The 493,924-nt window shown below is 44.7% G+C and overlaps 4 protein-coding genes and 1 long non-coding RNA gene across 14 annotated transcripts; 3 read left to right on the forward strand and 2 right to left on the reverse strand.

The window, feature by feature from the left end:
• Positions 1-7,748: 7,748 nt before the first annotated feature.
• On the forward strand, positions 7,749-281,558 carry LOC140188203 (3',5'-cyclic-AMP phosphodiesterase 4C-like). 8 transcript variants are annotated; one of them, XM_072244242.1, is made up of 19 exons: positions 7,749-7,944; positions 8,085-8,261; positions 40,964-41,060; positions 68,689-68,909; positions 216,182-216,373; positions 218,359-218,439; positions 234,197-234,233; positions 238,651-238,724; positions 239,990-240,039; positions 250,368-250,480; positions 252,932-253,025; positions 261,594-261,748; positions 264,705-264,803; positions 267,182-267,346; positions 268,193-268,292; positions 269,050-269,204; positions 271,113-271,235; positions 272,717-272,899; positions 280,366-281,558. In XM_072244242.1, the coding sequence occupies exons 3-19, from the start codon at positions 41,019-41,021 to the stop codon at positions 280,876-280,878; spliced, it is 2,397 nt and encodes a 798-aa protein (XP_072100343.1). In that variant the 5' UTR covers positions 7,749-7,944; positions 8,085-8,261; positions 40,964-41,018; the 3' UTR covers positions 280,879-281,558. The 8 variants fall into 8 exon arrangements, with proteins under 8 accessions (XP_072100343.1, XP_072100345.1, XP_072100342.1 ...); XM_072244244.1 differs by having other exon boundaries at positions 7,749-7,888; XM_072244241.1 differs by lacking the exon at positions 8,085-8,261.
• Positions 271,803-279,574, reverse strand: LOC140188206 (uncharacterized). Its single transcript, XR_011883240.1, has 3 exons — positions 279,397-279,574; positions 277,250-277,376; positions 271,803-272,313 (listed from the first exon to the last, which is right to left on the reverse strand). It is a non-coding gene; the product is annotated as an uncharacterized lncRNA (long non-coding RNA).
• A 9,650-nt stretch (positions 281,559-291,208) lies between the features above and the next one.
• rab3ab (RAB3A, member RAS oncogene family, b) lies at positions 291,209-315,236 on the forward strand. The gene is made up of 5 exons (XM_072244609.1): positions 291,209-291,261; positions 305,908-306,135; positions 308,078-308,196; positions 312,441-312,565; positions 314,685-315,236. The coding sequence occupies exons 2-5, from the start codon at positions 305,908-305,910 to the stop codon at positions 314,873-314,875; spliced, it is 663 nt and encodes a 220-aa protein (XP_072100710.1). The 5' UTR covers positions 291,209-291,261; the 3' UTR covers positions 314,876-315,236.
• A 7,409-nt stretch (positions 315,237-322,645) lies between these two features.
• Positions 322,646-342,722, reverse strand: LOC140187952 (uncharacterized). Its single transcript, XM_072243807.1, has 4 exons — positions 342,434-342,722; positions 335,997-336,452; positions 329,332-329,483; positions 322,646-325,755 (listed from the first exon to the last, which is right to left on the reverse strand). Exons 1-4 carry the CDS (start codon positions 342,495-342,497, stop codon positions 325,708-325,710), a joined length of 720 nt encoding a protein of 239 aa, XP_072099908.1. The 5' UTR covers positions 342,498-342,722; the 3' UTR covers positions 322,646-325,707.
• Positions 342,723-401,866: 59,144 nt separating this feature from the next.
• On the forward strand, positions 401,867-438,618 carry LOC140188117 (arrestin domain-containing protein 3-like). 3 transcript variants are annotated; one of them, XM_072244078.1, is made up of 8 exons: positions 401,867-402,366; positions 431,773-431,842; positions 432,286-432,433; positions 432,964-433,066; positions 434,189-434,442; positions 434,585-434,747; positions 435,628-435,791; positions 436,623-438,618. In XM_072244078.1, exons 1-8 carry the CDS (start codon positions 402,108-402,110, stop codon positions 436,674-436,676), a joined length of 1,215 nt encoding a protein of 404 aa, XP_072100179.1. In that variant the 5' UTR covers positions 401,867-402,107; the 3' UTR covers positions 436,677-438,618. The 3 variants fall into 3 exon arrangements, with proteins under 3 accessions (XP_072100179.1, XP_072100178.1, XP_072100180.1); XM_072244077.1 differs by lacking the exon at positions 401,867-402,366 and adding an exon at positions 427,633-427,994; XM_072244079.1 differs by lacking the exons at positions 401,867-402,366; positions 435,628-435,791 and adding an exon at positions 427,633-427,994.
• The last annotated feature ends 55,306 nt before the right edge of the window (positions 438,619-493,924 follow it).

Raw genomic sequence — 493,924 nt, forward strand, 5'->3', positions numbered from 1 at the left:
GGGAGTTAGATATGGCCCTTGTGGCTAAAGGGTTCAGGGGGTACGGAGAGAAGGCAGGTACAGAGTTCTGAGTTGGATGATCAGCCATGATCATACTGAATGGTGGTGCAGGCTGAAAGGGCCGAATGGCCTACTCCTGCACCTATTTTCTATGTTTCTATGTTTTTATTTGGATTCCCTATCCTTTCAGTCAAACATTGGATCACTGCTCTTCCTCCGCCATGATACATGGTCGCCTCCATTTGCCTTGGATGTGCCATAGAGCAGCTGTTCCTTCAAGGACAGTGCTCTTGTTGTTTCTACAGAGGAATGGGGTACAGGGATAAGGGAGAAAGTACACCAGTGGGTTAAAGGATATGGGGAAGAGGGTGGGTTAATGGAGTTGGGAAATACCTGGAAAAGGTGTGGGCTGGTGGATTTGAGGGACATGGGGAGAAGGTGAGATGGTGAGGTGAGATGGGGATTTGGGAGGAATCGTTGGTGCTGGGATTTGGGATGAATTTCCTTGTAAGGCCAGTGTGGATCTTTCCTGGTAAAGCAACTAAATCTTGTGTGTTTACACAGTGACACATTTAGTCCTCAAGGGAATCTTGTTATTTCTTGGCTTGCGAGCTTGAAGTGGCTGAGGCAGAGAGTTCAATAAACAGACTGAAGCGTGTTATAACAGGATGAAAAAGCACAGAGGGTCTGCACAGCCGCTAATCGAAGGGAGCCACTAAACCTCTCAAATATAAACCAGTGTCTGGCCCATGCTGGTGTTATGACCCCTGTTAGATAAACACTGGGATATAATCAGTTCCTTACACAAGAGTAATGAGGATTCAACTGCAGTGATAATATCGACCCCACAAACAGCATGTAGCACTTGTGTACTAGGAAGAAGACAGGCTTTCTCTGGCAGCTTTCACCTAACCACCACTTCTTGGCATACCAATCAGAATCAGGTTTAATGTCACTGGCATATGTTGTGAAATGTGTTGTTTCGTGGCAGCAGTACAGTGCAATACATTATAATTAGATTATGAGAACACTCAGTCCTCTTTTATTGTCATTTAGAAATGCATACATGCATTAAGAAATGATACAAAGTTTCTCCGGAGTGATATCACAGAAAACAGGACAGACCAAAGACTAACACTGACAGAACCACATAAATATAACATGTAGTTACAGCAGTGCAAAGCAATACCATAACTTGATAAAGAACAGACCATAGGCACAGTAAAAAAAAATAGTCGTCAACTTGCCGATACCTTGGAAGCAGCCGACCCCAACCGACCCTGAGTCCATCCGTCCGAAAACGCCGAGCTTCCGAGCAGCCTCTCCAATACAGCCTCCCGAGCGCCATCCTCTGCCGAGCGCCTTCGACCTCTCCCCGGCCGCTGAAACACGCAAAGCCAAGGATTTCGTGGCCTTCAGCTCCGGAGATTCCAGTTACCACACAGTAGCAGCGGTAGCAAAGCAGACATTTTAGAAGTTTTCCAGATGTTCCGCTGTGCTCTCACGTCTGTCTCCATCAAATCAGAATTGTGCACGGTCTCCTACTTGACAGATAACAGATACTCATCACCGAAGTGACCGTGCGCGCTGTTGTCGCGCCGCCATCTTCTTCCCCCTCCCTGGAGGATTTTTATAATATAAACTGCAAATTACAATAAGAACTATATATATATATATATCAAAAAGAAAATTAAATTCAATAAGTAGTGCAAAACAAGAGGGAAAAAACACTGAGGTAGTGATCATGAGTTCATTGTCCATTCAGAAATCTCTTAGCAGAGGGGAAGAAGCTGTTCCCGAAACATTGAGTATGTGTTTTCATACTCCTGTACTGTATCTCCTCCTAGATGGTAGCAATGAGAAGAGGGCATGTCCTGGCTGATGGGAAATCCTTAATGATGGATGCCACTTTTTTGAGACATTGCCTTTTGAAGGTGCCATCGATACTGGGGAGGCTGGTGCCCATGATGGAGCCGACTGAGTTTACAAATTTCTGCAGCTTTTTCTGATCCTGTGCGGTAGCCCCTCCATAACAGACGGTGATGCAACCAGTCAAAATGCTCTCCACAGTACATCTGTAGAAATTTGCATGTGTCTTTGGTGACATACCAAATCTCCTCAAACTCCTAATGAAATATATTGTATAGCTGCTGCTGTGCTTTCTTTATAATTGTATCAATATGTTGGGACCAGGATAATCCTCAGAGATGTTGACACATAGGAATTTGAAACTGCTTACTCTTTCCACTCCTGATCCCTCAATGAGGACTGGTATGTGTTCCCTCAACTTCTCCTTCCTGAGTTCTACAATCAATTCCTTTGTTTTATTGATGCTGAGTGCTAGGCTGTTGCTGCAACACCATTCAATCAGCTGATCTATCTCACTCATCTACACCTTCTCATCACCATTTGAAATTCTGCCAAGAATAGTTGTGTGGTTGGCAAATTTATAGAAGGCGTTTGAGCTGTGCCTAGCTGTGCCTACACCCAGTTGAGGGTGTAGAGGGAGTAGAGCAGTGGGCTAAGCATGCATCTTTGAGTTGTGCCAGTGTTGATTGTCAGTGAGGAGGAGACTGTGGTCTACTGGTGAGGAAGTCAAGGATCCCATTGCAGAGGAAGGTACAGAGACCCATGTTTTGAAGCTTGTTTATTAGAAATGAGTGTATGATTGTGTTGAATGCTGAGTGGTAATCAATAAACATCAGCCTAATATGGGATTGTTATTTCCCAGGTGATCCAAAGCCGAGTGGGGAGCCAATGAGATTACATCTGCTGTAGACTTAATGTGGCTATAAGCAAATTGTAGTGAGTCCTGGCCCTTGCTTTGGCAGGAGTCGATTCCAGCCATGACCAACCTCTTAAAGCACTTCGTCACAGTAGATGTGAGTGCCTCTGAACGACAGTCACTAAGGCTTCTCTTTTTGGGCACTGGTATGATTGTTGCCCTCTTGAAGTAGATGGGAACCTCCAACATGAGAGATTGAAGATGACCATGTTGAAAGTTTGGCAGTCAATTTGGAAACAGCAAGATCCCACAAACAATAATATTATCTAAGCAGAACATCTTTTAATGATGTGATTTAAAGGTACATACTTGTCCCAGGATGGCAGATGGATTTCATCTGTTCTTCTTCAAAATATTGGTTGTGGGCTTATTTATAAACATCGTGGGTGGTGGTGGGGGGTTGTGGAGGCGTGCAGATATAGCCTATACCTCCGACATCACTTCTCTCAGTACTGTACTGAAGATGACAGCTTTGCACTCCCTGCATTCTTTTCTTTCTGTTCCCTTTTTCTTTCTCTCTCCATTTCTGCCCCACATGCTCCTACTCTCACTCCCTTGCTTTCTTATACTGTCTCTCTCCTTCTCTCACTCACTTACGCTCCTCTTCTTTTTCATCACTTGATTCCAACTCCCCCAGCCCCCAAACTCTCATTCTCTTTCACACCCGTCCCACGCGCATAATCCTCTCTGAACCATCAGCAACTGTGGAACACGTTTTGTATATTGGCTGTGGCACTGGAGATTATTTCAGTCACTAAATGAACTGAAGAACCTCACTCTTACTTGAGCAAGATTTGGTGATATGAAGCACGACTTTTATGTCACAAGATAGGAAGACAAGTGACATATTGGCCTTTGTTGTAATGGAGTTTGAATTAGGAAATAGGGAGGTGTTATTACAATTGTACAGAGCACCCAGAGCTTTAGACAATTATTACACCATTAAGAAAGGATAAGTGGAAGCGATGGTGGAAACAATCCTGGCTTAAAAGGAGTTGTCCCATCGAAGTAGCTAAAGAAATAAGATCTCTATTCTTTAAAATTTAGAAGAATAAGACCATAAGACATTGGAGCAGAATTAGGCCATTTGGCTCACCAAGTCTGCTCTGCCATTCCATCATGGCTGACTTACTAACACTCTCAGTCCCTTCTCCCTGTAACCTTTGGTCCCCTTACTTATCAAGAACCTATCAATCTCCCAATGGTATGACCTCCACAGCCATCTGTGGCAATGAATTCCACAGATTCTGGCTAAAGAAGTTCTTCCTCATCTCTGTTCTAAAGTAATGTCCTTCGATTCTGAGGCTGTGCCTTCTGGCTCTAGATTCACACACGTTAGGAAACATAGAAAGAATGAGGGATGATCTCAATAAAACATACAATATCTAGTCACGTGTAATGAGTGTGACAGGGTAGGCGGTGTGATGGTTCCACTTATGGGAGAATCTCAAACAAGGGATATAGTTAGATTAGATTAGATTATGAGAACTCTCAGTCCTCTTTTATTGTCATTTAGAAATGCATACATGCATTAAGAAATGATGCAATGTTTCTCCGGAGCGGTATCACAGAAAACAGGACAAACCAAAGACTAACACTGACAGAACCACATAATTATAACATATAGTTACAGCAGTGCAAAGCAATACCATAATTTGATGAAGAACAAACCATGGGCACAGTAAAAAAAGTCTCAAAGTCCCAAGTCGATCGACTCCTGAGTCCCCAACAGCAGGCTGCAAAAGGGAGAAACTCCCTGCCATAAACCTCCAGGCACCGTCAACTTGCCGATGCCTTGGAAGCAGCCGACCACAGCCGACACTGAGTCCGTCCGTCCGAAAATTTCGAGCTTCTGACCAGCCCCTCCAATACAGCCTCCCGAGCGCCATCCTCTGCCGAGCGCCTTCGATTTAGCACAGCCGCTGAAACAAGCAAAGCCGAGGATTCGGGGCCTTCTGCTCTGGAGATTCCGGTTACCACACAGTAGCAGCGGCAGCGAAGCGGGCATTTCAGAAGTTTTCCAGATGTTCCTCCATACTCTCACGTCCGTCTCCATCAAATCAGAATTGTGCACGGTACCCTACTTGACAGATTACAGATATCATTCACCGGAGAGGCTGCGCGTGCTGCCGTCGCACCGCCATCTTCTCCTCCTTGCAAGATTAGGAAGTAGTATGTAAAACTAAGATGCATATGAACTTCTTCCAGAGGATGGAGAACCTGGAGAATTGTGGAGTCTAAATCATAAGAGTAACTAAAGATTTTTAAATGATCCAGGAATTTGCCAACATGCAGAGAAGAGATGACATAACGTTGCAGTTGTATAAGTAACTGGTGAGGCTGCACTTGGACTCCCTGTTATAGGAAAAGCTCAGTTAAACTGGAAAGAGTGCAGAGAAGATTTACGATGATGTGGCCAGGTGTTATAGGGAGAGGTTGGCCAGGCTATGTATTGCAGTGCAGAACAATGAGGGCTGACCTTCTCAAAATGTTTAAAGTTATGAAAGGCATAGATAAGTAACAACCTTCTCCCCAGGTGTGGGAGGCCAAAACCGGGGGTCATAGGTTTAAGATGAGAGAGGAAAGTTTTATAAGGGACCTGAGTGGCAACTTTTTCTTATAGAGGATGGTGAGTATATGGAATGAACTGCCAGAGGAAGTGGTTGAGGCAGGTCCAGTGACATCATTTAAGAGGCTCTTAGATAGATACATCAAAGGGTGGGACACAGAGGGAAATACACAAAACACAGGAAACTGGACTAGCTGGATGGGCACCATGGTTGTGATTGACTGATTGGGCCAAAGGACCTGTATCCTTGCTGTATTGCTCTATGTCTTTATATCACTCCATAATGTCTTTACAGATCAGATGTAGGCAGGACAGAATTGAAGAAACCAGGTGGCCTACTCGTTCTCAGCTTTTTATGGCCATTCAAGCCTGCTCCACTACTCAATATGATCATGGCCAATCATTCATTCAGTATCTGCTTCCTGTCAGTTAAGGACATCACTACTGCACACAATACTTAAAGTACACATGTAGTAAGAAATACCTGCCCCTGTACTCAATTCCTCTTTAGGTTTGGTTTGTCAACTGAAACCTCTACAAATGTATCATGCAGAGCATTCTGACTGGCTGCATCACTGTCTGGTCTTGCGGGGGGTGGGGAGGTGACTACTGCATAAGTTTCTGCGTAATTTGCAGAAACTTGTAAAATTACTCTGCTCCATTATGGGTACTAGCCAAGACATCTTCAAGGAGTGGTGCCTTAGGAAGCTGGCGTTTATCATTTAGCACCCCCATCACCCAGGGCATGCCCTCTTCTCATGGTTACCATTGGGTAGGAGGTACAGAAGCCTGAAGGCACACACTCAGTGATCCAGGAACAGCTTCTTCCCCTCTGCCATCCGATTTCTAAATGGACATTGAACCCATGAACACAACCTTAATACTTCTTTATTTCTGCTTTTTTGCACTACTAATTTTAACTTTATATATATATATATATATATATATATATATATATATTTACTGCAGTTCAGTTTTTCTCTATATTTATTTATAATGTATTTCATTGTACTGCTGCTGTAAAGTTAACAAATTTCACAGCATGTGCCAGTGATATTAAACCTGATTCTGGTTCACCAGGAAGGCCAATATATATTTTCCCTTCCTAACTATCTGGTGCATGTGCATGCTTACTTTCGTGGACTGATGCAGGCCACTCAAGTCTTGCTGCACCTCCCCCTTTCCTAATATAGCACCAATCAGATAATCAGCCTTCTTGGTTTTGCCACCAAATTGGAAAACACTGTACTGCATGTGTCATGCATCTTTCAACATATCCAAATGATGTTGGCATCCTCCACACAGCTCTCACTCCCACTCGAGAATGAAGGATTTTGATCATGTAAGTATAGTGAAGCTGGTAACCAGGGGACAAAATAAACCAGTGAACAGGAGGCATACAGGGGTGAGATAGATCAGCTGGTTAAGTGGAGTTGCAACAACAACCTTGCTCCAACATCAGTAAGAACAAGGAATTGATTATGGACTGAAGGAAGGGGAAGTCAAGGGTCACAGTCTTCATGGAGGAGTCAGCAGTAGAAAGGGCGAGCAGTTTCAAGTTCATGGGTGTCAACATTTCTGAAGATCTATCCTGGGCCCGAAATATTGATGCAATTACAAAGAGGGCATGCTGACAGATATATTTCAAAAGGAGTTTGAGGAGATTTGGCGTGTCACCGAAGACCACCACATTTCTACAGATGTACCGTGGGGAGCATTCCAACTGGTTTCATCACCGTCTAATGTGGAGAGGCCAGAACACGGAATGCTGGAGATGGCTATAAAGCCAGCCAGCTCCATGGGCACCAGCCTCCCCGCCATCTTTTGGGACATGTTCAAAAGGCGACGACTCAGAAAGGCGGCATCCATCATTAAAGACCCCCTCCAACCTCTTTTCATCAGGGAGGTGGTACAGGAGCCTGAAGACACACACTTAACGTTTTACGATTGGATTTCTGAACGGTCTAGGAATCCATGAACACTACTTCACTACTTCTGCTCACGTTTTCCCCACTTATTTACAGTATGCATATCTGGAGGTGAAGAAAGGTTCGTTAGCAAACTTTTTTTTCAGACCTGTGTGGCAACGCCTTCCTCTACCACGTGTGTTCTCAGCTGCCGCCGAAATGGTGAAGTGAACGGGAATGTGTGCGGGAGGGGAAATCTCTCATCTTTCGGGGGTCGGGGGTTGAAGGAATCCTGGGTGACAGGGGACTTAAAGGAGGTGCAATCACACACTCCCCCCCCCCCCCAACACACACAAACATCCCCTCGCCTCTCTAGATCCACAAACCTCCGAGACCTCCGCGCCTCCCTGGTCTTGGCTTCTTGCCCACCTCCGATCCACATCGGAGGCTGTGCCTGAGACCGGGCTCTGACACTCCCTTCCGCCTCTCTTTCCTCAGACTGGTTCCCTAAACCCTGCCGCCGACGGAACTTTCATTAAGTTCAGCTCGCATTTCCTGACGTGGTTGGGAGTGAAATTGCGCCTCGCAGCACTCGCGTGGATCACCTTGGAACTTGTGTTTTTAAAGGTACTTTCTAGTTGACAACTGCTACCTGGATCTGTAAAACTTCGACCTGCCTGCCGGTAATCTACTATTCTTAAATCAGTGCTACTTTGTGCGCCGAAATAGTTAATCCGGTGCTGCCCTGAATGTTTAATTTGTCGATAAGCATCAGGGTTTGAGGAATATTTACAGACTCCGATATGTTGTGCACACACATTAGGATCTGGTAGCCGGGAGAAAGCTGTTAGCCCTGAACGTCAGCGGGTGACAGCGCCGAGCGGAGGCAGGAAGCAGTCATCCTCTTCGAAGTGAATTCAGCTCTAGTCCCCGTCCCGGTGAGCAGGAGAGCGAAGGCAGGCATAAAAGGCAATTTACCCCGCAACAGTAGATTAGACCGGTAAGAAAACACCATCAAAGTTAATTGTTAAATTTTAAAATTTGAGTCACCAGACGCTGGGGCTGCCTCCAACTAACGGCCCGAAGTTCACCCAGCCACGGGATAATGTGCCGTTCGAGCCCCCGTTACACGGCGAAGGAGCAAGGGTTGCTGCGGGGAGTGCGCTGAAGCAGGCTGGCCGATTTTTAAAGGACACATTTGACGGGGTGGACGTCGACCTGGAGTTGTCGACTGTCAACCAACCATAGGTTAATCTAGTCAGAAATTCTGAGGTAATTACTTTCCCCTGAGCGTGAAGTCAGAAACACTGGAGAAACTTCTTGGCCCTGAGCGCACAGTGAACTCTTACCTAGGGGAAGGGGTGGGTGACAAGCAAGGAGAGGTTGGGGGCAAGCTGGATGACATAAGGAAGGGTGAGAAGGATAGGGGTTATCAGGACCAGGCTGATGGGTCCAATAGCCTGTGGAGTAGATTCGGTGTTAGATTGTTAGTCTTTTCAGATTGAACCTGATCCTGACTTCTGTTCAATTTTGAAAGTCTTTGTCTACCTGTCTGTCAGCTGCTTAAGAAACAAACCCAGGAAGAACTCTCTGTACTGTTACCTTTTGATGGAGGAGTCATGGGGAGAGATGCTCCCACTTTTATTGTGCTATGTTAGCCCTGTATAACTGCTAGAATTGGAATTGGCCTCCCCGCCCCCATCACTGGCCAGATACACCCATTTAAAGGGATGATGGGCAGGGTTGTGTTTCACTGCCAGGGAGGCGGCTGGACACAGGGAAGGGAGGTGAAAGCTGTGAGTCCCAGCTTCTGCACTGGGTCTCTGAAACTCGATCCTGTTGGAGGCAATCCCCAAGCATTTTCTAGCTGTGTAATGGAGAGAGCAGATCGTCTACACAGCAGATAATGACAGTTGAAAAGATCAGGGCATTAGCAAAATATCCATATTCCACAAACATTCCCTCTTCCCCTCCCCAGGAGCATCACCCCATGCCCTCAGCTTCCCCTCTATCTCTGAAACCCTTGACAGATTCACAGTCCTCTCAGATCTCCTGAGACCTCTACGACCTCAACCCTATTTCATTTGTTACCATCCTCCAATTTCCATCTTTCTGCCATTCAAGACAGTGCCCCAAATGTCTTCGCTCTGTGCTCCCTCACTAAACTTCCCTTCTTCAGTACTTTAAATTTCGCTCTTTTACCCAGTGTAAACTCATGTCATGGATGTGCCTCATGAAATTGCCTTTGATATTGCGCCTGTGAGATGCCTTGAGATGGTTTGATAAGTTAAGGTGCTTTTGCAATGCTGGTTTTTGTGTGGTGTTGAACAGAGTGAGCCAGTGACAAGAGATGTATAAGAGATAAGAAAAGTATCTGAGCTCAATGCCACTGGTTGGGGAACAATCAGCTAAGGCAACTCCTCTGGGCATCCCTGTTCTCAGCCTAAGCTACTGACCTAAGGAATTTTGGCCCTGAATATAAACAGAAAGCAAGGAGCACAAACATGAGGAAATCTGCAGATGCTGGAAATCTAAGCAACACACAGAAAATGCTGGTGGAATGCAGCAGGCCAGACAGCATCCATAGGAAGAAGCACAGTTGACGTTTCGGGCCGAGACCCTTCGTCAGGACTAACTGAAAGAAGAAATAGTAAGAGATTTGAAGGTGGGAGGGGGAGGGGGAGATCCGAAATGATAGGAGAAGACAGGAGGGGGAGGGATGGAGCCAAGAGCTGGAAAGTTGATTGGCAAAAGGGATACAAGGCTGGAGAAGGGAGAGGATCATGGGGCGGGAGGCCTAGGGAGAAAGAAAGGGGGAGAGGAGCCCAGAGGAAGATAGAGAGCAGGCAAGGAGTTATTGTGAGAGGGACAGAGAGAAAAGGGGGGAGGGAGGAGGGAGAGGGAAATAAATAAATAAATAAACAAAGGGTGGGATACGAAGGGGAGGAGGGGCATTAATGGAAGTTAGAGAAGTCAATGTTCATGCCGTCAGGCTGGAGGCCACCCAGATGGAATATAAGGTGTTGTTCCTCCAACCTGAGTGTGGCTTCATCTTTACAGTAGAGGAGGCCGTGGATAGGCATGTCAGAATGGGAATGGGGCGTGGAATTAAAATGGATGGCCACTGGGAGATCCTGCTTTCTCTGGCGGACAGAACGATCTGAAAGTAAAGAACACTTAATGAATTGCATAGGGCCTTTAATGATACAACATCTAGGCTACTGTATAAAATTTTAAATCTTTACATAGGAAAGAATGTAATTTGCACAGAAAGAGGGCATGAAGATTCACTGCTCTGGTCGCAGCAATGGTGGCTTTGCTACCTGACAAAAACTGATTAGACTGGGATGGCATCATCAAGCCCATCATTCCCTCCCCCTCTCCCCCCCGGCTTCCTGCTTTCCGCAGGGACCGCACCCTACACGACTCCCTTGTCCATTCGTCCCTCCCCTCTGATCTCCCTCCAGGCACTTATCCTTGCAAGCGGAACATGGGCTACGCCTGCCCCTATACCTCCTCCCTCCCTACTATTCAGGGCCCTAAACAGTCCTTCCAGGTGAGGTGACACTTCACCTGCGAATCTGTTGGGGTCATAAACTGTGTCCAGTGCTCTCGATGTAGCCTCTTGTATATCAGTGAGACCTGATGTAGATTGGGAGACTGCTTCACTGAGCACCTACGCTCCGTCCGCCCAAGGAAGCAGGATCTCCCAGTGGCCACCCATTTCAATTCCACTTTCCATTCCCATTCCAATATGTCCATCCATGGCCTCCCCTACAGTCATGATGAGGCCACAATCAGGTTGGAGGAACAACACCTGATATTCCGTCTGGGGAGCCTCCAACCTGATGGCATGAACATCGATATCTTGAACTTCCGGTAATGCTTCACCATTCCCCATCCCCCTTTCCCTTGCTCACCCTTATCTCCCGGCCCGCCCATCGCCTACCACCGGTGCTCCTCGTCCCTTTTTCTTTCTTCCATGGCCTTCTACCCTCTCCAATTAGATTCCCCCTTCACAGCCCTGTAGCTCTTTCACCAATCAACTCCCAACTCTTTACTTCACCCGTCCCTCTCCTGGTTTCACCTTTCACCTTGTGTTTTTCTCTCTCTTTCCCCCACCTTTTAAATCTACTCCTCATCATTCTTCCCCAGTCCTGCCCAAGGGTCTCGGCCCAAAACATTGACTGTACCCTTTTCCATAGAAGTTGCCCAGCTTGCTGAGTTCCTCCAGCACTTTGTGTGTGTTGCTTTGGATTTCCAGCATCTGCAGATTTTCTCTTGCCTGGGATAGTATTCTCCAATTTTTAAAAGAATAATTGAAGATCTCAGTACACAACTCTTACAGGGGTTAATAGGCTGGTTGCAGTGACAATGTTTCCCTTGGCTGAGGAGTCCAGAACCAAAGGCCACCATCCAAGAACACACAGTAGGTTATTCAGAATTCAAATCAGCAGACATTTTCACCTACAGGCTGATGAATCCTTGAATTCAGGATCATATATGGAGGCTCAGTGGTTAAGTGAATTCAAAGCTGAGATTGATAGGTTTTTAGATATTAATGTAATCAAGGGCAATGTGCATAGGGCATGAAAATGGAGTTGAAGTAGAACATCAGATATGGTTTGATGAAAAGCTCGGTAGACTCAAAGGACCAGATGACTGTAAGACCATAAGACATAGGAACAGAACTAAACCACTCAGCCCATGGAGTCTGCTCCACCATTTGACCATTTATTTCCCTTCTCAAACGATTTTCCTGCCTTCTCCCTGTCATCTTTGACACCGTGACTACTCCAGGACCTATCAACCTCTGCTTTAAATATACCCAATGACTTCACCTCCACGTCCATTCTCCATCATCTGGCTGAAGAAATTCATATTCATCTTTGTTGTAAAGAGATGTCATTCTACTTTGAGGCCGTGCCCTCTGATCCTAGACTCTCCCACTATTAGAAACATCCTCCACACGCTCACTCTGTCTAGGACTTTTAATAAACTATAGGTTTCAATGAGATCCCCCCTCATTCTTCTAAACTCCATTGAGCACAGGCCCAGAGTCATTAAACTCTCCTTCTTAGTCTTAGTTCAGGTGAGTGCTTAGGACAGCTAACTCCTTTGCCCGTGTTTTATGTTCTTGCATTGTATATTTAGGTAGCGCAATGTAAGATTATAGGAGATTAAGTATTTATCTAATTATGTAATTAACGACTTAAAATATTGCTTGAGGGGAGGGAAGGAGGGAGGGAGAGAGAGAGAGATAATTGATTGATTTCTGGGGGTTTGGGAAAAGTAAGCACAAACTTAAGCCCAGAGCCTCACACAGAAGCTGATACGTTTCTGGAATCCACTCACTCAAAAGAGCTACTGGACTTGGGTGTTAATTGGAAATCTTAAAACTGAGCTGGTTAGATATTTTTGTTCGGCAAGCGTGATATAACCAAGGTGGGGAGATGTGTAAAGTATCAGATCATAATGAAGTAGATTGTGAGGTTAAGAGTTCATCTTATCATATTAGGAAACCATTCAATAGTCTTATAATAGCTGGGTCGAAGCTATCCTTGAACTTGGTGGTGTCTGCTTTCACGTTTTGTATCTTCTGCCCAATGGACGTGGAGAAGAGAGAGTGTCAGGTTGGGTGAGGTCTTTGATTATGCTGGCTGCTTTACTGGAGTAGCGAGAGGTGTAGACAGAGTCAATAGAAGCAAGGCTGGTTTCCATGATATGCTGAACTGTGTCTTCATCTCCCTTCAGTTTTTTGTTATGTGCTCGGCAGCGGCCATACCGAGTCGTTATGTACTTGGATAGGCTACCTCTATGATGCATTGATAAAAGGTGGTAATGGTTGATGGGGACATGCTAAATTTCTTTAGCCTCCTGACAAAACAAAAGTATTGGTGAACTTTCTTGGCCATGGTATCTACACGATTGGACCAGGACAGGCCACAGGTGATACTCACTCCTAGGAGCATACGCCCTGCCCCCTTCCTGAAGTCAATGAGCAACCCTACTGTTTCGCTGACATTGAGGGAATGGCTGTTGTCATGGCACCATGCCTCTGAGCTTGCTATCTCCTTCCTGTACTGAAGCTCATCATTATTTGAGATAGGGCCCACGGCGGTGGTTTTATTTGCAAAACAGTGAAGGAGTTGGAGCAGAATCTGGCCATGCAGTCATGAGTGTACAGGAAGCAGAGCAGAGGGCTGAGGATGCAACCTTGTACAACACCAGTCTTTAGAATAATCATGGAGGAGGTGTTCCTGCCCATCTTTACTGATTATGGAGTGTTGGTTAGGAAGTTAAGGATCCAGTTGCAGAGGTAAGTGTTAACTCCCAGGATCTGGTGTTTGGTGAAGAGTTTCCTTGGAATTACAGTACTGAAGGTGAAGCTATAGTCGATAAACAGCTTGAATGAAACTTTAGACTCTTATGAGTGAATGACCTCCATTTTCTTTATATTTGCCCAATAGTAGCATCCTCTGATAGTTTTCCAGAACTTTCTTCCATCAAGAGTCACAGGAAGCATTCCTGCAAGGAATAGTTCGAATAAGTGGTGTTCTTTTGAAGGGTTAAATCCCTCTCAGTATAGAGAGCAAGATGATGGATTATTGAAAAATAAATACAAGATGGGACAGCGCTGCGCTGTGTGGTATTCTGTTAGTTACAAGCAATGACTGTCCAGGGGAGAATGGAGAACAGATGTGGTACATTGGGCTCCAATTTAACAAATTATGATGAATTGCTTCAAAAAAAAACTTCAGCCCATATTTTCTCGTTTGATGATAGCTATAAATGAGGAAAAGAATAGATCTTGTGGGGAAAGTACTAAACTGGGTGAGGGTAAATTACCAGTGTATGGGGAGGAGCGAGGGAGAGTTATTGGGAAAGCTCAGCTTGGGCAAGTCCACATCTAATGCGTAGGAGTTACTTAAAAAAAAACAATAGCACAGAGTACAGGACTGGTATGTTCCACTAAGAAAATAAAAGGCACAGTTGGAGGGTAAAATTGAATGGGGGCTAGAGGAACATACAAAGCCAAAGAAGAACTCAAGAAAGGAATTAGAAGAGCAAGAAGGGGCCATGAGAATTTTATTTTTTTTAGAGATACACTGTGGAATAGGTACAGTGAGGAATAGATAGAGTTTGGAATAGGTACAGTGTGGAATAGATACAGTGTGGAATAGGTACAGTGTGGAATAGATACAGTGAGGAATAGATACAATGTGGAATAGGTACAGTGAGGAATAGGTACAGTGAGGAATAGGTACAGTGAGGAATAGATACAGTGAGGAATAGATACAATGTGGAATAGGTACGGTGTGGAATAGGTACAGTGAGCAATAGGTACACTGTGGAATAGGTACAGTGAGGAATAGATACAGTGTGGAATAGGTACAGTGTGGAATAGGTACAGTGTCGAATAGATACAGTTTGGAATAGGTACAGTGAGGAATAGGTACAGTGTGGAATAGGTACAGTGAGGAATAGATACAGTGAGGAATAGGTACAGTGTGGAATAGGTACAGTGAGGAATAGGTACAGTGTGGAATAGATACAGTGAGGAATAGATACAGTGTGGAATAGGTACAGTGAGGAATAGATACAGTGAGGAATAGATACAGTGTGGAATAGGTACAGTGAGGAATAGATACAGTGAGGAATAGATACAGTGAGGAATAGGTACAGTGAGGAATAGGTACACTGTGGAATAGATACAGTGAGGAATAGGTACAGTGTGGAATAGGTACAGTGAGGAATAGGTACAGTGTGGAATAGATACAGTGAGGAATAGATACAATGTGGAATAGGTACGGTGTGGAATAGGTACAGTGAGGAATAGGTACACTGTGGAATAGGTACAGTGAGGAATAGATACAGTGTGGAATAGGTACAGTGTGGAATAGGTACAGTGTGGAATAGGTACAGTTTGGAATAGGTACGGTGTGGAATAGGTACAGTGAGGAATAGGTACAGTGTGGAATAGATACAGTGAGGAATAGATACAATGTGGAATAGGTACAGTGTGGAATAGATACAGTGAGGAATAGATACAATGTGGAATAGCTACAGTGAGGAATAGATACAATGTGGAATAGGTACAGTGAGGAATAGATACAGTGAGGAATAGATACAGTGTGGAATAGGTACGGTGAGAAATAGGTACAGTGAGGAATAGATACAGTGTGGAATAGGTACAGTGTGGAATAGGTACAGTGTGGAATAGGTACAGTGAGGAATAGATACAGTGAGGAATAGATACAGTGTGGAATAGGTACAGTGAGGAATAGGTACAGTGTGGAATAGGTACAGTGAGGAATAGATACAGTGAGGAATAGGTACAGTGTGGAATAGGTACAGTGAGGAATAGGTACAGTGAGGAATAGATACAGTGAGGTATAGGTACAGTGAGGAATAGATACAGTGAGGAATAGATACAGTATGGAATAGATACAGTGAGGAATAGATAGAGTTTGGAATAGGTACAGTGTGGAATAAATACAGTGAGGTATAGATACAGCGAGGAATAGATAGAGTTTGGAATAGGTACAGTAGGAATAGATAGAATTTGGAATAGGTACAGTGTGGAATAGATACAGTGAGGAATAGATACCGTGAGGAATAGATAGAGTTTGGAATAGGTACAGTGTGGAATAGATACCGTGAGGAATAGATAGAGTTTGGAATAGGTACAGTGTGGAATAGATACCGTGAGGAATAGGCCTTCCTGACCTGACAAGTCACCCCACCCAGCAAGCAACCTATTTAACACTTGGCTAACCACAGACAATTTATCACTGCTGACTGGTACAGCTTTGGACTGTGGGGAAGAAAGCCATGCAGTCATGGGGAAAACGTACAAATTCCTTGCAGGCAGCGCTGAAACTACACTGCAAACACTGGAATGCCCTGAGGTGTAATGGCATTGTCATAACCACTATGCTACCGTGGCACCTTCCTGAACTCCAACTTACCCTACTTTCCTGCTGTACTCTGACTCCGTAGAACTGAAGAGAATCCTAAGGCATTTTCGCATACCTCAAGTGCAGGAGGATAGCTAGGTAGAGGTAGTACCCCTCAAAGATCGTAAGTTTGGAGGCAGAGCTGTAGGTGAGGTCCAAAATGATTATTTTGTGTCAGTATTCACAAAGGCCTGTGCAGAAGGATCCACGGTGGCTTGGCCATTTGGATTCGGAATTTGCATGCCTATGGAAGACAGAGGGTAGTGGTCAATGGGTATTATCCTAGGAGGAAGCCTGTGGCTAGTGAAGTTCTGTACTGGTCCATACTGAGATACACCCTCACTGGCCACTTTATTGGGTACCTCCTGTACCTAATGAAGTGGCCACTGAGTGTCTGTCATGGCATTCTCTGCTTTAACCTATCCACTTTGAGGTTCGACATGTGTGTTCCAAGATTCTCTTCTGCACACCACTGTTGTAACACATGGCACTTTGAGTTACTGTCGCCTTCCTATGAACTTGACCCAGACTGGCCATTTTCCTCTGGCCTCTCATCAATAGGGTGTTTCACTGGATGTTTTCTTTGTTTTTTTTTTGTATCATTCTCTATAAACTCTAAAGACAGTTGTGAGTGAAAATCCCAGGAGATAAGTAGCATCTGGGATGCTCAAAGCACCATGTCTGTCACCAACAATCATCCCACAGTCAAAGTCTCTCAGATCACAATTTTCCTCGTTCTGATGTTTGGTCTGAGCAAAAATCGAACCTCTTAACCATGTCTGCATAGTTTCTACATTGAGTTGCTGCCACATGATTGACTAGTTAGGTAGTCGTATCATCGAGCAGGTGTACAGGTGTACATAATAGCCTCTGAGTGTACATAACTGACTTTTTTAGATTTAGATTATGGGGACACTCAGTCCTCGTTTATTGTCATTTAAAAATGCATGCATTAAAAAATGATACAATGCTCCTCCAGTATGATATCACAGAAACACAAGACAGACCAAGACTAAAACTGACAAAAACCACATAATTATAACATATAGTTACAACAGTTTAAAGCAATACCATAATTTGATAAGAGCAGACCATGGGCACAGTAAAGTCTCAAAGGCCCGATAGCCCCATCATCTCACGCAGGCGGTAGAAGGGAGAAACTCTCCCTGCCATGAACCTCCAAGCGCCGCAAACTTGCCAATGCAGCATCTTGGAAGCACCCGACCACAGTCCGACTCTGAGTCCGTTCAAAAACTTTGAGCCTCCAACCAGCCCTCCGACGCCGAGCACCGAGCACCATCTCTGCCGAGCGCTTCGACCCCGTCCCGGCCGCCAAGCAACAGGCAAAGCCGAGGATTCGGGGCCTTCCGCTCCGGAGATTTCGGATCACACAGTGGCTGTGGCAGCGAAACAGGCATTACAGAAGTTTCACCAGAGGTTGCTCTGTGCTCTCATGTCTGCCTCCATCAAATCAGAATTGCGCATGGCATGTTACTTGACAGGTTACAGATATTCATCACCGGAGAGGCCGCACACACTGTGTCGCGCAGCCATCTTCTCCTCCTCCTCCTTGGATGAAAGTGTGGACAGGTGGGTTGTAAGTTTGCAGATGACACAAAGATCAATGGTGCTGTGCATAGTGTGGTATGTCGCCAGAATACACAGTAGGTTGTAGATCAGTTGGAGATATGGGAGGAACACTGGCAGGTGGAATTTAATCAGAACAAGTGTGAGGTGTTGCACTTTGAGAGATAAAATGTAAAGGGAAAGTACAGATTTCTCTTAACAGCATAGATGCAGAAGGACCTTGGGTTCTAAGCCCATAGCATCGTGAAAGTGACCTCTCAGGTTCCGAGGGAGTACAGAAGGTATATAGCTTGCTTGCCTTTATGAGTCAGAGTATTGAGTTCAGGCGTCAGAAAGTTATGTTGCAGCTTTTCAAGACTTTGGTTAGGCTGCTCATTGAATTCTGTGTGCCCCATTATAGGGAGGAGGTGCAGGCATTGGAGAGAGTGCAGAAGAGGTTTTACAGGATGCAGCCTGGATGAGAGAGCATGTGATATAAGGAGAGATTGGAACAAACTTGGGTTGTTTTCTCTGGAGCACAGAGACTAAGGGGAGATCTGACAAAGTTTATAAGATTTTGAGGGGGATAGAGCAAGCAGAGAGCTGGGGTTGATACGGCTAATACTAGAGGTTATGTATTCAATGTTGGGGGGTGGGGAAGGAAGTTCAAAGGAAATGTGTGGGGCAAGTTGTTTACCAGAGAGTGTTGGTGAAGGCAGATAAAATAGAGGCTTTTAAGAGGCCCTAGATCAGCAGATGAACGTGCAGAGAATGGATTTGGCAGAAAGGATTGGGTACCATAATTAGTTAGACACAATATTATGGGCCAGAGGGCTAGTTCCTGTGGGTGATTTTCTACGTTTTATATTATCTTGTGAAGATTATCCAGTTAAAACAGCTTGCACTGCAGAATTTTCATTAGTTTCCTTACTTCAGAGTTCAATATACAGTATATCTTTGAAAATCGTAGCAACAGTGTACCATTTTTCAACGCACATTATTGGATTAGGTTTCTTTCTCACCCAGCAACTTGCAGTTCCGCCAACAAAAGTCATTGTTCCACTGTCCTTGCAACACAGAGTACTGTGCAACTTGCATTGTGGCATGTAACAAATTTTTGTAAGTACTGCTAAATATGTATGCCATGGGTTTACTACGGACGAAGTGCAATTTTACTCACTTTTACTGGACTGAATAGAACTCCCTCTGCATTGTTCTAAAAATTGTGTTGATGCAGACTGAATCTTGCTTTTCCTTGTCCTGTTGAAACATTCAGGCAGGAGCAGGTTGAAGCATCCTACTTCTATGAGTGACAGAAGAAACGACAGAGAGACAGAATGAAAAACTGAGTGTTTAACTTACTCTTGCTAGTGGTAAAGTGGAGGGAAATAACTTTATTCTGAGGTTAGTGAAGAATAGTTGTATAAGCTGGCTGTGTGTAGGATGATTATTGGGGGATGGTTATAACATCTAGAGGCTATAATACCTTAGAGTCGGAGCTGCATGACTCAGCAGCGAAGCTTTTATTTTGCAATGTGTTTTATGATAAACTTCCTCCCCATCCCAGATGCTGGCTCTGGGCAGCTGGAGAAGCCATGCTGAAAAATGTTTTGCAGCCTGACCTGTGAAGTATTAGGTAGAGGAGGAGGCCTGGGACTTTCTGGTGACCTGGGTGAGATGGTACCAGAAATGTAGAAAGAAAAACGCACAGAGGATCCTGCAGTTTGTAAGGTCCTCAGGAATGTAACTGAGGCCAAGGATTCAACTTCTTGCCCTTGCCCCTCAACTTTGCTCCACTTGCTGAAAAGTAGTGGAAGCTTCATTAGCAGCTTGTGGAGCCAAAGACCATCAACAGGTATTCCGTCATGGCTTGGAATTGGAATTGCAGTTGGAATTGGAATTGGTTTGTTATTGTCACATGTACCAAGGTGCAATGAAAAGCTTATCTTGCATACTGTTCAGATGGGTAATTTTGTTACACAGGCTACTGAGGTGACACAAAGAAGGGCGGAATGCAGAATTAAATGTAACAGGAAGAGAGTATTTTTAGGGTGGGGTGGATGGGTCTTTGATTGTGTTGGCTGCTTTACTGAGATATTGAGAAATGGAGACAGAGTCTATGGGGATGGGGAAAGAATTTCTGTGATCTGCTGAGCTGTGTCCAGAACATCTCTGAAGATTGTTGCAGTCATGGGCAGAGCTGTTGCCATACCAAACCATGATGCATTCAGATAAAATTCTTTTTATGATGCACCAATAAAAATTGGTTGTCTATTCCTCCTGGATCTGTATAATAAGGATGAGGGCAGATGTTTTTGTTGGAGGACTGACTGGAGGTCACCAGGTGATTAGATGTTCCGCTGACCCAGGAAAGAAGTAGACTAAGTCCTCCATCATTTCTTGGGAGAAATTTCGCTAGGACTGGAGGGACTGCCCATGGATATCATTGCATTAGCTCTGTATCCTAGGGAAAAAAGGCAACTAGGAAGATATCCTGCTCAGGAATCAGCACTGGCATCATTACTGCTGGCTAAAAGTGTTCGTCTCTGCCTCCTAAAGAAATGACATCCATTTCTCTCCTGAAGAAGATCTTTTTCCTGGATATATCCACAATACTGACCCATTTGATCCAATGTGGCAACCTTATTTAGGCATAGACTGGTCTGGGGCAATCTGCTATTCCCAGAACATTGGTCTGTTGGTCACTTTTCTTTCCCTTGACCAGGAGAGAGGGTTGAATGGTATGGGCCAGAAACAGCTATTATTCCTACAGAGCAGATCCTTTATTGCTGAGTACATACCTTCTAACTTGGGCTCCCCAGCAGGGGAAACTTTCTTCACTGTACCTACCCTGTTAAAAACTAGACTGAGGCCTCAAGAGATATAAGGTGCACAGTTCTGGACACTGCACTTACGCCACAGCATTTACAGAAAGTATTCCAAAGATGAGAGGCTTCAGTATTGGTATGTGAATAGACCATAAAAACTTTATGCTGTTCTCCCCAAGAAGCAGGAGGCGTGTGGAGACTTTAAACTTATGAGGGGCTTATGCAAGAGAGCAGCTTTCCCACTGGTGGAGGTCAAGAATAAAGGGCACAGAATAAAATTATTGACAAAACAACTCGGAGTGACTTTTAAAAATAAATCCAGTCAACAGTACCATGAGTGGTTAATGTCTGGAAGAGCTGGAGACAGATGCAATTGTATTATTCAAACAAGACTTGCATGAGAATTTATAAGGCTATGGGGAGAGGTAGGGGAATATGACCAGCTGGATTGTTCTTTCACTGAGCTGGTACAGACTTGACAGGATGAATGCCTTCCTATTGTGCTCTAGACATTATATGATTGCCTCTCGTTGTTTCCAACTCCAGATATAGGTTTACTCTTCTCAATCATTCCTCTAAAGGTAACTCCTCACTCAGGAATCAATTGGATGACTGACGGTGTATGGGAGACATGCAGGCTGTTCACTTTTGATGATCTAGTAGTAGGTTTTTGTCTCATGCAATATCTATATTATTGCTCGCTTTTGGATTGAACAAGAAACTACCAATGGAACAGGAGTGGCAATCTAGTCCAAGGTAACAATAACAGGAAAGAGGAAAACTATATAAAATATTTTAAAAATAAATTATACATGACTTTTACAAATTGTACATAAATTTTACATAAAGCTATGTAAAACAACGTAAGCATGACTAAATGGGAATAGGTTATTTGTTGTTTGAATGACAGGATATGAGTAATTGGAAAACATGATAAATGTTTCGTGGAATTACAGGTTATTGATGACGAGGGGAACTGGAATTCAGGATGTGGATTGAGATGTGAGATGCACTGTTACTGAGATTGTAACTTTAGCTTTGCTGCTCCAGATAGAGACTAAAGATTGTGCCACCTCAGAAATTAGGAAAGATTGTAACTCTTTTTTCAAACCTGACCAGATTAAAGAAAACTGCTATGCTTCCTACCCCCACAGCTATAACGGAGATATTGTAACGATTGACTGTAACACTCTACAAACACTGCTGGCAATTCCAGTCTCTGTCCTTGCCAGAGGGAGGTTGAATCTTGAATCTCTACCTCTGTTTTGAAATTCCATTTCAGTATGCCAATGTCTTACTAAGCAAGCCCTTCTGTTTTGCCAAAGATATCTAAAAATCACCCTCCCAATCTCCCCTCTTTACAGCCTTCCACAATCGGCGTTGTGAACCTCAGAAACTTCTTGACAATGACTGGGTTAATGATTTATTGCACATCATGGGTAGAGTCCAAAACTGTCCACAGAATTAACATAACCTGCACATCTCCTTGAAAATTAACCCGAGTACGTAGAAGGTGACTTGAGCCAGTTCTGGAAAGATTGAAACACAATGTTTAGTTTTAGGGACTGCCTTCCATTACCAAGAGAACTTGATTTTAGCTAATTCCTTTAATTGTAACAAAAAATAAACAGAGTCTAATCAGGTGGAGATGCAGACCAAAAAAAGAGGAAATATTAGAAAGCCTCAAAACCCTCCTAATTAGAGAGGCTTTGTGAACAAGAGAGGGAGGGAGAGAAGCAGAAAGGAAGAAAGGAACAGAGAGAGGGGGAGGAAGAGAGAAGGAGAGGGAGGGGAATCAGAGAGGGAGATCTAGAGGGAGAGTGAGGGAGAGAGAGAGTAGAGAGAGAGGGAATGGAGAGGGGGAGAGAAGAAGAGTGGTGGGGCAGAGAGGGAGAGAGAGGTAGAGAGAGACTTATAAGAAAAAGCAACAAGGTTAGGAAATTTGGTCCTTGAACCTGTTTCACCATTTATTAAGCTTTTGGTATGTCTGACCCTTGACCTCAGCTCTGCTTTCCTGCCTGACCTCTGTAATCCAGAAGTTCTATATGGATCAAGGGTCAAATCTACCTCAGCCTTGGCTATACCTGGTTGCATAACTGTCAATAGTGCAATGAACAAGTTTAAGTAACCCACAGCCACTGATGCGATATTACAAGACATGGCTGTTACATTCACCTCACTTTATTAGGGGTTATTTCTATGCAGCTTTTCTTCTTTCTACCTTTCTCCTCCTTGACTATAATTAAAGCCTGAGACAGGGATGGTGGGTGCTGCAGCGAGTGGCCGGTAACAATGTTAGTCTGTCAGATCAAAATGAGCAAATTCAAATGTCTCCACTCCACAAACAAACACTCCAAACACAAAATGGACGGGCAAAGTCTTCTGTAATCCAACCAGACTGGTTCCAGAACAACAAGGCCAGGAATGGAGAAAATGGCTCACTGCTGCAGCATGACCTGTTCTTTTGGGTTTTGGGCTGGGATAGTTTGATGGGGGAGATAGAGACACAGGCTCTGCATCCGGCCTGTGCTGCCCCTGGCCTGGGAGCATTTGACAGGATGGTGGAGATGGAGTTTTACTCTGTTTTTAGCTTGCGCTCTTCCTGTCCTGGGGCATTTGATGGAGAGTGTAAAATAAGTTTGCTCTGTATCTAACCTGTGCTCTGTGCTTCACACAGATCTGGAATGTGTCTCTTTCCTGAGCCAAGCATTCCTTCCTCTACTGAGGTGAAAGAATACATTTTTTGTTACATTTCCTTCCCTTAAACCAGGGGTTTCCAACCTCTTATATACCATGGACCAATACCATTAAGCACGTCAGGTTGGAAAACCCTGCCTTAAACTTCCTCAGGAAGTCTCATAACTAAACAGTAAACAATTACAGTTTTAGCTTTCAGTACTTTCGAGCAAGAAACTGCTTCATTCCTTTCTCATAATAATAGTCCAGAGAAAACGTCATGGTATGTGAGTACAGGCATGTATGCTTGTTCTGCTTTTGTGTGTGTGTGTGCTCGTGTTCACATTTATGGGTATTGTCAGCGTGATTGCAGTATACTGTACTGAATGTATGTTTTTCATCTGTGTCCCAGGTTGGATGTTCCTCTGTCTGTCCACATGCTTATGTTCTTGTGTGCATGCATGTGGTCTTCAAAACCAAACATAGCTCTATTCATACGCCCATGTGTCACTGTCCACTTCCAATCAGCAGCAGCCAAGTGTGGATTAACTCAGTAACTTATGCCCGTGGCATTCCACCAAACAAGACAGAAACAGAGGCAGAGCTAATTCCAAACAAGGAATTATCAAGTTGATTGTGTGTGGCACTTAAAGTTCAGGGCTGTAAGGAACTAAAAGAATAATGTCATTGTGATGAAATGAGGGTGTTCACAACTAAAAGTGCTGTTTTGTGAGGACAGGACTCTCATCTGAAAATCAGAGGGTGATAGTTTATCCCAAATCCACGTATTTGAGCATGTAATTCTGGCAACATTCTTAGTGCTTAAAATAGTACAATTTTCCCCTTAATTTTTTTCCATGCTATGCTGCTGACCTCATTTTTACAATTGTTCTGGACTCCTCCAACTGAGAGAATAGTTTCTCTCAATCCATCCATTCAATTCTTTGAATTTAAGTTCAAGTTTCAGAAAGAGTTTGATGAGGTGCCACAAATGAGGCTGCTTAATAAGATACAACCTTACAGCGTTACAGGAAAGATACTGGCATGGATAGTGGAATAGCAGAATGGCTAACGGGAGGAGGCAGCGAATGGGAATAAAAGGGGCCTTTCTTGGTTGGCTGCCGGTGACTAGTGGTGTTCCTCAGCTTTTCACATTGTTTGTCAGTTATTTAGATAATGGAACTGATGGCTTTGTGACAAAGTTTCTGGATGATACGAAGATAGGTGGAGGGGTAGGTAGCGCTGAGGAAGCAATGCGATTGTAGCAGGACTTTGACAAATTGGAACAATGGGCAAAAAGTGGAATACAGTGTGGGAAATGTATGATAATGCATTTTGGTAGAAGGAACAATAGTACAGACTATTATCTAAAAGGGGAGAAAGTTCAAACATCAGAGGTGCAGAGGGACTTGGAAGTCCTTGTGCAAGATTCCCAGAAGGTTAATTTACAGGTTGAGTCTGTGGTAAAAAAAAAAGGCAAATCCAGTGTTGGCATTCATTTCACGGGGAATAGAATATAAAAACAAAGAGATAATGTTGAGCCTTTATAAGACACTAGTCAGGTTGCACCTGGAGTATTGTCAACAGTTTTGGGCCCCATATCTCAGAAAGGATGTCATTGTAGAGAGTCCGAAGAGGTTCATAAGGATGATTCTGGGAATGAAGGGGTTAACACGTGAGGAGTGTTTGTCAGCTTTGGACCTGTACTTAAGGCAGAAGTTGATCATTTCCTGATCGGTCAGGACATCAAAGCATAAGGTGAGAAGGCAGGTGTATGGAGTTGAGGGGGATCCAGGATCTGTCATGATGGAATGGCAGAGCAGATTTGATGGGCTGAATGGCCTAATTCTGCTCCTATGTCTTATGGTCTTATGGTCTTAACTTAATTGTCATTCCCAACTGGATACTGCCAAACAAAACAACGTTCCTCTGGACCAAAATGTGCAACACAGTACACATAACACACACAATACATAAAGTAATATTACCACAAATTAACTAGAAAATGATACGATATATTCCAGAAGATCAACACTTAGCATAAAGTGCATTTACAACACAAGTTAAAAAGTAAAGAGTACTATGCTGCTGGCGTGTCATATGTGACGAGAGCTGGGCGGTGGCAGAGAGTTCAGTAGTCATACAAACTGGAGAAGAAGCTGTTTCCCATCCTAACAGTCCTTGTCCTAATGCTACGGTACCTCCTGCCTGATGGTAGGCGGTCAAAGAGATTGTGGAACGGACGTGGGGGATCCTTGACATTGTAATAATCATTGTAAACTTTTTATTTTAGAGTACTCTTCAATATTCTAAACTATTCCCTATTTACCTAATCCTTCTTCTCCTTTCTCCTTCTTTGGATAAAGCCAGCATGGACTTGTGAAGGATGGGTGACCAACCTAAGCAAATTAGGAAGAAATAACTGAGGTACTACACATGTGAGAGTGGGGTTGGGAATGATAGGTGGGTTGAGTTCAGAAAGGTACTAAAAGGGTGGAAATAAACATTTTTTACTAGCAAGGGAGCAGGGGAAAGAGGATGCCTAGAGCCAATCTGATCAGGAGGGAGTTTCAGAAATACTTCTCATAAAAGACTAGTAAAGTGTCTCTCAAAAACAGCAATAGATGCTTGCTAAATTTAGGACTGACACTGCTACATTTTTGTTTATCAGGGTATGAAAGGATTTGAAGGCAAGCTGGGCAGGTGGAGTTAAGCCACAGGTTAACTGTTGAATGTCAGACAGCTTTGAGGAGCTGAATAACCTCCTTTTCCAGTGTCGTGCATGTACTGATCAGCTTCCGCTTAAGGGCATCGGGGTAAAGATAATTCTAGTGACTAGAGATGTTGACATTCACTGATCATGATTATCAAACTTGTAAACAAGCATTTTAATCCCATCATACTAAGGAAATGTTTTCATGGAATCATCATCCCTGCCCAATCCATGGGGAATTACTCTGCCTTGAGCACTCAAGAACCATTCTGCTATGAAAACCTTCCTGTTCACGTTTGCTTCACACAGGTTTTAAAGTTCTCTAAAGCTCTTTTTGGAGTTGTGGCGATTTACAGTTTGCAAACTGTCAGGACTTCTTTGATTGTATGGCTAGAATCTTGATTATACAGCTGAAGCAGTTTTGTTTTCTTTAACTATTTTGCATTGATTTCATCAAGTTGAATCTCTCAATGTTTTCATCACACTGATTTGCTCTCGGTGTCCTTTACACAGCAGGATCCCAAATCAGCCGAAGGATTAACATGCAAGACCATTTATCGATTCCTTTCTGTCAGCCTTGTTCTCAAGCTTCACCATGGTCTTGCATCTCCCTTATCTCATAAAATCATAGAGAAAATAATGGGAACAGGCTCTTCAGTCCACCATCCATGCTAACCTCCAACCATCCCATTACATTGATCCTCTATAAACTAATATTTTATTTTTCCTCCCCTTTACATTGACTCAAAGAGTCAAAGGCACTACAGCTCAGAAAAATGCCCTTCAGCCCATCTAGTCCATGCTAAACTATTATATTGAGTCCCATCAACTCATAATTGGAGCATAGCCTTTCATAGCCCTCCAGTTCATATACTTATCCTAACTTCTCTTAATTCTTGAATTCGAACCAGCATCCACTGCAGGCAGCTTGTTCCACATTCTTACCATCCTCTGAGTGAAGGAGTTTCCCCTCATGTTCCCCTTAAATATTTCACCTTTCACCTTTAACCCATGACCTCTAGTTCTGTTTTTACCTAACCTCAGTGAAAAAACCTGCTTACATTTACTCTATCTATACCCCTCATCATGTTGTATACCTCTGTCAAATGCCCCGTAATTCTCCTGTGTCCCAGGGGATGAAGTCTATTCATCCTTTCCATATAACTCAAGTCCTCAAGTGCTGGCAACATCCTTGTAAATCTTCCTGCAGTATTTCAATCTTATTAATATCTTTCCTGTAGATAGGTAGCCAGCACTGCACACAATACTCCAAATTAGGCCTCACCAATGTCTTATACAACTTCAACATAAGATCCCAACTCCTGTACTCAATGCTTTGATTTATGAAGGCCACTGTCACAAAAGCTGTCTTTACAACCCTATCAACCTGTGACACCACTGTCAAGGAATTATGGATCAGTATTCATATTCCCAGACCCCTCTGTTCTACCAGACTCCTCAGTATCCTATTCTTCACTATAAAACTCCCATCCTGGTTTATCCTCCTAAAGTGCAACACCTCACATTCATCTGCATTAAATTCTATTTGCCATTTTACAGTCCACTTTTCTTGCTGGTCCAGATCCTGCTGCAGGCTTTAATAGTCATTGTCATTGTCAACCTTGACCCCCATCTTGGTGTCATTTCCCTCCCTCTCCCTACCTGCTCAGACCTACAATCCATTGAAATCTCTGCACTAATTGTAGCCTCCCCCAACTTCCATTCCTTTGCCAGTGCCAACTACAAACGTTTGTAGATCTGCAGCTGTCAAAGCCCTAAACTATGGAATTCCCTCCACAAACACCTCTTCCACTTTGTTCCGCTTCTATTTAAGATCCTCATTGACCATTCATTCCAGTGTGCCCCAGCCATTTTTAACCCAACACACCCCAAAGCAGTTTCATACTTACCAATACCCCTCTTAGGCACAATATACTTTCCGGTGCCCCCATAGTGTAAAAACATGTCTACCATATGCTAACATGAGAAAGATGATTCTGCTTTAAATTTTTATTTGTCTTTAAACCTAGCTTACACAGTACCTGTGCGCTGTACAGCAGCTTCGACATCAATGTGATCCTTGAGCTTGATGGTTTTTAGCAAGAGTTGAAATATCTAGTTCAAGTTGTGACAGCAAAAGCCTTAAGTCCCCAGGTGTAACAATGTCCAAGCGATTTCTGTTTTTTGTGAGTAGGTGGTTCACTACACCGAAGCCTCTTTCAACAGGGTAGGAGAGTGGAAATGCAATGATGAACAGTTTGGCTCTTCTGCAACGACCAGGAAACTTTGTATGACAGTGTATAGCCATGTGCCACAAAAGCCACCATTTTTGAAAAGCATATTTGCTTCTCATCATTCTGAATTTTGGTAATTTCTTCTTGCAAACTCTCTTCCTGTTCTTCCACCTTGCAAAGAAATGGGTTAATTACCCAGTCCAGAATTTCCAGATCGTTCAAATCCTTGAATCGATCCTGAAAATCCTTCTTTGGTGACTGTAGGTGCAAGCAGTACTCTTGCAAATCACCATCTGTGAAAGAGAGGGCCATACTTTCCATGCAGGGAAACTGTGAGAATTTTCTTCTCCCTATATTTTGCTTAAAGATTTTCCAATTTTTTGATAAAAGTGAACACTGTACTTTTTGCCTAGATTAAATTGAAATTTTCACCCTGCAGTTTCATATTTAGAATATTCATTTTGTAATACAGATCAGCAAGGTATGCCACATCTTCACGTACAAGTTCAATCTTGTTTCCCAAGCTCTTGTTATCTTTGAGCAAAAGTTCAACCACAGTGTCAAAAAGATCCAAGAAACATTTTAAGTAGCAGCCTTTTGACAGGCAACACACTTCAAAGAAGCAAGCATTCAAACTCTTCATCATTATCTTGGCATAACTGATGAAATATTCTGCTATTTAATGGATGAGCTTTTATTTTGTTTATAGCAGATATTACAAGAGTCATACTTGAAAAAAGTCATCGACTGAGGTTCTTGGCTGTGAAATGTTGATGATGAATTACATAATGGATTACAAACAGACTTGAATTTCCCGTTTTCATAAATACCACTAAACCAACATGGCAATCTGTCATACATGGTGCTCCAACTGTTGCACAAGAAATCATGTTCCTAATTGAAATACTTTTATTCTCAATATACATTTAAGCTCATTACAGATTGATTTTCCAATGATATTTGTTTTTAGCATTTTATGAAAGAGAACCTCTTCATAAACTTTTCCATTTTTGATAAACCAAACCTATGCAATTAGCAATGCTTCATTGTCTCACACAGTTGACTCATTCAGTTGTATCCCAAATTCTGTTTTCTGTAGCTCTGTGCATAGTTGATACTGAATGTCTTCACTAATTTTGTCAATATGATGAGCTACCGAGTTATTACTCAGAGGAATTGATTTTAAAATACTGTACCGGTATCCATTTTGAAAACAGTGATGAGCACTTCTGATACAACAGGCATTATTAATCTTTCACCAATAGTATGAGATTTTCTACACTTTGCTATCGTTTTGGAAATGTTATAAGAATCAATGAGACCACCATCAAGGTCGTTTTTAGCTTTCTTGGCAAATGGCTCGAGTGTGCAATGCTTTTCAAATGGCTCTTTCATCTTTTGGGACTGAGTAATACCATAAGTAGCCTTTTCAGGGTGTCTTTTATGGAACTGTTCCTGTAATCTTGATCATTTCATGGCTTCGTTAGACAGTACAGTATTACAAATAAGACACATGGGGCCTTGCTGATCTGTTGGAAATGGAATAAAACCACACTCCAGGTATGTAACATTGTATTGAGATGCACTTTGTGTAGTTTCTGTTTCTTAGCAGGATTAGAATTCAAGGCTTCACCGCCTTCAGACTCATAGAGATTGCGCCGCACATATTTGTCCATCACTAATGGAGCTAAATTAAAATTAAAAATTAACACAAACTAGACATGCCTGTCAGATGTTGAGAATGGCAGCCAATTGACATGGTCAGTCAGGTCTTGCACCTCAAGTTAGGGTGCCACTTATCACGCACCCACCCTCAAGAATCTTGAATATCCCCCAAAAACCTCTATTTCTGTTAACGCCCCCTTAGGACACGGAACTGCCCCTTCTGGGAAGCACTGACTTATCCTAATGCTTACACTCATTTGCTACTTTATTAGTTACAGCTGCTCATTAATGCAAATATCTAATCAGCCAATCATGTGGCAGCAACTCAATGCATGAAAGCGGGCAGACACGGTCAAGAGGCTCAGTTGTTGTTCAGACCAAACATCAGAATGGGGAAAAAATGTGATCTAAGTGACTTTGACCATGAATGATTGTTGGTGTCAGATGGGGTGGTTTGACTGTCTCAGATACTGCTGATCGCCTGGGATTTTCACACGCAACAGTCTCTAGAGCTTACAGAGAATAGTGCGAAAAACAAAAAAAACAGCCAATAAGTGGCAGTTCTGTGGGTGAAAATGCCTTGTTAATGAGAGAGGTCAGAGGAGAATGGCCAGACTGGTTCAAGCTGACAGGAAGGCAACAGTAAATCAACTATGTGTTACAACAGTGGTATGCAGAAGAGCATCTCTGAATGCACAATACGTCAAACCTTGAAGCGGATGGGCTACAACAGCAGAAGACCACAAACATACACTCAGTGGCCAGTTTTTAGATGCAGGAGATGCCTAATAAAGTGGCCACTGTGTGTCTGTTTGTGGCTGAATGTCAAGCTACTGGAAGTACAAATTGTTCAGCTGATTTCCTGTGATAACCCACAGTGAAGAAAGATTGTCGGTTTATCTCTAAATATCTGGGAGTCTCGGGAAGTCAATTCCTTCTCGAGTGGGAGCCAGAAGTGCTGGGATATACACTTACTTCCCTATTTCCCTGAATTTAAGGAAGAAAGAAAACCTGAGATTTGATAGTGATTCAGTAAGTTCCAGCAGCTGCTAGCAATTTAAGAAGTTCGTTTTGAAAATGCTCTCACTGTTGGTCTTTCTGGGACCCAGGAAGGGTGCCTTTGGGGAGGAATCTTCTGCTCTCGGTTTTCCTGTCCCAGGTTCCCAGAGGCAATGAGTTAGTCACAAATTCAGCTACTGAGCTGTGTAATCAGGCCACTGTACAAGAAACATTTTTATTATGTGCAGCATAACACAACTGACTGTTAATAACTGGGGAAAGGGGAGCAATTTGACAGCAAAGCAACAACTACCCTCTAAGGTCATCATTTAGTCACAAGGACCGATAGATAAGTATCAACTTTAACATTACAATGGACTTTCTGTCATGAATTCTTTTGAACTCAGCCAAGAGGGCAGATGTAGCTTTGATTTATTGAAAAACAGCATCTTTATCAGTCTATGGCTAGTGTTAGACTGGAATAAGAGCCTGAGGTTTTTTCCATTAAATATTTGAACTGGGTCTTGAACTCATGCCCTCTGACCTGGAGGTGAGAGTTCGAACCAGTGGGCCACCAAGGCCTGTAACAGTGACTCGCTGGGGTTTCGATCAGTGTTGGATTGCATTCCCAAACTGATAATCTAGGTGTAATACTAAAGGAAGACTGCACAAATGGAGGTGAAATTCCTTTCCAGGTGAGTCTTTAAAATGAGCTCTATTCTCTCCCTGACTGACGCAAAAAGATATCTTAAAAGTATTTTGTGGAAGAAATTTCTTCAGTATGTTTTCCAATATTTATCCCACACACAATCAGGACATTGGCACAAGGCTTTTTGTGGGATCATTCCATGTACAAATTAGATCTAGGAGTGACCACACTTAAAAGTCCGTCATTGACTGGAAATCTCTTTGCAGTCATCCTGAAGTTCTGGAAGGTGTAACTTTTTTTCTCTGACTTCCCTCTTAAGCAGCATAGTAACCTTTCCTTGTCCATGTGAGGAGAGTGAGTGGACCTGTACTGTCTCAGCAGATGATGAGGTTATGGCTGATCTTATCTCCACTCTCCCACGTGCTCCCATTGCTTGAAGCCCAATAAACCTTATTCATTCTTTGTCCTGGAAGCTTCTTGTTTACCCCACCACCTCCATCACATTCAGCATGGTGGGAGCAGTACAAGTTTGTGTGAGAAACTCTTTCCTCATTTCATGCTTGATTGGATATCAGCAGATGAATCAATGCCCCCGAGAATCCCCAACTCCTCTTCCAAGATCTTTTCCCATTGAGTTGTCATGTGTACAAACATAGCGAGGCAAATGTACAGTGAGAAACTTGCTTGCAGCAGCATCACAGACAACAGAATGGACACAAATGATACAAGACAATGTGCAAAACAAGGCGTAAGCATGAAAGTACAATTAGAAAACAGACCATAAAAGTACAAAAGAGGTTCAAAGTGTTCCTTTGCTGAGGTGGATTAGGGTTCTGTAGGTCGCCCCAAGAACTGGTGGTTGTAGGAAAGTAGCTGTTTCTGGACCCGATTTCAGATTTTGCTTTCTGCCTGATGATAGCAGTAAGGAGGATGCTTAACCCAGATAGTAGGAGCCTTGATGATGGATGACACCTTCCTGAAACAGTGCCTCACGTAGATGCTGTCAGTGGTAGGGAGGGTTGTGGCTGTAATGGACTGGTTTGTGATCACCACTCTGCAACCTCTTGTGTCCCTGTGTGTTAGAATTGCTGTACTGGGGCATGAGCAGTCAGGATACTTTCTACAGTGAAGCTGTTAGACTATCAGGTGACGTGCAATCTCCTTAAGCTTCTGGGCTGATTTCCCTTCTTCATGATTACATTTGTCACATAAGGGGCTGATAATTACTGGCTCGAACGTTGGCATGTTAAGAACCTACCCTTGATGTTCTGCAGTTGTACTGTGACTGATCCCTTACCGTCAACATCATGGGCATCAAGAAATGGACCAGCTAATAAATGCCAGGTCAGAGGCTGGACGTCTTGCAGGTTGTGACTCACCTCCTGACTCATCAAAGAATTACCTTCACCATCTACAATGCATTCCAGGTGTGCAGTAGAGCGCCCATCATTTCCAGCTTCCATTATACTCAAGGAGATCGACGTCATCTCGGCCAGAGCAGGTTGATTGGTACCTCAACCTCTGATCTAGATGTTTGTTCTTTCCACATTATGGCTGCAGTACCATTTGCAAAATGTGCCTTTGTGGGAGGAAGGCTGCATCCTGTAGACCCAAAACCCACAGCCTTTATCACCACGAAGGACAGGGGCAGCAGGCACATGGGAATGCTGTCACCTATTATTTACCCTCCAAGTCGTACCCCATCCTGACCTGGAAGTGCTTTGTTGCTGCTGAATGTACCTGCACTGGAAAGGCCTCAGCAGTTCAAGAAGGCAGCTCATCACCTCCTTCTTCTGAGCAATTAGAACACAGAACACAGGAGAGTACAGCATGGGAACCGGCCCATCAGCTCACAATGTTGTGCTGAAATATTGACACCTGATAAGTGTTCTGGCATTGTTATAAGAGGACTAAGGCCTGGTGTTAGAATGCTACATTGCTCCCTTGCTTTCAATATGGGATGGTCAATAGATACTGGACTTGCTAGTGATGCCCAGATCAGAAGAGCGAATGTGCACTTTACACCATCCATTTACACGCCATCCAGCAACAGTTTAAGTTGTGATGATCAGCTCATGGAGCTGCTATGTTAGAGCTCCAGTGACCTGGGCTCAGTCCTGACTTCAGGTATTGTCTGTGTAGGGTTTGCGTTTTCTCCCTCGGGTCGTGCTGGTTTTGTTGAGGTGCTCCAGCTACCTCCTACTAATTGGTTGGTTAATTGGCCACTCTAAGTTGTGGCTAGTGTAGATGTGTGATAGAATCTGATGGAGCTACAAATTAAAAGTAAATTTATGATCAAAGTACATATACGTATGTCACCATATACAACCCTGAGATTCATTTTCTTGCAGGCATATAAAGTAGATCCAAGAATCATAACAGAATCAATGAAAGACACGACCAGAAGGATGGACAAACAACCAATGTGTACAATACAACAAACTGTGCAAATATAAAAGAAAAAAGAAATAATAATAATAAACAAGCAAAAAATATTGAGAGTATAAGAAACATAGAAACATAGAAAACCTACAGCACAGTACAGGCCCTTCGGCCCACAATGCTGTGCCGAACATGTCCTTACCTTAGAAATTACCTAGGGTTACCAATAGCCCTCTATTTTTCTGAGCTCTATGTACCTGTCCAGGAGTCTCTTAAAAAACCCTATAAGTTGAACAGTCCTTAAAAGTGAGTCTATAGGTTGTGGGAACAGTTCAGTGACGGGTTGAGTGAAGTTGAGTGAAGTTATCCCCACTGGTGAAAGAGTCTGATGGCTGAGGGTTAATAACTGTTCCTGAACCTGGTGGTGTGGGTCCTGTACCTTCTTCCTGATGGCAGCAGCAAGGAGAGAGCGTGGCCTGGCTCATGGGGGTCCTTGCTGATGGACGCTGCTTTCCTGCAACAGCGCTCCGTGTAGATGTGCTCAATAATAGGGAGGCCATTGCTCATGATGGACAGTGCCATATCCACCACCTTTTGTTCAAGGGGATTGGTGTTTCCATACCAGCCTGTGATGTAACCGGTTAATATACTCTGGGCACATGGCCAAGTGGTTAAGGCATTCGACTAGCGACCTGAAGATCGTGAGTTCAAGCCGCAGCCGAGGGGACGCGTTGTGTCCTTGAGCAAGGCACTTAATCACACATTGCTCTGCGACGACACTGGTGCCAAGCTGTATGGGTCCTAATGCCCTTCCCTTGGACAACATTGGTGTCGTGGAGAGGGGAGACTTGCAGCATGGGCAGTTGCTGGTCTTCCATACCACCTTGTCCAGGCCTGCGCCCTGGAGAGTGAAGACTTTCCAGGCGCAGATCCATGGTCTCACAAGACTAACGGATGCCTTTATACTCTCCACCACACACCTATAGAAGTTCATCAGAGTAATTGATGATGAGAATGCAGGGAGAAGAAATTTTAGGGACTAGTACAGTGGGAACGTGATTATTCTACATTGGTAAACCAGCATAGACTTAATGGGGCAGATGGCCTCATTTTATGTCATTAGGAAATGTGGAATAATACATTCCAGTTATATTTCAATTCCAGTTGTTACATTGTGTTGCTGGACTAGACTACCATGGCCTTGTCGGATAATGCAAGTGAATGTTGCCTTAGATTATTACCAGTGAGTCCTTGGAAGTAAGAGTTCTACCAACAGACCAACCACAAGAGGTACAAACTGACTATTTCCTGGGTTCCACCATGGAGGTGCACTATGGTAACTGATCTTCTCTGGGAAGGCAGTGGGTAGAGCCAAGGACACTCAGTCTAGGAGCCTTTTTTGTTTGCTTGTTTGATTTATACATGCTGGGAGAAGTGCACTTGCTTTGTCTGCCGTCATTTGGAGCCAATGAGGAAGTTCCTGATGAATGTCAAGGACGCCAGCCTGTGTCTGGGTGACTGGTTCTGCTCTCCAAAGAGTTGTTGGAATGTTGTCAGAAGTCAACAGTCTGGAGACAATTTTCCCATGATCATTTTATAAATATTCTCCTGGGTTCGCAATTATTCCTCCAACAATGTAAATAAAAAAACAGATTATCTACTGATTGCCTCGTTGTTGGACCTTTACAGAAAGATACCATTCAGCCTACATCTGCTCAGCAAAATCACGGACCCATTAGTCCAGGGATTCCCAACCTTTTTTTTACCATGGACTCCTACCATTAACCAACGGGTCCATGGAGTCTGGGTTGGAAACCCTTGCTGGTACCTCTCCCCACCACCCCTCGTCTCCCTCCAGTCCTTTCAACCTCCGGTCACTGGCTGCTATTTCCCTGACATTCCAATAGGGAGTCAGTCAAGTTCTTTGTTTGTGAAGGGGAATGAATTGTGCCTTTTAATTGACCTTTCTGTGTGGTGCGTTTCAGTTTAATCTAGAATGAACAAGCTTATCACCATCCGTAAATACAACGTAGACAAGGAAATTGATTTTGCCCTAAAGCGAGCCTTTGCTTTGTGGCATGCCGAATATAAGGACGTGGAGAACAGTGAAAGATTTATTGAAACAAAGAGTCTCTGAGCCATCACTATTTGCCTTGTTGCTGGGTGGCGTGTTACAGTACTGTGTGTTTGTCATGTGACATATCCTACGTACATAGTACTGAGGAAGGCTATTGAGCTCCTTGTGCCTGATCTAACTCCTCATGAAAGATCTCTACCATTCTCCTTCTCAGCTCTATGCCTGTATCCCTGTCATTTCTTTCATCGCCTTGAAGTATTTCTTTATTTCCCTTTAGTTGAACCCGCTTCTATTGTCCTTCAGTCTGGGTGCCCCAAGTCACAAGGTACTCTGCAAAATTTCATGACTCATGAACTTGTTACTGATGTTCTTGCCAATGGAAACAGTGACTCCTTTTTTACCCTTTATTCATCTTATTTAAAGCCTTCCTGAATTTGAACATTTGGATTAAAACTTCCCGCACACTTTGCTCTTTGGAGGGAAGCATCATCTCAACTCCTGCACTTTCTCCTTGGAATCAAGTCCCCTAATGTTTAGGACCTCTCTGGTAAAGCACCCGACATCATTCCCAATCATCCAAACTGTGTAGGGTTCAAAGGATGATCGTGCAAGTTTACGTAGATACATTTGGAGTTATAATCAATTTACAAGACTACTAATCCAGACTGACAACAGTTGGAAGTATAAGAATAGTGACTAAAATTGTCACTTTGCCTTTATAAGTCAAACAGTTCCATTTTCAGAATTGCTAGCCCCATCCATTTGGGCCTGTATGTAACTCTGGTCTCTCACCAGGAGTGTTCGGCTCTCACCTGCTTCAGAAGTGCCTTCTCAACCTTCTCCCTAACAACAAGTATTAAGTACTGGCTTTGCCAGTGATGCCTCACTCTGAGACTGAAGTTAAGTGAGCTAGCAACTGTATGAATCATCCTTACACCACCAGAGCTGACTGGAATGAGCTAACCCTTCAGCTACATACAACTCTGTTCTCTTCTCCAATCTCAGGTAGGAAACCGGCATTGGGAATAGAGTAGCTGAGGTCCTCTTTCTAAATTCTTGTTGGGATATCCACCATGCTAGAGAACCTCGTGAACATACTTCTACAATCACTGAGTTCACGTTGGGGTGTAGACCTCATCACAAGGCATCACAAGGCATCACAGCGGTGACTAATTCCTAATCCTCTCTTATGCCATTGAGCCTCTCCTGGTCTTCCTCTTAATTCAGATATTCCACTTTGCATACTCCACCCCTTTCCCTTCTCTGTAGCTTAAAACATTTCCAGTTCTTTCAGCTCCTAAGAAAGCTCATCAATCTGAAACGTTAAGTCTCTCCCTTTGCCTGTGCCTCCTGAACAGCCGAACATATTCACCATCTAGCATGGTTTGCTTTTGATACATGATCGCAAGACTATTGTACTCCCAAAATTCCCAGCCTAGAACTTGTTTGGTGGAGCATACATTTCATTTTCTCTGGACCAACGTGGTGTGTGCATGGATTCAAAGTTCAAAGTAAATTTATTATCAAAGTACATGTATGTCACCATATACAACCCTGATGTTTATCTTCTTGTGAGTAATCACAGTAAGTACAAGAAACACAATAGAATCAATGAAAGCCCGCAACAAACAGGACAGACAAGCAACCAATGTGCAAAAAACAACCAACACACTGTTCAAATGCTGAAAGAAAGAGACTAAAAAGAAATGATAGTAACAATAATAAATAAATAACCAATAAATATCGAGAACATGAGATGAAGAATTCACGAAAGTGAGTCCACAGATTGTGGGAACAGTTCAGCGATGGAGCGAGTGAAGTTATCCCTTCTGGTTCAAGAGCCCTGTGGTTGAAGGGTAATAACTGGTCTTGAACTTGGTGGTGTGAGTCCTCTTACCCCTGTACCTCATTCCTGATGGCAGCAGTGAGAAGCGAGCGTGGCCTGGATGGAGGGGGACCCTGATGATGGATGCTGCTTTCCTGTGACTGTGCTCCACGTAGATGTGTTCAATAGTGGAGTGGGCTTTACCCACAATGGACTAAGCTGTATCCACTACTTTTTGTAAGCTTTTACACACAAAGGCATTAGTGTTTTTATACCAGACCATGATATAACCAGTCAATATATTCTCCACCACACATCTATCTAAATTTTGGATGACATGCTGAATTTTTGCAAACCTCTAAGCAAGTAGAAACACTAGCGTGCTGGACCCAACCTGCTATCATGACCCTTATGTTGTTTTGGACAGCTCAAAGCTGGCAAGCATGCCGGCTGCCTTGTGTGTTACGCCCTGTAGCCTGTGCTGTGTATGGTTGGGATTTGGAGGGTGGGTTTCTGCCTCAGGCACAAATCATATTGCCTCTGAACAGTAGCCTGTGCCTTGGGTCAGTTTTACAGAGCGTGCAGCAGTCACCCTTACCCAGGCTCCTGGAGACGATCGCAAAACAGATACCGCAGATTGCAAGTTTCCCACTCCAGTAATTCATTCCATTTTTCCAGGCAGTTTGATGAAGGTTGCCTTGACTGAAATGGTGTCTTTTAGATGATCCATTAAATTGAGGGTCCTTCTGGCCTCATCTGTTGATATGAAAGGTGCTATGGACATAATTTTCAAGAGGAGTAGGATAAGTTCCCACAGGCAGTATTTAACTCCAAACCAAAACTTAAGTCCTCTGATCATTATTCGTGGGTGAAAATTGACTGCTACGCTTCCTACATTACATTTATCTAACAGTGGGTGTACTTCCAAAAGTTCTTAATTGGCCTTAGAGGCCTTTGGGATATCCTGAAGTTATGAAAGGAGCTGAATTCCACATTGAAACATCTGACCTGCTTCCAAACAACATCCTCCTTTCTTGAATGCCCACTCTGGGGCCCTCACAGCTTCATACATCAGCTGAATCATCCCCTCTCCCAACTCCCCAAGATAACTCAGGAGAAAGGACAGGAAACCATAGCATTTCTACAATGACTGACTGAATATGAATTACTCTCAACCCCAACAATGCTAGCCACCCTCCATCCACATTACTCCTCTCTGTGAATCTGCGTTTTGCGATTCATTGTAACCAGGACCTGGCCACATTTGGAAAATAGACTAAGGGATAAACTGGCACACGTATCATGCCATAAAAGCCACCCTAACCATTGTTTTACAAGAAGGCATGAAGGAAATGACCTGCTAGACAATCATTACTCTGAGCTCAGCTTTGTTGATATCATATTGGAAAGTCAAGGTGTAGAAATTGTTGCTTGTTCAAGCATTATAACACTGCAGGCCCACTGAATACCCTTCTCTACTGATGCTGGCCATCCCTGAGTAATGAACTAGTTCCATTTTTACAGATGTCTACAAGTCAAATTTGTCCGTAAGTGGAAAAACTTGTAAAAATCACTCGAAATGGTAACCATACCTCCACAGTATTGCAATGAGTGGCATCAAGAACACAAAAAACTGATAAGTACTATTACTGCAAGTGGAGGAAGCAAGGAATTAGTGTTTTCATTTGTAGGAAGGAAGATATGCACCTATGTGGGACCTTAGAATTTACATTATGGGAGTTTGTTCATGTATAGGGGTGTCTTATAATCAGGCATTTATAACCCAGGGATTTGTGATGACAGATTGTGAGTAGGATTATTATGCTGGAAGAGATAAAGTTGTTGGAGAAGTATTGTACTGCAATTCTCTCAAGGACTCTGTAAGAGGGTTGAGCAAAATAAGCAAATGTCAACATTAATTACACAGACCCAACTCATAGTAGCATCCATTTTCATCCATTTTGCCTTCATAAACTCATCCAGTTTCCTGCAGACAGCTTCCAGATTATTTGCTGGACCTTGGGAGTCCTTGTGCAGGATTCCCCAAAGGTTACCTTGCAGGTTGAGTTTGTGGTAAGGAAGGCAAGTCCAATGTTAGCATTCATTTTCAGAAGGCTAGAATATAAAAGTAAGGTTGTAATGCTGAGGCTTTATAAGGCATTGTTCACATCCCACTTGGGCCTCTTATCTAAGCATATGTTGGCATTGGAGACAGTCCAGAGGAGGTTTCCAAGAATGAAAGGGGAGGAGCGTTTGATGACCCTGAACCTGTGCTCACTGGAGTTTAGGAGAATGGATGGGGGGAGGAGGGATCTTATTGAAACCTATAGAATATTGAAAGGCCCAGTTAGAGTGGAGGATGTTTCCTCTAGTAGGGGAGTCTAGGACCATACAGCACAGCCTCAGAATAGAGGAACGTCCATTTAGTACAGAGATGAAGAGGAATTTCTTCAGCCAGAGAGCGGTGAATCTGTGGAATTTATTACCAAAGGCAGCTCTGGAGGCCAAGTCATTGGGTATGTTCAAAGCGGAGGATGATAGGTTCTTGATCAGCAAGGATATCAAAGGTTACAGGGAAAAGGGGTTGAGAGGGATAATAGATCATCCTTGATGTAGTGGTGAAGCAGACTCGACGGGCTGAGTGGCCTAGCTCTGCTCCCGTGTTTTGTGGTCTTATGGACACCTGTTTATGGCTCTGAGTTTCACCTTCTCACTACCTCTGGTGTAAAGGTTTCACAGGAATTATGTATGATTCGTCTGACATTTTGTATTCCGAGCTTTTAACTCTTGAAGAAGTGGAACACTTGTAAGGATTACTCTAGTTCACAAATACTCTTTAGCAATCAACATTTGCAGTCCTTACTCATTTTAAGACTGTGTCACTGCATTCTGTAACATTTCACTAATCAGGTTTATGACTTTCTCCAGACTTCATAGGGACGGACAATGCCTGCCTTGTTAGTGCTGTTGACATTCTGTAATTGTCACCCATCATTGATAATCCAATGGGTATTTACCAACAGAGAGTGAATGGGTGTTTAACAAAATACTGAGAAAGTATCTCATGGGATAACACTCTGCCATGCTTTTCTAAATAAGTGTAAAAGCATTGTTTCTCCTCTTACCAGGCAAGATCCAGATCATTTCATTTGGAAGAAAACAGTGAAACGAGGAATCTGCGTAATGAAGAAAAGCCAGAGCTCAGTCTCTGTCGGCAGCTTGGAGGTAAGAGCGAGTTTAAACCAAGGTTGTTCAGTTGCTGGATGCTTGTTGAAGAGTTTTAGGAAGAGCTGCTCAACATCCAGTGGAGAGTCTGGCCAACATTTCGTGCGTTAACCCTTTGATGTGATAAATCCCACTGCTCCTCACACATTTCAGCAGAAAGCCTGAACACCAGTTCATCTGTCCTCTGATAGCTTGAGGAGAAAATTCAGGTTAACTTTAAATGCACAGCCACCTCTTCATCACTGGGGCAGTCACGTCATTCCCATCGAGACCTCAGTTGAGCACTGGAACCAGTGACCGTTCAGGTTTTAGGATGCTCCTTGTTGACTATCCCAACACCAATGACCAGTTGTCCAATGTCCAAGCCATAATTTTGAGTGTGAGTGTGTGTGTGTGTGAGTGTGTGTTGTTTTAACCAGGCAATTCCTCCTCTTTTGATCTGTCTTCACCAATACTTGTTCATTTTCTGCTGAAATAACGTCTTGTATTTCTATAGCACCGTTAACAACATCTGAGGTGATTCACATGAATATTTCCCAAGATTTGTCACTGAGCAATATGCTGAGTTCCCGCAGCATTTTGTGTGTGTTGGTTGGTTAATTGGCCTTGGTTAATTGCTTCTGCTACGTAGGGAAATGGTAAAATCAGAGGAGGCAATGGGAATGTGGGGAGTTAAGGCTCTGTGGGGAAATTAGTATGGAACAGGATTTCCCTGTGAGCCGGAATGGAGTCAGTGAAATGGACTCCTTCTATGTTATACACATATAAGGAAAAAAAAAGCTGGGGCTTCTTCTCTGGAGGGAAAAAGGTTAAAAAAAAACTAGCTGAATGGCCACTTCCTATGCTATGTCAGTGACCGAGGAACTCTGAGCTAGTAATGTACAGCAGCTCAAAATAGTGGACTAGCTTCTGGATGAAAAATCTCAAAGTCTTGACTAACAACCCGGAGATTCCACCACAGCAGCTGTGGAATTCGATCTAATTAATAACCTGGTATCAGAAAGCAAACTCGTCATTAGTAGTGATCACAAGATAATTGGATTTTCGAGAAAAGCCATCTGGTTCATTCCCTCAGAGGAGGGAATATGTTGGCTGGTTAATTCCCTTTGGAAGGGCAAACGAATTACTCACTTGAAGGGCATTTTGGGGGTGGGTAATAATTACCTTAGCAGTGACACTTTAATTCACAGAAAATAAAGAGTAAAATAAATGAGCCGTAGCAATGAGATACCCAGTTTATTGAAGGCCATTCAAATCTCGTTGGGAAGTTGGTTATAGAGTGCAGTATCCCAAGGATTATGGGAGAAACATAGTTATCAAAGTGTCAGCCTCCATTCTGTACCTGACCCATCAAATAATCCCTAAACCAACCACTCCCAAAACATGCCTCAACTACTCCTTTCTAGACATTGATTCTGATAACAGAACTCAATCTTCCTTAACTTTCCCGGCGGAATATGTAACTATGGAGAATGAAATGCATCTGGGTTTACTGATGCTGCATGTGGTCTGTAGATGGCAGAATTAGCCCTTGTTTAGTCTGCCATAGTTGTGGAAGATTGAAGCTATTTTGTTAGATCAGTTTGTTTCATTAGAACAATTAATCTGAATGAATAAGGCTACTGTGACCTTCGGAGTCGGAGATTCTCGTGCTCACTCTCTCTGTGCATTTAGCAAAGAAGGAAGGTTCATTTGGCCACTCAAGCCTGTCACCTCCGTCACATGTCTCACTTCCATTTATCTGCCATGTCTATATAATCCTTTAAGGTGCCTAATAAAATGCATAAATACCAGTCTTCCAAATACCTCTTCACCCCCAGATTAGTATCGGTTTTTTGGGAGAGAGTTCCATTGTCTCACTCTCCCTTCTGTGAGGAAGTGCCTCCTGACATTATCCCTGGGTGGGCCAGCCAGAGTTTGAACAATCTACCGCCACCTTGCTCCCTAAGTAGAAGACAAGGTTTCTCTCCATCTGCCCAAGCCCTGATGCAGGCGTTTTGACCCAAAATATCGACAGTGCCCTCCCGCACCCCACCCCACTCCTCACAGACTTAACTCCACGCACGAGTTCCTCCAGCTGATTGGTGCTTCCAGACTCGGCATCCCACTCACATGTCTCCTGTACTGCTCCCGAGTGTTTTGTTTCTTTACCAGCTTCAATTGGATCACTCCTTCACACATGGAGATACATACCAAGCTTATAAATTCTTCTTCACTGTTGATCCATTTGAATTGTATCACTAATCTATTGAATCAGAGCTGTGTTCTACCTACAGCCGGCAATAACATCAACAAGTTCTAAATCACCTTTAATATAGTAAAACACCTTCAAGTATTTGTAACATTACGCAAAACAAAAATTGACACACAAGAGCGGTGATCAGAATTTTGGCTACTGAGGCATTTTGGTGGATATTTTAAAGGAGGAGTGACTTAGGTGGAAATTCTGAAACTCAGGCCTCAGGCAGCCCAAGGCGTGACTACCTGTGGTAGAACAATAAAAGGGGTGAATGAGTGCGAGGCTGCTGAGGTCTGAGTGGGTTGCAGAGCAGGATAAGGGAGAGGAGAAGCTGTGGAGTGATTTTGAAAGGGAAGCCTGAGGCTCTTTGCTAGACCAGGAGCCAGTGCAGGTCAGCAAGAAGGGAATGCCTGTTCTGAACTGAACTTTGTTACTCCGGGTGGCAGCCTGACCAAGACTGAGAGAAGTGAAACACCGCATCCCCATTGTGGACCACTGAGAGTTAGCATCCAGGTATAGCAATTAGGGAAGCAAATGGAATATTGGCCTTTCTTACAAGAGGGATAGTGAACAGAAGTAGAAAAAACTCCTGTTGCAACTGTACAGGACTTTGAGGTTCAACCAACATGCAGTTTTGGGTTCTTTTTTAACGAGGGATACACCTGCATTAGGGACAGTTTAGAGAAACTTTACTAGGCTGGTTACTGGATGGAGGGGATGCCATTTAGACCATAAGACATAAGAGCAGAATTGGCCATTCAACCCATCAAGTCTGCTGTGCCATTCGATTGTGACATTTTCCTCTCTACCCGAATCTCCTGCCTTCTCCCGTAAACTTTGACACCCTTACAAATCAAGAACGTATCAACCTCTGCTTTAAGTCTAGCCAATGACTTGGCCTCCATAGCTATCTGTGGCAATGAATTCCATAGATTCATCACCCTCTGGCTAAAGAAATTCCTCCTCATCTCTGTTCTAAAGGGACGTCCTTTTATACTGAAGCTGTGCCCTCTTGTCCTAGACTCTCCTACTATTGGAAACATCCTCTTCACATACATTTTGTCTAGGCCTTTCAATATTTAGTAGGTTTCAATAAGATTCTCTCTCATTCTTCTAAACTCCAGTGAATACAGGCCCATAGCCATCATATGTTAACCCTTTCATTCCCTAGATTATTCATGTAAACCTCCCCTGAAACCTCTCTAATATCAACACATTCATTCTTTGATATGGAGACCAAATCTGTTCACAATATTCTAAATGTGGTATGACCAGTGTCTTATAAAGCCTCAGCATTACGTCCTTGCATTTATATTCTAGTCATCTCGAAATGAATTGCTTTTATATTCTAGTCCTCTTGAAATGAACTCAATCTGCAAGTTAACCTTTAGAGAATCCTGCATTAGGAGTCTCAAGTCCCTTTGCAACTCCAATTTCTGAATTTGCTCCCCATTTAGAAAGTAGTCTACACATTTATTCCTTCTACTAAACAGCATCACCATTACATCTATCACTTCTTTGGCTGTTCTTCAAAACTGTCCAAGTCATTCTGCAGACCCCTTGCTTCCTCCATCTATCTTTGTATCATCCACAACTTGGCCACTAAAGCCAGCAATTCCGTCATCCATTTCTGTCATCAATTCTGTCATTATTCTATAGTTGTACCACGGAGAGCATTCTGACAGGCTGCATCACTGTCTGGTATGGAGGGTAGCTACTGCACAGGACCGACAGAAACTGCAGAAGGTTGTAAATCTAGTCAGCTCCATCTTGGGTACTAGCCTACAAAGTGCCCAGGACATCTTTAGGGAGCAGTGTCTCAGAAAGGTAGCGTCCATCATTAAGGACCTCCAGCACCCAGAGCGTGACCTTTTCTCACTGTTACCATCAGGTAGGAGGTACAGAAACCTAAAGGCACACACTCAGCGATTCAGAAACAGCTTCTTCCCCTCTGCCATCTGATTCCTAAATGGACTTTGAAGCTTTGGACACTACCTTACTTTTTTTAATATACAGTATTTCTGTTTTTGCACGTTTAAAAAAATCTATTCAATATGCATAATTGATTTCCTTGTTTATTTATTATTATTATGCTTTATTTTAGTTTTTTTCTCTCTCTTGTAGATTATGTATTGCATTAAACTGCTGCCCCTAAGTTAACAAATTTCACATCACATGCCGGTGATAATAAACCTGATTCTGATTCTGATATAACGTGAAATGTAGTGGACCCAACACCGACCTCTGTTGAACATCACTATTCATCAGAAGCCAACCAGAAAGGGCCTCCTTCACTCTCATGCTTTGCCTTCTACCAGTCAGCCAATCTTCTGTCAATGCTAGTGACTCTCCTATAATACCATGGGCTCTTACCTTGTTTAGCAGCTTCATGTGTGGCACCTTGTCAAAGGCCTTCTGAAAATCCAAGTAAGCAACATCCACTGACTCTCCTTTGTCTATCCTACCCGTTACTTCGTCAAAGAATTCCAATAGATTTGCCGGGCAAGATTTCCCCTAAGGAAACCATACTGACTTCGGCTTTTTTTTATTGTATATCTCCAAGTACCTTGAAACCTCATCCTTAACAATGAATTCCAACATCTTGCCAACCCACTGAAGTCCAACTAGCTGGCCTATAATTTCCTATATTTTGCCTCCCTCCCTTCTTAACAAGTGGGGTGACATTTGCAATTGAGCAAAGGATGTAGCGTCACTCTTCCACTTACTGGACTTTCACAGAATGAACAGTGAGCTGATTTTATTGAAACACATAAGATTCTGAGAGAGGTTGGCAGGTAGATGTTGAGAGAATGTTTTTTGCTCCCTTGAGGGATCCAGAATGGGGAGATATACTGTAGTTTCAGAATAAGGGGGATCCATTTAAAACAGAGGTGAGGAGGAATTTCTTTTCTGAGGCTTGTAAGTCCTTAGAACTCTCTAATACAAGAACTATGTCATTGAATACTTTCTGTACTGAAATAGACAGAGGTTTGAACTGTAATGAGGATCAAGCAGCAAAGTGGGGCCGAGGCAGAGATCATATTGGTCATGACTTTACTAAATGGTTGAATGAACTGCAGGATCATTCGACTGCCCTGCTCCTGATTTGAGGATGATTATCTGAATATAAATCAAATTAGTTTTATGTTGAATCAAATTGATTTGATTTGAGCTAAACTGACTTGTTTCAGATTTGTTTTAGGTGGTTGATTAGTGTATTAAGGGCATTTTGTTCTTATGACCTTGAAATGAGACTCTTCTAGCAGAATTTGCTGAAAACTAAATTCAAACATTGTCTGTTGGTAAGCTAATAATTTATGTTTTAAGCTTGGATCTAGATTGCATTTACTTAAATTCAATGATGTTTTGGTCTTTTGCCAGCTGGATGTACAGAGATACAGATTTTCTTCAGTACTTGTATCCTCTTTGCCAAGATTGGAACTTGGGGCAGAACTTGCAACCGGTATTAACATCGGGTACAGTGAAAAACTGCATCCACAGTGTCCTATCACATTCTTCAGGAGCAATCAGTTATGCTCTCTGAAGGTGAGAGAAAGTGAATGGCAGCTCATTTATCTTCTGGGGAACAGTTGTGAGCCTGTCGTCAGGACATTTCCCTTTTTGGAAACTACCCAGTTCCCAAGCTACTGCCTTTTCTTGTGCCAGATACTAATCACCAGACGTACTTTAGTTGTCTCATAGAATATTAGCATTGCTGGTAAGGCCAGTATTTGATGTTGAACACTAACAGCCTCTGAGAAACGGAGTATGAGCCTCCTTCAGCCACTGCGGTTGTACGGTGACAGTCATCCCAGTGTTACTATGGGACAAATTCCAGGATTTAAACCCAACAACAATGATGGTTTTGGGATACAATTACAAGTCAAGGTGGTATGTAAACTGAAGAGTTAGTCATGCACTGCAGCTGTTCTTGGATTTCGGATGGAGAGTCGGAATAGTCCAGCTGAGCAGCTGTAATATGTTGTGATGATGTTGCACAATACAGCCCTTGTGCATCGGAGTGGTTGTTTAGGCTGGTGAATGATGCTCCAGTCAACTGGGCGGCTTCATCCCAGATGATTCACAGACTCTTGAATGTCGTTGGCTCACACTCATCCGGGCTAATGAAAGATGTTCTATCATAATGCTGACTTGTGCTTCCAAGTGGTGGAAAGGCTGTGGCGTACCAAGAGGTGACTTGATTCACCACAAGGTATCTGGGCCTCTGACATGCCCCTGTTCTTTTAATGTGGGTGACTCAGTTGAATTTCTGGTCAATTGAGAACGTTACCCACCCCTCCTTTCATCTTTCTCAGTTTTGCTGAGTTCCAGAAATGGAGGTTATGTGATCTTCCAAAGAATATAGTTGAGGTAGTAGAGTGAAGTTATATTCCAGATACTTTACTTTACCTTATTATCACCAAACAATTGATACTAGAGCATACAATCATCACAGCGATATTTGATTCTGCGCTTCGCGCTCCCTGGAGTACAAATGGATAGTAAAGATTTAAAATTTAAATTATAAATCATAAATAGACAATAGAAAAGGGAAAGTAAGGTAGTGCAAAAAAACCAAGAGGCAGGTCCGGATATTTGGAGGGTACGGCCCAGATCCGGGTCAGGATCCATTCAGCAGTCTTAGCACAGTTGGAAAGAAGCTGTTCCCAAATCTGGCCGTACGAGTCTTCAAGCTCCTGAGCCTTCTCCCAGAGGGAAGAGGGACGAAAAGTGTGTTGGCTGAGTAAGTCATGTCCTTGATTATCCTGGCAGCACTGCTCCGACAGCGTGCGGTGTAAAGTGAGTCCAAGGACGGAAGATTGGTTTGTGTGATGTGCCGGGCTGTGTTCACAATCTTCTGCAGCTTCTTCCGGTCTTGGACAGGACAACTTCCATACCAGGTTGTGGTGCACCCTAGAAGAATGCTTTCTACTGTGCATCTATAAAAATTAGTGAGGGTTTTAGGGGACAGGCCAAATTTCTTTAGCTTTCTCAGGAAGTAAAGGCACTGGTGGGCCTTCTTGGCAGTGGACGCTGCTTGGTTGGACCAAATCAGATCATTTGTGATATTGACCCTGAGGAACTTAAAGCTCTTGATCTGTTCCACTTGCGCACCAATTTCACCTTAATGATGAACAGTTGAGTTACTGCAGAATGCCTTGGGCCTGTATTCATCCCTTAATCAATGGTGGCAAATCTAATGATCAGGTCACTTGTTTCATTACTGTTTGTATTGTATATATAGATGGAGAATCCTACACCAGAACAGTAATTATATTTCAAACGGTTCCTGATTTTCTGTAAAACACTATGGGACTTCCTGGGATTATAAAAAGCACTAGACAAAAGCTAATTAACTTTCCTTTTAGTTACTAGAATTGCATTTGAACCCCAACTGTGCCCTCGTTGTTATTTGAATGACTTCCTTTTGCTACCCCCTTCTTTGATAATAAATCTGATTCTGACTCGATGCTGTCTGACTGGCTGTGATACCGCGCCTCTGTAAAGCGTAGTGCCAGTCAGAGCTTCTACCCCTCTCAGCTGAATGACTGCAGCCGAGCTACAAACGTTGCCCACTTCCTGACAATTGCTGCCACATTGATTGGGCAGTTCATCTGCAAAGGCCTGAGTCTCTCTGGTAACCGCTGATGAAAGCAACTGCTAAACTCTCACAAGTCTGACCTCTGTAGGGGATAGGAATCGAATTTTCGCAAGACTGCTGTCGTTACATTAAAAATCACCTGGTAACCAAATGGTGCAGCATTAATCTGCTCTGCAGTCAGTTTGAGGATTAATTCCTCCCACAGTTTGCAAAGTGTTTGGATTCATGTTATTCTTCTCTCCCCTTCCCGTCATCATTAGAACTTAGTTAAAAGACATTTAATCTCTTAAATACAACCCTCTGCACTGGTCTGTTGTGTGATTTCTTTCTGAGCCACCGCAATTCACTGTATTGATATGAGTTTAGATATTTTCCCGAGGCTTTGTCTGTGCGGTGCTATCCCATGTGTCTGTCTCAAAAAAGCCATTCAGAAACCTGTAGGGATTCCGGGGGCTTTCTCTGTATTTGTGCAGAAGGTCTAGACATTGCTGGCAAATTCAGTACTTCAAATACGAGAAAATCTGCAGAATCCCTTCTTCAGGACAAGTGTAAAATGTTAGTATTTATTGCCTTTGACTTGGGGGGGGGCCCACGTGGTGGACATAGAAGTGAGCTGGTTTGGAATCACACATAATTTGGACCAGCTAAGTGGGGCAGAATTCCTCCCCTACATCAGTAAATTAGATCTTTTTTAAAATGACAACTTGGTATTAAAGCAGAGAGTGATCTTGAGCTGCAAGTCCCTAGCTCTCTAAAAATGACAACACAACAGAGAGGGTTGTAGCAAAGTCGTATGTCACATTTGGTTGGGTGGTTGAGTGTAAAATTTGAGAAGTCACATGGCAGCTGGGTAATCCACTGGTTGGGGCCATTTGGAGTATTCTGGTCACCACAATACATGAAGGATGCAGAGGCTTTGAAGGGCTGCAGAAAATTTTCACCAGGACTTTGCCTGAATTTGAAGCTAAGAACTATAAGGAGAACTTGGGTTGTTTTCACCGGAGTCTGAGGGCAACGTAGTAGAAGTAGACACAATTATGAGAGGCACAGATAAGGTGGTTAGTCTTTTTCTGAGGGTGGAAATGTCAAATAATAGAGAGCGTAGATTTCTGATGAGAAGGGGAAAGCGTAAAGGAGATTTCTGATAAGTTTTATTTTACACAAGAGGTGGCTGGAATGTACTGTCAGGGGTAGTGGTGGAAGCAGTTACTATAGCAATGTTTAAGAGCCGTTTAGACAGCCACACGAACAGGCTGGAAATGAAGGATCAAAGACCATATGCAGGCAGGCGTATAGTTTAAATTGGCATCATAGTCAGCACAAACATAATGCACTGAAGGGCCTGTCCCTTTGCTGTATGTTCAACAATATAGAGCACAAGAACCGACCCTTTAGCCTACAATGTTGTAACAAACCAGTTAAATTAGGAATCGAATGCACTGCTAAACTAATCCCTTCTGTCTACACAATGTCTATATGCTGCTATTTCCTGCACATTCATAAATATAGTACATCTGTCTAAAAGCCTCTCGAATCCCCTCCATTGTATTTCCCTCTACCACCACCACCATGTGATGAACCCACGGAAGGCAAGCAGCCCAGAGGGGGAACCTGGCCAAATACTAAAGACCTGTGCTGATCAGCTGGCTGGAGTGTTCACCGGTATCGTTAACCTCCCGCTTCGGCAGTCCGAGGTATCCACCTGCTTCAAGCAGGCTTAAGTTACGCCAGTGCCCAAGAAGAACGTGGTAACCTGCCTCAGTGACTATTGTCCAGTATCACTGGACAATATCCACTGTTTGAGAGGCTGCTGATAAAACATATTAACTCCCGCCTGGATCTGCTCCTATTTGCCTATTGGTCTGCTGCAGGTGCCATTTCATTGGGTCTTCCCTCAACCCGAAGATGCATACATCAGGATGCTATTTATCGACTACAGCTTGGCATTCAATACCATCATCCCCTCAAAGCTAATCAATAAGCTTCAAGTCTCAATACCTCTTTGTGCAAATGGATCCTTGATTTCCTCTCTTGCAGATCCCAGAATGGCAACACCATCTCCTTCACAATTTCCATCAGCACAGGTGCACTACAAGGCTGTGTGTTTAGTCCCCTGCCCTACTCACTTTATACTTACGACTGTGCGGCTAAGCACAGCTCCAGTGCCACATTTAAGTTTGCTGTTGATACCACTGTTGTAAGCTGAATCAAAGATGGTAATGAATCAGGATATAGGAGGGGGATTGAAAATCTGACTGGGTGATGCTAAAACAACAACCTCTCACCCAATGTCAGCAAGACCAAGATGCTGATTATTGACTTCAAGAGAAGGAAACTGGAGGTCCATGAGCCAGTCCTTACAGGGGGATCAGAGGTGGAGAGGGTCAGCAACTTTAAATTCCTCAGTGTTATCATTTCAGAGTATCTGTCCTGGGCCCAGCATTTAAGAACAATTATGAAGAATGTACAGCAGCACCTCTACTTTCTTAGAAGTTCGTGAAGATTTGGTATGACATTTAAAACTTTGACAAACTTTGATAGATGTGTAGTGAGAAGTATATTAACTGGTAGTATCATGGCATGGTATGGAATCATCAATACTTTTGAAAGCAAAATCCTACAAGAGGTAATAGATACAGCTCAGTCCATCATGGGTAAAGTCCTCCCCACCAATGAGCACATCTATACAGAGTACTGTCACAGGAAAGCAGCATCAATCATCAGGGATCTCCACCACACAGGCCATGATCTCTTCTCACTGCTGCCATCAGGAAGAAGGTACAGGAGCCTCAGGAGCCATACCACCAGGTTCAGGAACAGTTATTACCCCTCAACCATCAAGCTCTTAAACCAGTGGGGATAACTTCACTCACCCCATCACTGAACTGTTCCCACAACCTATGGGCTCACTTTCAAGGACACTTCATCCCATGTTCCCAATACTTATTGCTTGCTTGCTTATTGATTTATTTATTCGTTCATTCATTCATTCTTTTGTGTTTGCATAGTTTATTGTCTTTTGCATATTGGTTGTTTGTTGGTCCTGTTGGTCCTGGTCTTTCATTGATTCTATTGTGTTTCTTGGATTTGCTGTGTTTGCCCGCATGAAAACTAATCTTAGGGTTGTATATTGGTGACATAAATGTACTTTGAACTACCCAAGGCAGCACAATCCAGGTACCCACCAGCCTCTGTATTAAAAACTGCCTCACACATCCCCCCCAGAATTTACTCCCTACCACCCCATTCACCTTAAATGCACGCCCTCTGGAATGCATTTCAATGCTGGGGGAAAGAAACTGGATGTCTACTGTATCTATGCCTCCCACAAACATCCATCAGATCTCTCCTCAATATCCGCCGCTCCAAGGAAAACAATCCGACCTTGTCCAGACTCTCTGCACAGAACATGCCTCATAGTCCAGGTGCCATCTGGTAAATCTCATCCTGCATCCTCTCCAAATCCTTAACACCCCCCTACAATGGGGTGATCAGAATCAAATGCAGTGCTCCAGATGTGGCCCAGCCAGAACTCTATAAAGCTGCAGCATAACTTTCTGACTCCCGAACTCAATTCCTCAGCCAATAAAGTAAAGCATGCCACATGCCTCCCCATCACCCAACCAATGCATATAGTCACTTTCAGGGAGCTATGGACTTGGAGCTTAAGATCTGTCAGCACATCAATACTATTAAGGATATTGCCATTAACGTCGTACCGTCTTGCTACAATTGATCTCCCAAAGTGTAGCACTTCACATTTTGTAGGGTTCAACTCCACCTGCCTTTTCTCTGCCCAAAATTACATCCAATCTATTTCCTGCTCTATCTTTTACCATCTTTTCAGCTTCAGCTTTTCTGAGACACAAGAACTGTGGTATTTTCAATAGTTAAGGGGGGGATGTAAGCAAAATGTTTATTTTGAAAATTTCCAGAGGTTTTAGAATCATGATGTCAACAGGTATTCCCATTACCCATGTGATTGCTTAAGAACTTGAAGATTAATCACAGTGTTTTTAAACACAGGAACAGGCCCCTTTTCCCAACTCATCCATATTAACCTGAAGTCTAAATCTTTCCTTTCTATTTATCTGTCCAATTGGTTTTTAAACATTATAATTGTACCCATCACTATCATTTCCTCTGGCAGCTCATTCCACATAACCACAACTCTCTTTATGAAAGACATCTCTCAGGCCCCTTATAAATCGTTTCCCTCTCACTTAAACCTCATTTCCTCTATCCCAGAAAAAAAACTAACATTGAAGTTTTGCAGCCAAGACAGATCTCTTGGAGTCTCACATGGGAAATCCCTTTGTTCTATTTTGACCTTTCATCAATCAAAATCTTGTTTCCCACTCGGAGGAGACTATTCAGTCTGTGCCCTCATCCAGTCACATCATGTGTATGACATTAAGTGACCTTTACTCCTTGAACCCTTGCCCAAACAAGGATCCAATCATATCCATCTCTCATTGACCTCTGGTGCCAATGATTCATTGTGTGCATCAAACTGTTTGAAAAATTCATCAGAATGAATAAGACCAGAGTGATAACAGGGCACACAAACCAGTAGTAAGATATATGACAATTAAACTCTTCTTGGGCTTCCAGCCGGGCACAGGTATTAATATTATCCTATGTTTTGTTGACAAACTCTGCTACCTTCATCAGGCAGGAGACTTAGGCATGTCTAGTCTGGTGGTATTTATATCCCTGTTGTCCATCCTTCCTGATTGGTTAGTCCTCATCCAATCAGGTTCCTGCTGTCCCACCTTGTTTACAATCGAATTCCGGCTCTTACTTAGAGTGAGACTTTTGGTCTTTGTTAAAGTTCTTTTCCTCCAGTTTTATTTCAATGGCTTCTTTCACTAGGGAGTCCCAAACCCATTGGCATAGTACAGTAGTTTTGCACCATTGAAGTCAATCCTACAGCCACTGCAAATGCAATGTTCTGCTTCCGCCGATTTCTCTGGGTAACCCAAACGGATACACCTTCTGTGCTCCTTGATGCGGGTTTCCACCATGCGTCTAGTATATGAACAGTTTATTCGTCATGTACCCCGGGAAAGCACTGGATCCTTTTTCAGTGCGATACATGTTTCCCACTGCTTCTGTTGAGTTCAATCTCAATAGCCTAGGAGGAATCCAGAATACTTACCCAAGTTACTTTTGATCTTTACAGCTCCTTTGTATCTAGTAAAGATTTGGACAAGGAGAGACAGAGGCAATCCCTTGATTAAACAGAAAGATGTCCCACCCCACCTCTCAGTAGTACAACGCACCTTTGGTAGTGGAATTCAGAATTTCCTTCTGGATGTGTAGGTGCTGGGAATAGGGTCTTGAACTTTCAGAGCTGAAAATTCCTCCAGTCGCTGTAGCTGCCTGTGTGGGGAAGATTGGGAGTCAGGGTCACCACAGGAAGGGATTGTTTCTGATCACTAGTTCCCAATCTGATGTGCATGACCCTCTTGTTTAGGGGAAAGGTTACCTGGCTGCAGGAATACCTGTGTAGTTTTAATATTGTTAACGCAATTTAGATGAGTAGGAATTTCCAGGTTAATCTCAGTTTCTTAAAGGGAGTAGCTCATGATGTCACCAGGCATTGATTGTTGGTGGCGGTGGTGGGGAACGGGGGTGCAGTGTGTCAGGCTGCTAGCTGCTATTTTACGTATAAGCTTCACTTTCCATTACAAATACTGGGATTCACTGCTTCAGATCATAGACAAAAAAGCACAGAAAATCTTCATTCACCACTTAAGTCTATTGGGCCACTCAGTACGGAATCTGCAATTCCACCGCATATAATACAAAAATGGAAACTGCGGGAGCTGGCAGTGTGTGAGGCAGGGAGAAAATCATAAGCACAAGAGAATCTGAAGATGCTGGAGCTGGTGAGGAACACACACAAACTGCTGGAGGAACCCAGCAGGTCAGGCAGCATCTACGGAGGGAAATGAACAGTCAAAGTCTCAGGCTGAGAGGCTTCATCAGAACTGGATAGGAAGGCAGAAGAAACTGCCTTCCAGCATTTTGTGTCCGTTTCCAGACAGAAAACCTTTTCAGGTCTATGGACTTAGATCAGACTTGAAAAAAAGTTAGAAATTTTGTGGATTTGGACAACATGGGAGGAGTCTATGACAGGAGAGATGAAAGTATTAAAAGGTTTGATAGTGTTGGGCACATGGCCAAGTGGTTAAGGTGTTCGTCTAGTGATCTCAAGGTCGCCAGTTTGAGCCTCAGCTGTGGCAGTGTGTTGTGTCCTTGAGCAAGGCACCTAACCACACATTGCTCTAGTGTCTGTGCGAGGAGTGGCGCCCCACACAGACTTCCAATTTGCACCTTGTAAGGCATGAAAATGCCCGACACAGGCCTCTCATGGTCCGAGTCGACGTTCTCTCCCTCCCCCCCACTCCCCTGATGGTGTAAGTTAAAAGGAGAATGAGCCTAGAAATGATGGATTGTTTGTGAGGACATGTAATTGGTAACACCAAAATCATTACTGTAAGCCACTGTCAGAGGTAGTGTGAGTGAGAATTATAATTCTCTCTCTATTTCATTCAACATATTTCCCATATTGCTTTCTCTGTCATTCCTTTCTCTATCACACAATCTCCCACAACCCCTTTCTTCCTTCTCCTGTTTGTCTCCTACCCTCTCTCTCTGTCTCTCTCTCCCTCTCCCTCTCCCCCTCCTTCTCTTTGTCATTGTCTTCTTTTTTTCCTGGAAGGATTGGGAAAGGTGAAGAGAAGAGATATGAAGAGAGAGAAGGACAATTAAGGGAAGGGAGAAGACTAGAAAAAGTGAAATGAACGAAGGAGAAAGTGTGAATTGAGCATGGTCATTTATTACCTTGAAGCCTTAACCATGACATTGATTCTCCATTGTATCTCCCACCCTGGCCAGACACTCTCTTCCCACCCTGCTGTATCTCTGAACTTCCCGACAACCTTTCTGCCCTCTGGTGTTTTCTATCTAGATCTGCTGTATTTACATCCAGACATTGACCCCTCTCTCACTCCTTATTGTGGCCTAGAGTTGTAATTTTTGACTGGGTGATCAACCATTGTCTTCATCTCAGATCTCACTTCCAGCTATCCTAGCCCATTGTTCTGACCTTGACCACCTGCCATGACCGTACTTGTAACCAATCTTTGATGTTTGCGAAGCATCTTCCATATTATAACGAATCATAGGTTGGCAAATAAATTTGCACTAATGACCATACTAAGTCAGGAAACTAAATGCCCTCTTCTCATTCAGTGAGATGGTTCCATTCAACATTTCTCATGGCAGGAAGGAGTTGAGTCCCAATAATCTGAAATGCAAGTAGTGGTCGTTTAATAGACTACATGTACAGGATTGAAGGGCCAAATGGCCTCATAATCTGACACTTGCAGAGAGAATAATTTTTGGAGCAGGTGGACCGGAAACTTAAGCGTCACCACCTTCACTCCTGGACAAGCTCCTGTAAATATCTTTGCAGGGCTGCACACAGCACCCTATTTGCTGGTACACTTCACTTCCCTGCACCTTCCCCACGACATGAGTCACCAATTTGCCTGTTAGCACGGTTCACATGCCCATTCAAAGTTGTCTGTAGTTTTGTTGCTTTGAATCCACGGTGTCTATCCCCTTGAGGCTGGATAAGACCAGCAGCCTTATGGGTGTGGAAACCAATCAGCCACAGGCAGTCATTTCCAGAATGCAGGAGTTTGCATGTGCTCGTTTAACTAGCCAGTGTGCTAATGAGTTTTCTCAGCCGCCTGTCATGCCTAGCATTGTTGAAAGTGTTTATACTCCATATCATGACACATGGCCATTGATTTGTCTGTTAATTAGCTTTTTCACTCATTCTGGGCCGCCCACTCAGCGGTGCCCTTTCACCTCAACCAGCAGGGAAACATCACTGCAACACATCATTGCAATGAGCAGTTTAACCCTTTCAGTACCCACTGGTAATTTGTAATTTTTTTTCACCTGAGCTGATTCAGCAGAGATGGACACTAGCAACTGGAATATGGGCTTGCAAAGACAGAAGCTCAGAGACTGTGGTAAAAATACCAGCAGATAGGTCTCCTGCGCAGGATGAGTTGAGAGGAGGCTGGTAGGAGAGGAGCTAGAAACAAAAATGCAAATAACCCTCAGGCTGGGAGAAACCTTGTTCTGGAAATGGACTGATGGGCAGGAGAATGGAAAGAAGACTCCTCAGGGTAAATATCTGTCCCTTAAAAATAGAGGTAGGACTAATTATAAAGGGGAATATGGAAATGTCAGAGGCACTACTCTGTGTTTGATCATATGAAAGCAGACACAAATGACCTGTCTGAGTCATAAGAGAATCAAAGATCTGGCAAGAATGGTGAACTGAAGGCAATAAGTATTATTTCAGGCAAGGATACTGGAGGCAATGGTGAGACTAGAAACCAATAGATCCCAATGGTTGAATGATCTATATCCAGAGTTTTGAAAGAGATCGTTACAGACTGCAGGGTAGCAAATACATTCAGTGGCCATTTTAGCAGGTCCCTCCTGTACCGAATAAAGTAGTCACTGAGTTTATACTGATGCCCAATGCATCACTGGTACCAATCTACCTGCCACCAGGACGTATATACTGAAAGGTGCTGGGAAAAGGCCAGCGACACATTGTAGGATCCCACCCACCCTGCTTAGCAAATGTTTCTCCCACTCCCATCAGAAAAGAGGCTTCACTCCATCCTTGCCAGGACAACTAGACTCAATAACAGGCTCTTCGCCCAAACTGTCAAGCTGATGAACGCTTCCACCTATTAACACCCCCACCATCACTCTACATTGTACATTCACATCACCAAGTATCACTTTATGTATCTAACAGCTACTTGTACATTGCACTTTATAGGATTGCTTTTATATTTATTTTTTTGTGTTATTTATGCTGTATCAGATCCAGAGTAACAATTATTTCATTCTCCTTTACACTTGTGTACTGAAGAATGACAATAAACAATCTTCAATCTTGAATCTAGAGTGTGGCTACCCAAACTGAACATAATACTCCAAATGCATTCTACCAGTGTTTTGTAATTTGTCAATGTAGCATCCCAACTTTTATATCCTATGCCCCAAGTTATAACCCTTCACTTTATATATTGCAAGCACACCATATGGCTTCATCACAACTCTATTGACCTGCATTGCCACTTTCGGGGAACAATGGACTTCCTCTAAGGTATCCAAGGTCATTATCATTCCTTACTGCCCTCCCATTTTCTGTATATGTCGTACCCCTATGTGGCTTCCCACAATGCATTACCTTGTACTTGTCTGGATTAAATACTCTGCCAGTTCCCCAATCCAACTTTCCAACTGATTTATGTCCTATGATGTTGGGTCTGATAGGTTTGACTTGGGTTTGGTCCACTTGAGTTCAGGTTGGGTTTTAATTTTACATGTGGGTAGATCACTGGGATATGAGGCTGTTCTGCAGTGTATCCCTGTGTGTCATTGACATAATGGGAGTAACGAGGTTTGTGAAATGCTTGGGTGGAGAGGCTCCCTGTAGGTATAGGCTGGAGGTTTCATGTGGAGGGAAACATCTCAGGAGGGTAACAAACTCAGAGAGTGGAGAGAGTGAGAAGAAGCGGAGGACCAGAAGTGGTGAGGGTCTGCCAAAGACAAATGCAAACTGATGCGTAGGTGGGTAAACAAATGAGGAAGTGAGGTGATGAATTCCCAGTTGGAGTGAGGGTGTTGAATCAAGCTCAGAGTTCGGGGTCTGGACTCAATACTGGTTATGGATTAACAGGCTGGCTTCCTAAAAGGACGTAAGTCGGTCACCTATGGCACTACTATCAATTTTTAATCATGCCCTGTATTTCAACTGGTGACCTCAGATGTTAGCCCAGTCCTAGAATCGCTAACCTATAATTGTCAACTTAGTGGAAATCTTCTAATGTGTGAGTGCATGTTGTTTTCACAGCTTTTATCCTGCAAAACATCCTTCAGTGTAGTGTCGTGTCGTGCCAGAGATATTTCTTGGCACCACTTCCATTTTCCACCAAGTTTTCTGGGAATCTGTTTCATTTCCTTTTCTGACATCACCCAGAGGTTTGGAGTATAATTAATCTGTGACCAAGCAATATATTGCTTCATACGTGCAATAATGTTCTGTGCACTCTGACCTTCTGTTCATCGGCAAGCTTTTCCATTGCTAGTGCGGATCTTGTTTAAAGTGTGCAGAGAGGATATCTATGTGGGACAGCTTGGTGTCCAACGTGACCCACTGTTCTCTCACCAGACTGCGACCAACCTCAACAGTAGCAACTTGCATTCAAAAGCAACGAGATTGTGTGTTATAATCAATGGCAGGAGCACCATAAGATCTAGGGATGTTGTTTAAAGAGTGATTAAATCACGTAACCTTTCTTTGACCTACGAGGGAGTTTATAAGAGGGCACCACAGTAGCGTAGCCGTTAGCATGACACTGTTTCAGCTTGGGGTGTTCCCGAGTTCAATTCTGCTGCCATTCTCTAAGGAGTCTCTGTAGGTCCTCCCCGTGAAATGTGTGGGTTTCCTCCGGGTCATCTGGTTTCCTCCCACAGTCTAAAAATGTACTGGGTAGGTTAATTAGTTGTTGAAAATAGTCCCGTGGTTCGGTTAGGGTTAATCGTGTTTGTCGTGGCTTGTTGGGGCGCCATGGCTTGAAAGGCTGGAAGGGCTGATTCTGCATTGTATCGCTAAATAAATAAAGAAGATTATGAGATTAGATTAGATTATGAGGACACGCAGTCCTCCTTTATTGTCATTTAGTAATGCATGCATTAAGAAATGATACAATGTTCCTCCAGTATGATATCACAGAAACACAAGACAGACCAAGACTGAAAAACTGACAAAAACCACATAATTATAACATATAATTATACAACAGTGCAAAGCAATACCATAATTTGATAAAGAACAGACCATGGGCATGGTAAAAAAAAGTCTCAAAGTCTCTCGAAAGTCCCAACATCTCACACAGATGGTTGAAGGAAGAAAACTCTCCATGCCATGAGCTTCCAGCGCCGCAAACTTGCCGATGCAGCACCCTGGAAGCACCCGACCACAGCCGACTCTTGAGTCCGTCCAAAAACTTCGAGCCTCCGACCAGCCCTCCAACACCGAGCACCGAGCACCATCTCTGCCGAGCGCTTCGACCCCGGCCCCGGCAACAGGCAATAGGCAAAGCCGAGGATTTGGGGCCTTCCCCTCCAGAGATTCTCAATCGCACAGTAGCGGTGGCAGCGAAGCAGGCATTTCAGTTTCTCCAGATGTTCCTCTGTGCTTCTCACGGCTGTCTCCATCAAATCAGAATTGTGCACGGTATCCTACTTAACAAATACAGATATCATTCCGGAGTGGCTGTGCACGCTGTGTCGCGCCGCCATCTTCTCCCACCCTTTCATCTTAAGAGCATCTTAAAGGAAATGGGGGGTAGAGGATGGTGAAACTTCAGAGTTTAGGGCATTAGTAGGCAGCTGTCGGTCCCAGGAGATCGTGGGTTTGTGCCTCTGGTGGACTGTGTCCTCTCCAGGACGCAAGCCTGGGCGGGAAAATTTGAAGAACCGGTTGTTGCCCATACCACGGGTCCCCCTCTCCACGTCACTGATGTAGTCCAAGGGAAGGGCAAGCTCCGATACAGCTTGGCACCAGTGTCGTCGCAGAGGTTGCCAGGGTGAAGTTGTAAACAACATCAAACTGCCTTGGGGACCCCGGCTCCAGATTTCTTCCTCAGGGTTTACTCCTGAAGCCTTTCCCATGGGTGGGTATGGCAGCAAGGCAGCAGAGGATTAAAATCGGAGTTTTCCTTCTCCTAGGCAGGCTGCCGCTCAAGGCTGATGAGCCCCACCTGCCCGAATTAGGACATTAGTAGCTAAATATAGGAGCCTCCAGCTGTGATTTAAAGTTGGGGTGCATGAAGGGTGGAATTGGAGCAAAGCTGCCTCAGGAAGTTGTGGGTTGTACAAAGTTCAAAGTACAGAGTAGATTTACAATCGAAGTACGAACATATACTACCCCGAGATTCATTTGCTTGCATTAAAAGCAGAACAAAGAAATACAATAGGATCAATGAAAAGCCACCAACAAAGACCAACAGACAACGAGAGTGTAAGAGAACACAAACTGTACAAATACAAAAAGCAAACAGCAACAATAAGTAAATAAGCAAACAAACAAAATATAGATAGATAAATAAATAAACAGATAGATAGATAATACTGAGAACATGAGTAGTAGAGTCTTTGAAAATGAGTCTGTAGGTTCCAGAATCAGTTCAGTGTTGAGGTGCGTGAAGTTCAGGAGCCTGATGTTCCTGAACCTGGTGGTGTGGCTCCTGTCCCTCCTTCCCGATGGCAGCAGCAAGAAGAGAGCGTGGCCTGGAGGGCGAGGGTCTTCGTGGATGCTGCTTTCTTGGGGCAACACTCCTTGTAAATGTCTGAATGGTGAGGAGGACTTTGCCTCTGATGGACTGGGTTGTCTCTACTATTTTTTGTAGGCCTTTCCATTCTTAGGCCTTTGTGTTTCTATAGCACGGCTGTGATGCAACCAGTCAGGATACTCTCCTCTGTGCATCGTTAGAAGTATGTCAGAGTTTTAGATGACATGTGAATCTGTGCAAACTTCTGAGAAAAGTAAAGACGCATGCTATGCCTCCTTTGTAATGGCAGCTGGCTCCAGGACAGAGGCTGGGAATGGGACAAGGTCAGGAAGGCATATGGAACAAGGATGAGAATGAGGGTCCAGTGAAGCTCGGTGAACACATTGGATACTGGATACACTGGACTTGGTCAGAGTTGGGGCAGTGTCTTGTGGTGTGTTGGATAAGCACTCAAGATGGGAGGTTGGCTAACGGATAATTAGAAATATCAGATCTAAAATAAAAAGAAGGCAAGAGGAAATTAGCAGGAATATCATACCTAAGAGAGCACTAGATCTTTTTGCCTTTTATAACTGTTAAGCAGTGACTGGTCCAGATTCATTGCTGTGTGTTTAGATGATATATCACTCTTCCTAATTTTGGATCTAAATAGATTTGATTAGGCACACAGAACATAGGAAGAGGTCACTTTCCTCTTTTGACAAATTGCTGAGAGATGTGAGTCATCTCAAATATTGTAGGAGTTATCTATTCTTCCTGCTTGCAGGTTCTCTCAGGAGTTAATTGAATTGTAAATGGATTAAAATAGAAATGATCAAAAGGTGAGGTCTATCAAAGATATTGATTTGCAAAGCACCTTCCTTCCTTTGCCCATCTGTCCAATATTCTTCCTTAACTCCTGAGGCTAGATAGTGAATGCAATCTGATCAGTTTATCCAGAGAAGGCATCACATCAAGATTCCCTTCTGTCACCCTCAAGGGGGTTATATTGAGGAATTAGAAACGTGTCCGGTTTTCCCTCTCCACCCAATCAACATTTCTTTAGAAATAAACGTAAGATGTAATGGCCATTGAACATACTGTCGTTTTTGGGATCTTGACTGCGAATTAGCTGCCTTATTATGGAAAAGAGGCTTCATTTAAAGTATTTGTTTTATTATGAAATACTTTCTGCTCTTTCTTCCCCTACCTAACTGTTTTTGACCAAGGAATGTAGAGATGAGGAATGTCTTTCCTCCTCTTGTTTGGGACAAATTAGCAGTATTGGGCTTTAGCACCTGCAGTGTTCTCCATCACAGAGGAATCAATGGGCTATGTCAGCAGTTAAGTTCCCGGATATAAAGCCTGGGCTCTGAACCACAAATCAAGAAGTAGGAGTTTGAATCCCATCCGAACAGTCGGGGAATTTTAGCTCAAATAATCAGCTTTAATCTCAGATGTATTTAACTGCAATAGCCAAGAAGTTGGTGCTCTATGATCCTTCAGGAAAAAGATCTGCCATTATTACCTAGTCTGGCCTGGAGGCAAGTACAAACCCCCAATCTGGTTGACTCTCAGCTATCTCCCCAAGTTCAAGGGCAATTAGGGAAAGCCGATAAATGACAGCATTACCAGTGAAGTCCTGGACCCATGAAAGAAGAAAAACAATCAATTTGCAATCATCTGATCCCAGTAGGAGTCTGGTTCGCTCCAAGGCTCAATCAGTCTGCCTGTGTTGAGTCAGCTCCTGTTAATGATTAAACTTCTGCAAATTGTTTTCTATTCCTAATTACCCAGCTGCGGTGTGACCCTGAAGCTTCTGCTCATTCCAGTTGGTAAAAGGAATTGAATTCCAGGTTACTCACCAACCAATCAGCAAATAGTAAGACCCAGAAGAGTTGGAGTTCTGGTTGGAATGCCGGAGTGGTAAGAGTACAGTATACTTTGGGAAGGAGGGGATGGAGAGAGTTGGGTTTGTATCGTGGGAAGGAGGGGATGGAGAGTGATGGAGTTTTATGTGGAGATGAAGAGCGAGGGGGTTCTACTGTGGGGATTGGGGCTGGAGACAGAAGCAGTTGTACTGTGGGGAGGAGGGGATAGAGACTGACGGAGTTTTATGTGGAGATGGAGAGTGAGGGGATTCTACGGTGGGTACTGGGGATGGAGAGTGAGGGAATTGTATGTCAAAATGGAGAGTGAGAGGGTTCTACTTTGGGGATTGGGGATGGAGAGTTGGGTTTGTACTGTGGGACAGAGGGGTTGGAGATTCAGCGGGTTGTATGTGAAGATGGAGAGTGACAGGGTTGCACTGTGGGGGGATTGGAGGGTGACAGGGTTGCACTGTGGGAGGGTTGGAGAGTGACGGGGTTGCACTGTGGGTGGGGGGGTTGGAGAATGACGGGGTTGCACTGTGGGGTTGGAGAGTGACGGGGTTGCACTGTGGGGTTGGAGAGTGATGGGGTTGCACTGTGGCGGGGTTGGAGAGTGACGGGGTTGCACTGTGGGGTTGGAGAGTGACGGGGTTGCATTGTGGGTGGGGGGTTGGAGAGTGACGGGGTTGCACTGTGGGGTTGGAGAGTGATGGGGTTGCACTGTGGGGGAGGGGTTCGAGAGTGACAGGGTTGCACTGTGGGGGAGATTGGAGAGTGACGGGGTTGCACTGTGGGGGGGATTGGAGAGTGACGGGGTTGCACTGTGGGGGTGGGGTTGCAGAGTGACAGGGTTGTACTGTGGAGTTGGAGAGTGACGGGGTTGCACTGTGTGGGGGGGTTGAAGAGTGACGGGGTTGCACTGTGGGGTTGGAGAGTGACAGGATTGCACTGTGGGGGTGTTGGAGAGTGACAGGGTTGCACTGTGGGGTTGGATAGTGACAGGGTTGCATTGTGTGGGGGGGTTTGAGAGTGACAGGGTTGCACTGTGGGGGGGATTGGAGAGTGACAGGGTTGCACTGTGGGGGGGTGTTGGAGAGTGACAGGGTTGCACTGTGGGTGGGGAGTTGGAGAGTGACGGGGTTGCACTGTGGGGGGGGGTTGGAGAGTGACGGGGTTGCACTGTGGGGGTGGTTGGAGAGTGACAGGGTTGCACTGTGGAAGGGGGGTTGGAGAGTGACAGGGTTGCACTGTGGGGTTGGAGAGTGACGGGGTTGCACTGTGGGGGGATTGGAGGGTGACAGGGTTGCACTGTGGGAGGGTTGGAGAGTGACAGGGTTGCACTGTGGGGTTGGAGAGTGACGGGGTTGCACTGTGGGTGGGGGGTTGGAGAGTGACGGAGTTGCACTGTGGGGTTGGAGAGTGACAGGGTTGCACTGTGGGTGGGGGGTTGGAGAGTGACGGAGTTGCACTGTGGGAGGGTTGGAGAGTGACGGGGTTGCACTGTGGGGTTGGAGAGTGACGGGGTTGCACTGTGGGGGGATTGGAGGGTGACAGGGTTGCACTGTGGGGTTGGAGAGTGACAGGGTTGCACTGTGGGGGGATTGGAGGGTGACAGGGTTGCACTGTGGGGTAGGAGAGTGACGGGGTTGCACTGTGGGTGGAGGGTTGGAGAGTGACAGGGTTGCACTGTGGGGTTAGAGAGTGATGGGGTTGCACTGTGGGGGGGGGTTGGAGAGTGACAGGGTTGCACTGTGGGGGAGAGGTTGGAGAGTGACAGGGTTGCACTGTGGGGAAGGGGTTGGAGAGTGACGGGGTTGCACTGTGGGGGTGGTTGGAGAGTGACGGGGTTGCACTGTGGGGGAGGGGTTGGAGAGTGACAGGGTTGCACTGTGGGGTTGGAGAGTGACGGGGTTGCACTGTGGGGGGATTGGAGGGTGACAGGGTTGCACTGTGGGAGGGTTGGAGAGTGACAGGGTTGCACTGTGGGGTTGGAGAGTGACGGGGTTGCACTGTGGGTGGGGGGTTGGAGAGTGACGGAGTTGCACTGTGGGGTTGGAGAGTGACAGGGTTGCACTGTGGGTGGGGGGTTGGAGTGTGACGGAGTTGCACTGTGGGAGGGTTGGAGAGTGACGGGGTTGCACTGTGGGGTTGGAGAGTGACGGGGTTGCACTGTGGGGGGATTGGAGGGTGACAGGGTTGCACTGTGGGGTTGGAGAGTGACAGGGTTGCACTGTGGGGGGATTGGAGGGTGACAGGGTTGCACTGTGGGGTAGGAGAGTGACGGGGTTGCACTGTGGGTGGAGGGTTGGAGAGTGACGGGGTTGCACTGTGGGTGGAGGGTTGGAGAGTGACAGGGTTGCACTGTGGGGTTGGAGAGTGATGGGGTTGCACTGTGGGGGGGGGGTTGGAGAGTGACAGGGTTGCACTGTGGGGGAGAGGTTGGAGAGTGACAGGGTTGCACTGTGGGGAAGGGGTTGGAGAGTGACGGGGTTGCACTGTGGGGTTGGAGAGTGATGGGGTTGCACTGTGGGAGGGTTGGAGAGTGACGGGGTTGCACTGTGGCATTGGAGAGTGACGGGGTTGCACTGTGGGGGAGGGGTTGGAGAGTGACAGGGTTGCACTGTGGGGGTGGGGTTGGAGAGTGACAGGGTTGCACTGTGGGGTTGGAGAGTGACAGGGTTGCACTGTGGGTGGGGGGTTGGAGAGTGACAGGGTTGCACTGTGGGAGGGTTGGAGAGTGACGGGGTTGCACTGTGACGGGGTTGGAGAGTGACGGGGCTGCTCTGTGGTGTTGGAGAGTGACGGGGTTGCACTGTGGGTGGGGGGTTGGAGAGTGACAGGGTTGCACTGTGGCGGGGTTGGAGAGTGACGGGGTTGCACTGTGGGGTTGGAGAATGACGGGGTTGCACTGTGGGGGAGGGGTTGGAGAGTGACAGGGTTGCACTGTGGGGTTGGAGAGTGACGGGATTGCACTGTGGGGGTGGGGTTGGAGAGTGACAGGGTTGCACTGTGGGTGGGGGGTTGGAGAGTGGCGGGGTTGCACTGTGGGAGGGTTGGAGAGTGACGGGGTTGCACTGTGGGGGGATTGGAGGGTGACAGGGTTGCACTGTGAGAGGGTTGGAGAGTGACGGGGTTGCACTGTGGGGGAGGGGTTGGAGAGTGACGGGGTTGCACTGTGGCGGGGTTGGAGAGTGACGGGGTTGCACTGTGGGGTTGGAGAGTGATGGGGTTGCACTGTGGGGGAGGGGTTGGAGAGTGACAGGGTTGCACTGTGGGGTTGGAGAGTGATGGGGTTGCACTGTGGGGGGGATTGGAGAGTGACGGGGTTGCACTGTGGGGGGGGGTTGGAGAGTGACGGGGTTGTACTGTGGGTGGGGGGGTTGGAGAGTGACGGGGTTGCACTGTGGGGGAGGGGTTGCAGAGTGACGGTTGCACTGTGGGGTTGGGGAGTGACGGGGTTGCACTGTGGGTGTGGGGTTGGAGAGTGACAGGGTTGCACTGTGGGGTTGGAGAGTGACGGGGTTGCACTGTGGGGTGGGGGGGTTGGAGAGTGACGGGGTTGCACTGTGGGGGAGGGGTTGGAGAGTGACGGGGTTGCACTGTGGGGTTGGAGAGTGACAGGGTTGCACTGTGGGGGGCGTTGGAGAGTGACAGGGTTGCACTGTGGGTGGGGGGGTTGGAGAGTGACGGGGTTGCACTGTGGGGTTGGAGAGTGACGGGGTTGCACTGTGGGGTGGGGGGGTTGGAGAGTGACGGGGTTGCACTGTGGGGGAGGGGTTGGAGAGTGACGGGGTTGCACTGTGGGGTTGGAGAGTGACAGGGTTGCACTGTGGGGGGCGTTGGAGAGTGACAGGGTTGCACTGTGGGTGTGGGGTTGGAGAGTGACAGGGTTGCACTGTGGGGTTGGAGAGTGACGGGGTTGCACTGTGGGGTGGGGGGGTTGGAGAGTGACGGGGTTGCACTGTGGGGGAGGGGTTGGAGAGTGACGGGGTTGCACTGTGGGGTTGGAGAGTGACAGGGTTGCACTGTGGGGGGCGTTGGAGAGTGACAGGGTTGCACTGTGGGTGGGGGGGTTGGAGAGTGACGGGGTTGCACTGTGGGGGGGTTGGAGAGTGACGGGGTTGCACTGTGGGGGAGGGGTTGGAGAGTGATGGGGTTGCACTGTGGGGTTGGAGAGTGACGGGGTTGCACTGTGGAGTTGGAGAGTGAGGGTGTCATGCTGGAGGAAAGATGAGATGGAGAATGATGGATTGTACTGTAGAGACGGGGCTGATAGTTCAGTGCCCAGCCTCCTCCTTGGCTTCCACTCACTTTTAGAGATGGAACACCTGTGTTTGTGTGTTGTCAGTGGGAGCCTGAGGAGGAGGGTGTAACTTGTAAAGGTGATAGAATAAAACTGCTGTAAATTGAGTTTGCTTTCTTTTCCAGTTAAAACACTAGCTTTCTTATGGTCTTTTTGCAGTTCTCCTTTGTCTCAGGTTCTCTCTGCCCCACCTCCTCCTGTTCTCTCTCTTTCCCTATTTCTCCTGTTTTTAGATCACAACCTTTCTTCTCACTCCTGTCAATTATTTTTTTCTTTCTCACTGTCTATTAAGATTTCTTAAGTATTGTCACTGTCTAGAATCTAGATAGTGACAACGTGTAGACTCAAGATAGTTCTGTCAGTGGCAAATTTTGATTGTCCTCACCACTGTTCATGAGTTCACAAGTCTCTCTCTCTGTCACTCACACACACAATCTGCCACAAAGATCTGAGGAAAGTAAAGATTTATTTGCCCAGCTAATGTTTGCAATCTATTTTTTTAAATAATTTGTGTTTCTAAGTCAAGATGTCATTGATTTTATGAACCCTTTAATCCTCTTGCTGTGTCAAATTAGACACGCGTATCCAAATGTATTGCCGTTCCATTTACCTTGTGATCTATAGCATTGAATCTCCTCCTGGGGATAGACCTTTGATTGATTTTGGCTCCTGGAGACCTCATGATCCAGTCCGAGCTCCCTAACTTTCCTGAGCAAGACCAAGTAACAGCAATAGCACGCAACAGCAGCATGTCACCCTACGAAGTTGCTCAATGCCATTCACCTCTGGCATGGATTCTCTGTTCCCTTCCTATGCTTTGCCATTGGTGCCCAGGCCTGCTTCCTCTTCCCTGCAGCTTCAGTGGATAGGATTTCCTCATCTGCAGTGCATTAGGTCACACCTTTCAGCCCACCAGGGTGATACTGGGTGTCGATAACTCCAGGTTCTTCCTGAGCAAGTACTATGTTGATAGGGGCCCACTGTGTATTGGGCAAGGTGCTAAATGGAAGCCCGGTCCAGTTGTCCGATTGTTTGATGGCGATGAGCACATTCCTGGAGCTAATAGTGCTTTGAGTATGTTTCTCCGTATTGGTTGTAAACACCACTTTGTGTATTTGAAGTCAATAAGTTTCAAAAAGTTTATTTCCATCCAGTATTTTCCTTCCTGTCAAAACTATTGTGCTGCAAATTCATCCCAGTTTTCTATTTCTCTCATTCCTTTTCCAGAAACCCAGAGACTCTCCTGAACTGCTGACACCATGCCAGCCCCTCACGTTCGGTCTAGTTAAGAGGCGCTCATCAGGAACTCTGCTGCTCCCCCCATTGTCTTGGCGACAGTCCAGACTCTCTGACAGCTTTTGGACTCTGAAGGAAGACTTGGGGTTGAGGATAAGTGTCCCTTTGCAAGGAGAGACATCACCTCCGGTGATACATGGCAGCAGCACAAGGTAGGAGGGACTGGTGGTCTAATCCTCCTGGGACCTATTGCCCATGAAATTATGGCTGTGTGTTGGGTTGAAATGTTGCAATTGCTTTTGTCTTTTCCATAAGTGCGCGTGCCTGTCGGTCAAATCTTCTCATGACAGTATGAAGTTACAGGCTCAACTGCCAATAATATCAGGAGTTACTTGCCTTCTCTATTTCAAAGTAATCCCATGTAGGCATGGTAGGCATACTGTAGGTTCTTCTGTGCCTTCTAGAGAGGGCAGACAGCATCTGCATTTAATATCTCGTCCAAGAGGTGGCACCTCTGAAGGCGTGGTACTCCTTCAATATTGCCTTGGGAGAGTCATCCCAGGTTATGGAGTCACTTGGTCTAGTGTGCATCTCACTGAAGCACAGTCACAAAATAATGGACTTAGTGAGACAGGTTGCATCAGAGAGAGTGAAAGTTGTTTGGTAACTCATAAGATTAAGATTTAAGAAGCAGGAATGTTTAAATTGGTAAATGTCATGGTTAGGTATCCTAGAAAGCAACATTCCACAAGGAGTGGATTGGAAATGTGCTTTATCTAGTCTTTGGATGGAATGAGTTGATTTGATTGCATTGTGGCATTCTGTGTAGTATTGAGTATATGGTGACTTGGGGTCAGTGGTTGGGTTGTGTTGTAATGGGCTACTTTATACCAGGCCCATTGAAAACATGGATTGGATGGGTTTATGACTCTTGTTTATTTTTACTTTGTTGTAATCCACTTTGATAGGCTCTGTGCTTGGATGTGATTTCAGGGTAGGTGGCTCCCAATAGTTCATGGGTTTAAAGGGTGAATGGAAATGGTTGCTGGAGGTCCATCCAAAAGTCAGGCCTGAATGTGCATAATTGCAGAGGTTCCAGTTACACATCCAATTAACTTTCAACTTTTGAGTTTGAAATGAAAGTATTTAGCTCTTTATTTTCAATTTGGGATAATTTCTAGAACTCTGGATGGACATCCATTTTTTTATTTTATTGTTGGTAGTTTTCGGAACTATCAGCAGAACAGACCACAATCTTTCCCACTTTCTCACATTGTCAGCATACTCAATTGCCATTCAAACTGCCTCTTGTCACCTTCTTCTCATTCTTTTGCCCAAGGAAGCACCCTAATCCATTGCCTCAACCTCACCACCACCAATCTTACTCTTCCCCAGTCTCACTTCCTCCAATTCAGACCTCTTGCACATTTTGGATTTTTTTCACCATTGGTGGATGTGCCTCAGATCCCAAGATTTGAAATTTCCACTTTAAATGTCCAGCATCTCACCACATTTAAATTTCTACCTTTGTCACTGGTCGGGGTATCTTTTTGGAGTAAATGCTTAATTACTGCAAGCAGTTTGGTATATTTCTTATGCAGGTGGACATTGTTGTGTTATTGCAGTGTGTTATAATGAAACTTTTACACCTTACCCTTCAGAAATCAGCCTCTGGAAAAAGGGTTTGGTCGGGAAAAGAAGCAAAAGAATGTTGCTTGCAATTACTGTACCCTGAAGAAAGTTTATTTGTCTGATGTACCTTCAAATTCTTCATAGTCCTAACTTGTTGAAGTAGTATAATTGTTTAATTTTTACTCCCAGGTATTTCTGGTATCTTCAAGCCCAAGTGCTTGAAACCACAGTGAACAAAACGGTTCGGGATTTTCTTACTGCTTCTTTCTCACCAACTATCAGTGACCAAATTCACGGCTTTTTGAACACAAATGCACCTAACTAACACTATTTAAAAACTGTTTATTCTAAGTGACTAATAACTAGCATAAGTCCACGCGACAGAAACTGTTTGACAGCATTCTCCTGTCCCAATTAAGCAACATAGTGTCCCAAATAAGCAAAGGGAATTCCAGTTATTTTCTCAATTAGTTTTTGTTCTTTAAGAGCTGTCCCAAATAATCAGCTGCCCCAATTAACCGATGACCCGATTAACTGACATCCAATGTACTGAGAATATGAATTGTAAAGAGTCTTTGGAAAATGGTGACTGAAGCAATCCACGCAGGCACAGAAGCCTAATGGTTGTATGGAAATAACTGTTCTTGAACCTGGTGGTGTGAGACCCAAGGCTTCTATACATCCTGCCTGATGATAGTTGTGAAATGAGGGACAGGATTGTGGGGATATTTAATGATGGATTCCTGGGTGTTTTCATATCAGGCCATAATGGAGCCAATTAGGATACTCTCCACTGTGCATCTATAGAAATTTGTCAAAGGTTTTGGTGACATTCTGGATCTATGCAAACTTCTGAGGAAGTAGAGGAGCTGTCATGCATTCTTTGTCAGAACATACATGTCCTGGTCCCAGGACAGATCTTCTGGTATATTAATGCCAAGGAATTTAAACCTACTGGTCCTGTCCACCTCCATTCTCCTAATGAGGACTGGCTCAAAGACTGCGGGCTTCTTCCTCTTGTCGTCGATAATCAGCTCTTTGGTTTTGCTGTTATTGAGTGGGAAGGTGTTCTTGTGACAGCACAATCAGATTTTCAATCTCCCTCCTATATGCTGATTTGTCACCACCTCTGATTTGGCCATCAGCAATGGTGCCATTAACAAACTTAAATATGGCATTAGAACTGTACATTGCCACAAGATCTTAAGTATAAAATGAGTAGAGTGGGGTCTAAGCACACAGCATTGTGGTGCACCTGTGATAATGGTGAGTGTGGAGGAGATGTTGCTGCCAATCTGTACTGGGGTCTGCAAATGAGGAAATCAAGGATCCAGTTGCATAGGGAGATACCGAGACCCAAGTTTTGGAACTTATTGGTTAGATTTGATGGGATGATAGTATTGAATGCTGAGCTGTCATCAATAAAGAGCTTCCTGATGTATGCACCTTCATTATCCAGGTGTTTCAGAGCTGAGTGAAGAGCCAACAAAATTGTATCTGCTGTTAATCTGTTGTGACAGTAGGCAAATACATCACTGCTCATTTTGGATGAGGTCAACTGCGCTGTTTATGGAAGAGATACATGTTCACATTCACGTCTAATTCCATTACCAGCGAACATATATCCCATCTATTAAGAGGGCAATTCTGCAGTCTTATGGTCACACTTTCGGGGGCTAAGGAGAACTTGAAAAGTAATCCCTTGAAGGTAGTGATCTCTGGACACAGACACCTAACAATAGAAGTAGGAAGAACACCAAGATCAACTAAGAAGATGCGGTTTAAGGGATGGTGCAGGGGTGAGGACTTTGGACTCTTGGAGCATTAGGTCTGGTTCTGGGACAGGAAGTACCAATTCAAAAAAAGATAGGTTGCTCTACAAAAAAAAAAAAAAATTGGGAGCAATATTCTTGCAGGGAGGCTCACTGGAATGATTGGTAGAGTTTAAACTAAATACTCAGCGGGATAGATGTAAGCGTTTCAAAGCAGTGAAGAGGAATGGAGTGAACAAAGAGTGAGCACAAAAGAGAGGCAATCATCAGAGCACACAGACAATTTTGAATACTTCCCATGAATGCAAACAATCATTTACTGTCCTCATGTACCCATAAGAGTCTCCCTTAATAACATAGATCTTTTTATGAATGGAGATGATTTCTACTCCGCTGCTGAATTTCAACATGGTGACTGCTGAGTTTCCAGGAAGTATGGATGACTCCTTCATTTTAAGGAAATCTATGCTGCCAGACAACCGGCACTCTCTGGAGTGCGGTTCCTGGGAACAATGATCTCTTGCCATTTCCCCCGAATCTCATTTCAGTGCACTCTCCAACCACATGAAAGCTATGCAAACACCACAATCGCAGTGGAAGGTGCCATGGGTTTCCTGATGATGAGATTTCATTTCCTGTATTATTCTGCAGTTCATGCAAAGCAAATGTTCATACTTCAAAAATTGTGTGCTGCGTGTTGCACTCCTGTATCAGTCAAAGGCAGCTACAGCTGCAAATGGAAGAACAAGAAGACTGCAGAGCCTGGAGAATAGGAGGCTGGAGGAAATGCCCTGATTCAGCATCTATAACTTGTCTCCCAGCTGAGTGGAGCGGGCAGGCATTATCCTCAGATATGAAGGGCTTCCAAAGAGAGACAATTTTCATTAGGAGCATTGACCCCAACACAAGACAGCCTCTCAATTTCAAGGTAGTATGGAGAGTCCAACTGATGCATAATGTCGTTTTGTATTGGTCTGTATATATGGACTAGCACTCAATTCCCTAACCCTGTCACCAGGTTCGGATATGGCCCAATTGCCGAGTGAGAGACACTGAAGCTGGTCAATAGTTCAGCAACTTTAATGCAAACAATGTTAAAGGGAAAAGAAAACAATAAATGCTAGGCCAAAGAGGGCCATTAGCTAAAACTCTCAAATGGAAAATGAAGCCTACACTGCGGCTGAAAAGAACAACTAAGTATAAAATGAATACCGCTAGTGATCAGAGTCAGTTGACACGACAGTCCAATTTCTCAAGCGAGGCAGAATGCAAGCAGCGAAGCGTTTCTGTGTCCAAGTCTCAACAAATACTATGGTGGAATGAATGGAGTTAAATACTATCACATTGAAATAATAAGTAGCTGACACGTGCATATTCACGAGCGCAATTGCCGTAATCTGCCGCGCTGCCGAATCCGTGGTTGTGACAAACTCTATAATGTCAATGTCTCAAATTAAATAACCAGCTCCTGATGAGTGACACTTGCCGTAATAAATGTGATCTCTGGACAAATACGTTTTCTTTGAATCTGCTCTATTCTGCAGTTCAAAGTCAAAGTAAGTTTATTATTGAAGTATGTATATATCACCAAATACTACCCTGAGATTCAATTTCTTGTGGGCATTTGCAGTAGAACAAAGAAATACAATTGATTCAATGAAAAATTACACACAAAGACTGGCAAACAGCCAATGTGCAAAAGAAGACAAACTGAGCAAATACAAACAATAATAATAATTAATAAGAAAATAAATAATAATGAGAACATGAATTGTAGACTCCTTGAAAGTGAGTCCATAGGTTGTGGAATTAGTTCATTGTTGAAGTGAGTGAAGATATCCACATTGGTTTAGGAGCTTGATGGGTGAATTGTAATATCTCTTCCTGAACCTGGTGGTGTTGGACCTAAAGCTTCTATACCTCTTTCCCAATGGCAGCAGTGAGAAGAGAGCAAGATCCAAATATTGCTCACAATTTTGAAGCCTTGGAACTGCTGCTGTATATCAGTGGTGGTCAGTTGAATTAGTCGCCACAGCAGTAGAGAGTAATGAGCACATCAAGTTTGAGAAATACGAGGAAGATCTTACATTTCTATAGGAACAGGGAAATTGCATATGAGACTCACCCCTCTCCTGAAAGAGCAAAGATGTATTCTCTCCTTCACTCTCTTCCTCATGAACAGAGGAGAAGCGTGAAGGCAGCAGCCACCAGATGCCTGGAACTTGGGTTCTATTCGCCAGTCATCTGGAAACAGTGGTGGAGTAGTCCAAGCAGCAGGGCTCAATGCAATGATGTTTTGGCACATCAGAGATTGGTGAAACCCAATTATAGCCCAGTGAGTTGTATTCTTATCTCTTCTGTATAGAGGAGACCAAACACAGATTGGGAAACCATTCAGCCTACAGTAGTGATTCTGAATTTTTTAAAATTCTCCACCAGACTTCCAATCCTTAAACTCTCCATTGATGGAGGAATGCTACCTTATCTATTGAATTGACATTGACTTGGCCTCAACACCGAATTCCAAGTATACCTTCTCTTGTATTATCTTAATTACTCATTTTTCCGGCTGCAGTTTGTTGCCTACCCGCAATTGCACTTGAGAAAGTGGCACTGCACTGCCTTCTTGAGCCCCTGTAGTCCTTTTGGTGAAACTTCTCATCAGTGCTTTTGGGTTGGGAATTTCAGAGATCAGACTTGATGATTGTAAAGGAATGGATATATGTTACCAAGTCAGGATGGGATCTGAATTGTGGGGCGGGTGCCATAGTGAGCGGTGTTGCCTCGTGGCTGTAGTCTTTGTTCCTCTTGGTTGCAAAGATTGTAGAGGTGGTTATGACCTATCAAGTACTTGGAGTGCATTTCATTGATAATATATGTTGCAGTTACATTGTATGTGTGTGTGTGTGTGTAAAAGAGGAAATGAAGGTTAAGGTCATGGATGGGGTGCCAATCAAGCCGATTGCTTTGCTGTTGATGAAATATCAACCTTCTTGAATTCGGTTTCTTTATTTCCCTTACCCTCCATCTTTTACCTTGCACAACAATGACTTTTGATGTTTAGCCTCTCCTGTCATCTTGTTTTGTCTTTGTAAAAGTTCATTTGTGGTATAAAAATGGTGAATAGTGCTGACAAGGCCAGTATTTGTTACCCATTCATTATTCCCTTGATCTGTCTACATTTGGAGTCATAATTAGACTCAAATCAGGTAAAGGCAGCAATATTCCTTCCCTGGAGAGGATTAGAGAAACAAATGAGGTTTAAAAATATGCTCGTAGTCATGATTAATGGGGGAAAGATTACAGACTGGATTGAATTTGAATTTATTTTGTCACTGTAGTAGGACTTGAACTTGTGCCTCAGGGTTATAGTTCAGCTCCATACTGGTTTGTCCAGCTCCATACTGGTTTAAAAATAATAACACTGCTGGGAAAGCAGCACCCGTCACCAGAGACCGCTGCCACTCCTGTCGTGCTCTCTACTCGCTGCTGCCATCAAGTCGAAGGTACAAGGGCCTTGGCACTCCCACCACCAGGTTCAAGTACAGTTACTATCCCTCACACATCAGGCTCTTCGACAAGCGAGGATAACTGCACTCACCTGCCCATCCATTGAGATGTTGCACAACCAATTATCTCACTTCAAGGACTCGTTATCTTGTCTCATTTTCTCATTACTTATTGCTATTTATTTACTGTTGCATTTATTGTCTTCTGTACTCTAGTTGATCTATTCTATAGATTTGCTGAGTACACCCGCAGGAAAATGAATCTCAGGGTTATATAAGGTGACATATATGTAATTTGATAATAAATGCACTTTGAACTTTTGAACTTGGGTCCAGAACATGGTTCAAAGGAGTTAACTCTTCTCCCACTTCACAGTTGCTACCTGACCTACAGACTATTTCTTTTATCTGACATTCTTATTCCTGAAAGTAAGCATTTGGAGGGCACTTACCCGCTGAATTCGCAGAAGGTGATGGCAGGTGTTTCAACATTAATAAATATTGAAGTTCTCTCCTAATCACTTTCAAACACATTGGGAATTTGAAGGTTATTTCATTTTATTTAATTAGTGCTTTTTGTTTTGTTAACTCACAGGTTTGCTGACTGACAAAGCTACTATTCATACAGTTATGTCCTTACGTGATTTACTGTATTCTTTTGCCTCATTTACCCGAGGTTGATTTTAATAGTAGGTAAACAGCACAGCCCAATAAAGGTTTATTGAGGACAAAGGTATCTGAACAGCCGAGGATGAACAGTGATACTGTGCTGTGGAGGGGGTAGGGAGGAGAGGGGAATATTGGGATGGGGAGGGGAAGAAGTAGGAGCTGATGGTGGGTTGAATAAGCAGGGACAGAAAAAGTGGAAGGGGACAAGGTGGTGGTAAAAGGGGAGGTGCAGATGCAGATCTCTTCCAAATCCCACTGTGCACTTTATCAACGCGGGTGTGGGTCTGAAATGAGCATAAAATACACCTACCAGAGGGGGGAGAAAACACACACACACACACACACACACACAAGTGAGTGAGAGGAAAATATATCCTTGAAAATATCAAAAAGGTTTGCTGGACTCAAAGAAAATATCTTGAATCATGTTTGTGTAGAAAATTAAATCACATTAACTGGACAAAACAGATCACTTTCATTAAGTATGGAATTAAGTTGGATAAAGCCTTTGCTTAGAAATCATACCACACAAATGGAACATCTATTTCCTTTATTAGACCACATCGAAGAGAATGACAATGTTATTAACTAATCGCCTGATGTGATTGGATGGAGGGTTTGCTGCCTTAGGCTCCGCTCAAACCCATGAAGCAGATCCAAAGTAGGAACATAGACCAAACTATTCTATTGTCACTGAACAGAGAAGAGCACCAAGAACAGAAAGAAGAAATGGGAATTTGGCTGAAGAGGGTAAGGCATGGAGGCAGGCAACAGGAGCCAGAGGAAGATCTGATCAGGGAGGTGGCATCTTAGGAAGAGGATAGGATCCAGAGAGTGAGAAGCAGTGAGGATAGGATTGTCTGGCAGAGCGAAGGACAAAAGGATGAGACCTAGAATAGGAAGGGTGAAAGATCCAGGAGAGCTCTTGCATAGTGAATTTGCAGATCTAGGGCATGGCAACTCCACAGTGAGACTCACTCGTGGATGTGAGCACTGATGGACCAGTAGTCGTTGAAGATCAGGAAGGACATGGGTGAGAACAGTACGCTATGCATTTTCCTGTGTGCTTTCAGGATTGGAATTATTAAGAGCTGCTCGGTTTCCTTATACTCACCTGTGTTGTCACAACAAATTGTTAGTGCTGCTGGTGGAACTATCAAAGTTAAAGTTAAAAATAAGATTTCATTATCAAAGTTACCAAATACTACCCTGCAGGCAGAACAGAGAAATACAATAGTGTTAATAAAAAGCTACACACAGAGGGACAAACAACCAATGTGCAAAAGAAAACAAACTGTGCAATTAATAAAAATAATGTATAATACTGAGAACATGAGTTGAAGAATGCTTGAAAGTGAGTTCATGGGTTGTGGTGAGTAAGATTATCCATGTTGGTTCAGAAGCCTGATGCTTGAAGGGTAATAACTGTTCCTGAACCTGGTGGTGTAGGACATGTGGGTACTTCCTCCCCAATGACAAAAGTGATAAGATAGCATGGCCTAGATGACGGGTGTCCTTGATGATGGATGCTGCTTTCTCGTGGCACTGCTCCTTGTAGATATGCTCAATGGTGGAAGGGCTTTGCCTGTGATGAACTCCATAGAAGCAGGAGGCCATTCTCCCCTCAACCAATTAGTTGGACCATGGCTAATTATGGTAATATCATCTACATGCTTTGCTTGCCATAATATAGCCCCATGCCTGCAAAAAATGTTAGCCATTATCATTTTGAGATTTTTGTTTGACTCTCCTCCCAGGCCAAAAAAAAAAATCTGTATTCCTCACTGTCCCTTAATCCACACTTTACACAGAAAGCTCAATAAGACTGGAATAACCAGATAAATTCTGTGTGGGCTTATCTGACTGACCAGTTTAGTGCTTTTAAATAGTAGAATGTATCAAATACTTTGAATTCAAACTTAATTTAAAAAATTCAGTAACTGAAACTTGTCTGCCTTGGCATGAGTGTGCATCATGCAGAATCATTGTCTTTAATAAAGTATTGCAGTATTGTCAGTATGTATGTGAGATTCTGCAAAAGGGCCATAATTATCTTGCACAGCGATGATTTAGTGATTCTGGGAAAAATTGCCTGTTTAAGTAAATACAGATCCTGACACAAATATCAATAATTTCCCCACCCTTGCAGATTAGTTCCAGTAACACTTGCCGCACTGCACATGTCTGAATGATTACTAACAAAAATTGTATTTGTGTGGGACCTTTAACAATGTTAAATGCCCCCGATGCTGGAAAGCTGTTGCCTACAAATAACATTTGACAATGAACTAGGTATTAGGGTAAACTAAGTGTAAAGGATTATCTCAAAGGCAGAGAGGTTTAGGTAGGGAATTCAATGCTTAACATGGCCAACAATGATAAAATAATTTATGAAAAAAAACTAGAAGACCAGGATTGAGAAAGTAGAGAGATCACAGTGTTTCATGGGATTGGAAATGTTTAAAAAGTAGAGAACAGAGTGAATATGAAATCAAGAATGAGCATTTAAAATTATGCATTACTACACCAGTTGATTATTGGGTAGAAGAGGTGGTGGATAAGTTAGGATATGGACAGCTGGGGGGTAGTTTTTTTAAAAAAACTGTAGATACTGAAAATCTGAAGTAAAAACAAAAAAAATGCTGGAAGCAGCAGGTGTGAAGAAGGACGGACAGAAGAAAGGGAATATCTCTGATACACGAGGAGTTCTGCAGATGCTGGAAATACAAGCAACAAACATCAAAGTTGTGGGTGAACACAGCAGGCCAGGCAGCATCTCTAGGAAGAGGTACAGTTGATGTTTCAGGCCGAGACCCTTCGTCAGGACTAACTGAAGGAAGAGTTAGTAAGAGATTTGAAAGTTGGAGGGGGAGGGGGAGATCCAAAATGATAGGAGAAGACTGGAGGGGAAGGGATGGAGCCAAGAGCTGGACAGGTGATTGGCAAAGGGGATATGAGAGGATCATGGGACAGGAGGCCCAGGGAGAAAGAAAAGGAGGAGGAGGGGAACCCAGAGGATGGGCAAGGGGTATATTCAGAGGGACAGAGGGAGAAAAAGGAGAGTGAGAGAAAGAATGTGTGTATAAAAATAAGTAACAGATGGGGTACGAGGGGGAGGTGGGGAATTAGCGGAAGTTAGAGAAGTCAATGTTCATGCCATCTGGTTGGAGGCTACCCAGATGGAATATAAGGTGTTGTTCCTCCAACCTGAGTGTGGCTTCATCTTTACAGTAGAGGAAGCCGTGGATAGACATGTCAGAATGGGAATGGGATGTGGAATTAAAATTCCCATTCTGATATGCCTATCCAGCAACTTTGATATCTCTGATAGACTGAGTTCAAATGTATTAATAGAAGTCAAAAACATATTATGTCAAGTAGCAGATGAAGGAGGACCTAGAAAATATGGGTCTGAGCTTCGATATTACAAATAGCAGGAGGTGATCTAAAATTGCAACATCTAGCAATAATTGTAATGAAGATCTGGTATTTATAGATAGAAATTAATGTGGAGAGAAAGCTATAGTTTAATTAACAGCAACTCAGTCATGAAAAAAACAATAGTGCAAAGCCTTTAGCTTAAAATGACAAACACCTTTAATTCATTACGTTGTCACATCTGACTGAATATCAACCTCTTCAGATAGAGGCAGAAGAAGCAACGGCAAGTACAGCACTGGACAAACTGACATTGATGTGGAAAAGCAATGACATCAGTATTGTCACCAAGGTACTGCCTCTTCAGAAGTATCATCATGAAGGCACCCTAAATGTGCTCCTACCTCTGTTGTAACTGGAAAGGAGTGACTGAGTTCTTTGGAAACAATTATTCCAATACACTACTCCTAGCCATTTGGGCTTGTAAACTTGAGCTGAATCAAAATTTTCCTGTCCCATATCCTAGTCTACCATAATTAAACTATCATTCCATTTGCCTCTTGACAACTAAGGCTCAATTTTAATATTGTCTTGTTTTTGAATGTCTCCGCGACCTTTGACTTCTCTGTTTTCATCTGTGCTCTTTCCTACCTTTCTTTTATTTTCCTGGGTGTCCAACTGATTCTATGTTTACATTTGTACTAGGGGAACAAGATAAACCCTACCCGACAAAATCTCATTGTCATTCATTTAATCTTTGAATCAGGGCATCCTTAAAACCTCTTGTGCAACAATCTGTTCAATCTGCTCAGTATGAAACACTGCCAATTAGCTGGTTTTTATACAAATAGAAGTCAGTTTATTTTTCTGACATTTTGATTTATTGTGACATTACCAAGTTATTTTTTCCAGAAGAAACTTTCCATCGTTTTATTATTAGCTGCATCTTTATCCCTCAGTTTTCTTCACTGAATGCTCTTGAGATCCATGTTTTATGTTACGTATTCCAGTAGCTCCAAACCAGTGACAGTAACTGCCAGCTCGCTATTTGTACACTATATTAATCCTTAACTACCATGCCAGGGTTTTTTTAAAATTTCAGCAGGACATCACTGGCGTGTGATAAATGAATGGGAGCATGAGCTGATTCCTCCCTAGTTACCCAACCCTCAAACTGAAGCCCATTTAGTACATATAACACAACTTTCATAGATTTAAATGGTAGTTCAAGAAAATAAAAGCTCCCAGAGCTTTAGTGTGGAATTGACTTTGTATTCATACAGTGAAATTTGGGACTACTCAGTTTCTGGTTCTATCCCCTTCTTGTTAGGTTGACCATATCTCTCTCACGCTTCCCCAGCAGTAAAGCTATCATGCCCAACTTGCAATAACCATTGTCAGCATTGTCCAGGTCCACAACCTCTCCCTTCAAACCAGTCAAGAGCAACAGTGCAGATGAAACTACCTCTGGTGGATTGTCCTCCAAGGCACATACGATTCTGATTTGGAAATATATTGTCTTTATTGTTGCCACATCCATATCCTAAAACTCCCTCCCTACATCACATTGGAAGCACCTTCCCAAGGAGGACTTTGCTCATCACCACCTTCTGAGAGGTGATTAGGGATAGACAATAAACACCCTGCCCTTGACACCATCATCCCATGAATGAATACCACAAATAACTGCCCCCAAATAACATCACTTATGGCATCTTTTCCTTTTGTTCAAAATCCAAAACATTATTTTTGTATGAGAATATAGCCACATTGAACTTTGATGAAGAATATTTCTTTATCTATTTAATCTTTATTTGTATATTCGTGGGTGGGGCATAGGTAGACGTGATTTAGAGAGTGTTAGTTCTGTGTTTCAATCAATGGATCAATAACCAGAGTCCACGAATCGGGTTTGAAGTTTGACTCCTGATGTATTTATCCCACTGTGCATGTCTGAGAAAGTCAGTGTCAGTAATTGTGCTCTGCGCGCCGCGGTTCCTGGCTCCTCGTACGAACACTCCTTTATAGAGTGTTGAGATCGTGGGGAAAGAACTTGATCAATCCCGGCTCCAGTTTAGTGTTGCATTTGGCGGATGAGAATCACGCAGAAGAGAATATACCTTCCCTGCGGTCCAGGACGTCGGGGCTCTTGGTAATCGCTCAACGGGCTGCGGATCAGTTGTTTGTTCATTATTTGAAATTGCAAGATTTATCAAGGCGTCAGCTCGTTCCAACTTCAATCCGATTGAAGCAGATACCTTCGGGGTGCTTCGAATTCAAGCCTGTTAGCGACCTCAGCAGCGCCGAACCATTGCTGCGGAACAGACAATCCTCGCCCAATCCCAACCCCTCCACACCAAATGCGAGGATAGAAATGTGTCAGTTTGAATATCAAAAAAGCTATAGAGACCCAAAAATCCTTGATGATATTGTAAATGCTCTGTATTCCAGTTTTAAAAGTTTTATTTAACTTTGGCTAAGATTTTAAACGGGATATTTAAAGATTTTTGTTTCTAAAATTTGGTATTTGGAACCATTGATTAGGTTTGATAGACTAAAATCCGTAAATTGCTTCCGTCAATAATTCACTGGTGCTTTAAAAATATTCATTAGATGCGATCGGCTTCCAAATCTTTTAATAGACGGCTTGAGTAGGTATTCGGTTTAGTCATACAGACCTGTGTGTCTTTTTTTAATCTGGATGTCGCTTCCATGGAGATATGTTGGTTTGTCTAAAAATTAATTGGACTGCGTTTCTCGCTGAACTTTCAGAACCTGGTGCTGTGGACAGCGACTTGGAACTTAACCCATATATTTAGTTAGAATTTGCCCTTCTCGCCTCAGTTTTAAATGTGTTTAGAGTTGCGCAAAAATTAATCGCCTCCGTTAAATATCAGTTCATATTTAGACTCCGGTTCAGTCCAACTGGTTTAACTGTTTCACTGAAGGTGCATCGAAAGCTCAAAACCAATTTAGGCTCATTCTCCCTCCGTCACAACGCCCCAGGTCTCCGCATGGAGCCGGGAAAATGTTCAGCTCTGCTCAGGGAAGGGGCCGGTGCAGCCAAACCTCCCAAACATCTATGGAGGCAGCCCCGGACCCACATCAAGATAAAACAGCGGTTCTACTCGGACACGGAGAGGTACATGTACCAGAGAGCTCTGGATAACCACCAACGCCTGGAGAATGGTGATAGACCCGGACTGAAGAAGCCACGGATGTCCTGGCCCTCTTCCTTCCACGGGCTCAAACGGTAAGCAGCCACCATAAAGATTATTAAATAAATCCCCGAACAAGAAAGACTGCGATCCACTTAAAATACTTGTTTAGATATGCCTTGTGGTTGGTTGTGTGCGCGTATTTAATATCGATATTTGTGTATGTGTTTGTAGGTGGCAGGGAGTGTGTTAATGAGTTGCAAGGTGTCGAAAGTCTATGGGTGTGTTGCACGTGTATATGCCACATACTCCATTATATAAAACAGATTAATCCTGAGAGTGTAATTCGGGATAGTGTTATGTCACAAGGCTGTCCTGACAAACAGAGAGGGGGGTGCTGGAGTTTGCTTTATTATCCAGGTCCTCTACACGCACCCATTGCTTAACCGCAGGTTAAATTCCCTTTCCTTAAATGTATAGTTTCAGTTCATCCCTCACTGACCCCAGTCCATGACCCTCATCTGGGGAGCTGAAGGGGGATCAGGCCGAATGGCTTTCTATCATGGGTTTCTGCTATATCACAATCTACTTCCTATCTAATACATAAAATAATGTGCAGTGATGTGATGTTTCTTCTGTATGGGGGGGCAGATTTGTTGTGCACAATAATGAATGCTGGAGATGTGAAGGTGCCACTTAATATGATTGATCACCTTTTAAGGAACAGAAACCTCTGAGAGATTGATTCCATAGCTGGAGTCTTTAATGGGGGTTGACTGTACATGGAAATTCAAAACAAAGCCACAGTTACAGGGAGAAGGGGGTTGAGAGGGATAATAAATCAGCTATGGGAATGGTGGAACAGACTTGATGGACCAAATGGCCTAATTCTGCTCCTATGTCTTATAGATATCTGAAATCTGAAACAAAAATGGAAAATGCTGGACAAGCTCTGCAGGTCAGATGGTGTCTGTGTCAACAAAGGATCACAGTCATTAACTGCTTCTCTTTCCATGTTTGGTGCCCGTCACGTTAAATTTTGCCAGCATTTTCTGTTTAGATTTTAATGGGCTATAGAGAGGGAATTGCATGTTGGAGCTTACAGAATATGAAGGTGGAGAGTTAATGAATAGGTGGAATATGCAAAATCCTGTTTTATATCTAGATAGTTGCATTTGTTTATCAAATATAAATAATTCTTTTTAATTCGGTTAACTTGGAAAAATGAAAGTCCGAAAGGTTAATTCCACTGTGTAATTGGAACGATGGGTTGGAATTATTTAAATTTGAATCCCTATGTAGAAAGTGAGGAAGAAGAGCAATAATTATATTGATGGCAGATTGTGGCACTGGTTGGATATTACATCATCGCATTTATAAGGCAGCAGATTGTCTGAAAAAAATTCTGTCATCCTGGTGAGATTAGGCTTGATTCAAATATGAGCAAAATGTGCTGGATGTTAAGTCAGACTGTGTCTTGTTGCACCACATCACACTTCCTCCCAGTGATTGAAAAATCCTGAAATCTACTCTGACTTTCAAGTCATTCTCGTGCCTTCTGTGTAGCCTGGTTTTGTAATCATTGAAACTGGGAAAATGCCTTCCCCATTTCAAACCAGTCAAACTCATTTTGTAATGCTAAGGACCTCCAGTAGGTCATACCTCAGTCTTTGCCTCTTTAGACACATAAGTCCTTGCCTGTTCAAGATCCTCTAATGACTATGTCCCTACAGTTCTGCCATCCTTGTGAATCCTCTGTTTCCATGCACTTTCTGGAGAAGCATAATGTGAAGATCAGAACAGTGCCCAGGATTGATGAAAGAATACGAAACAGCGCCTCTTGTTACTGAGTAGGTACCAGATTATTTCAGTAGCTGGAAAAGGACAAACCCAGTGTCTTCTGAATGTGATGGCAGTGCACTGATCTCACTATTATATCATTGAGAAGGTGAAGGCAGAGATCAGTAGTGCAGGGTTACAGCACGACAAATGTTTGCAAGATGCAAAAAGATGATGTATTCAGCAGCTGTTGTTACACCAAAGAGTCATCCAGCCTCATATCTGCACTACTTACTGCATGAGAGGTCAATGTGTGAAACAGACTGCCTGAGGAGACAGTGTTGGGGAATATTGATTCATTTAATTGGAAGTTAGATTTCTCGCAACAAATAAAATTTTGCGACTCAGTCAATGAGTAATTTGAGTCATGATCTCTGGATAGTGCAGCTGTTCGAGAGGACTGAATAGATCTCTGATTCCAAATTTGTGCCCCGCTTATCTCATGTCTTGATCTGTTGCAGATGAACTTGATATTGGTGAACAGTGTGAATAGTCAGTAGCTTCATTATCATTTACCAGGTTGGCAGAGGATGTATCAGATAGTCCTTAGACATCAAATCCTATCTTCCACTACAGAAGATGGACCTCATTTCCATTGTGCTTTTCATGAATTCAGGACACCCCAGACTGTTTTGCACATTACTTAGAGGTGTATGTACTGATGCAATGTAGGAAATGTGGCAGTTAATTCACGCAAGCAAATTCCCTCAAAGAGAGTTGAGATGCTTCACTAAATAAACCTGTTTTAAGTGCTGATTGCAACATAAATACAGATTGGAAAATCAGGAAAAAATTAGTTTCATTTCTAGAAAATAGTCCCTTGTATCAACACTTGCACACCAGGCAGGGTCTTGGTTTGACATCTCCTATAAAAGGAAGAACTTCCTGACAGTGTAAAATTCTTCAGTATTGCCCTGGCCTGTCAGCCTAGACTACATGATCACTGAGTGAGACTTAAGCCCATGATCTTAAAATCAGAAGCAAGGGGTTACCCACCAAGCCAAGCATTACATAGGTGCCTCTATCCTTATGTTTCTCAAAAGAAGAGCGAGGCTTAGAAAAGCAAGAGCTTGAATGGATGGAGGAACAAACAAGTCTTTACCAGACTGATAGGCTGCTCTTACTAGGCTACTGGATGGTCAGAATGAAAGCATATCAGATATTATGGTTGCAATTGAGATATCGTGCAAAGTTTGTCAAGCAATATTGACAAGTTCATGTAATAATGAAGATGTCAGATGAAGTATATTGAAAGTGAGGTTTCACTTTGATAGGAAGAGAAGAGAACCACAATATTTCCAAGAAGGCATGAAAATAGTAAACTTTGGTGTATGAACTGAACAGTGTGTGTAAATTCATGGACACAAAAAGCTAACAGCAACCAAATGGAAATTCAGATAGAACAGTAACCTTCATGCAAAGGATTAGAGTACAAGAGTAGAGTATTTTGATGAATCACGCCCATGTCCATTCACAAGAAAGAGAAAATCTGCAGATGCTGGAAATCCAAAGCGACACACACAAAATGCTGGAGGAACTCAGCAGACCAGGTAGCAACTATGGAAAAGAGTACGGTTGACCCTTTGGGCCAAGACTCTTCATCGGGACTGGAGGGGAAAAAAGAGATGAGGAGTTAGAGTTAGAAGGAGGGGGGAAGGGAGGAAGAAACACAAGGTCATAGGTGAAACTCGGAGGGGGGAGAGGTGAAGTTGATTCGTGAAAGAGATACAGGGCTGGAGAAGGGGGAATCTAATTGGAGAGGACAGAAGACCATGGAAGAAAGAAAAGTGGGAAGAGAACCAGAGGAAGGTGATGTGAGGGTAAGGAGATGGGGATAGAAAGGGAAAAGGGAATAGTGAAGCAGGTGTTGGGGCTCCCTAGATGACTCCCTTGTCCATTTGTCCCTCCCCACTGATCTCCCTCCTGCCACTTACCCTTGCAAGCAGAACAAGTGCTACACCTCCTCCCTCACAGTCCTTCCAGGTGAGGCAACACTTCACATGTGAGCCTGTTGGGATCATCTACTCTATCTGGTGCTCCCAGTGTGGCCTGTATATCGGTGAGACCCAACGTAGATTGGGCGACCACTTTACCAAGCACCTACGTTCCGCCCACCAGAAAAAGCAGGATCTCCCAGTGGCCACCCATTTTAATTCCACTTCCCATTCCCATTCTGATATATCAGTCCATGGCCTCTTGTACTGTCGTGATGAGGCCACACTCAGGTTGGAGGAGCAACACCTTATATTCCATTTGGGTAGCCTCCAACCTGATGGCATGAATATCGATTTCTCAAACTTGCGGTAATATTCCCCCCACCCCCTCCACCATTCCCCATCACCTTTTCCCTCTCTTACCTTATCTCCTCACCTGCCTGTATCCTCCTTCTGGTGTTCCCCTTTTCTTTCTTCCATGGCCTTCTGTCCTCTCCTATCAGATTCCCCCTTCTCCAGCCCTGTATCTCTTTGACCAATCAACTTCCCAGCTCTTTACTTCATCCCTCCCCTCCACCTCTCAGTTTCACCTGTAACCTTGTGTATTTCCCCCTCCCCCAACTCCTAACCCTGACTCCTCACCTCGTTTCCTTCTCCAGTCCTGATGAAGGGTCTTGGCCCGAAATAGCAACTATACTCTTTTTTTTTTTTTCCCCATAGATGCTGCCTGGTCTGCTGAGTTCCTCCAGTCTGTTACACTCATGTCCATTATTGGTCTTCACATCAAAGATACCATATCAGTCTTGGAGATAGAGTGATGTAGATTGAATAGATAGCTTCCTACATTGAGGGAGTTGTACCATCAAAGACATTAAGTTGATTGGGCTCTGGCCTCTGGAGATTTGAAGAATGAGAGCAAATTTCTTTGATATGCAACCTTGTGAAATGGATTCACAGGGCAGATGTAGGGCCTACTTCCTCAGGCTGAAAAGTATAGATCTGGGGGCAGAGCTTTAGACATTTAGATATTAGAGTTTTAGAGATTTACCCAATTGTAATCCTTTGAAATTCTTCACAATGGGGTCACGGTTGTTCTGTCACTGAGTATCTTCAAGATTGATACAGATTTTTGGGCATTAAAGTTTACAGAGACAGGGTAGGAAAGTAAAGGTGAGGTAAGTTAAACTGCAGAATGCGCTAGAAGGACGACATAGTCTACATGTGCTTCTGAGTACAAGAGCTGGGATGTTGTGTTGCAACTGTACAAGGCAATGGTGAAACCACACGAAGTATTCAGTTTTAGTTGTTCAGCTAAAGGAAGGATTCCATTAAGCTGGAAAAAATACAGGAAAAAACTCAGAAGGATGCTACTGGAATTGTAGGGCTTGAGTTACAAGGAGAGACTGGATAGGCCAGTGTTTTTCATCTGAACACTAGAGGCTGAAGAGTGACCTTGTATATAAAATCATGAAGGGCACAGGTTAAGTTTATGGTTAGTCTTCTTTCTCAGGACAGGATAATTTAAAGCTAGAGGACATGGGGTTAGGTGAGAAGGGGAAGGTTTAAAGGGAATCTGAGGGGTGTTTTTCATTTAGAGAGTGAAGGGCTTGTGGAATGAGCTCCCAGAAGAAATAGTAGAGGTGTGCCTCTTGCTCTCGTCCACTGCTCCTGATGGAAGGACCCTGCGTTCAAATGGTCTCTCCCTCCCTCATTCTTGATGTTGAGGGGGAGTGGAAGGTTGATGTTTTTCTATGAGTCAAAGTATAAACCTTTCCTGTCCATTAGATCAGCAGTGAATATGGGCAGAGAAAAGGCAGATGGAGTTTAAGCTGGCCAAATATGAAGTGGTGCACTTTGGAAGATCAAACGTAGTGAGCCAGTACACTGTTGACAGAAAGACCTTTCACAGTGTCGATGGGCATGAGGATCTAAGAGTCCAAGTTCAAGTCCAAAGTGGTTACGTGGGCTTTTGGGAAAGGCGTATGGCAAACTTACTTTTATTGGTGGGGACCTGAGTTCAGGAGTCAGGAATGTGCTACAGCCTTGTAGAACTCTGTGCTACCTCTGAGGTGCTGAATTTGGTTCTAATCGGCCCATTGTGGGAGGGATGTCAAGGCTTTGGAGGGAATGCGGGAGAAATTTTGCCAGGATGCCACCTTCATCAGAGGGCATGTACTGTGAGGAGAGTTTGGACAAGCTTGGGTTGTTTCCCCAGAAGTGCTGGGGGCTAGGGGAGGTCCAGTAGAGGTGTGTGGGATTGTGGGAGGCACAACTGGAGGAGACTGGCAGTTTCTTTTCCCCAGGGTTGAAGTGTCTGTAACCAGAGGGTGTGCACTGAAGGTGGATGGAGAGGGTGGGAGTAGGTTCAGGGGAGATGTGTGGGGCAAGTTTTTAACACGGGGTGGTGGGCGCCTAGAACCTGCAGCCTAGGCTGGTGACGGAGGCAAATACAGTAGCGGCTCTAAGATAAGCACATGAACGTATAGGAAGTAGAAGTATATGGACATTATGGAGGCACAAGGGATCAGTTTAGTTCAGTATTTGATTACTAATTTAAAGAGTTTGTATCGACATTGTGGGCTGAAGGGGAAAAGGAAAGAAATTCCATCCCCATTTGGCCATCTGTTGCTGTGAAGTAACTGCAGATTTGCAAACAGGGAGAAGCGCCTTTGTGTACTGTCACAATATAGTCTGAATAAGATGGATTCCAATAACCTGAGGATGCATTCAGAGAAAAAAAACATGTCTGTACTCACAAAACAAATTAAAGAGACACCATTTAGCAAATGTTTCTTTCTGTTTTATTTGCAAATACAGTGTAATTAATCTCACTCAATCATCAGCACTTGTCTAGCCTTAGACCCCCTGGGCTCTGCTCCAGATTGCATGCTTTCTCACAGGGAATGGCTTATTCATATTTTATTTGTTTGTTTTAGGACAGCCATTTATACATGGCAAAATAACGAGGACAATGCAATGTTCTTCCCTTGAATTTCTGGTCAAGCACAACTCACGTTTAGTTTATGCAGTGGCAAAATGTGTAATCAAGTATGACTTGATGCTTGAGCCACACATTAGGATGGGAGATCAGGCAGGGTTATTGGGAAAGAACTGAATTGAATTGACTTTATTACTTACATTCTTCATACACAAATCTTTACATTACCTCCCAGTCTAAATGTGCAATTTATTTTAATTTATAATAAATATTATGTACAACAGGATAGTCAATATAACACCTGTGTACCAACAGGACACAGTTGCATCAGCATGAATTAAGCAGACTGATGGCCAGGTGGAAGGAGCTGTCCCGGAGCCTGTTGGTCCTGGCTTTTATGCTGCGGTACTGTTTCCTGGATGGTAGCAGCTGGAACAGTTTGTGGTTGGGGTGACTCTGGACAAGGACTACAAATGCAGCATGCTACCGCCCACACTGGACCCTCTACAATTCACCTACCGACACAACCGATCGACAGATGACGCAATAGCCAGAGTGGAGAGTGGAGAATGGGACTGTCGGCTTGCTCTATTGGTAGCTGGAAGTGATAATATTTACTGGACTGTGACTTCCTTCAATGGTGTATCAGGTCAGTTTGAAACCCTATCATAAAGGGACAGGGAAAATTGGAGAGGTGGAGAGATTTGGGGAGGGAGCTTTAAAGCTTGGTACATATGTAGCTGATGACATTGCATCAGTATGGCAGTGAACGGGATGTACAAGAGGCCAGAATTGGAGAAGCAATAAGAAAGAAGGTGATTTGTCAGTGAAGTGGATACAGGATTAGGAGCTCCATTGAAAATCAGATGGGACACAGAGGCTGCAATCTGGCTGAACATCAGGCAGTGACTAGGAAGCAGGGTAGCTGATTGGGATGGATCTGTGAAAGCACAATGACTCACTGAAGGTCGGGTTGGGTTAGCAAATCGCAGCATCGCTGCTGAGTTTCTTCCCAGTATGATTGGATGTAATGGCAACAATTTCGTAAGTGAGAGGCCTGTTAGAAAGCACTTCCATTGATTTGTAATATTGTGAGCTGAATACCTGATGAGCCGACACCTGCAAACTGTGACTAATTCTTTGGTCTATTGCTCAAACCTCTTGTGCTTTTTGCTTTGTGTGAAGGGTGTGAAACACATGATACTAAGGCTTTTGTGTATGAACTGCAGCCCGGTAGTCTAGCATTTTGCTCTGTCGTATAAGGAGGAGGTTATGTTTCTAAGTGACTGCGAGAATGGTATTTTCTGACCCTTTTGTGTGGTTTTATGTCTCACCAAACCTTCAGATTTATTAATGGATTTTGCAAGCAGTAACTGGGCAATGGGCTCCAACAGGAAAGATATATTAAGAGAAACAAAGCTAGTCATGGGGTTTGCAATAAGAATCTTAAACTTAAAGTTGTGTACAAACTTCTAGACCTCAATGCAGGACTGACAGATGCTATTTAACAGAATCATTTCTGCGCTCACTCACCATTCCTGAAGTAACACCTGACCCTAACCAATTCACAATCACTATGAAGAGTTTTTTCTTTCTCTCTCTCGCTCTCTCTCTGTGTCTCTGTGTGTCTCTCTCACTCTCTCTCATGCACAGTAAACAAATATAAGCAGGTATTCTGCATAGCGCACACACACAGAATGATGGAGGAACTCAGCAGGTCAGGCAGCCTTTATGGAAAGGAATATGGAGTTAATGTTTTGGGCCAAGCCCCTTCATCATGACTGGAGAGGAAGGGGAAAGAAGCCAGAATAAGGAGGAGCAGAAGGACTACAAGCTTGAAGGTGATGGGTGAAGCCAGGTGAGGGGGAAGGTAGGCGGGAGGTGGAGAGAGGATGAAGTGAGAAGCTGGGAGGTGATAGGTGGAAAAGGTAAAGAGCTGAAGAAGAACTCTGATAGGAGAGGGGAGTGGACAGTGGGAGAGAGGGAAAGAGGAGGGGCACCAGAGAGGTTGGGAGGCAGCTGAGAAGAGAAGGGGTGGGAGGGAAACCAGAGTAGGGAATGGAATAGGAGAGAAGGAGGATATTCTGGCACCAATGCTTCAGTTACTCAATATTTTCCAATATTGCCAACTTTGTACCTAAACCCTTTATTTCCAAGGGTAACAAAATTTCTGATTGGGCAGTATAGCAAATAGTTTGGGGCCCAGATCTGTGAGTTTTTTTCATTAGAACTAGATTTCTTTGTTCATTTCTATTCTTTATCCTTGGTAATTGGCTTCTGAGTCACTGGTTATTATTTCAGGTTTTCATAAGGCACTTTTCATGTTCTGTGCAGACACACACGTACACCCTCTGCAGAGAGCTGTAAGAAGTGAGGTGGCCCTGATTGCATTGTATCTGCAGACCAGTGTCGGGTGGATCAGACTTTGGAAAATGTTTATTTTCACTGTGAATTCTCGCTTTCACAGAGTGGGTCATGTAAAATATCAGCTCTAGGTCCATTCCTTGCTTCTAAAAGACCATGAAGAGCATGGGTAAAATGCAGAGGCAAATTTACTCTACACTGCCATGCAAAATGAACCAAAGACTGGACAGTATGGCATAAAGGACAGGGATAACATAAAGCTCCCTGCATCCTGTTTCCATCTTACAGCCCAGGGCCAGAACAGTAAGGGTAAGTTGCAGAATAAAGTCCCTCATCACCGCCCTATCAATCAGAGCCAGCTTGGACTGCACAGGTCAGACACACTTGCTTCCCTGCCCCAGCTCCAAGCTAAGCAGTTTCCTCTACATTGATTAAGTTGAGTTAGAACCTACCTCACTCGCACGACCAAAGGCGACATGGTATTCGAGGTGTTTGTCCAGGCTGCAGGGTGACAGTTCACATGCTGATTAAATTGGTTGAGCCTGGAAGGAGGAAGGTGCCCACGCAACTTTCAGATGCACACCTCAAATCTCCTTGAGTAATCTGTCAATAATATGGGCTGTTGTAGATGCAAAGCATGGTTACCCTGCGTAAGGTTGTCCACAGCCACGTAACCAGCTTCCCGCTTTGGCTCTTCCTCCATGCCCGCGCTCAGCTTCCTCCTGACAGTCAGTGGAAGTATCTGCGGCTTCCACTAGTGGGGTGCAATGCAAATAAAAATGGTTATCTCAAATACACTCAGCGCAGGACCAGCAAGATTTAGTGACAAATCAAAGTAGTCCTATCAAGTACTGTCAATGCAAGGTCAGCACGGGCTAGGTAATGATTACAGCTCCCTCAATGTCAGCAGAATGTGTCTCTAATGTACATTATATCAACGAGCAAACAAAAAGTCCTCACTAAGCTTAAGGTTCCTCACTATTGGGCTCTTTGCCATTAAGGAGCGGAAATTCGAAAATGGAATTCAACAGAGTTTGAATTGCCTTGGCAACTGCAATAAAACAACTGGCACTCAAACGTGATTTTGGGATCTCTTCCCAGGATCTTGGCAGATTTGCTGATTAGGCTACAGAAGTGTGTTTGATGCTAGCAACTAATTAATGAACGAAGGTGAGTGTTGTTCATTAGGTCTCCATGCCTTAGAAAGAATCATGCCTCCTTTTTGTTATATTAGTCTTGGGTAAAATATCTAGGTATGGGGAATACAGTGAGGCCTTCCAAATCCTCTACCATTTCTCATCAAACAGTTAGATCACAGTTGATTTATTCCTTATCTCTCAGTGCCGCAGACCTGGCGCTGGGAAGTGGAGCCAGGCCTTTTGGACAGGCATAGACATGCTGAGCTAAAAGGCTTCCCTCTGTGTTGTGTCTTATTTGATTTCTTTGCTTTTTCTTTCCATATCTCCTGTCATGAAAATATCAGGCAAGATTTACCCTGCAGCAATAATTTAGTGATGGCAGACTTTGAATCAGAAGACCCCTGAATAGTAGGGGTAAGGAGGCAGTTGCTGGATTTGAAGGACGTGTCGTGATCCTTGGAGAAGGAGAATGAGCTGGGAGATGGTGTAATGTTCATGAAGTCTAACATTTAATCCATCCCACTTGGGGAGGATACCTCATGGCTGATAGGCTCCATTTCACTTGAAGTACTGGAAATTTGGATACTTTGTAAAAAGGGTATCTAATCTGAACCCAACCTGGTCCAGGCAGACATATGGTTAAAAAAAATGGACTTTCAGTGTTAGAGAAAGAAAGAGTGATGGGAAAAAAGTATAGCTCTGTGAACACAAGAGGGTCTGCAGACGCAGGAAAACTTGAGCAACACAAACAAAATGCTGGAGAACTCCACAGGCCATGCAGCATCTATAGAGTGGAATAAACCAGCTGATGTTTCGGGCTAAGGCCCTCGACCTTTCATCAGGACTGGACTTTATCAGGCAAAGTTCACCAGATGCATAAAGCAGCAACTAGACGGATGCGACATGGACAGATTTGAGGCAGTGGATGAGAGGGGGAAACTCCAGAACTTCCAGGGCCTGGGATTGTTCTGAATTCAACCAGAACATGGGTCCCACTGTGATCCCATTAGCTGTGGAGAAGAAGCTTTCATACTTCTTTCATCTGTATTACTCTCTACTCTGCCATTCAGCAATGGTTGTTCACATCTATCACTGTTCCACCCAGTCAACTTCGGTCAGTGTTTCATTTCTCCACTCAGGTTTCCTCAGTCCATGGAATCCCCATCCTTAATGAGGCAACTCCAAGTGTGTCAATGACAAAGGTATTGCACATTCAATTTCCTTCAGTCACAGATATCAAGTGGATCATCCACCCTCGTTTCAGCTGGGGGTTCCCATTGTCATCAAAGATGCTCTTTAATTTTGAAAGACAATTTGAATCGTTCCATATCCTGTCAAAGGACCACTAATGCACTGGATGCAGCAAGCACTCTTTATATGCAACTAGACATCCAGCTAATTGTATGCTGGAGATCTGTGCTCGAGAAGTAGCCTGGATCTGAACCGTATGTCCTGTCCAAAGTAGGACAGATCTAACTAGGTAATCCTAGCTGAAAGGCATGGTGTTGCTCGGTTGACCCAACTGAAATGGCTCAGACAGCAGTGAATGGGCCACCACTTTTACCAAAAATGTAAAGCTCTCATTTATTAAGTAAATAGAAGTCATATATAGCTTTCTGCTTGCACCAGGTCTGAGTGAATGTAAATAGTTCATTCTTTGATTCCTTCAAAGGGCTCCAGGAGTATCTGGTTGCTGAATTCATGTAAACATCGAGCACAGAAGCCTTTGTTGTTCAGTTCCATGACATTTGATGGTAAAATGTTTAAACATGAGGTTCCTGATCACATGATAGCCATTTGAGCCTAGAAATTCCTCAGCACTGGGAAAGACACTATTAATAGGTGGTATAGACATCAAACACAATAGGTACATCGCAGTGATACTTTACAGCACACGATGGCTTCTTCTCCAAGTACTCTGCTGCCTCAAAGCAGAGCCCATGGGTTGAGAATCAAGCTCCTGGGCCATGGTGGTATAGGGAGGGGCGTTTACTGATGGGGTGAATGCTCAGGACATGACTTGTAAAGAAATAGATGTCATAGAGTGACATAGCACAGAAACAGGGCTTTCAGACCCTCCCCCACCCCAAGTCTATGCCAGTTATCATTCACGCCACCTTACATTAATCCCGCTTTTTATTCTCTTCCTATTCTCATCAGCCGCTCATGTTCTGCCAAGTTGGAACCCGGGACCCTGGTGGTCAGGCGATGGCTGTGCTACTGTGCAATCCAGAAAATCTCAAAGGCTGGCATATAGATGGAGAAGGCATATGCTCTTCACATTCGAGATCAGGTTGAGGGAAAGGTGATGACGATGTCGGGTTTGGGAATGTAAAGGAGAGCCTCTGTGAGGTATAAGTTGCTGAATAACAAGCCTCACAGGCTCTGAAGGCCTGCCTCCAAATGAGAGGCCCGTGCCAGTGAAAGTCACAAAGTACCATCTGGACTAGCTGTATGTCTGAACGAGTCAGGCATATGGAGAGGACCCAGAAAGAGAATTGCAGGCTCCTGTTATTCAGGTAGTAAGTTAGTTTAATCACAGAGGTAGGTGGTGATATTGTGTCATACAATGTTGATCACATGATGTTTGATCACCACAGGTGTTAATTGTACCTATTTAAGTATCTCAGTGCAACTTAATACATGGTGATACTTAGATCTCATTACCAGATAAGTATAAAAGCATATCCAATTAACACATTTCCTAACTTGTTTTTGATTCATTATCAAACTTCTTTTTCAACCAAGATACAACTTACCAGTTGGGTAAAATCATTAAGCTTCAAGAATTCTAACTTTTCCTCTCACATTCCCTAGGTGGTCCATCATTTCCTATTGCTGCACAAACACAATAAATTCTGCAAATGCTGGAAATCCAAGGCAACACGCAAAATGCTGGAGGAACTCAGCAGATCAGGCAGCATCTATGGAATGGAATAAACAGTAGATGAGATTTTTTTTACAGCTTTTCCTGGGAGAATTTAAGCCCAGAGTGCACAGTCTCAGAATAAAGATCCCGTTGGAACAGGATTTGAAAAGTTTCTTTAGCTGGAGGGTGGTGGAATTCATTGTCACAGATGGCTGTGGAGGCCAAGTCAATGGACACATTTAAAGTGAAGGTTGATAGGGTCTTGCTTAGTGAGGGTGTAAAAGGTTACCAGGAGAAGGCAGGAGCATGGAGTTGAGAGGGATAATAAAACAGCTGTGATTGAATTGTAGAGAAAACAGATGGGCCGAATGGCCTAATTCTAGTCCTATGTCTTATTATTATTATTATTATTATATCATCAATCCTTACCTTGTATCAATTTTCAAGTTGCCAGTGTTGGTAGCATGGATAACATTTGTTGTCCATCTCTACTGTCTGTTGAGAAGCTGTTGGTGTCTGGTCTTGAGTAATGAAAGTGCTACCACAGTGAAGATAGACACTGATATGTCCAATTATTTCTTGACGTAGGAGTCTCAAATGCCAAATGCCTTCCCTCTCTACCCTGATCTCCAGTTTGGTGTTGATTATATTAACGATATGTTGATAGCTCCTCTGAAGATTCCACTTAAATTCCTAAACTGGATGTTATCCCTGTTCCTTCAATCAAAGTCAAGCTTTCGTTTCACTGGTGATCCATTGGAGCATGAAATTCTAATGGAGCTTGACAGGGTAGAAGTTTCCCATGGCTGGGGTCACAGTCTCAAAATAAAGGATCAGCCATTCAGTTTACCCTCTCCTTAACTGGAGACATTTCCCTGCCTATTATCTGGAAGCAATCCTGTTATCATTGACATTTGGAAGTTTCTGCTTTCTAAACACAAGACAGCTGTACACTGGAGTTAGAGACACACAACCCTCAGATAATACTACTACGACAATCTGTTGCCCAGCAACCTCAGAAAGAGTCTTAAGTGTGATGCTTTTTATAGACTTGAGCTGTTGGCCATAGTGTCTAGGCATGCAGGGAGCCCCAGCACTGGCCTAAGGCTAGTGGCTCCCCTGATTAGAAGTGAACTGCTTGAAGCCAGTTGAAAAAGATGTTCATTCGCGTAATGATGTAACATCAAAAGCCATTTGGTTCCTTGAGCCTGTTCCACCATTAATTAAATTCTTAATCTTCTGCCTCATCCACGTTTCTATCCAGTCCTAATATTCCCAGTTACCCCTCATGTCCAAAAATCTATTAGCCTCAGCCTTGAATTTTCTCCACCACTAAGCATGCGCAGCCCTCTGGGGTGGAAAATTCCGAAGTTCCTCAGGTATCTGCTCTCTTTCTCCTCACAACTGGCAGTGTTTTCTCAGAATGAAGCCTTATTTCCCTACGTGAAAGGGTAAGTGCGCCAGATCCACTTTGTTTGTCTGTGTTCGGCAAGATGGCAGTTTGACAGAAAAAATCTAACCTAAAATAGCTCCCACTTTGCATATCCAGCTAGCAACCATCACCAGTTAACCCTTTCCTTTACCAAGAGTGAGTTTCACAACATTGCGACTTCATAAAGCAGCTCCCAGCCAGTTCAGTTTATTGAAGTATGCAATCTGTGCTACTGAAAGTATAGCAACTCACTTGCACCAAGCAAGATCACATAACCAGATCAAGTATTTTGTTTTACGAATGATGATGCCAGCTGTGGTGTCAGTATTGGTTCCAAGACATTGGCAGGTTCTCCCAGTGCTTTTTTGCCACAATGGCCTGTTGATCTTCCACCATCACTTGAAACAGCAGATGAGGGATTGTTTTAGCAATCTAGCCATTTTTTTTCCAGCGCACAGTGGGCAGGGTTGGTTCAGGCTGGATTGGTTTCATCTGGGAAGAGTGGTAGTTTCGTGAAGATTGCCTTTTCAGACACTTGATGTAGCTCACTGCCCGTGTGGAATACATGAAATACTGTGGATGGTATGGCAATGGAGTGGTTAGTGTTAAACTATTACTGCGCCAGCAACCTGGGTTCTTTTCCTCGGCTGCCTGTAAGGAGTTTGTACATTCTCTCCGTAACCGCGTGGGTTTGCTCCAGGTGCTCGGGTTTTCTCCCACGTTCCAAAGACGTAAAGGTCAGCAGGTTAATTGGACAGCACAGGCTTGTTGGGCTGGAAGGACCTGTTACCATGCTGTATCAATAAAAAAATAAGGTCAATTTGGGATCATGGCAATGGAAGCCAAAATGTTAACTGTTTCTCTGTCTGCAGGTGCTACCTGATTTTCTGAATATTTCCAGGATTTTCTCCCTTTGTGTCCTAGCCTGAAGGGCAGATGGAAGCATATCAGAATCCCAGTGCTTCAGAGTGCACTTGCTCTGTGGTGTATCCTAGTCCTGACGAAGGGTCTCGGCCTGAAACGTCGACTGCACCTCTTCCTACAGATGCTGCCTGGCCTGCTGCGTTCACCAGCAACTTTGATGTGTGTTGCTTGAATTTCCAGCATCTGCAGAATCCCTGTTGTTTGCTCTGTGGTGTATCCAGTTAGATGAAGATACTGAGGGAAGTAGGGCTAAGGCAGGCAGTTGGAGTTGAGATACAGAGTGAACATTGCCTGATATTGTTGCAGGCTTGAGGGGTTGAATAACTTTCTCCTGTGCCTAGGGAAGAGAGATGTTTTCACCCCATGGAGCAACAGAAGGGCTTAACTCATTCTTCAAGTTCTCATGTTAAAGGCTGATTTATATTTGTGCGTCAAATGTACGCCGTAGGTATGGCGTAGCCATGAACCCTATGCTGTATCTACACTGAAACCTATGCCGTAGCCTAACGTGCACCTCTCCCAAAATGTAACTACACGTCGTGGCGTTGCAGACCAAACAACTGTGATTGGTCCGCTTGGTAGCATCGCATTTCCTCCTACGCTGCCATGAGCTTGCTATTGGGCGACTGAAGGGCAGGGAAGGAACTCTGGCAGCAATGCTTTCCAAAAAGCTTTCCAAACCTCCGAAATTATGGAGGACCCTGTGCTTGACGCCAGTTTGTAGCTAGCTGCTACAGCCTGTTGACTTCCACCTGAAGCTCAAACTCGAATGGCGATTGCCAGTCTCAGAGTATACTGTGCGTACACTGATGCGAAATAAATGGTTGGAGACGATGGACCAAATCGTCAAATCTACCTGCCGACATCCGAAAATATTTGAAATGTATTTCCTCATCCATGTCTCTCAGTGGTCGGACAAGCACAAAGTTCACTCTCCTTCAGTTTCAGTCGCCATTGTTTGAAGTTTGAGTTTCAATATGAAGAAACTCAACACAGTGGCATAGAAACCCCACCGCCAACTAGCCTTTTGGCAGTGAATTGCAGAGCAACGCAGACACAACTACGTGCAAGTATAAATGCTCACAACGGCGTAGCCCACTTGCGTAGGCTGCGGCGTAAGTTGGTACGCAGAAGTATAAATCAGACTTAAAGAGTCGGATGCATTAGGGTGAGTTCAGAGGACGCCGTGGACTCTCAGATCATGGAGGCGGTGTTGCTTTCAAGAGATGAGGAGAGAAGATAGGAACGAATTATTCAGCCATTGGAGGTGGATCCAGGAGAGAGCGAAGGCAAGCTACCGTGGTGGGGAGGGGGGAGGATGAGGTGGGAGGAGCAAATAATGAAAACGCCACGTGTTTCTACTGCTGTGTGTGGGAGTGCAAGACCTTGGATGTCAACACAGCAACCGAGGTAGTTTCTGTTGTGGTGTGTGGGCTAAATCAGTGATGTGATTACAGAGCAGACTCTAAGTGCTTCCCTGCTGTGTGTGGGTGTGTAAGGATTTTACAGAGCGTATATATGTGCATATGATACATGTAAATTATGTGCATAGTTACATATAGCTACACAACACAGACAATTATTTCCATTTCTAAAGCATCTATAATAGGGCAAAACATCCCAAGGCACCTAAATGCTTGGTCATATCGGTAGGTTTTAAATAATGTCTTGGTCCATTTAAATATACACATGCACCATACTGTTTTGATATGATTACTTTAAATTTTATTGAAGATTTAGAATTTAATTTCATTTCATGTCAGCTTTAGTGAGAAGGCCCAGAATACATTGTGCAATAAATGAAACTGGCTGCTTTCTTTATGAGATTTTGGATGGATTTTAGTGCCATTATTTTGTCTTTTATCTGTTCTATTTCAGAATCAGATTTTAATATCTCCAGCGTATGTCATGAAATTTGTTAACTTTATGGCAGTACTACAATGCAATATATGATAAGTATGAGAAAAAACTGAATTACAGTAAATATATATATATCTATTAAATAGTTCAGATAAAATCTGTAGCACAAAAAAACAGAAATACAAAGAAGTAGTGAGGTAGTGTCCATGGGTTTCTATGTCCATTTAGGAATTGGATGGCAGAGGGGAGAAGCTGTTCCTGAATCACTGAGTGTACCTCCTACCTGATGGTAACAATGAGGAAAGGGCATGCCCTGGGTGATGGGAATACTCAATGATGGACACCACCTTCCTAAGATTCTGCTCGTTGAAGATGTCTTGGATACTATGGAGGCTAGAATCCGTGATAGAGATGACTAACTTTACAAGTTTCTACAACTTACTTTGATCTTGTACAGTACCTCCCCCTCACCTTGTACTAGATGGTGATGCAGCCAGTCAGAATGCTCTCCACAGTACATCTCCCGTCCTTGCCTATCAGATTCCCCCTTCTCCAGCCCTTTATCACTTTCACCAAATCAACTTTCAACTTCCTAGCTCCTTATTTCAATCAACACCCCCCCCCGCCCCCCCCGTTTCACCTATCACCTTCTGTTTCTTCCTTCCCTCCTCCCTTCTTCCTCCAACTCCTCATCTTTTTTCTCCTGTCCTGCTGAAGGGTCTCAGCCCAAAAAGTCAACTGTACTCTTTTCCATAGATGCTGCCTGGCCTGCTGAGTTCCTCCAGCATTTTGTGTGCGTGTTGATTGGATTTCCAGCATCTGCAGATTTTCTCTTGTTTGTGATAACTCTGCACTCAGTGGCCACTTTTTTTAGGTAAAGGAGCTACCTAATAAAGTGATCACTAAGTATATTTCAGTATGTTTGTGGCCTTCTGCTGCTGTAGCCTATCCACATTAAGGTTCAACATGCCGTGGGCTCAGAGATGTTCTTCTGAACAGCACTGTGGTAAAGTGTGGTTACTTGAGTTCCTGTCGCCTTCCTGTCAGCTTGAACCAGTCTGGCCATTCTCCTCTGACCTCTTTCTGTTATGTGAAACAAGGCAATTTCCCCCACAAAGTTGCTGCTTGCTGGATGTTTTTTGTTTTTCACACCATTCTTTGTAAACTCTAGTGACTGTTGTGCATGAACAACACAATAACAACTTCTCCTCGCCATCTTATTTCTGAATGTACAATGATTCCATGTACAACACCTCAGTTTTTTCTTCTTTTCTGATTGCACTACTTATTTAATTTAAATTTTAAAATATAGATTCCAATAAGAAATAGAGGGTTTTAAAAATTCTTATATAATTTTTAATCCTCCGGGGAGGGGGGAGAAGATGGTGGTGCGACGGTAGTGCGCGCGGCCACTTCGGTGGTGATGTCTGTTATCTGTCAAGTCGGGGACCGTGCACAATTCTGATTTGATGGAGACAGACATGAGAATGTGGAGGAACATCTGGAAAACTTCTGAAATGCCCGCTTCGCTGCCGCTGTTACTGTGTGGCAACCGGAATCTCCAGAGCTGAAGGTCCCGAAATCCTCGGCTTTGCGTGTTTCAGCGGCCGGGGAGAGGTCGAAGGCGCTCAGCAAAGGATGGCACTCGGGAGGCTGTATCGGAGAGACCAGTCAGAAGCTCGAAGTTTTCGGACAGATGGACTCAGTGTCGGCTGTGGTCGGCTGCTTCCACGGTATCGGCAAGTTGACAGTGCCTGGAGGTTTATGGCAGGGAGTTTCTCCCTTTTGCAGCCTGCTGTTGGGGACTCGGGAGTTGATCGACTCGGGACTTTGAGACATTTTTTTTACTGTGCCCATGGTTTGTTCTTCATCAAATTATGATATTGCTTTGCACTGCTGTAACTATATGTTATAATTATGTGGTTCTGTCAGTGTCAGTCTTTGGTCTGTCCTGTTTTCTGTGATATCACTCCGGAGAAACATTGTATCATTTCTTAATGCATGTATGCATTTCTAAATGACAATAAAAGAGGACTGAGAGTTCTCATAATCTAATGCAATGCATTTGCGGCCACAAAACAACAAATTTCATGACCTATGCCAGAGATATTAAACCTGAGTCCGGTTCTGATCCCAGGAGGTCAGCAGTTTCTGAGATACTCCATTTGGCACCAATAATCATTTCACGGTCACTGTCACAGTTTAATTATCTTAGGTCAATTTATTCATATTCATCTTTCCAATAAGTGTTTTGCCGAAGTGTCATGATAATCTGATGTTTCTGTCCTCCACAGTCACTGGGTCTGAAACAGAGCTGCTGCATAGAGTTGTCTTGTATAGAGGCAGCAGCAACCTGCACAGGTGAGCTGATGGTGGAGGATACCATCTTTAACTGGGTCAAGGGTTATGTTACCTAATTACTCATCTTGTGGTAAAGTTTTGGGGTTTATTTAAGTTATTTAACCGGGAAATGGTGAATCCTATAATGAGGTATATGTGTTTATGGTGCTAACTGGCAGTAGAGTTTCAGATTGTGTGAAATGGAAGATAATTGAGTTAATTAGCTTTTGGTTGGTCTAGGGAGAGGGGCTTAGCAGTTATAAGACTCGGGTTACCAAGGCTTTGGGTTTTGTTTTTTTTTTGTTTAGTCTGAGAGTGGCTGTTAATCAGACAGGTGACAATTGCAAGCTGTATATATATTGTATTTTTTTTCAGTTTTTTTCTTGTTTTGATGTGGATGCCCAAGATCTTGTTCTTCCACTATTTTTGTAAATAAAAGCACCTCAATCTATTTTTGCGACTCAAGCCATCTTGTTATTTTTCTTAGACAGTTAACCCACAGTTCTTCTGAGAGTCACAGTCACTGGAACCACATTTCTTCCCCTTTCTGTTTGGTCTGCACAATAACTAAACCACTTGACCATGTCTGCATGCTTTTACAACATTGAGTTGCTGCCACATGATTGGCTGATCAGATATTTGTATTAATGAGCAGGTGTACAGGTGTACCTATTAAAGAGGCTTCAGAGCGTATATAAAAGGTGCTCAGTTTTCTTGGAGCCCAACATCTCCATAATTGTGCAGCCCTGGAAAATCAAAACTTCATCCTCACATCCATGAGGAATTAGATACACTGTCAACTGATGTTGAAGTAAAGATTATGTTCACTGGGAATTGGAGATTGGACAGGGAGCCATTAACCTGTTAGCCTAACATCAGTACTAACCTATAACAAAGGATGTAAAAACAGAATGCGTTGAAAAGAATAATGGGACTGAGCAGAGGAACTATGAAATGAAAGTCATGTTTGACTAATCTGCTGGACTTCATGAGACTGTGATTAGTAAAAAAGATCAGACTGAACCTGTGGGCGTGGTGCATTTGAATTTTCAGGAGGCTCTCAACAAGGTCACATACAGGCATTTGCACTACAAGGATAGAGCACATGGAATAGTGTATAATATACTGACATGGATTGAGAATTGGTTGTTGGACTGTAAACAAAGACTTTTCTCAGGATGGCAAATTGTGACTAGTGGTATACAGTAGGGTTTGGTGTTTGACTCCAGCTGATTAGAATGTATATCAATGATCTGCTAATGGGATCAAGTGTCTAATTTCAGGTTTGCTGGTGATGTGGAATGATATTGTGAGTTGGGAGGAGGATGTTAGGAGGCTTCAAGTGATTACAGACAAGCTGAGTAACTGACAAGAACATGTGGGTGCCAGTTCATGTAGTGAAATATTGAGTTGGTAGAATTGGTAGCAAAGTCAAGCATTTTCTTTTAATGTCGAGGCGTTTGGTAATGTTGATGTCCAAAGCAACCCTGGTGTCCCTGGATACACACTTAAAGATAACATGCAAGTGCAGCAGCTGATTAGGAAAGCAAAAAATATGTTGGATTTCTTGAAGATTGAATACAGGAGTAAAGAGGTCTTGCTGTAATTATATTGGGGCTTAGTGTATTGTGTAGAGATTTGGTCTGTTTAGCTGCCATTGAGAGTGTGCAGCAAAGATTCACTGGACTGGTTTCAGGGATGGTGGGATTGGACAATGAAGAGAGTTTAGGAACTGGCTGTGGTGTTTGCCAGGATGACGGGCATTTCAGAGCATGGCTGCATCCATTTGAATGGGGTTTCTGGCCTGGATTAAAATGGCTGGTGCAGATAAGTAATTCTTTTAAAATCTATTTTATTTAATAAAATAAATTTTTAAAAAGATACTTAATTGCACCAACCATCTTAATCCAGACTAGCAACCCCTTTCAATCTAAATGGTGTTAAATAATTTATATTATTTATGTATGTTTTTAAGTAACTATTTTTTGAATTTTGTTTTTGCTTTTTTTATTACTTAGATCATTTTGAATAGTCTTAAAAATTCACTTATGATGGGAGACTTTAAAAAATTCAACAGCTTCTTTAAACAAATTGCTCAATGATTCCACAGTGTTTGAGTGGAGAATTTCAAAGATTTATGACCTCTGCATACAGAAATTCCTCTTAATCTCTACCCCAAATGTCTGACTTCTTATCATGAGAGTGTCACTGTTTCTGGAAGCCCTAACCAGAAGAAAGAGACCCTCAGCACCTACCCTATCCAGCCCTCTGAGCAAACTAAAATGATTAAGCTTAATCTAAGATAGATATAGCTGCAAATATTCAGTGGACCATGTGGGATCTATAGAGAGAGGAGCAGAATTACTGCTTCAGATTTCATTTCAGAACAGAAGGAAGATCATTGATCTACACATTAACCCTGAAGTTGAGCTTGTAAAGACTGAGTGTTTACAGCCCTTCGCGTTTCACTGGTCAATTTGCTCCAATTGTCAGGGGTAGAGAAGACCAAAGTGAATGATTTGTAGACATTGAAGGTTGCCTGGATGACATTGGTACATGGCTTTGAGACATGGCCGTATTAGATAAGTGTTAACAAGCCCTATCTAATTCCAGGATTCTGCTCCTGGGAGCAAGGGAGGGAGTCAGTGGAAGTACTGGAGGCTGTAGCTGGTCAAACAGCCTGCACATGTGGGGTAGAATGAAGTTACTTGCTGCCTGTTCGCACACAGCAGGTTCCCACAAATAATGAAATGATAATGATGAGATTTTCTTTTATAAATAGACATCAGTTCAAGGATGGAAATCCTTTTGACATCGTAAACCAGCGAGTTGTTTGTTATGTCTCCCCTCTCGCTGTGGAACAGAAACAACTCTTTCTCCCTTATTTGGGAGAGAGAGAGCCTGTGGTATTTGATGGGTGAACAATGTAGTGATTGGAGTACTGCAAGTCTGTGTCTTTGCTGTTGCCGTGCTCACGCCCGAGTGCTTGGAGGTGGGTGCAATGCTTTATTTTGCTGGTGCGGGGAGGGGGGATTGTTGCTTGCTGCCACTTACGCACGCGAGGGAGGGGAGCTGGGGGGGTACTTTGGGGTTCTTACGTTTAACTGTCGTTCATGCTTTGGGGCGCTTCTCTGTTTTCATGGATGTTTGCGAAGAAAAAGCATGTCGGGATGTATATTGTTTACATTTCTCTGACATTAAATTGGACGTTTGAACCTTTGAAATGATCCCTGGCACTGGGGAGATACCTTCCTTCTCATAACGATGGCTATGAATGTTTGTCATTCACTTGAAAGAGCAGAAGGTGGCTCATTTTAACATGCGCTCTTCCTGTGTGTGTGTGTGTGCGAGCTTCCTCTGGGCGCTCGGGTGTCCTCCCACAGTCCAAAGGCGTACTGGTATGTAGGTTCATTGGTAAATTGTCCTGTTCTTAGACTAGGGTTATATCAGTGGATTGCTGGGTGGCGCGATTTGGTGGTCTGGAATCCCTAAAAATAAAATAAATCTCATCCTAAAAGGCAACTTCTTCAACAGTACAGCACCCCTTCCAATGCTGGTACCTGGAATCTCAACTTGGGCTTTGTGTCCATGTCTGCAAATTGAGACCTGATTCCATGACCTTGCACCTCAAAGGTGAGGGAGAGTTACCTGAACCACAGTGAACACAAACTCTTTGGATGTTTTTGAGGAACGAGGAAGGGAGGTCTCCCAGCAGAAGGTGCAGTTCCAGCTGTTATGAATTTTACATCTGTGGTGTGGAGCCCTCTAGTGGTGTGGTCCTATATAAACCCCTGTGCTTTCCTCCCATAGTTAGCGCTTTGCTCTGATGATGCAATTTAAAACTGAAGAATTTTTCTTTGCAGGTAATTTGTAAGATTTGAGCCCAAGAATTAAAATGGTCCTAAGACAACTCAGGATACAGATCAGTTTCTGATCTGTCACAGACTTCTGGGAAGAGTACTTATCGAAGTTCACCATGCTCTTCCTCTCCTGGGAATATTTGGTGGGACAGTGTAAAAGGAGCTTCACAGTTTCTAACCCATGCTGACCCTGATTGATAAGATGGTGTAAAGGGAGATTTAGCCTATTTTGTACCTTGAGCTTCCCACCTTTCCTTGGGATAACAGCTAGATTCGCATCTCCTGCTGGGAAAGAAGTGCTAAGAAACCTCCCTTTCTTGTTCCTCAAAAATGTCCTGAGAATTAGTGTTAAGTGGTTTGCCCCAGGAAACCTGGGAACACACATGTTGCCGGGAACATTCTGTGCACTATGTTGTAAGATTTACATTTGATCTTGGGACATGGCTGTTGCATGAATGCCTGTTTATGTCCCTTTTCTACCTTCCCTGGCAAGAGTTGTCTTCTGATCAGATGCAACTGAACAGCCATCTCTAAGGGAATTGAGCCTCAGCCAAACTGCTTTGAGCTGGACGTGATATTTTTTTATCAGGTCTGTAAGTGAAACAGGCAACTTTAAACAATATTCAGGTCCATGCTGTTCCCTCTACTAAAGCCTGTTTCTGTATTTTTTTCTAGTCAGTTCAAATGCTCATATTGTTAAAGTTAAAGTCTGTCCCGAGCCTTGTGGCCCATCAGGCCGGTTTCTGTGGCGTGAAGCGACTGAGGTACGAGACTTCCCCCTGGATAGGACGCCAGTCTATCGCGAGGTTAACCCCCAGCATTTTGCCGGTACCCATTTTCAGCTGAGTGGACTGGAGCAGTGTGTGGTTAAGTGCCTTGCTCAAAGACACAACACGCTGCCTTGGCCGAGACTCGAACCCATGACCTTCAGATCGTGAGCCCAACGCCCTAACCACTTGGCCACACGCCACATCAGTGCTCATATTGACTGAGGGAAAAGGAGAAAAATGCATTGATTTGTTCTGATCAGGACCATATTACCTGAAAGGGGCAGTCGTATCTGCGTTGTCGTGAACCTTCTAAGGGAATAAGTTTTTAAGCAGATTATTGCAGGAGCTAGAATGAAAAATAAAACAGAAAATATTAGAAATATGTGGTAGGTCATTGGGGAGAGAAGCAGAGACAATGACCTTTTATTTCAAGGTGTGTGAAGGGAAGAGTCTGCGTGGTTTCAAAAAAAGAACATGGAATAGGAGTAATGGGAGAGTTCTTTCATAGAGTCAGGGAGGGCTGTAGTGAAAAGAGACTCAATAATTTAGGGGGACAGAGAGCTGTAAATGAGACTCCAGGATGGTATGTTGTCTCCCAGGTGCCAGGGTCAGGGAAGTCCGTGAGCAGTTGTCAAATATTCTTGAGGGAGTCTGAGCAGCTGGAGGTTGTTGGTACCACAGGGGTTGTGGTTGCGCAGTGTGAATGTAGTGAGCCAGGAAGAAAGTTTAAAAAGCAGCATCTCAAGGTTGATCATCTCTGGATTACTGCTGGTGCCACACACTACTGAGGGCAGGGATAGAAGGATAGATCTGATGCATGCATGGCTGAGGAGCTGGTGCATGAGGGAAGGAATCAGGTTCTTGAACAATTGCTAGTTGCTTGGAGGATTTAAACTAGTCTAGCAAGGATCAGGGCCCAAAGTAGTCAGTGGCAGAAGAGGCAAATAAAGAAGCATGCAAGTCCAGGGAACAAGGAAGATCTTGTAGGCTAAACTGCATTTATTTTAATGCAAGGAGCCTAATTAGGTAAGGCAGATGACCTCAAAGCATGGATCAGCACATGGGATTGCGATAAAATAGTTATTGTAGAAACACAGCTGAGGGGTGGGCAGGACTAACAGCTCGATGTTCCTGGGTTCAGATGCTACAGGTGTAATAGAGATGGAGATAAGAGAAGAAGGAAAGTTGTGTTTTTGATTAGGAAGAACTTCATGGCAGTACCTTGAAAGAATAATCCTGTGAGAACAATGAACATAGTAGGAATAAGAACAGGGTGGTCTCCTTCATGGGCTTTTTTATAGGCTTCCAACAGTCAGCAAGAACAAATATGTAGGGATGCTGCAGGAGTACCAGTTTGTTTGTTATGTGCCATGTCATATCACGCGGGCAATCACGGTCTTTCCGTGACCGTGATAGTTCATGGCAAATTTTCTGTACAGAAGTGCTTTGCCGTTGCCGTCTTCTGGGCAGAGTTTTTGCAAGACGGGTGACCCCAGCATTATCCGGCATCAGTGGTCACATAACTATGACTTTTGACAGGCACCAGTTGCTCATATTAACCCACCCACCCACACACACACGTACATAGTCCTCTAACCGAACGACAGGCTAAATTTGGCCTCCAGCGGACTTGTGGACTGGCAGACACTAGCCCCCGACTTCCCTAGCGGACTCGCACAGATTCCAGATTCGGGACTCCTGCCATTGGGCCTCGACTTCTAGACTTCTAGACCTTTAGACATTGGTCCAGATCTCTGATCAACCTTCGGGCTTTGATTTGGTCTTCCAATTGATGTTTGGGCTTTAATCTTCAGTAATGACCCAGGACTCACAGCTGATGACGAATGAATACCCTGGATAAGGGCCCAAACTCCAGGCCTCAAACGCCAGACATGCCGATGATGGGATCCCTAAAAACTAGGCCTTGAGCTCTGGTCTCCCTGATGATGGGACTCTGAACGTCCTCATTGGTCTGTTGGCCCAACATCAGACCACACCCATGCCACTGGCCTTTGAATACAGAGCAGAGGCTTGGACATTGACCTGTCCTCCAATTCCCCCACATCCCGGTCCATAAACCCTAACCTGAACCCTAACGCCTCTCTCGGTCCCAAAAACCAGTCCTACAAACTTAATAAAATAAACTTTAAAAAAATTAACTAAGTGTGAGCTGTGAGCTCAATGGAAGGCGCAGATTGGTGCCATCGTGATCAGGTCTACATGAACTTTAGCAAGGCTTTTGACAAGGTTCTGCACAGTGGGCTGGTCCAGATAGTGAGATCTGATGGGATCCAGGGTGAGCTAGCCAGTTGTATACACGGTTGCTTTACAGGAAGGAGTTAGAGGGTGGTGGTGTGGTAGTGAAGAGTCGTTTTTCAGCTCAGAAGCCTGTGACCAGTGGTGTGCCGTAGGGTTGATGATGGGTTCCCTGCTGTTTGTTATACAGACTAACAACTTAGATGCGAAAGTAGATGACGTGGTTAGTATGTTTGCAGATGACACCAATATTAGTGATGTTCTGTACAATGGAAAAGGGTTGTCCAAGATCACAATAAGATCGATCTCGACTGAGAAATTGGGCAAAGGAATAGCAGATGGAATTTAAATCAGTGGTGTGACAAGTATTGAATTTTGGGAAGTTAAACTGGACAGGACTTGGACAATAAACAAGAGGGCCCTGGGGAGCTTTGTAAAACAAGGAGATCTTGGGGTACAGGTATACAGTTCCCTGAAAGAGGTGGCAAAGGTGGGCAAATGTGGCATGACTACCTTCATCAGATGGGGCACTGAGCACAAGAGCTGGAACATGTTGTGCAGGGTGCTGGTGAGACCACACCTGGAGTATTCTGTGCAGTTCCGGCTGTCACACTATAGAAAGGACGTGATTTAGCTAGAACGGGGGCAGAAGAGATTCACCAGCATGTTGCTGGGACTAAAGAGCTGGGAGGAGAGACTGGAGAATCTGGGAGTTTTCCCTTGAGTGTAAAAGGGTGAGGGGTGACTTTTACGGAGGTTGTTAAAATCATGAGGAGCATAAATAAAGTAGATGGTTGAAGGGTAAGGGAGTCGAAAACTCAAGGGCATAGGTTTAAAGTGAGAAGGGACAGATTTAAAGGGGTCCTGAGAGGCAATTTATTCACACTAACCACGGCCAGGTGAAAAAGTAACAGTGGATATAATTACAAAACTTAAGAGTCATTTGGACAAGTTCATGGGGGGAGAAGGGTTTAGAGGGGTTTGGGTCAAGTGCAGGCACAGGAGGAAAGCACCTTGGTTATCATGGAACACACACAAAAACTGCTGGTGAATGCAGCAGGCCAGGCAGTGGTACAGTCGACGTTTCCAGCCGAGACCCTTTGTTCACCAGCATTTTTGTGTGTATTGCTTGAATTTCCAGCATCTGCAGATTTCCTCGTGTTTGGATATCATGGACAAGGATGGCCTGCTTTCAGGCTGTGAAACTTTATGACTGTGAGCTGGCACATGAATGATGGGAATCTTCGCCAAATCTTTGAGTTAAAAGTACAGAAAGATTGCCAAGAGATTTTAGATTGGAACAACATAGATTCCATAAATTCCATAGATTCCTGGAGATGATTAACAAATACACGGCTGCAAACTATGCGGCACTGTAGATTTATACATTTCAAGATAAAGAACTGATTAGCTTTATTAAATTGGCCTCAGTCACTCATTTAGAACTAGGAGGAGCTTGATCACAAACAGCAAACAACTCCTTCAGTTTTATTTCCAAATGCTGTCTATTAGTTTACAATTCCTACACACGCATTGAACTCTCCCAAGGCAGGGACGCACCACTGATTAGATAGAGAGTAAAGCTTCCTCGTCAGTGCCCTGTCATATGCTCAGGGAGTTGGGGCAGTAGCCAGTCCCAGCACCAGCTCCATGCCATTCTCTACTTGGTAGTCCTCATCCACAACTAGGGTTGCCAACTTTCTCCCTCCCAAATAAGGGACAAAAGTAGCAGTCAAATATGGGACACTTGCGCTTACCCCGAAAAAGACTACTATGACCACGAAGCCTTGCGCGGGCACCTGTGTGCGCATGCGTGTATGTGCGGATTTTTTCCTACAAATCGGTTTTGGCTTAATCTTCCCGATTCTGATACACTGTACGTACATTATTTCTACTTTATATAGGCTGTGTATTTATCATATCATTCCTGATTTCCTATATGTTAGTATTATTTTTGGTTTTATGTGTTATTGGTATGATTTGGTAGGTTATTTTTTGGGTCTGGGAACACTCAAAAAGTTTTCCCATATGAATTGATGGTAATTGCTTCTGCGCTTTACGCCATTTCGGCACTAACGGGTTTCATAGAAACGCTCTACCTTAGCGGAGGAAATACGGGACAAGGGCCGTCCAGTATGGGACAAACTAATTTAGCCCAATATACAGGATGTCCTGGCTAATATGGGACAGTTGGCAACCCTACCCGCAACCCATCCCTTGCCCTCAGAGCCAGATGACAAAATGGATGCTCATAGTAGATATAACCCATTTCATCCCAGGCAAAGCCCTCCCCACCATTGTGCACAGCTACAAGGAGCGCTGCCACAAGAAAGCAGCATCCGTCGTCAAGGGCCCCCACTATCCAGGCCATGAACTCTTCTCACAGCTAACGCTGGGCAGAAAGTACAGGCGCCTTAGTCGCACAACACCAGCGTCGGGAGCAGCTATTGCCCTGCAACCATCAGGCTCTTGAACTAGAGTGGATAACTTCACTCACCTCAACTCAACTCTGAACTGCATTCCACTCACTTTCAATGACCTTGCAACTCGCGTTCTCAGCATTATTTATAGATTCATTTGCACCATTTGTTTTCTCTTGCACACTGGTTCTTTGTCAAAAGTTGTCATAAATTCTGTTGTCTTTATTTTCCTGCAGTTGCTGATAAGGAACTGAATATCAAGGTTTAAGTATACATGCTTTGATAATAAATCTGCTTTCTCTTTGGCACCTCTGAAAGTGGAATCCCTGCCTCCTTACGTCGGAGACCTGGGTAGAGACTTGTACAAAGCAGGTTCACACAATAGGTTTTATGGGTTGGCTCACAGACTTCGACACCACATCTATTTCTGCAGCATGGAAATGATCATGTATCGTATTTGGAGCATGAGAAGTTGCATCCCATGTTTGCACGTTTGAAGGAGCTGCATCTTAGGCCGTGGTTGCATTTCAGCCCAATCCCCCAAGCTCCCGATCTCTGAGTAGCTGTGCGGCGGGCAGGCGTTTGGCGAGTCAGCCTTCAGCCTGTTCCTGGGCTTGGCCAATGTGGCATTTTTCTGGTTCACATTGCAGGTCTTTGGGGGTCCATCCTACCTGACGGCCTGCCCTCCTGTACAAGCCTGGGTGTCCTTAGAGAGAGAGCACACAGTGTCTCCTGGAGGCCTTCTGGGCCTAGTGGAAGCTGTAGAGACTGGGGAGCATCCTGGACAGGAATGATAATATTTTAATTTGAAAGTGATGTAACTTTAGTAAATATTTAAATCAAATAATGTAAATACTGCAAATATATAAATAAAGACCTTTCTATTAAAATAGATAGAGTAAAGCTCCCCCTGCACTTTATGATCAAATAGCCAATCCCATGTACTTGAGTGTGCTCCCAGTTCTAGATTTTCCAGTCTGAAAAACAATGCCTCAGCATCTCTCCATAAATTATAGTTTCTCAGAAATTATGGTTCCCTCATTCTGCAGAGAAGATTGAAATGAGTCATTGTCACAACAAAGTGTCAGCGGCAAGCATCTTTGAACTTGGAATAGATCTATCAGGCTGATGCACGTTTAGATTTTTCACATTGATCATACTTACATTTTACCTCGGAGAAAACAGATCAAATATCACTGAGGAGGAATGAGTAGACATGTATTTACAAAGTGCCTCTGACAAAGTGGTTTCTGGCTGATGACTGTTAAAGTGTGGTCACTGCTGCTTTGGAAAGAAGGGTTTTATGTTGAAGCCATCAGGTGAATGGCAAGTCTCTGTGAATGACAGACTCTCTTTGTGGACTTCAGTTCAGAGTGCTGTTTGCATGATTTTTTTTTCTCTCTGCAAGTTGGGTGTATGACGGCCTTTTTCCTTGTTTTGTGGCTGCCTGTTAGGAGACAAATCTCAAAGTTGTACAATGTATACCTACTTTGATAATAAATGTGCTTTGAACTTTGAACTTTATAGCTGGGGAGAAGGTTAGAGTTTGGGAGGGGAAGAGGCAAAAGGAAGGTTTTAAAATAGAGACGCACTTCTAACATGGAGGCTTTACTGGATGGGTAGCTCTCGTGGGTGGTGACATAGTGGCGTGTCAATGAGCTGGTCAAGCTTGAAAGGATGAGTTAGGCACAGAGCTGCAATCTGTACTATCAGCTGTGGACTCTGTACCTGATCCAACCGTGCTCCCCAGGACTGCTCAGTGACCTTTACTCAAAGAGTAGAATCTCTTCCTCTGCTGGGGAAGAGTGTGACCAGCGCAGGATTAACTGCAGCGTGACTGACTCATCCAAGCTCCTGCTCCAACTCCACAGTGTCAAGTACGCACAAGGGATGATTCAAGATTTGTGACAAAGAACCTAATTGTTTCTTCATTTTGAGTTCACTGGGAAGCCACTCTTTCATCTCACAGCAATACTATAACCCTCCAGCAACAATCCTGGTAAAGAAAATATAGAGTCACCGAGAGGGTCTCCTGCTGTCAATGCTGACTAACCCTAACCCTAACATATACTTTTATGCCAAGTACACAAGGGCACAAGAAGATTCCATCTTCTGGAGGGTTGTGAACCTATTCCAATCTGCCAAATAGCCTCCGTGCTAAAGGAGTCCCTCTCTCACAGAAACTCATGCCGAATCTGCCCAACAAATTGCCAGGGAATGCAATATGAGTTCAACCCGTTTGGATGGGAATGTAGGTGACATGATTAGCAAGTCTGAAGTTGCTGGTGTGGTGTAGTGGACACTGCAGCAGGTTGTCAAAGGATCTTGGTCAATTGGCAAAGTGGGCAAAGTGATCCCAGAACCAATAGAAACATAGAGTACTACAGTTCAGAGGCCCTTCAGGCCATCTAACCTGTGCCGAACTATTATTCTCCCTAATCCCGACTATAAAACAGATTAGATTAAAACTCTGTAAAATCTTGTAAATGTTGCCATTAGTTGCAAGCCTACAAATACATTACCGGAGTAGATTGCATCTTGAGCTTAGCCTTACTGCCCTGCGTTAACCCTACTCCTTGACTACATGGTTTCACTTTGCACTTACTGTGTACTTTAACTACCTGTTGAATTCACACTGACAAATTACTAAAAGTGATCAATGCTTCATATCACGGTTGGACTCAATCACATGCTGAGTTTATCGAATCCAGATGTGCTGCTACCCTGCACATTGGCCCAGAAGTGCACCGCTGATTTGATCTATTTTAGGGCAGATGGAATTTAATTTGCATAAGTGCAAAATGATACATTTCAGGAAGTTAAACTAGGGCAGGGCATACACAGTAAATGACAGAGCCCTGGAGAGTGGTGTTAAACACAGAAACACTGGGATACAAGTATTGTACATAGATCCCACACAGGGAAACAAGGTAGTGGAGAAAGTGTTTGACAGACTTGCCTTCATGAGTTGAAGCACTGAGTACAAAGTTTGGATACCTTCTTACAGCTGTACAAGGTGTTGGGAGTCCATATCTGGAATAGTGTGTGCACTTTTGATTCCCAAACTATCGGATATGTTAGATCTGGAGATGAAGGTTCTTTGGAAGTTAAGAATGAGGTGAAAATCATATGATGGCAATTGTATTAGATGTTCACCACAGTACTTGAACGGGGTCAGCCTATACCAGCAGGCAAAGCAGATAAATAAGTCACAAGGGAATTTGAGCATATGCTTTCATTTGAAACTGCAGACTGGTCTGAACCAGTTCAGATAAGAAACCAGTGAACAGGTACTGACCCAGTCACACTTCGCCTTTGCAAAGTACAGAAATATTGAGCCATATATACTACAAGTTAAAAGTACAAGCAAAGCACAATAAAAGTGACAATCTGGACTCTAGTCCAACAGGACAATACGATTAAGCCAGAGAGGGGGCAGAAAAAATCCACAAGGATGTTTCCAGGGCTAGAAGGCTTGAGTTAAAAGGAGCGACTGGATTGACTGGGAATGCTTTTCCCTGGAGTGAAGGAGGCTGAGGGATGACTTTATCAAATCATTAGGTGCATAGATGGAATATTTTTCCCAAACTATGGAAGTCTAACAACAGATGGCATTGGGTAAGGTGGGAGAGCAAAGTTTTAAAGGGGAAATGAGGGGCATGTTTTCACATGAGAGTGGTGAGTACAGAGTCATAGAGTACTACAACGCAGAAACAGGGTCACGGAGTACTACAACACAGAGACAGGGTCACGGAGTACTACAACGCAGAGTCAGGGTCACGGAGCACTACAACACAGAGTCAGGGTCACGGAGCACTACAACACAGAGTCAGGGTCACGGAGCACTACAACACAGAGACAGGGTCACGGAGGAATACAACACAGAGTCAGGGTCACGGAGCACTACAACGCAGAGTCAGGGTCACGGAGCACTACAACACAGAGACAGGGTCACGGAGTACTACAACACAAACAGGCCCTTTGGTCCATCCATCTACTTGTCCAAACTTCTCTTAAATGTTGCAGTTGAACTCACATCTACCACTTTTCCTGTCAGCTTGTTCCACACTCACACCATCTTTCAGTGAAGAAATTCCACCTCATCTTCCTCCTAAACATTTCACCTATCACCCTTAACTATGACCTCTAGTGCACTTCACCTCAGTGGAAAAAGCTTGCTTGCGTTTACCCTATCTATACCCCTCATTATTTGTATGTCTTCATTCTCCTACGCTCCAGAGAACCACGTCCTAACCTATAACTCAGGACCTCAAGTCCTGGCAACATCCTTGTATATTTTCTCTGCACCCTTTCAATCTTATTGATATATCTTCTGTAAGTAGGTGACCAGAACTGCACACAATACTCTAAATTTCACCTTACCAATGTCCAACATAACATCCAAACTCCTGTGCACAATATTTTGATTTATGAAGGGCAAGGAGTCAAAAGCTCTCTTTACGACCCTGTCTACAAGTGATGTCACATTCAAGGAATTATGGACTTGAATTCCCAGATCACTGCACTCTCCGGTGCCCTACCACTTGCAATGTAAGTCCTACCCTGGTGCGACCTCACAACGTGCAACACCTCACACTTGTCTGCATTCAATTTCATCTGCCATTTTTCCAGCTGGTCATGCAAGCCATGACAACCTTCCTTGCTGTCCACTACTCCCACAACATTGGTGTCATCTGGAAATTTGCCGATCCAGTTAACCACATTATCAACCAGATCGCCAATGTAGATGACAAACAACAACGGACCCAACACTGATCACTGCGGCACTCCACTAGTCACAGGCCTCCAGCCAGAGAGACAACCATCTACTGCCAATCTCTGGCTGCTCCCACAAAGCCAATGCCTAATCTAATTTAATACTTCATCTTGAACAACTTTCCATGTGAGACATTGTCAAAGGCCTTGCTGAGGTCCATGTAGACAATATTCACTGCCTTTCCTTTGTCAAATTCCAGGTAGCCTCCTTGAAAAACTCTATAAAATTGATTAGGTACAACCTACCACATAACTGGAATCAGCTGCCAGAGGAAGTAGCAGAGGCAGGTACAATTACAATGTTTAAATGACATTTGAATAGGTTCATGGAAATTAAATGTTCAGAGGGACATGGGCAATTGGGACTAGCTAAGCAAGGCATCTTGGTTCACATGAAAGTGATGGGCTGAAGGGCCTTCTTCCAAGCTAGCTAACGCTACGATTCTATGACCTTATGAGAATTCAAGATAAAAGCTTGAAAGGTAGTTCCCTGTCATGCCTAACTTTGACTATATTATTCCTGCTGTCTTCTTGATTTTTCTGTACTTTTAGCTCAATTTTCCACTTTCCTTTCTCTCTAGCTTTCCTTCCCTGGTTTATTCATTAAATAGTTTTATTGCCCATTCCATTTCTTCATTAGTCTGCCTCTCACTCTCTGAATGTCTGCCTCAATCTTCATCTAATTATCCAAGAGACTCCATTTTCTCCATCTCTCAACACTCTTCCCCATGTATTTCTCACTGGCTTCTTTCCATCGCTGATCCTTCACTCTCTACTTTCTAGTCTTTCTGTTTCTCCTCTTAGTTTACTCTCAGCTTTTTTGTAATGTTTGTTTTTTGACTTTCTCTATCTTTCTTTCTCTAAATGGAGTCATTGTCTACCTTAGCCTCTCTCACCATCCTTCTCTGTCTTTTGTTCTCTAACTTTTCTCATTTTGTGTTTCAGTTATCTCTCCAAGTTTATTCTCTCTCTCTTTCTCTCTCTCTCATCCTTTTTTTTTTATCTCTGTGTACTTTCTGTCTCTGTCTTCTCTTGCTGTGTATTTTCCTCCATTCTGTCTCACACAGCCTGGTTCTTTCCATATCTCTCATCAATTGCTGCTTAAGCAAAGGTCACTGCAACAAGAAAAGCTCCTTTCAAGCCCTGCACAAGCACCAATCTCAGTGCTTGAAGCCAAGAAAGTTAAGACTGTATGAAAGGATTTCACATGGGATTTCAGAAGTGTTCTTCAAACTGAATATAGTCTTGGACACATTTATAATTTGACCGGAAAGCAGGCTTTCTGTCTGTAAGAGCACTTGACCCTGCTCGGGGTAAGACGGATTGTGGTTATGACTGCATTACCCTTCATTCTGACTAACTGGTTGTATACGTTCTAAGGAGGAGTGGGAAAAGGACATGTTTATCAGGATATGGATGGAAACACATTAAAAAATTGGATGCTGACAGAAGGAGTCTTTGGAGCTGCTATATTATGTTGACTGTCTCGGATGACATCACTAGAAGGCAGAGTTTCTTGTCCTCACGGAGGAGGACAGGCAAGGAACCTGAATTTTTAGATAATCGGTAGCATAGAACCAGGAGGTGGTGGGGTGGAGTCAGTCAACAATAATTTCCCTATCAAGCCAGGTTGCTGTGATCCAGAAGATGATCCTTGAATGTATGAGGGACACAGATTCAAAAGGGAATTGGATAAAAATTTGCAGGGAAAATGCTGATGAGTAGGCCTTCCTAGAAGTTAGTGCTTGCCAGTTTTGAGATCATAGTTATCAATATTAGAAAGAAAATTTAAACCATATTACCTATGTCTAATTCTAGTGCTAGTTCTTTGTCCCCCCTCACTAACTCTCCAGCTTCATTTTCTAGCAGTCCAATATCCATTCTCACCTCTCTTTTACTCTTTACATATCTGAAAAGCCTTGATATCCTCTTTGGTATTTTTGGCTAACTTACCCACATATTTCACCTTTTCTCTCCTTAATTGATTTTGGCTTCTGTTTGTTATTAAAGTTTTCTAAACCTCTAACTTCCCACTAATTTTTGCTACATTATATTCCCTCCCTTTTGTTTTTATGCTGTCTTTGATTTCCCTTGTCACTTTTGGATGTTTTATCCTTCCTTTAGAATACTTCTTCATCTTTAGGATGTATCTATCCTGCACCTCCTGAATTGCCCCCAAACCTCCAGCTATTGCTGTTCTACTATCATCCCTGCTAGTGTCCCCTTCCAATCATCTTTGGCCAGCTCCTCTCTCATGCTTCTGTAACTCCCTTTATTCAACTGTAATACTGATACATCTGACTTTAGCTCGTCCACCTCAAACTGCAGGACGATCATTCAATCATATTTTGATCACTGTCTCCCGAGGGTTCCTTTACCTTAAGCTCACTAATCAAATCTGGTTGCACAACACTCAGTCCAGAATTGCCTTTCCCCTAACGGGCTCAACCACAAGCTGCTCTAAAAAGCCATCTTGTAGGCATCCTCCAAATCCCCTCTCTTAGGATCCAGTACCAACCTGATTTTCCCAATCTACCTGCATATTGAAATCCCCCATGACTATTGTAACATTGCTCTTATTACATGCCTTTTCTATTCCCCATTGAAATTTATATCCCACATCCTGTCTACTATTGAGGGGGCTGTGTAAAACTCCCTCTGGGGTATTTTTATCCTTGCAGTTTCTGAACGCTACCCACCAGGATTCTACATCTTCTGATTCTATTGTACCTCTTTCTAAGGATTTGATTCTATTTTTTACAAACAGATCCACCCCACCTCTTCTGCCTACCTGCCTGACCTTTCGATACAATGTATATCCATGGGTGTTAAACTCCCAACCTTGATCTTCTTTCAGTCACATCTCAATGATACCCACAATTTCCTACCTCCCAATTTCTAACTGCACTACAAGATCATCTACCTTATTCTGTATACTGCATGCATTCAAGTTCTTCACCTCCAGTTCAGTATTCATCATCCTTTTCGACTTTGCCCCCATGTTACATTTCACCTCATCCCACTGACTCAACCCACAGGCACTTAATGTTTATCATGATATCCATCTGAGAATATATCCCAGCCAGAATATGTATCTTTCCTATGAGACCTAAAGGAATGGTTAGGCTCCAATCAGAATCGATTCCTGTCTTACCGGGAATCAGAGGCTTGGCTCCAGGACATGTACGCATTCCTCCAAATGACCTCAGATTTATCTATGATTCTCAATCTTGTAGTTTCTCAGTTTTTTTTTTCGCTATATATTTTGCTCTTTGGAATCTGAATGTTGCTAACAATGGCAGCCCTTTTTGTCCTATGTTAATTGTACTTGAGCCTCTTTAGTTCCTCTGGTGGATAGGGGATGCCTGGACTTAGACCCAGCAATGATAAAGGAACAGTAATTTCTGGTCAGGACTGTGTGTGAACTGGTGAAGAACATACAGATGGAGGTGTCCCTGTGCACCTCAAACCCTTGTCCTCTGTTGGAGAAGTTGGCAATGTAGCCTATGTAAGGTGGTACACACTGCACTGTGCTGGAGAGAATGAATGTGGTGGTGGGCTAGGTACTAAACAAGTAAACTGCATAACCCTAGATGGTGTCAAGCTTCAGGAGTTTTGCTGGAACTGCACTCTTCCAGCAAGTGTATTGTTGTGCCTTGTAGGTGGTGAAATATCTTAAGATGGCCTGTCTGTCTGTCTGTCTAGGTACGATATCCGATGCGGACTTTGGTGACCATGGTTTTCCATAGAGATCTATCCTTCATTTTTTGGATGACTTCCATTTCCTCGATGTGTAGCCACCTGGCTATGCTTTTGATGTACATAAGCCGAGGTCTTCCTCTAGGTTTGCTCCCCTCAATCTTTCCAGAGAGTATGAGTTTTTCTAGTTCATCTTTCCGCACGATGTGTCCTAGGAATCTGAGTTGTCTTTCTCTTATTGTTGGTATGAGTGATTGAACTGCTTGGGCTCTTCTGAGAACTTCTTCATTTAATGTGTGTGTGGTCCATGATATTTTTAACATTCTCCTGTAGAACCATAATTCAGCTGCTTCTAGTCTCTTTTCCATTGCTGGAGAAATGGTCGAGCATTCAGTTCCATAAGTCAGGATAGAATGAATGTAGCACTGCAGTATTCTGTTTTTAGTGTACGTGCTCATCTTTCTGTCTGTTAATATGGTCTTCATTTTCGAGAAAGCTTCTTTCGCCATTGCTATTCTGTATTTGATATCTGTGTCGCACCTGCCATTACTTGTTATTAAGCAGCCAAGATATCTGAATTTGTTGACTTGTTTGATGTTTGTATTTCCGATCTTGATCATACGTTGTGGGATGTTTGTCTTTCTGGAGATGACCATGCTTTCTGTCTTCTTGGTGTTGACTGAGAGGCCTCTGCGGTTACTTTTTGTTGCCACTGTAGTGAGTAGTTCTTGAAGTTTTGTTTCTGAGTCAGCTATTAGTACGATGTCATCAGCATATCTGATGTTATTTATATTATGGCCTCCAATTGTGAATCCTTTGATGTCTTTGATACTTCTCAAGATATTTTCACTATACAGGTTGAATAAGTCTGGTGAAAAGACACAACCTTGCCTGACTCCTCTCATGATATTCACATACTCACTCACTTCTCCTATTCTGATGGATGCTGTCTGGTCCCAGTATAAATTTCTTAAGAAACGTATATCTTTCCATCTATATCAAGATCTTTAGATGGTAAGGAAGTGAATTATTCAGTACAGTTTACTAAGTCTCTGACCTTCCCCAGTAGCTGTGGTATTTGTGCAGCTGATCCAGTTGAGTTTGTGGTCAATAGTTGGAGACAGCCCATGTGGACTTTATGTGTCAGTTTTAAAAAAGCAAGTAGGGCCTGTCAGGACTTGTCTGCGGAGTGGAAGACTGGGCAGCTTAACAAGGGCCAGCAAAAAGAAGCTATGTATGAGTAGAGTGGCCATTGTGGGAGCAGACATTGTTGGAGTGAGCCAGGGTTAGAGTGGGAGGCTTTAGCTCAACAGGCCTTGGCAAGAGCATGCAGAGGCTAAGGGTGCTGAGTCATTTGGAAACATTTATTTGATTGTCAAACTTAAGCTTAAGAAGACAGAGCCAAAATTAACGCGAAGTAGCTGAGTAAGTAACCTAGATGACTGCAAAACTCAAAGATTTCAGAGAAGATGCTCAGGTAAGAGCAGGTGAGCTTTTTTGTTGTTGTCTGTAAAACCTTAGTCCTTAATTCAATGTAGACAGGATGTTAGGTGAGGCACTGGAATACTCCTCCTGTAAGGTGTGGAATTGCAGGGTGTCTAACAGGCTCCCTGATGACTACATCTGCAGAAGGTGCTCCTGACTGACCTGGAGCTGGAGCTGGAGCTGGATGTACTCAGGACAATCCGGGAAGCTGAAAACCTCATCGGTGAAACTTTTACTGACGTGGTCACACCCAGAGCGCAGTAGACAAGTGACCACCAGGAGAAGTAAGAGGAGGAAGCAGTTGGTGCAGGGTTCCCCTGTGGGCGTTCCCCTCAGCAACAAGTAAACCCCTATTGATGCCACTGGGATGGGTGACGGGATGATCTATCAGGGCACAGGAGCAGCAGCCAGGCCAGTGGCACTGTGGCCTGCTCCGAGGCTCAGCAGGGAAGGGTGAAGTCTCGACAAGAGACTCGATAGTTAGGGGGATGGACAGGAGATTCTCTGAGGTCAGGATGGTGTGTTGCCTCCCAGGTGCTAGGATCCAGAGTGGCTGCAGAATATTCTCAAGGGGGAAGGTGAGCACCGAGAGGTTCTGGTACACATGGGTAGACAGGGGGAAGAAGTCCTATGCAATGAGTATAGGGAGTAGGAAAGAGGATGAAGAACAGGAACTCCAAGGTACTCCCAGTGCCACGTGCTAGACAGGGCAGGGAATACGATGATAATACAGATGAACTAGTGGCTCAGGTACTGGTACAGGGGCTAGTGGTTTAGGTTTTTGGATAATTGAGACCTCTCCAGGGGCAGTGGTGGTGGTGACCTGTACAAGAGGGATGGGTTACACCAGTACTGGAGGGGAACCAGTATCCTGGCTGGGAGGTTTGCTAGTGCAACACACGTGGGGGGGGGGGGGGGGGTTAAACTAGTTTGGTGGGGGGATGGGAACCAGAGCACTAGGTCAGAAAGTGGAGGAATTGAGAAAAAGGTAGATGTCAGAGTCAGAAAAGACCGGCAGGAGCAAAGTAATACAAACAATGGGATGGATAGTTTAAAGTGTGTGTATTTTAATGCTAGGAGTATTATGGATAAAGGCAATGAACTTGGAGCATGGATCAGTACACGGAACTATGATTTTGTGGCCGTAACAGAGACAATTGAGGGAGGGACAGGAATGGGTGCTTAATGCCCCAGGGTTTCAAAGTTTTAGAATGGATAGCGAGGGAGGTAAAAGGGGGTGGGGGAGTTGCACTATATATCAGGGACAGTATCACAGCTGCACTCGGGGGGGGGGCGCATAATGGAGGGCTTGTATACTGAGTCTATATGGGTAGAACTCAAAAATAGGAAAGTGCAATCACCCTGGGATTGTACCCCAGGGACCCTCCCCACCCCCACAACCAACGGCCACTGAGATACGCAGACAGTCTGAGGAAAGGTGTAAAAACAAATGGTGTAAAAATAACAAAAACTGCAGTATTGGGAGCTTCAGCTTTCCTAATGTTAACTGGGACCTTCTGAGTGCAAGAGATTAGGTAGGGCAGAATTTGTTAGGGGCATCCAGTTTCTTAAATATGTAGGTAGTCCAACAAGAGGAGGGTCTGTATTGGACCTATGATGGGTAATGAGCCTGGCCAGGCGACCAACCTCTCAGCGGGTGAGCAGTTAGGGAATGGAGACCACAACACCTTAACTTTCAGGATAGCTATAGATAAGGATAGGTATGGCCCTTGTGGGAGAGTTTTAAATTGGAGTACAGCAAATTATGAGGGCATTAGAGAGGAACTAGGGATAGTTAATTAAGAACACCTGCTTTTAGGCAAGTCCACATCTGACATGTGAATGGTGTTTGAAGACAGAGTATAGGACAAGTATATTCCAGTCAGAAGGAAGGACAAAAATAGCATGGTAAGTGAACCTTGGATGTTGAGAGAGGTGATGAACTTAGTCAAAAAGAATGTAAAGCTTAAGAAGCTAGAATCAAAAAAGCCTTTGAGGATTAAAAAAGAAACTAGAAAGGAAGTCAAGAAGGGAATTAGGAATGCCAGGAGGGACTACGAAAAGTCCTCGGCAATTAGGGTTAAAGAGAATCCCAAGACATTCTATACATACACCAAGAGCAAGTGGATTACTATGGAGCAGGTAGAAGCACTCGAGGGTAAAGGGGGATACACTTGCTTGGATGTGGGTGAGGTCCTTAATAAGTATTTTACATCAGTATTTACCGAGGAGAAGGGCATGGGGGGGGAGGGTAGGGAGTTCAGTGCCGAGTATATTGATATGCTAGGATAAAGGAGGAGATGGTTTTGGATCTCTTAAAGAGCATTAAGATGGATAAGTCCCCAGGGCCTGATGGGATATAACCTAGGTTCTTGAGAGAGGCAAAAGAAGAGATTGCTGGGGCCTTGACCAATATCTTTGCATCCTCTCTAGCCACAGGTGAGGTCCCAGAGTACTGGTGAGGAGCTAATGTTGTTCCATTATTCAAGAAGGGAACCAGGGTAACCCTGGAAACTATAGACCGGTGGGTCTCATGTCAGTGGTCGGGAAATTACTGGAGAGATTTCTTAAGGACAGTGTTGTGCATTTAATATTGCAGTAATATTCGAGTAATGTAAATAAATTAAGTATTTTTATTTACATAATTCATTATGAGTTATATGCAAAAGCATGTGAATGGCATATGTTATTACATCACTACATCATAATAACTCATGCCTCGTTAAAAGTAAAAACAAAACTCTGATCTCCTGACTCCCATGTTTTTCTTTCAATTAGTTTTATGTTTTGAAACATTTATGAGCATTTGGAAAACCATGCCCTAATCAAGGAGAGCCAACGTGGCTTTGTGTAGAACAAGTCGAGCCTTACTAACTTGATTGAGTGTTTTGACGAGGTGACAAGGGTGGATGTTACCTACAAGGATTTTAATGATGTGTTTGACAAGGTCCCTCACAGGAGGCTTATCCAGAAGATTAAGATTCATGGGATTGGTGGTGAATTGGCTGTTTGGATTCAGAACTGGTTTGCCCATAGAAGACAAAGGATAGTGGTCGAAGGGACTTATTCTACGTTGTAGTTGGCGGTCTGTGATTAGTGGTGCTCTGCAGGGATCTGTACTGAGACCTCTGCTGTTTGTGATGTATATAAATGACCTGGATGAAAATATACAGTTGATGAGTGGGTTAGCAAGTTTGCAGATGATAAGAAGATTGGTGGTTTTGTGGATAGCATAGAACACAAGCAAAAAATACAACAGGATATAGATCAGTTGTAGATATGGGTGGAGAAATGGCAGATGGAGTTTAGCTGGGCCAAATATGAAGTGCTGCACCTTTGTGGGTCAAACATAAAGAGACAGTACACGGTTCAGGGCAGGACTTTGATGATGAGCAGAGGGATCTTGGGGTCCAAGTTCATAGCTCCTTGAAAGTGGCTACACAGGTTGATAGGTGGTTTAAACCTTTTTACCTTCCCACCTTTTTATTCTGGCATCTTTCCAGTACTGACAAAGCATCACTGCCCAAAACATCGACTCTTTGTTCATTTTCAATGATGCTACCTGACCTGCTGAGTTCCTCAGCATTTTGTGTGTGTTGCTTTGAATTTCCAGCACCTGCAGAATTTCCTGTGTATATAGGATGCTTGCTTTTATTAGTTGAGGCATTGAGTTCAAAAGTTGGGGAGTTATGTTGCAGCTTTATAAAACTTTAGTTCGGCAGCATCTAGCATATTGCATGCAATTCTGGTTGCCCCATTATAGGAAGGATGTTGAGGCTTTGGAGAGGGTGCACAAGAGGTTTACCAGGCTGTTGCACAGATTAGAGGGCATGTGCTATGTTGAGAGGTTGGACAAACTTGGGCTGTTTTCTCAGGAGCTGCAGAGACCAAGGGGAGAGCTGATGGAGGTTTAGGAGATTACGAGAGGCACAGACAGAGTAGACAGACAGTGTATTTTTCCCAGGGTTGAAATGTCTAATACCAGAGAGCATGCATTTATGTGAGGGAGGTAATTTCAAAGAAGATGTGAAGGATACATTGTTTACACAGAGAGCGACGAGTGCCTGAAACGTGCTGCCTGGGATGGTGGTAAAGGCAGATACATTAGGGACTATTAAGAGGTGCGTAGATAGGCACTTCAATGTGTGGAAAATGGAAGGATATGGACATTTTCTATGCAGAAGCGATTAGTAGGCTATTTAATTACTAATTTAATTGGTTTGGTACAACATTGTGGGCCATGGGGCTTGCTCATGTGCTGTACTGTTCTATGTTCTGATCATGACCACCCAGGATGCTGGTGCTAAGGGATTTAGCAGTGGTAGACCCTCTTGATTGTCATGGTAGGTGATTAAGTTTACTCTGCCGGAAATGTTTATTCAATCTTTGGTTCAGGAATGTTTCTTACTACTTATAAGCTCATGTCTGATTGTACCTGGATGAGGGCATGGCCTGCTTTATTTGCTCAAGAGATGCGGTGAAATTGTAACATTGTGCAAACCTCAGTCAACATCTTCACTCCTGGCTTATAATGGAAGGAAGGTCGTAGATGCAGCAGGTGAAGATTCGAAGAGTTGGATTCAAGACACTGCCACTTGTAGTATCTGTGGTAATGTCCTGTGCTGGAACAACTGAATAACTACATTCACCTTCTTTGAAGATTCTTTGAAGACAGTGGTCATCAAGGTGAAAATATTTCAATGATAGGACTCAGATGTGACATTAAAAATTAATTTTCTCTTATGAAGTTTAATGGTAGTCGGCAGACCAATATAATGTGCATTACTGTCACCTACTGAGGTGGAGTGTGTGGTAAAGGAACTGGAAGTATCCCTCGGCCCGAAACGTCGACTGTACCTCTTCCTAGAGATGTTGCCTGGCCTGCTGCGTTCACCAGCAACTTTTATGTGTGCTTGAAATTCCAGCATCTGCAGATTTCCTTGTGTTTGGAAGTATCCCTACTAATTTCCTCCCCCCCCCCCAAAAAAAAACTAAATAACATCAAAAATATGCACTTAACTACATTATGATGGCAGTGACATCCTAACAAACTTTCTATGTTAACCTGTGTCTGTCTCAAAGATTTCAATGTAGCAATTAGATGTTTCCTTTCAGCTCACAGGATCTGCTTTCAACCAAGATATGCTGCATCGTTTCTAAGCAAGTGGGCTCCCTACTTTGATTGCATCATGCATACAAATTCTGAACACGGAATTATTCAACCTAGTATGTCCAACATGTCAATGTATAACTTCTTCTCCCCTGTTATACCCATCTCCCATTTGAGTTCCCACCATCCTCTGAATTTTATAGAAATGCCACTCTCTCTTTCCTTATCCCAACTTTGTTGCACAATGATCAAATAGACTCTTTAATTATGGCATTCACCTCCCTTTATGCAAAGCCACTACTACATTTACATTTTGGATTTTAAATGATAGCTTGGCTAGGATGTCTGTCTCCTTGTTTCCTCCAACCCCACCGTGGGTAGAGACCTATAAATACCAGATACAAAAGCCGAGACACAGTAGATGTGCAATCTCCAGAAGAATATTTGAAATACCTGTTTTCATTTATCAAAATTGAGGACGAATTAGACCACAGAAGTACATAATCAGGGACCCATTCCAAGGCCGGAACGATTGCAACCATCTCAGAAGTAAATACTGATACATTACCTGATAATCTTTTCTTAGTAGTCACCTGAAACTTTGTACCATAAATAAAAGTACATGAATGATCTGTAACTGGATCTTTTGAACCATCTGTATGGATATACAAGAAACCAAGATTTCAGCCTTGTGAATATGGCTTAGCTATCGGTAACTTCTGATGTACAATTAACCTTCATCTTGATCTTAGCAACACACACAACACACAAAATGTTGGGGCAACTCAGCAGGCCAGACAGCATCAACGAAAAAGAGTAAACAGTCAGCATTTCAGGCCAAAACCCTTTATCAGGATTCTTGATCTTTTCTTGAAGGCTTAAGTCAACCAGAGGCAAAAGGAAAAACCATGAAGGAGTGACAGAAAAGGGTACATTGGGGCCATATTCCACATTAAACAACCCAAGATTTTCCATTAATTTCCCATTCACCCAAAACTGAAGACCTTATGAATGAAGTGCTCCAGACACTCTACTGATATTGCCAATATTGGATGACTAATTTTATGTCCTGTAACATTAACCCAATAAACCATTGCTAACTATAACCTAAGAAGATATTTGTGATTCTGCTCACTTCTTTTATACCAGAGCTCTTCGATGCCACTATAGGGCAAACCTAGTATTGCCCTATAGAGGGCAATCCCTCTTGATAGCTTTACTATCAACACCTTCCATCAGTTGGTTGATGATTGAAAGTAGACAGATTGGACAGTTAATTAGCTGAAATGAATTCGCCCAGATTTTTGTAAACAGGGCATATCTGTCTTAAAACCTACTTAGTTCTGCATTGCAAGTCCTTAGTACTACAGCAGGCTGTAGCAGTCTGATACAATGGTTTATACTATTTACAGTTTTCTCAGCTGTTTCTTGTTATCTATTAACTTATTTAATGAGATAGTACGTGGAATAGGCCTTTCTGGACCTTTGAGCTCTGCTGCCAGCATTTCCCCCAGTTTAACCCTAGCCTAATCATGGGACAATTAACAATGATCAATGGAAGCTTGTATGGCGTATAGCTCCGGATTTGCGCTCCAAATGGTTTTTTAAAATTTATTTTGTTTGGGTTTTTTTTTTGCTTTAGTTAGTAGGGGTCCTTTTTCCTTCCTTTTTTCCAAAAAAAAAGCTTTAACATTTTGTTTTTTCTTATTATTATTGATATATTGTTTAACTTGGTTTATAGATTAACTCATTGTACATATTGATATGTTGATTTGATTACGTCAATGTATTTTTTTGTTGTTGATTTTCAATAGTAATTAATAAAAAGATTTATAAAAGAAGAAAACAATGATCAATTAATTAACCTACATATGTCTTTGGACTGTGGGAGGAAACACACATAAATAAGTCCCCATGCAATTATAGAATCAATCTGAGGATTCTGAGCGGGGCGGGAGAGGAGACGGCATGGGCCTTGACAGACATCTTTGTAACCATGTATCCCCACGAGTGAAGTCCCAGAGAAATGAGGACTATTGACTGTTGTTCCTTTGTTCAAGAAGGGCAATATGGACAAGCTAGGAAATTATGGACCAGTGAGCTTTATAACAGTGGTAGGAAAATGATTAGGGATAGGATCAAATTTCATTTGGAAAAGCATAGATTTATTCGGGATAGTCAGCATCGCTTTGTGTTGGGGAGATCATGTCTTACAAACTTGATTGGGGTTTTAGGTGAGGATAAAGTAGTGGATATTGTCTACTTGGAGCTTAATAAAGCCACAGGCAAGATCCCTCAGAGTAGGCTGATCCAAAAATTAAGGCACATGGGATTTAAGGAGACTTGGTAGATTAAATTCAAAATGGGCTTCTCCACAGAACGCAGAGAGTAGTTGTAGAGAAGAGTTTTTCTGACCAATGGTCTTTCAAAACGATCAGTGTTTGTAATACAAATAAATGTGTTGGATGAAGATATAGGTGGCTCAATGCTCAAACTTTTAGAGAACTTGGAAAGTGGTGGAGTTGTGAATAGTGGAGAAGGTTGCTAAGGGATATAGCAGGGAATAGATTGGTTGGAAATTTGGGTAGAGAAATAGCAAAGGAACTTAGTCAGGATAGGTGTGAGGTGCTGCAATTTGGGAGATAGGATGCAAGAGGAAAGTATACAGACTATGGCAGGACCTTTGGAGCATTGATATACAGAGGGATCTTGATGTTCAAGTCCAAAGTTCCATGAAAGTGGCAACACAAGTAAATAGATTGTTAAAGAAGGCATAAACCATACTTGCCTTTATCAATCAGGGCACTGAGATATAGAATTTGGCAAGATATAGTACAGCTGTGTAAAATTTTGATTGGAATATTGGTTGCCCCATGACAGAGAGAATATGGAGGCTTAAGAAAGGATGCAAAAAGGATTCACTGGGATTGCCTAGAGAGTTTAATTAATGAGCTAATAGTTGGACAACTTTACATTGGTTTCTCTGGGGGAAAGGAGGCTGGGGGTGGGGCGGGGAATCCTAATAGAAGAAATGTAAAATTGTTAGGGTAGATGGTCAGGATCTTTTTCTGATGGTGGAAATGTCAAACACCAAAGATTATGTATTTAAGATGAGTGGGGGGGATGTTTAAAGGAAATTTGTGAGTGCAGGTTTTTTTTTTACAGAGAGTGACTGCCAAAAAAGGTGATGGTATTATATGAGATACAGACTGAGCACCCCTCATACAAAATGCTTGGGGTTGGAAGTGTTTCGGATTTCAGATGCTGGAATATTTGCACCTATATACTGAGGTACCTTAGGGGTGGAACCCAAGTCTAAACACGAAATCTATTTACATTACATATGCAGTTTATACACACACACACCCTGAAGGTAATTTTATATAACATTTTTAATAATTTCGTGCCTGGAACAATAATGTGTACATTGAACCATCAGAAAGGTAAACTATCACTATCTCAGCTGCCCAGGTGAACAGTCAGTAGCTGTTTGGCAACGCCATCATTCCTGACTCTGAATTTACGTGCTACTGCTAAGCAGTCTTTGCCTTACCCTTCCTCATCACACTGAAGTATTGATACAGCCATTCAGCATGTTAGATTTTCATCAGCGACAATCTTGGCAAATTCATCAATGAATTTCTCTAGTGTTTCGTGATCAGAAGACACTTTATCACCACAAATCTTTAAAAAATTAATGTTGTGCTTTTTCTTAAATTTCAGCAATCAGCCTGCTGAATATTCACAATTCCCTTCAATTTTCAATTCATTGTGGTAGATATTTGCTTGTTTCATGATCAGCATACTATTAAGCAGCACACGTTCACTTTGACATTGACAAATCCATTCTTTCAATAAACGCAAACAACAGGAATTCTGCAGATGCTGGAAATTCAAGCAACACACATAAAAGTTGCTGGTGAACCCAGCAGGTCAGGCAGCATCTCTAGGAAGAGGTACAGTCGACGTTTCAGGCCGAGACCCTTCATCAGGACTAACTGAAGGAAGAGCTAGTAAGAGATTTGAAAGTGGGAGGGGGAGGGGGAGATCCAAAATGATGGCGTCTGAGTCAAAATGTGGTCGAAAAGTTGAAGAGCCGAAGAAATTACAGATGGGAAGCAGTGAGAGATGGTTTCACTGAACTCTCGTTGAAGAGAGGATCTAAACTTCTTCGGTGTAGGCATCACCAGAAGAGGCTTCGCAGTAGTGAATTTTAAAAAACGCAAACAACAGGAATTCTGCAGATGCTGGAAGTTCAAACAACACACATCAAAGTTGCTGGTGAACGCAGCAGGCCAGGCAGCATCTGTAGGAAGAGGTACAGTCTTCCTTCAGTTTCTCTTACTCACTCTTCCTTCAGTTAGTCCTGACGAAGGGTCTCGGCCCGAAACGTCGACTGTACCTCTTCCTACAGATGCTGCCCGACCTGCTGCGTTCACCAGCAACTTTGATGTGTGTTGCTTGAATTTCCAGCATTTGTAAAGTCACAACAGTACTTAAAAAAAATTCTGGATTTTGGAATTTCAGATAAGGGGTGCTCAACCTGTAGTAACTTTTAAGAAGAATTCATACAAAAAGGATGTTCTTCCTCACACAAAAAGTCAGAATGTTAAAAAGTTTTTTCTGATGTGCATTAATAATACATTATGACTTTTTGTGCGAGGAAGAACATTTTACTTTGTTGGATATCCGATAAGGCCCCTGGACTTTCTGGTTGGCGTAAATTAATTATGGGATACATTCCTTTGGACCTTTTAACATGTATGGTACATTCAAAAACAAATAGTTTTCAGAAAACATGGCAACCTTTTCTACAATATGTAGCTGTAAACCTGTCTGCTATACTAATCAGGGCTTTTGTATAGGATGTGGTGGTGATGTCTGTGTTTTGATGAAAGTGTTCTGATAGCTGATATCCGTGAGGGGAAGAAATGTAAATGTGCTTGGAAATTGAAAGCTTTGTTATGCTGAGCAGAAATTTTTTTTTTAAAAAGAAGCATTCATACAGGCATATAGATAGGTATGTGGAGGGATATGTGCCATGTGTAGGTAAATAGGATTCATTTAACTTGGCATCATGGTCAGCTCAAACTTTGTGGCCAAAGGACCTGTTCTCATCCTATATAGTTTTATGTTCAATATTACTTCTGTTACAAATATATTCTTATTTCACAAATCACAAGTTCAAGTTTAATTGCCATTCAACCATACACATGAATGCCACCAAATGAAACAGTGTTCCTCTGGGACAAAAGTGGAAAACACAATACCAACAGTCACACACAGCACAAAGCACATATAGAACTTTTAATTGCAATTCAGTAAAATATACAGTCCCAAAAAATAATAACATAGCCCAAGTTCCTGAGTGCCATGGCCTTTAGATTAAAGGTACATGGGATGATTGACTTGGAGTCACGTTTCTTTAGGTAGGGAGACGAGATCTGAACACAATATTCTGCACACAATCTCACCAAGGCCCGAACACACCTTTACTCCTGTACTCAAGTCCTTTTTCAATAAAGGCTAACTTAATCTTTGTCTTTTAAATTTCTTGCTAAACTGGATATTAACTTTCTGTGACTCAGAAAGGCAGGTCCTCTGAACATTAACATATTTCATTCTCTCACCACTTAGAAAAAAAATGTTTTTCTCATTTGCCTACCAACCTCTCAGATGAACACTATACAGTACTGTATATTCCAAATGCCATGTCCTCACCTCATCCATTGACTCAACCTGCCTAAAGTCCCCTGAAGCTTTCTACATTCTGTTCACAGCCCGTACTGCCAGCCATTTTGCATTAATGGCAAATGTTAGTATAATTATATGTTGCACTCACCTAAATTATTGATATAGATTGTGAACAGCTGGAGTCTCAGCAATGATCCCTTTTATACCTCATTAGTCACAGTTCTCCTTCTCAAAAATGATCAATTTGTTCCTCTCTCTGTTTTTGTATCAACCAATTCTTCATCCACAACACTGTATTATCCCATTCCCACTAATTTTGTTTAATAACTACTTATGTGGCACCTTAAGTCTAAATACACTACTTTCTCTTCTTAGCTATTATACATTCTGCTATTTACAATCTCGCACAACAGATTAGTCAAATAATTTTCTTTTCATACGTCCGTATCGATTCTGCTCGGTCCTCCTATAAATTTTCTGAGAGCCCTGTTACCACTTCCTGAGTAATAGATTTGAATATTTTCCATGTTTCTCAGGTCAGGCTAATTATATTCCTTCACTTTATTTCTCCCTCTTAAGAAGCAAGATGACATGTGCACATGTTCCACCTATGAGATCCATCCTCGAAACCATGGAATTTTGTACGATGACAGCCAGCGCATCAACTAATTGTACACCCAACTCACTTTTCAGCTCCTAGGAATTTACTGCCTCCCTCGGTCCTATTAACTACCCCAACAGCATTTTGAAACATATTAATTTATTTCAATCCTTCCTTCACTTTAGACCTGTCTGTGCTATTTCCAAGGGGATAGTTCTGTCTTCTTCCATGTTAGAAAAACACAAGATTGTAGTTGACCTTATTCCCTGTCATTTTCTTATTCCCCAACATAATTATGCCTACCTCAGACCCTAATCTTTTGCTTGTTATCTATAACAATAAAGGCTTTTGCAGTCTGATCTGGTTTCTAGCCAGATTCCTCACATATTCTACATTCCATTCTCTGGTCAACTTATTGATCCTCTTTTACTGAAGTCTGAAATTTTCCTAATTTTGGGCTTACTGCATTTTTTTTCCTTGATCTAATATCATAATTACCTTTGTTAGGCATGGCTGTATAACTTTTCTATTTGGTTTTTGTAACTTAATCTCTGCCAAATTATGCATCGTAGTTGCTTTGTTTTTTTAAGATCTTGATTTCAGACTGAACTTCATTAAATCTCTATATGAAATTTTATTTTTATCATAAACACCCTTCCTACCCTACCTAGTACCTGGTAAGTACTAGTTTATTAATTACTTTCTCACTGCACAATTCTCAATCCAAACTTTGTTTTGTCCCTCTTTGTTCCTTCAACATAATGACCTAAAAACATCTTTAATACAGTACATTTTATGAATTGGTCCTCACTATTACTGATTTCCTGAGCTTAGATCCCCTTTCTCTACTGAAATACCTTTTTCTTCCTCTACCTTTTCCATTTTTGAATATTTCTTTTTAAAGTTAGAATTGTGGAATATTTAATTCCAAGCTTGATCATTTTGTAAATGTGTAATGGTTATTAAACCACACAAATTTATTTCTACTTGTGCCAATGTACTTGTTCTTGTATGGTAAGGTGGAACATTGACCTCACAATCTACTTCATCATGACCTTGTCCTTACCGTCTGCCTGTTTTTTGCTTTTCTTATGCACTATCTTAATATGATGAAACAATCTGTGGGATGCAAAACAAAGTTTTTCACTGTACCTCAGTACATGTGACATTAATAATGAATTTACCAAGTTTACTAGTTTAACTCATTTGTATATCTGGTTACAAACTACAAATTCCAGTTGCTCATTGAATTCTCCTTGAACATTTCAGTTTATCTTGAGTGCCAAACATTTTTTCAGATAGAATCATCAAAACAGTAAAAGAGTAGCAAGAATAGTTACTCAGGCTCTTCAAGTCTGCTCCACCACTCAGTGCCAATCCCTTGTTTCAAAACCATACCTCCCATCTCGTTCACAAATACATCAGTGAATTGGTATCCAGAGCCTTCTGTAGTAGAACATTTCATATGCTCGTTACCTTCAGGTTAAACAAATTCCTCCTCCACTCTGCCATAAATATCTTAACCTATACCCTGAGATTGTGAATCCTGATTTTAAGATCTCAGCCAAGGGAAACATCCATCTTGTTTTTAGACTTCTGAATCCATCAAAATTTTGTGCATTTTAATTACATTTTTTCACATTCTTTCAAACTTTAGTGAATTCAGACCGTGAATTTTTTTAAGGAAAAAAATTATTTCCAAGCGAGACTAATGAGTCGAGAAGATGGAGTTTATCCATTAGCCTTCTTGCCATTGACCCACTATGGCTCTTAGTACAGCCGTTCATTAATTTTAAAAATCCTATCATTATTTTCAAATTTCTCTGTGGGTGTATCCCTTTGCAGTTTCCTCTATTTCATAGCCCTCCAAGATCTCTTCATTTCTAATTGGTCCTGATTTTAATCTCTCCAATCAACCAATGGGTTTAGTTCATTCTCTCTTCTTGGACTGTCTCACTCTTTCAATAAGATATTTCCCAAAATCTGTTCTTTGATCACATATTGGTTATATGTCAATAGGGCCAATTTTGATGGTATCAAAAAGGATCTTGCAAGTGTGTGTAGCCCCCTGGTAAGCCTCAGGCTCGCTCAGCTCGCTTTCGTCTAGGGGGAGCAGCCTTTGGCACCACCAAGCTGGGTAATCAAGTTTGTGTAAATGCTGTGTGATGTACCCCACCCCGCCAAATGACAGACAATACACCATATGTGATTAAATGATTACACTTTATAACTCTTACTTTGATTATTTAATTAATAGAGATAAAATATAAAAGGAAAGTAAAAGGCGCCAGACTTATCAAAGTTCAACCACTTCATGCACAACAGTTGGAGCTCAACTAATGGAGTCTTCTTTCCACCATTCAATCCTCTCCGACTTCCTCGACCCGCCGCCTGGGACCAACCACGGTGGTCGACCAGAGCGCGTCCAGCACGTCCTTCTGTAGCCTCTCTGCTTCCTTAAAACTACCTGCTCCTCCACCTATCTTCACATCGCTCGCAAACTTGGCCACAAAGCCATAAATTCCGTTACCCAACCCATTGACATATAACATAAAAAGAAGTAGTCCCAACACAGACCTCTATGGTACACCACTACTCCCCAGCAACCAACCAGAAATGGCTCCCTTTATTCCCACTCTTTGCCCCCTGCCAATCAGTCAATGCTAGTATCCTTCCTGTAATACCATAGAACATAGAACATAGAATAGTACAGCACAGTACAGGCCCTTCGGCCCACAATGTTGTGCCGACCCTCAAACCCTGCCTCCCATATAAGCCCCCACCTTAGATTCCTCCATATACCTGTCTAGTAGTCTCTTAAACTTCACTAGTGTATCTGCCTCCACCACTGACTCAGGCAGTGCATTCCACACACCAACCACTCTCTGAGTAAAAAACCTTCCTCTAATATCCCCCTTGAACTTCCCACCCCTGACCTTAAAGCCATGTCCTCTTGTATTGAGCAGTGGTGCCCTGGGGAAGAGGCGCTGGCTATCCACTCTATCTATTCCTCTTATTATCTTGTACACCTCTATCATGTCTCCTCTCAACCTCCTTCTCTCCAAAGAGTAAAGCCCTAGCTCCCTTAATCTCTGATCATAATGCATACTTTCTAAACCAGGCAGCATCCTGGTAAATCTCCTCTGTACCCTTTCCAATGCTTCCACATCCTTCCTATAGTGAGGTGACCAGAACTGGACACAGTACTCCAAGTGTGGCCTAACCAGAGTTTTATAGAGCTGCATCATTACATCGCGACTCTTAAACTCTATCCCTCGACTTATGAAAGCTAACACCCCATAAGTTTTCTTAACTACCCTATCCACCTGTGAGGCAACTTTCAGGGATCTGTGGACACGTAACCCGAGATCCCTCTGCTCCTCCACACTACCAAGTATCCTGCCATTTACTTTGTACTCTGCCTTGGAGATTGTCCTTCCAAAGTATACAACCTCACACTTCTCCGGGTTGAATTCCATCTGCCACTTCTCAGCCCACTTCTGCATCCTATCAATGTCTCTCTGCAATCTTTGACAATCCTCTACACTATCTACAACACCACCAACCTTTGTGTCGTCTGCAAACTTGCCAACCCACCCTTCTACCCCCACATCCAGGTTGTTAATAAAAATCACGAAAAGTAGAGGTCCCAGAACAGATCCTTGTGGGACACCACTAGTCACAATCCTCCAATCTGAATGTACTCCCTCCACCACCACCCTCTGCCTTCTGCAGGCAAGCCGATTCTGAATCCACCTGGCCAAACTTCCCTGGATCCCATGCTTTCTAACTTTCTGAATAAGCCTACCGTGTGGAACCTTGTCAAATGCCTTACTAAAATCCATGTAGATCACATCCACTGCACTACCCTCATCTATATGCCTGGTCACCTCCTCAAAGAACTCTATCAGGCTTGTTAGACACGATCTGCCCTTCACAAAGCCATGCTGACTGTCCCTGATCAGACCATGATTCTCTAAATGCCTATAGATCCTATCTCTAAGAATCTTTTCCAACAGCTTTCCCACCACAGACGTAAGGCTCACTGGTCTATAATTACCAGGACTATCCCTACTACCTTTTTTAAACAAGGGAACAACATTCGCCTCCCTCCAATCCTCCGGTACCATTCCCGTGGACAGCGAGGACATAAAGATCCATGACATTAGAGCTTTTATTGTGTTGATCTTTTTTAAGATTTTAACTTTTTTGGTTTGCAGTTCAAGTGTAATAGCTCAATTTAGCAACATTGGTGCAATGGAGCAGAATCATTTGGAGTGTATAATAGCTTTATTCATCTTTCTAAAGTCAATTGCAAGGTGAAAAACATATTTAAACATTTAGCTGATTCTGATCTTGGGTGTCTACAACAGAAAAGGTCCTTTTAATTCTAAAATATGCAATTGCAGTGGTTATACATTTGTAGCTGTGACAAATTTCAAATATGAAAGCAAGTGTAGAATTGTTCTGGTTTGATTACTGGATATTTATACCTCGAGTGTATGGTCAGTAGAATCTTTACAGATGCAAATACTTGCTAAATGACCAATTTGTGTGCAATTCTAGCTGCTTTAAGGCTAAGCATAAAAATATCACTTTATTAAGGAATTCCAAATGTATCGTTCATAGGGTTGCCTTAATGGAGCAGCAATGAGAGTCACCATCTGTTTATGTACAGATCAGGTTCTTTGCACAGATGTTTTGACTTTAAAATTATATCATTGACTGTCATGTTAGCACATTCCCTCTTCAAAGGGGCATCTATTTTTTCACTTTGTATATACCATGGGCTCTTAACTTGTTAAGCAGCCTCACGTGTTGCACCTTGTCAAAGGCCTTCTGAAAATCCAAGTACACAATATGCACCAATTCTCCTTTGTCTATCCTGCTTGTTATTTCCACAAAGAATTCCAAAACATTTGTCAGGCAAGATTTCTCCTTGAGGAAACCATGCTGACTGCAGCTTATTTCATCATGTGCCTCCAAGTACCTCAAAATCACATCCTTAAAGGTGAAATGTTTAAGGGTAACATGAGGGGGAAGTTCTTCCCTCAGAGGGTGGTAAGAATATGGAATGAGCTGCCACTGAGTGGTGGACGTAATTTCAATTTCAATGTTTAAGAGAACTTTGGATAGGTACATGGATGGGGGTGAGGTATGGAGGGGTGTGGTCTGAGTGTAGGTCGATGGGGCTAGCCAGTTTAAATGATCCAGCATGGTACAAAGGGCCTGTTTCTGTACTGTATGACTCTATTTCCTGATATCACCACAGTGTAAAATATTATCTATACAATCTTGTTAAGTGACTTGGGACTTTTGTTAAAAATCCGCATTGCTAATATAGATTTGATTTTAGTTGTGTGTCTTCCCCAAGAATGCCTCTTAACAGGGATTAGACAAGGTACACCACTAGTTGGAACACTCTGGACATAAAGCGAACAGGCACTAAGTGACCATGACTCAGAGAGAAGCTGAGAATGAGCAGTGGTATATACACGGTCTACCTGCTTGACCCGGAACCAGCGAAGTCTGACTGTAACAGTACGTAGCTGGGAGAGGATCATATGCCAGAGAGAGAGATCCCACCATACAGTAAGTCCATCACGTTGTGTTGGCCTCAGCAGAAATGAGACTGCTCTCTGTGCCACAGTGTGGGGTGATTTCATCCTTTCAGTTTTACAGACTTGGGAGCTGCCTACAGCACAGGCACGGGCCATTCAACCCATCTGCTCTATACTATGTTACCTCTGAGTCTCTTCTCACCTTTCCATCTCACAGACTCAGTTGCCCTCTCTATGGTCAGCGGACTTCCCTTCCAGCTGTAGTTTTCTGGTACAAAGTTTTGTACTTTAAACAGATTTTGTACTTTAACCAAGCAGGCAATTTGTCATAGAAGTAGAAAATACTGGAAAACAATCCAAAATTTATGGATGTTTGGAAGACTGGGTGACATAGAAGATCATGTTTATTCCATTTTCTAAACACTTAAATGTGGCCAGAGTTTGGTGAATGACTAAGGCGTGTTCAACCTCTCTCCCTAAGACAACCCCTCAGTATCTGTCTCTTTGTCTAAGCCGTCCTGACCTGCTGGATGTCGGGCGTTTATTTACTTTTTGTCTGATTCTGCCTTCCGTCAAGCGTTTGGGACTTTTTGCCAAATGAAAACTGTAGTTGTCTGTCATCCTGATCGACACAGACTGGGGTCGAGACCTGAGGGACACAGGGAGAATCCTCCCTCTTTCACATCGAGTAGGAGCGGCCCAGACATTCCCGCGTTTTACTGAACTTTCCATATCGGTGTCCGATTTTTTTATCCCCCCCCCCTTTCGAGTTTGTGCTACGGCGGTTCGGCGGCTACTGGATTCGCACCGATGAGGAGCCAATCTCTTTATTTGGAGCGGGGTTGGACCCAGGCAGCGATCCGACCCCTGGACTTCAGAACCTCCTCGGAGACATCTGTGCAGAGATTGGCAGTGTAAGTGCAGCAACTTCCGAAAAACTTTGCACTCGGTCGCCGCACTGTCTCGAAGCGGAGCTGGGGTCGGCTCAGACTCTTCCTTGTTCACAAGTTTGTGAGTCTGATTCACTACAGCCTCTGGTCTGCGGACGTCTCGCCACCTAGACTCAATTCAACAAAGAGCCAAATGAATCGGAATCAGATGGTCGCAAAATCGGCGCCAGCTCCCGACATCAGCTGCGGGCGATGGTTCTGAAGTTCGTCTTAAAGTTTCTCTCTAGAAACCCCCGTCAGTTCTCTGGGGATTTAAGAGCTTAGGTTTGTGAGTCCTCCATCTCCGCTCCGGAGGCTGGAGCAGGCGAGAGAGAGTGGGCGTCAGGTTCGACTCCAAGTGCCGGTTGAAGACCAACTCTCCCCATGGCAGGGGCGAAAGAGGACAGTGACTCGATGACTCCGCTGCGTGACGATGAGCGACTCCACGGCACGAAGAACCAGATGGCCTCCTCTCTAGCTCCCAAGAAGTCACCGGTCAACTCGCCGAGACCGTCGCCGCGAAATTCCCCTTTGCTCTTCCGCAAGCTGTTAATGAACAGGAGCATCCGTATGCAGCGCCGCTTCACAGTGGCGCAAACCAGGTAAATGGTGCATGTTTGAAACTCGCAGCCAGTTGCAGGCGGGAAAGAGTTGTGTGCAATTTTAAATTGATTTGGTTTGTTGTGTTAATTATGGATTATTCACGTGTAACTGCATAAAACAAGAGGTACATTAACTAGTACCATACCTTTGCCACTGGATACAACACCCCGTGTAAATACATTACCCAATGACGCATCGTGTGACCCTAGTACTACACCGTGTTCAGTATACGATAAGTCACCGTGTCGCACTGGCTGAAAATAACACACTGTAATTCACTGGGGGTTTTGTGAACAGTATCCAACAGTACCCCATGTGTCGCTGGTATACGTTATAATATGGTACTCCGTGTCACAGGGTTACAATGTGTTACATGACACAATTCTTAAATTTTAAATTACTATTCTATGGTGCGTATTGAATATAATACTCAATGTATATTATCAAGTTGTGCACCGTGTACCATCGGGTGTAACACCCTAATTTGTTCTGAAGTATGTATACACATAGCAATAATGCGCTGTGTCTCATTGGGCGCGAGGATCCGTGCGTTTTATGTAAAAACACGTCATGCATCATTGGCTGTATGTACCTTATTAAATAACAATTTGTTTCACCGAGTAGCTGTTTCTCTCTCACTTCATTCGTTCCTTTTTCTTTCTCTTTTTTTCTACTTCTACTTTTCTCTCAAGTTTTTCTCTCTCACCTTTTATTTCTCTCACTTTCTCTATGTTTCTCTCACTCACTAGCTGCGTCCTTCGCAGTCACTTTCTTCCTTTTTCTTCTCTCTGTCACGGTCTTCGCTTTCCTGTTTCTTTTCATCCTCGGCAAGATTCAGGGGCCTCAGAACACGGGGGATGACAAGAGGAAGACGACTGTGGATGCTTATGCTCAGGAGCAAGCGAGTGATTATTAATAGAATAGACAAGTCGTGGAGCTCTGCGTTCTGTCAACTTGATCCTCCCAATCTGCAAAAATGATTTTGTTTAATTCTCTACTGGCAGACTTAAGCCTGGTGTTTAGATGAAAACGTAACCAAGTTATAAATGTCAGTGAATCACTCCCTTGCCGTTTGTCTGTTATTTTTAGTTTAGACTGTGATTACGAAGCTTTGTCAACAGCAGAACCAGTGAGTGGGCTTTGTTTTCCTTTCTGTCGCCCTTGTTTTCTGGTGTTAGTTACTGAGGGTACTGCGGTGAAGTGGGATGGGAAAAAACAGGAGTTTGTCGTCTCTGTGGCCGCCTTTCATTATCTCTGGTTGAGCCACAGTTGATGAAATTGCTTTTGTTGGAAAGGCATTGATAGGCTGTAGGTTGAATAATCACCCAATTTCTGCACAGCAAGATTTCAGGTAAAGCAAAGAGATGCTGAGCGGATAATGTGTGGAAATATAGGCTGAGCAAGGCTTATTCTCAGAGTGCTGAGCAATGAGCCCTGCCCTTTTTTTTTCCAGAGACACTGAGTCTTTCTGATCCACCTCAGAGAACAAATGAGGCATCAGTTTTATGTCACAATGAAAGGCGGCACCTCTGACCCTGCTGAATGGGGTACGGAGGCCTGGTGGTTAACTTATTGGGCTGGCAACTAAACTTCTGAGGCAATTAGTCAGAGATGGGAGAGAAACCATCTTGGCAGTAATTAATGTAATTAAATCAATGTTGTTTTTTCTGAAGAGTAAGTACTCTCAGTGAGAATGATATTTCAGATTGTCATCATAACACACCTGGTCCTCTAATGTACTTCAGTGAGGACATCTCTTTATCCCGTCGGGCCTCCGTGAGTCTCCAGGCTGATTCCTAAACATCTTTCAGAGGCAATCAGAGATGGGCAATAAATGCCTGCATTCCCAATAACAAGCTCATCCTTGTGTGTAAACAAAAAATAAAAACCTCCCTTTGTTCTCCTGTAGAACATCAGCCTCAATTATAAAGCTAATTTCTGCAATGGGGCTTGAAACCACGACCAAGAGCTGTGGCAGATGGGGGCCAGCTCTATAAAACTGACCAGTTCAAGTGGTTCCATTTAAAATCACAGTATACAACCTGAAATTCTTGCTCTTCGCAGACATCCACAAAAACAGAAGGGAACCCCAAAGAATGAACAACAGAACAACATTAGAACCCCAAAGCCCCCTCTCCCTCCTCCCACACACAAGCAGCAGCAAGGCATTAATCTCCCTCCTCCCCCCCATTCAGCAGAAAGCGTCCTCACTGACCACCCACCAAGCAAGCAATTGTCACGGTCCTGATCGTTTATTCCCTAGTTTCCTCTAATTTCCTTTGAATGTGCCACGGTTCCAACCATTAATTTCCCAATTGCTTCTAATTTTCTTTGATGACAGCACACCTGGTTTCCATCAGGACCTGCAGTATAAGGACCCTGGCGTTACAAACCCTAGTTGCCAGATTGTTGGTCTTTTTCCTGTGTGATAACTAACATTTCCCGACTGCTTGGAACCGTTTGTTCTAAGTTTAACTCCAGTTTCAAGGTTTACCTATGAGACTCCGTCTCTCTGAGTCAAGGCCCTGTGTCAAGATCCCTCCCGTTTGCTGTTCTGTGTTTATGCCTGTGTAAGCATCCTAACTCAATCTCCATGCCTGTGTCCTGCACTTGGGTTCGCCTCATTGGCCACGTTCGCCACGTTCCATTGCAACAGCAATAGCAGAGCCCCTTGATCTGCAGTCCAACAAAAGCTAATCTTTCCCCGACTGTTTGACGTGCCACAGGCTCTCTCGCTTACTAACAAGGGACAGGGAGATATCACCCATTTCACAGCAAAGGAGGAGGCTAACAAGTAGAGGCTATTACAGTGTTACAATCTGCCATGTCGTGCTTTATTGCGAGATTCTCCGACTCAGGAATTGGCAACCAACTCTCCCCACCCTCGAGAGAGAGAGAGAGGGAACAATCACTTGAGAATGGAGACCTCAATCAGCTGCACCCCGCTGCCACGGAATTCTGCCGTTCCATCTCCTGCGACAACTCTGTTGGTGACACTGGCGTGGGAACGCTCGTCCACAGTGCCACTCCTGGGTATGTTGAAAAACCTCTCCAGGAGCCTCAGTTTCTCCATTGGCTCAGCCACGCAGGGGACTAGAGCAATACCTCACCTTCGTGTGAACTCCATCCTGCCAGGATGGTACACTTGTGTCACCGATGGAACTCCTAAGTGTGGATGCTGAGTCGGGGGAGAATGAAGGAGTTCGTTGTTGTGGCAACTGGCATGAAGCTGTCTGATCCCTCACTGAAAAGTGGGGACAAACAGGTTATTTACTCCATAAGTTAAAGATCTGAGTTGATTCATGTCGTCTCCTCTCACTTTGCCAATCCACGAGTCCAGTGGCTTCAGTTTTCCAGAAGGATGTGAAATCTCCTTGCAGAAAATTCACTGTTATCCCCCTTCCCTGACGAGCCAGCAATTGATAAATCTGCGGAGCAATTACTGATTTGAGGCTAACAAACGTTATCTTTATGCAGAAGTATTATAAATCCAGTTGCCAGCACCCCGCCGTAAGGACAGAGCATGAATGCTCATAGCTCACCACCCCCTCTGTGCACCTTGTCACAGCGAGGAGAGCTTTGAATTACTGGCACTCAATTGAGCTCTTGCCCTCATCCTTCTGAAAATCATTGGAAGCAGAATGGATAGACCCTGGAAGCAGCAAGAGCCAACACCGAGGTGGACTTCATTGCAACAACCCCTGGAAATTCCAGAGATCCCTGTGCTGCTGATTGGGACCTCAATAGGGGCATGACGGTGTCTGCAACCTCGGTGGTAATAGATTGTAAGCCCTTCTTTGTCCCTATCTTCTTCTGGGCAGTTGTTGCTGGAGGTTTACACACCCACTTCAAAGAGTCCAGCGAGTGCCTGTGGCTGTCCCACCTGACCCCAACACCATCATGATCACACCTTCAAGTCGATAGTGGGGGATAGTGGACTTCCTGCTCTTGCAGGCAATGAAGCGCCCGGATCCATCCATGCCTTTGCGTCCAGCTTTGAAATCCATCAGGAGCCTGGTTCCGAGACAGAGGAATTCTCCCTATCCACCCTGTCTGTGCAAGAGATGGGGGACTTGCATAATGTTTCGGTGGGGTCAGGCAGTGGCTGGGCAGCATTGGTGTCAGGTGGGTGTGCCTGACTTATTCCAGTTATGAAACACTTTCTCAGCCTTGATGCCCAACCCAGCAGTGGAGAGAGAAATGGTGTTTAGAGGGTCTGCAGCCTCTCCCACTGCAGGGGGTCTTCATTTTGCCCGTGGAAAGGTCCACCAGGGAATCCCTGCTAATCTCATCTCAGGGCACCTGACCTTGTAGGTAGAAACTATAGGGGAAGACTGGGAACCCATACCAAGAGTCACCACCTTTCCATCAGGTGGGCTGTGCATCTCCATCATGCAGAAGAGGTGCACCCTCCTCTTCCTTGAGGGTCAGAGTGGCTTAGAGACCTCTAGCACCGAGCTGGTCTCTGGTATTCAACCCTCTGCCCTCGTCCTGCTGGGCTCAGTCATGGAACGCTGGCTCTGTTGCCATTCCCAGCGGTGAGTCAGAGTTAAGCCTGCTCCTCATTGTGCAGGGGAAATGATCCTCGTCGTACATGTCGGACTCTCTGTCACCGGTGTAGCATGGTGCCTAACCATATTTACTAGCATTCCCGTGAAATATTTCACTATGTTACAGGTGCTATATAAACCCAGTTTGGAGAAGCGAAAATCAGCAATATTCAATATAAAGCTGAAAACCCAGAAGGTACGAGCAGGAGTAGCCAATTTTGTCCTTCGTGCCTGTACTTCTAGTCACTAGATTCATGGCTACTCATCCAAACTCAGTACTCTTTTCATGTTTTTTCCCATGTCCTTTGATATCTTTAACCCAGGGGTTCCCAACCTTTTTTATGCCACAGATCAATACCATAAGCAAGGGGCCAGTGCATCCCTTCTTTAGATATTGGCATTATATCAATCCCCTTCTTGCATATATTCAATGACCTGGCTTCAACTATCTTCAGTGGTAGAGATTTCCACAGGCTTATTGAACTCTAGGCAAAGAAATGTCACTTCCTCTCATTCACAAATACCTCACCCTGAATCTGAGCCTGTGACCCTTATTTCTGGACATCACAGCTGTGGGGTTCATCCTTCCTGCATCTGGTCTGTCCAGTACTTGAGGGGTTTTTATATCTCCTATCAGTCTCCCAGCCATGTGGCTACACATCGAGGAAATGGAAGTCATCCAAAGAACGAGAGATAGATCCATATGGAAAACCATGGTCACCAACGTCCGCATTGGATATGGTACCTAGACAGACATCAGTCTTCTGAATTCCAGTCAGCATAAGTCCAACAGTCCCAATCTTTCTTCATTCATCAGTACTGTCAATCCACCCATCCCAGTAATCGGATTCTGCAATGCTGGAACTCTTGAGCAACACACCCAAAAATGCTGGAGGAACTCAGCAGATCAGGCAGCATCCGTGGAGGGAAATGAACAGTCAGTATTTTGGGCTGACTCGATCAGAACAGATGAATCAGAGTGGTGAATCTACCACTCTACTCAGCAAAATAATCCTTCCTTAGATAAGATGACCAAATCTGCATGCAAGACTCAAAGTATTATTTCATTAAGGACCTTTACAATTGCAGTAAGATGTCCCTGCTCCCACATTGAAAGCACTTGCTATGAAGCTTGGACAATTTAACTGCTGGCACAGATAGTCTGGATGCCCGAGTGTCAGGAACAGACGCGAGGGTCGGACTGATTTTGCTCGCTATCTTGCGAATGGTCATTCCTGACTCTGCAGAGTCGAGGCAGTGAACTGATCCCACTGCTGTGTGTTTTTATCCCACTGGTGTGATGAACTGGGGGCCGAGGCCTGGGCCTGCTCCGGGAGCGGATCTGGGACTCAGTCTCGTTCGCAGTGCTGTTTGTTTGCTTCTATTGTTTGCATGATTTGTGTTTCTCTTCTCTCTTTCTTTCTCTACACGGTGGATTTTGATCCTTTTTAAAAATTGGGTTATTCTGGCTTCTTGCTTTGTGGATGCCTGTAAGCAGACAAATTTCAAGGTTGTGTAATTTATACATTCTTTGATAATGAATGTACTTTGAATCTTGAATCATTGAATCTTGTCCAAGTTGCACGCCATCTTAGACAATGTCTCCCATCCACTACATAATATACTGGTTGGGCACAGGAGTACGTTCAGCCAGAGACTCATTCCACCGAGATGCAACACAGAGCGTCGTAGGAAGTCATTCCTGCCTGTGGCCATCAAACTTTATGTAACGCTCAGTTATATTGGCTCGTATATGTCTAGGGGAAATCCCACCCAGCACCTGCCTCAACACTTCCCTCGGAGTCGGTTGCCGCCCGAATCAATCCCAAACAACAATCATCAGCCAGCGCACCCAGTACGTTTTACCAAGTACACTTTATAGATATTAATAATTCTATGACATTAATATAAATTCGATACAGAAAAGGAAGTAATGAAAAAAAAGGCGCCAAGACTTATCAAAGTCCAAGTTCTTCACGCGCAACCATTGGAGCTCAATCGATTCCTGACGCCCACCTGGATCCTGTCGACTCTCAGCTTGGGACCACCCGAAGTGATCAACCGGAGCCTCTCCACACGTCCGCCGTCCTCCCCGTCTCTCCTCCGACTCTCCGCCAAAACCCCGTCCGCCGTCCTCCCCGTCTCTCCTCTGACTCCCTGCCAAAACCCCGTCCCCAGTCATATGAGACAGCATTATCATCCGAAAACAAAAAGATACATGACCACCCATTGGCTAATAGCACCCTGCTGTCTGTATTAACCCAAGCGACTGTCTAGCTGGAGACTTTCTCAGCATTTAACATAACAAAGAAGCATTCCCCAGTATAACATAACAAAGAAGCCATTTTAACTTTAACATACAAAAAAGGAAAGACCCCGTACATTTACAACTCCTCCCTTGGAGGGTCAGACACCCTGAGCCAATATTGCTCCTTGTAACATTGATGCATGTCACTCCATCTGGGTTAGAGAGGTGCCAATACCAACTGAGAAGTTGGAGGTTCTTCCTTCTGCAGTTGAGCTCTTTCCAAAGCCTTTTCCACCTGTACCACTAGGTGGCAGCAGATTTCCATGCTACCATCCGTCTGTTGGTAAATGTAAATGCTGGTCCTTGGACCACAGTGAGGCAGGCATTTGGCACAACTGCTGCTTGCTGGTCTTTAAGCTCCTCACATCTCTCCATCTTGCCATATCATGTTCTGCTATTCTTTTTGTTGTGTAAGTGGCCTGGTTACACAACAATGCTATTAATAAAAACGCTGGAGACAGGAGCTAAGTTTCATGGTTCTTTACTGGCATAATCCAAACTCAGCACACACGTACAGATCAATACACGCCTAATAGCGCATGCAATGACGTGATACTAAAATGTAAAGTAGTCCGTTATTATAGAGTAGGCTATATGGTACGCTCCTCCCCTTTTATTTTAATAGTGTATCAACTGTTTTTTTACTGGGGCACTATGCTAACAAATATGTTTACCCTTGACATACAAACGCCTACCATTTGTTTACTTTGCAACTTAATAATACCAAATTATAACAAAGTAACGTAATAATATCAAATGATAACAAGCCTTTATTTTTACTTTTGGTCTAAGACCCATTTGTAACTCAAGTCTCTGTGGGGGGGTCTTCTCTGCCTCTCTGGGTAACGTCTGTCCTGAAACGTTTGCTTCGGGGTATGAGTCTCCACAGGTACATCAGGTGAGTCCTCAGCACTGATAACAGGCTTATCTGTGGATGAAGCTGATGTGGTCACATCAGGAGTGTTTCTTTGTCAGGGGAGTCAGGGCAAGGTGTTGTTGAGTTTTTCACCTGAGCATTCAGGATTTGATCCACATGACGTGCTTCTACGTCACAGGAGTTGCAAGGTGTTGTTGAGTTTTTCACCTGAACATCCAGGATTTGGTCCACATGATGTCTCCATATGTTCTCTCCCACCTGTACTGTATACATCAGTGGCCGGTCCATGGCGGAAATTGTACCCCACTGCCACTTTTCAGTCTGGTAATCATGTGCAAGAACTGACTGTCCCAGACTAAAGCTCCGTGTTGACTTAGCATTCCAGTGTTTGAACTGTCTGTTCTCCACATCACGCTGTACATCTGGTTTGAGAAGATCCATGCCGGACCTCAGGTTCCTGTTCAGAAACATCATCGCTGGAGTCTGATTAGTGGTTACATGTACTGTATTACGATAGGCAAGGTGGAAGTTGTCTATCTTGTGTTGCAGTGGTCGATTTTTGCTGTCTATTGCCTTGATGGCTTTCTTGAATGTCTGCACAAATCTTTCTGCCAAGCCATTTGTGAATGGATGGTAAGGGGCTGAGGTAAAGTGCTTGATTCCATTGTTCTTCACAACGCTTTGGAATTCTTCAGAGACAAATTGTCATCCATTGTCTGTGCAGATTTGTTCTGGTATGCCATTCCTGGTGAACGTAGTCCTCAGAACCTCTTTTCCGATGTGGTTGTCTTCATTTTGATGACCTCTGGCCATTTGGAATGTGCATCAAAGGTGATTAAAAAGATAGAGTCCATGAATGGTCCAGCAAAGTCAATGTGCACTCGCTGCCATGGTGATGAGGGCCACTCCCATGGACGGAGAGGGGCTTGTGGTGGTGTGTTCTGGATCTTTTGACATCTGGAGCAGTTCTTGGTCAAGTTCGCAATCTGTTTATTGATTCCTGGCCACCACACAGAGGCACAGGCAAGACTTTTCATCTTTACAGTACCCAGGTGCCCCTTATGCAGTTCCTCCAGCAATCTGGTGCGTAGCTTGGAAGGAATCACAACTCGTGAGCCACACAATAGTGTTCCTCGACACACTGACAACTGCTCCTTCCTCGCTGAGAAGGCTGGAAACAGTGTTACCCCACACTGGCCATCCCTTTACCGTGATGTCATTCACTTTTGACAACATAGGGTCATTGCGTGTTTCCCTTTCAATGAGGCTGATTGTCACTGGTAATTGTTCAACTATCATTGTGTGAAAGATCTCTGCTGAATCTATTTGTGTAGTTGTCTTGGAAGCTAGCAGTGGTAAACGTGACAAACCATCTGCGTTGCCATGTTGCTTGGTCCCCTTGTGTTCAATGTTGTAACTGTGACCTCCTAAGAAAAGAGACCATCGCTGCAGCCTTTGTGCTGTCGTCACTAGATCACCTTTTCTTGGATTGAAGCTTGACATGAGAGGCTGATGGTCAGTCAACAGGGTAAACTTTTGGGCATACAGGTAGTGACTGAATTTCATGACTCCCCACATGAGGGTTAGGGCCTCTCTGTGCGTAGTTGCAGTCAGCTGAAGTTAGCGTTCTTGAGGCGAAGGTCTTTCCGAGCCATCTGGAAACTTGTGCAATAACACAGCTCCTATCCCATGGGGCGAGGCATCACAAGCTAGCTGGATAGGTAAGGAGGAGTCGAAGTGCACGAGCACCCCGTCTGAAGTTATGAGTCTTTTAGTTTCTTGAAATGCTTTCTTACAGCTCTCATCCACTTCTATTGTGTCCCTGTCTGTAACAGTGCATTTAGTGGGTGTAGGACTGTGGATAGGTGAGGCAAGAACTTGTGGTAATAGTTTACTAGTCCAAGATATGTTCTCAGCTGAGACACATTTTCAGGTGGTGGTGCCTTAAGCACCGCTTCTGTCTTGTTTTGAGACGTGTGTAAGCCATCCTTGTTGATCACATGCCCACAGTATGAGATTTCCTTTTGAGAAACTCACATTTCTGTCGATTAGCTCTGAGCTCATGTTCTCGTAACCTGGTGAGCCTTTGTTCAAGGTTAGAAAGATTTCGTTGTCATCTTTGCCGGTGACAATGATGTCATCCAGGTAACACTGAGTCCCTGGAATGCCCTGAAGGACCTGGTCCATTGCCCTTTGCCAGATTGCAGGAGCTGATGCTATGCCAGACACCAACCTGTTGTATTGGTAAAGTCCTTTGTGTGTATTTATTGTCAGGTATTTCTTGGCTGCTTCATCGATTTCCATTTGGAGATAAGCCTGGGTCAAATCGATTTTTGTGAAATGTTTCCCTCCTAACAGGGAGGCAAAGATGGCCTCAATACGAGGTAGAGGATACTGTACTGTGCGGAGAACTGGGTTAACAGTCACTTTAAAGTCACCACATGTGCGCACCTTGCTTGGTTTTTCTGGTTTTGTGCTGGAGGTTTTCGTCATCACTGGAACAATAGGCGTGGCCCATTCACTCCAATCCACCTTTGACAGGACCCCAGTCCGCTCCAGATTTTTCAGCTCTGCCTCTACTGTAGGACAGATTGCATATGGCACTGGTCTGGCTTTGTGAAATTTTGGACATGCGTTTTCCTCAATCTCAATCCTTGCTTTCATGCCCTGAAGTGTTCCTATTCCTTTCTTGAACACTTCCTCAGAGTCAGCAAGTATTTGTGACAGTCTCTCGGATGTAGCCTTGCTGCCCTCCTTTGCTGACACATCTAGTGACTTGATGGTGTGCCAATCCAACTGGATTTTCCTGAGCCATTCACGTCCCAGCAAAGGTGGTCCTCCATTTTTCAGTACATAGAGGTTCAGCTGCTGTGTTTTGTCTCTGTAGGTCACTGTCACTTTAATTTTGCCTTTGGGACGCACTTTCTGACCTGTGTAAGTCTTTAGCAGTAGTTTAGTTCGTTTCAGAGGTATGTGAGAAAATAGTCGTTTGTAGTCGTGAACAGAGATCACTGTTAAAGCTGAGCCTGTGTCCAACTCCATTTTCCGTCTCACGCCTGCCACTTGGGGAGTGATCCATATTACTCTTCGATCGTCTGTCTCTTTCATGCTGTGAAGTTGCAGACAAGACAATTCACTTTTGTCGTTGTTTTCATCAGAACTGCTTTCTTTCATTTTGTGTACATTGTTGTATTTTCCTTTCAGGAGTTTCTTGTTTCTCTGTATTTTGTCCTTTTTCTGTTTTTTACTAGCTTTGCATACTCTGCCAATGTGGTCCTGTTTGCCACAGTTTTTGCATTCTTTGTCTTTAAAACAACAGTCATCAGGATCATGTGAAATGTTCCCACAACAGTAATGTTGTTTACTAGCTTCGCATACTCTGGCAATGTGGCCCTGTTTGCCACAGTTTCTTCATTCTTTGTCTTTAAACCAATAGTTATCAGGGTCATGTGACCATGTTCCCACAACGGTAACATTTCTTTCCTTCATTTCTGTTCAGTGATATTTTATTTGTAGCATATTCCAAAGTTTTTCTGTTGTATCTCTGAAGCAACCCGTGTTGCTGTTTCCTTTGATATTGCAATGTTCAGCGCCTTCTCTAATCTCTTTTTCACACAGGAGCTTCTTCTATGTAGTTTCACAGTGCATGCCACACACTAACCTGTCTCTCAATGCATCCGATAGACCAGCTCCAAATTGACAATGTTCTGATAATTTGCACAATTCAGCACAATATTCAGAAATGCTTTCAATCTTGCTCTGATTCCGTTTGTGAAATTTAAATCTTTCAGCAATGACCAGTGGTCTGGGGTTTAAATTCTGTTAGAGAGTGTCTACTATTTGCTTGAACGTTTTGTCAGCTGGCTTTTCAAAGGTTAACAAGCTCTGTAGCAGCCGTATGGTTTTGCTCCCATAAGACCTGGCTTTCTTTTTATCATTAACACCGCCTGCCTCACAATATAACTCCACTCTTTCAATGTAAGTTGCCCAGTCTTCAATGCCACTATCAAATGCTGTAATGGTTCCAATCATCACCATCTTTGTTATGTTAGTTTAGCCCCATTCTCTCCTTGTTTTCTTTTTGACTCATGTCCTTTTTGCTAGCGCAATGAGTGCACTATGTCTAGGTGCGTCTAGATTCTCTCTATTCTCCTCTGAGTGCTGAAATCAACTAAAACACGGTGTTCCGATAAGATGTAGTTTCATAATTCTCGTCGTCAATTTGTTGTGTATGTGGCCTGGTTACACAACAATGCTATTAATAAAAATGCTAGAGATGGGAGATAAGTTTCATGGTTCCTTACTGGCAGAGACCGAACTCAGCTCACACGTACAAATCAATACTTGCCTAACAGCGTGTGCTCAATACGCACCTAATAGCGCATGCAATGACGAGTTACTAAAACATTAGGTAGTCCCTTATTATAATGTAGGCTATACGGTACACTTTTCATTCCCTTTGTTTATCCAGCTTCCATTTGGCCTAGGATGCCAGAGGGAGCTTCCCTGTTCTTGAAACCAATGGAATGGGATTTTTTTGAGAGGGGGATAGAACTTGTATAAATGAACTGTCTGAAAAATGTCACTTCCTACATCTAAATACCAACATATCTTCAGAGTGTTGTTAATTTGCTATTTGTGGGATCTTGCTGTGTGTAGATTTCCTGCATTACGCTTTGAAATGTGTCATTACTGCAAAGGGCATTTCACTTTGGTTACAAAGAGCTGAGGGATGGCCAGGGAGTGCAGCCAGAGGAGAGGAAGGCATTTTGTGCTGAAGCTGAGTATCTGATTCTGTTGTGTGAGTACTCCCTTTGACACTCGAACCACAAGAAATGGAAGCAGGAGGAAGATCATTCAGCCCTCCCACCTACTCTGCTGTTCAGTACATCATCGCTGATCTGTTACTGCAGCACCACTGTCCTGTTCCAACTCTATCCCTCGATTCTCTCCCTCTCCAAAAATCAGTTTCTGTCTTGAACATACAGAGTATCTGAGCCTCCACTTCCATCTTAGATTACCACAGCCCCTACGTGCACAACGTACAAGATGGAAGCATTTCACAGGTACAGAAAATTATGGGCAATAGAGCCACCATCATTGACAGGGTAGGCATGTTGACTGATGAACAAAGGGAGATGGGAACATTACAGTTTGGGGCATGTGATATAGGGTCTTGCGATGCAGTCCAACTACAGCAGGGGTTCCCAACCTTTTTTATGCCTTGGACTAATCCCATTAAGCAAAGGGTCTGTGGACCTCAGGTTTGGAACCCCTGATCTACAGGGCTACAGGTACAGGCCAAATCAACAAGGCCTGATGTCCTCTCTCTGAGCATATGAAGACGATTCTATGGTGGTAAACACAGTATCGGTTCATTTGTAGAGGTTGGCCGCTCTGGTAAGACACCAAAACTAAATACCAATGAAAGGCATCGCCTTCTTGGAGAGAGCATGTGATAGCATTGAACTTTGGAAACCAGAAAAGCAAATTTCCTGCCACTCACTGTTTCACAAATGCTGCTTCCCCTGTCTGGTGACTGCAGAATTCTTGCAAGTCTCATTGAGACAGCAAGAGGTCCAGTGGACGGACAGACAGCCAGTGACAAGGTTTTTGAGATGGTTCATGAAGCCTCTTTGCCTGACCCGGTTTGAAGCAAAGGGCTCCAGTCAGTTCACTGAGCAGGTGATCGATGATTCTGTTAGACTATCAAAGAGCCACTTTGGATGCTGAGAGAGGCATGGGGTTGGTTTGGGGATGTGAAAGGTGGCAGTCCCACACCCCTACCCCAGCACTTCTCAGAGCCAGTTTAACACAACTTGGCGCCCACTGCTTCTCACCCATCACCCTTGGCCTCAGTGGGCTCCATTGAATAGGCCTCATTTCAGTCAACTCCAGCCCAGCAACAGCTTACTTAAGAAAATCCAAATGTCCCAATATTTCACTTCTTTCCTGCCTCTGCAATCTCCCCAGCCCTACAAACCCCTAAGTCTGCCAGTGCTGGTCTACTGGATCCCAGACTGCTATCACAGGACCACTGATGTCTATGACTTTGATGCCTGGGTTTCTCACTTCTTCTTTAAAATGCTCTTTAATCCTTCTCTTGAATAAAGGTTTAATTCCCTCCCCCCCACCACCACCACCAAATATTGCCATTAAGGGCTGTTTACTATATGTTGTTGGTTAATTGGTGTCCTGGAAGCTTTACTATATTACAGGTGCTATAAAAATGCAACTTGTGTTGGCGCGTGGCCAAGTGGTTAAGGCGTTCATCTAGTGATCTGAAGGTTGCTAGTTCAAGCCTGGCTGAGGCGATGTGTTGTGTCCTTGAGCAAGGCACTTAACCACACATTGCTCTGCGCCGACACCGGTGCCAAGCTATATGGGTCCTAATGCCCTTCCCTTGGACAACATCAATGGCGTGGAGAGGGGAGACTTGCAGCATGGACAACTGCCAGTCTTCCATACAACCTTGCCCAGGCCTGCACCCTGGAAACCTTCCAAGGCGCAAATTCATGGTCTCACAAGACTAACGGATGCCCAAAAAAAATGCAAATTACTGTTGTGAGTTGGGCACAATTTTTAATTAACAGAGGCTTACACTGGAGTTTCCAGTGATCAGTAAACTTCAAGGGCAACTGTGACAAAGGTTGATGGAAAGTTGTGTTTAATACAATTTTCAATAAAGTTAGAATTACTGTACGGAAATACTTAAATTACATGCTGTGTTTTACATCAGTGTTAAGTTTCATTGCAAAATGTACACAACACTTGAAATGTTTGAACCTGCTTCTGTCACCCGAATTGAATTAATATAAACATTTTCAACTGCCTTAAGTTTCACAAAGCCGTTTGTAATCTTGAACACCTCTCCAGCAGCCGGGGGGGAATTGGACTGGAACAAACATTGTGGCTGGGAACAGGTGAAAGTATTGCAAGAGGGATTAGGTGGGATAAACATTGTGACTGGGAGTGGAGAAACTAGAACTGAGAGGTGGGAAGAGCAAAGTCAAAGGGACAGAATTGGAGGTAGGGAGTGAACATAAACAGCTTAAAAATGTTGAGGAGAGGGATCTGTGGCATTGGCATAGACTAGGGTCATTCTGAGATAGGTATTATGTGGCATAAACCTCTTCCTACATACTTCCACAGGGTTGAATCCCAAAATGGCAGCTGAAGTCGGGTCCTTCCATGATGGAATGATGTAAACCAGCAGTTATGCTCTCTATTTTCCCTTTCTTAGTCAATTTTTGGTTATTTTTGCTGATTCTTAAACACTTCCATATTTATTGCTTTTAAACATAGATGTAGAACGTAGAACAGTACAGCACAGTACAGGTCCTTCGACCTACGATGTTGTGCCGACCTTAATCTACTCCAAGATCAATTTTTTCACACTTTTCTGGATTGAACTGCATCTGCCACTTTTCAGCCCCTCTCTGCATCCTGGCAATGTCCCACTGTAACCCAGAACAGCCTTCTACACCACCTACAATACTACCAACCTTTGTGTCATCTGCAGCCTTACTAACCCACCCTTCCACTTCCTCTTCTCAAGTCATTAATAAAAATCACAAAGAGCAGGGATCCCAGAACAGACCCTTGCAGAACACCACTCGTCACAGACCTCAGGCAGATCTTGCTAGCAAACTTAAAAACCTTTCCTTAGCTTTAACACATCCTTGATTTCTCCTGTTATTTATGATTGGACCACCTTTTCTGTTATCTTTGTGCCTTAAATGTGTGGGTACGTGGCCAAGTGGTTAAGGCGTTCGACTAGCGATCTGAAGGTTGTGAGGTCGAGCTCCAGCCGGGGCAACATGTTGTGTCCTTGAGCAAGGCACTTAATCACACATTGCTCTGCAACAACACTGGTGCCAAGCTGTATGGGTCCCAGTGCCCTTCCCTTGGACAACATCCGTGTAGTGGAGAGGGGAGACTTGCAGCATGGGCAACTGCCGGTCTTCCATACAACCTTGCCCAGGCCTGCGCCCTGGAGAGTGAGGACTTTCCGGGCACAGATCCATGGTCTCGCAAGACTAACGGATGCCCTTTGTGCCTTAAAGGAGTGTATGTTTGTTGCAAATCATGTATCATCACTGTAAATGTAGTTTGAGTTCAGCAGTCCTCCAAGTATAGATTTCAATGAATAGGAGGACAAGTTTAATTTGAGTTCAATTGTTATATTCTGTCCACTTTCTTTGAAAGCTTCATATTTAACTTTAAGCTGAGCTGGTGAACATGTATTCTGGTGAGTCGGTGGGGGAGATGCTACTCCATCACTTTAACCTAATATCCTTTGAGCCATGAAGTCATACAACAGAGAAACAGGCCCTTCAGCTACCAAGTTTACGCAACCATCAAGCTCTTTGACGTTAATCCTGTGCAAATCCCATTTTATTCTTAACTACATTCCTTCAGCTCCCTACGGGTTCTAACACTCATCTGTACACAAATGGGGATTTACAGCAGCCAGTTAACTAACCAGTCTGCAAGCCTGTAGGATGTGGAAACTAGTAGAACACTTGTTGGAAACCCATGCCCAAAACCTGCAAACTCCATACAGACAGCATCTGAGGTCAGAATGGAACTGGGGTGACTAGCGCTGTGAGGCAGCTGCTCTACTGATTTTGCACTATGTCTGTTCTCTTCATTTTATGTGAGGTTACCTAAATTTATTTATGAGATGCTGCGCGGAATTGGCCCTTCTGGCCCTTCGAGCTGTGCCGCTCTGCAAGCCCCCAATTTAGCCCTCGCCTAGTCATGGGACAATTTACAATGAATTTAACCCTCGCCTAATCATGGGACAATTTACAATGAATTTAACCCTAGCTTAGTCACGGGACAACTTGCACCCGGGTGAAACCCATGCGGTCATGGGGAGAACATACAGTCACCTTACGGGCAGTGGTGGGAATTGAACTGGGGGCGCCCGTACTGTAAAGCGTTGTGCTCACCACTATGCTACTGTGCCACCCCAGTGAATCTCGGGAACTCCCAGTGCACTTCTGTAGCCAAGAAGTTACCTTTGAATCTTGGGCATGAATGGCAATGTTTACTATTCTGTTCACAGCATTTATTGTTGATCTCTGATTACCCTTGAGAAGGTGTTGGAGTTTCAACCATTCAACTATTTAATACCATCTATTGCAGGTTGCCTCCCCATAAAGATATTACTTAAAAAAAACAGTGGTGTAATGGATTTCAAGACCAAATAGTTTTTTTTCCAGATTCCATATAATTTTTAATGATATTTAAATTCTACAGATAGAGATGGCATATTCAATAGTGCAGAAGTCCCTCAATATTGGCCCTGCAAGTGTCAGAACAGGAGGGACTTGAGGGACTTGAGTCTGTGGCCTTCAGAGTGAAGTGGGAGAACAGTCGTTCCCCCCCCCCCCCCCCCGCACCCTCCTGTTCTGAATGGGCCTTTCCCCGCTGCCCCTCATTGAGAAGTTTGGGTTCTCATCTACCTTACTGTTTGCAACCCAACCACCCATCAGAAGGAATGCCTCAACTTGGATTAGAGCCTGGCAGCTTCATCCACACCATCAAAACCACACAAAAAAAATTATATCTGGATAAGCTCCAAGGCATTGGTGTTCAGGACATCTTCCTCTGTGCTCAGTGTAAAACCAAACCCAATGCTGAATGGTGGGTGATTTAGGGATATTCCATACAAGAGATGTTTAGATTGAATGGAATATTCTGACTAAATTTTTGCATTACACAAGAGATGTTTATATTCCTGGTAAATGTAAGGTATACATTGCAGAAACACACATTATAAAAGGGTAGCTTTGCTCATTAGAGATAGTTGTTCTTCTGGAATGCAGAGAGCATTCACAGTCAGGTTATTGGTTGCACAATTTTTTTCATATATAACACTATGATTCACTTGGTTGTGCAGCCTGAACAGACATGTCTCCCTCACCATCCACTACCACTGTACAAAATGATAATAGAGCAAACCCTGCCTATTGGATACAATCAAAATGGTCCCATTGCACTCCCCGTTCATTTAAGGTGGACAACAATGCTTCTTCGCTAAGATACCAATGCATCTGTGGTCCCTGATACTCAACAAAGCCACTGCAAACCCACAGTGACCTGTGGATGGAATGCTGTTTAGTGAGCTGCTCTCTCTCTGTTGGCAGAGCTGACTGATGATTAGTGAGTGTGGATAGTGAGCTTGCAGTCGTGCGTTTATATCTGGAATCTGCCTAAGCCAAGCAGAACGCTGCAAGAATAACAGTCTAAACTTATCCTGCTCTCTTAATGCTTTTGTTTGGCACTAATAGGCCAGAGCGACTAACAACAGCGTAGTTCCTTCACTGAAGGACATGAATGTACCAGCTGCACTCGCCATTGTCAATGACCAGGATTTGTTAATTGTTTAATAATAATAATAATTATTCCATGTGGAATTTGAACTTGGGTCTACAGGTTGTGGCTCCATTAACTGAATTATTATTTTTTTTCAATCTTTTTATTAATTTCAAAATATAGAAACAAAACATAGCAATAATACAGATAATATGAGATGTATTGTTACATTTAAAAAAAGAGTAATTGCAAAACCAAATAGTGGAAATTACCAAAACTCCCATACATGTAGAACTGATCACAGATAATATAAAGCAAAAAAAAAGGAAAAAGACAAAAAAAAACCCATCCCAAAAGAATAAAAAACTAAACTAAACTAAAAGACTTGGGCAAAACTAACAACTTAAAAATGGAAAAGAAGAAAACCTCAGCGTCGACGCCTCCACTTCCCTCCAACAACAGTACAGAGAAATAAAACCAGTTTGGGAATGCTGAATTATTGTATTACCACTGTATCCACTGCAAAACCCAGGAAGGTGAGCTGATGGCTGCTAATAGTTAAAATTAATCTGTCATTGGTGGGGTGTCAGGCAAGTGTTAGAAGTTCAAATTACCATTGCCAAACAGAGAAGGAGTACAGGTCAGTGACCACAGGGAGCGGCAGGTGAATGGGATTCACTGCAGGGCGGATGGGATTCACTGCAGGGCGGATGGGATTCGATGCAGGGCGGATGGGATTCACTGCAGGTGGATGGGATTCACTGCAGGGTGGATGGGATTCACTGCAGGGTGGAAGGGATTCAATGCAGGGTGACGGACAAGGGAGAGTTTCTGATCAGCAAAGATGGGCAGTGACAAAATGAAATTGCATCCTTCAGCTGATACCAGGAATGTTCTCTGCTCACAGACCTGTTGATCTCATTTAGAAGCTCAACATATCATTTACCCCCTCCCATCCCAAATACACCGTCACCACCACAGAAATTATAATTGGGTAATCTCCAAAGTTTTGGCACTATTGATAGCCCTGGATGAGAGGTGAACTGATCTTTCGGAGTGTTTATTCTGCACAATCAGGGCAGTACAACTCCTCTACAGTCAATAAACTAATTTGGGCCTCATTTGGCTTTGCACAGTAGGAAACTCAGCACCCAATTCATGCACAATAGACTTGAAGGAACAGCATTGTGAAAACGGTATCTCATGGACTGAGGGTAAGTTTCTGCCAGGGTGCGCAGGAAAATCCTGGTAGTTTAGGCCTCGTATCATTCACCTGAAGAGTGTTGAAGGGGGTTCAGATGATCACCTTGTCTGACAGTGCAGCACTCCCTGAAGTGTCAGGCAAACATATTCTGGTGTAACAGGAGCCCAGTCTTGGGGACTGAGAGGGCAACAATGAGCGTTTGTCGCTTCTGACCTAAAGCCAAGGGAGAACCACCTTGCCCTTGAATGCTGCTTGACCCTATCGACACTTGGGAGGTTATAATTGCATTCCGGTGATGGCACTGATCACTCTGTGTTTGAGCTCAGCTCTTCCTGCTGTGTAGCTGCTCTGTGCTCAACACACTGAAAAAAATTCCAAAAAATACCTTGTGACTGAGTACACGATCTGGCGTCCGGGTATCAATTGGAGCTGTTTAAAGTTCTGGCGTAATGCCAGGTGGCTTAGTGAAAAGCAATTGTATTTGTTCATTGTAAATAATTATTTACCTGCAATTCACCAGATATTATTATGGATTACAGCACAGAAAGGTGCCATTCAGCCCATCGTCCTTGCCTGTTCTTTGTACACTTAGTTGAAAGTGCTCTTAAATGAGATAAAAGGCCAAGAACTTCCCTCCCATGTAAATTTCCCACAGGCCAGCTCCCAGCCCATTGCCTACCTGCGGGGTTTGTTGGTTGAAGGCATGAACATAAGTGGTGACAATAGAGAGACAGGGCTACTCAGATGGCCGTAACATGGACCAAACTACTGACTGTGGGACTGCAGGAGGATGGAGAGCCTGGCCTGACACTGGGTGTAGGGGTGATGGGCCGGTACCCAGATTGGCAGCGGGAAACCATCAGAATCAGTGATTAGATTACGACAGTTATCATATTTATTAACTTGAACGTTAGCATAGAAAATCACATGTCTAGCAATATAAAGAGTAGAATTTTAGCAGAGCTTTCAATAAGTATAAGGGGAGGCTGAGGTTCTCAAGAATCTGCAGGAACAGGGGGAGCTGATTGCATATAAACCTTTAAATTGGCAGGACCTGTGTGAGAGTGGCTGGTATGGCATGTGGAATCTGAGGATTTGTAAGTAGATGCATGAAGTGCAAAACCATGGAGGTGAGGTTGAACCTAACCCTCGACAAAATTCTACTTAACGCACAACTGGAGTGTTGTGCCCTGTCCGGGCTACCTAACTCTAGGAATCCCTAGAGTAGTGCAGAATAGAGTTACTTGAGTGGTTCCTACCACAAGGTCTCAGATCCAAGGGAAGAGTGGAGGAACTGGGATCTTCTGTGTGGATGTGAGATAGAAACGTACAGGTATACAAACTTATGAGGGGTATAGATAGGGTAAATGCGAGTGGGCTTTTTCCACTGAGGTTGGGTGGGATACAACCAGCGGTCATGGGTTAAAGGTAAAAGATGAGATGTTTAAGGGGAGCATGAGGGCAAACTTCTTCACTCAGAGGGTCATGAGAGTGTGGAATGAGCTGCCAGTACAAATGGTGCATGTGAGATTGATTTCATTATTTAAGAGATGTTTGGTAGGTACATGGACAGTAGGGATATGGAGGGTTATGGTCCTGGTGCAGTCGATGGAAGTAGGCAGGTTTGGCGTATTTCTGTGCTGTGCACCTCTATGACTCTATGAGTAAAATTTGGCACTGAATAGAGGAAACAAAATATTTTCTAAATGGTGAAAAGATGCTGGTAGCAAAGTACCAAAAGGTAGACAGATCAGTTACAGGTAAAGAAAGGAATAAAAGTAACTATACCAATGCCACTGTTCAAAACTAAAGGTGATTAAAGTGTTGCTATGGTGACACAAGCCCTAGGTGAACCACAATGGAGCACTCAGTCCAGTTCTGTTCCACGTCCAGTTTCTTCTCACGAAGGAGAGATTAACCTCAGAGTGTTTGCAGAGTACACTTACCAGAATCGGAAAGGTTAACTTACAAACCATACATACTGGGTTCTTTTTTTTGGAAGTTAGATTGATGAAGAGTGAGTAAATTGAAACTTTTGAGAAATTAAAGAGGATCAATGAAGTGGATGGTAGGTGATCGTTGGCAAGTCTGGAGGTAAATGGCCATGGTTAAGAACTGGAAACTGGGTTCTGAATAAAACTCACACTGTCCTACACACCAGGTGTGATAAGTTTGCAACAGCAATTCATGTTGGGTCATCTGTTCATTTTAAGTTTGACCAGGGATCTAACGGAATCATGGGTGTATGGAGTTAGATTGAAGGTTCAATGGGCAAGCAGGCTGCCTTCTATTCCTATGGTTCTTTCACTCCATTTCCCTTGGAACTGTGGCCTTGCTGCTGCACTGGAACAACCAGCAAAAATTCTGAGATTGTTCCTGGGTTTCAAAGAAGCATTGCTGCTAGCAATTGCTATGTGTGTCTGCCAAGTACCTGCCTCTGTGTGGAGGGGTAAAATAACAGTATACGCATTTCCTTTGGTCTATTCTAACTGAAGCATTTACATAAAAATAATGTTCTTGCTTTATTATGAATGACGTTAAGCATTTACTTAGTGAAAAAGTTAGTAGTTTCAAATACCACATCAATTATGTGTTAATACAGTTCACTACTCCTGCCTTAAGACCTTTGCACCAAACCTTAATAAAACCCCACATATTCATCAACTACTCCACATCCCAACACACAATAATTACTATCCCCTGGAGTCTGCTTGTGATACCTCCACTGCTACCAACCCAGGGGATTCACCCCCACCTACCTTCCTCCTAAGTCACTAACGAAGCACTCCTGGAGTGAATGTGGGAGGCATACCATGAAATAATTGTGATCATGCTTGTTGCTGCTAGTAGTTTAACTGGAATTTAGCAAATAGCTTTGGTCAGATTATCGATTGTGAAATGTCTTGCCGGTGCAGTAATTACGGCATTGTATGAATGTCATGGCACAGAGGACGCCACATGGCCAATCTAGTTTGTGCTGGTTCTTGATAGGCTCAGGTGGCAGCACACTCATTCAAAGGACCTTTACCTTGTCATTGCATACAAACTCAAAGGTTCAACCGCTGTTTCTCTTGCTTCCTTATGATAGATAGATAGATATACTTTATTGATCCGGAGGGAAATTGGGTTTCGTTACAGCTGCACCAACCAAGAATAGAGCATAAATATAGCAATACAAAAACCCCCAACAATCAAACACCGAAATGCAAACTATGCCAGATGGAAAATAAGTCCAGGACCAGTCTATTGGCTCAGGGTGTCTGACCCTCCACGGGAGGAGCTGCAAAGTTCGATGGCCACAGGCAGGAACAACCTCCCGTGCCGCCCAGTGTTGTACCTTGGTGGAATATGGCCGAAGTCCAACAGCAAAAAGTTCAATATCTGGTCTACAAACACGTTCCTCGATCGTAATATGACCCGGATTGCACCATCTGTTGTTAACCAGAACAGTAAGCACCCAGCTCCTTTATGCTTATCGCTCTCAGTGCTCTTTCGGTCAGCCCGAACGGTCTGGAAGCCGTCCATGGAAAAGTTTTGATCGGGTATGTCCTCGTGCAGCCCCGTTCCAGTAAAACACATAACATTGCACTCCCAAAATGTTCTCTGATGCCTGGTTAGCGCCATGAACTCATCCATTTTATTACCCACCGAACTCCTCTTCTCCATAAGTCTCTGTTGTCTCAACCCAGTCCTCTTTCCTTGCCTTTGTGATCCCCCTCTGCATCCTCTGTATGTTTTCCTCCAGATTTCAGCAGGGGTGTCCGCCGCTCTGCTCGCTAAACCAGCTGGTCCCTGGAATAAACGATGCGACCATACTTCTGTCCCGCTAATGAGACGTGTTGGAATGTAACTATTTCCAGTGCTAAAAACTGAAATAATACTCTCTCTACCAGCACCAGCATGTTAGGGAGGGTGCAGCTTCGACGTTTGCCGTGAGAAAGAAATACAAAAAATAACGCAAGTTACAAAGTAAGAAGAAAAAAGTAAAAATACTGGTCGGAACGGCTGTAACAGGCTGCATGCACGACCGGCGCATGCGCACTGTAGAATCCCATTAGACCATATCCCTTTTCATTGCTGATTGTTGGGCCTTGAATCATGCAGGGACAATAATCGATGTTGGTACGTTTGGCGCTTGGGATGACCCGGTATGGGAAACGCACTGGACTCAACAAGTAGTGATTTAGACTCAGTGGCCCACTGTAAAGTTCTGATATCCACTCCTACCTGATTGCACGTTCTCTCTGCAACACCAGCTTGCTCCAACATCCCAAATTGGTTTATTGGTTTCTGGTGTAGGTGGGTGGTAGGAGATGTGTGATGGGATACCTGAGAGAGAATAGGTTGCATGGAAATGAGAGGGAAATGGGATCGATGTTAATGCTGTGAGAGCTGACATCAATGGATTGAAAGGTTCAGTGTCATAACAACCTGCAGGAAGCATAAGCAGTAGCTGTGGTTGTAGAAGCATCCAGGACTAAGTAAGAGCACTAAGTAATCAGTGGATATGGCATGGGATAAGATTAGAGAGTATGTCGAGCCGCTGGTTTGGCAAGAGTTGGAGAAAGGCATGCTGGGATCTTGGCAATTTAGGATGCAGAACTCCCTCGCTACTGGGAATGTCGGATTGCTGCTTGAGCGGGCTTTGAACAACTGACAGATTATTATCATCACACCCTGAAACCTCCTGGTTGCTTTTTCCTCTTTTGTGTTTTCCACAGAATTAACCAAACTCAGCAACACCAACAGAGCGCAGTCTTGTTCCCAGTCTCAGAACTACTTTTGAGGAAGGGTGTGAGGGTTCTGTGGTCAGTTTTTATTTCTCTGGAGAGGTCTTTACATGTTTATCATAAAGGACAAAGAACAAAGCAAAGAAGTGTAAGTAGAAATTGACCATATTCATGTTGGATTTTGTGGAGAGCACTGACAAAGTTTAGCGACACTCCACATCCTCATCTTATGTCTGGCGCAAGTGCAGATTAAATGGAATTTAAATTCCTTTACTTAACTGCTCCATTATTATAAAATTTCCAGGTGGAAAGTGTGTATTTCTCTGATGCTTTTTGTGACTCAGGATCTTCTAAAAACAATCTTTGAACTGCTACTTGCAATCTGTTTCTGCCCAGCAAGATTACACAAACAGCAATGTAGAGAAGTCCAGATTGTTCTTCTTCAGTAACAGGGTTGGCACCATCGGCACTGCAGTCTGCCCTCAGTTCTGGAATTGTGCGCTTGGCAAGGTCTTGAACAGCTAACAAGGTTTATCATCCTCCCTGGAAACCTCCTGTGTTTTTGTCTCCTGCAGAATTACCTGATGAGAGACACTAGAAGAACACAGTCCATTTCCCAGTCTCACAGCTACTCCTGAGCCAAGAAGTGAGGGTTTCATTTCATGGTCAACCCATATCTTGTTAGAGAGGTCTTTGTCAGAAAACCATTTAGCACTTATTTTGAATGTACTGGAATGCAGTCAATTGGAAACACATGTTAAAAATAACAGGACATGGCTGAAGCAGCCAGCTCCATTCCTTATTTAGTCCGACAACTCCTGAAAGATGCCAAGCATTCCAAATGAAATCATGGAGCTGGCAAGGCATCAAAGCCTTCTGCAAAATCCGGAATTCTGTATCTTCTCAATATCAGGCCAGCACTTCGTATGGGAAGGATACGTGGAAAAATTAATCTATCAGAAGTATGTGGCAGCAAACATTATCCACCCACAGTTTAAGGAGTTCACATTATGTGATTCTGAAATCAGAGGGAAAGATGTAGCAATCTCGTGTTAATAAACAGGTTTCAATTTAATCCATGTGAGTTGAAAGATAAGCACTGGCCAAGGACAGAGGGAGAACTTTCATGCCATGGGTCAAACAGGTCTCAGTGTAAGGTCTGATCAGAAAGGTGTTGATTGGATTGTGTGCTGCCAGCCTTCAGCTGGGGTGGCAGTGCCAGCTGGATTTTGTGGTGCCAGCCTTCAGCTAGGGTGGCAGTGCCAGTTGTTGAGCCCAGCACCAAGTCCAAACCAAGCTGATATAGACAGATGTGCACCTGAACATCTAGCTAGCCCGAGGAATGGTCAGATGTCTGATATTTATTTTCCAACTCCATCACACTAAAAAAGAACTAGCTACATAGGACCATTCAGCCCAAAAGCCCTTCCTGTCGCTCAGTGGGATTATGGCTGATGTAAGAACTCATCCCTTATACACCTGCTTTTGCCCCATATCCTTTGGTTCCTTCGTTTAATCAAATTGCATTAGATTTAAAATAAGCAATTAATTTGCCATTACTGGGAGAGAATCCTAAATCTCCTTCAAGATTTCTGAATTTCACACCTGAAATCTGGGTTCTAGTATTCAAACTCTGTCCAAATCTCTTTCTCAGCAGGAATAGTTCTTATCTAGTCACCATTTCAGCTGTTCATTATATCTTGAAATCTGGGATCAAATCATCTCTTAACTTCTAGCAATTACCATAGGTTGTGCAATCTTGTAATCTAACTTTTGGAGGCTTAATTCTGATAAATCCATGTTACATATCCTCGAAGATTAATAGATCCTTCCTCATATGTCCAGGGCTGCTTTCTGTGTCCCTTGTGGTTTCAGCAGTATCACTGCTTTTGCCTCGGTAATTATTTTCTGCACCCAGGACACATTTTAATGATCTATGCATCTGGCTTTTGGGTGGCCCTTAACACATTTACCTTTGTGTGGTCTTGCTGTTGGCTGCCACTGCAACTGCAGAAGGTTGGTGGGGTGTTCTGTGAAAACCGAAGCCCAGTGAACGAAAACGTCCAGTGAAACTGCGTAAATGAACTTGCAACAGAGCTGAAACGTGACAGTTTCACTCGAGTGAGTTTGGTGAACTGACACCCGAGAATTCCTTCTTCTCAAAGAATGAGTTGTCTGGGGTTATCATCTTGGATTCCTCAGCAGTGTTGCCTTTAGCTGCTCAGCAACCCGTGAACGGATAGAGGCAGAGTGACAAGTGAGAGGAGGTTGCAAGATTAGCTTTCCATTCCACGGGATCAGTTTACAATGATTACCAACAGCCTGGAACCTGACACCACTAGTATTATAGCGTCCTGCTGCAGTAAAGAATTGTTTTCCCTGCTGCTTTCAACAGAGGGACATCTGGGGGGTCTGATCAAGTTTGTGTCTGGGTGTCCCTCGAGAGGAAGTCCATGATCGCGGTTGGCTCTCTGAAGGTCTTTGTGACTGTGAATGGTGCAGGGTCTGGAATGCACCTTGGACAAGAAGGACAGCGCCACAAGTTCGGTTTCTGTTTTAATAAATGCATTTTAAAATAAAATAGTGAACAGAAAAAGATCCAACCCAGAGGGATACAGGCGCAGGGATGTCAGCAGTTGGCTAGAAAGCTGCTCTGTTAGTTGTAGAACAGGGAGGCAAGCACTGGATATAGAAAATGATAGGTAAGTCCTGGCTTCTGAAAGAGCTTTCAGTCCCCCTGCCCTTGAATCTGACGACATGGCCCAGTGTCTGATTATTTAAACAGTAGGGTTAGGTATAAAGCTCTGATTAGGGACAAATTGTACGCAGAATAAATCTCCCTTCTTTCTGCTGTGTCAAGCACTCCCAGAGGCTGCAGCCCCTTTTTGTGTATCTTCCAGGGCTGCCCCTCACCTTCAGGTTACATTTTAGCCCCACCCTATTTAAATATGTTCATCCAGTAAGGAGGGGGGCATTGAGGGATGAGGATGTTCTTGTCAACATGCTCCTGGGGCTGGCAAAAACAGCTTTCTGCAGGTCCTGGAAATGGGTGGTGGAGGGATCTGCCTGGCAATGTTTAAGGGGGTATGTCCATGCCCGGGTAATCATTGAGAGGGAACATGCACTGTCCACGGCGACCGTAGAGGCGTTTCAGGACCATTGGGCTCTGTGGGGGATTAGCGCCATCATTGACAGAGATGGAAACACTTTAGTTTAATGTTGTTTGTCTAGTAGTTGCGTAGTAATTGTGTTAGTCACTGGTTTGTATATATTGTAGCACTGCATTTTTATTAAAGATATTTTGTAATAAAGAACCGGTCAGGAACTCTCAGGACTTGTAGAGCACGGGTTCGATGCAGAGTAAAGGTTCACCTGCTCTGTTCCATCCGTCACTCCCAGGTTACAGACAGCAAGAGCTAGAGGCTGAGTAAGCCTCTCTCTACACTGTCCATAAAACATTCCCAGAGCAACGACAGTACAGACTGGTCTTTCATCCCTTCTGATTGGACTCCAGCTTCCAGAGAGATACAGGTTAGGGTTTTCCTTCCCATAATCACAAATCTCTTTCACACCCTCAGTGAAAGTCCCATAATTTTGTGCAGGGTACAATGATACTTAAGTGCTGAGCTCGGGTTGGCCAATAGTGCTCATTCCACTGAATCGGAGGTTTCTGGCATTAATTTCCACTCCGGAAGACAAATGTTATTCAGGGCTTTATTTGACCACAGGTGGAATGGTATTAAGGGCTGTGGTGAGGCTGCTCCCAGAAAATAACGTACAGATTTGGTCTCCCTATTAAAAGGTGAACAGAGGAGGTGCAACACAAATTCACCAAACCAATGACAGGGATATTACCCTACGAGAAGAGATTCATCAGACTGGTTGTGTAGCTCTTGAGTTGGGTGATTGCACTGAACCACAACATGCTGAGGCTTAGCAAGCTGAGGCAGGGTTGATGCTTCTCCTGGTTGGGATACCAGGAATCATACCTCAATGAAAAAGTATGGACTGTGCAGGTCAGAAGTGCAAACTCAATTCCTCAATGAAAGAGCCGCATGGGATTCACAGCCCAAGAAGCATGTGGAAGTTCAGTGAAAAATTGTACTGAAGAGAAAGAACGATGGGTTTTTGGATATGAGGAACGTAGGGTTGGAGCAGACAAGGAAAAAAGAAATCGGTTGTGAATTTATTGAATGGTGGAGTGGACCCAGGGTGTTGATTGCTCTTGCTTCTGTTTCTTGTGATCTTTTTGTCGGCAGATATGGGCAGAAAGATACAGTTGACTCTCTAGCGATAGGGTGTAAACCAATGAAGACAACAATCATTAGATGAAACGTGAAGTACTGGCTGTTTGTCCTCTGGAAATTCCAAGAGAAGAGGGGAGAACTCACTGGAGTTCTGGTCAGCACTAATCCTTCATTTCACATTACTACAACACCATGCCTAGTCTCTATTGCTTTACAGTTTTTAGAAGCTTGCCATTCACAAATTGGCTGCTTTGGTTCCGAGATTACAATAGTAGTTGTTCTTTGGTTGTGTTTTGGGCATCATTAAAGGAATTTTAAAACATTGTATCAGTGCAAGCGACTTCCAGAACTACGTTCTCGGAGTTGAATTCATGATGATAAGAGAGAAATCATCACCATTGTCTCATTATTCTAAGTTACTCATCTGGACAATTCTGTTTGTTTCTGTCCTTAAAGAGGGTGTGAAAGGGATTTACAGTAGTCTCAGGGAGATGGGTTTCTGTCTCTTGACAAAACTGAAGTAGTTGCAGTTGTTTTCATTAGATCAGAGAAAGTTAAACATCAATGGACTTCTTCCAAATGTTGTGGGGTTTTCATGGATTAAACTCTGTTGCAGATGGAAGAGCAGTTGGGAAGCAGTAGATTCGGATTTAGAAAAATTGACAGAAGATACAGAGTAGTGGAAGCAGTGAGTTGTTGTAATCAGGGCTGCATTGTCGAGGAGTATCTGAGAAGTTTCTGTAGGATCATTCAAACAGGAAGAGAGCGCAAACATGGAAGAGAGGCAACACTAACAAAAGGAATGAAATGGGAAAACATATCACTAGCAGGGAGCGTGTACGTGAAGATTAACGAGGAAGTGAGGAGAGGAGTAAAGCCATCGATGAAGAAGTGTGTGGAGAGAGTGATCACTTGAAGGAGCATTGCAGGGAGTGGTGATATTGAAGGAGTGGGGAGGGGTGACATTGAAGACTAGCGGGAGTAGTAATATTGAAGGAGTTGGAGGGTGATATTGAAGGAGTGGGGGTGATATTGAAGGAATGTGGGTGATATTGAAGGAGTGGGGAGTGGTGATAGTGAAGGAGTGGGGTGGTGATATTGAAACAGCGGGGGGTGATTTTGAAGGAGTGGGGGGTTGTGATATTGAAGGAGTGGGAGTGATATTGAAGGAGTGGGTGTGATATTGAAGGAATGTGGGTGATATTGAAGGAGTGGGGAGTGGAGATATTGAAGAAATGGGGTGGTGATATTGAAACAGCGGGGGGTGATTTTGAAGGAGTGGGGGGTTGTGATATTGAAGGAGTGGGGGGTTGTGATATTGAAGGAGTGGGGGGTTGTGATATTGAAGGAGTGGGGGGTGGTGATATTGGAGGAGTGGGGGGTTGTGATATTGAAGGAGTGGGAGTGATATTTAAGATGCGAGGGGTGATATTGAAGGAGTGGGAGGTGGTGATATTGAAGGAGTGGGGGTGGTGATATTGTCAGGAGTGGGGGTGATATTCAAGGAGTGGGGGTGATATTAAAGGAGTGGGAGTGATATTGAAGGTGTGGGGGTGATATTGAAGGAATGGGGGTTGATATTGAAGGAGTGGGGGGTGATAGTGAAGGAGTTGGGTGATATTGAAGGAGTGGGGGCGGGAGAGGTGATATTGAAGGAGTGGGGGGTGATATTGAAGGAGTGGGGGGTGATATTGAAGGAGTAGGTGTGATATTGAAGGAGTGGGGGGTGATATTGAAGGAGTGGGGGTGATATTGAAGGAGTGGGGTGATATTGATGGAGTGGCGGGTGGTATTGAAGGAGTGGGGGTTGTGGTATTGAAGGAATGGGGGTGATATTGAAGGAATGGGGGCGATATTGAACGAATGGTGGTGATTTTGAAGGAGTGGGGGTTGATTTTGAAGGAGTGGGGGTTGATATTGAAGTAGTGGGGGTTGATATTGAAGGAGTGGGGGTGTGGTATTGAAGGAGTGGGAGTGTGGTATTGAAGGAGTGGGGGGTGATATTCAAGGAGTGGGGGGAGTGGTATTGAAGGTGTGGGGGGTGATATTGATGGAGTGGGGGTGATATTGATGGAGTGGGGGGTGATATTGATGGAATGGGGGTGATATTGAAGGAATGGGGGTGGTATTGAAGGAGTGGGGGGTTGTGATATTGGAGGAGTGGGGGGTTGTGATATTGAAGGAGTGGGGGTGTGGTATTGAAGGAGTGGGGGGTGATATTCAAGGAGTGGGGGGAGTGGTATTGAAGGTGTGGGGGGTGATATTGATGGAGTGGGGGTGATATTGATGGAGTGGGGGGGTGATATTGATGGAGTGGGGGTGATATTGATGGAGTGGGGGGTGATATTGAAGGAATGGTGGTGATATTGAAGGAGTGGGGGTCATATTGAAGGAGTGGGGGTGATATTGAAGGAGTGGGTTGTGATATTGAAGGAGTGGGGGTCATATTGAAGGAGTGGGGGGTGATATTGAAGGAGTGTGGGTGTTATTGAAGGAATGGGGGTCATATTGAAGGAATGGGGGTCATATTGAAGGAGTGGGGGTCATATTGAAGGAGTGGTGGTGATATTGAAGGAGTGGGGGTGATATTGAAGGAGTGGGTTGTGATATTGAAGGAGTGGGGGTCATATTGAAGGAGTGGGGGGGTGATATTGAAGGAGTGTGGGTGTTATTGAAGGAATGGGGGTCATATTGAAGGAGTGGTGGTGATATTGAAGGAGTGGGGGGGTGATATTGAAGGAGTGGGGGGTGATATTGAAGGAGTGGGGGTGAAATTGAAGGAGTGGGGGGGTGATATTGAAGGAGTGGGGGGGATATTGAAAGAGTGGGGGGTGATATTGAAGGAGTGGGTGTGAGATTGAAGGAGTGGGGGTGATATTGAAGGAATGGTGGTGATTTTGAAGGAGTGGGTGGTGATATTGAAGGATTGGGGGGTGATATTGAAGGAATGGAGGCGGGAGAGGTGATATTAAAGGAGTGGTGGAGAGGTGATATCGAAGGAGTAGGGGAGGAACAGGTGATATTGAAGGAGTTGGGGCAATATTGAAGGAGTGGGGGGTGGTGATATTGAAGGAGTGGGGGAGGGAGGGGTGATATTGAACGAGTGGGGGTGGTGATATTCAAGGAGTGGAGGAGGAAGAGGTGATAATAAAGGAGTGGGGGAGGTACAGGTGATGTTCAATGAGTGGGGGGTGATATTGAAGGAGTGGGGGTGATATTGAACGAATGGTGGTGATTTTGAAGGAGTGGGGGTTGATATTGAAGGAGTGGGGGTTGATATTCAAGGAGTGGGGGTGATATTCAAGGAGTGGAGGGAGTGGTATTGAAGGTGTGGGGGGTGATATTGAAGGAGGGGGAGGTGATATTGAAGGAGGGAGAGGTGATATTGGAGGAGTGTGGGTGATATTGATGGAGTGGGGGTGATATTGAAGGAGTGTGGGTCATATTGAAGGAGTGGGAGTGATATTGAAGGAGTGGGGGTCATATTGAAGGAGTGGGGGTGATATTGAAGGAGTGGGTGGGTGATATTGAAGGAGTGGGGGTGATATTGAAGGAGTGGGGGTGAGATTGAAGGAGTGGGGGTGATATTGAAGGAGTGTGGGTCATATTGAAGGAGTGGGGGGGTGATATTGAAGGAGTGGGGGTGATATTGAAGGAGTGGGGGTGATATTGAAGGAGTGGGGGTTGATATTGAGGAGTGTGGGTGATATTGAAGGAATGGTGGTGATATTGAAGGAGTGGGGGTCATATTGAAGGAGTGGGGGTGATATTGAAGGAGTGGGGGTTGTGATATTGAAGGAGTGGGGGTTGATATTGAAGGAGTGGGGGTTGATATTGAAGGAGTAGGGGTTGTGATATTGAAGGAGTGGGGGTGATATTGAAGGAGTGGGTGTGATATTGAAGGAGTGGGGGTCATATTGAAGGAGTGGGGGTGATATTGAAGGTGTGGGTGTGATATTGAAGGAGTAGGGGTGATATTGAAGGAGTGGAGGGTGATATTGAAGGAGTGGGGGTGATATTGAAGGAGTAGGGGTGATATTGTTGGAGTGGGGGGTGATATTGATGGAGTGGGGGGTGATATTGAAGGAGTGGGGGGTGATATTGCAGGAGTGGGGGTGATATTGCAGGAGTGGGGGTGATATTGAAGGAGTAGGGGTGATATTGATGGAGTGGGGGGTGATATTGATGGAGTGGGGGGTGGTATTGAAGGAGTGGGGTGATATTGAATGAGTGGGCGTTGATATTGAAGGAGTAGGGGTTGTGATATTGAAGGAGTGGGGGGTGACATTGAAGGAGTGGGGGGGTGATATTGAAGGAGTGGGGGTGATATTGCAGGTGTGTGGGTGATATTGCAGGAGTGTGGGTGTTATTGAAGGAGTGGGGGGGTGTTATTGAAGGAGTGTGGGTGTTATTGAAGGAGTGGGGGGTGATATTGAAGGTGTGGGGGTGATATTGCAGGAGTGTGGGTGTTATTGAAGGAGTGGGGGGGTGTTATTGAAGGAGTGGGGGTGTTATTGAAGGAGTGGGGGTGATATTGAAGGAGTGGGGGGGTGTTATTGAAGGAGTGGGGGTGATATTGCAGGAGTGTGGTTGTTATTGAAGGAGTGGGGGTGATATTGAAGGAGTGGGGGTGATATTGAAGGAGTGGGGGGGTGATATTGAAGGAGTGGGGGATGATATTGCAGGTGTGTGGGTGATATTGAAGGAGTGGGGGTGATATTGAAGGAGTGTGGGGTGATATTGAAGGAGTGGGGGTGATATTGCAGGAGTGGGGGTGATATTGAAGGAGTAGGGGTGATATTGATGGAGTGGGGGGTGATATTGATGGAGTGGGGGGTGGTATTGAAGGAGTGGGGTGATATTGAATGAGTGGGCGTTGATATTGAAGGAGTAGGGGTTGTGATATTGAAGGAGTGGGGGGGTGATACTGATGGAGTGAGGGGGTGATATTGAAGGAGTGGGGGTGATATTGAAGCAGTGGGGGTGTTATTGAAGGTGTGGCGAGTGATATTGAAGGAGTGTGGGTGATATTGAAGGAGTGGGGGGTGACATTGAAGGAGTGGGGGGGGTGATATTGAAGGAGTGGGGTGATATTGCAGGTGTGTGGGTGATATTGCAGGAGTGTGGGTGTTATTGAAGGAGTGGGGGTGATATTGAAGGAGTGGGGGGGTGATATTGAAGGAGTGGGGGATGATATTGCAGGTGTGTGGGTGATATTGAAGGAGTGGGGGTGATATTGAAGGAGTGTGGGGTGATATTGAAGGAGTGGGGGGTGATATTGATGGAGTGGGGGATATTGGAGGAGTGGGGGTGATATTGAAGGAGTTGGGGTGTGGTGATATTGAAGGAGTGTTGGTGAGGGGAGAGAGGTGATAATGATGTGGTGGGAGGGTGAATCTTGATGATGTCTATGGAGGGACCTTCCCTGTTGAACCGTGGCCAAAGAGGCGTACAAGTCCCAGAACGTCAGTAGATCATACAGCTCAAGTTTCGTTTTCAGCTTGGTGTGAGCTCCACAATCACAGCTTGCCTTCTCCCTTCATCCAGCCAGTGGCATTTGCTTGTTTTCTGTGTGATGTAGCTGACAGATCGACAAGGAAATCTAAAGCTTAACTCAAGCCCATTATTTACTGAAATGTTATATTACCGATTATCCATGAGATTATTTGCACTTCACACTTCTCAGATTACTAACCAATCCAATTTACTTGTTTGAGTTGTGGCACTCCCTTCCACATAAGCCACATCATCTCATATAATCTCCAGTCTGTTCTTTGCCCGTGTGTTTGCAGTATAGCAACTTGTTGTTACAAGTCATGTGGAGACGTTTCATTCCTCCTGCTCACACCAGCACCATCTCAGCATCATTCCTGTTTACCTGCATTTTTGAGTCAGCATTGGTGGAGAGAAAGAGGTTTCAGTTCCTTGATCATTGTAAATGCTTGTCCTTCTACCCTCTGAGATATCTGGCTCCTCTTCTGCATTCCTGGTTTTTATTGCCTGCAGTGCCTTTTTCTAAATTCTTTCCCTGAACCCCTTTCCTTTTACCTCTTTCTCCACTCATAAAATGCCCTTTGAATCTTGCTCTTTGGCCAATCTTTTGATTGCTGCTTTTGGTTCAGTGTCATATTTTCTGCTGAAACCTTCAGTGAAGGAATATGCACCATTTCACTGTGGAAAAGATGCTAATATAAACGTAGGCTGTTATTTAAATGTTATTCTCCATCAATCTTGATCAGTGTTTTTGAAGGCGTTTTGATAACCGAACCGTACTGTTTTTCCTGTTTTCCATTTGCTGTTTATTTCAAGCTGGATATTCATCAGAAATTGAAAACTATATACTAACGGTACCTTGAGTTGTGGAGCTAAGGGTGAGCAAATGGGGCCCAGCTCGGCTACACTCTGATCAAATGTCAGAACTAACAGAAGGGGCTGAAGACCTCTTCTTGCCCCATGAGATTACCTTTTTCTCTTAGGAAGTCGTGGGAGATATTGCCTCTGAAGAAAGGTTACCTAGGTCCTCTGGATGTTAATGGGACCAGTGGTGGAAACCATAGACTCCATCTTATTTAAGGCAGGAGGTACTTGATGTGCTGGACAAATGGGTTGTTAGGGAGACAGAGCATTCCTTCTCCTATTTAGGTGTTCCAGCACATGAACTGGATGCTCTCAGTACCATCCCAATGCTCGTTCTCTGTCTCGAGGAATCATCCTCCTTCAAGTCAGCAGATGTTTGGGTAGCTTGGACTTTGGATCGTGTTGCACCCATTTTTTTAGACCTTAAAAGTGTGTAACAAAACCTGATTATGTGTATCAGCCTTCCTTGGCCCAGAAACGGTGGAATGAAAATTGGGCTGAGCCACCTCTCGGTCTTCCTCACTGAGATGAACTTCCCCTCAGCTGTGGAAGTGACTTCTCTCACCTCAGAGAACTGAGCAATGAGGAGTCAAGCTATTTATTGTTCCCATCCAGAGTTTCAATCTGAAACACTAATTCAAACCCCCCCCCACCCCACCATCAACGTTGCTCAATGCACTGAGTTCCTTAGCAGATTGTTTGTCACTCCAGTCTCCAGAGTATGGAAGCTTTTTATTTTTCTGTGTTTTACTTTAGTTTAGATATATAGTACGGTAACACGCCATTCCAGCCTAATGAGCCCGCACCACCCAGTTGCACCCTTGTAACAAACTAAACTGTACATCTAAACCTATTAACCTGTACGTCTTGGGAATGTAGGGGGAAACCAGAGCATTGGGAGAAAACACACTCTGTCACAAGGAGAACGTAGAAACCTGTAACAGACGTGGGCAGGAATTAAAGCCGGGTCACTGGTGCTGTGTGAATTGCTACACGATCGTGCTGCTGTCTTGCATCTGCTATTTGCTGCTCTTTATGCACGCGGCCTGATGTTCCTCATAAGCACAGACCCCTGAGCTAGCTCACTTCGGGATGGAGGTTCACAGGCCACCTTGGCAGAAGCAGGTAAATGTAGGTGCAAGTCCCTGCTGCAGCTGCTTCCATTGTCCTAATGGCAGTGCCAGTGCATTGCAGATCACAACTACTCTCTGTGTAACACATCTCTCTTCATCTCCCCTCTGGCTCTTTTGCCGATCAATCTGTGTCTCTGGTCACCCGCTCTCCTGCCACTGTAAACAATTCCTCTGCCATTATGTTGCTGAAACCATGAATAATTCTGAACATCTAAATCTCCTTGCTTTATTTTATGATTTATGATTATTGTCGTTAATACTAAGGTTTATTCTAGGTGGAATTAATAAATGAGAGATAACTTGATAGAGGCGTACACAATGATAAGTAGTATACATTGTGTAGACAGCCAGATTTGTTTTCCCAGGGCAGAAATGGCAAATACAAGGGGGTGTAATTTTAAGGTCATTGGGGGAAAGTATAGGGGGCATGTCAGAGGTAGGTTTTTTTTACAGAGCAGTGTGTGCGTGGGACACACTGGCAGTGGTGGTAGTAAGAGGCAAATGCATTATGGACATTTAAGAGTCTCTGAGAAGGCACATGGGATGAAAGAAAAATTGAGGGCTATGTTGGAGGAAAGGATTAAATTGATTTTAAAGTAGATTAAAGGGTCAGCACAACATTATGGGCCGAAAGGCCTGTATTGTGGCATACTATTCGATGTATTTAAACAGTCCTGGTGATGTGGCGGCATTTGAACTCATTACTGCAAAATAGCGATCTTATTGCTACACCTCCCAGTAACCTCTCTAAAAGGAATACGAACATATTCAATGCAATGGCTCCTCTTAATTAATCCTTTTAACATTTTAGGGAATCTTTGGTGTGTCGACTCTGGGCTAATATATTCTTCCTAAGGTGTGGTGTCCAAGCAGAATGCAGATTTTATAACAGGACTGGGAGGCTGAGGTATCACTCTCTCTGCCCAATATCAGAACTTTTTTTTAGAAACACTGGCTGGAATTCACCTGGATGGTGGGTACATATCTGGGATTATACCAGAAAATTTGCAGAAATGGGTGGAAATTATCAGGAATTGGCAAGGGTAAAGAACGTGTGTTGAAAACAGAGGCTGAGTATGTTAGGACCATCTCCCTATAGAAAATTTCAATCTGATGAGAGCTTTTCAATGGAGATCAAAGTAAAATTATTCCCCCTGGCATGTAGGTCAATAATTAAAGGTCATAGATTCAAAATCTGTGACAAAAGAACAAGATGGAAACTGAAGGAGAATATTTTTTCATTGGAGTAGTTTCTATCTGAAACACTGTCACTGAAAACGTGGAGAAACCACAGATCCCATAAACATTTTTTGGAAGGGAGATGGACAAGTTAAATCAAAATGTTTTCATAAACGAGGCCTTTTGTGGCCTCGGGATGTATCAAAGCACCACACAGTAATAGAGCACTTTTGAAATTGTTACGCAGGGAATTGCAAGAATCACAATGTGCACAACAAGGTACCATCACTAGGCATCTATTTTTGTGTTTATTGAGACACCGGGAAGCAGTCCTCTATTTTTTACATGTCCTATTGTATCTTCTATCTATATTATTTTGGAAAACATCTCAAGTGCAAGGCAGTGGTTACAGTGGTGAAGGCACTTCTCTATGAGGAAGAAATGGGCACTTAAGTCTAAGTTCACTGGAGTTTAGAATAATTAGAGGTGATTGTATTGGGAGATAGAAGATTCTGGCGGACTGGACATTCAGAGGATTTTTTCCCTCATGCAGGGAGTTGAAACTAGAGGTCATAAATACCATCTTAACACCAAGGTGAAAAGGAATATCTTCCCTCACAAGATTGAGAATCTATGGGATCTATTCAAGGTTATGATGTTTTAAATGAAGCTACATATAAGAAATTGTTCCAGTGGTAGTCTAGTTGGCTTTGGGAACCAACTCCAACAAACTCATGCCCGATTTCCACATCAATGCGACTTCCTGATATCCCTTCACTCCTCAAATATCCAGAAGTCTGTTGGTCTCTGTTTTGAATGCAGTCAATGACGGGGTCTCCACAGCCCCTCAGCCAGAGAAGTTCAGTCCCAAATGCTTGAGTGTACATGTCTAGTCTACTCAGTCTCTCCTCATATACTGGACCGTACATTCCAACAGCCACTGGTGTACTCGCTTTCTAACAAGTTTAATCACTTTTGTTTGGTTAAGGGGGCCAAAATTATACAAATGCTCCTGGTGGGCTCTCACAAAGACCCTATATAATTACAGTGAGACATCTTTTCTCTTGTACTCTGGATTTCTCAAATTACAGCCAACATAATGTTTGTCTTCCTAAATGCCTATCCCCCGCCACCCAGCAAATTAGCTTTCGTTGTCTGTGTACAAAGTGACACCCAGGTCCTTTGAGGTATCGTATTTCTTAGTGTTTCAAAAAAATTTTAAATTTCTATTGTTATTTCAGAGTGCATAACCTCACATTTTTCCACATTGCATTCTACCTGTTGTCATGTCACGAGATCTCTGTGTCCTCAGCACTGCTCACAATCCCGACTTAATGTCATTTCGTCAGCAAACTTAGAAACATTATGTTTGCTCTCTTGGCCAAATTGTTGAGATAGGTTATGAAGAGTTGGGATCCAGCCACTGATCCCTGGGCACCCCACGAGTCAGTCTACCAACCCAAGAAGGGTTTATATGTTTTCAGTCTTCAATTTTCTGTGTTAATTAACTCTCAGTCCATGCTACCCAGCCTCCCCAATTCCATTTGCTCAAATCATGTTCACTAACCCACTGTGTGAAATTACTGAGAGTTATCTTAAAGTCAAAATACACCACATCCACTACTTTGCAACCATTTACTTTACAAGATACATCTTCAAAGAGACATGTATGATTACCCTTTCCATAAATCCATGTTGCTGAAGCATATTATAATGTTCTGACTGGCTTGATTTCACATCCCTTGAACATTGCAGCATTTTTACAACAGTAGTTCATTGTTTTCTCTTCCCCTTCTTAAGTGGTGGAGTCATGTTTGTTATTCACAAAATGACACGGACCTTTCCAGAATCTAGAGAATTTGGGAGAAATGGTAACATACACATCCATTATCTCTGCAGCCGCCTCTTTCAAAACCATGGGATGCAGGTCTTCAAGTCTGTGGAATTTATCAGGCTCATTAACTTCACTAGCAATATTTCTTTACCAATATTAATATCTTTTAGTCCTTGTTTGCATTGCACTGGATCATTGGTTTATGATTATTTCTTGGAAAGACTTTTTTTTACTGTGAAGATAGACATCAAATGTTTATTTTATCTCTCCTCCATTTCCTTATTCTCTGTAAAATCTCTTTAATCTCGATCTGTGAAGAACCCATATCTGTCTTCGCCAATCTTTTTCTCTTTTTTCCAATACCTACTGTACAGTAGTTCTTCCGGTCCATCTTTGCACTTCTTGTTGGTTTAGTGTCATGCTCTTTTCTCCCTTTCTATTTGGGAACCTCGAGGATCAGCAAGTAGGTAGAGCGAGTCCCAATGTTCTGATCATATTCAACAATGAAGCAGGTAAAGGCGTGCATAAGGCAGTGTCCTGCTCCTAAAGAGAAGTCCTATTCCCTGCTTCTATCAGGAAGGAGGAGCCTTAGGTTCAACACCACCAGGTTCAGGAACAGTTACTACCCTTCAACCATCAAGCTCCTGAACCACCGTGGATAACTTTACTCACCTCAACACTAAATTGATCACTGATTATAACCTATGGACTTGCTTGTAAGGACTCTACAAATCATGTTCTCAGTATTATTTCTCCATCCCTCCCTCCTACATTGGTTACCTGTCAATCTTTGTATGTAGTTTTTCATTGATCCTATTGTTTTTCGTTGTTCAATTGTGAATGCCTGCAAGAAAATGCATCTCAGGTGACATATATGTACTTTGAACTGACTGTAAGACCAGAGGTTGCTCCCAATGTTTGCCAGTTCAGCCAACGTATACAGAAAGTGAATCAGAGTTAATGTTTCACATTAGTAACCTTCACCAGAACTGGAAAAGTGAGAAAGAAGTGTGCTGAAGTTGCATCAAAGGGGAGTGGCAGAGAAAACTACGGAGGTGCTTGCAGATTAAATGCCTCAGGTTGCCCAGGTGACACAATTGGTTTGAGAGTAAAGGAAGCTGAGCAGTATGAAGGGTAGTAGAACTGAAACTATGTGAAACTGGAAATCTGAAATAAACAAAATAGCTAGAAAAGGTCAGCAGATCTGGCAGAAAACAAATCTGAGAGTTGACATTACTTTAGATTAGCTGAGTTAGTTAGACACACTGGTTACCCGAAATTGTTGAATTCAATAATCTCAGATAAAGTTCAGATGCTGGTCCTTGAGTTTACACCGAGCTTTGTTGGAAGTGTTGAGACCAAATTCAGTGGGAGTGAGATGGAGACTTTAAACGTTACATGTTATTAGAAGCTCATGGTCACCTTTGTGGACTGAATGAAGGTGCCCAGCAAAACAGTTACTGTGCTTTGGTTTGTTTAATATAGAGGAAACCACGTCATGAGTACCAAATAGATCAGCTGGTTGAGTGGTGTCACAACAACAGCCTTGCACTCAATGTCAGTAAGACCAAGGAATTGATTGTGGACTTCAGGAAGGGGGAGTAAAGGGAACATGCCAGTCTTCATCGAAGGATCAGCAATGGAAAGGTTGAACAGTTTCATGTTCCCGGGTGTCAACATCTCTGAAGATCCATCCTGGGTCCAACATAATGATGCAATTGCAAAGAGGGCACGACAGCAGCTATACTTCATGAAGAGTTTGAGGAAACTTGGTATGTCACTCTACAGGCATACTGTGGAGAGCATTCTAACTGGTTGCATCACTGTCTGGTATGGAGGGGCCACTGCACCGGATCAGAAAAAGCTACAGAAAATTGTAAACTCAGCAACTCCATCATGAGCACAAACCTCCCAACATCAAGAACACCTTCAAAAGGTGATGCCTCAAAAAGGCGGCATCTATCATTGAAGCACCGATCACGCAGGACATGCCCCCTTCTCATCGCTCCTATCAAGTAGGAGGTACAGGAGCCTGAAGGTGCAAACTCCCATGTTTCAGGAACAGCTTCTTCCCCTCTGTCATCAGATTTCTGAATGGACGTTGAGCCCATGAACACTATATTTTTTGCTCTCTTTGCACTACTTAATATGTTTTTATACACAATTCTTATTGTAATTTATAGTTTTAAAACTTATTATCTGTTGCAATGTACTGCTGTCGCAAAACAACAAATTTCACAACAAAACATGCAAGTGATATTAAACCCGATTCTGATTTAAATGCAATAGACAAATGTGTAAGTGAATTGCTGCTTCACCTGGAAGCTGTGGTGAGGTCCTGGTTGGTGTGAAGGTAAAAGGGCAGACCTTACATGTCCTGAGATTGCACGGGAAAGTTTTGTGAGAAGAGGAATGTCTGATGGAGGTAGAAGAATGGACTTGGAGTTCCAGAGGGAATGGTCCCTTCAGAATGCTAAAAAAATGGAAAGGGAGAGGATGTGCCTAAGATGCAATACATAATATAGGGGAAAAGTATGAATTACAGTAAATATATATGTGTATCAGATAGTTAAATAAGTAGTGCAGAAACATAAATTTAAAAAAGTAGGGAGGTAGTGCTCAAGGTTTCAATGTCCATTCAGAAATCGGATGGCAGAGGGGAAGAAGCTGTTCCTGAATTGCTGAGTGTGTGCCTTCAGGCTTCCTGATCATAACAGTGAGAAGAGGGCATGTCCTAGGTGGTGGGAGTCTTTAATAATGACACAATATGTAGATAAGCCTACAAGAGGAGAGGCTGTACTTGATCTGGTATTGGGAAATGAACCTGGTCAGGTGTCAGGTCTCTCAGTGGGAGAGCATTTTGGATATAGTGATCAGAATTCTATCTCCTTTACCATAGCATTGGAGAGAGATAGGAACAGACAAGTTAGAAAAGCGTTTAATTGGAGTAAGGGGAATTATGAGGCTATCAGGCAGGAAATTGGAAGCTTAAATTGGAAACAGATGTTCTCAGGGAAGAGGAAGGAAGAAATGTGGCAAATGTTCAGGGGATATTTGTGTGGAGTTCTGCACAGGTACGTTCCAATGAGACAGGGAAGCTATGGTAGGGTACAGGAACCGTGGTGTACAAAGGCTGTAATAAATTTAGTCAAGAAGAAAAGAAAAGCTTACAAAAGGTTCAAAGAGCTAGGTAATGTTAGAGATCTAGAACGTTATAAGGCTCTTAGGAAGGAGATTAAGAAGGAAATTAGGAGAGCCAGAAGGGGCCATGAGAAGGCCTTGGTGGGCAGGATTAAAGAAAACCCCAAGGCATTCTACAAGTATGTGAAGAGCAAGAGGATAAGATGTGAAAGAATAGGACCTATCAAGTGTGACATTGGGAAAGTGTGTATGGAACCGGAGGAAATAGCAGAGGTACTTAATGAATACTTTACTTCAGTATTCACTATGGAAAAGGATCTTGGCAATTGTAGTGATGACTTGCAGCAGACTGAAAAGCTTGAGCATGTAGAGATTAAGAAAGAGAATGTGCTGGAGCTCTTGGAAAGCATCAAGTTGGATAAGTCCCCAGGACCGGATGAGATGTACCCTAAGCTACTGTGGGAGGTGAAGGTAGAGATTGCTGAGCCTCTGGTAATGATCTTTGCATCATCAATGGGGACAGGAGAAGTTCCAGAAGATTGGAGGGTAGCGGATGTTGTTTCTTTATTCAAGAAAGGGAGTAGAGATAGCCCAGGAAATTATAGACCAGTGAGTCTTACCTCGGTGGTTGGTAAGTTGATGGAGAAGACCCTGAGAGGCAGGATTTATGAACATTTGGGGAGGTATAATATGATTAGGAATAGTCAGCATAACTTTGTCAAGGGCAGGTCGTGCCTTATGAGCCTGATTGAATTTTTTGAGGATGTGACTAAACACATTGATGAAAGAAGAGCAGTGGATGTAGTGTATATGGATTTCAGCAAGGCATTTGATAAGGTACCCCATGCAAGGCTTATTGAGAAAGTAAGGAGGCATGGGATCCAAAGGGATATTGCTTTGTGGATCCAGAACTGGGTTGCCCACAGAAGGCAAAGAGTGGTGGTAGACAGGTCATATTCTGCATGGCGGTCGGTCACCAGTGGAGTGCCTCAGGGATCTGTTCTGGGACCCTTACTCTTTGTGATTTTTATAAATGACCTGGATGAGGAAGTGGAGGGAAGGGTTAGTAAGCTTGCTGATGACACAAAGGTTGGAGGTGTTGCGGCCTGGATTGGGGAGCATGCCTTACGAGAATAGGTTGAGTGAACTCAGCCTTTTCTCCTTGGAGAGACGGAGGATGAGAGGTGACCTGGTAGAGGTGTATAAGATGATGAGAGGCATTGATTGTGTGGGTAGTCAGAGGCTTTTTCCCAGGGTTGAAATGGTGGCCACAAGAAGACACCGGTTTAAGGTGCTGGGGAGTACGTACAGAGGAGATGTCAGGGGTAAATTTTTTACTCAGAGAGTGGTGGGTATGTGGAATGGGCTGCTGGCAACGGTGGTGGAGGCGGAAACGATAGGGTCTTTTCAGAGACTTTTTGATAGGTACATGGAGCTTAGAAAAATAGGGGGCTATAGGTAAGCCTAGCAATTTCTAAGGTGGGGACATGTTCGGCACAACTTTGTGGGCCGAAAGGCCTGTATTGTGTTGTAGGTTTTCTATGTTTCTAATAATGGATGCTGCCTTTCTGAGGCACCGCTCCTTGAAGATGTCTTGGATACTACGGAGGCTAGTACCCATGATGGAGCTGGCTGTTTTTACAACTTACTTCGATCCTGTGCAGTAGCCCCCACCCTCCATCCCAGACGATGATGCAGCCAGTCAGAATGCCCTCCATGGTACATCTGCAGAGATTTCAGTGTTTTAGGTAACATTCCAAATCTCCTCAAATTCCTAATAAAGTATAGCTGCTATCTTGCTTTCTTTATAGCTGCATCGATATGCTGGGACCAGGTTAGGTCCTCGGAGATGTTAACACCCAGGAACCTGAAATTGCTTTCTTTCTCCACTTCTGCTCTCTCTATAGAGGGATAGAGTTTAAGAGTCGCGATGTAATGATGCAGCTCTATAAAACTCTGGTTAGGCCACATTTGGAGTACTGTGTCCAGTTCTGGTCGCCTCACTATAGGTAGGATGTGGAAGCATTGGAAAGGGTACAGAGGAGATTTACCAGGATGCTGCCTGGTTTAGAGAGTATGCATTATGATCAGAGATTAAGGGAGCTAGGGCCTTACTCTTTGGAGAGAAGGAGGATGAGAGGAGACATGATAGAGGTATAGAAGATATTAAGAGGAATATCTAGTGGATAGCTAGCGCCTCTTCCCCAGGGCAACACTGCTCAATACAAGAGGACGTGGCTTTAAAGTAAGGGGTGGGAAGTTCAAGGGGGATATTAAAGGAAGGTTTTTCACTCAGAGAGTGGTTGGTTCATAGCATGCACTGCCTGAGTCGGTGGTGGAGGCAGATACACTAGTGAAGTTTAAAAGACTACTAGACAGGTATATGGAGGAATTTAAGGTGGGGGGTTATATGGGAGGCAGGGTTTGAAGGTCGGCACAACATTGTGGGCCAAAGGGCCTGTAATGTGCTGTACTACTCTATGTTCTATGTTCTATAAGGACTGGCGTGTGTTCCGTCATCTTACCCTTTCTGAAGTCCACAGTGAGCTGTTTGGTCTTACTGACATTGAGTGCTAGGTTGTTGCTGTGACACCACTCAGTCAGCTGGAATATCTTGTTTTGTCACCACCGTCTGATTGCGGGTACTGGGTGAGAGATGGGAGTAGAGCAGGCATGGGAAATGATGAAGCCCTGCTAACCATGGTAAAGGGAAAGCTCCCTACTAACTATGGTAGAGGCAGAGCTGTAGTTATGAAAAAAAGTGAAGACATTTTGTTAGCACTGGCTTTGACTGGCTTGTTAGCAGAACAAGTAGGAGAGGGGGAAACTGGGAGGATGGAACTATCCTTACAGGAAGCAGTTTGGCAAATTAGGTAAACTACTTGTGGGCTGGTAATCTTTGGCATTTTCTGTTCTTATTTCATATTTTCTTGCCGTTTTTAAAAAAAATCTTTTCCTCCTGTTGCTCAATACATTACTCATTTTTCCCCAGATGGGATAGGGGTGCAGTTAACCAGTTTTTTGTGATCCACAGTGAAGATTTCGGGTGAGATACAACCCTGCCTCAGCGCCAGCATCAATATAAAATTGATCCTGATGCAGATCTCCGGCATGAAACGACTGTTTATTGCTGTCCATTGATCCTGGCTGCCCCGCTGAGCTCCTGCAGGATTGTGTGTGTGTGTGTGTGTGTGTGTGTGTGTGTGTGTGTGTGTGTGTGTTCCTCTGCATCCAGCATCTGCAGAACTTCTTGTGTTTATCCATATACAACGGCAGCAGGGCGCTGAATCCTGCTCCGTCAGTCCCTTGAGTTTCCCACCTTAAATACCGATCAGGTTTTGGAAACTGGGATTACTGCTATCTCTAGGAGTGGCTGTGATCATTGTCTTCATAAAACTTCGCGCACTCCATTGATACGCCCTCTAAAACAAACAGCCATTGAAGTTGGGCATGGGTTAGCAAAGTAATTTTAAAAAAACAAGCTGGCCGGAGTTCTATTTAGTCACCGCGAGGTTGAGAAAGCGAGAATGAAGTCGAAATCGGGCTCTCGGCGGAACTGGGGTCGGGGGAGTCAGTGAAGAAAGAATGGAGAAGGAGGAGCGGAGAACAGAGTGGGAAGAGAGGAGAGGGCAAAGTAGGTGGAAGTAGGGGTGCAGGGGGGGAGTACGAGAAGGGGGGAAATGGCGAGGGAGAATTCCGGCTGCGGGAGGTGGAGAAGGCGGCAGGTGAGAGGCTGGGCGGAGACCAGTAGCGGTTCACACTTAGTCAGAGGAGCCGAGTGCTGTGGGACACTGCCTCCTCCTCTTATCCGGAAATCGGCACAGGACCGCCCGGGGGCTCTGTGAACTGAATTACAAACTTGCCGGAGTGCGTGGCCCGGAATTGTCCGAGGCTAGGCTGAACCAGGTGCCGTTCTCCGGGGCTGGCCGCGGGTCATACAAACACAGCCGGCGGCTCCGAAACCGACATCTCCCTCCCCGCCCCCCCGACCAGCCGCTCCGAGCCCGTCCCACTCCAGGACATTAGGCATTCAGCGCCGCTCTCCACCCGATCTCCCTGGCCCGCCGGCATGCTGCTGTCTGCCTAGCGAGGAGAGTGGCCGGCCGGACCCACGAAGAGTTTGGGAGCGATGGCGATGGCTGGACGGGAGAACCTCGATCGCCTGAGACCCGCCGCGTTCAGCTGCTTCCCAAGCCGCAGGCATTCGTGGATCTGGTGAGTAACGGGAGAGCATCTTGCTGCCCGGTAAAATGTGACCGCCCGCCCATGAGCTAACTGGATTAAGCCCTGTACCGAGACTTGAACACGGCGGTGCCGAGGGTCCCGTCCAACGCGGGGGGTGGGGGGAGCGGCGGCGCCACCGGATTCGTCTCACTTACTCAGCCTTTCAGCAGAGGAAAACAGGCACGCAGCTTTTCAGGTCAATGACCCTTCATCAGAAATCTTAGCGGTGCTCCAGTCTACACGTTAAAGTGTAGCTCAATGGGCCTTTCAAGCAGAAGTGAAAGGGAGCGTGTCAATGACGGGGGAGAGATCTTGCCCTTTTTGAGTGTGAAAGGACAGGGTAACCCAATGATAAGTACATCCACAACAAGAGGCAGGAGAGGGGAATGTTACGCATGGGTAAAATTGGAGGATCTTTATCTGAATGCCGCTGCCTGTAAGGAATTTGAACGTTCTCCCTGAAACCGCGTGGGTTTCCCCCCCACCCCCCCCACAGTTCAAAGACATGCCTGTTAGTCGTTATAAATTGGTCCGTGGTCAGGCTAGGGTTAAATCGGGGGATTGGCGGGCGGCGCGGCTCGAAGAAGCTGTTCCACGCTGCATCTCAAAGAAATAGTGCAAACTCTGAAGAAATGAATGCATACAGAGTAATAGACATTAGGGAGATTAGCTGCAAAGTGAGAAAGTCTGGGAATTCACTATTCAGGATGCTTACATTTTTAGAAGAGAGAAGCAAAATGGCAAAGGGGGAGAGGTAACCCTAATAATAAGGGATGGGTGGAAGGTGTCCTAGAGAAAGAATTTTAGCTCAGAAAATCAAGAAGTGGGTCTGGAGCTAAATACCAAGGGGATAGAAAATGATGCTCCTAAACTGAAGTGTTAATGGAGGATGTACAGTAATTCATGAAACTAATGGTGCGTGTTAGTACAATTTTCAGAATCAGGTTTATTATCACTGGTAAGTGCAGTGAAAATTCTTGTCAGCATCAAGGTTAGCACGGTAGCATAGTGGTTAGCACACCGCTTTATAGTATGGACAACCCAGGTTCAATTCCTGTTGCTGCCCTCAAGGAGTTTGTACGCCCTTCCATGTGGGTTTCCTCCCACAGTCCAAAGATGAACTGTTGGTAGGTTAATTGGTCGTTGTAAACTGTCCCGTGATTAGGCTTGGTTATGAGTGGATTGCTGAACAGTGCAGCTCAAAGGGCTGGAAGAGCCTCTATCGCACTGCATCTGAATAAATAAACAAGTAAATAAGTACAGGCCGACTGGGATAATCAAGTTAGCATCAATAGTGTGGAAGAAAGTTTGTTTAGGTAGTTAAAAATGGGAAATAAGGAAATGACAGACACTGAACAAAGAGTTTGTAGTTGAGAATCCAGTGACATTAAATTAATAGGACCAAAGGCTGATGAGACCCTAGGTCCTATGATGATAAAATAAATGGCTGTGGAGATGATGTATGAATGTGACTGTAGAAAATTAATTGGACCTGGAAAGGGTTCCAGGAATACTACAATGACCATCCTTTTTCATAAAAGGATGACAGAAAGTAGGCAGATTTAGTCCAGTTAGTCTGACATTGGTCATTGAGGAAATGGTGGAAAATAAAGCTAAGTAGTAACATAATGTTTTGAAAGTCATAATAATTTCCAGGAGTCAACATGTTTTGTGAAAGGGAAGATGTGATTAATCAATTTATGAACATCCTTTGAGAATGTAATGAACATAGCAGTAAATGGAAACCAGTGCATGTAGTGTATTTAGATTTCCAAAAGGCATTTAATAAGGCACCATTAACGGTTACTGAACAAGGCAAGAGTTCAAGTGTGGTAAATATTTTAGGAGCATAGATGGAGATTTGGTGAAATAGTAGAAAGCAAAATCATGATAAATGGATCATTTTCAAGTTGGCAAGCCGTAACTGGTAGGTGCTGCAGAGATCAGTAACGGTGGCAATCAATGATAACATTATTAATGACTTGCTGTTGATGAAGGAACTGGATATGTTGTAGCTGGATATTTGCTGATGATACCAATGTAAATGGGGATAGCAAACAGGACAGTCTGCAAGGGATATAGATGGGTTAAATGATTGAGTTTAACACAGTATGGAGTATAATGCAAAGAAATGTGAGGTCATAGTCATACTTCATTGATCCCAGGGGGAAATTGGTTAATGTAGTTTGGTAAGAAAAATGGAAAAAGTTTTTTAACTGTAGAGATATTACAGAATGCTACAGTACAGAAGGATCTCATGCATAGTACGTCCAACATAAACACTTCAATTTAGGGGCCAACATACTATTCCTACCAATGTTTAATGTCTCTTGTTATCTAGCTGCTTGATTTTACGAGCTAAGACCCTTTCTTTTGACTGCCTACAACCCATCCTTTGTTATCAGGGCTACCTCAGCACTTTTTATCTATCTCTTGAAAAAAAACTTTCCTGGAGAGTTAATTCTCACTCCTGTCCACTTTGCAACTGAAATTCTATGATGGCTTTTAGATCATCTATTTCTTCAGAAATTCATTTACATAGTTATGCTGAGTGTTCATATTCAGATAAAGATCCTTAAGTTTTACCTTTGGGCAATTTTTTTCCTTGTCATGACTTTTAACTAAGAGTAGAGTCTGATTTTTTTTAAGCTCTATTTGTTTCTGACGCACTTTGCTTATCGTGAAGGTATATCTTACGCATGAAGCACAGTATGTTAGCAAGTGATTTGAAAGCAAATAGTATGTAGACACAAGAGGCTGCAGATATAGTAGAAGAAAACAAATTGCTGGGGGAAATCTGCAGGTCAGGTAGCATCTGATGCAGGGTCTTGGCTAAAATGTCAATCTCCCTTCTGCCACTTCAGATGCTGCCTGACCTACTGATTCCCATCAACATTGTTTTTTTTTCCTAAGGCAAATAAAATGTTGGCCTGCATTGCAAAAGGGATGGGGTATAGTCACAGTCATAGTCATACTTTATTGATCCCAGGGGAAATTGGTTTTCGTTACAGTTGCACCATAACTAATTAAATAGTAATATGGAAATTATGTCAGGAAATAAGTCCAGGACCAGCCTATTGGTTCAAGGTGTCTGACCCTCCAGGGGAGGAGTTGTAAAGTTTGATGGCCACAGGCAGGAATGACTTCCCATGACGCTCTATGTTGCATCTCAGTGGAATGAGTCTCTGGCTGAATGTACTCCTGTGCCCACCCAGTACATTATGTAGTGGATGGGAGACATTGTCCAAGATGGCATGCAACTTGGACAGCATCCTCTTTTCAGACACCACCGTCAGAGAGTCCAGTTCCATCCCCACAACATCACTGGCCTTACGAATGAGTTTGTTGATTCTGTTGGTGTCTGCTACCCTCAGCCTGCTGCCCCAGCACACAACAGCAAACATGATCGCACTGGCCACCACAGACTTGTAGAACATCCTCAGCATCGTCCGAAATCGGGGATGTCTTGCCATTGGATGTTGGAGTACTGTGTGCAGTTCTGATCTCCTTATTTAAGGAGGGGTTGTTTTGCATTGGAAACAGTGCAAGAAGGAGTCCAAGATTAATTATGGGAGTGATGGGTTCATTTTTTGAGGAGAAATTGAGCAAGTTGGTTGTATGATTACTTACTGAAATTTAGGAAAATGGGAGGTTATCTACCTGAAGCATATTGTGAGGACCTTAACAGGTTGAATACAGAAAGGGTATTTCCCTCAGAAGGCTTATCTACGATGAGAGTCATAGTTTCAGAATAAGGGCTACCCAATTAAGATGGAGATGAGGAGAAACTTCTAAGCAAATGCAGGATTTCTTAGAATTATCTTCCCAGAGAGTTATAGAGTGGAGTTATTGACTGAATTTCAAGTGTAGAGTTGAGGATTCCAGGGAACAGGCAGGAAAATGAATCTTAGGGCAAGATTAGATCTTACTACATGATAGAATCGCACACAAGGCTGGATGGCAGATTCCTGATTCTGTTTCTTATTATTCTAACAGACACTTACTAGAATTTTATTTCAGCTGTATTTGTTCCTTGCAGTCCAATACTCCAGCTGTTGTGTGATTTCAAAACATGTGCGAAGACCATTGTGCCAAGTGTTGGATGCTAGTTCAGTTACTTACAGTATTTGCCGGACTACTGTATCCAGACCAACCAGGCGATGGCTCTTAACCACCCTCTGAAAGAAAGGGCCCCTTAAGTCACCCAGTTCAAGAGCAACTAGGGATGGGAGCTTAATGTTGAGCCCAGCCTGTGATGCCCACATTCTAGACCAAAACTGCTTGCTGCATGAGAACATTTCAGCACAGTTTGTTGGTTGTTTCATCAATCGCCTTCCGCCTGTGTCCCCCTGGCCCCACTCAGCCCACCCCTCGTCACCGGGGAGAGTTTCTGCTGGTTGACCAGTAGCCCTCGTTTAGAAGAGCCCCAGCAGTCTGTCAGCTAACCTTCAGTGCTCTGAGGAGAGCAGCCTAACATTCCTGGCTACTGCTTGAGTTGGCACTGGTTCTCCATGCACGGATTACGTCAGGCACGTCCCCTGTCGGAGGCTGCGCAGTGGCAGACCTTAGGGTTCTTGTGAAGCCACCTCCTGTCCCTTCCTCTCACTCCTTCCATTATCTTCAGCTTATTCAGAACCCTGCAGCCTTGGTGCTAATGTGCACCCATCACTTGCTGTGCCTGCTGGCCCACAGTGGGTCTTGCTGTTAAGCAATGTTTCGGTTTTAAAATTCTCCTCCCTTGCTTCCAAATCCCTCCTCTGCCCTCACTATCCCTGCATCCTCTTCCCACCTGAAAGCCCTCCAAGATCTCCAGCCTCTTGTAGGTACCAGTTCCCATCGTCCCTCCATCACCAGCCATCCATTCAGTTGCCCAGAGCCCAATTCTAAAGCCTTCCTCCTTGTCCTCTCCACCTCACTGCCCCTGCCTTTAAGATGCTCCCTATGCCATCCCTGCTTCAGTAATGCTTTCTGTGACAAGGTGTTACCTCTTGGCACTTGAGACATCTTGTTCAGTTCTCAGTGTTGTTTGGTCTGTGGGCATATCGAGTGTTGGCCTTCCTGCGTCTGAATGCAGGGTGCTGCCCCAGTCTCTGTGTGCATTGATCCGTAGGCCAGCTGCCAGCTTAGACTGGGAATACTGATGCAAGGCTTCAACTCGCATTGGCAATGATCAGTGATATTGACAGATTATTATGGCAGGGGTGGCTTCTGCTGTCTCTGTGACGCCTGTATGCCAGGGGTGGGTTCATGTACAGTCCTCCTGCCCCTCAGAAAGCAGGTCATAGCTTCAAGTTCCACAGCTTGGAGCAGGGAATCTGGCTTGATGTTTCAGTGCCATTCTACCTCATAATGGGCAGGACATTACACCACAGCCCTGTCTGCTCTCCCAGTTACTGGCTATGGAGTTATATGACCAAGGCCAGAGCAGTTAAAACGTAGAATTCCCTGCTGTCCATCTGAAAGCAGACTCAACTCATATGTTGCTCATTCCAAATTCCTGAGAGAACATGGGCACATGGCGTGCAAGCTTCCTGCCCCACGCCCCGGGAATGAAAGGGTTAATGTATGAGGAGCATTTGATAACTCTGGGCCTGTACTCACTGGAGTTTAGAAGGGTAAGGAGGGTTCTCCTTCAAAACTCTCGAATGTCAAAAGGCCTAGATACAGCAAAGGTTGTTTCCAATGGTGGTGGAGTCTAGGACCAGAGTATCCAGCCTCAGAATACAAGGGGAGGAACTGCCTTAGACGCAGGGTGGTAAATGTGTGGCATTCATTGCTACAGATGGCTGTGAGCGCAAAGTTATTGGGTATATTTAAGGCGGAAGTTGATAGGTTTTTGATTAGTAAGAGCATCAGAAGCTACAGGGAGAAGACAGGAGAATGGGTTTGAGAGGCATAATAAATCAGCCATGATGGAATGGTGGAGTGGACTTAACAGGCTGATTTGTCTAATTCTGCTCGGATGTTTTATGGTCTCATGCCAACTGGTTTGACATCTTAGGCAATGGTTCCTGCAGATGACCCATAAGGTAGATTGGAATTTGTCTGTGATGCCTTTTGCAGCTGAGTAGCCAGCTGAGTCATGAGGCAGGTTTAAACATCAATCTGAGGCTGGGCTGAGGCAGGCTCATTCACATTAAATCTGGTAACAAATGTTTTTCCTGCTACTGCACAATCAGTGCTGGCTGAGACACTGATAGGATTCAGTGCCTTCTCCCCTTCTGTCTCTGCAACCGTCCTCTCTGAATGCCAAATAAGCTGTACCTATGACATCCCTCCGGTGAGTGACTCCACTCAGAAGCCTCCCCTCTCCCATCCAGTACCTCTGGGGGCATCTCAGCATTTTGCCCTCCAGTGGTGGGTTTCCTCTTTTGGTGTTGGAGTGTGTTCCGACCAGGTTCTGGTCAACAGCCACTTGGCAACTTTGGAGCACTCTCAATCTCCCCAGGTGCTCCAACAGACTGACGCCCAGCCACATAACAGTGGGACAGCCACTTAATGCTTAGTCTAAGGAAGTGGCTCTAAGTCGGAGAGAGGGGCAGCGGGTCAGGGAGAGAATTCCAAAGTCCTGATCTGGCTCAGGCTGCCACTTTTGGAGGTCTGTAAGAGGCTGGATAAGTGCTGGGATTTCACTGATTATGGGTCTGGAGGGTTTGTAGAGACACAAGGCGGACTGGGAAGAAAGAGTGGTGGGTGTGAGTTAGGACATGGGCATCTGTTTATAAAGGCTGCAAAGGAGGTTGCCATTTAAGGAAGGGAGAGACAGCAAGAAGAGCTTTTTGTCATCTTTTTAAACTTCTGCCTGCATACGGTCCTTATACCTGCATACTCGTGTCTGTCAAAGAAGCTCTTAAATACTTTGATGCCTCTACCACGACCCTGTCAGAGCATTCCAGGCACCCACCACTCTGTGCAGAAACACCTGCCCCGCACATCTCCTTTGAATTCTCCCCCTCTCACTTTAAAGGCTTGCCCTCTAGCATTAGACAAAAGTACGCTGGCTGCCTGCTCTCTCTCTGCCCCTCATAATTATATAAACTTCTATCAGATCTCCCCTCAGCCCGAATGGAGGAAATGCAGTCTTGATTGACCATTATCATATTGAATAGCTTTCTCCAGTTCGGTTCATGTCCTCTTCCTGTCTCTAATGGACACAACCCAACACCAAGCACAATGCCTCAGCAATAAGTGAAGCTCAGTGCAGCAGGCCAGGGTAAGAGTGAAGAAGGTGTTAGCAGGAGCATAATGCCTCAGGGTCAGACACTTTGTTACGTATACAGGAATTGCTGTCATTTTTAAAAAATGAGAGCTATGACAAAAAGCCTCATAGCCCTGGCGGTATTTTCCTTGCAAACCCTGGTTATTACTGCCTCTGCTGCAAAAGCCTCGAAGTAATTTAGTATTTGCGGGAATGTTCCTTTATCACTTGCTGAAGGGAAATCATCCCTTTTGCAAGGTACAGGGGGATACAGGCTGGTGTTATTACACAGTGCTGTGGAGCTAGGCTGCAGGTATCAGTGTGTTTATAAGGTTTGAGAAGCATTAGAGGCTGGGTGGAGAGCTGCGGATTTGATTCAGGGTGAAATGTTTAACTTCAGTAGAGGAATGAGGAAGTGAATTGGAGCCTGCTTCTCTTTACAATACGATCATAGCTAAGCTGTGACGTAAAGCCATTCAGCTTTTACTTCCCTACATCGCTTATCCTCTAAATTAACAGAGCTATGTCGTTAATAATTACCATTTATGGGCTGAGTTCCAGATCTCCCTCACTCTCTACTTTCAGCAGTGTTTTCAAACTTCATTGATTTTTGGACTCTGCCTCCTGGTTCCAGACACCCCAAGTAGCAAAGTAGTTTCTCTCCATACTGTAAGTTTTCCATAATATCCTGAAAACTTCACTCAAATCTTCCTTCAATCTCTGTATTCCTGGGATAATGCTTGTATTTATATAATCGCACTTTGTAATTAAATACACGGAGTTCGGTATCGCTGATATAAATCCACACTGCACTCCCTCCTGTCACTACTTCTTCCCAAAGCCTTGGAGTCCAGTGCTGTTCCCAGCACTGCAGGCCAGCACTTCGCTTTGCACAAGCATCAGCTCCACCCCATGAAGTTTTCATGCTAAAACTTCCAGTATTCTGGTACCGATTTGATCACGGTGCCTGCCTGTGACATATTACAGAATAGGTTCAGACAAGTCCTAGATCCTTCCTGGGATTTAATGTAACATATTGCCATTTGGAAGAAAAACACTTATAACCTTTTTTTTTTTGGGCCTGTTGTGGATAACTTCCCAGCTGCTGTCACTGATAGCCATTTGGCACAGACCTGCTTTCTGTATTGAAGTTCAACAATTGAGTATACCAGACATTACCAAACCGAAAGCTGTGGATGAACCAGGAAACTCATAGTCTGCTGAGAGTAGATCAGTGGCAGTCAAGACTGGTGATCCAGAACTGTACAAGAGGTCCAGGTATGACCTACGGAAGGCTTCTTTAAGAGAGAAGAAACAATTCTGATGGAAGTTGGAGATGGAATCGGATGCACATCAGCTCTGGCAGAGTTTGCAGGCCATTACTTCCTGCAAGGTGATACCCAACATCATGAGTCGCTGAGATACTTCATTCCCAGATGAGCTCAACGCCTTTTATACTCACTTTGAAAGGGAGAATAAAACTACACCCGTATGAATCCCAGCAGCATTCCCGGTTGAAATAGAGGCGGGAAGAGAAGATGGCAGCGCGACGCAATGCGCGCAGCTCTCCGGTGAAATGATATCGTAACTGTTAAATAGGGGCCGTGCACAATTCTGATTTGATGAAGACAGACGTGAGAAGCAGAGGAACATCTGGAGAAATTTCTGAAATGCCTGGTTCGCTGCTGTTGTTACAGTGCGATCAAGAATCTCCAGAGGGTAGGCCCCAAAATCCCCAGCTTTGCCTGCTGCTGGCAACCGAGGCTGAGGTCGAAGCGTTCGGATAGAGATGGTGCTCGGTGCTCGGTACTCGGTGTCGGAGGGCTGATCAGTGCTCGAAGTTTTCGGACGACTCAGAGTCGGACTGTGGTTGGGCATGACAGGGAGAGTTTTCTTCCTTCTCCCGTCTGTATGAGATGTGGGACTTTCGAGAAACTTTGAACTTTTTTACTGTGCCATGGGCTGTTCTTCATCAAGTTGTGGTATTGTTGCACTGTTGTAACTATACGTTATAATTATGTGGTTTTGTTAGTTTTTCAGTCTTGGTCTGTCCTGTGTTTTTGTGATATCACACCGGAGGAATATTGTATCATTTCTTAATGCATGCATTACTAAATGACAATAAAAGAGGACTGCGTGTCCTCATAATCTAATCTAATCCAATCTGGTGACCCTGTGATCTCTGTCTCGGAAGCTGACGTCAGAACATTTTTCAATAAGGTGGGCCCTCACAAGGAGTCAGTTTTCTTGGTAGAGCACTAAGAACCTATGCCAACCAAATGACAGGAGTGTTCAAGGACAACTTCAATCTCTCACTACTGCATGTAGAGGTTCCCATCTGCTTCAAAAGTGCAATGGTCATACCTAGTGCCCAAGAAGAACAGGGTGTGCTGCCTCAACAACTATCGCACAGTTGCACTCACACCTACTGTGATGAAGTGGGGCTCTATAGAACTGAGGAATAAGAAAGATATAATCACATTAATGGGGCTATATTATAGACCAGCCAACAGTCCGTGGGATTTTGAGGAACAGATTTGTTGAGAGATCGCAGACTGTTGTATGAAACATGAGGTTGTTACAGTTGGTGATTTTAATTTTCCACAAATTGACTGGGACTCTCATACTGTGAAAGGACTAGATGGGATAGAGTTTCTCAGATGTGTTCAGGAAAGTATCCTTAATCAGTATATAGAAGTTCCAACGAGACAGTGTGTGATACTTGATCTGCTATTAGGGAATGAGGCAGGGCAGGTGACAGAAGTTGTGGAGGGAAAAACTTTACGTCGAGTAACCATAATGCCAGAAGTTTCAAAATAAATATGGAAAAAGATAGGTCTGGTCCTCAGTTTAAGATTCTAAATTGGAGAGAGGCCAACTTTGATAGTATCAGAAAGGATCTGGCAAGTGTGGACTGGGACAGGGTGTTTTCTGGTAAAGGTGCACTTGGTAAGTGGGAGGCCTTCGAAAGTGAAACTTTGAGACTACAAAGCTTGTATGTGCCTGTCAGAATAAAAGGTAAAGGGAACAGGTGCAGGGAACTTTGGTTTTCAAGAGATATCGGGGTTGTGTTTAAGGGGGAAAAAGGAGGTGCATAGCAGGTATAGGCAGGTGGGAACAAATGAGGCAAGGGAACACTAAAGAAAGAAATCAGGAGGGCTAAAAGCAGACGAGGTGAATGAGAATCCTAAGGGATTCTACAGATATGCTAAGAGCAAAAGGATTGCATGGGACAAAATTGGCCAGCTGGAAGATCAGAATTGCAATCTAGGCATGGAGCCAAAATAGATGAAGAAGATCTTATATGGATTGGATTTTTTTACATCTCTATTTACTCAGGAGATGGACACAGGGACTGTAGAGGTGAGGCAAAGCAGCAGCAAAGTCATGGATTACAGAGGAGGAGGTGTTTGCTGTCTTAAAGCAAATTAGGGTAGATAAATCCCCGGGATCTGACAAAGTGTTCCCTCAGACCCTAGCAGACATATTTAAATTATCCTCAGTGAATGGTGAGGTACCAGAGGACTGGAGGACAGCTAATGTTGTTCCGCTCTTTAAGAAAGGCTGTTAGCAACATCCACTGCCATGCTTTCATCAACTGCCCTGGTAACTTCCTCAAAAACTACTATAAGATCGGTTAGATATGACCTATCACACACAAAGCCATGCTGCCTATCCCTAATCAGTCCATGGCTATCCAAATACTCATATCTGGTCCCTTAGAATACCTTCCAATAACGTTCCCACTGCTGATGTCAAGCACACTAGCTTATAATTTCCTGGTTATTTTTTAGAGCCTTTCCTGTTACAATCATTGCGTGTTCCCTGCTCAGCCTCTGTGCAAGCTGACATTCTAAGAAGGATACTCTCACTCAGCCACCCACAGTTAATTAGTTCTTTTGTTAATTGTTTTATTTCGTCTGAATCTCTAACTGCTGTATCCCAAATCTTGGGCTTTCAAGTAGGATTTCTTTCTGAGGTATATGGCAAGATACTCGTGCCTTATTGGAAAGCAAAAACCCGCCGATTCTGAAATACAAACAGAATACTGAAAATACTCAGACTGTCAAGCAGCATCCGTGGAGAGAGAAGCAAGGCTAACCTTTCAGACAGAGGTGATTCTGCAGGTGCTGGAAATCCAGAGTAACACACACAGGCTGAAGGAGGAGGAATCTGATAGCAGAGGATAGTGGATCATGGGAGAAAAGAAAGAAGGACGAGCACCAGAGGGAGGTGATAGGCAGGTGAGGAGAAGAGAAGAGGTAAGAGGAGAGCTAAAGTAGGGAATAGAAAAAGAGAACAGGGGAAGGAGGAGAAATTGCTCAGGCCAATCTGTCCAGTCCTCAAACTTTATCCCTCTCTTGTCCAATGCTGCTTGATATTTCAACTATTTCTAGCATCCTCTGCTTTTATTTCTCTTGGGACTTCCCATATTTCATTGTATCACTGGTGTGATGAGATGTCTGATATCCCAGGCTAGCACATAGGATTATCCATGAGAGTGAGGATAGTTTCCCTTTCCCCATCCTGGCCCAGACTAGCAACACTAGCTGGGGTCAGCAAAGAGTCAAACCAGTTACTGCTGGAAAGTTATGTGTGAGGCTGCAGCCTATTTCCCTGTTCTGACGAAGTTCTGAACTCCCTGCAGATTTGCCCTGGGTCAGTGCGTCAACAACCTCAGCTGAGCTTTAGACTTTAAATAGAACATGAAGACTCCTCCATGACGGTCGGAAGGCAAATCAAAGTCTTTCTTCAGCCTTGCCGGGGCAGTCACTGGAATTCATTGAGAAAATAATCTTGGACCTTTCTCATACTTGTGTGAACCCAGCCCAATCTGAGCACGTTCCCTTGAGATAAGAGATTCTAAAATAATAGATCACTTGGTAAGTATTTATAAATGCAGGTTGTGTACTAATAAAGCATTATCTCAAGTTGAGTGTTTCCAGTGGAGCTTGGATCCTGTTTCTCACAAACCACCGAATGTCCCTTCCCTGCCCAGTTGCCCTCAGTGATGTCATGACCAAACATTTCTACACTCCTGGGAGGCACTCTGAAGGGAAGTCTTTGTTATAATGTGGGGAAGGGCTACGGCCAATATGTGCCTTGGTAGATCCCACAAATGATGAAGCAATAGTGGTCAGAAAATCTGTTTATTTGTGATATTGGCTGGGGTGTTGAAATATCGCTTGGAGATTGTTACTCGGAATTTAAGCAGTGGTAGTTTTTGCATCTGGCTGAGTGACTCTTTGTCAATTCAACTGGACATTGAAGTTTCCAAAAGTTCAGTTTTCCATGAGTCCTGCGTCCGGCATTCCGCCCTGGATTTTCCTGTCTTGTCTGAGGGTGGTGCTTGAATTGGTATTGGTACTGGTTTATTATTGTCACATGTACAGATAGAGTGAAAAGCTTCTCTAGCATACTGTCTTTGCAGATCAAATCATTACTACAGTGCATTGAGCTAGAATAAGGCAAAACAGTAACGATGCAGAATGAGGCGCAAATCTACCGAAAAAGTCAAATGCAGGTAAACGATAAAGCGCAAGATCATAGCAAGGAGGATTTTGAGTTCAAGAATCTGCTTTATTATACAAGACATCCATTCAAGAGTCTGAGAACAGCGAGGTGGAAGGTGTCCTTGAACCTGGTGCTGTGTGTCTTTAGGCTTTTGTGTCATCTGCCTGATGGGAGAGGGGAGAAGAGAGAATGCTCGGGGTGGGTGGGGTCTTTGATTATGCCGGCTACTTTACTGAGGCTGTGAGAAGTACAGAGGGGAGACTGGTTCCTGTGATGTACTGAGCTGTGTCCACAGCTCTACAGTTTTTTTGTGGTCATGTCTAGAGCAGTTCCCACACCAAACTGTTATGCATCTAGACAGCATCCTGACTGGGGTTGACAGTACTGTCCAACAAGCCCTCTAGCTGACTCAACCATGCTCCTGCTACACACCATCTGGCAGCTTAACCATTGCCTTAGAGCACACAAGGCCACTTGGTCCATCAAACCAGTACCAGCTCTTTGAAAAGGCTCTTTGGCAAGCTTCACTCCACTGTACCTTCTCAAAAGTGAGCAGACACTCTTCTTTACCCAGTGAGTAGCTCAGGCGTGTTATGCGTGGCCAGGGCTAGTACTGAAAGCAGATTCAACTGTGGCACTCCTAAGGGAGCTGGAAGGAAAGAATTTTCAGGACTGTGGGAAGTGGACAGGGGAGTGGGATCAGCTGAATAATTCCCAAGTAAGTCTAGTTCAGACTCATTGTAAGTCTAGTTCAAAATCTGCAGATGCTGGAAATCGGAGCAACACACGCAAAATGCTGGAGGAACTCAGCAGGACAGGCAACATCTATAGAAAAAAGTACGGTCGGCATTTCAGGGCGAGACCCTTCAGCAGGACCTGAGTTCCTCCAGCACTTTGTGTGCGTTGCTCAGACTCAATGTTCTCCTTCTATGCTGTTACTCTGTTCCCCTTTTCAATATTTCTCCAATTCTGAAAGTTCCAATTGAACCTCCTGTGTTTGCTCTTTCAGGCAGTGCACCCTGGGGAATGATGGCTCCCCGCTTACAAAACTACGTACGATATTCCAAATGCCTTACAGCCTTACCATTACACCCTGGTTTTTATATTCTAGTCCTCTCGAAATGAATACTAACATCGCATTTGCCTGCTTTACCACTGACTCAACCTGTAAATTAACCTTTAGAGAATCCCGCACGAGGTCTCCTAAGTCCCTTTGCATTTTGTATGTGTTGCTCTGAATTGCCGGCATCTGCAGAATCCCTTGTGTTTCTGATTTCTGAATTTGCTCCCCATTTAGAAAATAGTCTATGCCTTCAGAACCAGAACCGGGTTTAATTTCACTGGCAAATGTCATGAAATTTGTTCTTCTGCTGCAGCAGTACAATGCAATTAAAAACTGTAAATTACAATAACAGTATATAAAACAATAAATAAGTAGTGTAAAAAAAGAGAGGGGTAACGATACTGAGGTAGAGCTCATGGGTTCATTGTCCATTCAGAAATCTGATGGTGGAGGGGAAGAAGCTGTTCCTGAAATGTTATGTGAATTCCTTTATTCTTTACTGAGTCTTTATTTCTTCCCTGGCTGTGATAGGTGCTACATATGTGCAAGTTTATTTTCTAAGTCAACCACAATGTAGATAGATACTTTATTGATCCCAAAGGAAATTGCAGTGTCACAGCAGCATTACAAGTGCACAGATATACAAATATGCAAATATTAGAAGAGAAGAAAGAATAAAAAATGTTACCTCAAATAATCTAACAGGAGGGGGTCATCACTTCCTCGGCTGCAGGCCTAATGGCCGAGGGTAAGAATGACCTCATATAGAACGCTTCGGAGCAGCGCAGTTGTCTTAGTCTATTACTAAAAGTGCTCCTCTGTTCAGCCAAGGTAGCATGCAGAGGGTGAGAAACACTGTCCAGAATTGCCAGGATTTTCCGTAGGGTCCTTTGTTCCACCACCATCATATAACTTCAGTTATATGTTGTCTTCAATGGAACAAACCTCCAAGACAGCCACAACCTAATTGTGGTTTAGATGTTTTCATACCTCAATGACCGAGAGAGCTATGTTGACTGGAGTCAAGGCTTTATGCTTTGGCTGTTGGGGTCACCCATACCAAACAGGTCAAAGGGTAGAGGACAGACTGAGAGCGGTCCACTGGTCCTCCAGGTCTGGGGGTTCAGCTCAGGACTAACAACTCTGATTGATAAAAGAAAGTTGTTATGGAAACGGCAATGAAGAATCCTTCTACATCTGAGTGCGATGGTATTCTTGAGTCTCCACCTGGGACTTGTGTGACTGACAGTACTGAAAAACCGAGAGGAAGCTACCGACACTGTGCAGGGAGCCCTGAGCTTTGTCAGAGATGGAGAACCTTCATTGCGGCCATAAATGTCAGCGTTGTGGTGGGCAGGCAGTAAGTAAGTTCAATGAACCAAAAATGTGTAAGAAACTTCAGAGGAAGAAATCTGAAACTAAACACTGGGCTGCCGACCAAACCTGGGCTGGAGAGCTAGGTTTCAGAGGTGCTGAAAGAGGAGACAGACAGAGAAGATTTGGGAGGATAATTCAGAACTTGGGCCCAGGTAGCCGAAGGCAGAGCTACCAATGAGAATCTGAAGAGATATCTTTTCCCAGCTGATATTTGTTAGGGGTGAGGTGTCATAGGTGTCTCATTACACTAAGGGAATATTTTCATTCTTAGTATATGACAGTGCTGCTTTGCATATGTTTAAGTATTATGCAAATATTGATGTCCACATGTAAATTTAACAATGTCATCTATGTTTCTGATCTAGAAGTCCAGTTTGGTAGTGAACAGAAATTCTAGTAGGGTGAGACTGTGTACAGGAGGGCAGAGAACGTGGAGTCAGTGTTGACATGATGAGCTGAATTAATTGCCTATTGGGTCTGTGATTGTCCAAGTGCAACAAAACAGCTGGTGTAACAGATCTACTGTTAGTGTGATAGCATTTGGAAAGGATGTCAGAGCTTTGGTATGTTCCAAGACTGTCAATGGTCCACAGTTAATGTAAACTGACAGTTTTAACTCTCTTGCAAGGGTTGAGCAATGGAGCTGGTCGGGGTTATGTAGATCTCTGCTGCTGCTCTGTGTTGGCTGCTGGAACTGCTGTTGGTACCGGAGTTACTAGCCTGTTTATTGATTTGTGCGCAAATACAGTGAGATGCAGACAGGTGCAATCAGGCACTTGCTTACAGCAGCATCAGAGGCATGTAAATTCAGATAACAGCACATAGAGCGTGTTCTGGTAAATTAAACATCGCAATAAAGGATGAAAAATACTGTACAAGGCATCAGTGCAAAAGCAAGAACCATAATCAAAGACATTCCTCTTCACTGCCTCCCCAAGCTCTCCTATAAGTTTCCTGATTAGTAAGGGCATCAAAGATTATGGGGAGAAGGCAGAGGGAAAATAAATCAGCCATGATGGAATAGCAGAGCCGGTGAGCCGTGTGGGACAAGGGATTGGCGGCAGGGAGATCCGCACCAGTTTTGTTGACTTAGACTCCTGCTGAAGGGGGATTTGGTGAGTTGATTGAGAGGTTGGGGAGATAGCTTTCTCTTTTTAATTTAGATTTCCAGCGTCTGAAGTCTTTTTTGTTTGATTTTCATGTCCTCTTCCCTTGACAAATGTTGATTTTTGAGGCTCTGTTCCATAGGGTGCAGCCCAGTCCATCACACATAAAGCCCTCTCCACCATGGAGCACCTCCACAAGGAGCGCTGTCGCAGGAAAGCAGCATCCATTGTCAGGGGCCCCCTCCCTCCAGGCCGTGCTCTCATCTCGCTGCCGCCATCGGGAAGGAGGTACAGGAGCCTCAGGCCTCACTCCACCAGGTTCAGGAACAGTTATTACTACCTGAACCATCAGTCTTCTGAACCTGAGTGGCTAACTTCACTCACCCCTGCACTGAAAAGACTATACATTCACTTTTAAAGACTCTACCACTCGCTCGCAACCATATTATTTACTTATTTAATTAATTACTATTCTGTTTCTTTTTGTATTTGCACAATTTGTTGTCTTTTGCACCTTAGTTGTTTGCCCGTCTTTGTGTGCAGTTTTTCATTGAGTCTGTTGTTCTTTTTATTGTATGTACTGTGAATGCCCATAAGAAAATGAACCACATTGAGTGTATGTCACCCTACACAGCCCTGAGTGTATGCTCATGGTCTTCTGCTGCTATATCCCATCTATTTCAAGGTTCAGGTGTTGTGTATTCAGAGGTGCTCTTCTGCACACCACTGCTCTAATGTGTGGTTATTTGAGTTACTGTCACCTTCCTGTCAGCTTGAACCACTCTAGTCATTCTCCTCTGAACTCTCTCATTACTAAAGTGCTTTTGCCCACAAAACTGTCACTTACTGGTTGTTTTTTTTTTAAATTTTTCACGCCATTCTTTGTAAACTCTGGAGAATGTTGTGCATGAAAATCCCAGGAAATCAGCAGCTTCTGAGATACTCAAATCACCCTCTCTGGCACCAACAATCATTCCATGGTCAAAGTCACTTAGATCATATTTCTTCCCCATTCTAATGTTTGGTTTGAACCTCCTGACCATGTCTACATGTTCTTATGCATTATAATTATGCTGCCACATGATTGGATAATTAGATATTTGTATTAACAAGCAGGTGTACATAATAAAGTTGCTACTGAGTGCATATATGCCTTGATAATAAATTTACTTTGAACTTTGAAGCAGACTGTGGGCTGCTCTGGGGTGATGGACAGATTGGCCCTACCACTACCCCCAGGCAGAGAGATTTGACTCCGTCTCTCACCGTGCCTTTAAACTCCTCACCCGACTCTATCCATTAACCTCCGAGCCTCTTGCAGCACGCAAACTAGTGCAGCACATTCAAAACGCTGGGTGAATTCAGCAGGTCAGGCAGCATCTGTGGGAGGAAATGGACAGTCAGTGTTTTGGGCTGATATCCTTTCACACCTCTTAAATGTTCCACAGCCGCTGTGACGTAGTGTGGAATGAAAACTTGCTTGCAGCTACATTCATACACAGTGGAAGTGGATTAATGGATGAGTGTGCATAGATGTTGAATGAGTCAGGAGCATATTTAATATGAAAAAAATAATGTTTTGCAATAGGAATTCAAGAATGAAAGCCTGTCTATTGTGTATGTACGTATTTGTATTTGCATAGGCACCTGCTTTTGTGTCCATGTGCATATGTTGTTGCACATGCACTGCATGCCTGCACATGTATCTGTGTTGTACCCTTGTGTGTGCTTTTGTGTTTGTGTGTGTGTGTGTGTTTTTGCACATATATGTAGGTGTGCATATATGCATGTAGATGTGTGAGAGGTTGGATGCAGTAACCCAATGATATCTGGGATCCGCTGGGAGTTAAACTGCTGAAATTATCATACATATGTAAAACCAGAGCTGGGTGGTGGAAGTGGCTGGAGGGGTTAGTGAAAGGTTGAGGGGTGATTCCTGGCCCCGGCCCAAATCCCTACTCTGCTGATGAAGGAGAGGAGCAGGCCAGAAGGGCGGGAGGGCCTGTGAGGAAGACACGAGCTGGAGGGTTAACTGAGCTCCAGGATCCCAGCCCCTGCTTGGGGCTGTGACGCACGGTGCTGGCCGAGCGGGAGGCAAACTGCGAGTGGCTCCAACCGCAGAGAAGCTCGCAGTCACTGTTGGCTGCCAGTCCGGAAACAGCTTTCGGCGCCGAGGGTGAGAGCAGAAGGCCGGGGTGGTGGTGGAGGGGGGGGGTCCTGCGGAGGACAGAGGAAGGGAGTGTGAAAGCAGGCTCCCCTCCTCCTGTGGGGGCAGGAGGACTGAAAGTACTGAGGGAGTACTATCCTGAAAGACGCACTAGCTTGCAGCAATGCATCTGTGCGGTGGGATTCGACCCGTGACACTGGCCAGGGTCCTTGTTTGGTGAGAAACTGCTGGGTCTGCCAGTGTCTGAGCAGCAACATGCACCTCCCCAGCAGCTCTGTGCTTCCGCCCACAGTGGGACAGATGCCCAGGATGGAAGACGGCAGCAGGTCACCTTTCTCCGCCAACCGTCCCACCGATATCGCGCAGCAGCGAAGGCGGTAATGCTGCTGTCATCTTCTCATTCCACTTCTCTGAGCTTTGTGTGACCTTGTGCAGGGAGTGGGGATGGGGGGGTGATGTGTGCGTGGAAGCAAGGGCTGGGAGTGAGAGCGCACTACATGGGGGAGCGAATGTGCCGGGCAGATCAAGGGGTGGAAAGCTTGGGGTTGTGAGGTTGAGTGAGGGAAGAACAGGAAGTGGGGCTAAGAGGGAACAGCAAGGGGTGTGAATGAATGAGTGGAGGTTGAAGGAGACTTTGTACCAGGTTGGACAGGGTGAGTCAAGAGAATCAATAGAGAACAGGGTTAGGGGACAAATGAAAGGTAATCGAACAGACTGTTGAATGGAGCAGATTCCCATGATGACCTTAAAAATGTCTACCTTAAAAGCATTTTTACTTGTTTCTTTGTTGTTGCAGCTCAGAGACGCTGGAATTCTGACAACATTTACTTTCATGAAATGATTTTGTTTGTATCTGCCAACTTTTCACTCTTTGCTTCCCATCTACTTCTCACTCCCTCTGTTCCTCTTCCCCCTACATGACGCCTCCATTAATTCACTCGCTTCTTCTCCCTACTCTTTTCTTTCTCCCTCACCACCTTCTGGTCTCCCTCTCTCTCTCTTCCCCCCTCAATCACTTTCAAAATCTGTTTCACATACCTAGCAACATCCGGTGAAATGTGTTGTTTTGCATAAGCGACCAAGATAGTCAGAGTGGGTTTTGCTGGGGCAGCCCGCAGCATATGCTCACAACTCACTAACCATGTGTCTTCAGAATGCAAGAGAAAACTGGACACCCAGAGGAAACTACATGGTCACAGGGAGAATGTTTGAATTCCTTACAGATAGTGGTGGGAATCAAACCCCAATTGGTGATCGCCAATGCTGTGCTACTATGCTGCCTTAATATACGAAAATAAATACATGAAAAATATGCTTCCATGCATTGCTGGATCTGTGCACATACTGTATATAAACTTGTAAAATATTATTGCGATGGGTGAAAGTGGTGGAGGACAGGTGAACAGCTAGTGTAAATCCGATTTTTAAAATGGAGGCAGAACAAGTCCAGGGAACACAAGATCAAAAGGATGCAAGTCAGCAGTCAAACAACAATTGATCTCTATTCAAAGATGTGACAAATGGATTTACAAAATACAATTATTGTGAGGTAATGGGCCTTTACTCCAGAAGAAAAGATCATGCTTGAGCTGTTTGGTTGAATTCTTTGAGAACTAATTGGAAGGGTGGATAAGGGTAATGTAGTAGTTGTAATATATCTGGAGTTTTAAAAGCTCTCTGATGACGGTCAGATTTTGCAGAATAGGGGCAGATGCCAGGGTGGGGAGGAAGCTTGCTATGAAAGAGGAAGCCAAACGTTACTAATCAGGGTGGCGATGAGATTTGTTTATGCTGTAGGGACCAGTACAGGAACCGCACTACTCTCCAGTTACGTAAACAGTTTGAGCCTAAGAATCCAGTAGAATTTTTATATTTGTGAAAAATGCCAAATAGATGAAATTAATACAGAAATGGAAAATGAATTTCCATGTGCACAAAAGCTAACAGAGAACAATACAGCACAGTACACACACCCCTTCGGCTCACAATATTATGCCGACCTTTTATCTACTCTAAGATTAGTATAACCCTTCCTTCCTACATTGTCCTGTGTTTTTCTATCAGCCACGTACCAGCAAGGTCCTGCATTTTGATCATACAAATAAAAAAAAACACACACATTCTATTTGCTTAAAAAAGATCCAGAGAGCTACAGAGGAGGCTGGGGACTCTGTGCACAATTTCTGAAGGAGCCCACTTGTCTATTTCATAAATGTAGCAAGGTCCTGTGATGGGAGATGGTAGGGTGTATTTCTACAGGGGTAAAATTAAACACAGAGACGTTTTGTTAAATGTTATCAATCTTTGTTTAGTTCACACTCGAGGCATTGTACTCTGTATAGTCGCCAAGCAGGAACAGAACATTGGAGAAGATACAAAACAGATTAACAAGGATGATGCCAACTCTGTAAGGTGATAGTTAATTATTAGGGAAAAGATTGATCAGGCTGGGTTTCTGTCCTTGAATTGAGAAGACTGAGGGCTGGCCTGACTGGGGGTTTTAAGAGTATGGAAGTGTATGACAGCATAGGTCGAAAGAAGATGTTTCCATGTCTAGAGGGTGTCCGACATGGAAAAACCTCCATGTCAGTGGGCATCAATACAAGATAATGAGATCAGCAATTCAGGAGGTGCCTCTTTCTGCAAACAGCGGAACTCACAGGGAGAGGTTGAGGCAACTAGAGAAAGGGGTTAAATGGGAGAAAGCTGGCCTTGCACAGAGTAGAGGGGCAGAATAGCCTGGTTCTGTGCACACTTGAGCGATCTCTTGGAATACCAATGTGGCCTTATTCCAGACTCCTCACATTTGTCAGCTTTTTTTTTCACCTCACAGCCCTGCCTCACCTGCTCATAGTTTTCAACATCTTTATCAAAATGGACTGAGGGATCTGCAGCACCTTCTCTCCTGTATATTCAATACAACCCTCTCAGAGTCTACAGCTTTGGGTGGCACAGTGGCTCTGCCACCTCACAGCAGAAAGCCAGACTGCATTGCTGTCCATGTAAAGTATACACATTCTACCTGAGACTGCATGGGTTTCCCCTGGGAGCTCCAGTGTTCTTCCACCATCCCAAAGACGCATGGGTTGGTAGATCAATGGACTGCTGTGAATTGCCCCTAGTGGGCTGGTAGTGGTGGAATCTGGAGAGAGCTGACGTTAATGTGAAGAGAGAGCTTACAGGAAAATTAGCTGGGGATATTATTCTATGAGGTAGTGTATTCATAATAGGCTGAATGGCCTCCTTGTATGTTATAAGGCAAAATAGTTTCATTCTAAAACATTGCTAGTGTGATGTTGTTTCATTGAAGATTTAACCTGTGCTGTCTCAATTATGAAATATTTGGTGAGGCAGTATAGAGGAAACTGAAACTCTGAAAGATAACATCAGACTAAAGGTTTGGGGCAGCAGGAAATTGTTCCACAGATTAGAATGACGTAGAATTGTGACGGCAAATGCGAGAAAGTCTGCTGAGTTCCTCTAGCATTTTGTAGGTGATCCTTGTATTGTGACAGGGCTACTTATTTCAAACAGTTCAAGGTTAGCCCTCGGGGTTTCATGCAATGAGCAGCCAATGGTTAGACTACAAGAGTGTGGATGGTTAACGGGGGAATGCTGTAGGTGTTTCGGATTGGTGAATGCTGTGCCACTATGTTCCCATGGAGACTGTGTGCGCGAAAGCAGATGTTGTCAGTTATGTCAATCCCCACCCTGTAAAAGCAGGCAGCAAAGAGTCACAAAGAGGGACAAGAGGGAGCGAGAGAGAGGGACAGAGCAGTTTAGTTCAGATTTATAACCCTGACGTTCCCACTACATCTGCCAGCACAATCAGCTGGAAAAGATTTGGCTCCTGTGTAACCTCTCTCCCTGTTGCCTCCCTTCCTGTCTGCCGTTGCTGATCACAGAGAGGCCTCTGTTCTGCCTCCTATCAGTTGACTTCTGACGTTCACAGGCAAGTCAAGGCAGTGATCATCTGGTTTAGTGGTTTGCTGTTCCTTCCCAGTGTTTGATTGTCAGGGAATGGCTTACCCTCTCCAATGCACTGGAACCCTCCCTCTAGCCCCTGCATAGCCATAGATTTGTACAACACAGCAACAAGCCTTTCTGCCCATCTTCACAAATCCCATTTGCTTGCGCTAGGACCATATTCTTCTCAGACTTGACAATTTAAGTGTCTATTTTAATGCCTCTGAGCCGTGGTAATTGTAGCACATTCAATTTGTCCGAAACAAGCAGGATTTCCCAGTGGCCAACCATTTTAAGTCCAATCCCCATTCCAACATGTTAGGCCATGGCCTCCTCCACTGCTATGAAGAGGCCACCTCACATTCCTTCTGGGCCAACTCCAACCTGAAGGCATGAACATCAAATTCTCTAACTTCTGGTCATTTCTCTCCACCCCCCCCCCCCACTTTATTTCATCCCTTATTCTGGCTTCCCTCTTATCTCTTCTCCTATCCTTACCTGCTTATAACCTCCCTCTGGTGTCCCTCCTCCTTCCCTTTCTCCCATGGTCCACCCTCCTCTCCTATCAGAATTCTCCTTCATCCCTTGACCTTTTCCTGCTAACACCTCCCAGCTTCTCAATTCATTCCACCCCCCCCCCCCCACACCTCAACTGGCTTCATCTATCACCTTCAGGCTTGTAGTCCTCCCCATCTCCCACTTTCTTTTACTGGCTTCTTTCGCCTCCCATTCCAGTCCTGATGAAGGGTGTCCGCCCGAAATGTTGATTCTTATACCCTTTTTCGTAGAAGGCTTAGTTGCTGCCTGACCTGCTGAGTTCCTCTAGCAATCTGTATGTGTTACTATGACTCCACCTCCTCCTCCGGCTGCACTTTACAGATGTCAACCACTCTCAGTGCCAAAAAAGAAAACTTGTTCCTAAAGTTCTCTTTGAATTGACTACCACTCAGCTTGGAACTCTGCCCCTGTCTTTTTGAAAGATTTATCTCTGGTTGTGAAAGGGTTTGGGCTCACTGACTAATGGGATCCCTTTACAAAGGAGATAGCCCCATTAGGGGGAAGACACATACATAAAGGGAGGGATGGATGATTGGCCGCTCTGGATGACAGAGGGTGGAACGAGGTCAATGCAGCAGAGATCCAAGCTGGAACAAAAAGTGAAAAGATCCAAAAGGTGGATTAGGATATCAGAGAGAGAGGATGAGAAAGATTAATTTTATTCAGGAGGAATAAAGTTGACATTGAGAGAACACGAGAGTAGAATGGCAGCTGACAGAAGGAAACGTAGATATTTAAAGAAAGGGCGGGGGTGTGGAGAATATTAACCACAGGTGTTTTTCCAATGGAGGCACGTGTGGCTAAGGCTCTGAAGCAGGATTTTGTACCTTCATTGACAAGGAGGCTGGTGCAAGGAGGGAGAAGGAAGCAGTATTAGATGGGATAAAATTAAACACAGTGGGGGTGCTGGAAGACTAGCTTTGCACAAAGCAGAAGAGTCACCTGGTCTGGATGAGATTCTTCCAGGGCTACTAAGAAGAGGGTAGAAGTGAGACTGCTTCCAACTGTCTTTAACACTTATTCGGAGAAGTTCCGGGACTGAAGGATTACATGTTGTGCCGTTGTTTAAGGGAGGGGAGGAGGATAAATACAGCAAGAAGAGGGCTGTTAGCCCAGCGTTGGTGTTACGAAGCTAAAAGACATAGTAATCCATGCCAATATTTATTGTCATTTGGAAATGTTAAGGGATTATAAATTAGCATGGACCATTAAACATATATTGCATTTGACAAACTTGACTGTGCTCTTGCCAAAGTAATTGAGAGGATTGATGTGGCAGAATTTTTGACACTGTAAATATGGGCTTTCAAAAGGTCTTTCACAAAGACGTTAGACACACAATAGACATTAGGAAAATGCAATTCATGGCATAAATGACACACCTGTTCCTTGTATACATGTCTCTAAAGGCCAACAATGCAGGTGTGGCAAGTGATTAAGAGGGCAAATGGTGTGCCAGCTTTTAATAAGAGAGGATTTGAGTATAAGTGTAAGGAAGCTTTGCAGTTATATCCTCAGGGCTGGCACAACCTCACTGTTGTTACACAGATCCAGGAATGCCAGGATCAGCACCATGTGTACCTGAATTGAGGTGCCAGCCTGGTGAAGCTCCGGCATCGGAAACATCATAAGCAGAGCTAGCAACCTCAGCAATCACAGTAAGAGTAAGGCTCTACAATCCTCCTGTATCTGCTCCTGAGTGGTGGTGGCCAAGAACATCCCCATCCTCATCAATGGTAGGGCTAAGACCATAAGAAGAAAAAATAAAATTAAGGCATGTGTTACCATGTTCAGCTGCAGGTGCGGAATGGATAATCCATCCTCTTTCCTCCTGAGATCCCTTCAGTCTTCAGACACTTCAACTTGCTCAATATCAAGAAGTATCTGAGAGCATGGCGTATACCCGTATAGCAAAGGCTGTGGGGCTAGAAAATAACTGACTGTTGAACTCTTGGTCCAGAGCTAGCTGTAGCTCTGGCCATGCTGTTCAAGCACGGTTACTTCAATAGTATCTACCCAACAAAATGGAAAATTGGGCAATTATGTCCTGTTCATAACAAGTGGGACAAATCCAATCCATGTAATCACTACCTGGTCAGTCTACTCTCAGTGATCAACACAGTAGCAGATGTGTTATCAATCATACAATTAAGTGGCACTTACTAATAACCCATCCGCCTCTGCCCAGTCTGAGTTTTGCCAGGGTCAGGCAGAACCAAACCTTGTCACGGCCTTGCTAGAAACTTGGACCAATGAGCTGAAATCTATAGCTGAGGTGAGAGGGTGTCCTTAACATTATGGAAGCATTTGAGTCAGTGTGATATCAAGAAGCTCTGGTAAAACTGAACCCAAAGGACACCAAGAAAAAAAATAAATCAGTCCAGGGATTGGAATTACAGCTGACTTAAAAGAAGGTGGCTGTGGTTGTCAGAGGTCAGACATCCCGGCCTGGGTTGCAGAACTCACTTGCAGGAGGTGCTGTGGCAGTGGGCTAAACCCAAAGTCTTTCAGCAAATTCATCAATGAATTCCTGTCACTCGCAAGGTCTGAAGCCAGAATGTTCATTTATTATAGCAGTATTCAACTGCTCGGTAAATGACACAATTCACACCAGGACAACAGTCAGGCATGTCCTGATAAGTAGCATGTAACATTAACCGGACTGGTCAAAGAACACTGAGGCTGTCTACAAGAAGGGTCAAAGCCATCTCTATTTCCTGAGGAGACTGAGGTCCTTTAACATCTGCCGGACGATGCTGAGGATGTTCTACGAGTCTGTGGTGGCCAGTGCTATCATGTTTGCTGTTGTGTGCTGGGGCAGCAGGCTGAGGGTAGCAGACACCAACAGAATCAACAAACTTATTCGAAAGGCCAGTGATGTTGTGGGGATGGAACTGGACTCTCTCACAGTGGTGTCTGAAAAGAGGATGTTGTCTAAGTTGCATGCCGTCTTGGACAGTGTTTCCCATCCACTACATAATGTACTGCGTGGGCACAGGAGTACATTCAGCCAGAGACTCATTCCTCCGAGATGCAGCACAGAGCGTCATAGGAAGTCATTCCTGCCTGTGGCCATCAAACTTTACAACTCTCTCTTGGAGGGTCAGACACCCTGTGCCGATAGGCTGGTCCTGGACTTATTGCATAATTTACATATTACTATTTAACTATTTATGGTTCTATTACTATTTATTATTTATGGTGCAACTATAATGAAAACCAATTTCCGCCTAGGATCAATAAAATATGACTATGACTATGACTAACACGCACCTGACAGACAATAACCATCTCCAACAAGAATGCAAAGTACCTGTGCTAAACAAATAAATAAATAATAATTTAAAAAACAACATAGATCAAATCTGGTGAATAGTCACGTTTCAGACTGAAGAGAAAGAACTGTTCATTGGGTTTCCCAGGGGATCTACAAGAATCAATGTTCTTGCTGTCTGTTCATGGGCTCAATTTGCTATGCAGTTCAAAGTTTGCAAATTCTTAAAAAGTAAGAGAAGAGTAAAATTTTCAGAGAAATTGGAAGGTGGGCAGCTGCGTGCCAGGTGAAGTTTACTCAGAGGAGTGTACGGATTGTGTTGTAGGGTCCAATACCAATTGACTGATTCTCTGACACAAATGCTGCCTGGTCTGTTGAGCTTTGCTGGCATTTTCTGTTTCAGATTTCCAGCTTCAATATTTTTTCTTAGTTCACTTGGCTACTTGTGTGAGTTTGGATCAGGGCAGCTGAGGGTATCAGAATTGGTTGGATCAGGTTAGGAGGGGATCGGCCTGCAGTTTGATCAGTTTAATCAAGTTGGGTTCCAATTGGTATTTGGTTGGGATGGATGGGGTTCACCTTGCGGGCTGGTTCAGACCCGGCCTCGGCTGTGTTCAGTTTGAACTTGACCTTGGCACAGTGTGAATGTGTCACAGTTGGTTCATTTGAGGCCAGGTTGAATGTTATATCCAACAGTACACACCACAGAAATGTGAGATTGTGAGGTAATGGGATTCTGGAGTGGGGTTTGAACTTTCAAAATCTGACTCAGAAATGGTCTATAACCACAGCAACTTGTGATCTCTGAATTTTAGCTCCATTCTGCAGGAGAAATTCTGTATATTTTTTTCAGTGTCAGAGTTAGGGAAGGAAAGGAGTGGGAGTAAGGTTTTATAAATCCCTGAAGGAGCACTGGTTGAATGAAAGATCACCCCCATTGGTTGAAATGTGGCCATCAAGTGGAATTAGAACAAGGCAGATCTCAGCAGCTTCACAAACTGATGACCTTGGTTGCTGTCTGGTTTTTGTTTGTCACCCGGAGGGGGAGATAAAGGGAGAGACATTGATGTATTTCGGTGAATTTAATGTGGAGCTCCCTCTTCCCAAAGAAATATGTGGATGCTGAAGGCTATAACCAAATGAAAATGTTCAGTACTGTGATTGGTCGATTTTCTTTTTCCCAGGTTGAACATTTGAACAAACACAAAATTAAAAAAATTCCTTCCCCACCCCCTCTAAATCTGCTATTTGATGAGATTGTATTAATTTGTAGCTAACGCCTTAATTCCTTTAGTTAACAGAAGTACATCAATCTCAGATTTTAACTAACAGTGGTAAGTAAATAGTTAACAGATGACTGGAGCTAAAATTTAGATGAGTCGCAGTGTCACTGAAATACAGAACAGGCTCCAGGGCCTCATCCTCTGACCATTGTCAGGAGCAAGAACATTTAATTGCGCTGGGGAGAATAAAACGAGCTTGTGCAGAGGGTGGAGAAACTGGGAGGGGGTGATTTAATCAAGGTAAGACCTTGAAGGCTTTTACTCTGCAGTTGGGAGACTCAGATGAGTTGGTTGGTGTGAAACTCCTTGGGCCCCTTTGTTTTCCTCACCCTGCCAGCTTTTTGTCTTGTCACCAGTTCCTACACAACTTGGTATGACCAACCCAGAGAAATACTTGCATGTAGAGAGGCCAATGAGAAATGGCCAATGAGAGTGGAGGAGGTTTGTGATGAGTATAAACATCAATTGATTCAAAGCGCAAACACGAGGAAATCTGCAGGTGCTGGAAACTCAAGCAACACACATCAAAGTTGCTGGTGAATGCAGCAGGCCAGGCAGCATCTCTAGGAGGAGGTACAGTCGATGTCTTGGGCCGAGACCCTTCGTCAGGACTAACTGAAAGAAGAGCTAGTAAGAGATTTGAAAGTGGGAGGGGGAGATCCAAAATGATAGGAGAAGACAGGAAGGGGAGGGATGAACCAAGAGCTGGACAGTTGATTGGCAAAAGGAATATGAGAGGATCATGAGACAGGAGGCCTAGGGAGAAAGAAAAAGGGTGGGAAGCCCAGAAGATGGGCAAAGGGTATAGTGAGAGGGACAGAGGGAGAAAAAGGAGAAAGAGAAAAAGAATGTGTGTATATAAATAAATAAATAACGGATGGGGTACGAGGGGGAGGTGGGGCATTAGCGGAAGTTTGAGAAGTCAATGTTCATGCCGTCAGGTTGGAGGCTACCCAGACGGAATATAAGGTGGTGTTCCTCCAACCTGAGTGTGGCTTCATCTTTACAGTAGAGGAGGCCGTGGATAGACATATCAGAATAGGAATGGGACGTGGAATTAAAATGTGTGGCCTTTTTTTTCCCTCGGTCCCTCTGACTATACCCCTTGCCCTTCCTCTGGGTTTTCCCCCCTCCCCCTTTTCCTTCACCCTGAGCCTCCTGTCCCATGATCCTCTCATATCCCTTTTGCCTATCACCTGTCCAGCTCTTGGCTCCATCCCTCCCCATCCTGTCTTCTCCTATCAGTTTGGATCTCCCCCTCCCCCTCCCACTTTCAAATCTTTTACTAGCTCTTCTTTCAGTTAGTCCTGACGAAGGGTCTCGGCCCAAAACGTCGACTGTACCTCTTCCTAGAGATGCTGCCTGGCCTGCTGCGTTCACCAGCAACTTTGATGTGTGTTGTTAATTGATTCAAAGGCCCGTCTCAGCTCTAGGACTTTTGCTTCTACAGAAGTCTTTTTTTTTTGGAGTTCACAGGTTTTCTTCAGAAGACCTCTATGATCATGCAATTGTACAACAGAGAAGGAGGCATTCCTGCTGGCTCCTTGAAAAGGTTTCCAATTTGTCAGTCCCTGTGCTTTCTTCATGCAGATTTTTCTCCTTTGAGCCTTTGTCATTTGAAAATGTCTGTAGAACATATATCCATCCCTGCCATTTCAGGCAATGCATTCCAGATCGCAAGAACTTGCTGCACAGGAAAGAGAATTGTGCTCCCCTCCCCGCTAGTTCCTCTGCTCATCTCTTTAAACTGTATTCTCTGGTCACTGATCTACTCCCACTGGAAGCAGTTTCTCCTTATGTGCTGTAACAGAGATTTTCAGTCTTGAATACTGAAATAAGTTTCCTCCTTTAACCTTCTCTGCTCCCAGTGTCCACGTCACTGAAGCAGCTCTGCCCTGGCAACGTGACTGGAATTTCCCTCTACATCATCTTCAGCACCACCACATCATTTCTTGGGGTGGGGCCTGGAATTAGACCCGGCTGACCAAATTACCAGGTCATTGTTGAGAATCTGGTCAGCTGGCCAGGGTTGAGATCTCTGGCTTTTGGCTGAGTAAGGACTTAATGTGAGTCATCGATGTAGACAGATAAACCTTAAACAAGTGACTGGTAGAGCAAATCTGAGGGAAAGAGTGGCCTTTTCCAATATCTGGAGAAAGCCAGGCTGAATTTCATTCCTTTGTGTTTGAGTTGTTATTGAAGTGACTTGATTCTGCATTAGTCAGGTTGTGTCACCGATGGGGAAAGGGCGCTTGCTCCCTGCCAGCTCTGACAGTCACAGCCCTCACTCCAGTAAAGCCAAGTCTGCTGCTCCGCACTGACCTGATACTTGTGTCTCTCTATGCAGTTTCGATGTGGAGAATGGGCTCACGGCGGCACGCAGCCCTCTCGACCCTCAGACAAGCCCCAGCTCGGGGCTTGTGCTGCAGGCGAACTTTGCCCATGGCCAGCGACGGGAGTCCTTCCTGTACCGTTCTGACAGCGACTACGATATCTCCCCGAAGAATATGTCCCGGAACTCCTCAATCACCGGCGACCTGTAAGTGATATTACTTTTGTTTTCTCTTGGTAAATTTGATTAAATTGCTGCTCTGAATCAGAAGCTAAAGAGAAATTTTGCCTGATGAATGATGTCAAGCCTGGGGCTTGCTTTTGCAGGGCTTAACCGCGAAGCCATTCATGGCTCTGCTTTAGAGGCCTGGTCAAGAAGGCTTTCTTTGGGGGCCTGAATTTAGGATACTTGCTGGAATGATCAGCAGAAATAGCGAGCTGGCAGCCATCCACATGGACCAACGACATCTAGAGAAGGGGTTTCCAACCTGGGGTCCACAAACCTCTTGCTTAATGCTATTGGTCCACAGCATAAATAAGGTTGGGAAGCCCTAATCTAGAGGCTGTTGCCAGCTCTGATTTGACATACTCCTGGACGTATCATCACAGGACCTCCTGCCTTCTATCACACTGCCATGCTCTTCAATCCCTCTGGTTATATTTGTGGTATGCTCCATTTCCTGATTGAATGACCTGGCTCAATAAAATGGCATTCTGTTCTTCGTCACCAACAGAACCCATTTTAAAAAAAACAAAGACTGTCAAACACCCAATGTGCAGAGGGGAAAAAAAATAGTGCAAACAATAAAAATAAGCAAATAGCATTCAGAACTGAAGTTTACAAAACTGAGTCTGTCCACGGACATAAAGACAGGCATCAGTGCGGCCTAGGTTTGCCAACTTTCTCACTCCCAAATAAGGTACAAAAGTAGCAGTCAAATACGGGACACTTGTGTTTACCCCGAGAGAGTCTACCATGACCATGAAGCCTTGCGCGGGCATCTGTGTGTGCATGCGTGTGCGTGCCGATTTTTTTCTACAAATCGGTTTTGGCTTAATCTTCCCAACTACACTGTACATACATTATTTCTACTTTATATAGGTTGTGTATTTATCATATCATTCCTGCTTTTATTATATTTTAGTGTTATTTTAGGTTTTATGTTATTTGGTATGATTTGGTAGGTTATTTTTTGGGTCTGGGAGCGCTCAAAAATTTTTTCCATATAAATTAATGGTAATTGCTTCCTTGCTTTACGCCATTTTGGCACACAAGGTTTCATAGGGACGCTCTACCTTTGTGGGGGAAATACGGGACAAGGGTGGTCCCGTATGGGATAAACCAATTTAGCCCAATGTATGGGATGCCTGGCAAATATGGGACATTTGGGAACCCTATGCGGCCCATTCAGGAGCAGGCCACAGCATCAGTCCAGCGCAGAGCTGAGTAAGCATCACAGAGCAGCACGCTGAACTGGCCCATCCCTTACCTCTGGCCCCTGACCTTTACAGTCTGGCCTGGTGCTTAAATCGTCCAAACACAGTGTCGTTCCTCGCTCTCAGACCTGGGCCGTGCTGCTTCAACATCCTCTTGGGCCTGGGCTCCACCACCTCCATTCAGCCCATATCTGACCTTACCCATTTGGCCCAGCGCTTAAATTGATCAAACCGTGGATATTTCCTCACTCTCACAGCCGGACCCAGGTCTCGCCTCAACTCTGCCTTGGCTCTATTCACCTCCGTTCTGCCACATGGAATTGCCTCCAGGTCCCCTCCAGCAATGGCCAAACATTGGCTCATTCCCCACCCTCCGGCCCTCAACCCGTGGCCTCAATTGCCGCAACTGTACTGCACCTTCGAGACTTCAGTTCATCCCACAAAAATGCCAAGCCATACAGGCGGTTCGAAAGCTCAACTCCAAATGGGAAGTTACAGCCCATTGTTTGGAGTGATTGTTTACCAGAAAAAGTATTTAGTTGTTTTCTTTGGTTTGTTTGCCACTGATAAGTAGTCACCGAACTTCACCAGCACCATCTTAAACTGGCAGCTGAAATTATTAGTGGATTTGGGACGAGTGGAGGAGGTGGCTTCTTAAGGCCATTTGCAAGCAGAAACTGATAAAAGAGAGTAGGGGAATGAAAATAATCTGTCTCCAATCGTTTTTTACCCTCTTCTCAAACAACTCGGTACCAGAAGTAACTACTTCAAGGCTCACTCAAGACAATCCTTGGTTTCACAACGCTCAGAGCCTTTCCTTGCCCTGACTTTGGGAAAGTAAGTTAGATTTTAACCTGCCCACCTTACCACAGTCTACTAACCATGAGAACCACGAGGCAACACTGTCCTGAGTATTGGTGTGTGAGAGTTGAGGTGAGGGAGGGCAATGCCGGTGAGTTTGGGAGAGTAGGCTTGGGATTTTCCTACCTGCTCTCCTTTTGGGGCTTTTCATTTTTATTAACCCCTGCTGTCCTGGTTGAGTGCCCCTTGAGGTCAAATGTGACAACCTGAACTAAGGTGACGAGACTGCAGGTGCTGAAGTCTAGAGCAGCACAAAAGCGTTTGAGGTTCTCGCTGGATCAGTCAACATCGATGGAGGGAAATGGGCAGTCAACATTTCAGGTTGAGGCCCTTTTGGTCCAGTCATTATGAACATAGAAAAGTACAACGTGGTGTGACCCTTTGGCCCACAATGTTGTACCAACCCACATAAACCCTTCCCTCCTATCCAGCCCACAACCTTCCATTTTACTTACATCCATATGCCTATCTAAGAGTCTTTTAGAAAGTCCAAATGTATCAGCCTCTATCACCATATCAGGCAGAGTGTTCCAGGTACCCGCCTCTCCGTCGTTGTCCCAAACAACTGCCTCTAACATCTCATCTTAAACAGATGTCCTCTGGTATTGGTCACTGCCATCCAGGGGAGAAAAAGGTGCTAGGAGTCCACTCTATCAATGCCTTTCATTATCTTATACACCTCTATCAAGTCGCCACTAATCCCAAGCACGCGCAACCTTTCCTCATTAGACGTGCTCTCTAATCCAGGCAGCATCCTGGTAAATCTCCACCGCATCCTCCCTAAAGCCTCCACGTACTTCCTGTAATGGGACGACCAAAACTGAACATAGGAGTGGTGTAACCAGAGTTTGTCAGAGCTGCAACATTGCCTCATGGCTCCTGAACTCCATCCCCCTTCTACTTAAAGCGCGCACACACTGTGTCTTCCTAACCACCCTATCAGCTTATGGGGCAACTTTGAGGTATTTACTGTAAGTATCCAGGTCCCAAGATCCCTCTGTTCCCCTACTCTAGTTAGAATCCGGCCATTAACTTTGTACTCTGCCTTCGAGTTATGAGTTGACATGAAATGTTGACAGTTCATTCCCCTCTGTAGGCACTGCCTGACCGACTGAGCTGCTCCAGCAACCTTTTTAGTTGCTATAGACATCTTTTGCTTCCCAATCAACACCTTCAGTCCCATTTGTGTTAGAGCCAGGACTATCTTCATAAAAACACTGTGCTCCATCTTGGAGAAAAATTCTTTGTTAGACAGGTAACACATTAGACAGGTGACCAATGGTCTGTTCAGCAAACGTGATTGACCATCCTGGCAGTATTCCAGGAGAGTAATCGTGCACCTACGTAAATTCTGCCCACTCTGCAGTAAGCAGACATGAGAACATCTGCGTCAGGTGGACTCCCTTTGATGTTGTACTCATCACACCTCAGTGTCCCAGCAGCCCACAATCTCTGCTATGAAGGTCTTAACAAAGCTAACTCTGATGGCAGTATTGATCTTCTATTAGAAAGGATGCTGGCCAGCTTTAAACCATGCACACTTCACACTTCCACTGACTTCGATTCAGATGGATAAGAGTTAACCTATTTGTTCCATGGGTATAGGAGATTCAAACTCCCCTCAACTCTACACACCAACCAGGCCAGATGGTGCTCCCTTGAGCTACTCTAGTATCACTCCTGATGTAAGTATCTCTCTGTCCATCCACTTTAACCATAGAAACATTCACCCCCACTCATAGCACCTTCCCCACCCTTAAGCCTGATTTATACTTATGCGTCAACTTGACGTCGTAAGTTCTGTGTCATCGCAAATCGTATGCAGAGCCAACGTGGATCCCTGTGCCATAGCCTGATGCGCACCCCTCCCAAAATGTAACTGCGCGTCGCGGCAACGCAGAACGCAACAGCTGTGATTGGTCCGCTTGGTAGCATCGCATTTCATCCTACGCTGCAATAGCTTCCCATTGGGCGACTGAAGGGCAGGGAAGGAACTCTGGCTGCAATGCTTTCCATAAAGCTTTACAGACCGCCGAAATTATGGAGGACACTTTTCGCTTTTACGAAAAAAGACGCTCGCTTCTTGTTTACCCGGAGAAAGGCTACCATGAGCATGCAGTCTTGCACGGCAGGTGTGTGCGCATGCATGACATTCACGAATTGCAGAGCAACGCAGACACACCAATGCACAAGTATAAATGCTCACAACGCACGTAGGTCACTTGCGTAGGTTACGGTGTCGAGTTGACGCAGAAGTATAAATCAGGCTTTAGTCTGCTCACACCTTCCCTTTCCTCACCACACCAACCCCCCCCCACCCCCTCCACTGCTCCTCCTGAGCTATGTTCATTTATAAAGCCGAACAAGGAAGACATGTTGTTGGGTAAGTTCCATCGTGCTGGGCTTACCCAGTTCTTGTCGCTGTGGCATGTTTTACTTAACTCATTTTGTGCGCACTCACTACTCACACTTTCAGACCCATTTGCGTTGCAGGCAGCGAGTCGCCCTCTCTCATCCCAAGCAGTGGAATGACTCTGCGCTGTGTAGCGGTCAGCGCTCGCAAGAGAAGGAATGGATTATCTCCTGAGGGTTCAAGGCTGCCTCTGTCACGGCCGTGTCATGTTAAGTCGTAGAATCTGAAGTGACTGTAGGAAAGTCTCAGGGTAACCAATCGAACTGAGCTTGGGGTGAATCAACAAGGCAGCCCATGTAGAGTAGCATTCTCTCTCATACTCCTATAGCTGTGTTAACCCCCCCCCCCCCATAGCGGTATATCAGTGCCCCTCCTCCCAGCCTGCAGAGTAGAACCTAATGAAGCCTCATCCCACCCCCCATCACTTTTACTGAGAAAGTATTAAACCTTCCCCTATGCGAATTCTCCCTTTCATTACCTTCATTGGTAGAAATTGGCGGTTGAAATACACCGGAGTTCAGTTGGGCTCTTTTGAATATGGAGATTTAAGACATAAATAAGTGAAGACCTTTTAAGGAAATAGTTTTGCACATAGGAGCACATGGAACAGCAGAGTATAGTACAGGCCCTTCGCCCACGACGTTGCGTCACCACAGCTACCGTGACACTGTTGCAGCTCGGGGCGTTCCAGAGTTTGGAGTTTAATTCTGGAGCCGTCTGTGAGGAGTTTGTAAATTCTCCCAGGGAGTTTCCTCCCTCTGTCCAATGACGTACAGATTAGTAGGTTAATTGGTCATGTAAAGTGTCCTGTCATTGGGAGGGAGGGAATGTCGGCTCAGACCATGAGAGGCCAACGTCAGGCATTTTCATGCCTTACAAGGTGCAGTTTGGAAGTCTGTGTGAGGCACCACTCCTCACACAGACACTAGAGCAATGTGTGGTTAAGTGCCTGGCTCGAGGATACAAACACGCTGCCACAGCTGAGGCTCAAACTAGCGACCTTGAGGTCACTAGACATATGCCTTAACCACTTGGCCACGTGCCCACGTGTCCTGTCATTAGACTAATGTTAATCGGTGGATTACTGGATGTGGGCTCGTTGGGCCATTCTGTGCTGTATCTCTAAATAAATAAATGCTCTAAGATTAATCTAACTTCTGTCTCCCACATAGCACTCCATTTGCCTTCCATCCATATGCCACTTAGTAGAGAGGTTGCCTTTCCCAATTAAGATCCACCACGGAGTAGGGGCACATCAAACCCTTTGATCTCACGAGTGAGCGTGTGGATTTGGACCTGGACTGAACTGGGTTGACTGTCCCATCCACACCATCAAAACACTGCCTCAACCATTCATACACATAGCTGCAAAAAACCCCTCCTTTTTCCTATTCTGTTTGTTTTTATTCCGAAATAGGTGATTTTTTTTTTTAGTTTACTTCAACTTCATATTTAACTTCATAAAGTTGTGTGCTGTAAAGAGAGAGTATCAAGAAGATGGTGTTCTGTTGTTTTCCACACCAGGACACAGAGTCATAGAAAACTACAGCACAGAGGCAGGCTCTTTGGCCCATCTAGTCCATGCCAAACCATTTAAACTGCCTGCTCCCTTCAGCCTGCATTGATGCAGCCCTCCGTACCCCTCCCATCCATGTATCTATCCAAACTTATGGTAAGCGTTGAAATCAAGCTCACATGCACCACTTGCACTGGCAGCTCGTTCCACACTGTCACGATCCTCTGAGTGAAGTAATTGCCCCTCATGTTCCCAAGCTTTTCCCCTTTCACCCTTAATCCATAACCTGTAGTTGTAGACCCACCCAACCCCAAAGGAAAAAGCCTGCTTGTATTTTCCCTATCTATAGCTCTATCAAATCTCCCCTCATTCTTATATATTCCAAGGAACAAAGTCCCAACCTATTCAATCTTTCCTCATAACTCAAGTCCTCCTGGTAACATCCTTGTAAATGTTCTCTGTACTCTTTCAAACTTATTTACATCTCTTCTGTAGTAGGAAATTAGGCCTCACCAATGTCTTATACAACTTAAACATAAACTCCCACCTCCTGTACTGAACTCTTTGATATATGAAAGCCAATGTGCCAAGAGCTTTCTTTATGACCCTAGCTACGTGTGCCACCATTTTTAATGAATTACGGACCTGTATTCCCAGATCCCTTTGCTCTACTGCACACCTCAGTGCACTACTTTTACTGTTCACTGTGTAAGACGAACCCTGATTGGTCCTACTGAAGTCCAATGCCTCGCACTTGTCCGCGTCAAATTTTATCTGCCATTTTTCCAGCTGGTCCAGATCCCACTGCAAGCTCTGATAATCTTCCTCGCTGTCTACTACACTCTCAATCTTGGTGTTATCCACAAATTTGCTGGTCCAGTGACATCCTAGATACTTCCCAACCAATGAAGTACTTAGTTTCCAAATGTAAGCAAGGTTGTAGTTTGTGAAAACATCATGCCAAGTGTACTCTGTAATGGTAACGGTGTGTTTTACTATTTGGCCCTATCGTGGGACCAAATTTTAGAAGTGCTGTGCAGCCAACTGCAGTTTCTGGTGAAACCTGTGCTTCTATAATACCATCAATAATGCAGTGAAACAGCCTGATATATTTCACAGATGTGCTAAAAAATCAAATTTCATTCAGAGCTACAAAGAAACAATGACCAAAATATAGTCAGTGATGTAAGATTTTAAAGTGTGTCCTAACAGAGAGGGATTGGCAGGGAAGTTAGGGAAGAAAATTCCAGAACTTAAGGCTCGGAGCACCAACAGAAGGGTGATTAAATTTGGGATTTGGCAAATAGAGAAACCTGTCTGAGGAATTCGGCCTTCCAATTGAGTCTGGAGTCTGGGACTAGGTCTGATTTAGCTCACTATGAGTAAAGGGGTTCTGGTTCGAATCACAGAACAGTGGAAGAGAAGATAATGCAGTTCTGGAGGTGACTCTTGTGCCAACACTAACCTGGCATTTTAAAAACCTGTCAGTTGAAGAGAAGAGTAGAACAGGAAACAGAAGAAGCTGTATAATCTTTCTGGGAATAGAAGAAATGGAGAAGAAGCTATTCTGTTCATGGAGATGAACTGGGAGTATTCTGCCAAGTAATTAGACAATCTAATTGGTTGGAGACGAACTGCCAGTAGTCTGCTATTAAAAGACAGGGACTGGGAGGTGAGAATTTGTGTGAAATAATGTGTGACAATGAGTACATCTTAGTTAGCTGTGCTGCAATAGTTATATAACTAGACAGTTAGTCCAGGAACAATGGTTTACAGTTGAGAGGTGTGAGTTCAAATCTCACACCAGCTGGGTGTGATATTTGAATCTGATTAATTAAATCACCTAATTTTTAAAAATTTGTCTAATTTGTGTTTTGGAGATGTTTTTAAAAACTGGAGAGAAAAATTGCCATATTCTGATCTGTCTGTGACTCCATACCCACTGTGGAGTGGTTCAACCGCAGTTGCTGAGAGTAACCAGGCCTCTCAGTTGTCGCACAACTGCCATATTAAAGCAGAGTGAGGAGAAAACTAGAACAAGACAAAATTCAGACACGGCAGAGTTCTTCATAGCCAAGATGCTTTCGCAAAATCTTCCTAAAAGCGTCTTGGAAATGGTGCGCAACTTTGCTGTACTCACAGAATCATACTTCACAATCATTGTCCACTGTTACAATCCTCAGGTATTTTCAGTCCAGTGGCCAATAGACTCAACTGAACGATAGTACTGTGGTATACAGACAGGAAGAAAGAACCACTGGAAGTCCTCAACATTGATGCCAAATTATATTGACTGCAGAACCCATGAAGCCTCTTGGCAAAAAGGTTAAATAGTGACAAGGAAATTTCTTTCTGATAATGATCTATTGTCCTCCTCCAGCTATATGAACCAGTGGTTCCTCCATGGAAGATGCACTGAGGGTAATGAGGGTACCAAATATTCTCTGAGTGAGGGAACCTCAATTTCCATCTCCAAGACTGTCTAACAGAATTATCCCTGACCGAGTCCTGAAGAACATAGCTACCACATTGAGTCTGTGGCAGGTAACAAAAAACAAGGAATTTACCCATCATAGCCCGCTTTATTTTACATTCACCAGTCTATCTGTTGCAGAGGTACATTATCTGTCCATGAGAGTATTAGTAGGACTGATCTCTTCCCAGTCTGGTTGAAATAAACTCCCACCTTAACACTGAAGATAAGTCCATCGTGTTGTGCACGTGTATGGAACGGAGTTTTCCCAGAACAGCTCAGAACTGGGCATCCTTGAGGCTCTGTGAACCATCAGCATCAGTAGAACCTGCACTACCATTTGCAGTGCATTTTCCTAAATCTGCAATCGCTATCAAGCTCAACATGGGGAGGATTTAACACAGAGGGGGAGCAGTGTCCAATCCCTAGACACCTCCATTCCCCATGAAGAAGGCCTCAAAGCCCTCCGCTACTTTCTGAATAATAGACCTCACCGGTTCCCCACCACCACTACCCTCCTCCGGTTGGCGGAACTGGTTCTCACACTCAATAACTTCTCTTTTGGCTCCTCCCACTTTCTTCAGACCAAGGGTGTAGCTATGGGAACTCGCATGGGCCCTAGCTATGCCTGCCTCTTCGTTGGTTATGTGGAACAGTCTGTGCTCCAAACCTATTCTGGTACTGCTCCCCAACTTTTCCTTTAGTACATTGACGACTACATTGGTGCTGCTTCCTGCACCCATGCTGAGCTCATCAATTTCATCGACTTTACTTCTAACTTCCACCCAGCCCTCAAATTCACTTGGTCTATCTCAGACACTTCTCTCCCCTTTCTCGATCTCTCGGTCTCCATCTCTGGAGACGGACTGTCCACTGACATCTTCTACAAACCCACTGACTCTCATAACTACCTCAACTATACCTCTTCCCATCCCACCACATGCAAAAATGCCATTCCCTATTCCCAGTTCCTCTGTCTCCGCCGCATCTGCTCCGAGGATGAGGTTTTCCGTTTCAGGACATCTCAAATGTCCTCTTTCTTTAAGGATCATGGTTTCCCTTCTGCTGTCATTAATGATGCCCTCACCCGCATCTCCTCCATTTCCCGCACTTCGGCTCTCACCCCATCCTCCCACCACCACAACAGGGACAGAGTTCCCCTTGTCCTCACCTACCACCCTACTAGCCTCCGGATCCAACACATTATCCTCACAACTTCCGCCACCTTCAACAGGACCCCACCACTAAGCACATCTTTCCCTCTCCACCCCTCTCCGCCTTCTGCAGGGATCGGTCCCTCCGCGACTCCCTGGTCCACATGTCCCTCCCCACGGATCTCCCACCTGGCACTTACCCCTGTAAGTGCAAGTGCTACACCTGTCCCTATACCCCCTCTCTTACCACCAGTCAGGGCCCCAAACAGTACTCCCAAGTGAGGCAACACTTCACTTGTGAGTCTTTTGGGGTCATCTATTGCATTCGGTGCTCCCGGTGCAGCCTCTTCTACATCAGTGAAACCCGACGCAGATTGGGGGACCGCTTCGTCGAACACCTCTGCTCCGTCCGGCAAAGCAGACAGGATCTCCCAGTAGCCACCCACTTCAACTCTGCTTCCCACTCCCATTCAGATATGTCCATACATGGCCTCCTCTACTGCCATGATGAGGCTAAACTCAGGTTGGAGGAGCAACACCTCATATAACGTTTAGGTAGTCTCCAGCCCCTTGGTATGAACATAGAATTCTCCAACTTCCAGTAATTTCCTCCCCCTCTCTTCCCCCATCCCTATGTCACTGTGCCCCCTCCCCTAGCTGCCTACCTCCTCCCTCTTGGTTCTGCCTCCTTCTACTACCCATTGTGTTTTCCCCTATTCTTTCTTCACCTTTCCTGCCTATCCCCTCCCTGCCTCCCTTCCCCCACCCCTTTATCTTTCCCCTTACTGATTTTTCACCTAGAACCTTCCAGCCTTCTCCTTCCCACCCTCCCCCCACCTCCTTTACAGGACCTCTGCCCCTTCCCTGTTCAGTCCTGACGAAGGGTTCCGGCCTGAAACGTCGACCGATCTTTTCCACTGATGCTGCCCGACCTGCTGAGTTCCTCCAGCGTGTTGTGAGTGTTGCTCGACGAGGAGTGCAGAAGGGCATGCAGGAGCAACACCTGGCATACCTAAAAATAAGCTTCAAACCCAGTGAGGCTCCAACTCAGAACAATGTGTGCTAAACAGTAAGAGCAGAATGTGATAATTAACTGATTCTATAATTTATGGATCAGATCAAAGCTCTGCTATCCTGCTGTAAGTAATTAAATACTTGTTCCAAAACCAAAGCTCTAAAGAGCAGCTCCATCCTCTGCACTGGTAGAGCCCAGCACGCGAATGCTAAACACAAACCTGAATTATTTGCAAACATACTCAGACACAAGCGTCAAGTGGATAAGCAGTCTTGGCTTCCCTTTGAGATTCCTCCCGTCGCATTAGTCAGTCTCCAACTATTTCTCTTCACCCTACATGATATGAGGAAACAGCTGAGAACACTTGATACAGCACAGACACACCAGATGAAGACTTACACTCTATAACTAGCTGCACCTCAAGCTGGGCTGTTCCAGGTAGGTACTGGCATTCAGTCAGTGTTGATCATGATTGGCCAATCCACACAAAGCAGGTATGATCCAGTCCAGCTAGTTAATACTCAGCTTATCGACTCTCAGTCACCAACACAGTGATGGAAGGCGCTATCAACAATGCAATCAAGCAGTATTTATTCATGGATAAGATGCTCATCCTGCCCAGTTTAGGTCATCTGAAGACCACTTCATCAAATAGACTGAATTCCAAAGGTGGGGGGGGGGGGTGGATTAGGGTCATTTCATTTGACTTCATGGGAGCATTGGCCTGGGTGTGGCATCACGAGAAGCCCTATTCAAACTGAGCTCAGTGGACATCAAGGGAAAGCTCCCTGGTTGAGTTGGAGTCATATCTCCCACAAAGGAAGGTGTTTACTGGAGATAATTCATCCCAACCTCATTGTTGCAGCAGCTCCTCAGACTAGTGTCCCAAGCGAAACCGTCATCAGTTGTTTTGTCAAAGACCTTAATTTTATCAAAAAAGATCAAAAGTGGTTGATGATTCAGTGTTATTCAATCTTCAACAAGTGAAGCCAGCCATGTATTCATCAGCAAGATCTGGATCACTTCAAGCATGGGCTGATAACTAGCAAGTAACATTCATTTGAGCAAGGTTAGTGCCTGTAATTGATAAAAGAAAGTATGTTGAGTTATCCTTGACATTCAAAGGCATTACCATCGCCGAGTCCTCATTCTATCCACATTCTAAAAGTCATTAATGATCAGAAATTCTACTGTTTGAGCCACATGAATGCATGACTACAAGAACAGATGAGGAGTTGGATATCCTACAGAAACTAACTCTCATGCTGACGTCAAGGTCTTTCTATATACAGTGTTTGAGGCAATAGCTTGAAGAGGTATTGTTCTCTTGACTAGAAAAGTGTAGCTCCAAGAACACACAAGTTTGAATCCGTAGAGAACAAAGTAGCTATTTTGGTTTGCACCACATCTACCAGCCTATTAGTTTCCTGCATCAATGTCACAGAGCGGCTGTGATGTATACCATCTATTATACAGAGTGGATTCCAGTTATTTGGAACACATTGGGATTAGTGCATCTTGGCCCAATTAAGCAACTGCCCCAATTAGCCTAAGTTTCATGGAAATAGTTAAAAAGGTATAAAAAGACAAACTACCATCTAACTGAATAACAAATTATGCATTTAAATGAAATACAGATCAAATCAGAACGCTAACGATAATATTACAGTACTATAAAACTGGTGGTGTAGTGGCATCAGCACTGGACTTCGAGGCAGATGGTTCTGAGTTCAAACCCAGCCGGGTCCCAACCTGGGCAGCAGCAGTATCTGCCTGGCAATCTGCTTTCATATCTTACCATGAAAACCTTGTGGTCCATGAGGTCACGAAGAGTCAGGCTACACTAAGCGACTGAACAACAACAAGTTATAAAACTATGTATTAGTTCCTAATTTTTATCGATTGAGGAATTCATCCATTATACTTTGCTGTGTTCATTTGACTGTAAATGAACAAAATCAATGCACCCACCTAGTGTAGATATTGAACTGAATTCTTACAGTGTTTTTGATAATTATATCCTCCAAGTCTTCATTTTCATTGTAACATTCAAGATAATTTTCGATACCTTCAAATTCTTTGTAGTTCCTAAATTGTTGAAGTTCATTTTCATTTTCATGTCCAACCATTTCTGGCATCTCCAAGCCTGAATGCTTGAAAGATGAGCATGACAGTTCTGAATTGTCTTACTGTTTATTTCTTCCCAACTATCAGTCACAAAAATCACTGCTTTTTGAACACAAACACATGCAACAAACACTGTTTAAAAGTTGCTCACTCTAAGCATGGTGTAGTGGCTATCGGCCACACAAATGCACATGACTGACACTAGTTAGAAACTGTTCTGCAACAGTGTCCTGTCCCAATTAAGCAGCATAGTGTCCCAAATAAACAAAGTATGTCCTCCCAGCTACTTTCTCGATTCGTTTTTGTTCTTTAAGAGTTGGCCCAAGTAAGCGGCTGCTCCAATTATCCAATGTCCCAAATAACTGGCATCCACTGTATATATTTTATTTGTCTATGCTGCCCCAACAGCACCTTCTAGATCCTTGACCACTAAGAAGCATCAGGATAGTAGGTATAGGAGAACACTGCCACCTGCAGGTTCCAGTCCAAGTTGCACCCGGTCCTTTCCTGTAAATACCTCGCCTGCCCTTTGTCATTGCTGGGCCTAAATCCTTATTCAAAAGCAATTTCGAAGCACATTCACCAGAAGAACTGAAGTGGTTCAGAAAGACATCTGACCACCACCTTCTCAAGAACAGCTTGGAATAAATGCGAGCCTTGTCTGTGATGTTCATGTCGTGAAAATTTGTGTGTTTGAGCTCCCAGAAGAATTAGAAAACAAGGGGGGGGAATTTTGAAATCCAAGGATTGCTGGACTGGTAACCAATGTAGATCGATGAGCTCAGGGTTACGGACAAACAGACTCGGTGCATGTCGGCACCTGGAAATGAGAGCTAAGGATGAACTCAGTGTTACATAGAGTAGGACAGAGAGACCAGCCAGGAATCAGAATCAGAATCCGTTTTATTATCACCATGAAATTTGTTAACTTAGCAGCAGCAGTTTATTGAATTAATATATTTAAAAGGTGAGGTAGTGTTCACGGGATCAATGTCAATTTAAGAATTGGATTGCAGAGGGGAAGAAGCTGTTCCTGAATCACTGAGTGTGTGCCTTCAGGCTTCTGTACCTCCTACCTGATGGTAACAGTGAGAAAAGGTCATGCCTTGGGTGCTGGAGGTCCTTAACAATGGACACTGCCTTTCTGAGACACCACTCCTTGAAGATGTACTGGGTACTTTGTAGGCTAGTACCCAAGATGGAGCCGACTAAATTTATAACCTTCTGTAGCTTCTTTCGGTCCTGTGTAGTCGTCCCCCCCCCCCCCCCCCCCCACAATACCAGACAGTGATACAGCCTGTCAGAATGCTCTCCATGATACATCTATAGAAGTTTTTGAGTGTGTTTGTTGACATATCAAATTGCTTCAAACTCCTAATAAAGTATAGCCGCTGTCTTGCCTTCTTTATAGCTGCATCAATATGTTGGGACTAGGTTAGGTCCTCAGAGATCCTGACACCCAGGAACCTGAAGTTGCTCACTCTCTCCACTTCTGATCCCTCTATGAGGATTGGTATGTGTTCCTTCATCTTAGCCTTCCTGAAGTCCACAATCAGCTCTTTTGTCTTACTGAGGTTAAGTGCCAGGTTGTTGCTGCGACACCACGCCACTAGTTGGCATATCTCACTCCCGTACGCCCTGTCATCTCCATATGGAATAGTCAGACCCAGCAGTAAGAAAGGATAGCAGGGTTGAGGGCTTCAGCAGGTGAGCAGAGGCCACATCAACGTAAAGGTGGAAGTCGTCATTACAATGATGGTACAGTGGTCTGTGGCACATCTTGAAGTTAAATATGATACCAAGCTTTTATGAAGAATCTTGTTCACTCTGAGCAGCAAGAATGAGCGAGTTACAGTGACAGACTGCAGGAAACTTTACCCTATAGCAGAGATGAATAAAACTAGAGGACACAGATTTTAGAGTAAGGGGTAAGAGATCTTCAGGGGATCTGAAGGGGGCATTGGTCACTCAGTTGTGAGTACCTGGAGAACACTGACTGAGAGCAGAGCTGCTGCCAACATTTAATAAGTGTGTGGATGGGCACTTGAATCACCATTGCATTGTAGACTTATCAGCCAAATGCTGGAAGATGGAATTCATATGAATGGGTGCTAACTGGTCAGCATGGCCATGGTGGACTGAATGACCTGGTTCCCAGCAGGATGACTCCATGACCACTAGAGAAAATTTCAGCAGCTCCACGCCCTATCCTCTGCTGCATTTTTAGTTCCTACAGCTGATATGTAGCCTGACCTAACTGTGTGCCTGTACCTACAAGTTTCAGTAATAATCCATTTTATAGTAAAGGGTCAGTGGGACAAAAAATTAAAATTGTGGTGCTGCTTGTAGATTTTGAGAGCTTGCATCCTGCTGCTGCTATCTGTTTCGCATCAAATCAAAGACATCCTCCAATGAAAAGAATCCAAAGGCCAAATTGTGCACAGGAAGTTCGCAACAATCGCAATGCATTATCTGTCCTGTCAAGTGCTTTAGGATGTTTTTATCACACTGTGCACAACATAAAGGTAAATCATTGACAGTGATCAGATCATCTGCATTGGTAATGTTGGTCGAAGGTAAATGTATTCAATTTAGTGGGCAATCTCCCCTGCAATTATAAAATATAAAATACAGTGGATTCCGGTTAATTGGGACATATCAGGACCCATACATTTCAGCTCAATTAAGTAGCTGTCCCAATTAGCCAAAGTTTCACAGAAATAGTTAAAAAGGTATAAAACAAACAAACTACCATTTAATTGAAGAACAAATTATGATTTTAACTGAAATACAGAATAAATCAGAACACTAAAAATGGTATTATGATACTATAAAACTGTAGTTCCTAATGGTTATCAATAGAAGAATTTATCTGCCACTTGTTGGAGTGAAATTGTTTCATTTTCACTCCCGCACATTTCTGGTATCTCCAAGCCTGAGTGCTTGAAACCTAAGTGAGCAAAGCAGGTCTGAATGATCTTACTGCTTATTTCTTACTAACTCTCAGTGACAAAAATCACCGCTTTTTGAACGCGCGCAACTGACACTATTTAGAATCTGTTCGCCCTAAGCGCAGTCTAACGGCCACACAAGTGCACGCATCTGATGGTAGTTAAAAATTTGACAATTGTCTCCTGCCTCAATGAAATGGCATAGTGTCCCAAATAAACAAAGGGAATCCCACCTACGGCATTTTCTCAATTAGTTTTTGTGCTTTAAAAGTTGTTCCAAATAGGCAGCTTCCCCGATTAATCAATGGCCCAATTAACCAGAATCCACTGTATCCATCCAAGGGGGTTGACTGGGTCTTGCTAAGGCAGCACCTGTGACAATACAATACTCTCTCTACACTGGGACTGTCAGTGCAGGGGTTCTGCTCCAGCCTCCGACATAGGATCAGGAACTTTCAGTTACAATCCAGAAGTATTGGTATTGGTTTATTATTCTCACCTGTGCCAGGATTCAGTGAAAAGCTTGTCTTGCATACTGTTCATGCCGATCAGTCCGTTATGATATTGAAGTTCTAGTTCAGCGCACTGAGGAGAAATAAGAGGAAACAACAAAAATGTGAAGTAAAGTGTTAAAACACTACTGTGAAGGTGCAGTGCAGGTAAATGATGAAGTGCAAGTTTTATGACAAAAGAGATTATGAGGCCAAGTGGTCCATTAAAGAATCTGGTAACAGTGGAACAGGAGACGCCCTGAGGCTGGTGGTACGTGCATTCTGACTTCTGTTTGTCTTCTGCCCAACGGGAGAAGGGAGAAGAGAGAGTGACCGAGGTGGGCAGTGTCTTTGATTATGCTGGTTGCTTTACTGAAGCAGTGAGAAGTATAGACAGAGTCGACTGAGGGAGGGCTAGTTCCCGTGATGTGCTGAGCTGTGCCCACAATATACTTCTGCAGTTTCTTGCACTGGGACTGTTAGTGTAGAGCAGAGGCCATATCAAATCATTATGCCTCAACACAAAATGCTTTCTGTGGTGCATTGAGAAAGAAATGATGAGGGTCAAGGGGGCATGCCAAATTTCTTTAGCCTCCTGAGGAAGTAGAGGCATCAACAAAGGAACCAGGGCAGGCTATTGGAGATGTTCATAATTAGGAACTTGAAGTTCACTATTCTTTTAATCTCAACACCATTGGTGTAGGCAGGAGCGTGTGCACGTGCACCTCCGCCCTTTCTGAAGTCTCTTTTTGTTTTGGTGGCATTGAGAGAAAAGTTATTGTCATGATACTATGTCGCTAGGCTGTCTGTCTCCTTCCTGTACTCCAACTCATCGTTAGTTGTTGATAGACTGATTTGGCGATAACGATGCGCTGCCCCCAATCTTTAGCTAATTGAGAGGGGATATCGATCTGCTGGACCAGAGGATTTGTGAGGGGTCTTCAATTCACCCAACAATGAAGTGACTATTGCTCAGCTTCCTGCAGGAAGCAGCCTGGTGGTATAATTGTTGTTGATTCTCTCCACGCCTTGTGGCGCAACGGGCCGCAACCTTGCCATTTCTTTAGCATTTGTCTGTTTTTAATGGGGCTGAGTTGCTAGCTCGACGCTCAACCCGGCATGGATGGAAAGCGTGTGAGGGGTTGGCTGGATTTGAACCTGGGACCACTCGCCTCGGGGTTTAGTGTGGATGCCACTACGCCACCGGCCAGTGCAAGGTAGTGTAATTGGCCACTGTAAATTCCCCTGGTATATGAGAGTGGTGGAACTGATGGAAATGTGGGAGAATAGCTTACAAGGAAAGCTAGTTGGCGAATGTGATTCACCAACTATTGCAAACCAGCAAAGAACTGATGACCTCCTTCAACATCGCTAAGAAAAATAGAAGTAAAACAAGGTGCTAAAGACATGACAGTCCCACATCCAAATAAAACTTTGAATTGTTTTGTGATTTGGTTTGTGGGGAACGTCAACAACTTCTCCTTTGCTGCATCTTAGTGTCTCTGCATTGAGTATTTGGTTCATTGTAAGTAAGCAATATGTTGAATGTATGGAGGACCACTATTTTAACTCTGTGATTCTTTTTGTACTCAGCCATGCAGAAGACATGATTGTGACTCCATTTGCTCAGGTGAGTAGGGCAGCCTGAGTCCCTGTTTGAATGAGAGAAAGGGAAATGATTCCCCATTTTGTTTTCCACTCTCCACTTCACGTTGTCTCATCTTCTCTTCAGGCGTGTGAGTAGCTCAGCCATCTCTTGGAACACATAAGAGAAAAACTTGTATTCCAGTCCTCCTTTCAGCATCTTGAGATTCCCAAAGAGATTTATAACCAATTGAGTCCATTCTGAAATATGGTCACTTTGGTAGTTAACTTGTCCCAGAAGCAACAGTATTATCTGTTCTTATCGTCCTGGCTCATGGACAGGTATTGAGCCAAAACATTCAGGGTTACACCTCTGCCCTTCTTCAGAAAGCTGGGCTAACTGGGAGAGCAGGTAGGCCCTAGGTTTAATGTCACTAAGTGTGCGGTGACTGCATTCTTACTATAGCAGTAATTTTGGACATCAAAGTAATTGAAGGACATGGGACTGAACAGTCAGGTGTTTGACAGTGAAGAGATTTTGGAGGGATGACACTACTGTCAAAAATCAAGTATTTCCATGGCAAGGACAGTAGGAGACATATGCCCAGTAAATCTTCATCAACACTTCCTGTCAAACACTTCCATGACAGACACTGGGTAAGTTAGGTACAGAGTTGCCATTCTAGACTAATTCTAGGTGGGTTTACCATATGAGGAGAAATTGAGTAAACTGGGTCAATGTTCTGTTGAGGTTGGAAGAAAGAGGAGAATGAGGGGAAAATCTTGCACCTTGGAAGTCAAGTTGTGGTAGGACGTATAGAGTTAGTGACAGGGGTTTTACGGGTGCTGGGGTACAGAGAGAAATTGGGGTGTGAGTTCATAGTTCTCTGAAAGAAATGACACAGATGGATATGATAGTGAAGAAGGTATGCTTGCCTTCAATAGGTGAGACATTGAGTGTAGGAATTTGGATATCATTTTGCAACTGTATGTACCCCCTGGTAAGCCTCAGGCTCACTCAGCTCGCTTTCGTCTAGAGGGAAGCAGCCTTCGGCCCCGCCAAACTGGGTAATCAAGTTTGTGTGGATGCTACGTGATGTACCCCACCCCGCCAAATAACAGACAATACACCATATACGATTAAATGATTACACTTTATAGATCTTACTGGAACTAGGTAATTAATAGAGTTAAAATATAAAAGGAAAATAAAAGGCGCCAAACTTATCAAAGTTCAACTACTTTGTGCACACAGTTGGAGCTCAATTAACGGAGTCCTCTTTCCACCATTCGATCCCTTCCGACCTCCTCGACCCGCCGCCTGGGACCAACCACGGTGGTCGACCAGACACTCCACATGAGTCTGTCTTCGTCTCCTCTCCTCGCTGAACACCCTGGGCCTCGGACTCCCGCTCGGGGTCCATCCTGCCGCCCAACTTACAGCATCGCATCTCCTCTCCCTGTCCCCATCGCCCTCTGCCCCAAAGCCCATGAAAAACAATAGCTTACAGACACACGAGAAAGAATAAAATCTATCCCAATTGGTTAGCAAATGAATACAATGCTCTTATCAGTAATATAACCCAAACAAACTACGGGAGAGAAGCACTTTCTCAGCAGTTAACATAACACAGAAGCCATTTTCATTAGCCTTAGCAGTAACATAAAAGAAGAAACCCCTTACATGTATAAAGCGTTTGTCCTACTGGACTTACAGGGTTGTGTGCAGTTTTGGTAACAACACTACAGAAAAGATGTGGTAACATTAGAAAGAATGCAGAAGAGACTCACCAGGTTGTTTCCTGGAGAGCTGTAGTTATAAGAGAAGATTATGCAGGCTGAATTTATTCTCACTAGAACATAAGAGGCTAAGAGATAACCTTACAGATGTTTATAAAATTATGAATGGCGTAGATAGTGTAGATAGTCTTTTTTTCCCAGGACAGGGGAGTCTAGAACCAGAAGGCATAGGTTTAAAGTGAAAGGGGAGAAATTTAAAGCAGATTTGAAGGGTAGGTTTTTCACACGAAAGGCAGTAAATATCTGGAATGAACTGTCAGGGGAGGTGGTGGGGTTAGATACAATTACTGAAAGGGCCTGTCTCTGCAACAAATGGTTCTGTGGTCTTAGGTACTGAGTAACTTTACACTGTTGACACAAACACTCCCAAAGAAAAGGTAACATGGGTTAGATACCGAGTAAAACTCCCTTTGTGCCACGCCATCAAATGCTCCCAGGGCAAAGGCAGTGTGACTAAGATACAGAGTAAACCTATCTGAGCCCTAATTTCAAGAGCTGTTCCGTTCTAATTCAGAAGGATAATCTGTTCTTTTTCCAGCCCAGCCATTCTGCGAACGTGTTAGTGGAAGTGTTTTCTTAATCCAAGTGCTAATGGTTTAGCAATGACACGAAGCCCAAGGACAGATATAAGCTTTCAAGTTCTTGTCATACACAGATTTGATGGACACTAGTCAAAGCAACGCTTAAATGCTTCAACTTTTTCACACGTTGAAGAAGCAAATAAAAGATTAACGTGAATTTCCAGAAATACTTTCAAACCACATGTCCATCCAGTATGATTCAGAGGTCCTTGTCAGTGCAGGGTCTTCCGCTAGCCATAAAGTAAAACTTGTCGTAACCTGATCTCCTGGTGGCATTGGTCTGCTAGCCTGCACACATCTTCAAGGTCCTTGCTCCAGTCAGTTAATGATTTCTCAAACCAAACAGGAAATCAGTTTGGACAGGTTTGATCTGTCCTTTGACTTTCCAGCAACCTCCTTTGGAGATTTGTGGAAAATGAAGATTAGATTCAGAAGTAATGGTTTTATTTAATTCATTCTTGGTAATTATGGCATAACAGGCAAGGCTAGTGTTTATTGCCTATCACTAGTGTCCTCCTAAAAAGCTGCTGAAAATCATTCTTCATGAACCATGCACCACACGTGGCAGTGTTCCCACCGTCTGTAAGGTGAGCACAAGCGTAACCCCCAGATTGCTGTCGTCTTGATTTTCAGAGAAGATTTTCAAAACATTCAGAGACTTAGGATGCTAAAGAATTATAAAATGAAAGTGCATTGAAGGATGCCACACTGCCCATTACTGTTGTGCTGAGACCTTTCAGACTCCCCTACCTGCTGCCCACTCCAACTGCTCCATAGAATGTCAATGTCAGAAACCTATGTGGCATCATTGTACCCCATATAGAATCAGCCTTATGATTGGTGAGAATTCCCTGAATTAACTATTCCTATCTACTGGAGAACAATCAAGAATTCTACACACCTGGTACATAAGCCAATCATAGGCTCCGAAACTGGCATATGACTTCATCTGAAGGTTGCTAGGAAACACGGGCCCTTTATAGCAGAGTTGAACATGCTTAGAGTTTGCTGCTGCTGCGACTGCAAATCAGAAAGCTATCTGCCCAAAGTAGTGTCTGTGCCTGGACCTGAACTTGAGCCTCAGACTAACAACAAAGATAGGCCAGACAGTTTGCCCATAGAGTTAGATGACACCAAGCCTACAGACGAATTTGACTATCGAAAGGTAACCGGTGTATAGCAATATCTGATCTTGAATCTGTCTAGATCACAGTGTTTGTACAGGAACAGATCCTGAGTATGTGCAGATAACTGGTTCCTTGTACGTGTGGAGTTCTCGTCTACCTTGCATGCTGAGTATGTGCACAGCTTAGTTCTTGTAAGCATTAGCACTTTCCACGATCTGAACATGTTTCAACTAGTTTTACTGCCAATAAAATACTTTGAAATGTAGTTGTTGTTAGCATGATAGCAGCCAATTTATATGTAGCAAACTCTCACACATCTCTAAGACATAGTCACTAAATGACAAGATTTTCAATCGTTTTGCCTGAGGTGCAGTGGCAATTTCGACCCTGTTTCCCTTCACGGAGATGAAACACCTGAGAGAGCAGGGAGAGGCATGGCTTAACATCTCACTCAAAATATGACACCTCAGACAGTGTGGTACTCCCTCAGTATTTGACTCAAATGTTGGCCTACGCTTGTGTTTGAGTACTTGCTCAAGATTTCGGTGTGAGTGCTGCCCATCCAGCTACAGTTAATACCACATTTGTACTTCTCAATTTGGCAGCAAATTCAGAGGGAAAGGCAGTGGAAGCAAGGTGAAAAGGGAGATCAGTAACCAGCAATGAGAAAACAGATTAAGGACTGGTTTGGACTGGGACTGTAACTGGAGTCCCTGCTGCTATGCAGAGGCACAGATTCCAATGATATCACCCATAGTTTGCTTTCCAAAACCTCACCCGATTGAGCATTGGGTCATGACTGGCTCTCGCCCCACAAACAACCTCTCTCCTCGCTCTCTGGTCTTCCATAAACGAGCTCAGAAATACCGAGTGAAATTTGCTTGCATGGACTGCCTGACTCTTGATCTGAGGTTATTTTTGGTAAATCATGTTTTCTTTTGCCATCTTTCCCCAGGTGCTGGCCAGTTTACGGACCGTGAGGCATAATTTTGCCACACTGACTAATCTACAGGATCAAGTGAAGAGCAAGTAAGGGTTTTATTTTTGGGCTGGTGCGGAGAAGGTACATTGGGGGCACCACTTATTCAGGTTCTTCAGTCACGCAATTTGAGAAACATTCCAAGCACTTCCCCCTCGGCTCCTGATAACGTCCTTGGTTCAGTGTGGGATCCATGGAATGCAGCCAGAAGCTAACTGAGGCAACATGGGCAGCGCTTACTGGAGATTCTCTGAAGGGTAGACAACAACACAACACAAGCTCCCCATGACTGCTCCTGGCCTTCCCCTCTGTCCCCACTGGACTGATTCGCCCAGCGGAGGTGGAACCTGGAGACCACAGTGTTGAATCCAGCAGAACAGCTCCAGCGGCCTTCACAGTCAAAGCTGAACTGGCTGTCTGCTCGGAGGGTTAGGCTGTCCACAACTGTCTTCTCGATCGGGCTCGGGAAGGGGGGCAGAACAGGGGCTAGCTGCTCTTGGATTGCCATCCAGTGGATAATCTAGGACTAGTATTGACAGAAACAGCTGCCCGAGTGGTTTGTTATTTACCCACACTTGTTGTTAGGTGATGTGAAGCATGGGACCCAGAGTAAAAGAACAAAGAGCAGAATATTGGAAAAAGCTATTGGTCTTAGAAAGAGGGAGAGAATGTTACTCCTACTTAATAATACATTATAATTCTCAAATAATTTTAATATACTATTTTTGATTACATTTTCTTCAGAAACACCGTTTTGCAAAATATATTTTTCTGCGTAGGATTTTTAAGGGTGCATCAAACACTCTTGAATTCATTTCATTTGTATGTCTTGCATCCGAATTCAGATGATAGCCTCAAACTGATTAGTTCAATTCATTCCATCTCTCCTCCACCCTCTCACAACCACTAAACCCATACTTTGCATGGCTCTCAAAAAGAAGTCGAAGACTGTTCTTCCCCTGGGTACGTTTACATGACATTGAGGAGGGTGTTTTCATCGCACTGGTCCTGTTACTCTGGGAGTGTTTTACGGGGCAATGCAAAGGAAGATTTGTTGCATCCAACCCATGTTGTAGTCAGCACTGTGTGCACCTGAGAGTGTATGGGGGTGGGGGGGGGGGGCGGGGGGCGAAACAGGTAGAGCAAGCTTTATTTTGCTATCTATCTGCACTCTGTCAGACCCAGGAGCCTAGTCGCCTTTAACGGGAGGTTCCATTTCCTGTTTCCATGAGGGAGGTTTAAGGTTAACCTGAGAGTGTGCGTGAGGGCACTTGGCATTGGACAAGATTCTCATCCAACCTTCTTCCTTTCTTAGCTGGCGATCGACAGGATGCAGCCCAGGGGTCATTCGGCCAATCCCACTCGGTGAGTGAAAGACTTGATTGGATCCTGCTGACCTGGAGGGAGATTCCCTTCTCTTCCTTTCAAATCTCTATGTACTGTCAATCTACGTATATAAACTCTTTTATGTATATATACAATAAGTGTAAAAACATAAGATGGTGTTTTTTTAATTATTGTGTTCTTTATCTTACTGTTTTTTTTTATGCTGCATCGGATCTGGAGTAGCAGTTATTTGCACTTCTTTTCTGGAAATGACGTTAAACAATGTTGAGCCTTGTGGCACTCATCGGCCCACTGCAGGGCTTGGACATGGGCTTGTGCTTGGAAATAGACTCCATTGTGACTCACCACCTTCACTCTCATCCTTGTCTGGAGGTTCAGAATAGTCCAAAGGTCAAAGACACAGAATGTGGTGATCTTTGCATCCGTGTAACATTAGAGAACATCCACACCTCCAGGAGATGTAAGGACAGCATTTGTGGTTGTAAGAGGGTGGAGCAGAGATGGAATGGATTGAGCTCATCGGTTTGAGTTGTGTCATCTGAATTTGTGTGCTTCCTACAGACTGCCCTGACCCTGTAGGGCAAGAGCAGCTACTTTTGCAAGTTTCTATTTTCTCAACCCCAGGAATTCTCCCCAGGAGGAGCTCATTCAGCCCATTGGACCTGTACTGGCTCATTGAATAAGTGCCCTCAATCAGTCCTATTGTCTTGCTCCTTCTCACAACCCTTTTCATGTATTTGCTTGAATGTTCCTGTTGAATTTGCAACCACAATCCTGTTGGGCAGCATGTTCCAGACTACCAACTAGCTGCATAAAAATATTTCTCATTCCCTCCCCATTTGGGTGTTTGATGATCCTTTACAGTCCTTCCAGTGGAACTTGAAAGCCTTTTACAATTTTGCACAGCTCAGCTAAGCGTACCTAGAGCCCCTTCCATTACTGTGGCTGCAATCCAAGACCCTTCCGTTTCCCTGGGTAATTTACCTTAATCTTTATACAGTGTTGATGTATCGCCTCTCAACCTCCTTGGTGTCTTCCCTAGTGAGATGTCAGAAATGAACGCACTGATTGATAAAGAGTCTCGGCCCTATTTGAACACATGGGATTTTCATCTCTCCGCTGATGGGACATGTGGGAACATCTACTGTACAGTGGCAGGAGGCGGGGTGAAGGGTCCTTTAAGTTGGAAAAGTTAGGAGGTGCTTCACTTGCAGTAGCCCCACGGGCCATAAGTTCCACCGCTACCACTGTTCACACTGGGACTCAATTGGCTGACACCTCTGAGCTTTAATTGGACAAATATTCCACCAAGTATGGTGAGGTATCTCACTCTACCCTGTCATGGCAATGGATTAGGATTAGGATTAAGGACAGTTTCTGGTTAGTGGTGGGATGAGAAGGATTTTGCTAGCCCTTCTCACAACCTGCCAGCTCCTCTTTGTTAGAGACGACACAGTACCTTGTTTAAAATTCCCATCCTTGTTCATTAAATACTTCCCTCCTTCTGTAATCTCCTCAAGCCCTAAAATCCCTTGACCCCTGCATTCCTCCTCTTATGGGCTCTTAATTAATACCTCGTGTTGCTCACTGCACCATTGGCACGTGCTTTCAGATGCCTGAGTTCTAATATTGGGTATTGCCTCCTTAAATCTCTCCACCTGTCTCCTCCGTACAACCCAGAGCTTCCAACCCTAATGTGATAATGGCATCAGGTCGCACTCCTCTGTGCTTCTCTGAACCAGTGAGTATTTTACATCCACTTGAGGGGACAGATGGTGTCTCAGGATAAGATCACAAGTGAAAGATACACCTCTGACAGTGTAGTATTCCTTCCAGACTACACTGGAATACCAGCCTAGATTTCAGCACCCTGGCCTCGGGAAGTCAGGCTTTGAATCCACAATTTGTTCTCTCAGGGTTGGGTGAACTACAGATGGTACATTGTGAATCCCTTTTGTGGGCTTTGAATTCACATTGACAGATTAATGAAAACCCAGGAATCGGATTCAGTCATTCCGCGCCCCTAGTCTTCATTCCAGGTTCAGAGCAGTAAGTTCTAGGTCGGGTTTTCCTTCCACCATCTGCCAGTGTACCTGGGGAGCCCACACAAGGGCTGCCTCTCATTTTGTAGTCAGTATGTTAATCATCTGATTGACGTCAGCAAAGGGCCATTAATAAGAACTCCAGAAGCTGGTTCTTTGCTCCCAGCTGTTGGTTTACCATGCCAGCTGCCCTTCCCCCACCATCCCAGGCAGTCACGCCAACACCTCTCGCCCAGATCCACTCCCAGCTTAACCCTTTTCCATGCTGAGGTGCTGGGAAGTGTACATCAGACAATTTCCAAGTCAAAAGCCTCTCAAATCCACACACAGCACTGAGCAGATCCTGGCACTCCTGCTTTGCATATTTAAAGCAGTAATGTTCTGCTCTGTAGACTGGCCTTGTGTTGCTTCATTGTATGGTGCAATTGTGTTAAAAGTAAAATAATGCAGATGCTGGACATTTAAAATCAATACTGGAAATGTTATGTCAATGATTTAGATAACAGAATTGAAGGCTTTGTTACAAAGTCTGCAGACGATATGAAGATAGGTGGAGGGACAGGTAGTTTTGTGGAAGCAAAGATGCTACAGAAGGGGTTAGACAGATTAGGAGAATGGGCAAAGAAGTGGCAGATGGAATATAGTGTCGGGAAGTGTATTGTTGTGCACTTTGGTAGAAGTTGTTAAAGAGTTGATTATTTTCTAAATGGAGAAGAAATACAAAAAAACTGAGTCAAAAAGGGACTTTGAGTCCTTGTGCAAGATTTTTTATAGGTTAATTTGCAGGGTGAATCTGGGGAGGAAGGAAAATGCAATGCTAGCATTCATTTCAAGAAGACTAGAATATAAAAGCAAGGATGTAATGTTGAGATTTTATAAATAAAGCAAGGATGTGATGTTGAGGTTTTATAAAGACCTTTGAGGCCTCACTTGCAGTATTGTGAGGAGTTTTGGACCCCATATATTAGAATTGACACTCTGAAACTGGAAAGGGTTCAAAGGAGGTTCACAAAAAATATTCCAGGATTGAGCGGCTTATCATACGAAGAGTGTTTGATGACGCTGGGCCTGTATTCAATAGATTTCAGAAGAATGGGGGGGTCACCTCATTGAAACCTATCAAATGGTGAAAGGCCTTGATAGAGTGGATGCTGAGAGGATGCTTCCCATGGTGGGAGAGTCTAAGACCACAGTCTTGGTAGAGAGGCGTGACCTTTCAGAACAGAGATGAGGAGGAACCTCTTTTGCCAGTGAGTGGTGAACCTGTGGAAATCGTTGCCACAGGCTGCTGTGGAGGCCATGTATATGTATATAAGGCAGAGGTTGATAGATTCTTGATTGGTCAAGGCATGAAGGGGGGAGAGCAGGAGAGCATTGAGGCTGAGAGGAAAAAATGGATCAGCCATGGTGAAATGGCGGAGAAGACTAGATGGGCCAAATGGTCTAATTTGGCTCCTTTATCTTATGGTCTGAGCAATCTCGTACTATCAGCGGGGTAGCCCATGTTGCAGTTCAGATTCCTTGCCTGCCAGGAAAGTCAATGCCAGCTGTCCTTATCCCTTATTTAAGGGACCGTGAGAGTGGGAACTTCTTCACAGCTCATTCCTGAGGAACCCCAGTGTGGGGCAATGCACATATAATGCTGGAAGAACTCAGCAGGTATAGCAGCACCTATGGAGGAGGGTGCATAGTTGACGTTTTGGGCTGACACCCTTCATCAGGATCCTGATCAGGACTTCATCAGGTGTCCCCATGAAGGATCTTGGCCTGAGTTATTGACTTTTCGTTTCCCTCCACAGATTCTGCCTGACCTGCTGAGTTCCTCCAGTATTTTCTGTGTTGCTCAGGATTTTCAGCATCTGCAGACACTCGTGTGTAAATTTTGGGGTCCATCTCATTATCCATCTCACACAACTTTCTGGAGTTCTGTAACAAACTAAGCAGGCAGCCAGACCAGCCACCGTTACCCTCCGATTTGCCCCAGCGACAAACTCTCAGCCTGGAGTCAGGACTGAACCACACTGGGGGCATCGATGGCTCTCACCCTGGATGTGTGCTGATATAACAGGTCTCACACAAGGCAGCAAGAGAGGCCACAGATGACCTCGGTATTCCTGGTTCGAGACCAGAAATGAACGCAGAATTCCCACTCCTGATCTTTTCCCGGAGGCTCCTGGAAGCATGCTGTATGTGTGAGATGAGCATGGGATGGGAATTATCTGAAATATCCTCCAAGGTCAAATAACAGCTACCTTCCGTCTCCCAGCTAAGACAGATCCTGCCCTCCTCAGACTCCTGGTTTTCTTCTGCAAGCACCACCTTGCCCCACTTGCCCCCCAGTGTAGCTGTTCTAGCGAGGTCTTTTAACTTAGCACAAACTGGAGATTGATGGTGGACATTTCCTTGTCTGTGAGGGCTAACAATCAAATGGTAAATCCCAGACTTCGCCCAAGATTAAAGTCTGTGTCATGTACATGTTTCCATCTGATTGGAATGCAACAGAATTTACCTAAAGTATAGAAACAGACGCCCTTTGAGCCTCCCCTGCTATTCCCAATGGCCCCTTGTTGAAGGAGAGCAAACACGAGCAGCCAAATGGTCTCTTTTCCCCTGCGCTTCTTTCCACGCTGATTGTATGTCCCTGATTCTTTCTAATATCCAAAATCTGATAACCACTGTCTTGAATGTACTGAACAACTAAGTTTACTCAGCCTTCCCAAGTAGTGGAATCCAAAGTTCATTGCTGTTTGGGTGAAGGAATTTCTTTTTGTTTCTTCTCTGACTGGATGGCCACCGATTTTTTTTTCTCTCTCTCTGTCTGTGATTCCTCCCTGATTTGAGATCAAGAAACCAGCGTAAGCATCATCCCCGCAGAGCCCCATAAGAGTTTTGTATGTTTGATTGAGATCTCACCTCATTCTTGTAAACTCAAGAGAAAATGGAGCCAGCCTATTATTCTCACTTCAAACAACATCCATCCATCCTGAGATTCAAGTTAACCACCCTTGCATTCCCCCCACCCCCTTGCAAACATATCCTTCCTTGCAGAGGCCAGGCCAGAATACACAGTATTCCACATGCGTTCTCACAAGGGCCTTTTTGAAACTGCGGAGCAATGATAATTGCAATAATTACCCTTCGAGAAACTCAGGTTATCCTATAAATCATCAAATTATCCTCGGTTTGCCCTCTCGAGAAAAGTGGCAGCAGCTTTTAATCATTTCAGTAAAGGGAATTGTTTGAACCCAAGTATGGCTCTGTGCTGCTCAATCTGCAGTTTGCCTCAGTGATAACGCAGCTCATGGCTCCTGGGGGAGCTGTCAGACAGTTGGGTTACTAAATATACATGTACCCCGCACTCCTGTGCAATCCATCAGCCACAAATTAAATTGGACAGAGGAGTCTCAGAGCTCATCCATGGTGGGTTCATTGCCTTCTTGCCTGTAGTTATCAGTTTAATTGGGTGAGGCAAACTCTTGTCCCTGTGTCATAAAAGGTCAGAGATTTGATCCTCAGCAGTTGCTGCGGCTAGTGTTGGTGCTGAAGATGCACGTGGCTGTTGGAAGAGATGTCATTCAGATGAAAGGTTAAACCAAACCTCTTGACTCTCTCCTGAGCTGGAAATAAAAGAGCCCCAAGCATAAATGTACCTCATGGGAGGGGAATGTTAGCACAATACGTTTGAATTGGTTCTGGCTCTGGTTCATTTCACTTATGTACAGGAACGATATCAGTAAGCTTGAAAAAGTGCAGCGGAACTTACAAGAACATTGTCGAGACTTGAGAACATCAGATATGGAGAAAAGCTGAATAGTTTAGGACTTTATCTCCTGGGCTGCTGGAGTACGAGGGAAAATGTTATAAAGGTGTGCAAGATTATGATGGACAGAGTAAAGACATGCAGGCTTTATCCCCTGGGGTTGGCTGAGACTAGAACTAGAGGTCAGACGTTTAAGGTGAAAGGGGAACCTGAGGGGGAACTTCTTCACTCAGAGGGTAGTGAGAGTGTGGAATGAGCTGTCAGCGCAAGTGGCGGGTGTGGGTTCAATTGCAGCACTTAAGGGAAATTTGGATAGGTGCGTGGAGGTGAGGAGTATGGTCTGGGTGCAGGTAGCTGGGACTAGGCAGAGAAACGGAGCACGACTAGATGGGCTGAAGGGCCGTTTCTGTGCTGTGGCTCTGTGGTGGAAGCTGGAGGTAACAAAAGGACAAGTAATACACAGCACACACACAGTCTGTGACGGTCTGGAGAGGCAGTAAGGGGTAAACATTGTGATGGAGGATCAGCGACTCATTCAGGATGTGAGGGGAAATTGCCATTGATGTCTTTTAATGTTTAGATTTTTTAAGTTAAAAAATACTTCATTAGTTCATTGAAGTATCAAAAAACATGTATTATAAAACATTGAAGTTAACATTTTCCTTAACATATTATTCCTGTTACTTAAATTAGTAGTTATCATTATCAGTTGTCATTCATTTGCAACTTTAAAGCAAATAGTGCATGGGTTTCATTACAGGTTTCAGTTAAGTACTGTGCAATAGTGGGAGGTCCTAAACCGTGCACTGACTGCACCCCAGCTTCAGCACCACCCCCTCCCACCTGCCCCAGCACATATCCCGGAGGTACAAGCGGGCAGCTTACAGCACTGCGTCATGGGCACCCTCTTCCTCTGGAATATTAGCAGTTTCCTGGCATTCCTTACACTGCGTTGGTAGTTTCCTTACTGCAACCAGTACTTGTGTCAGTGTGAGTCCCTGAGAACAGTCCTCACAGCACAGAGGTCAGTGTTATACAACTGCCCAGCACAAACATCGCTTTCCAGGTGTTACTGCAAAAACACATTCCCTGAGGGACGGGCACTGCTCGTATTTCCAGTGCAGCCGTGGCAAGGGCAATATGTGGTGTGACCAATATTAAGATCATACATGAATGATCTAATGGGGTGGATGTTTCTCATTACCAACCGGGAAAGGCTTTGGAAATTATTTTAGTTCTTTGGGAATGAGGGATTCTGCCAAATGACTGTGACAATCTGCTTAGGGAGTCATCCAACAAGATCCACCATTCCCTACCCCCTCCATCTGCCTGGTTCTGATGACATTTCATTCAGACCACAGCCCAGTTCACTTGTTGATTCAAGGTATTCTTTTGGATAACTGTAGATATAACCTGTGCACCCCTTGGGGGTGATTAACAGAACAAACCTGTTCTGAGAAAGCCTTACTCAATACCTAACCCATGCTGTGCCAGTCCTGGGAGTGTTTGATTGGACAGTGTAAAGGGACGATAAAAGACACACAATTACAAGTTCACAAGGATACATTGCATCCATAAAATCAGTCCCCCAATTTCGTAGTGGGAGCAGATATTTGGGATTCAGGATTGGTATGTTTTCTTTTCTTTAAAGATGGGGCATGTATCATATGAAAACACCACCAAAAAAAAAGCCCCAAATGCTGGAAATCTGAAATAAAAATAAATATGCTGGGGAAAAGGAGGTGATGGAGCATCTATGAAAAGAAAAAAATAATGAACGTTTCAGGTTGAAGAGCCGTCATCAAAACTGAGAGGAGAGAAAACAAATTGGTCTATGTGGGGGAGGGAACTCGATAGAACAAGGGTAGTGTCAGTGATAGGATGAAAAATGTGCCCTGTGCATTGGCAGACTGTAAATCTCACTAGATTTTATGCTAGAGTAACTTGCAGGTGATATAGAGATGAAAGAAATAATGGACATTTTTCACAGACCATCAAACTTAAAATAATTTTTCAAAAATACAGTTTTGCTCTCCTGTCCAAATATCTCCTTTGAAACTCCCATGGAGCCACTGATACTGATTTATTGATTTAGTTGTTGAGATACAGTGTAGGATAAACTTTTTCAGCCCTTTAGCTTGTGCAGCCCAGCAACCCCTGATTTAACTCTAGCCTAATCACAGGACAATTTACAGTGACAGAATTAACCTACTAACTTGTATGTCTTTGGACTGTGGGAGGAAACTGGAGCACCTGGAGAAAGCTGACTCATTCCACGGGGAGGATGAACATACTCCTTACCAATGATGTGGGAATAGAACCCTGAACTCCAACGTCTGAGCTGTAAGGACATTGCACTAACTGCTACGCTACTGTTAAGCAGGTTTTAATCTACAATTCAACATTTGTCTAGTTGCAAACAACAGGAATTCTGCAGATGCTGGAAATTCAAGCAACACACATCAAAGTTGCTGGTGAACGCAGCAGGCCAGGCAGCATCTGTAGGAAGAGGTACAGTCGACGTTTCAGGCCGAGACCCTTCGTCAGGACTAACTGAAGGAAGAGTCCTGACGAAGGGTCTCGGCCTGAAACATCGACCGTACCTCTTCCTAGAGATGCTGCCTGGCCTGCTGCATTCACCAGCAACTTTGGTGTGTGTTATTTGTCTAGTTGATTTCTTCTTGTTGTCTGCCACCTCCCCTTGGCTCTGTGGCCTTCTGGTGAAATGTTTTCCTTTGTCCCATAGGCTGTGCTCCTGTCTCCTGCCTCAATGCCCTGACTCACAGGGATGTATTGACAGCCAGTGGGTGTTGTCCTAGGAAGCAGGGAGGCCCACTTCAGAACTCCCACTCTCCCCATCCATCTCCCTTTTCATGGGCCACTGCATTACTTCTTATTCATTGGCTGCCATTCAATCCCCCACCGCTAATGGTTAGGCTGTTTCAGAGGGCACTTTGCCATGGTTCTGGGATCATATAAAGACCAGATGAGGTAGGATGGATGGTTTCATTCCTCAATAGATATCAGTGAACCAGAAGGTTTTTGCAACAATCTGCTTGTTTCTTGATCGCCATTAGCAATACTAGCTTTTCAGTCCAGGTTTATATTGAAATTGAAATTTCTCAAATGGTAGGAAATGTACAAAAAGATGAGAGGCATAGACAGGGTAGGTACTCTTTCCCTAGAGTGGAAATGTCAAATCATAGAGGGCATTGCTTTAAAGTGAGAGGGGTAAAGTTTAAAGGAGATTTACGAGGATTTTATTTTGAATAGAGCATAGAGTCATAGAGCACCAGAGTACAGAAATGGGCCCTTTGGCCCATCAAGTCTGTGCTAGCCTTCTGCCTAGCCCCATATATCCGCACCCAGACCGTAGCCCTCCATACCTCTCATCCATGTACCTGTCCGTAGTGGTTAGTGTAATGTTATTCCAGCGCCTTCAGCCTGGGTCCTGTACCTCTGCTGTCTGTTAGGAGTTTGTGAGAACACAGGGAGGTGTGGAAGGAGATAGAATAGCATTGGTTAAGAAGCATTCAAACAGATAGGGAGGGGAGGGATATCGATCATGTGCAGGCAGATAGGATTGGTTTAATTTGGCATTCGGGTCAGCAAAGATATCATGAGCCTGTTCCTGTGTTTTGCTGTTTTATGTTCTATCTCTGGATTACTGCCTTATTATCAAAGCTCTGCGCCACGAGCCCAGGAATTCCAACCACAGGCCCCTCTTCGGCCATCTGCCCATCACCTTTGCTGAGATGAGGCTGGGGGGATCACACTCTGCAGTTCATTCCGTCACCCAAGCCTTGTCCAAGTTCCCTGCGAGTCTATTAGCTTTCCATTCCAGATCGGGACCTGCCAGTCCGTACTGCTCCATGTCTGATTTTCCAGGAAGCTGTGCTCATTCACGAGAAGCAGTTGTCCAGCGCAGGCATTGGGAAGCAGGCTGGGAGGATTTGGGGATGTCCCCTCCGACTGTGGATTGGATGCGCTTCCTGATCGGTCACCGGGACACCCGGAGTTTTATCCATCTCCTAACTGACCTGTCAGACAGCAGCACCTATGGATTTCATTCGACGTAGTGAGGGTCAAACCTGAACAACAACCAGCTGCAGAATTGAAAAGTGACTGAATTAACCAAAAACAAAGGCAATTAGGGGGCAGGAGATTTAAAACCTTTACCAAAGATATTTTTACATACTGAAGATTGAATTGTTGAAGACACCTTATTAAGGACCCGTAGAGAGGGAGTATCTGCACTGGGAGTTTGCATTTGGAAAAACAGCTTCTATCCTCCGAATCCAGGCAGTGGTGTTGCTGTTAATTGGTTTGCGAGGTCAGCCCTGATGGAGAAGGGGGGACTCTTGCCTTCAGCACCACGGCTAGGGAATGTGGAGTCTCCTTGCCCTGTGCCCCAAAGTTAAGGGATGAAGGGGGATGCCCAAGCAGAGTGCCCACCGTGCATCAGATCATGGGTGCAAGTGCTTCTGGTGATGGGACAGGGCTCGGCGGCCTACCTGAGTGTCTGTGTGTCTGTCTGTCTCCAGAGGAGAACTCCCACAAGCTGGCCATCGAGACGCTGGAGGAGCTGGACTGGTGCTTGGATCAGCTGGAGACCCTGCACACCAGGAATTCCGTCAGTGAAATGGCGTCCAACAAGGTGAGCTGGGACAGAGGGGTGCAATGTAGAGGGTGGTGTGGTGGCAATGAGGGATTGGGGGGGGGGGGTTGCGGTGGAAGGGCTTCATACAGAACACATACAAAGGCCTTCCTCCTGCCCACTGAGCTATCCCCATCACATTCCTTCTCCCCCACCCCCATCCCCACAAAGGGGTCTGCTCGAGTAATGGGTTTAACTCAGTGTGGATGCTCTTTCTCAGCTGCAGCGGGTTTTGATGGGGAGGGTGTTTTGGGGGTAAAATGTGGATAGATAAAGTGTGTGTGCTTCGGATGTATGTGACGTCTCAACCCAACGTTCCTACCCTCCTACCTGCGGCCACAAGGTGCACGATGGTGCTGAATGAGCCCAGCATTGTCAGTGGTGTTATCGGGAACTTAAATGGCGACCCTACCTGTCCTCTCAGGTACATGCTAAAGAGCTCACAGTATTAAATTTGCTCTCTCCCGCTCCCTCGCGAGGTTTGTCTCTGGGGCAAAAATGCCAGAAAAGGTCCGCGCCGGCAGGCACTTGGTTCCACCCCCTCTGGGTGGAGCAAGTGAACTTGTCCACCCACAAGTAGTGAACCTTGGGACTGTATGTGTGGGTCATTGGGGCGGCTTCTTCACAAAGTAATCTCCATCAATCTAGTCAAAGGTGGAAGGGCTCTGGATGGTGACATTTGAGAACACCACGAAAGTAAGGGAATGCTTTGAGGTTAATTGTGTTCTGCCTGCTGCCTGTGCTGAGAATACATTAAGGTAAAGGTATCAAATTAACTAAAAAAAAAAAAAAGCAATGGAGTGTTATAGTTCAGAAACAGACCTGTCAGCCCAGTCAAACTCCCTGTTGCATGAACCTCACTTTTATTTTCCTTACATCTCTATCAACTCCTCCTTGTACAGACTCGGAACAAGGAATACTGGCCCAATCACTTGCACCTCTGGGATGTGGGAAGAAGCCTGAGCACCCAGAGGAAACTCTGGGAATTTCAGGGACATATGCAAACCAGAGGGCAGGACCGAACCCAGGGAATCAGCCATGAGGCGGCTGCTCTATCAGCTGCATCGTTGTGGTGGTGACAGCTTGAAATTCCTGAAAATTGTATTTATATAGAGTGCTATTGTAGCTTATATTATGCTTAATTTATCATAATTATATTGTGCAAAGATCATGATCAGCTCCTGTGTGCATAAGGAGTGCCGGAAGTGAAAGGGAACATCTTGCTCGGCCTGTTACCATCCAGCCTCGAGGGTGTGTGTGAGAGTGAGGGTGGGGGGGAGAGAGCAATATCTCGTACATGTGGACATAATGAGGGCAGTGAACCACCATTCAGTGAGATCCTGACTGATCTGCTCTTTCAGCTCAGCTCCACTTTCCCGCAAGCTTCCAGATCCATCCATTCCTGCACAGTCTAAAAACCTGTATCAGAGCTGCAGATATGCTAACAACTGCCTCCACAGCTTCTGACGACAGAGTACATGTACTCAGTATGCACAGATAAAAAGGAACTCCTAGCAGTGACTGCACCTTAAAGGGAAATCACTTGGCTGTCTACCTGTCAAAACAATAGTGAAAAGTGCTTTCGAAATTCAGGGCTTTTTGGCATCCATGAGGTTTCCAGTGTCAGAATAAAAACAAGAGCAGAGTTGCATCTACTTAAGTTGTAAGGAATGCTATGAATGGGAGTAATTTGATTGACTGGGATTGTGGTATATAAACAGGGGGATTATCCATTAGAGTTCCATCGAATGAGGAAGAACAGGAATATTAGATTAGATTATGAGGACACGCAGTCCTCTTTTATTGTCATTTAGTAATGCATGAATTAAGAGATGATACAGTTTGTTCCTCCAGAATGATATCACAGAAACACAAGACAAACCAAGACTAAAAAAACTGACAAAAACCACATAATCATAACATATAGTTACAACAGTGCAAAACAATACCGTAATTTGATGAAGAATAGACCATGGGCACGTAAAAAAAAAGTCTCAAAGTCTCTCGAAAGTCCCATCATCTCACGCAGATGGTTGAGAGGAGAAACTCTCCCTGCCATGAGCTTCCAGCACCGCAAACTTGCCGATGCAGCACCCTGGAAGCACCCTGATCACAGTCCGACTCTGAGTCCGTTCGAAAACTTTGAGCCTCCGACACCGAGTACCGAGCACCATCTCTGCGAGCACTTCGACCCCGGCCCCGACTCAATTCATTGCAGTTTTGCATTGGCCATGAATGGGTAGAGATTTGAATCATTGATATTCTGTTCAATGGGAATGACTGAGAAAGAACTGGATCCTTTGGAGTTGGATTAAACTAATTCAGATATGAAGGTGTTGAGGTCTTTTCCTGAGTAAAGTGCCTACACTCCTTGTCTTTTGTTCAGTAAGAGTGCCCCAATGTTACCAGAGGTGCCATCACCTTCATTTATCGCATTGCTTCTCTCAACAGTTTAAGAGAATGCTGAACCGCGAATTAACACAGCTATCCGAAATGAGCCGGTCAGGAAATCAGGTCTCCGAGTTTATATCCAACACGTTTTTAGGTGAGTGCAGTGTCATGACCAGTATCCATGCGTGTGTGTGTCTGTTTTACACCGTCAAATATGATGATACGGGTATTGCTCTTGCTTCTCAAACAAAATATGGCAGGTTTGCGACTCACTTCAGACTCTTGAGACTTTTTTAATTTGAGACTTCCAATGCAATACTGAAGGAATCCTGCTTCGGTGGTGTGGGGAGGGGTTTCACTCCTCTCCATAATACCTTTTCTCATTTGGCCCGTGTAACTGTTAGAGTGACCCACAATAGCAGAGCTGCTACTGCAGAGCTTCAGAGAGCCAGGTTCATGCTTGACCCTTGATGCCTATGGTTGGGCTTTGCATGGTCTCCCTATATTTTCTCCCACGCACCATGTGGATTGGTAGGTCAACTAGCCATTGTAAATTGCCCCTTATGTGCAGAGGAGTGACAGAATCTGCTGGGGAAGCTGGAGTTGAGAGGAATATGGGTTGAATGAAATGAAGGAATTAATGTAGAATTAGTCTAGCTGGGTGCTCAGTAGTTGTCACCGACCTAGTTAGCCCTAAGGTCCCCTTTCCATGCTCTCTAACTCAGTGATAACGGGTGCATGGTTAAGGTTTGAAAGAACCATTGTGGGAGGGTAGAGGGTTACATGGTGGAATATTATTATGAAATAATAGTTTGCATCATAAAGGTATGATATTTTCAATATCATGGCTATGCTAGCCCTTTGCAAAGTCAATGATTTATAGTCTCGTACTCTTTGCCTCTTTTGTGCTCTCATAAGATGTGTGTGTAACCAGGCAGCCCACAGATAGCTGTCTCTTCCTCACCTGACTCAGTGGGAGAAGGGCCAGGAGTTTCTTCCTCAATCAATGGGGAGTGAGCGAAAGGCAGCATGTACCACACACCCAGATCATCATCCTCCGAATCAGTATCCCTTTATTGGGCGGGGCCCGGCCCAGCTTCTCCCGCTGTGGGCCCTGCACTCTGCAAGTGGGACAAAGGAGCTGCCCACGTAGGCAGTGTCTTCCGCCGTATGCAGCGAATGCACAACCTGCGGTATTCTTCAGCCTTCGACTTCATTCAGGGCAGTAAAACCGATCTCTGAGCAATCCATAGATCTTTTCCACCCCCAAATGTCCAGAATCATCATGAAGTAATTTCAACGCCATCCTCCAATACTTCTCGCGGAGAGCCAGCTGCCAATGCCGAGATCGGTCCGGGGGTGTTGTGACCTGGTATAAGATCTAGTTCTTCAACTCCAACCGAGGCCATTCTTTCAGTAATGGAGGCACCGAAGCGTGTTTCGTCTTCTCCGCCTGAGCCATGTCTCCCTTTTCAACCGTGGACCAAATAGTGCCAATGCCCGGATCATCTCACTGAGCCGCTGCCATTTCCCCGGAACTCAATTCCAGCAGCTGATTTGTCTTCAGAGCAGTCAAGTTATGGTAAGCTTGGGGTATGGCATCATCAGGAGCCCCCATTTGATCCACTGCTCGATCCGGCCTCTCCTTGTCCTCTGCCTTCACGGTGATGGCAAACTGACACATGGCCTTCACCCCAGGGGCAGGAACGCTCACCCACTCCTCGTCCATGTCCAGTCCCTCATGCGCCCGTCGGGACACACTGGAGTGTGGTCCTACTAAGCCTTCTGGAATAGGGTCTTTTGCTTTCGGGAGTTCCTTGGTACATTGCTGGAAACGTGTTTCCCCTGAGACACCAGGCCGTTCTCTCACTGGGTCTCCTCTAAGTTTCCCGACACCTCTCTCTGCTTAGGTACTCATGGGCTTGCTCTCCGAGGGGCTTCCTGCCACTCATATTCCCACCAGAAGTGTCCCTCTTCCCCATAGTTATAGCAGACGCTACCGGCCATCCCTCTTCTCATGGAACCCCGGCCACCCACAGCCCTCTGCGCAGTCCGTCTCCTGGGGGGTGGGGGGGGGTGCCCTCTCTACAGGTCCTATCATACGGAGGGTCCACACCCGCTGTTAGCACCCGGAACATCTCAGTTCTCAGCTCTGCCACCACCTCCTTTACCATTTCACAGGTTGGGCTGGCCCCAGTCACTTCACCACAAGGGGGGCTACTACTGAGGACGTACAGTACCCTGCAGACCAAGTCCTCCCATGCCTCCGCTGCGTTCTCCTCTTCCTGTATCTCTCTGATCAGCTCAACAAAAGATGGAGGTGGGGGGGCGCGTCTTACAAGACTGTCGGAGATCCCACGCAATCCAGTCATGGGACTGGGCACCCCTGGCTATCTGGTCAATTCATAACTGGTCCACCTCAGCCGCCTGAATGACCCCTCTGTGCCGCAAGCAATTTAGCTGCCTCTCTAGCTGAAAAATAAAAGCAGAAGGCTTCTCCCTCTTCTCCTGACACATATTTTGAACCCCCACCAGGAGCCTCCTTGGGCTTCCAGTCAGACCAAACGCATTGTCCAGTGCCATCAGATAATTCACAGGTGTCGCTACGGAATAATTTAACCTGACAGTTCTGACAACGTCAGCGGCCCGTCCATTCAAACTTTCAACCAATCTCTGTCGCTTTTCCTCATCCGAGCCTGCCACTCATCTAAGAAATGAGAGGCCCGTTCCGCCCACGTCTCATACTCCTCCTCCCCTTTAGGGGTGGGCGTTATTCCGGAGAACAGGCAGAGCCTGCCATAGCTAGGACTTTGAATCTGATTTTTCCATTCATTCGCCAGAGAAGTAAGGACGGATACTACCTCAGAATTCTCACTCTTCACTGGGGGATGTGGACTGATTAGACATTCCAAATCCGACCACTCTTTCCCCTCACTCCTCAGAAACGATAGAACCTTGTCTCTGAAATCTCCGTTTCGCCCCCCCCAACCGCGAGCAACTCAGCTAGTGTTGTAAGTGAGGAAACAGGTTCGGTAGGTCTCAAAGGCAAGGACTCTGGACACACAGTCTCGGTAGTAAAGGATTTTATTTACAGAAGGCAAACGTTGGAAAATGGCAACTGAAGCAACACGCACACGGGCACAATTTACAGCAGTCGTGGGAAAAGTCGGATCGATAATAAAACACGTGGGCAATTAATAACGGACGTGGGAAAATCACATGGGAACAAAGTGCGTGCATGCACACACACACACACACACACACCCACCCACCCTCCCCAAGGAAAAGTCAATACGATACCTGCTACCCCTTGACTCTGTGCAGGCACGGCTCTATGCTATTAGGGACAATAATCAACGCTCCCAACCCTATTCAATGCACAGCTCACCAACAGTTTCTCCAGCACCGTTCCACGGTTCTCAGCCTGGAGTGAAGCAGGGTGGTCCCTCGGAGATGGCAAAGAGAGAGTCCAGCAGACGTGGCACCCTTTTAATGCAGGAGGGCTGGAGGGTCCAGCCCAGATAATTCACAGTGGGGGCCAATGGCTCGGTGCCAGCAGAGTTAAGCTGATTACAAAGGCCAATTGCCCAAGGCCAGGTACAAGGCTAATTAAAGGGGCCAATGGTTAGGTATGCATTGATGAGTGAGGAGGGGACAAACTTTGATTGGCAGGTGGCATGCCTTCCAACCAGGTAGTGGGCAGTGCTGTCACGTGACAGTCACAACCCCTCCACTGCAGCTAGTGACCCAGCCTGCTGGGCACCTGTCTCCTCCCCCCCCCCCCCAGACAGTATGGACAGGCCATGGCCCCGCCTCACCTGGGGCACCGATAGACGCTGGCATTCCCACCGCCGTTATGTCAACGCTAGTCTGAACTGAAACAAGGTCTGAGCCCGCCACTTTGTCAAACTTTCACGCTTTGATTTCAACTTTGCCAACAGCCTTAACTATACTCAAAAATCGAATTAACAATTTATCCGGGGTACAAATATCTACCCCACTCAACACATACACGCATTAATAACTGGCACCCACGAAGGCACACCAGCGTTCTACCCCAGCAGCATTCATACCAGCACTGATTTAAACAGGGCAATCACAGAGCATCCAATGGAATCAATCCCAGATGAACCCCCACCATTGTAACCCTCGGGCTAGGCCAGCTCGCGTTCATCTAGGGGGATCAGCCTGTGGTCCCGCCAGACTGGGTAATCACGTTTGTGTGGATGCTGTGTAATGTACCCCCAACGCAAAATATCAGACAGTACACCATATGCAATTAAATGACTAAGCTTTATAACTCTTACTTTGACTATCTAGTTAGTAGAGAAACAAAATATAAAAGAAAAAGAGCGCCAATTGTATTAAACAGTCTGTGCACAATCGTTGAAGCTCACTCGATAGCCTTCCTTCCACCATTCGACCTCCAAGCGTCGCTAACCTTCGGAGCCCCACTTGGAGTCCACCCTGTCGGGTGGCCTACCGCATCTCTCCATTCGCATGTTCTCTCTTCATCCCTCTTGCGCCTTCTGGTAAAAGCCCGCAAAACCAACAGCTTCCAGAATCACCAGACAGCGCAACAAGATCCTGATTGGCTAACATGCATAATTATTCCCGGCCATAACCCAAACATTTCTGCCACAGAGAAACCATTACCTCAGCAGTTAACATTACAGAGAAGCCATTACATTAGCCTTAGCAGTGAAACATTACAAAGAAGCCATTACATGTGCATTGTTGGAAGGATTGCTTGCCTGCTTCTTTGGGAACCACCTCGCTGAAACTCAATATTTTAACCTAACCTGCTGAGTATTCCTGGTATTCTTGGTTTTTATTTCAGAGTTTCAATATCTGCAGTATTTTGCTTTTGATAGGAATGCCTTAGCATAAGTTACAGGCCAGACATTTTAATCGAGGGATTTTGATTTGTATATAGATAAACATGTGCCTGAGATTGAACTGCAAATTGAAACCTTACCAAAGAGTTTTGAGGTTTAATTTATAAAAGACCAGTAAGTGGGAGTGAATTATAGGCTGACTGAGGAATTCAGGTAGTTTATACATAGGTTACATAAAATTACTCACAGGTAAAATGCACAAAATAACATAGGCATAAAATAACAGATTGTTAGAAGTTACAGGTTTGTAGAAGGTTTAGGTGATTTATATACTTAGTAAGATGCTGTGCTGGAATATTTTCCTCATTTCCTGGGCCTCATAGAACTGAGCAACAATGGAAATGAATGAACAGTTTCAGGCCAAGACCCTTCTTCCGGACTGGAAAGGAAGGGGGAGGGAAGATGCCAGAGTAAGAAGGTGGGGGAGGAGGGGAAAGAGAACAAGCTAAAGAGTGATTGGTGAAGCTAGGTGGGAGGTGGGGGAGGGGGAATGGAGTAAGAAGCAGGGAGGTGATAGGTAGAAAAGGTAAAGAGTAGGAGAGGAGAGTGGACCATGGGAGAAAAGGAAGGAGGAGGGTCACCAGGGGGAGGTGATGGGCAGGTGAGGAGAAGGAGTTAAGAGGGGGACCTAAATGGAGAAATAAAGAAGAGGGAAAGGGGAGGAGGAAAAATATTCACAGTTGGAGCAATCGATGTTCATGCCTTCTGATTGGAAGCTTCCTAGACAGAATGTAGTGTGTTGCTTCTCTAATCTGAGTGGCCTCATTGTGGCAGAAGAGGAGGCCATGGCCTGACGTCGAAGAAGGAGTGGGGATTAGAATTGAAATGGTTGGACATCAGGAAATCCTGCCTTTTGCAGATGGATTGAAAGTGTTCAACAAAGCAATCCCTCAATCAACGTTGGGTCTCGCCAATGTAGAGGAGGCCCCATCAGGAAAACTAGATGCAGAAGACAACCCCAGCAGATTCACAGGTGTTGCTCACCTGTTTGTGGCCTGAATGGTGGTGAGGGAGGAGGTGAATGGGCAGGTGTAGCACTTCTGTCACTTGTAGGGATAAGTGCCAGGTGGGAGATTAGTGGGGAGGGAAAAATGAACAAGGGAATCGGGGGAGCGATCCCTGTGGAAAGCAGGGAGTGGGGGTGGGTGGGAGATAAAGGTGTGTTTAGTGGTAGGTCCTGTTCGAGGTGGCAGGAGTTGTGGAGAATGGTGTGCTGGATGTAGAGGCTCATAGGTTGGTAGGTGAGGACAAGATGAAATCTATTCCTGTTAAGGCAGCAGGAAGATGGGGTGAGCTGGACGTCCAGAGAATGGATGAAACGTGGGTGAGGGCAGCATCGTACAAAGCCCGGTTTTTTGAAAAAGTAGGACATCGCTGATCGTTCTCTGATGTCCTCGAAAAGAGAACCTCATCCTGGTACAGAACTGACTAGTGTGGGACTAGACAAAAAGAGTCTGGTATGGAAGCTAACACAGATCAGCCCTTTCCCCACTCTAACCCACTACATTCATGTGTCTGCTCTTTTGTCAGGGTGACAAACCAGAGGCAAGACTGCTGTTTGTATAGAGGACTCAGTGTTGGGACCCTTATGGTATCCTGAATATTCCTTGGGACTTCTTCCTGGAGTTCTGGACGCCTGGTGGCAAGTGTTGCACCACTTCAGTAGATGTGCAACTGTGCTAAACCCAGTGTACCTCTGTCCAAGCCAGTGAACTCCTGCCAATGTACCTGCGACAAGAGATTCTGCAGAGTCTGGAGCTCCAGAGTAATACGCACTAAATGCTGGGATAACTCTGCAGGTCAGGCAGCGTCTATGGAGAGGAATAATGAGTTGACGTTTCAGGTTGAGATCCTTCATCATGTGCCAACGTCATACAGGGAGACAGCTTCAGAACTGAGAAATTGTCACAATTAGTTATTGCCTGGTCTATTGTCACAATAAGAGGAACTGTGTGGGTTAATGAGCTTCACTTTTAGTTAGAAGATTGTGTGTTCAGATCCGACTCCTGGGCTTAGATACAAATATGTAGTCTGATGGACCCTTATTGCCATAAAAGCTGATCCCCATCTACCATTCCAAGTGTCTTTAGAGACCCAAGGTACAATTCCAAGAAAGAGCCCAGGAGTTTTCTGTAGCATCCAGGTCAATCAGCATAACTAAAACATTTCTTCTGATTGTTGTCACCTTGCCTTCATGGGATTTGGGTGTGAACAATTTGCCAGCTGCATTTCTGACACAGGTGACTATAGCTCATGTACAAGGCATGGTTAGTAAGCTTGTGGATCATCCTAAAGTAGGTGCTATCATAAACAGTGGAGAAAGTGATCAAAAATTAACAGATCTTGATTAGTTGGGTAAGTAGATAGAAGATTGGCAAATGGCATTCAATTTGGATAAGTTGAAAATGCTTTTCTTTTTGCATTGTGGGAAATCAAACCAGGGTTGGAGTTATAGAGTAAATGGCCAGACCCTGGGGAATACTGTGGAACAGAGAAACCTAGGAGTACAAGATCCCTCTACCCCCCTCTGTAATGTTGAATCAGGTTCGCAGGCCTAGCCAGTGAGACAGAAAGCACTAACTTTAAGTATATTAATCATTTATTTACAAACAGTAAGAATTTGACTGAGCATTCATGTTCCCCAAGCTACAGACACTATAAAGCTGAATATTCAACAAACATACTTAGTTAAAAGTGGGTGCAGGGCATACCTTCCTAATGACCATGTGCCCAGCTTACCTTAAACACAGGGAGAGAGAAAAGGAACCTCCCACACATGTTCTCTATATTCCCAGGATATTTGAAACTGGACACCGATCAGCTAACCAATGGGAAAAGGAGCTGGAGTTCCTAAACTAACCAATCATGATGGAAGTTACTTTTGACAGGCAGACTAAGGACACCCTCATATCCATATGCTTATTGAAATGTCTTTTAAGTGACATTGTATCTACATCAACCATTGCTCCAGCAGTTCACTCCATATAGGCACATAGTTTGCCCAAAGCAACATCACAGATAGACAGTGTGGTGAAGAGGGTGTTTGGCACATTACCTTTCAGTTAGGCCATTTATTAGGGACATATATTGCAATTTATTAAATCATTAATGAGAGTATTGCATACTGTTTCAGGCACCCTGTTGTAAGAAAGGCATCATTAGACCAGAAAGAGTGCAGTGAAGATGTTGCCAGGATTTGAGGGCCTGAATTATGGGGAAAGGGCTGACAGGCTAGGACTTTATTCCTTGGAACTGAAGAGGCTGAGTGTGACCTGTAGAGTCATATAAAATCATGAGGGGTAGAGACACAATGAACACACATAGTCTTTTTTCCCCCAGGAGCAGAGGCTTAAGGTTAAGAAGTCAAAAATTTAAAAGGGACCTGAGATGAAACTTCTTCACGCAGGCTGTGGTGTGAATAGGACATAAACTGCTGGAGCATGTGGTTGATGTAGATACAATAATAACACTTTGGAGACATTTGGAGAAGTATAGGGATTGGAGAGGATTAGAGCAGAGGTTCCTAACCTGGGGTGCATGGACCCCTAAGTTAGTGGTAGGTGTCCATGGCATAAAAACAGTTAGGAACCTCTGGTTTAGAGGTATGTGGGCCAAAGGCAGGCAAATGGGACTAGCTCAGTGGATACCAGGGCTGGCATGGATGGGTTGGGCAGAAAGAACTATTTCCATGCTGTATGACTCCAGCTCAGAATGACTCTCATTGGCTGCAAAGCACCTAGGGTGTGCTGAGATTATGTAAACCAGTATTGAAATGCACCACTTTCTCTTTATATTTTCCAACTGTCTGTTCTGCTCTTTCGAAGACAAACCACATGAAATGGAAGTGCCTCGGGGCAGGGAGAAGGAACTGGAGACCATGGGACAGATCAGCGGCTTGAAGCACAGCCTGAGCGTGATCTCCTCTGCTGACATCCCACGATTCGGTGTGCAGACCAAACACGAAACTGAGCTGGAATCGGTACACAAGAAATCCTTTTTACACCTTTTAACCCATCATCCTGGGGCACTTGCCTTTGTGTCAAGTGGAGAATTATGTGCACAGTGGAACATTTAGGTATTGGAGATATCACAGCTCAGATACAAACTATAACCCCCCACTATGCTGCCTGATCAAACACTGCCAGGGTAGGGACACACAGGTCACAAATCAGATAAACTTGCTCTCAGCAAGTTTACATTTTTTCCTCTTGGGCAGCATGGTAGTGTAGCATTTTGCCTAACGCTATTACAACACCAGTGGGCTGGGTTCAATTCTTCCACTGCTGTAAGGATTTGAACAGTCACCCTGTGACCATATGGATTTCCTTCCTCATTGCAAAGGCGTACGGATTAGTAGGTTAATTTTGCACATGTGTAATGGGCTTGTTAGGCCAGAAGGTCATGCTACTGTGCTTTATCTCAAATCTAAAATCTAAAAAATCAAAATTCTACTGCTACACTGTTCCATCAAACCAGAACAGTGACAAAACAGGTTATTTTTTTATTGTGGCCTTTTAAAAATTTCTGCTGAAATTCCAGTTTATTTTGCCTTGTGCAATTTTTTTCATCAATTAACCTATTCAGATGACATTTTTGAACTTTTTTTTCAAAATATTGCATAAAATAACAAATATCTCAATACATTTAAGAGTGATATTTCATGCAGTTATTTTAATCTTGGCTGCAAATGAATTTACCACAATTGATGAATAATTTTTAAACTAAACTCTGAAATCCCCGATTATAAATGATCAAAAACTTGCTTTAAAAGTTGTACAAAGCAATTACTGTGGCATTTTTATGAGCAGTAATCAGTTTCCTTGTAATTACAAAATTATGATTAAAAGCAATGCAATTTTTGAAGATCTTACATTAAAAAGGCTAATTCTATGAACCTCCTGCATTTATTAACCTGTTCACTTAATGTAAGATCTGAGAGGTTAAAAACAAAGTTGAACTCTATAAGAGACAGGCTGACCACTGATTGGAGTTCTGATCACTATGGGAGTGAGCTGGAGAAGGTTCAGAAAAATTTTACAGGAATGTTTAAAAATTTATTGTGAGGGGAAAAACCATTTTTCTTTAAACTGAGGAGGTGGAAAACAGGTTAATAAAGGTTTATGTAGTTATGGTAGAGTGCACAGAAAGAGTAGGGAATAGGGTACAGGATGCAGGAATTATGTTGCTGAACAATGGAAGGACGGCTGGATAAGATAAAAATGCTTATGCAGCCATCCTTCAAATGTGTCTCTATCTATTGTTCAAACAGTGGTTCTAGAGTCCAACTACTTCTTGAATGAAGAAAATGTTTTCTTCAACTTCCCTTTCTCCCTTTAACCCATCTCTTCCCTGTGTCCTCTGTCAATTTCGTTAAATCCTAGTTAATGGCCTCACTGCAAAGGGAAACTTGGGCTTTTTTATTCATCCCAGAATTTAGTATACTTCAGTTGCTTCTCTCTTGGTCTCCTCAATTCAAAACAAATCCAGTCTAACCAACCTTAGTTTACAATAATAATCCACACAGGCTTTGACAGCGATGATGTTTCCACTGGGGAGGATGTCTAGATCCAGAGGTCACTTGTTTAAAAATAAGGGGTTAGCCATTCTTGACAGTGACTAGGAGAAATTTCTTTACCCACAGGGTAAGGTATCTTTGAATTTTAAATGCTAAAGGCCGTGGAAGCTGAGTCCCTGAGTAGATGCAAGTGTGAGATTGATATTTTTAAATATTAAAGTAAGCATGGGATATGGGGTTAGTGTAGGAAAATAACACTGAGGTGAAAACTCAGTTATGGTATTGAATGGTGGAGCTGACTGTAGGACCAACTCCAGCTTCTAATGTTCTAACTAAACTTCCAAGTACAGGGAGATTGAGAATTGGGGTTAGCACTTCAATTAGGACTGTACAGTACTTGGTGATGTTTAGAACAAGAGGGAGTCTCAATGAGACTTACTGAAAGACCTAGACAGGGTGGACATGGAGGAGGTGCTTCCTATAGCACAGCCTCAAATTACAAGGATAACCCTTTAGAGTGGAGATAAATAGGAATATCATGAGCCAGAGGGTGGTGAGTCTGTGGAATTCTGTTGCCACAGACTAGTGTGTAGGCCAAGTCATTGGAGGCTGATAGGTTCTTGATTAGTAAGGGCTTCGAAGGTTACAGAGAGAGGGCAGGAGAATGGGGTTGAGAGGGATATTAAATCAGCCATGATGCATGGTGGAGCAGACCCACTGGGACAAATGCCCTAACGCTGCTCTTGTGTCTTATGGTCTTATGGTATGGCCAGAATGGTTCCTGTTGATCTCCATGGTTCTACGATAGTTGAAATGTGTGTGGAGCATTTTCACAGGTCGGTGAATTTCCAGCACCAAGGGTTTCAGACCACCATCAAAAACCATGGGAACCCTGTTGAGTTTGGAAATAATTTGTGCTTGAAACTTCATGATCTTCTGCACGAAGCTGATCAGTCTTGGTCCTGACGCAAATAACCTTCCATTGCAACTATGTTTGCGACGGCAACAAAATGTATGAATGCAGTAGCTGAACTGCAACACATCCATTTCCTGACCACAATTGTTTGGTACATTGCAAGGGAATTTTCAGAGTTATCTCAGGGAATGCTAACACAGGAACACATTAACAGGTTAGTTATAGGTTCAACTCTCCTTAAACCCATGCCTTAATTTTGAATGAGTAAACACTAAATTTCTCTCCTGAACAAGTGCACACACAATGGAGAGACTGCAGTCACTCTAGCTACCATTAGTTATGTTAGCTGTGTTTCCTCATACTTGTCTCTGAAGTGACAGAGAAAACAGAACTTGATCCTAAGGGATTGTAGTACTTAGAAAGGGTGGACAAGAAGATGGACTGGTCCACAGCAGAACGTATGTTCTCTGCTTATTAACAAGTATTGATTTTGTGGTCTTCTAGGAACTGGAACACCTCAATGATTGGGGTCTGAATATCTTTAAGATTGGGGAGTATTCCTATGATCGACCACTTACAGTTGCAATGCATGCCATCTTCAAGGTAAGACAGTCAATATACTTCTCTGTGGTTTTCAGAAATGATTGCATTAACTGCTTGACACCTGCTTGCCTGGCAATCCCACAATTGTCAGGTAATCTTGCTCTGTGGAGCCATACGTAGATCCTGGGATGGATCTCACTGGTCCATTCTATCCTGTTCCATTAGTTTAGCAACTTCTCAAATCTCCATAGATTACTCAGGACACAGGACAAACTCAGCCCTGTGTTTGACATTGACTGGACGACCATCCACTGGGAATGTTAGTTTCTCACCAAGAGCCTGTAGGGTAAAGGGAAAGTGGATGTGTCAACTTTAAGGATGATAGTGACTCCTGAAGGAGTGAGTAACACACTTAAGATCCCGGGATGCCAATACCTTTGCCATGATCATATGACCTCAGCCTCATCACCCCTATCACCCCAATTGCCATACCCAGCTATATGAGACCCAGCTCCCTCACAATTTGGAAAATGAACAGACCTTTCATTGGATCATTCTTAACTATCAAATAAATGGGCTTTTTCATGTCAATGAACCTTCTAATCAAATGGGGACTAAAAGCTTTTTTTTAATGTCCCCGTAGCTCCAGAAATAAAGTGGCATTAGAAAGTTACTTTAACAGTAATCTGAAGATCTCAGTTACATTGATAGCTGAGGCAGTTAAATTTGAAATTACCATAATTACCATGCAATTAAAAACCGCCTGGTGGTGTAGTGGCATCAGCACTGGACTTCAACACGGATGGTCCTGAGTTCAAAACCCAGCAGGTCCCAACCTGGGCAGCAGCAGTATCTGTGCGGAAGAAAGGCCTGGCAATCTACTTCTGTATCTTTCCATGAAAACCCTATGGTCCATGAGGTCATGAAGAGTCAGACTTGACTAAATGACTGAACGACAAATGCAATTCACATTATCTACTTTATAAATCCCTTTAGGGAAGAAGGCCTGCCCCGAATACCCTAGTCTGATGTACAGATGACTCCATACCAATGCAAGATGTGGTCAAAATAGAATTTTGTACAGCTTTTGCAAAAATCCGTTCCCTTTCATTTTAGCCCTTGGTTATAAAGGGTGATATTGAATTGGCCTTTCTGATTGTACTTTTTCAGTTGACTGCTACTTTTCAGTCCCCTTATTTTTTTGGCCCTACATTATTTTTGCAGCTTTGCACCATTAGAAGTTCATTTTATTGTCAAAGTATGCATGTGCAATACAATTCCGAGATTCACCTTCTCCAGAAAGAACCATGGAAGTTGTTGAAAGAAAAGACATCTACTTCCCCCCCCCCGCCCCACCAGCATGAAAAAGAAAAAGATGCAAAGCTCAAACCCCAAACCACCCCACTCCCTTCCTTGCACAAAAAAACTAACAGATTGCCCACATGGAAAATGGCATCTGGAACATCAAAAACTTCAAAGCTCCCAAGCCCTTCCCTTGCAAAATAATAGTGAAGGTTATGTCAAACCCCCAACCCCCTCCCTCACAGAAAAAGACAGCAACAATAGGTGTATAAGATGATGAGGGGCATTGATCGTGTGGATAGCCAGAGGCTTTTTCCTGGGGCTGAAATAGCTAACATGAGGGGGCATAGTTTTAAGTTGCTTAGAAGTAGGTACAAAGGGGATGTGAGGGGTAAGTTTTTCACACAGAGAGTGATGGGGGCGTGGAATGCACTGCTGGTGAAGTTGATAGGGGTGGATATAACAGGGTCTTTTAAGAGACTCATAGATAGGTACATGGAGCTTTCTAACAATAACATCAAATCCCCAACCCCTCACTCACAGAAAAAACAGCGACAAAAACATCAAAACCCCAACCCTCTTGGTCACACTCAAAAATCTAACAAAAAAAATCTAAAATTGCGCACACAGAAAAACACCAACAACAGACTCCAAATCCCCAACTCCTCCCTCTCATAAAAAGTAACGTATCGCCCACCCACGATAATACTTAGATTTAATATAAATTTTCATATCTAACCTGCACTAAAGTTCATTTTCCAGTAATTTGCTTAATTAGTTAATGTCTCTATAATTTTATACACCTACTGACCCTGCTTAATTAACCACTTGGTGTTTTCAGCAAACTAAGATCTATACAGTTAGATAGACTTTTCGTAGCAGGGGTAGTAAGGGTTATCTGATTACTAATGACCCTTGACATTCCATAAAGAACTCCCACTAGGCCTAGGTCAGATTTTGAAATAAGGTTCCAGGGTACAAGAATTAGTTCTCAGTTCAGCGCACCTGAGTTTTATGACATTTCGCAGTTTGCCCAAAGAACTTACAGCATATCAGGGTGAACGTTACTTAGGCGACTTGTTATTGAAAGACCAGCTACTTTCATTGAATTTCCAATCTTTGCTCTCACCTCAAAGTCGCGGCAGCTGCTGAAGACATTTAAGATTCCTGAGGACACCTTCATCATGTACATGACGACTCTGGAGGACCATTACCGTACGGATGTGTACTACCACAACAATTACCACGCTGCAGATGTGACTCAGTCTACACATGTCCTGCTTCTGTCACCGGCGCTGGAGGTAGGTTTTCAGCAGCTCTCCACTTCGAGGGATGAAACTGCAAAATCATCTTTTTCATTCTGGTTTTCATGGAATGATGGAAACTTTCTGACACGTGAGTTCATTCTGTCCTTTGTGTCCATGATAGTCCATGAAGAATTATCCATCCTAATTCCACCTGACAGCACCATGTCCATTTATATAACCATTGCGATGAGGTTTTCTGATGCTACCCACCTTTCAGAACTGAGCTGCAATCTCCCTAACCCTCTGGGTGAAAATCTAATTTCTTCCCCTCCCTTCAAATCCTACTACCAAAGCCATGTCTTCTGGTTCTTCATTAATATTAATGACTGGGTCCTGCATAATTAAGTCTTTTCCCGCATTCTAAAAGATTATGAATTGGAATGTATCATCAGTTGCCTGTGACTAGATAGATGGATGTGTGTACTTTTGAAAAGCTGCAAAGCCTCCACTAAATGTGCTTCCCTACTGCTTTTGGAACCACCCCCCGTCCTGTAGCACTGTAGGACCACTATCACCACATGCACTGCAGCAATTCTACAAGCACAGTATTTATGTGGCTGGTCCAGGTTAGGTTCTGCTCAGTGCACCCTCCAGGATGTTGATGGTGGGGCTTCGTCTATGGTAATGCTGTTGAGTGTCAAGTACAAAGGGCTAGGTGGCCATCGTCTGGCATCTGATGTGACAATATTACCTATCAATGATCAGCCTAAACTTCCCAACAGTTACATGGGGAACTGTAGTCAATGACATGGGTAAGTGCTGGTGTTTCTCGGGAAACTCCAGGCTGTTCTCCAATGATTGAAAGTACTGGTGGTGATTTCTCCTGACTCTGTCTTCCAGGCAGTTTTCACTGACCTTGAGATAATGGCTGCAATTTTTGCCTCTGCAATCCACGATGTCGACCATCCAGGTGTCTCCAACCAATTCCTCATCAATACCAGTAAGTATTGTTGATGGCTGTGGTAGTCAGAAGGGATTCACTCTTTGGCTGTAAGCCCTCAGATGCCTTCAGTTCCTTTTATTCCAGTTACTTATTACTGGACATTTGTTTGAAAATGGTTCATTGAGTAGATAATTATTTAATACATCACTACTTGCCCAACGCAGTGGTTCCCTGGGCCATTTCAGAGAATAGTTAAGGGTTCCTTTTGTCTGTGAAAGGTTTGTGCTCCAAGGAAAGAAGGAATATTTTGTATATTTGGTGCTCTGAAGTAATGAACAGTCTATGATACTTAGAAAATGTTGTGGGAAGTATTTAAGGTATTTGAATAACCTTTTCAAAATCCTTGTATTTCTCTCTGATACAGACCATACCTCCTGCTATTTTTCTCTCTCCACCACCATTTTCTCTCTCCCTATCTTTCTCCATCTCCCCAACTCCCAACATTTCCTTTTCTCTCTAACCTTCAGTGTCTCATTCTATCATCTCCCCCTTTCGTTTATCAGATTTCCTTTTGCATCACCGCCTCTACCTTCCATATTTGCCCCCATATTTTGCTGTCTTGCTCTATTTTTCCATGCTCTTGTCTACCTAGTCTCTGAATTGCCCATCGACGACTCCTTCCTCTATCTCTTTCTCATTTCTCCCTCTTTCCCTTGAATTCCTCCACTTAATCTGCTCCTGATTTTCTGCATCCATCTGTGTCCCCGGCTCTATCTCCGTTCTACTTATCCTGTCTCTCTGTTGTGCTTTATAGATTCCGAGTTAGCACTGATGTATAATGATGCCTCTGTTTTGGAGAACCATCACCTGGCTGTGGGCTTTAAACTGTTGCAGCAAGAGAACTGCAACATCTTTCAGAACCTGTGCAAGAAAGAGCTTCAGAACCTTCGCAAAATGGCCATTGACATGGTTTGTACAACTTCCGCCACGTCCATCACAGTCCAAATTCAATCAGCAGGCTTGTTGCTCTAATTCCCTAACTCCTGTTCCCAGCCAGCACAGCCATATGTATTTGCCAGACTGTTCCAGTTTTTCCTTTTGTTTAAGAACAATTATGTCTTAGTAACTATTTTAATTTGACTTCCCATGAGTTTAATTTCATTCCTTTCTGAGTGATCTTGAAATAATATGGTGAATTTAGTGGATCTACACCAGTGCCTATTTAGTAGCTTTCTCTTGAGAGAACAGTTGGGATTTCTTTGATCTGGTCCAGTAACTCACACCTGCATTTTACTAACTGATGCATAGATGCTGAACAGGCTATCCTGTAAACTCTGAGCAGTGTTTCAAGGCCTTTGAGCTCTGTGGAGTTGCCTTTGTTGCACCGTCTGTGAAAACTTCAAGATTCTTTCTTTCAAAGAGTTGCCTCTCAGTTGTTAAACCTTTAAAATTTAGATGTTCTCAGTCCCTTACCACTCCTGCCTTAAGTCCATTCCATCTCCTGTGTACTTAAACACTGCAGTTTTATCTTAACTCCAGCTTGGATACTATGCACTGCTTGTCCTCTGACTCTGCATTCTCCTCAGCTTATTCACTTATCCATCTATTTTCACTGTTTATTAACACATTTTTCATTCTAGAGCTCTTCCTTTCTTTGGTAAGGATCCCACTAATTTCCCCCCCAAATACGCTCAGCTGACTGGTTTATAATTCCCAGTGCATGTTCTATCATTCTTCATAAATATTGGCATCACATTAGCTACTTGCCTGTACTTTGGCCACTGCATTATCCTCTTCTGAAATATTAAAAATATGTGGTAATACCTTTGTTTTTTCTTTCCTAAATACTAATAAAACATTTGTCTGTAATCCATCTGGATCAGGGTTGAGTTTGGTTGTTTTATTTAATATACAGTATGTACTTTCCTGTTGTCTCAATACTCATTATATCATCAGATGTCATGTCTATCTGTTTAGTAAATACTCCAGGAAATGATATCGTAGTTCTGTCATCACTTTATCATAACCTACCATTGTCCTGTCTATCCTTTACTGGCACTATTCCTATCCCAGCCTTTTCTTCATAATAAAATAAAATATATTTACTATCTTGTTTCATGCTCCGTTATAATTTGATTGCATAGTTCCACCTTACATTCCTATTTTTTTTAACTTCTGCCCTAACCCTGTTGTTTTCTCTCTTAATAAGCATTCCTTTGTTCTTTGTGTACTTCCTTACCCTCATCTGTGAATTCCCAATGTGTTTGGTTTCTTTCCTTTTCACACAATATAAACTCAACATTTAAGAGAAGTTTGGATAGGTACATGGATAGTAGGGAATATGGAGGGTGCATGTCGATGGGTGTAGGCAGTTTAAATGGTTTTGGCATGGACTAGATGGGCCAAAGGGCCTGTGTTTGTGCTGTACTTCTCTATACTTTTCCTGCACACTGGTGAGTGCCATTTTAAATTGTAGTTCTATTTTGTCAGTTACCTGTATTATCACCCATTTATTTTCCCATTCTCAGCCCCTCAAACTCAGTTTGTCGATAAATCTGCAAACAGGAATTCTGCAGATGCTGGAAATTAAAGCAACACACATAAAAGATGCTGCCTGGCCTGCTGCGTTCACCAGCAACTTTTATGTGTGTTGTCGATAAATCTGGCTCTCAGAATTGTTAAATCCTTCCCTATAATCATCTTAAAATGGATTAGTTAAACTTCTGTTTCTTTGTGTCTGACCTGGTGAACTGTGAAACCAATATGAAAGACGAATGGGATCCCTGATGGAGAGTCTGTCTTAAGTGGGGACCCCGACAGTGAGGTGCCTCTTGTTTTGGTAATTGGTTATATCTCTCTAACCCTGTCCTGATCCAGGTGTTGGCAACAGACATGACCAAGCACATGAACCTATTGGCAGACTTGAAGACAATGGTGGAGACAAAGAAAGTTACAAGTTTAGGAGTCCTATTGCTGGATAATTATTCTGACCGGATACAGGTACAGATCTTCCTAGTTTACATAACTGCTACATCAAACATTTTCCTGTTATTTAAAATTTAGATCAATTTTTAAGGTATTTGTGTCAACAATGTTCCAAATATACGCTGAGAATCAAAAAGCACTGATCTTAAACAGGTGTTTACGATCCCTTTATTAAACAATGACAGATCTATGGCTGTCAGTTTAATTTTGACTCTCTTGATAACACCAGTGCTGTCCCCTTTATTCTGACAGCAGCAGACCTGTGCTAAACAGAACTCTACTCCGATATCACACATTAATAGAGCTGTCTATTATAAGAATCAACTCTACACAAAGTACTATATCAGTGGTTTAACAGTTCAACTTAATGTCAAAAGAATGTATACAGTATACAGCCTGAAATCCTTATTCTTCACAGACATCTACAAAACAGGGAAAAAAAAACCCGAGGAAGGAATGACAGAAAAACATTAGAATCCCAAAGCCCCCCCCCACCTCTCGCCACAAGCAGCAGCAAAACATCAATCCCCCCCCCACTTGCTCCAGCAAAAATATTAGCCCCCCCCACCCACAATGCCAGCACTAGCAGCGCCCCCAGTGACCGTAATCTAGAGTCCATCAAAAACTACTGTCTATCCCAACACTTCGACCTCTCAGACAGGCTCTCTCTTGCAAGCAAGGGAGGGAGAGATATCGCTCCTGTCACAGCGAGAGGGAAGCTGCTGTTTCGATGTTACAATCTGTAGCGTCACGTATGTGAGTTCATCTCAGGCATTAGCAGACTCTCTCTCATCATCATCATCATCATCGAGAGAGGGAGAGAGAGAGAGGTTGCTCGAATGCAGAGGCCTCTGACAACTGCACCCGCTCTCTCGACGTTTCGATCTTCCGCGGCGTTTCAGTCGGCGACATCAGCGAGGAATCCGGTCGTCCTCAGGGACCCATCCCAAAGGCGCACATCTTCCAAGCCGCTCCTGGAGATCCCAAAACGCCAGGCCACTTGGCGAGTTCAGAAGAGCGAGAACCCACCGCCCATGAAGAATGTAGTTTGAGTGCAGCTGTAGATCATGGACTCTGACAGGACCCCAGCCACCTTGAAAAAGAAAGAAAAGAGATGAAAACAGGATATTTAAACAGTTTCGCAGATGAACTAGAAGAAGTCGCCTAAGTACACAAAGACCTCTGGTGCCATCTTTAGCTCCTTCTATTCCCAAAGTTATATAGCAACAGATCTGCTCCTTCACAACTATACAGTAAAAGACCTTTACCCAGCACTAACGTCCCCAGTTTTGCAGACAGACCTGGTCTCATCATTACTGTTCCCCAGTGACCTGCCACTATTACCAGATGACGTTGATAACTCAAAGCCTGTGGCCTTAATGCTGCTGATGCCTTCTTGAGTGAGAGGGGTGAAGAAGTCGGGTGCCAGTGGGGGGCTGGAATTGAACTGTGGGTTTTAGGAAGTGCACTGAGCCTCCTGATGTTTCTTTCCACAGGTTCTGCAGAACATGGTGCACTGTGCCGACCTGAGCAACCCCACCAAGCCCCTGCACCTGTACCGCACCTGGGTGGACAAAATCATGATGGAATTCTTCTGCCAGGGGGATCAAGAGCGAGAGCGGGGCATGGATATCAGCCCAATGTGTGACAAACATACTGCTTCCATTGAGAAAACCCAGGTTAGATGGCAGAAATCCCAGGGAAATGGGCGGGAGCGGGAGAGAGATAGATTATCACCAACCCAGTCTTGGCCTGCAGTCTCCAGTAATTATAGTGAACAAACCTGACCCCCCCCCCCCCCCCACAACATGCCTCACTGCTTAACATTGAAAGATGGTAATGGAAGGTTAAATGTATGGTCACAGTTTATCATCTGAGTAGAGAGTAATTTGTCAATCCATCTTGGTCTCCACTTCCAAAAGACATAGGAGCAGAATTAGGCCTTTTAACCCACAGAGTCTGCGATTTGATTATAGCGGAGGTAAATTTAATCAGCCAGACGCAGATCATGTTGAACAGAACACAGCCCTGCAACTGAGGAAGCATTTCTCTGTGTGATTTTATCACTTCCTTTGAAGACTATTAATTATTTTTAGAAACAAATCATTGTCGGTGTAGAATCATCAAACTAGGTTTAGTGGGAGGATAGAAAAGCATAAGAACTGCAGGCACTGGAAGCCTAAAATAAAAGCAGAAAATGGTAGAGGTGCTCAGCAGGTCAGGCAGCATCTAAGGAGGGAGTAATGTCCTGCTCACACCTTTCTTCCGAGTTCAGGGAAGTTGGAAATCAAGCAAGTTTTAAGTTTTAGAGAAACGGCTGGGTGTTGAGGGATGGGGAGAACAAAGGAAATATCTATGATAGGATTGAGACGAAGAGGGATTGAATGATTGGGAGGGTTGTGATCTAGGCACAGAGATAGTGGTGAAATTATGTTTATTACAGCTGACCTGGCTGCGGGAGGAGCTGTAAATAAAGATGGTTGGATGAGGACAAGGAGAAGGCAAAAAGTGCTGGCACAGTGAGATACTGAATTACTGCAGTTACTGAAATGAAAAATTAGGAAAAAATGCTGGAAAAAAACACAATTAGATCAGGCATTAGCTATGGAGAAAGGAAAACTGAGTTAATGGTATAAATCGATGAACTTTCAACAAAACTGGCCAATTCTGATAAGACTAGAAAGTCAAACCAAGATAGAGCTATCACATATAGGGGAAGTGGGGGTGTTTTAGAACAGAATAATACAACTTCACAGTTCCCTGGAAGTTGGGTCACAGTTAGACAGGGTGGAGGAGAAGGCACCTGGCACACTGGCCTTAATTAGTAAGGACACCAAGTATAGGAGTTGGGATATTTATCTTGCAGTTGTACAAGACGTTGGAGAAGCCACACCTGGAGTACCGTGTACAGTTTTAGTGACCCTGGTACAGAAAGGACATCATTAAGATGAAAAGAGTACAAAGAACATTTACAAAAATGTTGCCAGGACCCGAGGGAGAGGCTGGACAAGTTGGGTCTTTGTTCTTTGAAGAATAGGAGACTGAGGGGTGACCTTGAGGGTGTAAAAAATCGCGGGGAGATATGTAGGGTCAGTGTACGGGCTCTTTCCCAAGGAAAAGGAATCAAAAATGAGGTTTAAGTTGAGAGAGGAAAGATTGGAAAGGGACCTGAAAGGCAAATTCTTCATGCTGAGGGTGATGCTTATGTAGAATGAGCTGACAGAAGAAGTGGTTGATAAAATAACTACATCTAATAGACACTTGTGTGGATAGAAAAGGTTTAGAGCAGGCGTTCCAAACCTTTTTAATGTGATGGAGCCTTACTATTAACTGAGAGGCCGGCGGATCCCAGGTTGGGAACCCCTGACTTAGAGGAACATGAGCCAAACATGGGCAGATGAGACCAGCTTAGACGGGTGTCTTGGTCAGCTCGGATGAGCTGGGATGAAGGGCTTGCTGTGCTTATTACTTGACAACTCTATTACTTGTTACCTGAAACTGTTGAATTGACTGTTTAGTCCTGAGGGCTACATGGAAGCTTACATAGGGATTCATTTCAATAATATAAGAGTGGGATTGAGAGTTAAAGTGGCAGCTAACTGAAACGTGGGGTTGCCTTTGCAAACTAAATTATGCAAAGTGGTCACAACACCTTCATTCAGTTTTTGGTGTCTCCAACATTGCGGAAACTGTATTGTGAGGACCACGTGCATACAGTGGAGTGGAAGAGGCACCAGTGAATCACCTGGAAGGTATGTTTAGGTCTCTGGATGGTAGGGAAGGGAGGGGTAAAAGTGCAGGTGTTGTACCCCCTGTTGTTGCATGGGAAGGTGTTGTGAGAGGAGAAGAGGGTGTTTGTGCAAATGGAAGAGAGTTGCTGAGGAATGAATAAACTCTTCTTGGGCTTCCAGCTGGGTATAGGTATCAATTTTAACAGGCTTTTTGATGACAAACTCTGGCATCTTCATCAGGGAGGATGCCTGGGCATGTCAAGTCTGGTGGTATTTATGCCCCCATTGTCCGTCCCTCCTGATTGGTTTGTCCTCATCCAATCAGGTTTCCACCTCCTACCTTGTTACAGTCAAAATCCAGTCCTTACTTAGTCTTGAGTTAAAATTATTTTCCTCTAGTTTTATTTCAATGGCTTTCTTCACCAGGAGGTCCCAAAAGCCATTGATGCCACGGTAGTTTTTTAGACCATAAGACAAAGGAGCAGAAGTAGGCCATTCGGAATTTGATTATAAGCAAGGTGGGAAAGTGGAAACCTGATTGGATGAGGACTAACCAATCGGGAGGGATGGATGATGGGCTTTTACATACCACCGGACTAGACATGTCCAGGCATCATCCTTAATGAAAATGGCAGAGTCTGTCATCGAAACGACGGTTAAACCCGATACCCGTACCCGGCTGGAAGCCCGAGAAGAGTTTATCTGTAATAAGCCAGGAAAGCATTAGATCCTTTTCCCGTTTGGAATGGTGAAAATGGAAGGATGAGGAAGATGCTTCTGGTCGTGGTATCATGTCAAAGGTGACAGAAAATGTATTGAATGTGGTGGGGTGGAAACTGGGGAGAAGAGAAACTCTAGTTGTTCTGGGTGGGAAGAATGGGGGGGGTGTTGAGAGCAGAAGTGCAGGGAATGGAACAGATGTAGTTGAGTAACTTTAAACAATTCTGGATGGCAAACCATGCTAAAGGAAATGGGCATGGAGGACTGTGGTCTGGGTGCAGGTCAACAGGATTAAGCAGAATAATAGTCTAGCAACTGTTGTGTTCTATGACTCTGTGTCAGAAGAGGAGATGTTAAAGGATATAGGTGGGAATGGAGCAGATCAGAAGGAAGGATTAAGGTAGGAAAGAATAAGTTCTGTTGCACCAGAGCAGGCAGAAACCCTAGTTCTATCAGGAGAGGCTTGTTTGTAAAATTTTCAGATGGAATTACAAGTGGGCTGTGCAGGGCTATGTGGGTTAGAGGACCTGTGTTGGATACTACGGAGGGAGGATCTCCTCCGGAAGCAAGTCAGTGAACGGGAGATCATGTCAAGTGGCTGTAGTGTGGTTCAGAGGAAGAGGAAACCACATTGTGAGCACACACTAGATTAGAAGAGGCACCCGTGAATCAGAGCTTCACTTGGAGGAGGTGATTGAGTCACCAAGGAGGGGGTGTCAGAGACGCAGTGTTTAGCTTCAGTGAGGCTGACATTGCCCTTGTCAGCTGGATTAATGGCAGTACTGGGTTTGGTGCTTGGTGAGTGCAGTGTTGATGTGACACTGAATTGTGAGAAAGTGAAATATCACAATGTGATAATATTGGGACAATGCAGCAGGAAGCATGGGTCTGCAGAATGAAATCTACAAGATTTCTACTAGCATCTCTCCACCGGTTGTTGGTTCTAATCTGCCTATGGCCCTCAGCTCTGAAACAGTGTTTCTGGGTTCAATTCCCACTCTTGGAATTAAAACGTTGGTAGCACTATTCCTACATATAGGCTGTTGAGGTGTGAAGAGAAAACTCACCATCACCCCGAGACAAGTAGTACTGGACAGTAAATGATGTTATTGTAACCCTACGTCCTCACACTTTGTGCTGCTGGCTGTTTCTCCACTGAGGTCCATTCAGTGTCTCAGTAACCATTTTCCACCAGCGCTTTGAGTTACTAAGGTTGCATAGGCTGTTGTTAATCCAACTGTTTCACACAATTTTGCTATTAGAAGTGGAGCTACTGGCGATAGTGTAATGTTCAATTCTGTTTGTAGCTCCTGATAAGTGAAACAGCCCATGTCTTTATACGGTGAGATCTATACCACATACACACATGGACTGATAAGTAGTAAGTCATTACTGTGTCAAACCCTGCCAGTAATGTACTGGAAAATACTATTTATCAGATACTCATGAAAACCCAGCCAAATAAATACCATGGTTATGAAAGCATGTCAGAGGCTGGGTATCCTGGGTTGAGTAACCCATCCCAAAGCCATCCTACAAGGCAGAATTAAGCAATACAATAGACTCCGCGCCACCTACATGGATGAATCCAATGCCAAGGAAAGTTGTAAAACTTGACAGCATCCAGGACAATGTAGATAAGCGAGGTTCAGCTGATGCTGTAAATCTTGAGCAACACACACAAAATACTGGAGCAACTCAGCATCTGTAGAGGAAAATAGACAGTTAACGAACGACTTGGGCTGCGACTTCCTTTCAAGTCAATCTCAGCTGCTTATTCCTGTCCAGTGGTGTTGCTTGACCTGCTGGGTTCCTCCAGCATTTTCAGAATCAGGTTTACTGTCACCAGCATATGTCATGAAATTTGTTAACTTTGTGGCAGCAGTGCAATGCAAAATATAATAATAGAAAGAAAAGAACTGAGTTACAGTATCAAAATATATCAAATAGTTAAATTAAATAGGTAGTGCAAAAAAAGATTTTTGAAAAAGTAGCGAGGTGGTGCTCATGGTTTCAATGTCCATTCAGGAATTAGATGGCAGAGGGGAACAGCTGTTCCTGAGTTGCTGATTGTGTACCTCCTTCCTGATGGCAACAATGAGAAAAGGGCATACCCTGGGTGACGGGAGTCCTTCATGATGGACGCCACCTTTCTGAGGCATTGCGCCTTGAAGGTGTCTTGGATACTATGGAGGCTGGTGCCCATGAAGTAGCTGACTAATTTTACAAATCTCTGCAGTTTACTTCAATCCTGTGCAGCAGCACCCCCCCCCCCCCCCATCACTGTACCAGACGGTGATACAGCCAGTTAGAATGCTCTCCAAGGTACATCTGTAGAAAAGTATGTGTGTTTTTGGTGACATTACAAATCTGTGTGTGATGCCCTGGACGAAGTAGAACAAAGTAGCCTGTTTTAATGGTACTGACTATGAATAATCATTCCCTTCATCATCTGAACGTGTGTATTGTCTTCAGAAACTCACCGTGTTTCCTCACCTAGGTTAGTCCAACAGCACCTTTTAAACTTGCATCCTCTACTATCAGGAAAGACGAGGGCACCAGATCTAAGGGACCACCCCCCTCTGGACCACCACTTGGTTTTGAAATGTATCACTATTCCTTTATCATTTTTTAAATCCAAAGCGGGAAACTCCCTGCCCGACCACATTGAGGTACTGTCTTCACTAGAAGGAATGCAGTGGTTTAAGAAGGCAGCTCACCAATGACAGTCAAGAATGGACAGCACGCGCTGGTTTTGATATGATCACCCAAACCGCGATGAATGAATTCATAAAAATAACAATCCAGCGCCCTCACACCGTCACACAGTAAATGTCCCGGTCCCGAGCCGCCCCAGCGCCCTGTGGCGATGACTGTCACTCAGTAACCTCCGTTCTGCCAGTGCCTTGTGTTTATCTGAGTGACGTTAGCTGTGTGTCCAACGGTTGAATTTAACCTACGTGTCAAATCCGTCCCCCTATTCAGATCGTGAAGGTCCAGAATTTAATGACTGAAGTGATGTGGTTGCCGACACGGAAATGCCCGCATATTAGCTCATTCCACGGATTTGCACCGCCCCCTATTGGCCACTTATCCGAGTGGCAGGGGATTCAATCGTTAGGACTGGAGATTCCTATACTGTACCTCCAGAATTTATGTGGAGTCTCCGGGACTTAAAGATGAACTGCCTGACACCGGTCTGAGCAATCCTAAAGGAATAACATTTTAGAGGTTGAAAGGGATATCTGGGGACGCAACTTCCCGGGTAATTTCTCGGGGAATGTTCCACAATGTGTCTCCTTCTACCCCCTTAGATGAACACAATTCAAGGAAGACGGACTGGGTAGAGGAAGAGGAAGGGGTATTTTTTAAATCAATATTTATCTCTCCGTATCACCGAAGCAATTGATCTGTTCGTTATCAAGTCGTTGTTTGTGGGATCTTGCTTTTCTTTCCGACTTTCCACTTCCAAGGCATTTTCACGGGCTGGGCCACATTTTGAGATGTCCCACGGGTGTGAAAGGAGCCACGGAATTGCGAGCCCTATTTTCTGTGCAAATTTTGTTTGGGTGTGGTCGTGAGTGCAAAGGCAATCCAGAGACCTTGGCTTGAGTTAGGTACACGAGTGAAAGTCCGGCGTGGCAAATGAGGAATTTAAATTCAGCCAAATAAATAAATTCTGGAATTAAAAGCCCTTGCAATTCCGGTTTGTCGGCAAAACTCACCTTAGTCCTTTAGAGACGGGAATTTTGCATCCTGCTACGGGCTGGTCTACGTGTGACTCCAGGAGTGTTGACTTTTACTGCTAAGAAAACCATTAATCTCGGCCCGGCCAACAAAGTCTCGTAGGTTTTCGGAAATAAAACGACAGAGGCGTTTTAAGTTTAAGGGGGACTGTAAGAACTTTATTAGCCACCAAAGCACGGAGCATAAAGCGCGGTTAAAAAAAACACTTACGTATTTACGCCATTACGTCAGACCAGCCTCTTAAAGTAACCCCCAACTCGCTGTCGGTGGTCGTGAACTGTGCTGGTTTCCACCCATTACATCCCACACAGTCCGCATTTGACGCTCTCGGGGATAAGCCAGTAGAGGAGGTGTTTGAATCTCCAGCTGTTGGAGACGTGTTGAATGTGATGGTGAATATTTTTCTGAATAGCAGGAATATTAGAAATTTAATTTGTTAGAAATATCAAACACTAGAGGGATTGTCTTAAAATGAGATGTGCAGATTGAAGTTTTTCTCCCCCACGGGGAGTAGAACAGACTGCAGGCTGAGGTAGCGGTGGAAGCAGGTAAGATAGTGGCGTTTAAGAGCAATTTTGATAGACGCATGAAACCTGCGGGGAATGGAGGGAATAGGAGTCATGTGCGGCATTGGGGTTTAGCTTAATTTGACACCATAGTGCAGACAGCGTGGGCCGAAAACTGCTGTACAGTTCTACCTTCTATGCTCCGTATAGCTGAGAAAGGATTCTGTCTAGTCAATGGGTACTATTTTTAACCTGAAGGAAAGGAGATGCCAGGAACGCCCTCCGCCAAAATGCAGGAAACCTTTAGGACGGTGGTGGTTTGATACCGACTGGGGAGAATCTGGCGGCTCCGTGGTGTTGAGATCCAGATCATGAAAGGAGTTGTGGCGGGCACCGTGAAAGGGAACAATTTTCCTAACTGGATCTTTACTTCTCCCCTAGGTTGGATTCATTGACTTCATTGTCCATCCTCTGTGGGAGTCCTGGGCCGATTTGGTTTATCCCGACGCCAAGGAGATATTGGACAACCTGGAGGACAACCGCGACTGGTTCCAGAGTATGATCCCTCGCAGCCCACCCTCGCCGGCCTCCGAGGCGGACAAGAGGGACGCGAAGCCCAGTAAGCTGCTGGTCGTGATCGACAGCGTTAGCCCGCCGAGCGCCGAGTGCGACTTGTCAGAGGACATGTGCAGCTGCAATACCTCGGTGACTCCGGTCACCGAGTTGTCTGAGAGTCACCAGTCCGCAAGCGACACTTCCTCCGAAGCCGGCAAGAACCCGGACGACAAGACGAGCAGCTGGACGGAGGACGGGCGGAATGAGAGCAGCGAGCCGAATCTTCTGGCGGGATCCAGCCGCCTCCCTGAGGAGGTGTTACCGGCAGAGGAGAACCAGACCAGAACCTCCGATAACGGAGCTGAGCAGGACAGTGCAAATGTGTCAGAGGCTACATAACGCGGACTCCGCCGGAGTCACATACCCAACTCTTTTTATTTTCTGGTCTTGGGATCTCACGGATCACCCGCTGTTTTAAACATCAACCAGGTAGGGCTTCGGAGGCAGGACCCCTGGTGTGGGGGAAGGGAGGGGATATTTCTGGGGCTCAAGGATTTGCCAGAGACAACCTCTACCGAGAGCAACTGGACAATGAAAACAGGCCGTGTGGCGAGTTTTCCCTCTCCGGGCCAGGAGAGGGTTAAGATTTTAAAGAAAGTTGCACCCATCCTATCGCGGGCGAGCGAGGGTGCGGACAGAGCGAGCAGAACATCCTGCGAAACGAAGGAGGGGGGAAAGGGGGAGCGTTCGCGCCTTTCCGTTTTCATTGTAAAGTATTCGCCGCAAAACAAAATGAGGTAAAGGAGCTCATACCCTGCAGCGGAACGGAGCAAGAGGACTGCCGCTCGAACTGCAAGGTGTTAACTCGATGGGTCGAGACACAGGCAAACACTGGGCGGACTTAAAGATATCAGATGCCTTTTTAGACGAATTGTCAGCAGTTAGCAGCGAAACTGGACCTTTATTCAGATGCAGAAAAAAAAGTTTAAAAGGTTTCGATTATCTTTTTTTTAAAAGAACGCGTGATCTGTATTTTTGTTAAATGAATATTTTTAGATTTTTTACACAATTTTCCTTTATGTGAACTGTGATCTGGACTGTATTGACTGCTGCCCTTATATGTGGAGGTGCGATTTCCGTTGGTCCGCGGTCTGATGGTGTGCGTAAATTTATCCGCGTATAGTACAGATATGACTGTTCGTGTTTGTGTGTGTATGTCGGTCGGTCTCCGTTAAACTGTTCGACCGTCTATGCACGAGAGAAAGAGCCAAGCTATGTTTGTGTGTGTGCGTGAGTGCCTTGTCACTGTGTGTGAGAGAGGGCGACGAGGAAAGTGTGCGTGTATTCTCTTTGCTCTCGCGGTCACGGGGATAGAAAATGATATCGAGCGTGGACCTCTGAACCGCCGGAGGAAGGATGGTGGAGGTGACGCCAGCGGGACTGGGTGAATGGGTGTGGGGTGTGAGGGAGATGGGAAAGGAAGGGTTCCGGGAGGGGAGGGTGACACGCCGACACCATCCCGATACAGTAGTTCGTAAAGTGATCCATTCGAGCGCGAAAACTCGCTGCCCATTGGCATCGAGATAAACTTGCGGAGTAAGAACTTGTCTCGCTATCAGTTGTAAAATGGGCTTCGGTGGATATCTGTGCCCATCCTCTCGAGTAAAGTTGTCTACTGGGGGCTAAGGATGCGCACGAAAAGGACCACAGGTTAAAGGAGGAACGTTCTGCAGAGGATGAAATGCCAGTGTGCCCATATGGGTCTGCAGGGGAGAATTTAAATCAAAAATATAACGGAGAGGTGTCCCTTTGCTCCATGTTGGTATCTCTGCTTCATACTGGTCCCGTCCCATCCCACCCAGCACTCTGAAACATCCTCTCTCAATCTTTACTTCCTCCTGCGTTTATCCAGCTTCCCGTGAAACCTTTCTCAGCTCTTTTATGCATCTCGGTGTGTGGGAATCTCAACCGCTCAGTCTCTCCGGAATTCCCGCCTGCATTTATGCGCGACCCTGTGAGGTCAATGGACTTAGGTGCCGCTTATGAATGCAAGCTTTTCAATAATATTGAGACAGAAGAGACTGTAGATGCTGCATTCTGGAGCAACAAAAAGATGCCGAGGGGACTCATTAGTAACGAGAGATACCGCAGACGCCGGAAATCCAGAATAAAACACAAAATGCTGGAGGAACTTGGTGGGGGGGGGGGGGGGCGGGGTGATCAGGCAGCATCTGTGGTGAGGAATAAACCTGCCGAGTTCCTCCAGCAGACTGTTGTCCAATAATATTGATAATTCCCAGCTCGTTCCAACCTCTCTGTGAATCAAAAACTCCGGTACTGTATATCAATGCCTACAAACCCCATCTCATCACGGTGGGTCCACACCATCTTCCGCCCGCGGGGAGTGGCTGAGCCCCGTCCGATTAAAGTGGAACCTGGCTGGTGAACCCAGGCAGTGAAGGTTGGTGATACGGGCGCCTATATTTCATCTCCAACCGAGGCGGGGCATTTTTAGCGACGCTTCCCTAAATCCCCTCCCATTCGCCTGGCTCCGACCCCAAACTTGACCTCCCTTTCAAGATTATTCGATTTTACTGAAACCAGATTCTCAGTTCCACCAGATAAAGTCGTCCACAACCTCTGACGACTAAGACCCGGAATCTTGCTGAACGGTTCACCCGCCGATGGCTGGGACTCCTCGCCTTTCAGGCTGGGGCAAGCGGGGACCACCTTACAAAGTCGGGTGCTGCTGCGAGCTGGACAGTGGGATTAGTCTGGGTAGCTTTTTTTAAAAAAAAACTTCATCTAGCATTTACAAAATGGGCCGAGCGGCCTCCGTCAGCGTTATAAGCTTTTTTAAAATTCCTCAACTAATCACCTGCTGGCGCAGTTTATGAAGCTGCTGACTCGCCGCTCCAGTGAGCCCGGTGCAGTCCTGACCTTCGGCACTAGCGTGCGGAAGCAGGGGAGGGTTGCTGGGAATGTGCTGAGATTTAAAGGATTCAGACTGAATGGCTGCTTAGCGATAATAGCGGGCCGAATGGCCTGTTTCCGTGCGGATGACCCTGTGCACGAATCCTTGGTGTCCATCTCTTCTCTCCACCTGCTCTCTCTTGCCAGAGTCCGGAGAGCAGCCCGCGGGGGGAGGTGGCGTGCTCGGAGGAAAGGAGACGGGGTGCACGGTGCCCTCCCTCACGGAGACCAGAACGGGCAGGGCAGCGAGAGGCGGGGAGAGAAGTCCCGTGGCTGCGGTGAAGGGAAGGGACTCGGCTGTGGCCACGACACAGACTACTTCAACCCCGGCAACCCTCTCCACCATCCAAGCCGCTACATTTCGCGCTAGGCTGCGACCCCGCGCCGTTCCCGGGCTCCATGTTCCCTACGGGAGTCGTGACGAATCGCGCTTCCACCGGGAGGAGGTTCACTGAGCAGGGGAATTTGGAGTCCGGCTGAGAAGGGGATTATTTCCACTCCCGATTGTCCAAGTCTCCCCCCGTGGAGGGTCAGTCCGTGTAACCGTGTGCGTCAGGTAAATGGTAGGTGGGGTATAGTGTGGGGATATATGGGGCCATCCTGTTTGGTAGAAACGGAGGATGGAAGAGTGTTCCCAGCTGAGAGTTAAATAAAAATAGCAAATGCTGGAAGCAGGTCGGGCGAAGGGTCTTCCGTTAACCTCGTTTCTTTTTCCATACATTCAGCTCGGCCTGTTGTACGTTTCCAGCATTTTCTGCTTTTGTTTTACATTTCCAGCATCTGCTGTTTCTTTTTAAATTTCATTCACTGGAAGTTAACGTGGTACAGGCAACGCGGGGAGTACCTTGAGCTTTATTTGATTACAGGAGTGATGAGCCCACACGTGGTCTAAGGAAGGATATACCGGCAGAAGGAAGTGCAGCGCACAGTTTACTGGGATGGACGAGGGCTTGAGCAGACAGTCTGTACCAGGGAATGTCGAATAGCAATCTCATTGGAACGAATAAAACCCCCATGGGCCTTGACATATTAATGCAAGGATGGTGTTTCCCTTGTCTGGGATCTCTAGAACCAGGCGTCGCAGTCCCAGAATAGGTGGACGTCCAGAAGAAACCGCCACCGACTCGGGGAGAACATGCAAACTCCACATGGAGAGCACCGGAGGTGAGGAATGTATTTGGGAATCTGGTGCTGTGCATATTGGCTCTACTAGTCGCCCATGTTCCTGATGCAAGTGGTGGAGCGCTGTTATGTTCAGTCATTTTTGATTGAGGTTGAAGGGCAGCGGATAGATGACAATAATTAAGGAGGCAAGCAGATAGTTCCGGAAGATTGTGATGATAATCGCATATCACAATCATGGGGAATGTCAGTTACTTTGCTGAGAACTGCCGAGGTTCAGTGGCTGGGGTAGAAGTTAATGTTAGCAATTCAAACAAGGGATTTGGAAAGGATTAAAGATTACTTTTATTTGTCACATTTACATTGAAACATATGGTGAAATGCATCATTTTTTGTGTTCACAACCAACACAGTCCGAGGATCCTGCTGTGGAAAAGTTGCAAGCGTCACCACGCTTCCAGCAGCAACATAGCATGTGCACAGCTCACTAATCTTACTGTAATGTGGGAGGAAACCAGAGTACCCGGAGGAAACCTACACGGTCGCCGGAAGAGCGTTCAAATTCCTGACGGTGGGAACTGATCGCTGATTGGTGATCACTAGTGCGGTAAAAGAATTGTGCTAACCGCAAAGCTACCGTGCCAATAGACTGACTGTTAGCGAGGCTACATACATTCATGGGCCACTTTGTAGTTCTGTTAGAGTATTGTTGCAGGAGGAGCAGTGTGGTCAGACTCTGAATATCCAGAGTCTTAGGCATAATAGAAGGTCAGAGGTACACAGCACGAGTGCAGAGGAGTTTTTTTAATTTATTCATTTGCGGGATGTGGGCATCGCCAGCTAAGCCAGCATTTATTGCCCATCTCTAGTTGCCCTTGAGAAGGTGGTGATGATGAGCTGCCTTCTTGAACCGCTGCAGTCCCTGAGGTGTAGGGACACCCGCAGTGCTGTTAGGGAGGGAATTCCATGATTTTAACCCAGCCAGAATGAAGGAACAGCGATATGTTTTCAGGTCAGGATGGTGAGTGACTTGGAGGGAGATTTTCATGTGGTGGTGTTCCCAGGTGTCTGCTGTTCTCATCCTTCTGGACGATAGCGGTTGTGGGTCTGGAAGGTGCATTCCTCATTGTTCATGGAATGGGTAAACGTGAGCCACCTTCCGAAACCTCCAGAGACCATGTGACAAACGAGGAAAATCTGCAGATGCTAGAAATCCAAGCAACACACACAAAATGCTGGAGAAACTCAGTAGGTCAGGCAGCATCCATGGAAAAGAATACAATCCATGTTTCAGGCCGAGACGCTTCATCAGGACTGGAAAAGATAACTGAAGTCCATGTGATATAGGTGCCCCACTCTTCCAATATTTTCGAGGGAGGTGTTCCAGGATTTTGAGCTGGTGAAATCCCAGTGTGGGCTGGTAACTAGGATGAAGGAGAAGTCAGGGGAATCTGCAGATGATGGAAATCCAGAGCAACACACAAGAAAACGCTCGAGGAACTTAGCAGGTCAGGCAGCATCTTTGGAAATAAATAAATAGTTGATGTTTCGGGCTGAGACACCAGAATAAAAAGGTGGGGGAAAGAAGACTAACTAAAAGTGATTGGTGGAGCCAGCTGGGTGGGAAAGATGAAGGAATCTGTTAGGAGAGGAGAGTGGTTGAAGGATGAAGAAGTTGGAGACATGGCTGGCTGTTGATGAATAGTTCATGTCAGCCACTCTCTTATCCTCTTGGAAATATTGGCTTGTGATTGTGGGTTGGGCAGCTCATTGCTTTGCCTACGATTAAAGACATCCCTTGCTCCTGGCTGTAGCTCAAGAAAGGAAGCATGGTTGGGAGCTGCGTCTTGCAGTTAGGGAACTTCAGCATGTCAGTCTTTGGAAGTTTCCTGGCTTGGCTTCAGTTGCACTGACCCACCCAAATCTCTCAGACCGGCTGACTGAGGGCTGGAAAATCCATGGGAAATGAGCAGTTCCTTGTGTGCTCACTGGGCACCTCTGGAATTCCACCTGGATTGGTTCATTCCCAAAGTAGGATTAACACATTCACCTCTGGCCAAATAGGAGGCTCAGCTTGGATCTGACCACTGGTGTGCATCTTTGGAACCCATACCGTGACCTCTCCAGCCGTCTGCTTCAGATGTCCATGGGAAAATCACCTCTGCAAGGTCCTCTCATTCCACAGATTGCTCACACCATTGAAGTGCATCAAAGCACTGGAGAGAGATATTTCCAGCATGGTCTCTCAAATTACCAGCAAGGTAAGTGAACCAGTATCACTGTCCTCCTCCACACCAACATCCTCAGCACCAAGGCTCAATTTAAACCTCAGTCTGCTTGGATTGACATGTTACATTGCTCAGGGATTCCTAAAGTACTCAACTCCGGGCTTTGTTATGGGAAGAAGTTAACAGGCAGACAGAAGGAAAAAAAATCCAGGATCTTCTCAAAACCTCCTTGGAGAAATGAAATCTAGAACTCAAAAATAGGAGCCAGAGTAGGCCATGCAGCCCCACAAGCGTACCCATCATTAAATATAATCATGGGTGACCTGTCCCAGGCCTCATCTGTCTTTCCTCCATTGCTCTCAATTCCCCGATCTTTAAAAAAAAATTGCCCCTTTCCTTTTCAAATACCTCCGAAGATGTAGCCACCTGCACTGTGGAAGGTGTTCACTACCTCACAGCCCGCCCCATCTGTAGAAAATTGTATGAGGCCTATACTGACCATGTAGGACAGAGAACTGGACTGGAAACCCAAGGGAGCTCCGACGAGAGAGGAGTTATCTGTCCTTGGGAGAGTTGGGTTGATGCTGTCATTCTCTCACTGTCACTGTGGTTTAACAGGACAGAGTTTTGCTAACCAGGTAAACTTAGAGTGGGTTACATGCCTCAGGACACATTCATCCTTTGACCCTATATAAAGAATCTCCACAGGAGACAAACACTCCCAGGGCTGAACGTTAGTAGAGGGCTATCAATTTACTTCATTTTACACTGAATCCCCTCCCTCTCCCCCAATACCCTCATCTGAGAGGTTAAATCTGGGCTTGTAACATTGCTCTGTGGTTTCCAGGGGACTGGTTACTATTGAAAGGAAATCCCATCACACTGGAGAGATGCATCCGCAGAAGAGGGGTGGGTGGAGTCCACGTTTAACGTTAGTGCATAATGTCCTTGCCTTTTGTAAAATCTGTATTTATTTGTTTGTGCTGGCCTGCGTTCACTGTGTATGACTCAAACTAAATTCACACTTTATTCTGGTCTGTGTTGTAGCATCAGTCCTGAAGGGGCAGTATGTCCTGCGTCAAGATCTGATTTTGAATATAGTGTTTATAACTATACTGTATTAGATGTAATATATGCACATATCACTCTGTATAAAGTTTTCAATATTTCCAATGTACTCATGTTGTTTCTCTATTTTCACTTTTTCTGAAGTTCCAACACTGCACTTATTCCCACGTTTTAATTCCCCCATTTTACAATGCTTGTTTTCTCACCCTTGTTTTCCAGTCTCTCCACATCTCAACACTCCTGTCCTCTGCAATTTCCTCTGACCCCATAAACCTTTAAGATCACTTTGATCCTCCATTTCTGGCCTCCTGCACATCTCCTGATAATTGGCCACCTTGGGAACATTTGGCAAGGTCCTGGAGTCTGGAATCTCTAGTCCTCTCTCCCCTGTATGATATTCCTTAAAATCTATCTCTTTTATACTTTATAGTCGCTGAACAATTGGTACTAGAATGTACAATCATCACAGCGATATTTGATTCTGCGCTTCCCCCTCCCTGGATTACAAATATTAAATATTAAAAATAGTTACAATCAGTAAATATTAAAAATTTAAATTATAAACCATAAATAGAAAATAGAAAAATGGGAAGTAAGGTAGTGCAAAAAAAGACCAAGAGGCAGGTCCGGATATTTGGAGGGTACAGCCCAGATCCGGGTCAGGATCTGTTCAGCAGACTTATCACAGTTGGAAAGAAGCTGTTCCCAAATCTGTATTTCCTGGTCATAAACCTCCATACTTCTAAAGGAAATATGGAGGTATTGAAATACATTTGCAACAGATACCAATGAATGTGTTCAGATTAGAAGGTGGTGGGCACTGAGAATATTAGATGTCTGAGGGTGAGCTACTGGCTAGAATGCAGTCCTGTCACTGGAGTAAATACAACAGAATCATCAGTGCAAAATAACAGAAATAAAAATAGTGAGGTAGTGTTGATGGGTTTAATGTCCACTTAGGAATCCGATGGCAGAGGGGAAGAAGCTGTTCCTGAATCGCTGAGTGTGTGTCTTCAGGCTTCTGTACTTCTTTCCCGATGGTAACAGTGTGAAGAGGGGATGTTCTGGGTGGTGGGGATCCTGAATGATGGATGCTGCCTTCCTAAGGTCCTTGAAGGTGCCTTGGATACTACGGAGGCTAGTACCTATGATGGAGCTGACTAATTTTATGAGTTTCTGCAACTTATGTCCATTTTGTGCAAGAGCCCCCACCACATCCCCCCCCCGTGCCAGACGATGATGCAGCCAATCAGAATGCTCTCCATGGTACGTTTGTAGAAGTTTGACTGTTTTTGTTGACAAACCAAATCTGCTCAAACTCCGTATGAAATATAGCTGCTATCTTGCCTTCTTTATAGCTGCATCGATATGTTATGGCTAGATTAGGTCCTCAGAGATATTGACAACCAAGAACTTGAAACTCTCTCCACTTCCGATCCCTTTATGAGGATTGGTTTGTGTTCCCTTGCCTTGACCTTCCTGAAGTCCACAATCAGCTCCTTGGTTTTGCTGACACTGAGTGCAAAGTTGTTGCTGTGACACCACTCAACTAACTCGTGCATCTCACTCCTGTACACACTTTCATCACCGTCTGAAATTCTGCCAACAATGGTTGTATCATCAGCAAATTTATAGATGCCCTTTGAGCTATGCCTAGCCACACTGTCCTGGGTATAGAGGGAGTAGAGCAGTGGGCTAAGCACACATCCCTGTGGAGCACGAGTGTTGATCGTCAGCGAGGAAGAGGTGTTGTTTCCAATCTGCACAGATTGTGGTCTTCCGGTTAGGAAGTTGTGGATCCAGTTGCAGAGGGAGGTACAGAGGCCAACATTCTGTAGCTTTTCGATCGAGACTATAGGAACGATGGTGTTAAATGCTGGGCTATAGTCAATAAACAGCATCCTGACATAGGTATTTGCATTCTCCAGGTGATCCAAGGCTGTGTGGAGAGCCATTGACATTGCATCTGCTGTAGGCCTATTGTGGCGATTGCCAAGTTGCAGTGGGTCCAGGTCCTTCCTGAGGCAGTTGATCCTAGCCATGACCAACCTCTCAAAGCATTTCATCACTGTAGATGTGAGTGCTACTGGACGATAGGCAGCTCACACTGCTCATCTTGGGCACTGGTGTAATTGTTGTCCTTTCACAGCAGGTGGGCACTTCCAACTGCAGCAATGAGATATTGGGGTGGCATGGTAGTGTATTGCTTTACTACACTAATGCTTTACTGTACCAGCAACCCAACTGCTCCCTGTAAGGAGTTTGTACATTCTCCCCATGACCACGTGAGTTTCCTCCGGGTGCCCTGGTTTCCTCCCACAGTCCAAAGATGTACTGATTGGTAGGTTATTTGATCGTTGTAAATATTGTCCCGTGATTAGCGGGTCGAAGGGTCTACTCTGCGCTGTATCTCAATGAATAAATAAACTATTTGAATACCGCCAGTTGGTTCCCACAGGGGGGTTTTCAGAGCCTTTCCAGGTACTCCATCGGGTCATGTTATGTTTAGCTACGAATCACAACCGACAACTCAACTTGCTGCCATCGGAATCTACATTGAAGAATTCCACGGCTGAATTTCCCGAGCGCCGCAACTTTGAATCTCCCATGTACTGGGCTCCGGGTTACCGTATGTGGTCCTCGTGTGGCGACCGTGTCATCTCCCAATTCTAGGTGGCACTAGCTCCGGAGAAATCGGTGTCCAGCGGAGACCGGAGATGAATTATACATAAACATCATTTACGTCATTAATTATGCATAACGGTGCAGAAACTGCTCTCTCTTTCCTTTGCATTCTATAGCTAACTCATTCTCGTAAATCCAGGAAGCCAGCTGAAAATGCCGAAAATAGAAAAGACTTGCACGTGAGCGCGTTACAGCCGTACACGTAATAAATAATTAATATATAGCTAATTAATTATTCATGAGGTTCAATTTACTAAATAAATTTCATGTTTTAGCACAAAGTAAGTCTATATTCATGCCAACGCGTTTTAACTTTTTAAATATATAAATAACAAAACAAAAATCTTAACTGATCAGGTATGGGTTGTAGTCCCAAATTATTGTGAATTATTCATGCTTCTGAATGAACGAAAATTTGCCCATTGTGCCAAGGAGTTCAATTATTAAATTTTATTTAATTATTTGAATGTTGCTCGATGTAAGTAAAACTAATAAATGGGTAATAAAACACATATTGGACAAGTGATTGTAGATGTCCTGGCGTTTTATTGGTTCGTTGCGATGTCAATCACCGTCCAGGGCACCTTGCCCTTCCCTCTCAGCTGTATCCTGGGTGTGACGTCAGTAGGAGCTGTCAATCAGCCGCGGTGCTGCTGCAGGACTTGCAGTGTTTGTGGAGACCGGCACTGAGGCAAACGCTTTAAAGGTAAGGGTTAAGTCGTGCTGGAGCTGAAATCCACTAAGCATTAGATTGCATGGGGCGTGTTGTTATATTTAATTTAATTATTCATTTGTGCAATTGCAACATTTTTTGGGGAAAGAAAAATTATAACCTTCATTTGACATAGGATGTCATGGAGTTGGGGCAGATGAAGGGGGCGGGGTGGGGCGGAACGAGCACACTAAAATATTAAAGCTTATATCCATTCACTGATTCCGCTACAATGTCCAAGGTATTTTTTTTCCACTAATGGCGGTGACAACAGCTCCTGGAACTAGTGCTGATCTTTGGTCCATTCATTCTTGAGCTGTTGTCATTCCTGCAGTTATGCCTGTCACCGCGGCCGCTGTCAACGAAGGCTTGACTAACCTGACAGAAAATATCGCCCCGTGTCCATACGCATCGAAAAGCTGCACCTATTGGTGTTGAGGCTGTAATTAATCCCGACTACCTTCACTGCAGTGAGGCTAGATGGGTTGATGGAGGGAACCGAGTTAACATATTCATCGATAAATTGCTGTAAATGTTAATAGTAAAATATCATACAAGTTGTCTAATGGACGGCTTATGATTTGTATCCCGGACACTATATATATATATAAAATACAGCAATATGTATATAAAACACTGCGTGTAGTAAATACAGCGTATCTTCACTAGAATCAAACCACGAGTATGGTTAGAAAATGGTTACGAGTTTGCATTTTTCCTTTCCGATAGAGGGCAAGCGCTCTCCAGCTGGAGTGCAGCGCTGTCTGCTGGAGGAGCTGGTTTTACGGTGTATTTATAAACTGTCCAATAGAGGGCACAGGGCTGGCAGGTAGCGTGGAGGGGTTTGTGTTCTGCGGATCCACTGGGACAAGTCACTGGCCGATAGGGGGCACCCAGCTGTCAGTAACTGGGCTGCAAACAAAACTGGGGCAATTCTGTACACATAAGAGATCTTGGATGATTCACTGTTCCTAATGCATTAATTGTAATAGCTGTATTAGATCATTGTACTTGTACTTGTGTGAAACCATACCGTCAAGTCCTCACCATGGTGTACTATAGCAAAGGGCTTTGTCCCCACCAGTGTTGCATCCCACCACTATACACCAATGCCCGGGAATGGAGGAGTCTACAGAAAGTGGTGGGTATGGCCCATTCCATCACAGGCAAAGCCCACCCTACCACCCTACCACTGAGCACGTTTACAAGGCCCGCTGTTACAGGAGAGCAGCATCCCTCAAGACCCCCACCATCAGCCCATGCTCTCTTCTTGCCGCTACCATTGGGCAGGAGGTACACGAGCCTTGGGTCCCACACTACCAGGTTCAGGAACAGTTATTACCCTACGACCATCAGGCTCCTGAACCAGCGTGGGTAACTTCACTCACTTTAGCGCCGAACTGATTCCACAACCTACAGACAAACTTTCAGCGACTTACAACTCATGTTCTCAGTATTATTTTATTTGCACTATTTGCTTCCTTTCACACATTGGTTGTTTGTCACTTTGTTTATGTATGGTTTCAATAAATTCTGTAGTAGTTCTTTATTTTCCTGTAAATGCCTACAAGAAACTGGATCTAAGATAGCCTATGGTGATATATGCATACTTTGATAATAAATTTACTTTGACTATACAATGACAAACCTTCCAGTATTGAATCCCAGTGTCCTAATAGCAACACATCTGTACTAAACCAGAAAAGTATCAGTACACCAGCCAGCATTACGCTCCAATTTTACATGGTGACAAGTCCACTCATCTGCGGGAGCATTTCTGCATCTTGGCCCTAACATGTTGCCTTGGGAGAGTACGGAGACAGTGGTTCAGCTATCCTGCCAGATTTGGAGGATTTTGTTGAGGCAGCGTCAATGGTACCTCATTAGTGCCCCGAGGGACCTGCTCGATCTCTGAGGCTGCCAAGCCTGGCTCAGGTGTTTGAAGTCCTGTTTGATCAAAGGGTGCATTGATGTACTGGAGGGTATGGTGAATTTCATCAGTGACGCCTGCCTTTGCTGAGGGATACCCCCTCAAGTATGGAAGGTGTTTCCAAGGGCCCCATCATGGACCTTTTTGTCAGTGGGTGGTGATGTGCAGCAGGGGCAGGACAGTAGAGCCCCTATACTTTGAGGATGCTTGGGTGAAGGTCTGTTTTCTTGCATGCTGTTGCAAATGGAAGTCAAGATGCAAAAATCTGGCAGGGTAACTGAACCCAGTGTTACTGTGTTCTCCCAGGGCAACATGCTAGGGTCGGGATGGAAGCGTGCTCCCCCAGCTGAGTGGATTTGTCACCATGCAAAATTGGAGCCTAGGGCTAGCTGGGGTAGGTTGGTCACTGTACAACACCGGGTACTTTTCTGGTTTGGTATAGATGTGGCACTGGGTTACAATACTGGAATGTTTGTCACTGTATTTTCAAAGTCAAAGAAAATTTATTATCAAAGTATATACCACAGCTACACGTGATGGTAAGTGTGCTCACTGACTCTCTCCAGTTTGCCTATAGGCTGAAAAGAGGTGTGAAGATTGCAGTTACTGCACCATACCTACACACAGCTGGAGAGGCCCAGATCATTTGTTAGGATGTTGTTAGTGGACTTGTCCAGTGCACTTAACACTATGCAGCCCCATCTCATGGGACGCAAGCTCCAGCAAATGACTGTAAACCCCCACCTCATACCCCTCATCCCCTCCTTCCTCACAGAGAGACATCAAAAAGTGAGATCTGGTGGTTATCTGAGCACCACCAGGCAACCATCAACTGGAGCACCACAGGCCTCGGTTATCTCACCAGTCTTTTTCACACTGTACACAGACGACTGCAGAAGATCACACCCAGGCATGCAGTACAGCAAGTACTCAGATGACACAGTCACCATTGCCACTACCAGCTCTGACTGCATCAACGTGGAAACCAATCACTTGGATGGTGCACAAACAACTATCAGGACCTAAGGAAATGGTAGTGGACTTTAGAAAACAAGTCCCAAGCCTGGAAATAAGTGACCAGTTGGTAGCGTGTGTTGGAGAATACAAATACCTCGGCACAAATATAGATAACAAAATCAGCTTTAAGACCAATGCTGGGCCGATACTCTCCAGGTTCCAACTACGTTTTTTTTTCCTTAGCAAGATGCGGAAACTTCGGGTCCAGCCATCGATTCTCCAGACATTTTATAAATGCTTCATTGAATCAATATGAACCTACAGCATCACGACATGGTTCGGAGCAATGAGCACTGTCAACCTCAGCCCACTCAACTGAATTGTCAGAATATGTAGCAAAATCATTGGCCAGGAGCAAGACTCACTCAGCAGCATTCATAACAGATGGACAATAAAGAAGGCTCAGCAAAGAGCAGAGGACTTTATACACACATTTCACACACACTACACTCTCTTGCCATCTGAACACTGCTACAGGTCCCTGTCCATCAGCACCAGAAGAGCCTCGTCTCGTTTGTGCCTTCCTCCATTTGTTTCCTTAACACCCAGTTTTGAATATGTAGTAGGCATAGCACCTTTGACAGTAAAACAGTCCATTTTATTATGTGTATTTGTATTCTAAATCACGTGCATCAATTATTAGTGTTTATTATCTATTGTGAGTGTTTTCTATTGTGTTTTACTATATGTAGTGTGGTGTTGCATATCTTAAGTTCTGTGATGTTGTCCTTACCACTGCACAAATGAAGTTCCTCACAGAAAATGAAGTGAGTTGAAGTTGAAATGAGTAAACTATGACTTTGAGCTTGACCTCAGAAACGCTGGTGTCACCTGCTCGCCACAGTTTAATGAGGCTGTCTGGAGTGAAGCTGACACAATTTGAATAGTTTCTCTCCATCCCACAGATCAGCCACAGACTTGTTGGAGGTGAGATGCAATTATTCAGAGAGGAAAATTTGAGAAAAGTGTTAAGAGTGCTGACGCAGCCTTGCTTGACAGCTGATGTAGGGTCTGCTCTATGTAGACTTACTGAAGTTGTGGCAGGCATGCAATCATGTGGAGGATGTGGAGTGGAGATGAACGATCTCAGTCCCTCTCTGATGCCAGAGTCAGACTTCAAGAAAGTCCAGGCACAGGGTGGTGGTGTTGCACTCATTTTTGTCCTGATGTTGTCCAGCAGTGAGGATCTTATCCATTTTGCCTCCCCCATACTTGATTCAGGGAACAGCTGTATGGTCTTTCAAGGGAGGTGGTTGCAGAGCACCCTCACAATGACTTTCCCCGTGACAAACAACAGAAAGCTTTCTCTGTAATTAACGTAATTGGATTTGTCTCCTAACTTGAAGATGTCCATGAATACAGATCTGAGAACCCGGACATACTGTCCCGTCTTCCACGTATGGGCTGATGAGGGTGCAGATTTACAACTGTGGTTCCTCTCTGCCAAGTTTTACAACTTCAGCATCCGCCATCGGCTCTTGAGATCTTGGTGTGCAGTTAGCATACAGCCTTTCCAACTTCTCTTTGACCAAGTGTGTTATCTAAAATGCACCAGAAAGTTTGCAATGTATGGAGTAAAGGACAGAGTGTCAAAATGCTTCTTTTAGTGAGCTCTGACAATGCTGTTCTTGATCTGCTGCCCCTACTTGGCCATCAGTGGGGTGTGTCTGCAGATACTTGTTATTGGTAAAGCGGAAACAAAGTCTGCAGGAAAACCCAGCAGCTCAGGGAGCATCTGCGGAAAGAAAAATAGTCAATATTTTGAGTCTGTGACCCTTTGTCAGAACTGATACAAATAGCTTGGGTAGGGGCAAAGAACCTGTCAAGGCCTTCAAGCAGAGCCTATTAAGATGTGGTTGTGTTTCCAATCCACCAACATGTATTTGCAGTTAACTAACATCTGTGTTGCCTGATTATTCTTATAAAACTGGTGTCAGTTAAGCCAAAGGTCATTTCACAGGGCAGTCCAAGCACCTTAAGCAGAGTTCTGTACATAAGAACAGGAAGAGACCATACAGCATATCGAACCTGCTTGATATTTAGCCTACCAATTCTGTGTTGTTCCTTGTCTCACCTTGTATATCCTTTAAAATTGTTACCTAATAAAACGGAATTTGATCCTGGCTTTGACCGTTTTAATTCTCGTCCGCTTTTAGGAGAGAACATTGCAGATTTTTTTCTGCAAGTTTGTGTGAAGACACTCTACTTCCAACCAGAAGATTTTGCAGAGACAAGAGCCTCTCCAGAAACAACTCCAGGGCAATGTGCCACCTGAGGTGTTGGCCTGTTGAAACTAACCAAAGTGTCCATCTGCTCCCTTGGTGGGGAGTGGGGCAGGTGCAGACAATGTGGTACCTCTCTATTTTGAAGAAGACCGAGAGAGTTCTTCCTGGTGTTGTGGAAAATATTTAAAATCCCCCATCCAACACTGCTTTAAAAAATCAGATTATCTGGAAATTATCACAGTCCTATTTCTGGGATCTTGTTGTGCATAAATCATTTGCCCATTTCTACAACAGTCTTGAAACTATCAAACTATAAAGTCTTCTGATGGCAAATGTTTCCATCCTCCTTTCCTTATGCCTCATATGATATCCCAAATGGCTTGATGGGGTTTTTGATACCAATCTTGGGGGGGGGATAACAAGGGATCAACCTCAAATGGGCCTTCCAGTCCCTGTGAAAGATGTCTGATCTCTCCTAGTGCTACAATAAGCTCCTCAATCTGGCATCCATCTTCATCCCACATGAATTCTCCCTTTCCATTCCAGTTTTCTTGTGTGCCCTCCCCCGCCTTACATTGCACACTATACAGCATTCTTCGCCTGCGAACCCAATTCATTATGAGGGCAATTTCCTAACCCAGTGTTGTGCTCCACGTTGTCAGTGTGTCTCCCGCTGCGATCACAGGGTCATGGGCAGCCAGTGGGACTTCTGGTTGACTGCCTGCCTCTTCATCTATTAACATCTGGTCACATTCACCACAGGCTGGGTTGTCTTGCCGGGAGCACGTTTAGAGTCATCAGGTCATTTTCCTCTTACCCAGTTAAACCAGCACTGATACAGACATCGAAGAGCAGAATCCCCACTCTCTCCTTGCTCACTCCCATTATATAGCATCGTAATAATTGTGGTGAAAGCATTAAATGATAGCCAGCCATGCGTGCCCATGGTAACCTCATATGACACATCCCAACAGAACATGCTGATTTGTGCTGAAGCGTATCCATGAACTGCACTGGCTCCTTTGGTTATGATAGGCTGCCCCGGTATCCATGGTGAAATTTCATTCTCATGCTGAGCTGTGAAGACATTGGCTGCCTGGAACCTGCTGTCAAACCACCCATGGTGCTGCTGTTAATTCAGTGTAGATTTGACTCACGGTTTGGTTCTATCTTGTATCAACAATGACTCTCAACCTTACTTGTAGGAACAGTGGGAGGAGGGAGATCATGGGCATTTTTAAAGGATGGAGGGATATGACTGGCCTTCTTCATCTTAAAGGAACCGGTGTGCATTTCTGTAGCACCTTTCACAGCATCTGCACCCAAGTCCATGTAATGTGGAGGCATTGGGTTGATTCTAGGGACAAGCAGGTCACTCAGAGGCCAGCTTCCTTTGTCTCATGTATATCAAAACATACAGTGAAATGTACGTACCGGTCCCGCCGAAGAGCTTTGGCCTGAAACATCGACTACGCTTTTCCTGCCTGGTCTGCTGAGTTCCTCCGGCACTTTGTGTGTGTTATACAGTGAAATGAGTAGTTTGCATCTACAACAAATAGGAATAGAAAGGGAGAGTTCATTTTTATTGAGATACAGAGAGGAATAAGCCTTTCCAGCCCTTTGAGCTGCCCCACCCAGCAATCCCCCAATTTAACCCTAGCCTGATCACGGGACTATTTACCATGGCCAGTTAACCTACCAACCGGTACGTCTTTGGACGGCTGGAAGAAACCGGAGCACCTGGAGGAGCCCCACGCGGTCATGGGGAGAACGTACAAGCCCCTTACCGGCAGCGATGGGAATTGAACCCGGGTCGCCTGTACTGTAAAGCGTTGTGTTAACCACTATGCCACCGTGCTGCCCCATCTGATGTGGGATGGAGGATGGATGCCAGATTGGGCAGCTTGCTGTATCACCAGGAAGGATCGGACACCTTTCACAAAGATTGGGAAAACCATTTGAGGCTGGTCGCTACCATTGATTGGTACCTGGACTTTGGAATGTGGGAGGAAACGGAGCACTGGAGGAAACCCATGTGGTCATGGGGAGAACGTACAGACTCCTTACAGACAGCAGTGGGAATTGAATCTTCTTCGGTGACCGGTGGCACGGTGAAGCATTGCACTACCATGTGGATTCTCTGAAAAGAGCTCAAATAAAATTGGCCCATGTTTAGAAGGTAATCTTATTCTGTTGTAGCAAATTCTGAGGAGCAGTGACATTGTGGATTCTGAGAGTCTATGTTCTCTGCCTGGTGAATCTAGAATCCTGTACCTGGAAGAAGGAAGTTTTTGCAAAATGCTTGCTGTTTTGGATGGAGACAAAGAGAAATTTGGGGACATTCACTATGTCACATGGTGGAGCTCAGTCACTGAAAGGTTCAAGGCTGATATTGATGAGATATTTGGACACCAAGGAAATGAGGCCACATAGTGATTGGGCAGGAAATTCATAGGGTTATAGAGCAATATGCCATGGAAGTGGGCCTTTCAGCCCAGCAACTACCCACTTATACTAGCCCTACATTGGATCATTTTTTATTCTGTCTACATTCTTATCCATTCCTACCAGGTTCTACCACTCAGCTGTACACTCGGGGAAATTTACAATGGTCAAATAATCTTCCAACTTACCCGTGCAGTCAGAGGGAAAGCTTGTGAGATCCACACCAACAGCACCTGAGATCAGGATTAAACACGGATCTCCTGGCCCTGTGAGGGAGCAGCTCTACCAACCATGTCACTAAAACTGTTGAGGCAAACGGTCAGCCACAACCGTATTGAATGCTGGAACAGGTTTGAAGAGATGAGTCAGTTACTCAAGTATTGTTGTGGCTTTTGGATGTTCTAGCTAAGTAATACTGAAATGCACTCACTTTAATTTACATAGACTTTTACTGCATAAAAACAGAGCATAAGCCCTACGAGAGCCTCCTCCCTTATTTCATCTCACCTGTCCCTATAGTTTTTGAATCTCATCTCCCAATAAATGAATTCAGATCATGCTAAGTTTGACAAAGGGAGTTGCATTTACTACTGTGTGTGGGAACATATTGGCCCATCCTTGCCTGATTTTGGTTTAAGCTATAGTTGCTCTTCCCTTTGGATTAGGAGTAACTCTTGTAGGTCAGCAATGTATCAGTGGGTTGAGCGCAAGGTTGGGGTCCAAGTCCTGATTCAAAGACCAGCACAAAAGCACAACTTGGAGGTACCACCTTTTTAAAAAAAAATATGATGAAAGATGGAGCGGTGACCAAGTGGACAGACAAATTATTTTACTATTTTGAAGCTGTTTCAGGTTAGGCATTAATAAACCCTAGCTTTACAAATACATAGTACTATGCAAAAGTATTGTGCACCCTAGATATTTATATAAAATTTGTTTTTAGATGTTTATTTTTGTCTTCTAGATTAGTGTGTCAAAAGGAAAGAGCAATTTTTTGAGTTACGGACATACATTTTTCAAAAAATTAAATGTTAGAGAATTGTTCGTACTTCATTAAAGTAAGTAACAAAAGTAATGGCCCACTTGTCAAGTTAAAGATTTGTAGGTATATAGCCCATATAGCCCAGTGCATGATTAAACAAACAGGATGCTAATGATCAATGACATAATGAGTTGAATGAACAAAACTGATTAACTGAAACAGGAACGGATGTAGAAGGAATCAAACTGGGTGAAGGACAACCAGACTGAAAGGTGAGACTGTGGCAGATGTGACAACTTAACCTTCAAGTCATCAATTTCGTAAATGAGAAGCAAAATCATCTACTCTTCGAGGAGTGTTTGGAAGTAGATTGCGTGTCTTCATCGTACCTGGGTCAAAATCCACAAACGTCCTCCCCAGTGGCTCTGTCTGAATTGCCTGAGGGTGAGATATTGGCCAGGGTACTGAGAAAGAGTAAGCAATGAGAGTGGAGTCTGAGGCCTACAGTGCAAGATCTGGTGCCAAACCTGAGAAAATATGAGGGAAGCTTTAGGGATGGAAGAATGCAGTTCATGGAAGGAAGGGATGACGCAGAATGGAGTGATGAATTGTTGGTGGGGAAAGGGTTAACATGTGGTCAGACTCGAGTTCCCTACTGTCACAGCCAGGGTACTGTCAGCAACACTAGCTTGATGGCAGCACAACTAGAATACTTTTTACTTCATTGTCACCAAACAATTGATACTAGAACATACAGTCATCACAGCGATATTTGATTCTGTGCTTCCCGCTCCCTGGATTACAAATCGATAGTAAATATTAAAAATTTAAATTATAAATCATAAATAGAAAATAGAAAAGGGAAAGTAAGGTAGTGCAAAAAAACCGAGAGGCAGGTCCGGATATTTGGAGGGTATGGCCCAGATCCGGGTCAGGATCCGTTCAGCAGTCTTATCACAGTTGGAAAGAAGCTGTTCCCAAATCTGGCCGTACGAGTCTTCAAGCTCCTGAGCCTTCTCCCTGAGGGAAGAGGGACGAAAAGTGTGTTGGCTGGGTGGGTCGTGTCCTTGATTATCCTGGCAGCACTGCTCCGACAGCGTGTGGTGTAAGGTGATACATATTGGGATATATCATTTCCAATAGGACAGCACACCAGCTTCCAAGTTGAGTTTCATCACTTGAGCGTTCGGTGGTGGGTGGATATGAAGGGGCTTTAATCGCTGGGCATTTTAGAAATTGGTCAAAGTCTATCAAGCTGCTTTCACTCATTCTCCTTGTGAGATGTGGCTGTGAGTCTGAGTGCTACCTCTGACTCTGTTCAAATCCCATTCCTCGGTCACTGAAGTCTGGACTGTCAGTTCACTGTAGTGGCAGGGGAGAGAGCTCCATACTCCCAGGCATCTTCCAGGTTGAACTGAGGCTCCATTAGCAGTCTCAGGTTGGCGCCCTCTGCTGGTCAGGGCCAACCATGGGTGTTGTGTCCTATCTGTACAGAAACCAATACGCAAGCCAGGGCAGTACGGCGTGGAGAGCAAGCTGTTGCGCGTTCAGCAGGCTCCCCCTCTCCATGCAGCTGATGAATCCAAAGGAATGGCAGGGTCTGATACAGTTTGGTACCAGGAGATGCCAGTCAGCATTGAACTCAATGCTCCGGAGTTTTCCTTGGGGCTTACTCCCAAAGCCTTCCCGATGAGTGGGTAGAGCCACAAGGCAGTGGAGGTTTGAGATCAGAGTTTTCCTTCTCCTAGGTGAGCTGCCAACCATGGCTGATAAACCCCATCTGCCTGAAGTGACTAAGGCACCAGAAACCCCCCTTTGCTCCTTCTCTTGTCAGTTGAAATGTTCAGCCAGGCGTAGTAGCTCAGCCTCATGAGAAGGCCAGGAGCCGGACTTGGTTGTCAGAGGCTATTTGAGACACACGCCGTTGGGAGCATTTAATAAGTAGTGGGAGCTTATCTCCACCACCCCGTGCCTGCCCCCCCTTACAATCTTACGGAACCAGTCACAGGTAGCTGCAGAATGTTTCATGACGACCACTTAAAGAAGACCAAGAGAAGTCACCTCTTTGTCCTACTTGTAGGCCCCTTACCACATCATCAAGGTAGATATCTAGTCATTATCACAATGCTGATTGTGGGTACTTGCTGGGCTCAGACTGGCTGCTGTGTTCCCAATCTTACAGATGATCCTGTTTCTTAGATTGCAGTTGTACAGCAAGGAAACAAATGCTTTGGTCAATGGTGTTCATGCTGGTGATCGTATCCATCTGGGCTACTCCCATTTTCCAGCACTTGGCCCGTAGCCTTCACTGCCATGGTGCTTCAACTGCTCATCTAAATGCTTCCCAAATGTTCTGGGATGTGGCGTCCCTTGTCTGTGAGGTGCTTTAGGATGTCCTAACGTTGTGAAATGTGGATTAGATACCGATATTTTGGTTTTTCTTTCTGACAATTGCCCCAATCTCTTCAATAATTCATCCAATTGTTTTTCACCCTGAGGTGTTCTAGCGCATTCCACTCATTTAATCAACTTTCTAGCCAAATACTTCACCTTAGCTGCTCCTCCTGAACGTGTTTTGTATCATACACCACGGATTTTTCTGCTTCTGGGTTGACAACTCTAGTTCTGCCTCGTTGGCCAGCCTGTCTTATCTGGCTTACCAAGAACGATACTGCCTGTGTTTTAATTTTCTCCCATTGCTTTTGTGTCCAGTTACCAACACTGCTGCCAGTCCAGAGCAACACACACAGAATGCTGGAGGAACTCAGCAGGTCTGGCAGCATCTATGGGAATGAATGAACAGTTCACGTTTCAGGCCAAGTCTCTCCTTCAGGACTGGAAAGGAAAGGGGAAGGCACAGAGTAAAAAGTGGGGGGAAGGGAAGGAGGCTAGGATTGTATATTAATTTCTGTGGTTGTTGCCTGGCCTGCTGAGTTCCTCCAGCATTTTGTGTGTGTTGCTTTGGATTTCCAGCATCTCCACACCCTCTCATGTTTGTGATTTGCTGCTCCCAGGTCCAGTTATGCCTGTATTTTTTTTAAATCCCTACATGGTCTCTCTTCCAGCGAGCCTTCCCAAAATCTCTCCGTACTTCCTGCTTGCACATCCCTGATTTAAGTCACTCAGCTGTCAGTGACTGTGCCCCACACTCTGGGATTTCGCCACTAAAATGTTCCTGCCCCTCCATTCTCTTTTCAAATTCTCCTTTAAACCCAAGGGTTTAGTCACATCGTAATTGCTTGATACTCTTAACAGTTCTCTGAAGAGCCGTGAACAGTTTTTCTTGTTAAAGCTGCTACGTTAAATGTAGACTACAGAGTATGTTCTAAGTTTTGATCTGTGCAGTGATGAAGCCATTTATTTTTATGTTGATGTTGACATGGTAGGCAGAGTCAGGTACTTATCATCCCTCCCCAATTGTCCCTACACTGAGAAGGCAGTTCAGAGTCAACCACCTGATCTTGACACCTAAAACCATCTGGAGTAGAAGGGGCAGAGAGCTGAGAGTTCCTAACCCTTTGGGATTACACTGGTGCTTCCTGTAATCAAGGAAGAGTTCCAAGCAACACCCAGGAGAAAAGTCATGGAGCTGAGACAGAGGACAGTTGTTGAGAAGCTGAGGCTTGGTGCCTCTGCCTCTGTCCGAAGGTTATGGGTTTAAATCCCACTCCAAAGAATGGAGTTCAAAAATCCACATTGAGTCTCCAGTGCAGTATTAAGGGAGAGCTGCTGTGTTGGAAAGACAGTATTGTTGGAATGCTGTTATCCAAAGGGAATTATTAAGGACCACCACACTGGGTGAAATACAGTACTGACTGAGTGCTACACTGCAGTATTTGAGGGAATACTGCAGTCCCAGAGGCAGTGTTGTGTAAAAGCAATGCCAAGAGAATGCTGGCATTTGAATACCTTGTCAAGCAGAAATCCTGTCAACTCTCTCGGCTGGGTGTAAAAGATCATTACGGAGCGAAGAGCTGTTTCAAATGGGATGGATCTGAATTGTGGTTAAGTTGCTTGATTGGATTACAGAATAAGAAGCTTCTCTTGATGAAGGTGGACGCGGAATTACCCATCCAGTTCAGGGAGATCCTTCAGGAAAGCAGTCAACCGCCCTTACCCAGTTCCACATCCATCAATACTGAGGGGCGCAAGAGGGTTGGACTATAAATGTTAATCTCAGCAACAATGTACATTTCCTGTAAACCAATAACTAAGCATTTCCAAAAAAAAACTTTAAAAAATCAGATTTTTTTGTAGAATCGATGATGGTTTTCAGGTAGGGTAAATATTGAAGGAGAAAAATTTGTGTGTGGGCTGGGGGGGGTGGACACTGAAATGGCAGGCATGGATGGTGGGACTAGGCAGACCCCTTTGAAAGATCTGGCTTACCCTTGTTAGGTAAAGTACTCAACTTGTAGATAGTTGCTTTTTTGACAGCCAAGGATCATCCAACTGGCTAACAAACTGGCTGCCTGTTATTTAGCAGCCATCACAGGATGAGTCAATATCTCAGGAACCATGGGAGGACCTTAGTCGAATCAAGTGTCTTAAGTTGGAATCTGTTTAGGAATTCTACTGAGGAAGCCTGCAGCAGAAAGAGAGGAAAATGAAAGGGAGAATGTGAATTGGAAATTTGCAACAAGTTATGTAGGTTGCTTTATTTTTGTTGGGACAATGAGAGAGTAGTTTCATGTAAGAACATAAGGAATAGGAGCAGGAGTAGGCCATCCAGCCCCATCAAGCCTGCCTCGCCATTCAATAAGATCATGGCTGATCTGTCTGTAAACTCAGCTCCTTCTACCTGCCTTTTCTCCATAACCCTTAATTCCCCTACTATGTAAAAATTGACTTAACTGTATCTTAAATATATTTAGTGAGGAAGCCTCAACTGCTTCCCTGGACACAGATTCACCACTCTCTGGGAAAAACAGTTTCTCCTCATCTCCGTCCTAAATCTTCTCCCCCGAATCTTGAAGCAATGACCCCTAGTTCTAGTCTCACCTACAAATGGAAACAACTTTCCTACTTCTAGCTTATCTATCCCTTTCAAAATGTTGTATGTTTCTATAAGATCCCCTCTCATTCTTCTGAACGCCAGAGAGTATAGTCCCAGGCAACTCAATCTCTCCTCATAGGTTAACCCCTTCATCTCTGGAATCAACTTGGTGAACCTTGCACAAAGTACATAGAAGTTATCTTTGCAGTGTCCTAGCCCCTGCCAAGCAATTCCATCTCTCCAAGAAAGAGAAAAGGACAGGGGGAAATTGGCAATACCCCCCCTCCAAGCTAGTGCCCACCAATGAGTTCTTTTCTGCGTTTCATACTCCTTACACTCAGTGGCCACTTTATTAGGTATACTTGTACACCGCTGGATAATGCTAATCTCTGATTAGTCAATCGTGTGGCATCAACCCAATGCATAAAAGCATGCAGACATGCTCAAGAGGTTCAGTATGGGGAAGAAATGTGATCTAGGTAATGTTGACTGTGGAACGATTGTTGGTGCCAGACAGGGTGGTTCAAGTATCTCAGAAACTGCTGATCTGAGATTTTTACACACAAACGAATCTAGTATTTTCAGAGAATGGTGTGAGAAACAAACAAATCCAGTGAGCGACATTTCTGTGTGTGAAAATGCCTTGTTAATGAGAGAGGTCAGAGGAGAATGGCCAGACTGGTTCGAGCTGTCAGGAAGGCGACAGTAACTCAAATAACCACCCGTTACAACAATGGCGGGCAGAAGAACATTTCTGAATGCACAGTAGGTTGATCCTTGAAGCGGATGGGCTACAGCAGCAGAAGACCATGGATACATGTTTAGTGCCCACTTTACTAGGCACAGGAGCTACCTAATAAAGTAGCCACTGAGTGTATAATGCTCTTTTCATTATCTTTCTGGGTACAATTAGACATTTGGTTCCATGATTCCAATTGGTACATGAAGGCCTGGAAAAATTTGGAAAGGTTTGCAAAGCTACATGATGGAAGTTGTTCCATTAACATTCTCCTGTGATCTTCAGCATTAATTCTGCTTTTTGTAGATGGCTTCAGCTACAGACCCACGTTTTGGGCAGAAGGAGTCCTCAGATCAGAATTTTGACTACATGTTCAAGATTCTGATCATCGGCAACAGCAGTGTTGGGAAAACATCGTTCTTATTCCGATATGCCGACGATTCTTTTACTCCAGCCTTCGTCAGTACGGTTGGGATCGACTTCAAAGTGAAGACAATTTATAGGAATGAAAAGCGGATCAAACTGCAGATCTGGGTAGGTCAAGTGACTCCTGTTCTGTTCCTGTTGTGAATGTGTGTAGCCCGGATCATACCTGTGGAATAAAGGGAGAATGGGATACTTATCCCACTCTGTATCAAGTTCTTCTGGTGCAGGCTCCTCTGCATCAGTAGTGTGGGGACCGCCTCGTTGAGCACCTTCACTCCATCCCCCACAAAACGCAGGATTTCCTGGTGGCCACCTATTTCAGTTTGATTTCCCATTGCCATTCTGACATGTCAGTCCTTGACCTTCCTCTCCTGCCATGAAGAGGCCACACTCAGGTCAGAGGAGCAATACCTCATATTCCGTCTGGATAACTTCCAATCTGATGGCAGGAACATTGATTTCTCTAACTCCCAGTAATTTAAACACCCCTCCCCTTTCTCTCTGTTTCCCATGCCAATACTGGTTCTCTTCTTACCCCTCGTCTTCTCCTCTCCACCTTATTACCTCCCCCTGAGCCCCCTTCTTCCATGGTCCACTCTCCACTCCTATCAGATTCCTTCTTATTTAGTCCTTTACATCTTCCACCTATCACGTCCTGGCTTCTTACTTCACCCTCCCTTCCCCCACCCACCCACCTTCCCCTTCACCCGGTTTCACCTATCACCTACCAGCTCGTACCCCTTCCCCTCCCTTCCACCGTCTTATTCTGCCGCCTTCTCCCTTCCTTTCCAATCCTGAAGGGTCAACTGTTTATTTCTCTCCGTAGATGTCGCCTGACCCGCTGGGTTCCTGCAGCACTTTGTGTGCGTGTTCTGCAAAAGTACTCCATTGAAAGGGGTGTGAATGGTGCAATGTGAACGTAACTCTCCATTCAAAGGTGGCAGGAAAACACAGGTGTCCTTGGGTGGCTGTAAAATGGGCGTGACGTTGACATGTATTGATGGAAAAGTGTAGCAGCAGTTTTTACATGGAGCAGCACCCCACTTGAATTTGACCTAGCTACTGCTGAAACTGCAAGATCAAGCATTGGTGGAGCATTTCATTCTCGAGACATCCTGTATCGTAGTTCTCAGTTGAAAAGACAATGAGCTGAGTAGCTGCTTGGGGTTTGGGGCTTAGGAGATGCTCAACCATTACCAGGTATTGTGGCATGTACCTTGAGGAGCACCCTCTCATTGGAGGACATGTGAGAATCAAGGAGAATCATTGGAGAATCAAGACCCTCCATGGCCTCTCTCCTACCTTTTGCCTCACCACCCTGCAACTCTCGATATCTTGTCACACCTTCAATTCTGTACCTGGTCATTCTCCAGTTCCTGTATCCTACCATCAGTGGCCTTTCCCAATTTCTGGAATTCTGTACCTTGCTCCTTCTTCCTTTCTTTCCTATTCTGAGAATCTTTCAATCTTGCCTCTTTGAGCAGAGTTTTAGTTCTGTCCAATGACCTTCTTACACATAGGGCTCAGAGTCAGAATCTCTTGAATAGGACCTACTGTGAAGAATCTTCATGTTTCACTCAAATATTGGTGTTAAAAAACATGTAGCATTTGAATCAGAAGTGATCTTTAAAATGTATAAGATTACGTTGAGACTTGACAATGTAGGTCCCGAGAAACTCTTTCCCTCGTACTAAAATAAGGGATCAAATAGGAGGCAAGTGTTAGATTGATCTTGGAAGAGGTTAAGAGGGCGGCTCAATATCTTGGGCCAAAGGGCCTGTATTGTGCTGCAAGATTCTATGTGTAGAGAGCTGAGGAGCTGTTCCTTCTCTCAGACAGTCATAAATCTTTAGAATTCCCTGCTGCATAGATTGAATCATTAAATATATTCAAGCTGCGATCAAGAGAGTTTTGATTCTCTAGGGTTATGAGAACAGATAATAAAGTTGAGCTGAGGCCAAGCTCACAACATTTACTATGCTATGGAGTCATTTTCTTTAACGTGTTACAATTCCGTGGTGTGTTCAGCAAATGTTTTTGTTTACTACAGGACACGGCCGGTCAGGAGCGGTATCGAACTATCACAACAGCTTACTATCGCGGTGCCATGGGCTTCATCTTGATGTATGATATCACCAACGAAGAATCCTTTAATGCTGTCCAGGACTGGTAAGTTATCTGTGGATGTCTGGACTGGAGGGGCTCTGACTCCTAGAATGATGCCGTGCACAACTCCGCTTGCTCTTTAAGCAAGTTCTCCCCTTCGTTTCACCTTCTCCCACCACTTCACTGCCATTGATTTTTCCTTTTAGAATTCAGCCAGCTTCCTTTTGAAGTTGATGAATCAAAAATCCACAAAGGCTTAGAATGTGAAATAAATCAGACAATGCTGGAAACACTCAGCAGGTCAGGCAGCATCTGTGGAGAGAGGAACGACTAATAATTTGGTTTGGTGACCTCACTTCAAAGTGTTCCCATTGAATCTCTTCCTGCAATGTTAGAACTCACTGAGTAAAACATATTTCCTCCTCTCTCCTCTGGGCCTGTACTTGCTGGAGTTTAAAAGACTGAGGAGGGTTCTCATTGAAACATTTTGAAAATGAATGGTCATGGCTTATTTGGAAAAAGAATGAGTCTTCAGAGTGGACATGGAGAGGATGTTTCCTATAGGAGGGGCATCTAGGACCGGGGGCACAGCCTCAGAACACAAGGATGTCCCTTTAGAACAGAGATGAAGACAAATTTCTTTAGCCAGAGGCTGGAGAATCTGTGGAATGTATTGCCACAAATGGCTGCGGAGGCCAAGATATTGGGAATATTTTAAGCGGGGGTTGATAGGTTCTTGATTAGTAAGGATGTCAAAGGATATGGGGAGAGGGCAGATGAATGGTGTTGAGAGATATTAAATCAGCCACAATGGAATGATGGGGCAGACTTGATGGGCTGAATGGCCTAAATGTGCTCCATTGTCTTATGGGTCTTTTGCTGAACCTCTTAATTTGTAAGACCACAAGACTGTTAGATATAGGAGCAGAAATAGGCCATTTGGCCCATCCAGTCTGGCCTGCTATTTCATTGTGGACAATCCAATTTTCCTCCCAGCCCCGATCTGCTGCCTTCTCCCCGTATCCCTTCATGTCCTGAACAATCAACAATCTATCAACCTCTGCCTTAAATATAGATAAAGACTTGGCTTCCACAGCTGCCTGGCAATGAACTCTACAGATATACCACTCTCCTGCTAAAGAAATTCCTCCTCATCTCAGTTCTAAAAGGACACCCCTCCGTTCTGAGGCTGCGTCCTCTGGTCTTAGACTCTCCCACCATAGGAAATGTCCTCTCCACATCTACTCTATCAAGCCCTTTCACCATTCGATAGGTTTCAATGAGGTCACCCCTCATTCTTTTGAATTCTAGTGAATACAGGCCCCAGAGCCATCAAACAGCCTTCATACAACAAGCCTGGAATCATTTTCATGAACCTCTTTTGAACCCTCTCCAGTTTCAGCACATTATTTCTAAGATGAAGGGCCCAAAACTGTTCACAATATTCTGAGGCTTCACCAATATTTTATAAAGTCTCAACATTATGTCCTTGCTTTTTTATTCTAGTCCTCCAGAAATGAATGCTAACATTGCATTCACCTTCCTCACCACCGACTCAAAGACTCCCAAGTCCCTTTGCACCTCAGTATTTTGTATTTTCTCTCCATTTAGAAAATAGTCAACCCTTTCATTTCCATACACTTCCCGACACTGTATTCCATCTGCCATTTCTTTGCCCATTCTCCTAATCTGTCAAAGTCCTTTTGTAGCCTCTATACTTCTTCAAAACTACCTGCCCCATCCACCTGCCTTCATATTGCCTGCAAACTTTGCAACAAAGCCAGCAATTCCATCATTCAAATCATTCACATATAATGTAAAAAGAATTGGTCCCAACACAGACCCCTGTAAAATAACACTAGTCACTGGCAGCCAACCAGAAGAGGCTCCCTTAATTCCCACACTTTGCCTCCTGCTAATCAGCCACTGCTTTATCCATACTAGAATTGTCCCTGTGTGCTATGGGCTCACGCCTCATGTGTGGCAGCTTGTCAAAGGTCTTCTGAAAATCCAAGTACACAACATCAACCAATTCTCTTTTGTTTATCCTGCTTGTTATTTCTTCAAAGAATTCCAATAGATTTGTCAGGCAAGGTATTCCCTTGAGGAAACCATGCTGACTATGGCCTATTTTGTCATGTGCCTTCACATTTCCTGAGACTTCATCCTTAATAATTGACTCCAACATCTTCCCAACCATTGAAATCAGAGTAACTGGCTTATAGTCTCCTTTCTTCCGCCTGTCTCCCTTCTTGAAGAATGGAGTGACATCTGCAATCTTCCAGTCTTCCAGAACCATTCCAGAATCTAGTGATTCTTTAAAGATCATTACTAATGCCTCCACAATCTCTTCAGCCACATCTTTCAGAACTCTAGAGTGTATATCATCTGGTCCAGGTGACTTATCCACCTTCAGTCCTTTCAGTTTCCCCAAGAACTTTCTTTCTAGTTATGGTAACTTCACACATTTCATGCCCCCGACACCTGGGACGTCCACCATATTGCTGGTGTCTTCCACAGTGAAGGCTGATGCAAAATCTAATCACTCTGCTTGGTGGCTGTTCAGCGTCATTCATTTCATGATTTTCAACATCTCAGTGGATGTTGGATTAAGATGCTTGGTCATGGGTAGGTGGTAGGTTACTCTTTTTCAAATAGAAGAAATCAAACACATTGATATCCATTCTGTAACTGAACATCCTCATTGGGATGTTGCTGACATCAGAGAGTTTACTTCAGCTGTCTATTTTTTAATTTATGCTCTCATGGATGTGAGAGTTGTTCCAAAGCCGGTTTCAATTGCCCTTGAGAAGGTACACAGCCTTCTTGAACTGCTGCACTCTATGTTCCCACAGAACATAGACAAATATAATCGGGAGTAGGCTATTTCCCCCTTGTGTCTGCTCTGTGCACAAGGGATCTGTCACCCCAACATCACATCTATTTCTCCCTTGAATCTACTCAGTGGCTCAGTCCCTGAAGTCCTGTTAATTCAGAAGTTCCAGACAATAATGAAGAGACCACGAGATGTTTCCAAGTCAGGATGATGTGTGATCTGAAGAAGAGCCTGCAGGTGGTGGTGTTCTCTGGTTCCTGGTTGAGACTGCATGTTTGGGAGTTGCTGTCAAAGCCTTGGTAAGGTGTTACGGTGCATTTTTGTTGAAACACGGCTATGCCATTTGGTGGGACATGTGAATGGTTAAGGTGGCTTTACTTCTCAGTAAAGCAGTGGGCATGCTCAAAGACCCTTCCCAACCCAGACGTTTCTTCTTCTCCCCTCTCCCATCAGGCTGAAGAAAAAAAAGCCTGAAAGCGCACACCTCCAGGCTCAAGGGCAGCTTCTACCTGGCTGTTACTGGAGTCTTGGATAGACCTCTTGTAGGACAAGATCGACTCTTGACCTCACAAACTATCTCGTTATGATCTTGCACTTTATTGTTTATCTGCTCTGTGCTTTTTTCAGTAACTTTTATGCCTTATTCTGTATTTTTATTGTTTTACCTTATTGTAGCTCAATGCACTGTGTAATGATTTGATCTGTGTGAGCAGTATTCAAGGCGAGCTTCTCACTGTATCTTGGTACATGTGACAATCGTAAACCAGTACCAGTACCAAGTCTGCTACTTTGCCCTGGACCGCACTGACCTTGGTTGTTATTGGCAAATGGAGAGTATTCCATGAAGCTTCTGAATTGTGCCTTGTCGATAGTGGAAGTATTTAACAGGTCAGGAGAGGAATCACTCAAAACAGGATACTCAGCCGCTGCCCTGATTTCTTGGTGCAGTATTTATGTGGGTAGCCTTGCAGGTTGCAAGTAAGTAAACAGAGATTAGCTTTATTTGTCACACGCACATTGAATCATACAGTGAAGTGCATCATTTGTGTCAAATCACATCAGCGAGGTTTGGGCTGGGGGCAGCCCGCGGGTGTCACCTCATTTCCGGGACCAACATAGCATGCACCCACTTACTAACCCTAAACCTTTGGAATATGGGAAGAAACTGGAGCACCCAGAGGAAACCCACATGGTGACAGGGAGAACGTACAAACTGCTTACAGACAGTGGCAGGAATCAAGCCCTGATCCATTATCGCTGCCACTGAAGAGCAATTGTCCTAACTGCTATGCTACCATGTGCCCCATTATCACAACCCCATTTGTGAGATCTTCCTGACTACAATTTATCAGTTGAATGCTGATGGAAGGGAGCCATCAGTGATAAAGCTGCTGAAGAGACATCTCCTGCGGGACTCTTGCTGTTTTTATTCCTTCGGTGTATTAAATGCTCCCGTTTCTGTTCCTCACAGGTCAACACAGATTAAGACTTACTCTTGGGACAATGCTCAGGTCTTGCTGGTTGGGAACAAATGTGACATGGAAGACGAACGTGTGGTACTAGCAGAAGGAGGAAAACAGTTGGCTGATCATCTAGGTAAGGTTGCCAGTACTAATCTAAAGCTTTCGTTACTGAGGATAGTTCTGATCTCATTCTTACCAAGACCACCTACGACTATGGTTCAGAGAAAATAGAGCTTTCAAATGTCCTGAAGAACTTCAGAGCTGTGATTAAGCAGAGTCGAACACCAAGCAACAAAAGCAAATGAGGAAAGATAACCAAATGTTCGGTCAAGGGGGTAGTTTTAACGTCTTTGCTTAAAGTGGGAGTTCCAGAGCTTAGAATCCACGTAAGAATGGAGTGGTTCAAGATGGCTGCTGATGCTAGAGTGTTGAATCTAGATGTGCCGAAGAGGTCAGAGATAGAGTGGAACTGAGATCGGGGATGAGTGCTGGGATAGAGCAGGTTATTGAAATATGGAAGGCAGAGCCTAGTGGGATTTAGAAATAAGGATGGAAAATTGAAAATCATGGCACTGTCAGAGCGAGAATGAGCATGGGTCAGAGACAACAACAGTGACGGGTGATTCAAATCACGCAGTGGAATTTTGGGTAACTTGGAGTTTGCAGGGACACCCAACAAGGGGAGTATTCTGTTAACTTGGTAGGTGTGAGGAGTACAGGGGGCAGTGATGGGGCTGAAGTAAAGATGGCTCCAGGTTTAAGAAATTTAAACTATGAAGAGGGTGATGAGTGAGGGAAGATTTTGAGAAGGCCTAGCTGGAGTTTTAAGAACACAAACAAAATTAACATGGTCAAATAGTTCACTGTGTTGGATGCTGCAAGATCTTTGGGTGCAAGATGTTAAATATTTGGAGTTGGAAGGTTGGTCTGAGGAAATTTTTTAAAAAAACCTTTATAAAGGGTGTGTGAGTGAGATCAAGAGTCAATGATAAGCTTTTCTATAAACATGTCCAACAAAAGGTCAAAGTGAGCTGGAAGTAAAAGGTTAAATTGTGAGGACAGCTTACATAAATGCGGCTTATATGCTTTGACGAAGGAAAACTATGGAGTAGTCTCATAGGATTTGGTAAATGATGAAAGGCTCTGTTAGGGTCAGTGGAAAGAGACTGATGGAATGGGCCCAGAGGTTAAAATTAGAAAATCAAAATTAGAGCTCAATTGTTTGTGAAACATGGATTTCATCATGTTGAATGCTGGAGATCTGACATTTCTCCTCTCAGAGACTATAAATCAAAAAAAGTTTCCAAGACTCTGTGACAGATCTTTTTTTGGGCAGTGCATAAAAGGGTGTGGAGCTAAGATGGGTAAAGAAACAGCTTTAATCTAATTAGTTGGGGGATAAAACTTGAGGCGTGGATCGCTTCCTTCTTTTCTCAGTTTTCCAGGGAGAGGTGAGAAAGTGGTTGGGGTGTTTGTGTGAGTGAAGTGAGAAGGCATGCGGTATCAGTCTTCCCTGCAGTCCGCGGGTCTGCACCCTCTGCTGAGCACGGAGTGAAGTGAGGAGCAGAGTACACTGAACTGGAACACCTTCAGTCACTGCTGTTGGTTACTGAGCTTTCAATCCCAGGGAGCGTTGAATTGCACGTTACTGGGCAAGGTTTCAATGACGCACCTGTGGATGTTCTACAGTGTCCTCTGGTGACACCAAATCCTCTCATGTGTCACTCAAATAGCAATGTAGCCAGTCAAACCTGACCACCGTATCCAAAACACAGCCTCTTTTAGCATTTTCTGGAAAGTGATTAAAATGGAAGCAGCCTCTCTGTACCAAGTCTGAATCCGGTTGGAGCACCCCTGAAAGTTGTGGGTTCAAGACCCACACCAGGCACTTAAGCACACAAATTCAGGAGTCCAACTTTCAGATGGATCATTAAACTGCTTTTTAAGATGGATGTAAATGAAATTCGATTGCACTATTGCAAGAAGCAACAATTATCCCCCAACTAATGCCTCTAAAAGCAGATTATTTGGATATCACATCCCCACTTTTGGGATTTTCCTGACTACAGATTATCAGCTGCATTTCCTACATTGCTCATGCCTGACATTGGGACAGGCTATGATGACACAGGAATTCAAGAACATTGTGTATATGTGTCATTCTCTGTTTCTTATCCAAAAGGAGTAACTTCTGATCCTTTGCCTTCAGTCACTGGATCAAACCTTCACCCTTATTACATCTTTGCTTACAGGATTTGAGTTTTTCGAAGCCAGCGCAAAAGACAACATCAACGTCAAGCAGACGTTTGAGCGTCTGGTGGACATCATCTGCGAGAAGATGTCGGAGAGCTTGGACGCTGCTGACCCTGCGGTGACTGGGGTGAAGCAAGGTACACAGCTGAACGAGCAGCCTGCCCCTCCACATCAGGACTGCGGCTGCTAAATACCTCCCAGGAAACAGTCCCAACACCTCCTTTATTTATTTTTACCTCTATCTATCTCTCTATCTCTCTCTCTCTCTCTCTCACTCTCACTCTTCCTCTCCCCTCCCTCCTTCATGTCCTGCCCTCCTACTGCTCCCTTCAAATGCAAGGCAGACAAGCCGGCTCCCCTATGGACAAAGCTGCCAGCAGGCCTGAGAATGCCTCCCTCCCAAAGCGATGCCTGGGGTAGGGTGCTGTGTGATCAGGATACGCAGGTTACGGAGGGTATAAAACAAAGCCAGGACATTTCACATTACTCACTCCCAACTTCCCGGCTCCCTGTAATGACGATGCCCAATATGGCATTTGTGACAATCGTTCTTTGGTTGACATGCAGTTGATCTGACAGCCCTCTGCTTCCCCACCTATCCCTGGGTTAGTTCCTGCAATTACTTCTGCCTGAGCAGGGAGGTTCAGTACTTTTGCGGTGAAAATTTGACCTTTAAGTTTATATGTGAATTATTCCCCTGTGAAAATATTAGTTCTTGTGCCATCTCTGATACAGCTTTACGATTGTGTGCGTGTGTGTGTGTGTGTGTGTGTGTCTCTCTCTCTCTCTCTCTCACTTATTTTCAGACGTGCACATGCGTACATAGAAATATTCCAACTACCCACTCTGGTTGTGAGGGTCTACAAGGTACTGAGGGAGTGGGGTCTGCACTGTTGACTCTGCAGTGATCACACGCGCCTTTGTACAGCAGTATCGCGAGGCTCACTCTGATCGTTCCCTCAGTTTACATGCACCCTGACTGTTACCCTTTGAATTAGCCAACCTAGGTGTCACTTTTGCCAGCCAAAGCCACACTGCAGCTCCCCATCTGTCTGCATGGGCCTCTCCGTGCACGATCGATAAGGCCCAGCAAGATGCTGCAAGCAAGCTCTGGGGCTCATTTCTAGATGAATAGAGAGGAAAGACATGTTGTATTAAACTGGTTAAACCATACTCAAAGCAGCAAACAATACTAGACTCCATAACACACACAAGTTCTGGAGAAGCCACAAAAGGAACCGTCAGGGTACATGGAAGGAAGTTGTGCAAGGTGCAATTTCATTCTGTGGTAAGGAGGTGAATGTATGACAGGTATTTAGGATGAACAAAAGGCTTTGGCACTTAGAAATGTTGCTTCTCCATATTAGACGATGGAGCCAGAATCCATCCATCTAAGATGGTTGATAGCATTTTCTTTCCTCGGAGAATAAGGATAATGTGGAGCTTGCCCTGATGGAGAAGAGTTCAGGTGAACACCGGAGAAGGGTTTAAGGGGAAGCTGATAGAACACATATGGGAGAGAGGAATCGAAGGGAACGGTATGAAGAAGTGAGCCTTGAGGTACATAACTGTTCCCTCACTCAGAAGATAATGAAGCTATGAAATTTGCTGTATCCCAGAGTTATGGAGGTTAGATCATTAGAGATATTTAATATGGAGGTAGATAGTTCAGGGGTTTGAGAGTCATGGGGATCTGGTGCAGAGGAGAAGGTGAGTCTTGGGGTAGATCAGCCCTGATCATATAGAATGGAGGGGCTAGCTTGAGGGGGGCAGGCAGATTTAAGATGGCCTCTGCATCCGAATGCCTTTTGTGACTTAGAGGTGAAGTGACTGGTCAGGCTGATGTTCGGCCCCCATCCTCTTGTCCTTGGAAAGCGCAGAGTGGTTTCAGAATCTGGGCTTCTCTGGTAAAAGCAAATCTTTAAAGGTTGGCCCCTGTAAAAGGGACGATGGCTTTAAAATCCTGGAGAGACTGGATGTGGAGAGATTTCTATTAGCAGGATAATCAGGGATCAATGGGAAGAGCTTCAAAATAAAGGGGCTTCCCTTTAGAACTGAGATGAGGGTGGTGAATTCGTGGAATTTGTTGCCACACGAGGCTCTGGAGGCCACGACATTGGCTGTATTTAAGGAAAGATATCAGCTATGATTGAGTGGTGGTGCAGATGTGATAGGTCTAGTTCTGCTCCTATACCTTATGGTCTTATCTTAAACCAGCTGATTATTGTCCTCTGGGTAAGCAAACCGCACAGGGTCTACATGTAACTACAGTGGCTTGCGAACAGTGATTGCATCTAACTGCCCTCGAATGTGACTAAGCAAGTACTTGTTATATCAAACTACCTCATCGCCAGGTGGGAGGACAGACTGCAGCAGCTTAAGAATGGCATGGCTCACCACAGCCTTCTCAGGGTAACGGGGCATGGGCAACAAAATGCCACTCCTGTCGGTGGCAGCCACCGCATTCTGAGCGAGTTGAGTCACTTTTTATTTTGCTGCTGATTAGTGGCCTCATGTCTTCGAGAGGTCCAGAAATAGCCCGTTCCACGAACAGAACTGTTGATATAATTGATCAGCAATTCGCAGAAGTAGCTTTCCCAGCAAAAAAGGGTCCTTAAGGTCATATTTATAGCGCACACCTAGGATCTGCGTTGCAGTAATTTGCCAGGGTAGTTGGACAGCACCTGTAATCCTACTGTCTTGAGGGACAGGGACAGCAGGTGCACCTGCACATTTCCTGCAAGTCGTAGGGCATCCTGACTTAGAAATTTATGACTGCTCCTTCAGTCTTGCTAAGTCTAAGTCTCGGAACTCTATTAATAACCCCATTGATCAGAAGAACTGCTGCAGTCTAAGAAGGTGTCTCACCGCCACCTTGTTGGGAGCATTTAGCGAGGCTCAATGACTGCTGGACTTTACCAGCGTCACATCACTGAACTTAAAAAAAAGCCTCAGGCCTACAATAGCTAGATGATTTTTTTAAAAAAAAGCATAAGGTGATCATTTTCATTTATTTAATAATAGATGAGGACCACAATGAAACAGAAAATGTTAGAAATATTCAATTGGGCAGAAAGTCATCTGTGGATTGGGCAAAATAGTTAATGTTTAGGTTGGTGCTCCTCCATCAGAACCATACTGACTGCTGTGGTAGTGTCGTGGTTACGTTATTGGATGAATCCATCTCCATGGGTGTAATAATTACTTGTCACAATCTCAGCTTTGTTTTTGCCGGTAATGCCCTCTGCATCCCTCACTGTACACGGCTGTGGTTTAGGGCCGATAGATGTGGGTGATGGTGTTGAAGCTGATGGAGCTGACCTCGCCTTTGCTTTGACTCCATAGTTTGGAAGCCAAGATGGCATTGCCAAGCAGTCAGCTTTCTCCCTGGCACTGGTGATATCCAGATCTTCAGCCATCCACTTCCCAGTCCTCTGTTCTCCTTTGTTCTAATTTCCTGTTTTTGTTCTGTGGCTGTGAATGCTGGAGAGTCAATCAATTTTTCACGATTCTGAGGGCAGTATCAACCCTAACCCGACCCTACCAATACCCGCCCGGATCTCACTGCGATTGCCTCTCACTTTGCCACCCTCTCCATCTCGGCCCTCATCTGACTGAATGCCTGGGCATGAGTCTAGGTCCTGGACGTGCCTACTCAGCGGCACTACGGGAGCAAGTTCATCATACGGGGAGCTGCCGTTCAAGAAGGCAGCTCACAATCACCTTACAGGCAGTAAGGGATGGAACCAAAAAGCTCCCACAATGGTCGCCTCCAATGCATAGCTTGGGACCCGTTGTAGTGGCAAACTCATCCAGTTTATTCACACCGTCTGGGGAAAGACCTTGAGCCTGACCTTGCCCAGTTTAGACCCAGGTGTTTTACACTGGTAGGGGGATGAGTTCAGAAAGGAGGAGGTTTTCTGCCACTTGAGGGTGACCAGGCATTAAATGGTGGCCTGCAGCCAGTATCCACCTCCCGAGAGTGAGCCTTCTAACAAGGAATAATAACCCTCTCGCCTGGCAGCCTGTGATTGACCAATTTTTACCTGTGGTGGTGGGGGAGGGATGCAAGGAGGTGTCTAGCATGCCATACCTTGCAAAAAAAAAAAATTAGGGAAAATAGACTTAAAACTCAGTATACACTATATGTGGTGATCCTTCTTGTATATAATTGTAAATAGCCAGGATATTGGTTAGTGTGAACTTGTGTAGTTATTGTCTTAATGTCTCAGAAAAATGTTGCAGAGTTCTAACAGCTTGTTGTAGCTTCCTCTTTTAAGGTATTTTTACCTCTCTCTGTACTTCTCATTTCTTAATAAACCACTCCCCTTAACTTTATTGAAGAGCAATATAGACATTTTGAAATGGACTTTATGTAAAAGTGTGCCTGTGTATATGTTGAAAAAAAAACAATGTTCCGGCAACCCCAAATGAATATTTTTGTTCCTGCTCAATAGAGATAGGATTTGTATTGTTGCTAATACACCTAACATTTTCACACTGATAGGAGGCTTCCACACTTTTTTAAAACTTAAAACGTTGTCTATGAAAGCACTTCTAGGTCAAGTTCTTAAATTCAGAATTGCTTATGCAAAGAAAGGCTGGGTGTCCAGTCCTAGCGGACAATATCAAGGCCTGATTTCATGGTACGAGACAAGTGATCTCACAGCAATGAGGAGCTAGGCTATGATGATATTGTGATGTGACGTGAAGCCCTTTGCAATGCACTGGCACGTGGAGGGAAGTGTGAATGTCGGATGGGAGAAGGAAGCTGGTTGCTTCTCATTAATTTTCAGTTCTCTATTTTGGATTTCTGCTTAGGTCAAGGAGTTGGATTGGAGGTCTTTCACTCCAAAGATTGTTAAATAATTAGTCTGTATCTAACCTCTGCTCTCACTGTCCTTCCAGTGTTTGGTGGGACAGTGTAGAGAGGGACTTAGCTCTGTATCTAACCAGTGCTGTGCCTGATATACATGGGCTGTCTATTCACATAGCCAGCATCGCTGATACACTGAAAATGTAATACCTTGACAATTGCCCTGGGCATATTTAACAGCTCACTGGTTGTGTGTTTGGCACCGATGGCTGTAACCAGATTGGGATCTAAATCACTCTCTGTCAGTGCGCGTCAGCTATGTCAGTGTAGCCTGTGATCCCAACCTCTTTCAGCCTTTGTCCCTAAAAACATGGTTCCAATTCATTATAAACATGAGAAATCCCCTTGCAGCTTTAGCTAGCTGAATTGTAGATGGCAAATAGTCCTGGAACCAACTCCTCCCAGCATACTTCCAACAATTCATTGCTGCTGTGCAAGCCCAATAGCATTTGTTAATTGAGTATGACCTGAGGGGTAGTGTTGCTGATTAACATATCTGCAAATTACATCTGGTGAAGGGGCAAATTGGAGCAAGTTGTGCCAAAATATATCTATGTTATTATCAACGTCTTAATTGCTGTCCCCTCCAACTTTGACCATTGTGGATTTTATGCCTCATTTGAGGAGAGAATGGTTTAGGTGGACAGAATATAATTGGCTTTGGGATGAGGCACTTCTAGTGTAGGATGGGAAGTGAGTGGACACGTTTAGTAATGGAGGGGTGAGGAGTTTTCTTTGGTCCATGTTTGGGATTGGGAAGTATTGCTATTATTCTTTCTACTAGTAGATTTAAGGAAGGGAGAGAATGTATGATGGGTAAGAATGTCCATGGGTTGTGGGAGGAAAATGGGACAGTCCATGATGGAGATGATGTCCATGGGCTGTGGGAGAAGAATGAGTGGACAGGTACAGTCCATGATGGAGATGATGTCCCTGGGCTGTGGGGGGAGAATGGGACAGCCCATGAGGGGGATAATGTCCATGGGCTGTGGGAGAAGAATGAGTGGACAGGTACGGTCCATGATAGTGACAATGTCCATGGGTTGTGTGTGGTTAAGGTCTGTGATGGGGGTGAGTCTCTATAGGCTATAGGAGATGCAGAGATTGGATTGTTTCTGATGAGCTCATGATTGATGTAGTGGTTGTGCGAAGGCCCAGCTCCACTCGTACCCACCCACCCCACCACAACCCAACTCTCATCCAATATTAAACATGGAATAAAGGAGGCAATTTTGCAGAAAACATCCATGTATCTATCTGGATTTTTGAGAAGGGAGGAGAACAGTATGTTTGGTGGGCTGTGAGCATTCAGGATTTAGGTCTGTTGCCATGGTATGATGGAAGGAATTCTGTTTCTTTCCCACTTGGTCTAGAGCTGCTTGAGATCTTTGATATGTGTAAAGTACAAATTGCTCCCTTTTGCTGGTCAGCTCTCAAACCTGGTCCAGGGAACAATCCTGATCACGAAAACACCTTGACAAACTTAAAGCTCTCAATACAGATACGGCCAGTTGTGACTGTTTCTTCTCAATCACTGGATCTTTTCTTGAAATCATATTTCTGCTTAGTGAAAAAACATCGCTGTAGAAATCTGCAGACCGTCTCCCTCCCCGTTCTCAGTTGTGAAATGTGCTAGTTCTCCAAAATATGGACTTTCTGTGGGTGTTGGTCAATATCAAAGATTTACTTCAAAGAAACAAAAAGTCAAGAGATTATATTTAAAGTGTCAAAAACCTAGGCTATGAATGATTCTCAGTTTATGTATCAAGAACTTCTGTTGTGTAAAATATTAAAAATTCACTAAAATTATCTTAAACTAATGTGTCTTGTCTTGTGTTCCAAAAAGGATTTTTGATCATTTAACATTGGAGAGAAATCACCTTCTGAGGGGAGGAGATAAGGTTTTGAGTTTCGGAATCAAAAGCCATTGCTGATAGGTTTTGTTCTTTGATGTTGGTAATATACAGTGGGACTATTTTCAATGGGACGGTAGAATATCAGATTCTAAATCAGTTCCTGAGTATCAGAGGAGGCTGCTACAAATATTTTTAGCACTACTGGGGAAGTCAGCTCAAATTTCCTCCATTGGGGAAGGCTAGAGAAGTGCAGGCCAGCAGTAGGTTCTGGGTTGTGGGGATGTGAACACTGGACACAAGAGCCCTCAACTTCCTCGTGAGGCCTAGAGGAACTTTTTTTTTTTTTTGCATTGTGCTGTCTGCAGCTTGAAACTCAACTCACCACTTTAGATCCATTAGATAGGGGTAAAGAGGTGTGTCGATGCCAGGTGATGTGGGCTTGGGATAAAATGGTATAGAAGCACTGGATCAGGTAGGCAAGGAGTGGGGAGCTGAGGTTGCATCAGAAGGAACAGCATTGCATGAAGAGGTGGGATCAGCACTGGGTGAGATGGTGTCACCACAGCTAAGGTCAAAGGTAACAGGAAATACATTTTTCTAAATAACAAGCTCTTGAAGACAACCAGAGTGTAAGGTTGTTCAGCTAATTGGGCCTGGCCTACCATTCAATGCCATCGTTCATTCTTCCTGTCCGGTAAATCCAGAGATTATTGTGCTGCCTTGGGCCCCCAGCGGTCTGTCAGTGTTTGCATTGAATGCACTCAATGATTAAGAACTCGTATTCCTTCAAAGGTTCATGGCCCCTGGCAGAATTCCTTCTCATCTCTTCCCTGACTCTGGTTCCAGACTCTCCAGACTGAGGAAAAGGAGAGGCTTTCATCATCACACTCATGTTTAGATGTGTGTCTCAATGACATCAGAACATGCACCCAAACAAGGGCAGAGCTGGGTAACGTAACAAAGTGGAGATAAACCAAGAATCTGAGTTCAGAAACCAAATTCATCATCAAACACGGAGCCAAGACGTCAGCCAGTCGGCGTTGGAGAAGGGTGACTGACAAAGGAAGGTAGATTACAATAGGGACGGATGACAGCAGGGTTGATGGATCTGGTACTTAGCAGGAAGAAATTTCTCCACAGGGGTTCAGTTCACTCATGCTCTCATCATAGGATCCATTCCAGAAATCAAGGGCAAGCTTGTGTTTAAACAGGCCAGTACAGCACACAATTGAAATTAAGGCATATTTATTAATGATTCATACTTGTCAGATTTATAATCACAATCAATAAAATTCTTCCAACATGGAGATGGAAGAATTGCCCCTCACAACCCAGGGTTAGTCAGAACTCATCTTTGTACCTCAGTGTATTCAGATCATCTCCACCTCCTGCTAACAATAAGACGAGAGTGATTCTCAGTACCAGTGTCCCACCGCTGTCTGACTGTCCTCTCAACAAGCCAGCATTACTAGGGAGCATTTCAAACTCCTATAGGATATCCCACAGTTCTTTTCTACCCCCTTTGGAAATGTGTTCACTGGTGGTGAAAATGTAACAAACTATTTGTATAAGAAAATCCCCAATTTCAGCAGCATGGTTAGGAGCATTTAACTGCCTAGAAATTCACCCCCCAATCAGTTGCACTAAATATGCTTTGTGATATTTCTCATGCTTTCTATGACTTGGAAGAAGGTCATTCAGCCCATTGATCTATGCCAGCTGCCAGCGCAATCACATCAACCTCATTCACCCCACTGGTTCCTATGTAACCTATCCTCTCTCAGGTACCCACCAGCTCCACCCTGGTTCTCCTCTCCCGCCACACATCGACACTAATGGTAATTGACCTGTGAGACATGAATGGAAATCAGAGTATCGTGGGGGGAATCCCATGCAGTCGGGGCATGTGCAAACCCACGGAGATAGGATCTGACCAGAACTCAGGATCAAAGCCAACTCCCTGGAACACCAACAGATGCACTATCACGGGGTGGTGCAGAAACTAGTGCAATCATTTTACAGAACACTGACGCCAGTTCGATTCCCACAGTAGTCTGTAAAGAGCTTGTACATTCTCCCTGTGACTGTATGGGTTTCTTCTGGATGTTCTAGAGATGTACAGTTTAGGGTTGGTAAGTAGGATTATGCCACGTTGGCATTGGAAGCACAGTGACACTTAACAGGCTATCTCCCAGCACAACCTTCGCTGATACGACTTGACACAAATGATGCATTTTGTTGTCTGCTTTGATGTTGATGTGACAAATGCAGCTAATCTTTCCTTTTTCTATCATACCACCCACTGACTAAACTTCAGGAGCAGAACAACAGAATATGCGTTTTTCTGCCACGTTTAGAACAACCAACCAAGGATTAATTTCTAAATGAAGTTGACCGAGGGATAAATATGGGCCAGGGTACCGGTGGGGGGGGGGAAGAGAGCTCCCCTGATTTTCTTCAATAGCTTCTGCCTAAGAGAGCAAGCAGGATTCAGCACTTTCAACAGTGTATGGCTCTCTAGTGGTGGTCCGTACCCAGAATGGGATTTGAACCCAAAACCTTCAAAGTTAGTGATCAGTGTGCTCTTTATCGAATCACTGCCATCATCAGGACAGTCGCTATGGGGAGATCTCCTGAGAGTGGCACACTGAAGTCCAGTGTGACATGACCAGATCTGAGATTCTACATTACAACACCCAAAGTTAACGGGATGTACAAGGTTGAGAGGTTGAATGTGTAATAGAGAATCTGTTGTGGATACTGATATTGGAAGCAATACTGGCTCATTCAGTAGTGTATCTACACAATTCCTGCCTTTTCTAATGTACTTCTGGTCATTCACACACTAATGGATAACCTCACTCACCCCAAAACTGAGTGGAATTCCACAAGCTATGGACTCATTTTCAAGGACTCTACAACTCTGTTCACAATATTATTTATTACTTATCTATTATATTCTTTTTCTTTCTGTATTTGCACAGTTTGCTATATTTTGCACATTGGCTGTTTCTTGGTCTTTGTGTGTAGTTTTCCATTGATTCTGTTGTTTCTTTGTATATGCTGTGAATGCTGGCAACAAAATGAATTTCAGGGTAGTCACCACATCTAGTGACATATATGTACTTAGATAATAAACTTACTTTGAACTTTAATGCACACCAGTTCTACCTCATCTTTCAACCCATATCTCACCAACGTTTATAAAATTCTCCTTGATTTCATATCCCTCCATGTTCCCCATCCTTATCTCCATAACCCCTGAGATCTTTTTTTCTCTTCTCATTCTCTGGCAACTTGATCATCCTTGAATTTAATTCTGTATTGGCAGCTATGCTTTCTACCATTAAGATCGCAGGCTCCAGAGTTCCCTCCACAAACATTGCTATCCTCCATCCCTTCCTTCAGAAGAATATTGAAAATCTATTCCCTTTGTCTAAACTTTCTCATGTCCCAAAATTCCTTTTCTGCCTCATTGTGGTCTAGAGATACTCCTGGTTTGCCTTGCTGTTGTAGAGTCAGACAAAAAAAGCTGCAGTTAATTGTAGAGAGAGTGATCTTTATTTCGATCCTGCCCTTTTCCCCTGCTGCTTATGTTATGCCATTACTACACTGCAAACCGACTGGGCCATTAACCTCATCGAAATTGGTGGCAATTAGACATTATTGTTTTGCTTTTTGTAAACAGTATTATATTTCCTTCAAAATGACCTAGCAACGCCCCACCCACTGTTAAGCTTTTTTTGGCTCCACTTATTGTGGTGGGGGGGGGGGAGGGGAATGGAGATAAAAGTTCATATCTTATTGCAAATCCTTATCTGAATCACCAACACGTTATCAGGAAAGTCACAAAATCAAATGAACTGCTACAGAGGTAGAAATCCCATAAAAATATACAGTCTGTTCAAAGAGTAAAGATTTAGTTTCAAACCTTAACCTATTATGGCTCAGGACCCAAATTCCTTTTGCAACATCAAACACCGGGGGAAAAATGGATACCTGTGAATAGTGTTGAGTTCACACAGCGGTGGTGATCTTGCATTCAAAATTAGAAGCCTCATATTATCATTTCCATTGTAGAGTGCCAAAACCAAAAGCAGAGCAAGCTTTATGACAAAGGTTACGTTAGATGAGGTTAACTCTCTGTGTTAAATGGTTACTAAGCAATAATGGTTCAAATGGGAAGAGAATGAGGGAGAGACAAACAGGAGAAGGAGATGGTGAGTAAGTGTCAGTCGAGCTTTGTGTCATTTCCAGAACATTTTCAGGCAGCACAGACAGGTTTCAGGATTATTTGGGTGGATACTGAGCGAAAGGCACTTCTTCATTTAAGCTATTCTGGAAAAAAAAAACAAAATGAAAAAGAGTGTAAGTCTTTCATTTTACCCAGCATTCCTTTCATGTCTTTGCATGAACAAGGGAGAGATGAGATATTTCTTCTCTTCATTGAGAAACCCAGTGAAAAGGACCAAGGTACACAGGGTAGAATAACACCATTGAACAGCAGCAGGAGTTTCCGGCAGGGGAATTTGGATGTATCCATCTTGGCTTCCTAGAATGGCAAGAAAGACTGAGACACAATGCAAGAGCAACTTATTGAAATCCTGAACTAAAGCTGATGTTGCTGGAAGTACTCAGCAGATCAGGCAGCATCAGTGGAGAGAGAAACAAGGTCAATGACCTTCCATCTAAGTTCAAAAATATGACATCATAACCCCTTCATCAGATCCAGATATTATTAAAACTAAATAAGTTCAGAGGAAGTGATGGCAACAGGGAAAAGAGAGAGGGGGAAGTTACTAAAGATAAGAACTATTACACTGAACAACAGAGTTTGCTTCCTGAATACTTTTGGGTGTATCTTAAGGATTTTGGGCTGCCGATCATGAAAATTACCATGAAATTTCCCTATCATGCACCATTTTTCAAATCAAAATAACTGATGCCAAGGAAGGAATATTTGTTGGTCCACAAATCAAACAGGGGTCATCAAAGGCAGATAATTCAAACAACCTCTAATGGGGCCAGAGAAGATTGCATGGAAGGCATTCAATGATGTTGTTAAAAAAATTTTCTTTGCAACTACAAAGCACCAAACTACGTGCAGCTGGTTGACAACATGCTTCAAACACACAAAACCATGACCTTCCATGTCACTAAAGATTCATTTTCTACATTCCCATTTGGACTTCTTCCATGCAATCTTGGCGCTGTCAGTGATGAGCATAGTAAAAGGTTTCACCAAGACATTACAGTCATGGAGGAAAGGTATCAGGGCAACTGGAAGCCCTCAGTGCTGGCAGATTATTGTTGGACACTTAAAATGAGAAGCCTCAGGCACGGAGTACAGATGAAAATCATCAAACATAACATTTTTAGCTTAATTGAACAACTGAAAAGTGTCAGCACTGTTATGCAATTAAATGCATTATATTCAACAAAATCATTTCCTTGTTTCTCCAAGTTCCTACATGATACAAGTAGTCAGAAATTATATTTGTGTTCAACTTCAAGCAGTCTGTCATAAACAAAAAAAAAATCTGAGGAAACAACACTTTCAAAAAAGCTTGTTGTCTAGTGTCATAGGGTGGAAGGTGGGAGAAATTAGGACAAAGTAGACAGAAATGCTGGGTGAGAGGGGAGGGTGAAGGGTCTGGGAAGGGTTGTTCTTGAAGAATGGGAGAAGCAAGATTATTTCATGCCAAACTCTACACTGGGCCTGAAAATCTGCCATAGTTCAATGTTAAAACTGAGCTAGGAACTCCTAATTTCAAAGGTGGGAGAAAGTGTTGAACAAGACCTCTGGAGCTTAGGAGAGGATAGAAGAAAGACTCAATGCAGCAGAGGCTGGACACCAGAGCTATAAGGGTTACAACTGGATGATACATGAATTCTCATAGTCAAGAAACTTGACCTAACCCGTGGGTCATAAGTCTTAAACTGTCACTAACAAATTCAGCAAATATTTTGTCCCACCAAGTGGGCAGTGAAAATGTGGAAAACTCATTCTCAAGAAGACTGGTCAAAGCAAAAGCAAAAACATTTAAAAGGGGGGTAAAAGATGATCGTATGGTAGAAAGAAATGGAAAGATGAAGTGATGGGGAGTTGAATTAGAAGATGGTAAGATAGAATTAAGGATCAGAAAAGTAGTCAGATAACCTTGATAAATTTTATGGAAGCCTATATGAGAGGACAGGAATCAACATCATTGGAGCTAAATGGGGCTGTCTATTGAGTAAATGCACACATGATACTGGCAGCTGTAGACTGGACTATCAGGAACAAGTCAAAAATAAAAGCATTAAAATGTTGGCCGTAGATCTGTCAGCAGTGCATTAGGATATTTTATATTGTGAATACATTGCGTTGGACGAGTTGGGAGGTTATTAGGGCAGTGAAGCAATGGTCCAAATGGGTCATCGGTGACTTCTACAAGAGAGCACCTGTGAAGACTGACAAAAACAACTGAAGTTCAGCTGGTCCATCCAGTCTGTCCCAACATTATAATGACAGAATCATCATGACTAAATAAAAGGAAAAATGTTTCCACCTGTGAGTGAGACCAGGAGCAGAAATCAATGATATAATGCTGTCTCTAATTTTCCAGTGTGGTGGCATTTTTAGTGTCTCAGCTAGACATCAGACAGACACCCCATTGGAAAAATAATCTGATAATGCTATATTCCCACAAAATTTCACTAGAGGGTCAACCCAGCCTCGAGTCTCTGGAGTGAGACTTGAGCAAGCATCTGACCATCAGCCACTGCGGAGATACAGGGACCATCCCTCCCTGGCAAATTCGGGTCTCGGCGCTTCACTTAATTCCTTCCCTGTCCGTCGGCCTCGGGCAGTGATGCTGGGAGCCAGCTACTCAAACAGTCCAGTACTGAGTCAAGCTGATACAATAAGCAGAGTCAAAGAAAGAAAGGCACTGATCTCAACTTGTTGCCAGGGACACCCCAATTCTCCAGGCCCAGAGCCAAAATCGCAGGGCGTGACTTTTGTTTAAACTGAGTGAGGGAGTGTCCACTGTTCCTTCTCCCCAGGAGTGCCACGTTGCTTACCTAACCATAACTCTTCAGGTCTTAAATATGAAAGTACAATAAAAAATAATCTATGGAAAGGGTGTGACAGGAGGATTTTAAGTCCGGTCAAGAATATGATGGCTTTTTAATTTGCTTAATTTCATGGTTTAGTTGTTATTGGAAGTGCCACATACCTACAGTACATGAAGGCAAATCCAGTGCAGACATATAGATGATGCAATGCAGGCTGAAACAAGTGATCCAGCCCATGGATACATTGCAAAAGTGGAGATTCAGACAGGAAAATAGCTGCAGGCTTCTGCAACATGGCCATACACAATACGTAGATCCATTTAACATATACAATACCTATAGAAACTTAGAGCACTTGATGGATCTGGGCCTGTATTCACAGGAGTTTAGAATAATAATGGGGGGGGGGATGGAATCTCACAGAAACCTATCAAATATTGAAAGGCATACAGTAGATTCGATGTTTCCTACAGGTGGGGGAGTCTAGGACCAGAGGACACAGTCCTGGAATAGAAGGATGTCCCTTTCAAACAGAGATGAGGAGGAATATCTTTAGCCAAAAATCTGTGCAATTCATTGCCATAGATGGCTGTGCAGGCTAAACCATTGGGTATACTTAAACCAGAGGCTGGTAAGTTCTTAGTAAGGGGGGGGTCAAAGGTTATCGGGACAAAGCAGGAGAATGGGGTTGAGACAGAAAATAAATCAGTCATGATGGAATGCCAGAGCAGAATCGATGGGCCAAATGGCCTAATTCTGTTCCTATGTCTTGAGGTCTTATAGTCTTACAGACACAAATATAGGTTCATAAATATGTGCAGAACATCTGGCCCCAGACAGATGTAATTTACATACCATTGGCATTTCTTGGAGACGTTTAAATTCGGGCTTTCCGTGTTGTGAGTATTTCACAGCAGTGATGAGGACCGCAACAAGTAAAATTAACACCAGAATTACAATAATAACGATCAGCCCCGTGTCTAGTTGTTGCCTTTTTGGAGTCAAAACTGAAACAGAGATAGAAAATATTACATAGTTGCAACACAATATACTGTACGTTGAGTCATATCATTCATGTAGATGAATTTGCAGTTTACACATGCCAACAGCACACAGAGCCTGAGGGGATGCAAATGGCTACAAGCAGCGCAATACAACACAGAACGCTGGGAATACTTTACAGGTCAGGCAGAATCTGCAGAGACAAGCACATTCACAGACAACTCTGTCAAGCTCTCCATGTGTGTTGAATGTCCACAGCAGACCGTTTCTTCACACCCCCAGCAGCCAGAAGGATAGATAAGCATCTGTTTGTAGTCGAACACGTTTGATGCCAGGATCTGGCCCCTTTCTCCAGGAAATGGTGGAGCTTTAAAACCAGCAGCCCTCTCATGGGGTGAGGACGGATTCAGTAAAGTTTTTCATACAAGTAAAGGCATTTTTGAGGTTGAGTTTAGGGTACAAGAGTGAGGAGCTGAATAAAACAAAGGAGAGCAGGGGCAACAAGCAAAGAATAAGTGATTGGCAAAGCAAATAAAGTTCCCCAATTTACCGACTGTTGTTACTTCAACAAAGATCAGAAGAGAAGCTGAGTGTAGAAGACATGAACATGATTCAAAGGTCATAGTTCTGCACTTTCATAAACGACATCTGTAGGAGAACTGGGAAGTTAAAAATCCAGGATGATCTACACAACCCCCATTTCATCCTGCCCCGTGAGGGAGAGCAGCCAACTACATTTGTAGAGCACTGTCACAAGTCCCAAAGAACTTCACGGGAAAGCATAAAACCACAATAGAAAGTTTGGGGCAATTAATCAGAAGCAGACATTTAGTGATTTTAAGGAGTATTTTGAAGAAAGGAAAGAGGCAGAGAGGTTTAGGAAGGAAATCCCTGCTGAAGGTATGGCTACCCATGGACGGGAGACGGGGAATGAGAAATAGGCATGGTGGAGGAGTGCAGAAAGCGCACAGGCCTGCTGGGATATAGTTATAGGGTCATAAAAAAGTACAGCACAGAAACAGGCCCTTTGGCCCATCTAGTCCATGCTGAGCCATTTAAACCCTTTTGACTTGCACTAAGACCATATCCCTCCATACCCTTACCATCCATGTACCTAAAACTTCTCTTAAACATTGAAAACCCAGCTTACATGCACCACTTGCACTGGCAGCTCGTTCCAAACACTCACGACCTTATGAGTGAAGAGGTTTCCCCTCATGTTCCCCTTAAACTTTTCAGCTTTCACCCTTATCCTTAGTTGTAGTCCCATCTAACCTCAGTGGAAAAAGCCTGCTTGCATTTACCCTATCCACACCGCTCATAATTTTGTATACCTCTCAACCTTCTATGTTCCAAGGAATGAAGTACTAACCTACTCAATCTTTCCTTTTTACTCAGGTCCTCTAGACCCAGCAACAACCTTATAAATTTCCTCTATACTCTTTCAACCTTATTTACATCTTTCCTGTAGGTAGGTGACCAAAACTGTACATAATACTCCAAATTAGGCTTCACCAATGTCTTATACAACTTCAACATAACATCCGATACTCAATACTTTGATTTATGAAGGCCAATGTGCCAAAAACTTTCCTTACAACCCTACTTACCTGTGACACCACTTTCAGGGAATTACGGATCTTTATTCCGAGACCCTTTTTATCTTGCACTCCTCAGTGCCCTACCATTCTCTGAGTGAGACCTACCTTGGCTGGTCCTACCAAAGTGCAATACCATGCACTTATCTGCATTAAATTCCATCTGCCATTCTGCAGCCTATTTTCCAGCTGATCCAAATCCCTCTGCAAGCCATTATAGTCTTCCCACTGTCCACTACACCCACAATCTTAGTGTCATCCACAAATTAACCACATTATCATCCAGATCATTGATAACCAACAACAGACCCAGCACCGATTCCTGCAGCACTCCACTAGTCACTGGCTGACAGGCAACCATCTTCTGCCACTCTCTTGCTTCTCTAGAAAAGCTAATGTCTAATCCATTTTACCACCTCATCTGGAATGCCCGGCAAATGAACCTTTTTGACCAACCTCCCATGCGGGACCTTGTAAATGCCTTGCTGCAGTCCATGTAGGCAACATACACTGCCTTGCCTGCATCAACTTTCCTGGTAACTTCCTCGAAAAACTCGAAGATCTTGGTTAGACAAGACCTACCACTCGCAAAGCCATGCGGACGATGCTTAATCAGTCCATGTCTATCCAAACACACATATATACAGACCCCCAGAATATCTTGCAATAACTTTTCCACTGCTGATGTCAGGCTCACCTGCCTATAATTTCCTGATTTATATTTAGAGCCTTTCTTAAACAGTGGAACAACACTGGCTGTCCTCCAATCCGCTGGTACCTCACCTGTCGATAAGGATATTTTAATTACCTCTGCTAGGACCCTGGCAATTTCTGCACACCTCCTGTAGGGTCTGAGGGAACACCTTGTCAGGCCCTGGGACTTTTCTACCCTAACCTGCTTTAAGACAGCAAACACCTCATCCTCTGTAATCTGTACAGAGTCCATGAAGCTGATACCATTTTGCCGTACCTCTATAGACTCTGTGTCTGTCTCTGAGTAAATATAGATGCAAAAAAATGCATTTAAGATCTCCTCCACCATCTCTTTAAGCTCATGGATTACCATACTGATCTGCCAGAGGACCAATTTTGTCCCTTGCAATCATTTTGCTCTTAATATATCTGTAGAGTCCCATAGGGTTCTCCTTCACCTTGTCTGTTAGAACTTCATGCCTTCTTTTAGCCCTCCTGATTTCTTTCTTAACTGTTCTCTTGCATTTCTTATACTTCATAAGCACTTCATTTGTTCCTACCTATCTATAACTGCTATGCGCTTCCTTTTTTTCTTAACCAGGGCCTCAATATTTCATGAAAACCAAATAGCCCTGCCAAAGGTTTTCGGCCTGAAACGTCAACTGTACTTTTTTCCATAGATGCTGCCTGGCCTGCTGAGTTCCCCCAGCATTTTCTGTGTGTTGCTCAGATTTCCAGCATCTGCAGATTTTCTCTTGTTTCCCTACACCTCTTATCTTTACCTTTTATTCTGGCACTTTCACTTTTTCCACTCCCACTTACCAAGTGTACCTTTGCCAGAAAACAGCCTGTCCCATTCCACACTTGCCACATCCTTCTCATACCATCAAAATTGGCCTTTCTTAAATTTACAATCTCAAGCTGTGAAATAGACCTATCTTTCTGCATACTTACTTTGAAACAAATGGCATTGTGATCACTAGATGCAAAGTATTGCCCGACAAAAAATTCTGTCACCTGCCCCATCTCATTCCCTAATAGCAGATCAAGTATCACACACTCTCTCATTGAGACTTCTATGTGCTGAACATATTTGACAAACTCTATCCCATCTAGTCCTTTTACAGCATGGGAGACCCAGTCAATATGTGGAAAGTTAAAATCAACTACTATAACAGCCTTATTTTCTTACAACAACCTGTGACCTTTCTACAAATTTGTTCCTCTAAATCCCTCAGACGTTGGGTGGTCTGTAATATAGCCCCATTAACATGGTCATACCTTTCTTATTTCTCAGTTCCACCCATAACACCTCACTGGCAGATTTTTCCAGCCTGTCCTGACAGAGCACTGCCGTGATATTTTCCCTGACTAGTAACGCTTCCCCTTCTCCTTTAATCCCTCCCACTCTGTCACGTCTGAAACAACAGAACCTCAGAATATTGAGCTGCCAGTCCTGCCCCTCCTACAACCATTCTCACTAATGGCTACAATACCATAATTTCAGATGTTGATCCAGGCTCTGAGCTCCACCGCCTTTCCTACAATACTTCTTGCATTGAAATATATGCAGCTCAGGACATTAGTCACACTATGCTCAAACTTCTGATTCCTGACTTTGTCTGAGGTCTTACCTACATCTGCCTCCACAACCTCTCTGTTCTGGCATTCTGGTTCCCATCCCCCTGCAACTCTAGTTTAAACCCCCCCTCCTCCGTGTAGCACTAGCAAACATTTCTGCCAGGATATTAGTCCCCCTCCAGGTGCAAACTGTCCTTTTCTACAGGTCCCACCTTCCCTGGAAAATAACCCAAAGATCCAAAAATCTTATGCCCTCCCTCCTACACTAAATCCTTAGCCAAATGTTAAGCTGTATAATCTGCCTAGTTCTGGCCTCACTAGCATGTGACACAGGTAGCAATCTTGAGATTACAACTCTGGAAGTCCTGCCCTTTAACATAGCACCTAACTCCCTGAACTCACTTTGCAGAACCTTGTCGCTCTCCCTACCTAGGCTACTGGCACCTACATGGACCACGACCTCAGGCAGTTCATTTAAGAATGCTCAGGACTCAGTCTGAGATGTCCCAGACCCTGGCACCTGGGAGGCAACATACTGTCCGAGAATCTTGTTCTCGTTAACAGAACCTCCTGTCTGTTCCCCAAACTAATGAATCCCCTATCACCACAGCTCACCTCTTCTCCCTCCTTCCCTTCTGAGTCACAGAGCCAGACTCAGTGCCAGAGACCTGATTGCCGTGGCTTTCCTCTGCTAGTCACCCCTACCCAACAGTATCCAAAGTGGTGTACCTGTTGTTGAGAGGGACGGCTAAAAGGGCACTCTGCATTGGCTGTATAAGCCCTTTCCCCTTCCTGACTGTCAGCCTGTTTCCTGTGTCCTGTAGCTTGGGTCTAGCTACCTCTCTATCCGTCCTATCTATCACCACCAAATGATCCAAGGTTTATCCAGCTCCAGCTCCAACCCCTTAATGCAGAGTGTTAGAAGGTGCAGCTGGATGCACTTCTTGCAAGAGTCCAGAAGGTGGGGGAGAAGTGAGAGGATTCAGGAGTTTACAATTGATTTTTAGAATGTTAAAATCAAGGTTTTTTTTGGTTCAGTAGCAGGCACAGGCCAGTGATGGATGAAAGGAGTTTTACTTCAGATGCCAGAGCTGAGAGTTAATCTTTAACCCAGACCCACTCAGATCAGAAGGCTGTTCATTACAGCCACAGCATTACTTGGAGGAGCCTGCACAAATACGAAAATGTCTTTGCGATGTGAGAAATTAAACAGGGAATTGAAAAAAAACCATTGCCTCTCACTTCCTGTAAGGGGCAGTTACCTCCCTGCCATCTTGTTCACAGGTGACATTTCTTCTTGAAGACTACACATCCGGTGCAGAATAGACTGTCATCTTAAACAGGATCTGACAATATTCTCAGACCTCAAGTAACCTTGTACTTTTCTTAAAGGGGCACCAACCACATCAGGAATGGGAAAAGCTGTGGATTGTTTGATGGTAAAATGTCTGTTGGTGGACTTCTTTCCCCAGAGTGTGGGGAGAAAGTGCAACTTATTCCCACAGGGACTGGTTGAGACAAGCATCAGAAGTGGATTTAAGGGAAAGCCGGATAAACTCCCAGTGGAGAATGGGATCAAGGGAGATGGTGATGATGAGATGGAAACAGGTGAATCTGAAAAGCCTTTGTCAGTCAGAGCTCCTGAATGGACCAGTTAAGGTGAAAGATCTAGAAATAACTATTTAATGATATTCATGATCAGGTTTTTTTTTTCAATTCCTTCTACATTATTGACACTCAAATAGAGACAATGAGGAATTTTCTATCTTGTGTTTTGTGGACCTTTTGAATTCTTCATCCATACAGTTGTAGGCACCAAATCATCATGTACAAGCATGTGATTAAGTTAGAAAGGGTATAAAATTATTCTCAGGAATGTTGCATGAACATAAAGGCTTTGACTGGCTGAGATATAAAGATCTATAAGATGGATGAATTAAACTTTGAACTATATTAAAACCTTCAAATATTTCTCATGTAGTATTAAGTGGAACTGATATAGAATATTGTAATTGTGCAAATAATTTTTGCCTAGATAAACTCCTAGAAAGGCCTAGATAGAGTGGCATAGAGAAGACATCTGCTATAGTGGGAAAGCCTAGGACCAGAGGGTATGTCTCAGAATACCAGGACATCCCTTTAGAAGAGAGATGAGGAAGAATTTATTTAGCCAGAGAGTTGTGAATCTGTAGAATTCATTGCCACAGATGGCTGTGAATGCCAAGTCATTGGGCTTATTTAAAGCAGAGGTTGATAAGTTCTTAATTAGTAAGGGCATCAAAGGTTACGGTGAGAAGGCAGGAGAATGGGGTTGAGAGGGATAATAAATCAGACATGATGGAATGGCAGAGAAGACTCGATGGGCTGAATGGCCTCATTCTGCTCCTGTGTCTTCTGGTCTTAAATAAATTTGATGCAGCCTTTGGATTTGGACCTTGCAGGAAAGGCTGCTATTAACGGCCCATTTGGAACTACATGGGGAATTTCCTGCTGCACTTCCCAGCATCACAGCAGTGGCTATATTTCAAAATAACACTTTGGAAAGAGGCTACAGAAATCCTGTCATCCTTTCCATACTTTTCCCTGTAATTGACCATTTAAAGTCAAGTGTTTCAACCCAGAGTTTGAAAGAGATCAGTTGCAGACCTGTGCCATTCATTGTTGTGGTTGCAGAGTTCTCCGTCAAAGACACAGCTGTCGTGACAGCGATGGACTGGCTGACTGTGGCCGTGCTCGACAGCGTCATAGCTGTGGTTGTATTTTGTGGTGCACTAGAAATAGGTGTTGAATTGGTCTCCTGTATTACATTGCTTGTTGACCTCTCCACTGTTGTTTCTGTCGAGTTGGATGTTGACGAGACTGTGGGTGTTTCTGTTGAGTTGGTCGTTTCTGTTGAGTTGGTCGTTTCTGTTGAGACGGTCGTTTCTGTTGAGTTGGTCGTTTCTGTTGAGTTGATCGTTTCTGTTGAGTTGATCGTTGGCGTGACTGTGGTCGTTTCTGTTGAGCTGGTTGTTGGCGTCTGTGTGGTGATGAATGTTGTTGCTTCCGTCACCTCAGGCGTAATAGTCTCTGATGCTGTGGTCACAGTCGTGGTAGTTGAGCCTGGGTAAATAAAATTAACTAAAGAATCAGCAAGCAACTCATTCATAAGGGGACTATTATTAGAATGGCCTGCCGTGGGAGCCACAATGGGTGCCATGTCTTTATATAGCACCTTTGACATAGCAAGGCCCCAAATGGGGCTTCACAGGTAAAACAAGGAAATGAAGATCCAACTCCGGTTGACACAGGGAGATATCAGGGCAAACAAATACATTTTCAGTCTGTGAGATAGATTTTAAAGAACACTTCAAAGGAGGAAAGAGATGGGGGGAGTGTGTGATTAGAAACAGCAGCCACCAATTTGCACACAGAAATCTCTTAACAACTTGAAGCTCAACTAAACAGTGAAGGCCTTCAACATTCAGGGGTGATGTTAAACTGAGATACTGTTAGTTTTGTCCCTTCCTGTCAGAAAACAACCCGAAGAATTTTCCCGCACCTCCACACGGATACAGTTCTGATTTCTTGACCTTTCCTGATTTCCTTCACTCTAGCTGTGGTGGCTGAGCATTGACTGGGCCCTCAGCTCTGGAACCCCTCCCTAAACTTCTGCACCTCTCTCTCTCCTTTAAGATCTGGTCCCTTGACTGAGCTTTGCTCATCAGCCCTAATATGTACCCAGTGTGCTGTGGTCAAATCCTGTCCAATAATTATCCCTGAGCTTTGGGTGCTATATAACTGAAGACTGGCTTATCATTTCTTCCTGCAATTTTCCTCTTTGGATCGTTCCAAAAATATTTTCATTCTAGGAAAATGTCATGGAAGTCCAGGAGCACTGGAAACCCACTCCTTCATCTTTAAGACCTGCGTCAATAATAAGTATTCCACTTTCGATACTATGAAGGGGGTTGAGGGGGAAGACCAACTGGGGGGTGGTTGGGTGACCGGCTCGGTGGGGGGGGGTGGAGGGGGGGCCCGCAGTGACCGGGTCTCTGGCACTGCATCTGGTGCTGTGGCTCAGAAATGAGAGATAACGAGGACTGTAGAGGTGACAGGAGATCCCATAGTCAGAGAAAGAGTCAAGATTCTGTGGGCATGATAGAGACAGCCAGATGATATGTTGCCTCCCAGGTGCCAGGGTCAGGGATGTCTCAGATCGGGTCCACGATATTCCTAAAGGGGGAGGGTGAACAGCCAGAGGTCTTGATACATATTGGCACCAATGACATAGGTAGGAAAGGTGAGGAGATCCTGAAAGGAAATTTTATGGAGCTAGGTAGAAAGCTGAAAGACAGGACCTCCAGTGAGGATAAGAATAGGATGGTTTGGTAGGTGAGCATGTGGCTGAGGAACTGGTGCAGGGGGCAGGGGTTCAGATTTATGGATCATTGGGATCTCATCTGGAGAAGGTACGACCTGTACAAAAGGGACAGGTTACATACGAACCTGAGGGAGTCCAATATCCCCGTGGGCAGGTTTGCTAGAGTGGATCAGGAGGGTTTAAACTAATTTATCATGGGAATGGGAACTGGAGTAATAGAGCTGAGGATGGGATAGTTGGTTTACAAACAGAAGCAGTGTGCAGTGACATTGTTAGCAAGGAGAGGCTGATGATAGGGCAAAATTGCAGCCAACAGGATAAGTTGCAATATAAAAGGTAGACAAAATCAAAAAGGGTGAATACAGGACTGAAGGTGTTATATCTGAATGCACGCTGTATATAAAATAAGATAGATGAACTTGTAGCACAGTTACAGATTGGAGTGTAAGATGTTGTAGGCATCACAGAATTCTGGCTGAAAGAAGATTATAGCTGGGAGCTTAGATGCATTGTATTGAAAGGGCAGTCAGGTAGGTAGAGGAGGTGGCATAGCTCTGTTGGAAAAAAATCAAATCATTAGAAAGAGGTGACATAGGATTGGAAAGTGTTGAATTGTTGTAGATAGAGCTATGGAACTGCAAGGGTAAAAAGACCCTGATGGGGGTTATATATAGACACCCAAACAGTAGCAAAGAATTTGTCTACAAATTGCATCGGGTAATAGAAAATGGATGACAAGAGGGCAATGTTACAATAGTCATGGGGGATTTCAATGTACAGGTAGATTGGGAAAATTAGGTTGGTGCTGGATCCAAAGAGGGGGATTGTTTAGCGCGGCTCATGGTTGAGCCAGTTCTGTTTGGGTGTTGCGCAATGAACCAGAATTGGTGAGAGCTTAAGGTAAAGGAACCCTCAGTGGTCAGAGATCAAATTATGATAGAATTCACCCTGCAATTTGAGAAGGAGAAGGTAAATTCAGGTGCATCAGTACTACAATGGAGTAATGGGAATTACAGAGGCATGAGCGAGCAGCTGTCCAAAATTGGAAAGGAACAATAGCAGTGATGATGGCAGAGCAGGAAAGCTGGAATTTCTGGGAGAAATTTGTAAGGTGCAGGATGTATATATATACCAAAGAGGAAGGGTATTCTAAAGGCAGGATGACACAACCGTGGCTGAGAGAAGTCAAAGCCAACATAAAAGCCAAAGAGAGGACATATAACAGAGCAAAAAAATAGTGGGAAGTTAGAGGATTTGGAAGCTTTTAAAAACCAACAAAAGACAACTAAAAAAGTAATTAAGAAGGAAAAGTTGAAATACAAAGGTAAGCTAGCCAATAGTATTAAAGAGGATACCAAAAGTTTCTTCAAATATATGAAATGTAAAACAGAGATGACAGTAGATATTGGACTGCCGCAAGATGATGCTGGAGAGGTAGTAATGGGGGATAAGTAAACGCAGATGAATTGAATAAGTATTTTGCATCAGTTTTTACTATAGAAGACACTAGCAGTACGCCAGAAGTTTGAGAGAGTCGGGGGCAGAAGTGTGTGAAGTTGTTATTAGTCGGAAGAAGGTTCTTGGGAAACTGAAAGGTCTGAAGGCAGATAAGTGACCTGGGCCAGATGTTGTACACCCCGGAGTTCTAAAAGAGGTGGCTGAAGAGCTTGTGGAGGCATTAGTAATGATTCTTCAAGACTCACTAGATTCTGGAATGGTTCCAGAAGACTGGAAAATTGCAAATGTCACTCCACTCAAAAGGAGGAAGGGAGGCAGAAGAAAGGAAATTATAGACCAGTTAGCTTGACCTCAGTGGTTTGGAAGATGTTGGAGTCTGATTGTTAAGGATGTGGGTTCTGGGTACTTGGAGGCACATAATAAAAAAGGCCATAGTCAGCATTGTTTCCTTAAGTGAAGGGCTTGCCTGATAAATCTGTTGGAATGTTCTGAAGAAATAACAAGCAGGATAGACAAAGGAGAATCAGTGGATATGGTGTACTTGGATTTTCAGAAGGCCTTTGACAAGGTGCCTCACGAGACTGCTTAACAAGTTAAGATCTATTGTATTACAGGAAAGATTCTAGCATTGATAGAGCATTGACTGATTGGCAGGAGGCAAAGAGTGGGAATAAAGGGAGCCTTTTCTGGTTGGCTGCTGGTGACTAGCAGTCTTCCATGGGGTTCTGTGTTGGGACCGCCTCTTTTTACATTATATCTCAATGATTTGGATAACAGAATTGATGGCTTTGTGGCCAAGTTTGCAGGTGATACGAAGATAGGTGAAGGGACAGTTTGCTTTGAGGATGTATTGAGGCAACAGAAGGACTTAGACAGATTAGGAAAATGGGCAAAAAAGTGGCAGAGGGAATATAGTGTAGGGAAGTGTATGGCTATGCCCTTTGGTAGAAGAAATTAAAAACATAGACTATTTTCTAGATGGAGAAAAAATTCAAGAATCTGAGATTCAAAGAGACTTGAGAGTCCTTGTGCAGAATTCTCTTAAGTTTAATTTGCAGGTTGAGTTGTGGTGAGGAAGCCAAATGCGATGTTAGCATTCATTTTGAGTGGATTAGAATATAAGAGCGAGGATGTAATGTCGAGGCTTTTATAAAGCACCAGTGAGGCCTCACATGGAGAACTGTGAGCAGTTTTCAGCCCCTTATCTAAGAAAGGATGTGCTGACACTGGAAAGGGTTCAGGGGAGGTTTACAAAAATGATTCTGAGATTGAAAGGCTTGTCATATGAGGAGTATTTGATGGCTTTGGGCCTCTACTCACTGGAATTCAGAACAATGAGGGGTGACCTCATTAAAACCTATCGAATGTTGAAAGGCCTCGATAGTGTGGATGCGGAGAGGATGTTCCCTATGGTGTGGGAGTCTATGACCAGAGGACACAGCCTCAGAATAGAGGAGTGTCCTTTTAGAATGATGAGAAGGAATTTCTTTAGTCAGAGAGTGGTGAATCTGTGGAATTTGTTGCCACATGTGGCTGTGGAGGCCAAGTAATTTGATATATTTAAGGCAGAGGTTGATAGATTCTTGATTAGTCAGGACGTGAAGGGATACTGGGAGATGGCAGGAGATTGGGACTGAGGGGGACAATGGATCAGCCATTATGAAGCAGCAGAGCAGAGTTGATGGGCCAAATGGCCTAATTCTGTTCCTACACCTTATGGTCCTATGGTCTTTGAGACGAACAGACCTTGCAGGGGTAAATGACTGCTTGGTCAATGACTCTTTCCAAACCAGCAGACCATGGACTGGCTCTCTTCACCCTTAAGACTAAAATGGACATGAGTCACAGCTGGTCACTGGGTTACAAGTCGGGCAGAAATAAAGCTGGCTTGTCTATGGAACCTTTCAGACAGTCAGGGCACCCAAAACACATTACAGCCAATGAAGAACATTTCTCTCGTCATGATCTGAGTGCAATTTGCAGATGGAGAGCTCCCTCTAAAGTGATGTGAGAGGGATGACCAGATCATATCCTTTCATGATATTGGTGAATGGGTTAATGTAGGGGAACACCTCTGCAACTCCACAATGGAGTTACATTACTTAATGGCTTTTTTTTCCCCCTCCACCTCAAAAAGCTGGAAGAGGCATAACGTCTCTAATGAGGCACTGACAGTTCCATTACAGATGATAGGTTTAAGCCTCTGGGGTGTGGCTTGTAACCACTCTAATAGATCTGAAGGCACAAGGAGGTTAGAATCCAGACTAACAAACAAAATGGTGGAGGGACTCAGCAGGACAGGCAGCATTTGTGGAGAGAAATGGAAATCAACTTTTTGGGCCTCACTGTCCACTTCCTTCTACAGATGCTGCCTGACTTACTGAGTTCCAGCTTCATCTTGATCCAGCTTTATTAGGCCCCAATCTGTAACTTAATCCCAATGTCTGTTACTGTCCATAAACCCCCATTAGATTCCAACTTGTAACTTACTATCTAGTATCTTTTATCCTCTCTACAAACTCCAACGAATCTGTAACACAAACACCCTGACAGCCTCGAGTGGGTGCGAACATAATTTACTCCTTGACATCTGGTATATTCTTCAAAAACAACCCCAACCCCCTTCATTAGATTCAGGCCTATGCCTCACTCGGGATCTAGATGTAAACCCCCCCCCCCCCCCAATCCCTGTTAGATTTCAGCCTGTATCTCACTCCGGGGATCAAGATGTAAACCCCCGAACCCCTCTGTTAGTTTCTAGCCCGTGCCTCACTTTCAGATCTCAGTCATTCAGTTCCAGCGCAGAGATTTGAGGAGTCAACCACGACAGAATTAACGAAGATGCGGAGGAATTTGCCTTCAGTATTAATCTAGCGAATACGGTGTTTCAAAGAATTTACCTCCAGCCCCACGCCGTGTCGGGAAACGCCACTAATCCATTTTGTGTAATGGGGAAAGATACACGAATGTGTATTATGTGAAATATTTAATGTGGTCTCGTAATAATAATAACTGAAAATATCGTGTTTGAGTACAAAATAAAATCCGCGATGCTTCTTAAACCAAACCTCTTTGTGCACTTATAACCTGCGCAAAAGTTGGCAAAAAAAAAATCATTCTTCCTCATTCTCCTGACACGTCAACAGTATCCAGCCTTCCTTAAACCTTGCACCAATTTTTACAAGCGTTTAGGCAAGTGCGTGGGAAACAAGTGCATTAAACTATACCGGAGAAACACGGCCAAGAAGTACTGATTACTCACCCTGTGCCGAAGCCAGGGCAATGCAGAGACAAACACAGACGATTCCTGTCACTTCCCGTGCCATTATTTCGCAGCCGAGGTCTGGTCTTGAGCATTTAGAGATGTTGAGCCAGTATCACCGCCTCGCTCCGTGCTGCCCACGCTCACAGTGACTCCCTGGGCTTCGGTGTTGGCAGTCAGCGCGTCGCCGCGCCCCCTCCAGTCCGGACCCGCCTTTGCAGTACGGGCGTGCTTGACCGAGAGGCCCGCTCCTGTACTCGCACACCAGTCGCCTGCGAAATCTGCAGGTGGAGCGCATTATTTCCTGAATGTTAAAGACCGACTTCATGGAGGTTTCCAGAATATAACAGGGTTCAAAGGGCACCTTTACTGAACATCATACGAGACGCCTCCCTTCCTGAGGAAGAAGTAAAGTTTCACTCTATAGGAGTTCAAAATTAGAAATGTTTAATGCCACTTGCAGGGCACTAGTGTAAAGGGGAACGAAATAATTGTTACTCCGGATCAGATGCAGCACAAAAAAACACAATATGGTAAAAACATAAATAATAAAACACAATAAATATTAATACATAGGATAGTTTATATACACAGATTGATTGTATGCCCGTTAAGAGACGCTAGGCTCAGGGGTCTGTACATAAGCTGACTAACAGGAAATAATGATGGTGGTCGTGTGGAGGGGTGGGTGGGTCGAGGTTTTGATCCGCCTTACTGCTTGGAGAAAGTAAGTGGTTTTGAGTCTGGTGGTTCTGGCGTGGATACTACATACATAACCATTTCCCTGATGGGAGTGACACAAATCGTCCATCAGCAGGGTGGGTGGGATCCGTCATGATGTTACTGGCCCTTTTATGGCACCTTACTGTGTAAATGTCTTAGATATAGATATATATATATATATATATATATGTCGGGTAGATGGAGCTCGTCAGCCTGGGAAGGCAGTCCATCTAAGAAAGGGAAAACTCTTATTTCAAACCTCCGCTGCCTTGTGGCCATACCCACTCATGGGACAGGCGTCAGGAGTAAACGCTGAGGACAAATCCAGAGCTGGAGTCCCTAAGGCAGTCCGATGTTGCTTCCATCCTCGTTCTGGCAACTCCTGCAATGACACCGGTGCCAAGCTGTATCGGCCCTTGCCCTTCCCTTGGACAGCATCAGTGTTGTGCAGAGGGGAGACTTGCTGCATGGGCAACCGCCGGTCTTCCACACAACCTTGCCCAGGCCTACGCCCTGGAAACCTTCCAAGCACAGATCCATGGTCTCGCTAGAATAACGGGTGCTACCACATATATATATATATATATATATATATATATATATATATATATAGCTAGGGTGCCTAGGACTTTTGCACAGCCCTGTAGTAATTTTACGTATTGCACTGTACTGCTACTGCAAAGAAAAAAAAAACAAACTTCATGACATATGTGAGTGATGATAAACTTGACTCTGACATGGGATAAACCTGACTCTGACCTCGCTTTTCCATGGGTGCTGAGTTCTTCCGGCATTTTGTGTGTGTTCCTCGGATTTCCAGCATCCACAGATTTTCTCGCCTTTCTGGTATGGGTCTCTTTCGTGGACTGAGAGTGAGAAGGGGGGAGCAGGGAGAGAGGAATCATGGTTGGGGAAGGGGAAGAGAGTGGAGAGGAAGGGGGCAGCACCAGAGAGACATTCTGTGAAGATCTATAAACCAATTGTTTGGAATCAAATGAACTAGCTTGGTGTCTCTGGCTGGGTGTGTTTGCACCATGACATCCCCTGGCACTCCTTCTCTGCCACCTGAGGAGACTAAGGCCTTTGGAGTATGCTGGCTTCTTCTTCACATGTTACCACTCAGTTGTCTCCAGTGCAGTCTTCTATGCGGTGGTGTGCTAAGGCAATGGCATCAACACAGGTGATGTCGACAGGCTCAATAAACTGATTAGAAAGGCTGGCTCTGTTATAGGAATTAAACTGGACACACTGGAGGCTGGGGTAGAACAAAGGATCCTAAGGAAAATCCTGGCAATTTTGGACAATGTTTCTCACCTTCTGCATGCCATCTTGATTGAACAGAGGAACACTTTTAGTAATAGACTAAGACAACCACATTGCTCCAAAGAGTGCTATTTGAGGTCTTTCTTACCCTTGGCTGTTAGGCTCAATAATGAATCAACCTATAGCCAGGGAATTGATGACTGTTAGACTGCTTGAGGTAACTTTTTTTATTCTTTCTTACTTCTCTTGTAATATTTGTATATCTGTGCACTTGTAATGCTACTGTGACACTAATTTCTTTTGGGATCAATAAAGTATCTATCTATCTATCTATCCACACACCTCCCACAGCGCTCCATTCTGACCATTCCCAACGTCCTTTGCTCCCACCAGATTTACAAACTCGCTCTCAGCTCCACGTTGACAAATTCAGGACAGTGCAAGAGTCTTAGTCCCCCTGGCTATATATATACATAGTACCTTTACATAGTACTGTAGATGCCCTTGATGGCAGGTAGGCTGGTGCCAGTGATGCATTGGGCAGTTTTGTCTACCTGTTGTCGAGCCTTTCTGTCCGCCACAGTGCAGTTTCCGTACCACACAGTGATGCAGCTTGTTAGGATGCTCTTCACTGCTAATCTGTAGAAAGACGTGAGTATAGATGTGCAAAGTCCAACTCTCTGCAGCCTCCTCAGAAAGAAGGCGAGTTGGTGAGCTTTCCTGATTATGTGGAACGTGTTCTGGGGCCATGAGAGGTTGTGCGAGACGTGCACTCCCAGGAGTTTGAAACTGCTCGCAGTTTCCACTGCTGTGCTGCCGATGTAAAAAGGTGTGTGAGCGGAGTGAGTTCCCTCAGAGGTGTTGTCCTTAGAGGAGGCATTCAGCAAATTGGACCAATACTTGTTAGATCTGTGGATCTGAATTAATGCACCATGATTGTCACAGACTTCATAAAGAGTTGTAGATAAGTGCATCCCCACAAAGTCATTCTGAGTCTTCTCCAAGCTGAAGGCCTGGATAAACCATGAGAACCATAGTCTGACGAGGGTAGGATCAGAGGCATTCAAGTCTGGCAACCAAGAAAGTTACAAGAAGTCCAGGTACGACTGTCACTACGTTTGGATATAGCCCAAGTGTGGAGTGAGAGACACTGAAGCAGGTGGATAATTCACAGACTTCAATGCGAACAGTGTTAGAGGAAAAGAAAACAATAAGTGCAAGGCCAAGCAGGGCTGTTAACTAAAACTCTCAAATGGAAAACAAAGCCAACGCTGCAGCTGAAAGGAATAACTAAATATAAAACGAATGCCGCCAGTCTGCAGAGTCGGTTGACTCAACAGTCCGATTTCTCAGGCAAGGCTGAATGTAAGCAGGCAGCGAAACACTGCTGTGCTTTGCTCAAGTCTCGGCAAGCGCTACGACGAAAAGAATGGAGTTAAGTACCATCACAATGAAATAATTAGCTGACACGTGCATACTAATGAGCGCAATTGCTACATCTGTTGTGCTGCTGAACCTGTGGGTGTGACAACGATCTCCAGGAAGCCATCCCATGGGTGAAGTGGCAATTCCTAAACGAACGACGTGGGGCGGGGGGGCTTGAAAATCAAGTGGCATAGGCAACAGCAGGGCTTCACTTCCAGATGAGCTCAACGTCTTCAAAACATGGAGGAAGCATCATAAGTTCCCACAGCCCCAATGACCCTATGATTTCAGTGTCTGAGCAAGCACACATCAGGAGTGTGAACCTATGAAAAGCGACCGGCCCAGATGGGGTACCTGGTCAAGTGCTAAAGACCTGTACTGGAGTATTCACTGAGATTTTTAACCTTCAACAGTCTGAGGCCCCCATTTGCTTCAAGAAGGCTTCATTTATACTGGTGCCTGAGGAGAACATGGTAACCTGCCTCAAACACTATCATCCAGTCATACTTACATCCACAGTGATGAAGTGTTTTGAGAGGTCGGTGATGAAATATTTCAACTCCTGGCCGAAAGGACTTGGATCCGCTCCAATTTGCCTACTGGCATAACAGGTCCACAGCAGATGCCATCTCACTGGCTCTTCAATCAACCCTGGAACATCTGAACAGAAGAGGTGCATATGTCAAGGTGCTCTTTATTGGCTGTAGCTCAGCATTCAATACTATCATCCCCCTTCAAAACTAATCAATGACCTTCAAGATCTTGGCCTCAATACTTCCTGTGCAATTGGATCCTCGATTTCCTCACTTGCAGACCCCAGCCAGTTTGGATTGGCAAAAGCATCTTCTCCACAATGTCCATCCACTTAGGTGCACCTTAAGGCTGTGTGTTTAGCCCCTGCTCTACTCACTTTACACTTATGACTGTGGCTAAGCACTGATCCAATGCCATTTTCAAGTTTGCTGACGACATCACTGCCAAATCAAAGGTGCTGATGAATCGGCTTATAGGAGGGAGATGGGAAATCTGGCTGAGTGGTTCCACAACAACAACCTCTTACTCAATGTCAGCAAGACCAAGATTGGGAAACCAGAGGTCCATAAGCCAGACCTCACTGGAGGATCAGTGCTGGAGAGGGTCAGCAGCTTTTAAATTCCTCATTTCAGAGGACCTGTCCTAGGCCCAGCATGTAAGTGCAAAGAATGCACGGCCATGCCTCTACCTCCTTAGGAGTTTGCGAAGATTCAGCATGACATCTAAAACTGTGACAAACTTCTACTGATGTGCGGTGGAGAGTATATTGACTGGCTGCATCATATAGAAACACCAATGCCGTTGAATGGAAAATCCTACAAAAAGAAGTGGATACTGTCCAATCCATCATGAGTAAAGCCCTCCCCACCATTGAGCACATCTGCACAGAGGGTTGTCACAGGAAAGCAGCATCTATTATCAGTGATCCCCACCACCCTTCTCACTGCTACCGTCAGGAAGGAGGCACAGAAGCCTCAGGACCCACACCACCAGGTTCAGGAACAGTTTTACCCCTCAATCATTAAGCTTTTGAACCAAAGAGGATAACTTCTCTCAACTTCACTTGACCCATCACGGAAATGTTCCCACAACCTATGGACTCACTTTTAAGAACTCTTCATCTCGTATTCTTGATATTTATTGTTTATTTATTTATTATTGTTTCTTTTTGTATTTGCACAGTTTGTTGTCTTTTGCATACTCGTTGAATGCCCAGTTAGTTTGGTCTTTCATTGATCCTATTATAGTTATTATTCTATTATGAATTTATTGAGTATGCCTGTAAGAAAATGAATCTCAAGGTTGTATATGGTGACAGATATGTACTTTAATAATAAATTTACTTTGAACTTTGAACTTTTGACTGAGAAGAATGAGTTATATTATTGTGAGATATAAAATTGTGACAGGGTACATGGGCAATATTGTTAGACACAGGGACGGCAAATGCTGGAGTCTGGGGCAGCCCACAAAATGCTGGAGGAACTCAGTGGCTTAAGCAGCATCTGTGGAGGAAACATTTCAGATCTTGACCAGATACTCTTCTGTCCGTTAGTACAAGTGAAGCAACTCAACTCAAAACATCAGCTGCCCATCTCCCTGAATAACCGCTGCCTGACCTCCTTGTGTACCGTGGGGCAAACATTGCCCCTGGCTAGGGTGGCTAGGACCACGAATCTCAAATGAAGGCGGCCAGCCTGTCAGGACGAAGCTGAGAAGATGCTCCATCACCCAGAGAGTGGCAAATCTTTCAAACCCTTGCCCATGAGAGCTGCAGTCTCTGAATGCAGCCATGATATTTATGTGGGCAGGGGCTCGTTCAGAAAAGAAGTGAGAGAGTCAGGGAGCATATCATTTTGAAAGGAGGAGCATGCATAAGGGGCTGAATGGTTTGGTCCTGCTTCTATTTCTATCGGTCATAAGTTCCACTGGTTGGAGACTTTCGAGTCTGGAGGCAGAGCCTGAAGTTTAGAAACAGAACACGTCAGGCAGGCTCTGTGGAAAGTGAAATAGCAAATGTTTTAAGTCTGGGATCCGCCACCAAAAAATTAGCCAACCTTGAAGATAAGAAGCACTTCAGGCAGTGGTAGATAGTGTTAGGCATTTGATAACGAAAGTTAGCTCAGTAATATGGGGAGAAATAGATACTTGGAGATTAGTATCACCTGTCCATTGAGTCAACTACCTATCACTCACTGCCCAGACTTGCACTGTGACAATCACTGCCCAGTCTATCTGATCTCCGCTTCCTGCCCACTGACCCTGACCTGCAGTCCTAGCCTGTACAGCCTCCCATATTTCCAAGGATGTACGGTGGACCACATTCTGAACGGCTGCATCACAGCCTGGTGTGGAGCCCCAGTGCACACTGTCGCGAGACCCTGCCAGAGGACCGGAGACCCTGCCAGAGCCTGGTGTGGAGCCCCAGTGCACACGGTCACGAGACCCTGCCAGAGGACTGCAGACCCTGCCAGAGTCTGGAGTGGAGCCCCAGTGCACATGGTCACGAGACCTTGGCAGAGGACTGTAGACCTTGCCAGAGGCTGGTGTGGAGCCCCAGTGCACACGGTCACGAGCGACTGCCAGAGGACTGTAGACCTTGCCAGAGGCTGGTGTGGAGCCCCAGTGCACATGGTCACGAGCGACTGCCAGAGGACTGTAGACCGTGCCAGAGCCTGGTGTGGAGCCCCAGTGCACACGGTCACGAGACCTTGGCAGAGGACTGTAGACCTTGCCAGAGGCTGGTGTGGAGCCCCAGTGCACACGGTCACGAGCGACTGCCAGAGGACTGTAGACCGTGCCAGAGCCTGGTGTGGAGCCCCAGTGCACACTGTCACGAGACCCTGCCAGAGGACTGCAGGCCCTGCCAGCTCCATCACGGGCACAACCCTGCCCATCAATAGAGCATCGTCAAGGGACAGTGCCTGAAGGAGGCGGCATCCATTGTTAAGGACCCTCACTATCCAAAAGATGTCCTCCTTTCATTATTACTATCAAAGAGGGGGTACAGGAGCCTGAAAGCTCACACTCAACGATTCAGAAACAAATTCTTCCCTTCTGCCATCAGATTTCTGAATGATATATGATCCCTTATTATTCCTTATTTTGCACGTTTTTAATTTTGCGCTTTATAGATTTTTATGCACTGCACAGCAACCGATTTCACACCACACGTCGGAGATAATAAATCTAATCCTCCCACATGATTTTGCCCCAGTTCCCCAGCGTGCCTCCCATCTCCGCCCCATGTCCCTTCCGGCCGTCTATGGAATAAATTTCCCGCACCCCTGTGTCCCTGTCCCTGCCTGACACTCCCCCTGCCCTAGTTCAGTGCTGGTCTGGCTACGTTGGTCAGCTGCTCTCTCAAGATTAGCTGCGCCTTGAAAGATTGGAGCTAAGATCACAAACTGGATCTCCAGCTCCGGGCCTGTCAATCAGGTCCAACCACATTTTCATTACCAAACCCGTCCGTATGCATTTTAACTTCTGTACAAGACGGCTCAGCAGGTTCACTCAGAAGAGTAGTCTATTTGTGTACCACGTTGCTGGCAGCTGCAATACAATCAGGTATCACTACAAAGATAGTGATGTTTGATTGATAAATTGTTCCTTTTTCTCCAGATGTCCACCATGGCTCCCTGACATTCCTCCCACCCTCACATCTACCCTAAGCACCAGCACTAGACTCGAGACATCCCTCATTCCAAATCCAAACACGCTCCTCATGCCATTCGTTCCTCCTCTCCTCCCCCATCTTCCCCTACTCTTCCAATCCTTGCAGTCATCCCCTTCTCCAGACTGACACACCAAACCCTCCTCTCCATAAACCAGGACCCTCTCTTCCACTGGGACACCTCTCCCTGTGAAACCCTTGCCCTCCACAACAAACTCCCCAGTCCCACTCTTGCCATTTCCTCACTGAAACTCAGAACTGAGTTGTGGCCCTGTTGTGGCAATGAGGCTTTCTTGCTCAGAAATGCGATTCATGGGCCCGCCGTAAATCGGTTGCTTTGGCCGTGAGTCGCGCTCCCAGCTGACTGTGGTCTTTAGACATAAACTGCTCTGACCGAGGAGAGGCTTGGGTGGCAGCAACGTCACAAACTTTCGCAGCTCCTTTAACGCAAGTTAATAACCCAAGGCATTTTTTGAAAAGGTTTATTTTGGCAGTGAGTCACACTGTTTTATTGTACATGTGACAAAGAAAGCTAACTGTTATCTCATCTTTAGAAGAAATTATTTGACTTATTGGAAATGCATACAATGGGAAAGTGCTTTCTTTATTGAGACCTCTGAGTAACCGGGAGTAAGACAAAACTACTGTAACTCTGGACAGCCCATCTGAAGTGTGGACTTGGGTGATGTTGGGACAGGTCACCAGAAGTTTGACTACAGTAATGGGATTAAACAGAGAAGTGAAATGAAAAATATCGTGGTGTGCAAATAACTAGATCACTGAATCAGACAGAGGAAAGCCATTTATTTGGTGAAATGCTTTGAAGTGCTTCCATCACTAAGACCAAACCGATTCTATGCCGAAAGGCACTGCTCACTGCAGGGATTTGGAGATTTCGACGAGCCGGGCATAGAACCATTGGCTCTCGAGCTTGTCTTGTTGGTATCCAGTCGGGCTCAGCAGGGTCTGGTGATCCTTGAAATATTAATGGGTGTAATTCAGCATAAAGCTGGGTTACCATTCAGTGAAGTGTTTTAATTATAGATAGGTGTAACTGAATCAAGGCAAGCGTGTAACCCACTGATGATGCAGAACTAATCATTTATTTAGGATGCTGCTTGGAATGACAAAATCAGATCAACGCAAGTCCACGCTTCAGATTAACATCAGAGTTCCACCTCACCTCATTACTCAGCAGTCTCAGGAAAGAAAGCGCATTCCCATCGCATGCACTCCCAACGGGTCATTTCGTTTCTCAAACAGATTAGCTTTATTTGTCACGTGTACATCAAAGCATACGTCGCCAACACTTCCAGCACGAATATTATTTATTACTTAGAGCTACGGCACAGAAAGGCCCTTCACCCCAGTGGGCCCCACTGCCCAGTGACTGACCTATTTAACACTCACCTAATTTACAATGACCAAATAACCTACCGACCGGTACGTCTTTGGACTGTGGGAGGAAACCAGAGCACCCGGAGAAAACCTACACGCTCACGGGGAGAACATACAAGCTCTTTACAGGGGCTGCTGGAATTAGCTCTGAAGTTCGGAACACCCTAAGCCTTAAGGGTGACCCGCTAAACGCTACGCTGCAGTGGCTGGCACCCGTAGCGCGTCCACGACTCACTAGCCCTAACCGTACATCTTTGGAATGTGGGAGGAAACTGGAATACCCAGAGGAAACCCACTCGGTCGCGGGAGAACGTACAAACTCCCTATAGACAGCAATGGGAATTGAACCGCAAACAGTGATTAGTAGTAGACAGCTGTCGATCCCAGGGGATCATGGGTTTGCGCCTCTGGTGGACTGTGTCCTCTCCAGGGCGCAAGCCCGGGTGGGAAGATTTGAAGAACCGGTTGTTGCTCGTGCCGCGGGTTCCCCCTCTCCACGTCACTGATGTAGTCCAAGGGAAGGGGAAACGCCGATACAGCTTGGCACCAGTGTCGTCGCAGAGGTTGGCAGAGTGAAGTTGTAAACAACATCAAACTGCCTTAGGGGCCCTGGCTCCGGATTTCTTCCTTAGGAGTTACTCCCAAAGCCTTTCCCATGGTTGGGTATGGCCACAAGGCAGCAGAGGATTAAAATCAGTTTTCCTTCTCCGAGACAGGCTGCCATCCAAGGCCGATGAGCCTCACCTGCCCGAAGCAACTGGATTTGAGGCGCCAGTGGTCCGTCTTTGCCCTTTCTCTTGTCAGTAGAAACAGTTCCACCGGGCCTAGTAGCTCAGCCACACGTGAAGGCTAAGAGTTGGACTTGGTTGTCAGAGGCTGTTAGAGACGCACACCATTAGGAGCACTTTATAGGTAGTGGGAGCTTATCCCCACTACCACCCCCCGCTATGACAACCTTAGGAAGCAATCACTGATTACTGCTGCTGTAAAGTGATTGTAGCTCTGCTATCCTACCATTGTACAGAATCCAAGTCTCCATTCAATTCTCATTCACTCTCTTTGCAGGACATCCGAAAGGAACACATTCCTTCCTCTTCATATTTAATGTTCAGAATCCAAGGATCAAACCCACCTCTCTTCATTCCAACTGAATACATTTGAATGGAGCTACCTCCTCCTACTTTGCTTCCATTATAAACAATTCCAATGGAAATAATTCCCCCTATTCACTCCTCCCGTGCAAAATTCTAATCATGTCTTGGGGAAATGCTAAATCTTCAGCAGAGAAGAGCACCAGGCAAAAACCCACAGCTTCACCAAGCACGTCTAGAAAAAGGTGGCTATTCCAGTGCAGTTTAGAGACGTCATACTTGTGACCATCTTCAAGAAAGGAGACGACTGTGTATGGTAACAGTCAGATTGTTTCCCTGCTGTCTGACACAGGGAAGTCTGATTCACACTTCCTGTAAATATGCTCTCTGGTCTATTCAAAAAACTATAACTATCCCCAAGCCATTAGGCTGATTAACACCTCCACCCATTAACCGATCCCACCACACCCCCTATCACCACTACTTTATCATTCCCTGTCAGAGCCACATTCCATACAGATATTCCTGTATCTGCACTCACTTTATGTACATACAGTCAGTCTATATCAGCTAATCTCATGTATTTATAATATCGTGTTCTTTACAGTTAATGTTTTTTTTGCACTGTATCAGATCCGGAGTGACAATCACTTCGTTCTCCTTTACACTCAGGTGCTGAAGAATGACAATAAACTATCTTGCATCTTGAATCAGAGTGAGGATTCCGTCCCCCCAGGGGAACGGTGAAGGTGATCTTCTCTATGCCACAACCTCAAGAGCAACGCAGGGAGCAGCGCCAGCCGTTGTCGTACAGGGCCTGTTTCTCTGACCTCACTGAAGCCTTTTGTGATCTCACTAAGCCCCTCCATCAGGTGAGGGGAAATGTCCGGCACTGAGGTCCGAGTTAATCATTCAACCAAACATGGAGAGGATGCTTCGTTCGCATTGCCAAAACTGGACACCTAAAGCAGAAACTCTCTTCCGAACTTTCGGGAAGCTGGTCAGAGAGATCCACAATGTTATCAAAGCTTCCCTGAAGAAATGAGGCATCCCCACTGATTCCTAGAAACATCGGTCCTGTGACTGCTCAAAGTGGGGAAGGTGGGTATTGAGTTCAGGCATGTGAAATTCACAGAAACCTAGTGGAAGTAACAGAAGAGGTACCCCACCCTCCTACTACCTCCTGCCCCTTTAGCTGCCCGAGAGCCCACCAAGCCAGAGTGAACGGAAGGTATCCTGAACCCTGAGGCAGTGCCCAGGAAGAAGGAAATTTTACACCAGTTGTTTCAAGTACTGGGCAGGAATGACACGTACAAAGTGTGTTCATGATAACTATCAGGCTATTAACTCATGTAATATTTTATGTTTGTTAACTGTTGAAATCAAATAAGCCATAGTCCAAATACAATAACAAGCTTAAGTCCACCAAGAAAGGGAGAGGACAAGTTGAAGGTAAACAGACGTCCCTCCACAGAGAGTCAGCCCGGACTCTGATGTGCCTAAAGGGAGTCTCAGTCAACTTTGCCTGAAGCTAATTGAATAATATTTTTGTAATAAATTAGTCATCGGCAATATACAGATGCACACACAAAACTAATTTCGACAATGATTTCAGAGCAGAAAGAGTCGCATGATAAATGTCCTTTTCCACATTATGTTACCTTGGACATGTGAAGCTATTGTTCACAGTAGACCTCAATTCCCTAGTTAATTGGGTACATTTGAAGCGCCTTTATGCTCATGAGGTTACTGGGGCCTACTCACACATCTGGTGTGCTGGTTACTGTTTAAGTAAGATCCAGGGATGGGCCACTGGGTTTCGTGGGCCTGCTCTGCTATTCAATAAGATCATAGCTGATCTCACCTTGGCCTAGGATCCATTCTCCTTCCTGTTCCAATAACCTATCAGTCCCCTATAGAACAAAAACCTTGGCCTTCAATAAGTAACTACAATAACTCACAACCAGTGCATCCGCCATCTCTACATCCATGAATTTCATCAGTTTCAGTGGATTTGTCATCCTGTTAGTTTGACTGGTAATTTTTTTCCTTTGATACATTCCTCCCTCCTTTTCGCCCTTAATATGCCTTAATAATATTGAGAGGCTCTTATTGATTTCTATCATGAAGATAGATGCAAAATATTTGTTCATCTGCCATTTCCTTAATTCCCATTATTAATTCCCCAGTCTCATCCTGTAAGGGGCCAGTGTTTACGACTTCCTGCTTATAAACTTGTAGAAGCTTCCACCATCTGTTTTATTATTAATAACTTCCTACCAAAGTATGTTCTCTCTCTTTTATTAATTTTTTCCTCATCTTCTGGCAGTTTCTGAAATATCCCCAATGTGGTCCAGTGCTAATACTTGTAACAGTGTTTGTCTTGTATTTTCAATTCATACCATCTTCAGGTAGGGATAGGTCCTTCTCGTGAAAACTTTATTTCCTAATGGAAAATATCTTTCCTGAAAGTGATGAAATGTCTCCTAATTAAATGCCAGTAATTAATCATTGTTTTATCTTTTAGAACATAGAACATAGAATAGTACAGCACAGTACAGGCCCTTCAGCCCACAATGTTGTGCCGACCCTCAAACCCTGCCTCCCATATAACCCCCACCTTAAATTCCTCCATATACCTGTCTAGTAGTCTCTTAAATTTCACTAGTGTATCTGCCTCCACCACTGACTCAGGCAGTGCATTCCACACACCAACCACTCTCTGAGTAAAAAACCTTCCTCTAATATCCCCCTTGAACTTCCCTCCCCTTACCTTAAAGCCATGTCCTCTTGTATTAAGCAGTGATGCCCTGGGGAAGAGGTGCTGGCTATCCACTCTATCTATTCCTCTTAATATCTTCTATACCTCTATCATGTCTCCTCTCATCCTCCTTCTCTACAAAGAGTAAAGCCCCAGCTCCCTTAATCTCTGATCATAATGCATACTTTCTAAACCAGGCAGCATCCTGGTAAATCTCCTCTGTACCCTTTCCAATGCTTCCACATCCTTCCTATAGTGAGGTGACCAGAACTGGACACAGTATTCCAAGTGTGGCCTAACCAGAGTTTTATAGAGCTGCATCATTACATCGCGACTCTTAAACTCTATCCCTCGACTTATGAAAGCTAACACACCATAAGCTTTTTTAACTACCCTATCCACCTGTGAGACAACTTTCAGGGATCTGTGGACATGTACCCCGAGATCCCTCTGCTCCTCCACACTACCAAGTATCCTGCCATTTACTTTGTACTCTGCCTTGGAGTTTGTCCTTCCAAAGTGTACCACCTCACACTTCTCCGGGTTGAACTCCATCTGCCACTTCTCAGCCCACTTCTGCATCCTATCAATGTCTCTCTGCAATCTTTGACAATCCTCTACACTATCCACAACACCACCAACCTTTGTGTCATCTGCAAACTTGCCAACCCACCCTTCTACCCCCACGTCCAGGTCGTTAATAAAAATCACGAAAAGTAGAGGTCCCAGAACAGATCCTTGTGGGACAGCACTAGTCACAACCCTCCAATCCAAATGTACTCCCTCCACCACCACCCTCTGCCTTCTGCAGGCAAGCCAATTCTGAATCCACCTGGCCAAACTTCCCTGGATCCCATGCCTTCTGACTTTCTGAATAAGCCTACCGTGTGGAACCTTGTCAAATGCCTTACTAAAATCCTTATAGATTATATCCACTGCACTACCCTCATCTATATGCCTGATCACCTCCTCAAAGAACTCTATCAGGCTTGTTAGACACGATCTGCCCTTCACAAAGCCATGCTGACTGTCCCTGATCAGACCATGATTCTCTAAATGCCCAGAGATCCTATCTCTAAGAATCTTTTCCAACAGCTTTCCCACCACAGACGTAAGGCTCACTGGTCTATAATTACCCGGACTATCCCTACTACCTTTTTTGAACAAGGGAACAACATTCGCCTCCCTCCAATCATCCAGTACCATTCCCGTGGACAACGAGTACATAAAGATCCTAGCCAGAGGCTCAGCAATCTCTTCCCTCGCCTCGTGGAGCAGCCTGGGGAATATTCTGTCAGGCCCTGGGAACTTATCCGTCCTAATGTATTTTAACAACTCCGACACCTCCTCTCCCTTAATATCAACATGCTCCAGAACATCAACCTCACTCATATTGTCCTCACCATCATCAAGTTCCCTCTCATTGGTGAATATTGAAAAGAAGTATTCATTCAGGACCTTGCTCACTTCCACCGCCTCCAGGCACATCTTCCCACCTTTATCTCTAATCGGTCCTACCTTCACTCCTGTCATCCTTTTTTTCTTCACATAATTGAAGAATGCCTTGGGGATTTTCCTTTACCCTACTCGCCAAGGCCTTCTCATGCCCCCTTCTTGCTCTTCTCAGCCCCTTCTTAAGCTCCTTTCTTGCTTCCCTATATTCCTCAATAGACTCATCTGATCCCTGCTTCCTAAACCTCATGTATGCTGCCTTCTTCCACCTGACTAGATTTTCCACCTCACTTGTCACCCATGGTTCCTTCACCCTACCATTCTTTATCTTCCTCACCGGGACAAATTTATCCCTAACATTCTGCAAGAGATCTCTAAACACCAACCACATGTCCATAGTACATTTCCCTGCGAAAACATCATCCCAATTCACACCACAAGTTCTAGCCTTATAGTCTCATGATTTTCCCTTCCCCAATTAAAAACTTTCCTGTCCTCTCTGATTCTATCCTTTTCCATGATAATGCTAAAGGTCAGGGAGCGTTGATTACTGTCCCCCAGATGCTCACCCACTGAGAGATCTGTGACCTGACCCGGTTCATTACCTAGTACTAGATCTAGTATAGCATTCCCCCTAGTTGGCCTGTCCAGATACTGTGACAGGAATCCGTCCTGGACACACTTAACAAACTCTGCCCCATCTAAACCCTTGACCTAATCAGGTGCCAATCAATATTAGGGAAATTAAAGTCACTCATGATAACAACCCTGTTATTTTTGCACCTTTCCAAAATCTGCCTCCCAATCTGCTCCTCTGTATCTCTGCTGCTACCAGGGGGCCTATAGAATACCCCCAGTAGAGTAACTGCTCCCTTCCTGTTCCTGACTTCCACCCATATTGACTCAAAAGAGGATCCTGCTACATTACCCACCCTTTCTGTAGCTGTAATAGTATCCCTGACCAGTAATGCCACCCCTCCTCCCCTTTTTTCACCCTACTCTATCCCTTTTAAAGCACTGAAATCCAGGAATATTGAGAATCCATTCCTGCTCTGGTGCCAGCCAAGTCTCTGTAATGGCCACTACATGATAATTCCATGTATGTATCCAAGCTCTCAGTTCATCACCTTTGTTGCTGATGCTTCTTACATTGAGGTACACACATTTCAGCCCTTTTACCTTACTGTCTTTACACCATTAATTCTGCTTCTCTTTCCTCAAAGCCTCTCTGTATGTTAGATATGGCTTTACTCCATGCACTTCTTTCACTGCTCTATCGCTCTGGGTTCCATCCCCCTCACAAATTAGTTTAAACCCTCCCGAACCATGCTAGCAAACCTACCTGCAAGGATATTGCTCCCCCTTGAGTTCAGGTGCAACCCATCCAATCTGTACAGGTCCCACCTTCCCCAGAAGAGATCCCAATGATCTAAAAATCTAAAACCCTGCTCCCTGCACCAACTCCTCAGCCACGCATTCAACTGCCATCTCCTCCAATTCTTACCATCACTGTCACGTAGCACTGGCAGCAATCCTGAGAACGCCACCCTTGAGGTCCTGTTCTTCAGCCTTCTGCCTAGTTCCCAAAACTCACACTTCAGGACCTCATCCCTCTTCCTGCCTATGTCATTGGTCCCAACATGTATCACGACCTCTGGTTGCTTTCCCTCTCGTACCAGGATGTCGTGCACCCGGCCAGAGACATCCCGGACTCTGGCACCCGGGAGGCAACAAACTATGCGGGTGTCCTTCTCACGTCCACAAAATCTCCTGTCTGTTCCCCTGACTATAGAGTCTCCAATGACGACAGCTCTCTTCTTCTCCGTCCCACCCTTCTGCACCACAGGGTCAGACTCAGTGCCAGAGGCCCTGCCACCATGGCTCACACCTGGTCGGTCGTCCCTGCCAACAGTATCCAGGACAGTAAACTTATTATTCAGGGGAATGGCTACAGGGGTGCTCTGCACTACCTGTCTGCTCACCTTCGCTTTCCCCCCTCTGACTGTCACCCAACTACTTGCTTCCGACAGGCTAGGTGTGACTACCTCCCTGTAGCTCTCATCTATGACTGCCTCATTCTCCCTTATGAGTCGAAGGTCATCCAGCTGCTGCTCCAGATTCCTTACACGGTCTTCCAGATCGCCTAGCCGTATGCACTTCTGGCAGATGTGACTCTGCGGGAGAGGGGCATTCCCCCAAGACTGCCACATCTCACATGAGAAGCACATTACCGTCTCAGGAGACATTGTAAAAACTAACTGCGAGGTAGCTTGTCCTCCACCTCTTCTCGTCGAAGCCTCTCGAGTCAAAGCCTCAATGCTCCACTCCTTCGCTGGCCCACTCACGGTCTGGCCGCTTCGCTTGAGCTATCCCCCTATTTATCTGTTTGAGCTTTTCAAAATGCTTGGTCACCTGACCTCGACTGCCCAATCAGCTGCTTTCTGCTGAGTCAGATATCCTGGCGGGGAGATTTGTTAGGGCTGTTGGGGAGAGTTTAAACTAGAATTGCTGGAGGGTGAGAACCGAACTGAAGAGACGGAGGAAGAGGCAGTTGGCTCACAGATAGAGAAAGCTTGGAGACAGGGCGAGAGGGAGGATAGGCAAGTGATAGAGAAGGGACGCGCTCAGACCGATGGTTTGAGATGTGTCTATTTTAATGCAAGGAGTATTATGAACAAAGCGGATGAGCTTAGAGCATGGATCAGTACTTGGAGCTATGATGTTGTGACCATTACAGAGACTTGGATGGCTCAGAGGCAGGAATGGTTACTTTGAGTGCCAGGCTTTAGATGTTTCAGAAAGGACAGGGAGGGAGGCGAAAGAGGTGGGGGCGTGGCACTGTTGATCAGAGATAGTGTCACAGCTGCAGAAAAGGAGGAAGTCATGGAGGGATTGTCTACATAGTCTCTGTGGGCAATAACTCTACTGGGTGTTTTTTATAGGCCACCCAATAGTAACAGGGACATCCAGGAGCAGATAGGGATACAGTTTCTGGAAAGGTGCACTAATAACAGGGTTGTTGTGGTGGGAAATTTTAATTTCCCAAATATTGATTGGCATCTCACTAGAGCAAGGGGTTTAGATGGGGTGGAGTTTGTAAGGTTTGTTCAGGAAGGTTCCTTGACACAATATGTAGATAAGCCTACAAGAGGAGAGGCTGTACTTGATCTGGTATTGGGAAGTGAACCTGGTCAGGTGTCAGATCTCGCAGTGGGAGAGCATGTTGGAGACAGTGATCACAATTCTATCTCCTTTACCATAGTATTAGAGAGGAATAGGAACAGACAAGTTAGGGAAATGTTTAATTGGAGTAAGGGGAAATATGAGGCTATCAGGCAGGAACTTGGAAGCGTAAATTGGAAACAGATGTTCTCAGGGAAATGTACGGCAGAAATTTGGCAAATGTTCGGGGGATATTTGTGTGGTGTTCTGCGTAGGGACATTCCAATGAGTCAGGGGAAGGATGGTAGGATACAGGAACCATGGTGTACAAAGGCTGTTGTAAATCTAGTCAAGAAGAAAAGAAAAGCTTACGAAGGGTTCAAAAAACTAGGCAATGATAGAGATCTAGAAGATTATAAGGCTAACAGGAAGGAACTTAAGAAGGAAATTAAGAGAGCCAGAAGGGACTATGAGAAGGCCTCGGTGAGCAAGATTAAGAAAAAGCCCAAGGCATTCTGCAAGTACGTGAAGAGCAAGAGGAGAAGATGTGAGAGAATAGGGCCAATCAAGTGTGACAGTGGAAAAGTGTGTATGGAACCAGAGGAGATAGCAGAGGTACTTAATGAGGTACTTTGCTTCAGTATTCACTATGGAAAAGGACCTTGGCGATTGTAGGGATGACTTACAGTGGACTGGAAAGCTTGAGCATACAAATATTAAGAAAAAGGATGTGCTGGAGCTTTTGTAAAGCATCAAGTTGGATAAGTCACCGAGACTGTACGAGATGTACCCCAGGTTATTGTGGGAAGCGAGGGGGGAGATTGCTGAGCCTCTGGCAATGATCTTTGCATCATCAACGGGGACAGGAGAGGTTCTGGAGGATTGGAGGGTTGCAGATGTTGTTCCCTTATTCGAGAAAGGGAGTAGAGATAGCCCAGGAAATTGTAGACCAGTGAGTCTTACTTCAGTGGTTGATAAGTTGATGGAGAAGATCCCGAGAGGCAGGATTTATGAATATTTGGAGAGGTATAATATGATTAGGAATAGTCAGCATGGCTTTGTCAAGGGAAGGTCGTGCCTTACGAGCCTGATTTAATTTTTTGAGGATGTGACTAAACGCATGATGAAGGAAGAGCAGTAGATGTAGTGTATATGGATTTCAGCAAGGCATTTGATAAGGTACCCCATGCAAGGCTTACTGAGAAAGTAAGGAGGCATGGGATCCAAGGGGACATTGATTTGTGGATCCAGCACTGGCTTGCCCACAGAAGGCAAAGAGTGGTTGTAGACAGGTCATATTCTGCATGGAGGCCAGTGACCAGTGGTGTGCCTCAGGGATCTGTTCTGGGACCCCTACTCTTTGTGATTTTTATAAATGACCTGGATGAGAAAGTGGAAGGATGGGTTAGTAAATTTGCTGATGACACAAATGTTGAGGGTGTTGTGGATAGTGTGGAGGGAAGTCAGAGGTTACAGTGGGACATCGATAGGATGCAAAACTGGGCTGAGAAGTGGCAGATGGAGTTCAACCCAGATAAGTGTGAGGTGGTTCATTTTGGTAGGTCAAATATGATGGCAGAATATAGTATTAATGGTAAGACTCTTGGCAGCGCGGAGGATCAGAGGGACCTTGGGGTCCGAGTCCATAGGACACTCAAAGCTGCTGCGCAGGTTGACTGTGTGGTTAAGAAGGCATACGGTGCATTGGCCTTCATCGACCGTGGGATTGAGTTCAAGGGCTGAGAACTAATGTTACAGCTGTATAGGACCCTGACCTTGGAGTACTGTGCTCAATTCTGGTCACCTCACTACAGGAAGGATGTGGAAACCATAGAAAGGGTGCAGAGGAGATTTACAAGGATGTTGCTTGGATTGGGGAGCATGCCTTATGAGAATAGGTTGAGTGAACTCGGCCTTTTCTCCTTGGAGCGACGGAGGATGAGAGGTGACCTGATAGAGGTGTATAAGATGATGAGAGGCATTGATCATGTGGATAGTCAGAGGCTTTTTTCCCAGGGCTGAAATGGCTAGCACGAGAAGGCACAGTTTTAAGATGCTTGGAAGTAGGTACTGAGGAGATGTCAGGGATAAGTTTTTCACACAGAGTGGTGAGTGCGTGGAATGGGCTGCCAGCGACAGTGGTGGAGGCGGATACAATAGGGTCTTTTAAGAGACTCCTGGACAGGTACATGGAGCTTAGAAAAACAGAGGGCTATGGGTAACCCTAGGTAATTTCTCAGGTAAGGGCATGTACAGCACAGCTTTGTGGGCCGAAGGGCCTGTATTGTGCTGTAGGTTTTCTACTGTATGTTTCTAAAATGACTGATCCCTAATCTTGAGACTATAATGCCCTGGTTCTTGATTCCCCGGCAAAGGAAACAAGTTTTATAACCATATAACCATATAACAATTACAACACGGAAACAGGCCATCTCGGCCCTTCTAGTCCATGCCGAACTCTTGCTCTCACCTAGTCCTACTGACCTGCACTCAGCTCATAACCCTCCATTCCTTTCCTGTCCATATAGCTATCCAATTTAACTTTAAATGACAACATCGAACCTGCCTCAACCACTTCTGCTGGAAGCTCATTCCACACAGCTACCAGTAGAAGAAGGAAGTCTGAGAATTGGAGCGAGAGTGCGGAGGAAGCCATTTTTGAATTTTTCGGGTTTTTTCCATCGGCGTTCAGAGAGGCGGGACTGTGCAGGCATGTGACGTCGGGCAGTGAAGCACAGAAGATTTAAAAGGAACAGAGCCTCATACAGCGGGCAGCGTAGTTTGCGGGCTGCGGAGTGAGCCGGGAGCAGAGTGAAGGCTTAAGGGCTTCGGCTCAACGGGCTTAGGCGGAAATGGGCGAGGCGAGGAAGGTTTGGTATTCATTTTTTGTTGTTATTTGAAGAGAGGGGCAATATGAGTGTGAGGGCAGTTTGTTGTTCTCGGTGCCAGATGTGGGAGGGCCCTGGAGTCTCCCAGCTTCCCGGATGTCCACATCTGCGCCAGGTGCGCCGAGATGCAGCTCCTAAGAGACTGCGTTAGGGAACTGGAGCTGCAGCTCGATGACCTTCGTCTGGTCAGGGAGAGTGAGGAGCTGATAGAGAGGAGTTACAGGCAGGTGGTCACACCGGGCCCACGGGAGGCAGACAAATGGGTCACGGTTAGGAGGGGGAAGAGGAAGAGTCAGGTAATAGAGAGTACCCTGGTGGCTGTGCCCCTTAACAATAGGTACTCCTGTTTGAGTACTGTTGGGGGGGACAGCTTACCTGGGGGAAGCGACAGTGGCCGTGCCTCCGGCACAGAGTCCGGCCCTGTAGCTCAGAAGGGAAGGGAAAGGAAGAAGAGGGCAGTTGTGATAGGGGACTCGATAGTAAGGGGGTCAGATAGGTGATTCTGTGGACGCAGTCCAGAGACCCGGATGGTAGTTTGCCTCCCTGGTGCCAGGGTCCGGGATATTTCTGATCGTGTCCAAGATATCCTGAAGTGGGAGGGTGAGGAGCCAGAGGTCGTGGTACATATAGGTACCAATGACATAGGTAGGAAAAGGGAAGAGGTCCTGAAAGGAGAACATAGGGAGTTAAGAAAGGAGTTGAGAAAAAGGACCGCAAAGGTAGTAATCTTGGGATTACTGCCTGTGCCACGCGACAGTGAGAGTAGGAATGCGATGAGGTGGAGGATAAATGCGTGGCTGAGGGTTTGGAGCAGGGGGCAGGGATTCAAGTTTTGGATCACTGGGACCTCTTTTGGCGCAGGCGTGACCTGTACAAAAAGGACGGGTTACACTTGAATCCTAGGGGGACCAAAATCCTGGCAGGGAGATTTGCGAGGGCTACTGAGGTGACTTTAAACTAGAATGGTTGGGGGATGGCAATCATATTAAAGAGGCTAGGCGAGAGGAGGTTAGTTCACAACAGGGGGATGGGAACCAGTGCAGAGAGACAGAGGGGTGTAAAGTGAGGGTAGAAGCAAAAAGTAGTAAGGTGAAAAGTAAAAGTGGCAGGCCGACAAATCCAGGGCAAGCATCAAAAAGGGCCACTTTTCAACATAATTGTATAAGGGCTAAGGGTGTTGTAAAAGCGAGCCTAAAGGCTTTGTGTGTCAATGCAAGGAGCATTCGTAACAAGGTGGATGAATTAAAAGTGCAGATTGTTATTAATGATTATGATATAGTTGGGATCACAGGGACATGGCTCCAGGGTGACCAAGGATGGGAGCTCAACATTCAGGGATATTCAATATTCAGGAGGAATAGACATGAAAGAAAAGGAGGTGGGGTAGCATTGCTGGTTAGAGAGGAGATTAACGCAATAGAAAGGAAGGACATTAGCCGGGAGGATGTGGAATTGATATCGGTAGAGCTGCATAACACTAAGGGGCAGAAAACACTGGTGGGAGTTGTGTACAGGCCACCTAATAGTAGTAGTGAGGTTGGGGATGGTATTAAATAGGAAATTAGAAATGTGTGCAATAAAGGAACAGCAGTTAGAATGGGTGACTTCAATCTACATTTAGATTGGGTGAACCAAATTGGTAAGTGTGCTGAGGAAGAGGATTTCTTGGAATGTACGCAGGATGGTTTTCTGAAACACATGTCGAGGAACCAACTAGAGAGCAGGCTATTCTAGACTGGGTATCGAGCAATGAGGAATGGTTAATTAGCAATCTTGTCGTGAGAGGCCCCCTGGGTAAGAGTGACCATAATATGGTGGAATTCTTCATTAAGATGGAGGGTGACATAGTTAATTCAGAAACAAAGGTTCTGAACTTAAAGAAGGGTAACTTTGAAGGTATGAGACGTGAATTAGCTAAGATAGACTGGCAAATGACACTTAAAGAGTTGACGGTGGATATGCAATGGCAAGCATTTAAAGTTCGCATGGATGAACTACAACAATTGTTCATCCCAGTTTGGCAAAAGAATAAATCGAGGAAGGTAGTGCACCCGTGGCTGACAAGAGAAATTAGGGATAGTATCAATTCCAAAGAAGAAGCATACAAATTAGCCAGAAAAAGTGGCTCACCTGAGGAATGGGAAAAATTCAGAGTCCAGCAGAGGTGGACAAAGGGCTTAATTAGGAAGGGAAAGAAAGATTATGAGAGAAAACTGGCAGGGAACGTAAAAACTGACTGTAAAAGCTTTTATAGATTTGTGAAAAGAAAAAGATTGGTTAAGACAAATATAGGTCCCCTACAGACAGAAACAGGTGAATTAATTATGGGGAGCAAGGACATGGCAGACCAATTGAATAACTACTTTGGTTCTGTCTTCACTCAGGAGGACATAAATAATCTTCCGGAAATAGTAGGGGACAGAAGGTCCAGTGAGATGGAGGAACTGAGGGAAATACATGTTAGTAGGGAAGTAGTGTTAGATAAATTGAAGGGATTAAAGGCAGATAAATCCCCAGGGCCAGATGGTCTGCATCCCAGAGTGCTTAAGGAAGTAGCCCAAGAAATAATGGATGCATTAGTGATAATTTTTCAAAACTCTTTAGATTCTGGACTAGTTCCTGAGGATTGGAGGGTGGCTAATGTAACCCCACTTTTTAAAAAAGAGTGAGAGAGAAACCGGGGAATTATGGACTGGTTAGCCTAACATCGGTGGTGGGGAAAATGCTAGAGTCAGTTATCAAAGATGTGATAACAGCACATTTGGAAAGCGGTGAAATCATCGGACAAAGTCAGCATGGATTTGTGAAAGGAAAATCATGTCTGATGAATCTCATAGAATTTTTTGAGGATGTAACTAGTAGAGAGGATAGGGGAGAACCAGTGGATGTGGTATATTTGGATTTTCAAAAGGCTTTTGACAAGGTCCCACACAGGAGATTAGTGTGCAAACTTAAAGCACACTGTATTGGGGGTAAGGTATTGATGTGGATAGAGAATTGGTTGGCAGACAGGAAGCAAAGAGTGGGAATAAACAGGACCTTTTCAGAATGGCAGGCAGTGACTAGTGGGGTACTGCAAGGCTCAGTGCTGGGACCCCAGTTGTTTACAATATATATTAATGACTTAGATGAGGGAATTAAATTCAGCATCTCCAAGTTTGCGGATGACACGAAGCTGGGCGACAGTGTTAGCTGTGAGGAGGATGCTAAGAGGATGCAGGGTGACTTGGATAGGTTAGGTGAGTGGGCAAATTCATGGCAGATGCAATTTAATGTGGATAAATGTGAGGTTATCCACTTTGGTGGCAAAAACAGGAAAACAGATTATTATCTGAATGGTGGCCGATTAGGAAAAGGGGAGGTGCAACGAGACCTGGGTGTCATTATACACCAGTCATTGAAAGTGGGCATGCAGGTACAGCAGGCAGTGAAAAAGGCGAATGGTATGCTGGCATTCATAGCAAAAAGATTCGAGTACAGGAGCAGGGAGGTACTACTACAGTTGTACAAGGCCTTGGTGAGACCACACCTGGAGTATTGTGTGCAGTTTTGGTCCCCTAATATGAGGAAAGACATTCTTGCCATAGAGGGAGTACAAAGAAGGTTCACCAGATTGATTCCTGGGATGGTAGGACTTACATATGATGAAAGACTGTATCAACGAGGCTTATACTCGTTGGAATTTAGAAGATTGAGGGGGGATCTGATTGAAACGTATAAAATCCTAAAAGGATTGGACAGGCTAGATGCAGGAAGATTGTTCTTGATGTCGGGGAAGTCCAGAACGAGGGGCCACAGTTTGAGGATAAAGGGGAAGCCTTTTAGGACCGAGATTAGGAAAAACTTCTTCACACAGAGAGTGGTGAATCTGTGGAATTCTCTGCCACAGGAAACAGTTGAGGCCAGTTCATTGGCTATATTTAAGTGGGAGTTAGATATGGCCCTGGTGGCTAAAGGTATCAGGGGGTATGGAGGGAAGGCTGGTACAGGGTTCTGAGTTGGATGATCAGTTGTGATCATACTGAATGGTGGTGCAGGCTTGATGGGCTGAATGGCCTACTCCTGCACCTATTTTCTATGTTTCTATGTTTCTCTGAGTAAAGAAGTTCCCCCTCATGTTACTCCTAAACTTTTGCCCTTTTACTCTCAACTCAGGTCCTCTTGTTTGAATCTCCCCCACTCTCAATGGAAAAAGCCTATCCACATCAACTCTATCTATCCCCCTCCTAATTTTAAATACCTCTATCAAGTCTCCCCTCAACCTTCTACATTCCAAAGAATAAAGACCCAACTTGTTCAACCTTTCTCTGTAACTTAGGTGATGAAACCCAGGTAACATTCTAGTAAACCTTCTCTGTACTCTCTCTATTTTGTTGACATCTTTCCTATAATTTGGTGACCAGAACTGTACACAATACTCCAAATTTGGCCTTACCAATGCCTTGTACAATTTCAACATTACATTCCAACTCCTATACTCAATGCTCTGATCAATAAAGGCCAGCATACCAAAAGCTTTCTTCACCACCCTATCCACATGAGATTCCACCTTCAGGGAACTATGCACCATTATTCCTAGATCCCTCTGTTCTACAGCATTCTTTAATGCCCTACCATTTACCATGTATGTCCTATTTAGATTAGCCCTACCAAAATGTAGCACCTCGCATTTATCAGCATTAAACTCCATCTGCCATCTTTCAGCCCACTCTTCTAACGGGCCTAAATCTCTCTGCAAGCTTTGAAAACCTACTTCATTATCCACAACTCCACCTATCTTAGTATCATCTGCATACTTACTAATCCAATTTACCACCCCATCATCCAGATCATTAATGTACATGACAAACATAACAAACATGGCATTTACCAGCGAACCCTTTAATAATTTTGTTCATCTCAAAAACCATCTCTCATTCTTCAAAGCTCCAGAAGATGTAGTTCCATTTTTCAGATGGCTATTCCCAATCCAGAAGTCCATCAACTGAATCGTCAAAGCCAAGTTTTCTCATATATCAAAATAAACTTCATTCATAATAAAAAAGTTATTTACAAGAATAAACTGTGTAATGCCTTCTCATTCTTATATTCACAGTTAAAGTGTTAAGTAGTGTTTTATTGTTTTCCTTGAAACTACTCGGACTGTTGTCACCTAACTGTCCCCCTTGAGTGGTACACTGCTACAATACTCACATCATCTCTGCATCCATGTATTTCATCAGGTTCAGGGGATTCATCAGCCTTTCATCTCATTAGTTTGCCTTGCATTTTCTTTTCTGCAATACCTTTCTCCCTCCTTTTTGCCCCTTGTAAGTTTTAATAATATTGAGAAGCTTTTATTGAATTCTACCATGAAGACAGATGCAAAATATTTGTTAATTTGCCATTTCCAAATTTCCCATTATTAATTTCCTAGTTGGGTCTCCAGTACAAATTGGGGTCTCTCTCACCCAACCTGGACCCTCCCTGTCCAGTAGCAGATGAACCCTTTACTTACTGCCCATTACACCGCTGGTGTTTAGGGCAGCAGTGAAGGTCCTCCATCTCTTTCTGCCCGTACTGTTGCACACAGATGTAGAAGGATTCCTTATTGCTGTTTCCCTAACAATCTTGTTTTACCAATTTGAGATGTTAGATTTGAGCTGAACTCCCGAACCTGGAGGGCTGGTGGACCACTCCTAGTTTGGCCTCTACCTTTTGACTTGTTTTGGCATGGGTGACCCTACCAAGAGCCAAAGCATAAAGCCCTGACCCCAGCCAACATAGTTCTTCAGGTCATTGAGGAACACAAGCCTCAAACCCCATGACAAGGTTGTGGTCGTTCCCCATGGATCTCTTGAGGTGGCTGCACTGAGCCTCGGTGTGTCACTCAGCACAAACTCCCGCAGCCTGGAATGTGCCAGTCGGCAGCAATTCTCCATGGACATCTCACTGTGCTGGCGGGCCAGCAAGTTTCGGGCAGACAAGAGGTCGTCTTTCACCCAGCTGATGGTCTGCCAGCGGCACTGATGTCTGTCTCCATGTGTGTCCCTGCACTCATCCAGACAAGCCGAGTGTATTCCATGGCACTCCTGAAGTTTGAGTGACCACCTTATCCCCCACTTTGCTACTTCTGACTGAAGGTGTTCATTCATCTCAGTCAATCAATTCCAGGATTTTTTTCTGTGTTCTTCTGTTGCAATACTGAATAATTGATTTTGCATAAAAATTTCACTTACTGTATACCAAAAAAAAAAATGCGACCAGGGACAGAAACTACAGCCTTCACAATTTTGGTTCAATTTATTTCTTGTCGTAAACAATGTGGATCCTTCCAAAATAATTCTAAAACACAGACTGGAAATTCCAGTATGGTACAAAGGATTAAAGTTGTGCTCCATGGTTGGTTTCCCGTTAAGTCTTCTGTCTCAGATGTAATTCATTTAAGAGTCATTCACACATGGTGTTGGGCAGTTCCTTCAGCTGCAAGGTCAATATATTTTGAATGGACCACAAGATGCCTTTGACCAAGTAGGAGACCTTCCAGCCCGCTGGCAGTACATCTTCAAAGGCTCTGCGGGATTTTATTTTTTGCTGCTTTAACAGAGGCAGCCAGGAGGTGGCAGTATAGCATCACCTGGGCTTCCCGCTCTAGTTCAGGACCTCACCCAGCAGTCGGCATTTACAACACATTCTGCAAAATCACCAACCTTCCAGGATTACTGCATCCTGAATGTAAGGATAGTGGCACAGTGAGTAACTCAATTAGCAGCCAGACTCCTGGACCTTTGATTCAGAAGCAAAATTGAACCAGTGCTTCAACAGCCACTCCTGTAAGGAAATAAATCTCAAGGTTGTATAAAGTACACATACAGGTACTTTGAACTTCAGAGTCGTAGAGTACTACAGCACTGGAAAAACAGGTCCTTTGGCCCATCTAGTCTGTGCCAAAGTGTTGATCTGCTTAGTCCCATTGATTTGCACCTGGACCAGAGCTCTCTGTCCTCCTTTTATTTCCGTTCTTATCCAAAGTTCTTTTAAATGTTCCAATTGAACCCACATCCACCACTTCAGCTGGTAGCTCGTCCCCCAGCCTCACCACCTTCTGAGTAAAAGGCTTCCCCTCAGGTTCCCCTTAAACATTTCACCTTTCACCCTGAACCTATGTCCTCCAGTCCTAGTCTCACCTAACCTCAGTGGAAAAAGCCTGTGTGTATTAACCCTGTCTATACCCCTCATATAGCCGCTGGTGGTGTAGTGGCATCAGCACTGGACTTCCAGGCAAATGGTCCTGGGTTCAGACCTGGCTGGCCTCTTGCACATTTTCCATCTGTGCTGGGTTGAGCGTCGAGCTAGCGACTCAACCTCGTAAAAAACAGTCAAATGCTAAAGAAATGTCTATCATAAAAATGCTGCCTGTTGCACCACAGGGTGTGGAAAAGAACAACATATCCCTCTATATTTCTCTATCATATCCCCTACACTCCAGAGAATGAAGTCCTAACCTACTCAACCTTTCCCCATCACTGAAGTCCTGGTCCCGGCAACATCCTTGTAAGTTTTCTCTTTCAATCTTATTGATACATTACCTGTATCTTATTGATAGACGTTATCTTCTGTAACTTCTGCCACCAAGAAGAACAGGAGCGCCACCACCTGCAGGTTCCCCTCCAGACAGCACTCGATCATGCCTTGGAAATATATTGTTGATTATTCATCACCACTTGGTCTAAGTCCTGGAACTTCCTTCCCTTTCGTGCACTGCACCAAACAGACGACAGAAGCTTCACAAAGGGGGCTCTCCAGCACCTTCTCAATGGCAGGAAGGCATTGAAACCAATGGTCCCAATCTAAAAAAAAATGAATAGATTAAAGAAAAAGATTATTTTTAAAAATTGCATGGTAGCCTCTATCTTTAAACGCAACCGTGAGTGGCCCGACACCATAGCGGTTAGCATAATACTGTAACAGCGCCAGCAAACAAGGGTTCAATTCCGCTGTTCTCTGTAGGAGTTGCATGTTCTCATGACTGTGTGGGTTTCCTCTGGGTGATCCAGTTTCCTCCCACATTTTCCAAAGACATTCAGGTTAGTAGGTTAATTGGTCAGATGGGTAACTGGGCGGCGCAGACTCGTTTGGCCAGAAGGGCCTGTCAGCACGCTGTATCTGCAAATAACAATAACAAAGGATCTTGCATCTTAAAAGAAATGTAATGGTATGCACAAGATAAAGAAGTGTTGTAAATCGTATCTGGTTCACCGATATACTTCAGGGAAGGGAGTCTGCTGTCTGGCCCACGTGTGACTGATGTGGTTAACTTTTTTCCGCTGCCTCAGTTCTATGTTATGAGGGATGGCTGATACCAGCGCTATCAACATCACACAGATAAACAAATTAAAACATTTGAAGACTGATTGCCCGGGCACTGCTGTGAATTGTCTTCCCCTCTTGGGTAGACCCTCAAGTTTGAGGGCGTGTTTCCCCTGCAGAAATCCTGGGTGAGCTCATCACTGTTCAGAGGCCATTGCATGCCAAATACTGTACCGCAAAGACTGACAGAACAAGGTCTTGGTCCGATGACAGGGAACTTCAAGATGGCTGACCCACATCTGAGGCTTAGCGTGGACACACGCTCAAATTCGGACATGGGCACAGACAGCAGCTCAAATTCTGGCTCCACTCAAACACACTCAGACTTCTCAACGATGACGCTGTTTTTCCCTTTTAACTCCGTCATCCATTAAAACCCCAGCACAGTTCCGAACTGTTAGCTTTATTAAATTAAGCCTATTTCAATCAATTAAGGCAGGCAGGGGACACAGAAGAAAATTTACCCCTGTCACAGACTAGAGACCTCCGTGAGCACTCCACCCCTGCAGATTGGAAATCACTGTAAACACAAGAAGTGCTGCAGATGCTGGAAATCCAGAGCAACACACACACAAACACACACACACACAATTCATCAGGTTCATCAGGACTGGAAAGGAAGTGGGGAAGAAGCCAGAACAATAAGGTTGTGGGGGTGGGTGGGTAGAAGAGGAAGATGTACAAGATGGCAGATGACAGTGAGACCAGGCAAGGGGGAAGGTGGGTGGGGGAGAGGGTATGAAGTGGGAAGCTGGCTGGTGATAGGTGGGAGAAGTGAAAGGCTGAAGAAGAAGGGATCTGATAGGAGAGGAGAGTGGGTCATGGGAGAAAGGGAAGGAGGAAGGGCACCATAGGGAGCTAAGGGATCTGTGAGGGGAACAGAAGGGATAAGAGAACCAGAACAAGGGATGAAAAAAAGTTAAGGAGGAGGGGCAAGAATTTACCAGAGATTAGAAAAATTGATGCTCATGCCATCAGGTTGGAAGCTACCTGGACTTCATTATTGTACAAGGGCAAACATGCAGCCAGTTTGCAAATGGCAAAATCCCACTGACACTAAGGTGATAACGAGGAGACGTTTCGGTAGAATGGGGTGAGCAATAATTATTGGATCCAGAACACCAGGCAGAAGCCTCTCTGCTCCTAGCAAATCGTGGATATTGGATCGTTCTCAGAAACTGGCTGAATTGTGCCACGACAACAACTTCTTACTCAAAGTCAGCCAAACCAAAGAGCTAATTATTGACTACGGGAGGAAGGAGCCAGAGGTCCATGAACCAGTCCTCATCAGGTGATCAGAGGTGCAGAGAGAGTCAGCAACTTCAGTCCCTCTGTGTTCTCATTTCAGGGGATCTGTCCTGACCCGGCACGTACGTGCTGTTACTAAGAAGGCACAGCAGCACTTTTCCTAGAAGTTTGTGAAGATTTGGCAGGTCATTTAAAAGTTTGACAAGCTTCTATAGATGTGTGGTGGAGAGTACAATGACTGGTTGCATCACAGCCTGGTATGGAAACACCAATGCCATTATACAGAAAAATCTACAAAAAGTAGTGGATACAGCTCAGTCCATCACCGGTAAAGCCTCCCCACCATTGAATACATCTGCGAGGAAAGCAGCACCCATCAGCAGAGACCCCCACCACCCAGGACATGCTCTCCTCTCACTGCTGCCATCAGGAAGAAAGTACAGGAGCCTCAGGACTCGCACCACCAGGTTCAGGAACAATTAGGAACAGGCTCTTGGACTAATGTGGATAACTTCACCCAGCCCAACATTAAACTGATTCCACAGCCCATGGACTCACTTTTAAGGAATCCATAACTCTTATTCTCAAAACTTATTGTTCATATATTTATTATTATTACTTTTTTCTTTTCTTTTCGTACTTGCACAGTTTGTTGCCTTTTGCACTCTGGTTGTTTTCCTACTTCGGTCATGTGCAGGTTTTCATTGATTCTCTTCTGCTTCTTTCTACTTACTATGAATGCTGGCAAGAAAATGAATTTCTACGTAGTATATGATGACATATATCTCTACTTTGATAATAAATTTACTTTGAACCTTATGACCACAGGAGAGAGCATGCTTAATGTCTTTCTCATCCAAAACACAGTAAGTCCAATGTTAGATGTTCTCTGAACGTCAGGGAGGAAGGGACAAGGAAATGAAGACGAATGACTGTAATAAACGGAAGCAGAATCAGGCCATTCGGCCCATCAAATCTGCTCCACCATGGCTGATTTATTATCCCTCTCAATCTCACTTTCCTGCCTTCTCCCTGTAAACTTTGATGCCCTGACTAATCAAGAACTCATCAACCTCCACTTTATATATATTCAATACCTTGGCCTCCACAGCCTTCTGTGGCAAAGAATTCCACAGATACACCACCCTCTGACTAAAGAAGTTCTTTCTCACCTCTGTTCTATTCTGAGGTTGCGCCCCTTGGTCCTAGACTCCCTCACCATGAGAAATATGTCCACTCTGTCTGGGCTTTTCAATATTCAATACGTTTCAATGAGATTCCCCTTCATTCTTCTAAACTCCAGTGAGTATAGGGCCAGAGCCATCAAGCAGACCTCATACATTAATCCTTTCACTCCCAGAATCATTCTCATCAACCTGCTCTGGACCCTCTCCAATGTCAGCACTTCCTAGATGAGGAGCCCAAAACTGCTCACAATTCTCACAATAAGTGCTGTCTGACCAGTACCTTATATAGTATCATATCCTTGCTCTTATATTCTAGTCTTCCCGAAATAAACGCTAACATTGCATTTGCCTTCCTTACAACTGGCTCGACCTGTAAGTTAACCTTTAGGGAATCCTGCACAAGAACTCCCAAGTACCTTTACACCTCTGATTTGTGAATTTTCTTCCCGTTTAGAGAACAGACACCTTCTACCTAAGTGTGTGACCATACACTTCCCTACACTATATTCCATCTGCCACTTCTTTGTCCATTCTCCCAAACTGTTCAAGTCCTTCTGCAGACTCACTGCTTCCTCAGTACTACCTGTCCCTTTGCCTATCTTCGTATCATCTGCAAACTTGGCCACAAAGCCATCAATTCTGTTATCCAAATCGTTGACACATAACATGAAAAGAAGCGGTCCCAACACCGACTCCTGTGGAACACCACGAGTCACCAGCAGCCAACCAGAGTATGCTCCTTTCATTCCCAGTCTTTTTCTACTGTCAGTCAGACAATCTTCTATCCATGTTACTAGTTTCTGCATAATACCATGAGTTCTTATCTTGTCAGCAGTCTCATGTGCAGCACCTTTTCAAAGGCCTTCTGAAAATCCAAGTAAACAACATCCACTGACTCTCCTTTGTTTATCCTGATTGTTATTTCCTCAATGAGTTCCAAAATATTTGTCAGGCAGGATTTCCCCTAAGGAAGACTAGGCTGACTTTCACATACTTTATCACGCACCTCTAAGTATTCCGAAACTTCATCCTTAATAATGGACTCCAACAACTTCCCAACCATTGATGTCAGGCTAACTGGCTTATAATTTCCTTTCTTCTACCTCCCTCCCTTCTTAAAGAATGGAGTGACATTTGCAGTTTTCCAGTCTTCTGGAACCACGCCAGGATCTAGTGACACTTGAAGATCATTACTAATGTTCCCACAAGTTACCTCTTTCAGGAGCCTGAGGTGCAGTCCATCTGGTCCAGGTGACTTATCGACCTTCAGACTGCTCTGCTGCTCAAGCTCCTTCTCCTTAGTAATAGCAACAACACTCACTTCTGCCCTGACACTCTTGAATTTCTGGCATAGTGCTGGTGTCTTTCACAGTCAAAACTGATGCAAAATACTTATTAGGTCCATCCACCATTTCTTTGTTCCCAATTGCTACCTTTCCAGCATCATTTTTCAATGGTCCAATACCCACTCTCACCTCTCTGTCGCTCTTTATACTCTGTATCTGACAAAAGCTTTTGATATTTTATATTATTAAGTTGCTTACCTTCATATTTCAACTTTTCTCTCTTTGTAGATTGCCTAGTTGCCTTCAGCTGGATTTTAAAAGCTTTCCAATCCTGGAACTTCGCACTAATTTTTGCTCTATTATATGCCCTCTCTTTTGTTTTTATGCTGTCTCTGACTTCCCTTGTCAGCCTCATCCTCCCTTCAGAACACTTCTTTCTCTTTGGGATGCATCTACACTGCGCCTTCCGAATTGTCCCCAGAAGCTCCAGCCATTGCTGTTTTGCCAGCGTCCCTGACAGTGCCCTTTCTATCAATTTTGACTGGCTCCTCTCTCATGCCTCTGTAATTCCCTCTATTCCACTGTAATACTGATGCATTCAATCCTGTCTTCTCCCTCAAACTTCAGGGGGAATTCTATCATATTATGGTCATTGACTCCTCAGGGTTCCTTTACCTTAAGCTCCTAATCAGATCTGGCTCATTACACAACACCCAATGCAGAATTGCTTTTTCCCTAGTGATTTCAACCTCAGGCTGCTTTAAAAAAACCATCTCATAGGCATTCTACAAATTCCCTCTCTTGGAATCCAGCACTACCTTGATTTTCCCAATCTACCTCCACAGGCATCACCATCACGGAATCCCCTACTATCAGCATCCTGGGGGTTACCATTGACAGGAAACTGAATTGATCTAGCCATATAAACACCGTGGCTACCAGAGCAGGTCAAAGGCTGGGAATCCTGCAGTGTGTAACTCACCTCCTGACTCCCCAAAGCCTGTCCACCATCTACAAGGCTCAAGTCAGGAATACTCACCACTCGCCTGGATGAGTGCAGCTCCATCAACATTCAAGAAGCTTGACACTGTCCAGTACAAGGCAGCCCACTTGATTGGTACCCCTTCCACAACTATCCAATCCCTTCACCATTGACAAACAGTTGCACAGTGTGTACTATCTACAAGGTGCACTGCAACAACACACCAAAGTTGCTACGGCAGCACCGTCCAGACCCACAGCCACTACCATCTAGAAGGACGAGAACAGCAGATACCTGGGAACACCACCACTTGGAAACCCCCCTGCAAGTCACTCACCATCCTGACTTGGAAATATATCACCGTTCCTTCATTGTCGCTAGGTCAAAATGATGGAATTCTCCCCCTAACAGCACTGTGGGTGTACCTACACCTCAGGGACTGCAGCGGTTCAAGAAGGCAGATCATCACCACCTTCTCAAGGGCAACTAGGGATGGGCAATAAATGCTGGCTTAGCTGGCGATGCCCACATCCCGCAAATGAATAAATAAAAAATAATTAAATCCCCCATGACAACTGTAACATTGTCCTTATTACATAGAATCTTAGAGTCATACAAAACTACAGCTCGGAAGCAGGCCCTCAGGCCCTTCAGCGCATCCAGTCTGTGCTGAACCATCTCAACTGGCTACTCACATTGAGCTGCATCCGAACCATAGCCCTCCATACCCCTACCATCCATGTACAGTACCTATCCGAACCACTCTTAACCGTTGAATCGAGCTTGCACTGGCAGCTCATTCCACACTGTCATGACCCTCTGAGTGAAGAATTTTCCCCTCATGTTCCCCTTAAACCTTTCACCTTTTACCCTTAACCCATGACCTCTCGTTGTAGTCCCACTCAACCTCAGTGGAGAAAAGCCTGTTTGCATTTACCCTATCTATACCCTTCATAATTTTGCATACCCCTATCAAATCTCCCCTCAGTTTTCTATGTTCTAAGGAATAAAGTCCTAACCTATTCAATCTTTCCCCATAACTCAGGTCCTCCAGCATCGACATCATCCTTGTAAGTTTTCTCTGTATGTTTTCAACCTTATTTACATCTTTCCTTTAGGTAGGTGACCAAAACATCTCAAGATACTCCAAATTAGGCCTCACCAACATTTTCTACAACTTCAATGTAACATCTCATCTCCTGTACTCAATACTGTCAGGTACCCTGAAATCCCACAACTCAGAGGAGGAGCAGTCCACTCACTGAATTACACTTGATTTACCTCTAACTTCTCAAGCTAGAGTTCTAGCCTGCGCCTGTTCTCGCCAAAACCTGTTGAGCCAAAGACTGACCACCTTAACACTGGCCCGCTCCAACAATGGCCACTCCCACAGTGGTCACTTCATTTACACCTTGTTTCTTTTTATTGGCTCCTGCTGGGTACCTAAAAAATCTTGACGATTGCAGCCCACCAAAAAGTTCTAAATGGCCCTGAGCTCTTTTTAAACCTTGTGTTGCCTCATCAACAAATGACTCTCGCGATGATTGCAGTCTGTCAGAAAGTTCTGAAAGGCTCCGAGCTCTTTTAAAACCTTGTGCCCCCTCACCAACGAAGGACTGTCATGATGGTTGCAGCCCGCTGAAATGAAGGAAGAGTGAGAAGACTGAGGAAATGGAATGGAAAGGGGATGCAGTCAGGTTGGGTGTGAAAGAGCTGATAAAGACTTGGCTTGCAGTGGAACAGCCTGGTTTTGTTTGACAGACGGAAGCAGAAATGGTACGATTACAGTTCCCCATCATCCTGCTACCCCCACAAGGGTTTACCACTTAAGTGTGTCTCTGTGTGTGCATGTGTGAGTGCATTTACACAGATGGGATCTGTGCAGGCATGTGTGCATGAATACAGACACGAGATTCTGCAGGTGCTGGAGCTCCACACAAAATGCTGGAGGAACTCAGCAGGCCAGGCAGCGTCTGTGGAAATGGGTAAACAGTCAACGTTTTGGGCTGAAACCCTTCTTCAGGACCGGAAAGGAAGTCAGTTTTACTCTGACTTATCCGCTTTCTTTCCAGTCCTGATGAAGGGTCTCAGCCTAAAACATTGACTGTTTACTGATTTCCATAGATGTTGCCTGGCCTGCTGAGTTCCTCCAGCATTTTGTGTGCGTCACTGTACATGTGTGTATGAATGCAGATGTACATATAGTGCATGTGTATGAGGATGTGCGTGGCCACTGGTGTGCATGAATATATGTGTGTGTGTATCTGTGTGTGTGTGTGTGTGTGTGTGTGTGTGTGTGTGTGTGTGTGTGTGTGATTATAGTCCAATGGCTATATAGTGTGTGTGTGTGTGTGTGTGTGTGTGTGTTTAGGGGAATGGTATTCAGTGCCTAGTTCTGAGCTACTAGAACTCTCCTGGTCCAGTTAACATTGTTGCAGAGACGAGTCCATCTGCACTAAGAATGACCAATGCCACTGCAGCTGTGATGGACAGATTATCACCAATGCTACTGCTGCAGTCATGGACAGATTGGTGGTAGGCTCGTGAGACAAGGGAGATGGCTTATCCCACAAGATGGTTTGTTCATTTCCTGCCACAAGTACAGTCCTGGTCCAGCAGCTATCTCCCTCAGGACCAAGGTAGAGGACATTGAAGCCTCGACCCAGCGTGCACTCTGTGCCTTCGCAGCTTTCAGTGTTTGTTCTCTGTTTGATCAACTTTAAGGGGCACTGATTCGGACTCAGGTTAGTTCATTGTCACTAACACCAGGATGTAATGAAATTTCTTGTTCGTGTCAAACTCAGAGTAAACAACGTACATGGTAATAATCAACACAACGATCAATACGGCAATGAGCACAGAGCAGCAGAGTGGTGCAACAGTTATGGTGCAATCTGAAACAGTGCAGAAAGAAATACTAAACTGGCAATAATGGAATGACCACGAGAGGTAGAATCTGAGAACGTGGCAGCTCCACTGCAACGGGGATGTTAAAGAGGCAATCGGTTCAGAAGTCAGATAGTAGTGGGGAAGTAACTGTTCTTGACTCTGGTTGCCCAGGCTTTCAAGCTCCTGTATCTTTTCTCAGAAGATAGGAGAGAGAAAATGGGATGGCCGGAGTTGCAGGCGTCCTTGATGATTCGACTGAGATTTCTGAAGCAATGCTTTCGAAGGAAGCGACAGGCCTCCAGTGGAGTGGGCTGTGTTTACCACTCTCTTCAGGTTCCGTCGGGGCCAGAAGAGAGCAGCTACTGTACCAGGCTGAGATGTAAGCCATCAGAATACTTCCCATAGAATATCTGCAGACGTTCAAGAAAATCTGTAGGTGTTCAGGAGAGTCCTTTCAGACACCCAAGAAAGTTGATGAGCTGGTGCACCTTCTTAGTGACTGCATTGGTATGGAAGAAGCAGAGACCCAGGTGAGGTTGCTGTGATATGGATGCCAAGGAACTTTAAGCTGTCCACACCTCTACAGCGAATCCTTTGACAAGGACAAGATTGTGTTCGACCTTCACCCTTCCACACACACACACACACACACACACACACACACACACACACACACACACACACACACCCTTACGCCTTAGTGTGGGGATCAAAAGGAGGCTTCCTTTTCCATGTTTGACCTGTTGCCAAGAGTCTTTGAGTTGTCCAGTATCAGTGTTGAGGCTCAAAGGATTACTCCTTCTGACCTGTATGCACAGTTTTGCCCCCTGTGGGTAGATCCTGGCAATCACACAAGGCAAGCAGCACGCAGGAACTGCGAGAGTCCCTGGCTCATTGTGTATAAGGGGTGATTGTGTGATTATGACTTTGTAAGTCTGATCATTGGCTGTACCCCTACTCCCCGAGTATAGGCAGAGACTGAAGACTGCAGCACCAGTAGTGAAGACCAAGAAGGTATAGACCAGGGAAGCCTTACAGGACTGCTTTGATTCAGGGAGTCATCTTTGAGTCTGGATGAGTATGCCACAGTTGATACTGATTTCATTAAAACCTGTGTGGATGCATGTGTACCTGCGAAAACCCACTGTATGTTCCCAACACAAAAGCCATGGACGAACCAAGAGTTTTATAGCCTGCTGAGGGCTAGATCTGTGGCTGTTAAGTCTGGTGACACAGGCCTGTATAAGAAAACCAGGAATGACTTGCAGAGGGCTATTTCAAGAGCCAAGAAACAACTCCAAGCGAGGTTGTGGGTGAGGTTGGACGCATGTCAACTCTGACAGGGTTTGCAGGCCATTACTTCTTATAGAGCAAAACCCAACATCATGAATTGCAGTGATACCTCACTCCCAGATGAGCTCGATGCCTTTTATGCTCGCTTTGAAAGGGAGAATAAAACTACAGATATGAGGATCCCTGCAGTACCCAGTGACCCTGTGATCTCTGCCTCAGAGGCCGATGTCAGTCTGTCTTTCAGGACGGTGAACCCTTGCAAGGCAGCAGGGCCCGATGGAGTACCTGGTAAGGCTCTGAAAACCTGTGCTAGCCAATAGGCAGGGGTGTTCTAGGATATTTTCAATCTCTCATTGCCACGGTCGAAAGTTCCCAGTTGCTACAAAAGGACAACAATTACACCAGTGCCCAAGATGAGCCGTGAGAGCTGCCTTAATGACTATGGTCCAGTAGCACTCACGTCTACGGTGATGAAATGCATCGAGAGATTGGTCATGGCTAGGATCAACACCTGTCTAAGCAAGGACATGGACCCACTGCAACTTGCCTACTGCCACAATAGGCCTACAGCAGACGCGATCTCAATGGCTTTGCACGAGGATCATCTGGACAATGCAAATACGTATGTTGGAATGCTGTTTATTGACTACAGCTCAGCATTTAACACCATCATTCCTATCATCCTTATCAAAGAAACTACAGAACCTGGGCCTCTGTACCTCCCTCTGCAACTGGATCCTTGACTTCCCAACCAGAAGACCACAATCTGTGTATGGGATATAACATCTCCACCTCTCCGACAATCGACACTGTCACACTACAGGGATGTGAGCTTAGCCCACTGCTCTATTCTCTCTATCCCCACGACTTTGTGGCTAGGCATAGCTCAAATACCATCTATAAATTTGCTGATTATGCAGCCACTGTTGGCAGAATGTCAGATGGTGCATTAAGGGCGTACAGGAGCAAGATATATCAGTTATTTGAGTGGTATCGCAGTAACAACCTTGCACTCAACGTCAGCAAGACCGAAGAGCTGATTGTGGATTCAGAAACACGAACCAATCCTCATAGAGGGATCAGAAATGGAGAGAGTGAGCAGTTTCAAGTTCCTGGGTGTCAATATATCTGAGGATCTAACCTGGTCCCAACATATTGATGCGGTTATAAAGAAGGCAAGACAGCAGCTATTTTCAGTTGAAGTTCAAGGAGATTTGGTTTGTCAACTAAAACACTCAAAAACTTCTACAAATGTACCGTGGAAAGCATTCTGATTGGCTGTATCACCGTCTGGTATGTTGGGGGGGGGGGCTACTGCACAAGATTGAGGTAAGTTGCAGAAACTCGTAAAATTAGTCAGCTCCATCATAGGTACTAGCCTCCATAGTATCCAAGGCATCTTCAAGGAGGCAGGCGGCATCCACCATTAAGGATCCCCATTACCCAGGGCATGCTCTCTTCTCATTGTTACCTTCAGGTAGGAGGTTCAGAAGCCTGGAGGCACACACTCAGCAATTTAGGAACAGCTTCTTGCCCTCTGCCATTCGATTTCTAAATGGACATTGAACCCATGTAGACTGCCTCACTACCTTTTTTTAATTTCTGTATTTTTTTTCCACTACTTACTTTAACTCAACTATATAAGAGATCGTAATTCAGTTTTTTTTCTCTATTTGATTACCGTATATTCATCGTGTATTTCATTGTACTGCTGCCACGAAGTTAACAAATTTCACAACACATGCCAAGGAAGTTAAACCTGATTCTGGTTCTTTTTGAACTGTCGGTAGACAGTTCTCCCAATGTAGACACAAGTTCCCAGATCTTTGAAAGGCAGAGTTACTGACAACTCGCTGTGGGGAAACATCCCAAACTGTTTCACAAGTGAGATTATGAAACAGTGCTTGATGGAAGCCAAACTCGAATCTGAGTGGGGAAGGTTTTAGGATGTTTCCTAAAGCACAGATAATTGCAGAGGTTTAGGGAGGGACGTCAAGAGTTAAAGAATAGTGTAGTGATTAAAGTCTGGGATGATGAAAAGTCAGTGAAAGCCAGAGGGTTCAGAGACGAGGGAGTTAATTCTTTCCCCCCCGGATCATTTTTCTTTGGGCTTGGCTGGGAGCCAAGGAAAGACCCCAGGGAAAGACTAATGCCTGACCACATATTTAGGGAGCAGTCACCACCCAATCCCCCAGCAAGGTTTAGCAGAAGAGATGAGAAAACTAGATAGAAAACAATTGGAGATAAAGCGAACTTATATTTCTCATTTTGACCCACTTTAAAAAATTTGCATCTGCTTCAGTCTCAGACTTGGGCAGATGACTCACTGGGGACATGAAATGACACATCCCATGGCCCAGTGGGAAGCACTATCACATCAGAACCAAGGCTAGAGCACGAAGTGCAGGCTGAAGACCACCCCCAGTACATTGCTGAGGAGTACTGCTTTGTAAGAGACAACGTTCTTCCACAGGCAGATTAAGAGAGTGAGCTGTCCAACCAGTACGTGCTCAACATTATCAGGTTACAGGGTTATACAGTAATGCCAACAGCAATGTAGCCCAATGTCATAAATTTTCCCCTGTAGTAACGTGTCCCAGTGTCATAGGGTCAGGCTGGTATTTTGTGTAGTGTTATACCGACCAGTACCTGTAGTTGTACAACACTCTAGTCATCGAGTGAAAGGCCAGTGACCATAAACACTATGTTATATGTTATTAAGTGTAGAACTTGTCTCACCAGTATTATCCAATGTGGCAGATCTGCGTCCATCAGTACAATGTCACAATACCGGATGGTGATGGCCCTGAACCATCAGGATTGTAACCCAGTTTTACACCATATACCTACTAGCACATTATCATGCAGTGAAAGATCTGACGCAACTTTGCTGTACCCAAGTTTTATAAAGTCATTGACTAGTTTCCAACTGCTATACAGTTATGTACTATCTCAGCCAGTACTGCCGCCGAGAATTCTGAAATATCCATCCTGACCTTTGGAGTACTGTAACACAATATCATACCATGGCAGACCTGCCCCAGCAGATATGTGCTGGTTGTCCTTTGTGTCCAACGATGACTGGAGACCTCTGTGGGAGAGTTTTTAAACTGGAAATGCCGTTGCACTGGGACAGTTCCACTCTCTTGTCCTCGGAAGTCCGAGTCCAGCGGTATGAACAAGCGTCACAAACTGGGGCCTTCCTCAGTTACAGTGGATGACCGTGATGTCTTCTGTGCCTTGTCATCCCCTTCACTCAGAGCTTCGGACCTCACTGTATTTCTCAACTGCCCAGTCCGCCAGAGTTGGCTCCACATGCTCGAACAGGCATGTCCCCGTATCTCCGCGGTATGAGGCACCTGGCAACTCCCACTTGATGGACATCCCCTGGCCAAGCGGTGTGCCGGGGTGTGGCCGCTGTCACACGCAAACAGCTACTTGGAGCCACAGGTGAGAGCTGAGGGTCCAGTGGGGACCAAATGAGAGTGAACCTCCTCAGAATGGACATGTCCAGCAGAGGTGCCACCCCATACACCCCAGCAGAAACGTATGCCATTGCTATACAGGGATACGTGAACACACCACTACCGTGCCTCAAACCTATACATTGTTAGACCTTTATCCATCAGAACAATACACTGTGACACTCAACATTCATGTTATAATGTCACGAGCCTGAACTTACCAATACTGAGTAACACACGCAAAACACTGGAGCAACTCAGCAGTCAGACAGCATCTATGGGTGGGGGGGAGTTGCTGTTTTGGGCTGAGACCCTTCATTACTGACTAGAAAGGAAGGGGGCAGGAAACAGAATAAGAAGGCCTGGTAGGGGCGGGTGACAGGTGTGACCAGGTGAGGGGGAAGGTAGTTGGGTTTCTGACCCCAGAATTACAGCGTGTTACAGTGGCAGACCTATCTCCACTAGACTTGTATACCTGTGCTAAGTACTGTACCCCGATTTTATATAGTGACAGATCTGCTTCCGCCAGTACGGCACACCAGTGCCTTAAGGTAACCAACCTGGGCTTTATGGTGACAGGTTTGATCCTACCAGTGTGAGGTCTGTACTCACTACTAGTATATCGCAGTGTTATATAGCGATAGGCTTTACCAATACCTCGGAATCATAGTGCTAGGCTTAAAACTATCAGTACCATACCTCAAGGGTATACAATATAGGCTTATCACTATGCCTGTATTGTACAGTATAATATCTGTACTCCAATATTATAAAGTAACAGACATGCCCCTCCAGTACTGTACCTCAGCATGAGACTGTGACAGAGTAATATCCTCAGTTTTGTGCCTGTCTGTACCAAAGTGACAGTCTTGTAACCCATCAGTTTTGTTAGTTCCTGCCTGCAATGCCTCAGGCGTTTAGGGCAGCAGTGAAGGTCCCCCATCTCCCCTTGTCCAAGGATCTTCACTGCTGTTTTTGACCAGTCAAGGTTGTTAGTTCTGAGCTGAACCCCCGAACCTGGTGGACCACTCTTCGTCTGGCCTTTACCGTTTGAGCTGTTTGGCATGGGTAATGGGTGAGCCTACCAAGAGTCAAGCACAAGGCCCTGACTCCAGCCAACATAGCTCTCTGGGCTATTGAGGCACGCAAGCCTCCAAACCCTACGATGAGGTTGTGGTCCTCTTGGAGAATCTGCTTTGTACTCCAGAGTTGTACAATTTGCTCGCCAATATTCTCTGGCCACGTTACACATGACAGACCTATCGGCACCACTTCTGTGCCCCAGGATTATACAGTGACAGACCTGTAACACCAGCATTTTACCTGAGTGCTAGACCTTCACTATCAATATGGAACCCAATGTTTCACAGGGACAGATCTTCACCCACCAGTGCCATACCGCAGTGTTATATAGGAACAGGCCAATTCCACCAGTATTGTGCCCTAATACCATATAGCTTTGGACCTGTACCATCAGTAACGAACACCAGTGTAATATAGTGACAGTCCCACTGGTATTGTACTCAACTGGTGTACAGTGACATGCCTTTAGCCAGCAGTACCCATTCCAGTGTTATACAATGACAGCTTGATCCTACTGGTACTGTAACCCAAATAGTGATAGACTGTCTCCTCCAGCATTGTATCCCAGTGTTATTCAGAAGCAGACCTCTTCCCAGGAATGTGGTTCCCAGGAATGAGGGAGGAGAAGATGGCGGCGCGACGCAACGTGCGCAGCCGTTCTGAATGAATATTGTATGTGTAACTGGGAGGCCAAGCACAATCCGGATTTGATGGAGACAGCCGTGAGAAGCACGGAGGAACACCTGGAATAACTTTTGAATTGCCTGCTTCGCTACCGCTGCTACTGTGCGATCGAGAATCTCCGGAGACGAAGGCCCCAAATCCTCGGCTTTTCCCATTGCCTGTTGCCGGGGCTGGGTTGAAGCGCTCGGCAGAGATGGTGCTCGGTGCTCGGTGTCAGAGGGCTGGTCGGAGGCTCGGAGTTTTCAGACGGACTCAGAGTCGGACTGTGATCGGATGCTTCCAGGATGCTGCATCGGCAAGTTGGCGGCGCTGGAGGTTCACCGTCTGCGTGAGATGATGGGACTTTCGAGAGACTTTGAGATTTTACCGTGCCATGGTCTGTTCTTATCAAATTACGGTATTGCTTTGCTTTGTTGTAACTATATGTTATAATTATGTGGATTTTGTTAGTTTTTAAGTCGGTTTGTCATGTGTTTCCGTGATATCATTCTGGAAAAACATTGTATCATTTCTTAATGCATGCATTACTAAGTGACAATAAAAGGGGACTGTGTGTCCTCATAATCATAATCATCACAGTATGATAAGTGGCAGACCGCTCCTTCCCAAAATTGCACACCGGTTTTACGAAGCGCCACACTTGACCCTATGGTTATACAGTGCTAACCTGGCTGTGGAACATTGTTTTACAGGGATTAGTCATTTCCCAACAGTATTGAGCTCACTGCTATATAACATCATACTACACTTATTGTCATATGGTGACAGAACCTTACCCTTCAGAACTACACTCCCGCACCGAAGAGTCAGATCAGCAGCCACTAGTCAGACAGCATCCATGGACAGGAACAAAGTTGTAGTGGTTCCACTGGATATCAGAGAATGTATACGGTATACAACCTGAAATTCTTACTCTTCACAGACATCCATGAGACAGAAGAGAAAAAACCCCAAAGACAAAATGACAGAAAAACATTAAAACCCCAAAGCCCTCCTCCTACACACAAGCAGCAGCAAAATATTCAACCGAACTCCCTCCGCACACTTCCTCCATCGAAGGCATCAGCAACCCAACCCCCCCCCCACCACCCCCATCGCCAGCAAAAGCAAGCCCCCAGAGGCCATGGTCTGGAATCCATTAAATACTACCGTCCATCCCCACACTTGGACATCGCAAACTGACCTCCCTCTCGCTAACGAAAGAGGGAGCGATATCGCTCCTGCCACAGCGAGAGAGGAAGTAAACCGCTCACTGCTCTGACGTTACAATCTGCAGCGTTGCTTATTCGAGTTCCCCCGACCTCGAGAACAGAAAGACTCTCTCTCATCATCGAGAGAGAGAACACTTGAGTGCAGAGGCCTCCGACAGCTGTGCCCACTGTCTCGATGTTTCGATCTCTCGTGATGCCTCAGTCGGTGACATCAGCGAGGGATCGGGTCGTCCTCTGGGCCCCATTCCGGAAGCGCCCGTCCTCCAAGCCGCTCCTGGAGATCCCGAAATGCCAGGCCACTTGGTGAGTTCTCAGAGCAAGAACCCACCACTGGTGAGGAACGTAGATCATGGACTCTGACAGGACCCCGGCCACCCTGAAAAGGGAAAAAGAGAAGTGGGAACGGGAGATTTATACGGTTTCGCAGAGCAACTGGACAAAGTCACCCAGGTCCGCAGAAATCTCTGGCGCCATCTTTAGCTGTGGTTGACTGTTTGTTCCTCTCTGGAGATGCTGCCCATCCTGCTGAGTTCCTCCAGCATTCTGTGTGTGTTCCTCTGCATTTACAGCGCCTGCAGAACATCTTGTGTCCCCATTCCCATTGGTGCTGCCAGCTCTCTCTCTCTCTCTCTCTCTCTCTCTCTCACTTACTCACTCACTCTTTCCCTTGTTTCAAAAGTGCATGTGACATTTCCTTTCCCCTATCTCTCCATCCGCAAATTGAGCCATTTCCTTGTTTAACGCCCTTGTTTAGTTTCTTGCCAATAATCTACTTGCGCTAATTGTGAAGAATTCTATGACAAATGTTATTTGTTTTAATGACATTACCTTTTGGGTATTTCAACCCCCTCCTTTGTTCTTTTTATCTGTTAGTCAGCATTCTAGCCCTACTTGTTGCAAATACATACTGTCAGAATGTGCCTGGAAGATTTATTATACTTGTTCTATCTCAGCTGTCTTTTTCAAACAACACCATAATTAATTTATACCCTGGCTTTTACATTATGCTATTTTTAAATAGTCATGTTTTAGCAAGTTCGTTGGTTTGGCTCACTAAACTAACAGACATGCTTTGCTTCTGGACTTTACACACTGTAATGCAGTTAAAATCTGATGTATTTGCATTACAATCTCCCTTCCATTGCGACTAAAGACATCCAAAGACCTTAAAATTGGTTAATGCAAAAAAAAGGATCTCACTATTTTTTAGATTACCTTTTTTAGTTCTGTTGCACAAATATTCTATCCCAGTATTATATCACAATAGGCCTGAACCCAACAATACTATATGCCAATGTCAGTATTAGTTCTCTACTTACCAGTACTGTACCCACTGTTACACAATGCCCGTCCCCTACAGTACTGTACTCTAATGTCATTAGTTAACACGTTTCCACCAGTGTTGTACCCAGGGTTGCACAGTGACCAATCGACACCCACCAGTACCAGCTTAAGTGCGGTCATTCAAGTTGAGTTTGATGTTCTCCAGAGGAGTTATCTACTTATGGGTCCTCAGAGCCCAATCTGAGATTCACATAACCGGGATCCACAATTCACTTTATGGAGAAAGCCTGTGCGTGACTTTGGTTAACGTTGGCAGGCTGATGCATGAGCAGCCAACATGCAGTCCCTGACAGACGGGGGTCAGGGGCCAGTGGCATGGAATGCAAGATGGCTGGATACTGCTGCAGCCTTCCTCCACCTTCACTGTTGTCGTGACGCATCATTGTCTTCCGCCAGCTCCGCCACTCAGATCCCTTGGTTGGATTGCCCTTGACCTTACTGCCATGGTAGCCCCTTACGGAGTTAAACTCCAGATGGCTAAATTCCAGACAGCAGCTCTCTCGGGATCTCAGAAACTCACAAGCCTCTCCAGCACGACAAGGTGATGACCCTTGGAGTGATAGCAACATCAACCGGTAGCTAGCTGTATTGTACCCCACTATTGCATAGCCACAGACAACTTCCACCAGTACTGAACCCAAGTACAATACAGAGTTAAACAGTGACAGACTTGTACCCACCAATACCCTCCTCCTCTGATAAATAACCAATAGTCTGCACTCGGCAATAATTTACCAAAGTCTTACAGTTGTGACCTGTAACCATCAACACTGCAAAAGTTCAAAATCAAAAATGTTTTTAGTTAGGTAACTGGACAGAGTGCAGAAAAGGTTTACAAGAATGTTGCCAGGACTCAGGTGACTGAGTTAGAGTGGGAGCTCAGTTAGGCTGAGACTTCACTCAAATTTGTTCGTAGGATTGTAAAATAATCTGTGGTGATCTTATAGAGGTGTACAAAATCCTGAGGGGAGTACAGTATATAGGATTAAAGCTCACAGTCTTTCCGCCAGGGTTGGAGAATCAAGAACTAGAGGACACAGGTTTAGGTGAGAGGGGAGAGACTTAATGAGGGGTGATTTTTATTCACTCAGGGGGTGGTCAGAATATGGAATGACCTGCCAGAGGGGGTTGTTCAAAGTGGAGGTTGATATGTTCTGGGTAAGTAAAGGTGTCAAAGGTTATGGGAGAAGACAGGAGAATGGGGTTGAGATGGAATATATATCAGCCACGTTGGAATGGTGGAGCAGACTCAATGGGCTGAATGACCTAATTCTGCTCCTACCTCTTAAGCTCTTATGGCCTCATACATCAACGGCATTTCAAAAACATTTGAACGGGTACATGGATAGGGATGGCTTAGAGCAGGGGTCCCAACCTTTTTTATACCATGGAACCTTACCATTAACCGAGGGGTCTGTGGACCCAGGTTGGGAACCTCTGGCTTGGAGGGTTATGGACTAAATACAGGCAAATGGACTAGCTTAGTTTGGTGTCTTAGTCAGCATGGACAACTTGGAATGAAGGGCCTGTTTCTATGAGTCTACAGAACAGGGGGAGGGCTGGAGAGACCAAGGGAACATGACAGGCTGATGACTGGCAGAGGCTCAGTGACATCGATGTGGAACATAGCTAAAGGAAGATGGTAAAGGCAAAGTTGATCTGTCTGGAGAACCCCCCACACACTCAAACTTTGTCTTCTTTGCCCTCCTACACTGTTCTGTTGAAGCCTTGTGTAAGCCTGATATAGATCATCTGATTTCATGACCAACCAGATTAAGGTTCTCGTTGTCTGTAACAATAACTGGCCTTTCCAGTCTGACTGCTCTCTGAGCTGTTGGGTATTCCCAGCACTCCCTTTCATTTCAGGTTTCTAGGATCTGCAGTATCTCTTTATTTGCTATTTCTGGAATTGTTTCATTTCCCTTCTTTCTCCTCTGGGTTCTGATTAATCTCTTTCTCCTGTGCCTCAGTGACTAATAGTCACCATTCAACCTTCCCCTATAGTGGTTAGCACAACAGCACCAGCAACCCAGGCTCAGTTCTCTCCGCTGCCTGTAAGGAATTTATATGTTCTCCCCATAACTGTGTGGGCTTTTCCGGGTGCACCAGCTTCCTCCCATATTCCAAAGACGTACCGGTTGGTCATTGTAAATTGTCCCGTGATTAGGCTAGGGTTAAATCGGGGGTTGCTAGGCAACACAGCTCAAAGGGCTGGAAGGCCTGTTCCACACTAATCTCAATAAATAAATAAGTTACTTAGGTCCTGAAGAGCCAGCAACAGTTTTCTCTGCACTCTTTCAAGCTTAGCAATATCTTTCCTATAGGGAGGTAAGCAGAACTCCACACAGTACTCCAAAATTTAGCCTCACTAGTGCCTTATACAACCTTATACAACTTCAACCTAACATCCCAACCTCTGCACTCCGTGCTTTGATTAATGAAGGCCAATATGCCAAAAACTCTTGTTATGACCCTATCTACCTGCGATGTGTCTTTCAAGGAATTATGGATTTGTATTATCAGGTTTTTTTTGTCCTAACACACACCCCAGTGCCCTACATTTCAAAGTATTGGTTAATGGGTAAACACGGCTAATGAAGCAATGTCCTGCTCTTTCCAATAGTATTGTGGACTCTTCTTGTTTTTGGACAGTATCCAAGGACTGAAGGTGAATTAATTCCATTTCAGATCTGAGGTTTCTTGTTGCTGATGAGTCTCCGGTCTGGGTGGAGCAGTGGGAGTGGGAATTCACTGAGGAAGGTGGAGCCTTGTTCCTGCCATCTTCGTTAGACTTTTGTGTGCTTCCAGGAAATGGACAAGATTTTCGAAACCTTCGCTGATGCTCGGAATCAGGTTTATTATCACCAGCATGTGTTGTGAAATTTGTTAAATTAGCAGCAGCAGTTCAATGCAATACATAATATAGAAGAAAAAAAACCCTTAAAAAATAATTAAATAAATAAATAATTCAATTACAGTATACGTATATTGAATAGATTTAAAAAGTGCAAAAAAACAGAAATAATATATATTAAAAAAGTGAGGTAGTGTTCATGGGTTCAATGTCCATTTAGGAATCGGATGGCAGAGGGGGAGAAGCTGTTCCTGAATCGCTGAGTGTGTGCCTTCAGTCTTCTGTACCTCCTCCCTGATGGTAACAGTGAGAAAAGGGCATGCTCTGGGTGCTGGGAGTCCTTAGTAATGGACGCTGCCTTTCTGAGTCATCGCTCCCTGAAGATGTCCTGGGTACTTTGTAGGCTAGTACCCAAGATGGAGCTGACTAAATTTACAACCCTCTGCCCCTTCTTTCGGTCCTGTGCAGTAGCCCCTCCATACCAGACAGTGATGCAGCCTGTCAGAATGTTCTCCATGGTACATCTATAGAAGTTTTTGAGTGTATTTGTTGACATGCCAAATCTCTTCAAGCTCCTAATGAAGTATAGTTGCTGTCTTGCCTTCCTTATAATTACATCGCTGTGTTGGGACCAGGTTAGATCCTCAGAGATCTTGACACCCAGGAACTAGAAGCTGCTCACTCTCTCCACTTCTGATCCCTCTGAGGATTGGTATGTGTTCCTTCGTCTTACCCTTCCTGAAGTCCACAATCAGCTCTTTCGTCCTACTGACATTGAGTGCCAGGTTGTTGCTGCAGAACCATTCCACTAGTTGGCATATCTCACTCCTTCCCTACTTTGAATGGTTGTGGCTGGGGATAACCATGGCTATCTTTTCCTATGACAGAATTGAGAGCAGTATTTACCTCAGACATCAGATAACAGGCATGTGAATAATGTAGTCAATCTAGCAGAACAGCCTACGTAGGATTTCAATGTTGGGAATGTTGGCTTGGTAGAAGAAATTGGTTCATTTATCTGGAGATGTTGAAGAGACAATGTTGTTATGTTGAAGTCCATTGCTATATTCTCTCCCTTCTCCAATATCTCTTCTCCCTTCTTCCATCTGGAAAAAGATACAGAAGCCTGACAGCACGTAACACCTAGGCTCAAGGACAGTTTTTATTCCACTGTCATAAGACAAGTAAATAGTCCCCTAGTTCGATAAATTGGACTCTTCACCTCACAGTCTACTTTGTTATGATTTTGCTCCTTATGGTTTACCCTCACAGCACTTTCTCTGTAGCTCCTACACTTCATCCTGCATTCCATTACTGTTTTACCTTGTTCTACCTCAATGAGCTATCTGTAAGAACAGTGTGTAAGACAAGCTTTTCACTGTATCTGAGTACATGGCACAATAATAAACCAATTCCAATTCCTATGTTAATGTACAGAAGTGTGTGCACTCACACAATTTTTGTTTGTGGACACAATGCTGATGGTGGGGCTCTGGTGCTTTCAACTGCATTCCCATATCTCCAAAACACACAAATGTGCTGAATTCTCCCGGCAGCAGTGATCTTGATCTTCCAAAGGATATCTGAGCTGGTGATGGTGAGTTTCTCCACAATTGCCTGCCTTCTGAGAGGCGGCTCTGGCATTTCGCATGTGATCCATACTTTCCAGAGTTTTATCACAGTCAGAAGGTTGGGTCACTTCTGAGGATTCCCGTGGCAATGAGTCTCTGCTCTAGGTGAAACACTGGGGAGGGGTTCAGTCATTTGCTTTACAGATGTGGTGAAAGGCTGTCCTTCCTTGTGCTTCAATGAATGTATCAACAGCAACTTAACCTGTCATTGTGGGCCCCAGCTTAACCTCCAGAAGTGCAGATATGCAAACTGCACCTGTACCCTGGAACTTCATGACTAAATTTAGGATGACTTTGGCTCAGGGATGAAGTTAACACCAATTGCAACCTTACCAGCCTCTCTCCACATCAACCCCAACCTTGCCATCAAACCCACAGACAAAAAGGGTGCTGTTGTAGTGTGATGGACTGACCTCTACCTTGCTGAGGCCTGGCAGAAACTCTCAGGCATCTCTTCAAACTTACCCCTTGAAGAAGACCCCAGTCTGGACCATCAGAAAACTGTTTCTGACAGTTTCACTGACCTCAGCAACTCTGGAGAAAACTCTCCAGCAAACTCATATTTCCCTTACCCCACACTGCTTGCTTCTACTTCCTACCCAAGATCCGCATCCTGACTGTCCAGGTAGGCCCATTGTCTCTGCCTGCACCTGCCCCTCTGTTCTGATACTCCGATTCCATTCTATCCTCCTTGGTTCAGTCCCTCCTCACCTACATCCGCAACACTTCACACGCTCTCGATCTCTTCACCATCTTTTAATTCCCTGGCCCTAACCGCCTCACTTGAAGCATGGATGTCCGGTCCCTATACATTTCTAACCACCCACCCCACCCCCCCATCAAGAAGGCTGTAAAGTTCTCCACTTCTTTCTCAGTAAAAGAACCAGCCAGTTCCCCTCCACCACCATGCTCCTCCAGCTGGCAGAACTAGTCGTTTGGCTCCTCCCACTTTCTCCAGACTCAGGGGGTCATCATGGGCCCCAGCTATACCTGCCCTTTCATGAGCTGGGTAGAGCAGTCCATGTTCCAAGCCTTCCCCGGTAATGCTCCCCAACTCTGCATTGACGACTGCATTGGTGCTGCTTCATGCACCCATGCTGAGTCCAGCAATTTCATCAACTTTATCTCCAACTTCCACCCTGTCCTTATATTCACTTGGCCTGGTACCTCCCTCCCCTTTCTCGATCCCTTTGGTCTCCATCTCTGGAGAAAAACTGTTGACCAACATTTTTTTGTAAACCTGCAGATTCCTTGGTTAGCTAGACTTTACTTATTTCCACCCTGTCTCCTGTAAAAACTTTTCTCAGTTCCTTCATCTCCACTGCGTCTGTTCCTAGGATGAGATTTTCCTGTCGAGGACATCATAGATCTCCTCCTTCTTCACAGATCAAGGCTTCCCTTTCTCCACAATTGATGCTGCCCACACCCACATTTCCTAGACATCCGCACTCAACTCATATTCCCATCACCTTAACAGTGACAGAGTTCCTCTTGTCCTTACCTAGCACCCCATGAACCACCACATCTAACACATCAATCTCCGCAACTTCCACCATCTCCAAAGGAGTATTTCCAGGTGAGGAAACACTTCACCTGTGAATCTTCCGGGGCCATCTATTGTACCCGATGCTCTCAATGTGGTCTCCTCTACATTGGTGAGACCAGTCTTAAATTGGGGGACTGTTTCATCAAGCACTTCCACTCCATCCACCAACAGTGGAACTTCCCGGTGGCCCAACATTTTAATTTTGATTCCATTCCCATTGTGACATGTTGGTCTATAGCCTCCTCTTGTGTCACGATGAGGCTACCCTCAGGGTGGAAGAACAACATCTTACACTCCATCTGGATGGCTTCCAACCTGATGGCATGTATATCAATTTCTCCCTCTTTACGAAAAACACCCTCCTCCTCCCCTCTTCTTCTATTCCTCTCTCTGGCCACTTACCTCTTCTCTCATCTCCCTCTGGTGTCCCATTTACTTTCCTTTTTCCTATGGTCCATTCTCCTCTCCTATCAGATTCCTTCATCTCCAACACTTCAATCCACCTGACTTCACCTATAACCTAGCTATCCCTCCTCCCCTCCCCTCTGCTTTTTATTCTGGTGTATTCCCCCTTATTTTCCAGTCCTGAAGAAGGATCCTGCCCTGAAACTTTGACAATTTGTTCATTTCATGGATACTGCCTGACTTGCTGAGTTCCTCCAGCCATTCGTATATGTTGCTTTAGGTTTGTAGCATCTTCAGAATTTCTTGTGTTTTTGATCGAACTGTTTTGTATTTACCCTGTTGACTAACTCTGCAGAAAGCTTGATGGAAGTGAGATGTAGCGTAACGGAAGGAAAGAATAAGAAAAGTGCTGAGTGATTATGCACTCTTGATTCACACCGGTCTGCACTGCGATTGATATTGTTGTGGATGTCTTGGTTAAGATCACAAGTTGCTCACCATTATGTAGCAGAGATAGATGAAGATGCATTTCATTAGGCAGCCAAAGTTAGAAGTCAGTGATTGACAAAGACAAAGCCTTTTGCCATGTATGGTGGTTGATACTGTTCCCTGAACTTCTTGGCATCCATCCATGATGAAGATCCCACCCATTTTGCCTCTAGATGGGAAAAATCCACACAGAGCAGCTCTTTGACCTCTGGACGTGAGAGATAGAGAGCCAAGAATCCCTCTGTAGTTGCCACAATCTTTCTTGAAAATTGTCATGAGTATAGTGTCTCTGATGTACCTGATATCCTCCTCATGTTCTTCCCCCTCCTCCCCTTTCTAGACAATGCAAGTAATGCTGTGAGCTTATCATGGAAGCTCCTCCACCAAGTTTTAGAACTTCAACGGGGGTATTGGTTGCTCCTGGAACCTTGCTGCCTGGCCCTATTCTTGGCCCTCAGTTGTGAATCCCTTGATTATTTGAGCTGCAGATGACCTAGATGGCACCGGGAAATTCACACACAACTAGTGCTTCATTTGCAAGGTGGTAACCTAAGCAATGTAGAAGAGTATCAGCTTAAAACTTGGGTGTTTTGTACCATCAGGCAGGAGGTTCAAGAAAAGCTACTTCCCTTCAACTACTTGGCTCTTGAACCAACTGGCAAAACCCTAATTGCTACCGCTTAGCAATACTTTGATCACTTTACACTAATATTCACTTTTTTTGTTCTAATTGTGTTCTTTCTAGTAAAAATTGTGTATAATTTATGATTAATTTATGTTTAGTTAATACTGCTTATATAAATTATGTGCCTCTGATGCTGCTGCATGCTACAAGTAAGGCTTTCATTGCTCTTATGCATATATGTACTTGGCATATGACAACAAACACCACGTGATTTACAGTAACTTGACGACCTGAAGACTCCGGAGAGGATATTGCACCCACGATCTTCTGATTCCGAGGTAAAAGACTGTCATGAGACCGTGCAACACCTTTTTTTTATTTCAAAATATACTTTATTCAAAAATAAATATATACAATGAACCATTCAATAACTTTCCATCCTTTACATACATTTCCATTATAGTCAGTACCTATCCGTATTTATAGCCACCCACGTAGCACTCCAGTAGTTCAGCTTACCATATCATTGTTGAGGGGTATACTCCCCGCCCACCGACCCCTCCCACTCCCACGGGTGGAGAAACCTATACTGTGGTCCTTCTCCACCGGGCCCTTGCGGTGGCTGCACCAAGTTTCAGTGCGTCCCTCAGCACGCACTCCTGCAGCCGAGAATGTGCCAGTCGGCAGCATTCTCCCACGGACATCTCCATGTGCTGGTAGATCATCAAGTTTCGGGCCGACCAGAGAGCGTCTTTCACCGAGTTGATGATCTGTCAGCAGCACCGGATGTTGGTCTCCGTGTGCGTCCCCGGGAACAGCCCATAGATCAGAAAGTCCTCTGTTACGCAGCTGCTGGGGATAAAATGTGACACTAGCCCGTCTATCCTCCCCCACACCCTCTTTGCGAACTGGCAGTGTGCAAAGAGGTGGGTCACAGACTCCTCCTCACTGCAGTCCTCCTGTGGGCAGTGGGGTGCGGAGACGACGTTCCGGGCGTACAGGGGGGCTCTGACTGGGAGGGCCCCTCTCACCGCCAGCCAGGCGAGGTCTTGGTGCCTGTTGGTGAGATCTGGTGATGAGGCATTTTGCCAGATGAACTGGACAGTCTGCTCAGGGAACCACACCACTGTGTCCATCACGTCCTTCTCCTGCAGTGTCTGCAGGACATTACGTGCTGACACCTACATGGCTGGCTGGAATGTCACAAGTTTGCTTACAGCAAACATGATTGCAGGTTTGTGGGGCAGTCCTTAGCAACTAAGCAACCAACACTCTGGAACTCTCCCCAAATTTACAGGTGATGGAAAGGATTTGTAATGTTAGGGGGTAAGTCACTTACCACAACTTGGCACAAAAATGTTGCCGAAATCTTGCCATATATAGACATGGGACAGATTCAAAGATTCAACATGCAAAGCACATTTAATATCAAAGAATATATAAATTATACACCTTGAGCTTTACAAGCAGCCACAAAGCAAGAAACCCGAAGAACCCAATTTAAAAAAGGGAAGACTATGACCACTGTGCAGAAAAAGAGGGAAAATACACACACATCCCGCAAACAATAGGAGCAAACAACAGCATCCCGAACCAGATTGGGTCCTTAGATCCGCTCCCTGGAGCAGCCGGAGTAGTAGACCCAAGACTCGATCTCAGTTCGTCATATTAGCGGGGCAAAATGCCGCGAAGCTCGCAGAGATGCCAGCGGCTTGATCTGTTCACAGCCTCGGTGCCAGGAGAGCGAGCAGGAATCATCCCAACCCTCGCCCCTCCTCTGGTCCTGACACATGGGCTTTCCAGTCTACCTGGACCGGCGTTTAAGTTGTCCAAGCACCAGGTGGTGCCTCGCTCTAGGACCTGGACCCCGTCGCAGCGATGTGCTTGGGCAGCACAGCCCGAAGCCATTCTCAATCTCAACAGATCGGCTCGCCGCTTGGGGCAATCCAACCTCGCATAGCGATTCATTTTCTGATGAGGAGTGAATAGAATTAAACATCAAGAAATCATCACCAGGCTTACCCAATTCTGACCTTATGACGGAAAGAAGTCAGTGATGAAGCATCTGAAGTTAGCTGGGCATCAGATGTATCTTAAGGGAGGGATGATTGACCTTCAACAGCCACAATTATCTTCCATTAGATAGATAGATATGCTTTATTGATCCCGAGGGAAACTGGGTTTCGTTACAGCCGCACCAACCAAGAATAAATATAGCAATACAAAAACCACAAACAATCAAACAACAAAATGCAAACTATGCCAGATGGAAAATAAGTCCAGGACCAGCCTATTAGCTCAAGGTGTCTGACCCTCCACGGGAGGAGCTGCAAAGTTCGATGGCCACAGGCAGGAACAACCTCCCATGCCGCCCAGTGTTGTATCTCTGTATTATAGAGCCATTGAAGTGTTATCCCCTTAATACCTATTGACTTCAGCTTTACCAGGGCTGCTTGAGTACACTCAATGTTACACAGCTTTGGTGTCCATGATAGTTGCTCTCATCTCAGCTCTGGAACTCAGCTATGTTTGACAGAGATATAACTATTGTATTAATGTAGTAACTGGTTCAATCCTTATCCAGGGCAAAAGTGACTCTTGGCTGATCAATGAGATTGTCTACTAACTAACAAACTTCTGAAATGGACACTCAATGCAGCAGTTAACATGGGAATGCTAAATAGTGGAAAAGACAGGTTTATCAAGATTGGTCTCCATCTGGATAATTGGAAGTCAGGGTCTGAGGAGCTGAAGGCCTCCTTTTCCAATGATCCAGTTTCTCAGCTTGTGCTACAAAATACTTCTGCGGTTTTTCCTCGACCTCTTCTCTCCTGGGTCCTTGATGTCGGTGACCAACTCTTAGGAGCATCAAAGAGCTTGATCCTATTCCTGCCAGGCATTGACCAAAAACCCCTGCGAAAGCACTAGCAACCCTGAACTGACTAAGGCAGCAAATTATGTACATCTGAGGGTCCTGTGTCCCACTGATCCAAGCAACTGAGATTATTAACCTGTTCCCAGCAATGCCATCACATGACATTACACATCTGACCCCACACTGCCTTCAGTCTCCAGACTTGTCCATTCGACTTCCTGCTTCCCTCAGCCGATCAGAATGCAAACAGTTTCTTCATTTGTGGTTGACCGATTTTTCATTCTTTATTCATTTTTCATGTCCAAGTATCATTACAAGGGGAAGATCTTCCCTCTCTCTCTTCTCTCTGGTGTCTGGAAGATTACTCTTTACCCAAAAGTTACCTAGCAATGCTTGAGCAACACACACAAAATGCTGGAGGACCTCAGCAGGCCAGGCAGCATCTATGGAAAAGAGTACAGTCGACATTTCAGGCCAAAACCCTTTGGCAGGACTGGAGAGAAAAAGTAGTGCTTGAGGGTTGTTTTTGGATCTTGCCCTCCCTCTGTCTGCAACTTCTTCTTTATCTACTATAAGTTTTTAACACTCCTCCAGTTTTTGCCCCCGATCACTCCGGCTGCCCTTTGCTCCACCATGGGCCTCTCTGCCTTCGGTAGCTGTACACAGAATTGTGAATACCAAAACAAAACTGCTGATGCTGTTTAATAGAGCAAAATATCAGAGGAACTTAATGGGTCCAGCAGTATCTGTGGAGGCAAAGGGACGTGTGATGTTTCAGGTTGAGATACTGCACCAGGACCAAGAGCCCAGGGGGAAGATTGTCAGTATCAACATGCGCAAGGGACAGGGAGCAAAAAGTAAGTACGACACGGCAGCGGTTAGTGCAGTCGCTTTATAATCTCAATGACCACCAATCATGATTCAGTTCCCTTTGCTGTCCGTAAGAAGTTTGTACGTTCTCCCCGAGACTGGGTGGGTTTCCTCCGGGTACTCTGGTTTCCTCCCACATTACAAAGACGTACTGTCAGGGTTCGTAAGCTGTGGGCATGCTGTGTTGGTGTCAGAAGTGTGGCAACACTTGCAGTCTGCCCAGTGCTTGCTGATTCGATTTGATGCAAATGTTACTTATCACTCGACGGATTGATGTTTCAATGATCATGTGACAAATGGAGCTAATTCAAGGTTCAAGATTGCTTAATGCCATTCCCAGTAAAGGTGAATGAAATATTTTTTTTTCTCAGGAGCACAGAAAAAAAGAAAAAGAATACAATAATAACAAAAACACAATAAATATAAAAACATAAGATAGCTTATACGCACAGATTTGTTGTATGTCTGTAAAATGACACTGGTCTGTACATCAGGTGATTCTGACAGGGAATGATACAGTAGTGTGGTGGGTTAGTGGGTGCAGGTGTTGATCAGCCTTACTGCTTGGGGAAAGTAACTGTTTTTGAGTCTGGTGGTTGTGATACGATGTAAAATCCTCCCTGATGGAACTGGGACATGAGCAAGGTGAGTGGGATTCTTCATAATGTTGGTGGTGTTTTTCCAGCATCCTTCTGTATATCTGCCCTCTCTGGCAGGTAGGCTGGTGCCGGTGATGCATGGGGCTGTTTTGACTACCTGTGGTCTGCCGCAGTGCAGTTTCTGTACCATGCAGTCATGAATGTTCTGTACTATGCAACTGTAGAAGGACTTGAGTATAGATGTGTAAAGTCCAGCTGTCTTCAGCCTCCTCAGAAAGTAGGTGCCTTGGTGAGTTATCGTGATTGTGTAGGACGTGTTCTGGGACATGAGGGGTTGTACGTGATGTGCACTCTGTGGAGTTTGAAGCTGCTCATGGTTTCCACTGCTGTGCCACTGATATAGAGAGAGGTGTGAATGGTGCAAGTTCTCCTCAAGTCGATAACAATCTCCTTCATCTTTTCTTTTACAATGAGGAAGTGGTTAGTTGCTTAACCCCAGGCCTTGAGTTCCTCCAACTCTTCATTGCAAGCTGTCTCATCATTGTTGCTGATGAGCCCCACCACTGTTGTGTCATCAGTGAACCTGACAAGGAAATTACTCGGGTGTTTGGCCGTGAAGTCACATGTGAGCAGAGTGTACAGCAGTGGGCTCAGCACGCAGACCTGGGGGGCATCTGTGTTGAGAATGACGGGGAGGGAAGAGCGGATGTGCATCCTGACTATCTGATGTCTGTTGGATAGGAAGCCCAACACCCGGTTGAATAATGGTGTGATAAGACCAAGGAATAGGAGTTTGTTCTCCTAGGTCTGTGGGACAATAGTGCTGAATGCTGAACTGAAACCCCAGAACAGCACCCTAGCATAATATTTAAGAGGTAGAATCAGGTGACATTGAAAATTAAAAGACCATAAGACATAGGAGCAGAATTAGGCCATTTGGCCCATCAAGTCTGCTCTGTCATTCAATCATAGCTGATTTATTTTCCTTCTTAACCCCATTTTCCTGTTTTCTCCCCATAAGTATTAACACCCTTACTGACAAAGAATCTATCAAGCTCCAATTGAAATATGTGCAATGACTTGGCCTCCACAGGTCTGTGGCAATGAATTCCATGGATTCACCACTCTCTGGCGAGAGAAATGCCTCCTCAGCTCTGTTCTGAAACCCTCTGATCCTAGCCCTGCCCCCCCCATCAGAAACATCCTTCCCACATCCACTCTATCTAGGCCTGGTGGGCAGACAGAGCCGGGGGGGGGGGGGGGTGCTGAGAAGGGTGAGTTTGGAGACAGAGACTGAAAGACGATAAGTGATATCATGCCTACATCAGCGAGCTGAAATGTATACAACCATTTTGTGGCACATCTGAGCTATCCACTACTTGAGCTTCCGGTTATATGTCATTTCAGTTTCCCTTCAATTCCCGCAACCTCTCTGTCCTCAACCTTCTCCACTACCACAGTGTGGTCAGATGGTATCACACCCCCATACCCCTAGCCTGTGTGGCAGAACTTTCCTTCACCCCTCCCCCCACTGTTCCCTCTAAACTATGCAGGTGCCTGGCCGCGCAGCAACGGAAATACTCCCACGCACGTAGCCTTTGTTGCCACGCAGCTAAACCTTTTACATATAATGTGCCATGCAGTTTTCAGGCCGTGTAAATATATTCTGCTCAGAGCACTGGTTTCTTCAGGCAGCTGTAAAAAAATAGAAGGAATATTGCCACCCCCTCCCTAAACCAACATGGCTTCTGGCCATTATCCACTAGCTCCTATCTCACCCCTTTCTCTCATCACTTTATGCCATCTATCTTCCCTCTGCACTTCCGGTCCGGATGCAGGATCTCAGCCCAAAACTTTTCCTTTGCCTCCACAGGTGCTGCTCGATCCGCTGATCTGCTCCTTGCTGCAGAGAGCTGTAGATCTTGAGTAAAATGCTGGAAAAACTCAGCGGGTCGGGCAGCATCTGTGAGGAAAGAAACAGTTGCCCACACACCCAATGGATGGAGCTTGGTGGGAAGAAGTGATATGGCTTTAAAAAATAACAAGAGCATTTTTTTGCAGTATTATCTCTCTGATTGGTGGAGGAACGAGGCTCCTCCTCCTTGTCCCTATTGGTCGAATGTGTCTGATTGCACTAGTAATTCGCTAGTTTCATACAGAAACAAGCTCTGACGGCGTTTAGGGCAAGGCAGGAATTAGAGATATTTCAGCGAGAGACGGGGAGATTTGGGGGTTATTTGATCACAATACAACACTGTTGGCACTTCATCGAAGAATATTTGGCGTGAAGTCGCCGTTGTAAAGAGTCTGGCCCCAGAGAAAGCAGGAGATAAAACAACAGGCGGCCCTGGCCTGAAATTTGGGCTAATTTCCTCATTTTTTAAGTAAACATGAAAGTGGGAAAGATCAGAAGGTTCCTGCTGGTCACAGACAGGATGGAGGACGCGGTGTACACCAGGGGTCAGCCCGTTTCTGGCCGAGTGATCCTCGACCTCCGCGCTACGGTCCGGGTTCGCTCGCTCCTGGTCTGTGCAAAGGGGATAGCTGCGGTACACTGGCTGGAGAGCCGGAGTATTGGCATGAACACTGTTTACTCCGATTACAGCTCGTACGAAACCTACTTCAAGAAGAGGCTGCACGCAATTCGAGGTGAGCCCGATTCACGCTCTGGGTACGGGGGTCCGGGGGGACAACTGGTCGTGAACGATGCCTGTGTGTCAGAGAGAGAATCTCCTTGTGTCGTGACTATATTGAGTGACCAGGTGTGCCCTGTGTGGTATATGGATGCCGGGGCCACTTAATCTGAGTGCATCCGGGAGTTGGGCTATTTATCCTAACGCATGCACTTTGAATTTGACGAGGTAGGCAATCAACCAGGAAACAATCGGCGTCTCCCTGGGCTGTTGTGTTTAATGAAAACTGTAATCATACTAACAATGCCGTCGCAGGGTCCTTCACTAAATCTGTTACCTTCGTTGATAAGTCGGTTTTCTTAAAACATTTTTTAAAAACGCGAAGTTTGTTTGTTCTAGTGCTGAATCTTGCTCCTGACATTCCCTATATTGACAGCTGGTAACAACAAGGCCGGCGAATGCACTGTGTGCAAAGACACGTCTGCACCCGAACACACTGCTCGGGGCGTTTCTCTGGCCTTGCGCCTCTCCCATCTCCTGCAGCTAGTGTTTATCGCACAACCGACACCACCAATGCGATTTATTGTGATGATACAGTTCCTTTTCAGCTTCACTGTGTCTGACAGAAAAAAAGTGCCCAGTGTATGTACGACAGACAGTTCCCTTTAAACAACTGTGCACATCTGCTGTTTTGGGGGCGTTACAAAGCACACATGAATTCCTGCCTCTAACTACCCTGACTATACGAAGTGCTGTCTGCTCTATCCTGGCAGGTAAGCGCCCTCACACTGTTGACGAGCACAGAGGTATGCGTAGTTACATTGAGAGCGACAAACTTTTCACACTTGTTGAAAGAATGCCTGAAAATAGTTTAACTTTCTCTTTCGTAGCATGATTCGCTCTGGCGCCCCCTTTGAGATGAGTCCTGTGTAGCCAGCGGCCTCTTCTCTGTATGCAGCCATCCAGTTCGTCAAGGCTGGGTGCCAACTGGACCACAGTACGGAACCTCTCCCCGGCACTGCAGATTCATTTTCAGTGTTAGGAGTGAGAGCTCTGATCTCGGTATCCAGGAAGAAGCTGCGTTGTCAGCATACCCCACCCACGGGAATTCTGGATTTACAATGGCATCTAGTGTCGGCTGTGATGTGGGGTAGCACTCTCGCCTCTTGCCTTTGAAGGTGCTGGGCAACTCCCACTACTGAGATATCACCTAAATCCAGACTGGTTCTCTCTGTGCAGTCCCGAGGAAGTTTGTAACCCTTGACTTACTTATGATGATGCAAAGGAGGCCATCCAGCCCATTGGGTCTATGACAGCTCTCATCAGTCCCATTTTCACTCCTTATTTCCCTAAATCCCTGTCACTTTATTCAGTTTCCCCTTGGATTATTTTTGCCCCTCGCTTATTTGGGATAATTCTTACAGTGGGCTGATTAGCTTGCAATTGTTTGGTATGTGGGAGGAAACCAAGGCACCTGGGAAACCCGCCCAGTCACGGAGAGAATGGAGACTCTGTACAGACAGCACCTGAGGTCAAGTCAGGCCAGCTCTGAGTCACTGGGAAGTGGTGGGGCAGCAGGCTTTAATGTGTTACCCAGCACTCCTGAGACATGCTGAAATGTTGGGGTACCTCCCTTGAGTGAGAGATTAGACAACTCTCCTCTGGTGGATATGGCCATTACACGTGTAAGAACAAGTCTCACAGCCAATGATTACCCCCCCCTCCCCACCCCAAGTAAGCATCCGTGGATGCTGGCTGTGCAGGAGTTAGCTGTGGTAGTTCCTACATCACGACCATGATTACAGTTCAGTTGATTGCAAAGTGCATTGGGCTGTCCTGGAGTTGCAGAAAACACTGAAAACTAAACAACAGAGGCTGCTGATAAAGCATCTCCTGGTTTGCTGATGCCGCTCACCACAGGAGATGTACTCTCTTCTGCAGCCTAATGGAGACATAGCCAAATTAGTATTTAGTTTCACAACTTCAGGACATCTCAGATAAGAATAATTACGGCCCCTGTAGTGGCTTAAGATGAATCAAATCCTGAGAGTTATTTCAAATTAAATCCACACCATGGATATCCTCTCACTTTGATGGAGATTACTTTTATCAAATCAAGTTATCTTCTCCTTCCCTTCCATTTGTTCCTCCCCTGAGCTCCTGGAGCTGTTTTCTACACTAAAGGAGCTCAACAATGCAAGATGATAGAAACGCCCTGGGCAGAGTGTTGGGGTGCAGACGTGTCTTTGCTGCACAATCTGAGGGGCACGAAGGGTAGGTGCAGTATTGGCACCAGGCTGTGAAGCAAGGGCTTGGAATCTGGGAAATGCCGTGCACCTCAACTTCACGGTCCTGAAATGTGGTCCCGGTGGATGCTGCTGCTGACTGTGGAGTGTGGATCGGTGAGATCTAGTCCGACCTGCGCCCTGCGTCACCAGTTCTGCTCGGACAGACCCCCTGTGGGCTGCACCTAATCACTTGGCCTGTACAATCCTGCCACGTCAGGCACTCAACCCAGCCCCTGATCATCGGGAAGCTTCCTTCATCTCATGTGAATGCTCGGAACTCAACAGATCTTCCTAATGTTCCATTTGTAAATTAATAACCTCTCCAATAACTTTTTGCCCGGGACTTGTTCCACAAAGTTATGAAATTAATCCCAGAAAGCTACTTGACCCATTAATGCTCTATGTACATATATCCCATCCCTGTGCACTTCCCCTATAGTCCTGCAAATAATTTTCTCTTGAATACCTGCCCATTTCCATACTGAATCAGAACCAGATAGCTTATCACTGACTTTAATGACATGAAATTTGTTGCTTTGTGGACAGCAGTCCAGTTCAAAGACAGGATTATTGTAAATTACATTAAAAATAAAGGTTGCAAAAGAATGGAACAATGAGATAGTATTCATGGACTGTTCAGAAATCGGATGACAATGAGTGCCTGTAAGAGAGCTGAAATTAGATCAGTAACTCGGAGTTGCTGAATAAAAACCTTTTCTCGTTGCACTATGCTGGCATCCCCAGGGCAGACCAGCCCCTGCAGAGCCAGCAGCTCTTTGGTTCACCTTCCTTTGCCTGCCGCCACTGGTTTAGATTACATGGAATGTAGAAATGATGCACTACTGTTTTATCTCAGACACCAGAGCAACGGGTTCAGACTCCATCCGTGCCTGTGCGTTTATCTGTCCCTGAGAGCCTAGGGTAAGGCAGGAGGGAGACAGTCTCCTGGTTTGTTCTCTATTGCCACCTGCTGGATGGTGCCTGGAGCCTATGGAAACATGAACACGGATAGAAAGCCATTCACGACACCTGATCATAAGGCTGGCTGACGGGAGCACTGCATCAGTATCTGGCTTGTGCTCGGACGCTCGTGGTGAATTTGATCCACAAAAGTGAAATTTCTAGCACATAACATCTTGATCTCAATGTGGTTATGTAGATCTCTCATTGAGAGTCAGGATTTTGATGGCTGTTGGCCATAGGAGGCTTTGGGTAAAGAATTCACAATGAATATCTCCCTTGGCATCAGGATTCCCAACAGTATGTTGTCTGCAAGTGAGCACTTCAGATGTGCAGACATTGTTGAAATGGGGCAGCAAAGCTGCACACAGTAAGATCCCACAATAATAGAAACATAGAAAATAGGTGCAGGAGTAGGCCATTCGGCCCTTCAAGCCTGCACCGTCATTCAGTATGATCATGGCTGATCATCCAACTCAGAACCCCGTACCTGCCTTTTCTCCATACCCCCGATCCCTTTAGCCACAAGGGCCATATCTAACTCCCTCTTAAATATGGCCAATGAACTGGCCTCAACTGTTTCTTGTGGCAGAGAATTCCACAGATTCACCACTCTCTGTGTGAAGAAGTTTTTCCACATCTTGGTCCTAAAAGACTTCCCCTTTATCCTCAAACTGTGACCCTTCGTTCTGGACTTCCCCGACATCAGGAACAATCTTCTTGCATCTAGCCTGTCCAATCCCTTTAGAATTTTATACATTTCAATAAGATCCCCCCCTCAATCTTCTAAATACCAGTGAGTATAAGCCTAGTCGATCCAGTCTTTCATCATATGAAAGTCCTGCCATCCCAGGAATCAATCTGGTGAACCTTCTTTGTACTCCCTCTATGGCCAGAATGTCTTTCCTCAGATTAGGGGACCAAAACTGCACACAATACTCCAGGTGTGGTCTCATCAAGGCCTTGTACAACTGCAGTAGTACCTCCCTGCTCCTGTACTCGAATCCTCTTGCTATGAATGCCAGCATACCATTCGCCTTTTTCACCGCCTGCTGTACCTGCATGCCCACTTTCAATGACTGGTGTATAATGACACCCAGGTCTCGTTGCACCTCCCCTTTTCCTAATCGGCCACCATTCAGATAATAATCTGTTTTCCTGTTCTTGCCACCAAAATGGATAACTTCACATTTATCCACATTAAATCGCATCTGCCATGAATTTGCCCACTCACCTAACCTATCCAAGTCACCCTGCATCCTCTTAGTATCCTCCTCACAGTTAACACTGCCGCCCAGCTTCGTGTCATCTGCAAACTTGGAGATGCTGCACTTAATTCCCTCGTCTATGTCATTAATATATATTGTAAACAACTGGGGTCCCAGCATTGAGCCTTGCAGTACCCCACTAGTCACTGCCTGCCATTCTGAAAAGGTCCTGTTTATTCCCGCTCTTTGCTTCCTGTCTGCCAACCAATTCTCTATCCACATCAATACCATACCCCCAATACCGTGTGCTTTAAGTTTGCACACTAATCTCCTGTGTGGGACCTTGTCAAAAGCCTTTTGAAAATCCAAATATACTACATCCACTGGTTCTCCCCTATCCACTCTACTAGTTACATCCTCAAAAAATTCTATGAGATTCGTCAGACATGATTTTCCTTTCACAAATCCATGCTGACTTTGTCCGATGATTTCACCACTTTCCAAATGTGCTGTTATCGCATCTTTGATAACTGACTCTAGCATTTTCCCCACCACCGATGTCAGGCTAACCGGTCTATAATTCCCTGGTTTCTCTCTCACTCCTTTTTTAAAAAGCGGGGTTACATTAGCCACCCTCCAATCCTCAGGAACTAATCCAGAATCTAAAGAATTTTGAAAATTTATCACTAATGCATCCATTATTTCTTGGGCTACTTCCTTAAGCACTCTGGGATGCAGACCATCTGGCCCTGGGGATTTATCTGCCTTTAATCCCTTCAATTTACCTAACACCACTTCCCTACTAACATATATTTCCCTCAGTTCCTCCATCTCACTAGACCCTCGGTCCCCTACTATTTCCAGAAGATTATTTATGTCCTCCTTAGTGAAGACAGAACCAAAGTAGTTATTCAATTGGTCTGCCATGTCCTTGTTCCCTATGATCAATTCACCTGTTTCTGACTGTAAGGGATCTACATTTGTCTTAACCAATCTTTTTCTTTTCACATATCTATAAAAGCTTTTACAGTCAGTTTTTATGTTCCCTACCAGCCTTCTCTCATAATCTTTTTTCCCTTTCCTAATTAAGCCCTTTGTCCTCCTCTGCTGGACTCTGAATTTCTCCCAGTCCTCAGGTGAGCTGCTTTTTCTGGCTAATTTGTATGTTTCTTCTTTGGAATTGATACTATCCCTAATTTCCCTTGACAGCCACGGCTGCACTACCTTCCCGGGTTTATTCTTTTGCCAAACTGGGATGAACAATTGTTGTAGTTCATCCGTGCGATCTTTAAATGCTTGCCATTGCATATCCACCATCAACCCTTTAAGTATCATTTCCCAGTTTATCTTAGCTAATTCACGTCTCATACCTTCAAAGTTACCCTTCTTTAAGTTCAGAACCTTTGTTTCTGAATTAACTATGTCACACTCCATCTTAATGAAGAATTCCACCGTATTATGGTCACTCTTACCCAAGGGGCCTCGCACGACAAGATTGCTAATTAACCCTTCCTCATTGCTCAATACCCAGTCTAGAATGGCCTGCTCTCTAGTTGGTTCCTTGACATGTTGGTTCAGAAAACGATCCTGCATACATTCCAAGAAATCCTCTTCCTCAGCACCTTTACCAATTTGGTTCACCCAATCTATATGTGGATTGAAGTCACCCATTATAACTGCTGTTCCTTTATTGCACACATTTCTAATTTCCTGTTTATTGCCATCCCCAACCTCACTACTACTGTTAGGTGGCCTGTACACAACTCCCACCAGCGTTTTCTGCCCCTTAGTGTTATGCAGCTCTACCCATATCGATTCCACGTCCTCCAGGCTAATGTCCTTCCTTTCTATTGCGTTAATCTCCTCTCTAACCAGCAACGCCACCCCACCTCCTTTTCTTTCATGTCTATCCCTCCTGAATATTAAATATCCCTGAATGTTGGTCACCCTGGAGCCATGTCTCTGTGATCCCAACTATATCATATTCATTAATAACTATCTGCACTTTTAATTCATCCACCTTGTTACGAATGCTCCTTGCATTGACACACAAAGCCTTCAGGCTTGTTTTTATTACACTCTTAGCCCTTATACAATTATGTAGAAAAGTGGCCCTTTTTGACTTATGCCCTGGATTTGCCGGCCTGCCACTTTTACTTTTCATCCAACTACTTTTTGCTTCTACCTTCATTTTACACCCCTCTATCTCTCTGCACTTGTTCCCACCCCCTTGCCACATTAGTTTAAATCCTCCTGAACAACAGTAGCAAACGCTCCCCCTAGGACATTGGTTCTAGCCCAGCCCAGGTGCAGACCGTCCTGTTTGTTCCGGTCCCACCTCCTCCAGAACTGATTCCAATGCCCCAGAAATTTGAATCCCTTCCCCTTTCTATAATTAAAGAGTTAGTTATATAATCAGGTGATAATAATTGCCAGATAATAAACTTTCGTCATGCTAGCTGAGAAATACGTATTGGTTCAGGGGATCTCTAATCTTTTCAAAACAATGGCTGTGGGATTATTTCCAGCGAACTAACAAATTTAATATTTGTTTGAAAGTTAATGAAACAATCATGCCAATGTACTGTTCATCTGAAGGATCATAGAATAATATTTTCATAAAGGGAGAAAAAAATGTTCAGACTATTTTTGCTGGATTTTTGAGCAGGGGTGATCATGAATAATGTTTTTTTTTGTCCCTCAGTGCACTTTTTCCTTGCCAGTCTCATTTATTTTAAAAAAAAAGCTTTACATCCTTCTCTTGAGAAGATACAACTCGGAGATCAGAACCATAACTGTAAGCTTGGCAAGGACCTGAAGGCCACTGTCTCATTCCTGCCGAAGGATCTCGGCCCGAAACGTCGACTGTACTTTTTCCCATCGATGCTGCCTGTCCTGCTGAGTTCCTCCAGCATTTTGTGTGTGCTACTTGGAGTTCCAGCATCTGCAGAGTTTCTCTTGTTTGTCTCATTCCTGTCTCTGTGAAACATTATTAGGGGTAATGCGATATGAAGGGTATAGATAGGGTAAATGCAAGCAGGCCTTTTCCTCTGGGTTTGGGTGAAACTAGAATTAGAGGTCATTGGTTAAGGGTGAAAGGTGACATTTCAGGGGGACTTGTTCACTCAGAGGGTGGTGATTTCAACACCTGAAGAGAAATTCGGGTAAGTACATAGATGTGAGTGGTGTGAAGGGCTATGTGCCAGGTGTGGGTCAATGGGGCCAGGCAGAATAATAGCTCAGCATGGACAGGATGGGCTGAAGGGCCTTTATCTGTGCTGTTATGCTACGATACTCCGTGACAGTGCATAGAATACACACAGTTTGTCCAGAGGCCAAGCTCTAGAATTCATAAACACGGGCGTGGTAGAGCAGTAAAATGTCACGTACCACTGGAGTTGCTTTCCCCCGCTACCCTGCTCTGTTCCTGCCACCGCCGAGGTTCCCATTGACTGGCAGCTCCTAGCCCACATGGTCTGAGCTCACTCTGCTCACGGCTCATGGCTGGACACTCTCTCTTAATGACAAGACTGCTTGTCCACCAGCCAACATTGCAGCAGCAGAAAATTCCACCAATTTATTATCAGAAGAGGTCACCCTCCATTCTTCCCCATTGTACACTCTGTTCCCTGGCTGTTGAATCCATTCATCTCTGGCACCTCCCCTTGGTTAAACAAAGTTGTTTACAAACCAAATTGCTTCATAATTGGCCTTCAGATGTCGAAAATGTTGTTTTGCCAAGATCCCCACATTTTCCTCCCAACATGGCTTCTACAAATCATCGTTACAGCTGAATCAGACTATGTCATCGCTCCTCACGACGTCTGTTGTCCATTCCGTAAAGCTGAGCTCACCTGACATTGCTGCTCATATCCGTACTAAGTCCATTGACTCATCGTTCTGTGGTTTGACACCTCTGCTGGCTCCTAAGGCATCTTAATGGCAGCTTCTGTCACCATTTTAAAATGTGTCTGTCTATCTGCCCCTATAGAACATAGAACATGGAAACCTACAGCACATTACAGGCCCTTCAGCCCACAACATTGTGCCGACCATGTAACCTACTCTAGAGACTGCCTAGAATTTCACTACTGCATAGCCCTCTATTTTTCTAAGCTCCATGTACCTATCTGAGTCTCTTAAAAGACCCTTTTGTATCCACCTCCACCACCGTCGCTGGCAGCCCATTCCACGCACCCACCACTCTGTGTGAAAAACTTACCCCTGACATCCTCTCAGTGACCATTTCCAAGCACCTTAAAACTACGTCCCCTCGTGTTAGCTATTTCAGCCCTGGGAAAAAGTCTCCAGCTATCCACGTGATCAATGTCTCTCATCATCTTATGCACCTCTATCAGGTCACCTCTGATCCTCTGTCACTCCAAGGAGAAAAGGCCAATTTCACGCAACCTATTCTCATAAGGCATATCCCCCAATCCAGGCAACATCCTTGTAAGTCTCCTCTGCACTCTCTCTGTGGTTTCCACATCCTTCCTATAGCGAGGTGACCAGAACTGAACACAGCATTCCAAGTGGGGTCTGACTAAGGCCACCACACAATTGCTGTAATTTCCCCAGTCTTCTCATTGTCCTGCCTTCCCGTTTTATTTGGAGATACAGCCCGGTAACAGGTATTTGCGGCCAATGCCGCTGGAGTGACCAATTAACCTACTGACCCTTGCGCCTTTGGAAGCCCCTGGAGGAAGCCCACGTTGTCACGGGGAGGACGTACAAACTCCTTACAGACCGCGGCAGGTCTGAACCCGGGTCACTGGCGCTGTGAAAGCATTACGCTACCATGCCGCACGCATCCTTCTGCCCGTTTCCATTTCCCATGCTTTCTGCTGCCTGTGCTCCCAACCCGCAATCTGTCTCTCGCCTCAGTTCCTTGCGTGGCTCGGTGTGGGATTTAATTAGGATCAGGCGCTTCAACAAATCTTTACGTTGGTGATGGTCACTGTTCCTTGGAAGTGCTGATGCAAGTTTCGGCGTGACGCATCGACACCACTGCTACATCTGGATGATACCTGGATGTCGTCGCGGATCACTTGAGTGTTAGTTGTCTCACAGTTCGCGCCCCCTCTCCCCCAGTTAGAGCCATGGATGATCCCAGTGAAGAACCTGATCAGGAAAATATGGGACACGGGGGAGGGAGAGAGAGGGTGATGTAGGAACTGGGTGAACCTTAAAATACAACAGGCAGAGGGCGAAACGATACATTTTTAGACACCCGCAGGCCCATTTAAAAATGAAGGATCCCATCCCCTCCCCTCCCCCATGAGAATGTGCTGTGTCAACACCGAGACGTGACATGGGGCGGGGACAGGACATTTTTAAGGACGTCACTACGAAAATATCGGCAGTGTGTTCAGTACAGATTATTACGATGCTGACAATGCCAGCTGGTTTCGATGCGGTTTCTGCAAGATAACCATTCCTTTAAACAGCCAAAACAAGCGCGGAGTAGCTGCGATGTTTTCAGAGATTATGTTCCCTATTCTAGATTCCTGTTTCTGAGAACAAGTCTGCAAATTCAGAACACATGTAAGACCACACGATATTTACTCTTCCTTTTTGCAAATTATCCAACAGAAACTTGGTCCAATTGTCCTCCGCCAAAGATGCATTCAGTCTTTATTCCGTGTATAATAAACACATGCATATGTCTCATTTTAAAAGAGTAGTACTTGTTATCGGTGATTTCCGCTGTGTGCGTCTATAGGGTGCCATACCCGGAAGAGAAGTGGCCAATCAAATGCGCTTCAAAAACTGGAGTTTAAAAAAAGCAGCAGCAGTTGCCACGGTGACTGTCTATTGCACACCTGAGCGTTCCGGCTTGAGGGGGAAATGATTAAAGACATTTGTTGCAAATCCGCAGAATTGCTACAGTAAATTAAAAGTTTTTTTTCAAGATATTTTAAAATCAGTAAGGCCTCGAAAAACAGATTTTTCTCCAGCTTTCAAGAAAAGAGAGAAAAATTTCACCAAAGCAAAAAATAAATTTCATTCAACCAACCGTATTTCTATCATCCCTTTTACCATTTCGAGACATAATTGACATGAAGTGGTTAAAGGGACGACAGAAATATTATTTAAAATACACTTAAAGTGTGAGTAATTTTATAATGAAGGACGCGTGGGTGTGCATGAGGTGACGACATCAGTTGGTCTATTTTTAGAGCATTAAAGTAACGTCCTATTCGGTTTCAGACTTTGTACGTGACTAAACCCTCATTCTAGACTCCATTATTTAATCAAAACTCTTTTCTGTAGAGCAGAGTACCACAAAGACTTTTATAGGCATTACCAGAAGGCACCTAGATACGTGACGATAAGCCTAGGAATTTGGCTATAATTAGCATCTCAGAGGTGGGATCTCCCAGGTGGAGATGGAAGAGGTACCGTGTGGGTTTTAGCGAAGAAATTCCGGAGACTGAGGTAGTGATTAAAAATTGGGTTGATCAAGAGCACCTGGGATGTAAAGAAACCTGGGCTAGAGACACAGGGTGTGGCAGTGCCAGGAAACGATTGAAAAGCAGGTTGCAAGATGTCATAGAACATAGAAACACAGAAAACCTACAGCACAATACAGGTCCTTCGGTCCACAAAGCTATGCTGAACATGTCCTTACTTTAGAACTACCAAGGCTTACCTATAGCCCTCCATTTTTCCAAGCTCCATGTATCCATCCAGGAGTCTCTTAAGAGGCCCTATTGTTTCCACCTCCACCACCACCACTGGCAGCTCATTCCATGTACTCACCACTATCTGCGTAAAAACAACAACAACAACTTACCCCTGACATCTCCTCTGCACCTACTTCCAAGCACCTTAAAAATATGCTCTCTCGCGCTAGCCATTTCAGCCCTGGGGAGAAACCTCTGACTATCCACACAATCAATGCCTCTCATTATCTTGTACACCTCTATCAGGTCACCTCTCATCCTCCGTCGCTCCAAGGAGAAAAGGCTGAGTTCACTCAACCTATTCTCATAAGGCGTGCTCTCCAATCCAGGCAACATCCTTGTAAATCTCCTCTGCACCCTTTCTATGGTTTCCACATCCTTCCTGCAGTGAAGCGACCAGAATTGAGCACAGCACTCCAAGTGCGGTCTGACCAGGGTCCTATATAGCTGCAACATTACCTCTCGGCTCTTAAACTCAGTCCCACAACTGATGAAGGCCAATGCACTGTATGCCTTCTTAACCACAGAGTCAACCTGCGTAGCAGCTTTGAGTGCCTTATGGACTCGGACCCCAAGATCCCTCTGATCCTCCACCCTGCCAAGAAACTTGCCATTAATGGTATATTCTGCCATCATATTTGACCTACCAAATGAACCACCTCACACTTATCTGGGTTGAACTCCATCTGCCACTTCTCAGCCCAGTTTTGCATCCTATCAATGTCCCGCTGTAAACTCTGACAGCTCTCCAGACTATCCACAACGCCCCCAACCTTGTGTCATCAGCATATTTACTAACCCATCCCACCACTTCTTCATCCAGGTAATTTATAAAAATCACAAAGAGTAGGGGTCCCAGAACAAATCTCTGAGGCACACCACTGGTCAATGGCCTCCATGCAGGATATGACCTGTCTACAACCACTCTTTGCCTTCTGTGGGCAAGCCAGTTCTGGATCCACAGAGCAATGTCCCCTTGGATCCCAGGCCTCCTTATTTTCTCAATAAGCCTTGCATGGGGTACCTTATCAAATGCCATGCTAAAATCCATATACACTACATCTACGGCTCTACCTTCATCAATGTGTTTAGACACATCCTCAAAAACTTCAATCAGGCTCGTAAGGCACAACCTGCCTTTGACAAAGCAATGCTGACTATTTCTAATCATATTATGCCTCTCCAAATGTTCTTAAATCCTGCCTCTCAGGATCTTCTCCATCAACCTACCAACTACTGAAGTAAGTCTCACTGGTCTATAATTTCCTGGGCTATCCCTATTCCCTTTCTTGAATAAGGGAACAACATCCGCAACCCTCACATCCTCAGGAATCTCTCCTGTCCTCATTGATGATGCAAAGATTGCCAGAGGTTTAGCAATCTCCTCCCTTGCTTCCCACAGTAGCCTGGGGTACATCCCGTCTGGTCCCGGTGACTTATCCAACTTGGAGTTTTCCAAAAGCTCCAGCACATCCTGTTCTTTGATATCTACATGCTCAAGCTTTTCAGTCCGCTGCAGGTCATCCCTACAATTGCCAAGATCCTTTTCCGTAGTGAATACTGAAGTAAAGTATTCATTAAGTACCTCTGCTATCTCCTCTGGTTCCATACACACTTTTCCACTGTTACACTTGATTGGCCCTATTCTCTCACATCTTTTATTACCTAGTTTTTTGAACCTTTCGTAAGCTCTTCTTTTCCTTTTGACTAGATTTACAACAGCCTTTGTACACGACGGTTCCTGTACCCTACCATCCTTTCCCTGTCTCATTGGAACGTATCTACACAGACCCCATGCAAATATCCCCTAAACATTTGTCACATTTCTTCCGTACGTTTCCCTGAGAATATCTGTTTCCAATTTATGCTTCCAAGTTCCTCCCTGATAGCCTCATATTTCCCCTCACTCCAATTAAACATTTTCCTAACTTGTCTGTTCCTAGCCCTCTCCAATGCTATGGTAAAGGAGATAGAATTGTGATCGCTAGATCCAAAATGCTCTCCCACTGAGAGACCTGACACCTGACCAGGTTCATTTCCCAATACCAGATCAAGTACAGCATCTCCTCTTGTAGGCTTATCTACATACTGTGCCAAGAAACCGTCCTGAACACACCTAACAAACTCCACCCCTTCTAAACCCCTCACTCTAGGGAACTACCAATCAATATTTGGGAAATTAAAATCTCCCACCACAACAACCCTGTTATTATTACTCCTTTCCAGAATCTGTCTCACTATCTGCTCCTCGATGTCCCTGTTACCATTGGGTGGTCTATAAAAATCACCCAGTATTGACCCTTTCCTATTCCAAACTTCCACCCACAGAGACTCTGTAGACACCCCTCAATGACTTCCTCCTTTTTTGCAGCCGTGACACTATCTCTGATCAACAGTGCCATGCCCCCACCTCTTTTGCGTCCCTCTCTGTCTTTTCTGAAATATCTAAAGCCTGGTACTTGAAACATAGAAACATAGAAACATAGAAAATAGGTGCAGGAGTAGGCCATTCGGCCCTTCAAGCCTGCACCGCCATTTATTATGATCATGGCTGATCATCCAACTCAGAACCCTGCACAAGCCTTCCCTCCATACCCCCCGACCCCCCTAGCCACAAGGGCCATATCTAACTCCCTCTTAAATATAGCCAATGAACTGGCCTCAACTGTTTCCTGTGGCAGAGAATTCCACAGGTTCACCACTGTCTGTGTGAAGAAGTTTTTCCTAATCTCAGTCCTAAAAGGCTTCCCCCTTATCCTCAAACTGTGACCCCTCGTTCTGGACTTCCCCAACATCGGGAACAATCTTCCTACATCTAGCCTGTCCAATCCCTTTAGGATTTTATACGCTTCAATCAGATCCCCCCTCAATCTTCTAAATTCCAACGAGTACAAGCCTAGTTCATCCAGTCTTTCTTCATATGAAAGTCCTGCCATCCCAGGAATCAATCTGGTGAACCTTCTTTGTACTCCCTCTATGGCAAGGATGTCTTTCCTCAGATTAGGGGACCAAAACTGCACACAATACTCCAGGTGTGGTCTCACCAAGGCCTTGTACAACTGCAGTAGTACCTCCCTGCTCCTGTACTCAAATCCTCTCACTATAAATGCCAGCATACCATTCGCCTTTTTCACCGCCTGCTGTACCTGCATGCCCACTTTGAATGACTGAAGTAGCCATTCCTGCCCCTGCACCATCTAAGTCTCTGTAATGAGCACAATATCATAGCCCTAAGTGCTGATCCACGCTGTAAGCTCATCCGCTTTATTCATAATACTTCTCACATTAAAATCGACACATCTCAAACCATCGGTCTGAGTGCATCCCTTCTCTGTCACCTGCTTATCCTCCCTTTCACACTTTCTCCAAGCTTTCTCTATTTGTGAGCTAACCTCCTTTCCTCTGTCACTTCAGTTCAGTTCCCACCCCCCCAGCAATTCCAGTTTAAACTCTCCCCAATAGCCTTTGCAAACCTCCCCGCCAGGATATTGGTCCCCCTCAGATTCAAGTGCAACCCGTCCTTTTTGTACAGGTCACACCTGCCCCAGAAGAGGTCCCAATGATCCAGAAATCTGAATCCCTGCCCCCTGCTCCAATCCCTCAGCCATGCATTTCTCCTCCACCTCACTCATTGTCACATGGCTCAGGCAGTAATCCTGAGATTACTACCTTTGAGGTCCTGCTTCTCATCTTCCTTCCTAACTCCCTGTAGTCACTTTCAGGACCTCCTCCCTTTTCCTACCTATGTTGTTGGTACCAATATGTACCACGACCTCTGGCTGTTCTGCTTCCCACTTCAGGATATCGTGGATGCGATCAGAAACATCCCCGGACCCTGGCACCTGGGAGGCAAACTACCAATCCGCTGTCATACTGAAGCGTTGCTTGACTGACGTTTAATCTGAGTCAGCAAGCACATTTAATTTTTTTTTTAAATTTCTTTAGGATATGGATATTGCTAGCAGGACTGGCATTTATTGCTCCAACGATACACGAGGAATAAAATCAGCCTGTTGCAGTCAGTGCTGTTGAATAAGGAGTGCTGGGAAATCCACCCAGTGACGATAAGGGGGTCTATTGAGGATTACGTGACTTGGAAGGGTTGGTGACCCTCTACATCTGAAAATGCCTCTTTCTCAATGGTAGGGACAGTGATTATGAGAGAACCTCAAGTTCGTGGTGCACTGCACCCCGCAGATAAATTGCAGCCACTGGTGGAGAGCATTCGGACTGGTTGCATCACACCTTCGTGTGGAGATGCCAACGCAAAGCAAAGCAAAGGGGCTTCAGAGGGTCGCAGACTCAACCAGCTCCATCACAGGCACAACCCTCCCCACCATCAAGGACATATTCGCCGGGCGGGGGGGGGGGTGACTCAGGAAGGCGGCATCCATCATTAAGGACCATCGCCTTCTCGTTACTACTACCAGGGAAGAGGTACAGGAGCCTGAAGACCCACACTCAATGATCCAAGAACAGATTCCTCCCCCTGTCATCTGATTTTTGAATGGTCCCTAAACACTACCTCATTGTCCCTTTTTAACACGATTTTGTGCACTTTATGCAGTCCTGGGTAGGTCTGTAGTCTAGTGTATTTTTATGTTGTTTTTTACGTAGTTCAGTGTAGTTCTTGTATTGCTCATGTAGCACCATGTTCCTGAAAAACGTTGTCTCGTTTTTACTGTGTACTGTACCAGCAGTTGTGGTCGAAATGAGAATAAAATTGACTTGACCTGACTTATTTTATAATTTAGAGCCACCTTTATGGCTCGGCACTGTGTAACTGCCGCGAGGGGAAAAAACACATCATCACTGTCATAGAAGATGGGACAAGAAATTCTGCTTCTGATGTTTAAAATGATGGTCGGAGGACCAGTCAACCACCCTGCTTTGTCCTGGACGGTGTTGAGAGACTTCAGATTTTTTTTTTTTGGAGCAGCAACTATAGGGTTGTGTCATCATCATGATCATGTGCCATGTCACATGATGTGGACAATCATAGTTAATGACCATAATTGTTTTTGCCAATTTTTTTTTCTACAGAAGTGGTTTGTCCTTGCCTCTTCTGGGCAGTGTCTTTACAAGACGGGTGACCCCAGCCTCAATCCTCTTCAGAGATTGTCTGCCTGGTGTCAGTGATGGCATAACCGGGACTTGGGATATGCACCAGCTGCTCATATGACCATCCACCACCTGCTCCCATGACTTCACATAACCCTGATTGGTTGCTGCACCTTGCCCGAGGGTGACCTGCGGGCTAGCGGCGGGAAGGAGCACCTTACACCTCCTTTGGTAGAGACGTATCTCCACCCACTCCCACCCAGTGTATTTATCATGCAATTTGTGGTCATGATGGAAAGACTTTGTGGTGTCAGGAGGAAGAGTCGGGCTACTCAAGCTGTGACCTAGCGATGAATGGCTAGATTCTTGTTGGAGACAATCACTTGATGGCACGTGTGGTGTGAGTATTACTGAGTCTGTTTATCCAGGTCTTGTTGCAGGTGAATGAAAGGTGAATGGGGCTTGGTGCAAGTTGGGACATGAGCAACAATGATTAGGACCGATCTAATTTATGGACCATGTCAAAGGTTAGACAGATTGGGAGGGCAAACAAATCACAATACGTCGAGATTACAAAAGCACAGGTGAGGGTCTCAGTGCAGTTGAGTTCTTGAAATCGTTGGTGATTTTCCCCATAGCCAAGTAGCTTGCGTGGACATAACGGCTTGCTGGACAAGGTGCAGGAAGTCATGGTCATGGAGTCATTCAGCAAAGATACAGGCCCTTCAGCACACCCAATCCAGGTAAACCACCCAGCTAGATCTAATTTCCTGCATTCGGCCCATATCCCCCAAAGCACCACCCCTCCGTGTACCAATCCAAGAGCTTCTGGAATGATACTATTGTACTTGCCTGTGGCAGCTTGCACTATATACTCCAGACCCTCTGCATGAAAAATGTTGCTCCTCGCTTTCCTTTTAAATATTTCCCATCTCACCCTAAACCTGCGCCCGCTAGTTTTGGATTCCCCTGCCTGGGGGAAAGACTATTACCATCCGCCGTATCTGGGCATCTCAGAATTTCCAGTATGGCCATCCTTCATTCTCTTACGTTCCAAGGAATAAAGACGCAGCCTGGCCAACCTCTCCTTATAAAGTGTTTATCCAGGTCGTCGTCCTATGATGGCCACCAGCATCCCTGTGGTCAGAAAGGGAAAATCCCTGTGGGAGAGGATACTGCACACAGCATCTATTGATTCCCTCCCATGGGACCGAGTAAAACAAATCCTTCCCAGCATCACAGACATTCACCGTGGAATACCCGGCCTGAGATGAGGTCTACAAGCTGCAGCATTTATGTGGCTGCTGTGGCTGAGTTTCTGGCCAGTGGTGACTTTTAGGATCCTGGGCAACCTTGGCGATACTTTGGTTGAAATCTGGTTGAGCACCAGAGGAATAGGTTTCAAGATTCAAGATGGTTTGTCATTCTTCGGTACGCAAGAGTAGAGGAGAACAAAACGATTGTTACTCCAGATCTGATGCAGCAAAAGTAAACATACAATAAGCACGAAACACAATAAATATAAATACGTAAGATTAGCGGATATACATAGACTCAGCAGCCACTTTATTTGGTAACTCCGGAATTGAATACAGTGGCCACTGAGGGTGTGTTTGTGGTCTTCTGCTGCTGTAGCCCATCCAATTCAAGGTTCGACGTGTTGTGGGTCCGGAGATTCAATTCTGCATTCCACTGTTGAATTGTGTGGTTAGTTGAGTTACTGTCACCTTCCTGACCTCGCTCATTAACAAGTCACGTCGGCCAAAATGTCTGCTGCTCACCGGATGTGTTTGTACTCTAAACTCTAGAGACTGTTGTGCAGGGAAAATCCCAGGAGATCAGCAGTTTCCAAGATACTCAAACCACCCCGTCTGGCACCAACCATCATTCCATGATCAAAGTCACTTAGATCGCGTTTCTGATGATTGGCCAAACAACAACTGAACCTGCTTTTATGCGCTGAGTTGCTGCCACATGATTGGCCGATGAGATGTTGGCGTTAACGAGCAGGTGCACCTAATAAAGTGGCCTCTGAGTGTGTACCAAGCATATGTACATGAAGTCTCTCTAGGTACAGGAGTATCTAAACAAAAGGCGACTCTGACAGGAAATGATAAAGTAGTGGTGTTTTGGCCTGGGACAAAAAGTTTTGCTTAAAAAATGAACACCAACACGGGGCATTTGGGCCAGTGGACCTGTGTCTAAGGTATACTATACGTGTAAGAAATGAGCTTCTGAGTCAAACTGCCCTGAAAGGAAAGGATTCTATAACTCTTTGAACAGATTTGCACTGTTGCTGTGTGCACAATTTCTACGATAACTTACAAGAATGCTGTTCCCTCCGCTCAGTTGCTCTGTCTCTGACGTGCCTGTTCTCACGACCAGACTTCCCATTCCAGGAAGTCCAAGGTTCTCAGAAAACAGGGTTTCCCCTCCACTGCTACCAATGCAGCTATCGTCCACATGTCTGCCCTCACCCTGTACCTCTTTCCTGCAGCATAACGGGGAGAGGCTACTGCCTCCAAGTCCAACATATCACCATACTCTGCAACTTCTGCCATCTCCAACTACATCCCGTCACTGGGCACACTTTCCCCTGTGTGCAGGGATTGCGCTGTCCATGACTTGACTTGCCTTCAGCCTCCCCACCAGTCTCCCTCCAGGTACTTATCCCTAAAGCCACACCTGCCCCTTCACCTCCATTCAGAGACCTAAACAGTTCTTCTAGGTGAGGCAGCAGCTCACATGTCAATCCTCTGAGTTCATCTGTCGTATCCAGTGCTCTCAGTGCAGCCTCCTCTACTTCAACGAGACCCACACAGTCTGGAGGATTATTCCATCGAGCACCTTGGCTCTGTCTGCCAGAACAGCCAGGATCTCCTGGTGGCCAGCCATTTTCATTCCATTCCCATTCCCACACTGACGTCTGAGACGTTGTTTTACTTTCAGAATGCTTGTGTGTGGAGTCCTTCTTGTGAATTGTGCTGTCTGTTCATTTCCTGTAATTCAGGGGAACTCCTTCAGTCTTGGGTGTGGTGAGCGTCCCATCCAGGTTTAATCAGGATGAAACCAGTTTCAATTTTGAATCCAGGGCAAAGTGGAGATTATTGCATTAAAAGTAGATCATTTAAGCATTAAAATACTTGGAGTGATAAAAAACACGTTGCACAGTGTGTGGTGGGATTCAAGAGCAGTTCCCATTACAGGGGAACAGTAGATTACACTGGACAACAAAGATTTTGCATCCTGAATGCTTTTGGGTGTATCTGATGTATTTTTAGCTGTTGATCATGAAAATCACCAAGAAATTTCCTTCACGTGCACCATTTTAAAAAAAAAAGCGCCTATATTTGTTATTTCAATTCATATTTCAACTCAATTAAAATGTTGCCTACAGTGTAAGCTGAGAAGTTATCTATCTTGTCTAGGCATGCCTGGGCATGCTTAGACAGGGCGGATGCTGCACGGCAGGACAAGTTTTAGAAAGGCTATGAAAATGTCATACACGCGCAGTTCTATGCATTGTGTTAACATGTATATCAGTTTACAATGACGTCAATGCGCTTCCTCTGCACGCATAGTATATTCTGTGTACTCATTATAACAAAGTAATTGTATTTATAGGAGTATTTGTGATAGCAAAATGTCTCACCAATGGTGTAACAGCCCCAATATTTCTGTTATATTTGTGGTGAGTATGTGCTTAAATCTCAAAGACGAAACATGGCCTCTCTTATTAAGAAAGCCCATGAGTGCCACTTTGGGCGTAAACTTGGCTGCCGGGACAAAGCCTGGGCTCCTCTCATTTGCTGTGCAACATGCGCTGTCAATCTCTGAGCCAAGCTCTAAGGGACTCGGTAGTCAATGCTGTTCACTGTCCTGATGATATAGTGAGAGCAGAAGGCTCGTGACAGACCACTACTTCTCTCTGACCAGTCTTAAACCTGGAGTTTAAGAGCATTCAGAGACTCTGCAAATGGTTCCATGGTATGAGGCAATTTGGCCCATTGAATCCATACTGGCTCTATTCCAGGGCAATTGAACTAGTTTTAGCTTTGGGTACTTCTCAGCACCAGCTTCTTGCAGGTTCAAGTCTGTGCCCCATGGGCACTGCCTAATGGTTTTTTAAAAAAAAACTAAGCTAGTCTCTTTCCCCCTGACCATTGAAATTCTTTCCTGTTAAATACTGTACATACGTGGTTCTCTTTTGAATGCTGCATTCATACTCCCTCCCACTATTACCCCTGGCAGTCCATTTCAGATCCTAAACACTAGCTGTGCTTTTTTTTAAAAACATACTTGTGACACTCTTGGTTCTTTTGCCAATCACCTTTTTCCTATGTGTTTTTCTGTACACTTTTCATGTACTTTTGACTTTACTAGCAGAGAAGGTTTCTCTGTTTTTATCATCTCATGTCTTTAAATGCCCTTATCAGTTCTCTCTGTAATGTCCTCTGTTCTGTGGAGAACAAACCTAACTCTAGTCAATCCTCATAATTAAAGTCCCCCATCACTGGAATAGTTTTGGCAAAAAGCTTCTGAGCCTTCACAGTTTTCCTAAAGTGTACTGACTAGAACTGGACATGAGCTCTCCAGTTTTGGCTGAACCAGTATTTTATAAAGGTCCATTGTGATTTCTCTTGAGTGTGGTAAAAATCCTAAGAACAACAAGAGCAAGTTATGCACCAGTCATTTCTTACTTTTGATATTGCTGATGTGCCTTCAGAACTTGATTATACAAATCCATCATGTTTTTTTTTTGTATGTGGACAATACTGCAAGATTGGCACTTCTGGTCTTTTCTTAACTGCCTGTAAATTGAGGCAATATTTCAGAGCAAACTACATCAGCAGACCTGGAGTCACATAGAGATAGGTCAGGTTGCACCTGGGGAGCAGATTTTCTTCATTAAGGGATGTTAATGACACCAGTAGGCTTTTTAATAACAAAACCTTCAAATGGTATTGATCATGATTAATGCAACTATTTTCAGCCAGGGTTAATACAAATGATTGATGAGTTTTGAATTTGTATTACTGGATCAAAGGTTCAGATTTCCGGTTACTGGTGTGATGAATTAGCTTCAGTACTTTTGAAAATCTCTACATTTGTACTTGTATTTAAAATTTCCTACCAAATGAGGCCCTCCGTCAGTCGGGGTCAACCATGGGATGTTGCATCCCAGTTGTCTATACAATACGCAAGGCAGGACAGTACGATTTGGGGATCAAGCTGTTGCCCACGTAGTAGGCTTCCCCCCCCCCAAACACACAGCTGATGAATCCAAAGGACTGGCAGAGGCCAATACAGTTTGGCATCAGTGGCATCGCAGGAGTTGGACTCAACATAGGGATGCCAGCTCTGGATTTTTCCCTCGGGGTTTACTCCTGAAGCCTTTTGCACGAGTGGGTATAGCTGCAATCTAGCAGAGGTTTGTGATCAAAGTTATCCCTTCTCCTAGATGAGCTGCCAACCTCGGCTGACTCAGCTCCATCTGCCTGAAACGACTGGTTTCAAGGTGCCAGAAAGCCTCCTTTCCCCCTTCTTCTGTCTGTAGAAGTGATTCTGCCGTGCTTAGTATCTAAGCCCCGCGTGAAGGTCAGGAGCTGGACTTGGTTGTCAGAGGCTGTTTGAGACGCGCTATTGGGAGCTTAACTCCATTACCTCCCCAGGCTATACGGTAACAACTTTAAGAAACCAGTGAATTTTCTGCCAGTTTGAGCTAAACACCACCAGAGGGCACCAATGCTCATCTTCTGATTTACAATTGGCAACAAAAATACAGGTGTACAGTACTGATGTTGTGTTTCATAGCAAAGATCCGGTCATCAGGAATATGACTTCTGAAGTACTGTCACTCTTGCTCCCTGCTTTTAAATTTCTGGGTGTACAGTACTTAGGCACATATATGTATAGCTAGGGTGCGTAAGACTTTTGTGCCGTACTGCATTTGTCAATATGGAATGGGGAGCGAGTTTGGAAATCTGGTGAGATCAAAGGATGTTGGGAATGGCGAGGGTAGGGTGCCTCGGGAAGGGTGGGGTGAGATGCCAGTGGTGGGGTGTAGTGTGAGTGCAGACACACCCAGCCCAGAGAGAACAGGCAAGGTTATTCGATTCCAAACAATTGATTTATTGATCACTGTAAAATGTCTCTCTAGCGCTTCCCTCGCCCTCCCCTCTCCCTTCCTGTTTTCCCAACCATGATTCTCCTCTCCCTTCCCCTTTTCCCAACCATTATACCACTCTCCCTACCCCCTTCCCACTCTCAGTCCACAACAGAGACCCATATCAGATTCATCACTCATGTCATAAAATTAGTTTTTTTTACATGGCAGCAGTACAGTACAATACATAAAATTACCACAGTACTGTGTAGAAGTCTTAAGGCACCCTAGTGTGCGCGCTGTCTCTCTCTCTCTCTCTCTCTCTATATATATATATATATGTGTGTGTGTGTGCTGCTTTAAATAATATAAAAATATTTTAAATAAATGTGGCACAGTGGTTGTTACTGAGCTAATGATATGGGATTCATCGACTCTGCTTTGGTATTCAAATCCTCTATTCATAATCCTGGAAGTATTGCATTAAAAAAACAAACCAGTGATGTGTACAAAACTACCTGATTTTTGGTTCACTAATTCTCCAGGGAGGAAATCTGCCATCCTTGCTGGTTATGACGTCAGCCTTGCCAATGAAATTGTCACCCTCAAATCACCTAGTGAGCCCCTCAGTTGTACTAAAATATTGAAAGGGAGTCAAACTGGACGAATCCAGTCCCCCAACCCACCCTGCAAACGGTCTATGTACCAATATTCCTCATGGCCCTCAAATATTTGAGGTGTTTCAAAGAGTTGTGAAGTGGCGGTCTGACACAATCATTGTGTCTTCCTGATTGTTACTATGGGACCTCCGCATAGAAAAGGCCCAGACAGCGTGGATGTAGAGAAGATGTTTCCTGTAGTGGGGGAGTCCAGGACCACAGAGCACAGCCTCAGAACAGAAGGACATCCCTTTAGAACAGTGAGGAGGAGATATTTCTTTAGCCAGAGTGTGGTGAATCTGTGGAATTCACTGCCACAGATGGCTGTGGAGGCCAACTCCTTGGGTATAGTTAAAGTGGTAGTTGATAGGTTCTTGATGCGTAAGAGTGTTAAGGATTATGGGGAGAAGGCAGGAGAATGGGGTTGAAAGGGGTAATAAATCAGCCATGGAATGGCAGAGCAGACTGGATGGGCCAAATGGCCTAATTCTGCTCCTATATCTTATGGTTTTATGGTCCCCACCCAATGTGGAACATGGGAGAATAATCTTAAACATTGTGCGTAGGCCCATTGGAATCACACAGCATTGGGCCAGCCATGCAGAGGAGGTAGTGGCAATCCTCCATGTCGAATAATGCTTGAAGAAGCGCCGAAAATAGAGGGACGTTCTACGTGGGGCCTCACTGTCCATCACCAAGAGTGCCATGGTGACCATCACCACTGACCGAGTCCTGAAGGGTTGTGTTTGTAGCAGGGAGCAAGTGAACCAAGAGGTAAATGTCCACCCTACCTGTGCAGGCACACAGTGGAGACAAAGCCTTGTGTTCACATCTTGCTGAATGGCACCTCGAAGGTGTTCACCAGGATAAACTTCCAACGGTTTGCTCTAAACTGAACCTCCAGGGGGCGCTGTGGGCCATTAGCAGCAGAGATGCACACTACCACAATCTGTAACCTAATGGTCCAGCACATTACTCCCTCGATCCTCAGTAAAAATCCAGGGAATCATCCTGGTTCAATGGAAAGAGTGGAAATGCTGGGAGCAGTCCCGGACATAGTTGAAAACAAGTTAGCAACGTAGTGCCGTCCCTACAAAAGCAGAGGGCACAGGGAACACCACCAGTTGCAAGTTCCCCTTCAAACTGCACACAATCCAGATTTGAAAATGCCTCACAGATTCTTCACTGAGGAGTATAAATCTGGGAATTTTCTACTACCCAACAGCACTGGATCAGTTCATAAAGATGACTCCCCAGTGACATTTGGGATAGTAATAAATGCTGGTTTTGCCAGCAATGTCTAGGTCCAAAGACTTATTACTTTTTAAAAAAATTATATTATATATATATCTTGCCAAACTAGTGGAATAGACAAAGGGAATCTGTTTAACCTCCTAACTAAAAATAAAATTTCCATAATTCTCTTGAGCATATCATTCAAGAAAACGTCTTTGTGAGGGATTTTATTTGTTTGCAGCCTCTTTTTTAATAACAATGTGATAACTGAAAATGTTACAAAAATGTTATATTGCTGGTATACAAAAATAATCTGTCGAGGAATTCCATCTTTAATTTACAAGAGTGACAAGAAAACTGGAAATCGCTTTGAATGGCGGGGGGGGGTGCTTTTACTTGATGTGACTTATTGAAAATATGCTTTAAAATTATAATAATAGTCGTCTTGCAGTACTTCTCAGAACGCTAGATTTCATTTGAATTATGTAAAATAAATTAAATAAAATAAAGTAAAATAAATTATTTCGTAAAACCTAAAGTCATTATGCTTGAAATGAGCAATTTGGTGGATTGCTGCATAGATCACTTACGGTATCAAAATTAAGTATAACTCAATAAGTAAAGGTAATTGCAAAAGTTCAAAGAAAGTAGTCACAAGTCTGGCAACTTTTCCAGAAGTTTACGGACTTTCCCTCGAAGTTGTTTGTTTCTAGGGCTCGATGTTTTCTCTGCTTTTTTTTTTATCCTGGCTGGAATCTCTCGTGATGTTTTCCTTCCAATGGGCGGAGAGATTCTGTCTTTAACGTCTAACTAATCCCAGGCTCGGGTTTTAACCCGTTCATTTTTCAGCTTTAAGAAAAACAAGCGAGGTGTGGTACGGTGGTGCATGCGCAGTGTCACTTGTTTTTCTCTCCTTGCGATCTGTCAATCAAGCTAGCAAGAAGCTGTCGCCTCATGCTCCGCTGCTGATTGGACAGATTAGTGGACGTCTCTCTAATTTACTGGTCGAACCTATCTGTCAGTCTGTCCGCGGCCCGCCTTCCGCGATGCGGAGCCTATATTTAAAGTGACACACACCCAGAAGTAAGGTAGTTTGCTTTCTTGTCGTGCCGGTCAGTTGGCAAGTAGTCGACAGTTCGAGATTCAATCAAGCCGAAAGCGCAGAAATGATTCTAGAGAAGCTGAAGACTTTTTCACTGATATTCGACAGCCCCGATCCCGACTCGGTGCCTGTGTACAGCACTGGCGATGAAGTGTCAGGCAAAGTTGTCCTGGAAGTGACCCGGCCAATGAAAGTGCAGTCCCTGAAGTTGCACACCGAGGGCTACGCGAAGGTGCACTGGACCGAGTCTCGGAGTGCCGGCTCCAGCACGGCTTACACCCAGAATTACAGCGATGAAGTGGAGTACTATAACAAGAGGGTGAACCTCATCCAAGCAGGTCAGCAGCCTGTCGCCACATGTTTCTAACCAGTCGACAGCTTTTCCTGAGAAGTGGGGAATCCGAGGTTGTTTTGCAGAACACTGGGATTGCAGGAGAAATTATGAACACCTGCATGTGAACAATGAGTTTATTGGCCTTTTGCTATGCTGTATCGTGAGAGAAAGTAAAGGGGAAGGGGGGGGGGGTGGGAAAGGTGAGCACAGCCTAAATGCGTGAACTGTCAACTGCAAACCTGGGCAGCAACAGCAGTTCTTCTGCCCTGGTTTATTCGGCGTGTTGCTACTTCATTGTCAGTGTGTTTGGTGAAAGATGCACCAAACATGGGCTGCTTTTGTAGATCAGCACGTTACTGGTGCTCTGTAAGTGAATCTAGTGACCTTGCTAGGAGATCAAGGTTTTTATTTCACTTTTTGTTTGGAAGGCTGTGTGTGTGTGTGCGCGCGCGCGGAGTTGTATTGTCCTTCCACGGCTTTCTGTCTTCTCTGGAGCATGGGTTAGTTCTGAATTAGAACAGATGAATCGAGACTCTGTCTGCTTGCTGGTCTTTGTCTAGAGGAACAAATCCCCAGTCGTTTTTTTTGTTTGTCACAGAGATCCCTTCTAGGATTTAGACGTCCATTTAAAGAATCGTTTCTGCCGGTACCTTTTAAATGCCATTTCCACTCAGCAGTCTATTTACCCCCGTCAGTTATGTCTCTGCAGTGCCCCTATTTAACCCAGTTCTCCATCCCATCCAAGTATCTGTCAAGTTTTCCCCTTTTAATTGTTTCAACACCTGCCCACGACTGACAAGGAGGTGGGTCAGGGACGGGTACGCCAATTTCGAAGCTTTCAAAAAGATGCAAAATTCTGATTGAATTATATTTGGTATTCCATTGAGCAGAGGCAAGTTAACTTAAAGTGAGAATAAATATTTGAAAGGAAGGATTTGGAAATTGACGGATGAGGCGGGGGGGGGGGGTGGAGTGGGACTACCAGCAAAGAGCTGGGATGGATTCAGTAGGCAGTATGTTCTACCAGGTGATATCATTCAGTGAAGAAGGGTTCTTGTTTCTGCGGTGGTGGCTCTGGACTATAAATCAGAGGTCTGACCATCTCCCACGACATCAGCCTTTCCCACTGGCAAAAAAAAACTTGCTTTAGGGTAACCAATCAAGTTGTGGGGGAAATTAGATAGCAGGAAGCAGAACTTGCAGGACTGTTTCAGATTTTTTCAGAACCCTTGGATGGAAGAAGTGGCTTGGAAGAAGGCAGAAAATGAGATGAGATGAGGTGGGGTAGGGGTGGAGAGAAACACACTCCTACCAGAAATATAGGATGAGATAGGGCTTGTAGCTTCTGCTCTGGACTAGTCAGGACTTTGTGGTCTTTGCTTTCATGTTTTGTTATTGTCTTGTGAGATCCTCAAAGTCACACCATAGGTGATGAAGTCATTGTAAAGGATTCTTAAAGACTGCCCTAGCATACCTTTTTTGTAATTAAAGGGATTGTTTCACTTGGGTAAGAGGTTTCTCCTCCAAGTCCCAGCCAGTGGATGCTGGCTCACTCTAGTCCACTATGTGGGTGCAGAAAGCAGTGAACAGGATTTCTTAGTGCATTGAGTAGCAAGTAAGGACATGTCTCTTCCTACATGGGCTGTTTGTTATATTGCTTTGTAAGTAGTCATTGTGTGGGCAGTACCCCGGAGGAGGAGGAGAGTGGAGTTGTCGTCACTGACAGCCTTGAGCTCTCAGGTTTGTCAAGGGAATCTAGGCATGGCTGAAAGTCATAAACACAGGAGGCTGAGCAGATGCTGGAAGTCTTGAGCAACACACACAAAATGCCGGAGGAGCTCAGTAAGTCAGGCAACTTCCATGCACGGGAATACAGCCAACATTTGGGCATGATGAAGCCGTTTCAGCCCAAAATATTGACTGCTTATCTACCCCTCTCCTTCCCCCAACCCCACCATAGATGTTGCCTGACCTGCTGAATTCCTGCAGCATTTTGTGTTTATGGTTAAAAATCAGTACACACAAAACCCCTTTTTTTAAAAAAAAAGCAGCACTTCAGTTTCTGGAGCAAGTCTCACTTCCTTTTCAGAACAAATAAAAGCATTTTTTAAGCAAATTTTTTTCTCTCTCTTTAAAACGGTAATGAGGGAAAGGTAGTAGTTAACCAACAAAATCTCACACTTTCACCAGAAAAGTGGCATCACGAGGGTGGCAATCGCGAATGTGCTCAAGTCTTTGAATTGAAACTTGAGCCCACCACTTGCTCATTTTTTTAAAAGAGACAGCCTGAAGGTTTGAGGTTTTCTCAATCAGTGCAAAATTCAGTCAGTTCAGAAAGTTAACGGTGTGAAGCACGGAAATTGCGGAGCAAAATTGGAGAGTGACAGTCAGGAGTGGTGAATGATTGTATGTGTATAAAGCAGAACCATCACCAACGTCTTATTGTCTTGATGAGAAAATAATTTTTTTCAGCATTTTATTCATCTTTACATCCTGTATACTACTGAAATTGGGCAACTGAGCTTCCGTACCCCATGTTGCAGTACGCTGGCTCTGAGGGTAACTGTTGTCTCTGCACTCCCACCAACCATCTACCTAGCCCTTCTTGCTACCTGAACAACTTTGAACTAGCATTATAACATCTAACTGTGCCTAATAAATACAATTGATCTCCTGTCACCTGCCCTAACAGCCTATTATTCTTCTCTGGTCTTCTGTCCCAAAAGTTGTGATATAACTTACTGATGCTCCTGGGCTGGAGGCTGACCCCCTCACGTGGTCACCTAGGCAGGGGTTCATTGGCCGAACTCTGACTTGTTTGGCCCATTGCATTTCAGTGCTTTTGTTCCGACAGATCTGGCCCAGTGAGGCAGTCCTAAGGTTGCCGAACTGCCAACTAAAAATAATTGCCTTACTGCTGAGGCTTGATATTCAGTAATTTACCCTTCCGTTGATTTGGTTTCCAGGGAAGAATTGGATTATTGACTGGAGCAGGTGGGACGTTTTAAATTTTAAATACTGTACAGAATCCACTCCATTATGGGGCATAGCCACATTCCTCACTGCAAGGGTTTTTCTGTCTAATTTTCGGTTGGTGGGCGACTATGAGATGAAGCTTTGTGTGATGAACAATTCCACCAGATTTGGACACCTGCTGTGATGTCCTCACTTCCCCCCCCCCCACCCCCCACCTTCTTCCAGGTACAAATCCCATGGTGATAGGTGATTCACAGGCATGAAATCCATTTGTGCTGTTTTCTCACCAGACATCTCAAAGCATGTTTTCTTTTTGGAAGTGCAGTGATGTAGGAAATAACCCAAAGGTCCTGCAGACAGCATTATCAGAATGGCCAGATGATCCAGGGAAACACACCAGTTCTTTAAAATGATGCCAGAGGATTCTCTGTCCTCCTGCAGTGCAGAGAACTTGGGTGGGAGCTCATCAGAGAGGAAACATCTTCAGGGGTGCAGCCCTCACTCTGTGCTGGACATGCCAGCCTGCTTTACGTCCAAGATAATTTCTAAGGTTTGAACCCAAGAACCTACACAAGGGAGCAGGTGTTGATGTGACCATTTCTTTACAATTGAGTTTGTGAAAACAGAGTGTTGGTTTCATGCATTTGATAATAGCATGGAAAGTGCATTTTTTTTAATATCATGATCATATCCTTTAGTCTCTTCTTCACTTGCTATATGATAGTCTTTGATATCGGTGCATCAGAAGAATAATAAAGAATTAAGTGAATTTTTGTTTCTGAAGACTTGTTTCGTACTTTTTTCAGATAACGGAAATTTCACAGTTCTCCAGGCTGGTCGTCATGAGTTCCCATTCAGCTTCCAGCTTCCTGAAGAGTGAGTCTCCGAACTTTTTCCTATGTCTGTCCTTGTGGATTCCTAGCTTCTACCAAATGCAACTGGTTAACATGGGGGGGGGGGGTCAAGGTGCAAACTCCAAAGCTACACAAGATTGCTAAAAGTTGAGACAGAGCATCTCAGAATATTGTTTAATTGATATTAAGCTTTGACTTGAAGCCTTATTGGAGCGAGGGACAATTAAGGAAAGTGCACAGCCATTAAGTCTTGGGGCATGAAGGGTGCAGGGAGTAGACTGTGAGTGCTGGTAGGTATGCAGTATAAATGAAGGTTATGTAGGGTAACTGCTATCTGAACAGGAGCTGCATGCACCCGCCAATTAGTTCTTCTATCGTAGAAGCAAAGCTGCTCCAGAAAATGTTTCTCTGAATAATCCTGTGAGCTGTGCCAGGTTTTTAATGTGTGGGTTTCCCTCAATACAGGAACTTGGTCACATCCTTTGAGGGAAAACATGGCAGTGTGCGATACTGGGTCAAAGCCAAACTTCATCGCCCTTGGGCCACTGTCAAGAAAATCAAAAAGGAGTTCACGGTGATTGAGCCGATCGATATCAACACACCTTCATTATTGGTAAGAAGCCCTGAAACCATCACCAACTTGCTAACAGTACAAGGGCACTCGAGGGAGTGGGGGCATGGGTGGTAGGTGGTTCACACTCCCCTGTTAAATCCTGTAACCGTGTTCAATTCCAGGCTTGCTCCTCACTGGAGGGAGTGCAGGATCAGCTTATCACAATAGTGCCAGCAACTTAAAAGAGCTGGTTTACGAAAGCAATGTACCTAATAGGTTTGCTTTCCTGCCATGAGTTTAAATTAAAGTTTGATCTCATTGAGGTGCTTTGAATTATTTGAAGGAGAGGACAGGGAGAACCTGTCTAACTGGCTGTAATAAAATTGGGGAGGTACCGTCCTTGTGCAGGCATACACGTTGTCTTCTTCCAGATTTAATGAATGGCCCTGCTCATAGGATTGAGTATTCATAGACGAAAAAGGGATTAAATGGTGGTGAGGTCATGCTGGGCCATTGTCTCTAATGACTGATTAGGAACTCGGGCAGTTACCTTGTCTGCCACTTGCATTCCTCACCTTTTGTCTTGCTAGGCTCCACAAGCAGGCACAAAGGAGAAGTCAGCTCGTGTCTGGTACTGCAACCTTGGCCATCTAGCTCTGACAGCAAAAATTGACCGGAAAGGCTACACACCAGGTAAACGGGGCTTTCCTTTGTTAGATTTTAAAAGAGGTGCATTCTGTTTGTTATTGATCATGACCATGGCACATCAGAGAACACTTTACACACAGTGTAGTATAGTCACAGTAAGAAACAAGAGTATGAGAAGGCCTCTTATGCCTGGCTCCCCGAACATATTACCACTGATCTTTTTCCTGAACTTTTCTACAAATCCTATAGCTTTAGTTTTTTCAAAAAATCTCTTGAATATGCACGGTGACCGATAGTAATTGGCAAGAGAATCCCAGAAATTTGCCAGCCTTGAGGAAGAGGTTTCTTCTCATTTCAGTCCTAAATGACTGGCCCTTGAGGTGGAAGCCACCTGCTAGTATCTATCTAGTCCCTCTGAGTTTACATTGCATTATCTGCAGCCTTTCCTGTCTTATAACTATACAACAATATGCGCCAAACAAGTTATGTAATAAATAACCAGCTATTCTGAGCAATTTTTTGAAAAAGGCTGGATATTATGCTTTATAAACTAATTTTCTGGCTATGCATTCAGGGTAGGTTCACTCTATTTAGCATAGGTTGCATAAATTCAGCTTGTGTTTTATTATGGTTGGTAGAATGACCTAATTGCGATGATAAGAATGGAGGGGTTCAAAAGAACTGACATTGGGAAATTTTTTTAAAAACTTGGACATCTTATCATGACATCGGAGCCTGGTTGTGCATGGTGGCTACTGGGTTAAGTGGGGATTTAGTGATCAAGTTTGCCATATTTCCATTGGCTGAGAGCAATCAAGGCATCCAAAGGCAACACATTGCTATGGTTCCAAATAAGATATTAGATTGGATGGCCAAACAGGATCAAGTGGCTGAAAGGCCTCTTGAAACTTTGAAGCTCTTTTTTAAAAGAAGAAAGCAAGGATGGAATTTTGAACTGACCCTTTGTGAAGGAGGTATTAGGTTAAAATTTTAACCCTGTTGCAGTTATAGTTTAATACTTCTTGAATAAAGGAGAGTAATATTGTGCATAGGGATTAATTACATCCAATCTCTCGGATACGACACCCTACTGCTGTTTTAGCATTGCCCCTCTCCCGGTGCCAGCTTGCAATCCAGTAACGTCAACCCTCTGGTCTGTTTCCCCAGGTGAGGTGATCCCAATTTTTGCCGAAGTGGACAACTGCTGCTCCCGCACAGTGACTCCTAAAGCAGCCATCATCCAGATGCAGACCTTCATTGCCAGGGGCACGACCAAGCAGAAGAAATCAGTGGTGGCCACCCTGCATGGTGAAGGGGTGGCCCCACGCAAGAGGGGAACGTGGCACGGGCGCCCGCTGAAAATCCCACCTGTCTCGCCTTCTCTCCAGTGCCGTGTGATTCATGTGGACTATACACTGAGGGTAAGACCTGGGATTAGTCACGGATGTGGGGAGGAGGAATGCTGGAAAGGGAGGCAGAGAATTGAGGGATGGTTTGCAGGATTGAGGAATATTTTCTGGAGGCACTTTCTAATGGGAGAAATTTGTCTTTTATCTGTATTAGGTTTATGTTGAAATTCCGGGAACGTCCAAACTGTCCCTGGAGCTGCCACTAGTGATTGGCACCATCCCACTGCACCCGTTTGGAAGCCGGTCGTCCAGCGTGGGGAGCCAGTACAGTATGGACATCAACTGGCTGCGTCTCACCCTCCCAGAGAGGCCAGAGCGTAAGTATCTCGCCACTTGCGTCAAGAGTTTGAGTAGTGGGACGGAGAGGCACCATGTTGGGACGTGCGCGAGTGGTTTGCAAGCTTATTCTGTGTCCTTGTCTCGAATCCCTCCTTTGGTGTCTGTGTCCCTTTGCCCATTCATGCCTGTGGTGATGCTTAGTATTTTGTCCATGCAGCTACAACATTAAGGATAAGGGGATGGGGATAAAGATGAGAGAATTGGGTGGGAGGGTGGTTAAATGGTTAAAAGGCCCCAGAAGCAGATAGCTCCCCGTAAGGGAAAAGGGGAGAAATTCAAGGGCTTGTAGTACAAAAAAAAAGGGACTCTGACGTTGCAACTACTTCCATTTACAGAGCACCTTTTTTTTTAATGCGAAAGATTTCCCCACGTGCTTTACAGGAGTGTTAGCAGACCATTATGCCACATCAGGACATGATCAGGCAGGAGTCCGGAAGCTTGGTCGCAGAGTTGTGTCTTCAGCTTCGTCACTCTCTCCCTGTCTTAGGGATAGTGTGGGGTGGAGGATGCAAGGATGGGGGTCCATAGAAAATTACAAAGTTGAGATTGGCTGTTTGGTAAAGATGTTGGGGGTTCCATAATCAAAGTGGAACATGCACACAATTTAGCCAGGATCTAATTGAATGGCAGAACATCGACTAGGGGGCTGGGTGTTGACCCACAAAGGGGTGAGTGGTCTTTGCCACAGCAACAGTCTTCACTCATTATGTACAAGGCCTCTATTGTTGAACCTGCTCCAACCTCCTGTCTCCCCTTGATATCAGACCCTGGGAGGGCTTTATGACTTTTACAAACCCTGTTTTAATTTCTAGTCCTTCCTCTTCACATTTACCTTAATGTGCCCGCTTTCTATTTCAGCACCTCCTGATTACTTGGAGGTAGTCTCTGAGGAAGAGGCTGGCCAAACAGACCAAAGACTGTCCATTCCTGAGAATGAGGAAGAACGAGGGGGAATGCTGGGGCATCCCTTCTTTGTCTATGTACAGGAGTTCCGAAATCGCCCCCCACCCATTTATTCAGAAGTAAGGTGGCTTTTTTGCTTCTCACAAGCCTTCTCCCCACCCTCTATAACCCTGTAATCTCCTTTTCCTCTTCCTAGTGGATCTATCCCATTTTCTTAGGGTGCATTGGTTATTTTCTCAGAGAATGGGGCAAATTGAAACTTCCTGCTGTGGAATTAAATTTCATATTCTCCCCAATCTCTGGGAAGTGATCTTTCTCCTGAAGTTGTGACTGGGTCTGGTAATGATGGCTTCTGCACCCCATCCAATCCTTTCCCAGTCACCCCTTAGCCTTCTGTGCTCGTGAAGAGTCCCAGCCTGCTCAAGTTTTCTGACATCAGGATGGTCTCGCTTGTGTACCGGTTGACTTTGTAGTAGGCAGGTTCAGCATGCTCCATTGACTGACTATTTATGCGTCAGTCTCGATCATCACTTAATGAATGGAAACAAATTTGAAAAACAAGATGAGAAACACATCCTCAGGGCACTATTAAGCAAAGTCTCTTTGCCCTGCCTGAGTGGAATCCAAGTCAGTGAAACCAATTTAAGAACCTTTCCCTTAACTCTGTTTCTGTGTCATCCATGGCCAATCCCTATAACCGTAATAATTAGTCAACCATTTTAATGTAAAATGGAACTTCAGAAGTGTACACTTGTTTGCAGTGGTATCTAAGCAGAGTTCTGGCAAGATCTACATCTTGGCCTCCTGTGGGAAATTAGCTCAGCATTTTATTTTCAGTCAACTTGCTAGCCTGCATTGTTACATGTCACCCCACCTAGGGTCACTTGCAATGATTTCCTGGTGAGCCTGTCATCCACTTGCTTATCTTGCTGCACTTTCTCTCCATCCAGATTGACCCTCATCCCCAGGGACTGGAGATGCGTCGCCGATGTATGACCTGCTGAAGATTCCTCTGCGTAATTCTGGGGGAGAAAATGGAGCAAAAGAGAGATTTTAAAACCCACTTTCAGAGCCTTGGCTAATGCCAGCACCTTGAAGAGGAAATTCAGGATATTGCTGTCTGAAAGTGAAAGGGACAGTGTTTGAAAGGGAGCAGAGCGCGACCTCTGACTGCTGGAGATGCTACAAGTCTGATCATCAGCCACCTTCGCCTTTTGCTGTGCTATTTGTCATCTTCTCTTGGCGTTCCACTTCGTTGAGCTTGGCGCCCTGTCGAACGGTAGACCACCGGGGGTCTGATGAGTTGGGTGTGACTGTGCGGCAGGAGATGGGTAGGTCATGTTGGCCATGCCTGGACCTTGAGCCCAGCAAGACCACCTTCCCTGCCAGGGCAACTGTATGGCTGTATGTCTCAGCAGATGGTACTCACACTTGACCAGTTGACACATGTGGGGTGACTGTGGGAAGGAGATGTCTCGATGTCAGCTACTGACTCTGACAGCTAGGTAGCCACCCTATTAAGCTGATGTTTGGAAGTTTGCAGAAGGGCGGGAGAAAGTTCAGAGCATCTGATGAGGATACAATGGCATTGACGGTCTAATCCTGTCAGATCTAATCTGCCTGCTCTGTGAGTACCACTGGCCAGTCCGCACTGTGGTTACCATGCATGGACTCTTCCCATAGATTGGAGAAGGGTGCCCAGATCTTAATGGAATAGTGGAGATGTGAAGATTTAGTCTTCAGTGGCAGAGAGGAGTTTCAAAGTCAGGGATTTTCATTTTAAAAAAAAAATGCTTCTCAACAGTTCCTGCATCTAATCCTCTTTGACCCAAACGTTCAGTCCAAATTCTAAGGCAGGCCAATACTGTCTCTTGTGCAGTATTGGAATACTTGACCTGTTTTATAAAACCTTGACCCTGTAATCTTTAATGTTTAGGCTGCACCTTTGTTTAAAAGTGAATGATGGACAGGGTGAGCATGGGGAGGAATGAAGAAGAAGGATAGGGTTAAGTTAGTGAGATGAGTTTTGTAGGAAGTAATTGGTCAGCGAGATGGGTTTTGAAGGAGAGGGAGAAGTGGAGAGCCAGAGAGTTTTGAGAAGGAATACTTGTATAATTTTTTTAAAAGTGATGGGCTTACAGCTTAACTTTATTGTAGTTGTTTGGTTAATAAGGATGGGTTATGATAGCATCATATGTGATCAGCAGAACCAACAACTTTCTCTGTAACCATTAACTCTTTACAAAGGGCTTCACTTTAAATTCTGTAGATTACCAAAGGATTGAAGGAAAGACGGATTATGAGCTGACCATCTCCATACTGTGGAGATGTGCCTATAACAAGATTTCGGGTCATGCCAGTCCTCTAGCCTTAGAAACGGAGGAGCTTTGTGCATTTGCTTCAGACTTTCACTGAAGAATATTGATCTTTGATTTTTGATGTACACTTTGCCTATCTTTTTTTAAATAAAGAAATATACTTCTTAGCAAATGTAATTACAATCCACGCTGGTGACATGTGGTGAACAATATTAAAGATTATCAAACATCCGGGATTAAAAAAGTAATCTCCAGCAAACTGCTACGAGTAAATATCCAAGGGTGCATTTTATATTAAAAACTTATATTTTTCTCTCAATGTTAGTTGTGAAAATAGTGGAGATGGGTGGAAAAGCATACTGATAAACATCATCAATTTCATATTCTCCAATTGTTTGAGATGAGAATAATAGAGAAACAGAAAGCTGTATGATATTCTACAGGGATAATGCCAGTTCAATTGGCAATTACTTGGCTTGAAGGAGATGTTTCCAACTATTGTATGGAAGATTGATGATAAATCTTCTATTTTGTATAACAAATCTAAGATACTTTTCAAACAGTTAAATTCTTTGTTTAAAAATATATTTTTGTATCTTTTCCTATACAATAAAATATTTCTAAATTATTCTTCCTGTGATAATGTTTTTTTTTTCCTCTTAATTATTTGATGCATTGACTGATGAAAACAGTTTCTAGACACTACCTTCTCTGGCTTGGTTGGGGCAGTGTGGCCAGAGGCCTAGCAGAATGCTCTTTACACTGGGAGGAATGGGAGCCTGACAATGGGTTGATGAGTTTAGTTGGTCTTGATATCCTTGGGATCAAGATACAGTTCAAAACGCTCGAGGTTCCTAGTGACAACTGCATGCTTCCTTAATTCCTGCTGGCTCAATTATTTCACTGGTCTGCACCAAGTGGAATTGGAAATTACACAGGATGGGGTGCTGGGCAAAATGCCAACCTCAACAAGCGCAAACATAGAAACAAGATTGTTTTATTTTAGAGATACAGTATGGAACAGACCTTTCCAGCCCGACAAGCTGTGCCGTACATCAACCCTTCTATTTAACACTAGCCTAATCACAGGACAGTTTGCAATGACCAATTACCTTACTAACCAGTACGTTTTTGGCCTGTGGGAGGAAAGCAGAGCACCCATGCAGTCACAGGGAGAATGCACAAGCTCCTCCCAGACGGCGCCAGAATTAAACTCCGATGCCCCGAGCCGTAATAACATGGCGCTAACCGTGGCACCATATTGTCATCCAGCTCTTGTCTATTCTGCCATTCAGTGAAGTTGTGACTGATCTGTGACCCAAGTCTAGTTTTCCCACCCTGCTTTGACATCCAAAAGGGATTGTCAGTCTTGGGTTTACAACCTACACAATTCTAACATTAATTGCAAGGTGTAGGGAGAACCTTCAACTGTCATGCTATACTCTCCATGCTGTTGCATTTGGAGCTATTTCCTAATTCCTCTTTTGAAAGGCTTGGATCTAATTTATGCTTGCTGGAGTTAGGCTTGCAGACTGCGGAAACACTGTTTAAAAGCTTGGTTCAAGTCGCCCCCTAATCAGATAAATCTTGAGGAATACAACCTGAGCATGTGAATTTTTCCCTGTGATTTGACATGGTTTGAGAACAGATTCAATTCCATTTGAGCCCTCTCGGGATTGCTCAGTGAGGCTCTTTCTGCACCATGCTGCTGGTGATAACGAACACTTTTTCCGTAGCACCCTCTACGGTAATCTTACAAAATGCTTTGTGGACAACACAGTACGGAGGGCAGGTAGTTGTGCAGCCTACTTGTGTACAGCTAGCTCCCACCACAGCATGATTCTAATCAAAGCCAAAAATTGCTGCGGTCAGCAAGAAAGCCTACTAGAAAAATGTCAAAGATTAAATTAAAAATTCTGCGTACACATAACTATATTAATTGGATCCTGTGGACTGGTCTTCATTAAATGTATAAATATCCGTAGCAAGTTCAGAAGGGAAAGGTGTAACTATTCCCAAATTTTCAGCAATCATCTGTTTTCAGAGCGAGTGAGGTGTTGCCCAGAAAGTTCTCTCTAAATGATTTGCTGTTTTTGCTGAAGGTGGTTCTCCACACAAATAACAAATTATTTTAGAAATCTTTCTATGCTTTTACTTCTTCCAATCTGCATAATAGAAGGGCATTTAGAATGGAGATGAGGAGGAATTTCCTTAGTCAGAGGACGGTAAATCTGTGGAATTTGTTGCCATATTTGTGGAGGCCAGGTTGTTGGGTATATTTAAGGCAGAGGTTGATAGGTTCTTGTTTGGTCAGGGAATGAAAGGTTTTGGGGAGAAGGCAGAAGACAGGGGCTAAGAGGAAACTGGATCAGCTATGATAAAATGGTGGAGCAGACCTGATGGGTCGAATGACCTAATTCTGCTCCTATATCTTATGGTCTTAATGTCTTACAGTCTCTACATCATATCCCTGTAACTTCCTCTGGCCTCTATGCTCCCCTTTATACCATTAATACCTCCCAGCTCTTCTACCTCTCACTATTTCTGTAACCTGCTCAGGCCCTGCCTGCCCCATGAATTTTGTAACTGCTTACAGTACAGTCCCTGTAACATCTGTTATCCTCTTTCACTCCTCCAAAATGTACGCATGACTCCAAAGCTGATTTTTATTTGTTTACAGGCTCTACATGACACAAACCTGAAATGTTAACTCTGTTTTTCACTGCCTTATACTTTTTGGCATGTTGGCCTTTATGCTAGAGGCTTCAAGCGCAGGAGTAGAAATATCTTTCTATAATCGTCTTTAGTGAGATCCTATTTGAACTATTGAGTCCATAAAAGGATATGTTTGTTCCAGTGGCAGAATAACAAGTTTTATCAGACTGGTTCCTGACATGACAGGTCTATCACCTGAAGAGAGAATGAGTTAACTATTTTGGAAGCGTAAGAGTTGACCTCATTGAGGTTACACAGGATAAATATGGATACGATGTTTACTCTTGCTGAGTCACAATCTCAAAGTAAAGGCCATAGGGACAGAAATAAAGAGATTTTTTTCAAGGAGATGATTCTTCAGAATTCTCTATCGTAGTGGGCTGTGGAGACTTGGTCATTGATGGCAGAGACAGTGGTCAATGGATTTCTGGATGTTAAAGAAATAAATGGGTACAGAGAATAGGCATTAAAATGACCTAGGCAATTAGTCATGCCCTAATCCTATTTCTTATGATCAGACCTGATATTATGTCAGTGGTCCTCACTTTGACCATTAAATGATTCAAAACCCATGGGGGTTAAGGCAATCTGGCCAACTTTACTGAAAGTGAGTTTTATTTCCAGATGTATATAATTACTGAATTTAATTCTCCAGCTCCTGTGGTGCAATCTGGTCACGTCTCTTGATTAAATGATTCAGATCACTGGATACAGGTCCCATGACTGAGTCATTGCATTGCCATAGTTCTGAATCAGACCCGGTTCTGTTACTACACAACTAGTGGCCGTGTCTACAGCTGCCTGGGCCGCAACATCTGGAATTCACTCCCTAAACCTTGTCTTTCTAAAGCATTCTTTTAACATATAAATACTTCCTGCTTTTACGCAAGGGCAGCAGATGCCTTTAAACCTATTCCCCAGAAAGGAGTCAATGTCTTCAGAAGAGGTGAAAGGGCAGAATTATAGACCCTTTGAGCATAAGGGGAGGTTATTCAGCCCATCCTGCCTGTGGTTGCTCTTTGAAAATGCTGCCCAGTTAGTCTCACTCCTCTGTTCTACCCCTATATGTTCCTTTCATTTATTCTCTTGACTAATCAGGTCGTTCTGTCGTCCAAGTTGGAGTTCTTATAATACCAACATTTACTATAGCTCAGTTCTATGCGCTAACCAATCTCACAACTCCCTCGTTGAGGATGTATATTACTGAGCTCTAGAATTCTGGGAAAATGCCTCAGTAACTACTGATCAACAGCCTGAGTCAATGACATTTTTAAAATGTTCATTCCTTTATGGGTCTTGCCTACCTCTATAGAATTTCTTGCCTTACAACCCTCAGAGATACCCTTCCCCGAGTACCCTCCAATTACAACCTTTTGATCAGCCTAGCATTGCACCAAATGGTGGTCATGAATTGGCTGCCTGGGTCCTGAGCTCTCAAATTCTTTCTCTTAATACCTCCACCTTTCTCACCTCCTTCCAAACCGTTCTCCAGACCTACCTCACTGGTCAAGCATTTAGTGGTTGACCTAATGTCCCCCTTTATGTCTTGATGACCCCACTTTATTTGAGAACGCTCCCCTTGAGGTGTCCAGGGATGTTCTGTTCCACTAGAAAGGCAAGCTGTTTGCGTTGTAGTGGTTGTACACCACATGACCTTCGCTCACCCCCGAACTGTACTGCTGACATCAGGAGTTGGACACTAGTCAAGTCTGGAAGACACAAACTGGTTTTAGATCCTTGTATAATGCATACCATTGGCTTTTAATTTCATCCTATGAGTCCCACAGCTGCAAGGTCTGCTGTTGGCTGGTCCCTGGCAGCCTGACCTCCTTCACCCTGTTTTTTGACCTGGATTCCTGGAATCTGGCTGCCTTCTGAGAATGTCAACAACATGAGTACTGTATTTTTCTGGGACTTGGAGAAGACATTTTACAGAGGGTAGAGGGAGGGAGAGGAGCATTGATTTAATTACCTGTTACCACCTTCTCCCTTCCCCCACCACCATTCCTCGGATCCCGTGCGAGGAGGAAAGGGAGGCAGCTCCATACATGCTCCATGCAGCTTAGTGAAGCCAAGCCCTGATGGAGCAAAAAGATTATTCCATCCTTATTTGTTTGGGAGAATTATTTGCCATCACACTGAAGTCTGATATGCATTGTGTAACTTCCTGCCTGGTACATTATGTTTATCTGCTCCTGGGGCTATGCTTGGTGTGAATCATGGAACAGAAAGTACCTCTGGTGTGTTTTTGAGTTTAACTGAAGCTCCTTCAGCACGAGACTGCAGCTTGTGAGCTTTCAGAGGTCTGGCTCTGGGCCCCTCATGTTCATCAGTTTCCTACTTTGTGGTCAGGACACTGTGTTTGCACCAGTCATTAGGCCAGTGTGCTGCTGGCAAGAGCCACAAAGTTGAAGATTTGAGTCAAGTCCAGTGACTTGAATCTCACATTCTAGGCCAATACTCTGGGCTGGTGCACTGCCGGAGACAGGTGACCCCCAAAGCTGACCCTGCCACAACCTCGTTTAGTGTCCTGCAGAGTTCACTGAAAATTAAAAATAAAATGTGATGGAAAGCAGGGGCCACACCCGTGGCGCAGATTCTGTAATTTTTGCCCAGACTCCTGTGCACCTGACACGGTGATCCAGGTGCAGATCCAGCCCGGATTCTCTCCCTCATGGACAGTCCATGTCACAGCTGCAGGAAGAGAGCTTGTGAGTTCTGACAGCAGGCTCTCAGGTGGTGGACTCCAGCTCCCCCTCAAGAGGTGCAATTAGACACTAGGAATCCTCGGCCCACCAACTCCTCTGACTGTGGGAGTCCCTCCAGCTCCTCACACCAACCCCTCCCAACACTGCCCACTGCTATCACTGGGAGCTGGCCCACCGTCCTCCCACACCGACCCCACCTTTACAGTGAGGTCATTGCACCAAGTGGTGAATGGGTCCAAGCCTGTACATTAGCCCTGTAGCCGATGAACTTGGAGACAATGGACCTTGTCTTTACCTGCTGACTGCTGCCCCTAAACAAACACCATTTAAATTCTAGACAGCCATCTTTTTCCTCTTAACCCCATTCTCCAGTCTTAATCTTTGACACCATTACTGATCAAGAAACTACCAATTTCCACTTTAAACAGGTCCCACCTGCTCTCTCAGATGCCAGTGTTTCTTCTCCTTGATGTCCTGGTCAACATTTATTTTTCACGTCTCTAAAAAAAACCAGATGATGCAGACATCATCACAATGATGCTTGTGCAAGCCAACAGTGAACATACTTCAGGAAAGGAACAAATTCTCGGTCTATCAAACATTTTGTGCTGTCTTTTGATTGGGACAGACTCCTTGGAAATGCAGATCTTCCTCTTCTATATTCGAAAGCGAATCCTTTCATTGCCTGTCATGGTGTGTTCTGACATAATGAATGCACTCAGCCATAGGGGACACAAGAGACCGCAGATTCTGCAGTCTGGAGCAACAGATCTTGAGACTATACGGCCATAAGACAGAGGAGCAGAATTAGACTGTTTGGTCCAAGAAGTCTACTTCACCATTCGATTATAGCCAATTTATTTTCCCACTTAACCCCATTCTCCCCATAACTTTTGATGCCCTTACTAGTCAAGAACCCACCCACCTCCAGATTAAATATACCCATTGACTTGGCTTCCACAGCCGTCTGTGACAATGGATTCCACAGATTTACCACCCCCGGTCTAACAATCTGGATGTGGGAATTTGTCCCAGAACAACTACTTCTTCCCTCTCACAGGGTCTCCTCAAGCTGCTGAGATCCCCCAGCAGACTATTTGTTACATTCAACCACAGCACCACCTACAGATTCGGACTCGTTTGTTCATCACATTTACACCGAAACGTACAGCGAGCTGCGCCGCTTTCATCAACAACCAAAACGACCGAAGTGTGTGCTGGGGACAGGAAGTGTCACCACACATCTGGTACCTACAAAGCATGCCCACAACATTCAGCAGAACTACAGCAACGGAACAATGGCAGCAAAATACGCCCCTTTCCTCCATCCCGCCTAGTCACCCACCCACTCACAGACACAGTTCTCCAACCCAGCGCAGCCCAGGCAAACAGGCTTCCTCAGTGGACTTGTAGACACGCTGACCCAGGGCTGCAACCTTTCGCCTGGGCTTCCAGACTTCCGATCAACGCTCAGGGCTTTGATCTTCAGTATCGACTTCAGAACTCAGCGGATTACAGGCCTCAGACTCTGGACCTTTCAATGACGGGACCCTGAACTTTAGGCCTCGAACTGCGAATCACTAATGACAGGACACCGAACGCCAGGCCTCATAACACTGCACCTGCCAATGACAGGACATGACAGCTGTATGTACTGAATGCTGCTACTGTAGATTCTAAAGCCCTCTCTATTCCACGTGGCCTTCTTTAGTCCGGAGAAAAAAGGACCACCATTTCTCTGGCAAATTTCACCACATGTATTCCACATGTCCCGGCGTGGTTCATAGCGCATGAAGGACATTCTGAAACACTGGCACAGCTGTAATATTCCAAACATGACAGCCAATTTGCACACAGCAAACACCCACAGGTAGCAAAGTAGTAATGACCACATCATTTATTTTAATGGAAGCAAATGAGGGAAAGTGTTGGTTCTAGGAAACTGGGAAAGATGCAAAAGAACATAAGAATAAGAAAACCCAGAAAGATCAGGTTACTCAAGTTTACCTCATTCATTATAGACAGGAGCAGAATTAGGCCACTCGGCCCATCGAGTCCATTCTGCCATTTCATGTTGGCTGATCCATTTCTCTCTCAATCCCATTCTCCTGCCGTCTCCCTGTAATCAAGAAAGTATGTACCTCTGCCTTAAGTACACCCAATGACTTGGCCTTCACAGCTGCTGTTGGCAACAAATTCCACAGATTCACCACCATTTGGCTGAAAAAAATTCCTCCCCATCTCTGTTCTAAATAGACGCCCCTCTATTCTGAGGCTGTGCCCTCTAGTCCTAGATTTCCCCCCCACCATAAGAAACTTCTCTCCATATCCACTCTATCTAGACCAGGGGTTCCTAACCTTTTTCTCTGTCATGGACTAATACCATTAAGCTAGGGATCCATAGGCCCCAGGCTGGGAACCCCTGATCTAGGCCTTTCAACATTCAATAGGTTTCAATGATCTCCCCCTTCATTCTTCTAAAAGGCCTAGAGCCATTAATCGCTCCTCGTAATCGCCTTTCGTTCCCAGAATCATCCTCGTGAACCTCCCTTGAACCCCCTCCAACGTCGAGTACCTTTCCTAGGTAAGTTGCACAGAACTGCTCATAATACTCCAAGTGAGGCCTTACCAGTGGCTTATAAAACCTCAACATTATATTCTTGCTTTTATATTTTAGTCTGCTTGAAATGAATGTTAGTGTTGCACTTGCCTTCCTCACCAGTGACTCAATCTGCAAATTAACCTTTAAGGAGCCCTGTACGTGGATTTCAAAGTCCCTTTGCACCTTGGAGTTTTGAATTTTCTCTCTGTTTAGAAATCAGTTTATGCTTTTGTTCCTTCTACCAAAGTACATGACCATACACTTCCCGACACTGTCTTCCATCTGTCACTCTTTGCCCATTCTCCTAATCTGTCGAAGTTCTTCTGCAGACTCCCTGCTTCCTCAGCACTAGCTGTCTCTCCACCTGTCTTCGTATCATCCACAAACTTGGCCACTAAACCATCAGTTCCGTCATCCAAATCATTAACACAGAACATAAAAAGAAGTGGTCCCTTCTGAAAATCCAAGTTCTCAACATCCATTGACTCTCCCTTATCTATCGTGCTTGTTATTCTTTGTCAAAGAATTCCAATAGATTTGTCAGGTAAGATTTTCCCTTAAGGAAACCATGCTGACTTTGGCCTATTTTATTATGTGCCTCCAAGTACCCCGAAACCTCATCCTTAGCAAACAACTCCAACATCTTCCAAACCACTGAAGTCAGGCTAACTGGCATATAATTTCCTTTCTTCTGCCTCCCTCCCTCCTTGAAGCATGAAGTGACACTTGCAATTTTCCAGTCCTCCAGAACCATTCCAGAATCTGGTGGTTCTTGAAAGATTATTATTAGTGCCTCCACAATCTTCTCAGCTACCTCTTTCAGAACCCTGGGGTGTACACCATCTGGTCCAGGTGACTTATCTACCTTCAGACCTTACAGTTCCCCAAGCACCTTCTTCCTAGTAATAGCATCTGCACTCACTTCTGCCCCCTGACACTCTCAAACTTTTGGGAATCTGTTAGTGTCTTCCATAATGAAGATTGATGCAAAATACTTATTCAATTCATCCACCATTTTCTTGTCCTCCATTACTACATCTCCTGCATCATTTTCCAGCAAGCCAATATCTACTCTCACTTCTCTTTTACTCTTTATATATCTGTAGAAACTTTTGGTATCCTCTTTAATATTATTGGCTAGCTTACTTCAGTATTCCATCTTTACCTCTTTAATGACTTTTCAAATGCCTTCTGTTGGTTTTTAAAAGCTTTCCTATCCTCTAGCTTTCCACTAATTTTTGCTCTATTATATGCCCTCCCTTGGCTTTTATCTTGGCTTTGACTTCTCGTTATTCATGGTTGTGTCATCTTGCCTTTAGAATACTTCTTTCTCTTTGGGATGTATATATCCAAATTGCTTCCAGAATTTCCAGCCATTGCTGCTCTGCCATCATCCCTGCCAGTGTCCTTTTCCAGTTTATTCTGGCCAACTCCTTTCTCATGCCTCTGTAATTCCCTTTACTCCTCTGTAACACTGATACATCTAACTCCACTCAAATTGTAGGATGAGTTCTATCATAAGCTCCCTAATCAAATCCAGTCCATTACATAACACCGAAAGTTCAAAGTATATTTATTATCAAAGTATGTACTTATTATACAACCTTGAGATTTGTCTCCTTATAGGCAGCCACAAAACAAGAAACCCAAAAGAACCTATGAAAAAAACAAACACCTAATGCACAGAGGGAGAGAGAGAGAGATCAAGCAAAGAATAAAAGTAACACACATCAAAGTTGCTGGTGAACGCAGCAGGCCAGGCAGCATCTGTAGGAAGAGGTGCAGTCGACGTTTCAGGCCGAGACCCTTCGTCAGGACTAACGAAGGGTCTCGGCCTGAAACGTCGACTGTACCTCTTCCTACAGATGCTGCCTGGCCTGCTGCATTCACCAGCAACTTTGATGTGTGTTGCTTGAATTTCCAGCATCTGCAGAATTCCTGTTGTTTGCGTTAAAGAATAAAAGTAAGCAAATGGCATTTAGAACAAAGGTGAGCCCTCAGACATGAAGCCCGGAGCAGGCCCACAGCCTCAGCGTCAGTTAATCACATTGCAGAGTAAACGTCCTGGAGCTTGTAGGCACAGAGATCGCAGCAGTTGAAGCAGGTCCACAGCCACAGCTTCAATGCAGCAAAGAGAGGAGAAAATGTCGCAGAGTAACGAGCAGAACCGGACCAACCTTCAATTCTAGTCCTGACACCCAACCTTTTCAATCCCACTGGCCCAGCGTTTTACTCATCCAAATATTGTGTCGTCCCTCCTCTAGGCCCTGGGCCTTGTCATTTTGATACACTCTGGGCCTGGACCCTGCCACCATGTTCTGGACCGGACTTGACCTTTCCAAATCAGCCCCGCGCTTAGATCAATCAAACCTTGCTGTGAATTTAGGTGGATGAGCCCGAGCCTGTCCCCCTCCACTCTGACCTTTTGTGGCTTTACACGCTCCAACTCCGACTCAAATATGCCTCAACCTGACTCCGAGTCTGTCTCGGAGATGCCTCCACCTTGTTCCGACTCCTCCTGAAACACGCCTCGACCTCCGTCTGACACCGGCTCACACCCGCACACTTTCATCCTCGCCTCCGCACACCTCTTCACTGTTCGGGGTGATCCCAATCCAGAACAGCTGGTTCCCTAGCTGTCTCAACCACGAGCTGCTCTGAAAAGCCAGCTGACAACATTCTACAAATTCTCTCCCTTGAGATCCAGCACCAACCTGATTTTCCCAACACTCACAACACACTGGAGGAAATCAGCAGTTCGGGCAGCATCCGTGGAATCAATGAGTCAACATTTCGGGCTGGAACTCTTCGTCAGGACTGAAGAGGGAGGGGGTAAGGGCCCTATAAAGAAAGCGGGGGGAGGTTGGGAAGGTTCCAGGTGAAAAACCAGTAAGCGGAAGATAAAGGGGTGGGGGGGGGGAAGCAGGGAGGGGATAGGCAGGAAAGGTGAAGAAGGAATAGGGGAAAACACAATGGGTAGTAGAGGAAGGAGGCAGAACCTTGAGGGAGGTGGTAGGCAGCTGGGGGAGGGGGCAGAGTGACATAGGGATAGGGGAAGGGAGGGGGAGGGAATTACTGGAAGTTGGAGAATTCTATGTTCATACCAAGGGGCTGGAGACTACCTAGACGGTATATGAGGTGTTGCTCCTCCAACCTGAGTTTAGCCTCATCATGGCAGTAGAGGAGGCCATGTATGGACATATCCAAATGGGAATGGGAAGCAGAGTTGAAGTGGGTGAGTGTTGCTTTGACCCCAGCATCTGCAGATTATTTTGTGTTTACTGATTTTCCCAACCTACCTGCATATTGAAATCCCCCATGACTGCCGTAACATTATCCTTTTTACATGCCTTCATCTCCCGTTGCAATTTGTAGCCCACATCCTGGCTACTGTTCAGATGCCTGTATATAACTCCCATCAGAGTCTTTTTACTCTTGCAGTTTCGTAACTCTGCCCACAAGGATTCTACATCACAGCCAATCTTTCGCCTTTCATATTTTTGGTATCACCTTCTTGTATAAAGCAAAATCTCCTGATTTCCCCCAATGTCAAAAAGTTTATTAGTCCCTCCCTTTCACCTCAACACAATTTTCTGCTTTATTCTATATCCCTTGATTGGTTTTGTGTGTCAATGCAAGGAGCATTCGTAATAAGGTGGATGAATTGAAAGTGCAGATTGTTATTAATGATTATGATATAGTTGGGATCACAGAGACATGGCTCCAGGGTGACCAGGGATGGGAGCTCAACGTTCAGGGATATTCAATATTCAGGAGGGATAGACATGAAGGAAGGGGAGGTGGGGTGGCATTGCTAGTTAAAGAAGAGATTAACGCAATAGAAAGGAAGGACATAAGCCGGGAAGATGTGGAATCGATATGGGTAGAGCTGCGTAACACTAAGGGGCAGAAGACGCTGGTGGGAGTTGTGTACAGGCCACCTAAACAGGAAATTAGAAATGTGTGCAATAAAGGAACAGCAGTTATAATAGGTGACTTCAATCTACATGTAGAGTGGGTGAACCAAATTGGTAAAGGTGCTGAGGAAGAGGATTTCTTGGAATGTATGCGGGATGGTTTTTTGAACCAACATGTCGAGGAACCAACTAGAGAGCAGGCTATTCTAGACTGGGTTTTGAGCAATGAGGAAGGGTTAATTAGCGATCTTGTCGTGCGAGGCCCCTTGGGTAAGAGTGACCATAATATGGTGGAATTCTTCATTAAGATGGAGAGTGACATAGTTAATTCAGAAACAAAGGTTCTGAACTTAAAGAGGGGTAACTTTGAAGGTATGAGATGTGAATTAGCTAAGATAGACTGGCAAATGACACTTAAAGGATTGACGGTGGATATGCAATGGCAAGTATTTAAAGGTTGCATGGATGAACTACAACAATTGTTCATCCCAGTTTGGCAAAAGAATAAATCAAGGAAGGTAGTGCACCCGTGGCTGACAAGAGAAATTAGGGATAGTATCAATTCCAAAGAAGAAGCATACAAATTAGCCAGAGAAAGTGGATCACCTGAGGACTGGGAGAAATTCAGAGTCCAGCAGAGGAGGACAAAGGGCTTAATTAGGAAGGGGAAAAAAGATTATGAGAGAAAACTGGCAGGAAACATAAAAACGGACTGTAAAAGCTTTTATAGATATGTGAAAAGGAAAAGACTGGTAAAGACAAATGTAGGTCCCCTACAGACAGAAACAGGTGAATTGATTATGGGGAGGACATGGCAGACCAATTGAATAATTACTTTGGTTCTGTCTTCACTAAGGAGGACATAAATAATCTTCCAGAAATAGTAGGGGACAGAGGGTCCAGTGAGATGGAGGAACTGAGCGAAATACATGTTAGTAGGGAAGTGGTGTTAGGTAAATTGAAGGGATTAAAGGCAGATAAATCCCCAGGGCCAGATGGTCTGCATCCCAGGGTGCTTAAGGAAGTAGCCCAAGAAATAGTGGATGCATTAGTGATAATTTTTCAAAACTCGTTAGATTCTGGACTAGTTCCTGAGGATTGGAGGGTGGCTAATGTAACTCCACTTTTTAAAAAAAGAGGGAGAGAGAAACCGGGGAATTATAGACCGGTTAGCCTAACGTCGGTGGTGGGGAAACTGCTGGAGTCAGTTATCAAGGATGTGATAACAGCACATTTGGAAAGCGGTGAAATGATCGGACAAAGTCAGCATGGATTTGTGAAAGGAAAATCATGTCTGACGAATCTCATAGAATTTTTTGAGGATGTAACTAGTAGAGTGGATAGGGGAGAACCAGTGGATGTGGTATATTTGGATTTTCAGAAGGCTTTTGACAAGGTCCCACACAGGAGATTAGTGTGCAAACTTAAAGCACACGGTATTGCGGGTAAGGTATTGGTGTGGGTGGAGAGTTGGTTAGCAGACAGGAAGCAAAGAGTGGGAATAAACGGGACCTTTTCAGAATGGCAGGCGGTGACTAGTGGGGTACCGCAAGGCTCAATGCTGGGACTTCAGTTGTTTACAATATATATTAATGACTTGGATGAGGGAATTAAATGCAGCATCTCCAAGTTTGCGGTTGACACGAAGCTGGGTGGCAGTGTTAGCTGTGAGGAGGATGCTAAGAGGATGCAGGGTGACTTGGATAGGTTGGGTGAGTGGGCAAATTCATGGCAGATGCAATTTAATGTGGATAAATGTGAAGTTATCCACTTTGGTGGCAAAAATAGGAAAACAGATTATTATCTGAATGGTGGCCAATTAGGAAAAGGGGCGGTGCAACGAGACCTAGGTGTCATTATACACCAGTCATTGAAAGTGGGCATGCAGGTACAGCAGGCGGTGAAAAAGGCAAATGGTATGCTGGCATTTATAGCAAGAGGATTCGAGTACAGGAGCAGGGAGGTACTACTGCAGTTGTACAAGGCCTTGGTGAGACCACACCTGGAGTATTGTGTGCAGTTTTGGTCCCCTAATCTGAGGAAAGACGTCCTTGCCATAGGGGGAGTACAAAGAAGGTTCACCAGATTGATTCCTGGGATGGCAGGACTTTCATATGAAGAAAGACTGGATGAACTGGGCTTGTACTCGTTGGAATTTAGAAGATTGAGGGGGGATCTGATTGAAACGTATAAGATCCTAAAAGAATTGGACAGGCTAGATGCAGGAAGATTGTTCCCGATGTTGGCGAAGTCCAGAACGAGGGGCCACAGTTTAAGGATAGAGGGGAAGCCTTTTAGGACCGAGATTAGGAAAAACTTCTTCACACAGAGAGTGGTGAATCTGTGGAATTCTCTGCCACAGGAAACAGTTGAGGCCAGTTCATTGGCTATATTTAAGAGGGAGTTAGATATGGCCCTTGTGGCTACGGGGGTCAGGGGGTATGGAGGGAAGGCTGGGGCGGGGTTCTGAGTTGGATGATCAGCCATGATCATAATAAATGGCGGTGCAGGCTCGAAGGGCCGAATGGCCTACTCCTGCACCTATTTTCTATGTATGTTTCTACGTATGATTTCATTAATAACTAAAAATCTAATTTTCAGACATTCTCAACAAGGGAGTCTCCACAGTCTTTTTGGTTAGAGATGTCCCAAACATCCATCTTTCCTCAATGGAAGAAATACGTTCTCTCCATCCTGATTGGTAGATCCCTTATTTTGGTGGTGGGGTGGGTGCAACCCAGAAGAATTGCGAAGAGCCTTAAAATGCAAGTTTTGGCTTGATGACAGGAAACTCTCCCTCACACAGAGGAAGGAATTCTGGAATGCCTCTCCCCTGGAAGGCTCTTGAACTGGTGCCAATTGGAAAACTCAATTTGACATTGCTGGATTTTTTTTTTGGATTGGGGTATTGTTCGATTCAGGAAGGTGGAACTAAGGATGTAACAAGAGCTGTGAACAGGTTCAAGGATTTGAATGGCCTCTTTCTGTCATTGTAATCACCTTTCATCATGTAGAGGAGTTAATGGGTTAATACCCTGGTGTTTTCTGCTCAGACTTAGTTAAAGATTGCATCTGATGATGAGGGAGTAACAATTTTGCGATATTTTTCTTTCCCTTTCTCAAACTTATAAATCTGCTGAGTGCAGCAGTCTTATGTAATTCAGTTTCTATTTTAGATCCCCGGTCTTGCTTTAATGAGTCACCTGCGTGTATCATGGCAACAGAAGAGTAGGCCTGTGTGCCTGAGCAAGGCCTCAGTCCAGGAAACCGGTGTGTGTGACTTCAGACACATCGCATTGCAATACGCTCTGTGAGTGACCAGGCGTTTCACACAAATATGCTGTTAGTAAAAATCACCATGGTGTGATTAAAAAAAGAAAATGAAGTTTGCAATTCGGTGGTGCCTTTCGTTTCTGTTTGGAATTTCCCAAATCTCTAAACAGCCTGTGCAAAACTTTAAAAGTTTAGTCATTCTTTTATTGTGGGAAATAGAGTGCAGGTAAAATATGCACAGAAAGCTCCCGCAAAGAGATGCGATAATGACAAGTTTGTTTGGTTCAGTGTTTGAATTGAGGAATAGACATTTGCCCTTGATCTGCTGGAAGAATTCCTCTAATGTTTTTTAAATGGAGTTTTTACACGCTCATGGGAGAGCCAGCAGGGGTTGCAGGAACAAAATATGGCCATTCCTGCAGAGCAGCACTGTGGTAGTACCTCACTGGAGTTCCAGCCTAGAATTTTGTGGTCAGATCTCCAGAGTGGGATTTGAACCCAGACCTTCCGACAGACATCGGTACGTTGCATGCTGAGCAGCAACCTACTTTCTCCATGCTGAAGGAAGGAGGCTTGAGTGGGACAAAGGCCTGCTCACTTTGATATTTCTGTGTGATATGACCCAAGACCATAAGAAACAGGATCAGAATTAGGCCATTTGGCCCATCGAGCCTGATCCACCATTCTATCACAGATGATTTATTCTCCCACCCCAACCCATTCTCCTGCCTTCTTCCCATAGCCTTTGACAGCCTTACTAATCAAGATACTATTGGCCTCCCCTTCAAATACGCCCAACGAGCTTTGGCCTCCACAGCTCCCTGAGGTAATGATTTCCATAGATTCACCACACCCTGGCTAAAGAAATTCCTCCTCATTCCTCTTCTAAAGGGGCGAGCTTCTCATTACAGGTATCAACCCTCAATAATAATGATCAGTTAGGCACGGGGAGAATCTGTATTAACTGGCAAATACCTTTACTGGTTCAATTGACATGCAAATAAGATCTCAGAGCAGCTCTGTAGGTGCAGCATGCCTTCAACTAGGCTATAGGGAAAGAACAGGGCTGTGGGACTGATGGCATTGCTCCACTAAGAGCCAGCATCGACTCAATGGGCCAAACAGCCTTCTTCTGCACCATAACGATTCCATAATTTTACAAAAAGTTTGTCTGAGGATTGTTATCTTTTTTTCAGAGAAGAGCGACATGTGTGGAGGAGAATTGAAATGCCATTGGCGTTCCTTCTGCAGTGTCAAAAGCATTAACGCCACGTGTGATCACACAGAAAACATGGGGATTGATGGGCTCCCGCCCAGGTCAGCCGTAGCTGCTCGGAAGCTACCAATTCAGCAAAGCTGTGGGAAGAAAAGTGATTCATATCCCAAGGTCAGAATGCATGTGAAATTTTCAATTCCTGCAGGAATGGTCAAACGTGTGAAGCTCTCTGTCCCAGAATTGCCCTGGATGGGTTCCAGGCAGCTGTTCTGTGAATGTGAAGTGTCTTCCATGCTCTCAGAGCAATGAACTAACTCAGGCAGGGTTGGCGGCCAAGACCCCCACCTCTACCATGGCTAGGATGGCAGATGTCAAAAGGTGGCACTGGGAAGAATTCTGAGGAGATTTACCGGGGTATTGACAAAAATGGAGCCAGGATTGTTGTTGTCAGATTTGGTTACTTTCGCTGTAAGTTTTACATTGAAAACATTTAAATTATGGTGACATTTCGTGTTGCCTTGGCCCAGTAAGGTAGTGCAAGGTACTTCACTGGAATATTTATTATCAGACTACTGGCAGAGAGAGTGATCAAATCTTCACTCAAGTAGATGGAGACAAAAATGGAGTGCTTGAAGGGAGGAACTCCAAAACTCAGAACCCAGGGTACTGAAGGTCCTGTTAGCAATGCTGGAAGAGTGGAAATGGGGCTGAGCAGGAGGTAAGAAATAAGACCATAAGACAATAAGCAGAATTAGGCCACTTGGCCCATCGAGTCTGCTCCACCATTTCATCATGGCTGATCCATTTTTCCTCTCAGCACCAATCTCCTGCCTTCTCCCCGTATCCCTTCATACCCAGACTAATCAAGAATCTATCAACCTCTGGCTTAAATATACCCAATGACTTGGCCTCCACAACCACCTGTGTCAATGCATTCCACAGATCCGCCACTCTCTGGCTAAAGAAATTCTACTCACCTCCATTCTAAAAGGACACCCCTCTATTCTGAGGCTGTGTCCTCTGGTCTTAGACACCCCCCACCATAGGAACATCCTCTCCACATCCACTCTATCTAGGCCTTTCACCATTCGACAGATTTCAATTAGATGCCCCCTCGTTCTTCTAAATTCCAGTGAATACAGGCCCAGAGCCATCAAACGCTCTTCATACGATAAACCTTTCAATCCTGGAATCATCTTCGTCAACCTCCTTTGAACCCTCTCCAGAGTCAGCACAACTTTTCTAAGATAAGGGACCCAAAAACTGCTCACAACACTCCAAGTGAGGCCTCACCAGTGCTTTATAAATTCTCAACATTACATCCTTGCTTTTATACTCTAGTCCTCTTGAAATGAATGGTAACATTGCATTTGCCTTCCTCACCACTGACTCAACCTGCAAATTAACCTGTAGGGAATCCCACAGGAGGATCCCCAAGTCTTTTGCACCTCAGATTTTTGAATTTTCTCTCCATTTAGAAAATTGAGTCGGTGCTTTATTCCTTCTACCAAAGTGCATGACCATACAATTCCTGACGCTATATTCCATCTGTCACGTCTTTGCCCATTCTCCTAATCTGGTGTTAGCCCTTCTGTAGCCTCTCTACTTCCTCAAAATCACATGCCCCTCCACTACCTTCGTATGGTCTTGGCCACAAAGCCATTAATTCTGTCATCCAAATCATTGACATATAATGTAAAAGAAGCAGTCCCAACACAGACCCCTGTGGAACACCACAAGTCACTAGCAGCCAACTAAAAAAGGCTCCCTTTATTCCCACTCTTTGCCTACTGCCCGTCATCCAGTGCTCTATCCATGCTAGTATCTTTCTTGTAATATCATGGGCTTATTATATTGTTAAACTGCTTCATGTGTGGCACCTTGTCAAAGGCCTTTAGAAAAGTACACAACATCCACCAATGCTCCTCTATCTACCCTACTTGTAAATTCTTCAAAGAATTTCAATAGGTTTGTCAGGAAACTATGCTGACTTCAGCCTATTTAATCATGTGCTTCCAAATACCCCAAAATCACATCCTTAACACTTGACTCCTCCATCTTCCTAACCACTGAGGTCAGACTAACTGTCCTATAATTTCCTTTCTTTTGCCTCTCTCCCTTCTTGGAGTGAAATTTGCAATTTTCCAGTCCTCTGGAACCATGGCAGATCCTAGTGATTCTTGAAAGGTCATTATTAATTTCTCCACAATCTCTTCAGTCATCTCTTTCAGAACCCTGAGATGTAGACCATATTTACCTTCAGACCTTTCATTTTCCCAAGCGCCTTCTCCCTAGTAATGGCAACTCCACCCTCTTCTGCCCCTGACTTTCTCGAACTTCTATCATACTGCTTGTATCTTCCACAGTGAAGACTGGTGCAAAATACTTATTCAGCTCATCGGCTAATTCCTCATCCCCCATTACTATCTCTCCAGCATCATTTTCCAGGGGTCCAATATCTATCTTCACCTCTCTTTTACACTTTATATATCTGTAGAAACTTTTGGTATCCTCGTTAATATTATTGGCTAGCTTGCCTTCATATTCTATCTTTTCCTCCTTAAGACTTTTTTAGAATTGTAGGAAAGGAGAGAATCCAAAGATATACAGAACTAAAAAGGGTTAATATAGATGGTAATTCCGATTTCTCGTACTGACAGTTTGTCAGTCCTTGCATCTAAAAAAGTGAGAATCATCACTCTGTTTACCGATGATCGTCATTTTTCGTTCACTCTTTCGCTTGCTAAACCTCCTGGCTGTGTCTGTTTCCTCTATAGTCTTTCAATTCCTCTTTTTTCCAATCTATTCAATTTTGTCTCTTCTCCTTTTCTTTGCCTTCTCTCATTATACTTCACTATCTGTCCCTTTACTTTCTATCCTGTGAGCTTTATCTTATACTCCAAGACCTCGCTCCTCCTTTTTCTGCTTTCTCACTCACTGTTTCCTTTCTCCTTTCTCTCACTCCTAGCCTTTTATCTGTCAACATTTCAGACCTGCAACCTTTCATCAAAACCGGGAAAGAAATAAATGCAGGTTAGTTTCAACAGGAGAGAAGGTGGAGGAAGACCATGTCGAACAAGGGGAAAAACTGTGATAGAACAAAATATAAAGTTGCTGATGAGGAGTTGAAGGTTATGTTTAGCTGGGATTTATAATGAACTCCAGAAATGATTTAGACAGTTCTGCTTCTATTTCTCATGATTTTTCCCTTTTTATTTCTGTCTCCCTCCACAGCCCTCTGATTCCATTTTTTTCTCCTCATGCCTCAGTCTCTCGCTGCTGGCGACGATACAGAATGTTTTGTTTGATTAGGTTTATATTGGGAGGCCTGAAGTCGATGGTGAGAAAGAGGGGACAATAAATCTTCTTGTCTTCAGAGAAAGGTCATAGTTTGCCGTAAGCAGCCCACCGACTGTTTATTGTTACAGTCACAAGGAAGTTAAAAACAATGTTATCACTTCAGCACAGTCCAGATTTTTAAGAACGTAAGACTTTAAGAAACAAGATGAAAATTCAGCCTTGTGTCTACTTGAATATTCTACCAAATAAGGTATAACCCCTCACCAAACTAGTCCCAGTTGCTCTTTCCTGCCTCCTCACCATAACTCTTGATTCCTTCAACAACAACCAGTCCATCTGGCCTTCAATATGCTCAGTGATTCAGTGTCCACGGCTCTCTGAGGCAAAGAGTTCCAAAGATTCATGAACTTTTGAGAAATGAAATACTCTAAAGCAGATAGGGTTTGTTACCACTGTGTTATATGACATGAAAATTATTTTGGGGCAGCAGTGCAGTGAAAAACATTAAAATTATTATAAATTATTAAATAAATAAATAGTACCGAGAAAAAGGATAATGAGGTAGTGTTCAGGGGTTCAAGAACTGTTCAGGTATCCGATGATGGAGTGGAGGATGTTTTTGTATCAATGAACGTGGGTCTTCAGGCCCCTGTACCTCCTCCCTGACTGTAATAATGACAGTAGGGAATGTCCCAGATGGTGAAGTTCCTTAATGAGGACCTTCATGACTGCCTCCTTGAGTCATGGCCTTGTGAAGATGATGGGGAAGGTGATACCATTATGGAACTGGCTGAGACTATAACCCTCTGCAGCCGCTTGCTCTTGCAGTCCTCTAAATTGGAGCCTCTAAACCAGCCTGCGGTGTAACCAGTCAGAATGTAGAATTTGGGAGAAGTATTAAGATTTATCTCTATGTAGATGCTAACATTTGGAATTGCTGAGAAATATTGGAATATTTCCAAAGCAGTGACACAGCAGTGGAAGGTAATTATTAAGATCTTCCTCTTTTGTAATAATCTTGTACTCTTTGACCTTATGTTCACATGTCAGATTCCTTTACATGTCATTTTGACACTTCTATCATTCACTTGCTTTCACTGATCCGAGGTTTCCTTATACAGAACTGATAAGGTCTTCATTTCTTTCTACCTCTCACCCTTTGCCAGGTTATCTAAATTCTACTCCCCGTGCTCGAAGCTGAGTCAATTCCTGGCCACTTCACTCTGTGAGACACACTGCCTGGCAATGTTTCTATTTTAAAACACCCATTCCTCTATGGCCTATTTTTGTAACCTCCTCCAAAGGCAGGTCTCCAGAGTTACTAAATCCTGATTTCTTGTCCGTTGTCCTGGGTTCCTTTACCTGCCACTGGTGAGCATTCCTTTAACTGCCCAGTTTTTAAACTGTTGATTCCCTCCCTAAACCTCTTCCTCTTTTGAGGCATTCTTGATTGTCTGTTGGCTTTTGTTGCAGTTTTTGTTTGATCTTGTATCTTTGAATGTTTATCTACATCAATAAATACGGTGGCCCAAGTGCTACACCTATTCATTCACATCCTTCCTCACCTCCATTCAGAGCCCCAAACTGGCCTTCCAGGTGAGTTAACACTTCACCTGTGAATCTGTTGGCGTCGTCTATTGTATTCAGTGCTCTTGATGCAGTGTCCTCTACGGTGGTGAGACCGGTTGTAAATTGGGAGATCGCTTCGTCGAGCACCTCTGCTCCATCTGCCAAAGGCGGATCTTCCCAGTGGCCGAACATTTTAATTCCCATTCTGACACGTCACCTCATGACCTCCTCTTGTGCCAAGATGAGGCCACCCTCAGGGTAGAGGTGCAACACCTTATATTTCATCAAGGTAGCCTCCAACCTGATGGCTTGAATATTGATTTCTCCTTCCGATAATTTTTTCCCACTCCCTCCCCACTCTGGCCTTTTACCTCTTCTCACCTGCCTATCACTTTCCCCAGGTGTCTCTCCTCCTTTCCTTTCTCCTATGGTCCACTCTGGTCTCCTATTACATCCCTTCTTCTCCAGCTCTTGACCTTTCCCACCAACCTGGCTTCACCTATCACCATCTTGCTAGCCTTCTTCCCCTCTCCCCACCTTTTCATTTTGGCATCTTCCCCCTTCCATTCGAGTCCTGAAGAAGTGTCCCAGTCTAAAACTTTGACTGTTTATTCACTTCTACAGATGCCGCCTGACCTGCTGAGTTCCTCCGCCATTTTGAGTGTGTTACTCTGGATCTTTGGCTAAGCAGAATGAAACTCTGTATCCAAGTGATGCAGGCCAGAATTTCTGAATCCTTAGGCGATGACTGCGCTCCATCTACCTCTCAGAGAGGGTGTGGATTCTCAGCCATCTGTGCAATGCCTCAAACATCAGGTTCCTGAACCAGTGTGGGTAACCTCACTCTCCTCAACACTAAACTGATTCCACAACCTTTGGATTCACTTTCAAGGACTCTACAACTCACGTTCTCAGTACTATTTATTTACTTACTTATTTATTATTATTTGTTTGCTTTCTGTATTTACACAGTTTGTTTTCTTTAGCACATTGGTTGTTTGTCAGCCTTTTGAGTCCTGAGCAAGGGTTTTGGCCTGAAACATCAGCTATTCATTGCCAAAGATGCTGCCTGACCTGCTGAGCTCCTCTAGCATTTTGTATGTGTTGTTTTGTGATTCTATTGTATTTCTTTGTTCCGCAGGCAGGTTTTTGATCTGTCACAGTGTCAAAGGTTACGGGGGCAAGGCAGGGGAATGGGGTTGAGAGGGTTAATGGATTGGCCATGATGGAATGGTGAAGGCTCGAAGGGCTGAATGGCCTACTTCTGCTCCTACTCTGTCTTATGGTCTTCTATGGTGAATGCCTGCAAGAAAATGAATCTCAGGGTAGCATATGGTGACATGTATGTACTTCGGTTGCACATTTACTTTGAACTTTGAATGAGTGCAATTTGCCACCATTGCTTTGACAACCCACATTTATTAATATTGATTCAAAAATAAACAGATGAAGGACAAGTAAAAGAGGTCAGAAGTTAGGGGTATGTTCTATGGACAGGAAGGAGACAGGAACTCCTTCCTGGTTTCATTTGCGCCTGGTACTGTTTTGCTGCTACAAAACAACAAATTTCACAGCATACGTCAGCGATAATTAGTCAGATGCTGAGAGAAGGGCAGAGAGGTATGGGATTAGTGGAGGTCAAAGAGGGGAAGCCCAGAGCAGGTGTTGCAAGGAAGTATTCCGAATTGGACTTTGGACTTGCAAGTGTTCTTCAGCCCTTTACCTTCTCCCAGTTTCTCTCTTCATCCCACCTCCCTCACTCTCCAACCTTCCCTTTCACTTTCTTTCACCTATCTCCTGGCAGCTTACACTCATTCCCCTCCACACTCCCCTCCCCCAACCTTATTGTGGCTTCTTCCCCCTTCCCTTTCCAGTCCTGATTTAAGGTCTCCACCTGAAACGTTGATTCTTTATTCCCCTCCGTTGATGCTGCCTGACCCGCTAAGTTACCCCAGCATTTTAGACCGTAGGATATAGGAGCAGAGTTAGGCCGTCTGGCCCATCGAGTCTGCTCCACCATTTCACTATGGTGGATCCTTTTTCCCTCTCAGCCCCGATCTCCTACCTCCTCCCCGTATCCCTTCGTGCCCTGACCAATCAAGAATCTATCATCCTCTGCCTTAAATATACACAAAGATATGGCTTCCACAGCTGCCTGTGGCAAAGAATTCCACAGATACGCCACACTCTGGCTAAAGAAATTCCTCCTCAGCTCCATTCTAAGTGGACGCCCCTCTGTTCTGATGCTGCGTCTCCTGGTCTTAGACTCTCCCACCGTAGGAAACATCCTCTCCTCATCTTCTCCATGAAGGCCTTTCACCATTCAATTGGTTTCAAATAGGTCACCCCTCATTCTTCTGAATTTCCAGAGCTATTGAACGCTCTTCATGTGACAAGCTATTCAATCCTGGAATCATTTTCATGAAGCTCTCTTGAACGCTTTCTAGTTTCTGCACGGCCTTTCTAAGACAAGGGCCCGAAACTGCTCTCAATACTCCAAGTGAGTCCTCATCAGTGCCTTATAGAGTCTCAACATTACATCCTTGCTTTTATATTCTGCTCCTCTTGAAATGAATGCTAACATTACACTTGCCTTTTCCTCACCACAGACTCAACCTGTAAATTAACCTTCAGGGAATCCTGCACAAGGACTCCCAAGTCCAATTGCATTTTGTGAGTGTTACTCTGGATTTCCAGCATCTGCAGACTGTCTTGTGTCTGGAAGTGTTCAGCAGCACAGGCGGATTTATTTCTTGCCCTTAACCCAGGGGAGCTGAGGCTAAAGCGCGAGCCTCTGCTCTGCTGCCCTGGCCGAGTTAGCAGACAGGCGAGCGACCGTGCGGCAGATGATCAAACTGCCACAGAGAAGCGGGATTCAGTAAGAAGGGGAAGCTCTGAGTCTGGCAGAGAGCTGGAGGTTGAAAGTAACTGGATCCTCACAGAGTGACCAGGAGAGGAAGGGTGATAGGGTTTACAGATGGGAATGATTGCATATAAGTTGTAGAAATAGACATTGAGAGCAGATGGGGGGGCATGGGAATTAACTGTGGAGAAAGTGGGGAGATAGGGATTGACAGTGAGACAGTTTGGAGACAGAACATAGAACAGTACTGCACGGGAGAAAGTCCTACGACCCACAGTGTTGCACCAAACTAAGTCAATATCAAAATGGGGATTTGGAGTGACTGAGGAGGAAGTCAAGTCAAGTCAAGTCAATTTTGACCATAATTTCTGGTACAGTACACAGTAAAAATGAGACAACGTTTTTCAGGACCATGGTGCTACATGAAACAATACAAAAACTACACTGAACTACGTAAAACAACACAAAAACTAGACTACAGACCTACCCAGGACTGCATAAAGTGCATAGAACATTGCAGGCATTACAATAGATAATAAACAAGACAATAGGCACAGCAGAGGGCAATAGGTTGGTAGTCCGATGGCTTGAGGGGAAAACTGTTACATAAATAAACAGCTGTACTCCCACCGAGTATTTCGTTGGAGTCGGATGTATTCCAATTTAATGTCCATTGGAGAGCAGAATGGATGGGAGAGCTGGCTGTCTAGGGCTTGCTTTTTTCCTGGCACGGACTCCTGCCTGCTCGCCTCGCTTCCACTTCCTCGCACACCTCTTACGACGTCTCCACCTCCGGCCACCGGCATCAGGCCACTCTGAGGACTGCGGGCCTGATTCTCTCAGCAAGCCGAGGTGGCGCAATCTAACCAGCAGGTCTTCCTGAAGGTTTGTTTTTGGGTGATCTCTGATGTGGATCGACTCTGAGCATACTTTTGCCCTGCGGAATCATCGTGACCTCTTCCCTTCCAGAGCTGACTGAAACGAGAATTGCTGAGCAAAACAGTCACCAAACAGAACACCGTAAACAGAAGCAGCTTTTTGCTTGTCTCCTGCCGGTCAGCACATTTCCTCTCTGGATTTAAAATAAGTTTCTTCGGCCAAATATAACACTTCCAGGATTAGGCCTTGGTGCTGCAGAGTACCCGAGAGACAACATGCAAAGGTTATCGCCGTGGAGATGTCACACTTACCAACAGTGCAATCTGTCCCCAGACACCAACATTTCGCAGTGTATCCCTCTACCTAGAGACCCGTGTTTAAAGCCGAGAATGGCTGCCCAAATATTGAAGTAAATTTCTCAGAATGAAACACTGGTTTCATTAAAGGTGGCAATGCATCTAATTTCACACCTATCCCATTAGGATAGCTGGCTAGTGGTGTAGAGGTATCTGCACTGGACTTCGAAGTGAGTGGTCCCGGGCTCAGAGCTGTGCTGGGTTGAACGTAGAGCTAACAACTCGGCCTCGCTAAAAACAGACAAGTGCTAAAGAAAAGGCAAGGTTGCCCCCGATGTGCCCCAAGGTGCGGAGAGGAACAACAAAACAAGAATCCCATTGGGATAATCAGTGACCCTTAAAGAAGGAGGTGTGCTGTCCTCATCCACTGTGGTCTTACATATGACTCCAGTCCTGCACTGATCCAGTTGGCATTAAGCTGCCGCTTGAAGAGCTCACACGGAGACAGGACAGAAGGAAAGAATTGCATTCCTCGAGCCTTTTTCGTGATTCTCGGACCATCATGGATCAGTGCACAAAGGAACGTTTTGTTGTAACGTAGGAAGTGCCGCAGCCAACGCGAGCTGAGTGGGATCGCATGAGCAGCAGTGTAGTGCAGTGCAGGAGGTTTCAGCAGTAGGCACTTCAGATCGGTGGCTGTGAGATCACCCAAGAGAGCAGGCAGTACCTGAGTCAGTTCCCGAAGTTTGAACATGACCATCGGAACCCAAGGCATGAATCACCTAACTATATACCAACCTTGCCAGTGACTCTTACATCCAAACAACAGTGTTATTCAGATGTCTTTGATCTTTTCACCTTTGTGTAGCTCATTCTCTGTATTGTATACAGACATGGAATGCAACATTTTACTGTTTCTGTAAACACAGCTTGGAGAAAAACATGTCAAGCTCACGCAAGGATGGGCCATCAGCTGCAGACTAGCGGTGTGTTCACTCAGACCCAGCTCTATCCTCCTCCCTACCGATCTGACAGGGCGGAGGGAGCTCAGTGGGTAGGGGAATAGAAGTGGCTGAGATGGTGAACATTTCAGCTGATCATTGTGCCTCTGAGTAGCGTTGCTCTCGGTAGCCTAGTGGTTAGCACAACGCTTTACAGTACAGGAGACCCGGGTTCAATTTCCACCGCTGCCCGGAAGGAGTTTGTACGTTCTCCCCGTGACTGCGTGGGTTTCCTCCGGGTGCTCCGGTTTCCTCCCACAGTCCAAAGATGTGCCGGTTGGCAGGTTAACTGGTTGTTGTAAGTTGTGCTGTGATTAGGCTGGGGTTAAATCGGGGGATAGCTGAGTACCGTGGCTCAAAGTGCCAGAAGGACCTATTCCGTGCTGTGTCTCTTTCTTTCTTTTTAAATCTTTTTATTGAATAAGTATACGAAAAGGTAAACCATATAGGTACTAATACATTGTTAGAATATAATAAAATTACAGGAGATATTAATACAAAAAAAATACAAACAATGTAATTTGAACATAACATACCAAGGTAACATAATAGTATACTAATTTTATATATATATCAATAGAGAAAAGGAAAAAAAACCCAAAAAAAACCCACCGTGCAACTAACTAAAAGCAAAGCAAAGCAATGGGCTAACTTGAAACCAAACAGAGTTAAACTGTGTCTCGATAAATAAAATAACTAAATAAGACGTTGTCTGCTGTCCAGAATGTGAAGGGCATTGGAGTCAGGAATGATGGAACATCCAGTGAGTCACATGAACAGTCAACAACCTGGAGGAGACCATGACACAGGGAAAGCATAAACACTTCTCAAAGACACGTCCCGATCAAACTGAGTCACGGCCTGGTATGGAACACCATAGCCCTTGAATGGGAAGGCTTATCAAAAGTGGTGGATATAGCCCAGTCCGTCACCGGTAAAGTCTTCACCATCATTGAGGACTTCAACAAGAAAGTCTGACTCAGGAAAACAACATCCATCATCAGGGACCCCCACCACCCTGGCCACGCTCTCTTCTCACTGCTGCCATCAGGAAGGAGGCACAGGAGCCTGCTGAAGCACACCACCAGGTTCAGGAGCAGTTACTACCCCTCAACCATCAGGCTCCTGAACTGGCGTGGATAACTTCACTCAACTGATTCCACAACCAAGGACCCTACAACTCAGGTTCTCAATATTTATTTATTTACTTATATATTACTTCGTTATTTTCTGTTTTGTATTTGTGCAATTTGTTGCCGTTTGCATGTTAGTTGTTTGTCCGCCTTTGTTGCGTGCGGTTCTTCATTGTAGTTACTGTGAATGCCCACAAGAAAATGAATCTCAGGGTTGTTTATGGTGACGTGTGAACTTGGATAATAAGTTCACTTTGAACTTTGAAGCCATGAGGGCTACAGCTCTACAAGTTGCTAAAAGAAAGCAGTTCGTGAGCCAGTTGAGCCTTTATTTACTGGACTTTGGAATGTAAGGACAAAAGTTGTAGGCCACTCAGATCCTTGTGCCTATTCCATAATTTGGCAAGATCATGGCTGATTCTTAGCTTAGTACCATTTTCCTGCAATAACCTTACCCTAACTCTCAGAGGAATAATGATCTTTTTACAAGATCAGAGTTATTGAGGAGGTGGGAGGGTTAACTCTGGATATGTGGAGGTGATGTTTTCCCCTTTTGGGGGTATATGAAACCTGGGAGGTGGTGCATATTCAGGATAGGGGTGAAGGTTGGGAGCCATTGGGTTCTCTCTCCCAGAGAGCAGTGGAGGCTGACTTGTGGGAGTCAGTATATATACATATATACAAGGACACTGTATTTAATCTGAAAGATTAAAATAACATTATGGGGAATAGACAAGAATGTGAGGCTGAGCAAGTTCAGGTCCGCTATGATTTTCTTATCATCCAATAGCACTTCCATCCACTGTGATAAAGTGCTTTGCAAGGTTAGTGACGAAACATACCAACTACTGCCTGAGAAATGATTTGGATCTGCTCCAGTTTGCCTACCGTGACAATAGGTCAACAGCAGATGCCATTTTATTGACTCTTCACTCAACCCTGGAACATCTGGACAGCGAAGATGCATTTTAGGATGCACTTCATTGACTACAGCTCGACATTCAATACTATCATCCCCTTAAAACTTATCAATAAGCTCCAAGACTTCAATCTTCTACTTGTGCAATTGAAGCCTTGATTTCCTCACTTGCAGACCCGTCAGTTTGGATTGGCAACAGCATCTCCTCCGCAATCTCCATCCGCACAGGTGCACCACAAGGCCGTGTGCTTAACCCCCTGCTTGACTCCTTTTACACCCATGACTGTGAGGCAAAGCACAGCCCCATGTGATACTTAAATTTGCTGACGACACCACTGTCGTTGGCTGAATCAAAGATGGTGATGAATCAGTATACGGGAGGGAGGCTGAAAATGGAGCTGAGTGGTGCCACAACAACTCAATACCAGTAAGAGCAAGGAGCTGATTATTGACTTCAGGCGGAGGAACCCAGAGGTCCATGAGCCAGTCTTCACTGGCGGATCAGAGATGGAGAGGGTCAGCAACTTTAAATTCCTCAGAGCTATCATTTCAGAGGATTTGTCCTGGATCCTGCACGTCAGTGCCTTTACGAAGAGAGCATGGCATTCCCTCTACTTTCTTAGAAACTTGCAGATTCTGCCTGTCATGTAAAACTTTGACAAATTTCTACAGATGTGTAGTGGAGAGTATATTGACTGGTTGCATCACAGATTGTTATGGAAACACCAATACCCTTGAATGGAAAATCCTACAAAATGTAGTGGGTACATCCCAGTCCATCATGGGTAAAGTTCTCCCCATAATTGAGCACATCTACATGGAGCGCTGTTGCATGAAAGCAGCGTCCGTCATCAGGGACCCCCACCACATGCTCTCTTCTTGCTGCTGCCACCAGGAAGAAGGTTCAGGAGTGTCCGGACCCACACCACAAATTCCAGGGACAATTATTATCCCTCACAAACAGGAGAAAATCTGCAGTTGCTGGAAATCTGAGTAACATGCACAAAATGCTGGAGGAATTTGGCCCGAAACGTCGACTATACTTTCTGCCACTGTTGCTGCCTGGCCTGCTGAGTTCCTCCAGCATTTTCTGCGTGATGCTATTATTATCCCTCGTCCATCAGGGTCTTGAACCAGAGGGGATAACATCACTCAACTCACTCAACAGTTCCCACAACCTGTAGACTCACTTTCAAAGACTCCTCATCTCATGTTCTTGATATTTATTGCCTATTTATTTAATATTATTACCATTATTTCTTTTTTTTTCCTTTTGTATTTGTACAGTTAGTTGTTTTTTGCACATTGGCTGTTTATCCGTTAATGTTGTGTGTGGTTTTTCATTGAGTCTGTTGTGTTTCTTGCATTAACTGTGAATGCCCTGAGCCTGAAAGGCTGAAGTTCCAGGTACCACCTAGTCACCCTGGCATTCCAGTCCTTCATTGTCTGGATCCAGGTCAGGGCTCTGTAGTCCGTCTGGAGGTCAAACTCCCTCCCAAGAAGGTAGTACCTGAGGCTGTCCAACGCCCACTTGATTGCCAGACACTCCTTCTCGATTGTGGAGTACTGGGTTTCACGGGGCAGAAGTTTCCTGCTGAGATATAACACAGGACGTTCCTCACCTGGCTCTCCCTGAGCCAGTACTGCCCCGATGCCTACACCTGAGGCATCCACCTGCACCGGGAAGCAGCGTTCAAAGTCAGGACTCTGCAACACAGGTGAAGAGCATAATTTCTCCTTCAGGCCCTGGAAAGCACCTTCACACTCCTCACTCCATTCCACAGGATTACGGGCCGACTTGCAGGTGAGGTTGGTCAATGGGGCTGCCAGGGTTGAAAAGTGAGGGATGAACTGTCGGTACCAGCCCACTAGGCCAAGAAAAGACTGGACCTGGGTCTTGGTACGGGGCCTGGGGCTGTTCAGAATGGCCTCAATTTTATCCACCTGAGGCCGGACTTCTCCCCTCCCCAACTGATACCCCAGGCACCGGGTTTCCTGCCTGGCCCACTCACATTTCTGCAGGTTGAGTGTAAGGCACAAAGCAGGCAAGGAGAACATCACAGTGGACTTCCTGTCAAGACTGCCAAACATTGCTGCTGCAGGAGAGGAGGGTGGTAATGTGACGAAGGCCCGTCACTGACTACGGACGGCACATGGCGCACTCAGTAAAACACTCATCTCCAGCGGTAATAGTGACTGGGCCTGAACCAGAGCTGCTGCATGGAGCTGTCTCTATATATATAGTTTCTTTTTTCCCCCCAGTTTTTGTCTTGTTTTGAGGTAAATAAACACACCTCAATTTATTTTTGTGACTCAAGCCATCTGGTTATTTTTCTTAAACAATTGACCCACAGTTTTTTGTGACACCCACAAAAAATGAATCTCATGGTTGTATATAGTGGCATAAATGTACTTTGATATTAAATTTACTTTGGACTTTGGTAAACACAAATGAAGGAGGAACATAACAAGTCAGGCAGTATCAATGGAGGGGTTTAAACAGTCAACATCTTGAGCTAAGAGATCAGGACTGGAGAGGAATCAGGGCTGACGAGAAAGGAAACTACTTGGAGAAGAGAGAGAGCCATGGGAGAAAGGGAAGGGGGCACTGGAGGGAGGTGATGGGTTGGTGAGGGAAGGAGAAGTGGTGAGAGGGGAAGCAGGATGGGGAATGGAAAAAGAGAGAAGGAGACAGATGGGAGAAATTACCAGAAGTCTGAAAAATTAATGTTCATGCCATCAGGTTGGAGGCTACGTTTTTTTCTTCAGCCCTTTACCTCTTCCACCTATCACCTCCCACATTCGTTCTTCACCAACCCCTCTCACCCACCCAGCTTCCCTGTCACTTACCCATCACCTGCCAGCTTGCACTCATTTCCCACACCCACCTTCTTATTGTGGCTCCTTCCCTTCTGGTCCTGATGAAGGTCCTTGCCCCAAAACATTGATTACTTATTCCCCTCCATTGACGCTATCAGACTTGTCGGGTTCCTTCAGCGTCTGGCGTGTGCCACTCAAGATTTCCAGCATCTGCAGGATCTCTCGTGTTCTTGAACGGTAGACCTGGATCGAGGGGCTGAGTGGCCTGTTCCTGCTCCTTCCTGTTTCATATGATGTTGTACCTGGTGTTTGGCAGGTCCATTGAAGGAAATGATTTCAGGAAACGCTGCAGCTTTAAGTTCAGGGCTCATTTTAGACAGCATAATGAGGGAGATGGGGGAGACAATTTTTTTTTAACCTCCTCTGTCATCTCAGGACCATTCAGGGTTAACGTGTTTGACAATGATTAAATATTTGGAAATTGCTCAGTTACCGAGAGGCCATCAACTTTGAGAAGGCTGCGGTACTAACACACTGTACCAAGGACAATGCTGACTGATAAAGCCAAAAGCATTCCCATCTGCTGTGGGGCAAGAGGAACAGGAGACCTTGCATTGAGCCCAAGGTGTCTGGTTGTGGTGTGGGACGGGATTTATTTCCTCTCCTCCAGAATGCCACTTGCGTGGGAACAAAATGTCTACCTATCCCTGACCTGGTCCTGTGTCATTAAGAGCACAAGGAACAGACAAGAGTAGGCATTCAGTCCCTTGCCTTGGCTGTTCCACCAACCAATAAAATCATGGCTGTCCTTTTACCCTAGGACAACTCTCCTGTACTAACTCTTAATGTCTAAAAATCCACCAGTCTCTGAATACAGAACACGCTGTAGACTCTACAACACAGTACAAGCTCTTCAGCCTATCATGCAATGCCAACCACAACATCTGGACCTCTGGGTTGGACATACTTACTGATTCAGCTTCCACAGCTCTCTTGGGAAGAGAATTCCAAAGATTCACCACCCACTGCTTGAAGAAATACCTTCTCACCTTAATCCTGAATGGTTAAGCCCTCATTTTGAAATTGTGACCTTTGGCTATTGGCACTCCCACTATGGAGAACACTGACTCCCCATCTACACTGTTGATTCCATAAGTATTTTGAATGCTTCAAAAAGATCACCTTTTTAAACTCAAAAGAATATGGACACAATTTGCACAATCTCTTCTCAGTTTACAATCTCCCGTCCCAGGAATTCATCTTCATTTCATTCTCTCTGTCCTGCATTCAGTGGAGAGACCAGGTCTGCGTGCAATAGACCTGGGAGTTGGCTCACCAAATAAGTATATATTTTTCAAGATGCCTTTACTCTTGTGACAAAATCCTTTCCAATTAAAGCAAATTTGCCTGCACATTACCTTTGATTGATTGGTTGTCTGTCTTATCTGATGATGACAGGTTTGCGCACGGTGATATCTGTACGGGGGAGTATTTAAAGTGGAAAAAACATTGCACTGGGGCAATTCCATTCTCTCAACCACAGAAGTGCGGGGTCCAGTTGTACACGTAGTGGTCACGACTGGGCCCTTCTTTGGTTGCAGTGGACGGCCATGACTTCCCCTGTGCCTTGTCATGCCCTTTCTTCTTCATGAAGCATTGCAGAACCACCTTCCCGGCTGTTGTATCTCACTGTTGCCCTCATCTGCTCAGCCCGGCGGAGATAACTTTACGTGTTAGGACTGGCGTGTTAGGACTCCCTTTAACTCACCAGGGTATGAGGCCGCCGGCTACCCTCACCTGAATTAGCACACCTGTGGATGCAGTGCACCAAGGTGTGTCAGCTGTCACATGCCAGCAGCTACTTAGAGCCACGGGTGAGAGCTGAGTGTCCAGTGGGGACCAGTATGGACATGACAAGTCCCTTCATCAGAGGTGCTACCCCTCCCTGGATCCCCATATACCACCCTTAATGTGAAGCACCAACACCTCTTACCATGTAAAAATCACCTGCTTTTCTTTTTAATCAAAGTGAGTAAACTCACACTTGATACTCCACATCCTGGCTCATTCATTTAGCTCATTCACAAGCCCTTCCCACATCCTCTCCCAACTCACACTGCCACCCAATTCTGCATCATTAGAAAACCTAGTCCCTCTGCTCAGTCCCCATTATGAATGGCTGGGGATTATGATACCTATAATGAATTATGATACCTGCTGGTCACTCCCAACCCAAATGTGACTTTTTTAAGCCTATTCTCTCTTCCTTATCTGCTCATCAATCCACCAGTAAATCACATGATACACCGTGTTTTGTTTACTAACCTTTTGAGTAGCACCTTATCAAAGGCCTCCTAAAGTCCACTTGCCCTTATCTATTTTACTAGCTGCAATATCAAAACATACACAGCAGTTTTGTCAAACATTGATTTTTCCTTTCATTAAGCATGTTGACTCTGCCCAGGCCTTTTGTTATTTTCTAAGAGCCTTAATAATTCCTTAATAACAGATACAGTATGTCCTCTCCAGCTGACATCAGCTATCTTAAGTCTACATCTTTGGTTTATTGATTCTCCTGCTGTGGATTTTAATCTAAGAGGGCTTGTTTTATGTGTAAAGTCCTTGAGCCGTCTGCTCTCTTTTCTCAGGAAGGAGAACCCAGTTTCTCTGGGTTGGCAACAAGATGAACGGTTAGTCCCGATTGGTCCGTGCGGCACCGACCAATGGCCAGCTGCCTCCTAGAGTCAAGTGGAAGCCACGCCCAATCAAATCCTCCGAAGGAAGTGGCTCAGAGATCACTGAACTCTTGGAATCGGTAATGAGTTTGGCCTTTTAACAGGAGACTATTGTTCTGGCGCTGGGTTGTTCAGGGAAGTTGAAGGAACAAGCGCCATCTGGGCAGCAACTTGGACACAGAAAGCAGGTCAGAGGGGATAAAGTGATGGGAAGCCCACCTTTCAGGAAGGGGCTTCCAACATGTCATGGAGCAGCAAGGTAATATAGTAACTCTTAAGGACCATTAAGCAATCCACAAGCTTTGCAAGAGAATTGGAACAGGAGAAAAAGCCAACCCATCACTTGTTTTTCTGAGAACTGAAACCAAAATTGAAAAAAATCCCGATACAGTCAACAACAGCAGCTGTATTTTATAAACAGAGAGCAGAGTTTTCTGAAGTAAAATGACCTTCACTAAGTATTTACTTAGGTTGGTGCATTGACTCAGGTTGAGCCTCTTCAGGGCAGTCGACATCTGATGCACACAGATGTACACAAAAGAGATGAGACATAGGGCAGAAGACCATTTCCCAGCTCTCCCAGGGAATGGAGTGCAAACTCGCAGATTAGCCCTCCCTCTGTGCAGCCGGCCAGTCCCCGGCGTGGCAAAAGCACCATCCCGGCAAGTGAACTCGAAATAGGGTTTGAGAGGGGGAGCTAATTTTGGGCTGGCCAGCGAGGCCTCGGAGAAAGGTGCAGCTCGGGCATCTCCCAGCATCTTTTACCACCCACCACCGCCCCCCCAGCTGTTGGCACTGAGCCAGTGGTTTTACGGACTGCCTCAGATCGCAGCACCTTCTCTGTTTTCCCCCCCACCCCACCCCCTAAACCTACCCTCCCTGTGGGTCAAGGCAGGCTCAGTCACCCAGCCCAGCTCCGCTAACTCAGCTCGGTTTGTGAGTGAGCTCCCAGAAGGAAACTATCAACAAGAAGACATTGGGCACTCCTGGGTCAGGCTGGGCGCTGACGGGCAGCACCACGCTCGGACAGAACGAGCTGCAGTGGTCGATGTGAGGCAGAGCGGGAAGGGCTGCATGATCCGGAGGACACTGCTTACAACATCTTTCATCTGCTGGTACTGACAAGGGGAGGTCTCTCACATCGTCAGGGTGCTGTCTGGATTAGAGAGCATGTCTCACGCAGAGAGGTCGAGTGAACCAGGGCTTTTGTCTATGGTGTGAAGGAGGATGAGAGATGACTTTGTAGAGATGGGGTAAAATGTTAAGAGGCATTGATAGAGTGGGCAGCGAGCAACCTTCTCCAAGGGCGGAAATGGCTAATATAAGAGGGCATAATTTTAAGGTGATTGGAGGAAAGTGTCGGGGTAGATTTTTAAAACAGAGGATGGAGGGTGCATGGAATGTACTGCCAGGGGTGGGGCAGGGCCAGGTGCATTAGAGAGATTTAAGTAACTCTTTGATAGGCACATGGATGAAAAGAAAAGGAGGCCTATGTGGGAAGGAAGGGTTAGATTGATCTTGGAGTAGGTTAAAAGGTTGGCACAACATCATGGGCCAAGGGTCCTGTACTGTGCTGTACTGTTCTGTGTTCTGTGACCTAGGTTGATGGCTCTGTGCCTGAGGACTATGCGAGGAGGCGGTAGAAGCCGGAACAGGGGTGTGCGCTGTGCCCTTCCATCTTCATACAAGTAGAGTTGGGGAAGGAGGCCGTTACCTGCGTGGGAGAAGGAAGTTTCCTTCCAAACTGTGATCTTTGGTAAGCCTGACGCTGACCTGCATGAAGACACCTACCCCAGCTAAAGATTCACCACTAAAGCCAGAGCTGGAGTCATCATCCTCAGACGTCCTCTCCCCTTCCCACCCAGGATCTACCTCCTCTCACTGATGTTCCCTTCCCATTGCTGCCCTGGCCGGGCTGGGGTTAGTGCTTTGGCTCCTGTACCCCATGGCCAGTCCATGCTTGCTGGTGGTGTGGTGGGGGAGGCCTTCATCTGCTCCCATAGCTCCAACGCCATTTTGATAATAGATATCGAAGAACAGGGTGGAGATCTCCACCCACCACAAGACAATGAGGGGAGCCTATGTAAAGGCAATGGGTGAAGTTGTCAGGCCCATGGCCGCTGTCAGCCTTGCTAGGCTGCCTTTCCCCTGAGCGCCGAGCAGGGCTCGCTCTGGGGTGGCCACTTCCTGCTAGTGGACCCCCTGGAGGCCGCCATGCATGGGTGATTCTTTCCAATGTCCCACCCTTTATACCCCATCAGCTCCTCTCCCTTGGCCTGCACCGCCTGGGGTAAGAGATGTCCTAAAATGCCTCAACCCCATCAGCTTCCATCATGTTGGTACCCCCACCTTCACACTGCTGACTTGGAAGAAGGAGGAACCATTACCCAGAACTTCAGTGTCCCTTCCCATGGGAAAGCTTACTCGGAACTCGGACAGAAGCTGGGCCCACACCACCAAGGAGGCTGGACGTGTTTGGAAGGGGGTCCAGACCACCAGGTCCCCCTCAGTGGCCCAGGATGGTAACATAACCTCCTTCCTGTGCCATAGGGTCTGAGGCAGAGTTGTCAAGGACGGGAGGGAGTGCCCAGATGAAAAAAGGCGTAGAGAACAGCAAACCATTTTGTCTGAACACTGTGGAATACGATTAGCACAGCCCCAGGGAGGCATTGAGTAAGACATAAGGCATAAAACATTGAGGCAGAATTAGGCCATTCAGCCCATTGAGTCTGCTCCTATGTAAGGTGTGAAGGAGCAAGACAGAGAGAGTAGATGGGATGTGGAGACGGAGACTTCTGTTCTGGAGGTCTCACAGCATCCACTCCCTTTAGGGTAAAGGATGGAGATTTATCTCTCCGTAAAGGGGAGGAAGGCTGTAAGATACAGGGTCCATTTGTCCATGGAGACATTCCGTAACTCCTGTGGCTTTCCTGGTGTCACCATCATGACCACAAACCTGGGGGAGGGGTCCTGAAGGATTCTGTCCTACAATATGAAAGAAGTATAGATTCTTCCAGTCACAATGGCTGAGAGCTGCGACGCCCGTCAAGGTTGTGACTCAGTTGTTTTTTAGGTTTGCAGGGATGGTTTTGAGGACAAACCAGGGTTTTAAGGGTCAGGCTAAATTTTGGGAACAGCAATGTGGGGTTTCAGAGGGCAGGCCAGAGTGCTCCATGGGTCAAAGGCGAGCAATCTCTGTGGACAGATGCTGGGCCGGCAAGCTCTGTGGATGAAGATCAGCGAGGATAAGCACTGATGACTTCCCCAGGTCAGTGAGTACCCCTAGAATGTGGGGGCTCCCAGGTCCAGATGTTGTGCAGGCAGCAGCCATGTGGGCCTGTGACCCGCTAGGGCAGTGAGTCAGTGAGTCTGGAATTTGAGGACTGAAATTCGAGGTCCTGTCATCAGCAAGATCGAAATACGAGGTGTGGAATTCAGGTTCCCTTCACCAGTGAGTCTGGAGTTTGTTGACCCGTCATCGGCGGGTCCTGGGGTTGATACCAAAGATTGAATCCCGGATGTCGAAGAGTGGCGTCCGGCAGTCAAAGGTCAATGGATGAGGCCCTGTTTCCACCAAAAAGAAGGCCATGAAATTCACAGAAAGTTTGCACTTCCTGGCTGAAAAGCTGGCCTTGAGTGTGTATCGTCTCTAGGGGCAGGTTTTCAGCTCTCTTCCTCAGCTGAGCACACGGTGAGGAGAGCAAGAATGCTGGAAGTGTGGGCTTTCAGTGTCACTGAACCATTATCCGGTCCTTCGGCCCAAATCGCACTGTTTGAAACCAAAAGCAAATTGGGATTGGGGTGGAAAATTTAAAAAGACGGGTGACTGGAAGCTTTGCATCTCCTTTGAGGAATGAGTAGGGGTGTTCTGCAAAGCGGTGACTGTTAATACCCACTCCAGAGGCATATTGGTCTCCCTGGGAAGAGATGGGAAAGACAGAGGTTTAGTGTGAGCCATGTGGGAGCTGCCAATAGGCTGGCCCACTTGTGCCTCATATTTCACCTCCCTCTCATTTGTAATTTCAACAGCTTGTGGCTATGCCTGTGACAACACAGCTCCTTCCTGTCCTTCTGCAGCCGAGACACGCAAACAGTTCTCAGCTCTGTCCCGTCTCTGCTTGCTTTCTTCCCCTCACCTGTACAGCGCATGACATCAAGACAGACTTTTGTTTTACAGTTCACTTCATAAACAGAGACAGTCCCAAGCATCCAACAGCATGGAGTCACTGCTGATTTGTACACAGCAAGACCTCACAGTTGTAAAATCACAAAGTGAGTAGGATTCATGTTAGGATCGGCTCATAAATATTGGGCCAAGATACTGGAGAAAAATGTCTTGATCTTCCTCAAAAGATTCCATAAGATCATCCATGTCTAACACTGGTCTGCACTGAAAAACCTTTAATCTGTTCTAACTGAACATGCTTTGTAAATAAAAATGGGCATGTGAATGGCAGAGAGCGTGCTCACTGATTTCTATGTCTACAGCCCTTGGCGAGATTTCTGACAATACATAATTCACAGAGACGTGCATGTGTTTGTATCTAGTCACTATCCTCTTCCTGAGACGGAGTTGAGGTGGCACAACCGCTCCCTTTGTTCGGAAGGTGGAGGGACGAGTCTACAGGCAACGCTGGAGACACAACTGTTGCTGGCAGAATCTCAGATGGTGGTGGAGAGGCGTGCGGGAGAGAGATAGATCAGCTGGCGGAGAGGCGTCGCAACAACAACCTTGCACTCAATGTCAGTAAGACTGAGGAACTGATTGTGGATTTGAGGAAGGGGAAGTTGAGGGAACACACATCAGTCCTCATTGGGAGGGGTCGGGGGTGGAAAGGGTGAGCGGAAATTCTCAGAGGACCTGTCCTGGGCCCAACACATTGAAGCAATCATGAAGAACGCAGATAGTAGCTGTACTTCTTTGGGAGTTTGAGGAGATTTGGTTTGTCACCGAAGACTTTGGGCAAAATATCTGCAGATGTACCATCGGGAGCATTCTGACTGGTTGTGTCACCCTCTAGTTTGGAAGGGACACTGCACAGGACCGGAGAGAGTTGCAGAGGGTTGTAGACTCATTGAGCTCTATAATACGCCTTCCCACCATCGAGAACATCTTCCAAAGGCGGTGCCTCAAGGTGGTGACATCATTACGGACCTCCACCGTCCAGGACATGTCCTCATCCTGTTACTATCATCAGGTAAAGTGCAGGAGCCTAAGGACACACACTCAACACTTCAGTTATTTATTTTTATTTACTGAGATACAGCGCGGAATAGACCTTTATGCCGCACAGCAACCCCCGATTTAATCCTAATCATGGGATAATTTACAATGACCAATCAACCTAATAACAGGTACATCTTTAGACTCTGGGAGGAAACCGGAGCACCTGGAGGAAACCCATGAGGACACGGGAAGAACCTTTGGCCAGTGGTGGGAATTGAACCTGGTGGCCTGTACTGTAAAGCATTGTGGTAAACATTACGCTACCGTGATCGTCTTCCCCTCCACCATCAGATTTCTGAACAGTCCATGAACCCATGAACACTACATCGATATTTTACTCTCTTTTTGTAAGATAGCTGAGTTGGAGAGAAATGAGGTATTGCTGCATTCTGTGTTTCACGGAGACATGGTTCACTTTGGACACGCCAGACATGTCAGTAAGACCCAAGGGCTTCTCGATACACAGAATGGACTGGACTTCTCCTACCTGCATACAGGCAGAGGCTAAAGAGCAAGGTTCCAGTGATAAGGACAACAAAGTGGTGTTCTGGGGAGGCTGGGGAGCAACTGTAGGACTAGGTCATGTTCAAGGGCTCAGAGAGGATCTGATCTGAATGAATACACCACAGTTGTCATGGACTTTATAAAAACAGTCGTAGATGAGTGTGTCCCCACAAAGTCATTCAGAATCTTCCCTGACCAGAAGCCTTGGACGAACCTTGAGATCAGCAGTCTTCTGAGGCTAGATCAGTGGATACAAGAAGTCCAGGTATGGTCTCCGGAAAGCTCTCTCACGTGTGAAGTGCCATTTGCAGTCCAAACAAATCCTCTAGGGATGCTTGAGGGTCACGGCAGGGCTTGAATACTATTATCACTTTCAAAGTGAAACCAAGCGACATAGGTGACAACAAGGTTTCACTCCCAGGTGAGCTCAAAGCCTTTTATGTTCGCTTTGACCATCAAAACATGGAGGAACCTTCACAGACTCCCACAGCTGCCAGTGGCCCTGTGATTTCAATCTCTGAGGTTGATGTGAGTGTATCTTTCAGGAGGGCGAACCCACAGAAAGCATCTGGCCCAGGCAGGGTAACTGGCCAAGTACTAAAGACCTGTGGCTGGAGTGTTCACTGAGATCTTTAACCTCTCACTTCGGCAGTCTGAGCCACTTTCTTCAAGCAGGCTTCAATTACCCCAGTGCCTAAGGAGAACATGGCAACCTGACTCAATGACTACCGTCCAGTAGCACTTACATCCACTGTGATGAAATGCTTTGAGAGGTTGGTGATGACATATATCAACTCCTACCAGACAAGCAACCTGGATCCGCTCCAGTTTGCCTACAACAGGTCCATAGCAAATGCCATTTCATTGGCTCTTCACTCAACCCTGGAACAGCTGAACAGTGAGGGTGCAAACACCCACATTCAATACCATCATCCCCTCAAAACTAATCAATAAACTTCAAGGCCTTGGCCTCAATACCTCCTTGTGCAATTGGATCCTGGACTTGTTCTCTTGCAGAACCCAGTCAGTTTGGATTGGCAACAACATCTCCTCCATGTTCTCCATCAAAACAGATGCACCACAGGGCTGTGTGCTTAGCCCCCTGCTCTACTTGCTTTATACTTATGACTGTGGCTAAGCACAGCTCCAATGCTATATTCAAGTTTGCTGACGACACCACTGTGGGTGGTCAAATCAAAGGTGGTGACAAATCGGCATATAGGACGGAGTTTGAAAATCTGGCTGAGTGGTACAGCAACAACAACCCCTCACTCAATCTCAGCAAGGCCAGCGAGATGATTATTGACTTCAGGAGGAGGAAACCAGAAGTCCATGAGACAGTCCTTATTGGGGGAAATCAGAAGTGGAGAGGGTCAGCAACATTAGATTCCTCTGTGTTATAGGCGAGCACCAGCTGCCTATGTTTTGATTGCTGGGGGTTGCACTGCAACCTGAGAGGGGACAGCTTGCCACTGTGCCTGGAAAATGCTACCCAGGTTTTCTGTGTTTTGGAGATGGACTTGGACTATAGACTTCATTTTTCTGTCTTAGAGTTTTTTTTATATTCTGTGCTTTTTGCTTGATCTTTCTATTTTTTTTTGTGCGGGGGTGGGGAATTTGGGGGCCGATGTGCCTGTTCAATTTTTGTTTGCTTTTTTGTGTGTGTGGGGGGGGGGTGCAATTTGAGGATTGATGATTGTGCTGCTGTTCATTTTCTTTCTTGGTTTCATGGCTATCCGGTGATGGAGAATGTCAGAGATGTGCACTTTGATATTAAATAAACCTTTGAACTTTGCTATTATTTTAGAGAATCAGCAAGTGCCTTTACAAAGAAAGTACGGCAACACCTCTACTTCCTTAGAAGTTTGCAAAGGTTCGGCATGACATTTAAAACTTTGACAAAATTCTATAGATGTGTAGTGGAGAGTACTCTGTGTTTGCCCACAAGAAAACAAATCTCAGGGTTGCATATGGTGAAATATGTGTACACTGATATTAAATTTACTTTTCATATTGAACTTTATTTATTTTTAATTTTATTTCTTACTGTAGCTTATAGTAATTACAGTATTGTCCCTTACTGCTGCTGCAAAACAACTAATTTGACAACATAGGTCAGTGATAATAAATTTACCTCTGATTCTGATAGCAGCTGAACTTGACTCAGTATTACCCAGATCCCCTCCCCACAAGTCTCTAGGCTCACTGTCTGAGCAAGAGTGAGATCTTTCTAATGTAACTATTGACCTTTGTATCATAATAGCATTAGTAGGACTAATTAAGAGCAGTAAAGTTAATAAACAATAGGAGAAAGCTATTTGACCTATCATGTATGTTGTGCTGGATCTTGGAAGCAGCTCTCCAATTAATCCCACTCCCTCGCAATCCTGAATATTCAATAGATTCTCCAGTTCCCTCCTAAATGTTCCTCTTAGCTCTGGTTCCACCACCCTCTCCAGCAGCACATCCCAGTTCACACCAACATATTTAAACCGAAATCTTTGTGTCCCACCCTCCTACATTGGAAACAGTTTCTCCTGTTTCACTGTACTGTCAAGCTTTTGAAAACTCAATTAAATCTCCTCTTAACTTCTGTCTGCTTCAAGGAGAGTGTTACGTTGTCCATGTAACAAAACCTTTCATCCCTTATTCTGGTTCTAGGGCTTCACCATGTTATCTCCAAGACTTTGACATACTTCTAGAGCAGGGGCTCTTAACTGGGGTCTACGGACCCCTTGTGAGCCCATGGATAGATACCAGGTTGTCCATGAACTTGGGTGGGAAAAAATTTACATCTTTATTTTCACTAACCTCTAACTGAAATTTAGCATTCCCTTCAATGAAGAATGCAGGCAGCAAACCACCATGGCAGCAGCAACAACTGTGACTTTGTCACCAATAGAAATCACAGATAATTTCATATCACATTACAGTTGTTACAAATATCTCAAAATATCATTTACAAGCTACTTCTTATCTAACATGTTAATAAAGAAGCACATATGTTACTATATCACATTTTTAAAAATATTTTGATAACCATTTCAATATAATTGGATTCCTTTGTAATCCAATGCATTTTATTTTATATATTTAAATACATTACTCTGAGAAGGGACCGATAGGCTTCACTGGACTGCCAATGGGGTCCTTGGCATAAAAGAGTTAGAACCCCTATTGTAAAGAGAAGCACCCAAAACTGAACCTGATTTGATAGCTGAGTAATTGTAAATGTTCAGCACCATCTCATTACCTTTGTTCTTCATTAACAAAGCAGAAAATGTAGAAATGTTTGAAAAAGCCCCTGTGAACGTTCTGCCATCTGCTTTAATATGTAACCCCTATCTCACGATTTTCGTAACACACTCAAAATGCTGGAGGATCTCAGCAGGCCAGGCAGCATCTATGGAACAGTAACCAGTTGATGTTTCGGGCCGAGGCCCTTCGGCAGGACTGGAGGGAAAAAGAGGAGGTGTCAGAGTAAGAAGGTGGGGGGAGGGGAGGAAGAACCACAGGGTGCTGGGTGAAACCAGGAGCAGGGGGAGGGGGGAAGTAAAGGGCTGGGAAGTCGATTGGTTAAAGAGATACAGGGCCAGAGAAGGGGGAATCTAATAGGAGAGGATAGAAGGGCATGGAAGAAAGAAGGGGTAGGAGCACCAGAGGGAGGTGATAAGGTGAGAGAGGGAAATGGGAATGGGAACGTGGAATGGTGAAGGTGAGGGGGAGGGTTGGCATTACCTGAAGTTTGAGAAATCGACGTTTATGCCATCAGGTTGAAGGCTACCCAGACAGAATATAAGGTGTTGCTCCTCCAACCTGAGTGTAGCCTCATTGTGACAGTAGAGGAGGTCATGGATTGGCATGTCGGAATGGGAATAGAAAATGGAATTAAAATGGGTGGCCACTGGGAGATCCCGCTTATTTTGGCAGACGGAGCGTAGATGCATGGTGAAGTGGTCTCCTAAGCTACATCGGGTCTCATCGATACACACGAGGCCGCACCAGGAGCACTGGATACAGTAGATGACCCCAACAGGCTCACAGGTGAAATGTCGCCTCACCTGGAAGGACTGTTTGGTGCCCTGAATGGTAATGAAGGAGGAGGTGTAGCACTTGTTCAGTGGGGAGTGATGAATGGACAAGGGGGTCATGTAGGGAGTGATCCCTGTGGAAAGCAGAAAGTGTGTGGGGGGGGGTGAGGGACAGATGCACTTGATAGTGGGATCCCTTTGGAGATGGCAGAAGTTATGGAGAATTATGTGCTGGACACGGAGGCTCGAGGGCATCACCATTTTGCTCTTTTTGCACTAATATATACGTCTTGTTGTAACTTCTAGTATATTTTATATATTGCACTGTACTGCGGCCACAAAACAACAAATTTCATAATATGTCAGAGATAATAAACCTAATTTGGATACTTATTCTGATAGAGTACAAGTAAACTTCCTGCTCCCCTCCCCCTCAGTCCTCTATGCCAGCACTCCTTTAAACTTGGACCATTAATTGACATTGCCTCTCGTCAGCTTTTCAACCTGCAGCAAACATTCATTTAAGGTAAACCACTAATTAATAATTGGCTTTGATATATTTGCCTTATGGCTAACTCATCATGGCTAACCCTTAACATCAGTTGGATTAGTGACTCTGGCCACAGATTTTCTGAGAGTATCAGCCACCTCTAGTGAGTCTGCACAATTAATTCCACCGCTGCAGAATTCACTTGTGGCCCACAGATGGAGCGTATATTCTGATAAGCCCAAAGGAAGCTGGGACCGCAATATAAGATAGTCTTCAATATCATACGTAAGGAATACTTCAGAAAGTTCTCCATCGCACTTGAGGAAAGGTGGAAGGTGTCCCAAGTCATCTTGAGTTTATTATTGTGTGCTGTGAGGTATAATACTCGCAGCAACATTACAGGCATTAAGGTTGAGACAGATTAGAGTATGCAAATTGTACAGAAATTATAGAAGTCAGTGAAGGCAGAGAAAAGAACTGTGTGAAAACAAGATATTAGTGTTAAAAAAACACACACACAGAGGGAAGACCATTGTAGTGCCACAGGCGTTGAGATGGGATTAGGGTTGTGTAGGTCAATTCAAGAGCTTGATGGATGAAACAAAGTAGGTGCTCCCGAATTTGGTGGTGAAGATCTTCCAGGTTCCTTATCTCCTGCCTGTAGCAGTGAGGTGAGGGTATGGTCCAGATGGTAGGGATCCTTGAAGATAGATCAGGTAACATCTCTTGCAGATGCTGTCAATGGTAGGGACAATTGTGCCCAGGAAGGACCAGGCTATGTGCATCACCTCCTGAACTCCTGTGTGTTGGAGTTGCCATACCAAGCCAGGATCCTTCCCTACAGAGCATCGGTGGAGCGTACCTCACAACACGACTCGGCAAGCCTTCACGTGAAGGTGGCAATGGCACGTGACATGATATCGGTACACTGTCAGGTGGCATGGATTAGCATAACACTTTACAGTGCCAGTGATCAGGAGTTCGATTCCTGGTGCTGTCTGTAAGGACTTTGTACCTTCTTCCTGTGACCGCGTGGGTTTCCTCCACGTGCCCCGGTTTCCTCTCATTCCAAAGACATTCGGGTTAGGGTTAGTAAGTTGTGGACTTGCTATGTTGGCACCAGAAGCGTGGTGACACTTGCTGGTTGCCCTTAGATTGTGTTGGTCGTTGATGCAATTGATGCATTTCACTATATGTTTCGATGTTCATACGGTAAACAAAGCTAATCTTTTTCTCTCCTTATTGGTAATTGGTTAGGTTACTGGATTAGTTATCCAGACCCCTGGACGGCTGATTTAGAGACCTGAGTTCAAATCTCAGCACACAGCTGGGAATTTTATTTTTTTGAGGTACAGGCTCTTCAGGCCCAGTGAACCGTGCTGCCCAGCAACCCTAGCCTAACCACAGGACAATTAACCCCAACTCGATCACAGGACCAACAGGCATTTCTCCGGACGGTGGGAGGAAACCGGAGCACCAGGAAGAAACCAGCGCATTCACGGTGAGGACGCACAAACTCCTGACAGAGGGCGCCGGAACTGAATTCTGAACTTCATCGCCCCGAGCTGCAATAGCGTCACGCTTGACTGCTACGCTATTGTCGCACCAAGTAAATCCAGGAGTCTGGAGTAATGTACTGGGAACAGGAAGTCTATCAGGATGAGGGACGATTAATAAGCACTGGCCTGGCCAGCGCAGCCCATGCTGCGTGCAAAACAGCATGGGGAAGTCCGAGCCAGTGATGATGGAAGCGGGACAGGAGGGGCAGCGAACAGGAGGGGGTGCTGATGGAGGAAGAGACATGGTAGGAGGAGAATGGAGCAGGAACACCAATAAGCCTGGTTCCGTGGTAGCACGAGGGCGACACTGTAGCGTAGTGGTTAGCATAATGCTGTCTCAGCGCCAGAGACCCCGGTTCAAATCCTGTCACTGTCTGGAAAAAGTTTGTACGTTCTCTCCGTGACTGCTTGGGTTTCCTCCGGGTGCTCTGGTTTCCCAGCGACCTACTGATTATTCGGCTAATGGGCAGCGCAGGCTCACTGGGCCTGTTACCGTGCTGTATCTCTAAGTAGTAATATTAAAATAATTCACCCAATTTAAAGGAAAGTGAAACTGGAACTGTTTTGACTGTAACAAGCGGCAGATGAATCCCCGTGGGACAGATGAATCTCATATCCTGCCTCACAACTGCTGTGGTTGGCATGGTCTGCAGAGCATTAGCATCCGGGACTGGCCGTCCTATGAAAGCTTTCATGCAAAGACTGCAGCATTCGAGGGGGAGGTTTGAAAGACACTGTGCCCTGCGATGCTTCTAAACATGGCCTTCCATCTGTACGCACTGCCCCTAATTCCGTTCTCTCCAACCAGCAGACGTACTTTGGCTCAGAAATTTTGAGTAATAACAGAACCAGATGGTTAACACAAAAACCATCAAAAATACGTAATAAAAGAACCAATAAATCCAAGATGATAAATGCAGAAACTGGCAAGAGAGATCAGAAACGGTCCAACACATTACAGGAGCCTGCAGCAGTCTGATTCAATCTCATTACTTACACGGGCACAGTCAAGTAGCAAACATTGTTCACCAGAATCTTGCTTTATAATACAAACTCATAAAAGACACCATTCCTTGCCATAAATACACGCCTGACCCAGTTTTATGGTCAGAGTCCCACAAATTATATTTTGACTGATCCATTATTACAGAAAGGACAATCCATAATAACCGTCCAGATATAATATTACAGGATAAACAGGCAAGAATAAAGTTTTTTAATAGATATAACTATTCCAAACATACATAACATACAGAAATCAATGAGTGAAAGTCACCAGAAATATGCTGAATTAAAAGAGGAGATTGAAAGACTATGGAACATGAACAGGGTATACATTGTCCCAATAGTAATATCAACAACTGGTATCATCCCGAAATCACTACACAATAGCATTAAACAATTAGGCCTATACAGAAATAAGCCACAATTTCACAGAAAGCCACAATATTAAACACCTCCAGAATAGTCTGAAAGTTCCCAGGAATTGAGAAATGAGTGTGCTTGGCTATGCTCAGGTTTTACCAGCTTGAGCTGAGAAAAAATTTCTATAATAATAATAATGACTTATTTACAGAGCACTTTTCATACAGATGATGTAGTTCAAAGTGCTTTTACAAAGGGATGATAGTACAAACATGAAAATAAAAGACAAAAAGATGTTAGTTAACAGCAAGGTTTTGAGCTGGTGTTTAAAAGTGTCAACTGAGTCTGCATCATTTATAGCTTTAGATATTGAGTTCCACCATTTAGGAGTGTAGTTAAAGAAAAGTTGGCCTGCCAAGTTTCTTTTGAGGGAGATTGTTTGAATTCAAGAGACTTGTGGAAGAAGACCAGAGAACTCAAGCGGGATTATAAAAAGAAAGTGATTCTGTGATATGCTCCGGTCCCAGACCATTGAGAACTTTGAAAGTAAGTAAAAGAACTGTAAGATCATTTCTAAAAAGGTGGCCACAGGCTTTTTCCTCTCAGGTTGTGTGAGACTGGACCTAGAGGTCACAGGTTTAAGGTCAAAGGTGAAATACTTGAGGGGAATCTGTGGGGGAGTTTCTTCACTCGGGGGTGGTGTGAACGTGGATTGATCTGCCAGTGGAGGTGGTAGACGCGAGTTCGGTTGTGACATTTAAGAGGAGTTTGGATAAGTATATGGATGAGAGGAATATGGTCCAGGTGCAGGTAGGTGGGACTAGCTTGTAAACCAGGCCAGCAGAGACCGAAGGGCTTGTTTTTGTGCTGTGATCCCATGACTCTACACACTCAGATACTCTGTCTGAGCCCCCGGTGCAGTGATTCCGTCCTGGACCTGCCCAAGTGCTCCTGACTGGGTCTGGGACCACAGTCATTCCTCCTCGGGTCCCACGCACACAAGGGCTTTCCTACACGGGCTCTGCCACTGCAGCCTGCATGAATGAAACCAGGTACATGCTGGGCTCAGGGAACACAGTGAAGAGCGGCTGGGGGTGGGGGGATAATGGGGTCATTTGATGGATAAAGAGACTGGGAAGAGATTCCCAGAAGCATGGGGCACGAGTTGGGGAAGGGGGGTAGGAGGTGGCAGGACTGACAGTCAGTGCAACCCTGATAATCAGGGGAGGTTTGGCACCAGTAGTGTGGGAGACTTGGGTGGTAAGGGGATGTTTGAATGATTGAGGTAGACAGGGGCTGATCGGTGAGGGTTGACCAGTTAACGGGTGGGCAGGAGCCAGTAGATGTTCAGGAGGGGTGGGGTTGATTGGAAGCTGGGGTTGGAATCACTAGTCTCAACGAAGTTGTCAAATCAGTTGGGGGGGGGAGGGGTTGTTGGTGGCTAGGGTCGGGGAGACCCACCCTGGAGATGGTTGGCCTGACCAAGTGATCCTGGAAGAGGGACTGGAATCTCAGGGGGTCTGCCTTCTCTGAGCACCATTAACACTGACAAAAATAGTGTCTGGTGGTGAACAATGGAGGCCATTGTAGGATGTGGGGTGTGGGGGGGGGGTCCACCCACTGCACAGAGAATGCAGTGTCCCGTAAAGGACGCGGCTTTCAATTATGTTTAACTTCTCAGTAACACTGGCTTTTACATAAAAAATAAAACCCTGCTGACACGTAAACAATTCTCCAGGCCTCTCTCCTAATCTTGAAAACTTCTAAATTGGGGGTGGGGGGGATACAGTACTCAGGAACCAGGATTCTGTGTGAGCAGACGTGTGTGTGTTTGTTTCTCTCTCAGTATTGTTCTTTTTCTTAGTGGCTCTCTCGTCTCTTTCTCTGCCTGTCTCTCTCGCTTTCATTCTCTCGCTCTCTCTTGTCTGTGTCTGACTCTTTCTCGGCCTCTCTTGTCCTCTATCTCATCTCTCTCGCTCTCTGTATCTCTGCCTCTGCCGGAGCTGAGGAAATCCCCCTCCATCAGCAGCTTGCAGCGAGCTCCGACAATATCTCTTGTTTTGATCTAAGTGAGCGTGACACAAGCGGTCCGCTGCGTCCAATCACGAACGGCGCAGCCGGCCGCCAGCCTACACGCAATTGGTCAAGACTCCAAATAGCCCTGTTGCTAAGCTGATCTTCTCCGCTTCCCATTGGGCAAGAGCGCAGTCGGGCTACGTTCCGATTGGCCCCGGGTGGTCTGCCTGTTTGCGACCGCAGGAGCTCTGCAAATCTCCGAGGGCTGATTTGACCAGTTTCCGGGCACCTGCTCTTTGTAAAAAGGGGTGAAATAACTTGCTGCAGTGCATCTCGTTCTGCGGTTTCAGCTTTATTCCAGTGTACCCGAGCACTTGCTGTTCAGGAGCTGCAGCCGGAAATTCCCTCCCCCTCCGCCCTAGACTCCTAAATCTAGCCGTGTTGTCGGGCTGTTAACCCTTTGTGAAGTATAGAGTGAGAATTTCCAAAGACCCAACTCACACGGGGAGCAAGGTCAGAGTTGTTGGACGGAGGCAAGCCTCACATCAGCATGGCATGTGAGCCATGGGTCCAGAATAACTTGATTAAAGTCCTGTAGGCTCTTGAGTTTATTGAACCGAAACAGGCCCTTCTGCCCGCTGGGTTCATGCAGACCACCAAGCACCCTTCTGCTTTAATTTGGCTCTAAACCTATTTTATTCCCTCTATGTTCCCTTCAAGACCCCCCCCCCCACCCCTCACACACACATTCTACCACTCTCCCTCACACTGGGGCAATCAACAGCAGCCAAATAAATGAACGACCAGCGCGCTCGAGAAGTGGGAGGACGTGTGAACTCCACAAAGACAGCACTGGAGGTGGGGATTGAACCCAGGTCTCTGGGGCTGTGAGGCAGCAGCTCTGGTGGTCCCCCCCACCACCCCCCCGACGTGGGACTCAGGAGGGATGGGCCGAGAGGTGGGACACTTCTCGCTTGGTCTCAGCGTTCTCCCGACCCAATGCCCTGCCCTGCCCTAGATTCTCCCTCTCCACTGCGAGTGGGGACTGCAGACTCCACGCTGCAGTCCGGACTGTGACTATGAGATGACTTTTCTTGTGGGCTACGCGATCGATGGCGTCTGTGGCAGATTATAAAATCTGAGAAGCAGTTCCTGTTGTGAGTAACCCTTCCAACCCAGCCCCCCCCCCCACCCTGGGCTGATGCGTTCCCCATTTCATACTCCTTTCACAGCATCCCAGAGAACTTCCACCACCCCCCACTCCAGCTGATGTTCAAAGCCTCTTTCCTCACCCCCCCCCCCACGGAGCATCATCCTCCTCCCCATCGCATGAAAGTTTTTGGATCCGGGGGTGTTGCTGACTGTTCCCAGTGAGCCGCAAAACCCTTGCCCCGTCCCGCTCAGTAGCTCGAGGGGAAGCGACGAGATGGTACACCTGGGCCTCATAGACCAAGACACAGTAAAAAGTTGGCCTTGCATACGGTTTATGCAGATCAAATCACTACACAGTGCATTGAGCCAGAACAAGGTGAAGCACTAACGATGCAGAACAAAGTGTAAAAACTACCGAAGAGTGCAGTGAGGGTAAATGATAACATGTAAGATCATGACAAGATAGATTGTGAGGCTAAGTGTCCATCTTATCACCCAATAGGTCTATTCAGGAGTCTGATAACAGTGGGATACATGTTGTCTTTGAGCCTGGTGGTAGACAGTTCAGGGCTTTGAGAGGGGAGAAGAGATGTGTGAGAGGGCTGTTGGATTATTCTGACTGTGTTGGCGAGGCGGTGAGCAGAAACCCCAAAGTCAATAGAGGGAAGGCCGGTTTCGGCGATGTGCTGAGCTGTGCCCACAACTCTCGGCGGCCTCTCGTGGTCACGTGCAGGACAGTTTCCAGACCAAATTGTTCATGCAGCCAGACAGAACGTATCCTGCAGTGCGGCGATAAAAATTGGCGGGAGTCCACGGGCTCACGCCGAGTTTCTTCGGCCTGCTGAGGCAGTAGGGGTGTAGGTAAGCTTTCTTGGCTGTGACATCCCCATGGTTGGAGCAGGACAGGCTCTGGGTGAGGTTTAGACGCCAATATCTTGGGCCTCCGCTGAGCAGTGCCTCACCGTGGCAGGATTTTATTACTGAGATACAGCAAGGAACAGACCTTTTCAGCCCTTCGAGCCGTGCTGCCCAGTAATCCTCCGATTTGACCCCCAGCCTAATCACGGGATGACTTACACTGACCGATTAACTTACCAACAGGTATGTCTTTGGACTGTGGGAGGAAACCCACGCAGTCACGAGGAGAGTGTACAAACTCCTTACAGACAGTGGCAGGAATTGGACCCCAGTCGCCTGTACTCTAAAGCGTTGTGCTAACTCTATCGTTTCAGCCACACAGCCTCTAGTCATTCACTTGACCAGTTGAGACAGTGTGACTGCTGGCGATGGCCGGGTTTGGGCCTGGCGCTCTGGCTCCATCCATTTTGAGGGCTGCTTGATTCCTTCGGTGGGTGAGTTGTTACTCTCTCCATAACGGACTCTGAGCTCCACGGCCAACATCCTGCTGTCTTCATCCGCCAACACCTTTTGTGGGAATCCGATGAGTGTTGGCATCGGGCACCTTAACCCGGCGTTTGCTTCATCCCACAGCGCCAGCTGTGCTCGCCAGAAGTGGCCCACTGGGCACTCACGTTCCACGCCAGCGAGCCGGGCTTCTTACCCGTCTAAATTTTGATGTGTGACAATACCTTGAGCCCCAGGACATCCTTCAGATTCCTGAGGCAACTGGGGGTTCCCATTTTAAGAATGAAAGGAAAAGATCCCCTTTCATAGCCTAAGGCCACAAACACATTTTGCACCAGTGAAGCAGTCATCTGGTAAACAGTTACAGCAGGTTGCATCAGGTTAAATGGGACTGTGTAAACCGCAATGTTAAATGATGTTAGGCCTCTGTGTCACCACAGTACAGTAAAGCCATACAGCAACAAAACAGGTCCTGCAGCCTACTGAAACTTCACCAACTATCAGGCACCCATTTACACTGATCCTGTACCAATCACATTTTATTCTTTTCATATACTCCTCAACGGCCCCAGATTTTACACCCGGGGCAATTTAACCCAACAACCGCCCCACCTGCATTTCAACACCGTGTGACTCAGCACGTCGGAGTTATGCAGTGATGCTAGGCTGATGTATTAAGCACAATGCATATATCCAGTAACAAATGACTAGTGTTTCAGTCAATTGGGCATGCACAGCTATAAAAGGCTTACATATAAACACAATTCTCAGCTCATGTTGGTTGGGGGGAGGTGGCGTCAAGTTCAGAACTTTTTTAAGCAGAAGTTACCCGAGCAGATTTCTTCTAAGACTTTGCATGTCAGCATTAAAACTTTCCTTTTCAGTTTCCTCTTTCTCTTTGCTCCGTCTCGGAGGGAGGAGCTGTGTCAGCCTGACTGAGAGAATGATGAACTGAGTTCCTTAACCATTTGCTCGTGCTAAGCAGGTTCAGGGGATGGTATAATGCACGATGTGCTGTAAAGACAGGGAAAGCCTGCGCTGTGCAGACCCTGGACCCTGTCAAAGACTCATAAGGCACCTCCCCCCAGTGTTGTCAGTATTGTCTATTGCCTAGATCTCTGGGTATATGTTGTGCAGGGATCACGATCTGCGTTGGACAGGGATGAGGGTCTGAGTTTGCAATGTTGGACAAGCATGCGGTGAAGATTTTGCACAATGTTGCCATCTGCTGACCAGTCTCTGCCAGGGCACTGGTTCTTTCCAGTGACTTGCACAGGAATGAGTGGGGGTGAGAGAGTCTCCAAAAGACAAGGTTCCAACTGATCTATGTCAACCAGTGGAGTAGTTAGCATTGTTTGCTTTTTGAAGCAGGTAATTTCACTTAGTGCTGCAGGGCTGCTTTTCAGACACATTATTGTTATTAATTACCCTACTGGTTAACAGAAGGCTCGCTCCTCCACTGCCTTTCTTGTCCCTTCCAGCAGACGCCAAAACACTAGGCAATTACTGAAGCACTTTAATTCTGCTCTGGTCACTGTTGCACTGTGGGAAACAAGGCAGTCAATCTTTCCATCGCAGGATCCCACACACCATGTGGTTTGAACCATAGACATTTTGGGTTAAAAGATCAAGGAGCCACCACCTTATAAGATATAGGGTGGCCAGAGATTAGTTTTAGCGAGGGTGATTGAGGTTAGGTATTGACCACAATGTGAGAACTTTGACATCTACCTGACAGGGCCTCAGGTAGATCAGCTGACAGACAGATCTGACAGGACCTCCAGCCATGAAACACTCTCTCAGACTCATACTGGACACTCAGCCAAGACTATGGGTTTAAACTTGTGGAATGAAGTTTGAACTGTAGACCCTTTGGACTGGTGGGGGGGGGGGGATGGTCAGTGAGCTAATTGTTATTCCTTCTCGCACCTTGTGGCGCATCAGGCGGCATTTTTGCCGTTTCCGTAGCATTCCACTGTTTTTTACCAGGCCGAGTTGCTAGCTCAGCACTCAACTCAGCACAGATGGAAAGCGTGGAAGGAACTAGCCAGATTCGAACCCAGGACCACTCATCTCAAAGTCTGGTGCTGATGTCACTACACCACTGGTCAGCTCGCGAGCTACAATCTCAGCTTCCACAAATAATTACACATCGAGGTAAATGTAAACTTTTGAGGATAGTTTTGAGGTCCTCACCTCTGAGCACATCACTTCTGTCAATATGTTACATTCAAGATGTACTTACAACCCAGAGAGTGCAACAAATGTTCACCAGATTGTTTCCTGTGAGGATCACATCTACAAGGTGCGTTGTTGCAAGAAGGCAGCATCCATCATCAAAGATCCCGGCCATGCTCTCTTCTTGCTGCTGCCATCAGAAAGGAGATACAGGAGCCTTGGGTTCCACACCACCAGGTTCGGGAACAGTTATTACTCCTCAACCATCAGGCTTCTGAACCAGATAGATAACTTCACTCACCCCAATACTGAGGTCACAACTGACTGCACAACCTATGGACTCACTTTCAAGAACTCTACAACTTTGGTTCTCAATATTATTTATTACTTATGTATCTATTATTATTGTTTTGCTTTTCTTTTTGTATTTGCGCAGTTTGTTGCTTTTGCACATTAATTGTCTGCCACTCTGTGTGTAGTTTCTTCGTTGATTCCATTGTGCTTCTTTGCATTTATTATGAATGCCCACAAGAAAATGGATCTCAGGATTGCATATGGTGGTATATATATACTTTGAACTTCTGAATTCTGTGATGGGTCTGTATTCTCTTGAATTTAGATGAGAGAAGATCTCATTGAAAGGTATAACATTTTTTACAGGTGACTGACATGGCAGATGCAAAGATAACATTTCCCTAGCTGGGGTGTCCAGTCTCAACAGAACGTGTCAGCCACAAATGGCAATTAGAAGAAATTTCTTCCCTTAGTTAGTAATGAACCTGTGGAATTCTCATCCCAGAGGACAGTGGAGCCTCAGCTGCTGCGTACCCTCTAGAAAGAGATCAGCGAGTTTCTTGGCTTTTAGAGGAATCAGACGACAAGGGTTTCGTGCACTAATATGGTGCTAAGATAAATGACCAGCCATGACTTTTGTGCACTAAACCCATGACGTTTGATTCCTTTAACTATCCAAAAACCTGTTGATCTCTATTGATATGTGATGTGGAGGAGGCACAAGGGGTCATCTGTTTGTTTAGTTCCCAAGGCCAATCCTGGAGTCTCAAGCAGGTAATCTAGGCTGATGTATGTAGTGTGGCACTGAGGGTGTGCTGCAGCACTGGAGATGCCTCCCTCCAGATCAGCAGTTCATCCAAAACCCTGCGGCGTTCAAGGTCCAGCAGAGAAGATATATTTTAATCCAGGGGATCTAGAAGATCTAGCACACACAAAATACTGGAGAAACTCAGCAGATCAGGCAGCATCTATGGAGAGGAATAAATAGTACAAGTTTCTGGACAAGACTCTTCATCAGCACTGGAAAGGAAAGGGGGAGAAGTCAGACTACGAAGGTGGCGGTCTAAAAATCACCTTTACATGTAGACGATTGAAGTCACAAGCAGCTACCCTAAGAGATCTAGGTCAATATTTATTCCAGTAAAGTGCATTATTTAGTCATTAACATATTACTTCATGTCGTGTACAGATCAACAAACCCATTTCCGGAAAACAATATCAACTATAATTCAGAAAGACATTTTATTGGCTGAAAATCTTTGTGGGTTCTCCTGCGATCTTAACAAAGAGACGAGAAATGCAATTTGTGCCTGGATTTCCAGACTAAATCCTGCTTTACGCCATGAGAGCTGGGGCAGGTGGACCACAGGATGTTGGAGAGAGCAAGTGACCATATCAATTGCCTGTAAGATTGATTGTCTGTAAGGAGTTTGTACATTCTCCCTGTGACCATATGGGTTTCCTCTGGGTGCTGCTGTTTCCTCCCACATTCCAAAGCTGTACAGGTTAGGGTTAGTGCATTGTGGGCGTGATATGTCGGCTATGCCAGTGCTGAAAATATTGTGATACATGCGGGCTGCTGTCAGCACATCTTTGGATTATGTTGGTCTTTGACACAAATGACGTATTTCACTGTACGTTTCAGTATTTAGATTAGATTAAATTAGATTATGAGGACACGCAATCCTCTTTTATTGTCATTTAGTAATGCATGCATTAAGAAATGATACAATGTTCCTCCAGTGTGATATCACAGAAACACAAGACAGACCAAGACTGAAAAGCTGACAAAAACCACATAATTATA

The sequence above is a fragment of the Mobula birostris genome, chromosome 26, assembly GCF_030028105.1.
Source record: "Mobula birostris isolate sMobBir1 chromosome 26, sMobBir1.hap1, whole genome shotgun sequence".
In the NCBI taxonomy this organism is placed as follows: Eukaryota; Metazoa; Chordata; class Chondrichthyes; order Myliobatiformes; family Myliobatidae; genus Mobula; species Mobula birostris.

Bases quoted from the DNA above. Each gene is read 5' to 3' on its own strand.
- LOC140188203 (XM_072244242.1), top strand. From the start codon at position 41,019: ATGAAGAAAAGCCAGAGCTCAGTCTCTGTCGGCAGCTTGGAG. The intron at 41,061-68,688 runs GTAAGAGCGAGT...TTCCTTTTCCAG, and splicing joins TCTCTGTCGGCAGCTTGGAG to AAACCCAGAGACTCTCCTGA. The intron at 218,440-234,196 runs GTAAGTTAGATT...TTTTGTACTCAG, and splicing joins CTTGCCCTGACTTTGGGAAA to CCATGCAGAAGACATGATTG.
- rab3ab (XM_072244609.1), top strand. From the start codon at position 305,908: ATGGCTTCAGCTACAGACCCACGTTTTGGGCAGAAGGAGTCCTCAGAT. The intron at 306,136-308,077 runs GTAGGTCAAGTG...TGTTTACTACAG, and splicing joins GGATCAAACTGCAGATCTGG to GACACGGCCGGTCAGGAGCG. The intron at 308,197-312,440 runs GTAAGTTATCTG...TGTTCCTCACAG, and splicing joins TTTAATGCTGTCCAGGACTG to GTCAACACAGATTAAGACTT.
- LOC140187952 (XM_072243807.1), bottom strand. From the start codon at position 342,497: ATGGCACGGGAAGTGACAGGAATCGTCTGTGTTTGTCTCTGCATTGCC. The intron at 336,453-342,433 runs GTGAGTAATCAG...TTATTTACCCAG, and splicing joins TGCCCTGGCTTCGGCACAGG to GCTCAACTACCACGACTGTG. The intron at 329,484-335,996 runs GTCTGCAACTGA...TCTCTGTTTCAG, and splicing joins CACAACAATGAATGGCACAG to TTTTGACTCCAAAAAGGCAA.
- LOC140188117 (XM_072244077.1), top strand. From the start codon at position 427,721: ATGATTCTAGAGAAGCTGAAGACTTTTTCACTGATATTCGACAGCCCC. The intron at 432,434-432,963 runs GTAAGAAGCCCT...TTGTCTTGCTAG, and splicing joins TCAACACACCTTCATTATTG to GCTCCACAAGCAGGCACAAA. The intron at 434,748-435,627 runs GTAAGTATCTCG...TTTCTATTTCAG, and splicing joins CCTCCCAGAGAGGCCAGAGC to CACCTCCTGATTACTTGGAG.